This window comes from Eublepharis macularius, chromosome 7 (genome assembly GCF_028583425.1).
Source record: "Eublepharis macularius isolate TG4126 chromosome 7, MPM_Emac_v1.0, whole genome shotgun sequence".
Taxonomy (NCBI): Eukaryota; Metazoa; Chordata; class Lepidosauria; order Squamata; family Eublepharidae; genus Eublepharis; species Eublepharis macularius.
In genome coordinates, this window is record NC_072796.1 from 38,069,398 (window position 1) to 38,637,534 (window position 568,137).

General features: G+C 42.0%; 4 protein-coding genes across 6 annotated transcripts; 3 read left to right on the forward strand and 1 right to left on the reverse strand.

The window, feature by feature from the left end:
• Nucleotides 1-22,505: 22,505 nt before the first annotated feature.
• MYLIP (myosin regulatory light chain interacting protein) lies at nucleotides 22,506-35,808 on the forward strand. Its single transcript, XM_054985620.1, has 7 exons — nucleotides 22,506-22,659; nucleotides 23,620-23,810; nucleotides 30,114-30,299; nucleotides 31,440-31,637; nucleotides 32,650-32,814; nucleotides 33,352-33,772; nucleotides 34,451-35,808. The coding sequence occupies exons 1-7, from the start codon at nucleotides 22,573-22,575 to the stop codon at nucleotides 34,538-34,540; spliced, it is 1,338 nt and encodes a 445-aa protein (XP_054841595.1). The 5' UTR covers nucleotides 22,506-22,572; the 3' UTR covers nucleotides 34,541-35,808.
• Nucleotides 35,809-93,028: 57,220 nt separating this feature from the next.
• On the forward strand, nucleotides 93,029-137,191 carry GMPR (guanosine monophosphate reductase). The gene is made up of 9 exons (XM_054985014.1): nucleotides 93,029-93,505; nucleotides 96,511-96,630; nucleotides 97,549-97,632; nucleotides 102,010-102,183; nucleotides 104,708-104,789; nucleotides 107,208-107,314; nucleotides 121,411-121,453; nucleotides 134,309-134,468; nucleotides 136,441-137,191. Exons 1-9 carry the CDS (start codon nucleotides 93,419-93,421, stop codon nucleotides 136,619-136,621), a joined length of 1,038 nt encoding a protein of 345 aa, XP_054840989.1. The 5' UTR covers nucleotides 93,029-93,418; the 3' UTR covers nucleotides 136,622-137,191.
• An 8,159-nt stretch (nucleotides 137,192-145,350) lies between these two features.
• On the reverse strand, nucleotides 145,351-411,657 carry ATXN1 (ataxin 1). 3 transcript variants are annotated; one of them, XM_054985762.1, is made up of 6 exons: nucleotides 411,446-411,657; nucleotides 404,027-404,146; nucleotides 269,298-269,359; nucleotides 242,014-242,110; nucleotides 161,824-163,854; nucleotides 145,351-149,781 (listed from the first exon to the last, which is right to left on the reverse strand). In XM_054985762.1, the coding sequence occupies exons 5-6, from the start codon at nucleotides 163,696-163,698 to the stop codon at nucleotides 149,251-149,253; spliced, it is 2,406 nt and encodes an 801-aa protein (XP_054841737.1). In that variant the 5' UTR covers nucleotides 163,699-163,854; nucleotides 242,014-242,110; nucleotides 269,298-269,359; nucleotides 404,027-404,146; nucleotides 411,446-411,657; the 3' UTR covers nucleotides 145,351-149,250. The 3 variants fall into 3 exon arrangements, 2 of the variants coding, with proteins under 2 accessions (XP_054841737.1, XP_054841738.1); XM_054985763.1 differs by lacking the exons at nucleotides 404,027-404,146; nucleotides 411,446-411,657 and adding an exon at nucleotides 338,949-339,061; XR_008597463.1 differs by lacking the exons at nucleotides 145,351-149,781; nucleotides 161,824-163,854; nucleotides 242,014-242,110; nucleotides 269,298-269,359 and adding exons at nucleotides 373,914-374,095; nucleotides 374,450-374,501.
• A 119,238-nt stretch (nucleotides 411,658-530,895) lies between these two features.
• Nucleotides 530,896-539,980, forward strand: STMND1 (stathmin domain containing 1). Its single transcript, XM_054985602.1, has 5 exons — nucleotides 530,896-531,027; nucleotides 532,951-533,080; nucleotides 534,048-534,196; nucleotides 538,924-539,031; nucleotides 539,725-539,980. Exons 3-5 carry the CDS (start codon nucleotides 534,077-534,079, stop codon nucleotides 539,977-539,979), a joined length of 483 nt encoding a protein of 160 aa, XP_054841577.1. The 5' UTR covers nucleotides 530,896-531,027; nucleotides 532,951-533,080; nucleotides 534,048-534,076; the 3' UTR covers nucleotide 539,980.
• Nucleotides 539,981-568,137: the final 28,157 nt, after the last annotated feature.

Here is a 568,137-nt window from a genome sequence, read left to right on the forward strand (position 1 = left end):
ACCTGTCTTGCATCCTAGACACCCTGTTTTTAGCTGGTGAATCATTTTCTTAATGTTGTTCAAGAAACATAATGAGGAAGTAGTGCTAGTGAATTTCTGGTTCTTAAAATGGAGAACTGAAACCTGTTCCCCCAAACACATAAAGACAGTACAGTGCTCTTCATTACTGCAAATAGGCAAACTAAAGCAGACAAGTCAGCCTTCTGGAAACTAATTCTACAAAGGTGATGCTGAGCCTCAGCTACTTCTTGGCTATGGTGCAATGGAGCAGTGCGAGATCACCTGGGGAGGGGGGAGAGGAACTTTTGCAATCCCCCTCCCCCTTGCACTCTGGATGAAATTGCAAAGTTGTTCTGCCACAGCGATCTCGCACTGCTCTGTCTTTGAAAACTTTTATTTTAAGACCTGGCAGATCTCACCCAGAGGGAGTGGTGGGGGGGGGGGCTATGACTAAAGGCTAGCACCCATAAACTACACAAGAAAAATGCCTCAAACCTAATTTTTGTTGTATTTTCAACTGTCCTCTTCACAGTGTTTCCAAGCAACTATTTTAAAACTACAGTTCCCAGGAAACATTGCATCACCTGACACTTGAAGAGCACATGTAAGATGGCTGCTTTGGAGGGTTGATTCTATGGCCGTATACTCCACTGAAGTCCATTCCCTCCCCAAAATCCATCCTCCCCAGGCTCCACCCTCAAAATCTTCAGGAATTTCCCAACCCAGAGCTGGCAACACTATTCCTTCCTACCCTTGTGGTTCCTCTGAGAGTGAAAGCGGCAGTCTGCTTTTGGACTGCAGCTCCCTGAGAAAAGATCTAAACTTTGGATAATTGATCATGTTCTGTGATTCATTATTATAAATGGCTTCAGGGAGCTACTGTACATGCATATACTTCCTCTTATTTTTTAAAGACCCCATTTATTAGCTATTCACATGGTAATAATGTACGTTCTCTTTGAAAATAGTGTATCTTGTAAAAGACATGTTCAAAATCTTTTTTTAAAATTTCAAAGCACATGCAATTTTTAAAATGACTATACAAAATAATGTGTATTGTAGTAGCCTCACTAGCCATCAGAAAGGCTCTAAAAGGTAAGTCTAATAACAACTTGCATGTGTTGAGGACTTACCCAAGACAATGCTGTCCTCTGAAACAGGGTTCTAGTTCTGTGCACTTATCTACAGCCCTGCTCTGGGCTCTAGACAAAAGCAAGTCAAATCAAGGGAAAGGTAACCGCACCCATCTTGATAGTTTCAGGTGGGTAGCTGTGCTGCTCTGCAGTAGAAGAGCTAGATTCGGATCCAGTAGCACCTTAAAGACCAACTAGATTTCCAGGGTTTTGTAAGTCAAGACTCCCTTCATCAGCTACATGGAGTGGAAAAGGCTAGGAGTCTTTATAATCCAGGCAGAGGGTGGGAGGGTTATTACAAATTATTGCGTCAGGAAGCAAACTACAATACAGGTTGTAAATTACCTTGGTAGAGCAGAGGTGCAGAAAATTGGCATCTGTAGTGCAAGAAAAATCCAATTCCCAGTTCAACCCTGGGGGGAATCCATTGTTCCGAATTTGCAAATAATCTCAATTTCCTTTGAAGTTTCTCAGCTCGAGAACTGCTGCTCTTAGGTCAGCGATGGAATGTCCTGGCAGATTAAAATGTTCTCCCACTGGTTTTTGAATGTTGTGGGTTTTGATTAGAGATGGGCATGAACCGGGAAAAAACTGAACCATATGGTTTGTGGTTCGTCAAATTTCATGAACCATGAACTTTCATGAACCTGCCCCTGGTTCGCGAACCGGCTCATTTGGTTCGTGAAAATGTCACATCCAGGTCAGAAAAACATCACTTCCGGGTCAGCAGAAGGTCTGTAGGAAGTCCATCCCCTGTTGCCTAGGAAACTGATTGATTGGCACCAAGCTGTTTGCAGTCACAAACCAAAAAATGCACCAAACGAACCGGCCTAAAAGTTTGTGGCGGTTCGTCAGAAATGGGATCTGACAAACTGTGGTTTGCGAACCACAAAGTGGCTTGGTTCATGCTTAATTTTGGTTTGTATTTTGGTTCGTGCCCATCTCTAGTTTTGATATCAGATTTATGTCAGTTTATTCTTTTGTGAAGGCATTGATCTGTTTGTCCAATACAGAGAGTTGAAAGGCATTGCTGACATTTGATGGCATATATACATTGGAAGGTGGTGTTAGTACCGGTGATTGTGTTGTTGGAGTGAATATGTGGGCAGAGTTGTCATCTTGGTTTATTGCAGGCCCTGGCCCCAGAGTTCATGTCCATGTTGGGAAGTGCATTGCTGTGAGTGAGGAGTTATTTAAGGTTGGGGAGCTGTCTATGGGTAAGAAAAGATTTGCCTCCCAATGCCTATGGGAGAACAGTATCATTGTCCATTATAGGTTGCAGGTCAGACTCATGAATGATGCATTGAACTGGTTTGAGCTGGGATCTATATGTGACTACCAGTGTTCTGTTGTTGTTCCACTTGGGCTTATCTTGTAACTGGCCATCTCTTGGTATTGTAAGTGCAGAAATCTCTGTTGTAGATCATGCAGGTGAGAATCTCTGTCAAATGGATTGGAAGGGATGTAGCTGTAGCACAGAGCTTGGCTGTAGACAATGGGTTGTTTGGTATATTTGGGGTGATGACTGGATGCATGTAGATACATTTGGCAATTAGTAGGTTTTTGGTATAAGGTGGTTTTTATGTATTTGTACAGTGTTATGTATTTGTACAGTGGTGTCTAGAAAATGTGCTTCTTCTGTGGATTGATTCATGGCCAGGTTGATGGTGGGGTGGAAGATGCTGAAAGCCTGGTGATGTTTCTCCATCTTGGATCTCTATTCCAACTTCAAGCCTGCCTGTTCAAATGTGGAAGCACTTGATGGCCTTTATCGGCCTTTCCCTATGGAGTGTCTGCCTGGCATCTGACTCTGATCCTAGAATAGACATTTGATTGCTGTTGGTAGCTCCTGTTCTATTGTACGGACCTGCCAAGATTGCCTTGATCTTATTCCTTAGCTAGCTAGAGTACTATGAAGCATTCCTTGCTGAGCTTTCTTGGACAAATTGGGTCTCCTCTCTGTTCAATCAGCTCATGTGCTCTTTTACTTCTTCGTTTGTTTCCTGCCATGACTTTTTGTTAAAGTATGCTTTGCAATTCAAAATAAATTGAATCAACACAAATGAATTTTCAGCCAGCCAGGAAATGCAATGTGTCAGAAACTGTACCTTGTCTAGCTATTAAAGCATAAGTAAACAGGGTGGATTTCCCCTGGTGCATAAAATATGATAACCACTAGAGAAGGAGTTGCACAGGGAAAAAGGCCTTCTTTCCAGTGATCCACTGTCTTCCCAGAGAAGAGTTCTCTGTGAGCTATTTTTGTCCCAATATTTTTTTTCTGAAAGTAACATACACAAATGCTTCTTGACCAGGCTAATGCAATTTTCTAGACACACTCTGCAGTTTGTGAAATAAACTGGAAGCCAGCCATTCGTTCAGACTGATTGCTTATGTATTTTGATGTACAGCCTTCAGTTTGTATACATAAAATAAGGTTAAATATCCAGGGTTTTTTGGGGTGGGGGTGGTGCTTGAGCGTGAGAGCAAATCTACTTTGCTGCAATCCTCTTCAGAGGCAGGTACATCTAGCCTACCCATTTCACTGGTTTTAAGCCTGCCTAGTTCTGCTGTTAGGTTTTTTGAGGCAGGCGGTACTTCAGATATAAATAGGAGGAGAGCAGGAAAGAAATGTCTGCATAAGCCAATTCTCTGCCTTTTGCTTTCTGAGCAATATCAGTTGCCCTTTATAGGTCTACCTCTTCGCATTCCCTGTCACACCACCTGCTATTTGATTCTCAGTTTCTCTGCAGGAAACACCGTGTTCTGCCTCCTGCTCTCCCCATCCTGAATTCAACTATGCTGACACTATCATGAAATGATTCAGCAAATAATCCCACTGGGCACGCTCAGGAGAGATTTTAACACAGTATGCAGCTGTCTAGAGGTTTGGGTGGTTTTAACGCCCTTTTAAAAAAAGTTCCATTCTGTTAAGTATTTCCCAGCTAGTAATCATTAAAGCCCCAGTGAAGATGGAGAAATTGATTAAACAATGTTTTATTTTTGACCTATTGTTTGAAATAATGTTCTGTCATGTTCCAGGAGTGTGCAGGCCATTATATTTCGTGATCTTGCTGTGGCACTATTTCCTTTAACAGAACAATGCCAGGGAAATCAGATGAAATATACTTATTTTTAACCCTCTGACTATCCTGTACATAAACTTACACATATTGTATTTTGGGTTACGTTCATACCCCAAGGCCAAATTCCATCATATTGGGGTAGAAAAGTTCCCACAAAAATATTTGTGGTGGCAGAAGTTGTTTGACAGCAGTAAAACATCCAAAACTTGAAAATGAGGCAGAATGTTTCTTTTGTGTAAATTCCCCCACCCCTTTCCTTTTGCACACTGAATATCAGTATGGTTTCTTTGTGAAGCTGTCTTTAAAAAATAATTAATTAAACAACTACCAAAAATTTAGTTAGACAACGACTACATTTATATACATTTTAAAGGAAAACATCCAAATTTAATAATTTCTAATATTTTTGTATCTTAGGGTATTTTTCTACATCATAAATTTATCTCTCTGTGGTGAGATAAATATTCTCCAGGTTATCAGGAAGGCTCATCAGGTTGTACCTCTGCAGAACACTTTAAAATGCTACTCCCCAAACCAGCGTTTTCTTAATAATCATGTGGGTTATTTTACCTCAATATGTTAAATGGGCATGGGGTTAAAGACTAGTGCCTAATGGCTTTGGACCAAGGTGTATTTTAGTTTACAGAAATTTTAAGTGGTAATTAATTGGCTGCACTTAGGAGATATTGTTTGCTACTGTACAGGTGACAGTGTCCTAAGAGAACAAATCTGTACAGCCAGTTCTGTATGTATTCTGCCGACAAAAGGGCAACTGGTGTAGAAACTCACCCCGAGCTTGTATCCAGCGGATAATGCAACATAGAAGAGAAAATGGCAGACATTCATGTTCATACTCTGGTGTTTATACAAACATTTCACATCAAATAAGCCTTCTTGTTCAAGTTAAAGGTAAAGGTAGTCCCCTGTGCAAGCACCGAGTCATTACTGACCCATGGGGGTGGGGGGATGTCGCATCACGACGTTTTCTTGGCAGACTTTTTGTTACAGGGTGGTTTGCCATTGCCTTCCCCAGTCATCTACACTTTACCCCCAGGTAACTGGGTGCTCATTTTACCGACCTCGGAAGGATGGAAGTGCTGAGTCAACCTGAGCCGGCTACCTGAACCCAGCTTCTGCCAGAATCGAACTCGGGTCATGAGCAGAGCTTGGGCTGCAGTACTGTAGCTTACCACTCTGCGCCACAGGGCCCCTCTTGTTCAAGTTAATAGGTAATATTGTACATTTTTGTACCTGTAACATGTTTGTGTTTCTCACAGTTTACAGTTCTTTTTCTTCCCTTAGTAGGTGCCAGTCCCCACATGGTAGTGGGGGATCCCCTGTTCCCACCCTTCGCCCTCCACCACCATTCACCTGGCCAGTGGGGGGAAAAGGCTCAGAAACGGGCCTACCAGGTGTGCTCCTGGGATGTCACAACGACACCACTTCCTGAGAGTGACATTATTGCACCACCCCAAGAATGCTCCTGCGCTTCGTAGTGGGCCGATTTGGGCCCCAAGCGGACCAAATTGGGCCCATTTGAGACCCAAATCAGTCTGCTGAGAAGCACAACATGCTCCTGTGCCTGTGCACTGATGTTGCCCAGAAGTGACATCACAGCACATGCTTTGGACCCCATGCACACTTCATGTGCGCGTGAGGGACACAGAAAAGGTGAGTACGAGGTACCTGCCCTCCTGCTGGGAGGGTAAGGGGACCTGGCCACCCTATTCCTTATTCTGTTAGACATAGTAATGCTACAGCTCTTCATTAATAAGGTTGCCAATCCCAGGTTGGGAAATTTCTGGGGACTTGGGAATAGAGCCTGGGAGGGCAGGGCTTGGGGAGAGGAGGGACATCGATGGGGATGTGATGCCATAGAGTCCACCCTCCAAAGCAGCCATTTTCTCCAGGGGTACTACTGATCTCTCAATTCTCCGTAGTAATTCTGGGAGATCCCCAAGCCCCACATGGAGGCTGGCAACCCTAGTTAGATGACAAGGATGAATATGATTATTATGTAGAACAACTCTGTCATGGACCTTGTATTGCTGACAGCCTGCTTGCTTTCACATAGAACGAATTTGTTCGAGTCTCTTTGATCAAGCAGGCTTTACAAAAAGAATGCTGTGTTGCTCCTTGGCTGTACCTTCTGTACTTTGGCTGTCTCTTCTCTTTGTCACTCTCATGAAGCCATTGCTTCATGGCTCACCCTTTCCCAGGCAAGAAATTCCAGGGGATGCTGCTACAAAGTCCCTTTTTGGAGAAAAGAGTACTGGAGCATGCTGGAGGCATAACATGCCAATATGCCCCTTGAGCTTGGAGAACTGGAGAGAACTGGTTTAAATCCCCATTGAGCCAGAAGGAGGAATCTTTGAACTACTTGGTTCAAGAATCTCCTAAGAAGAGAGATCTTTTGTCACTTACTAGCACATTAGGTGAAGGATTTGGCTTACATAAACTTTGTGTCTTGCTAAGGAAACAGCAAGTGTATTACTGTCAAAATGGCTTTTTTGCAGGGGCAACAAAGGTTAGCCTTTGTTCAGACAACTGCTGTATTGTGATGGCGATCTGTTTACCTAACCATTGTGGTTGATTGCACTTTCATATATTGATGTCGTCCTCAGTAAAACCATGTGATCCTTCTGTGAATTATATATGACCTTTGCTTTTAAAAAAAACCTCAGTTTTTGAGATGGATCCATGCATTATGAATTGAAGAAATTCACAGAGTAGACCACTCTTTCTTCTACTGTGCACTCCCCAGAAGTTGCTTCTGAGATTTGGAGGTCCTTGTGTACTAGAGTGGGATGTAGCACAAGAGTCTGTTCCTTGAGGAGAAATGGGCAGAAATCGCCTCCTTTCCTACTGCAGAGCTCTTGCTGCATTCACGGAAGAGCTTGCAAGAGAGTGTGTGCATGCATGGAGAGGGGAGCACTTGCAAGTTTTCCTTTATTCCAGCCTACCTGTCTGCATCCCACTTTATTCCTGAGGGTCCCTGACCCCCAAAAGTAGCTTTTAGGGGTTAGATGGGTTGCTGGGAGTGATCTGTCCCACTATCTCTTTCAACTGATTGATCATTGACTCTGACTTTTCTGATTGGAATAAAAAAAGGCACCTCAACAGAATAGTCTGTGAACTTTAAATGCTGTGGTTTAAACACCTGTACGTGAACATGGCCATGGTGAGGAGAACATGCTAGAACCCAGATGTATTGAGAAACTCACCAAGTGTCAGATGCTTCACTTGCTTTCATGCTCAGTTGCTGGCCACTGCAATGATGGGTTTGTGATTTAGATGTGTCCCTACAAATTTAGACAGCTCTGCATATGATAACTGAATTTGATCCATAATATTTTAATAGATATTGGACTGTGTGGTTTCGTGTTGTACTTCACACTGGTCTTCCATTCTATCCACGGTGCCCATGAGTTTTTCATTACATAGTTGGTAGCAATGTCAACTGTACATTACTGTAAAGAGCCCATGTGATGTACTGGTTCTACGAGATGCTTGGGCTTTCCAATATCTTAAATCAATTTTGTTCTTTTATTACACCAAACCTAGATTTGCAAGCACTCCTCATCACGGCTTCACCCATGTTTGAGAAAATTCAGGAATGCTGTACAACTTTCAGTTTCAGGCAATTTTAGACAAATGGCAACTGCTGTTTTTTAAAATCGTTTTGTTCGTTGGTTGCAGCATAGAATGGATTTCTTGGAATCATTTTATCCAGATTTAATTGAGGCAACTATTACTAAACTTTGAGAATAATGTAATAGTAAAATAATATTTAATGAACCATGTAAAAACACACATGCTTGAAATACCTAATAAATCAGGGGGAATTAACACCTTTGTTGAGGAATGGAATGTCACACACACACACACACACACACACACACACACACACATGTTATTAAGGTACTGTACTGTCAGGTCTTTCTCTCCACTTCTGAGGAGGTAATGCTCTTTCTTAGTCCAACTTTGAAAAATAAAAACAGTTAATTACTTTCTGCTCATGGTGTTATTGGCCAACAATGAAGATGAACTTGTATGTTCATTCCAGCAAAGGGTTTACTGTAGTATGCATTTTAACAAAATACTCCACTTATCAGCCATGAGCACGTGTTTCATTAGTAGACAGTGGAAGATTCTCACAGCTTGTCCAGTGAGTTGTGAGTGACTGCGGTGTTGAGCAAAATAAAATACGAGTCTGGTGGCTCCTTAGAGATTAACAGAATTGATTCCAGTATAAACCTCCATGAATTAGAGCTCACTTCATCACATGTGTAAAGTGCACATCCATAAGATTGATGCATTGCTGTTCCCAACAAAAAGGAGAGGGAATGTTACAAAGATGTTAAAACAACATCCTATCAAAAGAGTAATCGGTTCACCTGGTGTGGATGAGCCCACTATCTACAGTTTGATATGCAAAGTAGGCTTAATATAGTGCAGGCTGAAATATGGTGAGTAAACAGAATGGACGTGATGTTACAGTTGCATGGCTGAACTAATTAATGTCCATAAAGGGTGGGTATGTAAGATATTGGCAACTGTAATTAGTTAAGAATCCCAGATCCTTGTTATGACCTGTGTGTGTAAATACTCTTTATTTTATTTGTTAATAATGATGAATTCCAATTCAGTAAATTCACATTGGATTCTCACTTTCAAATTCTTTTGTATGGGAACAACTGATTTCCTCCGGACAATCTTTTTTTCCCTTGCTGCAGTAAATGTAAAAGGATCAGTATTATACACACACCTTTTATGAGTATAAGAAAACTTCTGCACACTTCAAATGAATCTGTTCTATGGAAACACCTTTTTCTCTCCATGGGTCAAAGTGTTTGAATTAATTTCATACTTCTGAAGAAAAGATTTGTGACCTAGAAGGTTGTACCAGTCTGAAGAAATTGTACCAAACTAGTATAATTCAAAAATATATATGTGGTATAACCACAAATGGAATATCTCATCCAGTCAGAATGCAGGGAATGTTCATTTTGTTCACATTTCTGTGTTCACAGTTAAATTACAGGCAGTGTCTGAATTGTATGTAGCTGACATTTGAAATTGACTCAAATTACAAGGAAAAAGATTCTCTTTCTGTCAGTCATTGAAACTCACTTAAGAATCTGGAAGTCAGGTTGTATTATCTGAGGCTCAGAAATCCCTGTCACCTGTAAGTAAGTGATATATTGCATTTGGGATATATGCAGCAATCCTATTTAAATCCATGAGACAGAACAAAATCCAATTTCTCCTCCCGTAGCTGTGTTATGTCAGCAGAACTGTCACATTTTTGTCTTCCGTTTCTTCTAAGGAGCTCAGGGTGACATACATGGTTCTCCCTCCCCTCTCTTATCTTCACAACAATCCTATGAAGTAGGTTAATTTGAGAACAAATGGCCCAAAGTCATTCAGTAAGTTGCAGGTCTCCTGGATCCTAGTCCAACATTACTGTGTGATCTGATTATAGATGTTTGTGACTTTTGCTCCTCAAGGGTAGATATTTCCTATATGTACTTCCTGGGTCCGCTGACAATTTTCTAAAGCAGCTGTTAGGACCAGAATGGGTAAATCATGTCTAAATGCACAGTTATTGGCCTTCTTAAGGGAACTGAGTGGAATTCCTGGGATGCAGAAATGAGTGGAAGAATTCTTTCGGATCCACACATTACACTGCAGACACTTCTGGGCAGGGGTCATTTCATAGAAAAAGAGCTGGAGGAACTCATTAGCATAATTCATTAACATATGCCACACCCCTTGACATCACCAGAAGTGTGTCATTAGCATAACTGATTTGCATATGCCACACCCCCTGACATCACGTATCCTGGCTGTTTTGGACCCAGTCCTGGCCATTCAGGGCCGAATTTGGGCCCAAATTGGCAAAAAGGGGCTGAAAATGGCCGAAAAGGGGCCCAAAATGGTCAGGATTTGGGCTGCTGCTGAATGGGAGAGTGATCCAGCACCTGTCAGAGGCCTGATCCAGGCTGTTTCGTCCCCGATCCAGGCTGAAACGTGCCCCAAATGGCCAAGAGTCAGGTGGGTGGGGCCACCTGACATGTGACCTCTTTGAGGAACTGCCAGAACTGTGTTCCTGCACGTTCCCTCTCGAAATGAGCCCTGCTTCTGGGTAAGGAGGATGTCAACAGGATTTAGAGAATAATTTGCCCTGCTTGCGTGGTATCCAGAGTATTGGCAGCTTAGACAGAGGGCTCCAGACCAGGGAAGAAACGTTCTTCCCAAACCTCTTCCATCAGATTCAGTTTCAATCAAATGGGAAAGGCTGTCACATCCTAATCATTGGGACAGCCCATCTCTGCCCCTGACAAATTCATGGTAATGTTGATCATGGCCAAGACACACTAGATCCAAGACTGTATGCATCCAGCTATGCAGTTCCAGAGCCATTAGCTCTGTCTCTGGAACTGCATACACTGTCCCTCCCCTCTCATTTCAGTCCACTGAGCCCTACAAAATTTGACTTCCAGGGTCAATGGACCATCAGGAGCAGCATAGGCAGGAATTGGCAGCGATTGGCATTGGGAAGGAGACACTGGTAGAAGTCATTGACCCCTACTAAGAAACTTAAATAACTTTAAGTCTTTGAAATATTTGGTGGGATAGAGGCCAGTAACTGGGCCAGCATTTAAATTGTTTCTCCCTCCCTCCACCAAGAGATCCAGGTGGCTGGGCATCAAGTAAATCCAACAGAGGGAAAGGCCTGTGTGTCATGTATCAGTATCTTGTAAAATAAAGGTAGTTTTGAGGCAAGCAAAAGCTCATATTGGAGAAAAATGGGTACTACAATGATTAATGCATGTGAGTTGGGCTCAAAAATAAGAGTTCTGTTTCCTTATGGACTTGGAAACAAAGGCAGGGGTCAGATGTGTGAGTAGAGGTAGGGGTCAGATGTATGCTCAAATTGTGTCAATAGAAGTTGTCTGAGCCTGGAAGGGAGGGGAGGCCAGGGATAAATTCAGACTTTGGCTATGTGAAGTCAAAGAAATCTTTAATGATAGTAGTCAAAGTGGTATATGTGTTAAATGGCAAGGAAGGATATCCACGTCAAAATGCCCACTGTCTAATTGTCTGATCATCCTTGACTGCCATTTCTGAGTGAGGCAAAGCTTCCCAGGGGATTTCTCTTTAGCATGGTTGGATAAGGTACAGTTCCTCTTCTTCCTTTGGTCCTTGTTTGTTACCAGACCAATCTCTTACATAACCTTTGCCTGGGTTTGATATCTAAAGTGGAGGAGGCAAAAGACCGGAACCTTGTTAGCCAAAATGGAGTCAGTTACAGTGAGGCAACACAGGGGCAGATATGACTGTTCCATTGCCCCTTCTGTATCATGAAGCTGTGGCAATCAAAATATAAGCAAGATTTCTGGAGGTTTCCAGAGGGAAATCAGATTGTTCAATATCTCTTAACACCAAACTTGTGAACAGTGGCTAGGCTGTTTGACAAATTTTTTGTGTTGTTACATGGGGCCTTTTCATGTTCTTGCCCAACACATACAGGCAGTAACCACTGAGAAAAGGGAAGCTCATTTTGTTTGCATATATGTGTGTGAGGGGTGTTAATTTGAAAACAGGAATAAGAATAGGTTCTGTACATGGAGGCTATTCAGATGTGTAATGAATGAAGGTAAACTACTATTACTAATGAATGTAATTGCCCATGTCTGTCTCTAGAAATTTTAATCCCACCCTTTGAGTAACACTGCTCTCCTTCTCCATTCTACCTTCACAACAGACGTGGCCTAAGGTCACCCAATGAGCCGCTGGCAGCGTAGGAGACTAAACCCAATTATTCCCAGGGTTGCCATCTCTGGGTTGGGAAATTCCTAGAGGTTTGGCAATGAAGCTTGGGGAGGGACCTCAGTGGGGTGTAAAGCCATAATTTCTGCACTTTAAAGCAGTCATTTCCTCCAGGGGAACTGATATTTGTAGTCTGGAGATCAGTTACAATTCTGGAAGATCTCCAGACCCTAGCTGGAAGTTGGCAACCCTATCCCAGATCCTGCTCTGACTGTAGCCATTGCTGTGTTCTCCCAAAGCCACGGCAGTAGCAGGGAATAAAAGTAAGACCGTGCTAAGCGTGCAACATATCTGTGGGTTCTTTCAAAATAAATGAGCAGTTCTTATAGATCAGCTGATAATATATTGATAGGCTGCCTCCTTCTCTGAGGAAAGATTGTAAAAGTGATTATAAAAGTGATAAAGATTGCAAGGAACTTGTAAAACTAAGCAGCAAGCATTGCATCTGCAGCTAATTAAATCTCCCACATAGCCCCTCCGCAAGGGAAAAAAAACTCTGAATACACTACTTTGGAACAAGGGTCAAAGTGATCCCATATTACATCCAAAAAATGGAAACCTGATCGTTCTCTCAATCATGGCATCAGCTACTAAGAAAAAAAATCAGGCCTCAAGAATAGCTTTCTTCAGCAATGCAGGACAAAGAAGAGTAAAATTCAGAATTGGGGTAAAAATATTTTTGCACAACAATATCTATAGATATTCATTATGGAGAGAAATTGTAGCTTTTGTTCCACCTTCCTGTAAAACAGAGATAATAGGTGTCGGTCCATCTATTTATACATGTTAACAGTGCTAAAATAATTTTTCAGTATTTGTTGTAGTCACTAAACCCTTAATACTATTATAGTACTTTCTGTGTCAAGAGTGACCCTTATCCTTTTGATGAACCTCAAACTTAAAAAAGAAAGGCAGTGGGAGAGGGACTTCAGGCCACTGCAGTTCATTGGGGAGAAAGCATAACAGGAGTTTGGTTTCTGTAGACAGTTTTAAATGGGTAAACCAATTTTATCCATTACTTCTGGGATCAAAATACACCCCAATATAGTTATAAAACAGAAATCAGTATCCCATGAGTTAATTAATTCGGAAGTAGTGTTAAGCATTTGCAGTATTTTCTTGCTCTCTGTATAGAGCAAGAAAGAGAAATTGTTCCATGCAGGCATGTGAAAAGTACACACACACATTTAGGAGATGAATTTCCCACCTTTGTTACTGCCAACAACAGCCAAAGATCAATTGCATTTTCTTGCAGATTTTTAGTGTACTTTTTACACGGCTATACTCTTGCAAGAACCTCTCTTGCAATCTTAACATGTGGTTAAGTGAGAGTTCAACAACAGAACACTTTCATTGTCACGTGCATAGGAAGTATCTGTCCCCTTCTACAACCACTATGCAAATTCACACACACCCCTTTAAAAAGTATGCATTTGTGATTAATGCATGCACTGTGAAACATTGTCCACTGTTTGTGCTTGTGCTAGGGTCAGGTTTATGTATTGGCTTTTGTATTTTACTGCACTGGCATAGCCAATCTGCAAGTGTCTTAAATGACCATACCTATGCAGATCATTAAATCCAAATGTCTGCAATTTAATTGTACAGGAGATGAGATAAGGATACAGAAGTGGGGAGGACAGGGGATAGGTGGGATTGTCAGCATTAATTCGTTTCCAGTTTGTACACAGAACACCCAATAAATATGTAAACCAATGTTTAACATGATAAACTGAAAAATATATTGGATACATATTGGATGTATAAATCCTTAGAAGAAACCCAGTAATACACCAGTCTCCTCAAAAAGGTTTTGTTAGAAGTGAATGTTGAGCATAACATGGTCCAAGGGATGTTGTTATGCCCTGTACTATTCTAAAATATATGGAGTGCAACCCACAGACTGCCCCACTTTACTACAAGCTTTATTTAAATTAATGGGAATTGTATTGAATCAATATCCTGGAATATTGTAGAAATGTCTGTGGTTAATGGACATTAACCCCACAACTGTAAGACGTTATAGCAATACAAAAAGCTTGAATGTAAGGAAAAGAAGGAGCTACTGCAGTCTGTCTTTTATACTGCCATAATGCTTCTCAGCATGCTGTCAGGGGAGCTGATGTGGTGGTGGGTTGTGCCATGCCAATGTTTAGCTTCTGCCACAGCAGACCTAATTCTCCATCTGGGAGGGTTCCAGAATTATCCTATGAGCTCTGTTCCTGGATTCCTTTTAGATGGAGCCTGCACAGCTCATGATTCCATCAAGCTGAACGCAGTCACCAGCCATGGGTGGTTTGATGATGTCCCAGTTTTTTTCAGCTCTTAGCAGGCCATAAAAACAGGAGGATAGCTAAGCTTATATTAAGCCACTATATAAGGTGGGTCTGTTCCTTGGTGAATCATAAATTATTCAGCCCAGTCCTGTTCTGTGTGTATGTGCACAAGTGAGTTCTGCAACTGGCTGTTACACCATCAATGCACCCCTCTGGAAATTAACACAAATGGAAAAAAACATGTGACCTGTGAGTTGTTTAATATGTTGATGAAGTTACCTAAAGGCAAGGTACCAATATTATTCAATTCATTATTGCAACATTACAAACAATGTAACATAACAACTTCTGGAGTTTTGCCAAATGCATGCTTATTCTTGTGGTTGTAACATACGGAAGCCTCTCCAGGTTACTGTAAAAATCACTGTGATTTGGATCTAGCAATGTGTAGTGTTTAGAGTGTCAGGCTATTATCTGACAGATCCAGGTTTGAATCCCCACTCTGTTATGAAAGCTTGCTTGGTGACCTTGGACCAGTCATTTATTATCTCTCAGCCTACTTATACTACCCACATGTTGCTCTGAAGATAAAATAGCAGAGAGGAGAACAGTATTGTAAACCACTTCAGGGAGAAAAGCAGGGTATAAATATTTAAATAGGAAGAGAAGGCAGCATGGTATAGCCCAGATCTTGGAAGCTAAGCAGGGTCGATACTCAGAGCGGTACCACCAAGGAATATTCTGCAGATGAAGGCAATAACAAATCACCTCTGGTTTCCAGTTGTCTTGACATCCTTTGCTGTGGTTACCATAAGTCAGTTAAAACAGTATATACATAAATATCATAATAAGGTTAACCTTATTCTGATATTACAGCAAACCATAGTAGCAAGAGAAAAGGGGAAAATATAGTATATTTGGGGGGGGGGGTGCTATTTATTAGCTTATCAGTAAAATAATACAAATACAGAAACAAATGTGTTAGCATAATATTCATCTTAGAATACTGAAACAAATTCATTGTTCATACACTCAATAAACTTAAACTTATCCTTGTCCTACCTCTTTCTGCCCTTTCTTGTCTACTGTAAAAATGCAACATTGCTTATGCCAGTAAACTAAAAAAAATCAGAGCAGCAAGTTGTGATGACACCCTGTCTCCAGATCTAGAAACTAGGGACTTAAATTTCATACCCTACAAACTTTGTTTACACTTTTATTTTCATAAGTGAGGCTTTTGTGTCCACTTAATCTTCTAGTCTGCAATAAGGGCAATGTCCATACTTAGGGTGCCATCCAGCATTCACTTGGCCTGTTATCTGCTGGTTATAAGATTAATGTAAACAACTAAGAAACAGTTTTATTTCAGTGGTATGTGCTGCTTGGTTGTTTCTTTTCACATTTCTGTTTTAACCTGGTAGTTATCTCTTGCTGCCCTGACTTCATATAACGCAGTGTGGGTGTGGCAGTTTTGAACAGCTTTTACATCCATTTAGGAACCATCTTGAATTGCTGTGGCCATTTCAGACAGCACCACTTTTGCTAGGGCAGGAAGTGGCTCCCTTCCCCCCCGGGAACTAGGGCATTTGATTTTTTTAAAAACTGGCACAAAAATATCACTATAGGGCTGTAACAATAGGTGTAACAGGTTCTCTGAAATTCCAGCTTTCATTTTTTTTAAAGTCTCTAGCTTCTTTAGTTGCAGAGATATAAGGGGAAAGGCATATGTCTGCAACGGAACGGTTTGGAGACTAACTTTTTAAAAATTAAAGCTGGGAATTCAGGGAACCTGCTACACCTATCATTATAGAGCTACAGTACTATAACACTAATCTACATATGTTAAAAAAATGCACTGGAACTGGGCAGGAAAATAAAAAGGCAGCAGTGTCAGAAGCGCTACGGACATTTCAAATGGTACTCTGCAGCAATGGGAAGTGCATTGAAAACTTGAGAATGGAAAAAATCAGTTTTTAAAAAATGTCTTGACCTTGCATTACAAATAGGACACAAGCAGCTTTCTCTGAAAAGGTAGAACAAATCCGTTAGCAACTAGCCGCCAAACCGGTTGTGTCTGAAAAGGCACAAAAAAATCCAGTAGCAACCAGCAGCAAAAATGGCTTACAAAGGCGGTATGAAAAGGGCTTTTGTTCTCCGTTTTCCCCTGCTTTCCCAGTAGTACAGTAACAAAGTCACTGAAGAGCTGGGACCTGAGAAACCATGATGCTTGCAAAGGAGGGTTCTTGTTTGACTGATTCAGACTTCTAACATGGGACAGAAAGGCTTTTAACTTTTAACAGTGTTTGACAGGAACAGCACCTCTGGTATCTGCCCAGACTGTTTCCTGCGCTTCATGATGAGGCTGGCTCTGGATTTACAGGACACTTTGTCGTTGCTCATCTCCACAGCTGTCCATTTTTGTTGTCAAGTACACGTCTACAAATACCTGAAAAACTAAGCGTATGTGCACCACTCACATAAACCCACTACTCCCTTTGCATTCTGAGAATAAATGACTTGGACAGCAGTCCAATAACTTGGACATTATATTATTTCACTATATTTTCCATAAATTTCCTCAAAATTCCATTTGTATGACTCACCAAGTACCCGCTGTTCTGCTTTTTGGTGCTTGATGACATCCTAGCCGAAACATTTACACTCTTATAGTTCTCTATATCACAACTGTATACTGCTGCCATACCCGTGTCAGTGGCCTGTCACATTATATCGGCATAGCCAGGGCTTTTTTTCAGCAGAAACGCGGTGGAACGGAGTTCCAGAACCTCTTGAAAATGGTCACATGGCTGGTGGCCCCACCCCCTGATCTCCAGACAGAGGGGAGTTTAGATTGCCCTCTGCGCCGCCAAGCAGTGCAGAGGGCAATCTGAACTCCCCTCTGTCTGGAGATCAGGGGGCGGGGCCACAGGCCATGTGACCATTTTCTCCAAGGGCAACCCACTGAGTTCCGCCACCTCTTTTCCCAGAAAAAAAAGCCCTGGGCATAGCTCTTGGTAAACCCCATGGCACTTCTGTCTGTCTCATCTGACTGTGCCCTTCAAGGAGCTAGGGCATGGGTTCTCCCCTCTTTCACTGTGTGGAGTGAAGCCTTGGCACAGCAAGCCTTTTGGACTAGCGTATTTATGACACAAAGTAACCAGAGGCTTTTTGATTTCACACAATTTTTTCTGCCTCTGACAAAACACATTTTTTAAGACTTCTGTAACACAGGTGTTTTTTCTCTGCCAAGAGATTGTTTGGGCACCCGCAGATATGATGCGTATTAGCGCAAAGATGTAACTAGAACAATGTCAGAACAAGATACTGCAGAGCTATTTAGCTTATAAATATATGTATGACATAAACTTTGGTTACTGTTTCACACGGGCAGTGCGTCATTCTTGCTTTTATGGTTTGCTTTGCACTGTCTTCCATCCTGTGAAAGCTATTGATGTGGGACGTAACATGTTTCTGAGAGACATTCCCCCCCCTTTCTTGTGCTGATTTAACTGGCAGAATTAAGGAAGTATCTTGCAGTGAAGTGTGGTTATTAAGACAGGCTTTAGTGTGACAATATGTGTTTTTGATTAAAATATATCAGTGCAGGCATTACAGTTTCCAGATTCTTTATAAAATTACTTTCAAGGAAAGTGAAAGAGAAAGGTTTTAGCTATTAACAATAACATAAGCCAAAGTGCCAAGTTTCGCCAGACTAACAAGAGGCTATTTCTATGCAGGTTATCTGCCTGGGTTCAGTGCTGCGGGGGAAGCATATTTGTCATTTTCCTCCGCTTTTCTCCAGTCTTGCTTTGCTGTGAAGTTTTGGAAAAGATCAACCTGGGTGGCTGCTATGTGGTTGGGCTAGTTCAGATTTTCCCAAGGTTGCCATTCTACTGGTGGGAGCAAGGGATCCCTAGCAACATCATTACCCTGCCACTGCACACCTGACCAGTGAGAAGTAAACAGGGGACTCACAAGCCTGTGCATGTGCTTGCTGACAATGTAATGACATTACTGACAGGCACACTGACACCACTTCCCTTGCTCCTGGAAATGACATCAACACATCACATGTGAACCCATGGTTTGGGGGGCAAAACCACACAGTTTTGCCAAAAAAAACCACTAGAGCAGTTCTGGAAGGCTGGTAGTGTGATGATGTCACTTCCAGAAGTGATGTAATTACGTTGCTGGCAAGCATGCACAGCAGGTGGTAAATCTCCCCCTTGCCCACCTGTCAGTTTCCAGGAGGACCAGGCAACCCTAGATTTTCCCAGTTCCACCCACGCAGTAGCCATTTCTTCTGCCCCTGTTCCTACAAACCAGTTTGAGAGCCAGTTTGGTATAGTAGTTAAAAGCGTGGGACTCTAATCTGGAGAGCCGGGTTTGATTCCCCACTCCTCCACCTGAAGCCAGCTGGGAAACCTTGGGCTAGTCACAGTTCTCTGGAGCTCTCTCAGCCCCACCCACCTCACAGGGTGTTTGTTGTAGGGATAATAAAAATATACTTTGTAAACCACCCTGAATGGGCATTAAGTTGTCCTGAAGGGCGATATATAAATCGAATGTTGTTATTATTATTATTACCGCAACCATTTTCTCCTCCACCACCAGGGTTTTCTGCTCTTTTAATCAGCAACTGATGTATTTATATTTTTATTTCATTTATACTCCATCTTTCTCTTCAGTGGGGGCCCAAAGCAAAGCAGAAGATTCCTCCATCTTTTCCTCTCCTCCATTATTTACCTCCTAACAACCTGAGGTAAATTAGGCTGAGAGCATGTGACTGGCCCCAGGTCACCCAGCAAACTTGATTAATATAGTTATTTTGAAATAATGTTATTACAATCTGTGATTCAGAGGAGTTAGTCATGTTAGTCCATAGTAGCAAAATCGAAGAGTCCAGTAGCACCTTTAAGACTAACCAACTTTACTGTAGCATAAGCTTTCGAGAATCACAGTTCTCTTCGTCAGATGCGACTCTTTTCGATTACAATCTGTATATCAGGTTCTGTGAATGCTTTCATTATTTAAATTAAAAATAAAACATATCTTCACAACAAAAGGGGTTAGATACTTAGGGGACTTTTTTTTCAAATGAAAGCTAGGAATTCACAGAACCTGGTACACAGAATGATATAATTATATCCTGTTGCCAATCAGAAATAGCCTGTTGCCAATTGGAAAAATGCCCTGAAAAGTTCTGGTGGACTGGGAAGGGGGGAGTATCCACAGCTAGGCAACTGGATCAAGGAGACTAACGGGAGACCCGCTATGTGGAAGCCCCATTGCTGCTGTGCTGTACTGGCAGTTGCAGCAGGAATGAGGGTATTATATAAGCCTGTCCCTGTGTGGAAAATACCAGAATAACTAGAAAGGTGCTGATGGGGGAAGAGACCTGTATGGTGCAGAGGCATAAACAAGGTACTCGCAAAAGATTCACATTCTCTGAGTGTATCATAATTCAGTAATAGATCTCGTTTGATGTGTGACAAAAGCAGACCCTTCTGGAATGGTACTGAAGTAAGCTATCACAATCAAATTAAGTTACCTGGTTATCACCAAAATAGGGGGTAATTTATATGATTTTTTAAATTGTCTAGACTGTGAAATGTTGCAGAGTTGGTGGCTGCTTTGTTCTCGTAGTAGTCGCTTACTTTATAATGGCTGTGCAGCAACTCTATGAAACTTGGCTGGGCCTGGTTCTCTGTTGTGGTTTGTGGTGTCTGCTCAGTATTCTTTTTGAGTTAGTAAAGTGGGATTCGAGTTGTGCACCCCTACTCCAAAGGAACAGCTGCTGCTTTTCATTGAGCTGTGCTAGACCCTTTTGGGTCAACCAATTTAACCTCCTGTCAGTTGTCCAGAATATACTGTTATCATCAGTGACAAAATCAGAGATGCTCTCAGACTATTCCCACCCACCCCACTTCCATCAGCACAGAGGAGCTTGTTGGCACCAGCAAGTGTCAGTTACAAGCAAAGGAATGTTTATGTTCCATTTAAAAAATGTATAATGTAGCATTCACTTCTAGTTCCCAATTGCAATTAGCACTATATGCAGGGAGTCATGAGATTTTTGTAGGGATTCATGTAAAAAAATTTTTTACTGCTCCTTTTCACTGGAATGTTTTGAAATGATAAGCATTGTATAGAAAAATTCGTTTTTATACACTCAGAGCCTTCCCCTGGACTGACAGAAAAGTAACTCTAGGGTGTTTGTTTGTTAATATAAATGAGAAATGACTGTTCCTGTGGTTGCTATTGAGGATGGGAAGGAAAATTATTATGGAGAATTTTTTTTAAAAGCAGGCATTCAGAGTATGAGTTTAGATTGTTTTGTTTGCCTTAGTCTTGGTTTAAATGTGTCAGAGATCAAGCAGGGGGGGAGAGTCTTTACTTAGAAGAAACAGCAAAAAGGGAAGCATATATGCTTGGCCAGAATATGAAATCTTCAACAGATCAGGTGCCAATTAGGAAAAAAAGCCCCAACCCCAAACAGTGCAGTAATATTTATTAGGACGAATAAACATCCTGTCTTGTGAAGAGTTCTGTGGACACTGAAAGCTTGCTTATTGCTTTGTGAACTTTGGATTGGTATATTAGTTTTTTGATGAACAATGTATCCTGCAATCCTTGTCTGCTTTGGGAAATACCAAATATAGTTGTCCAAGAGAGGGCTTTTGCAACTAAAGGAAGATAATATTCTGTTGTCTAGCAAAAGAACTTTGCTTATGGGAGTCTAACGCCCTCTAGCCCAAGTTAAACACTATCCAATTTGTCTCCTCTTGACTCACTATGAATCTCCAGCTTTGAGACTACATTTTACTTCTGTTCTTTGCCTTGCCAAGGTCTTGTATATTCCACTTATGAAAGAGGCAAAGTGCATCAGGTTTTTATATTACTAAAAATTGAAGAAGCCACTTTTTGCTGTACTGTACGACAGCCTTTAGAGCAAACTAAAATCTCCTTTGCATCCCAGTCTGCAACATTTCCTGCACTGTGTCTTAAAACTTCTAAGAGCTGCAGACAGATAGGCTTTTGTAGCCTGCCCAGATGGAGTTGGTTATTATTTAGAGCATTTTAAAAACAGACTTTTTCCAAAATGGGATTCAGTATCGACTTGCACCTCTCCCTGATTTTTGTTATAATGTGGAACATAAAGCCTGATGCATAGTTCTGGGAGATAATAAAAAAGCATTAATTACTCTGTTGTTCTTAGATCTTCTTGGTGTGTTGGATTCCCCCAAGGTAGAACTAAAGTTGAGATTTGGTTTTATTTTTAAGGTGCAAAACTCCCCTGGATATTTATTTTATATGCTTTGGCATTACACCAACAGTGTTAAGTTTCCACTTGGGGCAATATTGGAATCTCTAACTTTCTGTTTGTCACACACCCCTTGAGAGAGACAGGTGGTGGTGGTGGAAAGTGCCCTCCAGTCACAGCTGACTTATGGGTGACCCCTGCTGAGGTTTTCAAGGCAAGAGGCTAACAGAGGTGGTTTGCCATTGCCTGCCTCTGCAACCCTGGTCTTCTTTGGAGCTCTCCCATACAATTACTAACCAAGGGCGACCCTGCTTAGATTTCGAGATTGCCTGAGATATCCCAAACAAACATTGCTTTTCTCTTTTAGGGGTAGTGGGTTTTAATTAACAGACATTAACAAAAGTACCTCAACAAACGGGCGCCTACAAGTGTTTTGCCTTTAAAAACATCTAGACGACAAGGCTTAAGAAGGAACGTTTCTTAACACGGTTAATTTTTTTCTCCGGCTAGGATGCACCCCCCCCCCCCCCAAAAAAAACCCCTTTAAAGGTAATTTGAAAACCCTGGTCTTGTTTCAGTTTGGACATCGCTCCCTATCAGTTTCCATCGATCCTTCCTGCCCCGCGCATGCAAGAAGAGTCTGCACTGGGGAACCAGAAGACTGGAGCTCCCGGCCGCTCGCCCATCTCAACGACAGCTCGCCCCCCCCCCCCGGTCCTTTCTGCTGTTCTCCTCCCCTTTCTGTTCCTTACGGCAGCGCCTCTTCTGATTGGTTTGGAAGGCTGCATGTAAACAGAGACGCGTGCGTTGATTGGTTGGATTTTACCTGTGGGCTGGGCCTACAGGCAGATGGGGGGAGCGAACGGAAGAGATATAGGCGCTGGAATTGGCATTCGCTTCAGAACAGAAAGAACCGAGCGCGGAAGGCGCGTGTGGGTCGGCAGCCAGTCGGTGTGGGTCCGCAGGACGAGGTAGCGGCCATGCTGTGCTATGTGACCAGGCCGGACGCGGTGGTGATGGAGGTGGAGGTGGAGGCCAAAGCCAACGGCGAAGACTGCCTCAACCAGGTGAAAAGCCGCTCTCTTTCTCCGGCTCTGAATGGCCGTTAAGGGGGGGGGGGGCGCGGGTGGCCGTTAACTGCCAACCGCTCTCGCGCTTTCTCCCCGCCAGCTGGAGACGCGGATCAGGACGAGTCCCGCGGCCTCCGCGCGTTCCCTCGAGGGGGCGGGAGGAGGGGAGCCGTTGCTGCTCCCCCGTGTGGAATGGACCGGGGGAGGGGGTGGGGGGGAGACTGACTGCGACGGCCTCTCTGCGGAGCCTGCAGCATCGCTGCCGCCTTGCCTGCCGGCCTGCCTCCACACGCAGTCACTGAACTGGATCGCCGCCGCCACGAAAATGTCCCCAGATCTCCGTTGGAGCAGCAGGAGCCACGTGGCAGTGGCGACGGCAGCCGAATTTGACTGCTGCTCTCCCCCCACCCCCGACTTTTTGCACCGCATGTGTGAACGCTCGTTAAAGACGAGTGCGATGATGTTTGTTGTGGCCCTTGGTGGAGTGCAGTGGACTTGCCGTCAGGGAGCCCTGAACTCATCACTCTGCTGTTCAGGTTGTATGAAGAGGTTTGGGGTTTATTGACATCTTCCCACCCCATTGATGGTCCTTCTGCGTCTGTGGCCCCAGAGTTTGTATCTTGTTGGTGTAAGAGAAATCTTGGTGTGTTGGCAGTTTGAGTGCTTGCAAGATGCTGGATGCTGTTGAGCAACTGGAATAATTCTTGCTGGTGAGCTTAGGCATGGCTTGGTACTGGCAAGATGCAGGATGCTTTTGAGCAACGAAATCAGTCTTCCTGATGGAGTGTTAGTAGGGAAAACAGCTGGTCAATTGTAACTTGTTGGCTGAGGGATAAGAAGCAAACTATCAAATGGAATATTAATGTTTCGTAGACTTGGTAGTTGAAATTGTACTGCCACACATTACTTCTTTGGTCCTGTATGCTAACTTTAGCTTACTTTGACTTTTATTTATAGGTTTGCAGACGATTGGGGATTATAGAGGTTGATTACTTTGGACTCCAGTTCACAGGCAGCAAAGGAGAGAACTTATGGTTGAATTTGAGAAATAGAATATCTCAACAGATGGATGGTCTGCCTCCTTACAGACTGAAATTGCGTGTCAAGTTCTTTGTGGAACCCCATCTTATCTTGCAAGAGCAGACAAGGTAAGGGAGAATCAACCCATGGTGAAAGCTGTTTCTAACTGCATAGCATGCAAGCTGTATAGTACAATTTTAGTTTATGGCTGTCGACAAGTTTGGAGTTGAATATTATGTTCTGGTTTTACTGTAAAGTTGGATTTATTATGCAAAATAAAAATTATCATCACTTAATGTTTAAAAAGACAGTTGAAAAAAATACTCTTAATTTATGGAAGCTTTTCCACAAGTGGAGGAACCATAAAAAAGTATTGGCTCCATTGCCCGATGGTAACCTCCTAAGAGTGTTATTGCAGGTCATTCTAAAATGTTCCTAGCAGGAAACTGTTCTTCCAGTGTTTCAACTTGCTGAACTCCTCCTTTTAAACTGCTCTCATATTACAGTAGTGATTCAAACAACTGTAGCACGCTTTCAAACCACAAAGAGAAAACAGCTGTTTTTTCATCCTTAAACATTTGCAAAAACAATCTAAAAACTTTTAGAATGCATTTGCAGAACATAAACATTTCTGTGGTGACTATTTAGTTAGTTATGATAAGTTTTTGTGCTGACTGTTAAATGTTTGAAATGTTAGTGTGGCTTGTTGTAAAGATATAGTGAGAAAATAGAAACATGCCCTTTGTAGAGAAATGCTTGTTTCCATATTGTACTAATTTGTGCCATTTTTACTCTACATTTGTCCTAAAAAGATTTAAGGTGGATACATTATACAGTTGTTGCAAAATGTGTTAAACATTTCTGATGGAAGGATATTGTGTTAGTTGTTTGGGATTTTGTTTCTAAGAATACAGTATGAGGTAGGACTTGTGTGATGTTTGTTGCTTTGAACTGCATAGCTCTTGTCCTGGAGCAGGCTGGAGGTGTTCATTTTGTGTCAGTGAATAGTTTAATTTTTTGCTCTCTTGTCTATTCTTGCACTGTGAAGATGAGGAGTCACACACTTCTGTGTGCCCATGTGTTCTTCAGCTTTCAGATTTTTAGTGTTCCCATCTCTTCCTAACCTATTTGGTGTCTTTGCTAAAGAACAGGGAGAACTTACAAAGAGTGCTCCATAATCATTATTAATCATTATTAATGGAAGAAGCAATGCCCTTTACTTGCATGTGATGATAGTTTGTATATTCATCTGCTGATTTGAAATTAAATCATTTTTAGCATTTGCAGTATCAGCAGGTGAGTCAGTTTGTTTGGCCTATATTAAGAAGACTGATATATAGGAGTTTTTAGGGGTCAAAGAGTGATTGGTATGGCAGGAGTTGCATTTTTTGTTTCAAGTATAAAGTCCAAGGTTCAAACTTACACCATATTACTCTGAGTTTATTAGTGTTTAAAAGTGTGATTGACTGCTTTGATATGTTTGAGCCCATTCTTAATACTGGGAGAGTAATGTTAAACAGCAAATTACCAATAAAACTTCATGCTTAATTGGAAAAGTGCTTGCTTTTTCAAATCTGCTTTCCACAGTGGCATATCACTGTTATTAAATATGCCTGTTCATCAGTGTTCTTCTACAGTAACAGGCAGGAAAAAATGGAAACATTGTGGCAACTGAATATGTTAAAAACACTATTTCAGAACTGTTTAAAGTTCAGATGTTTTTAAGTTCAAATACTTAAGTTTAAAAGTTAAAGTTCAAATACTTATGAAAGAGACAGACACTGGTTTTGATAAAGATGTTGATGCTGTGTCTTGCCATTTCAATCTTGATGTCACTGTATGTTTCCTATTTAAGGGGGGAGTGTACTTGACATGTGAATTTGGTCTTTCTTCCAAGAAGTTCAGCTTACATTGGGCTTCCTGTGTATTTTGGATCACATAATGTACTGACACTGCAACTTCCAAGGTCCAGAAAAGTGTTGAGATATAAAATTGGATCTCAAAGGTTTCTCTGGGTGTAGCTGACATTCTATAGCTCCAGTGAGGACTGTGTGACTGCTAGACTAGAGAAGCAACAACAGTGTAACTATAGGTCATTGACTGAAAGTAACCCTTGCTTAATAGTGCTACCAAATCAGCAACTGCTGCGCTGGAAGAAAGCAGAGTATAGTGAAATTCGATTCCTGATAGGTCTGCAGTCATTGTCTCGAGGCAGAAAGTTCTGCTTTTGTGGTTGAGGCTTTTTGTGAAACAAGTTAACAAGTCTAAAAACTTCAGTCTACTTTTCGACTACTTAACAATGCTGGCTGTTGAGTAAACAAGTTCAAACCCTTACCTTAAATGTCCTGAATGTCGTATTAAAGCTAGTTAAATTAGTTTTGCAGCTGAAATGAACTGACTTTTGTACGATTAGTTTGCAAATGAAAAGTACTATCTGGCACAATTTTTCATTAGAAACGTCTACTGAATATATTCTTTAGTATCCCTAAGTCTGAAATGATAAAATCAGAATTTTAGCCTGGCCAATGGACTATTTGAGATGTCCTTGGTTTTTCAAAGGTGTTCTCCTCCCTTTTAAAATTAAACTAGACTCAACTTTAGCATCTAAGTGCAATGGCGACCAAAGTGACTAACATATTAAAACATACATAATAAATACCATATTTTAAAACTAAACAACTCCCCTATCAACCATATCATTAAAACTACTAAAACCAGAGCTAAAATACATACAAAAATAAAAGAACAAGGAGGCCCTCTTCCAGCTTGCCATTTGCCCCATCTCGGAAGGCAAGTGCACCAATGCAGGGCTTCCAAAGATGCATGTATTGATGTTCATACAGCAGTAGGCGGTCAATCAGGTATATTGGTCCCTAACCATATATGGCTTTAAATGTCAGCACCAGCACTTGGAATTGAACCTAGAAGCAAATTGGGAGCCAGTATAGATAGGCCAAGACTGGAGTGATATGGACCTTACAACCAGTTCCAGTCAACATCCTGGCTGCAACATTCTGCACCAGTTGAAGTTTCAGAACATTTCTCAAGGTTAGTCCTATGTAGAGCTTATTTTAGTAATCTAATCTAGATGTATCCAGGCCATACACTACAATGGCCAGATATTTTCTGCCTATGAAAGGCAGCAGCTGGCTGACCAGTCAGGTCTGGTAAAAGGCACTCCTGGCCACAGCTGCCACCTTTCTATCCAGCAGTAGGCAGGAGCGGTGCCAGGGTTTCCGGCGCCCGCAGCCAGCCAGGCGCACGCGCATGCACACACCAGCCTGCATGATGATGTCATGTGTGATGTCCTCTTGGGCGTGCGCATGAGCCGGCCCAATTGCTGCGGCGGGCAGCTGGGACGGCACACGGGTGGCCTCCCACCTCTCCCGCTCGGTTGCCCTGCACCGCCCCAGGGGCCTGCCTGCGGCTGCTGTGCCCATCCAAGGGTGTGTGCTGGTGCAGCTCCATGGTGCGCTGCCCCCAGCACCTCCTGCACCCTGAGGCAACCACCTACCTGGCCTCAATGGGCGCGCCGGCCCTGGCAGTAGGCCTGGGTACAAGAGCATCCCCAGGCTACAAATTGTTCCTTCAAGGGTAGTGGAACCCCATCCAAGTGACACCTTATTGTGTCAACAGACAAGTATTGATCACATCTGACTATGAAGTGGAGTTGAAAAGCCAATACTAACCTTGCACCTAATCAGTATAGTAGAGAAGGCAGAACATCTTGCATCCTCTGCTGAAATTTTTATTTTGAAATGGGCAAGACATATACTGCAATCTTACCTGCTTGCCAGCTGCTAAATATCCTGCATTTTGAGCAATAGAGAAATTGGGATTGCTTCACATTTTTAGTGCTTTCTTATGCTCAGAAAATGTGTATGTAGTTTACTGCTACAGATACATCTTAGTTGTATCAATACCTAAACATAAGGATGGCTTTGATAGTTGAAACAGGACAGATGCTCAACTCTGAGTATTTTTCCAGTCCTGCTACTAATAGAATCTCTTGTAGCTCAAAATAATGAATATATTTTGAGGTAAATAAAAGCTTTGGTCTGTTTCAAGTTATTCTAGTATTTTGAGTTGCTGAATTGCTATGAATTGCATTATACATTCTGGAGTTCAAATACATATAAAACTGAATACATAGTTAAGTTGTGCGTTGGTGGTGTCCATTGATTCCCCATTTGTGCTGACATGTGTCACGTAGCATATTGTTCTAGAGGGTACCTGAACACACAACAGTTTTTCATGAGGTTTGGTGGGCTCCTGGGGAAAGATGGTAAAAATCACCTAATATGTAACAATGTACCCCGTGGTGCAGAGTGGTAAGCTGCAGTACTGCAGCCCAAGCTCTGCTCACAACCTGAGTTCGATTCCAGTGGAAGCCGGGTTCAGGTAGCTGGCTCAAGGTTGACTCAGCCTTCCATCCTTCTGAGGTCAGTAAAATGAGTACCCAGTTTCCTGGGGGTAAAGTGTCGATGACTGGGGAAGGCAGTGGCAAACCACCCCGTAAAAAGTCTGCCAAGAAAACGTCGTGATGCAACGTCCCCACATGGGTCAGTAATGACTTGGTGCTTGCACAGGGGACTACTTTTACCTTTACCTTTATACTCTTAAATGACTTTATATACTTCTTTGGGTTTTTTTTTCAAGAAGTTGTTGAAATATTTCACCACTTTGTCCTTGAAGCATCAGACTTGTATGAAGAGGTGCAGGTCCAAATAGCTACTCAGTCTTTTGTAAAATAATACGTATTTGAGGGTTTTTTAGTGATCAAACCAGCTCTTCCATTTTGGCTAGTTCAGCAAGTGCCTTCTAGGTATTGATCCATTACGCTTGTGCCAGTGATTTAAGCTCCAAGTACTCATGCAATGTTTTGCATGCACTCTTTGTGTGAAACATTTGCTGGAAACCTGACATGAGCATAATGACTGGCCTTTTTCATCCCAGGATACTGGTGTTATAGGCTTGATGTTTCTCTAAGGCTTTCCCCTCCTTAGGCTTACCCATCCCTAGCTGTTTTTACCAAATAGACTCCTGTAAATGTAACCTACATGTAATATTTATGATACACATACATATAAATGGGATTTTGGTATAATATGTGGGAACCCTCTTCGTCTCTTCCAGATGTTACACTTATGTTAGATTTCTTCCCACCAGTTTGTGTATGATGGGCAGTGTTGCTATGAATTACTGTGGTTCAAGTGTTTCTGGCTGTGCTCTAATGTTTTTATAGTAAAATGCATTGTTGAACTCAAGGTGCAGACTGAAGGGCGGGCAATAAAATCTTGGACTGTCTTGATTTAAATCTTCCTTTGGCTCCATACCTTTTTGAAGGCATTGGTTATGGGGAAGGAGACCTCTGTTGATTGATTGTGGAGTTGACTGAGCTTTGTTCCTTTTCATCTGTCACGACTTCAGCGCCCTACAATTATGAGTGCAGTTCGTATATGAAGGCAACAGAAGTAAAATACTTGTTCTTTAAATAAGCACTGTGGAAGTACTTCTCTCTCTCTCTCTCTCTCTCTCTCTCTCTCTCTCTCTCTCTCTCTCTCTCTCTCTCTCTCTCTCTCCATATAAACAAGCCCTGAAAAGAAAAGCATGCACTGACTTTAATCTTATTGTTGAGCTGATCATATTGTTGAGCTGGTTGAACAGAGAACTGTTATTATGAGGCAATCATCTGTAACATTTGGAGAGGGAAATGGGAGCGTTCTTCACCATTGTATTCCTTTCACTCTTGCCCCTTGCCTCCCTCTTGTTATGTCTCATTCTGTTCTCCTTTCTGCTCCATCTCTTTCACCTACCCTGCACAATTATTGCTTCCAGATCCCTCTTGCCCTCCAGCACTATAAATCTGGTCCAGAAGGCAGGAGAGAGAGTGGAAATAGTTTCATATACTGCATTCACCACCTAAGGCTGATTCAGTCTAGGAACTGGCTTTGGGGGTGGTGCAAGGGATCTGTTGCCTCCTTCCCCACTTCCAAAGCCAGTTTTCCAGCTTGTTTGTCTGTTACTCAGTCCTATGACTCTGCTAGAACGTGATAGAGGCGGAATGTCAGAGCTGAGGCACCATTAGATTACCTGGAGGAGAAACTGAAGCTGTCCTGTAATAAGATTGAGATACATTGTCATGGCTGGGCATACCCTTCCCCGCACCTTCACTTATCTTCTGTTAATTCTAAAGCTACAAAAGCCAAATATTGTTTATCTATACATACTATTTTAATACAGACCTTATCTTAACTGTTAAAAGTAAATGAATCTTACGCTTTATTTTAGATATTTTCTGTAGGTAACTTTTCATTTCTTATTAGTAGGATGGGAAAATAAGAATGATCTTATATGAAAGTAATAAGGAAAAAACAATTCCCATTATATATTTAAGACATTAAAAACTTTCCCATTTGATTTCCTTCTAGGCATATGTTTTTCTTGCATATAGAGGAGGATCTTCTGGCTGGTAATCTTCAGTGTTCTTGTGAGCATGCAATTGAACTTAGTGCACTGCTTGCCCAGTTGAAGTTTGGGGATTATAATCAAAATACTGCCAAATATCACTATGGAGAGTTCTGTACAAAGGAGCTCACTACTTCTGTTTTGGAAAGGTAAGAGGCTTGCTGCCCAGGACAAATGCATCAGAAAGGTTTGCTTAAAGATGCATCAGCGTCAGACATTGCAGTTGGAAAACAGCATTTCACATTCACAGAGTTCATATCACACATTATATGAATACAATATCTTTAATATTAAGGACTGATTATATTCAACATGCATCTTCAGTAGTACTGACTGAGGTGAGGTCTCCTTCTCCTGAAACTACTTTGATTTTTATGAATTACTGTAATACATAAAGGTTTTTTTCAAATGTTCAAAATACCATATAGCCTTTCTATATAAATGTATGCCACCCAGGCAGAGTTAAGCGTTTCTATATCCATTTTCAGTGGGATAACTTAGCACATGCTTTGCTCTTCCACTGAAATAAGTGAGACATGAAGTGCTTATTTGAGTAGGAATGTTTTCACCAGGGCTCATTTCCAGCAGTTCCCCAAAGAGGTCACGTGTCAGGTGGCCCTGCCCACCTTTCTGCTATTTTGGGCCCATTTCGGCCTGGATTGGGGTTGAAACGGCCTGGATCGAGCTTCTGACGGGTGCTGGATCACTCTCCCACTCATCAGCGGTCCGATCCTGACCATTTTGGGCCCCTTTTGCCATTTTGGGCCTAATTTCGGCCCTGAATGACCAGGATTGGGTCCAAAACAGCCAGAATAGGTGATGTCAGGGGGTGTGGCATATGCAAATCAGTTATACTAATGACACATTTCCAGCAATGGCAAGAGGCATGGCATATGCTAATAGATTATGCTAATGAGTTCCTCCAGCTCTTTTTCTACAAAATGACCCCTGGTTTTCACTATATGAATCTTGAGTGGTCACTTTGCAAGTTACATTCATAATCTGTTCTGATGTTAAAGACCAAATCAGCTTCCAAACAATTGAATATTTAATTGGTTGGGCAGCCTACATCTTATTTCTAGATCCTAAATAATGCATACAACTTTTTACATATTAAAATTAGAACAAGGAATTATTCATCTATGTACCACTTACCTTTAAAAGCTCAAATTAATAAAATATAAGCATAAAATAAGTATAAATCAACTTTTCTTCTGAACTTTTAAAAATAGAACTGCATCGTGGTTCATAAATCTGAATGACTAACCTCAATCTCTTACTATCCATAGTATTACTACAAAACATAAGGAACTTGAAGGCCTCAGCCAGGCTTCAGCAGAGTATCAAGTTTTACAGATTGTGTCTACACTGGAGACCTATGGAGTAGAGTGGCATTCTGTAAGAGACAGTGAAGGGCAAAAACTTTTTATCGGTGTTGGTCCTGAAGGAATTTCCATATGTAAAGATGACTTCATTCCTATTAACAGGTAAGGATTAGAGTCATAGAATCATAGGGTTGGAAGGGGATTCTAGGGTCATCTAGTCCAACCTCCTGCACAATGCAGGAAATTCACAACTACCCACTGCCCCAGTGACCCTCCTGCTCCATGCCCAGACTAGAGAAAAAATTCTGAAAAGCATTAATATAGAATATCATACATGTCAGAAGGTTTGTGGGGTATTCTTTGTCTAGTTCAACAATGAACCTATTGCTAAACAGTTTGCTCAGTCTTTTTATTCGAATGTGATTTTTAAAAGAAGAAAGAAAAGGAAAGACACTAAATACCTGCAGATATATGGAGCGCAGATTGTGACTTGGGAATTTCTGCCCTTCTCCCACAAAAATCACTATTTGAACTTGGATTAAGGTCTGTAATAAAAAAGTAGTGCACTGCTATCCCCCACCATACACACACAACACCTTAATTAGACCAAAATGGTTGCAGAGAACCAAATTTATTTTAGCATATTGGCTTTTTTACGGTATTGCCTAGCTTCCATAGTAGGGCCAATAGGTACAGGATACCCAGGAGTACCCAATCTTATTGGGCATTTCGGCACTTTTGGAATTTTTAGAACAGGAAAACAGACACTACCACAAAACGGGGGCTGGGGTCAGTCACAAAATGGCTGCCCTAGGAAACTGAGACTACTCAAGCCAATCATTCCCTGATGGAATTAGCTATTATTTCTGAATGGGCATTCCTTGGAGTTGTCAGACTTTAGGAAATTTTGAAGCCATGGAGAAAAACTGCTGACGGGGTGTGTGTGTTTAATTTTTGGGAAAATAGAAAGGTAAGATAGGCAGTACTTAATTCTCCTATCATACCTACATTTTTACTGATTTAACAGTATAAAATGCTTCATTTACAACTTAGTTATATAATGTTCTATTTTACATATTTATGGAATTTAAGCATATATATATTTTTATTTATTGTGAAGTATTTTCAGATGTCTGTACAGAACCTGTTCCTTAACATCTTGCTTTCCTTCTAGGATTGCATACCCAGTTGTTCAAATGGCAACACAGTCTGGAAAAAATGTGTACTTGACTGTCACAAAGGAGTCTGGCAATAGTATAGTTCACCTTTTCAAGATGATCAGCACTAGAGCAGCTAGTGGGCTGTACAGAGCAATAACTGAAACACATGCATTTTACAGGTTTGTTTTGCTAGACTTAAGTTTGTGGTTTATATGTCAGATGTTCATGCCTTTTTCATACATAAACATAGAATTCAGAAATTTGCGGTTAATCCAAGTAAGCACTATATAAATACTATTGAAGTGTTGTGAAATACAAGCTAGTTTTCTTCTTTTCAGGGACTTTTGTCATAAATTTCCACCTTATTGCCTGGGAAGTGTTTCTGTTTAGGGTGAGGAAAACGTTCAAAGCTATCTCTTGTATTAGCACAGCATGGAAAGTTAACACTACCTGAAATAGCACTAGCTTAAGTTTTTGATACAAAACTAGAATAATTTGCGGACTTGAAGAGAAACCTAAAAGCTATGAAACTAAACTTATACCAAGAATCAATTTGAAAAATTACTTTCGGAGAGAGTGTTCAAGCTAAGTGTACCATTTTGGTTTTTCAGGTGGTCTTCAAGTGTAATTGCAATTCTGAAATTTGGTGACTAAACAGAATTAACAGCATCACACTGTGTTCCATATGAACTGTTCTTGTACATTTCCTTCTATAGGTGTGACACTGTTACTAGTGCTGTCATGATGCAGTATAGTCGAGACTTAAAAGGCCACTTAGCATCCTTGTTCCTGAATGAAAACATTAATCTTGGCAAAAAATACGTGTTTGATATTAAGCGAACATCAAAGGAGGCTTATGATCATGCAAGACGAGCGCTTTACAATGCTGGCATTGTGGATCTTGTTTCAAGAAGTGACCAGAGTCCACCAAGTTCACCCCTTAAGACTTCAGAAAGTAGTATGAACTGTGACACCTGTGAAGGTCTCAGCTGCCAGCAGACAAAGGCTCTTCAAGAAAAGTTGCGGAAGCTTAAAGAATCTCTGTTGTGTATGGTGTGTTGTGAAGAAGAAATAAATTCTACTTTTTGTCCATGTGGCCACACTGTATGCTGTGAGTCATGTGCTGCACAGTTACAGGTAATTATAAAGCCACTTGTAAAAACAATGTGTTGCGTTAGTACCTTTCAAAATACTTTGCGGTTCTCCAGACTCAAATTCTCAGAAACCTCCGACAGAAACCAAGGGTGCAGAAAACAAAATTTGTGTTCCAGCAGACTGCTAGCCCTTGTTTATGCTAACACTGGCTGGATCCCACTCAGTCATAATTTGCTGGTGATAGAAATCTGAAATCACTTCAACTTTTAGTCAGATGAGATTATTTGGAGTGTTATTTGTTTTAACTACCCAGAAACACAAATTTTGAGTTTTTAAATTTATTTTATTTCCTTACGCTATTTATAGTTGGCCTTTCTCTTTGAGACTCAAGGCAGGATTACAGTGTCATGTCTACTTTTAAAAGCTCAAGTGGATACTTCTACCTACAGAGAAGTCAAGCCAACTCTGCCTTATGTTCTAGAAAATGTCAGTAGGTGCTTATGTGATCAAAAACAAAAGCATATATTTATAAAGATATTAGGGCTTATTTGTGTAATTAATATTTAAAAATTAAGCCTATTTCTGACTACTGGTACTCAAGAATAAAGTAATTATTTCCTTCAACATAAATTGTATGTTAAAATCTCTAGGACATATAAACTGTCAAGTCTATATTAGACACAATTGTTAAAACATATTCCTATTTCTCTTTTCTTTTAGTCATGCCCAGTTTGCCGATCTCGAGTAGAGCACGTCCAGCATGTCTATCTGCCTACCCATACCAGTTTGCTTAATCTGACGGTAATATGATCTTTGTGTCATCACTGGAAGATAGATACAATATAAGCTTCTAAATCATCTTACACTTCCAAAATACTGGACTATGTTCACTCCAGACACTGATGGTGAAGGAGAGCATCCACCAGCGATTGCAGTCGTGATGGCCACCGCAAAACTGGTTTTGATTGGAATGGCGGGGGAGAGAACATTCTGAGTGTTAGAAAACATGTTTAGGACATACTGTGAATGATGTGTAGCCAACCTCATGTTACCCAGATTTTTTTTTAAGGAAATGGCAATATTATTTTTTTTAAAAAAAAAACTTAAAATGACAGATGGAAAGTCAGAACGACAGATGGAAAGTCAGTAGTATCCATCAAAGGCCATTCAGCTTGTTTTATGCATTTTATAAAGATTGTTTTAAAGTTACTTCAGTTTGCATGATCACTCCATTTATCTTTCAGCAAAACTACTTTTAATAACTACATCTGCTTTATATGATTTAGGTTCTGCTATTAATATTACCGAAATAAGAAACAATTTTTATTTTCAAATTGGTGAATTAAGAACCTAAGATTGCAAAGCTTTAAGCAAATGGTTATATTTGTTTCAGCAAAAATAAAGACCAGATAACTCCCAAAATTACCATCGACTTTTGAGGTAGCTTGGCAGCCTGGTGGACATCTTTTGAGAAGCTGTTGGAAGGACATTCTGTGTACATTTGAAAAAGTAATGCATTTAATGTATGTATAGTGTTTTCATTTGCAAGAGTCCACTTAATGTTTTTTTTTTTCGTCTGCCTTGTTTTGGGAGTAACTTTAATCCTAAAACAGTATAATCTTAATAGAGTTTTCTATAATGCAGTTTGTGTTTAAATTATTCTTTCTAAAAACCGTCTTACCTTCTACCATATACCCTCCCCCTGGGCATTTTGGACTTTGGTCAACTAGTGAATACTCCAAAAACATTGACAACTAGATGACCGTATTTGGGTGCAATACTAGCTCAAATAAAGGCTAGACAAGTCACTTTACTGAGACTTTCTGAATATACTTTTCATATTGCCTTAATGTAGCAGTAATGTGTGTATGCATTTGTTTCTTTGCACAGACATTTTGTCAAAATATTAAAGCTCTACTTTTTTATGGCACATTAGCGTATAAACCTTACTTCAAGAGGTATTTATTTTTTCACTTTGTAAAAAAAAATTGTTTCCACATGAAGCAAGATCTGTCCTATATGGTAGACAACTTTTGTCTTTTTATATTCAGGTTAATAAAGGACTTTATAAATAGAAACTGGCAATATTTCTTTATTTACATGTAAATCTTAAATGAGCATACAAGTGTAGTTTCAGTTCATTGTATTAAGGCCTGATGCTAAAGTGATAAATTTAGAAAACACTGGCTCTGGAAATCAAGCTTTATTTATTCCCTGTGTTTAAAATGTGCATTTACAGCTAGTTCTAAAACTAGAGTAGGTCCACAGGACTTCTGGCTCAAGACAAAGCAGGCTTCTTCAACGATGACAAGAAAATCCCATTTTTATCAAAATGACACAAAATATTGTACACATGTTCTAGTCCATATGAAACATCTTCCATTGTTATAAAGATAAAGGAGGGAAGGTAGACTCTCATGCCAACATTAGTAATGTTGGATGCTGACAGGCACACAAACGTGTTTAATTGCTGGAGGTGTCCGATTCCAGGACGTTCTTTCAGTAAACAATGGAGGCACATCCCAGTTGAGAAAATGAAGTCCAGTTAGATCCAAATATCACTCAAAACCCCTTTTAAGCCACACAGATTTACTTGCAGGCTAAAAGTAGAAGAAAGCACGTGTTGATCTCCATTTTAACAAGGTATGCTGTATACAACTTCTTTCTTCATTGATGCCGCATAGCTCCACACTTGACACATCATGCACTATGAGCTGATTCTGTAACTAAAATCAGTGGTGAAGCCGGCACTATTCTTCATTGGAAGATATATAGAAAAAATAGAGGGGTGCTAACATTTTGTGGGAAATTAATCTGAATTTTAAAGTATATTTGTCATAGAAAAATTGGCCTCTGCTTTGACAAGTGTAAGACCCAAGTTACTTGAATAAATAAGAAACTTGGAAGTTTGGTCACCTCAGAAGTCTTGTTGAGTCTTGGATAACAAGTTTGTATTTAAATTTGCATCTCAGTTTTCTGTGCCTCAAGGCAATTGTAAAATCATCTTCCACCAACAAAGATTGAGGCACTTAAGTCCATTTTCACCTTCCTGACAGACTCTCATATCACCCTCCCATTTTCTTAGGTTACAGCTACAGGAGCTGTGTTATTGTGTGGCCTTTGTGATAGTGTTTAACCCTCTATAAAGCATATGGACTTCCTCCAAAACTGGAAGGTCTAGTACCAATTTACCGTGAAGGATCATCTTGGTTAGCTCTTCAAGCTTCCCCAATACCTGGTTTAAACATTTTCATTGGTGTATAGTTTTTGTGTGTGTGGAAAATTAACAAATTTATATAGTTTTTGCCCCATTTATCTCCTTAATAGGGACCTAATGTGGTTTACAGCATTCTGTCCTCATAATAGCTGCCCTGTGGAATAGGTTAGGTTGAGAGTGAATGGCCCAAGGTCACACAGTGAGTTTCCCTAGCAGAATTGGGATTTGAACACTGACCACTTTGCAACACTGGCTCATATAGCCCAGGTTACATCAAGGGTTTATTTGAGCATATTCTTTTGTGGATAAAGTTTTGGAAGGTTAGAAATGGTCAGGTGTCTAGAATCACACCTTTAGAGAAAATAAATTGGATGGTTTAAGAAAAGTGAGGCTCATGCCTCTAGAAGACACACATGTTAGGGTTTTCTCTATAGCTGTGATTATGGTTATTTAATCTTCTGACCATTGGCTGGAATACACGGTTTTCACCAAGACCTGGAATAAACTTCTGACCTCTTTCCATTCAGAAGACTGGTACCGGTACTGAATCGGGGAGATTTCACACTCTCTTGGGGTTTAGTGGTAGTTATATTTTAAAACAGTTCAACTTTTGGATTCCATGTGCTTGTTTAAGTAATGTCCCCTCCACAGGTGAGAGTAACTCCACAGCACCATCTTGGTTCTTTTTTCTTGGTATATGAAGTTCCAGCTAGCACTTTCACTGGAGGGGTGTTTGTTTGCAGATCAGTAGTTCCCTATTGCACATATAAGAGAATACTGTTCTCTGACCCATTATTTGGAGAATAGTCTTAACTGGGTAACTTAACTGACTTTTTTTGTTAGAAACTTTAAAATGGCCATTCTTTATGGGTGGCAGTGCAATCCAACATAAGGTAAAATTTTACCCCTGAGGACTCATGTAAGGGGGATTTAGAGTTCTGCTTTTTTGAGGGGTGGGTAGAGAAGATGGTTGGTTAGAAAGTTTGGACTGCAATTCTTATACAAGGCAGAGTGAAGGGTGCATTCAAGCAAAGCAGTGAACTGGATCTGTGCCCAATCACCAAGGTGGTTAGGATGCTTGAATATAGCCTGATGTTAAATTCAGTGCAAAATATTTTTCACCAAATAATAATTGTATTTGTCAAATGTTATAACATGGTGTGGTAGTTATTTTGATATATGCGATCTTCATAGGAACGGATAGGTTGGCAACCCATCTACATTAAGACTAATGAAATATGAAGGAATACTGACTGGTTCCATGCTATGTGGGAGGAAGAGTCAAATACGACATCCATATATACTCCACACACTCCTTTCAGCTACTGCACTGACCATCCATCTACAGATTCCAACAAAAGGGGGTGAGGGGGATAAAGATCAGTGAGTGGAAAGCACAGACCTCCATCATCAGTGTCAAATCTACTATATAGCTAACAAGTTTGTGTTGGTGTAGGAGCCATCTGTGTCCTTAGGCTGCCAACAGATTAGCTGTTTTGTTGAACCCATTTCATTTTTTCTAAATTGAATACATTTCCAACAATTCCCCTCCTTTACAATTCTGTGTTCAAGCAGAGAGAATGCAAACATGACTCATGTTTTTCTGTGCTTTCCGTGTCTTGTGCAAAATAACAATTACATTCTTCTAATGAAGAGAGGAGGTTCCTTCCAGCTCATAGTCCCCACCCCACCGTGAAGGTTTTTGTTGACTTCCTAGGAAAAGCTGATCAAAATGCATTATCTTCTCTCCCTCCTTCTGTATTTCTGAAAACAATACACACATTTTGATTCAGAGTTGCAGTTAGAACACAGCGCACTACATATAAAGTACACTGCATGTACTTTTTCTTGTTCTCTGACTGCCGCTTTGTAGCATTAAGTACAACTGCAATTATGCGGGTATGATCGCCAGGCAGACATTACCATTTCTTTTTTTCAGTGTGTTCTAAAAGTCATGTTTTCTTTTCAGCTAGTAGGCAACAGTTTGGCATCGTGAATTTTGTGGAAAGAGCCAGATGAGAACTGGTATGTTGCCAAACCTCCAGCTGAAAGTACATTAACCCACTATCACCCTTGGCACAAGCAGATTGCATTACACTGAGATAGCATTTGGGAGTGCTCGGTGTTCCGTTTTTTAAAAGAGTGAGGGGACATGTATTGCTTCTATTATAATAAATTGTCTGATATTTCATAAGGCATTTACCCAAAAGTTTAGTTTAGCTTGTTCGGCTTAACAGCTCATAGGCCATACACTATAACAAAGTTTAAGAATGAAAAATAATAGTGAAAGAAAAGGTTGCCACATCCACAATGCTGTGTTTGCAAAGGCTACTCAGTAATATTTTCCCTGGTTGTTGTGGGTTTTCCGGGCTGTATTGCCGTGGTCTTGGCATTGTTTTCCCTATTTACCCAAAAAGAGCTTGGGGTTTAGCAGAGTGCTTGATTGGGGGGGGGGGAGGGAATCTTTCCCAGAGATCTGTTTTCAGTAACTATTAGGGATGTGCGTTTCGGCATTCAGAATGCCGAAAGAATGCCGAAACAAAAGTGTTTCGGCATTCTTCAAGAATCCCGAAACGTTTCGGGGAATGCCGAAACGTTTCGGGATTGCCGAAAGAAAAACCCGAAACGTTTCGGGATTCTTTCGGCATTCTTTCGGCATTCGAGAATCGCCATTTTGATTTTGCTAGCCGTTTGCCTTAGCAAGCGGCTAGCAAAATCCTGCTGGAAGCAAAGGCTTCCTGCAGGCTCTTAGCAGAGGGGAGGGGGGGAGAAGGAGTGAATCACTCACTCCTTCTGTCACCCCCCACCCCTCTTGCAAAGGAGGATAGGGAATCCTGCTTTGCCTTGCAAATGCAAGGTGCAAGCATTGCATTGCACTTTGCATTTGCAAAGCAGCAGAGATTCCCGCCAAAACTAACAGGTAGGGGAGGGGGAGCAGGAGGAGGGTGGCTCTTGGAGTGTGGGTGGGGAAAGGCAGGGGACTGGGGACTTTAGGAGTCACCAATCCCACTGCTGCATTCTCATGCCAGCCAATAGATTTAAATCTTTGGCTGAGGCTGCAGCAGGGGATTTAAATTTGGAGCAAGACTGTCTGGAACACTTCTGTTGCTGCTGCTGCTGAGCTGTGACCGAGAGAGGAGAAGAAGAGAGACTGCACCTGGAGCCTGGAGGACATCTGCCTGGAGGATCAACTGTGCTGGACATCCTGAGAGGACACCTGGTAGGCCTTTTTAAAATTTTTGTAAATTTTTTTGATGCTGGGCAATGTGCTGCTGTGGCCTGCCTCTGCAAAAAGGTGTTGCAGTTTATTCTTGGCATGGCCTGGGGGACAGGTTGGGCAGACAATGTTTGATGGTGGGGTGGGGGTTTCAGCATTGGTTGTTGTGCTTGCCTTCTTAAAGCTTGATCCACTGTTTTAAGATTAAAACAAGAGTGTGCCAGCTTTGGGCCTACACAGGCCAGAAGCCTTTCTTCTGGCTGGCTCTCACAGTTGTGCTCCACAATCTGGAATGGTGTGGCTTGCTTTTCTGTGTCTGGTCCCCTGCTTGCAAGGATTCCCAACAGGCTCCGTCCTGATCAACTGTGCCAGCCTGTGGGCCACACACAGGTATGGCCTGGGGGACAGGTTGGGCAGACAATGTTTGATGGTGGGGGGGGGGGGTTCAGCATTGGTTGTTGTGCTTGCCTTCTTTAAGCTTGATCCACTGTTTTAAGATTAAAACAAGAGTGTGCCAGCTTTGGGCCTACACAGGCCAGAAGCCTTTCTTCTGGCTGGCTCTCACAGTTGTGCTTCACAATCTGGAATGGTGTGGCTTGCTTTTCTGTGTCTGGTCCCCTGCTTGCAAGGATTCCCAACAGGCTCCGTCCTGATCAACTGTGCCAGCCTGTGGGCCACACACAGGTATGGCCTGGGGGACAGGTTGGGCAGACAATGTTTGATGGTGGGGGGGGGGGTTCAGCATTGGTTGTTGTGCTTGCCTTCTTTAAGCTTGATCCACTGTTTTAAGATTAAAACAAGAGTGTGCCAGCTTTGGGCCTACACAGGCCAGAAGCCTTTCTTCTGGCTGGCTCTCACAGTTGTGCTTCACAATCTGGAATGGTGTGGCTTGCTTTTCTGTGTCTGGTCCCCTGCTTGCAAGGATTCCCAACAGGCTCCGTCCTGATCAACTGTGCCAGCCTGTGGGCCACACACAGGTATGGCCTGGGGGACAGGTTGGGCAGACAATGTTTGATGGTGGGGGGGGGGGGTTCAGCATTGGTTGTTGTGCTTGCCTTCTTTAAGCTTGATCCACTGTTTTAAGATTAAAACAAGAGTGTGCCAGCTTTGGGCCTACACAGGCCAGAAGCCTTTCTTCTGGCTGGCTCTCACAGTTGTGCTTCACGATCTGGAATGGTGTGGCTTGCCTTTCTGTGTCTGGTCCCCTGCTTGCAAGGATTCCCAACAGGCTCCGTCCTGATCAACTGTGCCAGCCTGTGGGCCACACACAGGTATGGCCTGGGGGACAGGTTGGGCAGACAATGTTTGATGGTGGGGGGGGGGGGGTTCAGCATTGGTTGTTGTGCTTGCCTTCTTTAAGCTTGATCCACTGTTTTAAGATTAAAACAAGAGTGTGCCAGCTTTGGGCCTACACAGGCCAGAAGCCTTTCTTCTGGCTGGCTCTCACAGTTGTGCTTCACGATCTGGAATGGTGTGGCTTGCCTTTCTGTGTCTGGTCCCCTGCTTGCAAGGATTCCCAACAGGCTCCGTCCTGATCAACTGTGCCAGCCTGTGGGCAACACACAGGTATGCTGCTTTGGCCAAGGTAACCCTTTTTGGTTGCTGGCCTGGCACTCACAGTTGTGCTCCACAATCTGGAATGGTGTGGCTTGCCTTTCTGTGTCTGGTCCCCTGCTTGCAAGGATTCCCAACAGGCTCCGTCCTGATCAACTGTGCCAGCCTGTGGGCCACACACAGGTATGGCCTGGGGGACAGGTTGGGCAGACAATGTTTGATGGTGGGGGGGGGGGTTCAGCATTGGTTGTTGTGCTTGCCGTCTTTAAGCTTGATCCACTGTTTTAAGATTAAAACCAGAGTGTGCCAGCTTTGGGCCTACACAGGCCAGAAGCCTTTCTTCTGGCTGGCTCTCACAGTTGTGCTTCACAATCTGGAATGGTGTGGCTTGCTTTTCTGTGTCTGGTCCCCTGCTTGCAAGGATTCCCAACAGGCTCCGTCCTGATCAACTGTGCCAGCCTGTGGGCCACACACAGGTATGGCCTGGGGGACAGGTTGGGCAGACAATGTTTGATGGTGGGGGGGGGGGGGGTTCAGCATTGGTTGTTGTGCTTGCCTTCTTTAAGCTTGATCCACTGTTTTAAGATTAAAACAAGAGTGTGCCAGCTTTGGGCCTACACAGGCCAGAAGCCTTTCTTCTGGCTGGCTCTCACAGTTGTGCTTCACGATCTGGAATGGTGTGGCTTGCTTTTCTGTGTCTGGTCCCCTGCTTGCAAGGATTCCCAACAGGCTCCGTCCTGATCAACTGTGCCAGCCTGTGGGCCACACACAGGTATGGCCTGGGGGACAGGTTGGGCAGACAATGTTTGATGGTGGGGGGGGGGGGGGTTCAGCATTGGTTGTTGTGCTTGCCTTCTTTAAGCTTGATCCACTGTTTTAAGATTAAAACCAGAGTGTGCCAGCTTCGGGCCTACACAGGCCAGAAGCCTTTCTTCTGGCTGGCTCTCACAGTTGTGCTTCACGATCTGGAATGGTGTGGCTTGCTTTTCTGTGTCTGGTCCCCTGCTTGCAAGGATTCCCAACAGGCTCCGTCCTGATCAACTGTGCCAGCCTGTGGGCCACACACAGGTATGCTGCTTTGGCCAAGGTAACCCTTTTTGGTTGCTGGCCTGGCACTCACAGTTGTGCTCCACAATCTGGAATGGTGTGGCTTGCCTTTCTGTGTCTGGTCCCCTGCTTGCAAGGATTCCCAACAGGCTCCGTCCTGATCAACTGTGCCAGCCTTCGGCCCACACACAGGCCTGCTGCTCCGGCTTTGGTAACCCTTCCCGTTTGCTGGCCTGGCACTCACTGTTTTGCTTCACATTCAGGTTGTTTATCGTTGGTGGACCTCTTCTGGACTGGACTGCACTTGGTGGACATCGGCCTGCAGATCTCTGCGTGGAGGATCAACATTGCTGGACATCTGCACTGGTGGACTGGTAGGGTTGTTGTTAAATTTGGTTTTTGAGCTTATGTCTGCTGCTGTGCCTACCTGCGAGCATATGCTTTGGCTCTGTCTTTATGGCTTGGGCCGGGGGGGGGGGGCATTTTCTGGTTGGGCAAGAGGATATTGTTTGGGGGTTAGGGGGGCCAGCATTGATCGCAGTGCCTGCTTTCTTTCATGTTTCATTTTTCAAGTTTGAGTGTGGGGTGGGCATGAACTGCTGTTTCACAGGACTAAAAAATGAGTGTGCCAGCTTCTGGCCTGCACAGGCCAGAAGCTCTGCTGGGTGGATGTGTTTTGTTTTGCTGCTGGTTGGCCCTAGCCTTTAAGGGGGGGGGCTGACTTGGCTTGTGCAACGGGGCCTTGAATTTTGGGGTTGCGTGTGCGGCGTGTGGTGTTGACTCTGCTAACATTTCCAATTTTCTTGACAGCATCGTGGAGGAGAGGAGGACCAGCTGCAAGACCGCCTGAACATCGCTGGACTGCAGGACTGTTGTTACTGTGAGCGAGTCCGGGTTCACATTTGGGTGGCCTTGGGGGTGGGTTCTTGCTAGCTTGGGAGGGGGGAGGCTCATCTTCAAAACACCACATCCACACCCCACACCGACATACCACAGATACATCGGTCCCGCTAAATAGTGTCTCTTAGGTAGGTAGGCCAGTTGGTAGGTGATCAGTGGATAATTGCCCTCAACATAATTATTAGGGAAACCGAGCCTAGTTTTTTTTAAAAAACTAAATAGGGACTCAGCAGGGAAAGCATTAGTGAGTGAGTGTTAGGTTTGAATTCTATATATATATATATATATATATAAAAATTTGTAATAGCTGTCAATAGGCTTCCCATTAGTGCCCCCATAACTAGGGTTCCACTGCCCATCTCTGGCACCCGTGGTGGTGCCAGGCCGGCCCGGGCATACTAGTGTGTGAGTGTTTAAGGCTTTGTCACCTGTTATTGGGGTTTAGGGCCAGCTCAATTCCAGAGGAATTCAGCTGATTGGCAGGCTCAGGTTCCCTGACATAAATAGGGTTGCTTAAAAAGGCACTTGATTGTTCATCTCCAAGTCACAGAGCCACTAGAAACACAGATTTATAGCAGGTTAGTTAGGTCTTGAAAACAAAGTTGACCTTTGTTTTCTAAATCTTTTCTGATTAGTTAGGGTTGAATTTGGGAGGGGAAAGTATGTCAGAGAGGAAAGCAGAGAGGGGCCCCGGGGGAAAGGCTAGGGAGAAATCTAGAGGGGAGGAGGGGAGGGGGAGGGGGACTGCTGCGGCAGCCCCTCCATCTGAGCGGAGGAGGCCCTCCCCTGCGCTGCTGCCGTTCACCAGCCTGGCTTCTGGTGACAGGAAGAGGGTTCGCAAGACTCTCTTTCCTGAGGCAGCTGCTGGAGGGCCACCCCCAACCCGGGTGCGTGAGGCAGGGGCTGGCACTGGGCAGGGGCCTGCTGCTGAGGCTCCTCCTCCTCCAGTGGTTGCGAGCCAGCTGCTGGAGGAGGGGCAGCATGTGGTGTCTCCTGGGATGGGCGCGGAGCACATGACTTTCCCTGCGCTCCCGCTCACCCCAGGAACCCGGAGGATGTTGGAGGAACTGCCCGTGAGACCCCCCCTGGGGCGGTCCACCCCAGTTTCCTCTGAGGCCAGCAGCAGGCCTCTCGCGGCTGTGCAGGAGGAGAGGACGCGGGAGGAAGAGGCAGAGACTGTGGTGGAAGAGCCCACATCTCTGCCCCTTCAGCCTCGTCCATCCCCACCTGCCCGGCCGAGAGTGGGACACGGTGTGTCCGGCCAGAGCACCTCACAGGAGGTGCCGCAGGGTGGTCCCGAACGCGCTTCTCCTGGGAAGCGTGGGATGCCCTTTTCCTCCGAAATCTGGAAGCACTTCCAGACAACGGAGGATCCCCGAGCAGCCCTGTGCCTGCATTGTAGGCAGCGCGTCAGCCGTGGCAAAGATGTGTGGCATCTCTCCACGTCTGGGATGAGGTACCATATGAAGAGGCACCACCAGGCGGTGCTTCTTCGGGAGGAGGGTTCGAGTGGCGCCGCACGGCCGCCAGCTAGCCAGAAGGAGGCAGGCTCCTCTGGTGCTCTCCCCCCAAGGGTACCTGCAGGAAAGGGACGCCAAGCCTCTCTCCCGGAGATGCTTGGTATGCAGGGCGCTAGTGTGCCCAGAGAGGGGATCCGGAGGGCGAGCAGGCGCATCACGCGCCACATCGTCAACATGATAGCAGTGGATGGGCAACCGTATTCCGTAGTTGAAGACTTCGGCTTCTCAGGGCTGCTCCAAGATTGCTTTCCCTGGTACGCCGTCCCTGCTCGCACGTCGTTGAGCAGATCGGTGGTGCCCTCGTTTTACAGGGCTGCCAGGGATCATGTGAAGGCACAGCTGTCCCGGGTTGCCGGGAGAACTGTGCACTTCACATCGGACATCTGGACCTGCCCAAGTGTGCAGCAAGCGTACCTCTCGCTTACTGCTCACTGGTGGGAACCCGAGTCGGTTCTGGGTGGGGGCCGGGGGGAGGTGCCTAGCACAGCTAGACAGGGAAGGATGCGAGACCGCCAGGCCGGCTACTGCAAGGCCTTGCTTCACGCCGAGGTGCTCGACGTGTCCCACACGGCGGAGAACATCGCTGCCACCTTAAGGAGACAGTTGGACGAGTGGATAGGCCAGGGACCCGCCACCGTGGGATGCATGGTGACGGACGGTGGCAAGAACATGAGGGCAGCGGCGCATCTAGTGAGCCGAGAGAGCGTCTACTGTGCCGCTCACAAGCTTCACCTAGTGGTGAGAGATGCGCTGGGGTTGGGCTCCTCGAAGGAACCCGTGGATACCCGGACCCGTGAACTCCAGTTACTTGTCCAGAAATGTCGGAGGCTCACGGGTCACTTCTCGCGCAGCGTGAAGGCCACGCACGAACTGCGCCAGACACAGGTCAGGACAGGTGTGCCAGAGCACGCTCTGATCACTGACGTCAGCACTCGCTGGAACTCCACCTGCGCCATGCTTGAGCGCTTGGTGGAGCAGCAGGCCGCACTCCACGCGTGGCTCTCCGAGCACCGCGGTGCGAGTCAGGTGGGTGAGTTCAACCGGGAGGATTGGCTCACCATCACCCAGACAGTGGAGGTCCTGAAGCCCTTCAAGGACTTCACTGTGGCGGTCTCGTCAGACACGGCGACCCTCGGTCTGGTCATTCCCCTGGTGCACACGCTCCAGAGGAATCTGGCCACCCTTGCAGACCGGGTCGCGCCCCGTGCTGACCTTGTTCCAGCGGTGCGCGCATTAGTGAGAAGGCTGCAGCAGGGCATAGCTGCCAGGCTAACTCCTCTCACTAAGGAAGAGTCATACATGTTGGCGACCATGTGTGACCCGCGCATAAAGGGCACTTTCGCCGAGCGGGACGGGAACCTCACCCAAGCCAGAGACGGGCTCTGCTCTTGGGTGAGGCGCAGGCAGGCCAAGAGGGGACGCCTGTCGACAGGGGGGACGCAAGAGGGGCCCTGCCGTGCGGGTCCCTCTGACGCCCCCTCTGCGCAGGCCCCCCCCGAGGCCACCACCAGAGTGCCGATGGAGATGGAGATGCTCCGGTGGGCCCTCGTCCCCTCTGGGGTCGTGAGGACCGTGAGAGAGGATCCGGCGGAGGCGATGGTCAGGGACTACCTCGCGGAGCCCTGCGAGTCGCTCTCCACCGATCCGCTCAGCTACTGGGCCAGGAAGGAGTCGGTCTGGCCGGACCTCTCCCTCGAGGCGCAGCGGCTGCTCTCATGCCCTCCGACGAGCGTGGAGAGCGAGCGCGTCTTTTCACATGCGGGCGACATTGTCGGCCCACATCGCACTCGCCTTCTCCCATGGAGAGTCGAGCAGTTGACCTTCCTGAAGGTCAACTCTCGCCTCTTCGATTTCTCAGGACTGGACTTCCAGAGTGACTGAGGTGAGCCCAACTTGTGGCCTGCATCCTCTATGAGTCCAATCCTTTGGAATCGCGCTCTCCCCTGTATAAAACCCTGTATATACAGTTAAAACCGGCCAGTAGAGGGAGGGTGGTTAGGAACCAGTGGCAAAGGGAAAACACCCAGCAATTTGAAAGCCCCCCCCCAGGGTATTCAAAACATCTCCCATCACTGAGACATACCCTGTGGGACCAAATTTATTATGAGAAATAATGCCCCAGAAACATGGATTGCTACTGGAGGGAGAAACAGGTTAGATAGGGATTGCTTAGGTGTTTTTATCAGATGAACTCCTTGTAAAAAAAAATTGTAGAAGAATTGTTGTACTGTTTTTTGAAAGTTGATGTTCCGTTCATGTAAAAAAAAGGAAAAAAAACCAAAAAAAAATGTTGTGATTATGTTTTTTAAAAGTTGATTGAATGTTCATGAAAAAAAAAAAACCCAAAAAAATGTTGTGATTATGTTTTTTAAAAGTTGATGTTCTGTTCATGTAAAAAAAAGGAAAAAAAACCAAAAAAAAATGTTGTGATTATGTTTTTTAAAAGTTGATTGAATGTTCATGAAAAAAAAAAAACCCAAAAAAATGTTGTGATTATGTTTTTTAAAAGTTGATGTTCTGTTCATGTAAAAAAAAGGAAAAAAAAACAAAAAAAAATGTTGTGATTATGTTTTTTAAAAGTTGATTGAATGTTCATGTTTAAAAAAAAAAAAATTTGATGTTAATGTTGGGTTTGCATGGTTGGGGGATGCGGGTAGAGTGGTGGATGGGCACCGGCCAATGATGATCTCTCACAGATGTTCCCAGGTAAATTCTGAGGCTGGTGTGGGGGTGGGGGGAGACCTCTGCAGAACTGCTCCAGAAATACCATTGTCCAGTGCCTTGGAAGTGCCCAGTTCAGCTTTGTGTGTCTGAACTGAAAGCACAGCCACAGGAAATGACATAGGTTCTGCTGGACCCTGTTGCAGTGGTTCCCCCACCCATTTAGTCATGTTATGGAGGGAGAGTTGTATTAGGCTGGTAGTTATGATCATCTTCTGTTTCCATGCCCTGTTGTGCCCGCTCACTATGTAACCTGCTGTAATGTTCAAAACTTTACTGTTTGTCCATTTCAAAAGAAAAATTGTGTTTAAGATTCTCTGATGTGTAGTTAATTGTGTTGTGTTGTGCTATGAGGGACAATAAGTGTAATATGTTGTGATTTGTTGACCACTTGTAATTTGAAAATGAGAAAATAAAGGTTTTTTAAACTTAATGATTGTGTGTCTGTGTTCCCTTCTTTGATGGGAGGTTGGTTCCCAGCATAGGGAACAATGGGGCAGGCTGGCCAGCCTGTTCCTGGGGTACTGGGTGTGGGGCAGCTGAGGGTGGTTTTGGTTCTGAGAGGGGCTGAGTGGAGGATTTGGGTCTGTGTGTGGCAGCTGGGGTGGGGGAACTGGGTTTGTGTGGGGCTGTAAGGAGTGGACTATGGGGGATGAGAGCACTGGTTGTCCCTTGTGCCCAAGTAGGCCCCTGCTACTGTCCTGGTGTGGGCTTCCATGCCTCTATCAGTTGCTGGCCCTCCTTTGCCATCTTTTTCTGAAATTTTCCTAGGGCTGCCAAACTCCTGGTTGGGCTTGAGTTCAGGTTAGAGAGAGTAGTTCCCTACAGAGAAACTGGCTGCTTCCAAGGGCAATCTCTTTAGAGGGCAAATGCGGACCATGGATTCTGGGGGAGATCCCTACTCAGATTTTCCTTTCCACAAGTCCCACCCCCAAATTGCCAGTAACTTCCAAGGCCAGAGTTTGCCACCCCAGAGAGATCCCGTTCCCACCCTCTTAGCCTTGGCATGAAAGTTGTAGCCCCCATGGAACGCTTCCAGGTTCCTGATTCCAAGCCCAATGACACCAATGTAAGACAATCCAGACCTCCATCAAAAATGGATTTTAAGTAGCAGTGGGATTGGGCTGCATTTCAGTCATTCACATATCTGGTTGTGTTCCCAAACATTTAGCTTATGTTTTTTTAAATCAGCGTATGGCACTTAAGGACACTTTTAAATGGTTCTAAAAACATTTTTTTATTATGAAGTATTTAATGTGGCATTGATCAAGGGCAGGCCTTTTGGCCAAATGAGCAGTATCAGTACAGTAAAATTTAGACAAAGCTCATAGGAGGAAAAAGCATTCACACTGTGAAGTGGGAAGAAAGTTTCAATTTACATGTACCATGGACTCCGAAAAAGACATGTAAGTGGCATCCAGACCAAATCAGGCCTGCTTTCTCCCTTGAAGATATCAATTGATGATAGTGCTTATGTCACATCATGAGAAGACAAGGTTCACTAGAAAAGACAATAATGCTAAGAAAAATTGAAGGCAGTAGGGAAAAGAAGAATACCCTAGATGTGGTAGATTGACTTCGGTTTGCAATACATGGACAAGGTTTTTGGGATACTGTGGAGCTCAATATAATTCTAAAGTACACCACAAGTGATTTGAATGCATAAAACATACAGACACATACACATAAAATGTATATACCCCCTCCCCACCAAATTAAAGGTTTATCTTATGCCCCGGTTTTCTCCCCCATGGGAACCTAGAGTGGTTTACACATTGCTGTTCTCCCTTGATTTGTTTCACCCTCATCACAACCAGGCTAACAATAGACAGCTGCTCCATGCCTCACATTGGAGTGACTCCACCGATGGCCTTCTTAGTTGTTGGAGGGGGTGGAGGGGGGGGAGGAAGGAAACAACGCACTCCTGCCCACTCTATCTGGGGCCTAGGTGACCAAATTGCTTGGCCTTGGCAAGGAGCCAGTGGTGGGGCGGCACTGGTTCTGGGGCCCCGTCCAGAACATTTGTCCAGGGCCCCAAAATCACGTAGACTGCCTCTGGAAAACACAACACAATTGTTTACTTAGGCTGAGCCAAGAACATCCATCAAGCCTACAAGGCACAGAATCAGAGTCTGCCAGATTCTAGACCAACTCTCTAGCCATTGCACTACAGTGGATATCTAAAAATTGTTCATACCCCCACCAGCAACTTGAACATTTTTCTCCAAAAGGCACAACTTGGCTGGGTCTCAAAAAGGACTATGATGCATGGGCCTGTCAATGCATACTGGTACTAAGGCTCTGGCCGGGGGGAGGGGGGCATTGTGCCAATGCCACCCTGGCTTTGGAAGGGGACAGTAAAATAGAAGAAATAATCTAGCTTCAGTGCCTCCCCCCCTTCTCTGTCTCTCTCTCTCTCTATAATGTGAGTGAAAACATTACTATACCATCACTGAAGCCTACAGGATACTTAGGGTCTGTTCACACACGCATGATCATTTAATGGCAATGCTCTGGCATGATGATGTCTGTTCTAGGAGGTGATGTGATCATCACACAAGGCTGGGGAGCACGCACAATTCACAGCAGGCAGATTTGGGCCACAAGGGATCCTGCTTTGGCCTGTAGGGCCCAAATCAGCCCACTGCAAAGCACAGGCATACTCTCAGGGCAGCCAGATGACATCAGTGACATCACGGCAGCAGCCCCTGGAGCGTACCTTGAAGGCTCATTCACTGACTTTCCCCCTTCGGGGTGATAGGTGAGAGTGGGGGATCCCCCACCAAGGGGAAACGGATCCCTAATTGTGTCTGAGGTTGTGGAAATCAAATGGGTCATTACCTCCATATTGCTTCTGTCTTTGAGGGACTTACATGCACATTATATTTAACTCCAGATTTCTTGATTGTCAAGGAATGCATGTGGTGGGGGGTGGGGGGAAGGGTGGGAGAAGGGCACCTGAGGGTGAGGGTGGCATTTGGCATGCAAAATGCCACCCCTGGCAAGACAAGCCTCTCCCAGCTGTCAGTGGTAGAGATGAGAGCAGAGCACCCACTTGGGGAGGCCATGAAATGGCCCCCCCAAGTGGGAGCAGGCTGAGCCTTGGTGGGGGGATGGGAGGAAGGGTGGGAGAAGGGCCCCAGAGGGTTGGGGGGGGGATTTTGTTGCTGTGGTTCCCCCCCATTAAGTCATGTTATGGAGGGAGAGTTGTATTAGGCTGGTAGTTATTATGATCATCTTCTGTTTCCATGCCCTGTTGTGCCCGCTCACTATGTGACCTGTTGTAATGTTCAAAACTTTACTGTTTGTCCATTTCAAAAAAAAAATTGTGTTTAAGATTCTCTGATGTGTAGTTAATTGTGTTGTGTTGTGCTATGAGGGACAATAAGTGTAATATGTTGTGATTTGTTGACCACTTGTAATTTGAAAATGAGAAAATAAAGGTTTTTTAAACTTAATGATTGTGTGTCTGTGTTCCCTTCTTTGATGGGAGGTTGGTTCCCAGCATAGGGAACAATGGGGCAGGCTGGCCAGCCTTCTCTGCGGGTGGTGGGGGGGTCAGGGGGGTGGTTGTCTGTGTGCCAGGGCAGGTGCTCTTTCCCAGGGACGATTTGGCACTGCCACCATTGTGGCACCCCTTGTCTGTGCAGAACTGCCCTGGGAAAGAGAGTTTAGGGGTTCCCAAAAGGGGAGGGCAGGCCAGCCTGTTCCTGGGGTTATGGTGGGTGTGGGGCAGGTGGGGGTGGATTTGGGTCTGTGAGGGGCTACTGGGGGGATTTGGGTCTGTGTGTGGCAGCTGGGGTGGGGGAACTGGGTTTGTGTGGGGCTGTGAGGGGTGGACTTTAGGGGCTGAGAGCACCTACTTGGGGAGGCCATGAAATGGCCCCCCCAAGTGGGAGCAGGCTGAGCCTTGGTGGGGGGTGGGAGGAGGGGTGGGAGAAGGGCCCCAGAGGGTTGGGGGGCATTTTGCATGCAAAATGCCACCCCTGGCAACACAAGCCTCCCCCAGCTGTCAGTGGTAGAGATTAGAGCACCTACTTGGGGAGGCCATGAAATGGCCCCCCCAAGTGGGAGCAGGCTGAGCCTTGGTGGGGGGTGGGAGGAGGGGTGGGAGAAGGGCCCCAGAGGGTTGGGGGGCATTTTGCATGCAAAATGCCACCCCTGGCAACACAAGCCTCCCCCAGCTGTCAGTGGTAGAGATTAGAGCACCTACTTGGGGAGGCCATGAAATGGCCCCCCCAAGTGGGAGCAGGCTGAGCCTTGGTGGGGGGTGGGAGGAGGGGTGGGAGAAGGGCCCCTGAGGGTAAGGGGGCATTTTGCATGCAAAATGCCACCCCTGGCAAAGGAAGCCTGCCTCTTCATTTTTTCCCCATAGGAAATAATGAAGAAAGATCAGCAGCAGCATGCTAACAATATGCTGCTCCTTTGCTTTCTTATGGGGAGGATGGGGGGACCTGCTTTGGGGGGCCATAACATGGCCCCCCAAAGTCCAATCTGTCTGAAACTTGGGTAGTTGTTAGAGAAGGGTTAGAAGAAGGTCCCCACCAATTTTGGGCTTATTTGGTGGGAAAATGCCTCCTCCAGGCGTCCTGAAAGACGGAGGCATTTTCCCAGCAAAAAAACCCGAAAGAATCCCGAAAGAATGCCGAAATAATGCCGAATCCCGAATCCCGAAAGAGATTCTTGTTTCGGCTTTCGGCTAATGACGGTAGAGAATCTTGTTTCGGGTAATCCCGAAACAAGAAAGCCGAAAGTTTTTTCCTTGCACACCCCTAGTAACTATATTTCTGAGCAATCCTTTAGAAAGCTTCTGTCAGTTGGAGGCTTGTCACGAATAAAAATGCATTCAGGTTCCTGGCTTTCTGTGTACTGCCGCGCAACTTTACTTGAGCCCAACAATAATATGTACCAAGAAATTATGTACACCAGACATAAGAATATTCAGCAGGCGCATTCCTGGCCTGCTACTCAAGAAACAGGAAAAGACTTTGAAACAGGATGTCTGTAAGAGCTGAGATCACTCATAGGTCCATGGAAACACTGAAAACACAGTTGCTCTAGCACTTGCGGCTGTCTGCTGCTTCGATTTTTCCAGTTCAAGGCACCAAAACAATGTAGCATGAGCATGGTAGCTGGGCACTGGTATAAAACTGAAGCATAGCCAACTAGTGATACAAACGTCCCCTTGTCTTTGCCAATTATATTGTAGTCATATGCACCGAAGTTCACATTTATACAGTAAGAACACTGTTCTTCTGTACTGAATGTCTGGACAGAAATTCCTTAGGAGGATTTATATACATTTTAGAAAGGTGAGTGCGACAGTCCTCATAGGATGGCACTACTTTATAATTCCAGTACAATTTCTGTTTGAATGCCTCCGTGTCAACAAAAAACTTACGGTTTTTGAGGAAAGTTAGCATGTTAGGCAGAAGAGGGCTAGCTTAGTGTTCTATCAGGTGCTAATTCTGTGTGTGCAGAGAGCAGTATTGTAAATACTGCCAAGGCAATTGATACGCTGTCTCAAGCACATGTTTATATTCATACTGTTTATATAGTTATGAGGTTACATATTTGTTTTTTTTACTATTACATATTGTCAAAAAATTCAAAAATAATTTTTTTAAAAAAAAACCCTGCACTTCTAGTCTGACCTTTAGACCATTTAAATAAACCCTGAGGTTTATTCTGAACACCGTCATACACCACCCTGCATTTCATATGCATATATTTGGTATGCCTGAGTTGGAAAAACACTCTGCTTATGACAGCACATCAAATATTGTTTTGATCTCCCAAGGCAAGTAACAACAGAAACATTGGCAAGGTTAGCTCTCCAAATGGCTCTCTGGAAACTCGAGGAATTGGGAGGCACTTGTGGTTAGGGGAGGGGGGTTGTTTGTTTTTGTTGTTGTTCAGAGCAATTTCTTTACCTGTCCTCTTAGGCATTTTCATTTTTTTTTTATTTTAAAATTTTGTTTTACACACACAACCCCTCCCTCCCATAAACTCGTAAAAAAGAATGAACAGAAGAACGTTTTAAAAGGAGCAGAGGAAAAGTTAAAAAGTGAGAGATGAAAGAAAAATAATATTAGCCAAAAAAAAGAGTGAGGCAAGAAACAATGAAACTTGTTCAAGTGATCACAAACAGACTACAATAAAGAAAATGTAAGCAAAGACAGGGATGTTAATCAGCATGCATTCCATAAGAGAAAGAAATATGCTTCTGCCATACACCAGTGAGTCTAATTTAAAATGCGGCTGTGAATCTTAAGTCTTCCTATAGTGTTTAAGTGTGTGTGGATGAAAGAAAGCTGTATGACCTGTCCTGGAAAAAGGAAGTTGGGAATGTTCTTCCAATTTGACAGTTTGCATCAAGATGATCAGGAAAGATGGCACAACACACGTGTCAAACATTTTTGGGGGGGGCCTCCTTTATCTTTAGGCAGCCCATGCAGCACGTAAATGAGGTCACTTAATATGGACGCTTGGTACATGTCTCTAAATCAATTGAGTGTTCTGAGTCAATTTGGGCTAAGATCAGAAGTTGGGGTGTTTCTGTATGCAGCAGGGAGTCTGATGAGCCATAAGAACTGGCTGAAGACAGTCAATACCTGAAGTTCAAGGTCTGAATCTTCCAGTTCCCAAACACCTTAGGTACTGTGGTGCAGAAAGGAGGTGATATCCTGAGCAAATTCCAAAGAGTATGATGCTTGCATCTGGATAACTTTGAAGAATAAGAAAAATTAGGGCTATCCAATATGTCTTGATACCAATCACTATCAATTGTGATCTTATCATGTTTGTGCTGGCACTTTCCCATTATCTGTTTACAAGAACTAGGGTTGTAAATGCAAATGACTCTTCCTTTCCCTTGTGACCTCAGAAGAGTTAATTACCCTTTTGTGAGGCTCTTCATTCACCAATACCCCCATTTGGCTGTCACCTAGCCAGCCAGATGTCAGAGGCAGGTGTCATCAGGAGGGTAGGGAAGGGGGTCACATCACTTTGTTCCTTCTCCTACCCTGGGAACAACAGCACACTCCGGCTGCCTCTTCCCTTGCCTTCCTCCTTAGCCCTCACAAGGCTCTTTCCCACCTTCCCCCTGGGGGGGGGGGGCGGGTTTAGGTCTTTGTGGACTTCTTTCATGTTTCAGCCACTGCACTGGCACATTTTTTCTGTTTCTACATGACATTGCCCTCTGTTTGTGCATAGACCATTAACACACAAAAATCTGCTTTATTTTAAACCTGTTTTAAAAATAGGTGTTTCCTGGACAGGACACAATCTTCAAAAGCAGTTTCTTGTGTCTGGAAATAGCCTTCAGGATTATGATGTAGTCAATTACTTTTGAATTGCCCTTTTTATTTGTTGATGAACTCAATGGCCTAGTCACTTGCAAAAATTAGTGTAACAGGAAAGAATTGCCTACCTTTTAAACATGGGGAGGGGATTCTGGAGGTGCCTCTGTAAATATGTTGAATTTTTTTAAAAAAGGTTTTTAAATGTTTTTTTTTTTTGCTATGTTCTGTTAGGCATGTTCAAGGGAGTTTTTTTTAAAAAAACAAAAAAGAATCCCCCACATCTCAGCCTGGCTTTTGGATGGGGTGGGGATGGGATCACTCCTCAAAGAACAAAAGAGATCATGTGAGAACACAGTGAGGGGGGGCTCAGTGCACATTGAATGGGAAACGGAAATCACAGCTAACAATGGAGAGAAAATGGATTACTCTCCGCTCTCTAGAATCCCCACTGCAAGTGGGATTTCATACACCATCATGAAAGCAACCTGACTGCCACGGAAAACCTCCCTGGTGAGCAAGTAGCCATGCTGATGTAAGTTGCTTTGAGTCCATGCTGAAAAATCAGCAAAGAAAAGTTATAAATAAATATCATGGGCTCAGACTTGTCACAATGGCTCCTCTTGCAGCCAAGCATGGTGTTGCTGATCTAAAAGTATGAAGTTGAGAATTGGGGGTCATGATAAAGACACTACATTTGAGTCATGGTCACAGTTCATGTTGAGAGGGCATTATATTGGGAGAAACTGTAAGAGCTGCCAACTATTACACTAAAAAGACGAAATTCTGTTGCCTGGGGGGTAGGGGGAATTGGGTATAAGAAAGAACTGCAAAATGTGTTCCTGTGTCCTCTCACTCTGGGGTGGTCCAGTCTCCATAGTTGTTGAATTAGACTATGCTGATACAAACATTTGGAGGTGAAGGCTTTAAAAATATCAACATGGCATTTATTGATAAACTGACACCAAATTTGCAGGAGGATGGATATATGAAGCATTACATACATTCATCAGATAATGCTAGCAGGAAAAGATTGTTTTTGAAACGGATCAGCTACTACTGGAAATCCATTGAGCAGTGGCATGATGCTTTGCATGTTGGCATGTTAATTCTCGAGAACTTCAAGTATTTTTGCAGTATTTATATGATTCATTAGTACACAGCATCTTGCTTTACGCTTGGGTGTTGTTTTGGTTAGCTCTCTGACCCACCCTTCCATCTACTGATATCCCACATACTGAGTCATCTCATCTGTTCTCATTGTTTTGAAACGAGTGCAGGCTGCTGTACTCTATAATTTTACAGATTATAATTTTCTCTGTGTTTTGATTTGTAACAGTGCAAAGAAATGGACACTCCAAAAGGTGTTGTCAGAATGGGAGAGGGAAACACTGCCCAGAAATGTCGATCTGCACTGGATTCAGTGTAATCTCAGTATCTTTCGTAATGCTGTGTTTTTAAATCCTGTTTGTCTTCCTTGGAAATGACAGGGCAATTTTTTCCCTCTTGGTCTCTAAAAATAGGTACATATTTTACACACCATGTTCCTTATCCCACTTGTTCTTTGTTGTAAAGGCCACATTTTCTTGTGCTCCTACTCACTATTTGGGAATTTCTGCCATGATAAAGAATTCTATGCCTTCTTGTTCAAGATTTCCTCTAAGAAAAAAAATTGCTTTCCCATATTATTTCCGAAGAACTATCAAAGCCTCTTGGAGTCATATTCATTTTCTGGAATAATAGAGAATCACAGAATTCTAAGAAATACATATAGGCTGGAATTTTCATTCTTCCTCTGGCTATTTTTTAAACCTCCCCGCCCCCCAGAATACCTGAACCCCACTGCCCAATACCACAGAACACATCGACCATCAAGACCTGCTTTTTCATACCAAAATTTGAATCTTGAGAAGGTTTGGCACAATGTTACTAGGCGCATCAATACGTGGCTTTTTCTGTAGCAGAGATCATACTATGTATTAAAAAGACAATAGGTGTGAGGCAGCCTTGGAACTACTATTGCAGTTTCTTGGAAGGAATCTTCTCTGGGCAATCTCAGAGACAACTTTAATTTATGGACCATCACAGCAGAAGGTATACAACAAAGGGATTACTTCATTTCTTCAAGGTGGGGCTTTTGACGCTAATTCTACAGCATGGATTAACAGCTGTGATTATGAATAGCGCAAAGGTTTGACATCGGATCTGAGTTTGGCAGCTGGACCCCCTTATCTGCTCAGCTGACTTTCTGAAGATCTTGAAGGACACTCACTTCATCGTTTGGGCTCATCATTACTTTGGCATTTAATATGTGTTTGAGTGTTGAAGAGGGGCAACGGTTTTACAGCCTCTCTTCTTTGTGAACTGTATTTCCTTTGTTGTGCTTGAACACAAAAGAAAAAAAGATGGCTGGAGTTCCTCCTTCTCCTTTCAGTAACTGCTCAGTGAGGGAACCAAAGTCTTTTAGAGGTATGTGAAGCAACCTGGCAGGGATTGCTATTTTAAAAAAAATCTTGCTTCAGGCTAGAATAAGTCATGAATAAGCATAATGTTAGCATGAATTCCTCCATGGGCATTGGCTAGGCTACAACAGCAGTAAAAGCTTATTTCTGAGGTGTTTCTGTGAGGGATGAGAAATGTAGTCCACTCTGATCTAGTTTTAGGTTGAAGTTCTAGTTTCTGCCAGAGGCGAACAATGCAGTCAGATAGAGGTAGTGCTACCAAGAGACCAGGTGTGGTGGCCACCACAAACAGCCAGTTTGAGGCACCATTAAGGCAATGGATTATGTGGAAACAAATGGTTTTGCATAGCTCCCATGTATTTCAGTGAGACTGTTGGGAGGAATGTGCTTCTCATTTAATGCCTCATATTAATTAAAACAGGAGTCTACTGTTACCTTAAGGATAAACAAGAATAACAAGATTTATTCCCTCCATAAGCTTCCATGAGTCAGAGAGAGCTCATTTCTTCAGATGTATAAACTGTACTTTGATGGCAGATATATTTACTCTTGGAGTTACAAGTAATGGAAAGGTGTGAATGGGTCTATGTTGCAAAGACAGGCCAGTTTATACCCATAACCAAAGAGAAATCAATCCACTTAGAGCATATGAGGACCATTTCCAGCTGTTAATAGATAGGCAGAGAAGGATACACTATCAACAGTGGGGGGTGGTGTTTGCCCACCCCGAGTGGACCAGTTTCTCTTTGGTTATTGTTATAAACTGGCCTGTCTTTGCAACATCTCCCCACTCTGCCTTTTTTAGCTTATAACTTCAAGTATAAATGTACCTGATATGGACGTACATTTCATGCCTTTGATTAAGTACGCTCAGATTCACAAAACCTTGTGCTGGAATAATTTGGTTGGACTCCTGTTTTATCCCATTGATGCACACTAACATGGCTACCCATCTGGAATTAGCATACTAATGAGAGATGGGGTAAGTGCCATTGCATTTTCTTCTTCAGGTACCAAAATGCCCTTGCATGATCCTGTAGGCCTTGAAACCACAGCTGGTCTGCAATAAAAAGAAAGGAATATTTAAAGCATTCTGGTACTAGGAGAACTTTGTGACTTGTTTAAAATTACATGACTGAGCAAAAGAACCGCTTCATCCTCTTGTGCTACTCATGAGAGAGGGTGAGGTGTTATGCCTGTCCAAAATGTCCGTAGAAAAATTCACAGCATCCCTAATCTATACCTCCCATGAAAGGCATTCTGTGGAACAGGAGGTAGAAAAGAAAGAGTGTAAAAGCTTTATTGAAACCTTAATAGAGTATTGGTCCACGATTTATGAACTATGCTTTTAGTGAGGGCTGCTCTTTTGAAGTTATTGTTTTTGGAATATAAGATTGTTTCCACACAGAGCTCTTGCTCTCCCCCAAGACTGCAGCAATGTTTTGGGTGGGAATTCTACACAACATCATGTAACTTACCTTCTGTATTTTCCCTAGCTCCACTCTGCAGTTTCCCAAACCTGCTTTTGTTACATCCAGTGCCATTTCGTCCCCAATTGCCCCCTGTATTTCCCCTTGCATCATTTTTGCCCCCTCACCATGGGTCAAACAAACATTATTATTCTTGTTTTTGTTAAATATTCTTAAAATAATGCTAAGGTATAGTGCTATAACTACTATCAATTTATAAAAATTGCACAAAGCCGACAGGAGGTATGTGTGGGGGGATGACAAGATGCCTGCCTTTGTATTTGCAATGGCACTCCCATGAGGAAGCAGCCTGAGTTTTGTTATGCTCCTGTTGCTCTGCGTGTTTTATGTAATGTGAAAAAATCCCAGTGTGATGACATTATTCTTTCCATATGCTACTGTATTCTGCATTAGAGTTCTTTGAGTTACTGAAAACAGTTTGCCGGTGAGTTTGATTCAACCAGCTTTTCTGTTGGTGAGAAAGAGAAGCCTGAAGTCCCTTTGACCACCAAAAAGGCTATGACCACCAAAAAGGGATCAGTGGACCTGCACAGACAAAAGTCATGTGGGACAGAGTGGGGAGCTGTAGTAAAAAGGGGAATTAGGTGAGATTGAGTGAAAAGCTGGTAGGATCCAAAGGAATATTTTTCAGTTGTGCCATGTCCCACTATCTCTGTGAGTGCCTGTCATGGTATTTTAGTGCTGTTTGTTAGTTCCTTGAGATTTGGGGGAAGACCCTAAGGCGGGGGGGAGCTCAACAGGGATGTGATGCCATAGAAGGTACCCACCAAAGTTTCCATTTTCTCCAGGGGAATTGATCTCTGTAGTATGGAGATCAGCCATAATTTTGGAAGAACTCCAGGCCTCACCTGGAGGTTGGCAATTGTGCCAAACAGAGGTTGCGTGTCAGAAGTAAAGAGTCCAGCAGTACCTTTAAGACTAACCAACTTTATTGTAGCATAAGCTTTCAAGAACCACAGTTCTTTTCGTCAGATGCATCTGAAGAAGAGAACTGTGGTTCTCGAAAGCTTATGCTACAATAAAGTTGGTAGTCTTAAAGGTGCTACTGGACTCTTTACTATTTTGCGACTACAGACTAACACGGCTAACTCCTCTGGATCTATGACCATGTCAGGAGTATATTTTTCACACAACGTTGGAATAAGGCATTGAAGCTGAGCGTTTTCAAGGAAACAAATCAAAGTGTTGGAAGGGGAATCCGGCCTGTTGAAGTTGTGGCTGTTGTTTTTAATTAAATTCTCTCTGACAGTTTAATTGGTGCAACCAGTCTGAGTGATTCAGTGCAGCTGAATCATCAGGGGTGATTTAGAGAACGGGCTAGGCGAGAGCTTATTTGCCTAAAACGAATAAGCACATGCTGAGAAGCCTTAGCATATTATTCAAGTTGTCTGCAACTGAAAGCATTCGAGGCCAGAGTTTTCCAGACCTGGAAGCTTAGGAGCTGATATTCAGGAGATACAAAGGAAAGTACCTGGGTTCAGTTCAAGGTGTTTAGTCACTGCAAACAAGATACCTGCATTGTTTTCTCCTGCACCACTGCCAGCCGGGGATGACCTTGGCAACAGCACAGATCCAGGAGGTGCCGTCATAAGGTTCTTGGATAGCTTGCCTGGACTCCTGGCCCTGTAACTAGTTTACTATAACTCTGAAAATATAATTTAATATGGATAACTACAAACAGGGCTATGTTCAAGGGGGGAAAGTCTGTGCCTAGAAAACTGAATTCTCCTTTGCTCATATTCTAAAGTTTGTTTTAATCTCCAAATGGTCTAGACACTTGCCTTTAAATAAGAAACTTAAGCTAAGATGATCAGGATGCTGAATTCTATAGCTTCCAAGCACTTTAACAGTATATGGCCAATAGGGTATGGTTATAGTGTGCACTTTGCTGTGAGGAATCCATTTTGGCCTGCGTTTGGCAAGCCATGGCAGCCTCTTTTGTTTCTATGTCGAGCATAAATTTTGAAAATTCATATAGGGCTCACATTCATTAGCAACTATATTCATAAGAGTCCAATAATAGAAGACACAATCTGTCAGGAGATATTTATGTAAGAGCATCTTTGAAATTAAAGATGCACCATGTTCTTGTATGACTTCTACTGATTTCAGTGAGAAAATCACAGGAAAAATTCTCAGTTGATCCTACTCTTTTTGTAGTCATTCTCAAACCAGAGCATACTGACATGATTTGACAGAGCCCATAGCATGATGCAAAGCATACATGCAATAAAAGCAAAAGACTCCTGTGAAGTTCTGGGTGTGCTTCCTTTTTGTAGGTGAATAGTCTTTAGATAAGCAACAGTAAGCCTTTTTGTAGGAGAGTAATCCGCAGAAGAAGATTAAAATGTTCCACCACTCCAAAAAATATTCCATCTTTAACAGGAGGAGTCAACTGGAAAGTGATGAATTAGCTTGCTAATGTGAGTTTTTAAATATTTGCTATAGGAGTTTAAATGCAGGTCTCAGAGGAAACAAGGAGGGGAAGGTGGGTGGGTGAGTGGAATCTGCTATGATTGGATAGGAGCTGTATTCTAGGGGGTGGAATTTATGCATTTTTAGTATGAAGGCCGAGGGAAAGTATTCGTTCTGGGAAAATTAGGCAAACTGCGTGGAGCCTGAGAGAGTCTGTGTGTTTATCAGAGGAGATTCTGGTTAAGTCAGTCTCAGCGAAAGGATTCTGTCTAAATCATGCAAATTGTGTGGAAGCCGGAGATCTAATTCTATCTTAGAGCCAAGCTACAAGTGACGCCTTACACAGGTTGGACACTTTTCAGCTTCCCTCAAATTTTGATGGGAAATGTAGGCGTCCTGGTTTTACAGCTTGGCTCTCCATTACAGCTGCAAGACCAGGATGCCTACATTTCCCATCAAAACTTGAGGGAAGCTGACAAGTGTCCAACCTGTGTAAGGCGTCACTTGTAGCTTGGCTCTAAGTCAGAAAACTGTGTGTACATCTGGGTCAGTTTGCGTATACCTAAGAGAGATATTAATCTATCTAGGTCTGGCAAGCTGTGTGGAAAGGCCTGAGTGAATCTGTTTGTGGGTGAAAATATAACAACAACAACAACATTCAATTTATATACCGCCCTTCAGGACAACTTAATGTCCACTCAGAGCAGTTTACAAAGTATGTTATTATTATCCCCACAACAAACACCCTGTGAAGTGGGTGGGGCTGAGAGAGCTCCAGAGAACTGTGACTAGCCCAAGGTCACCCAGCTGGCTTCAAGTGGAGGAGTGGGGAATCAAACCCGGCTCTCCAGATTAGAGTCCCCACTTGCACGGGGCAGGAGCAGCCCCGGGGCGCCGGCCCTGTCAGGTGCGAGTGGGACAGGGATAATCTCCCTGCATTGCTCGCACCAGGCAGAAGCCGGGCAGCGCTAGGGTGGGGCAGGAGGGGTGGGGGCTGGGGTTGTTTAAAGGGCCCTGCCGCTTGCAAGTGGCAGGACAGGGCCCTTTAAACTATCAGCTGGCAGGCAGCAGGGGGGAATCCCTCCTGCCACCTGCCAGCTGATAGTTTAAAGGGATCTTTAAAGGGCCAGGTAAGTGGATTAGAGGGGAGGGGGGCTAAGTGGGGGTGGGGTTTGGGGGTGGGGGTGGGTGGGGGCTGCAGGCCCCCAAGAACAACTAACATGTTCGTGACAGCATCATGTTCATCAATGTTTGTTGTTCAGATGTTTTTTTGTGTGTGTTCGTGTCCATGTCTACTCCTGACTGGACGCTGGACCCCCTCTGGCCTCTGCTCAGAAGGTTCAACCCATTCCCTGCCTGATTTGAAAATTTATTTCAGGTTTTGCATGCGCCTTCTTCCAGTCAGAAGGCATACTCAGTGCAGCGAGACATAAGAGACAATGACCGTGTTTGTATGCTAGTAATTCTGCCACATGGCACTACAGAATATTGCTCAGGGAGGCAAGACCAGAACATTACAGAACCTCCAGTCAATAGTTACGCTGCTTCTCTCCTGTCAGTTATAACAGTCCAGTCTTAGGAATCATTTACCAAGACAAATTGAATCATTTTTTAAATAAGAACTACAACCCTGAGAATTTTGCTGTATTAATGCAAAATGTGAAATAGCAATATTGAGCAAATGTTCTAATTTTTGTCATTGGTTATCTGTCACAGAAACAGAGGACAAGCAGCATTCCATGCACAATCTCTCTACCCTGCTCATAATGAGACACGCCCCCCACCCCCACCCCCAAGTCCTGGATGTCACAAAACCATCAGTAGCCTTATCACTGGCCACGACCACAGGAGTTCCTGCCCCAGGAAACGTCTTAGTTTTTAAAAAATAGACTAAACCAAGGAGAAAAATTATCAGGTTATCAGCATGGAAGGCAGTCAGATCTTTTAAGCATGAAGGGTTAAAAAAACCCAAGAAATTGATTATAATTTTTAAAAGGAATTTACACACAAAAGAGAAAATATTTTTAAAACAGACCAAAAAAATCCCCACCCTGAAACATATAATAATACAAGATTCTTTGGGCAAAAGTTGTCTATTACAGTTTTATCTCATTCTTCATCCGAAAAACAATGCCACATATGAGAGAGAATGGCAGGTCCTACTTTACTCACTGTATGTTTAATGGTAATTTAACCCAGGTTTCCTCAATCCAGTTTGAAAATTCTTATCACTCTACCACTCTGATTTGTTTAAAAAGTGCATTTCTATACTGCCTGGAAAAATTGGGATTCCAGAGTGCCCTCCTACACTCAGGGCTGGCGCCACCATTGAGGCGGTGAGGTGGGCGCCGCAGGGCCAGAGGCGCGTGCCACAGAGCTGGTGTAGCTGGCCCGCAGCTGCTGCAGCTGGCCAGCCCTGCACCACCACTACACGCCCCCGGCCGGGTGCAGCAGCTATGGGCCAGGCACGGCAGGTGGTCGGGGCAGCATGTGGCGCGTGGGCAGCCTCCGCACGCCGCCCCAGCCACCCGCCGGCTAATGGGCCCGGCTTTGCTGTGTGATGACATCATCACGTGGTGACATCATCATGCAGTTGGGCACGCGCGTTTCTGGCTGTGGGCACCAGAAACCCTGGTGCCGGCAGTGCCTACACTTAGATTATTCAAAGAATTCCTTTTCTCAAGCCATTTCAAGTTATTTTCATTTGGCTTTGCCAGCTCCAGGAAAAGCTTGAGCTACATATAGGAAGCTAGGTGCAATGATAGTAAAGAGATGTGATGATACACAAGTGAGAATATTGGATTAGGATCTGGGAGGTTCAAATCTCCACTCTACCATGAAGCTCACTGGGTGACTTTGGGGTATGGTTACCAACTCTGAATTGGGAGATTCCTGGAGATTTGAGGGACTCGAAGATGGGGGAGGAACCTCAGTGGGGTATAATGCCATAGAGTCCATCTTCCAAAGCAGCCATTTTCTTCAGGGTAACTGATCTCTGTTGTCTGGAGATTAATTGTAATTCCAGGAGCTCTCCAGGCCCCAGCTGCAGGTTGGCTAACCTGTTATGGGGCAACCACTCTCCTGTAGCCGAACCCACCATATAGGGTTGTTCTGAGGGTAAAAATGAGTAGGAGAGAATTATGTGCATCACTCTGAGCTCCTTGATGGAAGAGTGAGATTAAAATGTCAGATAGTTAGACAGAGGTTTACTCTTACAAGAGACTTGAGACCCATTTTCTTCCCCATAGAGAAACAGTAACTGCAAAGATGTCTGCTCCTCTGGTGATGGGGATCAAATAGTCATCTAGTCCTCAAACAGGCTGTAAAAAGAAGGCTTATGAAAAAGGCCAATCAGAAAACATGAACTGGATAACATCTACCATTAAACCTAGAAACAGGATTCATGTTTCAAATGGCAAGCGGGGATGGGGGCAGCCCAAGAAAGTAATATAGACGGAATCTGTCTTGTCTTTTTACATGAAAAGGTCTAACTCGTGCCTGACTTGCTGTAGCAAAGAGCACATATATCAGCAAAACATTTGCTGAAAACGATGGCGGTGAACTTAAGACGAGGGAGCTGGTCAGATAGCGAGGATCAGATTTTTGAAATCTATCTTCAATCGGCCATTTTCATCAGACAACCCCTACTGAGGAAAGCACGCATGTTTGGAAACAAGTCTCACCAGAATCAGAAATTAGCCTATTTTATTGTTAATTAGAACTGGTTGCATTCTTTACTTTTTTGCCCTAAATCTCCAATTAAAATTCAGAAAAACTGTACATTTCAGTGGTGAGATTGAAGGCCCCTTGAGCTGCTAGTAGCTGGGCTTTGTGCACAGTGCTTTCAACATGTTTGTTCGTTCCAAGTTTGTCTCCAAGACTCATTTCCTTTCTTTCCTTTCTCATTTTTTTTTTTTGTTGGAGCTGCCCTCCTCCGGTATGCCCAGAGAGAGTTGAAACTGTACTTTTCTTGGCTCACTGAAGGCGTTCTGTTGCTCTTGTTCTCAAGATCATTCAGACTGAGTTTCAAGAAGTTTTCTCAATGGAACACTTCAGCCTATTGTGTTGCGTATTGGACCTTGTCCATAAGCCTCATTAGCAATGGTTTATTTTCCAGCTTTGGCATGTTATGAATGGCCCCTTACCTTTCTAGCATCTGGTATCAAGTATTCTCTCTTTAGGCCACTGATACTTAAGAGTTGCATACTGAATTCAGATAAGCTCTGAATATTTTTCTCTAACTCGGTTTCAAACTTAAGCTCCTTGTGTGCATGTGTATATTGTTAAAACTACACACTCATATTGCTCATAATATATCTGCCAGCTTCTACATTTCCTGGTAAACCTCATTTTGCAGGTGAACTATCCAAGTTGGATCTTTTGAATAAAATACAGGAGCTGTTCTAAATATACTGTAGAAGGCTTCCAGGCTGGTACAAGACATTGTTAACTGCCACACAATCTGTAGCCAATTCCCCAACTCACTTACAAGGTTTACTATTTATTTATTTAGGATATTTCTATGTTGCCTCTTCAGAGTCCTGCTTGAAGTGGCTTACTATTAAAACCATGTCAGAATATTATTAATAATAGTAAAATAATAAATATTAAATTGTTAAAAACAAGTGATTGGGCAGAAACAACATTAGGAAACTGTCCATAAAACAGAAGGCTGGTAAGATGAAGAAGAAGAACATGAAGAACATGAAAAAACACCTGGCACCTAAAAGAAAGTAAAGTAGGCACCAGCTGGGCTTTAAGGGGAAGGTGCCACTACAGAAAATGCCATCGCACCAGTCACCACCTGCCTCACCTCTGAAGATGGGGGTACAGAGAGTAGGGCTGGAAGAGGCAGATTGTAACTGCTGGCCTAGATATTATGGGTGGAGACAGTCCTTCAAGTACTCTGGTCCATTTAGGGCCTTATAGGTAAGAGCCAGCACTTCAAATTGTGCCTGGAACCAGATGGGTAGCCAGTGCAGATCTTTCAGCACAGAAGTGATATGATTTCTTTAACCAACTCCTGTCAATAGCTTGGCTGCTGCATTTTGGATCAATTGAAATTTTCAGACTGTTTTCAAAGGCACATAGGGCACATTACAGTAATCAAACCTGGATGTGATCAGAGCATGGATCCCTTTAGGCAAATCATGCTTTTCGAAGAATTCTGTACACACAGTTTTGTACACTCCTTTTAAATCAGTTTAAATGTAGACATGGGGAGAAATGTAGTATTGTTTAGCTTTCAGTTGTTTATTAGTAATTTCTATTTCCTTCGGTCTAATCTTGTTTTGGATGCCACATATTTTTTTCCTAATGACTGTATGGTTTTCCTAAGTTTCAGTGGTTTTTAAACTGAGAGTTGGATTCAGCAATGTTATCCTGCAGACATTCCACTGGCTGAGAAAGGGAGGGCCATTTTTGCCAACCCCCCGTTCCACTGCAGATTCCCCCTTTGTTTCCATGCGGATCCTGATAGTCCCTTGACCGCCCCCCCCCTCACAGAATTTCTGGGAAATTCACTGGCCGGTAGCAAAACGGAGGGAGCTTCGCTCCACTGGTGATGCCCTAGATCCAACTGTGTTCTCTGTTTCATCAGAGGCTCTTAAGTGAGATTATTAATAGCGGGCAAACTTCCCTGAGAGTTTGTCCTTGCATTGCATGTTTCTGATTGCATGGTCCATTCTTGGAGCACAGCACTGAGGTCCAGTAGGCACAGCCAGTACCTAATGTGAACTAAACTTGTATCTTAGAGCAGCGGTTCTTAATCTTTCATATCTTACATCCCACCAGTCACTGTGTGAAAGAATCCAGGTCTCACCATGATAGAAACAAAAAGACAACTTTTCCCAAGCAGGACATTGACACATTCACAGGCATTCTATTATATTTATCGTGTAGGTAAGTTTTAAGGACATAAAGAAAATGGCAGTAATATTGTTGGGGGGGGGGGGAATTCACTGCTATGACTTTAATGGATAATCGGCAGGAAGTGGCACAAAGACACTTGGTGGTCAGGAGAAATGAGGGATTCTCCAAGGTTACTACTAACATGCCAAAAGGACACAGATGGAGAAGATGGCAGGTCACACTTGTAGGATTGAGGGAGAATAAATTCTTAGTAATTGTTATAAAAACTCTGTCCCACCGAGACTACTTCTGTGTCCCACTGGTGGTACACATACCACTGGCTGAGAACCACTGTTTTACCAGAATGTTCTGTATGTGTTGCAGTTCTGGAGCAGACATGCAGGAGATTCCAGTTCTGAAAAACACCAGGCTAACAAAACACTCTATACCCGACAATAGCACTGCGGAGAAGATTAGCACATCAAGCACCAATCCATATGCAAAAGAACCTCCTCAGGATACAGTGAAGCCTCTCGCCATTAGCATTCCACACCCTGGGAAACTCTTACAGGATGACTCAGCTCAACCCCACCCCTCCTGAGTAGATATAAATGACCTGCCAACATCCTTTCCACACTGTGACACTGGGAGCCTCGCTACAAGTGACATCTTCCACGCGAAGGGCACTTGATCATTTTCGCAAGTCTTTCTGGGTACTGAAGTCCCTCTCCCACACCCCTTTTCCTTCTGTTCCTTCCCGTCTCCGTTAGCACGGCTGCCTGAAGAGACGGAGAAAGCCTAGGAGAGCAGCTTTTGCAAATCATCTTGCTGGGGGGTGGGGAATGCTCTAGAGAAAGCTGACATGTGAAGTCCTCCCCTCTCTGTTAGAACTGTTAGGATCGCTGCCTTAAAAGTCAGAGAAAGCTGCAACTTTCTAAGCTTTCTCTAGAGTATTCCCCCCCTCCCCGAGCTGCCCGCTGCAACTTTGCTAATCGTCTTGCTCGGGGAGGGGGGGAAATACTCTAGAGAAAGCTTAGAAAGTTGCAGCTGCCCGCCCCCAAAGATCATTGAGAGCAGGCTTGCGACTAGAGAAACGATTTGCAAACGCAGGCTTTCTCTGACTTTTAAGGCAGCGATCCTAACAGTTCTAACAGAGAGGGGAGGACTTCACGTCAGCTTTCTCTAGAGCATTCCCCACCCCCCAGCAAGACGATTTGCAAAAGCTGCTCTCGTAGGCTTTCTCCGTCTCTTCAGGCAGCCGTGCTAACGGAGACGGGAAGGAACAGAAGGAAAAGGGGTGTGGGAGAGGGACTTCAGTACCCAGAAAGACTTGCGAAAATGATCAAGTGCCCTTCGCGTGGAAGATGTCACTTGTAGCGAGGCTCTGAGAGATCTCTGTCTTTTGGTGCTACACCTCTGAAGATGCCAGCCACAGCTGCTGGCGAAACGTCAGGAACTACAATGCCAAGACCACAGCAATACAGCCCGGAAAACCCACAACAACCATCGTTCTCCAGCCGTGAAAGCCTTCGACAATGCAGGAGATTCTTCAGTAGAAAACTCATTTGGAAAGTGTTGAAAACCAATGAGACTTATATGTACAGTTGCAGCTGTAACCAACTACCACAATTTGTTATTGCCACCTAGCTCTCAGCACCCTTTCCTGTATATAATACGATACACACAAATCTTTCAAAAACAGTTTTTTGTGACAGTTGAAAGTATACTATTCCCACTGAACTAATCATAAAAATACTGAAAAAATAAAATATACATGTATAACTTGTTATAGTGTAAGTCACTTAGTAAACCTAATAGGAGGAAAGGATTAGGCAAAGCAGTGAAAGCACGGGCACATTTTTGGAAGGTATGTCTCCTATGTGTTCCACATAATGAAGAATTACTGTAGAAATTTCTCCAGTGGTACACTTATTTGGCAATGGAAACCATTTATGTAGATTGGAAATAGGTAATCTTTGGATATATACTTACTCATGAGAACACACAAAAATACATATAATTCTTGTATGGGAAATATTCTCTATGGGTTATTAAATTATAATTTACTTTCTTAAAAGTCAGTGATCAGCTCAGTGAATTCTATAGCAAACGTAAAACTGCCCTCTGCTGGCACATCTACTGTATTCTCAATATTTTAGTTTTAAAGAATTGCCACAAATGGTTGTGGAAGATCTTGCAGAAGAATTGGTTATGTCTTATATTAATATCCTGCTTTTTCTTAAGGAAAATTAAATATTTTATATAAAACACAAGCACACAGAGACCCACGAAGCTGCCTTATAGTGAATCAGACCCTTGGTCCATCAAGGTTAGTTTTGCCTACTCGGACTGGCAGCACTGCTCCAGTGTCTCAGACAGAGGACTTCCGCATCACATTCTACCCTTTAAATGGAGATGCCAGGGACTCTTCCTGAGACAAGTATGCCAAGCAGATGCTCTTCCACTAAGCCACACCCCACCCACTCCTCTAGCATTCACTCTTCCACATAAAATAACAACCTCGCCAAGTGTAACTACACTAATTGAACATAATTTTAAAAATTATTTTCTCCAAGTTTTGAGATCAGTTTTGAGATCCATTAATATGATCTGGAAAGATTTTACGCAGTCAGTCAAAAGGTCAAGAGGGCATAAAAATTAGCAAGAACCGCCCCAAAATTCTGTGAAGGGTGTTATTACATGATGCAATCAGTCAAGAGTACATAGATGCAGAGGAGTTAGCCGTGTTAGTCTGTGGTAGCAAAATCAAAGAGTCCAGTAGCACCTTAAAGACTAACCAATTTTATTGTAGCATAAGCTTTCGAGAATCAAGTTCTCTTCGTCAGATACATGATACAGAGACTGGTCAAATACAGAAGAGGAGGGAGGAGAAGAGGAGGAGAGAGAAGAGGCAATTAGGGGGGGAGGGGGAGGGAGCAACCAAAACATTCCTTTGCTAGTATATGTAAACATCTCCTTTTGGTGTGTGGATCAGTTGGCTTCAAAGGAGTTTGCCCTGTTAGTTTGTAGCAGCCAAACAGCTAGACCATCCAATTCCAATGCAGTATGAGCCTTCGATAACCACAGCTCTCCCTGCCAGATGCATCTGACAAAGAGATCTGTGGTCCTCGAAAGCCCACGCCAGGTGCCACTGAGCTCCCCCAGACCCCACCTCTGTAAAGGAAATCTGTTACCTGTGATAATGTGATAACCATTCATAGTCCCTATTCAGTCCCAGCTTGACAGAGTCAAATTTGCATATGAATTCCAGTTCAGCAGTCTCCCGTTGGATTTTGTTTTTAAAAGGTTTCTGTTGAACTACAGCGACCTTTAAGTCTTTGATGGGATGTCCTGGTAGATTGAAGTGTTCTCCCACTGGTTTCTGGACGTTTCCATTTCTAATGTCAGATTTGTGTCCATTTATTCTTTTGCGGCTGGTTTGTCCAATGTACAGAGCAGAAGGACATTGTTGGCACATGAGGGCATATATCAGATTGGAGGATGAGCAGCTGTAAGAGCCAGAGACAGTGTAGTTGATGCCATTGGGTCCTGTAATTGTATTCCCTGGGTAGATATAGGGGCAGAGCTGGCATCTGGGTCTGTTGCAGGGCCTGGTACCTGTGCTGGTGACTCTGCCGGCCGATTCATGGTTGTGAGTGAGAAGTCATTTCAGGTTGGGGAGCTGTCTGTAGGCAAGGAAAGGTCTTCCACCCAGGGCTTCTGAGAGAGAGGCATCATTTTCCAGGATGGGCTGTAGCTCACTGATGATACGTTGGATGGGTTTGAGCTGGGAGCTATAGGTTACAACCAGTGGTGTACAGAGTACAGAACCACTCCTAGCTTGCATCCACTCCTGATAAATTAGCACAGCATGAGAAATTGTATGAATTGTATAAAACTGGGATGACTTTCTGAAGGGAAAATGGACACCTACAATGCTTGTCAAGTTCTACAGAACCAAACTGGCAATCTGGTCTGACTTAGCAGCTTCACTCTCAATCCTCCCGTGGAAATAACTTGACAGTATAATGGGGACTTTAAGGGTAGGAACAGGATGCTCTAAGATATAGAAATGCTTCTCCATAGGTTTCTGAATGTTTCCATTTTTAACAACTGATTTGCTTCTGTCTATTCTCTTGAACTGAGTCTGACTGACTTGGACTCCATAAACAGCAAAAGGCATTGTTCACAAATGATGGTACACTTCATGTTGGAGGGTACGCCAGAGAATGAGCCCTGGAGTGTGACTGATGTTATTGTTTTGTATAGCATTGTTGGAACAGAAGCTGAAACAATTGCCGCTGATGTTGGTTGTCAGGCTTTGTTTTTGTGTGTATTTAGTGTATTTTGAGAGCCAGCATGGTACAGTCACAGCTGTGGTGTTAGACTTCAATAGGGGAGCCCTCTGCCTAGAACCCGGCTCTGCCATGAAACTCACTGGATGAGCTTGGGGCAAATCTCGGTCTCTAATCTATTTCACAAGATTGTTGTAGAGATCAAACAGAAGGAATAACAATGCAATTTTTTTTAATGGTTGGAAAATATTTACAGGGAAGAAATACTGTTTGGTGGTAGAAACAGCTTATTAATGCACAAGATCTCAAGTTCAATTCCAGACAACTCCAATTAAAAATCTCAATAGCTGGGAAAGGCCTATACCTGAGACATCTGAGAATTGTTGTCAGTCAAGGCAGACAGATGAGTTCTTGCAGGATAAGGCTGCTTTTTATACTCATATGGCCCACTGTTATCAGCACAACTGTTTTAATTCAGAGGAAGGGCAACACAGGACTGTTGTGAAGGAAGTATCATTTTCAGGACACGCTAGAAACATTTGTCTGAAGCAGTAGCTTCAAACAATTGGTATGCTGTATCTTCTCTGCCAAGCTTGTCCTCTACAAGGCCGCTACTAGATACAGGTCTACTGTAGGGTGGGCCTGGTAAAAAGTGTCTCATCATTTGATTTCCATGGGACAATGCACACTGACAAAAACTTTGCATATGAATGCATCCATAAAGCAGTACTGGGTGTAGTAGACAGCATTTAAAGATGGTTGTTGTGGATTTTCCAGGCTGTATAGCCGTGGTCTTGGCATTGTAGTTCCTGACGTTTCGCCAGCAGCTGTGGCTGGCATCTCTAGAGGTGTAGCACCAAAAGACAGAGATCTCCCAGTGTCACAGTGTGGACACTGTGGAACATCAGGAACTACAATGCCAAGACCACGGCTATACAGCCCGGAAAATCCACAACAACCATTGTTCTCCGGCCGTGAAAGCCTTTGACAATATAGCATTTAAAGAGATGTGCAGTTTTAAATGGAAGAACTCAAAATATAGTATGTACACTGATGGCTTGTTTATATGGAGTCATATTCACCTTTAAAAAAAAAAGTCATTCAAATATACCAAATAGAATGTCCAGCTCCGGATTCTTGATTACCCTTCTTTTTGCTTGCTTTAAAGGTCCCCTTCCTTTCTCTGGAGATATTTTAAATACCCTATTTACATAACTCAACAGAGGATTGCCCCCTCTCACCTCAAGACCCTTATATGTCAGTGATAGGAATTTGAAAAGAAACAGGTTTTAGTAGGGCAGTCTAACATCAGAGAAAAGTATGAGTTCTTTGAGAAACGACTGCAAAAAAGAAGAAATGACACCTCTGGGTGCACACAGTTTGACGCACTGTTATAGTTCAGGAACATACTTACATAAGTTGTCCTGAAGGCCAGTATAAAAATCAAATGTTGTTGTTGTTGTTGTTGTTACTACTACTACTACTACTACCACCAGCACCACCAGGGCTTTTTTTCAGCGGGAACATGGTGGAACAGAGTTCCAGCACCTCTTGAAAATACTCGGCAATAGTGTGTGAAAATAGTATTATTTCAAAGAGTTCCATGTGTTTCTTCCTCATTTCCCTCTCGAGAGTTCCACCACTTCTTTCCCCAGGAAAAAACCCCTGACTACTACTAGTACTACTACTACTTTTCTGTGGCTCCAAGAAACACTGACAAAAGCAATAGGCCTGTGCTTGAGTTAACTTAAGCGTGAAGGAATCTTTTCCCATCTTATTTACTTCAAGTACTAAGGAGGCTGCTTGGATTTTACTTTACCAGCCCAAGAAATCCAATCTCCTTCTGTTGTTTTATCTGCATAACCCCCCTCGCACATAAACACACATACTTCCCAGAGTTGTTCGACAGTTGGTTTTTCTCTCCCAAAAACAACATACCAGGAACATTCTCAGAAACAATTTTTTTTTAAGTGAGCCACCAAGCACCAAGACCAAGTGTTAACAGGGTGCTTGCTTGAGTAACTGTTGCAGAAGGCACATTATTAAAATAGTCTAGGATGCTGTTTTCCCCCTCTGTGCGTGTGAAAAAGATATGCCAGTGTTCCTGTACATTTGGGAGCAGAAAGAGATGAGGCTGTTGCCAGACAGATTAGCAACCAAGGCTACAGACTAGGAAATGCCTAGAGTGGTGGAGAATGATGAGATTCTGATTTTAAGCCATTCTTGCCAGTCATCTCCATAGTATGAGAACAGGCACAGAGGAACAAGCCAGGATGTCCACTTTGTACATCACACAAAACCACAATTAATACTAACTGTATTTAATGAACCAACTTCAGATCCAAGTTTGTAGCACACTAACTCAGCATAATTAGAGATTTGGACTGTTCAGACTATAGTTAATTTAATGAAACCCTTTATTTAATATGACATGTGAACATTTGGTTTCATAGGACATCCAAACAGAAACTCTGTGGCCTTCTTTGATCCCTCTGGATACAATTATTTTCATATTCTTGGAGTTTAGTTGTTCAAAAAGGAGACGACAAAGATCAGTCTTTTTGTATAGGAACACCAACACATCTTCAAATTGGTTTAATCTCTTTTGGTTATTTACTTCTTGTTCTTTTTTTTGATCGATTCTAACCTGTATTTGTCAAATGTAATATAAATCCTGTTAAATGGTGTCCTCTATGAAAAACAAATTTCACAAAAGAATCAGCCAGGTCATTAACAGTACTACAGCGAGAAAGCTTCCCTAGAACCATCAGACATGGAATACCTTTAGACATCACTGAAGGAGGAAAAGAATATTGCTTTTCAAGATATCTGGATTTAAGAAGGGGCCATGGCTCAGTGGTGAAGCAATTGCTCTTCAAGTTGAAGGTCCCAGGTTCAATCCTCAGCATCTCCATTTAAGAGGGGCCGTTTCCACACGGCTTGCTTGTATGCGGCATGTCCCGGTAAATCGCGCAAAAAACGCGGAAGATTGCGTTTCCTCACACGAGATTTGCGCAATGTCACACGACGTCGCGCAAATCTCACGCAAGGAAACGCGATCTTCCGTGTTTTTTGCGCGATTTACCGGGACATGCCGCATACAGGTAAGCCGTGTGGAAACGGCCAGGGTCAGATAGTAGGTGAAGTGAATGACTTCTACCCAAGCCGCTTGAGAACTGCTGTCAGTCAACATAGACTTGAAAGACCAACAGTTCCTTTTGGTATAAGGCAGCTTCATGTATTCATGTTTCTTGATCTGAGGTTTCCATTTAGTTCAGCATTTATAAGTTTGGCAATTAGCACTGGATAAGACCCCGTTACAAAAACTTTTGACGTTTTAGCACATCTGTTAGTTTGTATGACACCTGCAGGGTCGCATTTCCTGCTAAGCTTTGACACAGCAGCTTCTGCAAATGGGTGAGAATGACAGCTGCCATGCATGTGCATTCTCTGTTGTGACCCTCACCTTGTGGAATGGCCTGCCTGAGGAGGTCAGGAAGGCTACCACACTTCTGTTATCTTGCCAACTAGTAAAAGAGAATTGATTAAGAGGATATTTTTACAAAGGGAACTGGGCTATAATGTAACAGGTCAGGAAGGTACTTTCATAAAGGGATCAGGACTGTAGTTTATGTCACTGCTTATTGTTTTAATTACCTGTTTATTATATGTAGTTTGCTGCTCTTACTGCATTGTGTTCTAATTCAGTAATTCCATTTTCTGCATTGTTCGATGTATCATGTTTGCTACTTTTTTGCATTGTTTCTAATTTTCATAATTTTAGTCCTCCTCCACTGCTTATTAGATAGCTCATACTATAATGTTCTCGCACTGTTTTATACCATGTAATCTGCCTTGAGGCTTAGTGAGAAAAACAGGCTATATATGAATGAAATCCTGTCCTCAAGTCATTGGTGACTTATGGCGCCCCCTGGTGGAGTTTTCCTGGCAAGAGACCAACAGAGGTAGTTTGCCATTGCCTAGAATATAGTCAATAAATTAAAAATGGTCATGTCTGTTAAAATATGGCATCATTCTTCTAAATAAAGATTTGAATCCCAACTCTCTAACAATAACAATATTTGATTTGTATACTGCCCTTCAGGACAACTTAATGCCTACTAAGAGCAGTTTACAAAGTGTGTTATTATCCTCACGACAATCTCCCTGTGAAGTGGGTGGGGCTGAAAGAGCTCTGAAAAGCTGTGACTGACCCAAGGTCACCCAGCTGGCTTCAAGCGGTGGCGTGGGGAATCAAACCCAGTTCTCTAGAGTCCTGCCACTCTTAACCACTACACCAAACTGGCTCTCACCAAACTAAGCTATTAGGTTTGAAGTGGTGTCCATATACTGCCACCAGAACTGAAAAACATGGGCTTGTTTGTTGTGTTGCTTTGCAGGAATGCCGACACCAGGCTGCAGAATTTAATACAGTACAGCTGTACCTCTGAAAATTCTTGCTGTAAGTAGGAATGGAAGGAGATAAATAGACTGATCCGGAGGGCAAATTATCCTTTATTTGGCATCATCTGTTTTTTTTTCCTGTTTGCAAGTTGCAGCCCTGCTTCTACATCCAGCCACAAATTCCTTCCTGTTTTTTTTTTTATTTCCACTTAACTTACTTTCCCCAAGTACCTGCAGAGAATGTCAAATTTCCAAAGAGCAGGTAATTTAAAAAAACGTCTTCCCTTCCATGCTATCATTGTTTGTGGAGAGGGTCAAGGAAGGAAAGTCCGAGTGAATCAAATTTCCTCCTGCTACTGGCTTAAGAATTAGAACTCTGTCACTTTGAATCCTGATTGAATTCAGCCATTTTAATTCAGATATTTGAGGTTTTCAGCTTGGTATACAGAATATCTGGATTAATTATAATAAAATTATGGTTAAAAAAACCGTTGACCAACTTTTCACCGGAAAATGCTTCCTATTTCATAAAACTGGAAAACTGTTCCAGAATATCTTGTCTCTTGATCTATCAGGACTAGAGATGGGCACAAACCGAAATATGAACCAAAATTCAGCACGAACCAGGCCAGTTTGTGGTTCGCGAACTGGTGGTTCATCAGAGCCCATTTCTGACGAACTGCCACGAACTGTAGGCTGGTTCGTTTGGTTCAATTTGTGATTCATCACTGCAGACAGCCTGGCGCTGATCAATCAGTTTCCTAGACAACAAGGGATGGACTTTCTGCAGACCATCTGCTGGCCCGGATGTGATGTTTTGACGAATCAAATCAACCGGTTCGCGAACCAGGGCAGGTTCATGAAAGTTCGTGGTTTGTGAAATGCGACGAACCACAAACCGCACAGTTCGGGGTTTTTTCGGTTTGTGCCCATCTCTAGTCAGGACTTCTTTGCAGGGAGATTTTATACATTAATAATTTACTCTTCAGAACTGACATCCTCCTTTCTACCTTATTGACACAGATTGCGTGAAATCTGTTCTACTTCCCCATTTCATCAGCTAGTAGTGAACCAGTTCTTCCTCCTTGCATAATAGATTCCCGAGGGAGTCTTCCCTCTTCCTGAGGGAAGAGATCTAAGAAACTGGAGAAAATAGGCAAAAAGTGACTCTGCTGGTTCCTTGTCTGTTTTAGTGCCCCGTGGCAGCTGTAATCAGTAAGCAGAAAACAAACCACAGTGAGCACTTTGCTTTAGTGATATGTACAGTCTAACAGTGCAATCCTATAGAGACTTACTCCAATCTACGCTCATTAATTCACACAAATTTAGACTGGAGTATATCTGTACAGTTTTGTACTGTTGTTCTTCTTTCCATAACCTCCTCTGAGACAAATTTCATACTCTTTAGAGTCTTAGGATCAGAACAGATGATGTTGGAAATTCCAAGAATGAGCTCCTAAGGGTTTTTTTTAAAACACATTTTAAAAAGCAGATGCACAGGTCCCTAATTTGGATTGCAACTGTATCATTTTCCTGCCACAAAACTGCCCCATGTACTTTCTGCTTGCCTCACTGTAGTAAACACAAAGATCCTGCAGGGTTGTTTTTTTTTTTTACAGTCTGGAAAATGACATGGGGAGAATGGTTAAATCTTCTGCAGTTCTGATATGAACAGGGATCTGTATATTTGCTTTTAAAAAGAAAAAAATGGAATTTCATTTACAGAACTACCAGCATCATGTCAGTTTTGACACTAAGTACGCCCGTAAAAAGAAATGAAAGGAGGTTGCAGCCTCTAGTCTCTTGGCTCAGGAAACTCCTTGATTCTACAGCAATAATGTGGTTTAGAAGGCCTGCTGCCTGTGACTCCATTCAATCAGATATGCCTCACCCATCCGCAACGTCAAAAGTTCCTTCTTTCTTACCGTTATTATCTGCTTATTCCACTATGTTTTCCTGTAAGTGGAATGGCCAAGGTTCTTTCACAGCATGACAGGCTTAGTACCCAGAGAAAATTAAACAAGGCTAATTCGATAACTGATTAGTTGCAGGCTTAGTTTGCAAGAGCCAAACAGGAGACCACATATATAGATTGGCACCCTCTGATGGGAAACACACCACAGAAACAGTGGTTTACAGTAGGCACACCACTGGATTATTCGCCCTGTATTTTGAGGTCAACTGTTTCCACCCCACACTTCCATTTGAATGATGTATTATTTAGGCAAGTGACTACGGGCTGCCATTCCAGGTGATTTTCTTCTCGCTTGCGAGGGTCTCATTTTTCCAGCAGTTGTTTCTGATTGCTTGGGCAGTAAATGCTTGCAGCAGACTTGTATTCAGTGGAACTTGTGGAGAATAATATGACGAGGGAGTTGTGTGTGAAAAAGAAATGTCTAAAAAGAGAGGCCTTCACAGAGCAGCTCTTGTGGGAGGGATAAAAAACCCTGCTCCCTGCTCTCTTCAGCAAGCAAGTTGGCAGTGCCACCTGAAGTTTTGAGCCCAGGGATAGGCACATGAACACGCATACCAAATACAGAGGTTGGAAATCCATCTAGATTATCTCCATAAACACTGTTCATGCTATTTAATATTGTATGTTTTCAGAGTTTCACAGACATTATCTTCTTGTGATGTTTACACTAGGCTTGTAATTCAGGTGAGCATCCCTGTTTAAGCAACCCGACTAGCCCAACCTCATCAGAGAAGCTAAGCAGGGTCTGCAACAGTTAATGCTTGGATGGGAGACCACTAAGGAAGAACAGGGTTGCTATCCAGAGGAAGGATATGGCAAACCACCTCTGTTCTCTCTTGCCTTGAAAACCCCCATAGTCCTGGGGTCACTATGAGTCGGTTGTGACTTGACAGCAGACAGTTATTATTATTATATTATCCCTGTTTTACAGAAGGAAGTCTGAAGCCCCCTAAGCCCTCTCACACCAGTTACCCCCTTACCTAAGCCCCATCACACCAGTTAGTTCATGCCAGAGGAAAGCTTTCAAGCAGAGACCTCCAAGACTGCAGCTAAATTTTCTTAACCATAAGCCACACTAGGTATAATCACAATAATGCAATAAATCTGTTGTCCTGTAGTTAATACTGTGAAGTTCTGTTCTAAATGGTTGTTGTGGGTTTTCCGGGCTGTATTGCCGTGGTCTTGGCATTGTAGTTCCTGACGTTTTGCCAGCAGCTGTGGCTGGCATCTTCAGAGGTGTAGCACCAAAAGACAGAGATCTCTCAGTGTCTCTCAGTGTCTGAGATCTCTCAGTGTCTCTCAGTGTCACTGAGAGATCTCTGTCTTTTGGTGCTACACCTCTGAAGATGCCAGCCACAGCTGCTGGCGAAACGTCAGGAACTACAATGCCAAGACCACGGCAATACAGCCCGGAAAACCCACAACAACCATCGTTCTCCGGCCGTGAAAGCCTTCGACAATTCTGTTCTAAATGTTGATCAATACTTAAAAAAAATCACACTGAAGTCTGTATATTGAAAATATTTTCCAAACAGTATTTGTACAGAGCATAACGTCTTTTCTTACATCTGAAAGCAGTTACTGTCACAAAACTGTAACTTTATTAGATGTGTCTTAGCAGATATCACTGCCCAACAGTTGCAAAGTAGCAAGTGACTACATGACAGAGGTGTATGCAATATACCGGACACTTCCAAAATCAACCATTAGCAAAACTCATCTTCCATTTATTTTCCAGGTATGTTCTTGCATCTGACTATAAAACACAATGAAAGAAATGCAAGGGAAATATTTGCGGAAGCCACTATGAAAACAAGGAGGCGTTTGGGTAGCACAACAGTGCTGAGAACAGCCATTTCACTTTAGAAAATTGGACTAATATAGCAACAATTATTAGCCTGCCTGGAGCAAAGGTTCATTTTATTATGGAGATTTTCTGACAATTTAATCTGGCAAACAAAAGATGAAAGCAGAGCTTATTAGTACTGTGTAAGAAAAGAATAATGGCTTTGACTGCTACTGGAGTTCTCTAAGAGCCCCAAAGCATTTTCTATATGGTTTGCAAACACTGCCTCAAACTTCACTTAAATGTGGCCATCTGTGGGGTGTGATATGGAAATGGCTTATCATTAGAATAGTACAAGAGGGACACCTCCATTTTTTCACTCTTGTTTCCCTCCTCTGTGCTGGCTTCACTTCCCCCTCCTTGCCAATCCTCCCCCCGCCCCTCCAGGCCTTTGGCTCTTCTCTCTCTTCCTCCCTCCATGCCTGCCAGAGCTGGTTCCTCTCCTCCCATTCCCTCCTGCTTCCCACGGCTCATTGGTACTCCCTCTTCACGCCCCTGCATGCTTTCCTACTCCCCCTTGTCTACCTTATTCCAGCTCTTCTCCTCCCCATTCTCCTTCTAGCTGCTGTTATCATCTCCACCAAAATGTCAGATGCCATTTTATGTTCCTATGGCAACCCAAAAATGTCACTTGAACTTTAATTTCACCCCCACAATGTTAGACACAGACATCACTCTCTTACTCTATTTTTGTGTGTTTCCAAATGAAGATTTTTACTGCAAACCTGTGGGTTCACCCTGGATTTACAGAAACCTATATCCAGCCCTTACTGGTCCCACTGTGTGAGTTTTTTTATCCACATGGGAGCCGGCTGTTGGATACTAGATATGATTGCTTAGCACAGTTGGTTCAGAATGCTACAGCTCAAGAAATGTCAGGAGATAGTCAGAGCGTGCATATTACACCCATTTTGCAATCACTCCTCTGCCAGCTCATCAGTTACCAGGTTCAATTCAAGATACTCACTATCACATATTAGCCTTTCCTGGTCTTGGACCTCACATGGACAGGACCACCTTTCTCGTGTTCCACCATGATAGCTTCGCTCATCTGAGCAGGGCCTTCTGTGGGTGCCACCCTACAAATGGGCAAGATCAACAACTGCCTATACACGCGCATTCTCTGTTGTAGCTCCCACCTTGTAGGATGGCCTGCATGAGGTCAGGATGGCTCCCTTACTTCTGTCATTCTGCAAAATATGTAAAGCAGAATTGTTTGGGGGGTGGGGGGTATTTTTATAAAGGCAATTGGGCTATATTATAACAAAATGGTTCAGAAAGGCACTTAGAGAAAAATAATGGAACTGTGAACTAAGACCATTGTATATAATCTGTTTACTCTATGCATTATCCTACTCTCACTCCCTTGTTTTTATAATTATGCAATGCCTTTACTTACTTTAATGATACTATTAAAAGCCACATGGGCTATGACAGAACAGAAGTACACTCAGTACAGGTTTGCAAAAATCTTTGCCATACAATAGGTAACTGACGTAATACCATTTTGTGCACATTTTAATGAATCATGCCTAATACAGGGTTTCAGATTGATGTACTCCTAGTCCTATTACATTGCTCAACAAATGTCTCATCCTATTGATTACACCATGTGATCCAGTACAAAAACGAAAGGCACGGAGCGGGAACAAAAGCAGCACGAAAGCAAAGGATTCCCCCAACGAATATCACAAAGCAAACGAACAATGTATCAATTTACTCCAACGAAATCAAAGAAATACGTAACTTCCAAAGGGTATAAACACTATCAGTAGTCAAACAGTCAGTCAAATATCTCAATGTGAGTAACACCCAAAACCAGAGTCAATAATGTACCAAGTAGCTCATACAGTCCATAAAGAGCAGTCTCAATGAAGAATTCCACAATGAAATACATCCTGATGAAAGTCGACCGTGTGGTCAAAGTCAGCCACGTAAAGCTCCAGGAGAAAGGAACAAGGAAGATATCCTGAGGTCAGTCAGTTGAATCCTAAAGAGTCCTGGATATTGCTGGCAAGTCGCTGTGCCCGACACACTGCTAGCACAGGAATGTTTCGCCTCATAGGCTTTCTCAGGGGCAATTATGTTTCCATTAAATGGTTATGTTGGCTTTTGGTAGGGGGCTCGTGCATACTCAGTCATCAATGGACAAACAGTTGGAAGTTACGTATTTCTTTGATTTCGTTTGAGTAAATTGACACATTGTTCTTTTGCTTTGTGATATTCATTGGGGGAATTCTTTGCTTTCGTACACCGTGTAATCCGCCTTGAGTTTCAGTAAGAAAGGGAGACTATAAATAAAGTAAATAAAATTATATACAGGCTCAAGCCTTAGGGGTCTTAAAGCAATCATTATACCTAATGTTAATGTTGAAAGCCAGTGCAAGGTAGCAGTTCAAGTACCGAGGGAAGTCCCACTCTCTCATAAAGCTCACTGGGTGGTTTGTGGAACAGTTGCTTAACTTTTAACTGATCTAACAGGCTGGCTGTTATAAGGATAAAACTGTAAATAGCTTGGAGAGAGAACAAGATATAAAAAAAAAGTAAATAAATAATAATAAACTATTTCAACATCACCTCACACGATGAGCAATCTGTCAATAAAACAGCAAGCACCTAGAATGAAAAATGAGAAAAATTAAATGATATTTTCTAGTGTTTATTACAGGCCTGTATTAACTGTGCAAAAGTGTAAAGATCTTGTAGCTGGCCATACCTCTGTAATCCATGAACTGTGCAGTTTTCATAGACTACAGCACTGGTAATCATGTTGCTAACGCAGCACCAATAACAATCAGGTACAGGATAAATCACAGTGCAGCTTTTCTTGGACCAATTAACTTTTAACAGTCTCATACGACAAGAGTCAGACAAATAAGAGCAGTGAAACTATCATAGCCTTGTTACTTGCTCCAAAAGCCCAGTAGCAAAGAGTCCAGTAGCACCTTTAAGACTAACCAACTTTATTGCAGCATAAGCTTTCGAGAACTTTCGTCAGAAGAGCGCTATGGCTCTCGAAAGCTTATGCTACAATAAGGTTGGTTAGTCTTAAAGGTGCCACTGGACTCTTTGTTATTTTGCTCCAAAAGCCCAGTGCAACTCTAGGAACACTTTTCTGGGACTAAGACCTACTGAATAGTCTTGAGTAGGACTCTGATTAGACCTGCTTCAGCTTGCTCTATAAAAGAAAATCTACCTTCATGTGGGAGATAGTCTAGTCACTTTATTTTATGACCAGGAAGACAGAAATAACAACGCTAGAGCATAACACTGGCATTTTAGTGCCATGGTCCTATAGTTTAGTGCCACCATCGTTTTACAATTTTTAGTATGGCTCAGCCTACATGGTCTGTTATACTCCAGGAAACTTGTTTCCTTCTCTCCAATCCTACCAGAGACAAAAAAAGTCATTTGGCATGAGTAGACAGAAAGTCTACTCATTCATTTTATAGCACCAAGTAAGTAAAATATTCATTGTCTCCTAGATTAGGAGAGAATTAGGCAAAAACAATGTTCCTGTACCATTACAGGTAAAGTACCCTGTTTATATCTGCATCTATCTCTAGCACATTGTAACCACAAGGTCAATTTCTTTGCATAGATATGTTGCTTACACAAAATAAATGTATGCAATTAATGAGAATGGCATTTGTAGTGATTCCTACCACTAGATGGTGCTATTGGGCACTCAGATGACTACAGTATCAGTATCACTCCGGGGCACCTGTACTCCAAGCACAGAGAGGATATATTTGGAGCTGTTTTAAAAGTACAATGAAGTGTCACATTCTTTGCCAAGTAATATGCAATGACACTAATATGCATCACAAGATCATGCTACTTCCAAAATACAGACTACAGTATTTAGCACACATTTATTTTACTCAATATATTTATTATTTATGAAGGCATTTCTATTTGGCTTTTCTCCCCAAAGCAGCTTACAGAAAAACCAAATTAAACAACATAATTTAAGACAGACAATAAACAAAACATGCATATCCTGGGCACTGACTTGGCTGGCTGTCATAGGCCACAGGCTGTGAGCCTTGGCTCTTGCCCTTCGGCTCATGCTCAATGACTGGTGCCTCTGGCAGTGCCCAGGTTTTTATACCTGCAGGCAGGAAGGAGACGGATGCACAACAATTTGTTATCCACCTTTCAAGATGCTCCCCAAAACTCATCTCCTCATCTCAAGGGGCATGTACTACTGAGTCACACTGCAGTGGTTGCTTGGACACACCTGTGAGGGGGCATTGCTTTAAACAGCCGCATGGAATTTGAATTAAAGCAGTATATTTTATTTATTTATTTTCGATTTTTATTCCGCCCTCCCTGCACAGACAGGCTCAGGCCAGATTACAACAACTGAAAACATTGATAATGAAATATATGCTTTAAGATAGTTTAAAACCAGGCAATAAAAACAGTATGATATACATATTTTAAAAATTTACAAAATGGCAGCGACCGACTAATAGGAGGCAATCAATCTGCCATTCTGAACTGTCATTTAAAAGCTAGAAAAGCAACCGGATGGTGGATACCTCTCATCGGGAGGGCTCTGATCTTCTTTAGCCACTAAATCACACTGCTGATTGGTGGCTGGATGCTCTCTTAAAATCAGTGCTTTTTTTCATAAAAAAAGAGGTTCCGGTACTCATGATGTTCACTTCCAAAAGAGGTCATTCTTCCGTCTACATTGGAAAAAACTGTCCACAGTTCAATCAAGAGAATTATTTTACTTATTTACTTGCTTCATTTATAGCCTTCCTTTCTCTCCAATGGGTACCTAAAGCAGCTTACATAGTTCTCCTCCATTTTAGGAGAATATTTAGAAACAAACTAGATATTTTTAAAAAAATTCAACAAAAGTAATTGTTTTAATAATTTTAGAAAAAAGCTTCTCAATTTTTTTTTTTGCTGTCCTTACTGTCAATTTATATGGGTTCTGCCAAAGTCGGTAGTCTTTTTTTTTTTTACTTTCTCCACTGGGTAAGCCTGGTTTTTTAAAGAAAGATAGCTTCTTTTCCTTAACCATGCTGACTATCTCATAAACCTAGTTTGTACCTTTCCTAATTTATAGACTACCCTTTATCTGAATGTTTATTTCACTGACATCCAAGTATCCTGGAGAGATTTAACCTTCTTACTGTCCCTTTTAGCTTCCTGTGATTTATTTCCTTCATTTTTGATGAACTAAAAACTAAACTAAACATGACTTTGTTGGACACTCTTGGGCAGCTTTCCATACATATGCGTTGAAGCCGATAGCAATGGGGTCATTGTTCCTGAATGGCTCAACAATAACTTATATCTGGGATCCACTTAGGACCAGGGCTTTTTTTCAGGGGGAACGCAGGGGAACGGAGTTCCGGAACCTCTTGAAAATGGTCACATGTGGTGGCCCAGTTTAGAACAGGGTAACTCTGGTTAGGATTGCACTCTGAAGACCTAAACCATTTACATCCTTGATGTAAAGTATCCCAAACCAGCTCCTGTCAGTTTTGCCTCAGAACTGCATTTAAAAGCTGTTCAGGGACTTTTCTTATGTTAAACTCTTACTGACTCATGAATTGTTTTCCTACTGAAATGATAACTATATAAAATGTGTACAAATACAGCACATAACAGCAACAACATTCGATTTATATACCACCCTTCATGGCAACTTAACACCCACTCAGAGTGGTTTACAAAATATGTCATTATCCCCACAACAACAAACACCCTGTGAGGTGGGTGGGGCTGAGAGAGCTCCTAGGAGCTGTGACTGACCCAAGGTCACCCGGCTGGCTTCAAGTGGAGGAGTGGGGAATCAAACATAGTTCTCCAGATTAGAGTCCTGCCGCTCTTAACTAGAGATGGGCACGATCAGCATTACGATCCAAAAAACCCCACGATAATGGCGATCGCGCAATCGTGACTCAGCGGATCGTGATCAGCCACGGCCAACGATCCAGCGATCGGGAGGGGGCTGGATCGGGGCTGGATCGTGCTCGGATCGGGAAGCCAGATACTCAGGTGCCAGTAATCTATTCCCAGGGCAACGGAGCCAGGGGAATGCCTGAGCTGTTTCCCCTCCTTCTGTTGCCCTGGAAACCCGAATGGAAGCCCAGCTTTCCTTGATCAGCAGGGCTTCCTTCCAACCACGGAGCAGCAAAGCAGTCACCAGTTGGGAGAAGACACCCAGGGGAGGGAGGGGGAAGGGGGTGTTCTGTAGCCATGGGCACTCCAATCTCATCCCTGCAAACCCTGATAGGCAGTTCTGACGGCAAAACACAAACACAGATGCCGCCGGCATCACCCACCGTTCGTTTCTCACCAGCGCGCTCCTTTTTGGCCTGGCGGGCGGGCACATGGGGGGTGCTGCCGGCAAGCGGCCAGACCCCCTGCCCCCTGAGGGGAGGCGGCTCATCGCCATCTCCCCGTGCCCACTGGGCCCGGTGGCCGCCGCCAACACCCACCTTCCCACATAGCTGGGAATAGCAGAGCGCCCCGCTTTGGCCTCCATGATCCACGGATCGGGAACGGGAGATGATCGGTGTGGATCGTTTAGTTGGGATCGTCACCAGCGCCGATCCACAATCAGCTGGATCAGCAATTTTTTTTGGATCGTGCCCATCTCTACTCTTAACCACTACACCAAACTAATAAGCCTATGAAAGTTCACAGCAAAAGAAATCACACTATTTAGAAATCAGTGAGTAAAAAAACTTTCAATTATTGGGACACTCTGCTTTTGACCTCAGTGTTACCATTCATTAATAAAAGAACTTCAAAGGAAAATTCCACAGCCAGATAGGATTTAATCAAAGATTTCATACTGCCTCCTCCTCTAGACAAAACCACGATTTAGAATTCTTATTTCATTCTAACTATCTTAAGAAAACCTGTAGCTCCCACCCACTGCAGGTATTAACTGGTTTAACCTACGTAGCAAATAGTCTGTGTATTTCTTCCTAATTAGTTTGGAATTTTATACAATTACATTTCTTTTTGCACTTCTTACATGTCATGCTCCCTTAACTCTTCTGATTTATTTTTATTTCAAATATCCTACATAAAAAGAATGCAAAGTGAGGAATCATTTCATAGTATCTGAAAAAGTGAGTTCTAGATCTTGGAAGCTTATACTGGAATAAAATTTTGAGAGACTCCGGTTTATTTTTGCATAAGACTCCTGTTTTTTTTTTTGCAGCAATAGATATGATTACTTATGAGAAAGTGAGCTCTTATTCTTGAAAACTCATGTTGAAATAAATGTTGTTAATCTTTAAGGCACTATGGGACTTCTGTTTAATTTTCCTGCCACAGACTAATATAGATATCCTTCTGTGATTACTGATAAAAATGATGCATTAGAATAAGCAAAATGAAGACAGCTATACATTAGATTGACATGACATATGATCTTCTCTTCCTACAACTCAGTAAAACCCACAGCTTAAATACAGCACTTAGGGCCAAGCTACAAGTGACGAATGACACTTGAATGGCAAGTGAACAGACTCACGTGTATTCCTCCCTGTTCACTTGTGTAGTGATCAAGTGGAGCACAAGCGAATAGGGAGGAATACACATGAGTCTGTTGCCTTGCTGTTCCAAGTGTCATTTGTCCCTTGTAGCTTGGCTCTCATTCTAAGTAAAGGACACCCTACTTATCAGCACAGGACATGAATCGCTTCCAAAATAGGGTGGTCTGTAAGATATTGCATGCATGTAAAATGTAGATAATAAAAAGGGTTGGGTGCGAGTACAGAAAAAATGGAATCTATTATCTGCTTCGTTTGGGCAGCAAGGAACCAGAGAGTTCTGCTTTCTATTTATGATACTTATCCTCTTCTTTTATAGTTAATGGTATCTCTCACATTGCCTTTGAAGGAGATGAAAAACATCTCAAGTGAATGTTTTGTCATCTGGCCTCATTTATCTTTTAATAAGCCTAGTTAACACAAAAAAATAAACACTGACAATGGGAGACATGCAATTATTAGGCTGTTGTCCCGTTTTCTACCTTGCATTGCTTTTTCCTATGTAACTGCCCAAATAAAACAAATCTGAAGAAATAAAGAGATTCTCCGCTAAACAGTGTAAACAAAAGCAGGGAAAGATGTTGGGTTTTGTGTGCAGTTGGTTTGACGAGGGGTGTTCACTGGGGTAGACAAGGGAAGGGGCTTAATGAAGATTCTCTCCTGAGGGATAACACCTTTCCTTGAATTCCCTTCAGCCTTTGATTTTTTATATGAAGGAGTAAATCAGAATTTCAAGCTGGATCCAAGTCAACAAAATCTACAGTCTCATCACTCCTTCATAGGATCTGAAAACAATATTTTCAATTGATATTATAATACTGAATAATAAATATAGTCTGTGGAACAAGTAGAAAATATGTCACTTCTAGATATCAGGTATCAGTATTAGGGCATAGATAGATACCATTTTTGTTTTGAAAATCAGCCAGGAGACACTCTCAGAAATGATTAGGTCAGCTGTGATGACATCATCAAAATGGCCACCACATTCCATTCTTCACCTTTAAATAGCTCATGAAAGAATTGATTATAATGTGCAAGGTCTCATTTGAAAGGTAACAGAATACTGATGGTTGTTGTGGGTTTTCTGGGCTGTATTGCCGTGGTCTTGGCCACGGCAATACAGCCCGGAAAACCCACAACAACCATCGTTCTCCGGCCGTGAAAGCCTTCGACAATACATAACAGAATACTCTTAAGAAGTATAGTATCAACGATACTGCAAATATAATACTTTTTATTTTATTTGCATGTTAACAGATTAGATGAAGTTTTTTGGTCTTCTTCTCTTACTACCTTCTCTTATTATTGTTTTCATCTCTTATTATCATACTCTGTCCTGGATTATCATTTCTATTTAGCATATACTTAAAAGGTATTAGTTTTCCATCCACGGTTCACACCATACCATGAACACTGCAGTTACTATTCTCAAAAACATTAATCCTAAACAGATGCCAATCATAACAACAGACCAGTCAGTGTATCCTATGGCTAAGCAAATTCCATGGAGATCTCCTTACATGGGGAAGACAAGTTGTTCTTCATTCTAGGCCTCCAAATAGAAGTGATTGGAACACAGAAGGTAGCTAGTGGTTGGACTACAACTAAGCTCTTCTCCTCCATTTTATCACCACAGCAACCCTATTAAGTAATGGTTGTTGGGGGTTTTCCGGGCTGTATTGCCGTGGTCTTGGCATTGTAGTTCCTGACGTTTCGCCAGCAGCTGTGGCTGGCATCTTCAGAGGTGTAGCACCAAAAGACAGAGATCTCTCAGTGTCACAGTGTGGAAAAGATGTAGGTCATTTGTATCTACTCAGGAGGGGTGGGGTTGAGCTGAGTCATTCTGTAAGAGTTTCCCAGGGTGTGGAATGCTAATGGCGGGAGGCTTCACTGTATCCTGAGGAGGTTCTTTTGCATATGGATTGGTTCTTTGACCTTTCTTCTACGCTGCAGGGACACAAGAACCATTCCATCTTTTCTCACAACTAAAAGAATCTTCAAAACCACACAGGCGAACCGCATTTATGACCATCTAGAACAGGCCCTCTTACGTGAGAGAATCCACACTACCCGCAGAGAACTTGCTGCCACAGACAAGGAGCTATTTTGCTTGCATATCAACACCAGCCATAAAATGAGAAGTCAGGATTGGGACAAGGTCGATAATCTCACCTACAGGAAGATGGAACAAGTGTTTACCAACCACACATCCAGACAGAAGCAGAAGTTTAACAAATTACAGGAAAAAAGACAGACAAGCCCAATGCTCGACAATGCACGCATTGTCATCAATCTGACAGACCGTCAACTCTCACCAGAAGAAACCTCCATCTTGGCAAAGGGAGGAAACTTTGCAGTCACCCCCACCAGAATTCCTGTGGAAGACATCATTGCAAATGTAGAAGCTGCCATCCGTCATCTACCTGAAGAGGAAGCTGAGGAAATAAGAGGAGAGACAGGCAGGATTCTACGAAAGGCAAAGCTTCCCACCAGCAATATAACACGCAAGGAGAGAAATGCCATCAACACCCTCAATGCAGATCCAGACATCATCATTCTACCAGCTGATAAAGGCAATGCTACAGTGATCATGAAAACGGAGGAATACAAAAAGAAGATTAAGGAACTCCTGGACCCCTCCACCTACAAAAAACTAAAACAAGATCCCACTTGCAAAATCACCAGGCTAACAAATGCGCTGATCAAGAATTCCTCACTACATCCCGACACGCACAGAAAACTATGCAAGACTGAAGCACAGCCACCTAGACTATATGGACTCCCCAAAATACATAAAGATTCAGTCCCACTCCGACCCATTGTGAGTGCCATTGGTTCACCGACATATGAATTAGCTAGACATCTGGCAGATCTCCTGCAGGACCACATCGGGAAAACCTCGTCTTACATCAAAGATTCAGCAGATTTCATCAACAAAATCAGTTCTCTGAAACTCAATCCACAAGACATACTTGTCAGTTTTGATGTTGTATCCCTGTTTACCAAGGTTCCAGTAAAAGACACTATTGCACTGATTAATCAGATTTTCCCAGAGGATGTAACAGCCTTATTCCATCATTGTCTGACAACCAGTTACTTCCAATGGGACAACGAATTCTATGAACAGATGGATGGGGTGGCCATGGGGAGCCCACTCAGCCCAGTTATAGCAAACTTCTACATGGAACATTTTGAAAAAACAGCTCTAGAATCAGCACCCCACAAACCCAGTGTATGGTTCCGGTTTGTGGATGATACATTCATCATTTGGAGCCATGGGGAGGAAGAATTGAGGGAGTTTTTGAATCATCTCAACAACATCCACCTGAACATACAATTCACAATGGAGAAAGAAAGTGAGGGAAAACTCTCATTCCTGGATACCTTGGTCATCCGCAAAGCAAACTTTCAGTTAGGTCACAAGGTCTACAGGAAACCAACTCACACTGATCGGTACTTACACAAAAACTCCAATCACCACCCCCGACAGAAAAGAGGCATAATGAAAACATTAGTGGATCGTGCAAGACGGATATGTGAGCCACGCTTTCTCAATGAGGAAATTAATCATCTAAACCACGCACTTCAGGCAAATGGCTACTCCAGAAATGAAATCCGAAGAGCAATCAAACCCAGGATGAATCAAACAACCAAGGAAAAACAGTCACCTACAGGAAAAGTGTTTTTGCCATATATCAAAGGAATTACTGATCAGATGGGAAAGCTTATGGAAAAGCATAACCTTCAAGCGGTATTCAGACCCACCCGAAAAATACAACAGATGCTACGATCAGCAAAAGACAGCAGAGACCCCCTCACCTCTGCAGGAGTATACCGTATACCCTGCAGCTGTGGACAAGTTTACATCGGGACCACAAAGCGTAGCATCCAGACAAGAATAAAAGAACATGAAAGACACTGCAGACTTGGACAGCCTGAAAAATCAGCAGTGGCTGAACATAGCCTAACTCAAACAGGGCACAGTATCTTATTCCGGGACACCAAAATACTGGACAACACTTCCAACTACTTTGTCAGACTGCACAGGGAAGCCATTGAAATTCACAAGCATAAGCAAAACTTCAACAGGAAAGAAGAAACCTTAAGAATGAACAGAGCATGGGCTCCAGTTCTGAAAAACACCAGGCCAACAAAACACTCCACACCCGACAATAGCCCTGCAGAGAAGATTAGCACATCAAGCACCAATCCATATGCAAAAGAACCTCCTCAGGATACAGTGAAGCCTCCCGCCATTAGCATTCCACACCCTGGGAAACTCTTACAGAATGACTCAGCTCAACCCCACCCCTCCTGAGTAGATACAAATGACCTACATCTTTTCCACACTGTGACACTGAGAGATCTCTGTCTTTTGGTGCTACACCTCTGAAGATGCCAGCCACAGCTGCTGGCGAAACGTCAGGAACTACAATGCCAAGACCACGGCAATACAGCCCGGAAAAACCCCAACAACCATTGTTCTCCGGCCGTGAAAGCCTTCGACAATACACCTATTAAGTAAGTTAGGCGGAAACTGCGTGATTTGCTGAAAGCCACTCCATAAACTTTCATGGCAGCATGGAGATTCAAATCTGGTTCTCTCAGATCCTAGTCCAGAATTCTAACCAGAATTAAACCATGTTGGCTCTCAGCACTCTTCACATTTTTGGCACTCTTCACATGAGGAGTCTACTCATGTGAGCTCTTAAGATTTGTGGAAGGAACCAGGAAAAGTAATTAAGGGACATGGAAGTTTGCTGGTTGGCATGAAACATCCAGAGGATCTTGCAGCCCAGACTTCTAGACTGCTACTCAACCAAAGTCCCTGAAGATGCAAGAATTCTGGGTACAAGACAGCTAACACAGATTACCCTCTCGGATCTCTGTAACCGTTCAACACCATCTTCTGCTGATAAATCCTGTTGTTTTTAGAATTATGTGGTCATTTTACTGTTGTTACTCACCTTGACTCCCAGTTATCTGGGAGAAAGAAGGCTTACAAAACCGATGTTACTTACTAAGCAGCACTGCCCATGGGCTGAGAGGAACTGCCCACATCCCTCCCTGAGGGGGGTGGGCTTCTTTACTGTTTCCGGAAGGGACGGCGCGGGGAGGCTTGCCAGAAGAAACTGCCAAGCAACTTGGGGTCCGGGGTCTGTGTGAGAAAAACGCAGCTTCATAATTGATTGGTGGAACAGTCAGCAACCGAGAGGCGGCCTTGTGGCGGGAGGGGGGGGCCTCTCCCGAAGAGCCAATGCGCAAAACCGACTTCCACAGAAACGGAGTGTGAAAAAAAGCGAGAAGCCGGGGTGGGGCCTGCGGGCTCTGCATTGAAGTATAAATATAGCCGGGGGTGTCACAACATGGGCGCTCGTTCTGGCCTCTCTGCCCTTGGCGCGCCCTTAAGTCTCCGCGTCCTGGGCCGGCTCCTCTGGAGTCTGGTCCCCGGCTTTTCTCCCGCCTCCCTCCGAGGCCAGTCCCCACCTCTTCCCCGGTCCCATGCTCACCCGGGCCGGCCCTAGCGCTATCCCCCGCCTCGGCGCTCTTGCTGCAGTGAGTGGCTCGCCGGGCTCGCCCGTGCTGAGCTGCAGTGCCGTAGCAGCGCGCAGGCACCCCAGAGAGACGCGCCGGCTCCCTCTTTTCCTTTTTGCAAGGCAAGGGGGGGGGGCAAAGCCGGCGGACCGACCTACCCCTGGCGGCCCCCCTGCGCTTTCCAAAAGCAGCCCCTTCCTAATAAAGCGATGGGGCTCGGGCGCGCCGGCCCGCTCCTTCTCGCCCTATAAATACGCGCCCTGCAGAGAGAGCAAGCTTTGGTGGCTCCTGCCCCGGACTGCCAACCGCCCCCAAACCCCAAAAGCGGCAGCGGCGGCGGCGGCAGGGAAGCCGGCGAAGGAGCCCCGGAGCAGCCCTCCCACCTCGCCAAACCCGGCAAGATGCCCCGAGTAGACGCAGACCTCAAGCTGGACTTTAAAGATGTCTTGCTTAGACCTAAACGAAGCAGCCTCAAAAGCAGAGCAGAGGTGGGGGCCGTTTCCAAACGAGCATGCTTTTTTCTTAACGCTTCTCATCTCGCTGCGCTGTAACCTCTTTCTCTCTTCTCACTTTCCCTCCTTAACCTCAATGTATTTTAAAAAAACCCACATCTTCCCGTTCATTAACTCCTAGGTGGGATTCTTCTTCAGCTAAAGCCGCGTTTGTGCGTTTTGCTTTTATTGCAAAAGGGGAGGGGGTGTCCCTCTTTCCAAGGAGCAGCCTTTGCATAACTCTCCGGGGTATCGCAGGGCGAAGGCGGACCGGGCTCGTTTCTTTGGGCCGAAGGGCAGCTTATTCTGCCCCGGCAGGTGCAGCTCCTGGAATGTGGCTGCAAGCAGCCCAGAAGGAATGCAGCAAGACGACCGAGAGTGAAACCGCATCGCTTAGGAGTGTTTGTAGGGGCCTTGAGAAACAAACGGCGTGACACATCGCTTTGGGGTCATGGATGGCCTGCGAAAGGGGTGTGTGTGTGGTGTGGCGTGTGTGTCGGTGGCTCAAATTGCAATCCAGGCATCCCAGGCCTGAGATTTCCTTGCGAGGGGCAGGGAGGGTAATAGGAGAGAGATGCGGTATTATGAGGACAAGGCCAGGCCAAATGTGGGTCTGCGCGCTCAAAACAGGAGGAAGAAGAAAACCAGCATTTTTTTTGTGAAATGGCATCAAGTAAGAAAATACCCTTTCTGGGTAATAGGAGCCACTTCCTTACGTTTTGTGGCTGTGAAACGTTCATGAAAGTCATTTACTTTTATGTCTGCAAGTGAAGATTTTACAAGCACACACATTACTATTAAGATCCTGCAAGTCATAAATTTGAACATCATTTGGTTGCCAGACTGTTAAGGTGCAGATTTCCCCCTTTATTCTCTTAGACAAATACCTGCAGGTTTTTTGGTGGTTGTCAAACGATTTGCACAATCATATCACGATTATTGCTCAGTGGTTATAGTTTATATGGAGACATCTAGTCCCTGATTGGCTGGCAGCCATTATTACTGTTGAATTATTGTCAGGTACTAAGCACCACAGGATTATTTTTCTGCAACTAAAAATCCTTCTAGAATGTGGGTTTACAATATCCATTACCCCAACAGGCTTGCTTTAACTTCTGATATGACTTGCCTGTCACCTTGGGAACAACATTCAGAGCATAAGGAACACTCTAGAAACATGAGAGACCTTTTCTGTTATATAAGTTGTAAGCACTAAACCATTTATGGTGAAATATTTTATTGTAAAGCTTGCTTTAGTTTAAAACTTGATCCAAAACACCTTTGCCTGGGCATAATTCGTGTAGATTTCATTAGACTGTTGTGCTCAAACATATTTTTAAAGCATATTCATAAAACATGTACACCTAAAATGCAATATTTTAAATGTATGAATTTTAATAGTACAAGCCAGGGAAACAAGTACTATCTTTAGCTCCCAGTATGATAGCAAATACTTGAATGAATGAAGAGGCAATTACATGTAAGAGAAGTACAATCCTATGCGCATGTAGTGAGAGCGTGTGGCACTGACTTAACTTTCCAGTATAGATTGTGCTGCTATGTGTATAGAGTCAGATTCCATTTTTGTTTATTGGCTATAAATCCTGTCCTTTCCTCTCTGTTATGTTTGGATCTGGAATAAAGCTTTGGGCGGCTGAGTTCTCCAGTCTGGCATGCACTACCTGTGGTTTAGTACAGTTGCTGTTTCAAGCATGATACTAGGTAATTGAGAGAAGTGTATGAATTTGACTAGAGAAAAGAGGTAAAGTAAAACAAAAAGGACGATTTTGCATAGACCAATTAAATACCTTATCTTTTTTGAGTTTCCTTCCTCTCTAAGGGGAACGATAATGCCAGCTATTGATTATTTTTATGTGTTAATTCATATAAAATTTGGCCAAGGCAAGCATTTAACCTGACCCTCAAATAATTAAAAATAATAGTTGGAAAAAAACTCTTCTGATAATTTTTCAGTTTGTTGGGGGGGGATCATATTTATAAATGAAGACCTCTATTCCCAGCAGACAATATAAATAGAATTTAATGTTTATTTAAATATAAAAGTTAACAAACCTACCTTATTTTAAGAGACACTATTTATTTTAAGAAGACGCTAATTAAATTAAAAGAGAATGATCCTTATCCCAACACATTACTACTTTTTAGAATACAACAGGAGATTTATTGTTTCCGGTGAGTAGCTTTCTATAGAATGGACGCGGGAGTGTCCTGGGGTAGCACTCAGTGGTATCTTTGTGTTTTCCTTGTAAACCATGATTTACAAACCACAGTTCGATTCTGGTTTGCTGCCATGATTTGCCAGGCAAATGAAAACTACACTTTGCTGGTTATGTTTTCCTTTGTTACTTATTCCTTAGTAGTTGGAAGGATGAACCTAGCTTGGTAGCAGTAAGAAGTCAGGTAGATACAAGAGACATTGGATGCTAGTCCTCCTTATAACAAAGAATGTTCAAATTAAGACTTCCAATTATCAGTTTTGTTCAGAAATTGTTGTTTTTCATTGCTTTCATTATTGTTTGTGTTTTCCTAGCCTTGTAGCTTAAGTCTGTATGTAGTAAGGTTTGTTTTGTTTGTTGTTGTTGTTGTTGTTTTCATAAAGTTTTTATTGGATGGGTTAACACATATTCATTATACATCTTTTCAGATATTCCCCATTATCTTAATACATGCATCCCACCCCCTCCCCCTCCCCCTTTTCTATATTGACTCCCAACAGCACTATAACCCCTTTATTTCTTATCGTTAACTCTAGATCTTGTCTGTCCCTATTATTAAAGGCAAAGTTCTTACTACATTCTTAATTCTTAATAATTATCGAGAGACCACAATTGTCCTTTTACATCCCATTTCTTTTCTAAATAATTTTTAAATTTCTCCCAGTCCATAATAAATTCCTTACTATGTTTTGTTTTTTTGTTGTTGAATAGCATATAATAATTTGGTGTGTAGAGTGCTAGTTGAAATATGCACCTTTTTTACAGGTAGATCTTATGCGTACCTTCACATTCCGTAATTCTAAGCAGACCTACACGGGAATCCCTGTTATTGTAGCAAACATGGATTCTGTGGGAACTTTTGAAATGGCACAAGTTATGACTAAGGTGAGTGTCTTTCCAATCTCTTCTGCCTGAAAATATCATCTGCAAGATTTTAAAAGGAACCAACTTACTCTGAATAGTCCAATTCTAAGACCCCCAATGCCAGTGCACTTTCAGTACTGGTCCATTCTGCAGAGGAAATTCATGACACAAGGTGCAGAGAGCATAGCAATTGCACCAGAGTCCATAGCGACCCCACTGCAAGCCAACACTCACAAATCAGAGTGATTACAGGCATTCAGTGCAAGAGTTAGGCTAGAACAAGAGAGCTGGCGATGCCGCAGCAGGGAAACACTGGTCACTGCAGCCATTGGTAGTGGTCTTGTCAGCTTGGCATATGGTTGGCGCTATCCCTCAAATGGAGTCCACCCTAGCCTTTCTTCTCTTGTTGGATGGCTGCAAAGAGTCCAAAGAGACACAAGGTTTGTGATAAGCAGTGTCCTGCTGCAACAGCCACAAGCAAGTGGGCTCTAAATGTCTGTATGTGGTGCTTTTGCAGGGCCTGTTGCTGCCCCCTTAACCTTGGGGGTTCCCACAGGGTGGGCTGTCCCTTCTGTGGGGACATAGTGATCCAGTGCTGGGGGGGCTGCACTGAAACGACATCTGTATTTTTTGCTGGGTCTGCCCCATTGAAACTCTCATCCTGCAAGAAAACTGGAATCCTTGGTGTTTGGTCAGCAGTAGCACAGATTAGAGTAGATGGCAGCCACCCTGTACTTGTGCTTCCTGTGTCCCAGTTGCCTGGGAGACACTTGACAGCAGCATGCTATTGAGCTGAGAGCCCTGTGATGTTCTGCCAGCATATCTGCCGGGCACCCTTCTGCAGTGCACACCCTTAGTGCTCACAACTATTGCGGGAGGCAGGGATATTGAGACAGTACATAGTGTGATAATAATACAGGTTTGCTTGTTTGTTTTTAGCATGCAATGTTTACTGCTATACACAAGCATTACTCTCTGGAAGAGTGGAAACTGTTTGCAAGCAATCACCCAGAATGCCTTGAGGTATATTTTCATATAGTTAATTATTAAGTGTCATTGGTCCTTTAACTATGCATTCCTTGGAATGCAGGTAAAGTGTATTGTTTCCAGCTGACATAAAATAATCGTGAGTATGGTATGTGTTACGTTAATCGCTTCTGTGAACATCTTGGGCTCAGTGAGCAGCGAAAGGCAGCTTACAAATATTTTAATAAAGTCTTTTTAAAGCACGGAAGTTTAACTGTAGCAAATGTATAAAAAGTGTGTTAATAGATGGTTGTTGTGGGTTTTCCGGGCTGTATTGCCGTGGTCTTGGCATTGTAGTTCCTGACGTTTCGCCTGACGTTTCACTGTGACACTGAGAGATCTCTGTCTTTTGGTGCTACACCTCTGAAGATGCCAGCCACAGCTGCTGGCGAAACGTCAGGAACTACAATGCCAAGACCACGGCAATACAGCCCGGAAAACCCACAACAGCCATCGTTCTCCGGCCGTGAAAGCCTTCGACAATACATGTGTTAATAGAGTTTCTACTATTAAAGTGAGTTTGAGCATCTAACGTGGAACATGTATATTTCAAAAGAGAAAAGCTGGGAGATTTTGAACAGTATGTTGCTGTTGGAATTGTTAGTGGTGGTTGCATTTCAGGAAAATGGAAGATTGGGATCAGGAAATGGTATAGAAATGTGACTGTGCTGAGTCAAACACATTTGATGCAGGATTTATCGTAAGCCCACATATCTTTGTGACAGCATAAGAAAATCTCTCTGGGACAGGCAAAAGCAAAAACACTTCTGAATGTCTGGAATAGAAAACAGAGGGTAGTATTTTAATGATTTTTTGTTTTGAGCTTTCAAAAAAAGTTCCATAGTAGAGACAGGAGTGACTCCAGGCATATCTGCTCTTCCTTGTAGCTAACCTAGATTAAAGGTTTGGTTCTTCCCTGCTCTCTTGTAGAAAGCCTCAACTTTTTTTGCACCACTAGCCTAAAGATCAGTCAGAGAACTTCATGACAGAATAGGGTCTTCTCACAAGACCTAGTCCAATATTATAAACGCTACATCACACTTCGGAATATTAGTTGACAAACTTGTCTTCAATCAAAGTCCATTTAAGTCGTGGGCCCCTTGCGGAAGCATTCTCCGCAGCACTAGACCCTCTTTCTCTTTGTCCTATCTTGGTTGTGATTTCTTTTTTCCAGTCAGCCAGAGCTTTCCACTTCACAACAAGAAAGTGCCCACAAGGAGCATGGCTGCCACGTTTCTCAGTATTTCCCCTTAGGCCGCACTGATTCCAGACATATTCCTCACACCTAATTTAGTTTAAAGGAGATCAGGGTTTCCTCATGCTCTTCTGTCTTGCAAAACAAGTACTGTTTTCCTCAGCACTCTCGCAGTGATGCTCACAGAGGGAAGAAACCCACAGTTCTTCTCAAATGGAGAGAGAAAGAAGCCTTTTCCTTCATATTCTTGATGTTATTTCACTATTGTTGTTGGAGGGAAACATAAAACTAGAACTGAAACTCTTGTCTTGTCTTGCCCAGTAGAGAAAAGTAACAGAGCAGAAGTGGCTGAACAAAGAAGACCTGCCCCTTCTTCAATCACCTAGCATACTCAATGGAGTATTGCTAGGGCCGCCAGGTCTCCTGTGGCAGCTGGCAGGAGTTTTAACTTCAGGGGGGGGGGCTTCAATATCAACATGTTGACATCGACATGCTGACATAACCAGAAGTGACATCAACATGTCATGGGGAACACTGTGGCATTTCTCAAAAACTCTATGGCCGGCATATTGGTTCGATGCCTGTCCACTAGCCCCGCCCCCCAAAACTAAGGGAATTGTCTGGAGACCTCACACTGTGACATCCTTTGGTATGGCAAGTTAAAGACTTGCTAGTCATATTATGTAACCCTCTTAAAAACAGTTCCACTAAGTCAGTGCAACATACAGCAGATTTTCATTCCCATTCATTTGCATATGATAGTGCAAAAAGACTCATATAGAAGCCTTTGATTTACATATGTATACAGCACTGATGACCAGACTTACTTTCCAGACTCTCTCACCCAGGGTCTTCTCACAGTTGGCTCCTCCCTCTTTAGTTTAATTGCCATGGTGACCAGGCCTGTTCTGCAGTCTTCCACTCAAGCTAATTTTATTTGGCCATTCCACATACCGGGTTTGCACATACGAGGACAATAGTAAAATGATGCTAGAAAATTTGAAGACAAAGGTCAGCAAAGAATACATTTTTAAGTGTTCTTCAGGCATGCATCAGCAAAGCGGAGTCCTTTGAGATCAAAAACCAATGAATGTGCACAGTTTAAATCCTAAGCTCCTATTGAATTGACTGAGGATTCAGTGTGTCCACAGGCTGGCCTTGTAGGCGCAACCAAACATTGGCCAGAAGTGATTAGTATTCCTCAGAGGGATCCAACAGGATAACCCTGTCAGAATCTTACATGTTTAATAGGGGTTTAGAGTAAGTATTCCAGATAAATATTTTTCACAGATACGAATAGCTATACTTATAACATTGTAGAAGAGACAAAATAAGCGTAACATTAAAAAGCAAAATAGGCTTCAAGAATGAACATCAGAGACCAGTGCTATGTAGACATACTGATAGTGCCGTCCCAGAAGGGTTTCTGGTGTTTGCACCTTGCCCACCAATCCGTCAGCAATTGTCGTGAGGTGGCAAACTCCTTGGCAGGCATGTCAGGAGCATGTGCACTCACAAGGAAGTGATGTCATCACGCTGGCTATGGGAGCACTCTTGCTCTTCATTTGGGGCCAATTTGGGTTTCAAACAGGCCAAATTGGCCTGCAGGGAATGTAGAAGTGCTTCCATGGCTGGAACGACAACATCAATTCTGGGAGTGATGTCATCGCACAGGCACCGGAGTAGGGATCCCAGACCCCCGGTGGCGGCGGGGGATCTCCTGCCCCCACTCCCCACACCACACCCCCACTTACCTGAGCAGCGAGGGGGAGGCACACCTTCCTTGTGCGCTCCCCCGCCGCTCAGCATGCTCCCGTGCACCACAGCTGCTGGGATCAGGCCTGTTTTGGCCCGGATCGGGGCCGCTGCGGAGCACAGGAGCGCTCCTGCACTCCACAGCGTTCAAAACGGGCCTGATCCGTGGCAAATCGGCCTGTTTTCAGCAGCTGTGGAGCGCTCCTGCGCTCTGCAGTGCCCAAAATGGGCCTGTTCTGCCACAGATCGGGCCTGTTTTGAGGCACTGCGGTGCGCAGGAATACTGTGCTCCGCAGTGCCTCAAAACCGGGCCCGATCCACGGCAGAACGTCCTGTTTCGGGTGCATTCTGCAGTGCCCAGCCAAGCAATGATGTCACCCCGAAGTGATGTTATCGTGCCTGTGAGGGTGTGCACGTGCGCATCCCCCTCTCCCAAAAGGTAAGTGCCAGGCCCCTGTCCCCCCGCCGGGAGATTGAGGGGGCCTGGCAACCCTACACTGGAGTGTATGCTCACACAAAGAGAAAAACACTGTTGACATGAGGTAAGTGCCAGGTTCTGCCCCCCCCCCCAGGTTCCACCCCCCCCCCCACTGGGAGGGGATAGGGACATGCAACCCTATGTCTTAGGCAGAGTTACTGCAGTCTAAGCCCAATGATTTCATTGGATTTGGACTGCAGTAACTCTGCATAGGATTGTACTATAAAAGTTGCATGAATTAAAAGCCTGAATTAGGCATTCCATGTTTTGTAGATTTCTTGTTTAAAGAGGATATAGAATAGCTTGAATCCAAATTTTAAAAAATAACGAAATTGCCAGTAATATCTAGGAAATTGAGCATAAAGCTTTTCTGTGGAAATAATAGACTTGACAAAAAGGGGTAGATGATAGCTTTATTCTCTACAGATAGAATACAGAAAACAGGTTGTAAACCAAACAGGAAATAATGTGCAATATCCAAAACAATGTTTTTTTAGGAAATAGAAAAAAAAACTACCATCGAAAGATTTTTGTGGGTATAATAAACCACAAAGAGTTTCTTATTTACCAGCATCATTGAGTTTTTAAAGAAATAATAATATGATAGGAACACCCTAAGTAGCAATCACTTTTGAAGAAAGTGTTAGATAAAACTGCTAGTTCTGACTGCTCCAGAGGAAATAATGATTCAGATGTTGCCTGACATAGTATAGCTGGGAATAAAATGATTTTAAGCTCACACTGCCAGAGCCCTGCCCCAAGTTTTTGCGTCACGGTTTCTCTGCCATCGTATAGTTTGGGGCGGACGGGGATGTTCTCCCTTGTGTCTTTTTTTGTCCCACAGTTTGATGTTTGTATTAAGACAGCCTGAATATTTTTCTTCTGCAAATAGAGAATACTATTGACCTCATTTATAGTAACACTACTGATCATCCTTTCTTTCCAGCATGTAGCAGTGAGTTCAGGCAGTGGAGAGTCTGACTTTGAGAAACTGACAAAGATCATAGAGGCCATTCCACTTATCAAGTACATTTGTTTGGATGTGGCCAATGGTTATTCAGAACATTTTGTGGAGTTTGTGAAATCGGTCCATACCAGATTCCCAAATCACACCATCATGGTAGGTATGATGAGGGACCGGGGAGGGTGGTGGAGGTTGCAGTTTGGTAATAGATTTGGTTGAGTCCAGCGATTGTGTTCCATTATTTCTTCATTGCTGTATTCTTTATTTATCATTACAGAAACAATCTGAGTTGCTGTCATTCCCACTTAACAGATGGGGAGCCTAGATTAGGAGGCTAGAAGGGCCATGACCCAGCAAGTTGACTCAGGGGTTGGTGATTGGGTCTTTCTTCAGCAGCCCTCTCTTATTGAATTGTAAACCTTTTTTCTTAAGCTCAAGAAAGTTTGAGAGCACTTGCAAAAATTGGCAGGGAAAATGGCATCGCAAACTCCAAAGCATGCCCAAGATCGCTCAGTGATGCCATCGTTGTGATGCCTTCTCATTTATGGCACTTCTAGCCCGCCTTTCTCCATAAAAAGGAGCCATCGTGGGTTACGATATTATTTAAAACCAAAATAAAATAAAAGAACAATTTAATTTAAATTTAAATTTATTGAATTTATAGCTTAAACAACAACTTAAACAATATCTGTAAGAAGACCCACTAGAATTCCAGTTAGATAAACAGCAGGCCTGAAAGTTTTTCAAGAATGTCCTTTGTGACAGACAGCGTCCAGCTCTGCCTCCATGCATCACAGCCAGTACTGGAATCCCAGCTGTGTATGCAGATTTCTAGCATTTCCGTCCCATGGAAGGCTGTGGATTTGTCAGAGACAGGGTCAAGCTAGGGTTCAAGTTTCCTGCAGCCACACAGCAGCTGTGGGGAATGGCTGTTAAAAAATAAAGGAGAGCCCAAAAGGGCTTCAGAATGCTTCCGTAGGGGAAGGAGGGGCTCCCCCTCCCCCCTCAAGCTATTTCCCTGTGTCACAACAACACTAGAGGAGTCCCTACTCCTTATTTTAGTGAAGGGAAAACCAGAAAATAACAGAAGAAGCCCTCAAATCCGGTCCAGACATCGCTAGAGCTAGGTGGCTAGGGCTTAAATGGTATAGAGAGGCAGGATTAGGTTAGGTGGCCTGTGATAGGTTAGGTTACCTCAAAGAACTAGCATCTTAGTGACTTGTGGGGGAATTGAGGGAAAAAATCTGAGAGACAAGCTAATACTATTTCAGTAGTGAGCCATTCAAGCAAAACATCTCTGTCCAGCAGAAAACAGCCTGTCTGTTCTGTAACCCTGAGTGTGTGATTCGGTAACCCTTCTAAAGTGGAGCTTTGGTTCTCTGTTGCTATAAATAGTTATTACCCTTTACTTGCCTACCACCTAACTACTTGTTATATGTTCTTCTAAAGAAAAGATGATTTATTCTTGTTTTGCAGTGATGCTCTGTATTCTTGGTGTGGGGGGGGGGGCAATCAGTGGGAGGGCTTCTAGTGTCCCTTCCCCACTGGCAGATCTCCTAAGGACACCTGGTTTTTGGCCACTGTGTGACACAGAGTGTTGGACTGGATGGGCCATTGGCCTGATCCAACATGACTTCTCTTACATTCTTATGCTGAAAGAAGGTGTTGGAGTGAATCATTCCAGGAAAGGGAAAGGGGGAAAGTAGAAATTACCTCAGATTACCCCCTATGTCCCATCGTAAGTGCAGCATGTTATCCAGCACGGTTTTCATATTTAGCCTGGCTGACCACTCCCAGACATGCAAAACCCCAAAGTGCTTGGTCACTGCTACTAGGAGTGATGGAAAGTGGAACATTGAGGCCACACCCTGTCATCACACCCTTCTACATAATTTGGCTTTGCAAAGCCTCCATAAGGTCAATATCATGAGGATCCTGAGGGAGACTGTTCCACCACATTGTGATCCATCATTGAAAAAGCCCTAGAATGCACAGGTGCTGTTCTGACCTGTTTGCAAGGTGACACATTCATTAAGCCTGGATTGGCTCAGTGAACATGATACAGAGGTGCCAGTATTGAATTAGAGGTCTCTCTGGTTAAACTCTAGTCTCCTCATGGACCTTCTTGTCTCACAAGCATTGTATATGACTTATCCGTTTACTTTTTTTGCTTGTAAGCATATGACAAAGAACCAGTGAGAAGATGTTCTCCACTTTTTTTTCTAGATCCAGTAAATGAAGGGGGATGGAGGGGCAGAATAAAAAGAAGAGCTAATGGACTATGGAAAGGACTTACTTTAAACACGAAATGATCATCTTCAGGGCATTGTAGGTTGACCTGTTCTGGTTTTCCAAAATGCACTTTCGATAGTCTGTGAGTTCAGGAACATGGAGCATCATCATAACTTGATCTGCAGTCTTGAGCAATTCTTGTTTTCCTGGATCAGGCCTTTGGGTTTTCACAAAGAAGTTTATGCACAGCACAGTGGCCCTGGCTGAATTCAAAGTTCTGGAGCTTAAGAACTGCATTTCAGAATGTTTCAGTAACTCAGGCTGCTACAAGAAAAAGCATAAGCATTTGGAACTTGATAGTTTAGACAAAGGTGAAGAGAAAAATCTCTGCTTATGATTTCTTTTCACATTGCTTGCAATCATTAGTGATGTTCTTGTCTGTTTTCAGGCAGGTAATGTGGTGACAGGAGAGATGGTAGAAGAACTTATTCTGTCTGGAGCAGATATTATTAAAGTGGGAATTGGACCAGGTAAGCTGATTTGGGATGCATTGTAAGGGGTTGTACTCGTGTGCTGGAGTCCCTCGCCCATGTGTTCTTGGGATGATACAGAGGCAGGACATTCATATATTACAGTTTAAAAGACTGGTAAGAGACAAACTGTAAGAGACACTGTGGTAGTTTACTGCACCCAAGGGCTGATTACAAGTCCTTGTAATGCTTAACTTAATTATTTATATTCCTACCTTTTCAGACAAATTGACTCCCACAGCAGTTTACAGATAAAATCTGTAAGAAAAGTAAAAGTTGCTTGGATGTACAATTCCACTGGGAGTTGTCCTCATACAACACATAAAGCTTTGTGGAATATTGCAGTATTTGTTGGGACTTGAGAGAACACTGAGATTGTTTGTTGGTACAGATGATGGTGCAGGTTGGTCATCCACACACCCTTACCTTTCAACTGCTGCTGGTTTCAGTAGCTGGGCCCTATGGTGTCCCTGACTAATAAGGAACAAAAGCAATCTGGGTAGCACAAAAGCTGTTCCGCAACAAGGACCCAGTAGCTCTTAAGGACTGTCAGAACTGTGTGGAGCTGGTTTGTGGGAACTTGGGAGTCTAAACAAGTAGTGGTTGTCAGCTACCAGGATTTAAGGATCTGCTGAATGACTGTGGGCAAATCACAGTTCCAGAGCCTCGTGGAGCAATCCTAAACAGAGCTGAAGTCAGTGGGCTTAAAAGGGTGTAACTGTGCTTGGGATTGCACCATCAGTGCCTTCATCTGTTAAACAGGAATAAAAACATCTTACCTTGCTGGTTTGCTGTTGTGAACAAAACAAGGATTGCCAAGTATTTTGAATATTGAAGGGATTGTATGAATAAACAGCTGACACCACCGAGAGAGCAGGCTGCCTGACGATCAAGGAGCCGAATAGCGTTTTAGTGTTGCAAAAGAAAATGCCCCTCTTTTCCAAATTAAAACATCTGAGGGCTTGCCAAGAGTAGTTCTCTCTGAACTCTGTTCACAGCTCATAAGGTGCCCAGTTCAGCCTGACCAGTTCCCCCTTACTGTTTGAAATGACAGACCCTTTTCCTGGTCTGTTATCACTTTTAGGATCAGATTGGAAGGCCTACCCAAAGCATTCCAGATCAGTCAAACACATTTGATGAGTTGATTAATAATACTATCTACCCATTTGCATGTTTATTATGATTATTAAGATGTTAACTTTTGTTTTGAGTTCAATGCTGGAGAGTTCTGTGTAGGAGGAAAAGTGGGTTATAAATGTTGTAAAATAAATCCTATTTAAACCAGAAGGCTTATGGCAAGTCATCATGACTGACATATCTTCTTCCCTGCCTGGAGAAGAATTTGGCTAATCTAACCTGACTCTAGAAACAAGCCTAAAGCCTTTGTAAGGCAGACATGCTGTGGGTCTGTGCAGGTTTAATATTCCTGCTTTTGTTAACCGTGATTAAAATATCAGGAACAGCCCTTAGGAAGGCATTTTCCAGGTGAATTCCTTTATGCCTTTAACTGCAGTTAAATGTTGTATGAGCATTAGTTTTAATTGTGTGGTTAATTTTGATCAGGTTCCCTCGTAATCAAAGCCTGGTTTCAAATTCTGATTAGGTGGGCTAACTGCAGGTAAGTATGACAGCAACACCAAAGCTAACTAGGCGAGGAGAGCGAAGAGACTCTTAAACAGCGTTAAGCGATTGACAGTGTCATCTTAAGCAAAGTGACACTAAGCTCATTGAAATTAATGGACTCCGAATGGGTCATCTCTGTTTAGGATGGCACTGTGGGAGTGTTACATTTTGCATAAAACCAGGGCTTTTTTTCTGGGAAAAGGGGTGGTGGAACTCAGTGGGTTGCCCTCAGGGAAAATGGTCACATGGCTGGTGGCCCTACCCCCTGATCTCCAGACAGAGGGGAGTTTAGATTGCCCTCCGCGCCGCTCAGCGGTGCGGAGGGCAATCTAAGCTCCCCTCTGTCTGAAGATCAGGGGGCAGGGCCACCAGCCATGTGACCATTTTTGAGAGGTTCCGGAACTTCATTCCACCACGTTCCAGCTGAAAAAAGGCCCCGCATAAAACAAATTTAAAGAAGATGCGTCACACAGAGAGGAAACTGGTACTGAATAGACTTTAAAAACAAGTGACAATGGAGAATTGAAGTGAATTTTTGTAAGGCTCATCTATTCTGTTGCTCTCCTAGACAATATTTGGGAACCTTTTATCGGGCCGAGTGCTTTTCTCATAATAGAAATCGTAGGATGATGATTGTGTGAGGGGGACCCAGTGCCATTCATGTGCAGCCTTAGCCAGGTGGGAGGAATGATTCTTGTGTGGCTGTTTATGAAGAGCCCATGATGAGACCTGTTCAATTTGCCAAACAGGGTTGCTCTAAGTTTCATCTGTCTGTCCGTTGTTTTTAATGACTAGGATCTGTGTGCACGACTCGGATTAAAACTGGTGTGGGCTATCCGCAGCTGAGTGCAGTGATAGAGTGTGCCGATTCCGCTCATGGACTGAAAGGGCATATCATTTCAGTAAGTATGGTGCTATAAAACACTCAGAGGACCTGTAACAAAAATGTCACACACACCTAAAAATGTCACACACACAAGGAAATCCTTTCTGCAATCATCTCTGACCTCTGGTGAGAGCTTTCAGAGGAATGAATCAGAATGCTGTAACTGAACTGATGAATCAGAAGTAGCCTCTTGATTATGCCTGGAGGAAAAAAAATATTGAAATAGAAATTACTGCTATATATCTCATCGCTGTTTTTGTAGCAGTTGCACCACCAAAGCCATCTGCCGAGGAAGCCCCATGTGGTGCTCATTACAGTAGTCCCGTATTTATGATACATTTAGAACAATTTGAACTTCATTTTAGCCCTCCACCCTGTCATTCCTAACACTTTAGCCTGTGGCATGTTGTTCTGCTGTTCAGCCCTCCCCCAAAATCTTACAATTTTTCCTCCCCCTCCAGCAAATTTGTACCCACTAAACAAAACTCTGTCCTCATCCTCTTTATTTCCAAAGCATCATCCCCATAATATCATAGCACTTGTGGTCAGCACTCTTAGAGATTACCCAACAGCAGCTGCCTGTTGATGTCCCAGGAGCCAAGTGCTGCTCTGCTTCAGATATTTTCCATTTGTAGGTTCAGTTGGCAGTTCCTTGCATGATACAGGCAACTCCTCCACAGATCTGTAGAGCTCTTTCAGTAAGCCAGGAATTAAAAAGGAAGGGCCAAATATTGTTTCGAAGGCCAGCTTTGTAACAGATGTTCTCCAACCTCCTGTTCTGTCCACTGCCAGCCAGCTAAATGCCTGTCTTGTTTGCTTTAACTTGCCTGATTGCAGCCTCTACCAAGCAGCCAGAGGAGAAAATCCTCTTCCCTTCCTTGTTTCACTAGGCCTTTTAAAAAGCAAGAGTGTGCATTCCAGTTCCTGAACTCCTGTGAGATTCCTTCTTTTCACAAGAGTTTGGCCACCATTTCTGATTGTTTGTTGCCAGTAAGTAATCTCATGAGAGTTCGGGAAGCACTATAGGGCACAACAACAACAACATTCCATTTATATACCGCCCTTCAGGACAACTTAATGCCCACTCAGAGCGGTTTACAAAGTAGGACATGATTATCCCCACAACAAAATACCCTATGAGGTGGGTAGGGCTGAGTGAGCTCCAGAGAGCCGTGACTAGCCCAAGGTTACCCAGCTGGCTTCAAGTGGAGGAGTGGGGAAACAAACCCGGCTCTCCAGATTAGAGTCCCACGCTTTTAACTACTATACCAAACTGGCACGTGCAGCTTGCCACACTATTTTTAAAGAGAACTGAAGCATCAAAGTGGAAAGAGGCTACCTGTGGTGGGGGTGGCAGCAGCACTGCTGCCACCTCAGGCTGTGAAACACCTTGAGCCACTATTGGCAGTTCTGCTTCAGTTGTGTTGATATTACCACTGTACCAAATAGTGAAGGGGCTGGCCACAGAAGCTGCAAAACCAGGACAAAAATGGTGATTCAGCTCAAGAAGTTCCTTAGGTATGGAGATAATAGGACTGTAAATTAACCAATTTTTTTTTTAAAAACCAGCATGATGCAGACTGAACATACTCCCAGAGGCATGGAATGTGGAGAGTGGCTGAGGGGGGATGATAAAGCCTCTCAGGTCCTTGAGAGCTTCCAGAATCCTGGAGGAAGAATTCTTACAGACTGGGTGGGGAATTCCAAATTGTTCCCTTATCCAAATACTCTCCGTCGGCCCTAGCTTGCATATAAATATTTCACTGCTGATTAGGAACAACTGCTCTTGGAGCCTTTTGAATATGTTGGCCTTAGCTCTCGGATAGGAATGATAAATTCCCAAAGGCTGGAATGTACAAGAGTATTTTGGAAGAGCTAGATGGAGCCCACTGTCTTTGGGAAAGAGAGAGTAGTTGGTCATGAACAAAGCATTGCCTATATCAGTAATTACCAGTGCTTTTTTTCTGGGGGGACGCAAGAGTACGCATGCCCCTAAACATTTTGTGAATCTAACGTGAGAAAGTAAAAATTTTAAAATGTTGGAATTCCCACTAAACCAACTCCAAACGTGTTATGGATATTTATGTGATTTGTTAAGTTTTATGTAGCGTATGTTGGCAACAAAGATGTTTAGTTATATTTAAACTTACTAGGAAGGCTGTTTGTCTTACAAAAATTGAAACATCTTTGAGCATCAAACGCGCCACCGAGATGGCTGGCATAATCGGTGACCGTTAGGGTGCAGACAAATTCAAACAAGTCTTCTCTAAGCCACTTGGAGCTCTGGTAGTTGGAATCTAGCACGGTGATTGGTCAGTCTTATTGCTACCCCTGATGGTGGCGACCAATTTGTGTATTTGTGTACGTTTTGTGCAAAGAGTTTGTCTATACCGAAACTCTTTGGCTGTGCGCACGTGTCACTATAGAGTGGCTTGGTTGGCAATACCCATAATTCTCATCACCGACAGTCTTCTGATGTCATTTCCTTTCACAGTGTTTCCTGAGTCTCAGATGGAAGCGAGTGTTTAATCTGTGAAGTAGTGTGGTGTTTTACTGATAAAAGTTTGGCCTATAACCTCATTGAGTGGCAGTATTTCAATATGAGTAGGAAAATTACTATTTTACATCATCACAGTCAGCAAAAAAGTGTAAAGTGAATGATGACTCTGTAAAAACAAAAGATGCGACAACGGTGTTGTGTGATACAGCATCTGCTGTAGACCACGTGGAGCGTGGGTACACGGCACCGTCTTCTGTTGACCACGTGAAGAGTGAGCATGTTCTTGGTAATTTTGTCCATTGACTGCATTTATTTTTTCCGATTTGAACTATAAAATGGTGATTTTCTTGAGTCAAACTAAGAGTACCCCTAAACATTTTTTTTTTAGAAAAAAAGCACTGGTGATTACAATCCAGAGACTTACTTGTAGTTGTTTCTGCCTAGGAAAGAATGAAGTAAGTGAATATTCTCCCTCGTGACAAAACCACATAAAACAAATCCTGCAGTGTTTATTCAAGCAAAGAGACTACAAGACTCAGTAGGATTACCTCAGAGCTGTATTTTGACTAGATTCAGTGCAGAATGTAGGAGGATTCCAGAAATATACCATTCAGGTATTCAATTCTCAGAGCCTTCTCTAGTAGCAGAGCAGAGAGATTGTCTAGAAAGAGTGGGCTGGATCCTGCCAGCTCCATCTCGCCCAATTCGTCTCCTTGCCTCCTTGCTACAGTTTCCATCTCTCCTGGCTTTAGTCCATGTGGATTCCATCATTGCCCACATAGCCTTGTTGGTAGTCAGAAGTGGTCCTTTCTCCCTCCTTTTGATAGTGGAAGAGCTGGTAGGATCCAGCACGGTCAATCTTTAGCTAGTCTACTTAGTTTCTAATTATACTGATACATTGCATTTAAGATGAGGCAGTTTACAGCTTAAAATAATGGTTTACAATGTAATATACAGAAGAAAAAAGAGACAGGATGGAAGTATGTAAATCCACTTAACAGAATTTCCATAATGGCCACTGAAGGGGAGACCCCTGAGGTAGTCCCAGAGAAGGAAGTGGAGGGCTTCTCTGTATTACTTGTTTTTGTATTAGTTTTTCACATATTGTTTGATATATAAGAGGTTAGCAGTAGCATTACAACATAATGTGTAAACTTGTCCTGTCAAGGCAATGTAATATTTTTGCAAACAACATCATATGGAGTAGGCCATATCCTGTGGCGGTTATTCCTGAGCTATTTCTATGGCTTTAGGCAAAGAGCATAGAGTTAATCCAGCAGTTGTATTTCTAACTTTGCTACTATGATATGATCTGGGATAGGTCATTGGCCTTGGTAGTGTGGGTTAGCACTTACAAACCAGTTTGGTATAGTGGTTAAGAGCGGCAGGACTCTAATCTGGAGAACCAGGTTTGATTCCCCACTTCTCTGCTTGAAGCCAGCTGGGTGACCTTGGGTTAGTCACAGCTTCTTAGAGTTCTCTCAGCCCCACCCACCTCACAGGGTGATTGTTGTGAAGATAATAATAAAAACACACTTTGTAAACCGCTCTGAGTGGGCGTTAAGTTGTCCTGAAGGGTGGTATATAAATCAAATATTATTATTAAACTCACCTTGTTGCTAGTGTAACATCTTATGCAGAGACGTGCTTATTTATTTATTTAGGTAATTTATTATTCTGCTTTCTTCACTGGTAGGTACCCAAAGTGATTTACAAAAGTTATCTAATATACTGATTTTGGGACCAGTCAGTACTAGAAATTATCTCATGACTGTATATGGACACTTTTGGGAAAGATACCATAATTGGATTGGAACATGGTGAAAAATGGACATTTTGAGAAGATACCATGATTGGATTGGAGCATGGTGTGTAGTTAATCTCAGAGTTTTCTGATGATTTTAAGGTTCAGTTTCTGCTTGACAACCCAGATGTGGAAATAACAAGTGCGTCAGGCCTGCTATCCACAGTAACTCCATATTGCTTTCAGATGCTTTCTCATGCTGTAGTTTTCCAGTGTTTACTGTCCACAGGTTCACAGCTGTGTTCCCAGGGAGGCAGGAAGGCCTTATCTACTAGGACTAGACATCGACCTTGGAGGAGCATCCCTCGCCTTCCCAGGCATCGACTGTAGCCGGGCAATGGGGTGGGGGGAAATAGAGGGAGGTTTTGATATATTGCTTTTTGTAACTAACACGTCATTCTCAACAAAGCTTCGCTGTCAGCCAGAAGCTTTCCTGCCTTTGGATTACTTATGGACACCTGTACTTTGAATAAAATCTTTCAATAAAAAACCTTTGAACCAAGAGACCTTGGATTTCTTGCAGCCTCGTGGGAAACAGAGCCGATACCTGCTGGCATGGGAAAGCATTGGGAGACTCGTCCCTACATTGTCAGCCAAGTTGCTAAATACCCTCTAATATTGGGGAGCCGCAGGCTTTGGGATCACAATCTGTATATTAAATGGTCAGAAGGAATGGTGGTGTTCAGCCGCAAGCAGTGCCAACACCACGAATGGCAAATGGACTGGGGCAAGGAAGCACCTTCTCCCTTAGAAGTGGCTCTCCTCACAGAGGAGGAATTGGCCGTGATCCCATCAGAATACGAAGACTTGGCTCGGGCGTTTAGCGAAGAGGGAGCTGATGGACTTCCCCCGCACCGCACCACGGACTGTGCCATAGAACTGGTGCCAGGGGAGAAGTTACCGAAGGGGAAGCTCTATGCAATGAGCCCAGCAGAACGCCAAGAGTTAAGGAAGTTCATCGACAAAAACTTGGAAAAAGGGTTTATCCGTCCTGCCAGTTCCCCGCATGCGGCTCCTGTGCTATTTGTTAAGAAGAAGGATGGGGGCCTTAGACTGTGCACTGACTTTCGTGGCATCAATGCAGTCTCGATGTCAAATGCCTATCCCATCCCGTTGATCCGAGACCTTCTCAGCGTGGTGGCACAGGGTAAGATCTTTTCAAAATTAGATCTCAAAGATGCATATTTCCATGTAAGGATAAGGGAGGGGGATGAATGGAAAACTACATTCAATACGCCCCTAGGACAATATGAATACCTAGTGATGCCTTTCGGGCTGAAAGGCACTCCATCTGTCTACATGACGGTCATAAACAAAGTTCTACATGAATATTTCTATAAAGGGGTCATTGTTTACCTGGATGATGTGTTAATTTATTCAGAAGATAAAGGAATTCCATGTAGAATTAGTCCGGAAAGTGCTAAAAGCACTAATGTGACACAAATTGCCAGTCAAAGTGTCCAAATGTGAATTCCACAAGCAGGAATTGGATTATTTAGGCTATCGTATATCTAGCCAGGGATTGAAAATGGACCCGGCTAAAATCCGAACGGTCAGTGAATGGAGGGTGCCCTCAGCCGGAAGACAGTTACAGTCCTTTTTGGGATTCACAAATTTCTATCGGCTCTTTATAGAAAACTTTGCCCAGATAGCCCTGCCCTTAACGGACTTCTTAAAAACCAAAGGGAAGGGAGACCAAGCACTGAAACTGCATGCAAAGTTAAATTGGACTTCTGAGTGTCAACAGGCTTTCGATGACTTAAAAATCAAATTCATCTCTGAGCCAGTGTTACAACACCCAGATGAAAACAAGAAGTTTATTGTGCAAGTGGACGCCAGCGATATGGCCATAGGAGGGGTGCTAATGCAACGGGGCGAGGATAAAAAGCTGCGTCCGTGTGCCTATCTGTCACGTAAATTCACTGACGCAAAAAGAAATTGGAATGTGTGGGAGAAGGAAGCGTTTGCAGTCAAGTTAGCTCTTTCCACTTGGAGACCGTGGTTGGAGGGAACGCATCACCCCTTCGAAGTTTGGACAGATCACAAAAACCTAGAAGCACTACGCACCCCCCGCCGGCTTAATGCTAAACAACTCTGGTGGGCCGAATTTTTCTCTAAGTTTAACTTCACCTTAAACTACTTGCCGGGCAAGTCCAATTTTCTAGCAGACGTGCTTTCGCGCATGCCCCAACACGAGAGCCGGAGGGAGGAGATAATAGATACCTTCTTCTCACCCACCCAGTTGGGAGGAGCAGTGACGACACGTAGCCAAACAACCAAGGCAAAAACAGAACAGCAACCTGATCCCAGTGGGTGGAGAGCAAAAGTGAAAAGCGAGGTGGAAAAAGAGGAGGAGGAAGCGCCCAAAAATGAGCTCGCAAAAACTGAGGCGGGAGAGTGGTGCAAAGGCTCCAAACTTTACATCCCCTGCAGCTTAAGAAAAGAAGTACTACAGCATTGCCACGATGCAAAACTTGTCGGCCACTTCGGCAATCTAAAAACTCTCCACTTGGTTCAAAGACAATTCTGGTGGCCAAATATGAGGCGAGATGTCTCCCAATACGTAGCCTCCTGCCCTACGTGCATAATGGCCAAAACGAGAAGGGGAAAGCTCCCGGGATTGCTACAACCATTAGAAACCCCATCCAGGCCATGGGAGGTGATTTCAATGGACTTTATAACAGATTTACCCCCATCCAAAGGGTACACGTGTTTTCTAGTTGTGGTAGACCTGTTTTCCAAACAAGCTGACTTCATACCATGTACCGCCATTCCCACAGCGAAGAAATTAGCCAGTTTGTTCATGAAAAACATCGTAAGATTTCATTCTTTTCCCACCAAGGTGATATCTGACAGGGGTGTGCAGTTCGTTGCCAACTTCTGGCGGGAGCTTTTGCAAGTAGCAGGCATCGAGCCAGGAATAGGCTCTGCCCACCATCCAGAGACTGACGGACAAACGGAACGGGTAAATCAAGTGCTGGAACAATTCCTTAGGTGTTACATTAATTACCAACAATATAATTGGACCAATTATCTTCCTTATGCCGAATATGCGTACAATAATTCGGTCCACAGCTCTACGGGGGAGTCTCCCTTTAAAGTTGTACATGGATATGAAGGACAAGCCATCCCCTTCAAAATGAACTTAGAATCTAAAAAACCTGGAGACGTGGGAGAATGGTGGACCTCCCTAACCAAACAGTGGACTGTAATACAGCAACCTTTGAATAAAGCCAGAGAGGATTTCAAAAAGTATGCTGATCGCCATCGTGTGGAGCAATGGAAATTGCAAGAAGGAGATAAAGTGTATGTTTCCACTAAACATTTCAGGAGCGAACAACCCAGCAAAAAACTGGGATTAAAATACATGGGACCTTTCCCAGTCAAACGAGTGATAAATGATGTGACTGTAGAACTGGAATTACCAAAGAATCTACGCCAAATGTACTCCACGTTCCACTTCAGTCTCCTCAAAAAGGCATCCCAACCAGATGACTGGCATCCTGAGAAAGTGGTGCCCCACCCTACCCTTATAGATGGACAAATACATTGTGAAATAGAGGAGATATTGGACTCCAAGAAGAAACATAACAAAATATTTTATCTTATCAAGTGGAAGGGTTTTGACGATAGTGGGTAGAGGCATCCTATGTAAAGGCTCCCAAGCTTTTAGCCAAATTTCACCGTAAACACCCAGAAAAGGTGGGGGCAGAAGGGTGAGGGGGGCCTTAAGGGAGGCAGAATGTCAGGCCTGCTATCCACAGTAATTCCATATTGTTTTCAGATGCTTTCTCATGCTGTAGTTTTCCAGTGTTTACTGTCCACAGGTTCACAGCTGTGTTCCCAGGGAGGCAGGAAGGCCTTATCTACTAGGACTAAACATCGACCTTGGAGGAGCATCCCTCGCCTTCCCAGGCATCGACTGTAGCCGGGCAATGGGGTGGGGGGAAATAGAGGGAGGTTTTGATATATTGCTTTTTGTAACTAACACGTCATTCTCAACAAAGCTTCGCTGTAAGCCAGAAGCTTTCCTGCCTTTGGATTACTTATGGACACCTGTACTTTGAATATAATCTTTCAATAAAAAACCTTTGAACCAAGAGACCTTGGATTTCTTGCAGCAAGGGGTGGGAGATGAAATCAGAGTAACTTGAATTCCATAAACTGACAAGTGTTTTTCTTCTCTGTTTTGAGATACAGAAATAAATGAAGGTGGCAGAGAATTAAGATAAGTAGGTTTGGAATCCTGCTTTGGAGGGTAGAAACAGACAATAGTATTTGATTGTGGACAGCACAACTAATTATGGCTGGCTGTGAAAGAAGAAATGATTAATTTCCTATCGGAATGTGTGGGAAGGAGAATACCCAGTGCTTGTTCCTATAGCAGCTAACCATGTTTTCTGTGATGTGAAGTTTGCGAAAAGATTTTGATCTGAGTTGGTGTATTTGTAGCTGGAGAAACAAGGAAGGAATTTTCTTATATCCCCTTCTGCATCATCTGTGTCAGTGTAGTACTTATAGTTACCTATAGTAATGAATGCAGATTAACCATGTTCAGAAATAGGATACAGGTTTATCCTGGTTTTATGGGGAATTAGTAACACAAGAACTATAGTCAACAGTTTTTTAGTGAATTATTTCATAATTGCTACCTAAAGAAAAACTTATAACCACCCTTAGGGTTCCAGGGCTGATCTTTGGTGGACCTCCTTAATCTAGGTTGTCAAGGTAGATATTTCTGATCTTCTTACTGTGATGTTGCGCAACTTCTTAGTGTTTGATATAATTGGAGAATGAACATTTCAGCAAGGAAAAGCAAATCTTGATTGGAAAAGCAGTAGTAGGTAACTTGTAACAATAGTAAAAATGAGGTCATGCCTGAAGGCCCTCATTTTCCAAAGAACACACATTTTTCATACATACAGGCCAAGTTTACTATTTCACATGAATAGAAATTAGCTGCTGTGTAAGCTGTTTTGAAAATAGAATGTATAAGCCATTGTAAATTGCCCAGGCTCATGATTCATAGCTGCAGTACACACTTTATGCCTCTCTCTTCCTATTCTTTCCTGGGGATGTGGTGTTGGCGTTTCGAGTGTTTCAGTTCTTTCTGAAGTTATTTACATTCCACAAAAAGTTTCAAAGTCCTGTCAATTAATTTCTTCTGAGACAAATAAGAATTTAGCAATGGTCTAGAATGCAAATGGTCTCTTCTTAATGGCTTGCCCTTTGTGAGAGACCCAGCTGCCTCATTTTCCATAATCCCTGATGGCTTTGAGAACAGAGCACAAGTCATTTACAACAAAGAGGCTGTTTTGAGCAGACAGGTTCTCCACAGGAATTCTTAGCTCTCTATTATCTTGGGCAGGGAAAGAAGGTATGATTAAACTACCAGTCAGGAAATGCAGAATGCCAGGTTGTAAGCCAAGTCATTTACACAGCTCTCAGAGTGTTCAAGATTGTCTTAATGAGGTTAGGGTAAATAATGGATACTTTGAAAACCTATTACATTCTGTAGCTTGGATCTGGTCGAATATTTCCACAAGTGGAAGGATTTCCACCTGTGGATATTCTAGCTTCCCTCCGCCCTCAAATGCCCCATGAAATAATGTTTCTGGGAGCCTGTCTGTTTTTTATGATTCTGTAATCCTTTTTGAGGCTCTGTGAGGAAGTTGTACAGTAACAGGGCAACCCTAAACACAATTTCCTGGGAGTAAGCCCCATTAAGTAGAGTTAAACAGGGTTTTTTTTCTGGGAAAAGAGGTGGTGGAACTCTCAAGAGGGAAATGAGGAAGAAACACACGGGATTCTTTGAAATAATACTATTTTCACACACTATTGCCGAGTATTTTCAAGAGCTGCTGGAACTCTGTTCCACTGCGTTCCCACTGAAAAAAAGCCCTGGACTTAAGTAGGATTCTGAGTAGGCCTTCTTAAGATTGTTCTCTGAGAGCCAAGCTAGAAGGGACGAATTAGACTTGAATGGCAAGTGAACAGACTCGCATGTATTCCTCCCTGTTCACTTGCACTCCACTTGATCACATAGAACCAGTTCAAGCATAGACACGGGATGGAGATCTATGTGATTGAGTTGAGCGCAAGTGAACAGGGAGGAATACATGTGAGTCTGTTCACTTGCCATTCAAGCGTAATTCATCACTTCTAGCTTGGCTCTGAACTTTTTTTTTTAAATGGGGTAGAGGGGTGGGATTGCAGTAGGAAGAGGAAGCAAGAAAGTCATGGTCCATAGGCATATACTATCGTTCTATATTGATTGCTTTTCTTGATGATGAATTACAGGATAGGTATATACATTGTTTTAATTGAAACTTTCACATGCCTTTTCACAAGCTTATATGAAGCAAAGACCACTTCAATAACAATGCAGAAAATCAGTAAGTTGATTATTAGTATTCTTGTAGTGATTCCTACCTATTTATGCTGGTGTTAGTCATTACTAGAGACATACGGCTATCACTGAAAGCATCATTCCAGAGATCTGGTTCCTTCACTAAATATTAGTAAGAAAAAAAATGTTCTATCACTGCATTCAAAGCTTGCGGGAGGTAGGGAATCAATGTCCCATCACATATTTTATTTTAGGAGACATTATTGGTTAGGCAGGAGACGAGAGAAGGTAAGGGCTGCTTTTTGTGGCTCCCACACATCTTTCATAACATCTAGTTCTGTCCTTTTTCTGGAAAGGGCAAAGCCAATTCCCCCACTGCTCTGAGGTGATTTTTACTGCAACACCTTTGCACAGCAAATACGTTTTAATATGCCCTCCTGTGGTGTGGTGTAGTGCTTATCATGCCAAATAGATACAGATTTTAATGGTTCAGTAGGTAGCATGAAGGCACACGAACAATATGTTCCCTGACTAGAATAAATGCTGTGAAATCACTTTAGGGTGGTTTCCTGGTACTGTTTAATTCCAGTTTGTAGGTGTGCAACAACAAATTCTGGCGTGTTGCAAACTAGGAAATCTTCCATTCTTGAACCACGTGTGAGGGGGGGTGAGGAACGTATGAGCCTGAGGATTCTGAGGTTCATTTACATGCTTTTTAATTGTGTCTCATTGTAGCCAAGGTCCCATTCACTGCTCTGTGTTAGTTGCTTAAGAAAAGATGCAGATGATTCAGAAGGTTATGGAATACTTCGGCCTGATCTGCACACAAGTGGGCCAACAGTTGTGTGTTGGATTTGCTAAGCCAGGGTGATTGTGTGTGGTTATATGCTTGTTTTAGATGGTAGCCCAGGGTTAGGTTTTGGCTGAAAAATAGACCCCAGTGACATCTGCTTACCACCCGGTGTCTACCTCTGGGGCCGCCCATCTATATCTGTTCTTTATAAGGAATTTCAGTATACTTACAGTGAGAGTTGAAGAAATGACACTTATATGAATACTTCAACACTTAAAATCAGGGATGCCATTAATTTCTCCATGAACCTGCTGGGCAAACAAGCTTACCTTGTTCAACCCAATCAGACTGTGAGCTGATCAGGGATATGTTTTGAGTTATACCAAGCAACTCAAACAGCTGTTAAACACTAAGTTTGCAGCTGCCTGTTGGTCAGATGTCAACTCACTGCTGATCCGATGATCACCTGGGAGTGGTTATTACCTATCCTGCTGCCCCAGCAAAATAGCTACACAATAAAGTTGCAAAAAGGAGCTCTTTGGTCCTCTCCAAGCTGGGGACAGAAGCACTGCTTTAGAGACCTATATTGTAAAAAGTAGAGAAAGAGCTTTCTCTTCCTTCACATCCAAGTTGGGCAGGAACAATGCTTTTAAATGTATGCATTGCAAAAGTGTTAGGGGAGATTTTTGTAATAGTAATCCGCTTCCAGTGTATAAGTCCCCTACTGCCTCTAACCCATATATATATTTCAAGACACCAAACACAGTGGTTACAGAGGAAAATGGGTTTATTGGATAAGCCCAGACACATCCTCCATTAGGGAGAGACGTGTAAAGATCAGTAGCATTGGAGGGCCTTATATACCCTTCAGTACTGATTGTTTACAGAATAATTGCTATTTACAGAATAAAAGATCAGAGGTTAGAATGAAGCTCTAACACAATAATGCATATACCTGTCAGAAATGAGCAGAATGGTGCATATTCCCAGAGAAGATGACATGACAAACTTGAGTGACAATTGAATTATACAAACAACTGAAAAACTGGAGCCATATGTTTGACATTCTCTTGGGAAAGGAATGCAACCAAGGTTAAATTTAAGAATAAAGAAAAGAACAATATGTTTATACATTGTTCAGAGTTCCATTTCATCCAGAGACAGGATCTTTACACTAGAGCAAGGCCTTTCATTACTTGTTTTCATTCTTCTGTGTGCTTTTAGCTAGAATGTATGCTCAGAATAAGATTTTATGAAATGGGGCCTAAAAATTCTCTAACAAAAAGGAACGGTAGAAAGAACTGGTTTCTCCTCCCCTTCTGGTTGGTCAGGGAGAGATGCCTGTGCTTTTTATCTCTGTACTGTTTGGGATGGAGAGAAGAGAAGGTAAGTCAGCTGGGCTTCTGATTAGTCCCCCTAAATTTGCTGCTTCTCAGCTTAGGATGGCTGCCTGAACTGTTGAACAGGAAGCAAATCAAACTGGCAGGTGGTCATGCATACCTACTATAAATATGTGGGACAGGCACCAGCATTGTGCTTCCGGCCTTCATGCATTTGCTTTTAATATTTATGTGTCACGCATATGTGAAGAAGCCTATACTTCCTGGGCAGTTTCCTTCCCTTCCAATATTTAAATGTTTTTAAATTAATTAAAATTGAATTTAACTTCTTATAAACAACGATAACATTAAAGATAAACAACAGTAACATTAAAATCAGCTGCTGCAAGGTACAATATTGACATGCCTATGTTATGTCTGTTGAGTCAATAACTCAGGTTATCTGCATGGATTCTTTCTATGTTACACGAGATTAAAAGCTTTGTTTTGTTGTTGATTGTACAGGAGGATAAGATGTGTCATGATGAACCAAACAATTGAATAAGTTGTTTACACATGTAATTTGTTGTTGGGCGAGGTCCGAATAAGGATGTATAGTCATGAGTGTTCATAGATTTGAAATCTTCATAACATCATGGTTTGGTACACTGGATTTTTGGTTGTATGTTGTTTTTGTCTACATATTCAATGAAGGGGAGTCATTTTTCTATCTTCTCTTCCAATACTGAAGGGTGAAAATCGTGCATTATCTGGTACCCTCATGCACAAGTCGAATATATGTCTGAGTTATTTGGGCATTGTGGTGAATATGGAGGGCAAGGAAACTGATCTGTTTCCCCTGCTGATTAACCCCTTTCTGGAAATAAGACTTCCTTTATCCCATAATTTACTTTGATATTGCAGGTAGGTAGCCATATTAGTCTGTTCTCGATAAGCAATGTTCGAGTACAGTAGCACCTTGAAGACTAACAAAGAGGTACAAGTTCTTGAGGATGTGTCAGGCTCTCTTTGTCAGATATTACAGAAGCCATTAGCACATCCAGACCAGTATACAGAGCTCTCTCCTCTTCCATTTTATCCTTACAACAACTCTGTAAGGTAGTTTAGGCTGAAAGAGTGATTGGCCCAAGGTTACCCAGAAGATTACATGTACAGATTAGAATCCAGTTCTCTCTAATTCCAGTGCTATACTTTAATTATTACTTTGCACTGGAAACTGCAAAGTTCTATTGATTTTAAACTGCTTTACTGCATTTCTGGATAAAGTTATTAGTTTGGACAGCCATAAGTGTGAACTTGGTTACTTCCTCTTTTCTCCTTTTCTAGGATGGAGGTTGCAGCTGTCCAGGAGATGTTGCCAAAGCTTTTGGTGAGTGCCATGAACCATCTTTCTCATTTACTATTTGTCCTTCAAATATAATTATATTTCATATATCTCAGGTTGCTGCTAATGGTGACATGGGCTAGTTTCTCATAAAAGCTTTGTTCTCCTGCCTAATAGTTAGAAATCAGAGTTGGCCTTTGGATTTTGAACTCTGAAATATGGCAGATTTTTCAAGAGTCAAAGCTCCCTTCTTCAGATAATGTATAGAAACATATAGAATCAGAAGTGAAGTGATTTCAAAGTTGGGAATGCTTTTTCTAGGGACAGCACTCCAGACCAACCCATGCACCCAAAGTGGTTGGCACTGGGATATAAGCTGCATGGAGTTATACTGTATATGCTGGGGAGAATTTGGTTACCAAAATACTGATGCTATTTAAAATACTCCCTTTCTAAGCCCTCCCCCCCCCCAATTCATTGTTCTGGCCAGAGTTCCTCTTAGCACTTTCCTAATGTTGACACTTCTCATTTTCCTAGAGCAATAGCTTAATGGATATTTTAAGCTCTCACTATATTCTAAGCAGGCAAGAGTGAGCTATGGCTACTAGGAAAAGGCATTTTTCCCAATAAGAGTCTTTCCAGGACTTAGACAAACAGGAAACTGTTTCAAAGGGTTTCACTGTTTTTCTTTCCAATGCTTTGCTTGCTTAAAGAATCCTTTTAATCCCATTTGGTCTACATGGAAAGAAAACTATATCTTCTGAAACTTGTAGAAATCCAGATGTGAGATTCTGGCCCCTGACTAGTCTAGATTTTGCCTCTGAAAAGATCTGGCAGAAAACTAAAAGAGAAAGGCCAGAGATTAAATTCTAGACAACTATTTTCCATCGCTGGAAGATATAAGATATAATTTAATAAATGTTTTATTTGTAATCTTAATATAATTTGTGTAATGGTGGTATGATGTTTCCCAAAGTTTAACAGTGCAGTCCCAAGCAGAGTTACAACTTTGTAAACCTGTTGAAGGAAATGGGTTTAAAAAGATGTGACTGTGCTTCACATGGCACTATAAGACACCTACTCACACTTGTGAGGTAGGCAACCTCAGTAATGTCTTATTTGGGGCCAAATTTATACATGCTCTTTTCCTGCTGCTATTCTGGTTGTGTATACATTCTGATACATTTCCCTCAGGCCTTATTTTTCCAGGGCCATAGTTCTCAAAAATACAAGGAAGGCCTTCCCTATGTGTCTCCTCTTACTAATATATACACTCGGCTTGCTTAATATGGCAGTCGCTTTGGATTAGTGATTCTGAGTGGACCCAAAGAAGAGGCATCTGATTTAGGGGTGTGCAATTCGGTATTCTGATTAGGTTAAAAATACCGAATCAGGGCCGTTTCGGTTTTTTTTCAGTATTACCGAAACTTTTTCTGAATACTGAAAAATTTCGGTAATACTTAAACAGAGATTGCCGAAATGATTCGGCCATTGTTTTCAATGAGAAAACCTTCTCCTGGCTTTCTGGGAGTCTGGGGGGGGGGCACATTTTCTGCCCAAATCACACCAAATAAAATAAAGTGTTTTTGACAGGAATTGTGTTTTTATGATTCTTTAATGTGAAGTGAGTTGTGATATTTTTGTGTAAGATACTGCTGGCATGCCCTTTGGTGTGCTCCCCTGCTGTTACCTAAAGCTGTTCAAGAAATAAAGTGTTTTTGACAGGAATTGTGCTTTTGTGATTCTCTGATGTTAAGTAAGTTGTGTTATTTTTCTGTGTGGGGGACTGCTGGTGTAATGTGTCACAATGCTTTGTCTACTTGTACTTTGAAAGTGAGAAAATATTTTTTAAAAAACTTTATTCAGTTGTGCAGTTGGTTCCCATCATAGGGAACAATGGGGCTGAAATAAAGAATCAATAGCGTCATATCTGGAGAAAACGAAACTTCCAGAAATCTCGGAAGCTTGGAGAAATAAATTGAACAGTGAAGTAACGGACGAGGAAATAAGTAAGGCAATACAATCTGCAAATCTAGGAAAGGCGCCAGGGCCAGATGGACTTACGGCTAAATTTTATAAGACAATGGCCAATGAACTGGCACCATTCCTAAAAGAGGTGATCAATGGAGTTTTAAGGGATCAAAGGATTCCAGACACCTGGAGTGAAGCGAACATATCATTGATCCCAAAAGAGGGCCAAGACTTGACTAATGTAAAAAATTACAGACCGATATCGCTACTTAATAATGACTATAAAATCTTTGCGAAGATACTGGCGGAGAGACTGAAGGGGTGGCTCTCGGAAATTATAGAGGAGGAACAAGCAGGTTTTTTGCCAGACAGACAAATCAGAGACAATTTAAGGACAGTGATCAATGCTATTGAATATTATGATAAGCGTTGCGACAAAGAGGTTGGTTTCTTCTTTGTTGATGCTGAAAAGGCGTTTGACAATTTAAACTGGGATTTTATGTTTGCCACTATGGAAAAGCTACAACTGGGAGAAAGATTCATCAGAGCAATTAAGGAAATTTACAGAGACCAGACTGCAGCAATTGTGGTGAATGATGAATTGACTAAGAAATTGACTATTAGTAAAGGAACAAGACAAGGTTGCCCGTTGTCTCCACTGTTGTTCATTTTAGTATTGGAGATCCTGATGATACAAATACGACAAGACGAGGAAATTCGAGGAATAAAAATTAAGGACTATTCATACAAGGTCAGAGCATTTGCGGATGATATAATGTTAATTGTAGAGGACCCACTGGAGAACATGCCAAAAGTGATTGATAAGATTAAGGAGTTTGGAGACTTGGCAGGTTTCTATATTAACAAAAAGAAATCAAAGATACTATGTAAAAACATGACTAAGCAGAAACAACAATTGTTAATGGAAATAACGGACTGTGAAGTAACAAGCAAGGTGAAATATTTGGGAATTGAACTGACTGCAAAGAACATAGACTTATTTAAAAATAATTATGAAAAACTATGGATTCAGATAGAGAGAGACTTGATTAAATGGAATAGGCTGAATCTGTCATGGTTGGGTAGGATTGCAGCAGTTAAGATGAATGTGTTACCAAGAGTAATGTTTTTGCTACAGACAATACCAATCATCAGAGACTCTAAACAATTTGAAAAATGGCAGAGGAAATTACCAGATTTTGTATGGGCAGGCAAGAAGCCTCGAGTGAAAATGAAAGTTTTACAAGATGCAAAGGAAAGAGGCGGAATGCAACTGCCCAATCTGAGACTCTATCACGATGCAATCTGCCTAGTGTGGCTGAAAGAGTGGATGACATTAAAGAACAAGAAATTATTAGCCCTAGAGGGATACAAAAAAATATTTGGATGGCACGCATACCTATGGCACGACAAAGTAAAGGTCAACTCGATGTTCCTGCATCATTTTATACGGAGAAGTCTATGTACAATCTGGAAGAAGTACAGAATTTATCTACAAGAAGGAACTCCTTTGTGGGTAGTTCCATATGAGGTGATAGACCCGAGAGCTGTTGATAATGAACAACAATGTTTAACTTATAAAGAAATAACTAGAATTGAACTATCTAAACTCAGAATAAAGACGCAAGAGGAACTATCACCTCACTACGATTGGTTCCAGTATAGACAGATCAGAGACTTATATAATTCGGACTCTGTAAAGGGAGGTATACGAATAGAGAATTTGGAACTAGAGCAGACCCTTCTTAAAGAAGATAAGAAAAGAATATCTAAGGTATACCAAGTACTGTTGAAATGGTATACTGAGGATGAGACAGTTAAAACACAAATGGTGAAATGGGCTATAAATTTTAACAAAGAAATAACAATGGAGGCATGGGAATACTTGTGGAAGACTACAATGAAGACAACGACATGTACTAGCATTAAAGAGAACATTTACAAAATGATTTATCGTTGGTACATGACACCAAAGAAGATTGCGCTAGGGAATTTGAACATGTCTAATAAATGCTGGAAATGTAGGAAGCATGAGGGCTCCCTCTATCATATGTGGTGGTCGTGTGAGGTAGCTAGGCAGTACTGGGGGGAAATAATAAGGGAAATGAGTGAAATTTTACAATTTCAAATTAATAAGAACCCAGAACTCCTGCTACTAAACTTGGGAATGGAGGGAATTCCAGCCCATCATAGGACATTGATATTTTATATGACGGCAGCGGCTAGACTTTTGTATGCGCAAAAATGGAAAGTACAAGAAGTGCCAACCACTGAAGATTGGATTTATAAATTGCTGTATATGGCTGAAATGGACAAGATGACAAGAAAACTGAGAAATCTGGACTCAGGGCAGTTTAACACAGATTGGGAGAAGCTGAAACAATATTTGGAGAAGAAATGGGAGGTGGGAGGAAAACTGTGGCAGTTTGAGAACTACTGATGTATAATAAAGTGCAGAGGAGGGTGACTTTACCGGGGGGGAGATGAGATAAAAGCGAATCTATAAGCAGTTAGATTAATAGATGGATATATATATATAGATGGATATATATATATATATAGATATATGAAGGTTAACAAATAGAACATTGATAGAAAATAATTAATTATAAGGGTTAAATATAAGGATTGAGTAACCAATAATATTTTCTTTCTTTGGTAAGATCTGTATAATGCACCAAACTGAATGTCTAAGGATAAAGATGAGTCAAATTGATTGACTATATGATGAGAGTTATATTGAATTATATTGAATTATTATAAGAAAACAGCAATATATGGAGTATAAGTTAAATTGTTTGACTTAAATGAATGTATGATTTACATGGTTTATGGTTTATAGAAATATTTGAATTATAGAAATTGGGATAAATTGTTTATCCAAGATGGAAATAAGGACTTACAGTTTGGGTATAGAATATTAAAAATAGTTAAGGATGTACTGCTTAGAATAAAGGAGAATATATATTTGTTTTAGACAGAGGAATCAAATAGAAGTAAGGGAAAAGGGACAAGGGGTTGGAAAGCTGTTGGAAGTCAATAAAAGGGGGGGAAAGGGAGGGGGTTAGAAATGAAAAACTGGGGATAATTGAATGTAATGTAAAAATAATGGATTCTAACCCAATAAAAATTTTTTCAAAAAAAAAAATAGGGAACAATGGGGCTGGCTGGCCAGCCATCTCTGTAGGTGGTGGGGGAATTTGGGGGAGGGTGTCTGTGGTTCAGGTGCTCTTTCAAAGGGACAAGCTCGCACTCAGGAGTGTGCCCACCATTGTGGCACCCCTGGGCTGTGCATAATTGCCCTGGGAAAGAGAGTTTAGAAGTTCCCATCACAGGGAACAATGGGGGACGGCTGGCCAGCCTGCTCCTGGGGTAGTGGCTGGTGTGGGAATGTCGGGGAGGGTGTCTTTGGGTCAGTGTGGGGCTGTGGGGGTGGATTTAAAAGGGGGACTGTTCTTGTGGCCATAGATGCCACATTCCGCAGGTTCCTGCTGTGGGAGATTTTCCCATAACAGGAATCAATAGAAAGTGGCTGGCCACAGGACAGGGGAGGTTAGATTTTGGGGAGGGTGTGTGTGGTATTTGGCAGTTTGGGTGCAGGTGGACTGTGGCTGTGGCCATTGGCAGCCCCAATCCCATGTGTTTCTACGGTGTGGAAGTCTTCCCCACAGTAGAAAGACAAAGTGGTGTGGCAGGAGAACCACCTTTGGGGGGCATAAAATGGCCCCCCAAAGTGGGATCAGCTTGGGCCTTGGTGGAGGGTGGGAGGACAGGTGGGAGATGGGCCCCTGAAGTTTGGGGGCATTTTGCATGCAAAATGCCACCCCTAGCCAGACGAGCCTGTCTTATTTCCCCTATAAGAAATAATGGAGAAAGGGGGGGCTAAGAGCAGCATCTTTGGGAGGCCATAAAATGGCCCCCCAAAGTGAGATCTGCTTGAGCCTTGGTGGAGGGAGGGAGGACAGGTAGGAGGAGGTCCTCTGAAGTTTGCATACAAAATGCCACCCCTAGCCAGACAAGCCTCTCTTATTTCCCCCATAGGGAATAGTGGAGTGGAGGTGGATGGGGCACCTTCTTTGGGAGGCCGTAAAATGGCCCCCCAAAGTGGAATCTGCCTGAAACTTGGTGGAGGGTGGGAGGACAGGTGGGAGCAAGTCCTCTGAAAGTTGGTTGCATTTTGCTTGCAAAATGCCACCCCAAGCCACCTACAAAGATGCCTTGTTTTTCCCCATAGAGAACCATGGAGAGTGTAGGAGGATGGGGGCACCTTATTTGGGGGGGCATAACTTGGCCCCCCAAAGTCCAATCTTTCTGAAACTTGGGGGGTAGTTAGAGGAGAGTTAGGAGAAGGTTTGGTGTGATTTGGACAGAAAATGCCCCCCCCCCAGACTCCCGGAAAGCCTGGAGAAGGTTTTCTCATTGAAAACAATGGCTGAATCAAGCCGAAATGCGAATACCGAATTGGCTTGCTGTTTCGGTATTCCCTGAATACCGAAACAGTTTCCTGATTCAGTTAAAACTGAATCAGGTTTAACGAAACAGGCAGGCCTTGCACACCCCTAATCTGATTCCCTTGTCTGTTTTCTCACTTAGATAATGTGTGCATCCAGGACAAGAGTGAGGGAAATAAGCCAGTCTGGCTCTCTTTGTGATGGTTGTGAAGGAATTGGAGGAAATATGCCTCGAAATAACACACACCCATGTTTGTAAAGGCCTAGCTACCAGTTTGGTTATCCCTGGGGATATCTCAAGGTTCAGTGGAGTGATGTGTTCTGAATTTCTGTTCTTCCTTGGTGTGTGTAGGCCTGAATGAATGGCATGCAGAGAAAAGGGGATTACATTTTCCGCTCACCACCTGAAACAGCCCAGATGGGGAGAATGCATGAAGTTCATCAGCATATGTGTGACTCCCCCAGTGGGACAAATACCCTCTCAAATTGTGGAAACAGTGTGTAGGGGAAGGTCTAAGCCCTTTTCTCAACAATCCTTATCTGCTGGGCTCCTGAATGCCTTCAAAGTGTACAACTGTAGATCAGGCCGCTCCACTGAATTAAGAGTGACAGATGAGTTGGGAATAGAATGGTCTGTGAAGCCCAGACTGCCATTTGGCCATAACTGTCCAAGAGACAAGATGGGTGGTTTCATCTCTAGCTCAACCATCATGTTATAAAAGTTCCTATCACAACTTTGGGATGATTGGTCAGTAGCAGCTTGGCAGGAGGTATGTAGTCAAGCCCAAGCCCATAAGGGTCTAATTTGGTCCACAAAGATGCTCCCAGGCTGGAAATGAAGAGTCTGGTTTTGCAGCACGTGCCAAGAGGGAGGAATTGGGTGGGAGGCAAGACTGAAGCCTGAGCCAAGGTAGGACTGCAGTCTTTTTCAAAATTTCTGCTGCCTCGTACCCTTTCCTAGGAGAGAAACGGGGAGGTAATATAGAGGTCAATATAGGATTAGTTAGTTATTGTCTTTTTAAAGTTTCTTTCTAGTAATCTACAACATCTCTCTAGCTGTGTTTTGAATAAATCTAGGATGCAAAAGTGGGGCAAAAATAGGGATTCTTGTTGATGGCAGGATATTGAAGAGAACCCTCTCCCCAAAACCTCCCGTTGGGGAGGAGAGGATTTGTTAGAATGGGTTGAGTGGGATACTTCCCCACCCAAGTCTTCTTGATTGTGCATGAGGAAGAAAGTGGGTAACTACTTGACAACAGTTTTATAGGCTTTAGAAGTTTTTTGTAAAAATTGAGGGCGAGGAGAATGTAGATAAAATCAGGACAATTTAAATCAAATTTCCCATCCATTCTCTGCATATGTTCTACTTGCTTGTTACCCTTCTGAGTGTTTTTTCACTAAAAATGGCTGCCCATCAAGGCAGTGGTAACTCCCACTTTATGGATTGGGTTCACTGAGGAGATGAGGGGGGCACTGTCCTTGGACACTTTCAGCAGACATTTTATTGTGTGGGGGATTGGGGTTCTTTATTATTTGATGTTTTTAATTATAGATTGTAAGCCACCTTGAGGCATTAGGAAAGGGAGGATATAAATGTTTTAATAAAGTTAATAAATATATTATTAAAACATCATCGCACCATTATTTCTTTCCTTTGAAATCAGGCACCCCTTCTTAAGTGATTGTGGACAAATTATTGCTCGCTCCCTACACACAATCAAGTCATGATCCTATTTTGGCAATTTAACAACAGCATGATTACATTACTCATCAAATAAACATGAATTGCTGTTTATTTTAAGGTTATTTCATTTAAATCAGTGCAATATTTGATTAAATGATTACAGACCTTTTCTTATAATTTCTGAAAAATAAAACAACTTCATGCATCTTACATCTGCAAATGTTTAAATTTTTTTAAAAAGTTTACAGCTAAATAGATTGTTTAGCGCAAAGTCCCCAACGTTTTTTAGCCTGTGGGCACTTTTGGAATTTTGACACAGGTGATATGCGCAACTACAAAATGACTGCTGCAGCAGGAGGGGCTATTTAGAAACACAAGGCGGAGCCAACCACAAAATGACAAGGAGTGAGGTCATGCATAACTAAAAGTAACTCTTCGACATTTCAGGCATGTTGTGTACTGGGCCGAGCAAGGCCTCTAAAGTAGTTACTGTATTGATTGTAATGCACTATACTGTGTTGAGCTTGAGGTTCAGTCAAGGCTCCCAAAGCCTGCATTCTCATTGGTCCATAATCCCTGCAATATCACTGGTTACTTTCTCATGACAGCAGCCAATCGGTCCTCTATAATAAAGACCAATCAGTGGCCTGTCTACTTCAAACAGTGTATATAGTTTATGCAGATGATGGTATTCTAAAATATGTATTCTCATTGGCTATCAGTTATTCTGGGGGTGGAGCTGCTGTATATATATTGAGGACTTCTGTTCAGTCAGTCAGTGTGTGTTGTGTTCCTGCTAAATAAAGAGCTATTGAATCACCTCGTGTCTGAACCCACTATTTAACACTGGCGACGAGGATGGGATCTCTGATTGGGTATGCAGCCCCAATACCAGAGCGATATCACTAACAAGGTGCTTGGGTAGGCAGCCCCAAGACCTAAGCTGAAATCTTAAGCGTGAGGAATTGTCACCTCCACCATCCGACATACGCTCGCGTCGTCCAGAAGGCAGACATGGCCGCTAAGGGCCACTTCGAACCGTTTGACTCAACAGCCGAGGACTGGGAATCCTACATTACCCGCTTCGACTTCTACCTTGAGGCGAACAAGATTGAAGACACAGATCTCGCGAGAGCAACGTTCTTCAGCGTGTGTGGGCGTTCCACGTTTGATATAGCACGGGCACTAGTGGCGCCAGCCCAGCTTCAAACTACAGCGTTCAACACAATAAAAAACAGACTCAAGGAGCACTTCTCACCACAGCCATCTGAGATAGCCTGCAGACATGCGTTCTACAGCCGAGACCAGGCGCAAGGTGAATCGATAGCGGCATTTGTCACAGCCCTCCGACAGGCAGCCAGACAATGTAACTTCCCTGACCTTGAGATGGCACTACGTGATCGCCTGGTGTGTGGCCTTCGTGATGAGAAGCTACAGCGCCGGCTTTTCACGCAGAAGAACCTCGACTTCCAAACAGCATTCAAAGAAGCACTAGCAGCTGAAGCAGCAGACCAGTCCACCCGGGAGGTGCGACGTTGGCGGAGTCCAGATCTGCCCCTGAACGAGGAGCCAGTCCACTATGGGGATTTTGACAGTGGCTCTGAGGAAGAAGACGGTGTGCACAGATTCCATGCAGTGCAAGCCCAGCACTCTGAGAGGCAGCCATACTACGGTTCCCCTTGTTCTAGTTGTGGGGGAGACCACGAAAGAAGGAAATGCCGGTTCCGGGATGCCAACTGCCGGGCATGCGGAAAGAAGGGCCACATCGCTCGGGCCTGCATAACTGTCAGGAAAGGAGGCTCTCCGCAGCAGTCTCCTCGCCTCACTCCGCGCTGCCAAAGGCCAGGAGGAAGAGAGTGCCAGCTGAATGAATGCCACACCACAACTGTCATCATGCACACACAAGCAGGCAACAAAGATAAGATCTACACCACGGTTTGTATTGAGGAACACTGTGTGTCATGGAGGTTGACTCCGGGTCAGCGCTCTCAATTGTCTCCAGGGACACCTACAACCGCCTGTGCTCCAAGGGCAAGAACCAGCCGCTCAAGCCCAGCAGTCTACGCCTGATGGATCTCCAGGGTCGTCGGGTTCCAGTGGTTGGAGCTGGCCGAGTTGTGGTCGGCTACAAGGACTTTCACGGCCTCCTTCCTCTTGTTGTGGTTAAGGGGCACTGCACGAGTTTGCTGGGACTTGATTGGTTCAAGGCGTTGGGCATCCGCGTTACCGGAGTCCAACAAGGCAGCCCATCCATAAGCAAAGCGGCACACAGCAAGTTCCCTGCCAGGCACGTTTCATCAGGGCGCCGCAAAGGGCCGCCCGTCACGCCAGCAGTGAAGACAAGCCATCGGAAGGAGCATCAGGTCCACTCTGCACTCAATTACATCAGCTTAAACTGCCTTGGCCGCTATGGGAGCAGAAACAGAACCGGGACTTTTCCCTGCAATCCACGGCCTCAAGTGGCTCGCAAACACCCACAAGAGACTGCACCTCCAGAGCAAAGCCAGCAAGGAACACGGGGCTGTCGGCCCCAAAGAACTCTGGAGCGACTGCACCGTGCAGGCTCTGGCAGGCTCACCTTTCCCCATTCCCACTCCAGGACTCTGTTGGCATCAGGTAGTTCCACACTAGGGGGGAAGGGGTGTGATGTATTGGTCTCAGGGCCTCTAATGTATTCTGGCTCATCTTCCCCAGCCTATCTGCGAACAACAGGGTATTCCAAACTAAGGGGGGAGGGGTGTTGTGTACTGGGCCGAGCAAGGCCTCTAAAGTAGTTACTGTATTGATTGTAATGCACTATACTGTGTTGAGCTTGAGGTTCAGTCAAGGCTCCCAAAGCCTGCATTCTCATTGGTCCATAATCCCTGCAATATCACTGGTTACTTTCTCATGACAGCAGCCAATCGGTCCTCTATAATAAAGACCAATCAGTGGCCTGTCTACTTCAAACAGTGTATATAGTTTATGCAGATGATGGTATTCTAAAATATGTATTCTCATTGGCTATCAGTTATTCTGGGGGTGGAGCTGCTGTATATATATTGAGGACTTCTGTTCAGTCAGTCAGTGTGTGTTGTGTTCCTGCTAAATAAAGAGCTATTGAATCACCTCGTGTCTGAACCCACTATTTAACAAGGCAGATGTCCTGTTTAACAGGATAGCTTTTCAAATGAACATCTTGTTTTAAAATATTTTCTTGCATACAGGAGTAAAGACCCTTGTGCAGTGGTGGGAGCTGCTGCCAAAGCAATGTTTTTAAAAATGTTTATTTATTTTATTTTATCGTATTTATATTCCGCCCTCCCCGCAAACAGGCTCAGGGTGGATAACAACATTAAAACATTTAAAACATTTCATATAAAACATTTAAAAGCATTGTACAAAGATATTGAAAATAGCCGCACTCTTTTCTTGATGGCGGCAATACTGTTAATTACAAAAAGTGCAACAGTGCAGTTGAACATAGCAGCAGCTTAAGAACAGTGGTGGGCAGCTCTCATAGGGAGGGGAGTAGATGTTGTATCCTCCACCCAGTGGAGGCCCAGCCTCAGCCATAAGCCTGGCAGAACAACTCTGTCTTACAGGCCCGGCGGAGAGATAGTAGATCCTGCCGGGCCCTGGTCTCAGTAGACAGAGTGTTCCACCAGGTAGGAGCTAGGACTGAGAAAGCTCTTGCTCTAGTCGAGGCCAGGCGGGCCTCCTTGGAGCCAGGGACTGATAACAATTTCTTTTCTCCTGATCGGAGGGTCCTCTGGGGAATATACAGGGAGAGATGGTCCCTCAGGTATGCTGGCCCCAGTCTGCACAGGGCCTTATAGGTCAATACCAAGACCTTGAACCTGATCCGATACTCCACTGGCAACCAATGCAGCTCGTGCAATATTGGTGTAATATGCGCCCTATTTGGTGCTTTCATAATGATGCGCGCCGCTGCATTTTGCACCAGCTGTAATCTTCGGGTCAGGCACAAGGGTAGGCCCGCATAGAGCGAGTTACAGTAATCTAAAAGTCAGATCTTCAGTGGCCAAGGAGAAGCCCTGCTGGGCAGAAGCCCCTTCCCCAGCCCTACCCACATTCTAAAAAGAATTGATGGGTGCCAGAAAAGGTGTCCGCAGGTGCCATGGTGTCCATGGGTGCCATGTTGGGGGCTCCTGCTTTAGATTACCACTTTATATAATTTCTTAAATAAGTACCAGAATTTTATAGCGTTAGAAACTAGTAAGATACCAAGCATTTATCTACTTGCAATTTTATGCTATTTGCTGGGTTTTATAAGCTGGGGCTGGAACCAGAGTGTTTTTTAATTATTTGTATTAGGCTGTTGTTTTATTGTGATTTTATTGATTATATCTTATTATATTTTATATTATATTTTTGCATTGGTTTTTAACTGTTGTAATCGTTGCGAACCACTTTGAGATCTTACTTGAAGAGAAGTGGTATAAAAATTGAATAAATGAATATTCTTATCAGCAAGATTGTATCCATGCCTACAGATTTTTAGCAACTACTTGTGCTCTTGCCAACTCTCTGGTGATTTTGATTATAAAAATGTTTAAAAAGATTTTACATGCCATATATCTGATGAAGTAAGCTCTGACTCATGAAAGGTTATGCTGGAATAACCTTGGTTAGTCTTAAAGGTGCCCCTCAGTTTCTGTTTTCCTTCGTGTTGTTACAGGAAAAGTTATTGATAGCTTTTGGATTGGCAAGAATAATTTTTACCACAATGCTCTAATGCCATTGTTCCTCTGCTGCATTCTCATTCTCTTTTTTTTTGCATGCTGATTGTAGGAGCGGGAGCTGATTTTGTGATGCTTGGAGGAATGTTTGCTGGGCATGATCAATGTGCTGGAGAGATCATAGAAAAAAATGGCAAGAAAGTGAAGCTTTTCTATGGGATGAGTTCCGACACAGCTATGAAGAAGCATGCAGGAGGCGTTGCTGAATACAGGTATAGACTCTACTCAATCTTCACCATGGACCCAATTTCACACTTCCAATCCTCTCATTTGTAAATCTGGTAGCAAAAGGCAAAGCTCTGAATGCAACCTGTTCTCCTTTTGCAGCACATCTCCCCAGTGGCAATTAGGCCACCAGAATATCCCTGCTCCATCTTATAACCAAGAGCTCTGGAAATATGAACTATGTACACAGGCTGCAGTTCAAGACCAGGATTAGGCATACTTGAGCTATTGATTTTAGTGGATTTTTGTGCCTAAGTCTGTGGGATTGTTTCTGGCTTGCTTGTTACAGCTGTTTACCTGATTTTCATGGGACTCCTTTACCACTGTACCACATGTAAAGACAGAATTAACAGTACTTTGTCAGTCTTTGAGGAAATCACAGGTGCACAGGCTCTAAAGCAGGGGCAGGCCAAGTGCAAAAAAAATGCAATGTCTACCCTTGAATATGCTGGTGTGTTGGCAGACCAAGAGGGGGGGTTGTTGTACTGGGCCAACAAAGCTTGGATCAAGTTAAATTCCAGTGGTATGGACAGTATCTCATGGATTCCTGTTGGACTCAGCTGGTGCCTGTACAGGACTGGGAGGTGATGATGGGCAAAAGCCATGCACGGTTGACCTTTCCACTGGCACCAGTAGTGCTGCCAGTGGCTCAGTTGCTTGGGCAGAGACCTTGCCCTGTGTGCCACTCAAAAGGGTCTTGGGTGCCACTGTTAGCATTAGAGATGGGCACGAACCGAAATACGAACCAAAATTCGTAATGAACCAGGCTGGTTTGTGATTTGTGAACCAGCGGTTCATCAGATCCCATTCCTGATGAACCGCCACAAACTTTAGGCTGGTTCATTTGGTTCATTTTTCAGTTCATCACTGCAGACAGCCTGGCACCGATCAATCAGTTACCTAGGCAACAGGGGATGGACATCCTGCAGACCTTCTGCTGACCTGGAAGTGACGTTCTGCTGACCCGGAAGTGACATTTTCACGAACCAAAACAAACTGGTTCGCGAACTGGGCAGGTTTGTGAAAGTTCGTGGTTAATGAAATGTGACAAACCATGAACTGCATGGCCCATCTCTAGTTAGCATACTACCAGGGGTTGCTTTCCCCTCCTCTAAAGCCTTCAGAACCATGAACCCAGTTCTGTATCTAAAATGAGAAGATACCCATTAGGAATACGCAGTGTCTTCAAAAACAATTATCTTATCACCAGGCAAATTCCTCTGGTTTCCATGAGGCAGCACAAGGAATTCAGGGCATAACAACTTACACTTGGATGTTGGATCTATCAGTCTCATCTGTAGTTTCATCAAAACATGTCTTTCAAACAGTGAATGACTTTGTCTTTCAAACAGTGAGTGGCTTTCCAAGTCGACCAGATGGCTTTTGAAACTGAAAGCATATTCCATTCGCACCCCATTTTAGTGCATAAAGTTCTTGGGGGAAAATATTTGCAAGTTCCATATTCGCCATCATGAAGGTGAACAATCTGCTTTCCTGAAACAACTCATGACAGACCATTAGTATACCCCAATCAGGTATACTAATCAGGCCGTTTGTAGCAGGTTTGAAAGCACTTTGAGAAATAATAACAAAAAATAGCTTTGAATATTAAATTTGAATGTTAAATTTGAAAAAAAAAATTAAAAATGCTTTCAAAAATCACCCCATTCTCTCCCTCCCCCCTCTCCATTTCTGGGGGTTATTTTACTGACCTAGTCTAGTACATGAGTTTCCAGTTACTAGAATGAGCAAAAAAGAACTGTATTTGCAAGGGGAGAAAGATGGTATTGTATTGAGGCCCCAATACAATTCAGTTCAAGGCAGCTGCCTCAAGAAGATTCTTGGAGATAGAGTAACAGATGAAATATAGGCATTTTTAAGCACTAGAGAAACTCTATTTTAGTTAATTAAAAAGAATATCATCTTAACAATGCAAAATAAACCCATCTTCATCTCCAGAGCTTCGGAAGGCAAAACAGTAGAAGTGCCTTACAAAGGGGACGTAGAAGACACCATCCGTGATATCCTTGGAGGGCTGCGATCTACCTGCACTTATGTGGGAGCTGCCAAACTCAAAGAGCTTAGTCGAAGGACAACATTTATTCGGGTAACTCAACAGCACAGTGAAGTCTTTTCTTAGCCACAGAAGAAAAAGTTGAAAGATTTGGGAGCTGCCAAAAAAATGCCTGCTCCTCCTTTTCCTTTAATTTGCATTGCAATACAGCTTCCTGCTGGCCTGTTCCAAGCTAGGAAAGAAAGCAGGTTGATTGCTACCAGAGTCTGTTGTAGCAGTAGGGTTAAGCCTACAGAGGGCAAGCCATAAACTGCAGCAGTGCCCGTAATTATTTTTATTTTGTTCAAGATTTAAAAAGCACTATCTTTTTATAGCCTTGTCTATTTAAAAGAGAAATCTAGTTTAATCTATTAATGATAATCTAAGGAAGTCACCTAGATTGCAGATTCATAATGTATCAGTCTTTGTTGGAATAATTCCTGTTACCAGTGTAAAAGTGAACTCAACTGAAGCTCTTATGGCCAAACAACCATTTACTGCTGCTCTTGTAACATGGTGCGGAAGAAGAACAAGAGGGCAATTTCCAGACTAAAAGATGCTTGCATGGCTGTTGCTCCAGGATGTCAGCTATGAAGCTCTAGAACTTGAAAAGCTGCTGTTTTATTTTCACTGTGACATCAAGTACTGGATTTTAAATGTGCACTCATACATAAATGTTCTTAAAATTGTTGATTAAATCGTTTTATTTTCTTTATATGCTTTGCCTGGGGGAAAATTACAACATGGAAAAATGACCACATTCTTCTTTTTCATACATTTATTTTAAAGGGGAAACACTAATGGATGCTATATTTTTAAACTTCTTTTTGATGAAGGCCAAGAACACTCCAGTTACTTCATATGGTTGAAAACCAATCAAGTAGTATCCATTTGTCAGAAGACCTTTTCAGAAACTACAGAATCCATTAAGAGAAGCCAGGGCATTTCAAGAATTGGCGGCTCCATGGTTTAGCGTGTAACTCCTCCTGTTAAAACTTTTCCCCTTATTCTCCCCACTATACACTTCACTACCCAGAGAGAACTGAAATATTCAGCTGTCAGTTGTTGGAGGGAAGAAGGGAAAGAGAACTCTGGAACTGCAGCCAGATGAATATTAAATAGTTTCATTATGGGGAACATTAAAAACAGTACTAGAATGAACACCTCTTCCAGCCTCTCTTAACTAGAAATGCTGGGGATTGAACCTGGGACCTTGTGCAGGCAAAGCAGATATTCTACCACTTCAGGTGGTTTCTAGTTTCCTGATCCATGCACATTATTGCTCTTTGGGGAGGGGGGTGTTGTTGTTTTTTGCTAAAGGAAATAGCTGTACATTCTAACTGGGGAATAGATAGGTGGAGATCCTGCTAGTTACTACCTCTTGCTGCCTTTCCTTGTATGCTAATTCCCCCAACTCACAAGGAGACCCCCCCCAATTTAGGATAACTCTGTCATGTCTCCTTTCCTGTGCCCAAAAGGCTGGGTATAAATTTGTAGCTCATGGCCTAATATTGCTAGGACTCTTCTCATTTTCATGCCGACATAGAATCTTCTCTGTGTTAATAGAAAGGCAGACTAGGGACTTGGGATCTCTTTGGTCTTGGGTGGGGCTACGCTCTCCTTGAAAAGTCTGGTTTGCAGCTTGCGAATGCTGTTTGACACAGCGATTACCTTCGAAAGTCAAGTGGCATCAGTGATTCAAAGTGCTTTTGGCTGGTGTGCCAGCTGCACCCATTCCTGGTTCAATCAGATCTCACCAGTGATCCATGCCTTAGTTACATCTCTTAACTATTGCAATGTACTCTACTTGGGGCTACCCTTGAAGAGTGTTTGGAAGCTGCAGCATCCTTCACTAGCTGTAGCTAGACAGCTAATCAGGGCCAGCTACTGAGAAGATATGACCCCGATATTACAGCAATTACATTGGTTACTGATTGCATCCGAGCCCAATTCAAGGTTTTGGTCTAGGTTTTGTATTTTAAAGCATTACATGGCTTGGGACTGGGGTATCTGAAGGACATCTCCCATACATTCCTGCATGGGAGTTAAGATCATAGAGAGAGACCCTCTTAACTGTCCCATCGACCTAAGAAGCTTGTCTGGCAGACACGAGAGAGCCTTTTTGGTGGCAGCTGCACAAGTACGAAACAATCTTCCCAAGGAGGTACACCTAGATCCCTCTTACAATCTTTAGGAGGCAGCTGAAGAGTTTTATTCAGAACCGCTTTCAATTTGTTTACTATTTATTGTTTTAGATAGTTATTTTAAATTGAGACTGAGATATATATATACATATATAAAGCTGCCTTGAACGCTTTAAAGTAGAAAGGCAGCTAACATGTTTTAAATAAAGATCTTGACTGAGATACAAATTGTAACAACTACTGTTACACATGGTTGGATCCAATTGCTTGAGTTTTCTAGTTCACTGCAAATTAAGTTATTTGTGATGGTGGTGGTGAATGCCCTCAAGGCAAAGCTGACTTATGGTGACTCTTGGAGGGATTTTCATGGCAAGAGACTAACAGAGGTGGATTGCTATTGCCTGCCTCTGCAACCCTGGTCTTTGGAGGTCTCCCATCCAATTACTAACCAAGACCAACCTTGCTTAACTTATGATATCTGAAGAGATGAGGCTCACTTGGGCTATTCAGGTCAGGGCAAGTTATTTGGGAAGATTATGAGAAGTAACGAAGACTTAATTTTAGCACACATGCATACTACTATGCATGGATAATACAGCAAGCATTCTTCCCCTCCCCCCTTTAAAGTATGCAGGTGGGAAACAACCCACAATGACATAAGTGAACAGTGATGTATGTATAAATGACTCTACAGTCTATTAAACTGAATGGCTAATATTATCAATTATAGGCAGGAATATATGTTGTGTGTGTATACACACAACGTATATTCCTGCCTATAATTTATATATATATATATATATAAATGTGGATAAAATACCTTATCCTGTAAGACCCACACAAGCCCTACTTTCATCAAAGATAAACTTCAAAGGAAAATTCATATGGATGATTTCATCTTTCACAGCAAATTGCCTCTCCTTCCACCACTTTACTTAATTCACACACAATGAAGACAATTGGATTTGCAATTGGCACTGTTATTTTATTAGTACGAGTATACTGAAACAATAAACTTGTACTGGTATACAGACAATTTCTTTAAAACAATTTTGTTCAAATTTTGAATCAAACATTGTTTTATTATAATAATGAAATAATTTCTACCTAGAAAACCTGCAAGCACCATCAAAGAAAGGGACCATAAAATTCAATAAACAGACGCGAGTGTATCCTACAAATAGACACACCACGATTAGAAAATAGAATATGAATTCTTCCATTTTTTATATTTGTTTTAAAAAAGCTAGTGCAAGTACAATATATTACACTGGAATTACAGAGAGTATGCACGCATATGGAAAAAAGTTCTCCTGTCACAATAAAAGCTCTTAACTATGTCTGTATGCACTTAAAATTTTCTCATCTTTTCTGTAAGGTGCAAAACATTATTCCCTCCTTGTTTCTCCTTTGTACTGGCCATGTCAGCCCAATATGACCTCAGCGTAAAGCTATGAGACCCCTTTTCCTACGCCAACACCAAGAAGGACATTGAATGTGTAATTTTCAACTATTTGAACTGGGAGGAAAACCCAGCATGAACCATCTATTAACTTCTTTCCTCTAGGTTGTGCTGTTATGTTTAAAATGTTGATAAAATTAGTACCAAACTGAGTGTGAGCCTCTGAAAGTTCCTCGTTTATATGTAGCCAAAAGAACAAAGCCTCGTGTGATATTATTTAAAAAAAAAAGATCACTTTGAACACTAACAGATGGACTGTCCCAAATTAAACATTTGATTTTAATAGAGCTTAAGGGCTTTACAAGGGCAACTTTCTGAAATTCAAACAGAAAACTGTCCAGCTAGGAAGATGCAGCTATTAATTGTCCAAGCAAACAATCACATTTTGAGTACTTATTTCTATAAAATATTTGTACCCTACCTTTTCCCCGGGGACTGGCCTTCAAGGTGGCTTAAGGCCTATCTTCTGGATATAAAATATTCATACACGTCACATGAATCCAAATTACATCCAGTAATCAAATTTAAAAGAATACAAGTTGAAACTATTCTGATTAACTAAAATGTGTATCTTCTACTGCCAAACACATAGTCTTTAGTGCTCAGCACAGGTGGGAATTGTGTCATTTGTCTGTGCCTGTAGATCGGCACATGTTCTGCTGCTTCTTTGGTTTTTGGTTGGTAGAGATCTATAGGCATCAATTCTGAAATACAAGTTTTTCCTCCATTACAGAGATATTAAGGAGCTGCATGTATGTACACTGGAAGGCTGAAAACTCTTGGTGGCCAGAGCTTTGGTTACTGTAAAATGTTTTACCTGTGTTAGCTCTATATTTTTAAACCAAAACAAAATTATGATCTGACTCAGTCTGGTAATCTTATCCTGTGCCAAACTTTTAGTGGCTCTGCAATTCATTCACCACTGCCCATGTCATTTGTTGGCAAACGGCACTTTTGACACTACCCCTCTATAGGTCTCTAAGCAGTGTCACTGATCACAGGTCTCAAGAGAGCTGACTTGCAGTATTCCCATCATACAGTCTTTCCAGCACCAGTGAATTGACTATTGCAAATGACACCTCCAATGGCCTCCTATCGTATGGCTGAGGAAGAGGGAACAAGAGCTTTGATAAAGCGAAAGAAAATGAACAAACAAAGAAAAACAAAAGCAATCCTGGATAAAGCCTCTGATTAATTCTCAGTGGAAGACTCGAGTCCTTTCCGGTATTGATGAGAAAAACCAAAGAGTTGTTGCAATCCCTATTGTAGAAATGCTACCCATTGTCCAAATGCTCTTCATTTTATTACATGAGAGGCCATATTTCTGCACCAGAAGGGATCACTCGAACACAGATTTATTCCCTCCATATATGATTCTTAAATGCCAGAACTTGGACTATTGTTACAGGCTACATGGGAGAAGGGGAGAAGGATTCAGACACTGGTCAGCTGCCCCTCCCTCTAGAGGCCTCCTAATTGATTTTTGGCCCCTTTCTCAGTAATATTTGTATCACCAAATTCCCTTCATTTTTGGTGTGCCGGTAATATACAGCCCCAAACTAAATGAAAAATAGCTCTGTCAGATTCTCTGGATTGCTGCCAGAGCAACTGAAATGTTTTGCGTGTGTCCATGTGTGTGTGTCCCCTGAACAGGGTGATGGAAAACTACAGGAGACAAGTTTTTTGCTACTTTTTCTTTATTGGTCACTAGGATTCCCTTGTAACAAACACTTCTTGTTCAGTATTAAATTCTTTGGGTTTTCTTTCTTTCAAAGAACAAGAAGTGCAGAAAATGTAGTTCATCATCCCTAGCAAGAGCTAAACCTAAATTAATCAGGAACAAAACAATGGTATCAATGATGAATCTTTCTCCCCTGCCCCAAATGCTATTCATGTACTACAAATACAAAAGTAAGGATTGTTGTCCGTGGAAAAACCTGTTAATTCTTTGTAGTCAAAGCCAATACAAATCAGATCATCTTGATGTGACAGTTTTTTATATACAAAAAACATGTAACTTTCACCCTTTCTCGGCTTTTGTACTTTATTTCATTTTTTTTACAAACAACACACGGTTTCAACATATCCATCTCTTTTCAAACACTAAATGAATCATTCCAACATTCATGTTTCTTTTGTGCAATTTTTTTTAAAAACATTACCTGTACTCCTCTCAATGTGAGTGCTTCAAAAAAGTTTTTTTAAGCTTCTCATCAAATTAGGTTCACATAAAAAAATATTCCCACAAGTTATAGTGCTACAAGTAAAGATCCTATCAGTAAGGTAACACATCTGAAGCGAGGTCGTCTACGTAAAACAAATTGAACTCTGGAGTAGAAGTGTGCAACTTGTTTGGAATTTCCCTATTAAGAGACAGGAAAAAAACCCCACAATACTGCTCTTGGAAACTACAAAGGAAATCAACAAGTATTCCTGTGTTCTCGAAAAGAACGGTCACAATTCAGGACACTATTCATTTCTCTTATTTTTCAGGAATCTTTAGGGTTATAAACACAAAAAAGCAAAGCATTAATCACATTCTGCTTACAGAGAACCATTTCCCTCTATTTTCACACCACCACCACAATGTCTGTCCATAGACTGGACAACATTATTCTCTATGGCGAACAGGGGAAAAGGGAATGCAGGTCACATATTGCCATTAACAGATTTAATAGAAGTTGTGATGCAAAGGGGCCTGTTTCCTTAACATAGTTAAAGCAGTCAAGAATAAAAGTTGGTTCCAAAGAACTGTGAGCAGAAGGAAAATTGTCACTGGTGTTGTTCTCAAGCACAAAGTGCTAGTAGAAGGGTTTGTGGAACACAGCCAAGTTCTACTGTTGTTCTCATGTTTCTGATTGCGCCACCCTTCCATGAACAGAAGACACCTTCCAAATGCGGAAGGGCACCTTTGGAGTCCAACCCTGCAGAACAATGAAACTAAGCTATAATCCAAATAGATTCTCTGGTTTCTTGCCCTATGAATGCTTTAACTATTCTGCTATTGTTGTAGCCTGAGTCATATTAACATTCTTTTGCTTAATAAAACAGTTGCTTTGGTTGCATTCACACAGCCAATGGAATGTCTGTGGATAAGCTCAGATACTCAGCACTTTCCTTGATGCATTCTGAAGCAAAAAAAAATCACAATGATGCTGTTCAGTGTGTTTCCTTAACGTTGAAATAGTACGCTCAAGACACCTAACACCAATGGTATATTACGTGGCAACACCTTAAATAGCAGATGTGAGAATGCACCCTAAGTGATTACAACCCCAGTGCTGCAAAAAGGAACACAGGCAAGCAGGCCTTCAATGGGCTTAATCATAAATTGAAGCATAGCTTTTGAAGGAACTAGTCAACGTAGCTCTGATTCTAAAAAGCATAACTGTTTTAAGCATAGATCCCATCATTTCAAAATAGATATTCCATGTTGTTTAAAGGGCTGGGGAGAATAATGACTACTCCCTTGAAGGATCAGACTTTGCAACACTGTGGCCTGGATGTATATGGCATCTTTGACAACAACAACAACAACAAAAATGTTTAGGAACCCATGTCTGAAAATAAGAAAAAACACCAAGACATTGTCTTAAAACAGCACTCTCATTTCCTACTCAAACAAGAATTATTGTTTGTTTCCGCTGCTTGGCAACATATCAAAGTAAAACAAGCCACTGTGCACAGAGTGAATTCACCACAATGAAAGCTACAGTCCGCACTGGATCTGCTGCTTTGTATTGCAATCTGTGCGATAAATCTGGGAAGGTCATCTGTGACCATGCAGGAAATCCAAACGTCTCTTCTGAATTGAACATCCCTACTCCAGAGCTATAAAAGTGCTCCTTCTGGTCACATCAGTGTACCACACATACGCCAGCCCCATCCCTGAGTAAGAGGTGTGAAAGGTTTCTAAATGTTCCTTGATTTAGGGAAACAAGAGTAGTGATGTCACTTCCTGATTTGAAACCCACCCACCCCCTATAAATTTAACAGTGACACCAGGCTTAAAATAGAAGCAACAGACATGCATTTTCTAGAAATGGAGAAGAGGGGAAGGGGTCTATAAGGGATTTTTTAAAAAAAGTGTAATGTAACATTGTCCAGGGAACAAGGTAAGTGACATCACACTCTGAAACCCCCTTGATGTGGCCCGGACAAACTGAAATTATGACTCAGTTAAACACTGTAAGGAACAGTCATTTTATATATAGATATATATAGATATAGATATATTTATTTAGAAATTCCTATAAAGAGGTTCTGTTTTTTTCTTCTTTGCCCTGACTAATTTTATTGGTGATTGTATGAGTTTCATCATAAACTAAACAGGTCTGGTACGATAGCAAAGGAAAAAGAAATGACTGCTGTCAGTTAATATTGCCACATGGACACTGTACAGAGGCCTTACAATGAATTTGCCTGTAATTGCTCATTAATCAATGAGAGGGACAAGGGAAAGGATTCTGTGAACCAAAGTATACACAACAGTCCCAGGAATATGAACATTTTGCTTGAAACTGGGTGCCTTTTTCAAAAGAAACAAAGGCACTTAGAAGCTCAAGGCCTAAATCATAATCCAATTGATGAGGAGGAAAAAAGGTCATCAACAGGCATCAACTCATCTTGAGTCAACGTTGGAAATGTAGGGTATAAAGCAAGTCTCAGAACTGGCCTGCAAATTGTCACATTATTACACAACCACAAAAGCACAGTTCAAGATGCTTCTGAATTGTGGAAAATCACCACAATTCACAAAGAAATGCTAAACAGGATTAAACCTTTCTAAACCCACTGACTTAAATGGATATAGAAGAGTGTATTTCTGCTTAGGACTACACTGCTAGTGATCTTTTTTTTGGCCATTGAGGGTACATTCACCTCTCTTGAAAGGAACAGTCACGGCCAGCTAAAGGATACAGTGAGTGTGTGTGTGCTGTGTTCCCTTAAAGAGAGTGGAATTTCACCTACGCTTCCAGCAAATGCTGAAGTTTAGTAACAGTTACTGAGATAAAACCAAGATGGGTAGCCATGTTAGTCTGTCTGTAGAAGTGGAAAAGAGCAAGAGTCCAGTAGTACCTATAAGACTAACAAAATTTGTGGCAGGGTATGAGCTTTCGTGAGCCACAGCTCACTTCTTCAGATACCATGAAAGAGCTCATGAAAGCTCATACCCTACTACTAATTTTGTTAGTCTTATAGGTGCTACTGGACTCTTGCTCTTTTACACTGAGATAAAACCCAATTTGATGCTTCTAATGCTGGAGAGGCCAGCCTGTACTCGTACAATAGTGCACACAACTGATTTTTAGGCTACTCATAGTCACGGAATCCCCTTCCCCCTAGACATCTGGTCCATTCTTAAAATCCTCTGAGAGAGGAACATAAATAATATTTCTTCTGCACTCTGGATTTGGTTGTTGTTGGGTACCAAAGGACCTCTATCATACCTTTGCCATGTTAGCATCCAGAGGGGTCTTTTCCCTTCCATTGACCAAGTGAGAGATACAAGGCCCTAGATGTAATGAAAAAGGTATGTGGAGGGGGGGGGGGAGCAAAAGTCTAGCTATCACCACATGGGCAACTCTAAATTGGCACATAAAATATTGCACATGCTAAAAAAAAAAAAAAGCAACAGCACAACACAAGGGAATAATGCTTGGAAAGAAGCCACGATTTCAGGATTCTAAGTCTGCAATGCAAGCAGAGAACAAATACATTCCTATTGCTCCAACCTTTATTATTATTAATATTAATTATTATTATTAACTTGTTAGTGTTAGTTTTATAGATGTGGTCAGTTTAATAATCCCTGTGTGATGCTCTCTGAGTATGCGCATGTATAGTAAGTATAGTGGTATTAATGGGAACAAAACAGGTATTTCTGTCCCATGTCTTTCTATTCCTCTTGCCATGAAAGGTTAAAATGAAAAAAGCCAAAATAAAACTCCAATAAACAATACATTGAAAGTGCCCTGAGCAGAGTTTATGGAAGATTAAGCAAGTTCTCTGAGCAGAAATGTTGAGGGGAAAACAAAACAAAACCTTACAGCACTAAATAAGCAATGTGATTGTGTGGAGGAACCTGCCCAGCTATTTGGTAATTTACTGAGAGGTTATAATAAAAATTCAAGACAGATTTCAAGCTATTTTTAAAACTTAAAAAACATTTTTGGTGCACCCCAGAAAATGGTACAAAAATGATTAGTTCTGGTGTGAGCTAAGTTCAAGTAACAAACAAAGAGACAATAAAAGGTTTAGGGGCAGGTGAGAGTTCATTTTCTTTTTCTTAAAAAATACTGTAGTTAGGCAAGTGGAGAGAAAAATCAACTTTTGGAGGAATCTGTTCGTTTAGAGTCCTATTTGGATTTTAAATTTTGCATTTCTTAATCTGAAAGGGCATCATATTTGCAGAGTCACAAAGTGACCTGCAGAAGCACATTCAGAGTCAAACTACTGATCAAGAACTATGAACTCCTGTGAAATCTCCTGGCTGAACATTGGTTGAAATGGGACTTTCTTTCACAATAGCAGCTTGTCCTTGACTCGAGAAGCAGGAGTGCGTCAACATGTCCATTCCCTGGACAAAGCCACTTTGTAGAAAGTGGCTACGCTATGGCAAGCAGAATGGTCATGGACAAGAAAGCAAGTCAGGCAGCCACTACCTACGAGGGCTATACCTCTTGCTCTCTGTCTTACTTGCCCCGCCTTTGGATCGTACTCAAGATACTGCAAAAGTGGGGGGGGGAGAGAATTTTTGCCCACCCACCCCAATAAGGGGTATCAAGCATTGCTGTTGTACATGCCTTACACCATTTTCACACGAGACACTAAAAAGCATGCCCAAGCATCTCTCAGTATTTGTACCATGTGTGAACTTTGTTAATGTGGGACAGAATACATCAACAAAGATGTTAAATTCCTGTTACACATCAATTCAAGAATGCAATTTAAGCCTCAAGTGTGAAAATGCCCATATTATTTCATCAGGAGCTCCCAATCTAAAAGTCCCAGAAATTATTGGAGTAATTTCTTTTAAGTGGGTTTTAACCAGGCTGAATATTTATTGTGAATTTTTCACAGGCTGGTATCATTAAAGCATTCGGCTATGAGTAATCTTAAGGAATTTCAAATAGCTACTCATTGGGAAAGGTTGCAAGATGGAAGCCACAGAATCAGCAGGAGTTAGGATCTCTGGATCCATTTTTAAATTTGTTTCAGATTTCTGGGAATGGAACTATATCAGCAATGCAACAATATCAAAAGCTCAACTGGGTAAATATTCTACCCATTGTCCTGTTTTGTACCAGTCTGACATATAGATTGTACTACTGATGGATAAGAAATTATTCAAAGGAACAAAGAGTAATATTCACAATAATAAAATAACAATGGATTTTTTAAAAATCCCAGAACTTGCTTCTGTGTCAAAATGTCTCTTATGGAAAACTCAGTGAATCTTGAAGAGAAATTCTCAGAATCTGTCTTGATTCAGGGTGACAGATATGGTAGAAAGAAAATTTTAAAAAAAGATTGAAAGGAAACCTAACCCTATAAAAAATGGCCTAAAGTTTAGGCAGGGTTAGTAAGAAATTGCTACATTTGTTTAAGCTTTTTCAGTCCCCTTCCCTTCCCCCAAAATTATTAGATAAAAACTGCAGGAATACCACACAAATGATAAACTCAAGATGTGCAAATTGCAAGATTCTTTAAAGTCCATCTTTTTCAAAAAACACTGGACAAATAATGAATTTTTTTCTTCTCTTTCCTTTATCCTCTCTTATTCTTTAGTTATCTGTCAGCTCGCGTATGTCTTTAACTCTTTCTCAAGCTTTAAAGTTTAAAAAGTGCCTCCTATAAAGTAGTCCTTGTGGACAATGACTGTCACATACTAGTTCATAATTCACATTCATCCCTTTGAAACCATATGAAAAACTTTCAACATCTTGCTTGTGAAAAACTCTACATAGTTTGCATGTAGTTAACAGTGTTGAAGAGATCGGTTTTCTTTTTTCTTTCCTCTCTCATCAAAGAGATTAAAGTGAGATACAGTACTTGCTGAGTGTTAGGCCAGGATGCTCGGCAACAAAAGTGTGAACAGCATTTTAAGTGCTTAAAGACATTCTATGTTCATCTTCGACATCCACTTCTTTGTGTCACACTGAAATTTGGAGGGAAAAAAAGGAAAGTGGCACTAATTGTCCAAGACCAGGAACTAAAAACAGTACTAGAGTTAAAGACAAAGATTTGCAATCTAAACGCAAACAACTTTTGTTTGCTCTCCCAAAGGGGCAGTGTGTTTCTACCTCGTGGAAGCAAATGTCACTGGCAAAACTCAGTGAATCTCTAATGTTGAATGCTAGTAAGGACGGAAAAGGTCCCCACAATCTGAAGTTACCCCTGGAGGACTATACCAACCATTTCCTACTTTAATAACATTCCCAGTGTCAACAAAGCAAGAGTCAGATGCTACACCTTTGCTACGTCACTACTCTAACAAGCTGAAAGGAAATCTCTGTGTGGCAGTCTGAGTAATAATAATAATAACAACAAAAATAGTGCATCAGTCCCCACTGTGAGGAAGGGGGTGGGGAAGTGGAATAATTTGTGGCAAATTTTGGAAAATAAAAAGGTGGTACTATTGTGCAAAGCCCCAGAGTCTTCTTGATTCACTGTTACTGTTTCTGGGTTGGACTCCCAGCAGCTTCTTGCTGAGAGAACCACCAAACCCATGCCCCCCAACCAGAATCCAACAATAGTGTATGTCTCTGCTACAGTTCACTCCTCATTGCCTAGGCGTGTCCTGCTTGATGTGCTGGAAAACTGGTGCCATGTCAACAACATTTGCTTCCACAAAGGGTGGCTTTTAAGCAGATACTGCCCCTTTTCTATAACTCTCGATAAAAATAATCACCAACAAACACTTGGGGGGGGGAGTATGCACCAATCTCCTGCATAATATTCAGCTGCAACTATAACAATAAGGTTATTAACATAAACCTAAAATAAGATGATAACATGTAAATACTGGGTTATTTTTAGCCTACAGTACAGTAATCTGGATAAAAATGACAAAGGGATAGCCTAAATTTCCATTCCCTAAACAGACTTCACTTGCCTACGTTAGATCGCCCTTCAATGCAAATCTTAACCTCCTGAGGGATAAAAGAAGGTTTGGGAAGAGTCAACGGTGGCTCCTCTTCAGACTTCTCTAGTTTCCGTGTCTCAGGGGCTGACCACCTCCTCTTCCTAGTTGCCATGGGCTTGCTGGGTTCTGTTTTGGTGATCAGAGATGCTGCAGGCAATCCTATTTTGTCTGGAAACTTCAGTTCACCATTCTCAGATGACATCTTTGCGCTTCCCTGATCAATCCCATTTTCCTGCTCTCCATACCTATGTCTACCACCAGTTAGACTATCATTCTTAGAGTGCTTCAGCAAGAGGCTAGCTGAATCCATGGGCTGGCCCTTTTTAACTGAGCCGTTCTTCAGATTCTTGAGCGTAAGTGATACGCAGACATCCCCAACTGAGAGTTTGGAACATGACAAATCAAAGAGCTGGCTTGTTCTCTCTGGGCAGCAGGATGACCAACCTTGTCCAAATACAAAAAAGGGATATTCTACCAAGACTTCAACACTGACCTGCAAGAGAAAGGAAAATGAGAGAGAGAGGGAAGACATAAATTTGAAAATGGTCGTGTTGGTCTTTAAGGCGCTAGCTGCTGGACTCAAATTTTGTTCTCGTACCTTGAATTAACTGTATGGCAGCTAATACAGACTGGCTTGGTTTAGATGTAATGTAAGTTTATTAATTGATGGGGCAATACCAACTACTATTACAACCAGGTTTTGTAACTGGTTTATTAGCCACTTAGTCTGCTAGGTAACTGCTGTAACCTACCACTGCCACACACCCAGCCAGATCATTTGCCTTTCTACTCCTTTCAGCCCACTCATTCACTTGTCTAAACCATAAAAGTCTTACTCATAATGGTATTCACCCAGGAGTAGGCCAGAGACAGGAAAATATTACAGATGCAGGTTGCTGGGAATAGTTTAATCATCAGTGAATGTGAAATGAGTGAGTATATTTTTATAAATTTAAAACAAAAACATGAAATCAATATGTTCCCTAATGGAATAAATGAAAATAGGGAGATTAATGGTATACGAATGTAGCATTTGCTCCTACTGATGCATTGTATTTAATTATGCTTTTTAAGTACTTTGGAGCAGAATACTGCCTGATTTGCTCCTGTGTTAATTCACCAGCCATCAGTGCCCAGATTCTGAAGTCAGTAGGCTCAGGGTCAGCAATTCACCAAGGACCACTTCAGTGCAGCCTCCATCCATCTCAATGGAGCTTCCATAATTGAAGTGAACTGAGGTTGCACAGCCCCAAATATGATGAAATGGAAGATTTGTATTCACTTACCGTGAAGCTTCCTTTCTCGGTGGTCCAGGAGTGGGGCAGTCCTTAGTTTTGGGATATAGCTCCTCCTCTCCGAAGGCAGGGTCAGTCAGCTGATTTTGATCCCAGAGGGGAGGGGCTTGTCCCTGGAATCACCAGCCTGTTCCCAAGTCCTGACTCCCCACCACGATACCAGAAGGGAAAATAATAACTCCCCTCAATTTTTTTTAATAGAAAGATCCCTCCCTTAAATCCACTGGGAGGAAGACTATCATCCTAATTCTTCATCCAATCCTAGAAGCCGCCCTGCAAGAAACTCGAGTGGGCAGGACTGCTCCAGTCCTGGACCACCGAGAAAGGAAGCTTCACGGTAAGTGAATACAAATCTTCCATTCTCCAGTGGTCCTAGGAGTGGGGCAGTCCTTACTTTTGGGACATACAAGAGCAGTGTACCCCAGGGCGGGTAGTCCGGCTTCCAGGCCTAGAGGGTGTGTAGTAGTACCCTCCTGCTAAAGGTTCTCTCTGGGGAATACAACCTATCTATCCTATATTTCTTGATGAGATAATATACTGATTTTCATGTGACCACGTTATTGATAGTTTCTAACGACTAAAGGATTTATAGGCTGCCCGTGTCGCTGTTTCCCTTAGTGAGTGTGCCCTGACATCTATGGGCATCTCCAGACCTCTGGCTTGACATGCCAGAATTATGTACCCTCTGCTTTACCTACTTAGCCAAGAAAAGGCATAGCCAGTTCAAACCACTTGATGCTGGAATCCTAGGTAGTCCGTCCTTATCAACGGGCAGCACAGGATTAGACGGCAGACTGGTTACCAGATCATCCACCAATGGCAGCTTGATCCTCTCAGTAACCCCTGGAACTAATGTATAAGACTTGGGGGGGAAAGGAAATAAGAGTAGTTAGTTTTGCCAAAGTTTCCTTCTTAGACTTCTAAAAGTATGAGAGACTACTGGAAGGGAATCCCTGATGAGATTATTCCTGATTCTAAGGAGGATTCTCTCCAACCCCTTAGTCCTTAAGGGAGAGGACTCTAGGATCCTCATCACCTTAGGGAGCTTTCTAGGATACGGCTCCTGAGAAAGACCTGTTAGAGAATTTTCCCTTCTTTTAACAGCTCCCCTTTCTTCTTGACTGAGGGAGAAAACTGATAGCTCAGGGTCCTCAGGTTGAAGACTTAACCGAAATATGTGCTCTTAATGGCCCTTGCCTCCTCTTTAATCTGGGGAGGGGGCACCCCTTTATCTATCTGGAGTCAGACCCCCAAACTGGAATGCCTCTTTTGCCCATCTGAGAGTCTAGCTGCTAGACTATTTATTGGTGTGCTTTCAGGACCTCTTTGAATTTCTTATTTCCATCCTGGGCCATGCCAGTTTGTTTGGTAAATAGTAACTATGGCTGCAATTATGTAAATAGGGGGCATGTAATTTCTTTCCCCTTAGTGGTGGAAAATGTCATCCAGTCATAGTTGCCTCTGCAACACTGGTCTTTTTTGGAGGTCTCCCATCCAACAGCTAACCAAGGCTAACCCTGCTGAGGTACTGAAATTTGATGAGATCTGGCTTGCCTGGACAGTGATATCACAGTCAGGGGTTGTGATAAGGTCAGAATCATCATTATTACCCCAGAACCGCTAGGTAATTGAGACTTTTACCCAAGGTCAGCCACCAAGTTCAAGTAATTATGGGACTCGAACCAGTGGGGTAATGATTCATGGCCCAGCACTTAACCACAACATTACAGCAACTCATTTCAGGCTTCCTTGCCTGGTGGATGCAAACCCCCGACCTTCTCCCTTTCACTAGTCTCTTGAGACGCCCGGGAGTAAGCCGAGACCTGGGAGCTGGGCAAATTTAAGCCACAGGCTTGCACTCTCTGAGGCCTGGAATGAGGCTAGGCCTGCTTTTGCTGACCTACCACCAGCAGAAAATTTTCCAGGCATTCTTGCCTGACGGGTCCAGGCCCTTGGGCTTTTTCTCTTTCACCGGTAGGGTTGCCACCTCCAAATTGGGAAATTGCTGGAGATCTGGGGGGTGAAACCTGGAGAAAGTGGGGTTTGTAGAGGAAAAGGACCTTGGCATGGCATAATTCCATAGAGTTCACCCCCCAAAGTAGCCATTTTCTCCAGGTGAACTGATCTCTGTGGCCTGGAGACCAGTTTTAATTCTGGGAGATCTCCAGCCACTACCTGGAGGCTGGCAACCCTATTCACTGGCCTATTGAGAGGCCTAGAAGAGGCTGAGGCCTGGGAGTTTGGAAAGTCTAGGCTGCAGGCCTGCACTTTTAGAGACCTGGGAGATGGCTAGGCCTGCCTTTCCTGACATTCTGCCATCCAGGCCCCTGGTCATTTCTCTTTCACTGGCCTGCTGAAAGGCCTAGAAGGGGCTGAGGCCTGGGAGTTTGGAAAATCTAGGCTGCAGGCTTATGCTCTTTGAGGCCTGTGAGGTGGCTAGGCCTGACTTTGCTGACATTCTGCCAACAGAAATTTTCATGCCAAAAGGAGAAATGAAAGTGAAAGCACACCTCACAAGTCTCGGCTGAAAGGAAAGAGAAACAAAGGAGGGCTCCCTTTTATTTAGGGCAAGCTGGCTCTGAGGCTTCTGCTACTCTTTTCTCCTCCCTCCTTCCTTTCGCAGCCCCCATTTCCTGCAGGATCAGTCTTACCGCAGTTTTAGTTGGGGCTGCCGGGGTTGGAGCAGGTCCTCTGCTGCTGCTGGAAGCTGCTCCTTCCAAGCCTGAGGGAGTTCCCAATAATATCGGTCTCTACAACAGGCTACTGCGGACTCGAACACTGCACCTTCTGGTCGTCTGAGGGGGGGGTCCTCCCAACCCGAAGGTGGGGAACCTCGGTGGAGTTTTGCGGTTGTGGCCGTGGAACCTAGGAGCAACCTAGGGCCGTTGGCTCTAATGCTCACCGTTGCTTCGAGCGAAATGGGGGTGGGGTAGGCGGTACAGCTTTTCCTTTCCCCTTCGTGCTCCGCACTGCCTGTGGTCTTGGCCTCCCTGAGTACTGGGATTACAGGCGTGTTCTGCCATGTCTGGCTCATCTCTAGCAGTTTCTTCTTCACCGGGATCGCTGCACATTGCAGAGCATTGCTGAAGACGTCCTGCTTAGATGGCAGGGCCAGAAAGACTGGTGATTCCAGGGACAAGCCCCTTCCCTCTGGGATCAAAATCAGCTGACTGACCCTGCCTTCGGAGAGGAGGAGCTATATCCCAAAAGGAAGGACTGCCCCACTCCTAGGACTACCGGAGAATGTTGAGTCAAGAGTTCAAGGATTAGAGCTCATCTTGTTATCAGGTAATTAGTCTATGACATGATTTCTAAACAAGACCGAGGCAGGGCCAATGGGTTGGATACCACCAATCATTTCTGCGCACGCAGTAAGGGGAAGAGGAGCTTAAGCTGATTCCCTCTTCCTGTGGCAGACCTCAAACCTCCCCCATCCCCATACTGTTCCTCAAGATCCTCTGTCACCCAGGAGTAGCATTGGAGGGGCATTTTGAGCTGCAACAGAAGGGCAGAAGTGAACAGGTCACACTCTGCTAACAAAAACCACTTTTTCAGTGGAGATTTTCAGCAGGGTCCAAGCTGTTGTTTCTAATCTGAATACTTGTAATGTTTATAGAATCAGCTCAATAATTTTAATCAAGTTTATGGTATCATCCACTGGACAACACAATTCAATATTCTTCTTTGGCCATGTGTGGAACTCCCAAACAGACAGTAGTGAGATCTCTCTTTACCTTTGTGGCAAGTAGGTGTTTTTTTTCCTACTTCCTAACTCTGGTACAGAACCAAGTCACAGGAATGAAAAGCTATACTGGGAAAAAGGACAAGATACTGGTATGCTGAGAAAAAAAAGGTTGAAAATCAGATCTGATAATACGCAGGACGGAATAATGCTGAACAGATAACCTGAAAGTGCTTTCCTATCATATTCTCCTTGTACTTTGCTGAAATCCATGGAGACAAAGCCCTGAAGTTTCCTTTTACATTATAAAGCAAATGTTCACTGCAGAACACTCATCAGTGTCCAGTTAGCATCATTGTAATAAGCACTTCCAGTTTCCTAAATTATGGCAAATCAATGGAAATCATTTATTTTCAAATTATTGTTTCTGTTTTATAAGAAAGTAACTTAAAACCAAAACACAGACTCTGCTTCCTCACAGCTTTTTTAGATTCCCTATGTAAGATTCAAACTATTTTGTATTGCTGCTTATTCAAGCTATTGTATACTGACTTGCACTTTTAGGTTTTTGCTTGAAAAACCAATATGATCTCATTAATGTACTATTTAGCAATATACAATTTTGTAAATTTAAATTTTCTGTCTACATTTCGTAATTAACATGTTTACATGTTTCATATTTAATTATATTGAGGGATAGTTTTTTTTTTAATTGTCTGATCTCAGACTTCTTGGAAGTAAGCAGCCCATATCTGGCATCTAGGGTACATGGACAGACAGACAAAGCTTCAAGGTACGGCCATGCTGTTTGAATATCTGCGAGTTGGCCGGCATGTCCAAGGAAGAATCACCATACCTTTTCTTTATGGAACCCTGACTTCTCTAGCTTTGCAAATGAAAGGCAAAGTGCCCTAGTGCAAGGTCCAAGCTAGATGAAGGGTTGGGAGCCCTCCACTTACCTGATAACTGAATAGTAAAAAAACAACTCCAGGCATAGAATTCCTCAGGGCTTTCCTGATTTGGCCCTGTGATTTACCATATTTACTGCTCAGACTACAGCTGCAGAATTACAGGGTTGGATCCTACCAGCTCTTCCAAAATGGAGGAAGGGCAGTATCACTTAATTTCTTTCCTTGCTGGAATCCTATCCCCTGGGCCTTTTTGTTTATGAAGTTCCCAGGATCCATGGGAATTAAATAGGCCACTCCTCCTCTTCGACTCATGAAAAAGCTGGTAAGATCCAACCAATAGTATTAGTTTTCATACTTTATTATTACAGAAAAACTGTTTCTCATTTAAAACATTACTTTTTGTTTCATTCAAGGATCACCATGATAGAGACTGCCCAGGGTTCAGTTGAGCTGCTGTGTATTTGCTTACTGTATTTCTAAAATTTGAATATGAAATGGGGGATTGATGGTGACAGAATATCCCCATATCAAACTAATTCTGTGATATGCAATTCATCATCTAAGAAATGACAGATTTTAATTAGCTCTTCCTTACTTCCTAATAGTATACATTAGCTTAGTGCACATGGATATTTTTATTAGGAGCCTTTGTTCTTCTTTCATTTCTATTCTCTCCTTTGTTCAGCATTTGGGTTGTAAATTCCTTAGGACAGGAATCTCTCTCACTCTATATCTTAAAAATGTCAAGCCCTCTATAAACTAGGGATTAATAGGGACACACACACACCCTTATTAGAATGTTTCAATTCCTAGGTTTGTTCTTGAAGCCAGTGGGATGGATTGGGAAAGAATCTAATAAATAAGCAAATAAATCAACCAAGATAAACTTGTTTTTACAAAGCAGAGACTGAGCACTTTCAACAAAACTCCCTTTTAAAAACCACTGTCATCTGACCCAGGGCAGAGCTGAAAGAGCATGCATCACAAGCCCCGGTACTTAGCAATGCAGATTTTGACAGGGAAACACATTTGCATTGCCCAGGAAGCCTTTTGATATTCTGTGTATGAGGGCTATTTTTAAAAATTTTCTCAAAACAAATGTTTCCTAACAATAATAATAATTCAGCATGCCTACAGCCTGGACCTGGATGGCCTAGGCTAGCCTTATCTCATCAGACCACCAAGGAAGACAAGGACTGCTACGCAGAGCCAGGCAATGGTAAACCACCAGTTTGTCTCTTGCCTCGAAAACCCTATGAGGTTGTCATAAGCCGGCTGAGATTTGACAGCACTTTATGCACACAGAGCACTCCTGAAGTGTTCGAAATGTTGGTAATCCTTACAACAGCCCTGTAAGGATGGTCAATGTTGTTATTCCTGGGAGAAGGCTAAGTCACTTGCCTAAGGCTACCTGAAGAGGAATTTGAACCAAGGACTTCCTAGCTTAACATTTGCATTCTTACCATTATGCTAAAGAAAAAATCTATTGCAAGCATACATGGTTGTGTGTGGTCTAAGTAGACAACAGATAGTGCAAACAAAAAAATAGACACCTGGACAAATGAAAACAAAAGAATTCTCAGCAGCAGAATAGTTGCTACTACAGAGGTAAAGGTAAAGAGGACCCTGGCAGATTTGGAAAAGGACCCAAGCCCTGGAATATACAGAAAACCTAAATTAAACTCATAACGCTGCGTGACTTTCTCTGAATTCTGGAAATATCTCTTGTGAGAAATGCAGCTGGTGGAGTATTTTAAGCACAATGATGTCATCTAGATTTTGATAGGCTTCTACAAAGAGTTTTCATGGAGGGTGCTATGTTCCTTTCTACCAGATGATGGTACTCTCTGCCTCTCCAAGGTGTCTGTTTTAGCTGCACTGACGGCATCTGGGAAGCCGGAGAGAACTCAGCAGACAGCTGCTTCCATTACCTTGGCTGCTGGTGCAGAGAGAACTGTGTTATGACAGTGGTGGAGCAGCAGGGGATTCTCAAAAGGGAATCGTATTGTGGAGCCTGATAAACAGGATTTCAGTTAGTAAACATTTCTGCCACTAAGAATATACTTTTTATCATATGTCCCGAATTATGAGAAACAGCAAGCAAATCCCATCTGCTTTTCGTGGTGAGAGTTTTCTTCTGGCAGGGCCTTTGTGACTAACAGCAGTATGGTCTGCAGAAGCTTCACATCTTCTTGATTGACAAGGGCCAGTTATGAAACTGTTATAAACAGAAAAAACACTTTAACCCTGACTGAGTGTCTCAGCACTGGCATGAAGGAACCGTTTGGGCTCTAGGCAGGAACCTTGCCTATTCTGCGGTCTCTTCTTTGCAACATGCACCCATTCAGGGTTTAAGACCTCTCTAGAGCCTCCCTTCCCCCTTCCCAGTTTAGCCACCCTTCTGTGACCTGCCTATATATTCTGTTATGAATACTGAAGGAATGCATCTTGTATTTCTTACTTGAAACTTCTGGATGTGCAACAGAGCACGCACTGCAACATGGGGCTTCCAGATCTTACTTCACCTTGCAGCAATTCAAACACTCTCCCTGCCAATCCTTTTACACCATCTCATACTCATTTATGCTTTTTTATTATTAACTTAATTTGCAGCTGTGCGGGGCCCCACTTGGTATACTTACTGTGGCAAGCAGGAAGGAAAGGGTTAATACTTCCCTTCTGGACTATTTTTTCAACCTCAGACGGAGTGTGAGTGTGTGTGTGTGTGTGAGAGAGAGAGGTGTGTGTGTGTGTGTGTGTGTGTGTGTGTGTGTGAGAGAGAGAGAGAGAGAGAGAGAGAGAGAGAGAGAGAGAGAGTAGATTGTGGGATGGAGGACCATGATTGGCAAGAGTTTGTGATGCAAAAGTTTACAAGATAATACAATGGCCATTCACAACAGCCCTAACAACACAGGTATGTGAAGCCATTCAGTACTTGTAGAGGCTGTAAGATGTGTAAAGCCCTCAATTAATGCAATGAAACATATTGAAAATTATTAATTCAGCCACTTCTCCTCTCATAGTCCCTCTGGTATTTCATTGTGTAAGAATGGTGACTTTTAGGACAGCTGCAAAACGTCCAGAATACTGAAATGTTCTGCCACAAAATTTTGAAAGTTGTCATTTTTATGTCTAATTGAGGTCAATGTATTTATTGGCTTACTTATTGTGTTGTCTGCCCTATGTAAAGATGTAAGTAACAGTCACCATCTTAGTAAATTGTTAGGTCTTAGAACTAGCTGATATCCTTAGCGTAAAGCTAGTAGAAAGAAGTATTTTTATGATATCTGTCTTTTGGAGTTGTTTGTTCTCTTTGAGGCTTTCCTCCCCCTCTCTCTGATATTTCTGCATACAAGTACTCTGGAGTCTTGTAATACTACAAGCTTTTTTTTAAAAAAATGAATGTCTTCTCTGTGTTTCAGCCTAAGCTCCCAACGCAGCTAGCAACAGAAGCTAAACCAGAATTGAAAACCGTTCAATTAAAACATCAGCAAACATAAAAGAAAATGATAAAATCACAAAAAACAGTTCAAACAATACCATGTGCCTGTGCATTCTGAACCGTCACTGGCCTTTAGAGGAATGGGCATGGGGGAAGGATGGAAGTTTCCCTGCCCCTAGAAGGGACTGCAACCCTCTCTACCTTGTGAAACAGAACAGTAGTAGTATTTGGAGGGCAATAGTTTAGAAAACTCTGAGGAGCAGTGTTACGACCTTTTCTTTCTCTTGGGTAGATTTGGTCTTTAAGCCTTTTATTCTTGCCCCCTCTTGGTAGATTGCTGCCACCAGGAATTAAATTCCAGAATAACTCAAATTTCTCCTTTTAGTAATGTGCCCAAAGGTCAGGCTTTTTCGTGGTACTATGTGGCCCTGAGGAAAGGAATGGGATATAGGAATGACAGATACTCTGGGATATAAAAAAACCAAAGTAAACTTTTATTTTTATAAGAAGCGTATTGGTTTCTTATTATTTTAAAAACTTGATGGTTTCAAAAGAGTAGTTCTCAATTCTTAAAGTTCCTTTACTTAAACTCAGTCACACAGATCTTCTCTCATGCTTCACACACAATTTGCCTGCTTTTGATATTAATTTCTCTCTCAATTACGACCTTTTCTCAGGCGTACACACAGTTTGCCTGCTTTTCCTGACTGAATGTTCTTTCACAAACACACAGTTCAGGTTTCCACATAGGTCATATTTCTCTCAGAAGTGCTTAAAAATTACTCAGGCTGCACACAGCTTGCCTCTCTTGCCCTGACTGAATCTTTTTTTCTCTACTCTCAGTCTAAGGGCCAAGCTACAAGTGACAAATGACACTTGAATGGCAAGTGTATTTCTCCCTGTTCACTTGCCCTCCACTCAATCCACTTGCCAGGCAAGTGTCTTTCGTCATGTGTAGCTTGGCCCTTAGACTGCATTCACTCTGCCCACACTCTCAGTCATCAACCAATCATATCACTCACTCATCCCTCTCTTTCACCCCTACTCTTCATCTGTACCACACCGAGCATTTAAAGACACATGCACACATTTACTTAAAATCATTACAAGCAGTCTAAAGAGTAACTTTTATCTAAACATGCAAAACTGTGACAAAAGCAGGTGCTCTTCGCTCCCTTGGGTGATGTTTTCTGTGACATTTTGAAAAAATGTAACTGCTTCATGTTTGCCCAGATAACTCTGGAGTTCAACAAAATCTTGTTTAAGCACATCAACAGAGTGATCTGGAACTTAATGGTAGAAATACAGAAGACACAAGCTGCCTATGTGTTTAATCATGTGAAAACTGCTGGAAGATCTCTTTCTGTGACCTTCTGAGCCAGTCTCCTAGTTGCTTAATAGGCTAAAAAGTTGCCACACAATAACTGCAGCCAACATCAGCACGACATGGCTGCTAGATCCACCATAATACCATGCATAACCAATGCATGTATTTGTAAAGCAGGGATAAAACAGGCATCTGTTGTGCTTCATTGGTGTTTACAATGGGCATATTTGACATACTACTCATGGAAAAGAACATTAGAAATAGGATCCTGTCATCATAGAAAACAGAAACTACTATAAAATTAAAAATGGGTAGAGGTTGGTTCAAACACAGGGTTAATTCTTCCTAACATTCTTTAGAATGCTTGTGCCAGCTGTGTGGTCTTTTGGGGAGGGGGATTTGAAACAAACATGATGAGCTGCAGAAATGAGTAGGAACATTTTGGGTACACTGTGGTCAGCATTTCATGTCACATTTTTATTTCTTTCCTATTTTGTCCCATGCTATTTCAAGATTTTGTTCCTTCATGTGCTTTACATATCCACAGGCTTCAGAACTGCATGACAGAGATTTTAAACTACTACTGTGAAATGGAACCCATTTACACTTTTAAGAAGTTTGATTCAATGTCCTGGCAAAAGAGTGGAAAGAGCTTTGAGAAAAGAGAACAAGGCATCCAGGAGACAAGATCATAAAGTAGACATGTTTTACCTTCTGCTGAAAGAAACTTGCAGGACAAATGATCACCAAGGCTGTGATGAATGGGCGCAATGGTACAAATTGAGTATTACAAAAAGGGGGAAGGGCTCCATATAATGGAGAAGGAAAAGGAATAATGGTTGAAAAGAGGAACTGTGTTTAAACCAATTATGGGAAAGTTAGAATCTCTTTACTAAGATTCAGAGGTTCAGGAGTGACAGACCACAGGAAGTGGTGTGGATTGTGCCCCTTGCTGCATAGCCAGCAGCTGGCTGCGCAATAACACCCAGCTAGTTTAGATGTGCCCTAAGAGTGTGAATGGGTTTATCCTACGGCTTGGCCTAAAGTGGCATGGCAGAGCAGGGAAGGGGGAAACTTTGATAAAAGGAATTATACTTCCTTCTTCCGGGAAGAACTTTCCATCAATGACTGAGATTTTTTACTCAGCCCAACCCCCTCCCCACTGCTCAGGCCCCCCAAAGGAGCTACATCCTGAATGACAAAATTTGATGTTTGTGTTACTTTATTGTGATGTTTTCTAATTAGCTGCCTTAGGCCTTTTTAGACACAAAGGACTCCAGTGGAGAAGAGAGGAAGAATGTAACATACAGAGAAGGGGGCGGGGGGAAGAGGCAAATTTACTCTGCTTTGCCTGATTTGCTTTGGGGCTTTACATAAGGTAGATTTTCACTGAACTATATTGCATTAGGAAACAGCCCTCTCACAGCTATTTTAATCACAGATATGTGAATTTATAAACCACTTTGAATTGAAGATAAATAGTTTCACTCAAACTACCATGCACTGTTATTGATATAATCGTGGTCAGACCCTTTCATCTTGTTCCACCTGCCTGTTAACAACAACAACAACATGCTTATATTCTATCCTTGGGACAGATTAGTGACACACTCAGAGCGGTGAACAAATTCAGTATTGTATTATTTTTATCCCCACAGTATGGCTTGAGAGCTGGGGCAGAGAAGAGTGGCTGACCCAAGGCCACTTGCTGAGCTTATGGCAGTAGTGGGAGTTGAACTAGCAGAGTGCTGATTCGTAGCCCAGCCACTTAACTACTATGCTACAGCAGCTCTCAGTTCTCCTTTGCTTTCTCTAAGGACTAAAACTTGCAAGCATGATTTCCCCTTCTCCTCACCTCCCCACTCTCACATTTATTACCTGTGCTCGGTGCTCTCCAACTGCAAATTGTATCATGGCAATGCCTGGATTGTGGCTGTCATCGATCCTTTCTACAGTGCTGGAATCTATTTTCAGGTCACCACTAATTTCTGCACTTTGTATAAAGTCTTCTGTTTTTAAATCTTCTACCTTCTTCAGCTCTCCATTGGCCAACTGAATAATTGACCCTTTCATGAAGTAAGGAGGCAGTGTAGGAGGGGCGGCTGCTGAAGAAGGTATGGACTGGACCAGGGGCAGGTGGATCTGAGCCTGCACCACAGCTGCCTGGTATGCTGGCTGACTTGCTAGAGGCTCAGCACTGAAATTCTCGTTTTTCGGAATGGCGGTTGTGACAAATGTATGAGGCACTGCTGCCAACTGGGGAGACGAAGTGGCTATAGCAGGCGGTACCCCTGATGAGTCGATGTCCGCATTGCCGACTGGTATTAAAAGGGGCTGGGTACCGGGGATCACCAGATGCTGTGGCAGATTTCCAGGGTAGCCAAACGCTTGCTGTTGACTGCTCAGATAGCCAATTACTGGTGGCTGAGTCCCAGTGTAGAATGCTGCAGTAGGCAAGCCGACAGGTAGCTGCTCCGAGGCGCTGTGGGTAGTCTGGATGACGGTGTGCGGGGAGAGAGTGGCAACCGCTTTCACCCCTTCATGGCCCATAGTCTGTTGTGGAGATAAAGCATAGGATCGGTGGGCTGGTTTTCCTAAATGCAAACTTCCCTTTTCGTTGAGAGCGGAAGGAGGTGTTTCTCTGTTGGTGGCCTGCTGGACCTCCATATCTGTAGTAGGGGTGCTGTTGTTGGGGATGACCATAACAGAGGACCGGACACTGGAGGAATCCCGTGCAACATAATCAGCAGGACCCGAGTGGACCACCACATGTCTGGCCTCATAATGATGAGGAGATGGTTTATTGCCTGATTTGACTAGACTCACGTCTGAGGACGGCAAGATGCCATATCGCCGGTTCTTCTCTATTTCCCCATTCAGCATTTCTTTTGCTTGCATAGCCTGCAGCCTGCTGCTTTCAGACTTCTTGGTGGACTCCCTAGTAACAAAATGGCCTCCAGAATCTGCATATTGCACCACCACCTGGGAGGAGGGACCGAGGGTGAATGTGTGAGGAATCACTGTCTGGTGGGGATGCAAATGGACTGGGATGGCTGGAGGAGAAACATTTCTGACGGCACTTTGAGGAGAGCTGGAAATGTGGACATATTGGTTTTGCTGGGCAGGTGGAGGAGATCCTGCTGTGATCAATCCAGGTGTCCTTACTAGCTGCTCAACTTTGTGCCCTTGCTGGCTCATGCTGGCCAACAAAGTGGAATAAGCCTCCAGCTGGGAACGCTGGGATGGAGTGGTTGCAACAGCACTGGCAGAGGCTGCTGCGCCAGTTGCAGAATTGGCTGTAGGGGAAATCAGTGGGGAAGGGATGAATCCGGCATATGGTCCACTGTATGGGGGCCCAACAAACTGGAAAGTGTGTTGCAAGTGTGTGTACTGCACTGGGGATACAGGCGTCCCTGCCTGTGTGAGCACAGGTGGGTACACTGTGGGAAGTGTTGTGGTGGCTGGAACAGATCTAGGAGCACTAGGTGGGGAATAATCTATTCCCGTAGACAGTGATTTGTGTAAACCTATTCCCTGCTGTGAACCAGCCTCCACAGAAATCCCTCCAGGCCTGTTCCGTCCACTCACACCGCTCTGGCTGCTGGTTGTGCTTGAGAGCCATGTTAAATTATCTGCACGGTGGTTTTCAGTGGCCAGGGCTAATGGCTTCACTTCAGAAGGCAGGCTCGTGGTGGGGATTTCTCGCTTCTTAGGCGGCAGACATTCATTGCTTCTCTCCTGGTTGGATTTCATTTTTCACTGTCCCCTGCCCTCCACTTCCGTGGCTTCACTGCCTGGCTGGTTCTGATTTCAGTCTGCTAAGCAGAAAGTCACATTTGATTTCTGAGGGGGATCCAAAAACTTCATGAGGAATCATTTCCCTGTAAGCACAATCCTCCGCAAGCTGCTCTGCAATGACAGGAAAGGGGGAGAGAAAGAAAGTGATTAAAATCAAAAGAAAAAAGGTAAGCAAGCACCGAAAGGACATTTCTTTTGTTCAATGCTCCTCCAACTACCAGATCCCTAGCTAGAGTGTAAAACCAACATGCCGTTTATTAAGCCATTATTTTAAGCAAAATTATTTTGGTCTCAATAAATACCGTAAGGTAAATATTTATACCCATCTGTCCCAGAAAGATAACCCTTGAGCTGTGACCCTATGCACATTAACTTGTGAACAACTGCACTGGATCACAGTATTACTCACATACTATATGTCAGGTTCTTTTGGAGAACACACAGCACCAATTACCTACTGCAGATTTTTATAATACGTGTACGTAGATCAGTTGTCAAATTAACTTTATATTGAGTAAAACATTATAGTAAAGATCAGAACAGTAAATAAAACAAATTAACATAAATTATAAAAGGAGTTTGTAATTTTTCTAAAGACAATGCTTATTTTGGAACATTTGAATCTGGGCATACTTCGAGTCATTACTACAAGTTTTGAGTTTTCTTTTAGTTATGCTTAAGTGTCTTTCAGTTACCAACTAATGATGCTTTCCATAGTTTCCAGATCTGAAAGTAGTTTTTAGAGTTTTAAAGTACTTTCTAGAATTACCATATAGTTTTTGTGGCATGGCACCAATGAGTTCAGCTATCTGCTGTTCTGCTGCTGAACTCTGTTCAGACCACCACGCATGTTTAAAGCTTGTTTTAGCTTTCCACGTGTGCTCTTTTTGCCCTTCTTACTGGTTATCAATGTACAGGCTACATATGTACTATTAAAATACTACATTAAAAGGACTACTGGAGCACCCGTATCTTTTGACATGACATTCAGTGCAACTCTGGGTTCCTGTGCATTCTTAACTTGTAACGAATAAAAACCTCCAACTGAAAATTATGGCAAACTACGCATGTTCCAATTCTGCAATTAATTTAAGAACTCAGGCAGCGGCAAATCCATGGGACTTTGACAAAACAGGGGGACATTAGCTAATTCCCCTCACCAGTTTCCAATCCAAATGTCATCTAGGCCAGCAACTCCAAGTTATACACGGCTGTCAGTCAGGATTTACAACAACACTCTTACAGGAGGTGATACTTCTCTTCCCCACCCCTCCTCAGCCATTTTGCCCTACCACCTTGAAGAAGTGCCCATATAGAATGTTACCTTCTGATCCTGGCAACCTACATCTGGTGCACAGGTTAAACTCTACCTGCATGGTTAAATTACAGACCGTGATAATAACCTCATATGCAGCTCTGATCGTATCATGTTCCCTTGTTCCTTAGTAACAAATGAACTGTGAGCTGCAGCTGCTGCATGATTTCTCTCTGTGAGGGAGAGACACATTTACAAATGACCGGGAGCAACTCTATAATCAGGAAACACGGCTCAACATATTTCAGGGGAGAATTTTTTTATAAGTTACAACTTCATCGGAGCTGAAGAGCAGCTGCCGATTTCAGATCAGAACGTCCACAGTTATCCTGGCACCTGCTCTTTACAGGACGGCTGTGCTTTGATACTATGGCAGATTTCAAACACAAGAGGATAGAACAAGACTGCCTGTGTGTGTTTTGGTTTGACTATTCTTTCCTGACTTGTGCAGATATAAACTGCAACACAGGGATCAGAGCTCCAGAATATGCTACAGCATCTTAAAGGCTCTTTCTTCAAATATCTACCTTGGGAATATTGTGGACAAGCACCTCTTCTTAATTTAGAAAGTTATTTCTTCGGTATATCTTTTAAAGAGCATAAGCTTCACTAATAACTTTGTTTTTTTAGTACAAATATATTCTGACAAATCATTTTCATTCCTAGCATCAGAAGAATGATTCCAAATAGAAGATACTGGAGGTGGGGGTGGAATGATGGCAAGGTGCACTGTATGAGAGCCAAGCTACAAGTGACACCTTACACAGGTTGGACACTTGTCATCTTATCTCAAGTTTTGATGGGAAATGTAGGCGTCCTGGTTTTACAGCTTGGCTCTCCATTACAGCTGCAAGACCAGGATGCCTACATTTCCCATCAAAACTTGAGGGAAGCTGACAAGTGTCCAACCTGTGTCAGGCGTCACTTGTAACTTAGCTCTGAGTGAGTCTGGAGTTTGATCTCTGCAAGTTTATTTCAAACACTGATCTAGCTATATCCCATCTTGTCAGTTAAATAAAAGTTCATCGTGGCTTAAATGAAACGACGATATAAAATCAATACAAATAAGTAAAATAAAAAACAAAAATATTTTTCAATATTTTTAAGCAAATAAATTGAACTGAAGATGGCCAATAAAATATCAAGTAACCCCAAATCACAAAGCCAAAAAAAGCAACAATTCACAGGAGGAAAAAATTCAGTGCGCTGTCAATTAATTCCCCACAGGCAAAGGCCTTGGTGGTCTCTGAAAGGAGCCTGAAAAGGGTCCTCTCACACACATGCCATGGAGAGCTACAACAGAGAAAGACATGCCTCTAAGTGCAAACCCATCTAACATCCAAAGACAGCAGGCACCCAAGAAAGGGCTTCAGAAGATGGTTTGAATCTCACTTTGCCATGGAAGCTCACACACACTCTCAGGCTAACCTAACTCACAGAGTCATAGCAAAGATAAAATGGAGGAGAGCAGAATCATTTAAGCCACTTTGGATCTGCATTAGGGAGAAAGGAAGGATATACATGAAATAAAGATATCTTGGGTCCCAGACTATTCAGGAATCTATAGGCTAAGACCAGCGCTCAGAAACAACATGGCAGTCAGTGGAATTGTTCCAATACTAGCAACTTAATTCCTGAGCTGCCCTATTCAGAATCAGTTGCAGATTCTGAATGCTTTTCATAGGCAGCCAAATATAAAGTGTCTGAAAGAGTAAACCAAGGGATTAAGCAGAGTCAGAATGGGTGGCACTCATACAAACAGGAAAATGCCCAGGAATGAAGAACAATCTTCCATAACTGTGTATTTCCCTCCTCCTTTTTCTGCTTTTCATTCTAGAACAATCCTATCTTGTGTATGTGACAGTATGAGATGTCATTTGAATTGAATTTTTTCCCTCAAAATGACAACAGCTTCTAGTCTTTTAAAGTCTGTAGAAAGAGCACAGAAGCACTGCTCACGGTGATGTGGAAGATTGAAAGTTGTGGGATGTTCCATGCAGCCTAAATAATCTGACATTCTAATGTCAACTATTGGGCGAAAACCCACACAGCTGATGGGAATAGCATTCCAGATCAGTGGACTTTGCGTCAATCTCAGAAAAAGCCTCCAAAGTGCTCATTAAGTGTTTATGTACAACACAACATAATGCTACATAGTTCTAAGTAGTCTTACAAATGGACCACCCTATCCTGTGTCCTAAATGTTTGTACAGAATATCTGCCTGCAATGCTCATATAACATCCTTGAAATACCACTCATGGAGTACAACATTGCGAGGGTTGGTCAGCCCCAACCTGAGCAGTTATTTATAAGTGCTCACAGGATTGGTCTAAGTTTGCAAAAGGCATTTTACAGCACTATCACACAAGAGCAGTATCATTCACACTATTGTATACTACTGCATGAGATGTTTATGATAATTTATCAGGAAGCAAAACAGAAGGGAAAAAACAAAGGTAAAGAAAGTAATCAAAGGTAAATAAAGTCTAACAAGAATGGAGCAGGCTAATATACTGAGTTTGAACAACTTGAACAAGAAAAATTTAAAACAATTTGTGGATTATGTATTTCTGATAGTTGCTTGTTTACTTCATCCAAGTTGATCTTCTACTCCAGAAATATTTATTGCTTTATTCATTTGCCAATTAAAATATTAAGATTCCCCCTTTTATTCATGAACTCCACAAAGATCAAAATTAGAAAGAAACCCCAAAAGAGCAAAATTACAGACAATACAATCAATACAAAATAAAGCTACTGCATTAAAAACAGAAAATGCTAATAAAACCACCAGCAGCAAAATAGCAGCGGCAGCTATCAATTAAGATACACTTAAACCTCAAAGGCTTTCTAGAAAAGGTCTGCTTTTTTCCCAGTGCCTAAATATCAGCAGGGTTGGAGGAAGGCATATTTACTGTGGGACGGAGTTCTATAACCATGGTGCCACTGATGAGAAGGCCCTGTCTTGCATTACCACTCTTTATACTCAGATGGTGGGGGCAACAGAGCGGGGATTCCCAGAAAGTTGTTAGTGTGTAGGTCAGCTTGTGCAGCAGAAAGGAGTCTGGAATGTTTTCACAGGCATGGGGAAACAATTACTATTGCATCCTCAACTGACATTCAATTTTTTTCCAGACAGCTAAGGGGGAGGCAGAAGTGCACATTTGTATTTTTGGTATCATTATGAACAAGCCTAGCCCATTCAGTTTTGGCTTGCATCTGATGTCTTGATTTTTATGTTCTGCTAAAAATAAAAACCGCTGAGTTACATCTGTGGAATCACTGTTAGTGAACTTTAGACCACTGTAAGCGTTCTATCTTTGGCATCTAACTTTGGCTCATCATGCGAGATGCATTTCTGTCTCATCTTGACACATGGATGCAACAGGATGATAAAGTTTTATGTGTTTTCTTGTACACTGGTGGTGGCACATTGACATGAGTAAGACTCAGAGAAATAATATATTTTTAAAAGATGCTCAATATTATGGGGCATTAAAAATTCAAATTGATATAGAAACAATGGCCATCCAGTGTCCGCAGCTATAACAACTGAGGTTTTTGTACTGAAGGTTCTCTTATTCCCTTATGGACCAATTCTATTTTTTGATTAGATCTGTGTGAAGACGGTATGGCCATGAATGCTCTTGAAGTGGTGTATAATTCAAATTTCTTGCACGGCAACAATTGATCAAGTCCATTACTAGAAAATGATGGTTGACAGAGGAAACAGCAGGATTTAAGACCATGGGCACCTCAGAGATCAACAAGATTTTCAGGGTATAAGTTTTCAAGCTCCCTTTTTCAGATACCTTCTTGTTGTCTCTGAAGAAAGAAGCTTTGATTCTCAAAAGCGTGCATCCTGAAAATCTTGTTGGTATCTACAGTGCCGCTGGATTCAAATCATGCTGTTCTAATGCAGACCAACACAGCTACCTAGAGGAAAGTGAGCTGAAACTCTTTTGTGGACGCTCCATTGCCAATTTGCATGCCTCTGCATTTGCTGCAGATATATTTGCTGCATTTGCTCCGTGCTGAGCGGCACGGAGGGCAATCTAAACTCCCCTCGGTCTGGAGATCAGGGGGTGGGGCCACCGGCCATGTGGCCATTTTCAAGAGGTGCCAGAACTCTGTTCCACCGCGTTCCCGCTGAAAAAAAGCCCTGGGTATTACATTTTTACTGCTTTCCTTCATATGAGTGAATAAGAGAATGTATGCTTAAAGCTGAGGATATAAAGAGAAAAAGTAAACTGAGGACTGTAGCTGGCCTTTGGTCATCAAACACACATGGACCACTGTAGAGTGCCTGGGAAGCTTAATGTCCACTGGCAATGTGCTCACTCACATACATTGTTCGAAAAGCAACAAAATGGCTCAGTCACTAGCTGAGTTTGCAAAGGTCACAAACCACGAGTGATCCACATGGAAATTTCAGAGTATTTCCCCATGTACTTCTAAAAATTTGAAGCATGAAACATTACAAGTTTTTATTGATTAACACTGACACCTTTAAAATGTCATGACTTACTCCCATGTAAGGTACACAGGACTACAACCTTAGAAGTTTGCATCTTTCTCTGCTGATGATAACCATCCTTGCAAAGCTGCAGAGAACAAGGGGCAACCAGCAGAATCCTATAATTTTAGGCGTGCCAAAGCAGACTTGCATATGAACTTGGCTATGAAAAGCTCTCTAAATGTTAATACCTGCATTCTGCATAAAACATTATTATAATGGGACCCTGGGAAATGTCTAGCGAGTTCAATATTAACATTCTCCTATGTAAGTTGTCAAGTGAAGTTCAGTTAATGAAAAGACACATTTTTGAATCAAGCCAAGCATAACTTGGTTTTGGCTTGGCATGCTAAAAAATGACAACGCTGGCTGTAATTCCCTTTAGGTAAACAAAATCCAATAATATTTAAGAATACTTTCCTAACTTGGCTAAATATTCAAGAATACTCCCCAAACTTAGTAAAAAAACTTGCCCCTCCCCCCATACTCAATAACATGTTGGCCTGTGCAGAGTCAAACTCAGACTCCAAGCATGAACCTCCCTGCAACGTTGGTTTGCATCTGCAATCGCTGACAATTGTTGATTTATGTAACAAACATTATTTATTTAATATAAACTCTACATCTTTAACCTGATTCAGAATTTACCATTTTTCCAATTCTTTTACATCTTAAATTCAGCCAGTTAAAGAATTAATCTCATAAATGCTACTGATTGCTTTAAAAAATTTTTAAATTATTATTTTTCTTTTATAGTCTGTCTTTCTCACTAGGCCAATTACAACTATAATTAAAAAAAAACTTTTCAGTCAATCAGGAAGCAGATTGCAAGATATAATCAAAACATTTGAATCTAATAACAAAGATTCCCGGTAAAACAAAATAATATACTAGCCAACATATTCCATAGATAATAGTTCTACCAAGACGTTATAGTTTTCTGAAGTATTTCCCAGGAAGGCCAACTGCAAGATTATAAGACCTATTGTTATTGTTGTTATTACTGTTATTATTAGACTAAAGACAGAGGAAAAACAAAAAAAGAGTTTCTCCAGGGGAAATACTGAATAAATGGTTGATAGGTAGGAGGAAAACCAGCTGAATGCATGAAGCTGCCTTATACTGAATCAGACTACTGATTCATCAAGGTCATTATTCAGGTCGATTCAGACTGGCAGTGGTTCTTCATAGTCTCAGGCAGAGGTCATTCACATCACCTATTACCTGATCCTGTTAACTGGAGATGCTGGGGGTTGAACTTGGGACCTTCTGCATGCCAAGCAGACGCTCTACCACTGAGCACAGCTACAGGAAGAGATGGAGAAGGAGGAAGATGATAAGTGACCAATAGAGAGAATGAAGCAGATATGAACTAGACATACTACACTGATATAGCATATGATGTGGCCCGAGAATGAGCAATCAATTTGAGGAGTGTGCTGTCAAAATTATCATGCTCTTTAAATCCTATTCAAAACACCATGCTAACTATATTCACAAGCAGTGACTTCTAGGTTTGTTTCTGGTACTTCTCTTTATGGAATGACTAGTTCCTAAGAACAATCACAGGAATAAGTCTCTTTTGCAGGACTCTGTGCTAATATTTATATATTTTTATTTACTCTATTTATACCACACTTTTCTCCATAATGGGGATCCAAATTCCAAAGTGGCTTACATCATTCTCTCCTTCTCCACTTTATTTTTACAACAACCCTGTGAGGTTGGTTAGACTGGGAGTGTGTGACTTGCCCAAGGCCACCCATCAAGCTTCTATGGAAGAATAGGGATTCAAACCTAGGTCTTCAAAACCCTACATTATGCTGGCTCATATAATGGATGTATAGGTCTTCCAGTAAAAACCAACACAGCTCTCCTACTTCTTCTAGAAGTAAATACAACTTTACGGCTTTATAATACAGAACATGAGATGGGAGGGAAGAAAAGACTGAAACAGACAACGTGGGAATATGGAACACTGTATCACTTTATATTTCACAGGAAATTAAATGTTAGTATCAAGATTACCTGTTATATGAGTCAGACTCACCCAGAAAATGCCTACTGATAAATGTGTTAACATTTAGTGAGTGGAGGTGCTATGAAACACATGACTCAAAACACTCAACCTTAGAGAGCAGTGGGGCTAGAACTGAGGTTAGTGAGTTTCCTATCTTGGGTGCAAGCTCTTCTTCAGCCCTGAAGCATACCCTCTTGGGAAAGTCTGAAAGTTTCTGCGTCTGCTATGAGCTGCAGGTTGATCCCAGATTATTACACAAAGCAGGCTCCACTACAGACTTTGACACCAGGGGCACCTCCATGCAGGTAATGGAGATAAGGACCTGCCTCTTTCAAGGAAGCTGATATAAGCACTTGCAAACATAAGAGTTTTATGCATGTGGAGAGCTCCTGTATAAGGGCACCTGCTGATCAAATTGAGAATTTTCCAGAAGCTAACGTCATAATGATACTAAATTAAACGTATTTATTGTGCAAACAAGTAATTCTAAGAAAAATGACCAAAAATCCTCCATTTATTATTTTTAAAAGATAGCAACATAGTAAGTTTTCTTTCTTGATGCTTTAGGCATTTGAGAGTTATTTCTAGACACCAGGACAAAGGACAAAGGAATGTCAATCTACTTACAGCTATTTTCAAATGAATAACAGAATAATTACTACGGCCGTCTCCTATGGCTCGTAAGAAGCACATGGATTTGCAGAGCGTTAGGCAAGTCTCATTTGTTGCCAGATCTCCTGGAGCACTTTACAGCCAAGTCATTCTTCCCACTGTTGCTTGTGCTTCATTAAGTTAATCAGGTGTTCATTCATTCATTGAAAAAGAGAGAGACTTTTTCATACTAATACTGGCTGGTAGCCAGTGAAATGCACAAGCAAGGAGTACACCAATCTAACATACCACAAATGAATGCCAAAAGATGAAACTGGACAGCATAAATTCAGAGGCCTTTTTGATATGACCAATTTGGCAAGCGGATTGATTTTGAATGTCTCGTTCTCGTCATAACCTGCTAAGGGCAATAATTCTGCTTTGGAAACAAAATGCAGAACGACAGAAGCCTCTCCTTTCACACTGAAGTAGTTACCGGAGAGAAGATCACACCACCTAACTTGCATGCTGCGGCAGGCTAGCAACTGAAGCACAGCTGTTGCATTCATATTTAGTTTTAAAGGAGGCTGTAGTGATCTGAAAGCCTTATCATCACCTTTCAACAAAGATGCAATACGCAAAAGAAAACTGAGTGGGGGAGGAGGAAGAGTTCCTAAGGCTCTGAGCAGTTTAAAAAATCTTGCCACTTTACATCTGACTGTTAGGAGTAGATAATAAAACAAAGCCATTTTTCTTAATAGTTTTCAAAGCTGTTTCCAAATCAATACAAGGATCCCTTTCTAGGGAAAATAAAGAATAAAACTTTCAACACTGCACTCCAATCCACCTCATGGAGATTTCAGTGACTCTATGGATGCACCAACAATAATACTTCTGTTTAAGCCAAACAAATAAGTGCACAGCAGAAATTAAAAAAAAAATGGCAGTGGCCCCCTATGAATTTTTTCAGGTGGGGATCACCATCCTAACTGGGGCTGGAATTAGAAACAACAGGCTTTCGAAATCTGCAATCCAATAGCATGTTGCATTTAACTTGGTGTGTCTTCTGAGTCAATATTTATTGGATGTGGCTATACGCTCAGTTTAAACTGTGGGTTCATGGCTGATTCCAGTGTTGGAGAACACTCAGCAAAATGCTTAATTCCTGTTTGTGACTCCCTGTTCTCTCATCTCCAGGCTGAGCGTCTGCACAATGAGGTGCTGCTGCTACTAGCTAGTTGACTGCACCATCACCACCACCCACCCCAATAGTCAAGACCTGTTGTCCAGGGGATGGAATTAAGACTGGCACTGTGAATCCCATTTTTTTAAAAAAAAATTGCCTATCAACAACCTGCCTAGCAGGATGTTGAACCAAATGAGTGATCAGCAAGGGATGGCTGGGAGCCTATGATGCCAACACTAATGCAGGGCAGAGGTGGGCACGAACAGGAAAAAAACCCTGAACAAGATGTTCGTTGTTCTTTCTCCATGCCCTTTGCAAACTGCGTGGGGAAACTCCTTCCCTTCAAAGTCTCCCTCCTTCCAGCTAGCTGGAGGGGGGGGGGGACTTTGTCAGGAAACCCCTGACAAGCGGCTGAGTCGGGGGTGAAGTGCCCCTCTCCCTGCTGCTGTGCAGCAGCAGGGAGAAGGGCATTTCACCCCGGCAGGCTGCACTCAGCTGCTTGACGAATGGCTGATGAACACCACGAACAGGGCTGGGAACGAACACATGTTCATCGGGAATGGGGCCTCACAAACAGCTTGCTTGCGAACAGCTGATCGGGCTGTTTGTGGCTTTTTTTTGTTCGTATTGCTGTTAGTGCCCACCTCTAATTCTGGATGGGGAGGAGATGGTGCCAGTCAGGGAAATAAGTAGGTAGGCAGGCAAAGGTAAATAGGTAAAAGTGCCAGTGCCTGATCTAGATAGGGAAGAGTGAACCACTAGGGTGAGTAAGCAAGTGAGCAGATAACAGTAGTGATCAACTCTAGTCAGGAAGCTGGAACTGTCTTTTCTTCCACTGTCTAAGAAAGGTTTTCATTCAAACAGTTTCTATCAAGTCCCTCCACCTCACCCCTTAATCCCTCTCTGTTGCCTGATTCTAGTTTGTGGACTGTTAAACATTTGGGGAACTTACAAAACTTGCTTTTAGAACATAATTTGTATGTATAATTTGGGAATATGATGTTTTCATAAAGAAGTTAGGGGACTAATTGGGAATGGACGATATAGTATTTGCTTGGCATAACATAACTCATGTAGGACACATGTGTTTCACTCATTACTCTACAACTTGAGTAGATAAAACAACTACTAAGTCTCCTATTACAGCTGATTCATTTACTGAATTGGAAAGGCCAAACAGTTCATTTGCTTGAGGATATGGATGGACTGAGACAAATATAAACCTTGATGTCTTGTCTAACTTTTGGCAGAGCGAGGAGAATCATTCGAAAATAACTTCTAGCTCTGATTAAACATCTTTGCTTCCTAACACTGTTAGATGTTGCTGCTAGGCACAATTACATCTACAGACTCTCATTTTTCTTAATGAAAAATTTGTGTTATGCCCTTGATATTCACATTAGCAGTTATATAATGAGTTACAATTATTACCTTCTTGCCAGTTAAGGTCTAGTTTAAATCCAAGCAACAGAACCGCACATAAAGAGTGTAAATAACGCCCTTTTCTTGGTCTCTGACTTATTATGGCATACACACATGTACTCTTACTTATATACATATAATGGCTAATTTCCTATGTTAATCTAGTTAGTTGTGATTTCTGATGGCTCAAATTAATTTGGCCTCCAACTAGTTTGGCTCTAAGCCAGTGGAGCAAGCCAGGTGCTACTGAAGGAAGCCAGGAAGGACTTGACCCAATTAGGTTTCCAAGAATACCAATTTTGGGAAACAAAAAGAGCCCTACCCTTCTCTTTCCTTCATAGTAACAGCTTACCCAGAAGAGCAAGATTCGAATAGCACCTTAAAGAGTCCAGCAGCACCTTAAAGACCAAAAAGAGTTTCCAGGTTATAAGCTTGTCTTGTTGGTCTGTAAGGTGCAGCTGGACTCAAATCTTGCTCTTCTACAGGAGACCAACATGGCTACCCACCTGAAAGTTTACTCAGAGTTGTTCCTTTTATGGGCTAGCGGAGGTAGGAATATATATAATTCTAAAGAAGGGTCTGATGAAATGGGGTTTGATTCACAAAAGCTTATTTAGTCTCTCTAACATGCCAGAAGGCTCTTGTTTATTTTGGCCCATGGTGCTAGAGGAGGGTTTTACGGATGCCATGGATGGCCAAACGGACAAATATGTGGGTTCTAGACCAACTCAAGCCTGAATTCTCCCGAGAAGCAAAAATGACTAAACTGAGGCTATTGCACTTTGGTCACATCATGAGAAGACAAGACTCAGTGGAAAAGACAGTAATGCTAGGAAAGATGGAAGGCAGCAGAAAAACAGGACAATCCAAAATGAGATGGCTTGACTCATTAATGGAAACCATGGCTTCCAGTTTGCCAATAATTCATAGAGTTACCATTAAGTTGGAATCAATTTAATGGCACATCACACACACACACAGGTAAGAGAAAGACGGACACAGATGGACAAGAAGAGGGCATCCATGAAATCAGTATGGTTCCTACAAGGATGTTGATGAGAAGTCTTTCCCCATGGTGGCAGACTGCTCAGCAGATATAATATTTAAAAGATTTGTATCATGTGTGCTTTCCCAAATGTTTGCAGAATCTGTCTGTTAAGTGCTACAGTCACTAGGGATACACATCACTGCAAATAGTTAGACAATGAATGCCATAAGGAGATTTTAAACATTATGCTGATCATACAGAAATGCTTTAGGGGCAGCCTCCACTTGAGGGCAGTAGTGCTTGAATTGTATGAGAGAGAGAGGAACAGAGAGAGAAAGGAAAAAATGTCCTGAGTAGCAACGCACTGGGAATTTTAAAACTGCAACGTAATCCTGAGTTTCTCCCTCCCTGTTTTTGATTTTATTGCAGACATCCCCCCCTCTGGCTATGTCAGCAGGGTAGTACAGCATATTCGTAACCCAGCCAGTAGAAAAGGATAACACACAGTCAGTTCAAAAAAAAGGAATGCCGCACAACATCAGCTTTCCTTCTTTTCCATTCTATGATACTGTCCTGGAAGGAAAGGGGGGGAATCTTTGCAGTCATGGAGAAAGAAGGTGGTCATGATGAAACTGCAATTAGCCATTCACCAGGAATAAGTAACAATTCCTTGTGGAAGTTGTGGCTTCTCCACCCATTGCCAAGAATTTCATGATCCAGATTCAGAAATATAGCAACCCCCCCCCCCCAAACTAGTATACAGTGTTCTAGAGTTGTATCTCACAGCATGCGGTAAACTCACTTGCTAAGGCCATCTGTCTATATTCAAATAATTATTTTTGTCACAACAGTTCCATCTGATATAGCAGTGGACCCATGAAGAGCCACAATAGTTCAATTGCTCCCCTCCCCCTTATCCATGTCACCAAAACTAAGACTGGGTTACCAGCTTAAGAAAATGCATAAGATTATTTAACAGTAATAGCATAGTTCCCCCCCCCCCTTTTAAACTGATAGTTTTCAATTATGTGAATACACTGAAAGCCAGTTGCCACATAACTTTTTTTCTTCCCCTGAAGAAAGTCCAAGGAGAAATGAAGGATCTGGGGGAGGTGGGGGGGAAATCTCTGAACAGTATGTATATTTTGAATTCTAACATAACCATATTTACAGAGATTTCTCCTCAGAGTGCTGACAGTTCTTCTGCCTGGCAAATCAAGGCAAGTTTCCATGACTTGTTGCCAAACGTCTACACTCACAGGCCAGGCAAAAGAAGAAGAAAAAACAGGAAGAAGCTGTTACCTGCAGATCATAGACTTACAAGGCAAGTATTATTTTTCTGTACATATACAAATTCAGAAACACAGAGGATATTATAGGCTTAAAGCTTCAGAAGTGGCATACCCACAGATCTTGCTAAAGGAGTTGTATAACATTTTTAAACCTTGTGGCCTGGTTACAGATAGTTGCCAAGGTTACAGACAGAGACTGCGGGCCAGATCTCAGTGAATTAAGTGCAGCCACGCATTTGTACAGGAATACAATAGTGTAGAGATGTGTGACCCAACACACTCCCATACACATCTGCACATTACTAATGGTAATTTTAAATGGCATGAAATTATGGAGAAGCACAGCCACATTCAAGGAAATTATTGTCAGAAAGCTGACAATCAGATGAGTTTCATCCTTTGTTAATTTTTTTCTTCTTTCTCTCTCTTTCTTCCAGCTCAAATTAGATGATATCTTTGCACACTGAAGTTCAGTGTTCATGTGAAGAAAAGGAGCTCTACATATTTTAGGGCCTTCTCTTTGGTCCTAGCAGACATTTCTAGTATTGTATTATTTGTATGTGGAGTGTGAGATGACAATGAAAATAAAATCCAGCTTCTTCTGTACATAGATGCAGAAGCAGCAAATATACAAGGGGAAGGGGAAGCATTATTATTTAGCAATAGTGTTGCTAGGTTTCCTCATGCTCTATGTCAGATGTCATGGAGATGTTTGTCAATCAAGACACTACTATTCATAGCTGCACAGTAATAAAATGCTAGTGAAATGTTTACATGTGCTTCAGGTACTGTAATATTAACCTTTAAGGTTAAATCTATGAATTGTCCCATTCATTATGTTATAAAAGAACTTAACACATATGGATGAATGACGGACCAATGCAATGGATATCAATAACAACAACACTGAATTTAGATACCACCCTTCAGAACAACTTAATGCCTACTTAGAGTGGTTTACCAAGTATGCTATCATTACAACAAATAGAACCCTCTTTTTTCCTACAAAGAGAACTTTAAAACATTCATTAACTTCAGTTTTTTAAAAAGTCAGTGTAATTAAACAGCACATATTTCAATTTCACTAGAGATCCTCTAAAAATATATGCATTACATGAAAACGGAAATGTATGCTGTAATATAGTGGTTAAGTGGTTGGGCTGCAAATGGTGGTTTGAATCCCACTACTGCCATGAGCTCAGCGGGTGGATAAGCCACTCCTTGCAGCCCCAGCTCCCCAGCTGTATTGTGGGGATAAGAATAACACTGCCTTTGTTCATCACTCTAAGCGGGGTGCTAATCTGTCTGGAAAAGTGGTATATAAGCACAGTTATTATTATTATTATAGTAAATGCAGGAATACTAAAGCTGTTACCTGGCAAGAGTTTAAGTGGGCTTGAATTTTTGCCAGCTTCTTTAAAATATCAGTTCAATGGTAAGCTACAAATTTAATTTCTGCAAATAGAGAGTGACAGTCCCTACCCTCACCCTCGCCCTGAGTGGTGGGTAACCCTAGTGCATGTACACACTACAGCTTTCAAGATGGACTGTGCATATTTTAAGGAGATCACATCATCTGCTGCCAGAGTTAATTTGATAAAAGACTCTGCTCATTCAGTGTGCCATCAGAAGATGGAAGACTGATATATTAGCAAAGAGCTAGTCCAAGCTATAATGAGTGCTTTACATTAGTATAAAAGCAAGATGATCTAACTGTTTCCTGGGAAACAGCTAAAGGCCTGCTTGATATATAGTGGTAAACCTTCTGGGAATAGAACTGCAGGTTTCTTCTAACAAACGCTACCAACATTACTTATTCAGGACCACTTTGCACAAATACCATTATTCCAGTGTGATTATATAGGTAATGAAAGGCACAGATTATTGAGTAGGCTCATGACTTCTTGACTGCTGTCAAAGAAGCACACATACTAATTGCATTCATCTTTGAGGATGCACAGCCCATGAATTCTATAAAAACCTGAACCAATGTCATTAGATAGGAACAGATTTCAAAGGTGATTAATTTAATAGATTTAAATTAGTGCCTTAAATTCCTGAGATCAATAAAAACATGAAATGTGCTGTTTGGTGTGGTTCCTGACAGTAGTAGATAGACATCCAGGTGCCTCAGCGGGATACACAACAACTCTGAGGTATTCACAGTGCCTACAGTATTGTACAGTTGCATTACACATGAATGACCTGCTTCTGCAAAAGCTTCAGACTAAGTGATGGAACATATGAGTGGTATAGAGCAATGATCCCCAACATGGCGCCTGCTGTGTTTGTTTCTGTGTTCCTCTACTACCTTACCTCTTCCACACCCCACTGCCCCTTTTCAAGTTCTCCTTTTCTCTCTGGGGTATTGTGGTGGTGGCAAATACTGTGCAGGTGGAATTGTTTTCACTAGCCAAGACCAGGGGAGTGTAAATCTCCCAGAAAGGAGAAATGGAATGAAAGATTTACAGTCCCCACCTTGGCTAGTAAAACCCGTTCCACGAAAACAGCACTGGACATACACAGAGCACATTACAAATAAAATACACAGACTTACGGGCAATATAGGGTTCAATGAAATTCCCCTATATAAAAATCTCAAAAAAGCTTTTAGATGATAACTAAGACTACCCATCGCATTATATTTCAATTGGATAAACATTAGTAAGCTCAGGCAATTGAAAGTTACTGCAAAGTTTTCTACAGAAACTGAAATCTTGCATACCAGTTGGGCGCAGCGGGTGGCTGGGGAGGTTCCACATGCCGCCCCCGACGCCTGCTGTGCCTGGCCCATGGCTGCTGCGGCCGGCCGGGGGCATGTGTTGGTGGCGGTGGTGGTGGCACGGGGCTGGCCGGCTGCAGCAGCTGTGGGCCAGGCACGCCAGCTCCGTGGCATGTGCCTCTGCCCCCAGGGCCCCCCTGGTGCCCCCTCTGGCGCCTCAGCACTTGAGGCGGGGGCCAGATGTGCCTCAATGGGTGCACCAGCCCTGCAGCTGGGGACCACTGGTTTAAAGAACTATATTTTATCAGCTGCAAACATCTATACTTCACTCCTCTTACTTAACACAGTGCATCACTATGGAACATCATTCAGAGGCCTTGTTTAATTGACTCTAACAAGTGAGCTTGCTGAGTTATAGTCCTGGGAAGGGAAAATATATGCTAGATCTCAGTAATCACATACATTTTGTCATAATCTCTCTGATGACTTAGTTTAAGACTATTCACCATAAAAGCATCCTTTGACCTGCTCAGAACAGCTTGAAATGACATTTCAATTTAATTTAAAAAGAAAAGTTATCTTTTTACCTTGCTCCCTGCTGTTTATGAAATTATGCTGCCTGGTAACTTGCTACTTTTGATAAATTATACTAGATTCAATTTGATTTTAACTGTATTCTACTCTTCAGCTTAAAGAGCAATCTATTAATCCAATGGGGAATTTTTATAAAATCTGAGAAACAGGCGTTTTGCATTGCACACACAAAGATGAAGACTTTGATTGGTGGAGCTTGAACATAAGAAAAGCCCTGCTGGATCAGACCAGTGATAGTCCAGCATTCTGTTTCATACTGCAGTCAACCAGTTACCCTGGAGCAGGAGTCCCCAATATGGTGCCTGTGGGCAGCATGGTACCCACCAACATACTTCCTCGTGCTCAGTAAGTGTTTTTAGAAAGAGGGCATGGCCAGGTGGGGCTTTTCTCCAGAAGGGCTTCTGATTGGCCACTGAAGATCTGATCTGATTAAAATGAATTGTTTGGGCAGCAGCTGCCACCACAGCACAAGAATTTTCTCTGCATGACTGAAGATCTGTTGCTTTAAATATGTGCTCCTATGTCAGCCCTAGAATTGCTTATGTTCTGTTTCAGCATTTCTTCAACTCTGTATTGGATTCTTGCGAATGTTATGTCTTTGTAAACTTGTGTTTATTTAACCTATGGCATTGTTTATGAAATTGCCCTTGATTCTGACTGTACTAATCTCACACTGTGTAATCCGCCTTGCGTTTCAGTGAGAAAGGCGGACTATAAATGACATAAATAAATTAAATAAATAAGATAAAATGTGTGTAAGCAAGAAAATATTTCAAAACAGTATGTACATTTAAAAAGGCATCCTGTTAATCGGAGCTTCTGCCTGAAAAGTTACTATTAGAGTTAGGCATAACCTCACTTCTTGACACTTTGTGGTTTATTTATTTAGTTTAATTTATTCTTCACCTTTCTCACCAATGGAGACCCAAAGCGGCTTACATCATTCTCCTCTCCTCCATTTTATCTTCACAACAACCTGGTGAGATAAGTTAGGCCAAGAATGTATGACTGCCTTAAGGTAACCCAGTCAGTTTCCTTGGCAGAGCAGGGATTCGAACCTGAATCTCCCAGATCTTAGTCCAGCACTCAAACCACTACATCATACTGTCTCTTTTTGTGGTTGGTTCCACAGGATCCAACTCAGGGACCTGAGACAACAGGGGCTCTGAGCGTCAGACCAGTAGTGATTGTATGCTAGGGGGAAAGAGAAGGAGTTCCACATCTGGCCAAGAGGCAGACTGTTTTAAGGAAGTTAAACACAGCAGGCTACGGACCTAAAAACAAAAACTAAGGAAATCATGGGTGATGGCCTGGAGATCTCCTGGTATTACAACTGATCTCCAGACTAAATAGATCTGTCCCCTGGAGAAAATGGATGCTTTGAAGGCTGTACTCTACGGCATTATAGCCTGTTGAGGTCCATCCCCCAAGCTCCACCCCCAAATCTCAAAAGTATTTCCCATCTTGAGGCTGGCAATCCTAGTGATGGGAAATGTAAGTTGAAGAAAGTAATGGCCAAGAAGAAAGTGAACTGAAGCAATTACTAGATGCTATTAGACAGAAGGAAGTGGACTGTCACTGAAGACTGGAGGACTGCAGACTGTGCCAGAGAGCCAAGGAGGTGTAGGATTGCTAAATCTAGAATGCGGACCTTAGCAAGCCTTCCTTGTTCTTTCCTTTAAAGTTGCATAGAAGACCAAGGAGAATTGATAAAAAGATATTGTGGAACTGGAATAAGTGCAGAAGAGCGCAACCAAGATGACTAAGGGGCTGGAGCACTAGAGTCTGCGGTTTTTCAGTTAGGGGCAAGGAGAAGACATAATATAGGGATATAATATAGATTTAGAAGGAGGGACATAATATAGGTTTATTAAATTATGCATGAGATAGAGAAAGCGAATACACAGAACTTTTTCTCCTTGTCTCATACTATTAGAATTCAGGATGGAGCACCTAAGGAAGTTGTTGGGGAACAGATTCAGGATGGACATTTCTTTATTCAGAGAGAAATTAAACATTGGCATTCATTGCCAGAGGACACAGTGATTGCCTAAAAGCCATTGCTTTAAGGGGGAATTAGATGGATTCATGGAGAATAGGTCCATCTATGGCTACTAGTGCTGGTGATTAAAGGGAACCTCCATATACAGAGGCAGCAAACCTCTGAATACCAGTGCCATGAAGCAGCCTCAGTGGAAGGCCTCGGCCTCTATGCTCTGTTTGCCCTCCAGGGTAACCGGTTCGCCACTGTGTGAAAGAGGATGCTGAACTAGATGGACCACTGCTCAAGCAGGTCTCCTCTTATGTTTTTAAATTGTCGTTTTGGATCTGAATGTGTCTGTAGCATTGTGAAAGCCCATAAGCAAGGTGATGGAGAGCCGTGAGGGCAGGAGTGCTGAAGATACTGACTGAAATAACTATCAAATAATTTGGTCTAGGTTTCTAGTAATAAACTGATGGCCATAAATACTATTATATGAGACAGTCTGGGGACTATACTCCAAAATACACCTTTTCATTTATAAAAGATAATTTGAACAATATTTGGGTACTGATTCAGTGTTCAAGCCCTGTTAGCAAAAAACAAAACATGACATTAATTCATTCACTGCTCTCTCAGAACTTCTATTAAAATATCATATGTGATGCTTTTTTGGGGTTTAAAAATACTGATTACAGCATGCACTGATAGGAAAGTGCAGTATCTCAATTTGAATACTGGTCTTCTGTCTGAAACATACAGCTTGAGAGAACTGAGGTCTAAATAGCAGACTAAACTTTTATTTAGTAAAATCTAAGAATGGAAATAAAAGCAAAACTTACGTTCCTCAATTCACTTTTAAATTTGTTAACTATAATTTATAAGTGGATGTGTTTTAATTAGAAAGTGTAAGAGTGATTAAGCTGTTTTTCCACTAATAAAGTTATATTCCAAACATATGAGAAATATACACAGTGGTAATTCACATATCGACAGTAAAGTATAAAGGTACCAAAAGGTGTCTAGTGTCAAGATTCTACAAAACTATCAAGGATAATCATTTCTGATAACATCAGAAGTAGTAGCTGACTTGAGTCTCGGAAAAAGCAGAGTATAAATGAAGTAAGTAAGCAAATAAATAAAGTAGATCAACCTTTCAGAACCATTACCAAGATTATCAGTTTGAACATTTCTATGATATGCCGCACTCTGTGCCAAGGGAGGTGTTTGTAACACTTTGAAGCAATCTTGTCGTTACAACATTAAAAAAACAATTCTAAACCTGCTTCAAAAATCTTCTTCAAAAACAAAAAACCAATACTATTTCTATGTTTTAATGCAACAAGCCTAAACCGGTTATCTGAGGTTAAGCAGAATAGGCACCCCAGTCCTGAGGGCTGCTGCGGCACCGAACTGATTTAATTCCAGGATACACCAGTGTCGTGGATAGTTAGCTCCCTGACCGCTTTCACCACCCCACCCCCACTACAGACTCCAGATTATGCTGTGAATTTAGGACTAACTTCAGAATGCACATGCATAGGATTCTGCTGCAAATCAAATAAACTTGGCAAAAAAGGGGGGGAACCCCCTAAATAGCTTTTGAAATTCTACAATGCTATTATATACAAGAAAATATGTTCATGAATTTTATGCAAGTCTCCAGTTTTATTATTGAAAATCAAAGCTTTTTTTAAGCAAAACAAAATCCTCAGCCTTGCTTGGTCAGGAAAATTAATGTCAAACTAACAAATGCTAAAGAATCACAAACAATTATCAGCAGTTTGCTAACCTCAAATGACCTTGACAGGTGGATTACTCTTGCGGAGAACACACTCTTCTCTTTTCTCTATTAATAAAGTGTAAGTGTGAACAGCATGTGTATGTATGTGTGAGTGAGAGAGCATTTTGTTTGCAAGGAGCATAATTTACAGAGTTACTAGCTTTGTAGCAAGCAACCATCCCTTGCAGCTATGGCAAAATGCTTTGGAAGAAAAAGGATATTTGTCGAAGGACAATAATGTCATATACAAAGGATCTGAAAACTTTGGCACAACAGGGAAGTGGTATAATAAATGTGCAACAAGGGAGGATGCTCCTAGATGTCTTGTGTTCAGTTTGGATATGGGAAATGCAAGTTCATTTTCCTGCTAAGCTTGGCCTTCGGCACAACACTATCTCCTAGGATAATTTACCTTGCAAGGTGTTTATGAGGTGAAACTGCTCTGTGTATATATAGTACTTTAGGGCTGCTTATTGAAGGAATATGGCATATAAACTTTTTAAAAAGCAGTAACTTGCTAACTGGGTTCACGCCTACAGCATTTTTCTACGGATAAAGTGATTAGATATCAAATAAAGAGTCAGAAGTGGTTTATTGTCCAGACAACAGTTGGGAAAAGGAAAAATTAATACGGACAACAATGATTTGTCTTGTGTTTCTTGAAAATGCTAGAAAAATAGCTGGTCTTGCAGTCTTAGTTTCAACCTCACATTTCTATCTATGTCTGAAGAAAAGAATCATGTCAGGGTATCTCCCAAAACAAAAAACCCTCTCTGCACAGCCAATATATATAGGCAAACTTGGCTCCATCTATTGAAACACTGTTAATGTATGCTAATAAGGCTTTAAATAGATCACAATTCTTGAATAGTTATTTAATATTCTGCTCAGATTCTAGCTTCTGTAAGCCCCAATGTTAGATTTCTAATTTCATTCTGTATTAGATTTTCTATTTTGTCTAACAACGATTGAGAATGTCTCACACTCGGAGTGAATTTAGTCATCTTTGGATTGGATTCTGTTTTGAACCAGCCACTCTTTGCACACATACACACTTTCTGTTGTATCTGATGAATTTGCACTCCTCTACATCTGATGAAGTGAGCTCTGACTCATATAAGATTATGCTCGGATCAATTCTATTAGTCTTTAACGTGTTTTTTCCCTTCACAAGGTGATTTATAAATAGCCTTACTGCAAGATCAAAGTGGAGCATGGCGTTATGAACTTGCGCTCAGCCAGAAAGCGAGATAGGAGGAGGGTGGAGAAATGAAAATTCAACCGATTCACTACTACTTTCCGACTGGACCATGATACAAAGAAACTGAAGTGTGGGCATTAGCTAGACTTTGGATAACATTAGTGGTGAAGAAAACAAAATAGTTTTGAAGGACCATATTTTGAATTTAATTATTAGGCAAAGAACCAAGGGTGCTGAGTTTTTTGGGGGGTCTCACAAGCAGCTTCTCTAAATACTACAGCTATCTCTATGTGTTTTTTTTCCCTCTTGATATCACCTCAGCCTGAGAGAGAGAAGGGAGAGGGTGGAGGCAGCTGTACCCCTTAGATATTTATGATTATTTATGTCATTTACGAGCTGTATAATATTAAGCATAAGATAATGTTTCATTATTAGATACAAAAGCACACACATTTCTGAGATTTGTTTTTTCCCTTCACAAGGAAGGGAAATTTCACATGCTAATTTCAGGAACTTTAACAAAAAGTTCTAGACATAAATAAAAACAAAAGACTAGAATGACATATAGATTTCAGAATCCAAAATGAAGCACTATGTGATCAGATATAATTCAACACAGGCCATTTTGGACATTTTGGGTCTGAGGAAGACGATAGTCAAGAGACCCTTTTTAACAGATCTGGGCCAAAATCACTGACAGAACTCTCTTTCTTCTACTCTTTAAACCTCGTAACAAAAAAAGAAATAAAGCAAAGCAAGTTGTTCCTATCCCCCACTTCAGGATACCTGAAGGAGCCAAGTGTGGCTGAGGCCTGTAAATTCTTCTGCTTCAAGGGCTCTGGATTGGCATTCCAGTAAAACTGGAGGGAGAGTGTTCATACTGAGCACTGAGAATAAAATGAGTTGAAGGAAAATTATGCCCACACAACTTTATCTATAGAATCTGTGATGAAATCTGAGACACTGAGATATGCTTGCAGTGCCTTCTTAAATATTCATTTGCTTACTGTTTTTCAAAATTGAGAACAGCACCACTCCTCTCATATTTCAAAATCACTCACCTAGCTCTCTTCTTCAGCTCATACACTTGATTAACAACACCAGTCTATAGCAAACAATTTACAATTCTCTGCAAATCCCCTGATAACGCACTTCACATCTCTTATTCACAGTTTTATAATGATAGGTTACATAAGAACTTTGATGGTGTAGAAGATGTTAAGTGCCTCTGTAACGCATAATAAAATACATATCACGGTTAACAAGCCAGCAATCTAAGGAAAGACTTGTGAAGGACAAGAAAAGGGACAGAATAAATCAGTGGAATTATTGACAAGTGTAGGGGTTTCTTAAGGATTGAGATCTAGGGATTGGTTTAGCCAACTGTCCCAGCTACCATGGTCTAATCAGATGAAGCATACTCTCAGAGCCAAGCTATGTTACATACATAAGAAAATCCCAAAGGTTCATTTCTTTTCTGAAAAAGAAGCATTAGGAAGAAGTTGCTTTCAGCAGTGGGGAAAATAACGTGTTTCACTCCTTTCCTGCCCAATCCACTTTCCCTCACCCTTGGGCTATAGAAGCAGAGCTTTTTTTCAGTGGGAACGCGGTGGAACGGAGTTCCAGAACCTCTTAAAAATGGTAACATGGCTGGTGGCCCCGCCCCCTGATCTCCAGACAGAGGGGAGTTTAGATTGCCCTCCGCGCTGCTTGGTGGTGTGGAGGGCAATCTAAACTGTCTGGAGATCAGGGGGCGGGGTCACTAGCCATGTGACTATTTTCTCTGAGAGCAACCCACTGAGTTCTACCACTTCTTTTCCCAGAAAAAAAGCCCTGTATAGAAATATGTTTCCAAATGTACACGTGTGTCTAGAACTCTGCTGAAGAGATGAGGGGGGAAAACTGGGAGGATATGAAGAAGGAAAGTGATGAAGGAGTTAAGCAAAAAACAAACAACGCCCCCCCCCCCAGTATAGTTCTTCTCTACTATTGCATATAACTTGTAATTTCTCTATCTTTTATGTTGTAAGGAGTCTGCCTCACTAGAATGTCAAATAAATCAAGTGAATCAAAGCTGTCCTCCCAAACTACAGAAACTCACAAGAGATTTCATAGAAGCCAATGAATAAATTGCAGATATTTCACCATTTCCTATGTAACCCAAATGCAAGAGATGCACTGTAGGTAACCTTAACAGTATGATGAAAGAGAACCACATTTCCTGGCCTGGGCACACCCCTGCATATACAAACATGTACACTAATGCAAGAGGCCAACTACTTCTCATTATCAGCTTCTGAAAGGAGGGGGAAAGGCCATTGTGTCACTGGAAGAGATGGGATAGTTCGTATTATCTTTAAAATTAACTCTTAAAAGAACAGTTCCACAATTTATCAATGCATGACCTTCACTTTCAAAAAGAGAGAGGAGGGAAGAACGACGTAAATCAAGAAAAGGAGCCAGGGGTGGGGAGCATATTAAAAATCAGATAATGGAACTTTACTAGAAAGACAAGTGTAAAAACACTACTAAAGTAGTAATTATATATAACATTGTAGAATTTATTTATTTATTAAAACATTTGTACCCTGCCTTTCCATATTGTTCAAGGCACCTTGTAACAGTATATTAAAAACATTTACAATTTAAACCAAAATGAAATAACAATCCCCAACATGCCCCCATCCCCAAGATGCCTGCTTTTCAAATCCTCTCAAAAGCCCTAGCAAACAGCCAGGCCTTGCAGCGCCACCCAAATATCTCCAAGGAGGGAGATATTCCACAGAGCAGGGGCCACAACGGAAAAGGCCTGAACTTGGCTTGATGCCAGATAGGCCACTCTAAGTGGTGGAACAGTCAACAAATGGATGCCTGAGAATCATAGTTTGTGACCAGGATATATGGAAAGAGATGGACCTTCAAATATGTGAGTCCCAGGTTGTGAAGGGTTTTAAGGGTCATGATGACCACCTTGAATGAAGTCAGAAAACACACTGGCAGCCAATGTAGCTATGTCAAAATGGGCAACATGTTCCCAGCAGTTAGCCCCTGACAGTAGTCAGGCTGCTACATTCTGGACCAGTTGTAGTTTCTGGTTATATTCAGGGGCAGCCGCATATAGAGTGTGTTGTAGTAATCCAGCTGTGAAGTTACAGATGCAGTGTGGCCAGACTGGGTGAGTCTAGGTAGTGAGAGAGCTGGCACACCAGATGCAGCTGACCACCATGCCAACCTGCTTTCCAAAGAGCAAGGCTAGGTCTATTAGCACTCCCAAGCTCTTAACCTGCTCTGAAAAACCACTTTCACTCCATCTAGGATGTGGATTTTAGAACATGAGCCTTCCTGACAACAATTGCTTCTGTCTTGTCTGAATTCAACTTGTTCTGCCTTAGCCACTTGACCACAGCCCTCAAAGCACCAAACCAAGACAGAGGCATCCGGAAGCTTAGATAATTAAATGCAGAGCTGGATATCAGCTGCACATTACAAGGAAAAGTGTGGATGTAAAGGCTGGGACATTTCTGGGTGAAAATGCCATGTTTTCATTGTTGTGGCACTGTAGTGTTGGCTAAACACTACATTTCATTGTAGCGTTTAGCCAACACTAAAGTGGTAACCTCAGACCCAGAGCAAGACATAATCTCGAGGCCTTCCTCATGCAACCTTCTCCCCCTGCCAATGCTGTTGGGAGATACTGTAGCTTATTTAATTACATGGAATATTTACATAATAAATGTATTGTATAGCTCATCATATAGTAGTCAATAATGAGAAATGTATTCATAACTATAAATGCCGAATCCTGTTTAACTCCATGATCCACTGCCACAAATGGTAAGGTGAGAGGTCAGACAGGCACTTTGATTGCCCACTAACCCTAGGCAATATGAACCCATACACTATCAACCCTCCTTCTTGTGTGGCCCTGGGATAGCTGCCGCTCTGCCCCCTTATGCCATAGTACATCCAAACACTAGATCATCCCAGTCCTACAAAATCATTTATGGTTATAATCTGATCAAGTTGACATAACAGATCTCATGGCTCACTAGACTAGGTCATTAAAACAAATTTGTGGCTCTCACATATGGCTCAGTTATCTAACATATTCTATCAGCTATTGAGCCACCAAACATGCTGAGAATAGCCCATATTTTAAAAGTGTGATATTCTCAGACTTCTAGAAAGCATAAATTCATAGCATTCAGTGATTCATTCTCTCCCTTTTATGAATTGATATTAATTATACTATTCACATTTTCCTCTGAATTTCTGTCAAGTGAACCCAAGAGATGGCCACCGTAAATAAGCTAGTAATATTGTGACATGCTTGTAAAGAAATAAACTTGACTAAAATGTTTCCATGTGGTCTCCAGCACAGATCTTAAATATTTTTATTTATTTACGTCATTTATAGACTGCCTTTCTCACTGAGACTCAAGGCGGATTACACAGTACGAGGTTAATACAATCAGTATCAAGTAAGTACATTTCAAGACAATACCATAAGGTAAACATATACAAGTTTAAAGACATAGCATTAGCAAGGATCCAAGACATAGTAGAAAATACTGAAGCAAAACAATCAATTCTAGGACTAACATTAGACAACATGGAGCGCTGGTTGTACATAGGAGTACATATTTAAAGCAGTAGATAATATATAAGGCAAAAATGATGATGAAGTCTATGATCCCCAACTCGTTAGTGAAGCATGTGACCCCCATCCCTACAATGCAGCCCTCCCATTTGAGTAAAAAGCCTTTTTGAATAGTTCGGTTTTGCATCGTTTACAGAAACTTCCACAGAACAACAACTAGAATCAATACAGAACCAACCCAAACATTCAGATATGCAACAGGCATCACCCACTGGAAAGGATGGTTATATTACCTTACAATGTGTTACCCCAGGATTACAGACAGAAACGTAACTCTCTGCCTGAACAAGTTTAACTCTTTACAGTGCAGGAAATACAGTGATTGCTTTCAGAAGTCTTTAAAAAATGTTAATAGCCAAAGTAGGAATTACCTGAATAGTGCTGCAAGCACTTTGTTCTATTTTACTCATTTGAACACTAGTTACACAGTTTCAGAGGAAGAGCAGTATTAGTTTGTTGCTGTAAATATAAAAAGGAGCCTAGTGGAACATTAAAGAGTAACAATATTTTATTGCAGCATAACTTTTCATGGAATAGAGTCCATTTCTTCAGATGCAATGTAGTGGGTCCTGATAATCCTAAAGGTCCAAATAGGAGTCAACACTGATCAAGAAGTTAAAGCATCCGGGCAGCAAGTAAATTCAAAGACAACTAACAGAATCACATAAATAGCTGCACATCAATAAACTAAAATAAACCTCTCCATTATTAACCAGGAGTTGAAGCTTGAAGAAATCTAGCATCTTTGGCGCAGATTAGAATATTAATTCTGTTGTGGGAGTTGCAATGCCTATGCTCTGTGCTAATCTTTATCACATCTTGGTATCTTAAAAATAAAGGGTCCCATCTTTTGGTTTTTGTAAACAAAGACCATTAAAGTATTCGTGCTCTCATCCCTAAAGAAACAATTCCTGACAGAAGTACCAAGAACCTCCAAACTGCTTGGGAAATAATGGTTGAATATCACAGTGTAATCTGTACTGTGCTACGGTTCCATCATATTACAGTAGAACCTGCAAGGATCCCTAAGTTTCTGCTCACTGCATGCCACCTGTAGAATTTACTACATGAAGAGGTTCACCCTGAGCCACAGCTTAACATCTCTCTAGAAGTAGGTGAAACAGTTTAGTTTAGTGGGTATTTGGAATAGGGTCAATTGTGATGGACTATACTGGTTTTCACTTTTAAAAAATTGGGGGTGTGATTTAGGATGGATTTTTGTGACTTATGCAGCTATATTTTTAAACTGCTATGAGTTTGGGGGAAATGCCTTAAAATAGTGTAAATGAAGACTTTCCAGTTTAAATAATAGATCTTTACTGATGAGGTTTCCAACAGCGAAGTGGGATTTCCTCACTTTCCTCATCTCACTGCAGTCCCAAATGTCCACTGCAATGCTACCCCAGGAAAAAAGAAGACCCCAGGATCAGCTTGAAGGTGGTGTTGAAGGTCTGAAGAGGGAGGGGAGAATCAGCAAAAATCACCTCCTACTATTAACAAAAAATTTCTATGGGATCTAACCCAATTAATAGAATTGGCCCATTCTGTTGCTCATGCAGTCAGCAAAATTCCCAGTATTGCCCCCATACCAAACAGGAGGTGGAGTCCTTTCCCTTCCCCTTCAGGTTTGGAGGCCCTTGGATAGTAGCCAGTCTTCTCAAGTCACCCAATCTGCACTTAATCACATGAACAAACATGAAGCTGCCTTATACTGAATCAGACCATTGGTCCTTCAAGATTAGTACTACCTACTCAGACTGACAGTGGCATTCCAGGGTCTAAGGCAGAGGTCTTTCATATCACCCACTACCTGATCCTTTTAGCTGTAGATGTCTGGGATTGAATCTGGGACTTCTGCATGCTAAGCAGATGGTCTCCCACGGAGTCACAGTCCCTCCCCGTAAGACACAGGAATAAACGTTTATGTCTATTTCCATTAAAAGTAAGAGACAAGTATAAGGTGGTGGTGGTGGTCTTATTTATTGTGAAAGATCTTGAGCAGTGCAGTTCTTGGGAAACTGAAGCAGACCCAATGTGAGAACCCTCCTTTCTTTTGTCAAAAAAACCTGGTAATAAGACTTTTTGTTGCTCCTCCTCTCCCCATACTACCTTAAATTCATAGCAAAGAACAGATGAAGCACCTGATGGAAATTACACTATTTAGAAAAACCAAATTACATTTGCATAATATACAGTTTATGTTCACATTTTGGATGCAGCGAGTTCATCCCACTCAGAAAACAGAATGACTTCCAGGGAATACAAAAAAAAAAGGGGGGGGATAAGAAACTGTGTGTGCACGCGCATGCATGATCTTGTTTCTCTCTGCATTTGTGTGTGTGTGTGTGTGGTTTGACAGCTCTCAGACCAGAGAATACAGATTATGTACATTAAGGCCATTTCTAGATCATATAACAAAATCAGCCAGTTGGCAACATTATTCCATTGAGTAGCAATGAAGCAGAAGAAAAGAACAGGGAGAAAGATAGTTCAATTAGGCTAAGATCTTTAGACAAAGGTTACTCAAATACGTCATGTGCGGAAACTATATGAGTAGCATTTCTGCACTATAATTTGTAATAACATGACACCTCGGCTTGTGCAAAGGCACTGCACTGTATACTAATAGCACCCTTATTATTAGATTTTCTGCATGGTTACATAGACCCGTAAAAAGAAAAGAAGTAAATGATTCAAGAAGATACTCTTGCAGTTTTCATGAGGTCTTTAATAATCTGAGAATTTAGAAAGATCCCTGCTGGCAAGAAAGTATCAGTTTTAATGATCCATTAAAACAGTTCTTTGGAGTATTTTAAAAGAAAATGCTGATGGGCAAATTAAGCAATTTTTAAAAACCAAAATAAGGCTTTTGTGCTAATTTCTGCTATTAGATCTTCCATGCTTATTCTATAAAAACTGTATATAACTCTTTGTCCAGTTGGCCTATTTTGCTCCCTATGGTACCAAATTGTACATGGATATAATAGTAGAAAAATTAAACAGAGATTCTATCACAGAAAAGTCTAATTCTTCATTATATTATGAACACTGGGAATTCTTACAAGGATTATTTCCCATGGACAGGTCTGCATATTTTGCAGTTATATACATATGGGTTTTCTGCATAGCAGCACGGAAGTGAAAAACCAGCTAATTAAAAGCCACTATCCTGAAATTACTCATAAGACCCAGGTGGCCTCTGTTTGTAAAGCTAAATTGGTTACATCGCTGCTCCTACTGAACTTGAAACAATGAAAACTGGAGATTCAGTTTCAAGGTAATTTGTCCCCTTCTTGTACGGGAGTAAAATACCAGAATCATGAAATGATATTTGACTTGTCGGGGACAACCCCCCTCCCACAACCTTTCCTCCACTCTGGTTGTTGCTGAGCAGTAAGGGTTAATTTCAATACATTAAAATGTTATATTTGCTCTTGATACCCATCAGCTCAGCTGCCTTTGATTCCATAAGGCATGACAGCTAATGTCAGCTTCTCCAAGGATTGCTTCACTTGTCACTCAAATAGAAAAAGCTGTGTGTATGTTTTATGCCAGTGTATGTGCTGTTTAAAACACATCTTCCTCACCTATTACATTTTTAACAGGTATGCATATAACATACAAGGTCACCTCTGTTCCGATTTTATTGTCCAAAAAATCGACAGATAACATCATACATCTTATTCCGAACGTGGCCATTGTGTGTGGATCAACAGGTCCACAAAATGAAGCTACAGAGAGATGGGGAAATTTCTCTACAAACCTGAAGAAGTCCTGAGTCTTGGGATTACCACTCCCAAATGATAGAAACATCATCTGTAGCTTTAAAGAAAAGTATAGTCTCTGAGCTCTTAGTGGATGTTTTGGAGGTTGCTAGGACATCACAAAAATATTGCCTTAATTTCTGTAAAGCAAAGCCTAATGGCTGGCACTGCACAACTGGGCCTGGCTGTAGCCACTGTACAACTTGGCCAGACTTTTCCTGGCAAGATGCCAGAGGGAGGGAAGGAGGGAAAGCTGAAGAAAGGGAGGCAGATAAAGTTTTGTTGTGTGGTGGGAAGGAGAAAAGACAGGAGGAAAAGAGAAGCTGCTATGGGGGCTGTCAGGGAAGGGAAAGCAGAAATAGTGTAGGAGGATACAGGAAGAAATGAGTTGTCCACCCACAAATCCATGCAGGTCACCTGCTTGTAAGAACATAAGAAGAGCTCTGCTGAATTACAGGAGCAGCCTATCCAGTCCAGCAATCTGTTTCACACAGCAGCCGACAAATTACAAAGGAGGACTAATAAACAGGGCCTAAAGACCCAATGCCTTCCTGTAATGTGGCCTTCTAACACTAGTATTCAGAAGTTTGCTGCCCCTGTATTTGAATTAATAGTGGCCACTGATGAATCTATCTTCCATTAATCTAATCCTATGCCCATAGCCATCACTATGTCCACTGGCAGTGAATTCCAGAGTTTAATTACTTCTTGGGTCAAGAACCATAGATGAGTAAGAAATACGAGGGGAAGCCTGCAGCTAGTGTTGCCGGCGCCAGGCTGGGAAATTCCTGGAGAGTTTGGGAGTGGAGCCTGGAAAGGGCAGGGTTTGGGGAGGGGACGGAGTTCAGCAGGGTATGATGCCCTCCAAAGCAGCCATTTTCTCCAGGGGAACTGATCTCTACGGCCTGGAAATCAGTTGCAATTCTGGGAGACCTCCAGCCAGAGGAGGAAAAATCAGTCGAGTACAGCTACACAGCTGGATTTAATAGTCACTGTACCACTCTACACATGACCCCTTAGCATACTGACTGAATGCGCAGAGTGAGAGAGGGTGTGTATGTGAATGAGCTGTCCTTGCCTTTGCCTCCGCATGATCACCAGCTCATCTCTCCATGACCTGCTATATTCGGAAAGCTGCATCCCTGGTCATTCGGACGGAACATATGCGTGGGTACTATCTATGCACGTAGGTGCCATGCTCATGAACCAGCAAGGTTATCCTGCTCCCAGCCTCCGCCTCTCACCAGGCCAGCATCACACTGGGAATGACATCATTCTCAGCACAACGTGGAACCAATGGTTCGCGCCAGAGGCCAAGTCAGTAAAAATCAGCCCCAAACACTTAATCTGAGGTTGGTCTTTACTGAATTGGCCATCTGTGCAACCCATCAAGAATGAATTCATTCCCAGCATGATGCAGGAGAGTTTTGGAGTGCCCTGCTGGCACAATCGCCACCCAAAGACCCCCCCCCATCCCTTGTTTTTAGGAGGAGGGGGGCTGGCAACCCTATGAACCCATGAACACATGGAAGCAGGAATTAAGGCCCATCATGCTTGTGCCCACTCTCCATATCCACACAGTCAGCAAATGGAGAGGTCAGGTGTAGGAATCCTCAAATTATATTCAAATTCCACCCTCACACACACACACATTCCAGGACAATCAAGCACCTTATGTCACCATTATGGTCTTACTCCTGATGAGAATCATTTACCCTCTGCAGTATCTCTTCAGTTTCTAGTAGTTGCAGGAAGCTGCTACTTGCAGGTGCTTTTACATACAGAAAAAGCCAGAAGGGCAGGAACTCGAAGGGCCAGAAGCAACTATGAGGAGTATACTTATTATATCCTTAATTTTTTATTATGCTCAGTTTCTGCACTTTATTTATTACTGAGATAAGAGTTCTTCACACACACACACACAAACAAAATTTGTGAATAAAAGGCAAAGCAAGGAGAGAAAGCATTGTTGACTGGTTCATGTAAAAACTGCTACGCCTAAGAAGCTTACTTATTTTATTTTATTTATGTCATTTATAGTCCGCCTTTCTCACTGAGACTCGAGGCGGATTACATAGTGTGAGATCAGTACAATCAGTATCAAGGACAAGGGTAGGCATTTTTATACAGTGTCAATGACATTTCCATAAACAATGTCATTGGGTAGATGAATACAAGTTTACAGAGACATAGCATTAGCAAGGATCCAATACAGAGTTGAAGGATTGCTGAAACAGAACAGAATCCATTCTAGGATTGACATTAGACAACATGAAGCACAAGCAGTATATATGAGTACATATTCAAAGCAAAAGATAATAATGTAAAGCAACATAATGGTGGAGCCCATGGTTCCCAACTCATTGGCAAAACATCCAAGACCCCCTCCCTACAATACTGCCCTCCTATTAGTGAAACATCCAATACAATGCTTTTGGTATTATATCAAGACTGATTCAATACTAAGGAAAAAAGGAACTTAGAAGGATGAGAGAAGTTCTTCCTACGACAGCTGCTTCTGTATGCAAGCAAAAAAAGTCACATCCCCCCGCAAAGAATAGTGCTTTCCAGATGCTTAACTTGAAAGATTCAAAGATATAACAGGCACCAGCTCATTTCACTCTGAATGCAATCTGATACTCAGTATAAACACAGTTAAGTCTCTTGCACACCCAGTTAATCTCCCTTGAAAGATCTCACAAAGGCAGATCTAGCTTCTTTAGTATTACCTCAAGTCTTCAGTGGTATTAATACCTCTTGTAGCTTGCCTGCTCAAGTTCTCTGGTTCCCAACAAGAATGCAGACAGACTCTTCCCTTCCACTGCTTCACACATCTCTACATGTACCAGAAGTTTTCGAATTATGGACATGTACATGTTATGATGAACACAAATCTGATCCTTTATGTGTTCATGTGGGAGAAAGATCCAGTGGAACAAATATGCATGTAACTTTGAAACTCTATGCAGGATACATACAATTAGAGTTTCTTTGGTCTCTTTAAAGCAGCTGACTGATATCAAGAAGCCCTGACCTGGATAGCCTAGGCTAGCTTGATTTCATCAGTTCTCAGAAGCTAAGCAGGATCAGCCCTCATCAGTACTTGGATGGGATACCACCAAGGGAGCCCAGGGTCCCTATGCAAAGGAGGCAATAGCAAGCCACCCTGAACGCCTCTTGCCTTGAAAACCTGTAAGTTGGCTGAGACCTGGGCACAAAAAACAAAATAAAACCTGGAATGATTCTTTGATGGAAGTATAGAAAGAGGCTGTGTAGTTACAGACACCGGGATTCCCTCCCTGATTCAGGACAGAAACTCTGAAGTAACAATCCCTGGTACCATTAATGAAATTCTGAATATGAGAAACTGGTGTTTGCTTCCACTTAACACAGAAGGAATTTCTTCCACCTGAACATAAATTAGGTATTCATACTGACATATTTTCTCATTGTTTAGGGAAAAAACACACCAAGCATCTTTTCCTTCCCTTTGCCACAACCTTGCATGGTCCCCTTTTCTGCCTCCTTTGTAGGGCCTGAGCTAATAAGTTGCTTTATGGTTTTTGGAAAAGCATGGTTTGTACTTGGCCCTTCAAACTAAGAGTGTTAACCGTGGTTTGTTCCTCATTTGCAATCCCAACTGGCAGGGCAAGTGTAAACTATAATTTGCTAATGTGGGCATTAAATCACGAGTTGCTGTAAGACAAGAAGTAATTGATCCACTCATGGCACACAAGCGGATGATCTGAACCTAAGCCTCATCCCTGCTTGTTCACAGAGTTCCAAAATACAAGCTAGCATGTTTTAAATAAGCTTCTCTCACATATTAAGTTAAACAAAAGTACCTCCGATTCCAGAGGAAGCATCATGAATGCACATTTAAATATGGTTTAATACTTTGCATGTAGATAGGTTTTTGTGTTTTACTTCTGTGTTAATGTGGGGTTTTATATATTTGTCTCTGAGGAAATGCAAGCCTCTGAGGAAAGGAGGGGGGCTGGGTCAGTGAATAGAGTCTGCTGCAATTGGACTGTAGCTGTACCCTAAGAGGTGGAGTAAGCTGCAGTTTTTAGTCAGTACTGAGAGAAAGGGTTTCAGTCAGCCTTTGAGTGTCTCAAAGAAAGGATTATGGCTAACCGAAAAAATCAGCCATAGCCAATAAACAGCTATCCAATAAGTGTTGGAAATGTAAGGAGCATGAGGGCTCCCTATTTCATATGTGGTGAACTTGCCGAAAGGCTAGAGACTTTTGGACTAAAATTTGTGTTTGATACTCCAGTATAATGCTGTTAAAATCCAGAAATGTTATTATCTTTGCATTTAGAAGATGTTAATAGAAATGATAAGACATTGTTATATTATATGATAACAGCAGCAAGAATGTTATATGCTCAATACTGGAAGAAAGAAATACCTGAAATTGAAGAATGGACAAGGAAATTGTTGTACATGGCTGAAATGGACAAGTTAACAAGAAATTTGGAAGATCAAGATCCGAAAAGTTTTTTGGCAGATTGGAAAAAACTAAAAAAATATGTGGAATGGGATGTTAAGGGACAATTATGGTCTTTTGAAGGGTTTTAAAGATATTAAGTAAGATAAGATATAGTTAAGATCCTTACCAATAACGAGACAAGAACAACTACAGTATAGAAATAATGTGATAATAATAATGGGGGGTTGGAGTGCTGTTGGAAGTCAACATGGAAAAGGTGGAGGGGAGGGGTGGGGAAATATAGCTGTGGGAAATTAAATGAATTGTACAGGCATTTTAATCTAATTGTATTGACCCATCCAATAAAAATTATTAACCAAAAAAAAAAGAAAGGATTATGGCTAAATCAAGCAATCTGTATGGAAGCCTCAGAGCTTAATTCTCTAAGTCAGGCAAATTGTGTGCATGCCTGGATCAGTTTGTGTATACCTAAGAAAGAAATTAATCTATCTAGGTGAGGCAAGCTGTGTGGAAAGGCCTGAGTGAATCTATGTCTGCGTGGCGATGGGAGTTTGTTCTGTTAGCGGGAAACAAGTCTTTGTTACTGGTTCTATGAATGTATATAACTAGGGGTGCCATTCCCCCGCCTGGAGTGGGGGATCCCCTGCTCCCACCCTTCCCTCTGCTGCATCCACTTACTTGGCCAGCGGGGGGGCACACTCCCCAGGGTGCCCCCCGGGCAGAGTGGCGTGCTCCCGAGCCCACAGCAGCCCGAATCGTGCACCACAGCACCGTGCAGCAGGCCTGTTTTGGGTCGAAACATGGCCCTCGGAGAGCACGTGGAGCATGCTTCAACCTGCGGGCCATCCTTGACCTGCATGATGATGTCACTTCCGGGAAATGATGTAATCACGCAAGCTAGGAGCATGTGCACATTGAAGAAATACTCACAGCGCGCACGAAGAAATACAGAACAAGGCAAGGGTAAGTGCCAGGCTCCCAATCTCCTGCCAGGGGAGCCAAGGGACCTGGCAACCCTATGTATAACTGTTGTTGAAACCACCAAGATTAAGGACTATTCTGAAACCAGTAAGCTTAATAAAACTCTGCAAGCATTACATTTATGTTCTTATACATAAATTCTACTTTTGGTTAAGAAAAAAAATTATCTTTTTCACCTCACAACCACCTTTATGGGCTGATCTTTCTATGAAACCACCATCTACAGTTAGCCTTCCTATGTTACCAATTAAACTGAGGAGGTCTAAGGCAAAAACATTTGGTGGCAGTGGAAAACCTTTTGAGAGAGTCAGGGAGGCAGCAATATAGAGGTCACACAAATGAGAAAAGGGAAGGTGTTCTCAAGGTATAAACCTGGGTAAAGTAAAGAACACCTGAAGCTCTGCATTAGTGGAAATAAAGAGTGTTGATTGTGACCAGAGCCCTCCTGAGGTATAAGATTAAGATAATTTAAGGAGGAGCTGGATTAAAGGTCCAAACACAAGGTTAAAACAAAAAGCACATAATTACATATGGATTCAGTAGCACCCGTTAAACAATAAAGTGTAAAATAATAGAGCAGTCAAAGCCCGATCTTGTCAGATCTCAAAAGCATGGTCAGCCTTGGTTAGTAATTGGATGGGAGACCCCCCCCCCCCCAATGAAGACCAAAGTTGCTATGCAAAGGCAGGCAATAGGAAACCACCTCTGTTAGTCTCTTACCTTGAAAACTACAGCAAAGGGCACCATAAGTCAGCTATGACTTAACAGCACTTTCCACCTCCAATATGATCGGTATCTTTCAAACCTATTTCTGTTTCCCTCTAGTACCTTCCTCCACTTTCTTACAACTCTTCAAAGAAAAGTAACTCCCCTAAAACCACTAGAACATGGATCTTTATTTACTATTTATTTATTTACAAGATTTTTACCCCACCTTTCCGCCCTCATAGTGCCACCAAGGTGGCTAACAAATTAAAACATACAAATTATAGCCTCATTTTAAAAACCATTAAAACCAGCAGACAAATACATTATTTTAAAACCATTTAAAATCAGAACTTAAAAAACAACAGTTAAGACATTGAGAAGGGAGGAGGGATAATTTAGGGAATGCCAAGTGAAACAAAAAAAGTCTTCATCTGCTGGCGGAAGATGGAAACAGAAGGGGACAGGCAAATTTCCCTGGGGAAAGAGTTCCAGACTCCCAGTGCCCCTGCTGAGAAGGCCCTCTTCTGAGTTGCCACCTGCGTAGTCTCAGAAGGCGGAGGCACTCAAAGTAGGCCCTTCAAAGATAATTGAGGTGAGTTCTTAAGGGAGTAGCTGGTCCTTAAAATATGCTGAGCCTAAAGTATATACTGCTTTAAAGATCAGCACCAGCACTTTGAACTGGGGATCACTGCGCAGGAACAAAACAACTGCTTAAACTTACTAAAGGACATGCACTTATATGCAATCTTGCCACTTTATATAATAGCAAAATCTGATCTTTCTTAAGAGCTCAAGCAGTTGTTTGCTAGAAAGCCAAAACATTCCCCTGAAGCCAGATTTAAAATTCTTGTTTTTCAGCGTAGTCTTTTACTCACTAAAGCCGAAATAGCAGATAAAGAGGCTACATTCTTGAGGCATCGCATCTGACAGTGAAGACGTGTTTCCATAAAGTTTTACCACAAAACAGAATGCTGCAACAAACACGTATACATCTCACACTTACAAGTATGTCCAGCATGATTTTCATGACTCAATCTTGGGAAAAATGTGAAGAATGCTTGGCTAGAAACATCTTCCCAGTAAAAACACAATGTGGGTTATTAATTCACAAAGCTCAGAAAAAATCATTCAAAGCACATGCATTTATTTAAAGTCAAGGTTTTTTAAAAGTATGTTTTGAAACTTTTTTTTGTTTACCTTGACTTTCAAATAAATAGACTGCATGATAGAATGGCTTCAACCCCTTATATGAATTTATTTATTTACATTAGTTATAGTACACCTTTATCACTGAGACTCAAAGCAGATTACAAAGCATAAGTCAGTATGATCCCAGGATGGGACATCCAGTAAACAGAGCAATAGGATTTGGACTATGGAAATCTAAAACCAAGCAAAAATCTGAAAAAGAGCTGAAGCAAAACAAAAGCATTAACATGACCTGCTAAACAATGCAGAAATTACATAGTAGGACTATAGTTACAGCAACAGACAGTACATTTTATACACACACTGTACAATATTTATTAGCATCCTATATAGTACCTATTCCTTTATCATCTTTCATTACATCAGACTATACTACTGAAATGCACTCTACATAGGTTTCCCCTCAAAGTCAACTCAGAGAGTCCAGTTGATGCAGAACATTGCAGCAAATTTATTATCAGGAGCTAGGTGGAACATACATATTACTCCCATTCTGTAGTCACTTCACTGGCTGCCCATCAGTTACAAGGATCAATTCAAGGTATTGGCTATCATATACAGAGCTCTTTATGGCTTTGATCTCTCATATCTTCAGGAATGCCTCTCCCCCTATGCTCCAGCACAACAGCTTCACTCATCTGAGTAGGTGCCACTCTGCAGGTGCCACTTCTGCAGGTGCCACTCTGCAAATGGGCAAAATCTACAACTTCTTGTACACATACATACTCTGTTGTGGCCTTCACCTTATGGAATGGTGGCCTGATGCAGTCAGAAAGGCTTTCCACAAACAATGGGGAAAGTGATTGAGGAGGGCTTTTTAACACAGGTAATAGGGCAGAACCTGGCTCCCTGGTTTAGCATTGGAATGGGCTACTTTAAGAGAGCTGGGAGACACCTGGAACACTGGCAGAGAATTCATGCAGAATCTGACAGATCATGCTATAGAGCCCGCTGGAAGACCCATGAAGCAGCTGTGACAGTGGCAAAGAAATGTTACTTCTCTGTTATCATTGCATCAACTAGTTCATGACCATCGCAATTTATCAAGGTAGCTCCACATCTGCTAAATTCTAAAACTGATTTATTGTCTCAGAAACAGACAATCAGTTGTAATACTTTTGCAAAGTTGTTCACAGGTAAAATATCATACAGATGCAAATCTGTATGCGAGTTGTAACATAAGAAATGCCTAACTGGTTTATTTATGGACCGTTTTTTACCCAGTTTCTGTAATGGATATTGACAAGGTCTTGGTATCTGAAAAGGCCACTACTTGTGCCTTGGATCCTTGCTCTTCTTGGCTGCTAAAACTATGTAAAGACCACATCAACGAGCCTTTTAGTGTTTATCATAAATCAATCACTAGCTCACGGCACCTTCCCTTGGCCACTCAAAGAGTTGGTTATCCATCCATTACTTAGAAAACAATCCCGACAGAAAAATAATTTGGCCAAGTTTTGCCCAGTCTCCAATCTGCCCTTCCTAGGCAAAGTAATTATGAGAGCAGTTGTGGACCAACTCCAGGTCTTTTTGGATATCTCGTCTGCTCTGCACCCTTTTCACTCTTGCTTCAGGTCAGGCTATGTCATGGAGATGTCCCTATTGGCTGTAGTTGACAAACTTCATTTCAATTTAGACAAAGGCCATGCCTTTGTTGCTCCTATTGGTTTATCTGTAGCCTCTGATACGGTGGACTTGCGAGTGATATTTGGAGGCCGAAGTAGGTATCAGGATATGTACACTGGACTGGCTCAAATCATTCCATAAGGACCAGATTAAACAGCAGTTGTTGGAGACCAGTTATCATCAATGTGGGACCTATCCTGTGGAGTTCCACAAGGTACAATCCTATTCCCCATGCTATTCAATCTCTATGTAAAAGCTCTTAGGATAAATTCTTCACAGATTTGGAGTTAGCTGTCATCAATATACTGATGATATTCAACGCTATATCTTCTCATCCAAATCTCCTGGTGATGCAGTAGAGGTCCTGAATCACCGTCCAGCTGCTGTGGTTAAATACTAAGAACAAACTAATTGAAACTACATCCTGGAGCGACAGCGGTGACGCTGGCTGGGAAGATGGAGATGTTGAAGGGCATTGTGCTCCCTACTGTTGATGAGGTTCAGCTGACTCAGTTAAGAGCCTATAGATTATGCTGGATCCAACATTACTATATTTTATTCAAACTGTCTCTATGCTACAGTTGAAGCTGGTGTTAAGACCGTCTTACTGTGGATGGAAGCTGTTAAATGAGAAAATGAAACCACAAAGCACCGTCACCTACCTTGTTAAGAATTCTGGGGTTATCACTTTGGTACGGAAACCCATTTGAGAATTCTTACATCACAAATTAACTGCGTTGGTGGCAAGGTGCAAACAACTTGGAACCAAGGGGTGCTGTTTCCATTCTATATTGGTATCTGTGTGGGTGATATGATTTTACCTGATGTCATATTCCCCAGCCTACACTTGTTTTCCTGGAAAGAAGCCCTCTGCCTTACTCTTAAGCATGCACATACGTTTTGGAAATGTAAACTTAAAATCACATTGCTATTCATGGAGTTGTGTATTTGAAAACTTGAAAGACAACATTTCTGAATTAACCAGGCATAATAAAAGGCACTTATTTCAGTCTTAAGTACCCAAGAACCCAAGGAGTAAATTTCTCTGTTTTTGGAACTGAAGAGCCACAAACCAAATTTTATGTCAGACACCATGGCCAAGAAGCCAGATAATTTCTGGCACACTGTAAATAGGTCAGAATTATGCTAATTTTTCTTTCCCACTGAACAGCAACCATGAGAAGGGTGGGATTTTTTTTGTCTTTAATATTCACATTAGCAACATTTATGTATTGAGAAAGAGATAATTAGATTTCTAAACACTTTGCAGATAAAATCTGTTGCATCTGTTTCAACTTAGACTCTATATTAGCAGGGGCAGTGTTGGATGATCCCTGGGTGCCAATTTGTGCAGTTGTGTGGGATACCTTTCAGTTTGTCCAGTCTGAAGATGTGGACAGGATTGTTGGAAGTTTGAAACCTACCAATTGCTTGTCTGATCCTTGCCCCTCCTGGCTGCTTAAATCGGGGGGGGGGGGCACGCTGGCAGACTGGGTCCAGGAGACAGTAAATGTCTCCCTGAAAGAGGGGGTGGTTATTCTTGCCTTGAAGCCCTTAACAAAACTATTCTGGACCCTGGAAATTTTGGGGGGCAATAGTAGGGATTCTTAAACGAAGCAGGCCACAGAGATGCTACCCAGACACATATACATAGCCCCCCAAGGCATTTTACACATATATGAGAGAGTGAATAAAGGTGAGCAGTCACCTCATTTCCTTCTGTGTTCAATGTAATTCTTCCCATGTAATTCTTCCCATATTCCTCCACATCCACAAGTCCCCAGGTATATATATATATTTTTAAGCAGGAAAATATCTGCAATGTCTCTCAGCCAAAATGATACGAATGTATGCTTTTAACAGGAGACAATTTCTTGGCCTGCTTGAGATAGACATGTGGATGGGGACCAAGCGAGGGATTAACACAAAAGAGGGATAGCAGTCTAGACTCAGATAACTGTGTGCAAGCATAACTTGTGAACCATTATAATGCAAATTATATGAAGCCAGGAAGATTTCCAAGTGGAAATGTATGTGCTTTAATATGGATGTGTGGTTTTCACCCTAGCCCTAAAGCCCTAAAAAAGAAAAGTAGTACTCATGATTGAAAACAAAGAAGGAATGGGGTGTTAGTTTTATCCATTAAAAATGTGATAGGAATATTGTCACTGAATTCCTATGGGAACTAAAAAATTAAGACATGTTAGCCTTCAAGGGGCAATAAGCAAGCTCATGGTACGACTGAGAAATCTGACAAAACAGTAACACAGCAGTTACACTTGGATTAAACAGCAATCATCCTTCTCAGCAAAAGCATGAGAAACTATAAATTTAAAAAATCATAAAAGTTAGTTGTTGAACATACTCACTTATAACCAGGGTTTTTTTTTCTGGGAAAAGAGGTGATGGAACTCAGTGGTGGAACTCAAGACTGCATAATGATGTCACTCTGGGTCAGCTGGAACAAAGGGGGAGTTTTTTAAAGTTTAAATTGCCCTCGGCGAAAATGGTCACATGGCTGGTGGCCCCGCCCCGATCTCCAAACAGAGGGGAGTTTAGATTGCCCTCTGCACCGCCAAGCAGCGCAGAGGGCAATCTAAACTCACTTCTGTCTGGAGATCAGGGGGCGGGGCCACTGGCCATGTGACCATTTTTAAGAGGTGCTGGAACTCCGTTCCACCGTGTTCCTGCTGAAAAAAAGCCCTGCTTGTAACACAGAACGTTGTTCTTTATCAGATTGTAATGCCCATGTAATTGTGGCACAGAAGTTGTCGTTAGAGACTAAAATAATTAAGGCTATAATCTTAACTGGCATTTAGTAGCAGATTCTACTGAAATCAATAATTGCACTTTGAAGTAAAACATAATTGAAGTGGAAGACCAGTTCTCAGCTGTAAAATAAAATGCTGTAGGCGATGGAAGAGAAAAATATAAGCATGGCCTATAATCTAAATGTAGACAGAAACAGAGCAGATGATTTCTAAAACTGTATGCATGTGTGAGAGAGGAGGGGCAGGAAGGGAGGGAGGGAGAGACCCAAAAAAGAAGTTCCTATAAGCCCACCCATCTTGACAGCTGCAAAGTGCTTTACCTGGAATCAGATAAGAAACTATTCTGGCAAATGTTCGCTGCTAGCACTGCATAGTTAATCTATAAAGAGAAGTAGGTTTAATAGTGCTGCTACTCTTGCAGTCAGGGAAGCTAATGTGGAAGTTACAAATTCCCAGAATAGCCACCTACTAGCAGGAAAAAAATGTCTAGACATCTTTAGAACTGACTCAGTGCACCTCACAAGAGTTCTCTCCCTTTCTCTACACTGTACTGACCTTCTATTCTACCATTTTGTACCAATGGCTTGTGAGGAAAACGACATCTTTAAAACTGGATTTTTGTAATCCTTTCACCTATGAGAAAAAGTAACTTTGAATTTTTATATAGAGGCGTGGGTGAAGGAAACGACTTGTCAGCATCAGTTTCTATTTGTGCTAAGTGTAAATATTGTCCAGAAGAGTGTAGAAGGAAAATGGAGCATATTTTAGAGTCAACGTAAGTTTCACATTTGCTTTGGCACTCTGATTTAAAACATAAACCCAAGTAAAGGCTTGGATCTTGAATATGACAAAGATGTTCTATTTTAAATAGACTAAAATGGAATTTCTCAGAATCTTTTATGGGTATAATGCAGCTGTCAAGCAGATGAACCTGAAGACAGAAGGTGCACAGGGCAAAAGAAGTTGGATAAATATTTCTATATATAGGCACTATATATACTTCCTGCAGTATTTTACAACACGTTTCTGATTCTGCAAGGTAAAGACTGCAGTGTCTATGCCATCAGGACACTACTTTTGCATTTGGGCCAATTTTTCAGGTAAACAATAAAGCCACATGGCAATGTGAATTAAAGGTCCTGCTGTAGCTATTTATACAAAGGTACTGATTTTACTGGTAATACGATTGTCCTATCTACCACAGAACATGCACAAAAATTTCACTCATAGGGTCCAGGAAAGAACAAATGTTATCAGAGATACCTGCTTTTCACTTCGTGATGGTAGCCGTTAACAAACTATTTGTCATGTCATCTCTTCGTCTCAGAAAAGCCACTGAAAAGCTCATGCAACAAGACTTGATTAGATGTTCCTTGAAACCTTCCCCAGAAATGAAGGATCAGAAAATAAATTTCAGACAAATCAGTAAGCACGTTAATGCAGGGACGACATGCGGAAAATGGTTTTTCATGAAACATTAATCTGTTATCATAGTACCACATACTTCCTGAGCATCAACTTTTTATGGCATTATTACGAAATGATATTACATTAATACAACATATATTAATCTGTATTTTGAATATTTCAGTGCAGCACAACCCTAAACATTTTCTCTCTGCAATATTAATCTCCAACTATAGTACTACACACATCCTGAACATTACAGTAAAGCTATTAACGACATTATTTATTATCCTAACAGTGAAATCTTAAGCAAAGTTATTCCAGTCTAAGTCTATTGATTTCAGTGTACTTCGACTGGAGTAATTCTGTTTAGGATTTCACTGTAAAGCAAGTCAAGATTTGTATGCACTCTGGCAAGCTCTTGCTGTCAGAACTGAACTGAAGTAATTATTAAGAAGTATGAAAGCAGATGTCAGAAGCTGCAAGGTGGCTTTATATTCCCTGTTGCAACACCAACAGGATAAAAAGTGATCCATAAAAGAGAACGTGGCAGGTGAATACATTTCACAAGAATAAAATTGAACCACTGCCATTTATGCTCCTTTCATTTTGGTATTTTAAAATTTCCAGATGCTAAAAGGACAAAATCCTAAAAGTGTGTAGAACCGTTTTTATAAAGACAATTTTTACTTAGTTTCATAACAAGCATATAACCATCATTTGCACATAAGTAGTACAGGCAACACAGATTAGGCCTGGCTTTTGCAATAACAAAGATGCTACATAAAACATAGTGCTTTTGGTTCTTACACAGCAGCTAGAAGGGACACTGCAGGATTTCAAAGCAGAAGGAACAGTTTTAAAACATTATCCACAGCTTATATCATCATTACAACAACCTTTTTTAAAAATATGTAAAACAACACTATGTACAACCTTTTAAAAGGCAGGCCTAAGGCCAACAACCACATATATTTTAAATGGTTTTTCATTACAGGTGGAATGAAACAGCTGTTTTTCTCCTTCTAAGTCATAGTTTTGTGGAGTCTTTTTAAACTTAATTTTACAAAATGTTTAGTAATTTAATTAATTTGGCTTTTTGAAATGGTGTTTTTCGTTTGCTTTAAGTTCTAGGAAATATGAAACCCTCAGATGCCACATTAACAGCACAGAAACAGCAGAGTATAGCAGCAGGTAATTTGGTAATTCTTTTCTGGCAAGTAAGCATCATTTTTGTTGTGATAACCTTTATGAGAAAGGCAGGTGTAAGACAGAAAATGTTCTGTATCAGGTAGAAGAACAAAATGATCGCCGCTGGATCTCTTCTCCCATCTCATCTGAGATTGTCCTCCTAAAGCATGACAGTTAGTGTAGTCTGTTGCTGAAACTACGGTAAAGTTCAAAATGAGGAATCAGCATCCAACAAAACCCCCCAGCATCAGACCTTACACATTTTAGGAAAACAGGCAAGTAAGTACCTTGAAAAAACCTGAGTACAGTCCCAAACTTGAATTTCATCATGTTATTTCAAGAAAATGTTGAAGTGCTTCAGACTTCCTGCCAGCTGTTTTCATTAGGGCAAATTTCATAATCTTACAAGTAGAATACTTCAACAATACTGCAAACGTTTCTATTCGCACTTATGCACCGCCGGCACCAGGGTTTCTGTCACCTGCAGCCACCCCCACATGCGTGCAGCCACCCCCGGACTGCGTGATGACATCACCACGTGATGACATCATCACACAGCAAAGCCGGGCCCATTGGCCAGCGGGTGGCTGGGGCGGTGCACGGAGGCTGCCTGCGATCCGCTCTAGCTGCCGGCTGTTCCTGGCCCGCGGCTGCTGCACCCAGCCAGGGGTGTGTGGTGGCGGCAGCAGTGGTGGCACAAGGCTGGCCAGCTGCAGGAGCTGCAGGCCAGCCACGCCAGCTCTGTGGCGCGCGCCTCCACCCCCAGCACCCCCTCCGGCGCTCCAGTGCTCGCGGCGCCCGTCTCACCTCCTCAATGGTGATGCCGGCCCTGCACTTATGGAAATCTTGGATATTTCTAACAGTTGCATACCTAAAGTAATTCAAGATGAAGTATACTAAGCATATTAATTTTATCCTGCCTGCACAAAAGGATCTGTCTCCACATCCCTACCCAACAGCCTTCATCCTAATAGTGGTCTTTTAAAGCACAAGTATTTGTAGCTCCATAATTTTGTGCAGGGATTCAAATACACCTACTGCGCAATTTGTATTATATGATTTGGTGTTGTGAAAGGTGCGACATTCACACAGAGGACTGATAGAAAATTCCAAAGGGAGGAGGGGAGTACACGTCTCATAAATCATTCATAACCCACTGTTACACCTTTAGCAGGCCAACAGAAAAGTTTGTGTTTCAAGGTTGTTGGGATTTCAGGGGTGGCACCATTCCGATAACTGAGGGTAGAAGTAGACGAGACAGGAGATATCCCTGACTGGAACTTCCTGTATTTCTGAAAAAAGATTATTAGCAGTCCAAAGCAGCAGCCTAAACAGCCGGTTGCTGAAGCACAGCATGTTTAACCCTTTCTTCCTCTTTCACATTTTAAATAGTCTTTATGCTTCTGTCTGTCTTTTCCTCAACGCATCAGAACTAATTGTGGATTTGGAGGGGCATTTAAATCTTAAAAGGGGCCAAGGGGGGGAAATTAATTCCATTCATCCTCCAATAACTCTTTTCAACCGGCTGTGTGCAGCAAAGCAGTGTTAAAAAAAACTTTAAAAGATGACGGTAATCAGGAGGATCACTCAAGTCTGGTCTAGTTTGACCTTGAAGAAAGAGCTTTTTCTGATGCCATCCCCAGAACACTGAAAATGATTTCTCCAAAAGATAGCCAGGAATAAAAACAGCTACATTTCCAGCATGTTTGGGTTTTTTTTTTTTTTTTGGCTTTCTGAATTTTAAAAATTTGACTGCTTTAACGAGCAATCATAACCGGGAAATGATAAGCCCTACTCTATTACTTATCCTTTGGGAGAACAATGTATCAATTTGGTTTTCATGTGACTTTTGTGGGTATGGGGTGAATGGAGCAAAAGGAGTCTGGTCAGCAGAGATTAATCTGTTTATTTTCCTTTTTGACATTCCTAAAAAGCAAACAGTAAGGAAACACAATAGCAGGAAGAAATGAAGGCAGCCACTCCTGTGAAAACATGGAATGAGCTGTTGCAACAAAGCTCCACTAGGCATTTGTTCAGTTATTACTGTTTACTACTAACACGCCAGTTATTATCTAAATCCTCTTAAAAAATCATCGTGCCTGTACTTTGCCTTTCTCTTGACCATGCTTTTCTTCCAGTGTTGTCGATATTATTCATCTGTATCTTGTCCTTCTGCCAAATTACCCAGATCAACCTTTTAGTCTCTCCATAATGCTATGAGGTAGGTGAGGCCAAAATGGTGGAATGAAAAATATTTTTAAACCTAGGAGAGGCTCCCTATTTTATGCCCTAGGGTGCACCTCAGCAAGCCCAGGACATGGTTAAAATACTGTATGTGATCCTGGTAAAGAAGTTCAACGCAATAATGAAACAAATACTCTGTGGTACCACAGACATTACAGCCCTGTGGTGCAGAGCGGTACTGCAGTGGCAGTACTGCAGCCCAAGCTCTGCTCACAACCTGAGTTCGATCCTGGCAGAAGCTGGGCTCAGGTAGCCGACTCAAGGCTGACTCAGCCTTCCATCCTTCCGTGGTCGGTAAAATGAGTACCCAGTTTCCTGGGGGTAAAGTGTCGATGACTGGAGAAGGTAATGGCAAACCTCCCTGTAAAAAAAAGTCTGTCAAGGAAACGTTGCGATGCGATGTCCCCAGTGGGTCAGTGATCACTCAGTGCTTGCACAGAGGACTACCTTTACCTTTTACCTACCACAAACATTAAATACTTTGTTTTTCACGCTAAATGTTTTAATTCAGATTGCAAATGTTTGCATGCTCATTCTCAGACTTTCTGACAGATGTCTCTGTCCAGCCTCCCACATCTGCCCATCCCATCCCTGCCCCCTCCAATTCCTTTTCTCAAGCTTGTGGGAATTTGCTTGAGGAGCAGAGGCATGTTGCACAGCTTGTCACTCTAGTATCCCAACCTTTCCCAGTTTGCTTGTCTGATTCCCTGCACCAAGTGTCTTTGTGCTAATCCAAGTGCTCTAAATTAGATCAAAATACTTTTGCTTATTCTGACGCTCCATTCAGAAACAGTAGTTCAATCCATTAAACTCTGGGCTTGGGCCAAGGAATGCTACTGAGCAATAAATGCACAGGTGCAAAAGCTACATATACATTTGTAGCTGATTTCAAATTATGCATCATTTGTCCATGATCACCCTATGGCATAGGGGTACTAATTATAAATATGCCATAAAACTGTGAGCATGTGCCACAGTGCCAATGACAGCCACCCAACTGGCCAACATGTTGAATGCTACTACCGCTCAAATGAAAACTACTCAGAATGCTACTTATTTTGAATTGTGAAAAAAACCTCCAGTGTGATCAAATGAAAGGAAACTGAGTTTTGCAAATAAGACAAGTTTAATTTGTGATCACATTTCTGATGAGGATCAATCAGCTATGGTGATCAAATCAAAATTAATTATCAATATATTTACATTAGTCTCTTGTTTTTTCAGGAGACCTCCCACCCACCTGCCATCTCTGCCTGCTGCTTCTCTGCTGGGCAGTGGGGAGAGATGCTGGAGAAAATGGGGAGGTTATAGGCATTGCACCAACATCATGATGCCATTTCTGTCGTGACTCAGAAGTGATGTCATCATGGCAGACATTGCCCTAGTGAGTTTTGGATGAATGCTAGAGTGTTGCCCCTTATGTCACTTCTGGGTTATGCCAGAAGTGATGTCATAACATCGCAGGCAGCATCAATCTGTTGCCAGTGAGGCTCCCCCAATGGTAAGTCTGCCAGTTACCAGCTTCTGGATGGCAACCTTCATTCCAAGTTTTTTTTGCTTCTGTCTCATGAAACCAGCAGGTGCCATTTTAAAGGATAATGAACCTCTCGATCTAACCACTGCTATGATGCTACTCTACCAACTACATTGTTTCTAGTAATGACTCATAAACCCCTACACAATCCTAATAGGTTTTATAAAAATAACTGTAGTTACCAAAATATACTAAGTTAAAAAAAACACCAGTTGTTACTACCAGAAAAGCTATGCAACTTCACCTTTAGAAAAAGTTTAATACTATGCCTTCGCTCAAAACCCTCTATTTCCCCCTCTCTTTTAATTTTTTTCTTGAACATCCAGTCTGAGGAAGTGTTCTGCGTAACTAGATAGCTCGTACAATGAATTGTGATTTGAGAACACTCGGTTGTAATAAAGGTGTTGTTTTATTGACCCCTTTGAACATGAAACTAATAACTACTTACTGCAAATAAAACAAAGTGAATATGTAAATACACAAAAGCATACCTTCTTTGGACAGACTTCTGAAACAAGAGTTTTGCTTTATGCCATGTTAATCTAATCAAGTTGTTACTCAAGTCTGTCTGACAGGTAACTATGTAACTGCAGTATTAATTTCAAGAATGCTGTGAATTTGTGTGTGGTTAACTGCTGTAGGAAAACAGTTCTAATATTGTACCCAGAGATCAAGTAAAATTAAGAGCATACTTTTGCCCTCAAGATAAATGCAGTGGATTTTCACTGTGGCACTTGTATATGTCTCTTATGAAACCCATAATCTAGCCAAAAGCAAAAGCATTCCACCAACACATACCAATGTTAATTAAATTTGACTCAGACATTTTAATTTTTAATTCAAGAGGATAGAGCTGATAAAAGAATAAAAAAAATACCGGCAGAAACCATTTACACAACTAGCTGCAAAACTCAATATACTGTATACTGAAAGAGGAAGGGGGAACTTTTTGGGGAAACAACTGTGTCTGAAAATATTTCTGATTTATATGACAAACTGGTGACACAGTAGTTCAGACAGTACAATCTTAACTGAACTCAGCACCTAAATCAATTTGTAAAAGTTTTCCTGAGACACCATACTAGTGTTTTTTAACCTTTAAGAGTTAGGCAAGAGGAAAAGCCAGGAAGTGGTTAACCCAATCCTATTTATTTCCATTTAGAAAACAGAAACAAACCCAGATAATATCACTTTTGAGACATATTGGCCATACTTTGTAATATTAATAATTATTCTACTTCTGTTTAAAAAACAATCTATGAAATAGGTGGGATGCAAACGAACAATGACAGATGAGATTTTATCTCTATGGACCATATTCCACGTGCAATATTAGATCTGCTATTAGTAACTTCTTTTGAGTTACTTCTTATTCTATACCATTATATCATTCCCACCAATTACAACACAGGAAATATGCCCATCACTTGTGGCATAAGATGACACAATATTATAAAGGACGACAGCCAATCCCCTGAAGCAAGAATACTCCCCCTTATCCTTCATATGTAGAAGGAACCTACAAGTGGCATAACATGACTTGTTTGTTTCATTTTAATGATCTGTAAAAGACTTTCATGTGTTAGCAAATTTGGTTCAGTGGCCCATATATGGGGATCTGTTCAAATCCTAGTTTAGCTACAAACTAATTATATCTCGGAAGCTAAGTGGGGTTGGCCCTGGTTAGTACTTGGATGGAAGATCACCAAGGAAGACTGGGGTTGCTACGCAGAGGCAGGCAATGGCAAACCACCTCTGTGTGTCTTTTGCCTTGAATACCATACAGGGTTGCTGTAAGTCAGCTGTGACTTGATGCCACCTTACAGCTGTGGCTTAAGCTTCAGGTCCCTGCCTGTAAAAACAGGAATCTACCCTTTATTACTTTATCTCCCAAAAGACAATGACTGCAAAGAACTTCCCATACTTAAAGGGGAATTTACTAAAATTACAGGATAACTGAAATTACAAGATAACTCTGCTAGCCTAATTAAATGTGTCGATGCCATTAATTATTTGAAAGAGATTTCTCCATTGTCCCAAATCCTGTTATTTAGTCTAAAATAGCAGTAAGAAGTAAAAATGGAGGTTAACTTTATTTTAGAATACCCAACAGAACCAACTAAACAAAGCTACTCAACTTACTCTAACAGCACAGAAGAGTTGTATAAAACTGGTTACTGAATGTGTTAAACTTACAAAATGGATTTTTCTCTGTTCCTATGTTATTCAGTAATTTGCAGACTCTGCATGGAAAAATCACAGTGTTACATTTGTCAAACTCACCTGTAAGAGAGAGATCAACCCAAGAAGCAATCCTGCCAAAATCGATCCTCTCTATATTACTACTAAGTCCACAAGAAAGTGCAAAGTTGGTTGTAACTATGGTTGCTAGCCTCCAGATGGTGACTGGAGATCTCCCCGAATTAACGGATCTCCAGATAATAAAGATCAATTCTCCTGGAGAAAATGTTCACTTTGGAGAGTGGACTCTATAGCATTAGATGCTGATGTGGTCCTCCCACCCTCAAGCGTCAACCCCCGAATCTCTAGGAATTTCCCAACTTGGAGCTGGCAACCCTAGTTGTAACATATCTTGCCCAATTTTCAACTGGTTTGTACGTAGATTTACACTGCTTGCACTTCTTACTTGCAGGAATTAGGGATTTACTAGTTAAACAGTGAAGACAACTTAATGAAATGCTCTCTGGAAATGGGAAAACGATGTTTCAACAGTATTTTAAGTGTGAGACCTCAAATGGTGTGAGGGAGCTAGATGTGAAGAATAAATCTTGTTTCGTAGAGTGCATCTACACACAATCACTCAGAGATTTTCTCAGTCTCCATATAATTTGAAAAAGCAGAAGTATTTGCTTGTAAAAACTGTGTGCGCTGAATCAAGTCCACGAGTACTCATTTTACACACATTGATAGCAGAGTGGACGGCTGCCAGTTTAGTGTTTTGGCTGACATTCAAATACACTGACTGCTGAGCTTTTAGCTTCTGAGTTCACTAGGAAAAACAACAACAACACATTCCTCTTAACATCTCTTCTGGGACAGGCTAGGTACCTTTTCTGAACATTCTGATTCAAGGAATAAAGATATGCATGTACATATAATATAACAAGTATGCTTCATATAAAAAATGTATAGGTTGTAGATTTGTTTCTTTACTGAAATGTAGTTTTACACGAAGAGTTAACATACAGTTACGTGTTTGCATTCCGCCCCCGCCCCCCCAGCAATGCATTTTTCCAGCTTCCACTTAACAGCAAATCAAATCAGAATTTGCTTTCAGAAAGGAGAGGTAAAGCAATTTATCTTTTTACAAACTATCTAAAACACTGTAGCGCAGAACATGATTCCACAAGTGTATAAAAAAAGAGAATACCTCTCACATAAAGCTCTTAGCATCCAGTATACAGGCTAGTGAAATATATCAAGTTTAATCCAAGCCAGAAATTCCTTAAGGTCCCACTGTCCCCAAATACTTCATCTCTGACAACGTAATTAAATGAAGTTTGACTCCCTGCATATAATTTGCCTACTTGCTGTCAGGAAAAACAGATATGGTAGATCACAGTATACGGAAAGCTAATTTGTGTTCTACTGAAATTCTGTTATAGCACAATTGTACAATGCCTTTGTACAACACTTCTTATCAGCCTCAAATACTAAATAAAACTGCCACATGTGGGCATGTATTCAGACTGCAAGTATGGTGCAGGGCTAACTGCACTATTTAAAACGATTTCCTAGATAACTAAATATTGCATAAAGAGTGAAAATGAAGGCTTAGCTTCATATCCTTTAGGGAGGACTGCATAATATTTAACCACAATGGATAAATGCACAGTTTCCCTTGAAGTGAGTTCAGTTAATTAACGCAAAATGAAATTTTACAGAACTAAATCTGGGGATGGGGGACAAGAGTACCAAACTAGGTTTTCATATTTATTTAACTTTCTGTGTTAGCATAGTCATTTTAAAAGTGTGTTATCGTTTTGCTCAGGAGATTCAGTCATGATGATTAATGTCTCAAAGCATACACCAGGTACTTCCAAATATAGTCAGCCAGCAGTAGGGAGGATTGATGTTAAACCCTGCAGCATCACCAAGAGTTCACACTACACCTAATGGCTTCTCTCCATCTCATCCCACATATGGTTTTATAACTCGCAATCAGGTGAGTGCAGAAAAAGAACAGCAGGTAAGACAACTGTGATAAAGCTTCATCACTGGACTGTTTTTCTTTTCAGCTTACAAAAGTGCTGACTCTTAAACCTTTGAGAACTCAGGTCTTAGGCCTGGTTTGCGCTGTTCAGCTCTTTTCTAGTAGAGCAAAGTTTCTCAGCTCTATGCTTGAAATGTTGCCCTTTATTAGTGTCAGGCTTGTGTACTAAAGAGCAGTATCAATACCAAAATTACGTATATGCAAGCATACCCAAACTTGCCCAGGCAATATTAGGTTGGCAGTATATTCACATATGGGGAATGTTCCTGCTAAACACTTGAAACAACTCTGATATTTGCATAAGCCCAGACCTTAACAAAAAAGCTGGCATTAGTGGCAAGGGTGTACGTGCGTGCGACTGTGTGTGTCACACTTCACAGCCAGCAGCAGGAGGGAAGAATCACAGTCTCAACAATCTTCTTTAAAATGAAATATCTGTAAAAATGTCTAGTGAAGTTACAAACAGTATTTTAGCAATCACACCTAAACTTTTTTTTTGGGGGGGGGGTATTTATGTTTAAATATCTGTGATTATTCTTTGGTCACTGTGTCACAGCAGACCATAACTTTGCAATTAGAAATAGTTTCAGGGATGGATGTTATGATTGCATTGAAGATTAGGTACAGTGCACCGAGAGCCATGGAGATCTATATTCCATGGAACTTTATTTATGCAATGCTTATATGGGACTATTACCTGCAACGGTCTAACAGACACTTTCCCAGGATCTATGTCCAAAGACAGGATAACAACTAGAAAGCTGAGCCAACTGGAACTTTGGGATAAAGTCACGTAACTTTCTGAGTACTAATATATGTATAATCACTAGCAACAAAGCTTTTCCTTCAAGCTGCATGGGGTGATGATGGTAGCAATGTCTGAATATTCCACTATGGAGGGGGAAGCTTTCCTGCAAATATAAAACATATGCGGGGGGGGGGGGGTGTTCAGACATTTTTGGAGACTATTTATTTATTTCTTTTATATCCCAACTTTCTCTCCAGTGTGGAATCAAAGAGGTTTACGTCATTCTCCTATCATTCTCCTTTCCTCTATTTTATCCCCACAACAACCCTGTGAGTTAAGACCAAGCTTCCATGGCACAGTTGGGATTTGAGCCTGGGTCTGCCAGATCCTAGTCCAACACTCCAACCACTTCACCACACTGGTCCTCATGAATGTATTGGAGGGTGGGGAGAGCAGGGTCATGGTGGCAGGTTCTGTTCCTGACCTATGCATGTTCATTTGAAAGTCTGAGGAAGTCAACAAACATGCAAGTTTACACACATAAGATTCCTTCCCTTCAACCAAGAACTATTTGGGGAGGGGGGCCTAATCACATGGAGAGATCCATATCCATATTCACCTAGACTCTCATCAATTATTTGCATTTATTTATTTACACCCTACCTTTCTCCCCAGATGGGGTTCAAAGCAGTTTAGAACGCTGTTCTCCCCTCCTGCATTGTCTCACAACCACAACCCAGTGAGGTAAGTCACAGTCAAAACACACGAGACAAAATGCCTAGATTCAACTCGTGTTCTCTTACCTAAAGGTTTGCCGGGAAGTGTAGGCATCCTTGCAGCTTACAGTTTAGCATTTACAGAGCAGCAGGGAGAAGTGCAGGTGTCCTTGCAGCTTAAAGTTTAGCATTTACAGAGCAGCAGAGAGGGATGTGCGGGGGTCCTTGCAGCTTAAAGTCTCCCGGTGCAGCCAGGCGTCGCTCTGCAGGGCCAGGCCGGGTGAGGGGAAGGGAAAATGCCGTGATGCACCTTGAGAGTGGGAGGAAAGGCGCCCCACGCCTGCACTTCCCTCCTCACTGCTCTGTAAATGCTAAACTTTAAGCTGCAAGGACGCCTGCACTGTAAATGCTAAACTTTAAGCTGCAAGGACGCCTACACTTCCCGGCAAACCTTTAGGTAAGAGAACATGAGTTGAATCTAGGTATTTTGTCTCATGTGTTTTGACTGTCAGTCTGAAAGCTTGTGATGGGTTACAGGTGACCTTCTGTCATAGAAGTGAGGAGTCAACCTGGGTCTCCTAGGATCTGAGTGCAACACTCTAGCTACTATGCCACACCTGTCTTTTTATCAATGTATGCAGGCTGGGGCAGAGGCCTGCCACTGTGATCCTCTTCTCCCTGTCCAAATGAGCATTAATTGTTGTCTGAAAAAGGCTCTTTATACCAACCGTTGCACAGAATGACTATTTTCTGTAAGGAATGGAGTAATGACAACAGATCCTTGTACACAGAAGTAAGGATTTGATCCTGAATGAATGAAATATTTGTTTCAATTTATTTAGGTGAATGAAGACTCATTGTATATCTGCATGCAATTTACATAATGCCTCTCTATTCTAATCATTATTTCTCTTTATTTCAGTACTCTGGTTATCTTGTGATCTATTTTTTTTGCAATGCTATAATGTAGTTTATTGGAATATTAATAATTTTGGACCGGATTAACAATAGTTTTGACAGGATTTAGCTTGCATTAGCCTCATTTTTCACGTTAAAATTTTTTAAATTTCTATATGATAACAGCAAATTAATTAAACTTTAAAACTAAAATCTGGTTGTTTAAAAAATTTTGTTCTCACAATTTTTGCTGGCACTTCAATGAAAATTTGGTCAAAAACTAACCTCAGACAGTCATCTCAAGAAGAACAACATTCCAGCCCCCATGCCCTCACTGCTTTAGCATGTAATAACCACAAAAGCTGCTGAAAAGTTTATAATTCCTGAATAGCTGCGAGTGAAAGTAATGACAGCTATGTATTTACTGTAATGAATTCTTAAATTGGAAACACACTTTATGTAAAATGGGAAATAAGGAAACATGCTAAAACCCCTACACAAGCCAGACTTTTAAGAAACTCTTGAAAATGGTGCTGGCCTAGAACTGACCCTGTGAGGTAGGATAGGCTTGGAATGTGTAATTGGCCCAAGGTCACCTAGCAAGCTTCCATGGCAGAATGAGGATTCCAACCTGGGTCTCACAGACCCTAGTCCAGCAATGATTAGGGAGACCTTGGGCAGGAAGCCTAATTTACCTAAATTGCTGCTAAAATGAGAGATTATATTTTTATTTATTTATTTACTATTTGCTTCATTTATACCCCACCTTTCTCTCCAACGGGGACTCAAAGCTGCTTACACTGTTCTCCTTGCCTCCATTTTATCATGAACACATTTTATTATATACACAGCACTAGGGGTTTCTGAAACCCAAAGCAAACCCAAGTCAATCCCAATTCGGGTTGATCTGTGATTTCTGAATCTGCCCCAGCAGAGCTGGCCTGATTCGGGAAACCCGAAGCAGAGCAACCCAAAGCGATTCAGGTAGCTTTGGGAAGCTCTGTGAAGCCTTTTTCCCTTGCCGTGGCAAGAGGAAAAAAGCTTCAAAGAGCTCTCTTCCCACAGCTTTCGATTGATGGGAGGGGGAGGAGGGGAGTGAGACAGGCAGGAGAGGGAGGGGGAGAGGGGGGTGATCAGGGAAGGGAGATTGGCTGAAAGAGCCAGTCGCTGCAGCAGCAAGCAGCTCTTCCCTTCCTGATTGAGGGATTCTCTGGGAGAATAGTATTTTTTAAAAAAAAAAATTGTTTCAAAGTGGGGCAGATTTGAATGTGCTATTAATGCTGTTCCCAAAAATCTAAGAAATGATTTTTTTAAAAAAAAATTGATGTGTGATTCTCTGGTGTGATGTTAGAATTTGTTTCAAGGTGGGGGACTGTATGTTGTGATTTGAATGTGCTATTCCCAGAAATCCAAGAAATGAATTTTTTTAAAAAAAATTGGCTTGTGATTCTCTGGTGTGATGTTAGAATTTGTTTCAAGGTGGGGGACTGTGTGTTGTGATTTGAATGTGCTATTAATGCTGTTCCCAGAAAATCAAGAAATGAAATTTTTAAAAATTATTTTGGAGTGTTTTTGGTTCTGTTTTTGGAGTGTTTTTGATTCTCTGGTGTGATGGTGGGGGTTGATTTAATCTAGGACTGTACATTGTGATTTAACAGTGATGTGATGTTTTTGATTTATTGCTGTTACCAAGAAATATTTTTTGTAATAGATTTGTGTGTGTGTGTGAATCTCTGTTGCGATGGTTGGCCCCATAGGGAAGCATGGAGAGTGGCTGCCCAGCCAGCTCTAGGGGTGCTGGGGAATTTGAGGAGTTTGTCTTTGGTTTTGTTGGGCTGTTGGGGGGTTTATTGAGGGGTTTCTGCCTGTGGCCATGGATGCCACATTCCATGTGTTTCTATTGTGGGAGTCCGGATTTTCCCACAATAGAAAGTGGGGTAACTGGGGTAGTGGTCTAGTCAACCTTCTTTGGGGAACCAAAGTCCAATCTCCCTGATACTTAAGTGATCTCCAGAGGGCAGGTAGGAGTAGGCCCCCTGCAAGTTTGGTGCATTTTGCTTGCAAAATGCCACTCTCAGCCTTCTAGAGCAGCCCACTAGTTTTTAACACATGGTTCAGTTTGGTTTGGGTTGAATTCAATGGATGATTCTCTGGAATGAAGTTGATCCGCTTTCATCAGTTTGGTTGCACTGAGGGAGGTTGTTCATTAGTTCACTTCTAGTTGCTCACTCACTTGCTTCATACAGTTTTGTTGTGTATTTTTAATCATTTTTTCCTTACTGTGATTCTGTGGTGTGAAGTCAGTTCTCCTCATAGGGAATAATGTGGCTGGTGGGACCTTCTTTGGGGGGCCATAACATGCCCCCCCGAAGTCCAATCTCCCTGAAACTTGCGTGGCCATGAGAGGAGAGTTGGGAGAGGGTCCCCTGCAGGTTTGGTGCATTTTGCTTGCAAAATGCTACCCCCAGCCTTGTAGGAACCTCCCATAGGAAAAAATGGAGCTGGGCGGCAGCTGGGAGGACCTTCTTTGAGGGGCCATAACATGGCCCCCCGAAGTCCAATTTCCCTTAAACCTGGATGGCCATGAAAAGAGGGTTTGGAGAGGGTCCCCTGCAAATGTGGTGTTATTAGGGTAGAAAATGCCCCCCCAGGCCCCCGGATAGCCAGGAGCAGTGTTTCCCATTGGAAACAACGGCCGAATCTTTCCTAATAATCCAGAATCGGCTTAAATACTCGAATTTTTTTCCTGCTCTGGGTAAACCAGAAGCAGGAAACCCGAATCTTTTGGGGTTGCACACCCCTACACAGCACTCTACACTTCTTAGAGGAAGGATTTTCAAAAGTTATAGCTTAAGTCATCTAGCCTTGATACTTTTCTTATCTATTGTAATTGCACAGAAACACTTTTATTGTTTTCAGAACCCATCAAGGTTGGCATCTAGCACAAAATACTACAGAAGCAATTTGCAAGGAAACTAGGGGTTAATGCAGCTGTTCCTTCGATTCCTTCTGATCTTTCAGCAGTTATATTAGGGGACAAGGTGTCTCCACAGGAAATGTGGCTATAAAAGTCTGGGAATTCTGTTGCTTAGTTTGAATGGTGATCTGTCTGGAAGCCAGTGTAAGACAAGGAAAACCCCTAGAGGAAGCAACTCTCGACTCTCTTCTGTCAAGAGAAGTTTCCAACAAACACTACATTTAAAAGGGATGTAAAAGAATAAATTAATAGGTGGGGCTTCCTTTTGGTATATGAAAAGGCACGTTTCAAAATTCTTCCAACAGATAACAGCTCAGACATCCTTCTCTAAGAACTAAAGCTTACTTTCCATGTCCTTATTTTAAAACACAGGAGAACTCTCACAGACCACTCCTATATTTTTACATGCCTTGTAAAAGTTAATGTATGTATCTAGTATGGGATAGCAGACTATTGGCTATGTAGTCATAAACCAGATTCAACCAACTTACAGTTAGCTGGGGAAAATTTATAGACACCATTTAGAATGGAGAAAGGAAGGGGCCTATGTTTCTGGCTAACTTGCTAGTTTTATACAACAGCTCAGTTCACAATGGCTTATTTTAACTATGGTTATTATGCAAAACAAGGGTTTAGTTCACAGATGACACTCACTCTTAGTTTTCCTCGACAGATGCTGATTTCATAGCGTTCCTGTTTTCTTTTTTTTAACAATACACTACTGCTATACCAGCAAGCACTGCAATGCCCCACTGAGGCAAAGCTTCACCATGGTATTCTAGTTAATAAAAAGGATATCATGGTCACACATAATAAGAAACCATAGTTAAGACTTCCTCCAGTTGATGAACTGGAACACTAAGAGGGCTCCTATGGAAACTGCAAACTAAAGCGGACCAAAAGCTTCCCGGAGTTTCCAGTGAAGGAAATAACCAAATGTATATAAAGAATCTTTATATAAAGTGCAAACAGTGCAAAAAGTGCTCAGTTACGTAACAATGAATACATGTCATAGGTAAAGACAATCAATATCACAAAGTCAATATCCAAAGAGCATTCAATATAGTTCTATCCAAGATGGTGGAAACAACATACGAAAATATAAGTACAATTCAATCAAATAGGTGCATACAGGCACTCAAAAGCAAGTCCAATATGAAGCTATGGGGTTGTAAAGTTGCTTGAAGGATGATAGAGATGCAAAGTGCCATTCCTACAGGGTTTGCCGACATATGTTATCCCATCCTGTTTTATGGTATCACTTCTTCACAGGCATATTTTTCATATTGCAAATGCACTAATCAATATCACACCACCATGTTGGTATTTCCCCATCAGTCTAGCGTTGGACTTGCTTTTGAGTGCCTGCGTGCACCTATTTGATTGAATTGTACTTATATTTTTGTATGTTGTTTCCACCATCTTGGATAGAACTGTATTGAATGCTCTTTGGATACTGACTTTGTGATATTGATTATCTTTACCTATGATATGTATTCATTGTTACGTAACTGAGCACTTTTTGCACTGTTTGCACTTTATATAAAGATTCTTTAGAAACATTTGGTTATTTCCTTCACTGGAAACTCCGGAAAGCTTTTGGTCTGCTTTCGTTTTCAGTTAATGAACCAACTACACATCCTGACTTCAGATCCTGGTTCGAGGAATCCAAACTAACCATAGTTAGTGTGGTTCCCAGCATTCACACAACCACTTAATTAGGTTTTAGAGGCATTAAAATGTTGTTTTGCATTATCTGAACTCGGCCACTTACTAAGCCCTCATGCCAAAATCAACACCAAAAAAAAATAAAAAGGCAGATAGTGGGATACATCATACTAAACTTGTCCTTACATTAACATTTTTTGGAGTCTTAGAGAGAACAATGTGGAAATATGTCATATATTAACACCATGTGTTATTGCAATTTTCTTCTATAGTATTTCATAGTGGATACTAACCTGGATGGACTCCTAGTTTGAAGCAATAAAAAAAAGTCCTATGTAAGAATGCTGACTGTTATTGTTAACTGTTATTTTAAGAGCAAATCAAACCAGGCACAGTTGGAGAATACCAAAAGTGCTATCAGAGTGCAGAGCTTACTGTACCAGAGTGGTATAAATAAACCATTACTGCTAGGTTAATCCCAGAGAATGAGAAACAGAAATGGAACCAGTTGATGCTCGTTTACTGCTACTTTGTTGTCAGTCTCCTAAAGTTGTGATGTTTGCACTGAAGGAAAACTTTACAATGCCTTTCAAAAGCATTCCTGGGAATCAGAATTAATAACTCCAACTGGAGCACGAAACAATTGATATTGTGATTTAGTGACTCACTGGAAAAATCTGTAATCTCTTCCTGATCAGAATAATTGAACTAGTAAAAATTTCTACTAGGTCACTATTAATATAAACTCTATTATTTATTAATTTATTTAAAATATGTATTTCCTATTTGTCTCCTGATTAACAGGATTCAAAGCAATTTACATCAGATCAAACACAATATTTACTAAGCCTACAGGGAATTTTTAATCTTTATCATTTTGCTAAATAAAGAATTCATCATATGCAAGAACCAACAGATGTTCATATGACAAGTCACTGTATTTTAAGGATCTGTTTTGAATAACGAATGTCCTCCCTATCTGATTACTTTTTTATCCAAGTAGTAGTATTATATTCGCCATTCAAACTTTATGTGCACCCAGTGAAGACTTTCAATCAATACATGGAGGAGGAAAATGACGATTTGTGCAGCTGCCCAGCCTTCTGCACTGATAGTACTTTATGACTTGGGCCTATGCATTGATCCTAATAGATACAGTCTGTAATGCAATCTATATACCATGGGTTAGATCCAGACTAAATTGGCAGTTTCTATTGATTTGCCCCTCATGTTATTCCTAAGGGTCCCCTTTCCCCCCAGTGCAGAATTTCATGAACATGAGTGGGAGGGGGGAGGCAAGTATTCCATTATGTCATTGGAAAATTTAGTCTGGATTCAATCCCGTATGTTTAGCGTGCGAATGTTACGATTAATAAGTGGATGTCACGTAGGCAAAGGACCAACTGCTATGATCCCAATCCTCTACTGCCATGTATTTATTGAAATACATGGGGTAGTAGTAGTACAGCAGAATCTGGGTCCAGTGACACCTTAGAGACCAACAAGATTTTCAGTGTGTAAGTTTTTGAGAGTCAAAGCTCCCCTTCTTCAAAACTTTGACCGTCAAAAACTTATCCCCTAAAAATCTTGTTGGTCTTTAAAGTGCCACTGGGTCAAATCCTGCTGTTGTACTGCAGACCAATATGGCTACCTGCCTGAAACTTTCTACATGGGGTAGTGTTGCAGGCTTTAAAATATTTTTTGTGATTCACTTGCAGTAATTTAAATTGGTCACTAGATGTCTCTGCAAAGTAGTCAGAACTTCAGAAAAGACTGCATTTGGGTTTACTTGAAGAGAAACAAACAAGGAAGTTTGGTGTCTGACTGCAGTCCTCCCTAAAGACAGCATTATCAAAATACTACTGACATCAGCTAATTATAATCAGGAAACCAGATTTTGTGACAGTGAAATACTGGACTGACTCTTCCTATGAGAACTAGAAATGTCAGATACCTTCAAACAAAACCTGGAGCAGAATTTGGTCTACAGGCTTGGCCTACATTTGGAACTATTTGCAACAAATCCTGTATTTTGCCATAAACATGTTTTGTATGGTGATATAACTATTTAGCACACCCTCCACTGCTAATCGTAAAGTATGTGTGCACTTAATACTTCTCAGCTATAGTGAGCTTTAGATCATTTTTTTCTAAAAAATGAAGACAATACAACTCCAGACATTACAACATCTGCACCCATGCAGGTAAGCAAGTATTTATTCATGCTATTTATAGTCCAGCTTTCTCACTGAGACACAAGATGGATTACACGGTGTAAATGAGCCAATGCAATCAATGGTTGAGACATTCGATAAACAACGCAATAGGGCTTGAATTGCAAAAATACTGAAAACAAGCTGAAATCTGAAACAAAGCATGACCCATTAAACGATGCAGAAATTACATAAAAAGAGCATATTTACAGCAACAGACTGTACATACTATACAGAGTAGTATAAATAAGAAGCGTAAATTTTCCTAACAGAGGAAAGCAAGCTAATGGGGCAGTAGTTGGATGGATCTATAAACAGCAGTATAGTCCACTCCACAGATCCTATCCCTTAACCAAAGCATCTTTATGAACCATAATGTTACAGTATGGCTCTGTTACCTGTGTAAAAAAAACCCTCCTGGTAATTCAGTTGTGCATAGTTTGTGGAAAGCCAAGAGAGTGGGAGCTTTCCTGACCTCCTCAGGCAGGCCATTCATTCTGTACGAGCCCAGTAACTGACGGGCAGCCAATGGAGTGACTCCATCTAGTTCCCAATAATAACTGAGCTCCGGCATTCTGCACTGACCAGAGTGTCTGAGCTTACTTGAAGGGGAAACCCATCATTCTTCTGCTGCTATTGGCATGTTTAAAGAAGAACTTGCACAGAAATTATTTGCAAGCTGGATGCGCAGCCAAAGTTTGCAGTTCTTTCCTGTACAAGTTCCCCATTTGGACATTAAAACAAACCCAAGTGGCTATACTAGTATTTATTACAGCCAAAACTATTTAACATAGGCACAAGCACAAATGAGTCCTACGGCATCTCACACTTTAACAGATTTAGGGTGGCATAAGATTTCATGAACTACAACCTATTTTATCAAATGCATGAAGTGCATCTTCAGTTGGCAATTTTACCCTTACATGGATTCAAAAGAAAAAAAAATGTAAACAACACAGTAAACTGCCATGACAAACTGTCATGTGTCTACATAAAATTCAAATGTATCCAGGAAGTAATAAATGCCTCTCTGCGGGAGAGTATAGTTCAGACCACTTTGACAGAGGTGGCAGGAAACCACTCCTGCAGAAGGCACCCCTGGACCCAAAAGACCTAAACAACTACCAGCCACTGGCTAATCCATTCTTGGGCACAGTCCTTGAGCAGGTGGTGGCTACACTGTTTCAGGTGGTCTTGGAGGAAATGGATTATGCAGACCCATTTGAACCTGCATTCCAGTCTGGCTTTGGGATACAAATGGCCTTGGTAACCTTCTAGAAAGGCTGGCTGGATTGGGAGAAGAGGACACCATGTGTTGGTGATTCTCATTCCAAAAGATGGCGCTGAGGGACTGAGCTATGGAGTACTGCAGGTTTTCATCTTATACCTCGTGCTATTTAGCATCTACATGAAACCGCTGGGATGGATCATCCAGGGATTTCAAATGAGGGACCACCAATATGCGGATAACACCCACCTCTATTTCTCCCTAATAGCTAAGCCAAGTGGGTCCATGGAAGTTCTAAATAGGTGCTGGAAGGTAATGGCAAAATGAAGGCCAACAAATGGAAACTTACTTCTGACGAGACTTCAGTGCTGCTGATTAATGGAGAAGGTGCTCAGGGGTTACAGAACCTGCCTGTACTGGAGGGGAGTTGCACCTCCCCTGAAGGAGGAGGTTCATAGCATCAGATGCTACTAGATCCTAGTTGGATGCTCAGGTTTTCTCCATGGCATATAGCAACTTTTATCTGCTCCAGGTGGTTCCTCAAAATGCATGACCTGGCCACAGTGACCCATGCTCTGATCTTATCTAAGTTAGATTACTGTAATATGGTCTATGTAAGGCTGCCTTTGAAAACAGATTGAAAACATTAATCAGTCCCAAAACCAGCAACCAGACTACTGTCAGGAGCTGGTTAAAGGGATCATATCAAGCCTGTCCTGTAAGATCTGCCCTAGTTAGCCATCTATTTCTGGGCACTCTTCAAAGTGCAGGTTCTTACTTTTAAGGTTTTAAGTGGCTTGAGGCCAGGATATCTGAAAGATTGCCTCCTCCTATACCATCCAGCCTGCCACTTAAAATGTGTCTCTCAAGCCCTGCTCTCTGTGCCCCCACCTTCAGAGGTGTGGTAGCTGGCAACAACTGACAGAGCACTTTCTGTGGTGGCACCTCATTTGTGGAATACCTTTCCTCCTGAGGCTCACCTGGCACCTACTTTACTTCCTTTGAGGTGCCAAGCTAAACCACATATTTTTACCCAGGCTTTCAATTAGGTGTTTTATCTTAACAACTTTTAAATGGTCTGCTTCTGCTTTATGGAAAGTTTTACGCTGCTTGTATCTAATAGCTTGTTTTTTAAATGGCTTTGTTTTGTTTTTGCTTTTAATTGCAAGCTGCCTCAAGCAGGAGTCTGAAGAGACAGCCCAGAAATATTCTAATAAAATAAATAAATACAGTCTCCGTAGCTTTCATAAACTAATTTAACAGCTGTAGTGGGTTAAGAAAATATTTGTCTTAAAACACAATGAATACACTCAAACTGCCTGCTAAATTACAATTCAACAATTTCACACAGAAGTCACCTTTCTGCTTGATAATGGTGAGTTTCATGTCAATAGCAGAGTGGTCCTGAGAGCTTGAAATGTTTCTGGATGGTGTACTTCTGAACATGGCCAAAAACATGCGGATTGATAAATCCACAGAACATGGCCAGTACAGAGAGATGAAGGGTTGTTTCTGCAAACTCGGTGAGACACCCAGGTTTGCAAAAAATCCCCAAACATTAAAAAAGAATTGATCGGGGGGGGGGGGGGATACAAAAAACCAAACAAGAGACAAGTACTGTCTGCTCAATCTGCCATTTGGGGGTTGTATAGCAACCCAGTAAACATTGCTAAAATGGAGAGTGATGAAGGCAGCTGCCGGTAGCAAACAAACTAGGCAAGCAGGACAGGTAAGGCAGGCCTGCCAACCGGAATATGATGATGACGATGACAATGATGATAAATAACATTTGATTTATATACCGCCCTTCAGGACTTAACACCCACTCAGAGCGGTTTACAAAGTATGCCATTATTATCCCCACAACAAAACACCCTGTGAGGTGGGTGGGGCTGAGAAAGCTCCAGAGAGCTGTGACTAGCCCAAGGTCACCCAGCTGGCTTCAAGTGGAGGAGTGTGAATGGAATCAAACCCGGCTTTCCACCTCACCAAACTGGCTCTGTTCTTAGAATAGTGCTATAAGAGAAGTCCTAAGGGTGAGACTCTTTCTATTCTTCCCTAGAGATATCTCAGTCTCTGAGGCCTGGTTACAGTTGTACAAGCCTAGTGGTGTATTATACTGTCTCCTTGCTGCCAATCTTTCAGAGCAATCATTAGGCCGCCAGTTAGTTGGCTGCAACTTTACAGACATCCTCCCTCCACTGTCTGTTGTGAAACCATTCCTCCTTATCCAAAAGACAGCAATTTCCATCAGCTTTGCTACAGCTCTGACTTGGCTGAGGTATCTGTTAAGTGATCTCTGCCAGAAGGTCCTTCTTTTGCCAATCTTTCTAAACTTTGATCCTTCTAGTCTGAATCACAGTGAGATACTAAATACTGATATAATGACTTGCAAGTTATCACAGATACTCAAGTATTTATATGCAAAGATTCTTAAAGGATTAAAGAGAAGATCCAGCAATGGATCTCAATGGTTGTTGTGGATTTTCCGGGCTGTATAACCATGGTCTTGGCTTGGCCAAGACCACGGCTATACAGCCCGGAAAATCCACAACAACCATCGTTCTCCGGCCGTGAAAGCCTTCGACAATATAATGGATCTCAATGTTTACCCCTTACTGCATGAAACGTGATACTTATCAGTAGATTCAAAACAGCAGTACTCTTTCTTTAATACAATGCACAAGACTTGATGGTGTTTTAATTCTGCTGGAAGCATATACAATTTTTCAGGCACAGGTTTTGTTAGTGATTATTGGGAGAAAATAGCACTGACAGAAAATATTGACTTTGGACAATTGTGCACCAAATAGCATCTCCAAACGCTCACTGTTACACATTGCCAAAACAGGTATGTATATACTCAATTAGGGAAGTGAGAGCATTTTGCCTTGAGTTTTGGTAAAGTAGAAGCTTGGGTATTCTCTAATGCAAAGATTTTTGAGAGATTCAGAGTTAGAGTTCGCAGCATCCTCAGGCTGAAAAACAAATGATTATTGCAGCAGCACAGATTCCAAAACAGAGAAATGTCTTGGTTCCGGATAACACTTACGTATTTGTATAAATGCTACTCAGAACCAAAGGCTAAATGTTCACATGATTAACAGACAGCGTAGCTTTAAAAACATCCTGTATGCCTAAGGGTGAGGTGCAGACGGAAAGTAAAGGCTGTGTTTTAGTAAGAATGACTGAGCTCTGAGAAACTGGAAATCCTCCAGGGACAAGATGGCTGATCATTTTATTACCAGGAAGATTAACATGTCCAGGCCAGAGATTAGAGATCATTCCCAACAAGCAATATAACTCAGGATAGAGGGCAGGGCACTATGGAACCTGACAACTGTAAGAAATGCCAAGGAAAAGTACAAGGGAATTACATCTAGAAGAAAACCAAATGCAGTACAAGGAATTCAGATGATGAGACTGTTAAAGCGCTATTTCAGTCTACGGTAGGCAAAACCCAAATACAATAAATATCAGATTATTACCTGCAGTTCATGGAGCTTCTCTGACACCTTATCAACTTCTCATTGTTTAATCAAAGGGTCAGGCTATTGTAGCTCAGATTACTGGTACTATTTAAACCAAGATATCCTATGATAGACAGAAAAGCTCTCAAATAAATAAATCTCTTTTCTAAAAGAGATCCCAAGCAATCAATCAGACCAAAAAAGACAGATCTCACAATTATTCAAGAGTCTTTGTAACTGAATCTTAGAGGGGAAGCTATGTTAGAATGCTGAAGCCAAAACAGCACATTCTTGTGGCACCTTAGAGACTAATGAATTTACAATGCTGTGAGCTTTCGTGAAACAGCCCGTATCTTCAGATGCATGAAGTGTTACATTCATTTGGCACATTCTCTCTCTCTCTCTCTCTGTCACACACAAACACAGCAGAAGGATGAGGAGTTATTACCAAGAGGGTCCAGAGGCCCAGTTTCCCAGGCCATTTGCAAGTATTCATGCTCCTTGCATACCTGACAAAATTTTTGGTTCAGTTAGAACCTAGATACCAAAGATCATGTAACTCACTCTGAACTTAGCCACATTCTGCAGATCAAAAATCCCCACAATGAAACTAGGTACAGAAAGGTGAGTTATTCTACAAACCTGGGAGAATTACAGCTTTGAAATAAATTCTCACAAGTCCAAACCCCGCCCCCAACCACTGGAGAAGGCTTTTTAGAACCCCTCCCAAAAAGAGATATGATGGGTGTGCATGCACATACATTGCAACTTTAAAACATGCCAACCAAGATCTCAGAATTCACTATACAAAGAGCGTTTTATATGAAGAAAATGAGAGTGATGGGAACAATACCACCTTGAGCCAAGGTGCATAAATAAATAAAATGGGGGAATAGAAAGCAGCAGTGGTGACAGTGATGGGAGGCTTGTGGGAGCGGGGAGAAGAAAGTACACTGAGAGTTTGGGTTGACCAAGCAAGGTGGGAGTGTGGAGACCAGCAGGGAGGGCCACATGTCACATAAAGTTGCCTTATACTGAACTAAACCATTGGGCCATCAGTCAGCATTATCTACTCTGACAGCAGCACGTCACATACCATCTTATCCTTTTAGCTGGAGATGCCCAGGATTGAACCTGAGACCTTTTGCATGCTAAGAAGATGCACCATCAGTGAACCACAGCCCCTCCCCTCTGATGGTTCCCCTCTTGTTATTTATAATTCCAAATAATTCACAAGGATTTCTTATGCAATACTTCCTATGAACCTGGAGTTTGAGCTAGAATAACTTCTCTGGCTATACTAGTACTATGGCTTGGATCCCAGAGAAGATGTCTGCAGGTGGGGGTAAGGATTTTTGCCAAGTCCTTGCTACCACTGCAGACCACTAACTCCCTCGAGCTATTCCTGGGGTTTCTTGTCCCTTAGGAGCAATATTTTGAGAGCCTTTTGGGATAGAGTGGGAGGAAAGGGGCAAAAAAAGTAGAATTTCATGGATGTAAAATCCCTTCATCTATGAAAATCCGCTGTGGGATCCAACCCTACGCTGAAACAATGTCTCAGCTCTTGGTCATTTATAATTATACTTGCCATGTTCAGCACTGGCCTTCATTGTGGTTCCCATCACCTAGCTTGGAATTCTGCTGGTATTGTGCTCCAGTTAACAATTCTAGAACTTAATAGTGACTCTTGTATACTAGCTGTGGTTTGGCATCCACCAAGCTTGTGAAAAAGAAATAAAAATATGGTTTTTGAATCTAACTACATGGTTAGTGAATCTAACTGTTGAATCTAACCACACTATTGAGTAGTGTATTCACTATGCAAACAAAAATGCATTACCTTTTGCTAACGTTTTCTTCTTAGATTGTACTTCATGTCACTTACAATGCAATCCTAAACAGTTACACTTTTCTAAACTCATTGACTTCAACAGACTTAGAACGGTGTACCTTTGCTTAGAACTGCACTGTTAGATGCCCTTTGAATGAGTGCTTTCTAATTACACATTAATCAAATCTCAGTGCTCATCACACTGCTGTCTTCCTTTTAATCAAGTTTAAGTCTTCTCACAGTACTAGTTACAGCTTTCAAGACTAATACAAGCTCCTGAAAAATCTATTACAAATCTTGAGATTACACTCTTGCCACAAATAGCATTGTTATTGTTCTGTTGTCAACTGTGTGTTGCAGCCCTAAAGAGCAGGAAAATTGTGCCAAGCCAGTTAATTCTGAACCAAAAGGCTAACGATACAATGGAGCAAGCTCACATAGTGCAGAACAATACAATACCAAAATAGAGTTGTGGGTGGTTGTTATAATTGGAATGCTTCACAATATGTGGATGTAAGGAAGAGAAAGTATGTCCATTGAAAAGCTAATTCCTGTGTGCCAGAAATGTAGGAACGCTAGAAGCGAGTAAAGGAAATAAGATATATTTATTTTTCTAATGATGCTTAAAACAAGACTAAGAATAACAAGAGAGAGAACCCATACTGGAAAATTCATGGATGGAAAGAGAGTTGAGCTTTGTGGAAAAGCCAACAGAATTAACCAGGTCTACAGACCAAGCTGAAGATGCCTCAGAAACTACCATTGGTAACACAGTATGGCAGCTCATTTATTCTGGAACTAACCACTATGTCCACATCATGCCAATACTGAAACAGCTGTACTAGCTGCAGATTGGTTTCTGACACAAGGTGCTTGGACTTACCTTTAAACACTGCATGGGACTGGGACCCACATATAAAAAGATCTATATGTGTAGCCGATGTATAGTTCAAGTCAACCCAGCAACTCCTACGGACAATTACCATTACTGCAGGTGGCTCACTTGACAAGAGCATACTGAAGAGCCAGAATGTTTCCCTGATATTGCAGAATGAGTACTAAGAGGGGGTAAAAAAGTTTCATCCCTCCCAGCCTTGTGATGGTCTTTGCATTTACAGGCTGCTTCTTTATGTTTAGTTCCTTATATAGTAGTGAATCGGTTTTATGTGTAGGATTGTTTGCTGCGCAGACTTGATTTTATTTAGTGTGGGTTTGGGGGTTTTTTTTGGTAAGCTGTTGGCAAGCTACTGGACAGGTGGTGTAGAAATGTTTAATCGAATAAATACATAAATATTTCACACATTTCTCAGATTTCATGTTATTCCGCAGCTCTGAGAGTGGAGTTCATTACAAAAAAACCTCTGCTCCCTACAACTCTGTATACAACACTGTATACAGAAATTCCCACCATCTCCTCCTTCCCTCCCAAACAATGAGTAATAAACTGGGGAGGGGAGATGACTGTCAAGCTAGTAAGAATCAAAGATCAATTTATTTTAACTTGACTGGAAGCTGACCAAGAGTGGGAGGATAGAAGAGAGGAAGTTGCAGTAGTCAACAAGATGACAAAGCTTTGAGTTGTGTTTTGGCATGTCGGAAGCCCAAGTATAACAACAAACATCATACTGACAGCAAGCAATACTTGCAGCTTCCTGGTCTTTTAACATAAAATGTACCTACGTTTTTGAAGCACGAAAAAGTCATTAATAAAACAGCCTGCAATAGCTGCTGCTGTTTTGTGAACTTTTTAGGAAGGGAAAGTCCTGTTTTAATATAAAAAGTAGAGCTGTCAACTGATTATTTTGGACATTGTTAGAATGCCCCTCATCCAAGAAGTTCAGGATGGCATGTGTGGTTTTCCCCTCTTCCATTTTACCCTTAAAACAACCTTGTAAAGAACTGAGTAATGTTGATACACCTAAAATCTAATTTGTCAGAAGTATGGTAGCTGTGTAAACTAAGCTTCATTGAAATGTAGTATTCCTCTCTCTTACCTCTTTTTTAGATTGATGAATTTCCATATTGTAAAGAGGTTCTTTTTGTTATACACTGAACATTGTTAAAAATAAAATAATTTTTTCAAAGCAACTTTGTGGGGTAGGTTAATCTGAGAAATACGGACTTGGCCCAAGGTCACTCAGCGAGCTTCATGGTTGAACAGGAATTTGAATCTGTGTCTTCCAAGTCCTGATCAGACACTATCCATTACACCATACTTGCCTGTTTGCAGAATATAATTTTATTTGACTAAAACTTGTAAAATGCAGTGGATTACAATAAACCTCACTGGCAAGAGAACGGGAGGTTGTTCTATTATTTGAAAAGTAGTCTGAAGGATTCATTCCAGATCACTGAGAAACAATGGCAACTCCTTAGGTTACTCCAGCCTGCCTCTGTGTCACAAACAGAGAAAGGAGCCAAGAGCAATCAAGGTAACTGTTTTCCCTCTCTTCCTCCTCCCTCATGACCTCTGTGCCATTAGATCCCCCTGAAACATTATCAGCACCTGTAACTCCAAGCACCATACCTGACACAACCAGAAATATAAGCCTCATTCTAAGAAATACAGATAGCATCAACACCACTAGAGTCCACGGGATCATCTAACGTCCCAGCCTGATGCATACTGCTTGCAGGTAGTTATTTTACAGGCTGGAAACAAACCTGGCATGGATGCGATCAAGCATGTTATTCTCAACAGATTAGTATTTCTATTGGCAGGACTTTGTGGCCTATGAATCTTTTTCTCTAACACATCAGTGACATTAACCTCTTTTGGACAGAAGCCCAGCAGAGGTAGCTGAGAAATGAGAGTGCTCTGCAAGTATTGCATTCTACCTTCCTGAAGACTTTGCCACTGCCATTTAAACTCCCCAAAGCTAGACCCTATATTAAGTTTCATTAGAATGATGAGATCCTCAATACAATATATGAATCAGTAGACTGCAGTCCATTTCAAATTTTACATGATAAACTAGATCTTAAAGGTGCTTCTCCAGTAGTCACACAGTAGCAGTAACCAAATGAATAGCTTCTTCCATGTTAGGTTTTAGCTATGATGATAATCTTTCCTTTAAATTTTAGGATCTAATCATAACCTTTCCTCTGGATTTTAATGGAAAAGATCCATATAGCAATCCTAAACACAGTTACTCTAGTCTAACTCCATTGACTCTGCCCAGGATTGCGCTGTACGGATACAATGCATCCTGAAAATCATACTGTGATTGTACATGCAAGCCACTGAATAATATGGAACTTACTTCCAAGTAGACCTGCTTAGGATTGTACCCAATATGACTACTATTTTAAAAGTCAATCACAGACACATGCCACAGAGACTCTGCAAATTAGTATCAGCCATATAGCAAACCATAATACTAAACTTTCAAAAACCAATCTTGCCTTAAAACAACCCATATTATTTTGAAAAGTACACAGATAACTTGCAACTCTTCTCTCTACATGGCAAATAGTAGGCAAGAAAGTGATCTAGATCTACCCCTCCCTCCATTTTTCAAATGATGGGATATCTGATCATAGGCCTCCTAATGTTATTTTTAGTTTGGCCTCCAGAAAGAGAATCAGGGGGAATGGGGGTTCTGTTTCCCCCCCACAAGGATTTTTTTTTCAAAATCATACATTTTGGGGAACAATGAAAAAATTCCTATGAAATAGTTTATCCTTGGGAATGATGAAATGCTCTTTATTAACTCAAAATGTGTAGTATAAAGATTTATATAAAACAACCGACATCATTAGATAATTCCTGGGTACACAGTCAACATACACAGTAGATTTTCAAGGATATTTCCATTGTTTAAATGTGACTAATTTTGTTCACAATTAATTTGCTACAATGTATATAATGTAAGTAGGCTAATGAAGAGTTTGTTCAATATTTTCAGTGTTATAAATCAATATAACTAATTCTCAATGTGGCTAAATCCATGGATTCTTAAATTCAGAGACTCAAGCAATGAACAGACAGGACAGATCTTTCTACAAAACCGAAAAAAGCCCCGGATTTGCAGAAAAATCTGAAATCTTAAACAAAAATATATTGGGGTTTTAAAACTGTCCTGCCAGCTTTCAGGCTTTGGTTTTTTTTGGGAAAGGGTGGCTATTTTCAGGGCTTTTTTAATACTTTGAGGGAGGACTTATCAGCAACCATTGGGCAACTTGCTACTGCATGATTTGCATGACTCATCCAGGATTGGCTGCTTGCTGCTGTTCAACAGTAGCCACCCCATGAAAGACAGTGTTCTGTAGTGGTTAGAGTTTCAGAGTAGGATCTGGGAGACTCAGGTTCAAATCCACACTCTGCCATGGAAGCTCACTGGATGACCTTGGATCAGTCAATAATAAATAATAATGACACTTGATTTATTTAACGCCCTTCAGCACAACTTAATGCCCACTCAGCTGTTTACAAAGTATGTTATTATTATCCCCACAATAATCATCCTGTAAAGTGGGTGGAGCTGAGAGAGCTCTGAGAAGCTGTGACTGACCCAAGGTCACCCAGCTGGCTTCAAGCAGAGGAGTGAGGAATAAAACCCAGTTCTCCAGATTAGAGTTCTGCCACTCTTAATTACTACACCAAACTGGTTACACATTATCAGACTAATTTACCTCACAGGGTTGTTGTGAGGACAAAAATGGAAGAGAGGAGAATAATGTAAGTTGCTTTGGGTCCCCATTGTGGAGAAAGGTGGGGTATAAGTGAAGTAAATAAATATAGCTGAAAGGGAAAGGGGGGAAAGATAGCTTAGTAGGTGGTGCAAAGGAGAGAAGAAACAAGCAAAGGTGAATGAGGAAAAGAGTATATATGGGAAAATGAAGTCCCCTGCAAGACCAGTTTTCCTGAGCAGAAGTTGCAAGGAAGGAAAAGCTAAAGATGGGAGGGACAGATAAAGGTTGGCTGCTGGATGGTAAGGAGAGAAGGAAGTAAGAAAAGAAGAGAGGCTATGGGAGCTGCCAAGAAAGGGAAGAGAAAATAGTGGGAGAGGGTTAAATGAGCTGCCCCCCCCCCAAATCCTTAGGGGTCTCCCACTTGTCTAACAATATCCAAATATACTGTTGTGTTTGTATGAAACTGGAGTTGTTCAAATAATGCAGTTATTTTTCTTTATTAAATAATACGTGTTTTCTAATTTTTCAACCTATATTTTTATTATCTCTCAGGTGGCAAAAGTAAGATACATGTAGCACAGAGTGCAGCAGTTTTCAGCTTCCCCCCCCCCCACGCCCAGTATTGGGTATATTCAAATTCGCTCATAGAAAATTTCATAAATAACTCAAGTAGCGCAATTTTATATGCTAACTTTTTCTTAAATAATGCATATTATGCTGTTAAAGAGGTAAAATAAATTTAGGTATGACAAGTAAAAATGCACTGCATACAATTTCATTTTTCCTCAAAACTTCCATTTCCCCACCCAAACAGAAAAAAACCCACTCCCCTTATTTCAGAATTTCTAAAGATTTTACAACTCTGTGACAGAATGATTTCCTGCTGTGGGGTGCGAAGTTCCTTTTCTCCTAGCTTCCCTATACATCTCGGCAAAGAAAGCAAGTACGGCTTTACCACCTCAGTCATTCCATAGATCTACACAGGGCTTTTTTTCTGGGAAAAGAGGTGGTGGAACTAAGTGGGTTTCCCTCAGATAAATAGTCACATGGCTGGTGGCCCCGCCCCCTGATCTCCAGGCAGAGGGGAGTTTAGATTGCCCTCCGCAGCGCTCAGTGGCACGGAGGGCAATCTAAACTCCCCTCTGTCTGGAGATCAGGGGGCGGGGCCACCAGCCATGTGACCATTTTCAAGAGGTTCCGGAACTCCGTTCCCCTGCGTTCCCCCTGAAAAAAAGCCCTGGATCTACATAATATGAACTGCTGCATTCTTCCTTCCCTGTTACGTTGACAGATGATACTGGAACTAATACAGCAAAGAAGGCAAGCCACTATTCCTTCCCTTTTCCTCTAATTAGATTTGCTCGCTATCAAGATAGGTGGGGGGAAACTCTGTGAGGTAAGTTATCTTCGTTGTGTGTTATAATTTAGTGAAAACAGGTAGTTTGGGGAGGGCTCACTATGACAGCAGTTTGGAATGTCCGCTCTCTACTGAACTATGGATGCATGTCAGGCAAGCCAGAAACCAGGCATTCTGAATTATTATTCATTTGGCTCTAAATACTGATGATTTTGGCAGAGATATATTAGTCTCTTGAACCCTGATGTACAGCATGCCTACAGAGCTATGCCTATTTAAAGGCAAGCAGCTGTCTGTGGCTCTTAATCAAGAATAATGCCTGGGAATAAATCACTGCCTTTTCAGAGACTGCGTTTTTCAAATAACTGCAATTCCTGCTCTTTCTGCCCCATCCCTAAAAATATGAGGTGGCACACACAAGAGAATTGCTTACAAGAACAGAGACATATGGATGTCTCTCTTTCTCAACAGCCTGCAGTTTCTCTTTTTAAAAAGATATGAAGTGAGCTGTAAACAAATGCAAACAAGTTTAAAAGCAAACTAATTCATAACTTTAAACTGTGTCAAAACTTTCCATTCATTCTGTCAGTTTGTGAAGTGCTGATAATCTCCCCAGAGACCCACAACATGCCATTCTCAAAGACCGGGACAGAAGCACTTCCAGCATGTGGAATACCTCTGTAAAATGCTAATTTACACATTCTTGTCATGACCTGCTATTGAATAAAAGATTTTGTCATACTCTTCATGGGAAATGTAACGTTGCTGTGAATTCAGCAGTAATGAAATAGTGGGTACATAAAGAAACGGGGAGATTCCTACAAAAAGGGGGGGTATGTAGACTGGTATGAACTTTCCCAGCCAATCCAAGAAGCCAGTCCAAAACACCAGTTGTACAAGCAGCTGCCCAGTGACAAAACCTGCCAAAGATTAGGTCCTCATCTTCATCATCATGGCAGATTTATTATTCCACACCATTTTAACATCATGGCTTACCCCAAAGAATTCTGGGAGTTGTAGACTGATGATGTGTGTAGATTCTGCTAAAGAACCCTAGTTCCCCATCCTCCTTCCTTCAGTTCCCTGGGAAAGGGAGCAATCGCTGTTAAACCAGTTTAAGTCTACAGTGTGGACATTTCCAACGGCGAACAGTCTATAGCTACAAGGAATCTGAGCTACTGAGAATGGGATAAGGAACAAGAAAGGAAGAGCAGACATCAGTTTTTAGTTTGAAAAGAATGGTTGGTAAAATTTAAGAATTATCCAAACCAATTCCAACTGTACCTCCTTCATTCTCAAGACACCTCTAAAAACATTAAAAATAAATTTCATATTAAGAAGCTAGAATATTTAATAACTAATCTGTCATGGAAAGGGTACTTTTACTTAAGTAAACTGCTTCTGATGGAAACAATCTCAGCATGTTTTGTTTAGTAACCTCAAAACAGCTCTAAAATTTATTTTCAAGTCCCTTAGAATAGTGTGAAATATTTTCAGTTCTGTTCAGGCATCTATTATTGCATACATGCGCATGAAGTGGATTCAGCATTCCATAGTCAAAGGAGGTTAGTGTGGTACTATGGAAAAGAGTGTTTATATTGGATGTGGGTACCTGGGTTCAAACCCCCATTCAGCTACGGGCCTCATAATTCTGGGGCGAGTCACACTCTCTTACCACACAAGGTAGACTAAGCACTACTCAAAATAAGGGAATGATACAAATACAGTGCACAAAAACAATTGCTGTTTAAACAATTCTTACAAATGAGCTAACTTCCACCAGATACCAACTGCCATTTCTTAGGCCAGAGGTAACACAAAAGCATCTTTTTCCTATTTCTTTACCATGACTTCATGGTGAAGCTCGAGGAGGATAACAATAACAGTAGTGAGGGTTAGCATTATATATCACTATTACTACTCACATTCATTATTCCTGTTGGGATCTTACAACAGCTCTGAAATGTAGACAAGATTGAAAAAGACGCTCACATATTCTACTTCTGACTTAGGCAGGTGGCAACCCGAGAGAGGGCCTTCTCAGTAGCGGCACCCAAACTCTGGAATTCTCTCCCCAAGGATGTTTGCCTGCCCCCTTCTGTCACTGTATTCTGCCAGTAGATGAAGACTTCTTTGTTTCACTTGGCATTCCCTCAGTAATACTTCCTCTTTCCTTCCAATGTTTAACTGTTGCTTTTATGTTTTGTATTTATTTAAATTATTTTAAGATGATATTTCAATTTCAATGTTTAAAATTTGTTAGCCGCCTTGGCCCTGTGAGGGCAAAATGGCGAAGTAAAAAAATTGTTAATAAACAAACAAATACTTCATATATTCATCACGTATTCCTTGAACATAGCCTGAAGCAGCTTGAATAAGGTTAATTACCACCAAGTGTCTTTAAAAGCAACACACACTGCGCTCCTAAACAGAGTTTCACCCGTCTAAGTACACTAAAGTCAATGGACATATAAGAGTATAACTTTGCTTAAGAAGGATTGCACTGTGAAACCTGATCATTTCTTTAATGTAAAAATGAGTATAACTCTTTTAAATGAAAGGACAAAGACTTCACTATAATTATCTATCCCTCTATGAAGTCTATTGTTCCTTGGTCATTTAAATATGGCTAAATCACTAAAATTAAGGCATAATATGAACAAGTATTTCAAAGTTAAGAACTTGGATGCCAAATGAACTTTAGCTCAGTGTTTCTGTTCTCCTTTTTAAGTCATTGGAGTATAAAATTTTAACAGGTTCAGTTTTTAGACAGCAATGATAAAACCTGAACCCTTTCAACTATGATACTGAAAAGAGTAAGGAAATAAGGAAATAGAATTCCATCATCGCACACTGGATCATAAGCATTATTTTAAAAACAAAACACTATATGAGCTGAGTGCAGCCCAATCTTATGCACCAAAAAGGAAGTCCCCCTTTGTGTTCACTGAATTTTAATTTCATGTCAATCTGTGTAAGTATCCACACAAGAGAAGCCCAAGAGGGCACCTTTAAAAGTGAGTAGTGTTGTAGTTCACTATAACAATTACAGTAGCTATCACTTGGTTTTACTGCAGTCTTTACCTACTTCTTAATACTGGCCTTATTGCATTGTTCACTACTGTCTTATTGCACTGTTTATATCCAGTAATCTCCCCTGAGTCTCCATTAGAAAGCCATATTATAAACAAACAAAGAAAAATTGATCCAATATACATTTACTCAAAAGAAGTCAGAATGTGGCTTATTCCCAGTAAGTGGGCCTAGGAATGCCAATGAAACCTCATGCTTTGTAAAAAAATTAGCTAGTTCTAAAGGCACAACTGGTTCTTCTTAATATTACATTCTATAAACATAGCACTTGAATAAACCTTTTGCTATATCCCTAAACTCAAACAACTGGAGGAAAATTCCACTGAATACAGCAAGACACATTCCTACACACACACACGGCTATTATTCTTTTGAGGGGGTGCTTTCCTCAAGATTTGAGAGTGAGTGCCCTCTGCTTCTGAACCAAGTTAAAGAGTTAAGTTATGCCACAAAAAGATGCACACTTTACATCAGGTTCTACATTACATATATCACATCCTGTTATTACTTTTATCCTAATGTTGACAAGTAGTCAAATATGTTAGAGTTGCCAACAATTTACTTCATAAGATTTTTTTTCCTCTGAGGAAAAACGTGCAGTACCCACTCATCAATATCACTATGTAAAATGACATCTGGACAACATCTCATCTCTGCTTCCAACTGTCAGTCCTTCAAGGAATCATGGAAACAGGTCCGATGGTTCAAAGTAATATATCCAGCTGTCCACCCTATGGTTCTTAATCATCAAAGAGTTCACCTCTGAAAACATCTGAGGCATTCAAGTGTGGGAATGGTTAGGGTTAACTCTCTATGAAAAACTGTCATGACATTAGAGAACTAAAGGGAAACAGCTTCCATATAGGAAGAGGGAACACCATAGCCGTTTATTTCAATTGGCACCATGTATTATTGGAATGCAGCATTGTACAAATTTTCAGTCTCTGCCAAGTAAACCCACCTTCCAACTCTTGTTACACAATGCCAAGAATATTGACGGAGGAATTTTTCAGTGATCATGATTTTTTTAGTTTACTCACAACATTCACTGTCTTCTGTCGGAAGTCCCAGATTATCCTTCACCTTGAAGAATTTGCGGGTGTTACTGGATTGCTCACAGACCCTCAGCGGTGCTCTCTTTTAAACAAAAGTTAAAAAAAAAGTTTTTAAAGTAGCAAGGAAGGTAGTGAGGAATATAAGTGTTAAATTTAACAATTTGACAATAAATTTATACAGCTCAACAAACCACATAGAATCATGATTGGAAATCCCGCTTCAAAAGGCGCATTGAGCCCTGCTTTTCAACTTAATCATTGGCTGCAACACAGCAGATCCTCTTTCAAAAAGCACAAATGATGAAGTGGATGCTAATTTGAAGTTTTTTAAAAGAACGTTTTACATTTTTGTGATACCACAATTAAGAAATGAGTTGCTTGGTAAAGCCATGTGCACATATGGCTCTAATACAACCCCAGGACCTAAAAGGGTGAGGCTTTATACCCACACTGAATTTGTTCTTTGTTGAGTACACAGGGGTTAAAGGTCCACCCACACATAAACTTGTGCCTGGTCAGAGCTGTTATTTGGAATACGTCACAAGTCTACATGGTACTGTACAATTTGGAGCAGTAAGTGTACTGTACAATTTTGCTAAGCTGTGAAAATTTCCTCTTGGCTATCACCCAGACCCACCCACTAAGAAAAACACTTATACACAGCATAAAGTGCAACGGCAGTTAAGAAGGATTCAATACGGTCACAAACAGCTTTTATGCCTAGTAAGGAGCATTTTTATATATGGTTTAAACCAGGCCCTTTGAGAGGTATGGGAGGTAACAACAACAACAAAGAGGTGTTGACTGGTATAAGAAAATAAAAAAGGGCCTGGTTTAAACCATATATAAACCTCAGATTATGTATCTGAGAGGTATGGGAGGTAACAACAACAAAGAGGTGTTGACTGGTATAAGAAAATAAAAGATACATAATCTGAGGTTGAGGAATGCATGTTGGTGAATGTGTAAAATCACATACTTCTAAACACAAAGTGAGAATTTTACTGTTGGGCATACCAAATTCAATTTTCCTATACAGGTGTGATTCCAACATGTATAAAAGTACAGCCTGAAAACATGTGCATTTGCTAATGATTTGGACATGGATTAATGATTTCCAAAGTAAGGATACAGCAAAAGTTGCAATTAAAATTAGACAGAATTTCTATTTTTTATATGGCCCGAGCTTTACAACTATGAAGTTATATTGAATCAGTGCTCCGGCTCTTCTAGCCATTTTATCTATGCTGACCAGCAGTGACTTTCTATAGCCTCTAGCAATGGTCTTTTCTAGTCCTCTAACTGAAAATGATTATAACTGGAAGAAATGCCCAGGACTGTACCTAGGATCATCTACATGAAAAATATAAGTATGGCCTCTTCAAAGCTACAAAAGATACTAAAACTCCTGAAGAAAACTTGAATTTCCTTTGTAAGTACATATAACGGGATCATTCAGGCTGTCTGTCAATAGTTATGTCATAAATTGTTCCTTTCGAAACTACAATCATAAGTAGAGTTACATACGTTTAAGTCTGCTGAAATCCAAAGTGGAGTAAGAAAGAAAAAAATGTACCTTTAACTGGTGTACTTCAAGTGTGCACATAGTCTGGCGAAAGTTTCCAAATCTGTAGTTAATAAGCTAGAGCTCCTAAGGGGTGAGACAAAGATCTTCCCACTCAGTACTTTCTGCCCCGCTGCACAAGCATCTGACAACAAATGAAGGATACTGGCAGTGGAGAGCAAGCTGCATGATTATATAGAGGACCATGAAAAGAACACCAGGTACAGGTCAGCAACCTGGCTATTACTTTATAGACTCCATATGATCCCACAAAGGGGTGATTAGCAAGGTAACATATCCAGAGGTGAGTGCTGAAATCTCACTGAAAGTAGAATGTCCCTTGATAATCTTGGGAACATGTTGTTTACTATCTAGTAACAAAGACTGACAGCAAACAAAAGCAAGAAAAATAAACCCTCAATAAGAGCACTTTTGCAAAGAAACATATTTGCCTTTGCCCTGAGTGTCATGGTAAAGAGGCTACTGTCTTATCATCTTGGAATGAAGGATGTCAACAGACATCCAGACTGTACAAAGAATGTTCCCGTGTCAATATCAGACTTGGGGAAAAACATAGGTAGGATTTATATTCTGGGTAACATTACAGTTGAAAAACTACGGGTTAAAAGCTGATATATCTAGGCAAAAGATCATCTTGTCTTTTTACAGCTACAGCCCTCTGAGGAAACCATTTGTGTGTAACACTTCTGTTCTAGCTTAAAGTATCTACAAGGAGACTGGGAACGATATCTATCTTTGTTTGCTAAAACACTTCCCTGTTTTCCCTGCCTTCAAACACAGTGCTGATATGAAGCTGTTGCTGGACATGCAGCCTAGTTTGTACCAAGAGTTGTTGCAGGTCTTAGTAAAAGAGCCAAGAGCTGGAAGGGGGGGGCAGCTCCCCTGACCAGGGCTTGCAGCGGATGTGTACAGCAGTCTGTGCCTCCCAGGCCCTCCACACGCCTCGCTGCAACACGGCGGCCACCATGCCCTCTCCACCCTCCTCCTCTGCACAGCCTGCAACCTGGGCCCCAAGGTGAGTCTGGGAGCCAGTGTTTTCATTTGGTCAAATGGAAGAATCGTTAGGAGGAAAAGCATGGTTGCATTCTGAGGAAAATTATAACAGCAGCAAGACTACTCAATGCAAAAAAATGGAAACAATATAATACACTACCCATTGACATCTGACTTAGAAAATGTTGACTAATTATGATTATGGATAAAACAGCTGTTTCTAAACAACTGAATGCCCTGATCTAGATTGCCAAGGCTAGCCTAAAATTGTTGGATCTAAGCTAAAAGGGTTGTCTCTGGTTAGTAATTGGATGGTAAACCTTCAAGGAAGTCCAGTGTTGCTAGCAGAGGCAAGCAATGGCAAACTATCTCTGAATAACTCTTGCACTGAAAACCCCTTGATGGGGTTGCCAAAAGTTGGCTGTGCCTTGATGGCACTTTACACACAACCAATTAAAAAGAAGGAAAACGTACCCACAGGTTCACTTTGTCCAAAGATGGTATTTATTCATAAATTACTGGAGCAGAATTAAACCAAAAGAGATTACTCAAATTGCAATTTTGAGATATATTTGAAGGTACTTAAAAATGATGCTATCCCATCTAAGAGGTGTGATACACTTAACGGCTAGGATTTAACCATTAGATTTAAAGTTGGTTCATTATTTGGTTATGCTTAGCATTGTAACATATGATTATTTATATGTTTATATGTGACTTGTATTTGTAATATTGATATTTGTAATAAAAAATAAAAATAAAAAGAGGTTTTTGCAAGTCTTCAATAGAGTAAATTATTGCATCTTTTCAAGATGGTATTGTCAGACCAAGGACCTGAACATGGTTGTGGAGAGGCACCTGGCTGCACTGGACAAATCCCCTGGGCCGGATGGGGTGCACCCAAGAGTGCTCAAAGAACTTTGTAGAGAACTTGCAGAGCCTCTGTCCATCATCTTCAAGGCCTCCTGGAAGACTGGAGATGTTCCACAAGACTGGAGAAAAGCAAATGTTATCCCAATTTTTAAGAAAGGGAAGAAGGATGACCAGAGAAACTACAGGCTGGTCAGTCTGACTTCTGTTGCTGGGAAGATATTAGAGCAGATTTTAAAGGGATCGATCTGGAAGCATCTGAAGGACCACTTAGTGATCCGGGGAAGTCAACATGGTTTTGTTCCCAATAGATCTTGTAAGACCAATCTGGTTTCCTTCTTTGATCGAGTAATATGGATCGTGGGAACTATGTCAACGTGATTTACCTGGATCTCAGTAAAGCTTTTGATAAGGTCCCCCATGACACTCTAATGGGTAAACTGGAAGACTGCGGACCGGACTATAGGACAGTTCGGTGGATAGGGAACTGGTTAGAGGACTGCACCCAAAGAGTGGTGGTCAATGGCATTTCATCAGATTGGAAGGAGGTGTCCAGTGGGGTGCTGCAGGGCTCGGTTTTAGTACTTTTCATTATTTTTATCGGTGATCTGGATGAAGGAGTAAACGGGCTACTTATTAAATTTGCTGATGATACCAAATTGGGAGGAGTTAGAGTGTAATCCAAGAAGATAGAGTTAAAATTCAACGAGACATGAATACTCTGGAGAAGTGGGTGGTTGTGAATAGGATGCAATTCAACATAGGTAAGTGCACAGTATTACATTTAGGCCACAAAAATGTGAAGCACAAATACAAAATGGGGGATACACTTCTGGGTAGTAGTGTATGCGAAAGAGATCTTGGGGTAAGAATGGACTGTAAACTAAATATAAGCAGTCAGTGTGATGCGGTGGCAAAAAAAGTCCCTCTCTATACTGCCTTGGTCAGGCTGCACCTGGAGTATTGTGTGCAGTTCTGGAGGCCTCACTTCAAAAGGATGTGGACAAAATTGAGAGGGTGCAGAAGAGAGCGATGAGAATTATCAGGGGGCTGGAGACTGAGCCCTACGAGGAAAGGCTGAGGGCCTTGGGAACGGAGAAGAGGAGATTGAGGGGGGACTTGATTGCTCTCTAAATATTTGAAAGGCTGTCATTTGGAGGTGGGCAAGGAGCTGTTCCAGTTGGCAGCAGAGGATAGAACTCGAAGCAATGGGTTTAAATTACATGCAGAAAGGTACCAGGCTAGATATTAGGAAAAACTTTTTCATGGTCAGAGTAGTTCAAAGGTGGAATCAGCTGCCTAGGGAGGTGTTGAGCTCCCCTTCAGTGGCAGTTTTCAAGAAGAGGCTAGATGAATATTTGTCAGAGATGCTTTAGGCTCATCCTGCATTGGGCAGGGGGTTGGACTAGAGGGTCTGTATGGCCCCTTCCAACTCTGTGATTCTGTGATTCTATGTTAACTATCCACAAAATTGCTGCAGGAATGGAATCTCCATATGAAAAAATAGCACGAAACAGTGTTTACCATTTGGCACTCTGGTAGAGCCAAATAAATAAAGAAATAATGAGAAGAAAGCAGTGTGAAGCAGCGTTCACATGATGGCATTTCGGCAGTACTCACAGTATAGCATACAGAAGCAATATGCCCTTCCAGAAATGATGTTGTTTGTAAAGTAATGGACACAAGAGAAACAGGACAGACAACTTCACAAACCTTCTGGAAAGACTGATGAGTAAACAAGGTACTTTTCATCAAAAGTTAAAGCAAGTGATGATATTAAAATAGGAGAAGATGAGTCACATTCTGCAATCTGGACCCAGCTATTGCAATGGTATGAAAAAGAAAGACCACAGTATTTCCCCAAATTGTTCATAGCCAAATATGCTCATTGAGATAGTAATGCTAAAGAGTTCTGGAAAGTGAATTATGCAGCTTGCTGCTGTCTTTAGTAGACTACTTGTGCAATCATTCCACATGTGGCAAAGTTTCACTGTTGGATTTCTTGGAGGATGGTGTCAACTGAAACAGACATCCCAGTAACAGTCATTTCAACACACACTCACTGATGGACAAGCGTTTGTGCAGAAAAGGAGAGTTTCAGATTGTATTACATGGGGAGACTTTGCAAATAGATTCAGCAAGCGTATGTCAGGTCACTTGAAAATGAGAGCCACTGATTAATCTATGAATCTGTCTAACACTCCTTTAAAGTAATCTAAGCTAGTAACCATCCCCACATCCCCACAGCAGAGAGTTCCACTAGTTAACAGTGCATTGTGCCAAGAAGTACTTTCTTTTGAAGGCAGGAGAAGACAACCCAGGCAGATACATAGGATGTCCCATGCACTGTAGCATAGGTTCGGTTTCAGTCAGGTCTTCAGTAATTTAACTTGAAATTTGTATGGTGCAGACTGGTGGTACAAAGATCTGAGGGATTCAGAAACAGAACTCAAGGCTGGAGCTACTGTGGGAGCTAGTGGTAGATCTCAAAGTCAACATTTGTGGCTTATTTACTGCTGCTCCATCATTCTTTTTCTTCTTTTTTGTCTGGCAGAGAAGTCAGTCTCACAGATTGGAAAGGCCTTGTTCCCAAATGCAATCTTTCGACCTTAATGGTGCTTAACAGCCAATTTGGAGGCAGATTTAGAGGTTGGGGACAAGCCATGGAAACTGCCCTGGCACAGTTACTTGGAAGGAAGTCAGAGGAAGTTAACAGCCAAGCCAATGCTTGTTCCCAAAGCAATACATGTAATCTGGATCAACAGTTCTTAGGGGCTTGCTTTGTGACTTTTCTGGCAGTGGAGACAACCACCTACACTATATTCTTCCATCAAGCAAATAAGGCAACGATTGTGTCTATCCTACATAGGAAATTTATCCCCACAGCCACTACACCTTTTAAGTAACCCACAACACTGTAGGCATATGGGCAAGAAACAGTGAGAAGGCAAGCTCCTGCAAACAAACACGATCCCATCGAGAAATAAAAGCAGTGGCCAGAGTAACTAAAATTGACAGAGAAGTCTCTAGCTGTACTGAAAAAGGAAACTGACAGGGCGCAGAGAAGATCCTCAGTGACGCCGCTTTCACAAGCAATCAGAAGAGAACTGAGTGGGAAGGGGCTTACCCTACCCAGAGAGGTATGTATATATAGAACAAGTCTCTCTCTACTGGAGGGGAGAGGCAAGAATGCCAGCTCTTGAACGAGAACGCCTCATTCTGCACAAGTGAAGAATTCAACTGCGGGACTGCAACTTAAAACAGTGGAGTAAATTATTTTCATCTGAAAACAGCCAGAACAACATGACTGTTCCACAGAGTATGACTATGACCTCCAAAGCAAATGTTTCACCTTTCATTGAGTCTCAAGTCTCAAAGGACAGAGAGAAAAAAAGGAAAACGAGTCCATAAATTCTTATCAGAAGCCAGCGATGATCTGATAGAGGTTTCAGTGGTACCCTCTCAGGACCACAATATCATGATGACCAAGTGTGCCCCATGGCCCAACTCTCTGTTTTTAAGATGCCTATTATAAACAGTGAACATTTTCTATTCTGTCACCTAATTAAAAAACAAACAAAGCATTTGTGCTAATGTCCCCAAATGTTCTTCTGCCTTATTTCAAACGTTGGGTTTCAAAACACTTGGATTATATTTTAGCACACAAGCCAAGACTTTCTGGGCCATGCATAAGTATTTACTGGAAATATATTGATTATATATTGAGGAGCCAATACAAAATAAAGCCCTATACCTTTGACTTATTAAATTCATTATGCAAAGGTATGGTGGAGTTTTTAGCATACAGGTCAGCAACTGGAGGCTCTTAGACAAAAATGGTCCCCCGCTCATTGCCTACCTAGAAGCAAATGTGTTGCACAGAAAGTGTCATACGTAGCAGCAGACACAATGTTGATGGGTCATTTTAGGGATGGAGGTTGAGTGGCTGGATCCTGCTCCCCACTCACTTCTCAAAGTGGCCCTCTTAGAAAATGTTGCTTACCAGGGGCGAGACTCAGTACTTTCCTGTATCGTAACATAATCCAACAACTACAAAAGAAATATCAATACCAATGGACTACAATTCTTTTTTTGTAAAGAAAACAGCAAGTGGAACATACCATAGTACAAGATAGATGAAGACATGAGAGAATTACAAACAAACAAAGACTGCAGTCCTTTTGCAAGCAATATACCTTACAATCAATGCTCCCTGCAATGCTCCCTCACTCTTAAGAGTGATCCGAAAGTCAAGCTGATTGTGTATAATATACTGCTCTATTGTCTTGATACTTGTAAAAGTCTTGTCTTACTGTTTTGTGAAGTGCTCTGCAAAATGCTAATAAAAATGCCAGCAATAATGTTCCCATTTCATTTTTTCACACTATTCCATCACTAATCCTTCATTCTATTTTAACAGTAGCTTATAGTCATCTCCACGACACGAACTAGTCCTGAACAGGTCCACTCATGTTTCAATGAAAAGAAACGAAGCCAGGCTTTTTCCAAGTACATGCCATTCAGTTACTGAATGTGCCTATTATGTGTCATTTCAAACAGTTTTCAACAGGTTTATAAAAGTATGGAACGGAAACAGGGAATTTACTGTCTTTTCCTTTAAGAAACAATGCTATTTTTTTAATAAAAAGACATTCATTTCTAATCAACTACACATAAACACATTTATCATGAATATCTAAATGCAATACATTTGCAGAAAAGTCTGAGAGTTCACATCCCACTGGGGTCTATAGCAAAACCACCACTGACTTTGCTGGGTTTAGGTAGTGCAGGGGCTGATTCTCTAGATAAGCAAAACAAGCAGCTGCTTTGGGCACCACAGCAACAGGGGCACCATTTTGAACAGGCAGTGATTTGTTTTAAAAACAAGAACCTTAAATTTTATACCAAAGTACTGGCCCATTCAGTTGGTCATCTATACATGCTATTAAGGCAAGTACTGCTGTTCCACCCATTTGTGAGTGGACTGCCAATGGGCAAAAATAGGGTCAGTAGTAAAACACTTGTGAACATGGAGCAATGTGCATGGGAAAATGGGAAGGAAAATGGAAAAGGCAACCCTTTGACTTGATAACAGATTTAGAGAAGGGCTGCAGCTTAACGAAGGTTCTCTTTCCCTGACTGCTCTGGTCAGCTGTTTTGCTGAGAAAACTGTTGTTATACTTTCAGAAGCCCCATGTGTGAAGCATTCCAAAACCTGAATTAAAAATAGGCCATTTGTATGTCCTCCTACTCACACTACTTAGTACCTTTTATAAATGCAGACGTTCTGCAGCGGCTAGATAATAGGAGCTGTCACTTCAGCTCCATAACGCATTCACTCCCAAGGGCGCTCCACTGTTTTAGCAATATAATTTTTAAAAGACCTCTTATTGCATAAATATGAAACAAAAATGAATTTTTAAAATGCAAATTCTACAAAAAAAGAAAAGACAAAAAACAGACTCTCCGCTTGGTAACATTGCTAGTTTGCTTTCTGGATAGCAAAAATGGCCGAATGATATAGGGTTGCCAGGTCCCCCTGTATTCCCGGCGGGAGGTAGGGGTCCTGGCTCCTACCTTCTGGGTTGCTCAGTCATGTGCGTGTGCACCTCCAGGCCTGCACAATGATGTTACTTCCAGGAAGTGGTGTCATCATGCAGGCTTTGGTTGCCCCTTGAGCGCTCCTATGCTCTACAGGGGGACCCAATTCGGTCTGAATTCAGCCCAGATTGGGCCCGAATCGTTCTGGAATGGACCACTGCTACGTGGGGGAGCACTCCCCCATGCCGCAGTGGCCTGATCGGGACTAATTCTGGCTCAATCCGGGCCGTTTCGAGCCCATGGGAGTGTGCCATGCCACCTGGGAGTGTGCTTGTGAGGCCCGTTCCTCCCCTGCTGGTCAGGTAGGCAGGGCAGGGGGTGGAGGGTGGGAGCAGGGGATTCCCCCCCCCCCCAGCGGGGGACTGGCAACCCTAAAATATCAGCAGAGAGTGATCCCAGAGTGCTCATAGAAGCTGTCAGGTTTGAAGCAGCAAAAAGAATGATGAAAAAGCAGAAAAGGAAGCCCAAAGCAGCTACTCTGCAGCTAGAAAATACTTCGACTTTCTCTTCCGCTACTCTATCATTTCCTCTTCTGTTCCAACCTGTTACTTTATACTTGTACTGGGCATGGCACTCCATCTTATCTGGATTCAACTTTAACTTGTCCATCTTCAACCAGCTGACCACAGCCTCAAGACAAAGGCCCAAAACTGAGACATCAACATCTAGAGGCTTAGTCAAAGGAATGAGCATTCGATGACACCCCATGCCAAAGCTATGAACAATCTCTCCTAAGGATCATACATAAATATTAAATAGCACAACAGCGAGGTTATTATTTAACTCTCTTTAAAAAGTAAACAGGTAAAAAAGTGGTGATAGTATTTTTGCTGCTGAATCCTAAGCATATTTATTTGGAAGCATGTCTCATTGATTTCAACAGTATGTAAAGGACAACAGTTTGCTGACCCCTCTCCTTCAGGCAGTTCCAATCCCTCAATGTGGTTTCTCTTTCCCCAAGATCTCAGAAGGAATAGGACTGGAAGACACTCTTACCCTTACTCCTCCTCCTCCTCCTCTCTCCATCTTTCCTTCTCTGGGTTCAGAAATGAGAGAGCATGAACAGCTCTCATCTGGCTTTAAATATAGCCTCATGGGCTGCACATGCTCCCTTGCAACTCCCAGTCCTGTCACAAGAGAAATAGTAACAACAACAACATTCGATTTATATACCACCCTTCAGGACAACTTAATGCCCACTCAGAGCGGTTTACAAAGTATGCCATTATTATCCCCACAACAAAACACCCTGTGAGGTGGGTGGGGCTGAGAGAGCTCCAGAGAACTGTGACTAGCCCAAGGTCACCCAGTTAACTTCAAATGGAGGAGTGGGGAATCAAACCCGGCTCTCCAGATTAGAGTCCCGTGCTCCTAACCACTACACCAAACTGGCTTTCAGTTGCCCTGTGAGAGGACAGAAGTGGCCAGTTCAAGGTTCTGTCCCAGTCTGCCCTGGCCAGCTCTTCCTCCAACCCCAGGCTGCTGACCAGGTGAAAAGCCAGAAGGGGCTCCATGCTACCAATCAAATGAGAGGTGAGCCAGGAGGCCTTAAAGGGGCCTCACCCTCAGCACCACCACCCCTTCCTTTGAGCTGCAGCTGTCAGCAACTGGACACAGCACCCCTACACCCCATCAAATAGAATCAGAAATCAATAGGGCTGATTTCAATAGCATATTAATATGTACTTTTAAAAAGTGTGGCCTCTCCATTTGAAACTAGTTAAGTTTCACAGTAGATGTGTGAGAATGAATGAGAGAGCAACAACTACAACAATTACCACAACAAAGGATATAAATCCAGAATGCAATGTTAAAACAGTGATGCTTGCAGCTTGACCAATATAAAAGAGTGGAGCAAAGTTAACGAACAGGAAGTGTTTTAGCACAGTTTTAAAGCAAACTAGAAACTATACAGTTAAAAGTCCTGTTGCTGACTTATTACATGCAAGAACAGGAGTAGAATTATGATTATTTAGTAAAGAGTAATTCTTGCTAAATACTCCACCCAAAAGTTGGTATCTCAAGTTTAAACACCAGATTCAAAGGGGGTGTGGGGAGTATTAACTGCATAGCTAGCTTCGGCACCTTATTGACTCACCCACATCAAAAGGTATTTGCTGAAGTGCTTCAGCAGGTAATCTTCTTCAGACTTATTGCCAAGTGCTCTTCCTGATTCATAATGCTTAGTGTTGAAACCACTAAAAACACCACTGAAGGCAACACGGTCACACCAATGCAGCAGACACGAGTCAATGGTACTTCTGTCTTAGAAACCAATGAGCAACAACATTTAAACATAGTGCCATTACAAATTAGTTTAGCTGAGATAATCTAGTAAAAAGAACGTGATGTGTGGACATAAAGATGATTTATGATGCAATCCTAAACAGATTTACATCCTTCAGTCAGATCCTTCAGTCCTTCAGTCAGATTTACATCCTTCAGTCAATGGAATTAGATGGCTACAGCTGTTCAAGCTTACAATGATTCACTAACATTTAGGCTTAAAACTACCTATTTCACAGGAACCCGTTAGCTTTTCACCTAGGGAGGGGGAGGGGGAAAGGACTCTTTGTAATGTGTTGCTGCAGCCTCAATATGTCATTTACTTAAATTAACTCACTGTCCCTTGAGAAATGAGCATGTGAGAAGCAGGCAAATCTTTTGAACTGATTTATTATACCAATGAGGCAATTTACAGCATGTTCACACTTGGACAGCCTAGCAAAGTCTGAATATGAATCCACTGCTCAGGCTTCTCTTCTATAAGGATTAGGGTTGCCAGCTCCAAGTTGGGAAATTCCTGGAGATCTGGGGTGTGAAACCTGGAGAAAGTGGTCTTTAGGGAGGGAAAGGACCTTGGCATGGCATAATTCCATAGAGTCCATCCCCAAAAGTAGCCATTTTCTCCAGGTGAACTGTGGCCTGGAGACCAGTTGTAATTTCAGGAGATCTCCAGCCACTACCTGGAGGCTGACAACCCTAATAAAGATTTATCCAAAAACTAAAGAGGGAAGGGCTTTAATGGGTAGGGGGGACTGGCAACCTAAGAAAATGTTGGAAATACATTTACTGTAATTTGTTTCGTGCTCCAGTAATGAAGACGATGACTCCTACATTCTTCTTCCCTTGTTCCCAGTACATGCAGATAATGCAATGATATTAAAACTCTGATTGGGAATTATGATGCCTTGAAGACTCCAACAGAATGCAATTCGACTTCATTTTTTTAAAAAAACCAGTTTTTTTACAAATCATTAAAATCTGAAATGTTAATTTTTGTATATTTTACCAGTAAAATGTTGGGAAAATGGGAGAGAGAACAGCAGAAATTCCTGTGTCCCAGCTTCTTTTTTATACCTCTCTTTCCCAGGCCCAATAACTTTTAAGTTGTGGTACTTTTTTAAAAAAAAAAGCAGCAGAAGATCTTTACTAAGCAAAGCTGCCTGCCTCAGGTCAGGGGCAAGAAGAGAAGAAGTTGCACTGTGGGAAATAAAGATACCCGTTAATTGTATAATGGACACTTCGGAGGTTAAAGGGCAGGCCTTGGCATTTGTAGGACATTAAACAATGTATTTCCTCAGGAAATAAAGCAAAAATGCAATAGTTAATGGGATAGTAGCTGCGGACCAAATTCTGTTCTTACACAACCACTTTCAGGCAAATTCAAAGAGATATCATGATCAGAGGGAAAAAAATGGCTTGTGTAGAGTTTTGGGAATGTAGGCTGTTGAGTGGATCAAAACAACTACTTAATTTGCATGCTAAGAGGAGTGTTTGTAGTTGCTTTGTTCATTGTAACTTTGGTGGGTTATCAAGCATGAGGGCTGTTTATTTTGAACTGGGAAAAAGGAAGTGGGGGAAGCCTTTTGGAAGCCCTTGTGTTTGCTCCAAGCAACTATATTGCTGGAAAGAACAGGGTCTCTTGTCAGTCTACACATCGGCAAAATCAACTGCAGCCCACACACGGGTCTTCTCTGTGGTGGCCCCTACCTTGTGGAACAGCCTGCCTGAGGAGGTCAAGAGAGCTCCCATGCTCTTGGCTTTCCGCAAACAATGCAAAACTGAATTATTCAAAAAGGCTTTTTTACTCAGATAGGAGGGCGGTATTGTAGGAAGGGGTGGGGTCTTGGATGTTTCACTAACAGGAGGGCGGTATTGTAGGAAGGGGGTCTCAGATGTTTCGCCAATGAGTTGGGAACCATGGGCTCCACCATTATGTTGCTTTACATTATTATCTTTTGCTTTGAATATGTACTCATATATACTGCTTGTGCTTCATGTTGTCTAATGTCAATCCTAGAAAGGATTATGTTCTGTTTCCGCAATCCTTCAACCCCTGTATTGGATCCTTGCTAATGCTATGTCTCTGTAAACTTGTATTCATCTACCCTATTACACTGTTTATGGAAATGTCCTTGACACTGTATGGAAATGCCTACCCTTGTCCTTGCTACTGATTGTACTGATCTCACACTATATAATCCGCCTTGAGTCTCAGCGAGAAAGGTGGACTATAAGTCAGTCAGTCAGTCGGTCAGTAAATGAAGAAGCTGCAGGCAGGTCCTAAAACAAAAGCAAGTTCTACTAAACTTTGCTGTCGGGCTCATTTTTTCTGGTGTGGGCCTTCCCTCCAGGCCTCTCTTTGCTGAACCGACTTCCTGGACAGAAGGTTGACCCCTAGACTATCTTTTTTTAATTGGAGCTGACTGCTTTTGGTGTGGGCCCTCCTAGTCTGCTGGCTGGAGTCACTGCCTGTGAAGAAATTGGCCCTGAGAACTGCTCTTCTGATTGCTGGCCTAGAACTCAGGACACTTCAGGACACTTCAGATTCTGCAAGAAGTCAGCGCTTCCAGGATAGCAGCTACAGGGCAACCATGGACATTATCTGAAACTTGCACTCTTAGGGGACTGTGAGTAAGGCCCAGTTTGATAGTCCATCGTTCATCTTGGGACTCTGTGCCTTTATGGGAAGGAGTTTCATACCCAGCATTACAAATTCTGTTATGTGTTATGATACAATTTTGCTTGTATCGAAATGTGTGAGTAGAAAGTAGGGCACTTTAAGAAAGAGACCTCATATTGTGAACTCGCTCTTGATTCCAACACCTGGGTTATGTCTGCCTAGTAGTAGAAGTACTAGAAGTTTTTAAATCTACGACTGCTGCTGGAACAACCTTTTGTCAGATCATCCAAGCAGCCCATGAAGAATAAAGGTGCTCAGTGCATCATAAAAGTTATGCATGTAAGGAGAATGGAAAATCTAAGGCTTGGATCCTGTATATTCCTTCTGCTTGTGCAGGTCTTTCCATATCGCAAAACACATTTCTTGGCACCTAGTCCTGAGAGAATTCTTCCACAATGGACAAAGAGTTGCGCAAGCAGAAGGCAAGTATAGGATCCATGATTAACTGTTGTTGATAAAAGTTTAGGATAACTGGACAACAGGAAATCACCTCACTCATAATGTTCAGGAACACAAACACATAGTTTTCGAGGAATCCTAACACAACACTGCTGTGACAGGCAGTGAAGTTTACCCACATCCAGCATTCTTCCCTCATTGGCTGACTCTCCAGTACACACGGGTGGCAAAATGATGAGGGGAAGCCACAGAATACTGCTGCCTATGGCTCTGGCTCTCATATGCAACACCCACGCAGTCTTAGCCCACTGGCGTTAACCGGTATCACATTTTCACAATAGGGCAAGCAGAGATGGTCCATTGTCATGAAGACGGCACGGAGAAGCGTTTTGCCCTAATGTGCAAATGTGCAATAAGTATCTGGGCTTCTCCGGTTAAAATCCAGTCACTACATCACACTGGTTCTTCTGGCTAATTTCCTAAGCAACTGTCAGCAAGTACATAAACTGGCAGGTTGCCATGATTCAGTTACACTCCTTTGCATTTCTTACACTCTTCCACATATTACAAATTCCTTGTAACTACCCAGCTATGCTGAACCAGATCTGAATGAGTGGATTTAAAGATAATCATATTCATTAAACAAAGAGCGATCTACGCTAGATTAGCAAGAAGTTACAAAGGGATTGTTGGTTTTAGTTCACCAGTTTAAACCACAAGGCCTAAGCTGACAGTTCAAACACAACTGCCCGCCTCTCAAGATGCCTACCTCATGAAACAGATGCGAGAGTCAATGTTTTAATGCCCCCCCATATAAAAGACTCCCCGCATATACAAACTGGCATATCTGGAACGAACTTCACCTTACCGATGTCCTTGATATGCTTAGCACTGGATATGTAAGGAGTTTTGTCTTTTACAAAAGGTCGCATTCATATACTTTGTCCCTTATCTGAAAAATGGAACAGTACAGGAATCCTAACATGTCAATGTGTCTGTTGCTAACCAGCAACAGACACGTTGACATGTCTACTAATCATATTTCTTGACTCTGTTCTGACAGGCAATGTTTAAATTGTGAATTCTTTCACAGAATGAAAATACGAACACCTCAACTTTACATATCCATAAGTTATCAAACTCAAGGTAAGTTCTGGAAATCTGGAATTCTCCCAGATTTCCAACTGAATTTCAAGCTACAAAGATCAGTTCCCATGTAGTAAATGATAGCTTCAGAGGGGTAGACTCCACGGCACCTTATCCCTGCTGAACCCCCCTCCCTTCCCCAATCTCTACCCTCTCCAGGCACTGCCCCCAAATCTCCAGGCATTTTCCAAGCCAGAGTTTGCAACCATATCCAGACTGCAGCATTTTCCTGCTTTTAATTCCCCATAGATATCATCATCTAGACTGGGAAGCGCTATGATTCCATGGAGAGAGAAAGAACACTTCATGTTTTAATAATCATAACAACAAATACGCTCAAAACCACATCCAATTTACAGGTGACTGAAAACAGCCTATTGGGAATCGTATGCAAATATAAATTCACTTCCAGCCAGGTTAAAATAGGTCCAGTGATTTCAGGCATTTTTCATTAGCCAACAATATAAGGGTTTTTGAAATGCAGAGTGCTCTTCACTTACCACTCTGCCATGACTGGCATGAGCTGCAAGCCAAGGCTTTGCAAGCAATAAACAGCATGAAGTTGTAACAATCCCAGCACAATGTGGCAATGCATGGAAAATGTCATCAACCAGGAGGCAATTAGCAGCCAGTCTGAACAGCAAAGGCAGAAGGGAGTGGTTTCCTAACAAAACAGGCCTTGTGAAAAAAAGGACTTTTTTTCTCTTGCAAAAAGGCAACATTCTGTAAACTGAAAGCTTACATTTCTTGTAGCTTTAAAGGTTCCTATGAACCTTTTCAGGATTACCTTGAAAGAGGCAGACTTGACCATATTTCCAGCAATGCCTCCCCATACAGTACTTTTCAATTATATTAAGTTCCCATGCAAATCCATTCGAAAGTTCTTTTGCATCTTTAATTGTTTCACCAGCTGGGCAAAGCTGTTCAGTAGGAAAGAGTCAAGCTGTGTTATGCTTGCCTTACTTAACAATAGGGATTCCTGTCAACTTTCTTCCCAAGATTTTACCCTTCAAAATCATTCCTTGTGAGCTGTGAATTGGTGCACTTTAAAAGCTAACTACTTCTCAAAGAGCTGTTTCAAAACTGACATTCCCAACCACATTTCAAACTTGGGGGGGGGGAGATGGAATCCAACTCTACAAAGTCTCCTTGGTTGGTACAAAAGGGCTGCCTCCCTCCCTCTCTTTTGATTACACTTGACAGACAATCTCTTGAAAATGATTTGTGCAGAAATTTAGTTCAAATTACTTTATACCCAGACAGTTATGAGAAAATGTGTTTTTCTTTGTTGTAAGCTTTTTAAAAAGTAGCCCTTTATTTTGCTTTTTGTAAAAAGAGCAAAGTACAAGCAATTTTTTTTTTAAAAAAAAGCACAAATCATATATCATTAATTGTGTGGCTTTATAAACTGGATCTCACTTATATTCCATCTGGCACTCAGAATATTTCCAAACTGTGTTGGACACTGTTATGACCTTTGTTATAGGTTTTACTGCAAGTTTCAGACATGATGATATTTCCTTCTCTCCCAGTGATTCATCTGCATTCTTGTTAACTATGCAGACTGCTGAGAAAATAGGATTGCTGTCTATTCCATGGCTTACGTTATCATGTTCTTGGTGACTTGCATTGCTTCTTGTGACAAGGCCAAAAAACTGAACGAAAAAGCTTTTCAGCTCCACTGTTTGTGGAGAAGCCATACTCCTACAGAAGTTGCCCAACTGCTACTGAGTATTTGCTGCTACTGTTTAAGTTATGCAAACTCAACTGTGTGCTAGGTGCTGTACAGAACACTGCAATGGCCCAGTCCATGCCCAGAGGCTTACAGACAAGCAAGGACAGGCAGACAGAGAAGTCAAAGGTAACAATGAAAAAAAGCAGGACTGAAAAGCAAGTTGAAAAAGCACCTCATCAAAACTTGCTTGCTAAGTCTCTGCTGGGGGTGGGGTGAGAAAGAGAGGAACGGAAGGACTACGTCTTCCTGGTTTGGGAGTTCCTAACTGCTGGCACTTCCACTGCATTGCTGAATACCATCCCACCACACCAAGAACAAGATGCACTGTGTTGAGCACTCAAGATGGCTGCCATAGCTTTGGAGAATTTGCCAGTGTGGTGCAGTGGTGACTGGTGAGAGTGTTGGATTAAGACTGGAGACCTGGGCACAAATATCCACTATGCCATGAAGCATTTATGTTGAACTGGACTCCATGAAAGAAGAGTAAGGTAACAAAATGGGGCAGACAAACAAAAAGAATAGTTTCATTAACAAGAAGAAGCAGCCATGAGACACAAGCTGTGATGTCCTAAGTCCTACTGAAGACAGTGGACAAATCACTGCTGCATAGATTTGAGACACAGAATATATGATTCTCTCTTGCCTTCTTAATTAACATAGTTTTAAAGCATTTTTTCCCAACCAACTAGATGTCAAAAGGCAAAATAATGTGTACAATTTTAAAAAATAGTCTTTCACAGTGCAATCCGAGACAGAGTTACACCAGTCTAAGCCCATTGATTTTAATGGACTTAGACTGGAGTAACTCCACATAGGATTTTAATGGACTTAGACTGGAGTAACTCCACAGTTTCTTGTTCTAAACTCAAACTACTGGTAATCTACTAATTAAAAGAAAATGACCCCTGTGATTTTTCCAACATTTCCATTACCTACTTGCATCTAACACAAGATATTCTTGGTTAGCAAACATCAAAGAGTTAAACAGGCAAGAAACCCTCTGTAACCTGGTTTTATGCAAGAGTAAAGTCAATTGGCCAGGTATCAAAATAAACACTGCTCTGGGCAGTTCATTTTCCCCACTGCTATAACAAACACAAAGATTTGTTGATATAGTAAACTCTTTATAATTTTAAATCTGGGTTTTACTTGTACTTAAAATACTTAACAGTCACAATTTTTCTACTCCTGCTCTGAAAGAAGAAAAAAAAAAAAAGCTGACCTGCAAGTGTGCCCGAGGGAGCCAGCGCTAACTGCACAGTCAGCAGACCAAAATGTTAGCAAGATTCTTAAGAAACAGAGTATATGTACTCTGTTAGTCAATTCAGTAGATGAGTAAAATGAGTCACAGCTGCACTCAGTAAACCCTTGCTGTGTTTTGGACTCTGACTCACTAAGCAGCCCGACTGTAGTAGGTCCATTGTTCTAGCTGCCTGGAAAGCAACATGCGCGCAAGGCCACACGTACACACACGCATCGTTCTGTATTGCTCTTTTCAGCTTCTTCTCACTACAAAGTGGTACTCCTAGAGCTCATTTATGCTTCTATATCTGAGAGTCACCTTTTAACAATTTCAGCAGCTCTTACAAAGCTGATGTGGTCCTGTGGCTAAGAATGCAAACAACCTCCCCGCCTCCAACGTTTAAATCTCACCTAGGGCACAAACAGAACAATCACAAACAGAATTACATCTTTTTAAATCCAGAAAAATCTTAGAAGGGTATAACTCTGTTTATGATTGCCCTTTAAAAGCACGAGGTAACCCATTATCTTGTATCTGTAACATGCAGGTAACCTTGCTGCCCTACCTTACAAGACAGTTGTAAGGTTTACTGATGTAGTTGTATGGGAACAGTAAAGAAAAATACAGCTTAAACACAGTAACAACAACATTATACATCCACATATTGACTATTCACAACATGCCACTCATTCTGTCTCCCAATTTTTAATGTACAGTGTCTATTTAATTTTGCTGCCCTACCTTACAAGACAATTGTAAGGTTTACTGAGGTAGTTGTATGGGAACAATAAAGAAAAATACAGCTTAAACACAGTAACAACAACATTATACATCCACATATTGACTATTCACAACATGCCACTCATTCTGTCTCCCAATTTTTAATGTACAGTGTCTATTTAATTTAGAGATTTGTGCAAGCCCAGTTTATACATGCAGTAAGTACTTATTTTCCAAGTTATATATTTATACAAGCTGTCATGCATACTGAAACAACACATTTTTTTCTGATATGCAGTTGAGCACATGAGCATTTACCAGTATAGATTAAAAAAAAATACGGACCTGGAAAGAAATGTGCACTCCCACACAGCCCCCCCTCCCCGCCCCCCCGGTTCAGGACTGTAACACAGAGGAAGTCTGAGCATTTGTACCTGGAGTGAAGTGACTTCTATCTTCCCAATGACTCACATGTGTGCACAAAGACCCCAAAGAAGGTGAAAAGAAAAATGGTCCCAACATTTGAATGGGTACATTTGCTCAAGCATATGACACAAAAAAAGTATAGGAACGGAAAGCCAAGTCAACAGTAGAATCCGGACCAAGCCTGGATCCAATCTAGAATAATAGTAACTGCCTATCTATGCCACTCCATGGTTTAAAATGGGAAAATTGAATCACAAAATCTGGTCAGAAGCTCTAAGACAATTTTCATAAGCATCTATAAGCGGAACTACAAGTGACAAAAGGTACAGGTTGGACACTTGTCAGCTTCCCTCAAGTTTTGATGGGAAATGTAGGCAGCTTGGCGGAATGTTGGACAAGTGACAGTTGAAAAGTCCATTGGACAGCAGTCAGAGAGCCAAACTGCAAGACTAGGATGCCTACATTTCCCATCAAAACTTGAGGGAAGCTGACAAGTGTCCAACCTGTGCCTTTTGTCACTTGTAGTTCTGCTCTATGTTAGTCTACTTAAAAGACTCATATTATCACTGAATACCCATGAAGAAGTATTATAGCAGATCCCATGTCACATGACCAAACTCTATTTACATTTCTGGGAAGTTTTAGTTCTATTTGCTCTAAATATCAGACTACAAGTTATGCTTCTCTACCCGTAACTGCTGTGTGTACAATAATCTCACAATCATTAAATATCTATTCATATTGCTCTAATACAAGAACAATTAATAGAACACATTATTTGACACACAATCTTACCATTAAGCCTTTTTAAACACACTTCCAAGACAGGAAGTGCTTATGAGTCTTCTAAATACTGATTTATCACAGCATCTCCCTCTAATTCCATCATAAGAAAAGCAGCTAAAGAAATATGTGAAGTTTGAAAGATCTGAATGCAATTCTTCATCAGCCCAGTTTAGATGCTATGTTTAGAAGAAACCAGGAAAGAAAGGAAACTGTGAGAGAGGGGTGTTCACTCCATAATCCCTAGACCCCTGCCCTCTATGAAGTCAAGGGTTTGCATGCAAGTTCCACAGTAACAGTCATCAGTCCCTTCACACAACTGTCCCCATCTATCTAACCAAAATATTTACAGCCCAACAAACAAAATTAGTTTAAAACAGTATTTTCCAACACAAATCAATAAATTTAAGGGGTAGTAAAAACAAACAAACCCACCATGAATCATAACTGTGTCCTCAACTTCTTTAGTGATTTCAATGGCAGCCGGGGGGGGGGGCAGTGACTAATACTCCTTAATGCCTTTCAGTTGACCCTTAGACCCGTTCTTCAAATTCTCCAACTTACAGTTTTACAACTAAAATTAAAAAATAAAAGACAGAGAACTAGAAATGTGAGATGCCATAACCTATTCTCTGCATTCAGGCACCATCATAATCTGAGTGGTTTGAAATAAATTTGATGCTGGGTAGTCCACCAGATTAATTTAACAACCCACAGTTTGTTCATAAACCTCAGTTAGCCTGCAACATAACCTCTTTCTTGCCTTCAAGCAGAATCCACATGTGATCCCAAGCCCCATTTTTATTGCCCAGCTGGTACCAGAGAGCTGGTGTGGTATAGAGATTACTGTCAGACTAGGATCTAGAAGACCCAACTTCAACTCACCACTCTGCCTTGGAAACTCACTGGATCAATTATTCGCTCTTTCTCTCTGCCTAGCCTGCTTCACAGGGTTAAAGTTTTGAAGATAAAATGCAGGTATAAGCTGCCCATTGGGTAGAAAAGCACAATATAGCTAACTAAATAAAAACTACATGCATAGGCATTATCAGTCAGCTGCTGATAATAGGCAAGGAAAGAGAAGGGACACCAAGAGCATGATTTCACTTCCTCTTCCTTACTCTCAGCTCCATCAGCTGCCGCAAATTCACAGCAGCAGATGGAAGTGAGTTACTTTACCATGACAACCTCTTTCCACGTTTTGTCACTATTTTGCACTAAAAATGCAAGAATCCATCTAGTTGCAAATATAAATCTGGTCAAAGTCCTCAAGATGAACACTACGCTTCTGTATCTCTAAGTATATTTGTGGACCCATGAAAAAGCCATAGAAATGGAGGTCTGGCAACAATCCTCCGCAGCATATCAGATTTAACCGAACCAACACTATTTTGTCCCAAAGTACCTCTATCACCTTGCAAGTTCCCCATATACAGTTCCACAGTCAGCTGCCATGGCCTTCCCAACATTTGTTTAAACCTGTTTTGTAAATTTAAAGATGACACTGCTTGATACATACAAATAGAAATATAACTTATTTTTCCTTAGTCACAAGCAAAAAAAGAAGGAAAGGCCTACAGATTAAACTCATTCTCATCTTTCTTACTTGATGGCACCTAACTCTATCCCATTTAGACAAAATAGTATTATATATAGCCCTGGCATTATATTTAACTAGATGACAAAGTTTATCATCTGTCAAAGATCTAAGGCTATTACATATTAGCTAAAAAGGTAAAGGTGCAAGCACTGAGTCAATACTGACCCATGGGAGGACGTCGCATCACGAAGTTTTCTTGGCTGACTTTTTACGGGGTGGTTTGCCATTGCCTTCCCCAGTCATCTACATTTTACCCCCAGGAAACTGGGTACTCATTTTACCAACCTCAGAAGGATGGAAGGCTGAGTCAACCTTGAGCCAGCTTCCTAGGTAGCTTTAAAAGATCTAAGCACCAAAAATAAACAGGGCTTGTACTTGTTCAGTGTTTCCACTAAATTTTCCATAAGGAATTACTGGGTTGCCATTTGTTAGTTCCTTTAATCTAGTCATGCCTTACCTATTTAGTCAGCAAAATCTTTCGTCTGTGGTTTTTAAAGCCATTTGAAAACTTTACTGACCTTTCAGAGTAAAAGGAAGTGAGAAGTATCACTAATGATAGGAACGTGAAAGCAAACACAAGGTATCATCAATCTGAAAATGTTCATCCAAAAGCCTCTTGTCTGCAGCCATGCTGGAAGCACTCTGATTTCCATATTAACACTGGCTAAATGCTGTTAAGGGCATAAGCCTATTGTGGCAATAGTAAGACACATATGACAGAAAACTATGGTTCAAAAGTGCAAAGCAAGGCAACGGAATGTAGGACAGCTGGGTCCCTGGGAGATAAACCAAATGCAAGCAAGAAACAGAATTGCCATCAAAGAGGCAACACCATTACTCTAACCTCCTGCACTGATATTGAACTTAAAGCTGAGTAGCAAGGTAGCCTCCACGGTTAGCAGTCAGACCCCTCCTCCTGCTAAAGGGTACTTTATAGATATGAAATTATAAACACCCTCCTTCACGTGTCAGAAGCGCAAGACACGGCCTAGCCTGAAACGAAATAAAATGGATGCCAGCCAGGTAAGAGTCTGGATGCCAGCCAGCACAGGGGCACTTTACATAGGCAAAGCAATAGACCGCCCAGGCTAGCCAAATCTCATCAGATCACTGAAGCTAAGCAGGGTCGGGTCACAGAAGCTAAGCAAAGACAGGTAATGGCAAACCACCTCTATTTGTCTCTGGCCTTCTAAATACTATGGGGTACCAACAATCAACTGTGACATGATGGTACTTTACACACATTTATAAATAAAGATAAGTTAATCTGATCCTAACCTAACTTTCAGGGTGCATTCAATTTACATATGGAAGATTCCTGCCTAAACATTCGGGGGGAAGTTTAAATCTATCATAAGTAGAATATAAAAATTTGGTCCAGTCCCAGACTACAATTTAGCTACTTTAGCCTTGTTTATTAATGTAAGAGTATTAACCAGGGTACAAAATGTATGAAACATCTGTGCATTCACATGCTCCTCTCTGGAGCATGCTTAATGTACCCTGAATGTTAAATATATAGATTTTCTTCCTGAATGTGTACTAGACATGTAATAAGTCTAGTAGAGACTTAAGTCTGGTAATAAGTTTGGTAATAAGTCTGGTAGAGAGACAGTCTGGTGTAGTGGTTGAGAATGCAGGACTCTAATCTGGAGAACCGGGTTTGATTCCCCACTCCTCCACTTGAAGCCAGCTGGGTGACCTTGGTTCAGTCCCAGCTCTCTCAAAGCTCTCTCAGCCCCACCCACCTCACAGGGTGATTGTTGTGGGGATAATAATAACACTAAACCGCTCTGAGTGGGTGTTAAGTCATCCTGAAGGGTGGTATATAAAATCAAATGTTATTATTATTAAGTGCTAAATATGAGACCTTGGGTCACCCAATTAAAATAATTAGTTGCAGGTTCAAGACAATCAAAGAGGGACACTTTTTACATGATGCATAATTAATATATGGATTTAACACCACAAAAATCTGATGATGGTTACTACCTTAGACAATTTCAAATAAGTATTCAACAGCTGCTAGCCATGACAGTTAAATGGAGCCACCTAGTTTAGAGACAATTTATCTCACAATAAGAGATATTGTGTACAAACAACAGAAAACAACCCATGAAATCTCTAATTTCACTTGCAAGCTTGGTTGCAAGTTTCCCAGAGGTAGCTGGCTGGCTGTTATTAAGAATTCTGGAGTACCTGGAGTTTTCTGAATCATGTTAATACTCCTGCGAATCTAACTCGAAAATAAAAGAAATGGGGGGGGGTAGAATAGAATAAACATTTGTTACTCTTAAAAGTTTCTAGGAGGAGCTATAAAATCGTTTTCATTTCCTTATGCTGTAAGGAAAAGGGATTTCTACCCCAAGCAATTCTCAGGTACTCTTAATTGAAATGTAGGCAAGGCATCTGTATCCTATAATTTCAATTATTTGAGTGCAATAAAAGTACTGTTAAAATAAAGTGACGTTCACTACACTTTTAGTTCAAGTCGTGTTATGTAAGCCAATTCAATTATGTCTAGGGTATGACTCACACAGTAATTTCAATCTGCCCCCCATGAATCTCCTCAAAGTACCAGATCACGTAGATGATATATACTATGTAAACCAGTACTACAGGCACACTTTGCATCAGTTTTCATTATCACAAAAACGTAATGCTACATGGGAGCAACGCTGATTCTATGACTCAATATGCACTTAGGCAGACTGTGAGAGGGAGGACATTGAGGGATGAGCCGATGCTTGGCTCTCGTGGCCCTTTCTTATATGACCAGGTTAATGCTGGTCACCACTTTGGGGTCAGGAAGGAATTTTCCTCCAGGCCAAGATTGGACAGGGATCCTGCAGGTTTTTTGCCTTCCTCTGGGCATAGAGCAAGGGTTATGGGTGGGTGTTACTGTGAATTTCCTGCATTGTGCAGGACATTGGACTAGATAACCCTTTGGGTCCCTTCCAGCTCTATGTTTTTATGTTTCTAACTTTGCATGTGCATATGCCCCACAATAACCCAATGTAAAGAAATGAGTGTCAAAAATGTTCCACTGTGGCAACATGGCAGCTTTTTCAAAATTACTATGACTATGATTAATTTTTCCCCATTTCAACTGAATGGCACTACCCATCTTGGCATAAAAGAACATGATTGCTAATGGATCACAAAGAAATAAACTGATAGGTTGTGACACATTTTTCAGATCCGCATGTCAACCTGTTCAGAACATGACATGGGGGAATGTTGTTAAAACGCTATTTTTTCCCTCTAGAAATAGCACAGAGAGAGTGAATGAGGGGGAAAAAGAACTTTTAAAAGATTCTTTGCTGGATACGAATACAAGTTTTCTGCTAGTAGCAGCAGGTTTTTTTTCAGCAGGAACGCGGTGGAACGGACTTCCGGAACCTCTTGAAAATGGTCACATGACCATTTTCTCTGAGGGCAACCCACTGAGTTCCACCACCTCTTTTCCCAGAAAAAAAGCCCTGAGTAGCAGTGTGTGTCATTCGAACTTATTGGATACATCTTTCCTTGCAAACATTCATACAAAATATCACATCCCTATACTCTCACTGATATCATTCTAAAATCATCCCAATAATTAAAAAAAAAAAAACCTTTTGAAAGCAGAGAATTTTGCTTACAACCCTTGCAATTGGTTTGTGTTATTATCTACCCTGTCCCCTCTTCAAAACATCTGATGAGCCAAAATTGGAGATAAAATTTCTGGAGCTTCCCAAGATCCACTCAATGATTTCTTCCTTATGGTCATGTGTGTGGAAGCAGCAACGTACAAACAGAAGCTCAGGCAGCAAATATAAAATGATCTTCTGTACTAAGCCAGTATCTGAGTTTAAAAGAATCAATTAAGTCAAATTTTTCAAATTTATTATTATTACAGTCATAGACCAGCATAACAAACAACAAGAGATTACACTTCTCTGACATTCAAATAAAACCTAATGCATTAAAAACTAGAATAAAATATTTACACATAGATAATTTTCAAAAGATATATGCAGTATATATGGCAAATATCTGGAACAATCATCCATATTACCAGTTGAAACCAGAAGCTGCTTGTAAAACTTTTTGGTGTTTGAATACCGTTTGGTTGCCCCTGAGGAAGCATCCGTTGCGAAACGAATGAAGCTAGCCATTAGTCGGGCGGAACTGCTGACGCTCCTTCCTGAGCTATGACGCTTTGCACATTGAATATGTATTGGACTGGAAGGGAGTGGCTGAGAATTGAGGTCTAATTTTCTCCAGGATACAGACACTATAAACTCTATTGTGGCAATTTGGCCTTATACTGACCAGTGGGATTATTTATAGTGTATATGTGTATTGTCATACATGGCTGTAATTTCTAGTTGTTCATTGTAACGAGAGTTTACTGGTATAGGATATTTTTGTATTATACATAAGCGTGGATTGATTGATATATTTATTGGATGATATTTTGTATATAAGAAATTGTATTTAGGTACATTAGCACTTTAATTGTTAAAATACATAATTAATTGAAGTAGATTGGGAGAATTCTGTGTTTTGAGATAGATATTCAGCCAGGGTAACTATATATTTCACTTGTGGAGGAGCCAGAAATGTGGGTGATCTCCCTATGTCAAGCTGCTGCTCAAAAGCCCTTTGCTTCACCTGTGCCTTTGCTTGATCAAATCCCATTTTTAAGATCGATTGGAGGGAGAAACCCAGTGCAGCCAACTTATCGTTTAAAAGAATCAGTTAAGTCAAAATAGTACTTTAATTACTAATAAGTCCCAATCCGCACATGCAGCTGCTGTGCAAGATCCCATTTTCAATAGATAACACTATTCTCACCTTTGATGGTGTCTAAAAGAGGAAAGAATGAACTACCTGAAATCATTCTCCTCAACCCAAAAGAACACTGAATTAACAGTGTCCCTGTTGATGGCATCAACCATTTGTTTAGTAGTGACCAGCCCCTGGTGATGGATCCAGGTTTTTTCCCCCTATGTGTGCTATTTTACACCCACAGGATTACATCCAAAAAGATGATCTGAGCATGGTTTGTGCTCACTAAACTAGGGAAAATATATTTAAAACTGTTCACTTGTATTTTCTTTTCCTAATTTTTATTCATCATAGCTCGAAAAAGTTGTAAAATTCTCTTGGAGGTCTGTATATTTGTAATTAAGGAAAAATTATCTATTTACTCACCATGTCAGCCTGAAATTTTCTACCTGGTTTTCAAATATATCTGCAACATCTGCTCTTCTAACCTGCAGAAGGACAACAAACCAACATTTTTCAGGGTTTTTTATAAAGGTTTCATTTTAAAAACAAGCAAACATTGTGTTGTTTCACATTTATTTACAGAATTTCATAGTCTGTATATACACAACAAAATCTGACACCTGTGATACCCCACCAGTGCTATTGACTCTTCTGCAACAGCTACTCTGTGATGCATTGGAAGAGTGTTTTCATCGCTCCAAAACAACCAATTTATTAATATCTTTCATTGGGATGCTTCAGTTCTTAAATTCTAGTTGTATCACGTGCATTATTTCATTGGTATTGCAAATACTAGGCAGGACCATATGCACGGTCAAGTAGACAACAACAAATTATAGTTATACAAAAAAGTTTGACATCACAAGCAGTGAGGTAATAGCACCTGCTATGTTACTGATCTTCATATAAAATCTTACGAAGGTCAACGTCATCAAAAAACAACATCTCAGAGCATCACCAGTGGTGTACTCTCAGTGCTAATCCCACTACAGTTCATCCGGGAGCAGTGCAATTTCCTTGATTCATTCTATCGGCTGTGTATTTGCCAAGTACAACATCCCACAACACTAGTGGCATCTAATATGAACTAGTTGACTTCTAAAACACTACTGCTATCTTGTTGCTTTCACAAAGGTTTTTTTAAAAAAGGTATGTAAGACAAAATTCTGATGAAGGTGAGCAAAGCAGCTTTCCATCACTAGGTTAGATAAGAATGGCATCTCAACCCCTAGGCAACTGATTCCCATGGAGCTTATCTTAAAAGTCAGCACAGGCCAACTAGATGAGCTGTTGATAAGATATGTTGTTTGTTAGTTATTTTTAAGAAGTCATTGGAACCCTCAATTTGAAACAATGAGTTAATGCTGAGGGGGAAATGCTTTAACACATCTCTCCCACCACCATCACCCTTTCTAACCCCCAGTGGTTGTTTTTACCTTCCAAAAAACTGCAGGGAGATCACATCCCAGAAATCTCTAGATTACCTAGTGTATCTCCCCCCACCCCCACCCCCAGAATACATGCTCTGGTTGTTGTGGGTTTTCCGGGCTGTATTGCCGTGGTCTTGGCATTGGCATTGTAGTTCCTGACATCTTTTCCACACTGTGACACTGAGAGATCTCTGACTTTTGGTGCTACACCTCTGAAGATGCCAGCCACAGCTGCTGGCGAAACGTCAGGAACTACAATGTCAAGACCACGGCAATACAGCCCGGAAAACCCACAACAACCATCGTTCTCCGGCCGTGAAAGCCTTCGACAATACAATACATGCTCTCTTTGACTCTGTGTTTATGGGAAGAATTCAAACTTGTGCTGATGATTATGAATATGAACCTAGAATTTGTAACAATTCTATATAAATAACTTCAAAAGAGTTTCATGTGGGTAGCCATGTTGGTCTGCAGTAGAACAGCAAGATTCGAGTTCAGTAGTACCTTAGACCAACAAGATTTTCAGGGTTTAAGAGTCTAAGCTCCCCTCTTCAAGGTGATACCTGTGTCATAGGATGTCAAAAATAAAAATGGAGAAATTAAAATGCCAGAAACACAAGGCAGTTCTGGAAATCTCTCTTATTCATTAGAAAACGCGATATCTTTGGAAAGACGTTCACATTGTCTCACATCAATTCTTATTTGTTATCACTTGGAGGACATTTTAGCTTTGAAAAGGAATGTTTTGTTCCTAGGCATAAGCCATGATTTTCAGTCATCTGATCTCCCTCAAGGTCAATGTCTTCAGTAACTTGATAAGGCTTACATCATTCCCCTGTATCCATCTGTAGGACAATTACATCATTGATCAATAAAAGTGGTCTGTGCTTACTATTAGCATATTCTTATTAAGAGCAGTATAAAAATCAAGATACTTAATCCACTAAAAGCAACCCATGAAGTTCACAACTGAAGGTTCACATCTATCTTTCTTTCTTTCTTTCTTTCTTTCTTCCTTCCTTCCTTTCTTTGGTAAGATTTATTTTATCACATGGTAAAATTTAAATTAGCAGCTAGGATGTTAATGTAAATGAGAGCACAATTTACTCTAAGGCCTTACTTAAACAATTCCATAGATTAGGAAAGCTGTTTATGTAGGCATATTAATATCAACACATTTACTTCAAATTTGTTCAGATGGGAGAGGAAATCCCATCACCTTGGAGCCACATCCCCTTTATCAGTGTTTTGAATTTACAAGTTTATTGTAAATTGTGATAACCTCTCATGCTACATATTTGTCCCCTATCTACCACTTATACAATCTATTTGCTGGGTTGGTATGTAAATGAGCCTTCCATGACTTTTATGAATATCCAGGGATTAGCACAGTTTATTGGTGTGATTCTTAGTAGTGCAATCCAGTGCTTGACTTGGATACTAAGGTGGTCATCTTCAAACCATTTACTAGCCACAGTTTCCAATTTGAAGTAAACAGCTTGAGAATTGCAACCTTGGGAGTTGATATCTAGTTCAAAAATGTGGATAAATATTTTAAATCTGTTTACATTAATATTCTTATTGACTATACTGATGACACAGTCAGAAAGGTGTGGTTTTGGGCTCTTTAGCATCCTATGAAAATATTAGAAAGTCTTTTTCTCTCATTTCACAATAAAGCCTGAAGCTGCTAAAGCTCAACCAAAGCTTCTTTTAAACCTACTCCCGCACAGTTGCTAATTTCTCTCTCTTGCTCTTGGCATTCCCCCTCCCCCCCCCCCCTGTATCCTCTCAGATACATCACTTGTACGCACTACAGTTTTTCCTGGCCTGTATCATCTCACATGCAGAACTGAACATGCAAACGTATGAAACTACCTATTGCTCTATCAAGATCAGAACTGTCTACTCTGGGTGGCAGTAGCTCTCCAGTGCCTCAGGTAGAGGTCTTTCGTATTACTTGCTACTTTAATCTTTTAACTGCTGGGGATTGAATCTGGGACCTTCTACCTACAAAGCAGATGTTCTGTCACTAAGACACACATCCAAAGTGCTTGTGCCAGTGATTCCCCATGTTATAAGATGTTCCTTTACATGAAAATTCTTCATATCAGAAGCAAAGTCAAGATAAAACAGTTTGTCCCAACACAATTGTTTTCCATACATACAGAGCTTTTGAATGGAAGAACATTCAAACATATGATGCTCCTCCTGCAGTATGAAGTACAAAGTACAAGGAAGAGTGTACCATGTGCTAATTCTGCACATTAAATCTATCCTTGCTAATGTCATGTCAAGTGTTCTGATGATCTACTTACTCAATCCCACCTTTTCCAAGATTGTCCTAGCCAGTCACCAATTGTAAGACAGGTTGTCTACTTTTATTAACACAAGTGAGAATTTAAAAAAAGAAAGAAAATTGAAGAAACAGAACAAATGCATTGATACAAATACCACTTTGAAAAAAACTTCACAGGAAATTCCAAAACTGCCCTTTCAATTGCCAGTGTTTTAAGAGCTAGTTGGAAGTTCTGTGGCAGATTTAAGTGTCAAGTGACCAAAAACTAAAAGATGGAAATGATGGAAAAGATGGAGAGTGAGTTTGGTGTAGTGGTTAAGAGCGCGGGACTCTAATCTGGAGAACCAGGTTTGATTCTCCACTCCTCCACTTGAAGCCAGTTGGGTGACCTTGGGCCAGAAACAGCCTCTCAGAGCTCTCTCAGCCCCACCCACCTCACAGGGTGTTTTGTTGCGGGGATAATAATGACATATTTTGTAAACCACTCTGAGTGGGCATTAAGTTGTTCTGAAGGGTGGTATATAAATCGAATGTTATCTTACTATATAATTGAGTAAGCGTGTTTCAGACAACTCACTTTATACTCTGGTGCATCACCAGAGGGCATTGCCACAGGTAACTCACCATATCGCTCCAGAAAATATGCTGTGGTGGGAAGCCCAGGCAGGGAACAGAAGCAGAGCAGGTAAATATGCCCACCCTCTGCCTTAACCCAGCTGGTATTAGGAGTGGAGCAGGTGACAATGCCCACGCCCCTTAAGCCAGCTGGTATTAGGAGGAAGCAAGTGGCAATTCCCACCACCCGCCTTAACCCAGCAGGTATTAGGAGTGGAGCAGATGGCAATGCCCATCCCCCACCTTAACACAGAGGATATTAGGCAAGACCCTCCCTGTGCCTTAACCCGGCTGGTATTAGGTGTGGAGCAGGCAGCAATGCCCACTCCTCACATTAACCCAGCTAATATTAGGAGCAGAGCAGGGGGCAATGCTCGCCTCCCACCTTCACTCAGTTGGTATAAGGAGTGAGGAAGGTGGCAATGCCCACCACCACCTTAACCCAGCTGATATTAGTACCAGAGAAGGTGGCAATGCCCACCCCCCTTCAGCCAGCTGTTATTAGGAGTGGAGCAGGTGGCAATACCCGTCCTCCCGCCTTGACCCAGCTGTTATTAGGATCAGATCAGGTAGTAATGCCCACTCTCTGCCTTAACCCAGCTGTTATTAGGAGCGAAGCAGGTGGAAATGCCAGCCCCCCACCTTAACCTACCTGATATTAAAAGTGAAGCAGGTGGCAATACCCTCCCTCCCTTCACCCAGCTGGGATCAGGAGCAGAGCAGGTAAATATGCCCACCCTCTGCCTTAACCCAGCTGGTATTAGGAGCGGAGCAGGTGGCAATGCCCACGCCCCTTAAGTCAGCTGGTATTAGGAGGGAGAAGGTGGCAATTCCCACCACCCGCCTTAACCCAGCAGGTATTAGGAGTGGAGCAGATGGCACTGCCCATCCCCCACCTTAACACAGAGGATTTTAGAATTGTAACAGGGGGCAATGCTCACCCCTGCCTTAAGCCAGCTGGTATTAGGAACAGAGGAGGTGGCAATGACCACCCCCACCTTAAATCAGGTGGTATTAGGAGCAGAGCAGGTGGCAATACCCACCCACCCCTTCAGCCAGCTAGGATCAGGAGCGGAGCAGGTGGTAATGCACGCCCCCACCTTAACCCAGCTGGTATTAGGAGCAAAGCAGGTGGCAATACCCATCCCTGCCTTCTCACAACTGGCATTAGGAGTGGAACAGGTGGCAATGCCCACTCCCCACCTTAACCTAGGTGGTATTTGGAGCAGAGCAGGTGGCAATGCCCACCCAGGGCCTTCACCTGGGTGGGATCAGACACAGAGCAGGAGGCAATTCCCTTCTTCCCTTCACCCAGTAGGGACAAGAAGTGGAGCAGGTGGCAACGCCCACCCCCTTCAACCTACTGGAATAAGGCACTGAGCAGGTGGCAATGTCCACCCCATCTTCACCCTGTCTGAATCAAGTGCCAAGCAGGCAGTAATCTCCACCCCCCTTCAACCCGCTGGAATCAGGAGCAGAGAAGATGGCAATGCCTGCACCCCCTTCACCCAGTTGGGATCAGGAGCAGAGCACGTAGCAAAGCCCACCACCCGCCTTCGCCTGTCAGGATCAGGCGAGGAGCAGGAGGTAGCGCTCGCTCCTCCCTTCACCCAGCAGGGAACAGGTGGCAATGCTCACCCCCCTTCAGCCAGCTGGAATCAGTCTTGGAGTTGGCAGCAGTGCCTGTCCCCCTTCACCCAGTCGTAATCAGGCGCAGAGCAGAAGGCAATGCCCATTTTCCCTTCACTCGGCTGGGATTGGGAGGGGAGCAAGTGGCAATGCCTGCCCCCCTTTACCCGGCCTGTATCAGACATGCAGCAGGTAGCAAAGCCCACCACCCCTTCATGTTGCTGAGATCAGGTGTGGAGCAGGTGGCAATGCCCACCCACCCCTTCTCCAGCCAGGATCAGTGACAGAGGAGGAGGGAATGCCTGCCTGCCCACTCTTCCCTTTCTAGAGCTCGTTGTATTTTTCCCCACAACAGGCTTTGTTTCTAGTTATTAAATAGTTCTCCTGAACTGGAGACCTGAAGTGGTCTCAGGATTTCAGAAATGTAGAGTAACCTCCATGGTAGAAAAATTAATGAACCAAGAATCTTTCAGAACTTTGTTTTTGCCCATTTTTTTTCCTTTTGGAACACGTCAAGGTGAAAGCAAACTCCCCACAGATTATAGAATAACATAATTTGCCCACAAATAACCTGTCTGTGCAAAAGCAACCAAAATGAATCTAAATAAGTTAAGTGCTACCTCCATTTCAAAACTATTAGCTCTTTATCACTGCCTCAGAACTCAGCAGAAGTCTGTGGAGGAGGAAACATGTCAGTGTAGCAAATTTTAACTCTGATGCAAAGTAATTTATTGTGCCTGCCTTGTAAAAGCAAATTGATATCATCCTCTAGAAGTCATGCCTTTCAAGGTTTAGTGTGGTGTTTTTCTTTTGCATTTTATGGGAAAGGACAAATGGGGGGTGGTGGTTAAAACGTGTAACAAAATCAAAGAGGAACGGCTAAAATATTTTAGATGATGTGAAAAAGGCAGTCATTTGGAAGTAAGAAAGGAATGAATTCTTTTGGCTATTCCATGCCCAAAAAAAGGCTGTTCTCGACTTTGGTAGTGGTGTTTCTGTATTTCTTTGAAAGGGGCCTTATTTCTTGGTCTTCATCCTATCTCATCATTATTCATCTATTAAAGGGTTCTCAGAGAATCACACAATTGCAAAAACAGTTGAAAAAATTCAGTTCTTGTAGTATGAAAAGTCTATCTATGTACTGCCTAAGATTATGCCAGGAATGTATGGAAATTCCTAGTGCTGTCTTTGGTCTGCAAAGACTATTTCACACTTTCAAGTCATCACTCCATACTGCAGTCAATGAGTGATGAATGTGTATGTGTAATCTCACCAAAAGGGGTAGTAAATCATGTGGGCGTGCCTGCTACCCAAATCATTTCTGTGCTAAACAAAATGGACAAAGGAAGTAGTGAGACTGCTGGAGACCAATAGGCTCAGCCAGCACACTGCATTTGTATAATAGACAACATTTGAGTTAATTTGGGCATTTTTAAACACAATTATGGTTTACCTGGAGTATACACATTAGGGTTGCTACCTGTTTATTTGTACTGAAGCACTTCAGATTATAATTATAATACCATTCTCAAAGCAATGCAGCAAATGCATATGCAGAAAACATCTGGAAGCACCTATACAAATTTCCAAAGCATTACAATACAAATACTACATATCAGTTGCTTGTTAAATCTACTTGACTTGCACACTGACTCCAGAAAATTAATAAATGGGGTTCTGAATCCTGCATCAAACATCATATTCTGCACTTTGTGGTGTTAGAACAGAATAGCAGAATATACTCACCTCTGCTCACCCCAAAGACAAGCTCTATGGCAGCAAGTTTGTGGGGAGGACGGGCTAGAAACTGAATTGAAAATCTTTTCTAATTATTTATTTTTATTTTACTTCATTTGTCCTGACTGGGGGTCCAAAGTGCCTTACATTATCCACCTTGCCTCCATTTTTTCCTCAAAACAATCCTGCAAGGCAAGTCAGGCTAAGCGTATGTGACTGGCCCAGGGTCTCCCAGCAAACTTCCATGACAGAGTGGAATTCAAACCTGATGTTTCCTAGAACCCAGTCTGTCGCTCTAGCCACAATAACCATTGGTGAATGGTAAAAAGGCAGCTTTTCCTTCCAGAGGTCTCTCATTTCACAGTGTCTTGCCCTGAACATGTATGTTATATTACCTAATAATCAATCACCTATTTGCTATCCTATATCTTCGGTGCTTTTGTTAGAATCCCAAAAAGCACAACCATACTTTTCACTAAAGGGGTTACTTTTTTAAAAGGCTTACTTAAGTATCCATTTCTGAACACAAATATTTATAGAATAATGGTTGTTGTGAGTTTTCCGGGCTGTATTGCCGTGGTCTTGGCATTGTAGTTCCTGACATTTCGCCAGCAGCTGTGGCTGGCATCTTCAGAGGTGTAGCACCAAAAGACAGAGATCTCCCAGTGTCACAGTGTGATGTTGGCAGGTAAATTGCTCCACACTCTGACATCTACACACTGTGACACTGAGAGATCTCTGTCTTTCGGTGCTACACCTCTGAAGATGCCAGCCACAGCTGCTGGCGAAACGTCAGGAACTACAATGCCAAGACCACGGCAATACAGCCCGGAAAACTCACAACAACCATCGTTCTCTGGCCGTGAAAGCCTTCGACAATACATTTATAGAATAAATGCAACATAACCACAAACTGTAGTTTGGTACTCACTATGTTTTGAGAATTTTATGAGCTTCATCAGAGATGTGCAACTGAGTACTTCCTCCCAGATCATCATATATTAATGTGTCAGCTCCCCAGGACTGAATATAATACCTAAACTCACCTGTCTCTGTCAGGGTAGGCAACCCCTGGCATGTGTGCCGACAGTGGCACACCAGACCATTTTGCTTTGCAACTAGGGACTGGCAGCACTGCTGAGGCAAGTGGTGAGGGACAAGGCAAAAGACATAGCCTATGCCAGTTATCACCTCCCAGACCTCAACAGCCATTAGCTGAGCCCAAGACAAATTCCTGAGATTCTGCTAATGCCGCTGGATCTTGGTTTGCCCCATACTTGTCCGGCTTTATCTACCCCCCTCCCTCTGCAATTTTGTCTGCTGGCACACCAACATCTTCACTGATAGATGTTGCACTTTGGTGGACACTTGGGTCAAAAGGGTTGCCTATCCTCGTCTAGGTCATTTCCACAATACTGACCATTCATTCATTCTACCTAAAACTCCTCCCAATTTTTCTAATTTGCTACCAGTTATGTAAAGAAGAATCAGAGCCAGAATATTTTCAACAGTCATGAAAAGCAAACCTATCCTCAGTTCAGTCTTGAAAAAGGAATACTTATTATGTGCTACAAAGCATGTTCAAAGTTAGTCAATGCATTTCTACGTACATGTAATTATGAGTTATTTGAAAGCACTCGTATTTGCAAGCCTTTATTCTGCTTCCTATGGCTCCAATTAATGAGAAGCAGGATTCATTCAGAAAGCATTTTATCTTAGGCGTTGAACAAAAAGGTGATTTTAACATTGCTAATGAAGCATTCAGGACAAGAATTAGCTTTTACATTTCCAAGGGCAACAAGTGTTTCAGAGACAAGCAAGATAAATTTAATATTTGTGAGTTTTGGAGGTGGTGCTGCAAAGGAAAAGGGCTTTAAAAATTAATGCAATACAGATTTCATAATTTTCTATAATTAAGTAAATCAGCAACTGATCCAGGTATTTCAATATTTGTATTGGTTGGTCAATTTGGAAAATGCTACCACTATGCATGTCAAAGACAGGGCAAAAGAGCTGTCTGACCTGTCCATTCAGGATGTCTTACTAACCAGTCTTGAACAGATTTAAGTCCCAATGATGGCTGGGAAACTTATTTACAGACTTGGGATAGCAGCCGAACAGTGTGACAGTACTAGTGTGGCCTCATTATCACAACATTCATTCTGCCAATTAGCTGCTTTGAATGGACCCTCAGTCTAAAACTAAAGTGTTTCAGCTTAAGCATTAAGCAATTCACCTCTATCAGCCCCCAAAATGTCCCCATATTCTCAGTACTGTCAAAAAAATAGCCCTGCCTTGAATGGAGCATGTACACAGCAAACACTTCCTCACAATTAACAATGAATTTTAAATTCCCTTGAGTAAAGGGTACCCTGCCTTTCTTGTCATGGCAGTGCCTTTCTATGAAGACATCCTAAGGGAATAATTTCTGAAACAATGAAAGAATTCTCTTTTCATATTCAGATTAGTGAATTCACTATTTCCTCCAACATCCTTCAGGTTTACCAATCCTGGAACGTACCTTCATCTCATACATGCACATCATGCTGTTTACCAGATTATGGTCTGGCTACAGCCAGACATGCTAATTAAAATTTAAGCAAATCCCCAAGTTTAAAGTGCCCATGTGTCATTTAACACAACTGTGGTGACATTTGGTTTATAAACACACACACACACTTAAATATTTTGGTAGACAAAGGACTTAAAAGTCAACTTTCAGAACTCCCATGCTTTTAAACCATGAACTAAAACTGGAAGATGAAAAGGAAGAGAACTGTGGCAGTTTGAGAACTACTGAAATATGACAAAATGTAGAGGGGGGTGACTTTACCGGAGGGTAGAGAGAAATGAAAATGTCTAAGCAGTTATTTTGTTAGATTGTTATATATAGAAAAATATATAGAATATGGATAGAAAATATTTAACTATAAAGACCGACTAATTAATATTGTTTCTGGTATAAACGTGTAACATGTTAAACTGAATAAGTCTACCTGAAGAAATATATGGATCAAATTGATTGATAATTTTTCACGATAGTTATATAGATGTATAATTAAAGAAAGAGGAAATTAATAATATAATGTAAGATAATTAAATATAACTAAAGTAGAATGAAGATAAGATATGTAGAAAAAGTAATATATAGAATATAAGTTAAATTGGTTGACTTATATGAATGTATGGATTATATGGCTTATATGGTATATGGCTTATAGAAGTATTTGAAACCAGAAAATTATGAAATAATGGAAAAAGGGACAAATTGTTTGTCTAATACGGAAGAAGGGACCCAAAGATAGGGTACAGAGAGTTAAAAATAGTTAAAGAATTATTGCTTAGATTAAAGGGAAAGTATAGGTTTGTTAGATAGATGAATTTAAAATGAGTAAGGGAAAAGGGACAAAGGGTTGGAAAACTGTTGGAAGTCTACAAAAAAGGGGGGAAAGGGAGGGGGTTAGAAATTGGGAAACGGGAATTGATTGTATTGTGATATCAAATGATTCTAATTCCAATAAAAACTTTATTATAAAAAAAAAAACTGGAAGATGAAAACAATTTCTCTTGAACTTAATCCTGAAATTAAAAGAAGCAAATAAAGGTTTGCAGAAATGTAGATTAACTTCCATGCTAGAAAAATTAATGTGCATAAAATCTTACAGGACTTTATTTTTATCCACAAACCACCCCCCCCCCACACACACACACACCTTTTTGGAACTCATCATTGCGAAAACCAAATTCTTCAAAGATGATAAAGTAAACAACCTGTATGTGTAAAAGCATCTAAAATGACACTAGAAAGCATTCTATGCAGAGTTACTGCAGTCCAAATCCACTCAAATCAACTGCTTAGACTGGAATAATGCTGCATAGGATTGCACTGCAAGTAACCTACATTCCATTTTATCAGCAACAAATCTGAAATATTTTCTTTTGCAAAGGAAACAGAAGTTCATCAGAGCCACTTCAAGCAGTATTTACTTCAACTGGACCCTGATTTTACAAATAGGCTTTCAGAAGAACCCAAACTGCAAATTATTAACTGAAGAAAAGTCATGCTTAGACATGGGCATGAACCGAAAAAAATAATGAACCCGCGGTTCGTGGTTTGGTACTGGTGACGAAACCAAACTAACGAACTGCGACGAGCATTTCCCACTGACGAACCTGTTCGGGGTTCGTGGTGGTCAGAATGGCCCCCGTTGGACTGAGAGCCCATATTCACAGGGAGTGTTTAACAGGCCCCAGGGCCTCGCAGCACCAGAGGGAGGGTGGGACTAGAGCCCTAGCCCACCACTAGCCCTAGAGCCCTAGCCCACCACTCCCACAGACCTGACCCAATCAGGCACTAATAATACTGTGAGCCCTCAGCCAAGGTACCCACTGAGCTTGGCCCCACTCCCACAGACCTGACCAAATCAGGCACTGATAGTAATGTGAGCCCTCGGCTGAGGTGCCCACTGAGGTTGGCCCCAGAGTCAGGCAGCAGTCCTGGAACCAGAGGAGATAGATGCCTATCCCAAAAATCCAAGATCAATTATACTCTCTCTGTCTCTCTCCCCAAAGGCTAGCAAGTAGCAAGCAACAGCTCTGTCACACTCCACTGCTCGCTGAAAGTGAAACCCAGCCTGGGAGCCCAGTGCTTTTTTATAAGCTGAGGTCCCATAGAGGAACACAAGAGGTCTGTGGTTGGCCGTAAGAGCTGCCTATCAGGGTTTGCAGGGATGAGATTGGAGTGCCCATGGCTACAGAACACCCCCTCCCCCAGGTGTCTCCTCCCAAGTTGTAACCACTTTGCAGCTCCATGGTTGGAAGGAAGACCTGCCGATCAAGGTAAGCTGGGCTTCGATTCGGGTTTCCAGGGCGACAGAAGGAGTGCAGACAGATTTCAGGCATTCCCCTGGCTCCGTCTCCAAGGGAATTGATTGATGGTGCCTGACTGTCCAGCTTCATGAACCATGGACGGACGCAACAAACCGGGCTTCTTACGAACGCTGGTTCGTTGGCCTTGGACATTCACGAACTGCCGGATCGCCACCGGATGATCAGGCGGTTCATGGGTTTTTAGTGTTCGTAATGCGGTTCATGCCCATGCCTAGTCATGCTCACAACGTATATTGATTTGTACAATGAGAAGAATTTCCCAGTCCTTAGCATTTGTAACCTTGCACTGGATTCAACCCAGAGAGGATACAAATTAATTTACACTATAATAATTCTTTATCTGAAAGAGCACTAAGAATACATTTGAGTGGAACCAAGCAGCTGACTTCTGCATCGGTGAGAAGCTAATGACATAATCTTCCGGCTAACTGTATCCTAAACTACACTAAGAAAGCCCTTTCAATGGGACTAGTGCAAATTATTTATTAACCATGAGATTTCTGTATGTAGTGATACTTCCCACCATACAACTTGAGATGTTGACAGTAGTTTCATGTATTGATTCGCTCAATTCTTCTCCCTAGTTTTAATAACAACAACAACATTCGATTTATATACTGCCCTTCAGGATGACTTAACACCCACTCAGAGCGGTTTACAAAGTATGTTATTATTATCCCCACAACAATCACCCTGTGAGGTGGGTGGGGCTGAGAGAGCTAGAAGCTGTGACTAACCCAAGGTTACCCAGCTGGCTTCAAGTAGAAGAGAGAGGAATCAAACCCAGTTCTCCAGATTACAGTTCCGCGCTCTTAACCACTACACCAAACTGGCTCTCCCCTCTTTTGAGGGGAAGGATCATACAAATCAGGTACATGTAATATTTTACGTGTGAAAAATTAAGGAATGTGTAGCCTTGATAGTGCAGCATACACATATGACTCTCCATTAAAAATGTGGATCATTTCTAAAACCAAATTAGGACCTGACTGCTCTAAATTCGCTCACCTCAAGATAAACAAATCAGGCTACGACAGACTAAGTCAGCGAGGACATCCTGTGAGGTTAAGGGAGACTGAAGAAATGCACAGACCCAGCACAAAACAGGAAAAGGACAACGGCCAAAAAAAAAGGAAACTAAAAGAGATGGAAGCTGATTTGTATGAGCTTTCAGTAATGCCAGTCCAATTCAAATAAAACAATTACAGATGTATAGTAACTGTATGCTGGCATTAATTCTAGGAGAAACAATGAAAATTTTTATCAGTTTTGGAATAAACTGAGTAAGTTATGGTGGCTAACTTAGGAAACTATTGTTCTAATTAAGGGCTAGACCACATTCATAGTTCAACTGCTAGTTCAAAGCTATTACATTTGGATAGTTTAATTAAATCACCAAGATTCAACACAAGCCTAAGTTACCAACCTTAGCCTAAGCTAAGTCTAATGTACCAATGTCAACTCTGAAGCACATCAGCTTGATTATGTGAAAGAATTAGGTGCTGAATAAGGATGGACAAGAGAGCCCACCAGCATCTGACTCAGTATATGACTACTGAGAAATTGGAAGGAAGCAACTAGAACAGCTTCTGGACAATGTTAAGATTCTCATTAAAAACCTGAGTAATAAAAACGTGCTTTAATAAATTATGTTGAGAATCCTTCGTAGGGGAAACAACAGTCAGCAGCAAGAATGGAATGAGGGTGTATATCAAATAGCCTTTTACACTAATAAAATAGTGCATTATAGATACAAGAGGAATAAACAGCATGAAATAGGATGCTTTTGGTGCTAAGAAAAACGCGTGTTTAAACAGTTCCTTCCTATAAACTGACAGGTTATATATTAGCCTTGCAAATATGTCTTTTTCCTGCTGCTCCTCTCACCCATCTGTTTGCATTTTACAAGGTATGTAGTACAGTATAATGTTCAATCACAGGAAGAAAAAAGCACAATGTTCTTTCTTCCCTTTTTGCATGTAGTGAAAAAGTATTTGGAATTACTTAGCAATTAAAACCTTAGACTTTTGAATCAGCTTAAAGTGCAATTTATTTATTTTCAATATTTATATCCCATCTGTCTGACTGATCAGAGCCATCAAGGCAGCTAATAATTAGAGCAAGCATAATAAAAATGCATCCTAAAAACAATTTAAATCAGTGCTAAAATACATTTATAAAACCCAAGATACCAAATTAAAAAATAAGGCAGGATGGCGGGTTCATTGAGGGAACACCAGACAAACCAGAAAAGTCTTTCCCTGCTGGTGGAAGGCAGAGACAGAAAGGGATAAACAAATGTCCCTAGGAAAGAAGTTCCTGAATCTTCTTGACTAAGACTTCTTTTGAATTGCCAACTGTCTAAACTCTGAAAGTGGCGGCACCTGAATCAGGGCCTCAGAAGTTGACTATAGCAGTAGACTTAGAGCAGAACTACAAGTGACAAAAGGCACAGATTGAACACTTGTCTGCTTCCCTCAAGTTTTGATGGGAAATGTAGGCATCCTAGTCTTGCAGCTTGGCTCTCTGACTGCTGTCCAATAGACTTTTCAACTGTCACTTGTCCAGCATTCCGCCAAGCTGCCTACATTTCCCATCAAAACTTGAGGGAAGCAGACAAGTGTCCAATCTGTGCCTTTTGTCACTTGTGGTTCTGCTCTTACTGTGCTATGGCACAAACAAACAAGAGACAATTGGTACAGTGGGAGAATTAATTTTTATTCACTCTGAAACCTCTACATATTTCACATATGGTTCATCACAGAGATCTGTAAAACATTTTAGTCACTTGTCAGTGTGCTATTGCACAGTGACAAGTGACTGGTATGTTTGCAGATAAGATGCAGACCTATGATTAGGAAGGTGACTTACATAAGCAGCAAGGGGCAAAGAAAACAAAATGGTTGTCACGCTCGTGGTCAACAGTGGCTCAGGGTATGTGAGAGGGCACCCATCACACAGTAGTCTCTTTTTTTTGCTTACCCTCATCATCAATTGCTGCAAATCCTTTATTTATTCCCTTTTATATACAGCCAGGGAGTACGGTCCCTTTCGTTCAAGTCCTCAGTCCCTTCCCTGTGTTTGCAGCCTATCTGTTGGCCCCATCTCACCTAGGGTGCAGCTCTGCCTGGAGCTGCTTTCTGCAGCCTGATCCTCTTCACCTCCAGTCCCAGCACATCTGTCTTCCTTGGAAGCTGGCTTTTCTCCTTCCCTGAGTAAGTGGCCTGCAGGTAAGCCTTCCCTTGGCTCACCTCCAAAGCCTCCTTTCCCTGCAGTCCTTCTCCCTCCCAGCTTGGCTTTCCTCTTTATCAGGTTCCAGCCTGGAGGAGGAGAGGCTGCCTTGACCACTGCAGCCCTGCCCAGCCCCCACCCTGGTTGTTTTTAAATTCAGCCAAGCTGACAGCAGCACAGGGGCCTCACTCAGATCTCACAGCCCTCCTCCTTCACAACTGTACACAAAAATTAACACACAAACGCAAACAGTAAAACAGAATCGCAGCAGACCTTCCCCAACAATAACTTTAACCTCCATAGTCAAAGATCCAGAGGAGTTAGCCATGTTAGTCTGTAGTAGCAAAATCAAAAAGAGTCCAGTAGCACCTTTAAGACTAACCAATTTTATTGTAGCATAAGCTTTCGAGAATCAAGTTCTCTTCGTCAGATGCATGATATTGAATTGAATTGGAATTCATATGCAAATTTGACTCTGTCAAGCTGGGACTGAATAGAGACTATGAATGGTTATCACATTATCACAGGTAACAGATTTCCTTTACAGCGGCGTGGTCTGGGGGAGCCCAGTGGCGCCTGGTGTGGGCTTTCGGGGACCACAGTTCTCTTTGTCAGATGCATCTGGCAGGGAGAGCTGTGGTTATCGAAGGCTTATACTACATAGGAATTGGATGCTTTTACTGCTGCAAACTAACACGGCAAACTGACTCCACACCAAAAGGAGATGTTTACGTTTACTAGCAAAGGAATGTTTTGGTTGCCTCCCCGCTAATTGCATCCTGTCCCCTTCTGATATATGTCCCCTTCTCTCCCCTCTCCACCCTCCTCTTCTGTATTTGACCAGTTTGTATCATGCATCTGACGAAGAGAACTTGATTCTCGAAAGCTTATGCTACAATAAAATTGGTTAGTATTAAAGGTGCTACTGGACTCTTTTTGATTTAACCTCCATAAAAAGTTATCTTGCATGCCTTCCAAAAAGCAAGAAGAGAAGGAATTCATTGCACTAAAGTGGTGGCATGTCCCATAATACTGGCCCTGCTACACAGAATGTTCTCATTCCACCCTAACAGAAGGCACTATGCAAACAGCCGAAGAAGCATGATTGAGGCATAGGAGTCTGCTAGGAGATCCAGTTCGATATGCTGATCACTGACCCTCACTGCAACAAAAGAGTCATTGGATATTGTTAGACTTCTGCCCTGCAAAATAACATACTATACTTGCATGGTAATACAGTCACATATGGAGACTGGGGTTAAGTGCATGAGCAAGAATGCTGGATTTTGCCAAACTATATGACTTAATGAGCTGTACTCTTTTAATCTAGTATCTCCACATCCCACTATACATCCCCAATTTGCTCTCCCTGATATATGTTATGCAAGGAAAAAGCTGCAGCAGAAGAAAGAAAGGTGGTAAAGTTCTGTTCCATGAGCTTCACATCACTCTTGCATGGATACAAACCGTAATGTGTTTATATCAGTTTTATCATCATGGCTTTCCCAAAAGTATCCTAGTTATGGCTTAGTATGGTGCAAAAATATCTCCATTAGAGATCCCTAGCCTGATGTTATGGAGCAAAGCCTCTGAAGTTTTGTGGAGTGAAGGAATGAGTTTTAAACTGGTTTGTCTGTAGCATTTAAGCCCTTTGAGGTATTAACCACAAGTAGCAGCCCACAAGATTGAAGTGTTCTGCACAAGTTAAAATTCAGTTGACCAAATTTAAAATTGCAATCCTTTTGTTTTATTTTAGCTATTCATTTTATGATACATATTTTTTCAGCATAAACCACAGAAAACATTTTTTGCTCCAAACTCTCTATGAAGGTAAAGGAAAATTTCAATGAAAAGCATTTTGGATTCTAAAAGTTTAAATATTAGAAGTATTCTGCTTCATATAAATGACTGATACAGGCAAAAGGAATTCCTAAACATCTTCTAACCAGCCTTGGAACATTCTCCCTGTATATTTAAAGGGATAATGCACAAAAGAAATAACCTGGAACTTGCTTACTGCAACCAAAATAATGGTTGCTGATAAATGGCGACATCCTTACCCATCAACATTAAGCAACAAAATGAAGGAAGATCAGAGTAATGACTGAACATATTAATCTCAGAGAAAAGGAAGAAAGAACTTTTTATTACCATCATAAAATTAAAATATCAATATGTGTACAAATATAAAATATAAATATGGCTATGAATTCATCTGCCATATATTTTTGCTTGTACATTTTTACATATTTGCAAAAATAATTTTTAAAAACATATCTAAAAGTACCAATATCCTTACAAAATAAAAAGGCACACAGAGACCTTCACACATACACAATAGTCACATCATGTACTCTGTTTCGAATAGTAAAACACCGTAGAAAGGAATTTTATTTTTACACTCACATGCCACCCACGCCTAATTAACATCAATCTGTCTTCTGTGAACAGTACATATTGCAAATATGCATGGCCTTGTCTACACTAGGGTATTTTGGCAAAATGTTCCACAGTGTTGCTAAAAATTGAAGCTGTTTTATCCACTGCTGAACAGACTAAATTAGAAAATGCATGAAATCGAATCCTCATTCATTTATGGCTTGGATAGGGGGGAGCAATGAGAGGGTTCTACCTTTCTGAGACTGTTTATATTTACTGACATAACTTTGTAGTAATGTTTTTTGTGCCAGCACTTCTTCGCCTTCCTGATGAGCATAGTTATCTCTCTGCCTAGTTGGCTGGCTTTGGTAGGTGTGCTAAAATTATGCTGTGGCGACTAGGCAACTGGGCCAGAGCCAAGAGGCAGCTGTTATTAGCCCTTAGAGGACACCCTACAGGGCTTTCACTGGAGAAATATACTCCAGGATGGAGGAAGGAGGCTACCAATGATTATTAGGGATGCTTGAACACCTGTTGTTTGGATGCACATCCTGTTTGCCAGCAGCAATCAGGCAGCTAATCAATAAATAGGCATTTCTGGCTGTTTGCAGTCTGTTTGCAGGAACGGGCTACTTGCATCCATCACAACCTGACTGCCAGGTGATGAGGGATCAGCTATGAATGAGCTTATCGTCTTCTGCTGGGAAAATTTTTCCATGCACCCTCACTTTCCAGCACCTCCTGGGGGGAGTGGGGAGAATTGGCAACCAACTCTCAGCTGATTGGGTTCTTCCAATCTCCCAGCATGAAAAGTCTGCAGCATCCCAACCTTGCTGAGATGCAGCAATTTGTGACAGGGAAGGAGGGAGGGGAGACAGAGGTTCAGCTCTTTTCCCTTCTCTTCTCCTAACCCCATCTGGTCAGCCTGGGCTGCAGCTTCAGCTGTAGGATTTGGATGGGAAGAAAATAAAGGTATTGTTCTCTTATCTTGAAAGTGATAGCTTATGATTTTAAATTTATTTTTTTATTTATTTATAGTCCACCTTTCTCACTGAGACTCAAGGTGGCTTGCACAGTGCGAGTCAGTGAATTCAATTTCAAACACATTTCAATAAACAACGTAATCGGGTATATAAATGCAAATTTGTAGAGATTTAAAACAAACAAGTATCCAATACTGAGTCAAAGAAATGTGATAACAGAGCACAAACAATTCTGAGACTGACATATTAAACACAGAAACTATCCAGTAGGATCATACTTATAAAAACGGACAGTACATTGTAGTAAAGTCTATAGTCCTTATCCTTTTACTTATGCAACTCTTTGAGACCACTCTCTTAAAGTACAGCCCTTCTATCTTAGTTCAAAGCCCTCTTGAATAATTCAGTTTTACACAGTTTGTGGAATGCCAGGAAAGTGGGAGCTTTCATGACCTCATTCAGGTAGGCCGTTCCATAAGGTGGGGGCCACCACAGAGAATGCTGCTGTGATGGAACATAAAGTTCATTATATGGCCCTGACGTGATTTTAACAGCCAAGAAAGGCAAGGATCCAGTGTACAAGCAGTGGCCTTCACAGATGCTAGTATCCTGTCAACATCCTTCTAGGTCAAAGTGGTCCATATGTGAAATGGCTGGTATATGAAGCATTTCTTACACCTCACCTATATTACAGGTGGCATCCAGCTCACAGCATATTTGGGCTATTTTATCAGCAAAAAACTTTGCAAAGACATCACAACTAATTTCTGTTCTTGAGATTGTTGCGGGGAGAGCGGAATAGAAATTTGAAATAAACAAACAAACAAATAAATGTTCGGATTTAGGGGTTAGAAGACATTGAGATTCCTTGGACAAATGGGATGGTACAGCCCTGGCATTGTCAACCGTTAGAATCTAGAGAGGTCAGATAACCAGCGAGCATTTTTGTTTGATATTGGCCATCTTTGATAAATCCCATTCCCATCACCATACATCCTGCACTGGGTAAAGAAAGCTCAAAAGTGCACATATCCAACAAGCTAGAGGCCACAAAGAACTCAAACAACAGCCCAGGGCTTCATTCGTGGTGTATTTAGATATGCATAGTGATGTTTCCATTCCAGCTGATCCAGCCCTTGCAATCCAAGCTGACAGCTGGGAGAAGGGAAAGAGAAACAACCCCCTTCTCCCCCACAACTGAGAATCTGCCTGGGAATAGGACCAGGTCATCCTCCTTGCAGGAGAATAGATGAAATCTGGTCCTATTCTTTGCAGCCCAAGACAACAGCTTGGAAGGGAGAGAAGCGATCACCTGCTTCCCAATCTCCTGAGCTTGAGCTGCAGACAACAAGAACAATCGGATTCTTTTTTCTACAACACAAGGTTGTTAATAGTCAGACCTGCCCTCACATTAATAAAAGGCTTAAGAATATGGCAGTATCATAAGCCCCCCTCCTCACGTGTTTTAAACACAGAAACGCTGCCTAGCAAGGCAGGAAATGGCTGCCAGCTCCCGAGTGGGAACTGGAAAATTACTGACATGCGAGTCACCAGGCAAGATTAACTTTCAGCCCAGCACCCCTGGATATGTGCAAAAATCCTAAGACAACAGGGTCTTCCAGGAGTTCCTGAATTAATCACCCCCACACACTCCCTATTTTTTTGTTATCCATTCTCCTGTTCTGGACTATTCAGGGCTCTGATAGCTGCTCTCATCCAGCCATTGCGGGTCATCAATCATCACTGATAATTTTAATTTTGCCAAGGAAAATTTAATCAAACTTTTCCAGTTTCTTTGTTTGGCCCCAGGGACAACCATTAAGTTTGTGTTTTGGGGCTGAAGATATGCAATTCTGCCCCAGGCTACATTCCACGGTATAATTGAGCTACCCTTCTACCATAATTGTGTGCATCCCTTTAGATCCGGCATCCCCCCTCGGACCCCCATCTGAGCCTCTCATTTTCCTGTCGTGAAGCACTGATTACTTAACGCTACTCTCTCATGGACACACCCTTCTCTTCTGGATTGATAACTATTACTCTCCAATTTTCCTCCCTGTTTTTCTAGCTAGCTCTGTGTGTGTGCTGTATGATTTGTGTGCAATTGTTCTTTACTATTTTATAAATAAAACTCTTTTTGATTGAACATCTGCTTGTTTATTAAAAGTGGAATAATCCCCATATATACCAGTGGAGAGCTTGCTTGTTACCCCCTCTCACTGCCTCTTCTTGTATGCTAATTCCCCAGAACTCACAAGGAGACTCCCATTTGGGTAACAAGTTGACAGTTTAGGGTGGAGGGGAAAAGCAGCCAATTGCTCCTGTTCTCCCTACCCTATGCATCTCCCTGTGTTCCAGCCTTGCTGGAACAAAGACATAATCTTGGGTGGTTGGGTGGAAAACAGACAAGAGAAGCTCAGTTGCTATTTGCTGAGAGTTGGCTTTTTATCTCCTCCTCCAAACTTATTTCTCTGCAAGGCTCAGCAAAAAGTCTGGGAGGCGGTTACTGTTCGGCCACTGCCTGAGTTGTTCATTGGGAGGTGGATACATTGAGTGATCAGTTCACCAGTGTTTGGGATGGCGGAGCACAATCATCATGAAATTTGCAGCATCTCTACTGACCATCATAGCATTTATTAACATTCCAGTGACTACAAAGCCCTGATGCATGGTGTCAGTATTGAACATGAAAGACATTAGCAAAGTCCACTTTCCACCAGAGACTTCCAAGGACTCCATCAAATGTGGCTGATTTTTTCCCCTCCTTTTCCAGACAAATTATTTACATGGGCAGGCAGAAGTTAAAAAAATAAATCAACTTTGATTTATTTTCAAGTCTACTATTATGGATATAGCTGGAACTACCGGGGAACTAAGAACTAAGGAGCCCCATGGTGCAGAGTGGTAAGCTGCAGTACTGCATCCCAAGCTCTGTTTATGACCCAAGTTCGATCCTAGCGGAAGCCGGGATCACATAGCCGGCTCAAGGTTGACTCAGCTTTCCATCTTTCCAAGGTCGGTAAGCTGAGTACACAGTTTCCTGGGGGTAAAGTGTAGATGACTGGGAAGGCAAACCACCTTGTAACAAAAGTTGGCCAAGAAAAGTCATGATGCAACGTCCCCTCATGGGTCAGTAATGACTCGGTGCTTGTACCTTTTACCTTTACCTTTTTTACAAGGGAATCTTGGATATGACTAAGAAAGTTATTCAAGATACCTTTGCACACAGAAGCAGGGCTAGCCCAGACCCGTAACTAGACAGGCCACAAATGGAGTGCCCCTTGGAGAGGGGCATAAAACAACAGAGTTACACAGTTGTATTGCCATGTGTAGATTAGACGAGCCGTCTAACTTGTATCACTATATACCATGTACCATATACCAGGTGCAGGGAGTATCTGAAAATGGCAGGAATATTTAACTTCATAGAAGCTGGCAATATTGTCCAAGGATAGTTGCATTGGTGGAGGACCAAAAGATATTCACATGTAAGAGAAACTTGTAATCACTAATTCTACATAGATTTTGTTAAGACAACAATGAAATAACTATTGTTATATGTTTTAAGAAAATGTTTCAAATATGGATAATATTGTTTGGTGAATGAAGTTATAAGATAGTAATAGATGCAGAGGAGTTAGCCGTGTTAGTCTGTGGTAGCAAAATCAAAAAGAGTCCAGTAGCACCTTTAAGACTAACCAATTTTATTGTAGCATAAGCTTTCGAGAATCAAGTTCTCTTCGTCAGATGCCTGATACAGATACTGGCCAAATACAGAAGAGCAGGAGAGAGAAGAGAGGCGGCAATTAGGGGGGGAGGGGGAGGGAGCAATCAAAACATTCCTTTGCTAGTATATGTAAACATCTCCTTTTGGTGTGTGGATCAGTTGGCTTCAAAGGAGTTTGCCCTGTTAGTTTGTAGCAGCCAAACAGCTAGACCATCCAATTCCAATGTAGTATGGGCCTTCGACAACCACAGCTCTCCCTGCCAGATGCATCTGACAAAGAGATCTGTGGTTCCCGAAAGCCCACACCAGGTGCCAAAGACCTTTAAGTCTTTGATGGAATGTCCTGGTAGATTGAAGTGTTCTCCCACTGGTTTCTGGACGTTTCCATTTCTAATGTCAGATTTGTGTCCATTTATTCTTTTGCGTAGAGGTTGGCTGGTTTGTCCAATGTACAGAGCAGAAGGACATTGTTGGCACATGAGGGCATATATCAGATTGGAGGATGATTGCTAGTATATGTAAACATCTCCTTTTGGTGATTTGGAGTCATCCTCCAATCTGATATATGCCCTCATGTGCCAACAATGTCCTTCTGCTCTGTACATTGGACAAACCAGCCAACCTCTACGCAAAAGAATAAATGGACACAAATCTGACATTAGAAATGGAAACGTCCAGAAACCAGTGGGAGAACACTTCAATCTACCAGGACATTCCATCAAAGACTTAAAGGTCACTGTAGTTCAACAGAAACCTTTCAAAAACAAAATCCAACGGGAGGCTGCTGAACTGGAATTCATATGCAAATTTGACTCTGTCAAGCTGGGACTGAATAGGGACTATGAATGGTTATCACATTACCACAGGTAACAGATTTCCTTTACAGAGGTGGGGTCTGGGGGAGCTCAGTGGCACCTGGTGTGGGCTTTCGGGAACCACACATCTCTTTGTCAGATGCATCTGGCAGGGAGAGCTGTGGTTGTCGAAGGCCCATACTACATTGGAATTGGATGGTCTAGCTGTTTGGCTGCTACAAACTAACAGGGCAAACTCCTTTGAAGCCAACTGATCCACACACCAAAAGGAGATGTTTACATATACTAGCAAAGGAATGTTTTGATTGCTCCCTCCCCCTCCCCCCCTAATTGCCGCCTCTCTTCTCTCTCCTGCTCTTCTGTATTTGGCCAGTATCTGTATCAGGCATCTGACGAAGAGAACTTGATTCTCGAAAGCTTATGCTACAATAAAATTGGTTAGTCTTAAAGGTGCTACTGGACTCTTTTTGATAAGATAGTAAGTTAACCAAGAATTTCAATAATTGAAGTGGGATAAACAGCTACTGTTAATAGAAGGTTCTGAAACCCTATAAATATGACCGGCTAAACTGATCAAGAGCTTCTTCTTAGAAGGGACTCCTCCTGTGCCTTTCATATCTTTGGGTAAAATACTTTTTTGGACTCATGTAATTGCTCTCCTTAAATGATCTATGTAGCTATTATAATGGATGGTATGATTTTCTGTTGTTTGAGTTGGTATTAAGATTACTAATTATTATGTTTTGTTAATAAAGGCTTAAAATGGAAACGGAGACTCCATAATTGTATAACTTGTGTACCAGTGGAGTACTGGATCAGATTCAAGGTTCTGGTATTGACCTATAAGGCCCTGTGCGGACTGGGTCCAGCGTATATACTGGACCATCTCTCCCCATATATTCCCCGGAGGACACTCTGATCAGGGGACAAACAGCTGTTGGTGGTCCCTGGCCCCAAGGAGGCCCACCTAGCCTTGACTAAAGCCAGGGCTTGGTGGAATGCTCTGTCTGCCGAGATCAGGGCCTGGCAGGACCTACTATCCTTCCACCGGGCCTGCAAGACAGAGTTGTTCCACCAGGCATATGGCTGGAAAAAATGGGTGTATAAAATCTTAACCCTCCCTGTGAAGGCTGTCCACCATCCTGTTTTAAATGTGTATTAATGGAAATACACTGCTGTTTTAATGATGTTTTAATGTAGATGAATTTTTATTGTATTTTAATATTTTATTATCCGCCCTGAGCCCGCCCGCGGGGAAAGTGGAATAGAAATTTGAAATAAAATAAATAAATAAAATAAAATAAATAAATAATGTCTTAGGTTCATATCCACTAATGAACCTAAGACATTATCTGTGGTATACCTCTTGCCAGGAGTTAAATGATTGAATAAAGGAAAACTAACTAGATGCTCAAGGGTTCTTATATGCATGCCTATATCTGAATCAGGCCTGATCAGAGTCATACAGAACACTACCTTACATACTTAATGAGGGGAAGGCAGATGAGATAACATACAAAGATTGTGAACTAAAGATTACTTATAAATGATAAATGAATGAATTCCACTAAAGTCAGTGGCTCTTGGTTTAAAGGAAATCTAGGAGCAAGCTATATAATTTGCCCTCCCCTGTGTGATGTATATTACTTGGCTCCATTAATTTTTTGAAAATGCAGTAATGTCACAGGAATATGTACATTTCTTGAAAATAATATCACATCTGTTTCCCCACTGTTACTGGACAAGGCACAATTTCTTGACAGTCACACGGGATTCAGCAAGTCTGCTTTGCATGCAATCACTGGTACAGTTCTTTCACATCTTTCTCTTATTTGCATCAGCCAAGAAAAAGGAAGTCTTTCCTAATGTGGCACATGTGTCAATGGCATCAGGAGATTTTGAGAGCTGCCATTCACTGTCAACTGAAACAACCTATAAACGTATAGCTGTAACAGGACACAATAAATGCTGTACATGCTGAGTCTCGTACATGGGAAATCACAACATTTATAGTTTTTTCATGGATTTAAATTTCATGGATTTTGTTTTCCCATGAATTTAGACAACTTGCAGTGAAATCCTAAGCAGAGTTACTCCAGTTTAAGCCCACTTAAATGAATTCAGCTTAGACTCATCTTAGGATTTCACTGTTGTGGTCTTAAAAGGCTATTCTACACAGATTCCAGATAAATACAAACAGGCATCCCTTTAGTTTTCATGAAGCTCTAGTGAGAATGAGAAAGAAAGACACTACAAGTAGAAATCTGAAACTGGCATTAATCTGACCAGCAAATCACACTTATTGTAAAAGAAATTCCAACACTCGCAATAGTGAATGGATGCTTTATTCTTAAATCCCATCCATTACTCATGCAATTACTAAATTTGGACTTTCCTCGGTCTTTTCCCTTGCCAAATAGTACTGTGCTCACCTTTCTGCTGAGGGCACAGAGCAGCTCTAAGATTAATGACTTGGCAGAAGTTTACAACTGGCAGCAGCTCCCTAATGCTGACTCATTCATTTATTTTCTCTCCACCTGGGCAATGCCTGCTCAGATTTACTCTTCCAGAAACTTTGTTTCAAGAAGACAATTAGGAGACTAGACCACATGTTTGAATGTGTTAGTAATGATTTGAAGAGCCCAATGTACGTATAATATTATATACTGCTTCTGGTTGCATTGTAATTTTATACAGACATATGGAAGCTCTCTTCCTTAAGATGGAAGCTTTTAATAAGTGTGTTTTAGAGCAAAATGCTTGAAGAAAGCGCAACTACACACAGAACTAAACCACTTAGTAAGCAAGAAATCATTAAACCCACCATGTCTGCACTTCCAGAAGGGCACTATGATAACAAAAACCAGAGAAAAAATATAAATAAGGGTGAGCTATTAATCAGCATCCAGGACACTGCAGATACATATTAACAACTGGAGGGGAAATGAATGTATTCACAAAGTAATGTAATTTGCATAAAACAAACATGTTACTTAAATGTCTTCCATGTTGCCATTTTCAATGGTCATCAGATTATTTAAAGATCCACTACTGAAAAATGCAAGGTGATAAGAAATATATCTTAAAACATTTTTATCCATTGAATAATATATATAAACAGAGGGCCAATACCCTGTGCACAGAGTTACCAGCCACTGTATGGGGCCTACAGGTTCCCCAGAATTATAAATGATCTCCAGAAATCCCTCCCTTCCCTACACTTTACCATCCCCAGGAACCAGCCCCAAATCTCCAGGAGCTCCCAAGCCAGAGTTGGCAACGTTACCCATGCAGCAGTTTCTGCCTCTGTAGTTCTCTCTCAGCATTCCCAGCTTCCATAAAGATATTGTGTGGAGAGGAAGGAAAGTGACTCCAGTAGGTTCTCAGTCATGAATGAACTCTTCAGAATCCTGGTATCACATTTTAAATATTACAATACCACTACATTTAGGTTTCTCAACAAGATTAGAAACTTTGTTTTAACTAGGGTACTCTGCATTCTAACAGATCTGGTATAATTTAGCATTTAACAGTATGAAGTACAAGCCACACATCCCCAAGTTTTTGTTCAGTCAAGAATTCAATCACTACATAAACCACAGTGTCAGGTTTCAGTCTCCCCCACTCCCTAGCTGCCAGCTGCACCAAGGGGATAATTACAATTTGGTATGGTATTATGGCGTTGTTTTAAAGCCAGATGAACTCATCTATGAGAAGTATATATGTGTATTATATCTAATAAGAACATCAAACTGCCACAGGGGCGCTTCTTCTGCATAGAAAAATTTAGAGAGCAAATCTTATTCCTACTACACCACCTTCCATCTGCAAGGTTTCCGTGTATACTATTTCCAGTCATTTAAAAATATCCTTTTGATGCACATAAAGAATATAGCTTGCAAACTGAAAGCAATTTTTTTTTAAAAGGAATTTGTCACTCCAATTATAAAAATGTTTCACATTTAGACATTTCTGTCTTTTCAGGATTAGTCAATACCTGTTAATTGCAGAGCTAACAACAGGAGAATTTTTTATGTGATTGTTTTTGTTTGCCGGACAGTTGCAGGTCCAGAAACTAACACCCAACAGAAGTAAAAACAATCTTTCTCTTGCAATCCACATCTCCAGGTGAGAATATTCACTGTACAAAAATAGGCAACTAAGCTGAGCTCAGGATAACTGTGACGCACTGAAAATGGAAGTATGTAGGCACTGTTTTTCATTACAAATGATATACAGCTTCTCAGTACCTCCCTATGCACCTCCCAAAATCCTACAATGTATTCCAGCATTCTAGCTTTCACTGTATTTACAATCCAGAGGAGTTAGCCATGTTAATCTGTAGTTGCAAAATAGTAAAGAGTCCAGTAGCACCTTTAAGAATAACCAGCTTATTTGTAGCATAAGCTTTCAAGAACCACAGCTCTCTTTGTCAGATGAAACATCTGATGAAGAGAGCTGTGGTTCTCGAAAGCTTATGCTACAAATAAATTGGTTAGTCTTAAAGATGCTACTGAACTTTTTACCGTATTTAAGGAGTTTTCTAGCCACACTTCTGATTTGAAATTTCTGCAGTGTCAATAAATATTTTAAATAATTTAAAACACAGTGGCAAATAAATGAAGCCTCACTTCATTATGCATTTCAAATCTCTTGTGAGTTTCTCCAATCAAGTATCATAGCTATGGTTGTTTAAAAGTTTCCCATTTGAATTTTTTAAAAACCTGAAATCTATAGTACAAATTAACAGGAGTTTTTGATGTGACATACTAACTTAGCTACAACTCTGAAATTTTACAGTATAAATACAACTTCTTTCAACTATAAGTTTGCACCTTACATTGTGATGAAAATAACATGTAAACTGTGATATTTAGTATAATGTATTTTTGTTCATTAGGTACCGTCCATGTTGTCATTAGTGTAAAATAAGCTGCCAATCCCTTCAATAAAAATAACCCATTGTTCGATTTTTAATTTTAAAAAATAAATAAACGAAATGTCATGCTGTTATATGAACTGCTATGGAGACAAAAGATCTGCAGTGTTCTGACTGACAGTGCAATCCTATGCAGTTATGCCAGTCTAAGCCCACAATGCACTGTGAGAAAATAAGGAAATAGTTGGGAAACTGCAGTGAACCAAAACTAAAAATCCTCCACCCAATTTCTCTGTAAGTAATTCAGCTTTCCCCAGGCTGGTTCCTGTTTCTATAAAATTAATATGGATCTGTCTTTACCAATGGGCGGAAAGAGGTTGTATGAGAACAATTCTTTCATACAGAAAAGAAGTGATGAAAATCAGTGATGAAAGATATCTCAGAAGCTTTACTTCCCAGACAAAAATGGATGAGTCAGAAGGAACCACGAGACAACTAATCAGCCAGACCTCCATACCATAAAGGAACTCATGAAATAATTTCTCTGGCAAACTATTCATCTGTTGAAGGCCAGATGTTAACTGGAAAACCTTTATTACAAAATTTAGAAGGATCTGAAACACTCTGGCCAAGTTCCTCAGACAAGAGAACTTTATATATGTAACAGAACAATAGGATGTAAGAACGTACACACTAAGTTTTAAAGTAATTATTGGCCAAAGCCACTTTTGTTTATTCACAGAAAATAACTATTGATCTGTGCACAACAGCAACAAAAGTTCAAATGACAAGCATATATTATTTATTTGCACTGATGCACCCAATGCAGGCATGCACAGCAGATCTGGCTAGAAGCTGCCCTATACCAAATCAGATAGAGTGAGACTTGGTCTATCAAGGTCAGATTTATCTCCTCTGACTGGCAGGATCTCTCCATGTGGAGGTCTTTCACATCACCTGTAACTTGATTATTTTAAGTGCAGAGGACTGAACGTGAGACTTCTGCAAAGTTCGTGCTCTACCACTGAGCCACAACCCTATTTCTCCTTGAAAAAGGGGAGGGGATGTTAACTAGCTGTGACAATTGAACTCTCAGAACGAGCTTTGATAAACTGTTTGATGTTTTATGCTCAAGAAGCTCTGTTTGCCCAAGCTTAATTACAAGGAGAGCTTGGCAGACAGGTGGGAGCTTTCCCATCTCTAGTTCGGGTCAGAACCTGCAAGAAGCAGTTGAATTCCACTTCCACCTAAATTACAACCAATGTTACAAATATAGGTATTTATCTCACATTGCTCACTGCAGGCCTATGGCCAAAAGCAGTAAAACGCTTTGTGGCTCTTTGGGAGGAAAACAGCGAGAGTTAATTCTGTGCAAGGTATCGTTATCCTGGCATTAACTCTACAAGAGTCAAAGCAAAACCTGTGAGTTACAAACTTTCAAATTGTCATTAAGCATGATGTTAAAAAAGATGTTATAATGTGAATTATCACATTCCAAATGTAGCATTAAGAGTAACATGTTTTGTAAAGAATGCATTTTTATCAGGGGAATGGGCAAATGGCTATTTACAACCCCGCTACAATGTTATGAGCACATTTATACATTTGAAACATTACCATCCTAAACAAAAGCTTATTCACAAAAAAATCTGTTCTCTTCTTTTATAACTAGAGAAATCTGAAGAGATGAAGTTTGGAAAGAAATGGTGGAAATTCCTTAGACAGTACATGACAAGTTTGGCTGTAAATGTGGGAAATACACATGAACTAAATCAGATTTTCTCCACTGCTTTTGGGCCTTTTGATCTAATGAAAATGTATTCTAAATCAGTGCTGAAATGTATTCAAGATGTATTTTGCCTCTTTGGTAACTACTAATCCCAATGTGATAGTTGAAGAAAAACCTTAAGAAATCACTCATGGAACTAAATGCCAATTATTGGTAGTCTATATCTGCATCAGCTAGTTTTCCTAAGAAGTTCCAGAACAGCTGGTACAGCCCATACCTTAGTGCCTAAAATTAGGGTGACCATCTCTTTCTTCCTAGACAGAAATATTCAAATATATTTCTCTGTATCGGATTTCTATTAGCTTTCCTTTCTTTTGGCTCATGTCAAGACACTGTATCGATCAATGTGAATTTTAGTCACTGATTGGATGGAGTGGATCTCACCTTCCACTGAAGATAGTTTCAGTGGGTTATCATTGTTGGTCTGCAGCAGAACAGCAAGATTTGAGTCCAGTGGCATTTTAAAGACCAACAAGATTTTCAGGATATTATACTAAAAAAACCTTGTTGGTTTTTAAGGTGCCTCTGGACTCGAATCTTGGACGTCACCTTAAATTTATACATGTGGCACGAAAACAACCCAAACAGCCTTCTGTGATAAAGTGCCATGCGTCTGCAAGTATGTCTGTCTTCCTTCTCTTGAAGCCCTTTTCTGCAATAAATATGGTACAGCCAGAAAGCTAACAGTGGTCAGTCTTTTACATGGAAGAGAGCCCCCGCCCCAAAACCCATCACTTCCCTTGGAACAGTACAGAGCAATGCTTTTCAAACTGGGCTCCAAGAATCCCTAGAAGTCCATGTGTTCTTTGCCACCATAGAGGGCAAGTTCCTGCCATGTTCATCTAACTAATGCAAAAACTGAACCCTCTAGTTTTCTAGGAATGCAGACAGAGACTCTCTTCCTCAAGGAATGGGGGCAGAATTAGTTTTCCCTTCTTTCAAATAGACCTGCTACTCACTACAGTCAACTGGATTCTGGCTCAACACCAAAAAATGTGTTGATTGGTTGCTGGGACCCAACATTTCAGCTCTAGGAACTGTAATAGGCTGTGTGGCACCAAAGAGGTACAATCCTAATGGAGTTTTCATACTTACTTATGGTATAAAAATGAACTGGCTTTCACTAATTCAAGACAGAACCTTTATTGGCATAACCGTAACAGCGAGTTTTCACTAATTTCAGTTCAGCTGTTCTCAGAATGATGTTTTAATTGAAAGTTATCTACTGAAGAGCACATAAAACTCCTCCATGGTAGTTTTAGTGATCTACGGAGGTTAGCATACAAATCATGAAAACAACCTACACAATACTTTCCATTCATCCCTACTTAAAACTTGTGTTAACTTTTACCCACATAATTGAACTAAGAATCTTGCCCATTTTCTCTCTCTTATTTTCATGACCAGTATAACCATAGTTCAACTTTTCAAGACCTACGACCCACAACCCAATGTTAACTCCCAGGGGACTGCAGCAACTCTCTGAGCTGGAAGCATGTGACATCAGAGTTGACACTAGAGAGTCACATGACAGGAGAAGCCAGAGTATCTAAACATACTTATGCTAAAAAGGAATCACCTCTACCACAAAGCGACATCACCTTGCCATCCTACTGCTCCTTTCGGCATGCATGCAAAGAAAGACAGAGGGCACATTACCCTTTCTCTCTATGCATAGGCCTTCCAAAAGCAACAAAACATAGTATCCCTATAGGGCTTGTGACTCAATAGATGAAAGCCTGCAACTCACCCGAGGTCCCATTGCAACCCATGGGTTGAAAACTAATGCATTAAGTGACTTGCTAATTGTAAAGACCACTCTAAACTCTCTCCCATACCTCAGCATTGCTATGAAACAGCAAGAGATGCATTGTGAACAGAAGAACAACTGTATGTGTAGCTAGCCCAAAGAGCAGAGAATATAAGGGTGGAGAGATGTGTCACAAAGATTTAACAACCATCACAATCAAGACTAAACTAGACTTATGTTTATGGGGAAAATATGTACTTTCAGGGGGAACAAAATATTCCTCCCACCCTCACTGCCATCTTTCTTGTATGTTAATTCCTTGATCTGCCACAACTTCAGCATTTTTTTCCTTAGGAAGCTGCCTTCGTCCTGGAAATAGTGAGACCAGCCAATTGGGGGTCATGTCGTTAATGTGATAACATCCCAATGTTATGTAGTTAATCAGTGATGCTGTCACACAGCCAAATCTGAGAGCAACTGAATCAGTCCAAGAGAAGGACAGTGCTTCCTGCATCACATTGTTCTCTTTCTTAATGGGCACTTTTCCAAAAAGGTCACACGGGATATAGAAAGCTCTTCTCAGTTGCTCAACATTTCATGAAGAACCCCCCTCCTTTCAACTCAGTGCTAACTGTAATCAGTATTAATAAGGCATATGGAAGCACAATTTCTATATAAATACACACATGTTTATTTGACGATTTCTTAAAGGACTAGACCAGTGGTCTCCAACATGGTGTCCATGGGTTCCATGGTGCCCAGCAGTGGTTTTCCTGGGGCATACTTCCTTTTACTCCAAAGCAAAAAGCCAATCCTAGCTTTCTTCCACTTCCTTCTAATAGGGGGTATTTCAAAAGAGTCCAGAACCTTTGTGTTTGCAGAGAGTACCCATTTGGAAAGGGGTGCCTCTGTAACAGGTGGATGCTAGGCATAGAACCTTCCAATATTTTGTGACTGCACCCCAGCCTTCATGGCAGTCATCCTACCCATTCTCCATGGCAGACATTTTACTGCAGAACTCACTAGTCACTACCTACTCCCAAAATTCAAAAAGTGCCCAAGGGTTCACCAAAAATGGAAACCCCTGGACTGGGCCAAAATTCATGGGTCTATTAGCCATGAGAGCGAAATGGAGACTATCTTCAGAGTCTCCATTTTGCATCATACATTTGCAATACCAGCAATACCATTTTGCATCATACATTTACAATACCAGCTGCTGGAAAAGGCAACAGTGGGAGAGGGTTATTATTTATGCTCTGTCTGCAGCTTCTGCAAAGACATCTAATAGACAGGACACTGTTGCTTTTTATATTTATTTGGACAACTCAATTTTTAGAAAAATAAAACAATTAAAGAACAGTCTTTTAATTTACATATTAATTTGACTATTACTATTTCTAGTTCTTGTTCATGTGAACAATTTCCCTCCCAGTTGTAACACTGTCTTTCCAACTCTTCTGGCTAGCTAGCCTTGTTCTCCAAGCACCTTCCCTCAACTTGCATTGCTTGACTAGTCCCTACGAACACATTTCAAATTCTTGGAAAACCTAAAGTTCGGAAGTACAGACTCTGGGAATATATACAGTTGCCATTATTCTGTCTCACCACACAATTTGGATTCTCTCTTTAAAAAACATTTCAATTTAACTTTGGGTTCAGACTATTCAGTACATCAGACCAATGACTCATACAGTCCAGTATCCTGTTTCTGGCTAGGTACCAGATCTCTTAAAAGAATTACAGGATAAGCAAGATTTGTTCCCCGATATTTTTACTTAGATTTCCAGACATGTGTCCTAGGGGCATGAGGTGATGCAACCATTTACATCAACTAAAGTAATAAATGGCAACTAGGCATACAAGTTTGCCAAATCCTTTAAGAGAGTAGTACTCAGTCCATGGCTTGAAGAGAGCCATTTTACAATTACCAACAACCAAAAGAGCCATCCCTTGTAGTTCCATCCCTGGCTTGAGCATGCACCTCGGGGAGGCTCACAGCTTACCTATGCCTCCAGTTGTGGCTATTTCCAGGTGGCAACCATCTGCCAACCCCAAGCTCCACTGGGCAGGGGCCTTGCCCACTTTCCTGAAACTAAAACAGGTGCCATATTGGGAAACAGTGCTTGGAAGAGTTACAAGTGACTCTGTCCTGAGCCACTGAGTGGGTATCACTGCTTTAAGAACTCTGGCTTAATTATCTATGTGTGTATATATTCAGTCTGTGAAATGTCACATGGCACAGAGTTCCAAAGATTAATTTTGTATGACATTCTTTATGCAGCTGTGAGAACGGTATCTGAGAAAGGACATAGACAAGGAAAGCAAACGAGAATTATATCAATTCTGTACTATTAGAAGATAAAATGAATAAACAGAATATATCTCACCAGGAAAAGAAGCAATATCATTCTCCTACTGCCCGCTCTTTGTGGTGACTGAAAGGTGATGTGGAATCTGCCAGTGTTTCTACAATCAGCAACTATAATAAGACATCAAGCTAGTTCATTTTTCTGGCTACAGCTTGACTTTGCATATGGTCAGTGTAACACAAAGTTCTTGCCAAGATAAATAAAACACAATAGCTTGAAAAGTGGCCCAATTCCTCTTTACTGTCATTAAGACCAAAGTGGATGAAGGCAACAAGAGCAAAACACGGTCACCTCAAATGGATCCAGTGATGATGATAAGGAAATTAAGAACCTTTTCACGTCTCATTTTTCTGTATTAACAAAAAGACAGTCCTATTATGCCAACAAAGCAAATAGTATTCCTTATAATACTTTTGTTTCTGCGCATTAGTTGCTCCTTCTAATTTGCACAGCCTGTTTAAATTCTATTTTTTCAAGTAGTTTTTAATGCAAACATTGAATTTTCATACTCGTTAATCTTCATTTAAGACCCCTGTTTCCATAAATCAATTTTTAGATATTAAACAAAAGGCAAAGGACTTACAATCAACCAATATATAATGCAATTAATTTGCTACCTCTGACATATGAATCAATATCAATTTAAGGAACAATTTAAGGTGACCAACATCTGAATGCAGTGTTGCACCTGAGCTAGTTCTTAAATGAGCTACAATTTATGCTGTTTTGTATATTACTTCAGGTACTTGCAGTATTACCATGTGATCTCTAAATCAGCTTCTATGCTAATAGATCCAGTCTACAAGAGCATACTATTTTTTTATGCAGATATACTCTACTGATTCCCAACATTTCAATTCTTTTGGGGTACTAGACACCCAGGGCAGCAAAAGTCTCACTGGACAACAGTCTTCCTGCATACTTAGGACAACTTAAGTCTTTTTTAAACCTCTAAGTAACTTTTAATTCAGAGCCATCCACCTGCCAGAGCTGGTGGAAACAAGTTGTTTCTGATGTCAATTGATGTTGAGGAGGCCATTGCCTTCACTGAGAACTGTACTGAGTCCAAACTAGTATCTGCTATAAATAAAGAAGTGAGGCCTGTCTTGGTTAAGCCCTTCCTTAGAGTTTATGCCTTGGTAGAACCTATGTTAGGATGTTCGTGATTCAGAATGGGCAAAAACCTCACGAGTTCACTACCTCATGTTTCTTATCTTCCCAACCTTGGGAAACAATTTCTCTTATACTATCAATCTTTCCCCATCTTTGAGGATGTCTAGTCCTGAGACTAAGGCTGCAACAACAACTTCTGCTAGGGGAATCTGAAGTGTTTATCCATCTCATCCTGTGGTAGAACACAAAATTACTTCACAAAATTTAGAACTTCATCAGTGACAGAATTGTCGTCTTTTTTTAAGTGTCAAAGTATTCCAGAATGGCAATAATGAGTCCCGGATGAAATGGCTGTCAATACTTGCAGAACTGTAACAGCTTTTCTGAGCAGAGTTAGGAAGGACTCTGTGTGGAAGAGCACCCTGGAGAAGGAATCGGTGTCGCATCCCTCTCTCTCTTCATTATCAGATTCAGGAGGCTGCTGAATGACCCAAAGAGGGACTGTAAAAAAATACTAGCAGAAGTCAATTGTAATTTCTAAGGGCTGAATACCTATCGGACAGGCTAGGGTGGCAGCTACATCCCTCTTGAGGCCTGTAGAGTTTGACTAACCTGCTGTGGAATCTCGATCTAACCCTGCTAACTGCAATAAAAGAGATGGGCTCTCCTTGCATACAAATAACTCTCCAAGTGGTCAGAACTGGAATGGAGGAGCCTTTTCTTGCACTGTGCCCCTTTTCCCCACTCAACTGCCTGATCCTCTACCAGCTCCTTCCTCAACCACTGAAGTAGGCTCCAAGGACAGCTGAGGGCTTCTGCCTCCTCCAGTCTAAATGCATCTGTATCACTCTCTCAGTCCACCCCAGATTTAGTATCTGTCTTTACTGAGGAAGTATGATTAGCTGGAGAAGTCAAGAAAGTGCCAGCCAGTTCTACAGGCATCCCAAAGCTGCAGTACAAAACACAAAGGCCCAGGGTAGCTTCTGAATATGCACTTTTCTCGGGTGATTCTGCACAAATGGTTTTCCCTGCTTCAGCTTCTATATGACCTCGATTTTTTTTTGTGTTTCCACACATGGGAAGGCAATCCTAGCAGCAGATTCGAAGTCACTGCACGTTTTGTCCGTTTTTTTTTCCATCCTGCTTTCCCCCGACTTATTTGTCCATGCGCAGCAGATTAGGGATTTTAATCATGCGGAATTCTTTATCCGATGTTCTCCCCACCCTTGCCCTTTTCTCTCGCCCTTCGAATCAACTTAATTTGATTGGCCAATCATGTTTTCTAAGCTACACCCACTACCCTTTCCCTTCCCCTCTTTTTTTTTTAAAAAAAATGTAAAAAAAAAGTTGCAACGTTTCTACACATCTATGCAGAAACATATCCTGTGTTACATGACAACAGCTGACCAATAACGGGTCCATTTTACAACATGCCAAATTTGTTACTTGTTGCTCGCTGACAGCTGACAGCTTCTGAGGTAGAGTGAAAGTGTGATGGAGGGACTTCAGCGTTCAACTAGTGGTCTAAGCATTTCATGGAGGGAGAAAGAGACCGTCCTCAACACAACACCTATCACTAAACCACACTGCTTACGAAGAAAACGGGAAAGATAGACACGGGGTCATTGGTAACAATTTTCCCTCCAAATGTCAATAGCCAATACTCTTCCACAATATCGGCGGGAAGTGCTCTGGCCTATCCAATATGTTTATTTGATGCAACGTTTATGTGTAGCAACGTTTTTGGGGGGGGGGGATTAAAAAAAATGAAGATGTGCATCATTCGACACTTCCCCCGGGAAAAGCGATGAGGAATCGATTTTTATCCTGTCAAAAATTCTGCATGATGGACTTTGAGCCGATGAAATGTGCGAAACAAAAGCCTAATGTGGAATTGGGGAGAAGTGGATTCATAGGACTCCACCGCGGCATGACTGCTCAGAAAGTCCGATCAAAATTGATCATGCGGAATCCCCCCTCATTAGCCTGTGGTTGTTGCCCTCTGAGGGAAACTGGCTGTTAGAACGGAAGCCCCTCCCCCAGAGATCGTCAGAAGTTCTGATGAGAGGTTCAGTCACCCTCTGCCCAATCAACGTTGCTTACGAACTGTCTTTGACTGCCCTGGAGAAGGTGCAGAGTAAAATGGGCAGCAAAAAAAGAAGAACACCTGATCCCTAGCCTTATGTAAAGACAATTCCAGTGGTCCACAGGTAGGCCCTGCTCTCTGGTAAAGGCAGGACCAGAAGCAGTGATTTCACCCACCCGGCCCCCATCTAAGAAGAAAGTTGGTCTTGCTTTTTTCCAGGATGTCTTCAATTGAGGAGTAACTCTGGTGACAGTCACAATAATCAAATTGCTCACACTAATTTAATGCAGCAGTTTAATGCTGGCAAGGGAAGCTCAACTAGAATATTACAGATTCTGTCTCCCATGGGTACTTGAAATAATACGTCTCAGATCGCTTCAGTTCAGGGTAACAGATTGGAATCAAATCGGTAAACTAAGCCCCAGACAAAGACAACATTCATTTGCCCTCAGAGAAATGTCAACATGAAATGTAAACAAAGCCAAGAATTCACAACAGTAACTGACAATATAATGCTTTGGGAAAGGCTGCAGGGAGAAAGAGACCAGTAGTAGGTAAAACCCAAAAATAACACTGCAGTATTCTGAGCAACCTCATCTGACGTAACTGAAGGTACCTGATACCTGCAAGATCACGTAGCATAAAAAACAGTCTGCACTGAGGTCAACTCACTAGCACTTCAGCTGTTAAAATGCCTCTTGAATTGAAACTGCAATCACTACATAGCCTTCAAATAGTATAGCCCAATGGCTCAGATTTGGAGATGCTCGTGAACGATGAAATGGTGTGTACAAGTAGTGCAGAGGCTGTCATACAGTTCAGAGAGATCTATTTTCATCTGTGACTGGACATGAACAGTCATTTGCATCTAAGTAAATACACTTTTGACATTGCATATAGATAGCTTGCCTAAGGGGTAAATAAGATGGAACATTGAGAAATATGTGAAGGGTACTCCTGAGCATTTTTTCCATTAGTGAACAGCCCAGATTCAAATTAGGGCATTTCATTACAATACAGCCCTATTACCTGTGCAAAAAAAGCCCTCTTGAACAACTCAGCTTTGCATAGTTTGCAGAAAGCTTGGAGAGCGGGAGCCCTCCTAACCTCATCAGGTAGGCGATTCCATAAGGTGGGGGACAAAGCAGACAATATGTGTGTATGGGCAGCTGCTAATTTTACCCATTTGCAAGGTGGCACCTGCAGAAGGCCCTGCTCAGATGAGCGAAACTGTCATGGCAGATCATAGGGAAAGAGGCATTAATTTGCTTCTCCAGCAACCATTCTGGATCCAGTATAACCCTTGGGCTCTTAAGTCAGCTGCACCCCACTGAAAGGGGTCCTTTGGCTCCCCAACCAGCATCATTTCCATCTAGTCTGGGTTCATTTTCAATTTGTTTGCTTCCAGCCAACTGACCACAGCTGTCCGGCAGCAACTCAGGACCTCTACAGGATCACTGTGGGATTTGGATAGATATATAGAGCTATCATCCACATATTGATGGCATCCAATCCCAAAACTATGAATGGTTTCTCCTAAAAGCTTTATCTAGAAGTTGGATAACATGAGGAATAAGACTGCGCCCACAGGACAATCATGCAGGAAGCTCACCTCTGCACACCCTTTACAGTGTTCCCCAGCCAGTGCCTAAGCACCAGCAGCCGGTTGTAAGTTATCCCACACTGAAGATAGGTGGACTCCAACAGCAACCCTTTTGAGTCTTATTCAAAAGGAACAATTTCAAACGTTCAATTAAAAACACTTGAGAAAGATCCATTCATAGATTTCTTAGTTATTTCTTCTCATTTGGCCCAAAATGTTGTGTTTGTTTCTAGCACCAGAGCTACTCTCCCAATCAGCATGGAATATATGCTGCTAGCCAGGGCTTTTTTTTCTGGGAAAAGAGGTGGTGGAACTCAGTGGGTTGCCCTTGGAGAAAATCATCACATGGCTGGTGGCCCCGCCCCCTGATCTCCAGACAGAGGGGAGTGAACCATTTTCAAGAGGTTCTGGAACTCCATTCCACCGCGTTCCCACAGAAAAAACGCCCTGCTGCTAGCAAATCAGTGGTTCTCACTTTTTGCTTATGTGAACAAACCATATGGCTCAGTTCAGATCTCACACAAAACCGTAACTTAATTAGTGTGACTGCCTGAACACAGCCCACTCCATTAACTACGGATAGTTAGGGTATGTCAAACCAAGATTTGAAACTATGGTTTGAAGAGGGTTTTAACTGTTTCAGCATGATGTATGGATGAAGACATCCTGGCTCAACCTTGGATTTCCCCCCAAAGCTGCCAACACCAATATGCAGGCCAACGGTGCATGAGACCTACATTTATTAAAACAAACCAGCATCTGAATAATCAAGTGCAAGCTATATATGGTTTCATAAACCAACTACTGTTAAAGTAAAATATGGTTTTGTATTATGTCTGATTTGACCCTATTTATTAGCTTTCAGCTTCTCTTTTCATCTGGAATTCCTAAAAATCAAAATAACATAAATCCATAGGAAATGGTTTTTAGCATATATGAAACGTTTTCTGTGTGCATCAGCCCTTTCACATGGAATAAAATGAAAGCAAATAAATTATAAACACAGTAACGACAAGTTAATCAGAAACATACTTTAACTCTAAATTCTTTCAAACACCATGTCTATGTTATGGCACAAAGTTGTATGTGCAAGTACGCTATTAAATTAGCATAACTTACAACCGGATGCTGGTGCTTAGGCACTGGCTGGGGAACACTGTAAAGGGTATGCAGAGGTGAGCTCCCTGCATGATATTTAAAAGGAGGAATGGGGGTAAGATGTATAATAGCCATCTTTGGTGCTAGCATGCTGACCACACCCCCAAGAGGCTGGCAATGGGTAGGAGTACTAGTCCTTTTTCTTTTCTTTGGTTACCTCAAACAAGCAGTAGTTGAAGGAGGGTCACTGTCAGCAGTCGCGCTACCACCTGCACCCACTGTCCCCAGCCAATGCTGTGCCAACCTGAGAAACTGGTAATCAATAAAGTTCTGCCCTAACTCTCCCTCAATCCCATGTGTCAGTGTCACCCCTCTCTCTCCCTCCTTCAGGTTATTGTCGGCTCCAGGCACAAAAGTATTTTAACTCTACATTCTTTCAAATTCTGTGTCTATTATGGCACAATGTCATTTATCAAGCTGAGACTCTGATACTCATACAGAGGCTCTGGGACACATACAGATAAACATTTTATGGTTTCATCCAGTTAGAATAACATTAGGATGGGAAAGCATACTGAATTTGGATAACATTCAATTTTTTTATAAACAAGTTTGCTTCCATGTGCATAATAAAGAAAACTGAATGTAACACTTCACGCATCTGATGGTGAGCTCTGACTCATGAAAGATGATGCCAAATAAATGTGTTAGTTTTTAAGGTGCACGTAGGCTATTATAATTTGTAGTATTTCTGGCAATATAAATAGTGAAATGAAACATTTTTTAAAAAAATTCAGGTGACTAACAAAGTCTCATTCCTCCGCTACTGGTTAACGGAAATTCAGTTTTGGCATAAATAAAATTAGCCTGCACTGTTTTATATATTTATAAGTCTCCTTCTATAAATGTCATTACTTTTTCTTTAAAGTTATGTTTTTAAGTATCCAATAAGAACATTTTGTATGCAAGTGTTCCACTTCTCTTTTCATCTGGAATGTCATCATAGGAAATGATTTTTAGCATTCTTTCCTAGGAAAACTTCAATGAACCAATACAAGGACCTATGATGAATGCCATTCAGGACATCAACTCGATTCAAACATTGTTCCAAACCACAGTTTGCATCATCACAGTTTAGAACTACAAGTCATGGTTTGAGCTTCCAATCATACAACAAACAAGCCATGGCTTAGAAGTGCTTGTCTGCTTTCATTTTCCATCTTCTCAGCTCTCAAGCTTCCTGAATTCAATCTCATCTACACAAATCAGCAATCCGTGGCTGATATGGCTGTATCCATGGTTTGTTCATTCAATTGGCACCTCAATTCAGATGTCACAGCAAAACTGTGTTTGGCTACCAGAAGCGTATTCCTTGCTCAGATGCTCCCCCTCACTCCTATTTCCTCTGTCCTGGACCATGGTAACCATAGTTTGCCATGATGTCTAAACTGGGTAGTTTGCCTCAGAAACAGAAATAATGGTTCTTGATTCTAGCTTTGAGGACAACCAAGATTAGCAATCTTGGTAAACAGCACAGAAATACAGAAGGGGATCAGAGTGCATAAGCATCAAGCACAATCCAGACAGCCAACTACGGCTGCTACACCAGAGAGAACCATAATAAAGCTCTCTTAACCATGGTTTGGCTTAATGCCTAAGCAGATACAATGTCTCTTAGGTAGGGGTTTTTTTTAACTTTTTTTTTTTTTTTTTGCAATTTAAGTACAAGACTGCCATTTCTTCCATTTGCCTATTCTGCTCTAGATCTTTATGGTGCTGTTATCAATGAAGAAAAGAGGGAGGGATATCCAGCTGCACATCGTACATAACAACAGAAGGCTGAATCTGGTTTGTTTACTGTTACTGTGAAAGCCATTTTTGCAGAAAAAGGCATCACAAAACAAAGAGTCTGACCTAAAGTAACTGTATCAGAATACTAAATGGCCTTCTATTCTACAGTCAGCCCTTCTCAGTTACCGTAATTATTCCCCAGCTTAAGTAGCACTCTGTGCAACAAAAGCATTTTTTATTAAGGGGGAACTGCCAGTTGGAATTCTAGTGAGATACTGAAACTGTGCTGGGGTGGGGAGAGCTTCAACTATGACACCTCCCCAATTACCCTTGCAGTCTTTGCGAAGTTTACATACAGCATTGCTTCTTCAAACATAATACTACTTTTTGCTTCATTGAAGCATCAAATCTGGTGAGAGCTTGCTAGTTTCATGCTTTCACACTGCTGAGAGTGCAAAAGAAAAAGAAAAAGAAAAGCCCATGTACTAAAAAGGTCTCAAGGTGTGCAGGATTCTAGAAAACGACTTTCCATCTGTTGTTTGAATGGCTAGTGATCACAGTACAATTCCACGTACCTCAAGTATCCAGCAGCACTCCCAAAACCTGATTAAAGCCACAGTGCCATTTGGAAAGCTCCTCTCAGAGCTAGTAGCCTGGCACAGATGCACACCCACAAGTACACTGACTCACTATATAAGGAGGGAGAGTAATCACAAATGCCCTGGCCCTCTCCCTGCTTTCATGGATTGCCTAATCTATAGAGTGGAACCATGCACAGAAAGTGGGCATGCACACTCTCTCCCTACGATCAGCAATATTCTGAAAGCAGCATCACTGATCACAGGGAGGGGGTGTTCACATGACCACTTCCTCCACATGGTCACACTCTGCAGATTACCAGGCAATCATATGGGGGCAGCACCAACATACTCATGTCTGCTCTCCATCCCTATTCAGTGAGGCAATATGCAGAGAAGGGGTGTCTGTACAAAGCTAGTGTGCTGCAGGGGTGCCTGTGTTTGGCTTAAAAATGGAGAAACAGCTACAAACACCACTGTATAGGTCTTGAGCTCTCCCTCTACCACAACTATTTCATAGGGTAAATATGGGAATACAATTAGGTTTCCCCATATATGCAGTTCTTTCCTTGAAGGAAGTGAAGAACAAGATTCATGAACTATAAAATAAATGACCACCCCAGAATTCACTAGACAACATAGTTATGATTGAATCTCAGTCACATCCTTTACAGGGAAGATGGAGAAAAGTGCATGCAATTATGCCATCTACAGTATTTGCGCAAATGCAAGACTAGACTGTTTTCAAGATATGCTATCCAAAAAATGGGGGGAAGTAACATACAAGTTACGGTTATATCCAATATGCTTGCATAACCATTTTAGAGGTGTTGTCTTACATTCAGGGTCATCTTCCTTTCAAGTAAATACAGTAGTTATTGAAAAGGTATTTAGAAATTGTTGGTTGTTGTGGATTTTCCTGGCTGTATAGCCGTGGTCTTGGAATTGTAGTTCCTGACGTTTCGCCAGCAGCTGTGGCTGGCATCTTCAGAGGTGTAGCACCAAAAGACAGAGATCTCTCAGTGTCACATTGTGGAAAAGGTGTTGGCAGGTCATTTGTATCTACTCAGGAGGGGTGGGGTTGAGCTGAGTCATCCTGTAAGAGTTTCCCAGGGTGTGGAATGCTAATGGCGGGAGGCTTCACTGTATCCTGAGGAGGTTCTTTTGCATATGGATTGGTATTTTGGACAACACTTCCAACTACTTTGTCAGACTGCACAGGGAAGCCATTGAAATTCACAAGCATAAGCAAAACTTCAACAGGAAAGAAGAAACCTTAAGAATGAACAGAGCATGGTTTCCAGTTCTGAAAAACACCAGGCTAACAAAACACTCTATACTCGACAATAGCCCTGCAGAGAAGATTAGCACATCAAGCACCAATCCATATGCAAAAGAACCTCCACAGGATACAGTGAAGCCTCCCGCCATTAGCGGGTCCTGGCGAAACGTCAGGAACTACAATGCCAAGACCACGGCAATACAGCCCGGAAAACCCACAACAACCATCGTTCTCCAGCCGTGAAAGCCTTCGACAATATTTAGAAATTAGTATCACATTGTCTTCAAGGTATGTACTGAAATCTCTTTAACATCCCTGGACTGGGTGCAGGGTTAGCAATACTACATTCATACAGTACAGATTAAAAAGGGCTAAGTCTGCAGCATTACTAAAAAAAATAAACACAGAATTGGCAATCAAACCAGCACACTCATCTGCCTTCTGCAAGCTCACCTAAACTATGAAAAGAGCAGGAATGTTGCTTTAAATTAAGTACATGGTATACTTAATCATATTAACTTTTCTCTACACAAAAAATATAGAATAAACCTCTATGATTAAAAAAGAGAGAGTTTGCATTCATTACTTAATGGAGAGTACTTTTATTCACTGACTACATTATCCTTTCAAGAAAATTACCATACTTGACTAAAAGTATTTAATGAGGCACTAATTAGCACTCCTGTTTTCCCCCCATTTAAAATGTCTTTGAAAAATAAGGTCAGGAACATGGAACGTACCTCTCTCAGGTTCAAGGAAAAAGGTATTCAAGCATTGTATGCATTCATCATTATTTTTGAAACTTTTTAGAAGTAACTTAAGAATAAATCTAAGGTGCCATTTCCTAGCAAAGCAAAGAGGAAGTGAACTGAACGCTGCAATTACCAACGAACTGCATATCAGCTATAGGCTTTGTTTCCCCCATCTAAACACCTTATGAAGAAGTACCTCCTTGCCTTTCACTTGCCCACAAAAAGACTACGAGCAGAACTACAAGTGACAAAAGGCACAGGTTGGACATTTGTCAGCTTCCCTCCCTCAAGTTTTGATGGGAAATGTAGGCAGCTTGGCGGAATGTTGGACAAGTGACAGTTGAAAAGTCCATTGGACAGCAGTCAGAGAGCCAAGCTGCAAGACTAGGATGCCTACATTTCCCATCAAAACTTGAGGGAAGCTGACAAGTGTCCAACCTGTGCCTTTGGTCACTTGTAGTTCTGCTCTATCTTTCCCATTTTGATAAGACTTTGTGACTTGTTGACAAGTCTGCTTTTCAGGGCACTGCTTGGAAGACTGGCTGCAATGTGTATAGCTTATTTGCAAAACAACTTATTCCCGGTCTTATTTCCATCAAATACAGTATGTCAAGGGAGGCAACACTTGACATTCTTCTCCAGCAAAGTGCCTGACGGTTCTGTGGCTTCTTGCCATCCGCTTGAGCTCTTGCTGTTCTTAGCAGAAGGTGTGGCAAGCAAATTAGAGGTTATGAACACCTCCGACAGCAGGAAAAAATTCCTTTAGAGCTAAATCACTAAAATAACTCTGCCAGGGAAAAAAAAAAGAAAGAAAAGAATGAATCGTGTAACTTCGGAAGCTGCACATATCCCCGAAGGTATCAGAAAATTTATGCAAAGTCACCCAAGTGTTTCACTGTCGAACTGGCTCTGGACAGCACATTATTGTAATTTATTTAGAAATTGCATTGACAAGGAGGTGGTTTCCTTTTCCACACTACCTCTTTTTCAAGTTCACAGGGTGCATCCAGCCTGCAGATGCCATGCAAGGAATAACTTAACATTATAAGAAGGACAAGGAGGAAACCACTGCTAGTTTTAAGCAGATATTTACTTTAAGGGAGAGACCATTTCAAGCCCACATCTCAGGCTTAGTTCTTACCATAATAGCAAACTTGAATCTGGGCCATACTACTTCAAAGTACAAGTGGAGAGGCTCACTGGGTTGAATGTTCCTTTATACACACCAGTTTTATGTACAACCCTAAGAACAACGTGTAAGAACATGAAATATATGAAATATATAGCATTCCTAATTAATTCAAAATACCTAAATTGCAACCTATTATCCATTGGTGGCTCAGGTTTAAGGTCAGCAATGAGTGGCCTCTGTGTCAAATCTAGCTCAAGGAATGTTCTGTCCCACTATGGGTTTCATTCATTTTCACACCACGCTTGCAGCTTCCAACCCTTATGCACTAGAATAAAACCTATTCAAGCAATGGGAAAGACACTCAGATATGATTAGTTAGTGCAATCCAAAGCAGGCTTACACCCTTCTCTGCCAAACTGAAGTCAATGGGCTTAGCAGGGTATAACTATCCTTAGGGCTGGAAGCCATCCAGTAATGTATAATGCCTTCAAAATATGGAAGTGATTATGGATAAATGAAAAATTGCTATTCAGTACACAAAGTGTTCTTGATCTTGCCCCCATATCCACATAGGACTCAAGGTAGCAGGAAATCACCCACAAAGACCCAAACAAAACCAGCCTAATAATTCATCAGAAACAGATCAGAGAGCCACACTGAACTGCAAAAACCTGCATGGGCGAGTTGACAAAAAACAGGGGAGCTCCCCCCCGAGGGGTGTATAAAGTTGTGATGACAATGTCTTGGGTCAATTTGGGAGCAAGCAAATGCCACATCTAAGAGTAGATTGTAAAACCAGCTTAAGTTATATTGGTATGTTGGAAGTAGGTCGGTTAAGATTCAGAAATAAGGATGTTCTTAATAAGCAGATAAAGGTCCAGTCCTCAAACTGCTCTGCTAGCACAAGCCACATTAGCATCCCCCTCTGGCTCAGTTGTGCTTATGGGACAGCTCACATCACTGAGACCTCAGAACTGGCATCCTAGTCTTAAAATATTTGGTCCCAAATATTTGCCTGCAACATGGACAGAACTTTTCAGTAATATCTGAACCTAGCAGTAGTCTTCACCGTACTGAGAGTTAATATTCCCTTCTCTTCCCCTGTCACATTTCCATTATTGGTTGTGGTGCAGAAACTGCACAAAAATCCCCTTCAATTGTGTGATAGTTTTGACAAACTTTGCTCTCTATAATGTATTTATTTGCATCACTTATATCCTGCATTTCTCCCTGCTGGGGACCCAAAGCAGCTTATATCATTCTCCTCCCCTCCATTTTATCATCACAGCAGCCCTGACATTCAGTAGCCTATAAAATGACAAATTAATTCAGATTACAAGACAGAGAATGTACAACGCACAAGGTCATTACATACCATTAGGAATGGCATAATGTCACATGTACTTTAAAAGATAACCCAGAGGACTGCATATAAATCATTTTCAGCCAACAGTCTACTGTCTTCACAGTCACAGGGCTCTCCCAGCACTAAACATTGACTCGAACTGAGGGCCAAGCTACAAGTGACGGATGACACTTGAGTGGCAAAGTGAACAGACTCACATGTATTCCTCCCTGTTCACTTGCGCTCCACTTGATCACATGTGATCAAGTGGAGGATCAAGTGGAGCACAAGTGGAGGATCAAGTGGAGCACAGGATCAAGTGGAGCACAAGTGGAGCGCAAGTGAGCAGGGAGGAATACATGTGAGTCTGTTCACTTGCCATTCAAGTGTCATGCATCACTTGTAGCTTGGCCCTGAGGCTAAAGCAGGGCTGTCATGCAAAGCAATTGGTGCTTATTGTAGTGTGAAGCATCTTCACCAACTGCTGAAAAATAGGCGGGGGGGGACATTTCAAACCTCAAACTATGCACAGTGGTAAAGGCCCTTCTTGATTGCTTGTGAGGAACATGAAGTCTAATATTTTAAAATATAAATTTCCTGAGTGGGAAGAAGGAGGGGGGAGATGAGTGTTGATTAAAGTTATTAATGGATTATGTCTAAAAATACAGAAGGGAGTAAAATAAAGACAACAGAGGCAATATGTTAGCTAATAAACAATGGGCTTATGAAACCATACATCTGACACCCACTGTTGTTGTAATTAGTACTTGTGGTCAATTGTGTTCTTGTTCATTTGCATTTTTCCATTTCTACATTGCATGACTTAACTGTTTCCCTTCCTGTCTGGTCAGAAAACTTCAGTGCATAGCCCAGAAGACAATTTATATATAGCATGTACTTTTTTATACAGGATGCATTGGTTAAAACAAACAACCTCACTTTGGCTGGCATAAATGACCTCAGTTATCACCATCACCTGTTTGACAGTTTTATCCAGAATAATCTCATCCCACGTTTTTGAACAGGACCAATATTCAGCCACCAGTATGAATGCTGCAGGCAGGCAATTCAATCTCTTTCTTGGCCTTAACAGCTACCGGTTCTTAAACTCAAAAGAGATACAAAACTTGTTCTTCCCTCTAGTTTAGAAAGCAGTAGCTGCGAGGCTAGTAGGGAGATAAATGAGCTGCAAATATAATTATAATAAAGTAAGCCCATATAATGGCAGCTGTGCATGCAGCTTTCTGCAGCAGGCGACAGGCAACTGGTCACCTGGATGTGTAACTATTACGTACCACAGGTGATGAAGTGAATAATGAAATGAATGTCAAGCTGATCTACTTCCCAGTTTTTTTCATGGCGTTTTAACCCTTCCCTTATTTGTTCAATGCATTATACACAATTGCAGTTTTGCATGTCTCCCAAGAGTTCTTTGGAAGTCATCTATAACATGGTAAGTAAACCAACATATTCCAAAGACTAGACTCAGGATTCAGACAAAATAAAATGTTCATTTGACCCAAGAATTCAGAAATATGGCACTGTAAGCAATGCAAACAAAAACAATGTATGCTGTAACAAGGTTATTAATAATAACAACATACAGGGTGTAATTATATCTTTGCTTTGTTGCGTATAAGCAATTCATTTTAAAAGTGTGTGCAGGAATACTTCCTAAACTCTTTTTCCAGAAACTGAATTTAAAAGGGTGCATGGATACAATCCAGCAGCTGAAGTTAAGGGAAGCTAAAAGTACTGTATTGCAGCGGGACTGCAATATGTGCCAACTAGGGATGTATGCTTCGGGTTCTCGATTCAGAAAAAATACCCGAATCGGACCTGATCTGTAAAGATTCAGGTTTCCAGTTTCAAAACGTCCAAATCAAAGCTTCCCGAAGCGATTCAGGTCGCTTTGGGAAGCTTCGGAGCCCTTTAAACTTCAGCTGGCCCACGGGTCAGAGGAGCCAGCTCTGCACTTCCCCACCACGCAGATGGTCACTGCGGCAGCAGAGGAGATGGCGTGGAGCCGGCTCCGTGCTTCCCCACCACCCAGCTGATCAGCCTCCCCTCTCCCTGCCTGCCAGGTAAGTGGGGTGGGGGGTTTCCCCCAGGAGGTGGAGTTTTTTTGCTCCCCCTCACTTCAGTATGCTCCGAATCTTTACGGAGCATACCGAAGTGAGCTAAATACCAGAATCCCGAAGCGGCTAATGGCATAATGTCACATGTACTTTAAAAGATAACCCAGAGGACTGCATATAAATCATTTTCAGCCAACAGTCTACTGTCTTCACAGTCACAGGGCTCTCCCAGCACTAAACATTGACTCAAACTGAGGACCAAGCTACAAGTGACGAATGACACTTGAGTGGCAAAGTGAACAGACTCACATGTATTCCTCTCTGTTCACTTGATCACATGTGATCACTTGATCACATGTGATCAAGTGGAGGATCAAGTGGAGCACAAGTGGAGGATCAAGTGGAGCACAGGATCAAGTGGAGCGCAAGTGGAGTGCAAGTGAACAGGGAGGAATACATGTGAGTCTGTTCACTTACCGTTCAAGTGTCATGCATCACTTGTAGCTTGGCCCTGAGGCTAAAGCAGGAATTCTGGTAATTCCAGATTTTTTTCCCCACTTCGGAAACCCGAAGTGGGAAACCCCAATTTTTTAGCAGTGCACACCCCTAGTGCCAACAGTTTCCTTTACCCACATGATCACATGAACATTCAATAGTACAAGGCAACAGCCAGAGAAGTTTGAGTAAACCAAGATGACATTCACTTGCCAACATGTCTGGCATGCTTCAAATAATCAATTTTCAGATAAAGCAGCTTATGCGCATTAATATTTGAGGTTTCTCATTGACAAGTCATACTCTTCTTACATTATGAACACCTTTGGTCACAGGACATTTTTAAAAACCTACTTTTTTTACCTAATTCATGGTATAACAATTGATCAAAGAACTTACAAATTAAGCTTATTTGCGGATGACATGCTGTTATATTTAGAACATCCAGATATATCTCTACAAAACTTTAATTTAGAACTAACTGAATTTAGTCAAATCTCTGGTCTCACAATTAATCAAAGCAGATCAAATTTACTGCCGATAAATACAAAAACAATAACAAAGAATCCGATTTCCCAACAACACAAATACCAATGGGTTCATTCTGAGTTACCCTATCTAGGAATATTTATTCCACGTCATCTTAATAATTTAATACAATTCAACCACCTCAAAAATAAAATAAATCAAATCTGATACCAATAAGTGGCATAAACAAAACTTATCTTGGTATGAAAGATACAACATAATACTACAAAAAATGGTGGCATTTTTTAGACTATATAGACAGGACAGAAGCAAATCCCCCAAATCATCTATACCAAAAATTTTTGGATAGTTAGTCCACAAGCAAATCTACTTCAAAAGAAACCTATATATTACTTCTAGTTGTAAAGATTGAAAACCACTGTATTTTGTTGTTGAAACTTACTTGTAAACAACTTTCTTGTTATTCTACAACATTACCCTTTACATTCACTGTTTAACATTTAATGTTTACTGTTGTTTATTATTATGTTAATGAATTTAAAAATTTTTTTAAAAAGATACAACATAATAAAGTCATTCATATCCCCCAAATTACTATTTCTATTCAGAACCATACCAGTGAATATTCCTCCAAAATTATTAAAACAACGGCAGTCCCATCTTAAACCAATTTTTATGGCAACACAAAAGACCTAAGACAGCCTTCAAAATAATTAAAATGAGAAGGCGACAGGGAGGTTTTAACTATCCCAGCATAGTTCTATATAACGCAGCACTTAGATTAACAAATACTATTTACATCTTACAAAACAAAAGCCAAACAGATTGGATTAATATCCTCTCCCCCTTACACTACCCATTGACAATACAGGACGCAATTTGGTCTAACCTAACATCTTGTCCCCCAGCACTTAAACACAATATATTTATCACAGCAATTTTCAAAACATGGGACAAATACAAAAACAAATTAATGGCCAAGATCTCTCATTTCACAACACTAACTTCACAACAAGGCACATCTACAATACACACTTCACCCATTCTTAGAAATAGAGAAAATCAAAACCCAATACATTTACTTGATATTGCTACAAAAGATGGCCTATTGGAGAAACCTAAGCTAGAATCCGCCTTGTCTTTAAATATCCCTTGGTTTCTTTATTTTCAACTTAACTACTTCTTGAAAGATCTAAAAATAAAGGATATAATGAAAGAACCTAAAACAGATTTAGAACAACTTCTTGAAGCACCTGAATTTAACTGCAAAGGTCTCATATCCAAATGTCTCATACAATATATTGACAAAGATCAAAAAACCACCAAACCTAATTCTACGGTCAAAATGGCAACAAGATTGCAAAATAACTATATCAGATGAAGATTGGAACAACAACTGGCTATCTAAATTAGTCAATTCTTCAGTCATCAACACTAGGCTCCAAACCTATAAAATTATACACTGATGGTATCTTACACCAAAAAACCCGAGCTAATATCTCATCTAACAAATTACCATTATGTTGGGGAAATTGCGATGAATTAGGCACGTTCCCTCACTGTTGGTGGAAATGCAAATTCATAATAGATTTCTGGGGGAAAGTACTATCTCAAACTACTATACTATACTATACTGTTCCATAACTTCCTTAGCTTCAGGAAAATCTCCAGGGAAAGATCTGATCCCAGCAGACCTGATAAAAACTTTTTCCAGCTGGTGGTCCCCGATACTTGCAAAATTGTTTTCCCACCTGAACAACACAGGTATTTTCCCAGCAGGATGGAAGACTAGCATAGTGGTCCCTATATACAAAAAGGGAGATAAGTCAGACCCAAACAACTACTGGCCTATTAGCCTTTTAGACACAGTCTCCAAATTATATGGTAAATACCTTCTCCAAAAATTGGAAGATTGGATAATGGACAACAACATACTACACCTCAACCAAACAGGCTTCAGAAGAGGCCACTGCACGACAGATCACTGTCAAACACTTCTCCAGCTAGCTTATGCAGGTATGAATGGCCCAACCAAAGCCTTATATGTGGCATTCGTTGATCGGCCTCAGCTCTTGATTCGATAGATAGGGGACGGCTCTGGGAGAAGCTTGCACAGACTAACATAGATAAGAGACTGCTGCTTCTTATACATGAGCTATAGTCAGATACATTCGCAAGAATCGGGATCAGTATATTGGATTCCATGACTAAGGAAATCCCAACAGAGAAGGGAGTAAAGCACGGGTGTGTCCTAGCCCCTCTACTCTTTATTTATAAATGATATTGTCATGAAACTATCCAGACTAGAATTTGTTGCGCTGACCTTAGGCCACCCGAAAGTGTCAATATTGTTGTACACTGATGATATGGTCCTAATTTCTCTAACTAGGATTGGGTTAAAGAGGCTGTTAGACCATCTGGGTGAATACTGTAAAGAGGAACAATTAACAATTAATTTCACAAAACCCAAAACAATGGTATTTAGTAAGAGACCAAAAAAGTATCATTGGCGTATACAAGAAACCCCTACTGAACAGTGTAGGACCTATAAGTACCTAGGTCTAACTTCTAGCGAGACCCTGAAATGGGATGCCCATGTAAAGCTTATTAAAGCCTCAGCGCTCAAGACAATAGGAGCAATAATGAGATGTTACTACTCTAAGGGTGGTTTCTTGATAGCACCAGCCATAAAGCTTTTTGTTTCCAAACTCATTACTCATTTACTGTATGGAATTGAGATGTGGGGATGGAAGGAACCAACACTTAGCAATTTGGAAATAATTTTAAAAAATTTCATAAGGCGTGTTCTAGCCCTACCAAAAGGGACACCAGCAGCCTTGCTGCGGGCAGAACTCGGTCTCCCTTCGATCAGAGCACATGCCCATTTAGCAACTCTCAAATTGCAGAAAAAATACCAACGAACGGACCCTGGTTCCTTCAGTAATTTGAGTAATTTGAGCTATCACCTGCTGCAAAATAAGGATAAAACCCAGTTGGCCTTCCTTAATGGCATTGCATCGCGATATACCATCCCAGATTAATTACTTCAACCTTCGGGAAGCAATGTTGACTTAAGGGAATGGGTTTACAAAGAGGATGCCCTAATTGATACATTTTTAATCAGTAAAACAAAATTTGCTCCATGGTATAAAACCATCAAAAGACCATACTCGAGAGCGTTACCTGACTGATATCACAGTCTATACGCTCAGGGTAGCATTTACATCATTACGCTTCCAGTCTAGGCCAACTGAGATGCTACTCGGGCGATTCCCAAAAAAACCCATTGATCAGCGTATACGTATCTGTGGAACCTCAATTGCAGACTTACCACACTATGTTTTAAACTGTCCTTTATACCAGTAACCAAGGGGAATATTTCTGGTGAATATTTTATCTGGTCTCCATCTTCTGTCTGACTTTGATAAACTAAATTTTATACTTTCAGACAGACCCTTTTATTTCGAATAGGATGGCACTCTACACCCTGGCCGCTAGGAAAATAAGGGCAAGTGTGGCAACTAGGAGAGTAAACACCTGATACAAATTATTGTTTTATATATGCGAAAGGGATCTTGGGGTAAGAGTGGACTGTAAACTAAATATGAGCAGTCAGTGTGATGCGGCGGCAAAAAAGGCTAATTCAATCTTGGGTTGTATCAAAGGGGCCATAGCGTCGAAATCGCAGGAGGTCATAGCCCCTCTCTATACTGCCTTGGTCAGGCCACACCTGGAGTATTGTGTGCAGTTCTGGAGGCCTCACTTCAAAAAGGATGTGGACAAAATCAAGAGAGTGCAGAGGAGAGCGACGAGGATGATCAGGGGTCTGGAGACTAAGCCCTACGATGAAAGGCTAAGGGCCTTGGGAATGTTTAGTTTGGAGAAGAGGAGGTTGAGGGGGGACATGATTGCTCTCTTTAAATATTTGAAAGGCTGTCATTTGGAGGAGGGCAAGGAGCTGTTCCAGTTGGCAGCAGCGGGTAGGACGCGAAGCAATGGGCTTAAATTACATGCACAAAGGTACCAGCTGGATATTAGGAAAAACTTTTTCACGGTCAGAGTAGTTCAAAAGTGGAATCAGCTGCCTAGGGAGGTGGTGAGCTCCCTCTCACTGGCAGTTTTCGAGAAGAGGCTGGATGAATACTTGTCAGAGATGCTTTAGGCTGATCCTGCACTGGGCAGGGGGTTGGACTAGATGGTCTGTATGGCCCCTTCCAACTCTATGATTCTATGATATGATTCTATGATAAGCTGCTAGAAACCATTTGGTTTTAATCTTGTTTATTTTTTACATTTTAGGTAAAATGCATTTGATTGTAATTTTATTTATATGCATGTAATTATATTTGTATTCGTGTATTTTTTTGTCTTTTTAATGAAAGGTTTTGGATTGTGAAGGCCTATGGCCATATACAATAAATTCTCTCTCTCTCTCTCTCTCTCTCTTTCTCTCTCTCTCATCACATCCTATACCATCCCATTAAAGCCGGCTTTAATTTTTTTAGATCTCTGGAAACACTAAAACATATCACAAATCAGACATGACTTAATCACATCCCTATTAGTAGCAGTAAAAACTGCTATAGCCTTGAGATGGAAGTCACAAAAACCACCTACCTTAGACCTCTGGTATACCAAGATTTGGAACCAGCTAACAATGGAAAAGATAACAGAAAAAGTACTAACATCATCAGACTCCTCAGGAACATCAGATTTTCTCGAAAAATATTCCCTTTATCGAAAAATATTCCCTTTCTGGAATATTTATCTAACAATGACCAAACACTAACTAAATTACCTTACCAAACAATACTCAATCTGGAATTATAAACTCAACAAGACTGTTCAATGTTTTAACATTATTTTCCTTATTGTACATAACTGAATATATTGTTTTATGTTACATTATGCATAACATCATTATGTATATTTAAATATTATTGTTTGTATGTGGTAAGTAAGAAAATAAATTAATTTTAAAAACCCTACTCTTTTGTTTAGAGAATGCTTGATAACTATTTTTGAAGAGTTTGTCAAAGAATTGCATACCATTATTCTGAAATCACCACACATTCTGTCCACTCTAAATGGCATTCAATGCTTTTGCTATGCAATTATACCATGGCATGAAAGCTTCAATTATAACTTAAAGTGGCATAATTCAGATGAGTTGTAAGAATCCCATGCAAAGCCATCATTTTGGTATAAATGTAATTTGCTGCCACTTCAGGATACTTCTTATTATACTTGGATTTGGAAATAAAGATTCCAAAGAAATACTGAGAATGTGTCTAGACACATTGTTAAATGAGGATCCAAATGGTAAGACAGTGTTGAAGTATAAAACTGCCCTATTTAATAATGGGAAATGAACTGTGGATATTGCCCCTTTGATTAATACCAGATCCTAAAGGCTTCCTGAAGAAGAGAAAGGCTCTTCTACTTGTACAAAACAGTAAATAGTCAAATTTCCAGAAATTGCCCCTTGCACAAGTAGCTCTCCCCTCCCCGGCCATGCTACAGCCTACATATTTCCACAGAGTTCCTCAGCTCTAACAGTTTTAATTTATCAACGGGAAAATGCAACAACATAGTACATGACTGGTGTACGAGTATGGAAAATAATGTAGGGCCGGTTTTGGCAAGGGACCTTGCATAAATCTCAGATTCTAGCACACCCATCTCCTTCATCTTACTGCATGAACCAAGCAGAGGATAAACTGAATAAAGGGGTGCTATATTTACTTGACAGAAGTACCTCCCTGAGCATGTATCTTATTCATTATGTAAGAAAGACCATGGTTAGGATCTCATCACTTGCCCTAGGAGATACTTCTGGACAGACATATTGCACTCAAATAGACAGCCCTAGTTTATTATTTTTCCCAGCAATGAGGGAAATGCATACAAATCCCAAGACTCCTAATGTATTAAGAATTCTCCTATGAATGTAATGCAATAAACTACATTTACAGGGTTTCTCTAAAACATATGGCTTTGGATACATTTCTTATATCAACTCAGGTAGAGTACTGCATATTCACATTAACAGAGAAGTGGTAAACCACAGGCATGCAAAGCAAGATGCAATGCCACCCAGACTTGTGCTGATTTCCTTGGCCTATCACTAGCAACACAGAAAAATCAGACTCAATTCATATTTTACAGTAATTTGATTCATGTGTGATTATAGTGTTGAAGAAATAATAACCTACTGATATCCAGACAATATGAGAATTGCTTTGCTTCGTCTCAGTATCTCTCTCTCTTGCCCTGCCCAAAATCATTAATTTCTTTATCAGACATGCATTTCTTCCTTCCAAGAAACTCAAGGACATATACCTGAATTTACCACTTTTTTATTTCACAGCATCCTTGTAAAGTAGCTCAGGTTGAAAGATAGTGATTTGCCAAGGCAACCCAGAGAACTTCTTTGCTGGGTGGAGACTTAAACTGATAGCGGATACTACTAGTTCAAGAAGGCCAATATTCTGTTCACTGGGCCTCCTATACTTCTTATGCAATGTTCATTGCATATATCCATGCAATGTGCTTACGCTATCTTTCCTAAAGCAGATATACATAAGATTTTTTCTGTTTCTTTCTGTGATGCAATATGTATTACACATTTTATCCGAATTTCCAGAAATATTCTGCATGATCATTGATGGTGTCATTTTTTTTACTGTGTATGCATCCACAGACGTTTCCAAAGACTACCCACAACATTCAATATCTCCATGTACAGCTAGAAAAATGGATACACAGAAAAACAATTGTAGACATTTCTCCTGCATTAGTACTACTATTAATTATATTATTATTATTTCTTTGTAATGATTAAATAGGAGTACAGGACATGCATGTTACAAATATTCTCAGAATTTAATTAACCCATAATGAATTCCAACAAATTACCACAAATAAATGTGATATACACTTTGAAAGAGCAGAAAAATATTTAAAATTGCTTGATCCCATGACCAATCTTTTGGTGGTAGAAGATGCCTCAAGTCACAAGCAGCTTACAGCAATTCCGTAGGTTTTTCAAGGCAAGAGACGTTCAGAGGTGGTTTGTCATTTCCTGCCTCTGAGAGTGGAAATATGCTTTGTGAATTACCTAGGGACACTCAAGTGCAGGACTTTATGTGTGGTCCTCAATTGAGGTGCAGGCTGTTCTTGTTCGGTGCATGTGCATGTCGTTTTTACGGGAGCTCCCTTTGTGTGATTGCATTGGCAAGTGAGTCTGGAGGGCAGAGCACCAATTCTGCTGTTTTCGCTGTGAGAACAACTATAGGCTCCTTTGACTTGCCAATTTGCATTTCTTTAAGGTGCGAAGAAGTGTCAAGATCTGCATTTCAATGAATGGATGTGTGACGTAGGGGGAACTGGGATAATTTTAGAAGTTGAGGATTAACTGATACCGGATGCGTGAATGTACTCACGCGGAGCAAACTGAAGTGTGACTGTGCAAGCAATTGCATGGGAAGTTGGAGGGGGGACACGTGAAATGAGGTTCACTTGAGTAACAACTCTGGACTTCCATCCAAGTACTAATCAGGGTCAACCCTGTATGGCTCCCAAGACTTGATGATATCCTTTTACACACACACAGACAGAAAAAGCCCAACTCTAAAAATAATCCAGCCTCCACAGAAAAGTGATATTCATTGCCTAGCTGTTTCTTCATTGTCTTTTCAACACCCACCACCTTCGGCAGCCTTTAGCCTTTTGTGAATCATCTTTCTACAGGCATTTTCCAAATGCATAGGAGAAAATGCTTTCCAGGTCAGAATTTACTTACATTTCCCATCTTATGCGACTGACCTAGGAAAAGCAGTTTGTTATCTCTAATCTACTCATTGTTATTTGAACTATGCTACAGCAATCTTGCTTGATCACTGAGCTGAAGAAATGCAAAAAATGTACACTCGGCGACTGAGATTAACTATAAAAAGCATGAATGTATCAAGGGAATATACCTTGATTTCTGGCAATTCAGGCTGTATTTACTGCCCTCTTGTATTCCAAAACTTGGTGGAGCAGAACTGTAGTAAATTACACTTGTTTGACTGCCTGCCAGCACAGGGAGCAAAACACAGGCAAAGAAGCTGGAAGATACAGAGCAGATACTTTAAAAAGCAGTACAGCACAAGCACGGAAGTATCTGGTCCTAAGAGATTCTAGAGTTGTTAAAGAGCACATCTCCAAGTCACCCATTTGGGAAGAGCCAAAGTCTCACATTAAACAAAAATTCTAGATAAACTTTACTGACATCACCACACAAAGATGATTTGTCACCACCACAATCGGGATTTACTTCCAGGTATCTTGTTTTATTATGAGCCCATCATCAAACTGCTGCCTTAAAGTGAAACGTGTTGTTGTTGTTTTAATTCAGAAATAAGTCATTAGCATCAATCAAAGATATCACAATGATTCAATAATTAAGGTAGATTTGAGCTTGGAAAAACATAGCAATTGCCACCTGACGTCTCTTATAACATCTACTCCCACAGCAGTGAATGCAATTAAACCAGAATAACTGAACCACACACAGTTTTGTAACCCCAAAATTTAATATAAGAGTAATAGCTAGAGTGAAGAACCAGGATTTTCTAGGAGAACCAGGTCCAAATCTCCACTTTGCCATGGAAGCTCACTGGGTGGCCTTGGGCCAGTCACACTTTCTCAGAGCCAAAACACACGAGAAGAAATACCTAGATTCAGCACGTGTTCTCTTACCTCAAGGTTTGCCGGGATCTGTAGGCGTCCTGGAAGCTTAAAGTTTAGCATTTACAGAGCAGCAGGAAGGGAAATACAGGCGCCTGTATTTCCCTTCCCCTTCCTGCTGCTCTGTAAATGCTAAACTTTAAGCTTCCAGGACGCCTACAGATCCCGACAAACCTTGAGGTAAGAGAACACGTGCTGAATCTAGGTATTTCTTATCGTGTGTTTTGGCTCTCAGCCTAACCTCCCTCACACGGTTGTTGTGAGGATAAGATAGAAGAGAGGAGAATGATGTGAGTCAATTTGGGTCACCACTGGGAAGAGAGGTAGGGTGTAAATTAAGTAAAATAAAATGTCTACTTCATGCATAACCCAGAAACCCACTCTCTCATTAGTCTTTAATTATTTAAATATCATAAATTTTGGTTTCCAGATAATTGATTCCGCACCTTTGTTTCCATGGCTTGGGATAATCACAGAATTTGGGATGATTACCAGATCTGCCATGCACCCCTTTTAATTCATACTGGTGAATACAATAATTCACCTGCTATGTGCTGCTGATCTGCCACTCCTCCTGACCATTTATGCCAGACAGAATCAGTCAGGACACATGACAGGAGAACAAACAATGTGCACACAGAATTTCTATGCAGTTCCTTACTGTGAACAGGCAGGTATTGCCTTGGCAACCACATTATTTCCTGCAATAAATATCTCCCCAGATGTTCACACCAGTGGTAAGGAGTCAGTTCTATCTCACTACAGTAGTAAGAACAATAGAACACAAACATGGAAATCAAACTTATCCACAATCTTTAATACAGATAAGAATTTCCACTTGATCCATAATCTAGAAACCCATCCACTGGAGAACGAGAGCCCGTCTGAGGCACAAAGAATGAAAATACAGCTAGGCTCTTTTATTCAATCACTCATTCTCAACGAGAATCCAGCCCCTAGCAATGTTTGTTGCAGCTGCTATTAGTAATATGCATTCTGATATTAACCAATCAAAACCTGAAACAAAACTATCCCATTCTTCACTATTATAACTAGTAACTAAGAAAGTGGAGAGTAAAATATCTGGACAGTTAAATATTTGAAAATATATGGATTCTGGTAGTTATTCTAAGAAGAGGGTTACCAATCACCAGAGTTCCATACTGATCTTGCCTCCAAAAAGGATTGCCCATATATGTCTCTGTCTTTCCAAAGTGCTGTTAACAGCAATCACATTTCTGGTTTCCTGGCTTGAGAAGGAATGTATTTATCTGATTTTACACAAGTATACTGGCTCCTATTTCTTTGCTAGTCTCCCTCAGGAGGCACATGATTATGCTGCCATTCAGGAAGGCAGCAGTGAAAAATGGAGTAGATGGGGGCTGGATATCATATAAATGTGATGGTATTACCCTGGTACAAGGTGCTGATGAAGAAGGAGCTTGTGACTAAAGATGGGCACGAAAAGGGGAAAAAAAACAAACACAATGTTCGTTGTTCATTGCCACCCACAAACAGGGACTCATGAACATTTACGAACATGCCTTGTTCATGAACATGTTCGTGGTTGGATGTTCGTGGGAGCTAGAACGGCCCCCTTGGGACTTAGAGAGCCCATATTCGCAGGGAGTGCTCAGCAGGCTCTCCTTCAGCCATCATCCAAGTTTGGTCAAGATTGCAATACGGATATTGGAGTTATACATCCCCAAAGCCGCCGTCCCCAGGAAACTCCCATTCGATACAATAGGAGCAGGCACCAGGAAAGGTACCAATAATAAATAACAGCTTGGCCCCAGAGCCTGGCAGCAGCACGGGAACCTGAGGATGGGTAGATCCCTACCAACCACTCCCAGAAAAAAATCAAGCTCCAATGCACTCTCCCTCTCTCAAATGCCAGCAACAACTCTCTGCTGAAACTGAAAGCCAAAGCTGGGAGCACAGTGCCTTTTCCAGAGGTCCCATAGAGCAATACAGGAGGTCTGTGGTTGATGGTCAGACCTGCCTAACAGGGTTTGGAGGGATGAGATTGGCTACCCCCCTTCCACCCTGCTCTTTGTTCTCATGTAAAAATATGGGAGCTCCACGCTTGGTAAATTGGGCTTAGATTGGGGTTTCCAGGACAACAGAAGGAGTTCAGACAGAGATCAGAATGTCCCTGCCTACATTGCTAAGGGAATTGATTGATGGTGCCAGACTGTCTGGCTTGACGAATGGCAGACAAACGCAACGAATGGGGCTTGGAATGAACAGATGTTCGTTTGAAACAGGGCCTCACAAACAGCTTGCTCGCATACAGCAGAATGGGCTGTTTGGTTGTTTGTGGCTTTTTTTTGTTCGTATTGCTGTTCGTGCCCATCTCTGCTTGTGACTGGCCTGTCAGTTACAGTAATTCATTCTGTTGGTAAGAGACTTCTAAGAACTCAGTCCATAGCCCAGTAATGCAATACAGTTAATCAAAATTAACTTTAGGCTATAGAACAAAAAACCAAAAGGCCTTAAAATAGTATTTGTTAATTCTAGCATGTCATGATACAGCCTAGAAGTAAACATATAAAAGTGATCCAGTGTGGCCTGGATTGAACAGTTCTAAAGTTCCTTTTCACACCTCACAAATACAGGCTACACAACCTTCAAGTGATACTAGAAGAGGCTCACCTAACAATTTTCTTGCCTTATTGGGTAAATGCAAGTTATATTTATTGATTTAGATTGTTTTTTTAAAACATTCTTTCCCTTCAGGGTTTTGTTTTTCCTCTGCCTCTGCTTATTGTGATACACACCCAAAATAGTTAAGGGATCTCAACAGATTTTTGTAGCCCTTTAGGTATTTGTGATGCTATCAATGCGAGAAAAGGCTACAGAGCACCTTGGCAGATAGCCAGCTGCGGAAATGGTTTAACAATATACTTCCAAACCTATTTGTCTGCAGGGCTCACTAATTTTTTCTGATGTAGATGGTTAGTGACTTCAGATCTTGAGCCAAAATTAAAATCAAGAAAGACTGCACTCATTTTTTAATATAACACTGTCAAAGTAAGGCAACGTTTAAGCCAAATTAAAATTATTGCTATTAATAATTTCTTCACTACTTTAAAGAGCTTATCTTCACCACAAGGCTATGTTTGCCATAGTGCAATTTTGCTCCATGCTACTTTAGTTTGTAAAGTTAGAAATAAGGTCCAAGCCAGATGAGGTGCTAGAAGACTTGTGATCAGATCCTCCAAGCCATTTTCCTGATGCAAAATGTTACAAACTCATCCCTAAAATTTGCCATTTGCCCAGGAAGAGGAGGGCACAGGTACCTATCTGGTACCCAAGCTGCACCTTGGAGGATGGCAAGAGCAAAGGATTAACTCCTCTCTCCGCCAGCGCTACTGCCCCAATCCAACTGGTCTCCTCTGCTTTACAAAGTGTCTGTTCGCCCTGAGGCTGTAATCTCACAACTCACTCCCCCCCCCACTCCCCCCCCCCAGCCTTTAATCTTTGAGGCCAAGTATAAAAAAAATTGTTGCCCCAGCCAAGGAAAATACAGCAATATGTGCCCTTCTTTTCTCCTTCAGGAAAATGTTTTTTGAGCAATGGAGGTGCAAGGAGGTCAGCCATCACAGCATAAGAAATTGTGCTTCTCCACAATAGAGTTCTGTCTACAATGGATATCCCTCTCTGGTTTTTTTTGTAAAAAAATCCGTTTTTAGCACAATGGAAGCGCAGCTATTACCCATGTCACTGTGATATCCTCCCTCCATTCTGGGTTTCAGTTCTGGGAATATCACACGTTTGCAGCACTGTATTTTGTAGCTGGGCAAATGCCGATGCCTCCTCCAGAGAGCCTATCTTCTGCTGCTCCCCCTGCCGTCCGGAATAGGGTTCTGCAGTTGTTATACTACAAGTGATGGTGACAGGCAAGACAATTTCCCCTGGATGGCTGCAACCATTTTGTGACTTAAATCAAAACATTTTCTAGTTGATCAAAACGATATTGTAAAGACAAATGGGGAGGTAGGTTCATTTTGACATCATATTGCATTTTTTAAAAAGGGCACAGCTCTTCCCACAAGATTTTCAGAGAATATCCCCCATCATTTAACTCATTGTTTGTTTTCATGTTATTTATTTTCCCAAGTTGGTATGTGTACATTTACAGCACTAGAGTATACATCAGCTCAGATCTTAACTCAAAGTGTCTCTTAAGCTGTGCAATTTACATATAGATTGGATAGCACACTACTGGTTCAACTCAGACATTCTGGAGGATCAGGAATGAGACACGGACTCACAACACACTCCCTTCTTCACACTGCCATTGCTTTGTGTGTGTGTGTGTGTGTGTGTGTGTGTGTGTGTGTGTGTGTGTGTGTGTGTGTGTGTGTGTGTGTAAACTGCTGTCAAGTCACAGCTGACTCATGGTGACCCATACGGTTTTCAAGGCAAAAGAGGTAATTTGCCATTGCCTGCCTCTTTGTAGCAACCCTGAACTTCCTTGGTGGACTCCCATCCAAGTATTAAGCAGGGCTGTCCCTGCGTAGCTTCCAAGTTCTGATGAGATCAGGGTAGCCTGGACCATTCAGGTCCATAATTTGCGATTGTACCTACTTGTGTGTGCCTTGTTAGACAGAACTGCATACCATGTTAATCATGATTTTCAAATCTGGACGAGTCCTTTCCATAGTCTGCCAGTGTAGATATAACAGCAAACTATAGTTTGCATCACAGCAAGAGAAGAGGGAGTGTACCACAACAAAAGAGGAGAAGTATGAGCCTGAGACCTGTCCAAGGCTTAACCTGCATAGTGCCAAGCCTTGACCTGGTATTGTATCTCAACCATACCTGGATCACTCTGACAGCAATGATGGATAACTATTGTGTCAGGAAGTCCTAACAATCAACAATCCTCCTACATTATTCCTCCAATAATGCAGGAGGAAGAAATCTGTTTGTCTGTGCTCATGTTCACACCATTCAAAAGTATGCACACTGTTGAATGAAATGTTTGGAAACTGCCCAGATTTTTTCTGGAGAACATTTGTCAAAACACTTCACCTTCTGCAGTTGGAGGCACAGTTGACGAATGTTACTTCAACTTCCAAGTCATCTAAAGCTTGCACTGTAGCTAAATACTAAGGGGAAATTCAGAGTTACAACAACTTATCCAATGACAGCTGAGTCCAAGAAAGGGGGAAATTTCCATGCCATCTGAGTTGAAAAAATTCCAGCGAAAGAGATGGGAGAAATACTTGCAGAGCACAATTTTCCACCTTCACAGGTAAAATGAAGCAAACTACTGCTTCAAGAGTTACACAACACCACAGCATAATAATGTTACAACAGCCATGGTAGTTTAAACTTCCTCAATAGCAGTGTGCAAATACATATGAATATACTTTCCTACATTTGTCAAAGAAAACTAGGCATACTTTAAAATTTCCCTAATTCTCACAGTAGGTCAAACATCAAGGAATAAGCTTCACAGAAGAGTACCATGCCCCATTAAAGAATGCTGAAAGCTGAAAACTTTACCATCTAGGACACTTACTTTTACTTTGAAGACATTCCTAACACCACCATGGCACAATCAAAAGAATAACTACTTTAAAAACAGCTGTAAATTCGAAGCTTATCTCACTGAAGCAACGTGTTGCAATGCTGTAATCATACTGTTTCAGCCACATACCAAATCCCTATTCCATCTTCCTACCAGCTTCCCCCCACACATACACACATACTCATTCACATAAACAAACGAATAATTTCTGTGATGTGACTGGCAGCCTGGACTTTTTCTCTCTTATTTCCAAAAAAGCACACACTTGGAAGATATGCATCCAACAAAACATAATCTAAACTAAACTCCAATACTCGCCACCCCCCCCCCAAGTTTATCAAATTCTCACATCCCTTCAACATGGTTTCACTGGGAACCAAGTTTAGCAGGAAATGTTAATTAGTTGAAAAAAATTAAAGTCCTCTAGGAGATACACTGAGTATCTTAGAAGAGACATGGGAATAGTGGAAGATAAATGTATTGTGACCACCTAAAAGAACAAGAAACCTGTAATTAAGAGCCAAAGAACTAAAATTACAGAGAGGAAACCCAAACTACGTGTTCTCCAAGGCATCCACTTATCAACAACTTTACCAATTACAAACTGAAAGTATGAGTAAGTGTGTGCATGCATATAGTTTGCATATATTAACATAATATTAATTGAGAAATGTTATCAATCATACTGTTATGTAATCTCTTGCAACGACAGGATTTTTTTCCTTTTCTCTACAGTCAACTCACACATTCCACATAATTTTTATCAGTTAGCCCAGCAAATAACAAGAACAACATTCGATTTATATACCATCCTTCAGGACAACTTAATGTCCACTCAGAGCGGTTTATGCTATAATGACCCCCACATCAAGACGCCCGGTGAGGTGGGTGGGGCTGAGAGAGCTCCAGAGAACTGTGACTAGCCCAAGGTCACCCAGCTGGCTTCAAGAGGAGGAGTGGGGAATCAAACCCGGCTCTCCAGATTAGAGTCCTGTGCTCTGGTTTTAAAAAAGAAAAGGAAGCCCTGCCTCAAGAAAACTGACAGTGCAGAGTTACATCCTACTAAGACTGATGAAGTCAATGAGTTTAGAAGGTATAATTCTGCTTAGAACTGCACTGCAAGATACCAACTTTAGTGCAATCCTAAAACGAGTTATTCCAGTCTAAGACCATTGGTTTCAATGGACTTAGATTAGCGTAACTCTGATTAGGATTGCACTGCTTATGTCAGTTATCTACAACATAATCCAGTGATAAAACTGCCCACTCGGTGAGAACAACAGCTTTTGAACAATTCGTATGAGAAACTTGTCTTGAAAATATTGCGAAGAATACTTGTTTTTATTTTTGTTTCTGGTATATATTTTTGCAGTATAAAATACGGCAATATGAATATGCAAAAATGACAGATAGGATAGGACAAGGCAGAGATTTGTACATTTCAAATCTCTGCATATTGCATTTGTATACCCTATTGCATTATTTACTGAATGTCCCTGCTGTTGACTATACTGACTGTGTAATATGCCTTGAACATTAGTGACAAAGGTGGACTATAAAAAATGTCAATAAATGAATAAAATACATTTCTGTAGACCAGCTTGAATTGACAGTGTAAGACTTTTTTAAAAAAGTAACGACCAGTTAAAAAATAAATACAGTCAACTGAATACTCAAAATGATGAGAGTCAAATATGTAAAACAGCAGAATGTTAAAACACAGGTTTATGTTAATTACAAAAAGCCAAAATCATAATCCAGTCCACACCTTTGTCCAGTAATGCACATCTGAAGCCCATATACAAACACAAGGGATTGAAGGATGGACAGATCCACAGCATGGGAATCCTATGCATGGAGTAGCATGCCCAGAGATGGGGCCAAGGGAGTGGCTATGTACTGGATCTGGTCAGTTAAATGTTATGAAACAGTGATAGGTACGCAAATATTAATGTCATGTCTATGTTACTCACAATACTAAACCATTCTTTTAGCTTTTGTTTAGGACCCCAGAGATAGCAGATATAGCAGGAGGGAGGAGGGAACCTAGGACTTACTTGTCCCGATCTCCGCATGTGTTCCTGGAGAGGCACGATGGCACCTCTTCCAGGAAGTGACAACATCTTGTTGGCAACAGGTGTGCTCCTGTGCTTTGCACAGGGCTAATTCTGGTCCTGTGAAGCACAAGGGCATGCCCGCAGCTGGTTCGATGACATCACTTCAGGAAGGAACACTGTCACGCCCTGCTGGAAGCATGCCCGAAGAGCACTTTCCTGGGTTGCCTACTGGTGACAGGCGATCTCTGGGGGAGGGGTTGTCACCTCCCACCAATCGCCAGTGATCGGTGGGCACCGGGGCAAACCCTTGGGAGATTCCCTGCCACCAGCAGGCAACTCAGAAGCCTATAATGTTTTTTAGAATGAAGTTAAACAAATTAAACATGACTATGAAATGCAACGCTTAGCCTTCAGATGCGGTTCATGTGCATGTTCCTATATGAAGAATGAGTGAAAGAGCACGTTGGTGTGTTCACCCATGTCCCTGCAACTCTAGTTAAAAACACTTAGATGCATTCATTTCTGTATCTGAAATCAATTGGTATCATGAGTTTATTAAAATGCCAGAACCCCATCTATATAAGGTAATTCATTACAAGAGGAAATATTTTAAATATAGTATTAGAGAATCTTCTTCTTTATTGGCAAACCTTACTAAAGGATGCTTTCCAATGACCTTGAAATCAGAGCAATACACATCTTGAGATTTTTAAAAAAATTTCTTCACTGTCTACACTGTCCCTACTCAGCTCCTGGAGGAGCTTATCTAAGGATTCCTGAATTGCAGAATTCCAGGAGTGCAAACTTGCCATTCTAAAATGCTTCCCCCATACTGTTCGTGATCTCCAAAGAAGCTGGAGTGACAAGAAAAAACTATCTTCCTCCCTCAGAAGAAGGGGGTGGGATATTCCTTCCTTACCCTTGAAGTTTTTTGAAATTCAGTAGAATATATTTGGAGCTAATCCACAAGAGAAGAGAGCAGTCAAATCCCAAATATGATGGAGCTGGAAGCATCCAATTATCCCTTATTTTCAAAAAGGGCAACTTTCCTCTTTAGATGCAGAAATTTTTCACAATTCAACCGCTACTTCGGAATGTCCTATAGGAAACTGATGTTTGAATTTCCCAGTAAAATGCACAAATTTTTGTTATTATGAAACAAAAAGTATTTTCCTATTCTATGGTTACTCTTTCTCCCCAAAACAAACAAATAAAAGTGTATATGCAAGCCCATACATTCATGTGCATATAATATGGGGTTTTAAATTTTATACTGGACTATAAAATACAGCTCTGATTCCTCCCAAAGTACACTGCAAGAGACCAGTTTGGTGGTCCCAAGTTTTAAATACCAAGGGGAAAAAATGATAACGGGGCTGGAAAATGAAAACCAGGGTGAAAAAAAACATAAACCCCTTCACTACAATTCATACTGAAATGTCTTTTTCGTTTTTTAATTACTAAACCAAAATAGCACAACACAGTCTGAGTCACAAAGCTGCTAATTCTGGTACTATTGAAACGTTCCAGTGTCATTCACAAGCACAATGTGGAAAGAGGACTTTATTTTGTTTTAATCATGCCACTTAAAAACCTCTCAAATGAAGAGAGCAGCATTATACCAGCCAAAATAAGAAGAGTGACAAAACAATTCAAAGTTACAGAAGTATTTTGATTTGTTTCAACAAGGTGATGAAGAATGTATAGTTTAAATCCACCCACTTTCTTTGAAACTCCGGCATTCTTTTATACCTTCACTGCCAAGTAAAGGGCTCTCTAGTCATCCTCCTCCAAAACAACTCTGCTGCCTGGTCAGCAACAAGATGAAAAGGGGCTTACCAGGAATCATATCCAATATAGCAATTCTTGCATTCTCACTGTTCTGCATACAATAAGAGACTTCTGATTACAAAGGCATCAAGTGCCTAGCTACTTACAAACACACAATGGACTATGCTTGGACATACATTACATTTTTGAGGCTTTCATCCTATCTATAAAATGCAGAAGCTGTCTTCTTTGCATAGCAGCCTGGAAGTAAAATGCAGTTTGGAAACAAAACCCTTTGAGTGCGCCTGTATAGCTGTTACCCAGTTTCTAAACTGGTACAGGGCTAAACTGAAAGTATGGGAAGAACTACCACGCTGTCTGTGCACGATCCCAGTGCTCCCACCCAGGAAGGCAGCCTGAACTTCTGCTTCTCAGTATGGTTGGGAGGACTGCAGGGAGGAGACAGACAGCCTGCAGCATCATTCTGCTGGAGAAGGAGCCATCTGCCAGGAGGCAAAATTGCATCAAAAGATGGTGCCATGCTACCCCCACCACCAAAGCAAGATTAACCCTCCTTGAGGAGCCCAATCTTTCTATTCACACTTGGGAACTGGATGGAACCCATCCAATCTTCCTGGCTGTCTGATGTGAAGTCGTAGATCACAGGACCCCACACAGGCCTCTGAAATGCAGAGAGAAAATGTAGGGGTGGCTGGCCCCGTGCAACAAGAGTGCCTCCACCCTTTCTGCTGGGGTGGAGTTTCTGATGGGCTCAGTAGAGCTGACTTTGTTTCTGCCTTTTCCTGGGCGGTGTGCTCTGGTGCCCCCACCCCATCTTCACCTGCTGCGTGGATAAGAAAGAATCATCATGACAGACTTTTTATGTTAAGCTTGCAGGGGCCTAAACAGAGACAAAGTAGACATAGCAAAAAACAAAAACTGAGAAATATAGATGCAAACATTAAGCATTTACCAATTTTGGGAGGTATTATATATATTGGCCTGGGCCTACTATTTATATTCAGATTCAACCCATACATGATGGAAGCAACCTAGATGTTCAAATTCAGATCTGTCCCATCTGATTCTAATAGCAAACCACATCTGTAAAGCAGGGGGGGTGATAAACTTCCCCTGTGTAGGGTCCCACTGTCTAGAGGCAACACTTCACTCAAGCAGTCTGGACTGTACCCTTCCAATTAAGCTCATGTATGATTTATTATTATTTATTTATTTCATTTTACCTCCCCCCACCACCTTTCTCCCTAATGGGGACCCAAAGCAGCTTACATCATTCCCCTTTCCTCCATTTTATCATTACAACAACCCTGTGGGGTCAGTCAGACTGAAAGTGTGACTGGCCCAGTACGGCCAGCTGGAGGGAGCAGACTGGAGAGAAGTAAGCTGCATACAATCTGACCATACCACTCCTTTGTGCTTTTAAAATCCGCTCAACCCTTCTTTTTTATGTGATCTGGGTTCCAACGACACATCTGCAGCTATCATGTCTGGTTTAGCCCTCAGTACTTCAGCATCGCCTTTGCAAAATGGGATCAATGCCTCTCTTGAGACAAATGTATCAAAACTGCTCCCATTACTTACTTCAAATGCTAGGAGTGTTCCCAGGTGCAACAATCAGACCTCTTCCCCCCCCCTTCTTCCACCACTTGCTGCAGCACTTTATTCTGAAGTCTGTGCATTAAAACTCCTTCATTGTGCTCCAGGATGCTACAATTAAAAACAAAACAGGAAACATTCAGAAGGGAAATGTCACTTCAAGTGGTTGGTGGGGAAATCCCTGACCCATCTGTAATACATTTCTGATAACTTAAAGCAAGCAACCTGAAAGAATAGTAATTAGGTGGTCATATTTGTACACTGTGCTTTTTGTTATCTCAGTAACCTTAAGGATTTTTTAAAAAGATGCTGCCAGTTAACTGGGCTCTTAATCATTAACTTTTTATCAACTGCTGACCGAACAGAATATGCACACATGGAGAGAAGGAGCTATTGCAGAGAAATCATTAAAATATCATTGCGAAAAGCAAGATGAGCGATGACACGGATAAGTAAATCAAATGAATTATAACATCTTCATTACCCTATATAATGAGACACATTCTCACTTTCTTCCCTGTATCAGCACCATGACCACATCAAAGACAATCAGCTTTGAATCTACCTAGACTTTACTTTTATTTAAATTACCAGCTTTTTGGTGCAAAAGAGACCTCCTCCTATAAGGACTCTTCCTGTGTAGTTAATTCAGCACTATCTAATCACCTAACTCTGGTTCTTTTGCACACTAAATAAGCAAAAAAAAAAGCCCTCACCATACACTTAAATTATTTAAACATTCCCTTTACCCCTCAGCAGAAGTGAAACTCGCTGTGCCATTTAACAGCTACCCTGGGCCTTACCTAGGTAAGCTTTGCTTTTTTTTTTTTGCTGCCTGCACAGTGGTTTCTCAGTGTGATTTAGACTTCCTCCATTAAAAGAAATATTCTTTTTGGAGAGCTCAAAATGCAAGTGCCCTGTTGCTTGGAAATGAAATTACCTTGGCAGTCTCCAGGAGATATTTCATTGCATCAGTATCACGAATTCCAAGGTGGGAACTTTGTTAGTTTGCAGTAATCAAAATGATAAAGTGGCTGTGAAACCTTGGAAGACTAATTAATGTTTTGTAGCATAAGCTTGTGCAAGCCAGAGTCCACTTTGTAAGATGCATGAAGTATATTACATTCATTTGGTAGAGATTTATACATTTAACTTTGAAATGCAATGGGGGTAAAAAAGAATTATTATAAGGACTGGACAGAAGGTCCGCAAGGTTCCCAGGACAAGATAAATAGCAATTAATTAAGCACTATTTAATCATCTTGTTGTGCTCTGTACATGAATAGCATATATCATGTTAGAGGATGTGCAAGCAAATGAGCCATTGATTGTGTGGCTAATAGTGGGTCCTATGACAGTGTCACTTGATCAGAGACAGAGACGGCACTGGAATTTGTTGCAAGGACTAGAAAACACCGTGGAAGCCCTTCGCCCCACCTGTTGCAGTCCTGATCCATTCTTGAAGTCAACACAGGAAGCACCATCTTCAGACTTAAGCGGCTTTGTTTCCCCTTAGTACTGTTATAATATAGTCAAATCTAACTGGCTATACAGTATAGTGCCATAATGACATTTACGATGTGATCCCTGATCAGCTGGGATCATTCGTGAAAAGTGAATACAGCACCAAACTGCTGCCAGTTCCTCAGCAAAAAGTAAAATCATCAGCACTCAACAGTCCTTAGTATTTTTTATTGGCTAGCTTCATTATTCAACAAAACAATGTCCTTAACCCCCTGTGCAGCAAATGTCCCAACAATTAAGTACTTTACAGTGTAATCCTAAGCAGAGTTACACAGGGTTGCCAAATACCTGAAGTAAAAAAAAAAGGACATGTCCCTTTAAAAAAGGGGAAATGTGATGTAATTTACTGCATGATGTTATTTACCTCCATGGCATGAAAACTCTCAGCTGCCCATTGAGCCATTTTTCCTCAGACCTTCTGGGAACCTTAAGTTACTGACTTCAACAGACAGAAGGGTATAACTCTTCCTAGGACTGTACTGTATGTTTTAATGCACTAAATCTACCGATCCATATAAATGACCTGCCAACATCTTTTCCACACTGTGACACTGAGAGATCTCTGTCTTTTGGTGCTACACCTCTGAAGATGCCAGCCACAGCTGCTGGCGAAACGTCAGGAACTACAATGCCAAGATCACGGCGATACAGTCCGGAAAAACCACAACAACCATCGTTCTCCGGCCGTGAAAGCCTTCGGCAATACATGATAGCTTCAGTTTTGTCATTTTAGCTCCTAGAGAGAATTCAGGCTTGATGTGATCTAGAACCCACTTATTTGTCTTTTTGGCTGTCCATGGAATCCGAAAACTCCTCAAGCACCACATTTCATATGAATCAAATTTTCTTCCTGTCAACTTTCTTCATTGTTCAACTTTTTTTTTATTGTTCAACTTTCATATCCATGCATAGTAATAGGGAATACCATAGTTTGGATTCCTACTATTGAATGTCAAAGTGGAAATGTGAGAAGATTTCAATTTTATTGGCTGCCTATATATGCCAGTAACATAACGTCAACTATTGGATTTTGTTCATCAAAATTGGGGTAGTCAGGGAAGACCACCTTTCAGATAAAGACAGAAATCAAGCTCTTTACATCATGTTGATATTTATTAGCATAAAGAAATCACGGATTCCTTTCAATGTCTGCCCAACATGGGAATGTCTGTAGCCATGCTGCACTTTTCTACCAAACGTGTCTTACATATTATTTTGCAGCAGCTTTCTTGCGCTGATTTTATTTCTGCTTTCCTTTGCTTTCTAACTTGCAGCCATTCTGTGGTGCAATGCTCATCACTACATATTGTGGGACATTCAGCTTCCTCCATTTAACAGAGCAAATGCTAAAGAGGAGACAGATGCTTTCTTCGGCAGGAAGTCCTGTCCTTTGCACTTTTCGATCTATATGTCTGCACACACAATAAATACCAAGTGACCTCATTCAGACTGAATCACGTTACTCCACGTGATCATTTACTAAATTCAAAGGAAAATGTTTAATCTAATGCTTAATAAAACTGAAACTTTTGCTGGGTCATGTCTGTATTCTCCTCAGCAGTTCTTCCAGAATCCTCATAACAAAACTACTCTGTCAGAAACTGAATGAATATTACTGCAGACACTAGATTATTTTACTGCCACAGTAGTTTATACTTTACTACCTTAAGTAGTTTAGTTAAATTAATTTGCATTCTATGAAAAAGTATATCAGCAGGAAGCTTAATTTTTTATTACTTCGTTTGGGTTCATTGCTGTTTCTTCTCTCTGCAGTTTGATGCTGGATTACTACTAAAGATGGCCACAAACCGGAAAAAAACCCGAACCATGCGGTTCAGTGCATTTCACGAACCATGAACTTTCTCGAACCTGTCTCGGTTTGCGAACCGGTTTGTTTGGTTTGTAAAAATGTCACATCCAGGTCAGCAAATTGTCACTTCCGGGCCAGCAGAAGATCTGTAGGAAGTCCATTCCCTGTCGCCTAGGAAACTGATTGATCAGCACCAGGTTGTCTGCAGTGATGAACCAAAAAAAGGAACCAAACAAACCAGCCTAAAGTTCATAGCAGTTCGTTAGAAATGGGCTCTGATGAACCGCCAGTTTGCGAATCACGAACTGGCCTGGTTCGTCACCAGGTTCGTATTTCGGTTCGTGCCCATCGCCAATTACTACATTGGCGCAGCAAATTATTCAGCCTCTCTGAATCTCCATACACCCATTATGATTAATTCCCTGATGTTTAAAGTCACATATGGTCTTAGTTCAGACATAACATAAAACCATGGTTTTAGCCTGTAAAAGCAGGATGCAATCGGTAGACAATAATTTAAATTAAATTCTCATTTGCTGCGACAAATTCTGATTCTTCACTCTTTCCCTTGCCTCTCCCCTAGAGAACCAAGCTGAAATCCCAGCCCAAATTGCTGTGAGGGTTGTACAGGGGGAGAACAGGGAAGAACAGAGAGCCAGGAGTTCTGACGTCATACAAAACCATTGATAAGACTTACTGTACTTGTTAAGAAACCAACTTAAAACCATGGTTTCAGATTCCGGTTTGACATTTTCTAATTAACCATAGTGTGTACTGTGGGCTGCACTCAGGTGATTACACTAATCATGGTTAAGTTAATGAAATGATCAATCCACTTGTATTTTGTCATAATTTAGCATTATGTCTTAGCTGAACCAAAAACTTACATATTCTAGCAAAACAGCAATAAAAATCCATTCTATCTATAACTTAACATACTTTGAATAGATTACTAGCACTATTAAATAACTTTTCAGTCAAGTATGGTCTACAGAAAGAGCAAATGAGATGATAAAACTGTGAGATCTGTTTCACTTATACCTACAGATGAAAGACTGAATAACTCAGTGTTCCCGGTTTTTTTTAAAAGCCCTTCCTGCCCCCCAAAATAGATTTATTCTGAAAGATTCCAGTACAGTCTTTCCTACATACAAAAAATAGTAATCTTTTCACACAGGGGAAATGTTTAAAAATGGCAAGTTGGCAACCATACTATCACCAGAAATTTGACACAGTATGTTTTTTGCTACTTCTTACATTGCTTGTATAGACCAGGGTTCATATTTGACCAATGAGGTGTCAAATTACATTTCAATTCAGAACCTGCCACGTTTTATATTTAATACTTCTTATTTTTCTTTATTTAACAAAATATATTCAGAAGTTCTCTAATTCATGCCATTCCTCTCTCAAGACATAAATGACAGAACTAAAACCAAGCTAGTAATCATCAGGACTTATTCGAAGTAGGATACTAGTTCTTGTTGGTAATGAAAAACCTGAAAGTGCTTATATTTTGAGATTTTCAAGACAAAGTCTTAGCAATAACAAAATACAAACACGGAAGAATAAACTTCTTCCAATTCAGTGGAAAGAGAAGAATTAGTTAAGAGTATTCATTTTTGGAAGCTGAAATTGCTTTTCTGAACAAAGAGCTATCCGGGACTCAATTTCTAAGATGTAGTGCTTGCTAATTGCAATGGCTGGCATTGTATAAATTAGCATTTTACTCTTATTCCTTTTCATATGAATTTCTACATCTGCATCATGAGGATTATCTACTGCTTGTTACTTCAGTATAATAATATTCATAGTAGTTGGCCCTGTAATGTGATGACTCAATCACTGAAACAAAGATTTATTACCTAGCAGAGTGGCTTTCACAGGCAATGTAACATTTTTAAAAATAACTGTAGTATATCAAAACTACAAAAGATAACTGCGCTGCTTCTGTAATAATGATGATTCTGTTGCAATGTACTTTCAGAGAAAGGGCATTTGACCTTTGACCTTGAGGTCTCATATTCATAGGCTCATCATAGGTTGAAGGCGACTTGAAGGCACACAACACACACACCTTTGATCTTTAGCTCCTCCCTTATTTCCCCATATTCCACCTCAACTTCTGCAGCACATTTCCCTCAGTATAACATTTTTATTAAACATGCATTTCCAAACAAATAAGCAGTTTATAGCAAAATAAGAGGAGTACGTTAAAATGTTTTAAAAGTAACCAATAAGACATAGCAAATAAACTCTATCTGGTATCAATAAAATCCCACCAAATTTCTGAATAATTTCAATTGATATCTAAAAGAAAAACAGACTAGGCACTTAACCAGTATGCCTGGGGAAGTGTGGGTGCCAACACGGAAAGGACCTGTCTGCCGCAGCAAGGCACCTCATTCCTGAGGATGACAGAATCTGAAGCAGGTCCCAGAAGACGATCTGAATGTAAGGGCAGCTTTATATGGAAGCAAATAATTCTTCAGATACCCTATGACTCAAAAGATCTAGTGCTTAAAATGTACCTTTGACATGTCCCCCCCCCCCCCGAACAGTGAGGATATTTAAATAGTTACGTATAATCAAATCTATAAGTCTTAGTCAATAGCTTGACGGCTGAATTCGGAACCAAATACTTTTCCTAAAAGCATTTTAGAAGGCATCTTCGCATATAAAACACTGCAGTATCCAAGCTTGACAACAGTAAAGCATAGCTAACATGAGATTCTGCCAGGAAATACTATTTATAAATAAAACTTAACCAAAGTTAAGCAAATATCTTTAACTCGCATTAGAAGACATTCTAGCTCAGGGAAACCATGCTGGCATAGTAAAAGCTTTGCACTGAAAAGACATTACCACCAGCTGAATCATCATGCTGGTGGAGTACTATCAGAGTAAGGGGCAAAAATCTGATGGTGCTGGAAAATGACAAGTTGGAATCCTATGCAGCCTGTGCAGGTTTCCTTTTCCTGAAACAGTATGAAATCCATATAGTGTTAGCCATTCTCAACCATTCAGTCAACAAGACTTAACAGGTACTGGCCACACCACAATTCTTTGTCTTTGATGTCATTCTAGAGGCTGTTCTACATGGACATCTCCCTCGTCAAATGGTGGTACTGACCCAAGACGCTATTGTATTTCATGAAGGGTTTTGTTTTCGTCTGCCTGACTATGAGCTAAGTTGTTGTTCCCACCCTCTGCTCTCCACCACCCCTCATCTAGCCAGCAAGGAGGAAAGGCAAGGGAACAGGATTCCAGGGTGCATCACCCCAGGAGCACTCCCATGCTTCACAAGGGCCCGGTGCAAAGCGCACACATAAAGAGAACAAAATAGGTGAGTGCCAAGTCTCCCCCACCAGGAGCGTAAGGGGACCTGGCAACCCTGTGGAGGATGTATATGTCCCAGTTTAGATGATGTCATGGAGTCACTTGGCCATAGCCATCTGCTGACTGGCATCTTCTGCGCACAGCTAATGGGAGCTTTGTCAATGCATAGTATTATGATTGGTGGGTGGCAGCAGAGTTAACAGGAACATTGTGTTGTTACACTGGCACTTGCTTCTGCTGCTGTTGACTTTCTGCTGAGCATCGTTTCATGACTATATCGCACCACGGTTAATGGCTGACTTATTGGCTACCAATGTAATATGAACAAAGGATTGTCTACCCCCCCCCTTCTAATATAAACAGGATTGAAAAGCACTTAATTCTTACTGGTTTGGAACCTCTAAGGAAATAATATTGCTAGCTGCAATAAATCCCATGCATCCACTAGGATAAAATTTATAGTTTCTCTGGTAAGTGTACACATTTCACACTACGTTAACGTAATTCTTCATTTTACTTTACTCACCACCCCAACTTATTCACTAGGAATCTGAGGGGAGGGAGGAAAAGTTAATAAAAAAATTAAAATAATCTCTTGCTATCTAAGGGTTATAACATTGTATTATACCTCTTCTTACAAACGCTCTCCATTTGTGATCACTGCTGCAACCACTGGACAATGCCATCTACCAGAAGCTGTATGAGAGAGCCAAACTGACTGACAGTTTTCCACTAAGACTCAATGTCTATATAGAGATTCTTATGTTTGCTGTGATATTGTATTGATTTGCTGTAATTGTTTTGTGCACTGCTGATTCTGTTAGCCGCTATGAGAAAGCCAACAAAAAGGCAAGCATACCAAACAAAACAAAATAAAATATAAACTATAATAGTTTTATTTATATAGTGGCCTTCTCTATTACCTGTGCTCTGGGCACTTTATAGAAGGTAATAAAGAGTTTAATAGAAATAATAACACCTAAAAATATTACAATGTGTTTTATACACAGAAAAGAAGTAGGACTAGAAAAGACACACCACTGAAAAATCAACAGCAGACAGTAGACATTTAAGAACCAACTGTATTAATATATAACAAAATTCTAATCATCTTTACAGGAGCAAGGAAGACAAAAATTGGCATATTTATTTTTCATTCATAGATTAGTCATGGTAACATTATCAGCCCTTTGTGAGGCTCCAATCATGAGAAGGAAACAGTTCTCTGACACCCTGTGTTCTAGCTCAGTGTTACTCATAGGATACAATCTCCCATGCTTTGTATCCAAACAGATTCAGAAGACCTAGACATGAATTAGTGATGCAGACTTACAGTCTCAAGAAGGATATTCTAACTTCTCCCTTTGATACTGTGGGGTGAAAGACCTGCCATTAAAACAAATACACCATTGTTTGTCTTTGATGGCTGTGTTGGTCCAAGATCCATGGCACACCATGAACCAGAGACTGAAATTCTTGGGTTTGCTGTGGGAAGCCCCCCCCTCCCCCCCCTGTTTTGAACTTCAAATTCTGAAGATGCTGAGCAGAAGTTTAATGGTGCATTAGGGTGAGACGAAGGCAGTCTGGCATGGTCCCTCTTCATAAGACAATGTTAGTGACACCTCTTATCAAGTATGGAGATGCTGCCCAACAACATTTTTCTGGCAGCTGGGTCTAGGAATGATGTCAGCCATGGCATGGCTGGTTCCAAAGTCTAATGCTGTTCCAGCTTTGTCAGCATTCTTCAAAGTGGTATTTGTAGGCTTTCCAGCATTATTAAGCATCATGCCACATTTGATGCAGCATTATGAGGCTGTTCCCCATGCCTTACTCTCTCTTTCAAACTGGACTACGGCTCCAGTGCCTGCTGCCTCATTCCTTATTGCAGGAGAGAGTGACGTTTATGAGTTCTAAATTCCCTCCAAGGCAAAGAAGCACACTCTTCCCAGTTGTTCCTGTTCCTCAACTCTTCAAGGGTCTCTCAAGAATCACTGAACTAACAAGTTTAAATGGAGGGGAACAGAAGAATGTATACAGTACTGAAAATAAACTACAACATTTTGAATTGCAGAAATACTCGTTTGGATTTTTGTTAGATCCTGAAGATCGATCTGGAAAGATTTTTGCACACAAAAAAGCAGGTACATATCATCGGTTTTGAGTTTTTTCACATTCCACCCCCACCCCGAGAAACATTCCCAAGGAAATTCAAGGAAGGAAAACCCACACTGGAACTACATTTAAATAGATGTTAACATTCCATTCCTCAGCATCAGTGTGAGCATGTCCAGGAGTAGGCCAGCATTAAAACCCGACGACACTGGCATCACCACATTACAGCACAAAGTATGATGCTGCACAAAGGACAGAGACTTGACAGACAGACTGAACCTTAGAAGAATTCAGTTTCTGAATAAATTCAGGACTCTGAGGCATTCTTAAAATGATGATGTACTACTTAAGCTGAAGTTGGTTATACAAACGTAACACATTTGAATTACTATTTGTGTTGTTTTAAGAATACTGAATATACCCAGATTATTTACACTACTACACACCCCAAATTTAAAACCCTGGCTTCTCTTCAATCTTGAACTTGATTCTGTGATCAAAGGCTAAGTCAAACACTAAAACAAGTTCAAAGCTAGAAAGCACATGACATAGACTGGAACATTCAAACAGCAGGAGAAGCAGAAAGGGGGCAAAGAGAAGAAAGACAGGGAGTGGATAATTTTCTGTTCCCTATTTCAGGTAACTATTATTCTCACTTGCCTATTTTTTGGATTACTGGCCATCCAAACAATATCACATGCAGCAGCCCAAGAAGAACTCAGTTTCTGAATAAATTCAGCAGCAGGACAAGGTTCAACACATTCTACGGGAAGGATGCAGTGATCTTAGTTGTGCCCCAGGGTGGCATTGATTTAGGATTGCCATATCATAGGAACAAAATGTTTGTCTGCAATGCCTACAGGCAACACAAATACACCCAATGGGCAGGATCCAGCCAGCTTCTAACAACGTAAGTGAAGCCTGCTGAATCAGACCGTGATCCATCTAGTTTAGCATACTGTTTCAGAAAGCAGCCAACCTAATAGACCTCCCCATTACAGCTCCTGTCCCACATGGCTTTTGTCCATTTAGGTACCAAGATCCCCAGCATAAGCTTTTTGGGTGGTTAAAGAGGACCACCTCCTCCCTTGTAAACAGTAGAAAATCTGGTTTGGATCCCACGTGCTGCCTTGTTCCATATTCATACCATAAAAACACCATCAGGGTCAAACATATGTACCTAAACCCTCCATTTCCAAATATTTAGATTGTATTTCATAGACAGCAATTAAAGTTGCTAATGTTTATATAATCTCAACAGTGTCTTTATGACTGTGGCCTAAACCGGTGGTTCTTAACCAATGGTACATACACTAGTGGTGGGATGCAGAAGTTGTCTAGGTGGGATGCAGAGTTTTCATAACAATTACTCAGAATTTGTTCTTCTCAGTCCCCATGTCCATCTGCAAGTGTGATGTGCCCTCTCCTGCTGACCCTACCTGCTATGGATTATCCATCTGTGACCTTTCGGTATGCTAGTAATAATAATGGAATACCTGTAAATATATAAATGCCTTTTTGAGGAAAAGTGGGCTTTTTGTTTCTATCATGGTGGGTACCCAGGTTCTTTGATACAGTGATTAGTGGTGTGTCAAATATGAACGGTTGAGAATCTCTGGCCTAAACAACATTATTCACAGGTGTCAGACCAATTAAGTGTTGGCCAAATATCTTTTCCTTCAAGGAAGAACCAACAAGGAAGGAACACTGGGCCCCACTCATTGGAATATATATGGAAGATATACTGGAACTGAAAATCAACACGGCTATTTAGTTATTACATAACGACTATCTCCATGTATTCTGAAAGCATTCCTGAGAAGGTAACCACTCTGTCAGAACGGGTACTGAATTCCCAAGGTTAGATTTAAGGTTCAGCAGTCACCTCTTTTAACAATGCCAGCTGTTTAAAATACATGTAACATCTTGTTCTACAAGAGTACAGTAGCTCCCAATTACTGTTAGATCTTGGTGGGAAATAGTTCACGTATATGGAAGAATATAAGCAAACAATATACATTATTCAAAGCGATATGTAAGCTCCTGCTCATTAAAGAGAAATATCAACCATCTCCATCTTCCACCCTAACACTTCACCCTTGTCTCATGGAAGTAGATTACTGTATCACCCTCTCACGCTGAGCTGTTTATGTAGTTTGAAAGCACAAATTATGCCATTAGTCATTTTTATGTGACAGTACACTGCAATTATATAACTTCTCACATTCACACAGTATACCTGAGGCAAACAGACTAGAGCCAAGCAACAAACACTACAAAAGTGAGAATATCAAAAAGTCATTATTTAAAGGCAAAAGAAAAATAAGTTGGTGTTTTATCCACTAACTTCACCTTTCATTCCTTGATAACTGGAAACTTTTTAATTGGGAGGGGGCTGGAACTTTTAAAACCTTTCCCTTCCCCAACCCAGGAATTGTACAAGACTATAAAAATAAAATAGTCTCTTTACACATGTACAGAATGCCATTGGGGGGGGGGGATCCTACGTAGATCTACTCAGAATTAAGTCCCATGTTATACAAAGGCACTTACTTTCTGGAAAGGGTCCTTAGGACTGTAACCACAGTCTCCCTGTTAACATCAACTATTTGCCACATTCCTGCAGATAGAAAGAACAGCTTCCGCGTGAGATGGCATGAGCCACGATTTCTAAGAGAAGTTTGTTTAGAAATTTTGTCAACTAGTCTTGCAGTCTGCAAGAGGGAAGGGCTGTAGCATCCCCAACCTCACACTTAGGATTTCACACCTTTTCTCAGCGTTTTTAAATAAACCAAAGAAGTTTCTAATCCCAACCACAAAGTGAGACCCAGCGCAAGCTGAAATCCCCTTCTAATGCCACTTAAATAATAAAGCCTGATGAACTGAAACATAAGAGAACTGGCAGTTAAGAAAATGATCTTACATCTGCTATCCAGTGAAGAACTGGCTGACCAGAGATGACATACAGAGTTTAAAAGTCAGTCAGGCCCAAACAAGGACGGATATGCTGTTCAAACTAAGACAGAGGAAACTTTGTGTGAGCGCACTGACAGATTTCACAGAGGTCTTAGGGAGCCTCAGGCTGTAAATGACAACGTGATGAACTCTCAGTGGGTCTGTTTTCTCTCAATCCCACAATGTAGCTTCTGGGTTTGCCTTTGCATAGAGGAAAGAGGAGGGGGAGCAGAGCTAACAAACAGGTTAGGATGCTAGCTGCAAAGTTTGGGCTTGGAGAAACTAGACCCACTATGTGGGACTTGCTTTTCTACATTCCTAAGAAAGAGTAAGCAATCATTACTAGATTATAGAGTCCTCTCCTCACTGGTCTGTTTAAGCAAAGAATTAATGTGGAGAACAAGGAAGGAGGGAAGGGAAGGGTGGCTGTATTTCTGACCACTGGTCTATCAAGATCAGTACTGACTGGTAGCACTGACAGAGATTCATCCTGGAAACCTGGGATCTTCTACGTGCAAAGCAGATGCTCTGCCACTGAGCCACAACCCCTCTACTTCAAGATACTCAAGTAAAATATTATATTAAAGTGAGATGGTATTTATGCATACATATTGTTTATATACATAACATAAAGATATTTTATGCATTTATATTTTAATATTGCTTTAACTACATTTAATGCCTATAAAACCAGCTTAAAAGTTTTTTTTTTTAAAAAAACAAGGTTGAACTGCTCCCGATACCTTTCTCCCCAGCAAACCACGTTTTCCTTCCCCAGTTACATTGGCAAAATTCTACAGATTTCTGTCATGAAGTTATGCCATTATAATCCGTAAAACCATTTTGTGAAGAATATACTTAAGACTCCTCTGTGAAAGTGACTATACTATTTCTCTACAAAAACAAAAAATATAAATACAACAGATTTCAATTTTTTTATTAGGAACAAGGATAGCAGAGATTACATTAGTCAAGTCCCACTCAAGCCCCAATTTTAAAAATGAGTTGTGTGTCAACTCAACACCTTCAACAGTATATTTTCTTTTTATTTTTAGCAGAGTTCTCTAAACTACTTTAGTCCTATTTCTCTTACTTTGAAACTACTGCAACCAACATTTTTTTCTGTATGACCACCAATACATAAATTGGAACTGAGGGACTTTCCCCGCCTCCATGAAATCCATGTGACCTAGTCCTTGTACCGAGCACAGGACTGACTGCATGACTATCAGAAACCTGTAGAGGAGGGGGAAATCCCACAACCAGCTCAGCTCCTGCAGATACAGACAGACAAAGATGTTGCAAAAACCAGTATGGTCAAGTGCCCCAAAACACAAACTCTTTTTAATTTCTGTATATACTTTGTGAATTATTTTTATTGAATGTATGTACAAAAATCTTTTAAAATATACATCTACTAGGGCAGTGAGGCCCAGAGTTTTGAAAAGCCAAACAAAGGATTATTTTTAAGGATTATACTTACTGCTCCAAGGAGCCAGAGAGGCAATCACCTTCGTTCAGATACAATAAGCTAAGAAGGGCAAGGGCTGATCATAGGCCACGCTCTCCATCGCAACTTGCCCATATTCTCAGGCTACAATAACTGAAAATCATCTAAATTATGATGAGACTGCATTCTAAGGACATCCTGGGACTGATCTGCTTTAATAACATGCCTGAGCCTGCACAGACACCGTGACAGTGAAGAAGTACACACCCTTCCCTATCCTCACTGGAAGAAAACAGTAAGTGCTGGCTGTAAAGGCCATATTCATGGCAAGACTTTCTCCATTTGCACTCTAGTCTACAAGCCATTTCATTATTCTCAGTTCTCTGATAAACCAAGGAGCAGTATGGACTCACCAGGAACGCCAGGAGTCACTCAGGGTGACCATTTCAACCACCTAAGTCATTTCCATCAAGACACGACTGTTCTATGTTTTCTTAGATTTTAACTTTTACAACAGAGAGAATTTGTGACAGCCTTGCTCCAAAACTTCTCTAAAAACTACCAACGTACTATCCTTGGACAATGTGTATAGTAGGGAGGTGGGGTGGATAAAAGAAATGAGGTCTTTCAGTATGTGCAAAATACCCTTACTTCATCTCATCTCTGACCTCTTGGGAATGGGGTAGGGAAGAAATGTATGCTAACTTTCAATCTCCTTCAATAACATCCACCAATTCACACACATAACAGCTAGTGAACGCCTAAGAACTCAAAAACAGTAATACATTTAGAACTCAAGTCCTCAAACTCAGCAAAAGTGTGGATACGCCTAAAGTACATTTTTCAGGCCCAGTGAATTAAGCAGATGTTTACTGAAGTGTTTTTTCTCACTGTAAGGATGTAACAAAAGGCATATTAATCTGAAAATTAAATTGAGTAGTTTAGCTTCAGATAGAGTATGGGAACACCAAGGGTTCCAAAATTATATCACTAGTACAACATACCCACAATTGCTACAACCACTTCCAGGAATTCTAGCAGCAGAAAGTCACTTGAGTTAAATTACCTAAATTAAAGTTGTAATTCCATCTTCAGTCTGTGATGATACCAAACACCCGGTTGAAATTTCAGACTTATTATGAACGGGGATACACTGCAGAGAGACAATAATGAACTACTAAGGTCATTGCTGAATTGTTGCATAAAATTAAAAGTTTATGCAATTTAAAAAAAATCTCACTTTTAAAGTATTTCCAAAGTAATCAGAAAAAGGACAACTGCTACATTTGGAAACACAGAAGTCATAGATTCCCATAATCAATCACAGACATTGGTTAAGGAAAATCACTCAACAAATAATCTCAGAACTGGTGAGAGACTACAGTTATACAGATAGCCAAGAAAAATCGAAGTTGAATAGTTCACAAACCAAAAAGCACTGTCTCTTTAAAAACTGAAAACACACCCACATGAACAAGCACTGGGCAGGAAACCTTGGTGTCCAAGTTATGCCCATCAGTCTTCACTTACTCATTGTTACAATCACTGGTGGAATCCAGCTACTACATTAAATACAAAGTGGCTCTAAGGTACTTCATTATGCATGAAAGATGTCTACCAGGGAATTGTAGCTCAACATTCCATGCATAAAATCAATCACAGAAATTAAGGTTGCAGTCCTAATCAAATTTGGTGGCGGAAAGTGCCATCAAGTCATACCTGCTGGGATTTTCCCCTTTGCTGGGATTTTCAAAGCAAAGAGACTAATAGTGGTGGTTTGCCATTGCCTGCCTCTGCATAGCAGGATTTAAGTCCAGTGGCACCTTGGAGACCAACAAAATTTCAGGGTGCAAGTTTTCTACAGGCAGCACTCCCTTCTTCAGACTCTCAACAGCCTGAAAATCTTGTTGGTCTCCAAGGTGCCACTAGACTCAAATCCTGCTGTTCTACTGCAGACCAACAGGGCTACCCACCTAAAACTGCCTCTGCATAGCAGCTCTGCTCTTCTTTGGAGGTTTCCCATCCAATTACTAACTAGCCAAAGCCAACTGTACTTAGTTTCCGAGATCTAACAAGAGTGAGCTTGCCAGACTATCCAGGTCAGGATCTAGCAGAACTACAGGAGCATTAATAGTTTAGGACAGAATAAACAGATAACCACATAGCAACCCGCCCCCTGAAGTTAAGAGACCAAAAGTCAAAGAAGTTGGACCTTGAGTGTTATTTTTTTGGTACAACTTAAACACATTTTCAGAAGTGTGCCACATTATTGCAATGCAAAGCTTTAGAACTGATGCAAAATATCAATATGCATACAACATTTCCACAAGTCAACATTTCTGCCATGGATACTTGTTATGCAGAGTAAGAACACTGCCTAATCCCATAATAAAAGCTAAATAAAAAATAAAGTGTAAGGATTGAAATGCATAAATTGCGTGGTAGCAAAAATACCTGGGCTACAATCCTATGTGCTCTTTCTTGGAAGTAAGCCTCACTAAGCTCAGAGCATAGAACAGTTAGAAATGTCTAGATAGAAGTGAAGGTACAAGGACCAGAAGGCTAGGTGGATTTCTGGAGAAAGTTGAAAGAGGCACACATAAGGTTTTCATTTGGAGCCAGCAGCAGCTATGCAGCAAACGCAGCAAGGAGTCTGTTCTTCAGTTACAGACAAGAGACAGAGAGGAAGAACCACTGCAAAAATATATTTTTGCACAGATGGAACACATACAGGTATGCGGAGGTAAGTAATCTTGAAACAGATACATAATCGAGAATTAACATCTTGTCACCGGTTTAGCAGCAACTTAGGTTAAAACTAATAAGATCCTAATAGCAAATTATGCACTGAGTTGTCATGCGGCAGGATGTAGCATGACTCATTTGCATTACTACTAGTGACTTTCATTGCCACAAAAGTTCATTGTTAGCCCATGCACAATGAAGAAATATGGTTAAAGGGAACATTATCGCTGCTTTTTAACTTTGTGTTTTGATGCTTAAACATCAAGCCTTATGACGTTACAGAATGAGTTCTTTTACTGCTGTGACATTCTAGGGAGTCTAATTTGCATCCTGAGTCCAGGAACAGAATTTTTTAAAAAATTAAATATGAAGACTTCACAAAAGCTTATCAGAGAAAACACCCTCAAGATGCAATTGTTTGAAAGTAAAACTTTGTGACACAGAAGATAACGATGTGAAATTTCTTGAATCAATTACAAAATAGTAGGGGAGGGGGACAGGTTACAAGAGATAAGAGATGGATGAACTGAGTAGAACCAGAACCAAGCCCCTTAGTGAAGGGTAAGGTACTGGGAATGCAGGAGGGGGGAACTTCTCCCATGTCAACGGCTCCAGGGACACCTCATTTGCTGGGCAGAAAGCCAGCCCTGAGTGCCAAGCAATATCATCTCCAGATAGAGTGCCAGTGTTCAGCACATGCACCAGAGGTTGCCTATCCCTGGCCTACAACTAATGCTGCTGCATAGATGACTAAATCCCAGCACTTCACTCTGACCAGCCATCTGTCACCATTTAACATCAGTCCCCTCTCTGGCTAGCATTTTATAGTGCTTTTCAAGTTCTTAGGGCCTTCATAAACCACTCTGTAGTGAACTAATCTAACTCTGTAATCCAACTACAGGTGTTTGCAGAACCTAAAAAATAACCTTAGAAAACATTCCTGGTTGCCAAAATGTGCCAGTGCTGCAGAAACAAGAAGCCTGGTTGTGATACAGGTTGCATTCTTGACTGTGTTCATTCTAGAGATGCCACTTAGACTGATCAATGTGGTTGTAAGAAACACAATGTTCAGCCTTAAACTGCTTCAGTGAATTAACATCTCACATGCCACATGGCTGGGACAAGCAAGCTAAGATTTCCAAATTCTCAAGAATGGTACGGAAATTAGGGAACTCTGACCTGTTATGTGAGAACCTGGCTTTCGCTTTCAAATAGTTACACACATTACGCTTTTGTTTTGGCTTGACAATTTTATGTTTACAAATGATAATGACTCAAGTTCCACACTTGCTCTTGATGGCTCCTCTATAAACAGTAACTACTCTGATTCAGAGAAAACAATGCTGCTATGCTTGAAAACTTTGCAGCACAGTCTGGAGGTAATGTCAGCCAACTCACACCGATGAGTTGCTGTGATTTGCATCTGCTAAAGGGCTTCTGGAGCAGGCCCTCTGCAAAAAAAAACAACAGGTGGTTAGCAGGCATAAAAATTAAGGGACCCATTATATTCCAAAAGATAGGGAAAGAAAAGGAAGCCCACCTCTTACACTTGCCATATACACTGCAATTCAAGGTACAAATATAAACGTAATGCAGAGAGGGGGTGTCAGATTCTACCCAAGTTGTCTCACTGGTTCTTAGGCCCTTGTAAACTAACAGGGACTCCAGCACGACATTTGCTTGCCTAATGGGGCAGCATTCTGCTTGTGCCATGTGGGAGCCCTGCAGGTCTTGCCTGCCACATGGGAAACAGGGAGGTTCCTTTTACTTACCTGCTGGCATGAAACAATGGTTTTATTTGTTGAATTTATATTCCACATTTCTGCTATACAACTCAAAGTGGCAAACATACTGTACCCAGGCACAAATCAAACCCAGACAAGCCCTCTTAGCTTTAGTGCATTTAGTGGTGGGTTGGGATGTTAAAACAGCCCTGGAGCAAGGTTAGCCCAGCAGCCCTTATGCCCCTCAGCTCAATTCCAGGGTGTGGCTAAGATGCCTACAACTGTGGCTATCATGATATGAGCCAAAACAGCGCCAAGTGGCTTCTGTGATGCTGCCAGCATTACGGGGGCTCAGAGTGATCCTAGCCCCCCAGTGGCCATCCTGGGCCATATCTGATCTTTACCCATGATGGAGAATAATAGGAGCCTGAATGTTCTTAGGAGGTAGTCATACCACAGTAGCACAACATATATATCGCATGCAGAAAGCCCCTGGTTCAGTCCCCAGTATTACCAATTAGAAAAATGTCAGGGCTGAAAAAGATGCAATGGAGATCATGGATTCAGATCAGGGTTATGTGGGAAGGGAGCCTGTATCAGTTAGGAAGGACATAGAACCTCACTATATTCAGATACTGACTTCTCCTTTTAGATGAACATGGCATCTTTTTGATACCAAACGTAAAGAGTTCTGCATGTCAAGCATCTACAGAATGGTCTGGAAACCTCCTCGAAACACTAATAATAGCCTAATAACATTTGATTTATATACTGCCCTTCAGGACAACTTAATGCCCACTCAAAGTGGTTTACAAAGTATGTGTGTGTGTCCTTACGACAATCACTCTGTGAAGTGGCTGGGGCTGAGAGAGCTCCAAGAAGCTGTGGCTGACCCAAGGCCACCCAGCTGGCTTCATGCAGAGGAGTGGAGAATCAAACCCGGTTCTTCAGATTAGAGTCCTGCCACTCTTAACCACTACATCAAACTGGTAGTGCCTAGGGAGACCTGTGGTAGGGCTTTATAGCTGTTTATAAATGTATAGCTCTTATGACTGTAAAGATAGGCTGTATGGAAAATGCTTGAAGATTCAGTGGGGGCTGAACTGAATTTCCTAGGATCAGGGACTAGACTTCACTAACCTGCATAGCTCACTGTCACTCACTGACTAGTAGAGACAGAATACATTATGAAAACTAAGGAAATATATGTACATTTTCACTGTGTGTTCATGTTACTGATTTCAGCTTTTTCCTGGAAAAGATTTTTTTAAAGTGTGCATAGCCCTGCCCAATGGACAACAGAGATGCAGCAAGACTGCTTATTTCTTTGCATTCTTTCAAGCACTGACATGTACCTCAGGGACATAAAAGAGAGTTGGATATGTATATAAATTTAACTGCGAAATTACAACTGCTGAGACTTGCATACAGAGGGATGAGGATTTACTTTTAATTAAATTCATTTGGATTTTCAACACAAGAAAAACAATCACCGTCCTCCTCTATTAATCCCATTTGAACAAGAAACATTCTTAGACATGTTCTCTTCGCAAGGCACACGTATTTTCTGCTGAAGCCCTTCTCATCTATGGCCTCTCACCCCACGGTCAAATGCTGATAGAAAAACTTGGCCTTCAAGAGAAAATCGTTACCTTGGAGGTGGCAAAAGATCTAAGGGGGAAAAAGTTAAATGGATACTCTTTCCCCTCCAACACAGCTTGGGCTCAGACATTTTCCCTGTGTGATTTTTTTAAAAAAAACTGCTCTTCCACAGCACTGAACATTTTTACAACGTTTACCCCCTGTGTTAATTCTGCTTCCTGAAGAATGCTTACATAAGACACATGACATTTAGTAAAGGAAACAGCACTGCTTTGTGAAAAATCTCTGGCAAGGACCACAAACACTGACTGCACTTACAACTCTGTCCAATTCATCCTCCTTATTTACAGGCATAAGACGACAAGGGGGAATATCTTCCCAGATAAATATGACATGTGGCACTGGTATGAAAGCTTTTTGAGGAAAGAACACAATTTGATATATAATTGTTTTAATGAAATGCTTCCTAAAGGGTGTGCCTCAACTGATTTGTGGCTGAGTTCCTAAGCTGAAAACAATCGGTGTGGGGGTAGTAAGTGGATGGAACACAGCAGGAGTACTTCTGAATCAAGGGAAGGTAACAAATTCTGTAGCAATAAATCTGGAGATTATATATGGTGCATTACTGCTTACTGGCCTGTACATACATCCTAGTTCTTGCACTGGATCTTTACCAGAGCCTCTGCTAGGCCTCTCAGCTCGATAGTCAAACTGAAACACCACACAGAGGTTAATACAGAGAAGCCTTCTTTCCTGTTTGCACATCAGATAACCATACTCTCTATACTTGATTCATCTACACAGAATATCATGTCATGCAGGGCTTTTTTTCTGGGAAAAGAGGTGGTAGAACTCAGTGGTTGCCCTCAGAGAAAACGGTCACATGGCTGGTGGCCCCGCCCTCTGACCTCCAGACAGAGGGGAGTTTAAATTGCCCTCCGCGCCATGATGCAGAGCGCAATCTAAACTCCCCTCTGTCTGGAGATCAGGGGGCAGGGCCACCAGCCATGTGACCATTTTCAAGAGGTTCCAGAACTCCGATTCCACCGCGTTCCAGCTGAAAAAAAGCCCTGATGTCATGGCTTGCAGAACTAGCCCTCTTTCAGGTTGTAAAAAAGAGAATGTATCTGCACTCTTAAAAGTGGCGACTGATCTGAACCCCACATGCTTTCAGAAGATTGTCACCCCTGCCTTTCATGACCCCCTGCCATTCAGTTTTCTGACAGTTTTCATCGAGTAGAGCTGCTTCCTCAGTTGTCCTTCCTGCCACATACTGATGCTCAACCGAAATTTAATTGCAAGTCTATTTGCCCCCGATCACAACTATGCTACCTACAGGGCTCATTTTGAGGGGGAACGCACAGGAACGCAGTTCGGGTAGTTCTGCAAAGAGGTCACATCAGGTGGCCCCGCCCACCTGACTCTCGGCCATTTTGGGCCCATTTCAGCCTGGATTGGGGTCGAAACAGCCTGGATCGGGCTTCTGACAGGTGCTGGATCACTCTCCTGCTCATTAGCAGCCCAATCCTGACCATTTTGGGCCCCTTTTCAGCCCCTTTTTACCATTTTGGGCCCAATTTCGGTCCAATGACCAGGATTGGGCCCAAAACAGCCAGAATAGGCGGTCAGGGGGTGTGGCATATGCAATTCAGTTATACTAATGGCACGCTTCCAGTGATGGCAAAAGGCATGGCATATGCTAATGAGTTATGCTAATGAGTTCCTCCAGCTCTTTCTATAAAATGACCCCTGGCTACCTACAACATCAAAATATTGTAGCCTTAACATGTGTTTTCTCTGCTGTAGTCACTAAGGCTGGAATTACTTAGATAGCTAGTCAGTGAGATAAAAAAAGATGAAGTACCAGAGACTGATTACAATCCAAGATTAACCAACCAGAGATTCTTACAGTGCAATCCTAAACAGAGTTGCATCCTTCTAAGTCAATGAGCTTAGAAGGCTGTGACTCTGCTTAGAATTGCATTGTTATTACCTAAGTTGGCATGTTCTCCTATAACAACTAAAAGCAACGTTTGCCACTCTGTTCAGCAAATGGGTAGATATATACATATGGAATTCAAAATACACATACACTATCAGTTGTCAAAGACGTACACATCAATTGATGCTGTCCCTTTTAAAATACATGGAAGTCACAATCAAGAAACAATCAATCCATATCTGAGTGGTCCATTACAGATAACATGAAACATATGGAAATGGTATTGGGGAACGGAATAGAAAATTGGTTTCTAGGGCCTGCTTGGGACCATTGCAAATAAGCAGGAAAAGGGCAGTAATAGGAATGCAAATATTACTTGAATTAGAATGGACCTTTCCAGGAGACAAATAGTATAAAGCAGACAAGATAATCCATGATCTCAAGTAAGACAAGAATAGCAGACCAAAAAAAAGCAACAGAAAGTAGCATGCAAACAGAACAGAAAATATGCTATGGAAAGATACTGTCAAAAGAATAAAAGGAAGAGTGATAAAGAGACTGAAGTTAATACAAGTAGCTTACTTGTTCATCGAGTACTCAGAGTAAGAAAATTAGGGCAAGGATATATTATGTAAGAAGGTGGAATAAATTTTCATTGCTAAACGGTGACTTTTTACTTACTTACTTACATCATTTATGGCACTTCTCTTTACTGATGGATCTCTTGAGACCACTTCAGCCATTTGACCACATTAAACCACCATCAAACAGTGACCATCTCTACTGCGTCCTGCCATGATTTGGATAGTGAGATATAGAGCTCAATGTTATCTGCATATTGATGGATCCAATTCTATAGCTGTGAATGAATTCTTCTAAAGGATTTACACAGAGGTTGAGTCTCTCCTGGTAGGAGGGAGGGGGAAGGGGGAAGGATGCCCTCACTAAAGAGTTCCTCTTTGATTGCATGATTAACAGTCAGTTCTGCAATAGTAAAACCTTGTGGGTCTCTTCCTGGCAAAAACATTTGGAAGGATAAACCACATGTACTAAGTGAAGCTAGGAGTTGAATAAAAATTGCACATTACATTAAAATATATTTTTCTCTTTCTTTTGGTTTCTTAAGATTTGGCACAATAATGTCTTTCATTTGTTTCCTCAAATGCAGGAGTTGAAAACCTACCGCCTTATATTCTGCTCTTTCAAGCTTCAAGATAGCAACCCAACTGGAAAACGAAAAAAGAAATACTGGATTCCAGCGGGGATTTTAATATCTAAAGAAACTTAATACCTGTGGTATTCAGATTTGGCAGCAAGCAAATTGAAAATCAATGTGTGCTCCAGCTGCTCCAGCTACAATGCTGTTTTCAATATCTCAGCCCAAAGCAAGTGATCAGGATTACCGTCAGTTATCACAAACTATTACTTACACTGAGAACCAAAAATTAGTAACATATGCTTTAAAAATTCCTTTAAAAGGCACTGGTAGGAGCCATCTGTTTTTCAGCACCTGAAAAAGAACCCCACCTCTCTACTTATATGTAGAACAGTAAAATTTGAGGGCTGGGAGTTGGATTGCCAGATTCTTGCTTGGAAACTGTGCCTATTTTTAATAATAGGCACAGGGATGTTGTATCTGTTGCATCCCGTTTAATGCCTCACCAAGTCCTCTAAGTCGCCCAAATCTACTACCTGCAGTGGGGCAAACCTAGTCCTACTGGCGGCAACAGGTAAGGGAAGAGGGTTAACGAGAGATACTGTGGCAAGAATCTCACTTGAAGCACAAGAATGTAAGAACCACAATGCAGGATCAGACTAAGGGCTCATCTAGTCTAGCACACCATCTCTAGCAGTGGCCAATCCAATGCCCTTGGGGAGCTCAAGTAGGGTTCCGGGCAGCCTCCAGGTGGTAGCTGGAGATATCCCGGAATTGCAACCGATCTCCAGGACACAGAGCTCAGTTCACCTGGAGAAAATGGCTGCTTTGGAGGGGGGACTCTATGGCATTATACCATGCTGAGGTCCTTTCCCTTCCCAAACCCTGCTTTCTCCATGTTTCACTCCTCAGATCTCCAGGAATTTCTCAACTTGGAGCTGGCAACCCTAAGCTCAAGAGGCCCGGCACATTTAAAGCAAGGGTGTACTAGTCAAGCAGTTAAGAGGGCCTAAAGAGATCTTGGCTGAAGCTAGGAGCCAAAGTCAAAGATATGGAGTCTCCACAGATGCTGGTGCCACTTAATTTCTGAACGTCCCTCATTTTACGAATAGCACAGGCCCCCAATCATGCTGGGCCGGTGGCATTGGAGGGAGAGATGTTCCTGTTTGGGCTCTTTTGAAGGAAACAACAACCCCTCCGATATCCCATGCCATGGCTTGAGAAGGATCAGGTCCCCGTGGAGTTTGTAAAGGGAGGGAATTCCAGCGTTAAAATTGTGGTGGCACCTCCAGGGAAGCCTGTTGGACGCAGCAGAGGGTCAGAATACTACCACTCTCTCAAGTGGGGGGCAGGGTTCTGAACTTTCCCCACACTGGGAAATTTCCAAGCCAGGTATGTGTGGGGGATGGGTTTCAGAGGCAGCATCTGAATCCCACCTCCCCGTCATGCATGAGAAAGTTCTGCTGCATCCACAGTAAGAATACAACATAATGGTTTTTTGTAGGAAGGAGACTGGATTTCAGAATACTATCTCTTAATTATTGTCTCAGCTGGGAGGACAGTCTGTCTTACCCCTGCCACTCCACAGAAAACTTCTCGCCAACTTGACCCCACTGACAGGCGGCTTGGTGCCTCTCCACAGATCCAAGTACTTTGTGTACCCCAAGACTGAGGATTCTCCAGGAAACATTAGTGGGGAGAGCATAAAATTGAGATGTTCTTCTTCCAGGACACACAATCTCAGCTCCAGCACCTTTCTCCCTGCTCTGTGAAGGCCTTTCATGCAACACAGGTGAAGCTGCTGGGCTTAATTTATATTTGAGAAGAATAGTGTATGTCTTTATTATGCTGATGATCATGATCTAGGTGAGGCTAAAAGGTTGCAGACTGGATCAGAGTGAATTGACTTAATCCACATGGCAACAGAGAGGGATCTAGCCAGGAGCACAAATGCGTTTTGGATACAAATTAACTCAGCTGAAAGAACTCTGCCACTATCTGAAGTTCATAGCTTAAGGATTTCCCTGAAACTAATGTTGCTGCTAAAACCTCAGATAGTGGCTGTGACAAGGACTGAGCATCGTTTATCAGCTCCAGCTAATTCACCAGCTACACCCACTACGGAAGCCAGTAGTTGGCTGACTTTTGCCAGGAAAGTAGATTACATGGGTATTCGAAAAGCTACATTGCCTTCCTACGTTTCCAAGCACACTTTAAGGTGCCAACATTTACTTTTAGAGCCTTGAATACTCTGAGTCGAGAATACCTCAGAGACTAACTACTCTCGTATCAGTCCTTCTCTCAGTGCTGGTTCTTTGTGTTAGTAGCTGTACCTCTTGTAAACCTGAATATGTAATAAATTTTTTATTAGAATCTCATTGTGGGTTCTAAGATTTTGATAACCTGGATTAAGATGTAGATGAGAAAAAAAATCACAGCTGCACATTTAAGTTATTTAGACCATGATCTTAAAGAAAGAGTCAAAAACAAGACTTGTTTTGGAATGTCAAGGCAAAATGCTTGCACGGGGCATCAATATAAAGATAACTGAAAGTGCTATGAGAGCGCCAGAAAGGGCAATGTGAACCCCAGCACGGCACATATCAGCACAGAAAGAGAAGGAGCTGCAACTTGTTTTCAGTACATAGCACTAAGGCCTTTTCATAGTTTTGTCCATAAACAATAGAAAGTTACTCAATTTGTCGCCAATAAATATTCATTTCCTTAGAATGGTTTTGAAAAACTAGAATTGCATTTTAAAAAGCTAGCAACATTACAAAGAACTGGTACAGTTCAAATTGGCTGTAGGAAAAGGTGACAGTAATATAAAATGTTACCCTTTTTGCAAGTTTGGGGGAGGGGGACTCCAGCCTCCCCCAAAGCAAGATAAAACACAACCCAAACTTAGGAGGGGGGAGATGACTAGCAACTGCAAGGAGAGGAGATGAAAAGGAAAATAATCACATCAGGTTCTTCCACTCCAACTGGAACGGCTTTCATATCAAAAGTGACCTTCCATTTCCTCTATTCAGACCAACTATCTTCAATAAAGGCTAAAGGGCCAGCATTTTCCCTGAAAGATCCACAAAACCTGGAAGAGAAGTCTGGGCTAGGAACTGTCAGTGCACATGGTTTTTCTCCACCTTGACTTCCAAATGCAAACACTTTTTTGTTAAGCGTCCACACAATGTTATGCAAGAATCATACTGATTCCAAGTTTTCCCCATCCTCAATACACTGTTTCTCAAATCTGCTTTACTCTGATCTTTTTGGGAAAAAATGTGGCCTGAGAGAGTAATGAATGCCATCTGGAAGAAATGGTGTACATTCTCGTAAGCTGCAAAAGTCCAACAACCCATGTCAGTGCCATTTTCCCACTTTCAGCCCTATGCAGATGCCATGCACCCAACACTTTTTTCCTCCTGTACCACTAGAGGGCTTTTTGAAAGCTTTTTTTAAGAAGTCTGCAATTGCTACAAAGCTACAACCGATCGGTCCTGTTGCAATCTTTTTTCCATTTCAAATGTTAATAGTTCTTATAGAGCCATAGAGCATGTATAAAAAACAAAAGAAGTGGGTTCGAGTCACCACGGCAGCTATGACAGCCACGCCCCCGAAGCCAATGTGGAGTCACTACAGAGTACAGATGGAAGGGGAAAGCCAAGGGAAACGATTTAAGAGCTTGCACAAAAAACTCCACATGTGGAAGTTCTGTTGTGAACACACATGCTCTGTATTCACAGTGGTAATGGAAGCAAAACAGAGAATCCCTGCAGGGTGGAAGCACCGTACCGGGCTTAAATGCAGGTTTTCTGACTCTGCAGAGTACATCTTCCCGTTAGTTTAGAAGTAATGTTTAGCTCACGAGACCTTCATTACTTTTTTCTTATTTATTTTGCTTCTACCCTACTTTGCTCCACATTTTGCTGCTGGAACAGAAATGCATCTCTTGGTAGTTTTTACACATCAGTATTGGTTGCAACACAGCTAATTTTTTGTTCTGTTCTTCTGGGAAGATAAAAATCTTATGTTAACTCTGGCTCAGGAGCTGGTGCAGACATAACATTACATTATGATTAACACTGACAAGGGAAGGGAGGGGGGAAATCACACAGGAGAGGGGAAGGGAGATGGAGCGCAAAAGTTAAGATATTGGCAGAATTCTGCCTGCATCGGGCCTCTAGCTGACAGGAAAGAAATGATTTTAAAAATAAACAGGTACATTTCATATTGCCTACGAAAGCAAGGAAGAAGGCGGCCAGATCTATATGGGCATTCAGAGCTACAGTAGACCTTTGCAAGTCACCACAGCAGCAAAAATTCAGTTTAAGGAGAATAAAATCTATTTGAATAACCTTTCTAAAATCAGGTGCACAACCAGCCTGTGAATATAAGCAAATCTACTGTATACTGCTTGTGACAACTCTTCCTGTCTGGGAGGGATCACTTATATACTTTAACTTTCCCTCCTTCCCATTTTCCTCACAATCTTTGCCAAAATAAGCTCCATGTTTCAAAATATTTCAATGGAGTTGGAAGGTGTGTCATATTTCGCTTCTCCAAACCTCGTTATTTATAGATTAAAATGCAGCAGATTTGCCCAAGAGAAGTTGCACAGGGTTTAACGCACTGTGAAAAAGCAACAGATTTGTTCTAGCAGATTTAACAGTCAGAAAAGGCTGAGAAAATAAGTTGTACTTTCCTTCCTTACATATGGTTCTTGTTTGTCAAAATGTAATTTTATGCAAATAGTTACAACAAGGGAATGCGTTCAGTAAAAGGGATTACTAGCCAAATGTATTGAAAACCACGGGGCTTGCCTTGTTAGTGATCAAACAAAAATCTATAATCAAATTTCAAAAAAGGGGTAATGTGTTCCGGTAGATATTAGGAGAGGAAGGTGCTAATATTTATGAAAACAATGAAGATATTTCTCACATTCTCCCTCTCTCTTAATCTTGACTGCAAGCAGATACTTCCTTTTTCTGCTATGGGGGGGGGACATTTCTTCTTCACAGCTAGTTTCTTCAGCAAACTTCTATTAGTTGTAAAGCCAAACATCACCCTCTCCTTCCAAGGATGCTTAAAACTGAACTGATAGCAGGCACCAATTATCGTGGAAATCTGCCTGGATGCCTCTGTAAATAACCATATGCATTACATCACCGTGTGCCTTTTTGAGAATATTACTAGTATGGGAAGAACTAAGTGTTCAGTATTTTGAGCTCCTTTCACTTGATGCTCTTCTCTTCCTTCAGCATAGTACAGTGATTAGAGTGTCAGATTAGGATCTGGGAGACCCAGGTTCAAATCCCTGTTCTGCCACGATGCTTGCTGGTTGACCTTGAGTCATCATCTCTCAGTTCCCAAACAGGGCTCTGTGAGAAGAAAATGGAGAAAGGGAGAATCATGGGCACCACTCCTTGGAGGAAGGAAAGGATTAAAACTGAAGACAATTATATTACAGATCAAGCAACGTGTGGTAGGCAAAGTCAAATCTATGATGTGTGCTAAGCTTGGTGAGCAAAATGACAGTCTGTGCAATTCAGATCTATATGAAAAGCTAGCATCAGTAAATACTCTTTTCTCAAAAAATTTAGTATATAAACACTAACAGGATAGTGTTTGGCATCTAATGATGAAGTCATAAAAATAAAAGGCACATTTTCACCAAGCCATAGCATTATTTATTCAAATTATTTATTAACGCCAATCAAGAGAGAAAAGATACTTATTCTGGAAAGATAAGAATCATTTCACCATAGCAGTTTTCAATCACCACACTGGGGAGAATAAACTCCTTTGGATTAATATTGTGGACATCAGGAAACAGCCAAACTGTATTCTCCTGTACAGCATATGGCCCTGACATGACACTAGTTTGACTGAAGGATCACTCTGAGAAAGGGGTCCTGAGGCAGTCACAGCTACCAATGTGCTAATCAGTAAGGCCCATAGCCTCAGGCACTATTACTCTACATGCCTGTATCCAGCTTGGCAACTAGGTGACTGAATGTAGCCAACAGGCCACCAGTTGTTGATGCCCAATGTATGTGAGCAGGGCTTTTTTTCTAGAAAAAGAAGTGGTGGAACTAAATAGGTTGCCCTTGGAGAAAATGGCCACATGGCTGGTGGCCCCGCCCCCTGATCTCCAGACAGAGGGGAGTTTAGATTGCCCTCCGCGCCGCTCAGACCATCTAAACTCCCCTCTGTCTGGAGATCAGGGGGCGGGGCCACCAGCCATGTGACCATTTTCAAGAGGTTCCAGAACTCCGTTCCCCCACGTTCCTGCTGAAAAAAAGCCCTGTATGTGAGTAACACACAGCAGTGCTCTTGTTAATTCATAGGTCTGTATATTATTCTGATCATGCCAGGGCATGAAACCAGAAGATGTAAAGACACAATTCGGTTCTAATCAAACTGCATTGTACTTTTACATCTGGACATCTTCCTTTGTTACACCCCTCCCATCTAATCAAGCTCCAATGTACCTTTATATCCTGATGCCCTCCCTTGTAACACCCCACCTACCCTTTGGCTGGGATATAAAGGCTCAGGGATCTCCATTCCTATTCATGTCTGAAGGAGGGAGCCCTGACTCTAGAAAACTTAGACACTGAAAATCTCATTGGTCTCTAAGGTGCTTGTCTCTGTCTGCTTCAGTGAATGTCAAGAGTGCAAATGCAGTAAAGAGAATGAAAGCCATCAGAGGCTTCTCTCAGATCTTCCAGCTTCATACGTACAAATGTCCAAATGGCTGCAATTGAACACATGCTTTAGTATTCTGAAAAACTACTTAATCTGACATGCCTAGATTTGTCTAGAAATTAGTGAATACATAACTTCAAAAAAATCAGGCAATCAGAGTTTTTTACTGAAAATTCTATTATGCCAGTAGTAGTCCTATGAACCTTTCGTGAAAAACTGTCTCCTTACTGACCTTTATCAAAATTGAACAAATGGAAGTATATCTTTACTGCATAATTCAGCAGTTTGTATTTCTATTAACACACTGAATAGATGCTAAGAGGTGCCAATATCCCTGGGATTTATTAATGTACTATGAGAATTTATTCCCATTCTGGGTATCTTATAGGTTTGCTAAGCAACTCTAGACACAATCCAACAAGAAGTATTTTAAATGATGTCTCAGAGCCAAAGTGAAGTGCTTAAGTCAACATTATCTGAGTAGTACCTTTCAACGAGAACAGGCATTACTGATAACAGCGAATATATAGAAGTAGTATTGGAGCATGAAACAGAAAATGGGTTTTGCTATCTGGTTGTTACCAAAATAGAAAGAAGGAAAACATCAAGAAAAGCTAGTAATACGAACGAAGATGTTACCAGTAGTGGAATGAAACTTACCTGGACACAATAGCATAAAGAAGTCAAGATGATTGACTGTCATTGAAAGTAGCAAAGTCACAGTCAAGTATTTAAACTCTATTTGTTTCAATGGGGCTAGGCCCTACCCACCCACATAGAGAGCTTTGTGCCATCTGTCTACCTGGGGTGCCCTGTCCTATAGCTATGATTATTTAAATAACTGCAACATATGAGTGGAATGGATCACCTAGGTCTTTCCAACTGCAGATGAATTCAAATTAGGCTTGGTTTGATTGAATTAACTTTTATGGAATTAAGAGTCCAGTTTGGTACTTGGAAATAAATCCTATCTTGATCCCTGGAGTCACAAAGTGAAGTCAGAGAGATCGCAAGCAGGTTTTGTTACAGCGCTTGGCCCCTCCTCAGAACAGTCTGCAGTGAGATCAGGAGAGCCCCATTAAACCCTCTGGAACAAGGTGCAAGTCTATCATCTTTCTGAACTTTTCTAGAATCGGTCTAGGACAGTATTAATCAGCCCGTGTGCCCCAACATATAAGTAGGTGAAGCCTGTGAAAGCGGTTCCCAGGCTTTTGTAGTGCTACTGATTTGCGAATGCACTGTTGGGTTTTTTTTAAAGCTCATCAACATGCCAAGTAAATTTGGACTTTTGGATCACCATGCCAGAAAGGTTTGAACCACTGGTCTCTCTCTCTCTCTCTCTCTCTCTCTCTCTCTCTCTCTCTCTCTCTCTCTCTCTCTCTCTCTCTCTCTCTCTCTGCATGTGTATGTACAAGATGAAAGTAGAAAGAGATAGTAAGAAGAATTATATATGCTTGTAATGAGAGCTCTTGTGCCCAGAAATTGAGTTACGGCAACAGAGTAAGAAAAGGTCTACTTTTTTTTCCAAGTCATAAGCAAAATAGATGTTTTAGATCATTTGCTCCATTTTTCATATAATAGGATTTGCTTTATTTGAGCGGCTACATTATGCTGCATAATGCATCCAAGAATTAAACAGAGGCATATTACATTTCCACAATGTAAAGTAGAAACTGCACCACCAGCAAAGGCCCAATGGGTAGGTCAGTATTTTCTACAGAGGTTATAAAAGTGAAGTTTTGCTTCCTCTCTCTTCATTATCTTCCCCTCTTCATCAGATTACTGTCCAGTTTATATAAACTTGGTCAAATAACTTTTTTCTACTCATCAGATAAAATTTAGCCTTTAAAGTATCACCTTTTCAGTACTTTCATTCTGATTCATTATTTATTTCCAACAACCATCACATGACAATGAAAGAAGAACTGCCAGCGGGCACTAAAAGTCTCAGAGATTTTGAAAGACCACAAAAGAACGAACCAGTAAGCTCTCAGCTGGCAAAGAACTGCTAATGAAATTGTGTTTCCCTGTGCACGATTCTGGGAAACAGTATAAAAGATATCCCATTTTAATAACTCTTCCAATGGCAGTGTTGGTTTTCTGCTATGACATTATGCAAGGATTACTGTAAACACACTTACAGAATTCATGGCGTGTGCAAAGTTGGCAGGGCAGGAAGAGAGCGAGTATGTAGGAAAAAGGTCTAGATTGAAAAAGTTTTGAGAAATAAAGTATCATTCCAAATTGGCTTACCTTGAAGACAAATCATTTCAACTTTATGTCCCCATTAGCATTTTAGACCACTTAAGAGCACTCAGCAAAAAAAGTGAATTGCCATTTGCACAAATCCAAATGAAAGCAGCATGGAGTGTCACCAATACTACCGCACCAACTGCACTATCACTAACATGATGTTTCATACAACAAGGGAAAAGAGACAAAAGTGACAGAAGGGCCCAGAAATAATCAACAGCTGCATTCTTCACAAGCCATGCTGTTCCACATCTCACTCCTCAATCCGCATAACTAAAATACAAAGCCTCCAAAAGGGGAAATTGTAGTTTAAGAAAACTCCTCACTTTGCATTTTCTAGATAATACAGACTGTTATTGTGCATTAGGGTCTCCACTGAATTTATCAGCTTTCTCCCATACATTATGCCTCATCAGTATTTCCATAATGGAAAAACCCCACAAGGGTACTGCATCTGTATATAGCAGAAAAGTATATAGTGATTTACACCTTCAATTTTACTGGGTCAATAAAATCTCGTACTTTTCAACCATGAGAAACATCAGTAGGCAATTCTTGTCAATAAATATGAAGCTTCTATTGATTGGTGCATTAAAATTAAATGTAAATTAATAAAATAATTCAGGGAGTTTTGGTAAGAACAGTCAAACACTTTATGTGCTCAAAAATTTGATATACAGAAGTTATATTAATTTTCACTTATAAACCATCACCATAGAAAAATGTCTGTCCTATCCATTAGCAGCATGCTGATTCTGCTGAATTCAAATATTTAACAAGATTCACCAAATTTCAGCCTCAAGGTTTTGCAATGTTTCTGGGATGGTGCAGGGTGCCCTCAAGTCATAGCTGATTTATGGCAATCCCTGCAATGTACCTACATGCAGAAAAATAAATGCACCGCATCCCTAAGGGATTCCCTAAGGGAATTCTCCTACATGGAGATTATCTCCAAGTAGAAAAGTAACATGTATTGTGGCAATCTGCAGTACAATGGTACCATTTCTCTCAAGGTACTTGTATTGTCAGAAGAGCTAATGAGTTAGTTCGTCATACAAACCATCTTTCAGAGTTCTGAAATGCTACAGATCCATCTACCATTTTTTTCTTCCCTTCTTCCACCAAGTAGCTCATGGCAGCATACACAATTCTCTCCTCTTCCATTTTATTAAGGCGTGAGTAAATTAAGGCGTGAGTGGTCCAAGGTCACCCAGTAAATTTTGTGGCTGAATGAAAATTTGAAACAGGGTTTCTCCGATGTCTAGTCTCCTACTTTAACCTCTGTGCTAGTCAGAGGTTAAAGTAGCAGACTAGGCATGGGGTAGGTCAGAGTAGATCAATTTCTTCTGTGAACAAACAGCTTACTTCCATGAAGAAGCAGTTTTTGTTTACCACAACAAAGTACCAAACTCAGCTACACAGATAAAAGAAAACATGGTCCTCATCTTTGATCTGAAGGTTATTTCCTCAATTGATTTTAGTAAGAAAGAGCCACCAAGTTGTGGTTTTACCCTATCAAACTCTCATTGTGAGGCTTCTCTGTGAAGGCACATCTATATGCTCAGACTTATATTTTAACATTTGTTGAAGTAGTTTATATCTGATTAATCCAAAACATATCTAAATTTGACCACGTAAGTGCCTTCTCAAAATGACGTGGAAAAGTAACCAGGGTGATTTATCCCCCTTTCAATTTTCCCCACAGCTCTGAAATATTAGGCCAAATGGTTAAACAACATGTAATTGGTTGCAGCCTTGTGATCAGATTGGACAGATTTCTGTGCTTGCATGAAACTGTATTAACTAGAAGTAAGCTTACCCATGTTGATTTTGAGCACAGAAGTGCACTTTTTTCTAATCTGCTCAATTTTCAGGGTCTCAAATCTTTAACACATATCTCAGATGCAGACATTTTTGCTCACTTATCAAATTCATTTAGACATTAACAGTGTACAGAACTACAAACAGAAAGAATTGAAAAGACTTACTGAATAAAAATTCTTAAGTACAAAGGCTTTTTGCTACTTTCTTGGATGTAAAAAAATCTTTAGAAAAATCTTTAGAAAAAATCTACCATATCCAACAACGGAGCTATGGTCTTCTACTAAGAAGTAACAGACATCTGAATAAAATAAGGAAGATTCAAAATTCTAAAACCGCACCATTTAAAAAGTTCAGAGAGTAGCAACTTCACTCTTCTTTCTGTTGTTCACGTTTGAACTCTGTCCCTACCATCACTACCATGAAACCCTCCTTACCTTATGGTTTTAACACAAAAAGAGGGAGAAAGGAGCCAAAGGAGACATCTGCTATTAGTAGTGTACTATGACTCCATCACCTCACCTGAAACTCAGTACTGCAGTAAAAAAATAGTAGCAACTGATTCTTGCTCCTATCCTGGAAGCACCCTGGGAAGGAGACTATCAGCGCAATCCTAACCCCCCCCAGGCTGCACCATCGCTCGTGCGCCAGTGCAAATGGAGTGGCGCTGGACGGCACCCTAATGACTTTCGCAGGACAGTCCCGCCAGCGCCCAAGCGTGGCAAGGCAAAATGCAGCGGCCCCTGGGAGGTCCCGCCCACCGTTCCCCTGACAACCCCACTCACACCAGCCAATGGGCACACCCCTCCCCTCACATCCTGGCAAGAGAACAGCAGCAGCGCAGCCAATGGGGAGGCTGCGATCGCCGCCGCCACCACCAATAAGCCCCCATCAGAGGGCAGGCATCCCTGCCAGGGAGGGGGCAGAGGTGACAGTGAGGGTCCAGATTGACACCCCCCCCCCGCCTGTCTAGCCCCCATTTCTGATGAAGGCCAGGCCAGTAGCCACACATACCTGATGAAGGACAGGTCACTGCGCCTGCACATACCCACTTTCCACTGCTACCACCGAAAGAAAAAGGTTCCCCCTCCCCCTGAAAAGTAGGGCCAGACAGTAGGGAGCTGATCTCTGTTGCCTGGAGAGCAGTTGTACTTCCAGGAGATCTCCAACTACCACCTGGAGACGGGCAACCCTAATCAGTCCCCAGGTTCCGGAGAAGCAGGTGGGGGGGGGAGGCGGGGCCGGCAATGAGTGACAGAAACGCCCATTGGGAACCATGTGGGAGGCCGGGAGGCCGTTTGAAAACTAGGGGAATGAAAAGCGCGCTCAGACTTGCTGCCGCGCAACGGGAACACATCACTGCATCTCTACAAAGCGAGAGCGGGGGCTGGGCCTTGACAGCCATGCCCCCCCAGAGTGAAATGAGAGACCCTCCCCATGCCAAGCCCATCCCTGCCTCCACAAACACAACCCCCACCCCCTGGCAGCAGCTTTCCATCTGCACCCCGTCTTCCTGGATTATCAGATGCCAGCCACTCAGCCTACCAGAGAATGAAAGTCCTCGGTGCCTCCCCCCCTCCTCACAGACATTCCTGGGCCACAGTTCAAGTCCCACCCCTCTGCCTGACGTTACATTGGGGGGTGAAGGGGGGTGGGGAGGCTGAACGGTGTCTGCTTGATGCATTTGTAGGGATGTGCGAGTGGAAATATGTGACGGGGGTGATGGGGGAGGGGCTAAGGACAAAGTCAGACACGCAAACACAGAAGTTGGTTGTTTTTCGACTTGTTTTTATTAAACTGGGAAAAACGCCATTGTTTCTAGGCTGGAAAGGGAACCAAGGCATTTCACACAGCCCTCCTTCTTGCTCCCAGGGGCAAGGTTGAGATGCGGGCTGCGGTGAGATATTGCTTCCTGGGCTGGATCCGAATGTCACTCACAGAGGATTGGGGGGGGGGCGGGGCGGGGAGCATAAGACATGCTCAGGATGTGCCTGCAAGAGAAAGACACACATGTGGGCTTTGCCTCGGTCCACGGCTGAGGCAAACCCCACACTCCAAAATCTGAGAAGATGTACATAGTAGAGAGCGGCAGCGACCAGCTGATGCCAGACCATCTGCCTTGGGATGCTTTTACCTTTAAGGGAGGAAACAAGCTGGTAGTTACAAACACCTGGTCAAGAGTAGCTTTCTGGGCAACTGCCTCTGGGGCGGGCAGGAATGGCCACCATCGCCCCCTCCCCTGCAGAGCCACATCTGAAGAGGCTACTGGTCAGGTGGGTTCAGGTGAAGGGGCAGTTAGCACTAATCAGAGGGACAGGTTCGCCGTCACCCCATCTCCTCCGTACCTGTCAGTGTTCCCTTGTTGCTTAACGAGCTGGAACTTCAGAGTCAGGACACCTGCAAGGAAACAGGAGTGGCTGCTGTTAGTTAGCCAGATATTCTGGACTTTGCCCTTCTTCCCTTCAGCGAGTGCAGTTCTCCCTCTTTTCTTGCAAAGTCCCCAAAGTGCGCCCAGTGCCTGCCACTGTGCGACCCTCTCCCCCGCCTCAAAGTGGCCACAGCACACAGCAAACGGGCAGAGATTCCTGCTATGTGCTCACTTACCTGAGGGGTGTGGGCAGCGCTGGCCAGATGTTTTATAGGGTGCCTTCGCGGGTGATTGGGTGCGGGGAGGAGGGCTCGTCCACGCCGGGCGCGCACACTGATTGGCCCCCGGGATAGTTCTCATCCTATGCTCCTTCAGGCCACGGGGGCGGGGCTGGGCGCTCGGAGAGGGGTCCGAGTTTTCGCCGTTCCATGGGCGCCTATGGGCTACGCCTTCTTCTTTCGTGGCGTAGCTATTTTGCACCGCTGTGGGTGGTCCCGCTTCTGGAAGGGCTTAGGGAGCGAACTAACTCCAGCCCCGCCCTCCTCCCCGCCCCCCCTGCACCGGGGCAGGGCTCTACGGCACTCCTCCGCCTCCACCCAGCCGCCTGTTGCTTGCGCTGGCACCAGCCCACCAGTGGTGCAGCGCCTCGTCCCACCACTGGTGGAAGGCCATTTACGCGCATGTAAGAGCCAGATCCGCCGTCGCAAGCCTTAGTTCGGTTCCTATTCACTTTCCCCGCCCATTAGGATTGCGCTGCCCAGGAACCAACTACCCATTGCCCTTGTACCCATAAGCCCAAGTAAACTGGTTGAGATACCTGCTGCTGTCATGTCAGGTTGAGTATATGGGTCCATCTGATTCATGTGCCTTAACAACTGCTTCCCCTTCAAGGCGCAAGGAAGTCAAGAATTTCAGTTACCTAGGCTAAAATGGGAGCAGAACCAGGAGGGGCACTGCTTGGTGGTTCAGCATCTGCTTTACAAACGAAGATTCCAGTATGAACTCCTGGCTTCTCCGTTAGAAGAACCAGGTAGCAGATGGTATGAAAGAGACCTTGGAGAGCTACTGCCAGACAGAGCAAGCAACAGTGACACTGACAGACCAGGGGTCTGACTCGGTATAAGGAACATTTATTAATGTGTTCATTTAGACCCAGCCGAAGAGGACCACAGTTTCAGCAGTTTCGACGTAGCATCTGAGGCCATTTGTACACTTGCTTTCCTGATTGTTTTTTCTCCATCCATATTTCCCCACATACTGTGATGATAAAAAGATGAGTGCACTAGTTGAAATGAAATTTGGTATTCTGATATATTTTTCTTTTATAATGATGCAAATGAACTGAAGAACATGACCTCTTCACTAGTTTTGTTCTTTGTTGATGGTGTCTGGGAATCAAGAGTAAAGTGGATCATAGCTTTATAGTGACTGCTTGTTAATCTTCCCTTTGCATAATGCTGGTACACTCTGGCCCAAATACCACAGATTTATTTGATGTACACACATTTTCAAAAACTAGTAAACAAGTTACGGTCTATTATGAAAGAACAGCTTTGTAGCTTTTTTCAGGCACTGTATTTATATATAGGCATTGTCATATGTCTCCATTTGCATCTCAACAAAATGTGACTGTTTTCTGTTTCACGGGGGGAGGGAGGGAATCACTCAAGTTCCTTCATTCATTTTGTCTTCATAACTCCCCCTACCAGCCTGCTAAAAATGCTTTAACTCAGTATTCCTTTTTGTACCTTTAGCTGTAATGCTAAACATTACTTAATTTTATGTATTTAGAAGTATCAAGTCCTATTAACAAGGGCAGAGAGCATCCTTATAAAACCCAAATATCACAAGTTTTTTGGAAAAATTCAAGTATTAAGCTAGACATCTTAAAATTTCAGCTGAAATTGCTCTTATTTATCCCTAGTCAATTATGCCTTTCTGAAATAAAATGAAACTGTATATGCACCTCCAGAAAGTACTCGGACTTGGGTTTTGATAAGACTTCAAAGGAAGGGAGTGACAGAGCAGGAGAGCCACCAATGAACATCTTTCCACCAATGAACATCTTTTACACTTCATTAAAGTGAGTACTATCTAAGGTTGCAGGATAAAGGGGGGGGGCTGGTCTCAGAGTACGGTTGCCAACCTCCAGGTGGTGGCTGGAAGTGTCCCGGAATTACAACTGATCTCCAGGCCATAGAGATCAGTTCCCCAGGAGAAAATGGCTGCTTTGGAGGTTGGAGTCTATAGCATTACACCATGCTGAGGTCCTTTCCCTCCTCAAACCCTGCTTTCTCTAGGCTTCACCCTCCAAATCTCCAGGAATTCCCCAACTTGGAGCTAGCAACCCTATGACAGAGGTATGTAAGAATCAAGCTGTTTAGGACTTAGGACAGATATTAAAAGTAGGTCCTTGAATAATTCCTGTGGACATTAGAAAGTCAAGGTGTAATATGTTCTCATTCTCACTAAGGCACAGACCATGTTCTGTACCACCAGAAGCATCCAAACTGTCACGAAGCCCAGCATCATGATGAGTGCATTACAACAGTTTAGTCATTATTTTGTAAAAGCATGAATGTGTGTTGAGAGCTATGTTACTTAATGATAAAGTAAGATACAGCATTCTTATTGAGCGCTAGTAAAAAAACACTTCAGGGCACTATTACAACTAGGTCTGTGCACTTCAAAATTTTCCTTTTTGTTATCACAGAAAGGGCACAAGTATCACTTTCCCAAAATATCAGAAGTATTGGAATTGTTTCCAAAATCCATTTGGGGCGAATTTTTTGGGTTCAGGAATTAGCAAATATAGCCTCCCTCCATATGTCAGGTGTACCGCCCGTTGAAAACAGTGCTGAAATAACCTGAAAAATTCCTGAAATTTTGGCAGAGACATTTCAGAAATCCTAAAATGTCAAGATAATCACAACCTGGACCTAGCAACAGACTCTGAAGCCTTCCAGGTCTAGTAGTTTGAATGAAGGCTGATTCCTATCACACCTTCACACAACATGACCTATGAAACATGATTATTTTCAATCAACACGTGCATCCAAAGCCCACCATAGAAAACAATGCAGATCCCAAATGAAATGTCGAGTGATTTGGAACGGATTGTTTTGTGTGCGGAACAAAAAATCCACCTCAAATGATTGATAAAGTGCATTATCCAACGTGTGCAGAATCAGCCATGGATGAACTTAAGGTTTCATGAGGTTACTGAAGGCACCAAAATCTCACCAACCAGACTGACACCTGTTTCAAAGTATTATTATTATATATAATGAAACTGGTCCCTGGAGCTTCTTGCATATGTGACCACTGAAGTCACTGGAGTTTACTAGTGTTTCTAGTATGTTTTATCTATCTTGTACATTGTCTATCTTGTACATTTATGTCCAGAATGCACATCTTATTCCATACGTGTTTTGAACATATGTCACAATATGACAAATTGTGATCTGGCCATATTTTGATACATTCATAAGATTTCAGCACTAAACAGTTTACATTAAAGGCTTATCTTTCAGTCCAAAGACTACTGTGAGCTTCCCATGACATGGAATGCGGACACTCAAATACTGGTAAAAATTTCCTTAAACATCACTCGGCTGTTAGCATTTTGAGCTCAACTTTTTCTCAGAACTGAAAGAACTGGTTTGCTTTTCTTCCCTTCTTTTTAAAGAAGTAGAATAGTACAAATTAACTAGAAAAAAACAGTAGGATCTGGAAAGCCAGTGGAATTTTCAATTCAGATGGGTGGTAGTTTCAGAAAAAATTAAGGGCTTAAAAATAACCAGAATAAGTATTGCTAGTACAATGTTTTGGTGACTTTACTTCATGACAAAAAAGATTGCACAATAAATACAAATTTCAGCTACTGTACAGCACTAGAAAGCTTTCAAAATTACACAGAACTGTATTATATCAGTAAAATTCTATCAGATATGTTCAATGATAAAGCACTATAATTTTACTGAAAATGTATATGCAAGGTAAAAACTAAACGTTCACTTAAACTGCATTGTGCTAAAATATATCCAAATGCTATATTTTATGGCTTACTTATTATTCAAGGAGGCAAGATACTCTGTTTTACGTTCATAGTCCACTAAAATGAATTTTTTCTGTCATGCCCTCTCTCTCTACCCAATTCTACTCCCACTACAGTTTCTGTATTAATTCAGTTCCCATTACATTCATATAGTCCTGCTAACATTTAACCACTCCTTTTTTGCACCAGTTTGCTTTCAATGCATGCTTTGTATTGAGAAAAATGATGCTACTTTGCAATTAATAAGAACAGAGTGCAAGGCATGCTATATTTATAACCACAACTCTTTAAAAATGTTTACTAGCAATAGTGAGATAATAGCTAGATCCTCTAAACTGAACTTATCCCAGGAGTGCACAATTATTTTAATGGAAAAATCTTACCATGACATTTCCAATTTTTTCCAATTTTTGTAATTCTAATTCTTCAAGTTTATAAATATAGCCATGTGTGACAGAACAGAAAAGACCTTAATTTCAATTTTGCTAAGATCAAACACGCAGAATCAAACATCTTTGCTTACATTAGTAATGCTCTGGCCACAGCAATACACTGTCTTTTTCAAATGTTCCCAATAACAAAAAATATTAGGCCCCAATTCTTTACATTAACTCAATGCATAAATCAAAAGATTTTTTTTTAAAGCAGCTTTGGCATTGCAACCTCTTAAAGAAAGAAACCAGCTGGGAAAACGAAAGCCTTCTATACAGCAACCTTGAATTACAGGTTTTAAAAATAGTTGCAGATGGAGAAAGCAAATGCTCGTAAAATACCGTGGATTTGAAAAACAGGATAAGATAATGTATCTTTGTTTATATATGCATCTCTATGTGCATGTGCATGCACACATCATTTAAGAAGAATTCACACCATTAAATGTTTACATAGAAAATTACATGATAAGTACAATTTTAAAGTTTTTGTATATTATCAATATATAAGTGGTTTGAATCCCCTAGAGTATTTCCACTGACAAAAGGATTTTTGTCAGCAGAGCACTTTCTTACCTTCCCCCTTCTGCTGCTGCCCAAGATACTCCTCCCCCACACCACAAAATGCTGTTCTCGGCAATCCACTGTTCTCCAGGAGCAGCGTTTCAGGGGGATTTTGAGCTGCAGCAGGAGGGGGGAAGTGAGAAAGTCACACACTGCTGACTGAAATCCTTGCATCAGTGGAAACATGAGATCCAAGCCAATGCGGTGGCGCACACCTGTAATTCCAGCCTGAACATGGGAGGCTGAGGCCGGAGGATCGCTTGAGCTCGGGAGTTCGGGACAGCAGCTGCGTAACGTCAGTGGACGTCTGTTGCTGTTGCTACCACATTATACTGTAGTAAAGTTTAAAACATTTGTTTGTTGCATTTCCTGGAATGATCATGTTGACAACCTGTGTCAGTAACCTACTAACTAAACAGTCGTAGAGTCATTTTCATTCATTACAGTTACCATCTGTGAATTACATAAATGTCATTGGCCCCATTCACTTTCTTAATTTAATCATCTTTTGTATAAGAAAAGCATTTTTTTTCCTGTTTCACGCACAGTACGTTGAGCAGTCCCAATGCTTCATAAACTTTTGAATGAATTTCATTCAACTATCCTTAACCACCTACGTTCCAAAATTCCTGAGACATGCCCTGCTCAATGTTTTTAACATGATGGGACACAAACCACTCTATATCAGCAGCAATTAGTCAAGTAATCTGGCTACCCTCAGAAGACCACAAATTATCCATCAACATCTTCAGATCAGGGATGGAAATGTATACTTTAACTCAGCTGGAAGGTGCAATCAAAATATTGGAATTACTAGCAAAGTTCTACATCCAGTTATGTTACAGTACTAGACTCCATAATCATAATAGTCCCTTTATTGGTTTAAAAAGTTTTGCATCTATGAATTATCCGACACAAGCTACTAGTTAACTGCCTTATGATTAAGGAGGGGTTGCTAGCATGGCAGTTCAGAATCATTGACTATTATGCAGCTGCAAAACCGCTTACTAATTAGATCTCCTCTACAGACTCAAATCTATACCCGCAATTCACAGTTATATTTCACAAAGTGTAAGACAATGATGGAGAATCAAATCCTTTCCCAAAAGAATTTTTACCATGCATTAATCAAGGACTTTTAAAGCATGGAATTAAATAGTCTCAACAGGTTAAATTCCATAAATATATTTAAAAAGTCAGTAACAGGCGGGAAGACACAATGATATTTATGTAATAATAATAAACAGGTAAAGAACCTCTTATCCTCCTACGTGGCTCTTGCATCTACAGAACAAAAAGCCATTATAGAAAGACTAACAGAACTAAAGGAAAAACTCTTATCATTAGGAACAAAACAGGAACAGCACTCCCCAACTATGAACAGCTTAACTAATGCCCACTCAAGGCTGATAATTCAAAGAAAAAAATATCTGAATCAAACTCGCTATTGAATGACACTAAACCAGCTTGTCTACTTTCCCCAAAACCATCACTCTCAGCACTAAACACTAAATTTACCCTTCAGCCAATATCAGATGATTGGCAAGCAATGTTTTTAGAACCAGATGAGCTTTGCCCTGAACAATGTATAATAACTACTGAGCCTCCAGCAGTTCCCTCCTGTCCTCAAGTTCAACTGAGTAATATCTGCGTTCTGCAAAAATGATGGGAGTGAGAAGATGAGATGGACCAATGACTTGCATGGAGAGCTAACAGTATGCTACTAAGAATTATGTCCTGGAATACAGCAGGCTGGAGTGGTAAACTGGCCAATTCAGATATAACTCAGCATTAAAGATTTTTGGTATAATTCTTCTCCAAGAAACTTGGGTTATGAACCAGTTAGAATTTCCAGGTAACACCTCTATAGCCATTTCAGGATTTAAAACAAAAATGCAGCCCTAAAGCAGAGGGAGGTCTTATTTCACAGGCACGGAATATATGAGGTACCTCTGCTCCTCCCTTTGCTATTGTTCTTTTAATTCAATCCACCAAATTGAATCTAAATTTTGGACAATAGCAGCACTTGGAACAACCATGTGCAAACTTGGAACTGTAGTTTCCAGATATACCCTTTTTTTTGGCCAGTGACTTAAATACCCAGCTTGGTTCCCCAGATGAAGCTCTGATTAATTCTAAATGGCGGCCATTAGATTTGAACACACACCCCTCGAAATGTTAGGAAGTCAATCAAGCAAAGGATGAGAATAATAAACAGGTGTTTAAAGACTAACAAGTCTTTAAGGCACCACTAAACTCTTGTTCTATTTTTGCTACAACAAATTAACACAGTTACCTCTCTGGAACCATTTATTTAATGGCAACGTTGAGTCGTATGGTTGTTGTGGGTTTTCCGGGCTGTATTGCCGTGGTCTTGGCATTGTAGTTCCTGACATTTCGCCAGCAGCTGTGGCTGGCATCTTCAGAGGTGTAGCACCAAAAGCACCTTTTGGTGCTACACCTCTGAAGATGCCAGCCACAGCTGTTGGCGAAACGTCAGGAACTACAATGCCAAGACCACGGCAATACAGCCCGGAAAACCCACAACAACCATCGTTCTCCGGCCGTGAAAGCCTTCGACAATACATCGTTGAGTTGTATGTTGAGTGGGAAAAGCCCTCACCTTTTAAATCTTCGGCTAAGTGTTACAAAGGAAGGAAGTGAAAATACACTCTTACAGGAAAGTAAAGTTTAAAAACCAGAGGTTTAATCAGACTAATTAATGCACATCATATGTCTGAATAAATCAAGTACGTTCTGTGAACACATAAACAGCAACCGCTTGTCTCAGCATGCATTACCATCCTTTGTCTTAATCATAAAAAGACTGCCAAGTTAAACATCAGAACCTCACAACCTTTTAGTGACTAGTTGGGGCAAGAGATTGGGCTGCAAATCCATGGAAAGGAAAAGAGAACTGGGAATAACCGAAAGCTGGGAATAGTACAATGAAAGAAAAACGTTGCAATTCACAACACAAGCATGAAACAAAATAATGTCCCAGCCTCTCCTAAGAGAAAACATCTCAGGTATTCTTCCCCCCAAACTGCACCAAAGGATCACAAGACAGGTTTGTTTATATTTTTTTGCTTTGTCTGTATGTACAGAAATACACACTGCACAAATGAATCAACTACACAACTGAGGAACAGTTGTGATTCAGTAAAATGTTCCTCGTAAGAGAAACAACTGCATATTGCAACATCTACTTATGTAGTCACCCTAGAAACAGAATGCTGGTTAGAAGTATATAACCTATTACTAAGTTGAATTGCATAGTAAGCAATTTTTTGCAAGGAGAAATTCTGTATTGTAAGAAACAACGTAAGCCTGAGCTAGAGCTGTCCTTGCATTCTGAAGATAAAAGTGGACATTAGTCATGCCTGGAACTGGGTTAGAGGAGAGAGGTCATGAAAGTACAAAAAATCTTTTTGGAGGTAGAATCCTTCTACTACCTACCAACTTCTTCTTCAAAACAAAACAAAAAAAGGCCTCCAGTACAAGCAAGTCCAGTTCATTACCAAGAGCAGCGCTGGATATCACAGCATTCAAATACAGCCTTGCCAAACCCTAAGGGCTCCAGCGTGGTTGTGAAATCCTACAGTGTTTGGTTGAAACAAATTCCTAATTTCCAATAAACTTTTACGAGCTCTACCAATTGGCTTTCTAGTAAGCTCCTAATTTATAGATTAAGGACATCTCTAAGTTATATTATTAGTTACCCAGAAATAAAAGTGTCAACATTTTACGCAACATTTTGTCAGGAAGAAAGCTGAGCTTGAGGGTAAGAAAGTGGATAAAGCACAAATTACAGTTGTTACAGGGATGCTACCAAAAACTGCTTCTGTATGGCAAGTACCCCTTGCTGCGGACATAATATATTTACTCCATGGATTTCTGCCACCAGCACAGCTTCCCCTATCCACACCTGCTGTTAGGGGTGCGGAATGACGGCACAGGGGGCCAACACATGATGGTAGAGACCCCTGCAATAAACAGTTCTATACTTTATGACCAGTGCTTCACTCACAAAGAAGAGGCCACTTCATGATGATTGTAAAATGTACTATCGCTAAATTATCTCACACCCACATCAGGACAATGTTTTGACAAGGAAACTGTAAGGTAGGAACAGTACTCTTGACTAACAAGAAGCGGAACATCTTCCATTTATATCCATACTGTCTCCCAGTAGCTAATGAAACTGCTGGCCTTTTTGTTCAGAGTATATAACTGCTTGTCAAAAGGAAGAATAAGATTCATAGGTGAATCTGCTATTTGTTATATATGTTATAGCCAGGGCAGGGACCTCTTTGCTAGGGCAGGAATCTTTACTGCAACATAAAATGAAATTTCAGGAGGCAGAAAGCCCTTTTGTCATAAAATGTAAGCTACATGTATGAAGATTAACAAACTGTGGCATATATACAAAGTTTTGAGAATGGCAATGTACAGACAAAAGTATCCATTTTTGCATGGCACGTTCTACTGCTTCTTACTGTATGCAAAAGATGCACTAAAACTTGTAGAGGATGCTTAAAAACTAAAAACCATGTTTTTAGCTGTGCGGAGACAAAGTTGTTGGCTGGTAAAGCTGAGGTCCTGGAGGGAACTGGGCTTCCATTTTCAGGAGTTATACAGCTTTCTCAAGAAGATTCAGTTAAGAGATTGGGAGAGCTATTGAACCAGCTTTTCAAGGAGTCACAGATAGGGGTCTGTGAATCGGGGCCAGCATGCTGGCCCTGATGCAGAAATCTCAAATCAAAGCTTTCTGAAGCATTCGGAATGCCTTGGAAAGTTTCGGGGCTTAGTTTAAAGGGTCCCGCTGCTGCTTGAAAGCAGTGGCTGGGCCCTTTAAACACCATCCAAACAACCCTTCACCCCCCCACCCCACCCCGCTTACCTTGGCCCCGCAGTCAACGGTGGTTCCGGCCCTCCCTGCTTCCTGCGAGGCTGCAGAGGGGTGGAGGAGGTGGTGCGGCAAGAGGTGGCGCAGTGGCAGAGGAGCCACCTGGCTTCAGGTCACCGCCGCCACCGAGCAATGCCGTCACCGCCATGGCCAAGCGGCACCGACAACAAAGCCGAGTGATGACACCACCACCGCAGCTGGGGTGGCCTGCCGCCGCTGAGCAACACCACCGCCGTGGCTGAATGATGCCAAAGCCGCCGTGGCCAGGGCGGCCCGCCGCCGCTCAGCAACTCTGCTGACGCCGCCGAGCAACACCGCCGCTGTGGCTGAGCGACGCTGACGCCGATGCCGCCGACAACACTGTGGCCCGCCGCCACTCAGCTGATCCCCTCCCCCTCCAGTGCAAGGTAAGTGGGTGGGGGTGGAGGGATTGCCCCGGGGGGGGGGTGGAGGAGTTGCTTCAGTATGCTCCGAATATTTACGGAGCATACTGAAGCAAGTAAAATACCATAATTCCCGATTTTTTTTCTCACTTCGGGTAAACCCAAAGCGGGAAACCCGAATCAACCTGGCCCTGCACACCCCTAATCACAGAGGAGCAGAAAACTGTTAGCTTGCATCCACTGGAGAAAGAGTCACTCCCATCACAGAAAGGTTTCTTAGCCTGCAGGAAGGCTTCACACTTGTGGTAGGATACAAGTCACTGTTTGTGAATTGTAATGCTGACTTTGTTATACGTTTTAAATTGAATTTTATTACTTTAAATTGCATGTTGTTATACACCTTGGATCCCAGATTTCTGAGAGAAAGGCAGATTTATAATTATTAAAGTGATGAAGAGGCTAAACCTGCAGTTTAAATTTTAGGGCTATGGTAGAATTTTATATTTCCCCTATTCAAAAAGTCCCCCTTTCCAAACGTAGCTCCAATATTTCTTTATGGTCAAAAAGTTTCGGTATCAGTATTAATCTTTAAATGTTAAGTATGTGAAAGCACATTTCCAGTGCTATCTAAGGTATATGAAGCAATTTTCAGCAAAGTATTAATATTGCTACTGCCTTACAATTTCGACAACCCTGACTGGGAGAAAACTGCACTTAAAACATCTATATAAAATTTTCTTTTCAGTCTCTTTTGTGTGTGCTTTTATAACAGTGCTCTTGTATTCCCTTGAAACAGTTACTCTAGTTTTCAGTTACAATACATATTTATTCTTTTTATGGAGTGCTATTCAAATCAGTGTATCAATTGAATTTATAGTGTTTAGTGTGACATTTGTTTCACACACACACTACATTTGATAGCCACATTAATGTGCTTTGAATCATCACATAAAGAAAAGTGGATCTGTTGCACTTTCTTCATTAATTTTTGTAACACACACTCATTTTAAAATTTTATTGTGCTATAATACTCACCAAGTATGACTATCCATATAGTTATTTAAATTAAGCACTCATGCGCAGTCAGAGCTGTTATTTTTATTACATGTAGGTGTCTCAGTAGTAACATGTATTTTCATTATATAGCTACGAAAACATGATTCCTCCTACAGATCACAGCAACATTTAGGCACACTTCCAATATGGTAATATATATTATGAGAGAAGGCTCAAAGAGATATAAATGAACTACGTAAATGTGTTTCCTTATATAGAAACCTCTACCTTCTCAGTTGTAATCAAAAACTAAATCTGTTCAGTTTTTCTATTACAAGATATTGGATTGGATCCCACGGATCTATTCTGCTAGTGGAGATTCTTTCTTGCAACAGAATAAGCCTTCCTTGAGGTAAGACACTTGGCCAAGGGAAGGATTCTTTAGCCAGAAGAAAGCAACTCCAAAAGATCCAACCCAACAATTTGTCGAGTGACATCAGACTAAAACATTGCAGCTGAAACTCACTTCTCACATTAATCTGTCTTTGGAAGGTAGTAAGAAGAAAGGTACAACAGAATACTGCTATTGGTGTAGAGGTATCCTTCCATTCCTACAAGCAGTATTCTAAGACTCTGTATGACACTTTAGATTCAAGTTAACAACTCATAACATGCTGTAAAATAAATGGTACTAAAGGTCAGATAGCCACAGGTAAAAAATGCACAATTGAGGCCTTCATGTCATTTGTCTCTGTGATTAGGTTAACTACATGCTTAACATACACGCCAACATCTCCATGTTGCAAAATGGTTTGCAAGACCAAATTCTTCCTGTTTTGAGTGTCCCGACAGAAAAGAGGAAGCTTAATGCATCAAACAAAATCAATAAAGACATTTTTTCTGAAATAAAACCTGAGCATTTGCAAAATACAAATACTCCTTCAAATGCAACCAAACACATGAGAGATAATTTACATCTTCTCAGACACACAAACATGCGGAACCTGCTAGGACTTCCAAGGGTGGGGTTACTTCATTTTCCCTTGTATCCTCTTCTCCACGCTATTTCTTTTTTCTCTCCTCCTAGCCCCCATATTCTCTCCCTTTTCCCTGATTCCTTCTCTCCCTTTCACTAACTAACCAATCTTTTAAAATCTGCCCCTACAGTCATCAACTTTATTATTTATTTATTTATTTATTTATTTCAAATTTGTATCCTGCCCTCCCCGCAAGCGGGCTCAGGGCAGATACCAACATATTAAAAATACAATTAAAATACTATAAAAATACATAATCATTAAAAACAACACATTTAAAACAAGATGGTGGACAGCCTTCACAGGGAGGGTTTTATACACCCCTTTTTTCCAGACCGGCAGAGGCCCAGCCTCAGCCATATGCCTGGCGGAACAACTCTGTCTTGCAGGCCCGGCGAAAAGATAGTAAGTCCTGCCTGGCCCTGATTTCAGCAGACAGAGCTTTCCACCAGGTGGGAGCCAGGACCGAAAAGGCCCTGGCTCTAGTTGAGGCTAGGTGGGCCTCCTTGGGGCCAGAGACCACCAACAGCTGTTTGTCCCCTGATCGGAGTGTCCTCTGGGGAATATATGGGGATAGACGGTCCCGTAGATACGCTGGTCCCAGTCCGCACAGGGCCTTATAGGTCAATACCAGAACCTTGAATCTGATCCGGTACTCCACTTACTCATTTATCTTTTCCCCCCAATGAGAACTTACATCATTATCCTCTCCTCACAACACTGTGTCCTTCCCCTGGTGAGGCAGATAAGTCTGAGAGAATATGACTGGCCCAAGATCACCTGGGAAGCTTCCATGGGATTTGGACTGTCTCCCCCAGATCCTATTCTGGCCTTCTAACCATTATATCACAGCTTTCCCTCCTTCCAGCCCCTTGGCATCCTCTGGCCCAGATGCAAAAGTCTTGAAGTAGCAAGTTGCTCAGGTAAGTAGAGTGGTGGAAACTGCTGGGCCTGGCTAAGAAACGCTGCTGGGCCTGGCTAAGTTCTGTAGAAGTTACCACTGAGCCAAGGTGAGTAGTGTGACATCCAATCATAGCTACCACTGCATGGGTGAACTGCACAAACTACATGGTAGCATGTCACCCAGTGGTTGCTTGCTGGGCCTGTCCCTAATGTGTCCTCCCTCCAAAGCAGGGAAGGGGGAGATGAGGGGTGGACAAGGAGGCCAAAATAGGCCATGAAAGGCCCCCACTCCTTCCTCCCTGCCTTTTACTGATAAAAACCAAGGTTTGAAGGCTAGCAATATTGTTGTGGTTGCCTAGCGACCACCACAGGGGGCAGAGGGTTTCTTAAAGGTACAGGCATTGCTTCCATTATTATGGGCACTTTTAAAAAAGTATTTATTTATTCATTCATTTAGATTTCTGATTTTTCTGCAAACCTGGGGGCTTTTCTCAGGTTTGTAGAATGATCTGTTTTGTTTGTTCATGGCTCCAAGCTCTGGACTTAAGTATCCACAGATGGGGCCACGTTGAGAATTTTAGATCGATAGATTGATAGATCAACAGACAGACAGATTGTGCTCAATGCAAAAAAAGTTTTTTAATACTCATTTAAGATGTCCTTCCTCTAAACAGGGTCTATTGCATCAGCCTGAATACCTGGTAAAATTAAGGAAGTGAGTTGAAATCATCCATACAATTTACCATACCCAGGAGCAAATAGCCATTGACCCTGGTTAATAGCATCATTTGAAGGAGTTATTAAGTTCTAAGGACACTGACTTAGAAGGATCTAACTATCCATTACATGGGTACCTGAATAAAGGAGCTCTGGTTCTCAAAAGCTTGTACCCTGAAAAAATTGTTGGTATTTAAAGTGCCACTAGACTCAAATCCACCTATTACATGCAATCATACATAAAGAAAACTAATTTATTTTTTATGAAGTAAAAAAGAAGTAACATTGCGAGGGGCAATTTGAAATGGAGGAAGGAGGGGCTAACCTTTCCTCTTCCACATCCTCTCTCAACTATTCTTCTTATTGTAGCTTTCCAGAGATATGTTTATATGGTAATCTGGAAGTTGTAAAGGAAAAACAGTGGTCAGGGAAGGGTTAAATGTTACTATGTCTCTGCAGCAAATCTGCTGTTCCTGATACTGCCACACACCAAAGAGTAGGCTGTCAAAAGCCATTTTCAAGCATTACAGTACAGGAGAAACATGAGGCCAGAGAAGATAAAAGACTACTCTTTGAAATTGCACGTTATATTGGCAAACATATACCAAACTTTTCAAAAAATAATTCTAAAAATTGGTTACTACAATGAACTTCACACAATTACTATTAATGATGTAAATTATTGCGGGGGAAGAATCGCTTCCCAGTTTATTTGCATTCCTCATTTGACAGCACTCTTTTACAGTTTCACTGATCTTCTGCATCATCTGTCTAGTCAGGGGAGCAAGGAAGAAAAGCATTTTCTTTTTCAGCCAGAAAATGCTAGTTTTCAGGAACTTGGAAACTGGTGTCATTCTGGAAAATGCTTTTATGTTTTTTAAAATGTTCAATTAGATACCGTGCTGATGGAGTCTCTTTTAAATCCAGCGTTGTATCAATCTGCAAACAAGTCCCCAGTGCTTTCTAAAATATAATGAAAACTAGAGCAAAGTATTTGAAGAAAGTTTCTGGCACAAACTTCTCTATTTACGTGTTAGAAAAGGGTTTCATGTTGATGATATGTTGTCCCAGTGAACTGCTCCTTGTTAAAAGGAATTATGACAGGACTTCTCGATAGCAGCACTATAATTACGGAATGCCTTCCTGACAGACTCATGAAAACATGAAGTTGCTTTATGTTTAAAAAATCCACTGACCTATCAAGGTCAATACTGACAACTCTGACTGTAGAGATCTTTCACACCACCATACTACCTGATTCTTGTAATTGAAGGGGCTAGGGATTACACCTGGAACTCTCTGCATGCAAAACAGATGCAGTGCTTCTATGCTCAAGTGTTATTATCTATGTGAGCAGTTAAATAAAGAGCCTTAAATGTACAGGCATTTCATGTTCCTTTGCAGATGCAGCACAGATCTGTGGCTTTGGGGGGGAAATGTTTTCTTGCTGGCACTGCAATACTTGCTTTTAATGTATTTTGAGTAGAGGCTGCTTTTTAGTTTTATGTTGGATATAGTTTTATATTGCACTATTTACTCTTCCCATTCAGGATGGAAAAGCAAGTTATGTTAATCAATGATAATGCAGGTTTCTTGGTATATATCACAGAGCTGGAAAAGATATGATGGATCATTATATTCACCTCTCTACCAGAAACTTGAATTCTACCCAAGGCTTTTTCTTTATTAAAGGGCTATGACCCCTTTAGGGATGGGCATCTTTAATACAATGCTTGGTACCACAGCTTTACTTTTCATTTCTGTTTGGTGCAAACTAGACATTTGACTATTCAAACAACAGTTTGCACTGAACAGCAAATTAAATTTAAAGCTCTGATTAGAGGGGAGAAGAAACAATGTGACTCCATAGTTCATTCATGATTCTCCAAATCATGGTTTAAAGGTTATTTAAACCAAATCAGTATTTCACATTTAACACATTCTTCTTAAGCTTGTAAATCAAAAGCATGGTTTCCAGATGCTTTTATGTTGAAAAAGCAGCTGAATGAATTTTAACTGTCCTTTGCAAAGGATAGGGTATACTGGAGGAAATAAATTTTAAAAGTGCCAAAAAAAGGGGATGGGTTGCATTTTATGCACCAGTATGTGGGAAAGGACTGCTATAGAAATACGGCAACTAGAATCCAAACGAGGCTGGCCAGGACATACAGGGTTTAAATAGGCTCAGCAAGTTTCAGAGGAATGTGTGTATATATAAAGATTTTCCCATGAGCAAGTGGGGGGAGGGCAGGTTCCTGGAATGAAAAACCACTTCACACAAATCATATGAACTGTAGAGACTTCATTTATGACTAATAAGGAAGGAAGGCGCGTTCAAAAAATGATGCATACAACTCTGCAGAAATGCTGAGAACTCTGCATATCCTTTAACAAACAACAATCCACAGGGACGAAAAAGAAGGGTGCAGTACATTAAACAAGAACGACCCTTTTAAAAAAACAGAACTCAGTCAGGATATGTAAGCAATGGCCTTCTGCAGAAGGGAAGCCAAGAAAAGGAAAGTGAATAAACTTGTTAGCACTGAGATACAAAGTGTGGAAAAGATCATGGGAGTATAACCCCCCCCCCTTTTAAACCGAGTTAAACAGAAACATTATCCATACCACTTGCAGAAAGAGAAAAAGGAAAGATGGCTGTGTGACCATGGAATATTCCTTTTTTGTCTCCTCAAGCAGAACTGCAGTTCATTTATTACTTCCTATAAAACAAGTATAAATTTTTAGCAGCCCCAGTTCTCAGAGAGACTGGCTCTAGCAGAGACTGATCATTCCAGAAAATTTGCCTCTCTTCACCAGCATTGGTCTTTTTTATAAAGCTTCACTCTAAACCTACAGCAATGAAATCAGCTTTTGACAATGCACTACTATCTCTTGAGTTGATTCTCTTAAGAAATATACAAAACACTGCCCACATTAGGAACATCAGGCTCTGCTAAGTATAACATATGCAATACTAAACATTTTGTTAGGATACTGTTGCAAAGTAAAAGCTTAAAATAAAAAAAGCACCAAGCACTTTCCAGTATGCCTGGCTGTTATAAAAGTTGGTAAAGTGTCAACTGATTTGCATTCCTTTCCCCCTAAATAACATTCCACTCAAGTGAAATCCTGACATGGGATTATACTGTCTGATTCTGTTTAATAAAAGAAAAAAGCTTTCTTCCTAAGTCTACTTCAAGTTAATATGCACTGTATTATCAGGCAAAAAACATACCAGCTAGCAATCTTAATTCACTTACGCTGCATTTTTTCTAAAACACATCAGAGATTTATAGCCCTGTCCCACAACAGAGTTGCTTGGCCTAATCTAGTTGTTCGTAGGAATTAAAGCCCAGCCATGCTGAAGGTCTGTCTAATCTATCTAATGCTGTCACCCACAGTGGTAATCAATGCCCCAAGGAATACCAGAATCAGGGCATGAAGGCCACAGCCGCCTTCTGCTGCTGCCACACCACTCCTGTAGCTAGCACTCAGTACCATGCTGCTTCTGAACACAGGAAATCCATTTAGCCATCACGACTATAAACCGAGTGGCCAACCCTCCATAAATGTGTCTAGTCTCCTTTTCTTTCCAGAGCAGACAAAGAATTCTGAGTCTCATAATTTATTTCAATATAAGGAATCATATTTTGGGCAAATCAAACAACAACAAAACATTGCTTCTAGCCATCATGCTTCAGCAAACCACTTCTGGTTAAACTTTTACATTGCCCATCTCATATCCATTATCTTTATTTCTAGCACCACAAGTATATCATTTATAAACAACCAAACAACCCAATCCCAAGCTGTTCATATACCATTACAGTGTCCAGAATCAGTGTCTCTCCTAATTTGTGTCCAGAATCAGTCTCTCCTACTGCATCTCTCCTAATTTGTTCCACTGATATTATATATTCAGCTAATGAATATCAAAATGCCACAGGAGCTGTTCCCTTACCACTACTGATGTTTGATTATGCACATCAAACCACAGCAGACATGTCTTCACCGATGCAAAAATTAAACTTAATTGTTCGGTTTCTTATTCATCCAGGTTTGTGGGCATATCATCAGTTGTTTAACAAACAGTTTATGGGGATACTGATAACTGGGTTTCAATTCACTTCACTGAAATAACTGTGCTCCTGGGTATAATATGGATTCAAAGAAAAGCAGCGGCCCCCAGACTCACCTGGGCGGTCGGTTTGCCATCCGCAGGGCGTCCGGAGGGGCAGAAGAACGCAGCAGTCGCCATGTTAGTTTTTCCAGGCTCCCAGGTTTGAATTTCCCAGCTGGCCAATTGCAGCCAGCTGGGAGGCAGTTTGGGTGGTGGTGTGGCTTAGCGTCAGACCTGGTGAGCCTCGGCTTCACTCAGGTCTGGCAGGCTACTATTTAAGCCAGGCAGCTCCACTCCCGGCTTCAGTTGCATTCCTGCAGGCAAAATCCCACCCACCACTCCCTGCATTTCGAGTCAGTGGCTGGGGGTATGTCATGTTGTTTTTTCCTTCGTCACAACTTCAGGGCAGTGTTGCATTGGGATCCAATCCCTCTGCAGGGAGATGGGGCCTGCCTGCCCTGTCTCCCCCATTTTAGGGAATTCCCATAAGGAATCTCGGGAGTGAGTCATGCGTGCAGGCCCAGCTCAGGGGGCTGCCAGGGCAGACTCACTCACTCCCAGGTGGCAGGGGGACACTCAGGGGTGTACACCCACATCGTACCCCTCAAACTGCCACTCCTGGGTCCCCCCCCCACAGCAGGGGTCTGTGGGGGCTGGAGGTCATCGGCTGGCAGGTGGGTCAGCCAATGTTGGGATCCGATCCTACGCATCGCCAATGCTCCTATTTCTGTAATCAATAAAGTTGTGGCCTTCCTTTTAACTCTACTCATGGTGTCTGTGGTTTTGTTCTGTCGCCGCAGTCTCCTCTCCTCCGTCGCCCCTCAACGCTGGACAGCAATACAATTTCAGTTTGGGTTACATGGAATGTTATAAAGCAAAAACAGAAAAGCAAGAAAAAATACTGCAGTAAGTTAATCTAGGATTCATCTTCAATTATCAATATAGCATTCTCTGAATACAAAATACTTTACAATGTTGCAAATTCCTATGAGACAATATTTTATTATTCTATTTTTTACAGGCTCAGAACTGACACCAATTTGTCAAGATCCACTAAAGTGACCTCATATACCACAGTTTCATAATAGAGGGGTCTGGAAGGAAAATTCTGTTTATGGTATCTCTGAGAGCCAGTTTGGTGTAGTGGTTAAGAGCACGGGACTCTAATCTGGAGAGCCAGGTTTGATTCCCCACTCCTCCACTTGAAGCCAGCTGGGTGACCTTGGGCTAGTCACAGTTCTCTAGAGCTCTCTCAGCCCCACCCACCTCACAGAGTGTTTTGTTGTGGGGATAATAATGACATACTTTGTAAACCGCTCTGAGTGGGCATTAAATTGTCCTGAAGGGTGGTATATAAATTGAATGTTATTATTATTATTATTATTATTGAATACCATGGACAACCCTACAGTAACACTGCTGCTGACTCCTGCAAAAATCCACACATTGACTGCACATCAGCACACAATTAACACAAACATCAAAAAACAGATTTACACTTGGCCAAATAAATCCCAAATCCATGGCCTAGCTGAGCTCCAAACCCTCCATGATCTGAACCACATATATCCTCTAATATCACATTAAATCAAGGAGCAGGACTGTACATGCCAAACATGAAAGCTGCATTAAGAATAGTAGGAAGATAAATAAAGCTTTATTACAAAAAGCACAAACAGAAAACACACTCACAATTCCCAATGTTCTTTTGTCATGAAGCAAAACAGAGATGTCAAAACAAATTAATTTCAAGTTCTGTTCCAATTAATCAAACAGCTAATTAAACAACTTGATTTTATAAAGTAATATTTAGTCCCAGTCTATCAGCTATGGTCAAACTAGATGTGGCAAGGACAGCCATGTGTACTAACTCCACCAGAGTGCCATAAAGTGGGGATGGTCTGCTTGTTTCATTAAAAGAAAGGGTACATGAGAGAAATTATAGGTTCTCTCCCCCTACCACACTGTGTTCTCTTGCTTTCAGCACCTGTCTCCCCACAATATCATAATACTTATGATTGTGGGGAGACAATATCATTGTCTGGCTAGAAAGAAAAATGTTAAAAGCAAAGAGTCCATCAAGATAAGGGGAGGAAAGGGGAGGCTGCAAGTTGCAACTCGCTAGCTCTCAACTTTTCAAGTAAAAGTAGATTCCTCCCTGACTCTCTGCTTTATATATAAATGGCACAAACACATGAATAAACACACATGGCTGTCTCCATCACTTCTTGTTTGGCCTAAATTTCTAAATTCACATTACCCAGATTTTATGTACCCCCTCCTAACAAATAAGGTAGAGCACCATGAATTAACAAAGTTGAAGCCTTCAATATCAAACCTAGCAAACGGTTCACGGGGACAGCCAAATATTGAGACAGGGAGCATGTAAACAAATGGGCATATGAATATCATCATAACAATAAAATCATAAAGCCATATAAATCACTGTAATCAATAAATCAACACCTTCATACCATCAGTAGTAAAAACAGCAGCAATGCAAGTCTACAATCCTCACAAACAGCATAAAAAACACCAAAAGCCTCTGGAATAATATGGAATTATATTTTACAGGCTCTGTTAAATACAGGTAGGGCTTCAAATCTCATGTCTGCCGTGAATTCCTAGGGGACTTTAGGCAAACCACTGTCAGCCTTCACTCCTCACCTCTCTGTGCTTTCTTTCATTTCACTTAAGTTTTACTTCATTTAATATTATCTTGAACTTCCTGCATTTCATGGTCCTTTGACTCCTGCTGTTTATGTTTTTCTTCATTATTATTTAAATGTTTTATATGGAATGTTTTAAATGTTCTTAATGCTGTTATCCGCCCTGAACCTGCTCGCGGGGAGGGCGGAATACAAATATGATAAAATAATAATTAAAAAAATACAACACAGGGATATGGATCTACCTTAGCAGAGTTGGTTTTAAGATAATATATGCAAATGGTGTATAAATGCTAAATATTCTTAAATTTGAAAACAGAACAGCAAATACACTGAAACAGCAGTAACCAACTCTTCCAGCCAAGTGAGCCAAAGGCCAGTTTGGTGTAGTGGTTAAGAGTGCAGGACTGTAATCTGGAGAACCAGTTTTGATTCTCCACTCCTCCACTTGAAGCCAGCTGGGTGACCTCGGGTCGGTCACAGCTCTCTCAGAGCTCTCTAAGCCCCATCCACCTCACAGGGAGTTTTGTTGTGGGGATAATAACAACATCCTTTGTAAACCGCTCTGAATGGGTGTTAAGTTGTCCTGAAGGGTGGTATATTAATCGAGTGGTGGTGGTGGTAGCAGTAGCAGTATTTGTTCATGACATCATCACTGCCCTTCAAGCTGTGGCGCTTACCTTCCAAGTTGAATGAGCTGACAAGAAACTTGTCTACATTTTTATTTTTGCTTTCAGACCAGATGCCAGGTAAAAAACCCAGAAGAACCAGTCTCCCGCATCCTTTCCCTACAAATCCATTTTTCTAAGCTGTACGGGTTAGGTGAACATACAAATTTTGTACTGATTTGCATTCGTATACCTAGCAAAAAGTGCCAAGCTACGGCCCTGACACAGAAGACTCGACCCGCAAACCTCCCCTAAGTTTTTTTTTTATTTCAGCAGTTGGCAAACTTAAAAGAAGAGCAACAATAGAACCCTAAACAGAGTTTAGACCTAAGTTTAAGACTGTATGCTCTGAAATAATCAGGGAACAGCACTGCCCAAGCAAACACCACCATGTAAAAACTACTTCTGGTAATTTCAGCAGCACTCCTAGAGAAAAATGGAATATGCCTCTATTGTCCCTACATTGTTCCATAGACCTGTATAATACTGTCTCATTTTGTGGTGAAAGGAGCACCTCCTAGATCAAAAGTGGAGTATTTTTGTAAGGAATGTTTTGTCTCGTCTATGGTTTTCATATACACTATTTATATATGTTCTTTTTAAATAAATAATTGCCATTTTATAAGGCATTCTTAATTTTTTATTCATTTATGTATTGCTGTGTTTTATCTTTACCAAGAAATAGTACCCTAGTATCTCTCATGTATTTTGGTTCATGTATTCTGTGATGAGGAAGTTGTGTAGATTTACTTAATTTTAATTTTTAATACGTGTCATGATCATTTAGTGGGATCTTTTCCCTCAGTTTTATTCTTTGATATAGCATGCAGGTAACAAATGTATTGGGCATACAATAGAGGCAGCATTTAAAAAATTAGGCAAAACACATCTGAGTACACACAGAAAATATGAATTATACACAGTAGGAGCTTGCTTTTGTCTGCCATCCGAACACCTATTTTTATAAGCAAACAACCAGAAAACACTGCTCAGACAGGGCAACAAACAGTGAGATTCTAAATCTCACTGAGTAAACCTGAGTAGGGTTCTAGATCAGACCACCTGTATAGGATTTCTCTCTAACTGTATCATCCTAAGCAGAGTTATACTCTTCTAAGGCCACTAAAGTCAGTGGGGTTAGAAGGGTTTGACTGTGCTTAGGAGGGTTTTGTAATGTCTTCACATCATAGCTTTGGAATAAATCAGTAACTAGGCTGAAGAAATAGCAATCGAATATAACCATGAAACAAGCACAGTCATCTCCATTATAGTGTTTCAGCACACATTTAAGAAATGTGCAAACTTCCCTACACTTTTCCCCATAGACTAGACTGGATAACTCCAAGTGGTATACATTCATAATATTTTGGAAGGGTTAAGATATTGCATTATTGTTCATCTTTTAATTTTTAAATCAAAATTATTACAATGATGGTATCTAATGATCTTTGAAATTATTTCAATAATTCTAAAACTGGAGAGCAGTGGATTTTCAATTAATATATATTTCAGTATGTCTGCCATTGTTTTCATATGGGCAAAATGTTCATTACAGTGAAATCCTAAGCAGAGTTACTCCAGTCTAAGCCCACTGAAATCAACGAGCTGCAGTAAGTCAGCATAGGAGTTCACTATTAGTATTTTCACTGTCACATGGTGAGTGTGATTAAGAATTTTATAGCACAGTATTTCATAAATATCATTTGAAGTAAATTCAATAAATGGCTCACTGATCTAACAGCATATTTTAAAAAGAACAAAACTGGAAGACTACAGGAAGCCAATAGATAAGGTTCACCGGCACAACTAAGCCTATGAGAAAACTTAGAGCACACCTACTCAGTCACATGCAATTTAATATTAATATTCCATACATTTCTAATCAAGAAAAAATACCACTAATTTATATCTCAAGACCCAGTGTGGAGTAGTAGCTAGAGTGATGGACTAGGATCTGGCAGGCCCAGGTTCAATTCCCCACTCTGCCATGGAAACACACATATTTACTCAACCTAACCTACTTCACAGGGTTGTTGTGATTGAAACAATGGAGGAGAGGAGAAAGATGTAAGTTGCTTTGGGTCCCCATTGGGGAGAAAGGCGGGATATAAATGAAGTAAAATATAATTTTAGAAATATTCAGTCTTCCTATAGAGTAGTCAGACTTGTCTAGCCCTGTAATGTACCAGCAAAGTTCCCCGTGGGGTGCAGCCCTGGATGGCCCACTGGGGGCTAGGAACAATCAGAGACCCTGTGATGCTGGCAACGCCACAGGGGACACTTGGATATGTGAAATAAAAATATTTCCCATCAGCACTCATAAAGTTTATTTTACCAAATTGCAGCAAAAATAATCAAATATCCTCCACAATAATAGTTACTTTGGATATTGTCAGAAAAATACTAAATTTATGCTCTCTAGAATGAGATACTCTGAAAACCATGACATACACTTCTCAAATGAAAAATGAACCTAGCTAACAATTACAGCAAAATAATGTGGCGGAGGATGACATAGAAGAAAATGTCAAGAACAACACAGAAAATGCTAATGGCCAAACAGAAGCAAACTTTTATAATGATATAACAAGATCATCTGTAGCCTATTGCAAAATTTTCCAGGCCCACAGTTATTCTCCAAAGGAAAAAGCATTGGAATGTGAATGCAGACTGATGGCAGAGACAAGGCTATGATACACTTTATTCAATTCATATACAATTCATATACAAACAGCATCAGAATTTTTTTTAAAAAAATTCCTATCAGCCAGGCAGTATGGTTTCTTTTTAAATCCTGTTTGGAGCTTATTTATACTTTATGCAATATATTTAAAATGCATGTTGAATAGCACTTTTTAAAAAATCCCAGTATGTTTTAAGAAAAAAAAACATTATTAATTAAAAGTTATTATTCATGGCCATCAACTGTTTGCTTGTTTCCCAATAGTTCTCTGTCGGAAAGAGTATTAAAGCCATACCACAACATCCACACAGAAGCTTCTGAAGCTCAAATTAAGTGCAGTCTTCTCAACAATTCCATCACTGTTAACTCGTCAGAAAATAAAGAGGGAATTATCAAACGGGAATTGCCAAGTAATTATTTCTCTGAAGCAGATGACATACGACAGCTACAAGGAGGGGCTCCCACTAGTCATATGTCAGAACTAGAGCTTTACACTTGATAAATAAAATACTGCATATGATTATATCTGCAACATTTTAACTACTAGTGGCATGTTGACAGTAATCCTAAAATTCAGTCTTGCTTAATACAAGGTTTCCCCCCAAATTGGGCTGGATTTCTTTCCTGTAGAAGTTTCACTCATGCATATAATACAGTAGAGAAGGCCCAGTAAAACACACAGTACTTATACACAGAGTATTCCAGGGCCCTTCTCAGCACTGAAACCATCATACCTAAATAGTAGGACACAGCAGTATGACTTGACCTCCCATTTCACACAACTAGCAACATTCCAGAATGTCAATCATACGATTAGGATCCACAAGTTGCTAGAGACATTAAGGGCCTACATAGTAGTATGAATGGACCTTGGCGATATAGGATCACAGACTAACATCACATATGGCAGGGGAAACTGGCCATGTTGCCTACAGTTGGTGCTACTGTTTCTGTTAGGGATTAAACTCTACAGAATGCAGTTATGTCAGAACAGACCTATAGTACACAGAAATAATCTATAAAACAATTAAAAACAAGGTACCTAGAATAATCAGAAACAGGGAGGAGCTCAGTATGGGGATCAGGAAGGCAGGATTAATTACAGTTAGAACTGTGAAATCACAACAGGGCCCGACACACACACACACACACCAGTGTGTGTGTGTGTGTGTGTGTGTGTGCGCGTGCGTGCGCGTGCGCGCGTGCGTGCGTGTGTGTGTGTGTGTGTGTGTGTGTGTCAATGTTTGAACAAGGAAAACTTAAATTTGCCCTATACGTACAGAATTCACTGCAAGGTAAACTAGCCTTTATCTCCAAAATAAGGACATCCACAAGAAACATGTAGAAAATTGCCACTATTTTCTCCAAAATACTTTCTGTTGGATTACCAATTGGATTACAGCTAAACACTGAAACTGTGCTACTGAGGACTGCTTATAAGAGAAGAGACAGAAGAAGCACTATTCAGTGAAGATATTTTCTAGAACCTTTTATTTTCTTCCTGGAATGAACTAAGTGTCTTTACTGTGCACAATCTAATCAAAATTAAACAATTATATCTCACTGATCAAAATGCGAATGTTTGAATCACATCCTTAGCTTTGCCACTGAAATCACTAGTACTTAGAAACAGTGTTTCCCATCCTCTGGGTCCTCCTGATCCAAACGCAGGTTGCAAAGCCTATGAAAGTGGGCCCCAGGCTTTTGCAGTTTTAATTACTTGTGCATGCTCATTTTTTTTCAAGTGGGTCCCCAGACAAAGTAAATTTGGACTTTTGGGGCATCATACCAAAAAGGTTGGGGAACGCTGCTTAAAAGCATTTTACTCTGGTAGGACTGGATCTATTACTGTGGTTTGAAACCTATGGTTCACAACAGAAACACTGCTTGCCATTATGATGTTTGCATCCAGGGCTTTTTTTCTGGGAAAAGAGGTGGTGGAACTCAGTGGGTTGCCCTAGAAGAAAATGGTCACATGGCTGGTGACCCTGCCCCCTGATCTCCAGACAGAGGGGAGTTTAGATTGCCCTCCGCGCCGCTGGTGGTGCAGAGGGCAATCTAAACTCCCCTCTGTCTGGAGATCAGGGGGCGGGGCCACAGGCCATGTGACCATTTTCAAGAGGTTCCGGAACTCCGTTCCATCGCGTTCCCACTGAAAAAAAGCCCTGTTTGTATCCATGTTCCAAAAATGTTCTGAGTTGAATCTTGGCCCCTAATTATAATACCATCTTTAATTTTTAATATAATTAGAATCCCATTTCTTATTAAATGACTTCAAAACCACCGTTTCATGTGCATGTGTACATGTATAACAGCCATTCAAGTCATTTAGTTTAGATGAAGTACAAACAGGGAAGAAAGGCCTCTGATTCTATTTTACCCAAAGAACTGAAAAGGCTGGATGTCAGTGATGTTTTAGCAACCAATTTTTGTAATAAATGAGTAAATAATCATTTCAATTAAAAATTTCAAGTGCAGATAAAAAACATGTAATTGTTTACAAATCTAAACTTTCTTTCCTATGTAGATTAACTTCACTCTCCAGAATTATGGGTGTGGGTAGAACGACACAAACCAGAGGTAGCCCTGTAGGGCGAAAACTCACAAAATAAAAAAAAATCAAAGAGAGTCCAGTAGCACCTTTAAGACTAACCAACTTTACTGTAGCATAAGCTTTCGAGAATCACAGTTCTCTTTGTCAGAAGAGAACTGTGATTCTTGAAAGCTTATGCTACAATAAAGTTGATTAGTCTTAAAAGGTGCTACTGGACTCTTTTTGATTTTGCTACTGCAGACTAACACGGCTAACTCCTCTGCATCTACAAAATAAAGATAATCCTTTAAAAAATGCTACGCTAGTTAAGCCAGTCATGATTTTCAAAAGTTCATGATTTCTTAAAATAGAGTGGTACAGTATCATTGATCTACCAGCCAGCCCTGACAGTTCTTCATTTCCAAGTAGATTAAATTTACTCTTCTACTTCAATACTAAACATACATTTAAAAAAAAAATCTAATGTGTTTTCTAATTACCATCTAACGACACAGCAGACAAACAAAAATTCATTCTCTTGGTACTTCCAGTTCAATAAAATTTCCTCAAATTTGTTTTCACACTTCTCCTTCAGGTCATTACATATGCAAAGTAAAAGATATAACAAAATATTGTTCCTAAGGAAGACAGATACTGTTCTCAAATAGACAGCAGGGGGCACTAATATCTTCCCCACAGAATCAAAAATAATAGTACCACTCAGCCATGCAGTACTTATATCAGAAAAAAAAACTACACAAAAATATTTATAAACATACACTTCAATACAAAGGTAACTACATTTTACAAGATAGCAAGTAACTGCTACAAGTGTTCTTGCACAGTCGACTAAAAGACACACTCATTAGTTTTCAAACAGCCAGTTTCAAACACTACAAACAACTATGCTACAATCTTATTGTGTCACTTCTCTCTCAGTTTCCTCTAAAGAAAAAACCCTTGTCCAGCAGTGATGGCTTTACCCAAATTGTTAAGAATATCATTTCAAAATATTTTCTTAATGTTTGCAACAATATAGTTTAAGAAATGGGAATCTGAAAGTGACATTGCAATACAACTCCAGAAATACACATAGGGGGCATCAGAATGATCTGATCTGCATTACGAAGAAGGATTTCTTCTAACAATTAGATATAAGCATTTGGGGGAGGAGGAAATATACTCATATGCAAAGACATTGCTAAGGTAAGTCTGCCACTATGTTCATCTCCAAACAGCAGAGCAACCTGTACAGCAAGGTATGCTATAAAAGCTTGCCTGGCACTGCCAGATGGTGGAGCTGACATAGGAGTGTGAGACTCCATATGAAACCTGTTCTGTACTAGTACACAAACCTGCTATCCTCTGCAGGCTGTTAGGCCATGCTTGTACTGTACAGATCAGGTTCTTAGTGTCCAATCTTAGCCACAGCATAGTGGCAGCCGCTGGTTAAGTGTTCCAAAGATCCTGCACGCACAGTTGCTGGCTCCCAATAAACATTAGTGCTATTGTAACAACTCTTACCCATTATCTATTAGTCATGATACAATTTTCCATCCAAAAACAATAATGGGTATAAATATGTATGTACAAAAGTATTTTGTCTGGCATTAATCACTGAAAGAAGAAGAATACTCTTAAGTGACATAATTCAAACATGCTTCCCCTATTCCAGCTGGTAGGGTGCACTCTAATGGGCATGTCTTCACATGTAGCCTTGTTGATGAAATTACTCTCCTTCAAATTACAACACCCAAGCTCACAGCCACAATAAAATGTCAATTATGCCCTGTGTAACTCACTGTATACATTAAAAGTTCTTCTACAGATGTTCCAATCAGATTTTCATAAACCATTATAATGTAAAACAATTTTATGGATTTTCTACATATTTTTGTAATACTTCAGCACTTTGAATTTGCCATTTAACAAACCATTAGAACATCTGAACTGCATTTACTAGGACCTCAGAGACCTATATTTGAATTCCCACTCTGCCATGGAAGCTTGCTGTGTGACCTTCACCATAACCTACCTCACAGGATTGTTGTGAGGACAAAATGGAAGAGAAGTGGGTGAGATATAAATGAAGTAAGTGAATAAATAAATAAACCGTATTAAAATAATGAAGGGTGTATTATTCATTGGATATCTTTATGCTGTCTGACTGCAGTGTTCTATAGCAAGAAAGGAGAATTATAAAAAAGTAAATAAAATATTGTTTCACCAGTTACTGATCTGATTGTATTATAAGCCTAAATATGAAAAACAGATTCTTACATGCAAAGTCATTACAAGAAGAAGGGGGGGGAATCAAGAACAGGAAGTTAGGATAGTTCTTAGCCTCGCCTACAAGTGCTATGATAGTTATACAACTATTTTTAAAAATAACCAATACAAGCACAGATAGGGTTTCTGTTATTTATGCTTCACATCTTACAGAGGTCAAATACTGCAACGCTTTTCCATTCATGCTTTAATGTACATGCCTCAGCATGTTTCAGACCTATTTCTATGGTTGCTATCACATCATAAGTTTTTTGTACCTCAGTCTTCCAGAGATCAACAAACAAGCAATTTTAAATGTGAACCATTTTTTATTAGTAAGGTTAGGAAAATTAGAAAGACCTTGTTTCCTCCTCTCAGAGAGACAACCCGACCCATAGTAAAGATCAGATACTGAAATTTGCTTGGAAAGATTCCAGAACAGAAACAAAATCTGAAATGCTGCAGTAAATATATCACTTCTTAGATTGTCTAATAAAAAGAAATTATATATTAAAACATTTTATATCTCCCGTTACATAAAATCTTACATTCTGAGGTCCAGGTTTCTGCAAGATGCACATATTCACTAAAGAGAAGAAAAGTTTCAAATTCTCACCTTATTTATGTACCGCTTTTCAAAGGTGAAGATTAAAACTGGTGGTTGCTATCTTAGAAGAATCAGGAAGAAATTCACTGCTTGGGTTACTTTTCTATGTTGCAATTGTTGATCCAAACACTGAAGAGAAACAAATGGACAAAAAACCCTCTGTTAATGTACTATATAAAGTGCTAGGAAAGACCTAGAAAATGTATTTTTGTCTCTTTTAAACAAAGCAGAATAACTTGAACTGATAGTGTGCCAGGACAGACTTCGGTTTCAAAAAGCAATCCAAAAATATTTTTTGAAAACTGTTATTCTCTCTCAGAAAAGATATTCAGCAAAACTGTATTCAGAACCAACTTCAGATAATAAATATCTACCGTTTGTAGGCTATTGCAGAAAACAGACTGGAAGTCTGACTACAGTGCAAATTTTATGATTCAAAAGGCCTGAGATAAATGAAACGATAAACAATAATCAAAGTTCTGTTTTTCATTTCCTAATATTTTGATCAATTCATTTTTTTATATGTATGACAGGCTTGTTGGTGCATATTTTGTTTCAGACTGATTTTAGTAAAGTTTCATAAAGTACACAACACACACATTCCCTAAACCAATTCAGCAAATAAGTCTTTCAGCTGTGGAACAAAGCCTGATACAGCCAAATAACTTTCTTAGTTCTGCTGGTATGACATAGTAACAGCCAATATTGCCAGATATCAAACTTGCAGACTCGTGCAAAAATAATAGGCAGACGAAGAGTGTATAATAGACGAAGAGTGTATAGAAGTAGAGGCACTTCATCTACATGGTTTCTAAAAAGCATTTTGGTTATCACAAAATTAAATATGCGGATAGCTCTTCTTGCTTGCATGGACTGACCACTTGTAACTAGATTGAAAAAGCAAAGGAACAGGCAGAGTAACAAGAAGGAACAACATACACAATGATCTTGGGATACCACTGCAGTTACGGCCCTTAGTCTAGAGGACCAAGATGGCACTCTTCTGCCATCTTGTCAACGCCCTAAGGAATACAGGGCAAGTCTCCCGATCATAGCAAAAGCCCACAATATCTCTCAGAGTAATAGTGTATTATAAACCCATCATGCTTCTAAAACTGCTGAAATTTAAAAATTCTATATCCAACCTTGTACCAACATGTCGTTTAAAAATCCAGGGATGGAACTGCTTTAATTAAAATGTAAAAAATCAAGGTAAAATTACTTTTCTTTTGTGTAGGGATGTACTATTTGTAAACCTCTTAACTAAAATATTTTTGCTTGAACAACAAAGCAGCAGTTAAATGTATGTCACAAGAGCCTAAGAAGGCAAAAGGGCTTTATCTACATTTTACCATATTATTCTTGTCATGTTACACCCAACATACACAGTATAAACTCTCAGAGAATGTAAACAAGTATGTTATATTGTTCCTTTTTTCCTCCCACACTATTTTTAGCTTCCCATAAACTGTGATCATGTTTCTTTTCATATCATAAGCTGTATACAAACTTTAAAAAGCTAAATTTTGATTTCTGGCGAAAGGATAACTTTTATTTCATCTGTCACCATTATATATTGCACCATCTCCCAATTCAAATAGCTTACACTTTGATTAATTTTAAATCCCATGCTTAAGTAAAATTAACCAAACAGGGCACAGTCTACCAAGAAATTCTCCTGAACAAAGACCCCCCACTGAAATTAAGCTTCTGAAGAAGACCTTCCATGGTGGCCCATAATTACCGGGGTTTTTAGTGGAATCAGAGAGCTTGGGGCTATCCACTGGACTGTTATTTCTTACTTCAAAAAAGTTGTATTTGTCCAACTTACATTATTTTATGCTGAGGTCAGACTGCAAGCTTTAATTAAACATAATATCCCCAGTGTCAAGAATGAACATACAGATCCAGGGGAGTTAGCCGTGTTAGTCTGTAGTAGCAAAAATTGAAAAGAGTCCAGTAGCACCTTTAAGACTAACCAACTTTACTGTAGCATAAGCTTTCGAGAATCACAGTTCTCTTCTTCAGATGCATCAGACAAAGAGAACTGTGATTCTCCAAAGCTTTTGCTACAGTAAAGTTGGTTAGTCTTAAAGGTGCTACTGGACTCTTTTCTAAGAATGAACACAGTTTGTTTACCTTGCCAACTATCCCAATGTTCCTCCCCTCCCCCTCTCCCCCATGGATCAAGCTCCAATTTGCTGTAAAAGCAGATTCCTTGACATATTTTCCTTCTCCCCACCATCCCACAACTAGGATTCTAAACCTTAATAATTATAATTAAGTGCTGTTAAGTCAAAGCCTACTTAGGGCCATCCCTCATTGGGTTTTCAAGGCAGGACATGAGCACAGCTCGTTTGTCATTGCCTTCCTCTGCACAGCAACCCTGGTTTTCTTTGGTGGTCACCTATCCAAATACTACCCACGGTTAACCCTGATTATCTTCCAAGCTCTGACAAGTTTTGGCTGATAAACATTATAAAATTTAAATCTCAGTTTAGATTGCTAGTTCATGGGGGAAACAAGACTCCGATTTGCTAAAGTGCCTGTATTCAAATGTCACCGAAAATTAAACCTTAATGAAACCAAGAAGTGTACACTAAAACACCATGTTTGAGAAATGTAATAAATAATGTTTAAGAGGCAGGAGCAGGGTAGAGGAGCAAAGGATGCGTGCAAACATCCCGTGTTCATGTCTGAGTCTGAAAACTATAGGTTTAATTTGAACTTTTTATAGTATCTGAATGTAGCCTTAGATAAGATGTTCACAGCACAAAAAATAGACCATATTTCATGAATTTCCCATTGACAATTTTATATGTAGAATTTTGCAGTTTAAAATGCAATGTTTATATGTCTTACTGTTTAACTTTTAAAAAGCACATGAATTTTAAATTTAAAAGAACATTTTATATCCCAGACACATTGATACAACATAGATTTAGTATTCTGATAAGACATTCCAACTAAAATATCTTCATAATATCCCAAAGAAATATATTCTAACATATAGGTAAAAATGGCCTCAAAACTATGTCTCCAATAACTGAAAACATCTGAAATTTCATTTGTTTCTCCCAAATTACAGCCAAATTTACTTTAACATGACAGTGTCCTTTGGAAACTTACTATACACTTTCTAATTATCATACCTTAGTGATATAGTTTGTGTACAATTTTCATGTGACATCCATTGCAATAAAAACCCCAACTAAGTCTATCAGTTAAACTGAGTGCATGAATTACACCCTAAACAGTTAATCATTCAACAGCTCATAAGGTCAGCCAAGAGCTCTCAAGAATTCTCTGAACACCTCCCTCCGAGAAACTGTCCCTTACTGAATTGTGCTTAAAATCAGTAAACATTGAAGACAGCATTCACTATTATGACAGCAAGGGCGGGGTGGGGGGGAATCAGGCGTATTCTAGCTCCCACGGACATCAATGTAAGTTAAGTATTGCCTCCAGCTGTCAGCCAACAAAGAATTGGATCATGTGTTTTACTGCACAAGGTAGCTTATTCTGCTGTAAAATACTAAAATGAAGGTCATTTGATACGTTTTTTTTTAAAGTGTGAAGCTGTTTTAGAAAGTATCCTTAAAAAAATAAAAGCACTTTTCCTAAGATTTTACATAATGAACTCCAGGGGGAAACTAACATGTAATTGGTACTTCAGACATCTCAATCACACATCTAAAGGATTCCTGAAGGCACATAAAACCTACATTATAAACAAATCAACGTACAACAATATGAGACAGTACAAGGATTCATTCTGTAATACTCATTCTATGTGGCTGTTTCACTTTCCCCTAGTGTATTCCTTATGTTCCTCTCCGCCTTATGTTTTCCGACTAGCAGCTTGGGCATATTGGCCCAAAACAGCAGTAAAAGGGAATGTGGCACAGACTGGAATGGAAACTAACTACAGAACTTCCATAGCAGTACTGCCCAATCTGGCTTCACGGCTTCAAAAAGCTGAGCCTGCTCAGTCTGAGAAACTGCTCCCAGGGCCCATCAGGAAAAAAGAAGCTCTGAGCCTTGGCAGGCAGAGAAAAACCTGCCAGTTAACATACAGTGACTGTATCTGGGACTATGAACATATTTGCAGTGCACAATCCAAAACACTAAAAAATAAAAGTGTCACATCATGCTATATACATTTCCAGCCTCAGTGCTATTAGCGGTCTGGGTTTTTTTTGCTTTTCAAGCAATCTGTTTAATAACATGGCACTCAGCTTTCTGATATAAGTATCTATTAAATATATGTTGTAAATGGCAGTGTGCAAATATTGAACTATTTGCATTATCAAAGTGCTTTTATTTTACATTAAAATGCATTAATAGTAAAAGGCCTTTGCTGGTCCCTCAATTTAACATTGTGATTAAAAATAGTGAAATCAAATAAGATATAAAACTATTCACTAATTACTGATGCATTACTGAGAATATAACTGGGTCTCATCTGCTTTGTTTTCTCTAAGCTCTTTCCAACATGACAATGAAAATATCCACAATAAAACAAAATCTCATTAACACAGTTAATATGAATTTAGCTCTAAATTTGGTATTAAATTGTGGCATAATCTTTGTATATTTGCCTGCCAAAATACCAGACTCCTTAAAGTTCGAATACTTATAATTTCACATGCAGGCTGCAAAAGAAACTTTCCTACCCAAACTATTAAGCAGTTTTTAAAAAGCAACATAAGCTTTCTGGCTCATTAATAACACACCCATGTTATCTATATGCAAATATCACTAACTAAACGAAACAGATTGGTGAGCAACTTTGTATGATTCAAGATTAACTTCGATAAAATCCCAGTTATCAGAAATCAAAGGCAAAAAGTAGAAGTTACTTACACACCTGTACACTTTTGACAAAGTTAGCAAAAATGTTAAGAACTGGCCCATATATGTCAGTCATCAAAGAACAGCATGACCAGAAGATTCCTTCCAGAAAGGAACAAGCTCATGCCTCTGCACATTTTTTTTTTTTAGAAATGGTACCCTTAATCCTGCAGTAGATGGAAGCTTTACATTTTAGACATTTGCAGTGCAAAGATATCCAACTTTTTAGGGATACATACAAACTATATTACATGAATAAAGTAAGCTTATATGGGCAACATCTGACCCACAGACACCTTTCCAACACACTTCAATGTAGTCTGAGAGATCTAGATAAAGCCCCAATAATCTCATGTTTCATAAGATTAGAGAGTCTTGAAGATAAATAAAATAACATGGAAACATAATTTATTATATTTAGAGCCATTTTATTATTTTCAAATCTCATTATTAAGGAGAGATTAGTATTTTGAGTACTCTAGTGGTTGTCGTTTTGAATCAATGGCCTCCACTGATAATTAGCAAGCAGCAACAAATGCCTTCCTGCATCCCTGAAGGTGCCATAAAATAGTAGTTCAAAGCTCAATGTGAAATGCCATAAATACATGGCAAATTTAGAGGAACTGTGGTTGGAGTTAAAGAGAAGAATCTCCTAGTTTGAAAGGCAACAGACAAAAGTACCTGCTATTTAGAAATCCTTCAACTATATATCTACCGTGCAAAAGCCATGCAAATGGCATCAACTGACTCATAAGATGACCACTGAAAAAAGAGACAGCCCCCTCTTTTTAAATGTTACAAGTGGAGAGGGAGTAAAATAAAAGCAACAAGCTGAACCTAATTTCCCTTTTTTGTGATGCATCCACTGCTAATCCAGTGTAAACAAAACACCTCAAATAATAAATAATCATACAGAAAATCTTAAGAACTCCAACTTCTAGACTCCAAGTGGAAACTGTACAATTGACATAACAGAAGTGCTTTTATGTGAAGCAGCTAAGGACTCACTCCTTCCATTTCAAATTACATGCAAATTATGTTAATCATATGCAAACAAGCTGCGGCACACAATACACAATAAACAAAGCTTAACAAGTTGCCCAGCCCTGCAGTACATGCACCATTTGAGGTATCCCAGTCACAAGAAAAACGCACCTGAATGGACGATGAATACTGTCTGTTACCATGGCAGCCTGATCTAATTACATGACTGATCAGGGCTGGAGTGAGTACACTGAAAACCTACACCCTGACATGTCTATACATGATCACACTTATACACACACACACACACAATCTCACATACACAGAGAGATGCAGAGAATCTCTCAGTTATTTTGCTTACATTACAAGTGACCAGGTTAAGCTCATACATTCCACTTAACTATGCTCAGTAAAAAAAAAAAACAATAAAAATTAGAATCTACTATTTACAAGGTTAGCTTCCAGCATCTCAAAATAGCAGTATAGCCTCTCTCCTTCAGTTATGTCTTCCTCATTCATAACCCCTATTCCTGAGAGCAACAAAACTAGGCTGTCCTCACCAGCCAGACAAACAGATTCACATTCACAGATGAAATCTGAATTTGCTGTTCACTTAAGAGGTTTCATCAGAAACTGAACCAAACTGCCTAAATGTCAAGCAAAGTAATTGGTTGTATGCAAACATATATAACTAATTATTTACTGCATGAAATATATAACAGGGATCATTAAATATTTCATCACCTGCACTGTCAAGTATTTCTTATCCATATGTACAGAGCATAAAAGAATCCACAAACTCAAGGCATACCTTCCCACAACTGTGTGTATAAACAATTATTGTAGAAAGTGATATGCGTAACTGAACAACTTGTAGGTTTCTTCCTCCTCCTAATTGTATTTCAGGGTCCATAATCATTAGGAAGAATATTATATTGGAGGAGTTGCTATTGCATACCATACCGTAAACAAAATAAAAATAGCTTGTTCCTGTTATCCACATAGTATGGCATTATATAACATGCTTCCAATTTGCTCTCTTTTCTATCACTGCTTTCTGATAATTTCTCCTGCTTTTTATTTTAATCAGGACTGTTTCCAATGCTGCCTGATATATTATGTTGTTATTATTACGGTATTTCAACAGAAGCCAACATATCTCGATTCTATCTTAATCGTCTGCAATATTCTTCGAGCTATGCAATTAACTTGCACATACAAACAGTTAAGACTTTATAAAGAATTAAATAAGGTAACTGAAATATAATTTTAAAGAATTAAATAAGGTAACTTTGAAATATAATTTTGAGCAAAACAAGAAGAAGGGCACTGGAGGTAGGGAACATACATTACAAACAGTGTCAGAATTCTTTAAAAATCGGGGGGGGGGGAATCTTATAATATGCAAAGATAAATCCATCAGTTCTTGAAAAGCAAAAGATCTTGGCAAGCCTTTGGGGAAACTGGACGCTCTCTTAAGCTTGTTTTTCTCTCTGGAGGAAAGTGAAAAAGCAGAAGCTGGTCTGACGGATGGAGTCAAGGTGAAGCGAAGGGGGGAGCGCAGGCCTCCCCCTGAAAATGGAGCCCTACCTCTTGTCCTGGTGCCCAGCGCTGGCCTTCTTCACTCACTCACTCACTGACTCACTCACTGACTCCTTGCTGAAGCGCCCGGTGGAGTCTCCAGCCGACTTGGGCCCAGAGCATAGGCGCATAGTGGAGCGGCGGCGGCGGCTGCTGCCGGGCACATCCCAGTCCCAGCGCCGCCTTCTCCTCCTCCTCCTCCTCCTCCTCGCTTCATTCACCCCTCCGGCAACCACCCAGCCCCGTACTACACAGTGCAGGGAAGACTGGCCCTCCCTACTATGAAGCCGCGCGGGAGGAGGGGAGGGGAAGGGAGGCTGGGCGCGCGCGCCGCACCGCTCGCCCACAGCAGCAGAGCCGGCCTTCAGGAGGAGCGAGAAGGACGCCGCCACAAGCCAGACAGAGCAACGGGGGGAGGGCGTTGCTTCAGGACAGGCACACACGAAATGCAAGGCCTGTGCAAACGCCACACACTCGCCCGGGGTTTAGCCGCGACGCCGCCTCCCAGCGCGCAGGCACCTAAGGTGGCCAAGCGCTAGGCAAGAAGGGGCAGCCACCGGCGCTCTCCGGACGCGGCTGAGAGGAAGGGGGAGAGCGCGCGCGGCGGATTTTTCTGGGGTGGGGGAGGGAGACTTTTTTTTTACACGCTCCGCTTCTTTTCTGAACGTTTCCTTGCTGCAGAGGGGGGCACATTTCTTGCATACGCAGGATGCAGGGAATTCCAGGCAGCGCCACCACCCCCGTGGCAACAAAATAAAATCCCTGGCCTGGTTTCCCCTTCATCCGACATCTCCGGCCTCCTCAGCATAGGATGAGCCGGGGTCAGTTAGGGGGCGAGAGAAGCATTTACTGGGTTCTAGTAAGGCAGGCACACCAGCCCTCTTGAGGTGACAGTACATGGCATTACCCTTCCCCCTCCTCCGGAGCCTTGCGTGTGTTTTTCCAGCTGGAAATTGCTGGAGGTTTTTAATCTGAACGTGGGTGAAGGGAGGGGGGGGGAGAAACGAAAGCAGAGGAGGGTGTTTTAAAAAGCCGTTTTCTGAAAAGTGGCAGGGGAGGTGGGGTGATGGGGGGGGCAGGCAGAAGGGGGAAAAAAGACTCACACACAAGGTCTTGCCAGCTGGGTCGCAAAGGCTTGGGCTTTTTTTAAAAAAAATGTTTTATTTCTCTTCCCCCTCGCAGTGACACAGGCGCTGGATGTCTCCTCACCAACTGTAGTAGAAATGATGTCTGCGGTGTAGAAGCTCGCTCCTCTCTTCTCCAGTATGTAAATGTGTAATAGAAGCCAAATATGGAGCAGTTGGCTGCCTCTGCATCAGCTCAAGGATCCTACTTCATGCGAAGGGGAGGAGGAGGAGGAGGCAACACTTTGTCAGGCGGCCAAGAGAGCCACACAGATTATTGCATACGCACAACAGAGCCTGGCCAAACCAGTCTTAACCCTTTCCAGGGTTTCTCCTCAGAAGGAATATGGATGTTTGTTTTCATCAATATACCTCTGGGACTGCGTCTTCCTTTCCTCACTGCAAGGCACTCCAAATTAAATACACGTGCACCCCAAATAAATAACTAGCCTTCCTAACATTTTCCTGCCTTGGACTCTGAATGCTCTCTGGAGGTATTAATGGGTTTTAGGAAAAGATTAAAAGGCCTTTCCAGAAGTTTAAAAAAAAAAACCTTCAAATTTTATTCTCACACAATGGTCCTCTCTGCAAGTCTCTCCAAATGCATTGGTGTTGGTTGGTCCCAAGGATGTATGTGTAAGACTGAAGGGCTAGTGTATATCCCTGTGATTCACTCGGAGAACCATCATTCTCTAAACAAGTTGGGAATTTTTTTTAACAGAAACTTTTTTAAAGCTCACAAAATAGCACAAGCACGGCAGGAATTTTGTCACATATTGGAATTGTTGAAGGTACCCATCACTCGGCTATACCACGTGCACACCACAGGCTACTTTTCACCATTTATAGGTAGACAAAACAACATTTATAGTGTCCTGAATGAATTCTTGGAAGAAAAATAATGCTTATCAAAAGTTATTCCATCAGGTGGAGCTAGGTCCCATAGCCTTGGGGTAAGCTGCTCTGAGCCCATTCAGGGGAGGCAAGTGGGATAGAAATGTCTTAATAAATAAATGCAAATCTCGGTCTGTTTTGGGAAGAACTTCATTGCAATTACAGTTACCAGTACCTTTAAGCTTCTTTCCTGGAAGCTGCACTAATGCATCCCTGGCCTCAAGTGTCCAGGTTGAATTTTCCTCTACTCTGTAACAGAGTGTACAATCTTGACGGAATGGACTGTGGCTCATTGATAGAGCAGCTGCTTTGCATGCAGAAGATCGCTGGTTCTATCCCCTGCTTCTCCAGCTAAAAGAATCAGATAGGAGGTGATATTGGAAGACCTCTACTCAGGGTCTTGGGCAGGTATTACCAGTCGGTGCAGCCAAGACTGGCCTTGGTAGTTCAGTGGTCTGAATATATGGCAGCCCAGCATACGTGTGAGTGGACCACAACATAATGTCACTTCTTTGGAAGGGACAGCATGCTTCAACAGATCATTGCATACTATTTATCTCACTCAAAATGTATAGTTATTGGACGTTTGTTGTGGGGAATCCCATCTTTCCTCAAGAAAATGTTTCTGTGGCAATAAATACCGCAATTCCCCAAGCACCTTTTTTTTTTGCTTTTACAGAATACATCAATAACAATAGTGAGTACAGACTTTCCAAACCTTGAAAATAAAACAGGAAGCTTTATTTTTTTACTTCATTTATATTCCATCTTTCTCCCCAATCAGGACTTAAAGCAGCTTACATCATTTTCCTTTCCTCCATTTTATTCTCACACCAACCCTGTTAAGTAGGTTAGACTAAGTGTGTGTGACTGGCCCAAAAATCAGCCAGCAAGTTTCCATGGCAAAGCGGGGATTTGATTCTGGTTTTCCCAGATCCTAGTATGACACTCTAACCACTGCACCACACTGGCTCTCTATGTACACCTTGAACTAATCCATAGCTATCTGAGAGTGAATTCACCCCCACCAACCCACCCCTGCTATGCATAAAGCTGAAAAATGTTGCTTGCAGAACTCAGAAGTTTTCCTATTCTCCTGAAGCAGCCAGCTGTTTGGCTGTAGGCTTGCAAGCCCGTGTTACTTCAGAAAAGCTAAGCCAATAGCAATCAAAGGCTCTGGGATAACTTTAGTCCTGCTAATACATTAGCCAGAGAAGCTGGCTTGCTTGCAGGAGAAACACAGGCTCACTGTGACAGCAGCCTGAATCAGACAATAACATCAAAACAGACAGAGGAAGCAGAAAGATTATAGAAGCCCAGAAGGGGGTCAGAGGACAGGAGAAGTAAGTGAGGCAGAGCATCAGGACAGTTCCTCCATGCTACTTGCAGCCTGTTGCTCTGATGAATATTTAGCTAGTGTGCATATTAATTTTTTGTAATTAAAAACGTTATGCTGTAGTTGTTTTCAGGACTTTATTTGCAACCCAGAGAGCAACATTTTTAAAATTATCCTGCATTTATCAGAAATCTAGCAAGTGCTCCTATAAACTTGGCTGTGAGTTTGCCATACCTGAACTTCAAATTCATGTATACTGCTCATCAGATTTCTCAGGTGTCTTCATTTTGATGAGCATCCAAGTTATGTCTATTCTCTAAATGCTGCCAGGTAACTATGAGATACATTTTGAAAAATTAAAATGTACATCAGATAAACGTATGGGGGGGAGGGGTCGGTTCATACTCCAATCTAATGGCAACGTGTCCCATCCTGAGTTGAGTAACGAGCAGCTTTGAAAAGATTGGCTAGTGCCTGGTGGAAGAAGATTATCTGGGAAAGAATGTTCTCATGAGGTTGATCAACAGCTGGTTTTTATATTTTCAGTTGGAGGCGGCCATGTTTCCATCTTGTTCTCCGAAGGCTAAAGCTGCAACTGATACAAGCTTCACCCATCACTAAAACTCTTGGGCAGATGCGGTCTCAAAATCTGAGCCTCAAACTTTATTTTTTCCCATCGCCCCTCCTTTTGTTTTTGAACATTCAGCATGATTAAGGGCTCTGGATAACTCAAAATTGTGCAGTTTTGTTATTTTAGTTCATTCCAATAAATATATTGCATGGCTTTTGTTTTTAGATCTTGCTTTGTACCAATATCAGATTTTCTTACAGCCAAGAACATTCAATTTCTAGCTTAGTTTATCTTCCAGATTTGAAAGTTTGATAATCTAGGTTTATGCCCAAATGAAGCCAATTTAACTCTCTTGTAAATTCCAGTAGTTATTTGTTGCCAGAGCTCTCAAGGAATGCTGCATTGCTTGGGGTATCCAGTGTAGCTGAGCAGATGATAAAGGCAGACAAACGGTAATATTAATGTATTCAACCCACCTATTCAAAGACCTTGGAGTTTAAAATCAGTATACTAAGTAAAGGTAAAATATAAAAGGTTTTTTAAAAAAAACCTCTGAAAACCACAAGCGTGTCCAGTACAGAGGTGTATATTGTATTTTCAGGGCAACACTGCTAAATAGTAACTGAGAAAGGAATAGTGCTCAGTTAATTTACAGTACTATCCTATGAGATTTTCTCAAGCCTAAACCTGTTGATTTCAAGTGTGGGCTTTTTGACTGCACAAATGCATTCATGCACAAAGCAGTGTAGGCCTCTGTAGTAGTACAATATTGCATAACGTGTGTGTGGGGGGGGACCTCTTTCCTCTTTGGTCCTCAAAGTCTCAGGGTCTTTCCCTCTCTTCTCGCCACCCAGTCCATTGCTTAGTAGTGGCAGCTGTGAAATGCAATTTGCATCTGGTAAGATTCTTAAAAACCAAGTTAAAAGCCTCCTAATAACATCAACATTTGATTAACTGCTGCCTTTTATATTTGCAAAGTGGTATCTGTCAATGTCCAGTGGTCTAGTATGCACCCAGCACCATCTAATCCAAGTCTATAATGCAAAGGCTGCAATCTTCAGACTTTCCACTGGTCCATGAAATAACTCCTCCATACTTAACATCCAGCCTGATGAAGAATTCTGAAGCACTCATAGGCTTGCACACTAACTTGTGATATTTTCTTTGCTACTATATTACTTTAGTTCCTGCAGTTTTTTGCAGCCTTATTTGACTATCCATTCATCTTTCCCAATAACATTATAACTGCAAGTCCTTAAAAAGCAAAGACTGTGCAAGTTTTACATGCTCAAATGGCAGAATTGCAAAGGGAGACCCTGCTTTTTATGAACTAATATATATATATATTAGGCGGGATATATACATTTGTTTATTAACAATGTAGCAAGAATTTTTATTTTGTCACTACGTGGTTTGGTGAGGTGATGTGTATTACCATTATGCATTATTCCTAGAATTCTAAATTCTCATCTTGATAGTGGTTTAGGTACTTCTTAAATATAGTTACACCCTTCTCATTGCATTGACTTTGATGGACTTAAAAGGGCATAATTCTGCATAGTAATAGTGCAAAACTGAAGGCACAGGAAGCAGTACCCATAAAAGGGACATACGAAGTTGCACTTCTTTGGGATGTGCAAAATTCCCCTCTGTAATCTGTTCCACGTGTATTAACTGCACAGTCCTCATAGATGTTATTAGAAGGATTCACAATATCCCAATAAGAATCATTAGAAGGTCTTCAGTTGCTATGCTGGAATTTATTACACCAACCCTGAAAAAATCCCTTTATGGGTCTCTGGATATTATAGCTACTGAGTTATGAGAAAACAAAATAATGGAAGCTTAAAAACTTGAACAGAATGGCTGTACCTGTGTGATACAAGATACCATGGCAAATGTTTATACCACGGAACTCATGCACATTGCTTAAAATTGGGACTTTGCCTGGCAAAGCAAAATTCATCATTTCTGGGTCTGAGGCACATGTAGGATTGCTAACTTCAGGATGAGAAATTCCTGGAGATTTGGGGCGTGGAGTTGGGGGAGGTCAGGGCTTAGCGATGGGAGAGAATTTATTGGGGTATAATGGTGTACAGACTACCCTGCAAAACATCCATTTTCTCCAAGGGAACTGTCTGGAGATCAATTGTAATCCCAGGAGATCTCCAGGCCCCACCTAGAGATTGGCACCCCAAGGCCTTGGCACACGTCTAAAATGTTCTTTAACAAAGAGCATATGAAGTCCTTGGTGTTACTATCCAGAAGGCGGTCCATTACATGAGGTGATATGTGTCATCCATTATTTGTGTACTATATCTCTATTTGTGACAAAGAAAAAAATTCTACAGCTGTTAATTTCCAATATGTTATTTTATTGCAAATGAATATTTTGCCAATTACTTTCCACAGCCTTCAGATGGCTTTCAGGTCCGTCCAAAAAACAACATTGCTGGTCTCACTACAGCCTCTAGTGGACAACAGTAATCAATTTCTCACTCTTTTTGTACTAATGGAAACTCACAGCAATTCCTCTGGAGCCCAGCCAATTATCTTTGGAACGATTCTACTTGGGACAATTCACACACCCACAACTTTATTTCACGATGTCACCCCTGAATTTTTGCTATGGCAGGCCAGTAAATTGATACTGTCACCATTTGACTTCATTTCCCCCACAATATCTATAGTTCAGTGAGGGTAAAATAATAATAATAAAAAACTTTCCTTTTCTATTTCAGCAAAAGTAGATTTTTATCCCAGGATTTTTTAAAAGTTCTTAATATAGTATCCTTAGGAGATTTCAGTTTGAGAATTAACATAGGTAAAATCAAATGTGTTTTAAATTTTCCTCCTTAAAGTAGTTTGAACTTTGTTTTACACAAAAACAATGTAGAAATTTTACATCTTTACAGGTATTAGATGAATATATATGCTTTGTTTTACCAACGTTGGATAAATGTCTTTTATTTAAATTAAGTATTTTAAGAAATGATCTTATGATAGGAAACAACAAAAAATGTAAACTAAAATAAAGTTCCAATTATTTCCCTTCATTAAATGAGTGATTGCCCCTGAAAATGCATTTTAAATATAAGTATATATTTTAAATGGTTCTGACCAGGGCTTTTTTTCAGTTGGAACGTGGTGGAACGGAGTTCCAGCACCTCTTGAAAATGGTCACATGGCTGGTGACCCTGCCCCCTGATCTCCAGACAGAGGGGAGTTTAGATTGCCCTACGCGCCGCTAAACTCCCCTCTGTCTGGAGATCAGGGGGTGGGGCCAACAGCCATGTGACCATTTTCGCTAATGGTGATTTAAACTTTAAAAAACTCCCCCCTTGTTCCAGATGACCCAAAGTGACATCATTGTGTGGTGCTGAGAACCCACTGAGTTCCACCACCTCTTTTCCCAGGAAAAAAGCCCTGGTTCTGACTCAAATATATTTTTAAACATGCATTTGCTTTGAAGGTGACCACTATTGCAAAAGAACTGGCCCCTTTCATCTGTTGCAACAGAAATGAAAAGGAGTCTTGTGGCGCCTTGCAGATTTTATTCTAACATAAGCTTCTAAGATCTATAGCCCCTTCATAGAGGTTGTCTACTTACACCTAACAAAAATTTACCTCCCCCTCCAGCTCTACAAGGGATTTAAAGAACAATTTATTAGTTTGGATAGAGAGTGGGATAGTGGTTGAACAGACGTAGAGGTGTTTTTTAAAAAAGAGCTGCATCACAGGCATGCATGCAAGAAAGAGACAAGAATATTGTACTCACACAACAGAAATAATTGACCTTAATCCACACGACATCTAAATGTATCCAATTCAGAAGTTAATACTAAAATACTAAATACTTCATCACGATATTGCCTTACATATTATCTGTTGCTTTAAATATGTACTCATGTACCACCTGTGCTCCATGTTGTCTAATGTCAGTCCATGTTTTGTTTCAGTATTTTTTCTACTCTGTATTGGATTCTTGCTAATGCTATGACTTGAGAACTTCTGTCTGTTTACCCTATGGCATTGTTTGTGGAAATGTCCTTGATATACATTGAAATGTACTTGATACTGATTGTACTAATCTCATACTGCGTAATCCGCCTTGAGTCTCAGTGAGAAAGGTGGACTATAAATGACATAAATAAAAAAACCTATAAGACTCCTAGTAAAAGGATTTCTCCAGAAGTATTATTCTTGAGGACACAAGTATGAAAAATCATTTTTGGAGGCAGCTGAGTAATACTGATTGGACAAAAGATAACGCTAGAAACAATATACTACACATATGCATATATAGCAGATATTAATATTTTGGAACAAGACAACATCCCAGCAGTCTGGACATCAACTCCCTTAAAGACTCCCTTGCAGTCAAAATGTATATAATGTAAATAAAATGTAAGTAATATAGCTCACCACAGAAATAAACAAATCATGGGACTGATGACTCACGAGCCAAACTACACAAGAGGCCAGACACATGTTCTTCACGTGTCATTTCCCACAAGGTTCCCTGGGTAGTGTAGTCTTACAAAGGACAATTGTTCAATGTGATTCTCTGCCAGGGGAAGAGCGATGGGAGGGATTCTTTCTCTCTTGCAAAAAGCCTTGGCACAGGCTTGCCTTTGGAAGCTCAGAGGCAGCGGAGGGTATATAACAGGAGGCAGGAAATTCCGGGCAGCTTTTTGCAAGAGAGAGTATATAAATCAAATGTTGTTGTTATGCATCTATTGTTTTTGTTTGCTAATATTTACATTTTTAATAATTGGAATGGTTTGACAAGTAACACTGTTAAGTCTATAAGATTTGAAACCAAATCATGATATCTTTCACAAAGTCGACTTACTGTACGTCAGCACAAATTATTGGACTTCAAACCAGACTTATCAAGTGTTCTTTGACCTATGCTGTGCTGAAGACTTCATTGAACAATTATGATTTGGGCTGCGTTTCTTTCATTTTCCAAATTTATTTTTTTTTTACAGAAAAAAACATTGTTATATCACAACAGACTCTCCCCAAATAAAATATTGGATAACCAGTTCATTGGGCAGCCTTTCAGCCATTTACAGCAAGAAGTTGCTCAACAAATTAATAAAGATTAAATGTAAAATAGCCATGACACATTTGTAATACTAGCATGGTTTGTTTAAGAAAGTCGAGAATATGCTTTCATCTTAATGGCCTAAACAGGAGAGCTTATGATGACTACCACTGACTATTATTCTTTGGAACAATATGTGTATATTCAAACATAAGAGTAATGTTTGTGCAACTCATGAAGGGCTATTATAATGTATTCAGTTAGTTCATTTATGCCTTTTCTCCTTTCTCCCCACCAGGGTGGTTTACATTGTTCATTTTATCCTTATGATGAGGTTAGGTTAGGCTGAAAGTGTGTGACTGGCCCAATGTCATCCACCCAGCAAGCTTTCATGGCAGAGTGGGAATTCTAACCTCAGTCTGACACTCCAGCCACTGTACCACACTGGCTCAGTGAATGGTAGAGGGAGGAGAAATATTAATGATAATGCTTCCTACCTTTAATATCTGATACTGGAAATTTGTGAGGCATTTGGTGTCTTCAATTTCACTTAAATGTTTGGCTGACCTTTTCATCTTAGTAAAGAGTCCAGTAGCACCTTTAAGACGAACCAACTTTACTGTAGCATAAGCTTTCGAAAACCACAGCTCTCTTCATCAGATCACTTTATCCATGCTTATGCTACAATAAAGTTGGTTAATCTTAAAGGTGCAACTGGACTCTATTATTTTGCAACAACAGACTAACATGGCCAACTCCTCTGGATCGTTTCATCTTTGAATTTGTCATTCATAGCCAACTCACAATTATAATATAATCACCTCTTCTCAACAGACATTTAGCAACTGTAGCTCTAGAATGAGAATTCAGAATTTTCGGAAGCTCTGCGATAGTACTTGCCAATATGCAGGATCAGGCCATTATACAATAGTCATTAGTGGCTGTTTTGTACCTTTGCCTACAAGCATTAATGTTTCAATAGTGTTGTGCAGTTAATATATTGATATGGGTATGGCATATCAATATATTATCAATATATTAACAATATATTAAGTATGGCAAATGGCCATACTTAAAATCTAGACACAAAACTCCAGCTATTACTGGAAGGAGACAAAATGATGAAATTAGTTTGCAGTGCTTAAGCACTACCCAGTGAATAGTGCTTAACTGAGACCTGACAGATACGGGTTCAGCTCAGTCATTCACCAGTGCGTGGCAAAGGGCAAGCCATAGTTTCCTGATTATTTAAAGGGATCTACTTTGCATGGTTTGAAAATTAAACAAGGTCAGGATCACAGTGCCCTTTGCATGTTCAAAGTGTTAAATAAATGATAACATGGAGCTGCAAATTATGTGGAAAATAGAGTAGATCCTTCCCTGTTCATTGCTAAGGAGAATATTATATACTAACTTTCTGCACTCCACTACAGCTGCAGGAATCAAGATGGATTGGGCTATAGCTCCTTTACTCTACATGTTGGTTGGTATGGATGCATGTTGGTGGAGACACCTTTATATAGTGGCTGAAGCAGCCATTGGTCTGATAAAGTGAACTGTTATGTTTCAAGAACAAAGAACATAATACTGTAGGACATCCTTTAGCCAACAAATGCCCTCTGGAGGAGACTGCCCTTCCTTAATATTTATTTTACAGCAGAGGAAAAGCTGGGTTCCAATTAAAAATACTACTAGTCTTGTTGACTTAGAAAACAGAGACCATCTGACATCTAGCAAGCAAGTTCTCTGGGTTCAAAAGGAACAAAATCTTTAACTGATTTTAAACAGAAACATTAGATTAGAGCATGGCCTTCTCTTTGAAATTTTACAAGAATGGTACGTTGCACCTCACAGATAGCTGCTTATTTATCTTTTGTGACGGAAGTAAAAGCGTATTAGGAAGGTAATTTTCTAGTGGGTACTAGATCAAATCCAGCCTGAATTCTCCCTAGACGCTAAAGCAACAAAACTGAGGCTATCGTACTTTGGTCATATCATGAGAAGACAAGAATCTCTGGAAAAGTCAATAATGCTGGGAAAAGTGGAAGGCAGTAGGAAGAGGAAGACCTAAAACGAGATGGCCTGACTCAATAAAAGAAGCCACATCCTCCAGTTGGCAGGATCTGAGCAAGTCTGTTAATGATAGGACATTTGGAGGTCTTTCATTCATAGGGTCACCATAGGTTGGAGGCAACTTGATGGCACATAAGACACACACAATTTTCCCCACAGGATGCTTGATGTCACAGGTTACAAGGGTTTTCTTTCTGAATTCTGGAAGCCCTCTTTTCTTGCTGATGGCTTTTACTGGCATAAAAAAAAGTTGGCCTTTTAGAAATTGCTTAATCCTGGTTACAAAAACATCAATTTCCATTCTATCTGACTGAGTTTGCTGGAAAGAGCAGTTAGGGAACCCTCTTAAGTGGTTAGGAAAACTCTGAGTTACTGATATCTGAGTGTGTCACATGAAGTTCTAAATTTCAGGTGCTTAAATTCTAAGGTTTAATACTGACTTTGCCCAGAATCTGATTCCTAGCACAGGATTTAGGGAAGAAAGACATCCTTATGTTGTCAATCACTATCCAATGTCCTGTAGAACATATTAAATTAATAAGTAGGTACAGTAAATAAACAAATAACATGGGATTGGTTGTGAAGCAATTCTTCATGCAATCAGCTAAACATGGTGCTGATTCTAACAATGCATCTTGTTTTTCCACTAGTGCAATGCAAAGTGCAAATGCATGCAAGTGCTGTGCAAAGTGCATGGCAGGGTATGTGTAATCCCTATAGCCCAAGGCAGTAGCAGAGAGAATCTTGTCTAATGTACCCAGATAGTCCACAATTGATAATCATTCACAGAGCTGCTGCCATGATCATAGTCGGATCCAGATTTTTCTTTCATAAATTCTGTAGTAGTGTTGATTCTGTTCAAATAATTACATAGCACACTAACTAAACTGACCATACTTCAGGGGCTTTAGGCACCAATATTGATTGTGAAATTCCACCTGTTTGTCAAGAGGCTCATCATGTAACTCATCATTTTGCACTGTTAACCCACCACCACCACCCCACCCCACACACACATCTGAAAGTCCTTTGGTTCTTTTTGCCTTTACAATCTTTACAACCTGCCATCATCTGGACATTTCACTGTTGTGCTCAGCCGAGATCTCTCCCAGATCACTAATGAAAATGCAAAACAAAGCCTTCATTGTTCTTATCTTGATGCATCTCCCTCTTCAAGGTCATGTTTCTATTTATCTTTATGCTCTCTTTAAAAAAAAAGAGCACAAAACAGTTTCAAAGGACAGCTTTCTCTTGATCTATACTTGATTACACTTGCAGTATTGCTGCAGAGATATTTGCTTTTAGCCCAAATGTCTCCGTCCGTCCGTCCGTCCGTCCGTCCTTTCTTTCTTTCTTTCTTTCTTTCTTTCTTTCTTTCTTTCTTTCTTTCTTTCTTTCTTTCTTTCTTTCTTTCTTTCTTTCTTTCTTTCTTTCTTTCTTTCTTTTCTTTTCTTTTCTTTTCTTTTCTTTTCTTTTCTTTTCTTTTCTTTCTTTCTTTCTTTTAAAACAAATATTAGCTACGAAGTTTTATGACCCCCGATTCTTGAGCCTGTTGGATTGTTGTGATTACTCTTCTGTATTTTACAGTGTTTTAACTTTGTATTTTGTATTTTATTGTTGTGAGCTGGTCTGAGCCCATTTGTGGGGAGGGCGGGGTATAAATATGATAAAATAAATAAATAAATATGTATCTGCCTTTCAACATAATATGGATACAGGAACACAAATATTCAGCCACATGGCCCATATCTTCTTCTGCCCTAAGATATACATAGGTCAAATCTGAAAGAAGTTTGCCATAGCCAGGCAACAGTGCTAGGGGTAAGCTTGGAGGGAAGAGAAAATAATTTCTCCTACTTGAGAGCCATGATTCAACATCTTATTACTCTAGATATGAGTGCAAAATCAACAAGTTTAATCCATATGTCATCAAAGTAAGTGGATATTATGCTTCTTCATAATTTCCAGTAAACTACTACTTTGCATTGTTGCAGCTTGTGAATGTCAATCTGCAAAACTCATAGCCCATGGTGACAGCTTCTCTTATTTCCCTATCAATCTCAGCTTGGCTGCAATCCAAATTCCTTCCTGGTTAAATGAAACAACTTCCTATTAATTTCACCAGGCTTTCAAAATGGGGTTGCCAACCCTTGAAAGACAAAATCTTGTCCCTGGACAGGGTAGAGCCCTGAGGCTCAGGTGGAACTGGTAGCTCAGGGAACTGTAAGAAGGGTAAAGGCAGGGAATGGAAGGTACTGGCTTTGTAAAAGAGATTTATATTTGTCTTGAATCCAGATCCCATGAGGTCAAATATAACTATTTTTTGTTAATCACAAGACATCAAAGAATACATGAAGACAAAGGTTGCTCGATGGCCATGGGCCGGACATGTTTCCTTTAAGTGGAAGCAAGACTTGGCCGTTTCTCCATTAGTTCAAGTCAAGGCTTCATACTTGGGTCACGCAAACTATTAGAACACACTGATGGGATACTGCATATATATAAAGGTAAAAGGTAAAGGTAGGTAAAGTCCCCTGTGCAAGCACTGAGTCATTACTGACCCATGGAGGGATGTCGCATCATGACGTTTTCTTGGCAGACTTTTTACGGGGTGATTTGCCATTGCCTTCCCCAGTCATCTACACTTTACATATACACACAGGGCTTTTTTTCTGGAGAAAGAGGTGGGGGAACACTCAACTGGGGCAACTCCTGGGAGGAAGTGGTGTGCCTCTCAATACATGCGTGCGTCATCACGCAGGGGTGGCTGCCCAGGGAGCACTCCTGTGCTCCATGGGGGGGGGGTCCAATTCAGCCTGGAAAGGGATGCTCCACTGCAGGACAGCACTCCCCCACTCAGCAGTGGCCGGATCTGGGACATTTCGGGCCCAAATTGGGCCAAAATGGGCCCAAAATAGCCTGGATCACCTTGGAACAGGCTGTTGCCTCATGGAACAGCACTCCCCTGCAGGGCAGCCGCCCAAACCTGGCTGTTTAGGGTTCGATCTGGGCCGTTCTGGGCCCAAACTGGGCCAAAATGGGCCATAAAAGGCCTGGATAGGCCTGGAATGGGCTGATGCCACACAGGAGAGCACTCCCCCCCCTCCGGGCAGCAGCCTGATCCTGGCCATTTTGAGCCCACTCCTGGTCATTTTGGGCTTGAATTGGGCCCAAAATGGCCAAAAGGGACCCAAAATGACCAGGATTGGGCTGTTGCCGAGTGGGGGAGTCTTCCTCGTCTGGCAGAGGTCTGTTCCTGACCGTTTCGGCCCTGATCTGGGCCATTTCAGCCCCGATTCTGGCTTGGTTTGCCAGGCCCCTTGAGTCCCCTGGCGGGGGACTGGGAACCTTGCACTCACCCTCTGCACTCCTTGTTTCCCCTCCTCGCACACGTACTGTGCACATGCACGCTCCCAGAGTACGTGATGACATCACTTCCATAATGTGAAGTCATCACACGGGTCATAGGGCAGCCCGGCATGTGCTGCTGTGCTCACCAAAAGGCTGAATTGCCCCTTCCCATGCGGACTGGATTCAGCCCAAAACAGGTGATTTCTGTGCTGTTTTGGCCAATTTGGGCATATTTAAGGCTGAAAATGGCCCAGTTCGGGGCCAAAACTGCCAGAACCCTCCCCCACCTAGTAGCGGCGTGATCCAGGCTGTTTTAGACCCGAGTTAAGTTATGTTTCATTAAAGATGGTAGCCTTGTTGTTCTTGGGGGGGTCAGAATGGCATGCTTGCACAGCCAGTTAGGGATGCCAGACCTCCGGTGGGGGTGGGGGATCCCTCGTCCCCGCTCCCCACACCCCGCCCCCACTTACCTAACCAGCAGGGGGCGCACACCTTCTATGCGCGCTTCCCCACGGCACTGTGTACTCCTGTGCACAGCATCTGCCAGGATCACATCCGTTTTGCCATGGATCAGGCCCATTTTGAGGCACTGTGGAGTGCAGGAGCGCTCCTACGCTCTGCAGTGCCTCAAAACGGGCCTGATCCACAGCAAGACGGGCCCATTTTTGGGTGCTGCAGAGTGCAGGAGCACTCCTGAGCTCCACAGCGCCTCAAAAGGGGCCCAATCCACGGCAAATCGGGCCCGTTTTTGGGCGCTGCGAAGCGCAGGAGTGCACTCTGCAGTGCCTCAGAAGGGGCCCAATCCGTGGCAAAACAGGCCCATTTTCAGGCACTGCGGAGCACAGGAGCGCTCCTGCCGCCCTCAGCGCCTCAAAAGGGGCCCGATCCGTGGCAAAACAGGCCCGTTTTCGGGCATTGTGGAGCGCAGGAGCACTCCTGTGCTCCGCAGCACCTCAAAAGGGGCCCAATCCATGGCAAAATAGGCCCATTTTCGGGCATTGTGGAGTGCAGGAGTGCTCCTGCGCTCCGTAGCACCTCAAAACGGGCCCATTTTGGCGAGGATTGGGCCCCTTTTGAGCCCCTACGGAGCCTGGGCACGCTCCCAGGGGCCGCGCGATGATGTCACTCCCGAAGTGACATCATTGCGCTTGTGGGGGTGCACACGCGCACTTTGCGTGCGCGCACACACACCCTCTCCCCCAAGGAAAGTGCCAGGCCCCTATCCCCCTCTGGGAGGTTGAGGGGGCCTGGCAACCCTACAGCCAGTCCATGGATTTCTCAGTGATAGTAGCGATATCAGGGTATATGTTGGCTGTTAGGTCTGCTAGGGTCGTCACTACTCTGCTCAGGCCTGCAGGGATGGTCACCCTTGGACTTGGGAGTTACTGGTACTTGGCCACTGCTGCTCAGTGCACTGCAGGAGTACGATGTGCATATTTCTTTGCCGCATCTATAAGTTGCTTCCTCTTTTTAGCATTGGTATATCTTGCACAACGTCTGCCAGGAGGCTTCTTGGGGGTGGTAAGAGATGATGGCTGCGAGAGGTGTGAGGTGGAGTTGGACTGAGGGAAGGGCCATATGGTGGTAGGGATGCCAGGTCCAAGTTGGGAAATTCCTGAAGATTTGGGGGGTGGAGCCTGGAGAGAGTGTGGTTTGAGGAAGGTGAAAGGCCTCAGTGGGGTATGATACCATAGAGTTCACACTTCAGAGCAGCTGTTTTCTCCAGGGGAACTGGTCCTGGTTGCCCGGAGATCAGTTGTAATTCAGGGAGATCTCAAGCTACCACCTGGAGGCTGGCAACCCTGTGTAGTGGGCCCTTTGGCTGGTTCATGTGAGAGACACATCAAAATGGCCCCTAGAAAGGTTGTGCACCATTTCCCCATGAACATTTAAAAACTCAGTTGCCATACTGATTTTTATATAAAGTCCCTATTCAGAAGTCTTGTACCGTCTTTTTAAAAATTATTGTTGTTGTTGTTAATCAATTGATCAATTAATTAATTAATAGTCCACCCTCCCCGCAAACAGGGTCAGGGCAGGTTACAACATACAGATAAAAAATACATTGATAAAACAGTAACATCGGATAATCATAAAAATCAGATTCAGCAGCATAAAAACAAGCTCTACACCAAGTTCCTAGTATCCCAGGACGGGATTCCCTTCACCCTTCCCTGCAGTCCGTATGGAGAAAAGAGGGGTGGAGACATGAGTTGCTGCACAATTAGTCACCGTTCCTACATGGGGCAGATGACCCATATTGCCCCCCACTAGTAGGAGACAGGCAAGGAGGCCAATCGGTGGATCTGAATATTGGCTTCAATCAAATCCCTGGCAGAACATCTCTGTCTTACAGGCCCACCGAAAGGACACAAGGTCTTGGCGGCCCGAGTATCCTCTGACAGAGAGTTCCACCAGGTTGGGGCCAGGACCAAAACCGCTCTGGCTCCGGTCAAGGCCAGTCGAGCCTCCCTAGGTCCAGGGACCACCAGTAGGTGTTTTCCTGCCGATCTAAGCACTCTCCGGGGTACATTCAGGGACAGGTGGTCCCTCAGGTATGCCAGTGCCAGTCCGTTTAGGGCTTTATAGGTTAAGACCAAAACCTTGAACCTGATCCGGAACTCCACGGGGAACCAGTGCAGCTGCTGCAGAACTGGAGTCACATGTGCCCGGTACAGTGTACCTGTTAGGACATGTGCAGCAGCATTCTGGACCTGCTGCAACTTCTGGGTCAGACCCAAAGGAAGCCCTGCATAGAGTGAGTTACAGTAGTCTAATCTGGAGGTGACTGTTGCATGGATCACTGTAGTTAGGTCATGGGTTGAAAGATAGGGGGCAAGTTGCCTGGCCTGCCGAAGGTGGGAAAAAGGCAGACTGGGCAATTGCCGTGACCTGGGCCTCCATTGATGAGGTCCAGCATCACAACAAGACTCCTGACCACCAGAACGGGCACAAGTGGCAACCTATCGAACGCTGGGAGCTGTACCCCCTATCCACTGCACCATGGACCAAGTACAGGACCTCCATCTTCACAGGGTTCAACTTCAGTCTGCTTTGCTGCACCCACCCAGACACGGCCTCCACTTATGGGCACTGGGGGCAGAGCCAGGCTGGCCATCCATCAACAGATACAACTGGGTGTCATCCGCATATTGGTGGCAACCCAGTCCAAAACTCTGTACCAGCTGGGCAAGCGGGCACATATAGAAAGTGAATAACAGAGAGGAGAGTATCGCCCCCTGTGGGACACCGCACACCAAAGGTTGGCATACTGATAGCCTCCCCCAAGCGCCACCCTCTGTCCCCAACCGTGGAGGAAAGAGACGAGCCACTGCAAGACAGTCCCTCAAATCCCCTCATCGGCGAGGCTGTGGGTCAACAGTTCACAGTCGACCATGTCGAATGCTGCTGAGAGATCCAACAACACCAGCAGCGCTGACCCACCCCAATCCAGCTGTCTATGGAGATCTCTGTGAGGGCGACCAGCACTGTCTCGGTCCCATGACCCAGACAGAAGCCAGATTGGAATGGGTCCAGGACCGACATGTCTTCCAGGAAGGCCTGCAGCTGCTCCACCAGCGCCCATTCAATCACCTTACCCAGAAACGGGAGGTTTGAGACTGGGAGGTAATTGTACGGATCAGTGGGGTCTAAAGCTGTTTTTTTTCAGAGGAGGCCTCACTATGGCATCCTTCAAAACCCTGGGAAAAACCTCAGAGCTCAATGATGAATTAATGATGACCTCCGATGGGGCCCTCAGCCCATCCGCACTGGCCTTAACCAGCCACAAGGGGCAGGGGTCCAAGGAACACGGAGTAGGCATTACCAGCCACAGGATCCTATCAACATCCTCCTGGGAGACCAGACTGAAGTGATCTAAGGTTGGACCCGAAGACAGCCAAGGAGTCTCCAGTTCTCTTACTGTGTCAACTGTGGCCGGAAGGTCATGGCAGGGAGACAGGATTTTATCTTCAAAAAAGCTCCCCAAAGCCTCACAGCTAATGGCTAAATTTTTAGGGCTGAACTATCTGAAACAATTTCGCCGGGTGTGAGCTAGCAGATGCTATGGAGGCGGCAAAGTAATCCTTCTTTGCCGCCTTCACAGCCACCTCATAGGCCTTCAGTTCCAGCTTCATCCTTCATAGCTCCTCTGTATACCAGGGGGCCAGTCTGGCATAGGTAAGGAGAGGGCAATGGAGGGGTGATTGCATCGATGGCTTCTGAGAGACGGCCATGCCGGTCCTCCACCAGCTCATCTAATGAACCACTAGGGGACATCAGATCCCGCAGAGCATTCTGGAAACCAATTGGATCCATTAGTCTCCATGGGCGAGCATAAATTTGCTCGCCACCTATGCCAGGGGGGCAGGGGCTGGAACTCCCAAACAAGCCTTTAGGACAAAGTGGTCTGACCATGGCACCGCAGCAACAGCATCCCAAACATCAAATCCAGTGTGTGGCCCGCTTGATGCGTAGGAGCTGAAACAAATTGGGAGAGTCCTAGTGCTGCCATGGATGACACTAGTTCCGCAGCCTGTGAGGAGGCGGCGTCATTGACATGGACATTGAAGTCACCCAAAACTAATTGCCTAGGGTGCATCAAAGCTAACCCCACCACTGCCTCCAACAGGTTTGACAGGGTAGCTGCTGGTGTGCTAGGCTGCAGTACACCATACAAATAGCCAAACTCCCCTCAGCATCCCACATCAGACCCACGCAGTCAATGCCAGCGAACTTTGGTGTGGGGAGTGGCCTGAAGGAGAAAGACTCTCAGATAAGAATAGCCACCCCTCCCCTTCGACCATCCGTCTGAGACTGATGAAGGACTGAGAACCCAGGGTGGGGGGAGTTCTTTCAGAGCGACCATTTTGCCATCCCTCACCCAAGTCTCGGTCATGCACACCAGGTCCACTGCAAAAAAGTCCTGTGATATTCTGGTCTTATTATTAATGGACCTAGTGCTGCGCAGCCGCAGTGTCGGAGGCAGGCAATTTGTCCTCCTAGCCCCACAACCAGCATTCCTCCAGATGGGATGCAGATTTGAAGGACACCAAGCCCTACCACGTCTCCATGGCCTTCCATTCCTCATCCACGTCCCAGTCTGCAGTTTCCTTGACCTGATTTTTACCTCAGAACACAGAGCTCCACAGCTGACCAATCAGAGGGGGGGGTGCAAGCAGGCAGGCCCCACAGTAGGGTTGCCAGGTCCAGGGTGGGAAATTCCTGGAGATTTTGGGGTTGGAGCCTGGATAGAGTGGGATTTGGGGAGGGGAGGGGTCTCAGAATGGTATAATACCATAGAGTCCACTCTCCAAAGCAGGCATTTTCTCCAGGGGAACTGATCTCTGTCACTTGGAGATCAGTTGCAATTCCAGGAGACCTCCAGCCACCCCCTGGAGCCTGGCAACCCTACACCACAGGGAGATTGGCAATCCTTGTGAACTCTTAGGGGAAGACTGGGAGATGCATTTTACCTTAGGACACATTCCGTGACTCCCTTAGCAACTGTTTGAATGTTGGGCTGAGCCCCAATCAGGCTGCATATGCAAATGACCTTGAAAGGCCGGCCCAATCAGGGAAGAGTGGCTGAGCTACCAGTTAGGAGTGGGGGGGGGGAGCAGGCTGCAGCCTGCCAGCCACATAAGGAAGTTGTATCCCTATGGGAAAACACATTTTATCCCCTTTTACCCCCTAGGGGGCGAATTTCTTAAAATCCCTTCTTAGTGTGCCCCTACACAACAAAAGGAACGTCCTACCCAAATTTCACGTTTCTAGGTCCAGGTGTTTGGGCTGGGTGTTGATCGGTCAGTCAGGACACTTGTCTTTATATAAAGGTAAACGTTTATGTAATTTCAAATCTGTATTATGGATTGTGCCAGAATTGTCAACTTCCAGGTGGGGGCTGGAGATTGCCAGGAATCACAACTGATCTTTGGATTGTACTGATCAGTTCCCTGGGATCAAACAGCTGCTTTGGAGGGGAGACTATGGCATCACACCTCTGCTGAGATCCCCTCCTTCTCCAGATCCCCTCCATCCCTAGATCTCCGGGAATTTCTCAACCTGGAGTTGACAATTCTAATTATAGTCATTAATAATGATGGCACAGCAAAAGTGTATTCCACTGAAATTATTGACGTATACATATTGGGGCACCCTGGCAGGCGAGAGAAGCCTAGTAACAAAAATGGAGTCCACTGAAAATGGCCTATTCATCAATGATATATAGCTGTGCTGGCACCAATGTTATTTAACTTAATTCTTCAGAAAAGCTAAGCCCATAGCAATCAAAGGCTCTGGGATAACTTTAGTCCATCTAATACATTAGCCAGAGAAGCTGGCTTGCTTGTAGGAGAAACACAGGATCACTGTGACAGCAGCCCGAATCATGCAATAACATCAAAACAGACAGAGGAGACAGAGAGATTATAGAAGCCCAGAAGGAAGTCAGAGGACAGGAGCAAGTGGGCCAGAGCAGCAGCATCAGGAAAGTTCCTCCATGCGCCTCCATGCTACTTACAGCCTGTTGCTTTGAATCCACTTGATTCTACTGGAGAGTTTTCAATCCAAATGGCTGAGGGAAGTCCATAATAAATTACACCTCCTTGAGTTTTTCCTCCCAAGCTATTTTTGCTATGAACTGGGACCAGGCCAAGTCTGTCCTGAAACAAAGGCCGTTTCCACACGGCCAGAGCCTTCGGAAGATCACACAAAACTCACGGAACAAAGCATCTTCCTAGCGCAATTTCCCAGCATGATCCCGTTTAATCGCGCAATTTCTGAAGTCATCACACCATTAAAGGGGATCGTGCCGGGCAATCGCTCTAGGAAGATGTTTTGTTTCATGAGTTTCACGCGATCTTATGGGCTCGTGTGAAAACAGCCAAAGAGTATTCAATATAGAGAGACAGGCTGATCTGGCTAGATACCTGGCCTTCGTAGTACCTGAGCAAACTAGATTTTGTCTGGCTCCTCTCACTTATTCAACTCATATTGAGGATCATAAGCTCAGGAGAGCTTTCGCACTAGCTAGGTGCTCAGCACTTCCCTTGGCTGTGCGAGAGGGTCGGTATAAGGGGATCCCATTGGCATAGAGGATGTGCCAGTGTGATGCAGGGAAAGCACATGTTTTTTAGGTGCCCCTGGTACCAGTCTGCTCATGTCAAATATATTTCTCCACTAACAAAGACATGGTCAGAATCAAACAGTATCAATTATTTGTTATCTGATGAATCTCAAGCTAATAACAAATAAGCAGTGCAACAGAGTTTGGACTGCAGAAATTTGAAAATAAGTAGAAATCTGGTACAGAGCTCAAACAATGCTGAAGCAAAACCTAAGCACATGCAGAAATTATCTAGTAGGAGCATACTTCCAGCAGCAGACAACATACAGTAGTATAGTCTACAGTCCTATCAGTTTACCAAAGTATCTTTCTGAACCATTTTCTTACAGTACAGTCCTTTTACCTGTGTAGAAAAGCCCTCCTGAATAATTTAGTTTTGCATAATTTGCAGAAAACCAGGACAGTAGGAGCCTTCCTAACTTCTTCAGCTAGGCCATCCCCTAAGGCAGGGGCCACAATACAGAATGTGCTTTTCATTTCATTTACTGGATTTATTATCCACTCTTCCCGTAAATGGGTAGCGGATTACAACATAATTAAATAAATTACAATAAAACAGCATTAAAATCATAAAATACGATAATAAATTTGGGTGGCAACCCAAATTGCTCAAACCCCAACCCAAAAGTGCTTCCAGGTCCCCTGCTGGGGGTGATGGATCTCCTGCTTCCACCCTCTGCCTCCTGCCACCACTCACCTGGCTGGTGAGGGGGAAAGGCAGGAGAACAGCCCTCCCGGGAAAGCTCCTGGTGTGGTGTCCCAACGTCACTCCAAATTAGCCTAGTGTGAAGTGCAGGAACACTCCTGGGGCCTGCATGATGACATCACTCCTGGGAGTGACATCATTGTGACATGCTGGGAGCACTCCCAGGAAGCCTGTTCTCCTGTCTCCCCCACCACCACCAGCCATGTGAGGGGGGGCCAAGGGGGGAAGAAGGGGATCTCTTGCCCCCACTGGGGGATCTGGCTACCCTATGCAGTATGTAGATGGGCAGCCATCTGAATCTTGACATGTACTGTCACGCATATAATGGGCATCCTCCTGACCCCAATATATACAGGTGCAAAATAAATTAAAATAGTTAAAATTAGACAAAAGGTGAAAGAAAAATGAATGTGCCAGTAATCCAGTTTTGATCCCCCTTCCAAAAATGTGCACGCATTCACATTCTTATACACACAGGTATGGATTCATCCAGGCCAGATATTTTCTCTTGGGCTAGCAATGCTACTTGTAATGGGAATGCAGGTAGATATTTGAATACCCTGCACACAAATACGAGTCTTCACCTGTCCATGCACAAAATAAACAGAATTTTATAATATTTTTAATTGAAAAGAGGGAGGGAATAGATTCCCCCCAAACTGGCTGGACCAGTTGCTTTCTGGTAAATTAGTAGCCATACTTGAAAGAAGCTTTTATTGTTTAGAGTTGGTACTTTGATCCAGCCAAAATCAGGCAAGGATTGGCTGCCCTGAAACCGATTTGGGGCAATGTTTATTAGCTGTGAGGGAAATATGTGATAAGGTGATCGTTAATTGGTGGGAGAATAAAGCCATACTTTTAAACTGTAGAGAAGCAGCTGAAAAGCCGTTTTTCATTTAATTTTTCTCTGTTTCTTCCCTCTAGAAAATCCTTCCTGCAGAATCCAGCAATATGCCATGAGAAGCAGAACAAAATCCCAGCGATATGCAGCCATGAACACTGACAAGTTACCTCAGAAAATAGATTCTGGCAAGAGATTCAAGACTTTCCAAAGGAAATACTTCTTTACTCAGTGAGAAAGTTGTAGAATTCACTGCAGGTGGACGTATGGATGGCTTAAAAAGGGTTAGACAGATTCATAGAGGGGAGGTCCATCAGTTGCAACTAGCCACGTTGACTAAAGGGAGCCTTCACATTCAGTGACAGCAAACCTCTGAATACTAGTGGTGGGAGATGGCAACAGAAGAAGACTTTGGCCTCTATGCCCTATTTGTTTGGCCCTCCAGGGAAACTCATTGCTGGACTGGATTGACCACTGGTCTAATGCAGCAGGGCTCTACTTACATTCTTAAAATGATGTGTTTGTTGGGACTCGTCATAGCCCATATCAGAGGTATGGATGTATGGAGCATCTTCACAAAAACGTGTAGCTGAAACTAGCATAAGAATATAAGAAGAGCCCTGCTGGATCAGACCAGTAGTCCATCTAGTTCAGCATCTTGTTTTACACAATAGCTGACCAGTTGCCCTGAAGGACCAACAAACAGGGCCTTCCTCCAATGCTGCCTCCCAGCACTGTTATTTGGAAGTTTGCTGATTCGTAATGTGGAGGTCCCCTGTAGTCACCATGGCTACTAGCCATCGAGGGTCCTTTCCACCATGAATTTAATTCCCTTTTAAAGCCATCTGTGCTTCGGTCCATCATGATGTCCAGCAGCAGTGAATTCCACAATTTAATTAATTGTTGAGTAAAGAAGTACTTTCAGCAAGCTGTATTTGCCACATAGTTAGCAAATGCTCGAAAGCAGCTTCACCAGCCCCATGTTAGTCCCTTCTAGTGCCTTTCTAGAACCTTATTTCAGAAATGTATTGTATTTAGAGCTGGAGCCTCTTTAAGTATGTATCTTTAGTTGGATCGACATACACAGATGTTTAAAACCCACTCCTCCACGTACATCTCTTGACTGGGATCCAGAACATTTTCATCTTCACTGATCCCCAACATATTTTCCTTCTTTGCTTTCCAGTTCTGTTATCCTTGCAGGAAGAATTTCACCTTTGCCAGTTTCCATTGTCAAAGTGCTGGTGTGAGAAATAACTTTTGATACATAAACCTCTCTTCTCCAGCTTCTTTTGTACATCTCCTGGCTATTGATTAATGATCACATATACCAATATTCCTGTTACAAGAAACAGTTCGTCCTCTTTCAGTAATACAGCTGGATAAATTACAGCTTCTCTCCTTCAGTAACACTATTTCTGGTCTATTTCTCATCTTACATCTGTGTGTAGACATATAAAGCACTTTTCTTATTCTTCCACTCTTTGTTTCAGGGGGAAAAAATGACTCTCCTTTGCCTGAGTTGCTGGAAGCACATGCCATTAATACTAATTAATTTTATTTATTGTGCATTGGTAAAAGAGTTTGCGCCTAGGCTGAGCATAGGGAGTGCCAGATTTCCTGCCTGCAATTTGTTACAGCTCAATAGCATGTCCCTGAAAAAAGGAATTTCAAATGGAAACACTGTCAGCCATGCTATAATGAGAGGGCTTTTTCTTCTTCTACATACTCTATGTTGTTACGCAACACCAGCACACCAGAATGTGTGTGGGAAACAAATGGCAATTCCTTTTCTAAAACAGGACAGATGAAAAATGGAGTGCAAAGCAGAAAATAGGCCAAGATCAACACTGCAAACGAAGATAGTATGGTTAAATATTTAGTCATGGAGCTTAGAAAACATGCCCTTGAAGTACTGTTAAGATTAGACCTCCCCTCCTCAAAAAAAGAACTACAGAAAGTTTACAATTTGAATAGTGGAGAATATAAGAATTTGTAGGGTTTGCATGCAAGATCCTACCCACAGAATTCCATTCCACTGTTGAAATGCACAAGTACTATTAGCAACTTTTGGGACCATATAAGTGATTAGTTATCAATTAGTGCTACCTCCAAAGCAGGGGTTCTTAAACTTTTTTGTACCTTGGACCCCTTTGGCAGTCTGGTGAAGCCTATGGATGCCTTCTCATAATAATGTTTTTAAATGCTTAAAATAAAATACATAACTTCAGTTAGATTAGTGAAAATAAAGATGTAGTTTTTTCCCCATCCAAGTTCACGGACCCCCTGAAATCTATCCATGGTCTCCCAAGGGTTAAAAGCCCCTGCTCTGAGGTATCATACTGGGTGCATACTGTCTAGACTGGTTCAAATTAACCAGAGGGTATTTCCTGGGTGGGTACAAGCTGTAGTAAAACACCTCCTGAGGGAGCGGTCAAGTAGCCCTTCCTAGATGCAAATTATTTGAAAAATTATTGCCACCGCAGCAAATATCCTCCTTGTGGCAGATGCTCAAGCACATGGCCACCATGGAATCCCAGGACTTCTTAAAAGATGGATTATCTGGACCAGTTTATATCCAGCCTCTGGCCTCGTTTTACAGCAGGAACTATCTGATTGCCTTTGATGGGAGAGACAGGGGGAGTGCAAACTTTTTTATTCTCCTAGATTTCTTGGTGTTTTTCAGTATCCTCAGTCATCAATCTTCCAGGACGGATTTGCATCATGGGCACTGGGGATATTGCCCTTTAGGGATGCTGTTTCTATCTTGGTGGTGCTGGGAGACAACTGTGTGGTTCTGTGGCACTCCTGGTATGATGTCCCACAAGCTATCATCTTGCTGGTACCCACAAGACTCTCCCCACATAGGGACCTCCATAGCTCCATAGCCCCTAAAAGTCTTTTGCTCGATGGTCAGAGGCCTGGATAAAATATCCAGCTTGGTATTAAATTGGGAGCCCCTGAAACTGGCAGAAATTTCCCTGGACATTTTAAAAAGGGAGAAGATTGGAATGGTCTATGCTGCACACTAATAAAAGACCTTTTGTCTCAAATCTCTAGAAATCTCTTATACCCTGGCTGTGAAAAATTGACTCAAGACTGCTGGAAAATAACTAAGGCTTCTGATGTCAATTAAACCTCTCTCCTTCCCAGCCAGATCCAATCAAACTCTTAGGCAGAACTTCCATCATGCCCCAGCCCTTGAAATTCCAACTTCTTTTTAAATCTCACTTACTAATCTCATCACCCAAGCTTTTCTCATTGGACAACTCCAACAGTTCTTTTCAATCTCTCCAATAGATTTTAAGTTTCAACCCTGAATTTAATCCCATCCCACCAAAGCCACCGCCTCCCTGTTGATGTAAGTAAAGGTATATAAAAATCACCCTCCAGACTTTCTACCTTTGTAGCTGGTTTCTGGATCCTACCAATTACTAGGGGTGTGCATAACAGAAGAGCCACAAATAGACACAGAAATTGCTGGTTCGGCTTGTTGAAGCAGCTTCTGAAACGGTAGTACAAATTCGGAAAACGGAGCTGTAACAACTCCCCTCCACTGAAAAGTTTGTGTGTTTTGTTTTCAATGGCATAGCGGCCATGCAGGCAGGCCAGGCAGTGGCGGGTCATCTGGCAGCATTGTGTTTTCCTTAATGGCAAGTCTGCCTGCACTCATCATGCAACCAGTGGGCTCCAAAGAGGAGAGTCAGAGTCAGCGTTAACTCAGTTGGTGGCGGGGGGATGCGCACAGCATGCATGAGTGCATTTTTCCTTCAGCACTTCTTGGGCAGTGGCATTGGCATTCAGTGGCTTGTAGGGATCAAATTGCAAAAGGTTTGCTTTGCGCCAGGGAGGGGAGCAGCAGACAACATGGTGCCTTCAGCTCCAGAGTTGCCATTGCCATCCATTTCTGTGCTTTTTTATGTACAATACAAGGAAAGGCCGACAACATCCACGTGGGCTTGCACATGTGGGTTTAAGGAGGGAAGGGTCTCCTTCAGCCTCCAAGTCCTTGGATGCCTCAAAGACTCATGTTATGCAGATGAGGGTGATAATTGAAAAGAAAAACAATTATTAAAGGACAGCCGCACTGAGGAGGTCCCAGGCATGTGGAGTTGGTTCGTGCCCATTCAGTGGCCTTCTGCTGCTGCTGTCCTTTGCTTAGGTGCCATGGCACCAGGGTTACCACTGTTACTAAATAAGTCTTCCAAAAATAGCAGGTCAAGGAACACCAGGAGGAATTTCATCTTACCTTGCATACTTGCACACACATGCATGCACACCCAAGTCTTTCCAGTCCAGGGCTGTTTCCACACAGCTTACCTCTGCCCATAACGACCCGGTAGATCGCGCAAAAAATGCAGAAGATCGCGTTTTCTCGCGCGAGATTTGCACAAAGTCATGTGATGTCGTGCAAATCTCGCACGAGAAAACGCAATCTTCCATGTTTTTTGTGCGATCTACCGGGTCGTTACGGGCAGAGGTAAGCCATGTGGAAACGGCCCAGTATTCCATATGGAAGGACCGATCTGGTCAGATTTTTTTTATTTTTGAGCATACCAACAAGACTCTCTGGTTCAGTTCTGCCCACAGTTGTTTCTTCCTTTTCATTAGATTTTGGGCTAATGATTTCAGTCAGAAAGGGAGACTGGCAGCCAGCAACCTGTCCAGTCTCTCTTTTACTAGTAAAAAAAATAGAAAAAAAGAGGGCCATCCTCTCTCTACTTCCCTTCCCATGAAGGAAAACAAACATCCTTTTCTAGCCATCCTTTTCTGTGAGTTTTTTACACACAATGCAAGGACAGGCTGGAGGCCCACAGTATCTTTGTGGGTTTAAATAGGGAGTCCTGGGGAGCTGCAAAGCTATTGGCTTTGTTACTAAAGCAGAGATTGTTGTTGTTTTTGACAATCTCCTGCTTGCACGCCATGCCAGTGCCACTTTGCCAGTAACTTTCCTGCCATTGTATGTGCCCACCAACACGTCTTCTTTGGGGTCCATTGTTGTGTGTGTTGTGTGTGCTTGAGGAGGAACTTATTGGATCAATGGGTTTTTGGACAATGTGGTTTTTCATTCAACATGAATACAGCTTCACTTCCCACTCCCACCTTGAAAAGAACAGTGTATGTGTGCATGCACAATCACTAAAACTTGCCTTCCCCAAGTATTCTTTGGAGTCCATAAACATGGAACCCTGTTGTTGTGTTCTCTCACACTTGGCGGGTTGGTGGTTTAGAGGAAGGACCATGCAATCCTGGTGCTGTTGCATGCAAAAACAGCCTCATTTCACCACCACCCCTGGAAAAGAACAGTGTGCGTCTGCGCATGTGTGGCCAACTGCTCGCCTTGCACATGTACAATGGGCTGAAACTCATGAAAATGAAAAAACAAATAGATAAGTCCTGAGCTGGCACTAGCCCACCCAGAACAAACTAGTAATGGAATGGAAGTATTCTGGAACTCCTGGAACCAAAACTGAAATGGAAATTTTCTTTGGGCACACCCCTACCTATTACCCCACCCTCAAGACTGGTCTACTTCCTTATTCCTGCTGAAATCACTAAAACTCCCCACTTTGGATCTCGCACGTCACACCTCAGAGCTGGTTTTCTGGTTCCAAGTCTGCTTTTCCAATCTATGGCTTGTTTACTTTCTGGACTCTTACTCTGTGGCTGATATCACGGAGCTTCCCCTCCTTTGAACACTGGAACGTCATCCCGAAATCTGCTTTTCATCACCTGCTACTGGACTAAACTCTTGCTCATCTTTTCTCTTCTAAATCAGACTCATATATTTCCTTTCTCTCCATTATTTCAGCAAACCACTGCTGGCTTGCCTGTTAGCCAGTTCCCTTTCCCAGACAAGGTTGCCAGCCTCTAGGTAGTGGCTAGAGATCTCCTGGAATTACAACTGATCTCCAGATGTCAGAGGTACGTTCCCTTGGAGAAAACGGATGCTTTGGAGGGTGTACTCCGTGGCATTATACCCTACTAAGGCCCGTTTTCTCCGCAAACCATACCCTCTCTGGGCTCCATCCCCCAAATCTCCAGGAGTATCACAACCTGGACCTAACAATCCTATTCCCAGGTTTTCCTCTAATAAACCAAAGCTCATAGGTAAAGGTTTTGCATTTGTTTAGTGTACTGTCTTTTGCAGCTGTTTGCCTGCTGCTGCTTAGGTTTGAGTACTAGGCAAAAAAACGGTTTATTCCCTCTCAGGCTTTGGTAGATTCTCCTTATTGTAGATTGAGATTAACAGCTCTTTATTAGGATAAACATCTTTATTGAAAACTGGAAGCAGACATACTGAAGCCTCAGGTGCAACAGTAACCAATTTATACTTGTAGAAACCACACCCACTTGTACAACAACCAATACAACGTAAGCAGCTAGAATCCTTCATTTGCATGAACTATATAAAAGTATCTATTTTTCAGCACAGCAACTGGCTACAAGGCAACAGTTCTGACTGGCCGTGCCAGCACCCAAACAGCAATAGCTTTGTAGGCCTCAGGAGCTTTCGTTCTACTCAAGCAATACATAACACTTCCCCCCATAATTTTTCTCCCTAACATTAACAACAACATTTGATTTATATACCGCCCTCAAGATGACTTCTCCCACTCAGAACTGTTTATAAAGTATGTTGTTATTATCCCCACAACAACAAGCACCCTGTGAGGTGGGTGGGGCTGAGAAAGTTCCAGAGAGCTGTGACTGACCCAAGGTCACCCAGCTGGCTTCAAGTGGAAGAGTGGGGAATCAAACCCGGTTCTCTAGATTAGAGTCTCACGCTCTTAACCACTACACCATCGATTTCAGTGAGTTCGTACTAAATGCTACATCTGTTTTTAATGCATTGTTTTATTTAGGCTGCTTGATTATTTTATTGATTTTATGCCTTCTCCTTGATAGTTGTAACGAGCACTGTTTATTTTATGTTATTACTATTTTATTAATACTGTTCTTTTTTTAAAAAATGGACGCTGCTTCAGAAACTGTGGGGCCAGTCACATGATACATACCTATTTGAAATAAATCTTCCAAAGAACGCAGGGAAATGTAGTTTTGTGAGACTACTGGGAAATAGTTGTTGAAGAATCCGAGACCCATCAAAAAATTAAAATTGCCATGGCTCTGTGACTAACAGTCTTAGCAGTTAAACTGAAACTGATTTAAATGTATAATGCAGACTTGCCTTTAGGTTGAGTTCTTTTCTTTGGAATTCAGAAGAATCATCTCAGTGCAGCCTGACAATTTAGACTTCTCCAGAGAAATTTGGGGGCTTGGAGGAAACAATTCTCATGGGCCTCACTTTGACCCAGAAACCCCCTGTCTCCTCCCTCATCCCTAGAGCTGACAACCACCAGGTGTGGCCTGGAGATCTCCTGGAATTACAACTGATCTTTAGATGACAGATACCAGTTCCCTTGGAGAAATATATTTCAACAGGTGATTACGAGCAGTTTAGTATGAACAAATGTTGTACTCTACTCCTTTTGATGTTCCCTCCATTTTCTTTCCCTTTTCATCCTCATTGGTTAAAACAGAAACTGGGAGAGAAAGGCTGAGCTATTAGATGAAACCAGGCCCATTCTCTTAGACTCACCTAACTTCCCTCTTCCAGGCTTTATGGTGCCTTGGACTGGCACCCATACTTTAGATACATCCTATGTTTAGAAGAATGATTTCATACAGTCCTTGTGGGGTGCCATTTAGGATCAGGGATTTGCAGCAAATGTGTTCAACAGTTGAACACATTTGACGGGGGGGGGGGGGCGCGCAATCAGATGTGAACCAATCCACATTTGTTCAGTTTGTCACTGCATGACTCAAATACCTGCTGAACAGGTTTGCATTGCATTTTTGCAAAACCGTGCATGCGTGAAAATGCTCCCAATCCAAACAAATCAGCAGCCTTTAATATCACTGAAGACTACTTAGAAGAAAACTGAATGGTAGGGCTTTCTTTTTTAAAACGCAGTGTTTATTTGTAAGAAATTTATATTTATTTATTTTATTTATTTATTTTATCGTATTTATATTCCGCCCTCCCCGCAAGCAGGCTCAGGGATATATGATTTGTGGTAGTTTTTAAAAACAATTGTCTGCCAAGCAGAGAAGCAGCACACAAGGATAGACAGAAAGTAGAATGCGCACGTCTGTTTCATTGTACTGTTCTGTTAGATATATGGAAGCAACCTGCTGAACACCTGTGTTTGGGTCAATGAACAGTTGAACAATCCATTAAAATTTGGCTATCTAATCACAACTGGTGTCTAGAGTATGTGTCAAATCAGTGGGTTTTCAAGTACTCATACACAGGTTGGAAATGCATAATTGACTGTTCTCTGGTTCAAAAACAAAACCTCTCTCCAGGCACATAGAAAGCTAAAAATCAAAGTTCTTTTCCCTGATACACTTCTGTTCAGAAGCAGGGATTCTTTTTTTTTACATTCCATTCCCACCTACATTCTGAATTAATATAGTCCCAGCAGAGCTATACCATTATTGTGTCTATGTAGATCATCCAGTCCTTCTTTTCACATATGTGCTTAGTGACACAACTTAAGCCAGATTTAAGTTCAAAACAAATTGGTAACACTGGTTGTGATGTGAATTGAAGATTAAATTCATAACTTTAAGAAAGCTAGTGCCATGTTTGCTACTGGGCAGATTGGTCATTAAGATCACTGGGAAAGTCCCAGTGGGCCAATGGCTTGGGTGGCTACCCTCCACTGGAACCAGCCCACCCGCCTCCAAGTGAGAGGCAGCTAGGGTTGCCTGGTCTTCTTACCCTCCAGGTGGGAGGGGGTAACTGGCACTTATCTTTAATGTCTTGGAAGAGCTACCAGGGCCTATGTGATGATGTCACTTCTGGAAGTGACATTGTTGCACGGCCCCAGAAGGTGCACCCCGAGAGACTCGTTCCCCATCTTTTCCCCTGCCGTCCAGGTGAGCAGTGCCAGAGGGAGGAGCCTGGGAGCGGAGGATCCCCCATCCCTACTAGAGGAACGGCAAGCCTTTCGTCCCATTTGAGGCACTCAGCAGCCATGATCTAGCAAACCTGGCTGGCTGGCTCATTCTCCTTCCCTTCCTCTTTTGGAGAGCAGGGCATGGAGAAGGAGGGTTCACAGCAATGTTGCACACTGCATATGGAGGAGGGACCCAGTTTGGCCAAGCTGTACAGGGAAGAGAGTGCCTGGCCCAGCCAAGCTGCATGTTGCCCAGGAGGGAAGATACCTAGCCTGGCCAAGCCATGCAGGAAGGGCACTTGGCCAAGCCTGGCTGGCTCTTTCTCCTTCCCTCCCTCTCTTCCTCCTTTGGGGAGTGGGGCGCTTAGCAAGGCCCTTTTCCCACTCCAGTCTGCCTGTTTGCAATATCATGCAAATCCCTTAACACTCCTTTTACTGTGGATATTATATGTCTGCAACTTAGCATAATGTTGCAGAAAGCAGCAATAATTGATCAGCAGCTTGCAACTGGTCAGTGCAATGCTGAGAAGGGAATGCTGGGCAATGTCTTAGAAGCACAGATGTCATTTTTCCAAATCTTCTATTGATTCTGGGTTGGATTTCTAACTGGTTGTCAACCTGCAATCATCAAAGGCCAGATTTGGCCCATAGGCTTCCAGTTGCTGATCCCAGCTTACATCTGGTCTACACAAGGGTTTTTTAAAAATTATGTGCCAGTATCAGTTGCATGTGTAACATTCATCTTATGCACGTTGTCTTTTAAAAGATGTATTATCTGTATTGCATTTGTAATAGGGCTTACTTGTTATGTCTTCTGCAATGCTGTAACATCTGGCATTTCCAGACAACTGACTGGATCTGACCTGGGCCGATTCCAGACGACTAACCTTAAGTCGCCTCATGCCGCCCTCTTCCGGATCGCGACGGGGAAAATGCGAAATATCGCGTTTCCTCGCGCGAGTTTTGCGCGTCGTCGCGCAAAACTCGCGCGAGGAAACGCGATATTTCGCATTTTCCCCGTCGCGATCCGGAAGAGGGCGGCATGAGGCGACTTAAGGTTAGTCGTCTGGAATCGGCCCTGTATTGCTTACAATGAAAAGAATTAAGAGACTGTGTAGGTGTGGTGTCATCGTACTGAAAATTACACTGATCTGAAAGGAACAAACTGAAACATTTTGTAAAACAAGTGTCAAGAAAACCACACAAATCAGACCACAACAGTTAGCCATGGAAGAGAGCTGGGTTAACTGTCTTGTATAACTCCGTCCACCCCCATCTTCTCTACATGTCCACACCCTAGTTCAAAAGGCAAGTGGTGTGTGGTTTTAAAGGGCTTTGTTCTGTTTCTGCTTTGCACAACTATGCAACACCACACATTTGCTTAATTAAAAGCAGGCAGTATCACCATGCCTGAATGTGTAATTCTCATGGAAAATTTAAGAATAAAAAAATGACGTGATCTAGAAGGCTTGCAGAAGCCAGACAACGCCCACACCTATTTAAGGCACTCTCACAGCAGCCTCGGGACAATGTAGTGTGGGACATGTTACTTTTGAATGTTCACACTAGGCTGGAAGATACGTTTAAAATTGAATGTACATGCTAGTAAGTGCAGTTTTTGAATTAACTTTACAGATTTAAGAAATGCAAACCCCCCCAGAACTCCTCAAGAAAACCCTTATTAAAATAAATAACAAAGGTGAAGATGGCACGCTAGAATTACCAATGCACTTGGATATGAGATGACCTCTGATAGGGAAAGATTGCAAAGAACGAATGTAATGTTTTGCCATGTGAATGTTTTTGTGTGTTTTATTTCAGACAGTTAATATGAGGTTTTGAAAGTATGTTTACTCTGGTTTAAAATGCAGGCCTCTAAGAGAAGAAAGGGGAGGGCGCGTCTTGGATGAATGAGTGTTATGATTGGATGGTAGCTGTACCCTAGGGGGTAGAGTGAACTGCAGTTTAGTCAGAGATGATCTGAGGGAAAGAGTACAGTGTGTTGTTGAAGTGTTGTGGGATGATGTTCTGGGGAAAGAGGGAGAAGGAGTGAAGAACTGTTATCTGAGGGAAGTCTGTGTGTTCTTTTCTTTGTAGATATTATCAGCCAAACAGTACAATCCTAAATAGAGTTACTCCAGTCTAAGCCCATTGATTTCTGCTTAGGATTGCTCTGAAAGTGGCAACTGGGGAAAAAATAATCTTTGTGACTGAATCTGTTTGAAGATCTGTACCTATCTTGAAACCATTATGCTTATGAATTAATTTGAAACCAATATGTTTATGAATTACTCTGAAATCATGACATATATGTACTTTAAAAAAACTCTATTTCTGTTTAAGTAAAATGTCTGTTTTATCTAGAATAAAGGATCCCCATTTAGCTCACAGCCACCCACACATTGACAGTACCAAAGCTTTCTACACTGCAAGTCAAAATGAGAGAGAACTAACATGAAAACCTTTGGTGCCAGCAAAAATTTGGTGCCACCAAAGAAGGCAGGGAGGCAGTAAATTACAAGTCACAAAGGGGGAGCAAAAGACACAGGAAATAACTGCGAATTCTTGACCAAGCAGTACAAACCAACATCACACCTAACTGCAGTGAAGTTAATGACATCTCTCTGTGATCAAAATCTGCCAATAAAACAACAGCTAATTTATTGTCAAAGGGAACTTGATTCTCAAAAGCATATACCCCGGAAATCTTGTTGGTCTTTAAGGTGTTCCTGGATTCAAATCTTCCTGTTCTACTGAACACCAACATCCACCTGAAGCTAATTTACTTGAAGATTTAATTGCTCTCTACAATACCAATTAAGTATTGTACAGTAATTGGACCCAAAATTATTTCAGAATGGTGTTAACAGGGGATGTATACCGGAATAACTGATCATTCTTTTCATTAAAAGAAAAAAAATATGGTTCCAGGATCATTGGTAGCTCCCAAATGACAAAAATGTATTGTAATTAATGAAATAAACATGCCAGCACCCCATGCACTACTGCATTACGAGCCTTTTGCTAATTGTGTTTGGGCTCCCTACCAGAAACTCAAGATGTTACATGAACATGACTCTAAAGCTAACTGATTATAGGGCAATAGTTTTTGTACACAGAACACTAGTAAGTTAGGTCACATTCCAGCTCAGCCTCCCAAAGACAAGTTAAGCAAACTCTTGAGCAGACTTCAGTGTGAACATTGGCTGCTGAAATGTTGCAACATTAGCCGGATTGATTTATTTTAGGTCTGCATATACAAAAAGAGACAGCTATTGTAACAGATGCTTTTTGACAGCATAAAATAACAGCATGCCAACTTAAACTGTAAATTACCAACAATCCTTCCTTAAGTAGAAAATGAATGCACAGAACGGAGAGCTTCATCAGCCAGCAATGTTTGTAAATCAAACAGAGGGAAACAAATGACTGCCCGGGCAGAAGAATAGATGGTGGTTGTAGAATCGGGTCTGGTCGAGTGGGCTGGCAAGGAGAGGGCTGGCACAGATCATCTGTCATCAGACTGAGGAACAAGCCAAGTGCAGAACAACAGCAGGGGCCAGGGAGTCCACCGGCAGGAGCTCAAGTTGATATAGAGCACAGTGACAGCAAGTCAGAGCACCAGACACAGTGCAGTTTCAGGCCAAAGCACAGGAATAAGGAACCAGTCTAAGGGGAGAGAGCAGGAGGGTTATGCACAGAGGGACACTATAAAAGCACACTTCAGGGCAATTTTCATTTGATTTGTGCATATAAGTGGACACGCACATATACAGTTGAGAAAAAAATACACATGTGCCAATAGTCTCACAGCTTTTGGAAGGCAAGAACACCTACATTATTCTATTTAAAAAGGATGGGGGGAAATTGACAAGTAGTACTCAAGTACCCATTCTAGAAGACCAAAAGAGCCAGTTTGGTGTAGTGGTTAAGAGCGGTGGGACTCTAATCTGGAGAACTGGGTTTGATTCCCCACTCCTCCACTTGAAGCCAGCTGGGTGACCTTGGGTCAGTCACAGCTTCTTGGAGCTCTCTCAGCCCCACCCATCTTACAGGGTGATTGTTGTGGGGATCATAATAACATACTTTGTAAACCATTCTGAGTGGATGTTAAGTTGTCCTGAAAGGCTATATATAAATCAAATGTTATTATTATAAAATACACAAAGAGATCTCAATTATGAAGGATGCTTACTTGTATAATTTTGCCATTTTCTCTTTAAAACAGTCTGCATAGTGCCTGCAAGTATTTTAAAGGGAAAGGCAGCAACAAACCAAACTAACACCACCTATACAGTCTTGATGCTTGGTGGTATGAATATATGGGATTGGATCTTGCAAAAGTGGCCCCCTGAGCAGAGGCATTTTCCTCTGCTGTAAGGAGACTTCCCATGACTCTAGAGCAGCAGGGGAAGGGAAAGATTCAGAATGCCTAAGAATAGCCTCCTCTTCATTTAGTTATCCATGTTACCCTTTCAAAATTTAGAGACATGAACGTACACAAAGTACACAAAACTAGCACCAGAATAATGTGATAGCTGAGGCTTAGTGCTAAAGCAAATGGAAATATTTTATTCATTATTTTCAAAACACGTTCCCTTCAGACTTACAAGAAGAAGTCAAACCACATCATTTCTCCAAAGTTTCCCATAGTTATCGCAAAGAAGAGTGTGAGATTTTATAAAATGTACTTCTTACTGCAACTGCATTGTATGTCAAAAGTCAAGAAGTTTCAAAGCTGAAGGTAAGAGAATTTAAAGCACTGAGCTCTGTCCTGAGCAGTCACCAATAATGGAGAGCAGTCAGTGTGCAAGCCTATTCTGGTACATTAAATGATTTTTTTTTTCTTCTTTGTCTCCTACCAGAAATCCTTCAGTTGCTTTCTAATTCAGTAAAGGTTTTATAGGGGAGGGAAGGCAGCATGATATAGCCCAAATTTATCCAAAGGATTGTAAGGGCTTCGGCGATACTCATTCAAGAGTCTTTCTCTTTCAGGCCACTCCCTGCACCAAAGAATACTGGCATTGATTGTGTTGGGATATGTGGGATACTGAGGAGAGTTTGGCTATCTGTCTGGTGTACCAACTACTTAGCACACAAGTAGCTACCCTGCCAAGCCTGTTGGAGGTGGTGGCAGGCTGGGCCTTGGAGCACTCCTGGTTATTGGTTCTGGGTGACTTCAACGTCAACGTCAATGATGCCACCTCTGTACAGGCTTTGGACCTTGTGTCATCCATGGCAGCACTGGGACTCTCCCAAGTTGTTTCAGTTCCCACACATCAAGCAGGCCACATGCTAGATTTGATCTTTGGGATGGGGATACAGGTGGACCTTGATGCCATTGAAGCGGTGCCATGGTTGGACCACTTTGTCCTGAAAGCTCGTTTGGGAGCACCAGCCCCTTGCATAGGCAGTGAGCTAACGGATCCAATTGGTTTCCAGGATGCTCTGTGGGACCCGATGCCCCCTGGAGGTTCATTGGAGGAGCTGGTGGGGGACTGATATGGCTGTCTCTCTGAAGCCATCGACAAAATTACTCTCTGTTGCTGTACTAAACTGGCCCCCGGTATACGGAGGAGCTACGTCAGATGAAGCAGGAACTGAGATGGCTTGAGTGAGTGTGGCAGCAGAATTAGGGCGAAGAGACAAGATCATCTTATAGAGTGTTTATGAAAGCCTATGAGGTGACTGTGAAGGTGGCAAAGAAGGATTTCTATGCTGCCTCCATAGCATTTGCAAGCTCACGCCCAGCAAAATTGTTTCAAGTGGTTCAATCCTTGGTCTCCCTCTTTCAGGGAGATTGCCAAATTAAAAATTCGGCTATTAGATGCGAGGCTTTTGGGAGCTTATTTGCAGATAAAATTTTGTCTCTCCGCCGTGATTTGCCAGCTGCAGTTGAGACAGTAAGGTAACTGGAGGCCCCTTGGCTGTCTTCCAGCCCTTATTTAGATAACTTCAGTCTAGTCTCCCAAGAGGAAGTTGACAGGATCCTGCAGCGGATGAGGCCCACCACGTGCTCTCTAGACCCTGGCCCTTCAGGGCTGGTGAAAGCCAGTACGGATAGGTTGGGATCCCAACTGGAGGTTATTATTAATCGATCATTGAGCTCTGGGGTTTTCCCTGGAGTGTTGAAACAAGCTGTAGTGAGGCCTCTCCTGAAAAAAACATCTTTGGACCCCATCAATCCATCCAATTACCAACCAGTCTCGAACCACCCATTTCTGGGGAAGGTGATTGAGCGGGCAGTGGTGGAACAGCTGCAGATTTCCTGAAGGATTCTTCCATCTTGGACCCATTCCAGTCCAGCTTCCACCCAGGACACAGAACGGAGACGGTAACAGTCGCCCTCAGGAACGAGCTTCATAGACATCTGGATCAAGGTGGGTCCGCGCTGTGATTTTGTTGGATCTTTCAGCAGCGTTTGACATGGTCAGCTATGAACTGTTGACCCTCTGCTTCGCTGATATAGGGATTCAAGGGACTGCCTTGTAGTGGCTCGTCTCCTTTACAGTCAGGGACAGAGGGTGGCACTTGGGGAAAGCTTATTTGCACGCCAGCCATTGGTGTGCTGCGTCCCACAAGAGGCGATACTCTCATCCTTTGTTATTCAACCTGTATATGCGCCCCTTTGCCTCGTTGGTGTGAAGTTTCAGACTGGGCTGTCACCAATATGCGGATGACACCCGGTTGTATCTGTTGATACAACAGATACAACCGGGGGTTGCCAGATTTGGGAATCTGACTCCCAACCTTTGATGGGGTGCCATTAGCACCTGTCTCATTGGTCTGGAGTCTCAGACTGATACTGGATTCCTCCCTATCGATGGAGGGCCAGGTTATGGCAGTTGCCCATTCTGCGTTCTTCCATCTTCGACAGGCCAGACAGCTTGCACCCTGTCTATTGCCCCATGACCTAACTACAATGATCCATGCAATGGTCACCTCCAGAATAGACTAATGTAACCCTCTCTACACAGGGCTTCTCTTGGGCTTGACCCAGAAATTACAGCGGGTCCAGAACACTGCTGCACGTGTCCAGACAGGTATCCCATACCTGTGACTCCAATTCTGCAGCAGCTGCACTGCCTCCCCATGGAGTTCCAGATCAAGTTCAAAGTTTTAGTTTTAACCTTTAAAGCCCTAAATGGACTGGGACCAGCATATCTGTGGGACCACCTCTCCCTGTATGTACCCCAGAGAGCACTAAGATGAGCAAATAAGAACCTACTGGTGGTCCCTGGCCCCAGGGAGGCCGGTCTGACCTCAACCAGGGCCAGGGCTTTTTCAGTCCTGGCCCCAACCTGGTGGAACTCTCCGTTGGAGGACACCCAGACTCGCCAAGACCTCATATTTTTTTGGCGGGCCTGTAAGACAAAGATTTTCCACCAGGCATATGGTTGAAGCCAGTCTTTGATTGTTTTAGGAGCCTCCCTGCCCGTGTCCCACCTGGGGGGAGGGGGAGATGAAATCATCTGCCCCCCTACAAGTGCAGTCACTGGAGTATTATTAACCGTGGCCCCACCCCCCTCTTTTGTTTACATTATGACTCGGGAAATTGGAGGGGGCTGCCATCTAAGATGTTGTTCCATATGTATTTTGTGTTTGGATTTTAAATGTATTTATATGGTTTAATGTGTACTGAGCATTTCATTGTACCCCACCCTGAGCCCGTTTACCAGGAAGGTAGGCTAAAAATCAAATCAATCATCCAATATGTTGGAAGTTAAGCAGGATTAGTACTTGGACGGGCAACCACTAGGGAAGACTCTGCAGAGGAAGGCACTGAGAAACCAGAGTTGCTTTATTATGCTGTGCACTCTTTGTCTGCATTGTGAGATTATTCGAATCCTGATGCAAGGCTTACTGAAAAGTAGACACAAAAATTAATCAGCTGGATGGGTAGAATGATTTCTCATGAAAGAGAGTGTCTTTTCTGGAATGTGAACCATGCTCTGGTGAGAAGACTATGGGTTGCTTCGCTTCCCTGATTCACATTTTGTTAGCCATCGGATGTCACCAGGGAGATGTGAAGTCTTTATAATTACAGCTCAAGGCAGAGAGAGAGAGAGAGAGAGAGAGAGAGAGAGAGAGAGAGAGAGAGAGAGAGAGAGAGAGAGAGAAATTAGGTTTCATGCATTAATTCAGAGCTACCTGAGATGGCTTTATGGCTTGTTAGTTTTCCCTCATTGGAACACTGAATGAATTCTGTACCAAATCTGGTTTTACGAGTGACATCTTAATTAATTTTCCACAGGTTCTGTTTTTTTAAATGGATAATAACAAAATGCCCTTTGTTACCAACAATTGCTTTTTGCAGTCCTGCCGAGTAAGATGTAAAGAAAAGAATGAGTCTTGGATACAGCACCCAATGTCCTACTAAGCAGAGAAGCTTGTTTCTTTCATCTTCTCTTGGAGAAAGAATTCAGGTTACGCTCTGCACAAAATTAAAGTGTTCTGTTCAGTAATGTACACGAACAGCTTTGTAACTGTTCCTTGCTTCTAGGTCAAGGGCTCTCCCTATGGCGCAATGCCAGCTTTATCCTTGGGCTCTCATAATCCCCTGAAATAAATCAACTTTCCATTGAAATCCTCTGCAGTTCCACTTCAAACTGCTGCCTCTAGCATGATGCTCTTTTATACTTTTGTGGAATTAAAAATAACCACAGGGAGGCAAAAAGGGAAGGAGGAAACAATACAATAATTGTAGGCTGGGTACAGAGTTCCAAATATAATCCAAATGGTGTGTATTAAAAAGGGTATCTTTGTCTGGTACTTTAGTTCCAAATTCCATTGTTTATTATTAGAGCTGAGGAGAATGCCTCAGATTAAAGATATGATCTGGTTGGCTAAAAGAGTTAATAGTCAAAAAGTATCTATCATTACTGTTGCTAGCCTTCCCCCCATTTTTACTTGCATACCCCACCCGCCTTGCCTGAATGTATGTACTCTGTGCAGAACTCTGTGAGCAGACTTCAGTCTTTGAGAAGCAGGCACAGAATATGGGGACCAATTGCTATATTTTGTGTTTCAAGATGGATATTGCAGGATTGATACTGCTAGCAATAGCAAAAATCTTGCAGCTGTGACAACTTTTGAAGAAAAAGCCTGTTTGCAGGAGCAACTGAGAATGGCACAGTGCAAAGCAGGACTAATGAAAACAAGCCCCACCATGTCAGAAGGCGGTGACCTTTTACACACAGGCTAGCTGCCTCCCATTTGGCCCTATAACTGTCATATGTTTTTCCAATTTATCACCACCTTCAGTGGTGATCCTGATAGTATCCTGGAGTTTGCCAAAGTTTAGTGGATGCAGGTTTCCTGCAACCTTTTCCTCAGTGTAAGAACATGTCGAGTCTGACTCCCATACAGATGTTTACATTTGCCTTTCCCCTGCTCTGTGCGATGATTAGGTTTGGCTCCTCTCCTCCCCTTCCTCCTCCTCTTTCTCTTCTTTCAGCTTTCAGGGTATTTTTTTAAATGACTCTGGCTACCTGGGGGTGCTCAGTCCACCCACTGCACATCGCAGTCCTCTCACCTTGTTTTGGTCATCCCGAGGAGCATTTTTCCAATCAGCGCCTACATTCTATCCACACACATGTAATATAAAGGTTTCTGGATGACTTGAAGCCCAAGTCATTTCTGACAGTGTAATTATAGATCTCTCTGCTTACAATCACTCAGAGCGAAAAATCGTAAAATGGATTATCAAGGCTCAGCACCTCTGCTGTGAGATGTCACAAGATTTCATAACAGATTCTAGTTTTAGTGGCCAGGAAGATACTGCCTTACTCTCTCAGAACAAGATGGTTTTAGCCAGAACAGCTGTGGGAGGAGAGAGGAGGAGAGATTCTCAGGCAGGATGCTGGTGATGGGTTGCTTTAGTGGTTTAACAATTATGCAAAAGAAATGACATGTGCAATGAGGTAAGCATTTTCAGAGGATCTTTCTTCCGGTCAGAACTCTTTTTCCAATGGTGGGGGGACTGTGTGGACAATTAACGTTGGAGAGAATTCCAACACCAAGGCAGAGGTGCATAATGCACCAAACAAAAATAAGACAAATAAATGAGCTTTCATTTCTGAAAAGATCAGGAGCAAGGCGAAAATGTGAGGGCCAAAGACTCCTCTCCTTGTATTATCTTGTACATGGTATGCAATCACTGACCGTTTATGTTATCTGAACTTTCAGAGCTCTCTGACAGCTGAGGATCCTGAACTCAGATCTTCCCACTGTTCCCAAATAATGCAACCACAGGTATGACTCAGTGTTATATCTTCAGTTTTGTAATGCTCTCTCTTCACCGACTCCTTGTGTTCTGAAATGACTCCCCATTCTGAACTCTGGCTAGATTTACTTGGTTCCTCCACCAGACCTCTTCTTAAAGCTTTTCTCTCTCTGTGTGATTTTCTATAGTGTGTGTTTTTAATCAGAATTACTTGTACATTTATGATGGGTCATGCAGGCACACCTGATGATTCTTTGATAACTTTAAAAACAGTTTAATAGAAAGTCTGATAGTTTTAGTAGTAAATATGTTTTAGGAGTGCAAATGTTTCCAGTGGAGGCCTAAACAGCTTCGTTGAGAAACCCCCTGCTGATACCCCTCCCTGTATCTCTCTCTCTTCTGTCTCTCTGTGTGCTGTCTTTAACAAGAGTTAAGGCCACCGCTCCCTCACTCTAGTAAGCACTTCATCCCTCTGATTATTTCTCTGCAAACCAGATTGTCCCAAATTGTACTTAGAAATTAGCCATTTTGGCTAACTATGACTCTAGTGGTTAGGGAACTAAGTGATCCTGCTTAGCCTGAATGCAATAGTTTCCAACCTCAACAAGCGTATGGGTCCTCAGTTGTGATCCTGAAAGCAACCTTGAAGCAGGAGCTGTGTTTTCTGGTCACCTCCAGAAGTTTTCCATACTTTCCTCATATGTTTAAATTATGCCCTTACTTGAAGTTCTCTCTACCATCCACTCTCTTAACATTCATGTCTTCCAATCAGATTCAGAGTTTCTAGCCTGGACCCAATCCCATCGCAGAAGAGACACTTCCTCCCGTCAATACACTAAAGGTGCATAAAAACCACCCTTTAGCCCCCAAACTTTGGTATCAGTTTTCTGGGTCATACCTGCTGCTCAAACCTACAGTACTACCAAAAAAGGGGGGCCAGCCATGGTATAGGGGTCTGAAAAAAATGAGGGGGGGTTGAAAAACCCACCACAAGCTCTATGATAAATATACAGGTATAAAAACCTAATCAATCAATACAGGATGAAACCTTTTTCCAAAAGCAATGGTCTTCAATTATTCAATCATACAATGTTGCATACAGACAATAATTCATGAAACACTGTTCTATACATTATAAACTTTGCAGAGTGTAATGACGAGTTCCCCAATGGGGACCGGGAGGGCTGAGTCCAGATGAGAGCGTCCTTAACAAACATTCAAATGAGGACAATGCCTAAAGGTATTTCATTGGACAGTCTCTCACACGTTGTAAGCGAGCTTCCCAAGCGTGCCCGAAGGGACGACGTTGGCCAGATGTTCAAATCGCCTTTTCGTCTTCCACTTCCTCGGGGCAAGTGCCGCACACGTAAGCACAGGGCTTCTCAACCCACCTCCGAGAATGATGCCAGCAATTCCTGGCGGCGTACCTACAGTACGTCTACCCTTGCTGAAATCACTTAACGTCCTCTGGACTTCCCACAGACTGCATCAGGCTCCCAAAGTACTGGAACTCTCCTTCTTCCTCCTGATTTCCCTGCAGAATAGGAAAGGTATATCTCTTTTCCCCATCTTTATCTCCCCTTATTTTCCAATTCACCCTGTGCCCCACGGAGAGCTGGCATTCTGCTTCTCTCCACAGCTGGAAAGAATAGACGCTCACTTCTTTTCTATCCTGTTCCCCATTTCCCCATATTTTTACCTTAAGTTTAGAGAATAGCTCTGCTTGATGTTTTCTCGGTGTTGTTAGGAATGTGCTATTGGCTTGTGCTTTGTTTTAATATCTGCTATTATTTAGTCAGAATAAGCTCTCTCCTCTTAATATTGCACTCAATCCCTCAATAAACTCCATATTTCTCTTTAAACTTTTGAATCTGTATCTGTTGTCCTTTTCCTACTGAATCGTGCTCCTCACAGTTACTCACAGCCACCTTATTAGGTAAAGATCCCTGTTCCAAGTCCTTGAACAAACAAGCAAGCTAATTCTCAGTCTGAACATATATGTTCTCATGTGTACAGGGAGGTAGTAATATTACCATTAGAGGAGGGCATGGACTGAGAAAAAACCATGGCCCATCGGTCCATGGTCTGTCACATTTCATGGACCACAAACCACGAACTTTTCACAGACCCGCCCCTTTTCACAGACTGGTTCATCGGTCCATGGACCATCACTTCTGGGGGCCCTAGGACCACCCCCTTCACACTCAGAGAAGCCAAACTCGCAGCAAGTCTTCAGCAGTCTCTTCTCCAGCCACCGTCCAAGTTTGGCCAAGATTGCATTTCAGAGTTCTGACTTACAGAACCCCAAAGCGGATGCCCCCAGGAAATTTCCAGTAGATAGAATAGGAGCCGCAAATGCCAATTGACTTGCATTGGTGGTTGTTGTGGGTTTTCCGGGCTGTATTGCCGTGGTCTTGGCATTGTAGTTCCGGACGTTTCGCCAGCAGCTGTGGCTGGCATCTTCAGAGGTGTAGCACCAAAAGACAGAGATCTGTCAGTGTCACTTGCATTGGCTTGCAGTACCAGAAAGTTGCAATAAAAACATTGGATTGAGTTGGAGAATCTTCCTCTGAGAACAGAATGACAGAAGAGTGAGCCATCAGGGAGCCCAATAAGCTTGCACCCAGAGCCTGACTGCAGCTCTGACACTGGGTTGGGTCAGTGTCAGCCCCACAAGCAAATAAGAATTGAAATTAAAAAAATATTAAACAGAAGAGTGAGCCCTCAGCCGAGGAAACCCAATAAGCTTGCTCCCAGAGCCTTGCTGCAGCACAAGCTCCAAGCCTCCCTCTTGTGCAATCCAAAAAAACTCCTGCAACAAGCAGTTCCTCCCTTGGTAACCAGCTGGAAAGTGAAACTGCAGCTCAGCGCTGGGTGTTATATATACTGCTTGCTCTCATAGAGAATAATGGGAGCTCTCTGGTTGGCAGCCAAAGCGGCCTATCAAGGTTTTCAGGGCTAAGATCGGTATGTTCCAAAGACAGCAGAAGGTCTGTAGGCAACTCCCCTACGTTGCCTAGGGAACTGATTGCTCAGCACCGGGATGTCTGGTTGCACAGACCAATGGACTGCCCCAAAAGTCATTGTGTCCGTGAAAAACGCACATCCCACAACCCGCTTATTCGCGAACACCAAACCGGGTTGGTCCATGTCACATTTTGGCCTGTTTTTCGGTCCCTGCCCACCTCTAATTATCATTCAACGTTGGCACTCGTAGGCTGAAAACATTTTGTCCTACTTCCCTCTAAAATTAAGCTCCATCCCAGACATTAGGTGGATGCTCTACTCATTTATTCTGTTCATTGGTAAATGCGTGCATTCTGTATCTATATAGTCTTTGAGGAATACAAAGATCAGAATTGATTTCAGAGAACTGGAACTTTCCAGTAAAATGATGTTTTGTTGATATATGAAATTCTAATTTCCTGAACTGCATGGTTGGATTCATGCCACTGCTTTGAAGTGGTTCAAACCTTTTTTGGGGGAGGGAGGAATCTACAGGTACGCTTCAAAGGTTAAAATAAATAGGAGTCATATGGTAGCATAGACTAACACATTTTTATTCGAGCATTTTGTTAACCAGAGCCCACTTTGGCAGGTGAGTTCTACTTTTGGGCTCCTGCCACAGCTTTTTTAAGGTTAAAAATGCATAATATTTTTGTATTATAAGCCCCTTTGCATCCTCATGGGGAGAAAAGATTCACATTCTTAAATAAATAATTGGGAGAGTTAATTGTGGATATCCTGTCCATGATTATATCTGTGGCCTAGGTGACTAGATCTTGCAATCTAACTCTTTTGGAGACATTGCTCAGCAGCTAAAGCAACAGCACTGGAATTAACAGTTTGCAGACAGTAAGATAGTTAAGGTGAAAACTTATGCTAGAATAAAAACTTTTTTGTTTTAAAGGTACCACAAGACTCCTGTTAATTTTGCCGATTTAGACCGACATGGCTACTCCTCTAGAATTACTTTAGAAATATGCTTCAAACATCCCATCTTGGGAGTGTGTCACATGATGTTCCGGAGACAGGAAATTCTTCACAGTAGTTTTTAAAAAAAATTCTCAGTTTGTATACTTTGCTTTTCTTTCCCATTGGACACTGCAGGCGGTTATCAATCTCACCCAAGAGCAAACTGGACAGCCTTTCAATTGGGTGCAACTGATATTTCAAGGTTTTCTCCCACCACCCAAGAAAATTGGTTTTGGCTTATTTCAGGATTGTCAGAGGGAGTAGTTTGTACCACTCCCTCCCCAAGATTACAAAACAGGGCTCAAATGGAGCCATACATTTCAGCTGATCTTTGCACTTTACGGTGATTAAAAAAGGAACAATTTTTTTTAAAAAAACCCCTACCCTATTACAAATTTTACAGCAGTACAGGTAATGACTAATATTAAAAAGAATTGTGCCACAGATATGTTTTAGGGTAAATTTAGTCCACAAAGTTGTGTATAACTTAAGGCTTTCAAACTAATCAAGTTTCTGTAGCCTCCTAAAGAATTTGTTGGTAAGGCAAAATTAACTATTGTTAAAAAGATTGTGTTAACATTATGTTCCTGGCTTTAAAGTCCAGATAACATACTGTCCATGAAAGCCTCTGATAGTTAAAGCTTTGTCACATCAAACCCAGAAGCAGAATTCAGGGTATTTTTTTTAAATGCACAAAACACATCTTGGCTTGCTGCCACCTAGAGACCAAAATAAGTAATGCGGTTGATTTGTGTTGGAGACGCATTTCTTACTCTTTGGTGTTTAAGTGGCCACAAAACTGTGCTAATGGCTTCTAGATGCTTTTATGAATAACTGATGGGCTTTTAATATTGGCGATTAAGGCAGAAGTGGCTGGTTATTGGAAGATGAGTACCAGAGTGTGGGTCAACTGTGTTTCTGCATCCAAGAGCTAAGATGACTTTCAGTGATTAAATGATTGTACTTGCACAATAAATGATCTCACACCATAAAGTAACAAAAAATGTAGTTTGCAATGATGTATTTGGCATGCATCTTTTGTATCACCTGACGTTTTGAGTCAATTTGCAGTTGAAAGTACATGTTTTCTGATTGTGTTCAATTTCACCTAATGTTCTTCCCTGCAATTTATCCTGATTTAATTAGTATATTTGGGGCGGTTTCTCTAGCGTTGATTGAGGTTTGGCTGATCTGGTACAGGGATGCTTGAACATCTGCTGGTTCAGTTCACATACTGTTCACCAGCTGTGAACAGGGACCCAATTTTTCATTGATCATTAAACTGTTCATCACCAGTTCAATCTTGTTTGTCGGGTTCCTTGTCACATAACTCGGATGTTATTATGCAATCTGCATGTGTTCCATTCATGCATTTTCTCACATATTCCAATGAGCATTCTAATTCTCAGAGTCTGTTCTCAGATTTCTGGTTGGCTCCAAATTTCTACTATGCAAATACTACTGCAATGTTTATTGGATGTTACAATCCTGTAGACTGTATTAACTTACACTGTGTAAACCACCTTGAGTCCTAGTAAGAAAGGCAGACTATAAATCAACTTTAAAAAAAAAGATAAATAAGTGTGTACGCTTAGGCTGGAACACAAAGAGTGGTGGCTCTGCCCAAGCATTTCCCTCATCCAACTGCAGATCCTCGTGTTATACTACAGGCCACTACAGAGGGATGTGAAAGTATGTAACGAAAAGGAGAGAACTCAGAAGTTTCACCTACACATTTAGGATCCCTCTGTTATTTTTTTACCCCATATCAGTTGCTACAACTGCAAGATAAGTATGGTGTCAGAACTAGAGGTGGGCACGAAATGGGAAAAATCTGAACTGGGTGATTTGTGGTTTGTCACATTTCACAAACCGTGAACCACAAACTTTCATGAACTTGCCAAACTTGCAGGGAGTCTTCAGCAGGCTCTCCTCCAGCCACCCTCCAAGTTTGGCGAAGATTGCATTTTGGATCTCTGAGTTATAGACCTCCAAAGCGGGTGCCCCCAGGAAAGTCCTATTAGATATAATGGGAGCCACGAATGCCAATTGACTTATATGGGCTCCATTGGATTATATTGCAGGCAGCACCCAAAAGTTATGGGATGGAGTTAGAGATTCCTCTGAGAATGCAATGATGGCCCCCAGACATGGGTTATGATGGTGGCCACCCCCTTCTTGCAGGCCCGGAAGGCAGTCAATGGACCAGACTGCCTCCCTGGGGACAGAGACAATCTATGAGAGGAGGTTAATTTTGGGGGGAAGGAGATGTTCTTTGGGGAAACAGGATATTTTTGGACTGGAAAGGACAGAGGCGATCCATGAGGGGAGGTTAATCCTGGGGGAAAGGAGACGTTGGGGGAACAGCATTGCATTCCATAGTGAGGCAGTGGCTTAGAGACTGGGGTGGGGTCAGAGCTATGATACCCTCAGACAGCTGTTGGTGGGGAGGCCAAGGTTCACTTCAAGTCTGAGGGAACCTGGATCTTCAATCCCCAAGTTCTGGTGAGGGGTAGCCCAGCAGGGGGAGGTTGACCTTTATGAAGGCCAATTGATCTACCAGGGCCAGGGCCAGGGCCAGGGCCATGCATAAGTGGCGTGCACAGAGCAGGTCTTCCAGGTGGGAGAATACCCACTCACTCTGGAAACAGGTAGGGGGGCAGGAGAGGAAGTTCATGGTTGGCCAGATGGCAGCTTTGTGTGCCCAGTACTCCAGAGGATTGGAGTTGGGGGGCTGGGGGGGGCTCAGCAGGGTACTCTCACACCATCATCTCCACTGAGTCCTCCACAAAGGCACGTGTGGCATCCCCAATGCCACCAACCTCCCAGCTCACCACTGAGGACAAGTGGGGGGGGGCTTGTTGGGTGGGCTCACACAGCCCGGGGCGCTGGCCTGAACTGCCTCCTCTATTGCTGCTGCCACCAACAAGCCAGTTTGGCTCAAACTCATTTGTATTTTTTCATTATCATGAGTTTCACATCCATTCTTTGCAATGAGATCTTTGAAGCTCTTTGGGGCAGCTGTTTTTGCAGTTAATGGCACAAATGTAGCACAGAATACAGTCCTCCCTATAAACCATTGACCCACTGAGTTTAAGCACACACAACAACAGATTCAGTGTTTACGCACCCAAAAGAATGCTTGGGAAAGACATCAAGGCGAATGTTAGCTGTGCATGCGCACACTGTTCTTTTCAAGGGGAGTTGAGGCTCTGGACAGCTGTTTTCACACTTCACCAAAAGCTGCACCAACTATTAGTCCCCCTCCCTCTAAACCATCAATCCAAGTTTTTCCTCAAGAACACTATACTCACACATACAAATAAACTATGGACTCGGAAGAAGGCAAGTGTTGGCAGGCACACCCTATGACAGAAAACTGGCTGGTGGAGTTGCAGTGGGGTGGAGGTGGCAGGGGGGCACCCAAGCAGAAGATCACTCTAACCAGCATAGTGCAGTGACATAAAAAAATTCTGCTTTTGTTCACTTTTTTCTAAGTAATGATAGCACCAATAAATTATTACCTTTGTGTCCTGTTATTGCCCGTTGGTGCCATGCTTCCTTGTGTTTTGCAGTTTCGTTCCCATGATGAGGCAAATTACAGAAGGCAGCAGAATCAGTGCACTGGGATCTGACTCAGCTCACACCTGATCTTTGCACCCCGGAACCAAAACAAACTCTGTCCTCTAAAACTATGCTTCCCAGCTAACATTGTTTCTCCTGGCACTTGATGAACACATGCCCAGGCCTCTTGTGTAGAGAGACTCCCTTTCTCCCCCTTTTCTGACTAAAACCATTATCCCAGAGTCGAATGATAAGGAGAAGTTGAATTAAACTCAAGCCAAAGCTGCAGTTTGAATAAAGAAAATAAATCTAAATAGATCAGTTATCCATGTGGAATATTGATCTGAAAGACTTGGGTGTACACATGCAATTGTGCACAGTCCTGCTATCTCCTGTTTAACACGGTTTTAACAGTTTTAATCAGAAAAGCCCAGAAAAGACAGAAGTCTTTCTAGGCAGAATAAAGTTCCTCCTGGTGCTCCTTGACCCACTATCTTAGGAGGACTTCTTTATTTGCAGTTGGCTGGCAGTGGCACCTAAGCGAAGGACAGCAGCAGGCCACTGAATGGGCAATCTGGTCCTGACATGCCTAAGTCTTCCTCAGTGTGGCTCTCCTTTAATAATTATTATTTCCAGTTTCCACACTAATCTGCATAACATGAACCTTCGAAGCAACCTGGGACTCACAGCCCCCTCCTTCTGCAAGCCCGCGTGATGAACACCAGCATAAACATTGGTGGCTGATCTTTCGCTGCATTATGCATAAAAGCACACAGAAAGGGATGGTGGTTGATGACACCAAGTCTGCTGTTTTCCTTCCCCAGCGCAAAGCAAAGCTTCCGTGGTCTGACTATGTTCCTCTTAGGGTGGGAGGCTGCAGCTGGGCACTGAGGGCTTCAACTACAGTTAGTTCTGCAACAGCCAGAGATGAAAAAAAATCCTTCTCTCCTTCTCTGGAATGTTAAGAAGAACTGACCAGTGATTCCATTTCCCCCTTTTTTCTATCATTGCATTGATAGGTGGGGAAAAGGTATGGCTGTGCACCTTCTTCCTTTGGAGAGATGAAGTTAACCCATTATCAAACGGGATACGCCAGATTTGCTCTCCTGACATGGAGCTGGTCGGGAAGAGATCTGGATTGTGAATACACCTGCCACCTCAAACCACCGATCCCCTCAAAAGAATACAGAATGAAATCAGTCCTTTACACTTTGTATACAAGTTCCACTCAGAACTAGCCATTAACAGCATACATTGGGCAATCTCAGAGCCCTGCTCAGCTACCCAATCCCCCGTTCTAGGCTTCCTGGTTGCCAAGAGCGGTTACTCAACTCCCTGCACTTGACCAAGTTTCTCATTCTCTCTTCTCTTATACATTCACCAGCTCCCTTACCCAATTTCATTCAATACGTCTCTCTTCCAATCAGCCCCCCAACAAAATGTTGATAGGCATGTTCACCTGAGTTAATTCTCGTGGCTCTTTGTTTTCACTGAAGCCAAATTTCTGCTGCATTGAACTTCCACAATTCTCTGTTTGTCTACCATTAGCTCCAATATGAAAAGAATGCCTCTGGCTCCCTTTGAAGAGTACAGTGATTACAAAGCTCTTTTACTTAGGGCCACGTTCAATTTTTAAAAATTCTCATCCAGCTTCTTCAGCACAGGGGAATGCTTCAGGAGCTGTAAAATATTAGCTTTTTGAAGCTTATGTGAACTTCTAGGACTTAGAAACTGAGCAATGTTTTCACGGAGGCTAAGCTTAATATAGCTGTTGATAGTCTTGTTCCTTATGGACTACTTCTTTCCTTATAGTAAACAAGAAAGACCAGAAAATCTATTTCATATCTCCAGCTATGAGTTAAGTTCCCTTTCCTGCAGCGTCCATCTCTTTTTGCAACAGGTAACAGAATTCTTTTAAACAAAATACCGAAGCATTTTTTCATTAAGAGGCTCTGGCTGCATGGGTTGAGAACATCCATCCAAACAGACACAAATGGCTACCTGGGTGCTTTACTGATCCAGAGGAGTGAGCCGTGTTAGTCAGCAGTAGCAAAATAGCGAAGAGCCCAACTTAACCAACTTCATTGTAGCAGAAGCTTTTGAGAGCCACAGCTCTCTTCATCAGATGCTGGGTGCTTTACTGTGACTTTCTTTGATGTTGTCAGAGAATGAGAATCCCCATTAAAAAATAATGTTGAGAACTTTTGATTGTCAAAATCCAGTATGGAACGGGTTGGATAATCAGCAAGAGCACCAGATAGCATTCAGCATGGATCAGTGTGGGTGTGGGGAGGGGTCGAATCCAGTCTGCTGCCCCTCCTGCCCCAAACAGCTAGTGAGTATTATCCTCCATTATTGCACTACAGTGACACACACCTCTCCCTCACTGTTGGATTGGGGCATGAACGGGATTGTTTTGTGCAGAAAGTTTTTCGTCCACCTCAAGATGTTTGTATGGAATCCAGCTCCCATGTGCAAGAGCCTTAAAAAATGGATTGGGCACCCACATGTGAATTCCAGGTGTGTTTGTTACATGGCTGCCTCATAAAGGCTTCAAAGATAAAGCATCACTGCATATCAGTGACTTCAGCAGTTTGGGGGGCTCCCCCCAGTTGATATGTTCTTGCTGTCAGAGGTCACAAGCTTCTTTATCTTGGAAGTCTTCAGGCATTGTGTGATTAGAGCCTTACATTCCAGTGAGGAAACAAGAGGGGGGTGGGGAATCAACTGCACACATATTTGGAAAGCTACTCAGGGTGATAGGATGAGAGCCCTAACAGGTGTGAGTCATCCCTGTGGGTATAAGGGGTTGTCAGTTGGGTCACTGGATCATGACGTGCTGTCTCTCTCCTCCAACACAATGTACTTCTTGCCTGTGGCCCCAATTATAGACAGACGGCTTTTCCTTCGTCTGATGCAAAGATGTAGCCATAGACCATCCTTCTCCCTTCTGTATTTCAGGTGTCCTTTTAAATGGTCATGCTCTCTCACTAATATTTATAGCAAAACCATCAACCACACTGATGTTCCTGTGGCATATTGGTGGTGGTGGAGTGTGGCATCAAATCATAGCTGATTTATGGCAACCTCTGGTGGGGTTTTCATAGCAAGAGACTAACACAGGTGGTTTGACATTGCCTGACTCTGCAACCCTGGTCTCTGTTGGAGGTCTCCCATCCAGTTATTAACCAACACTGACCCTGCTTAGCTTCCAAGATCTGATGAGATCAGGCTTGCCTAGGCCTTGTGGTACATTGAAAGAGCCTTATTTTTATTTCTCCCTTTTTCCTCCAACCATTGCAAGCAAACCTTGGTAGCAGCATAATCACCAGAATAGGAATGACACTAAATCAGCTTGAATGCTTGAAATCCCTTCCCCCTGACACCAAAAAAACACACTCAAAGAAGTTAACCAATGGAGAGTATCCCTTATTTACTGGGCCTCTGTCTCCCTGGGAAAAGCAAGCAGTAACTGCCAATGGTTTTCATTAAAACGCATGCTGCCATCTGAGAGGTACGAATGATCCTGCCAGACCAAGCTGTCAACAGGGTGACAATTTATATTATTACATCTGTTCAGTCTAGAAGACTTCACAGCAGAGCGTCTCTGCAAGTTGTCTCAAAGCCTGGTCATTCAGTGACATGAAAGTCTTCTCTTGATCCCGGGCCAGTTACTTAACAAGCAAGACTGACAACCATCAGGAGCACAGCTCTCCTGTTTCATATTCATGCCTCCCTCCTCCTGCAGTGACCTCCAAGAGGCTTTTAGCTGTTTAGCAACTGGCAAAGTCTCTGTCCCTGACACGGTTGTGTCAATACAGTCTGAAAAAGATAACCCTCCAATTGTAGAATTATTAAAGGTCTTGTGACTTGGCTCCTGCTATTTTTAAACCATCACACTCTGGCTGCAGTATGTATGTAAGCAACTTTTACATGTTACGGTGTACACAGGTTGGGTCTGGGGTCCCATGCTGTGTTCTGTGTCTCTTTTCCTAACCTGAAATGATTGAAGGGAACACTATCTGTCCTCAAGTGTACACGTGGTTTTCCCTAATATGTCAAATACTGTTCAGTTTCTTCAGATTAGGAAAATAATGTGTAGGGAAGAGTGAAGCCCCTTCTCTGTGTGTGTCACATTTGTAACCAGGCACTGTGCATGTGGAAACTGGGAAGAAGAAACTGGGAGGCCCGCCTAGCGTCGACCAGAGCTAGGGCTTTTTCGGTCCTGGCTCCAACCTGGTGGAACGCTCTGTCCAATGAGACTAGGGCCCGGTGGGATTCGTTATCATTCCACCGGGCCTGTAAGACAGAGCTGTTCCGCCAGGCGTTTGGTTGATGCTGGGTAGGGCCCCTGCCAGCCGAAATAGGGTAGAACGGGGTCCCCCTATTAGAACATCCACCTCCAAAAAAGAAGTCTCCTTCTTCTTTAATCATTTTTCAGTGACAGTTGGAAATGGATGAATGAACTGTTTGTGCTGCTTGTGTTTGTTTTTAAATATTTATATTGTATTTATGTTTTTAATTGTGCTTGTAATTTTAATGTCTATAAATGTGATCCGCCCTGAGCCTGCTGGTGTGGGGAGGGCAGAATACAAAATTTAAACAAATTAAAAAACTAATGTTTGACTGGGACCCTGGACCCAACCTGTGTACTTCATAATGAACACAACATGAAGCTGCCTTAGACGGAATCAGACCATCAGTCCATCAAGGTCAGTATTCATTACTCAGACTGGCAGCTGATATCAGGGTTTCAGGTTGAAGTTCTTCTACCTGATCCGTTTTAAACAGAAATGCTGTTTAAATGCTGTTTCACTTGCCATTCAAGTGTCATTCATCACTTGTAGCTTGGCCCTCAGTTACACCTGTTTAGTGTTATTTTGGCACTATGGGATTGTGCCAAAGAATTCTCCCCTCCTCCAAGTGATAATGAATATTTGGGATTTGGTAGCATAGTGTAGTAGCTCAAGCACCAGACCATGATCAGGGAAACCCATGTACAAATCTCCACTCCGCCATGGAAGTGTGAGTTTGGTCCTCTCTCAGCGCAACTCACTTCAGTAGGTTGTTGTGAGGATAAAATGGAGGAGGGGGAAATAATATTCTAAGCTGCTTTGGCTCCTCATGGGAGAAAAAAGTGGGATATAAATATCTGAATATATATCCTCCCTTTCTCTCCATTCAAGGGGGCTCAAAGAAGCTTGCAAAATCAGCACATATCAAAGTAAGCAAAGCACAAGACAATTAAAACCAGAACAATAATATCACAACAAATAATCTACAATTGCCTTCTCAGAAAAAAACAACCTTGGAAAACAAAGATTAGCATAGTTCATAAACCCCAAGACATAATTCAGTTCTCTCCCTCATTACATGGAAACAGTTCCTTTAAAGAAACCATCCCTGGAACTTCCCACCACTTGGGTAAGTGGAGTTAGCTGCTTCTTTCTCTTCATAATAGCATTATCAGGATCAGCAGCAGTATGCAAAATATCTGTACTCCAAGATCACACAAAGGGATCAATTCAGAAGAAGATGCTACTTGGACTCACAATAGAATTCACAGCAGTCAGTGAAAAAAGAGTAGAAATCAAGTAAAAAGGTCACATGCTACAGAAGATGAATACAAGGAAACGCCCAGAACACATACTTCCTAGAATAACACAATGCACTGCAGTTCAGGATGACACTGTTGTTCTGGTGTAGCACAATAAGAACACAACATAGATTAAGATGATATTGTGCTCAGGGCCAACTTGCTGGGTGAATTTTAGAAAGAAAGTTAAGCAAGTTTTCAGGTGTCAGAGAAAATACTCTGGCTGGAACAAGATCTCACCCCACCAATTTTTCTACCAAATAATAGGCATTTTGAATGAATATTTAGAAAAATCTATGGGAAACCAGGTAATTATGTTGTGATGAAACACCATCAGATTCAAAGCCATCACTTTCAAACAGCCTTTTTCTCCAAGAACTCTTCTTAATTATTGCATGATAGGAAAAAACTCATATAAATAACACTACCTATCTTAATGATTTTTAAAAGAATTTCTACCATTTAACCTGCATAGAGCTATCTCATAGGTATAGAACCTAATTTTCATTATTTTTACAAGTTGCTGATATGAACTAGGTATGCAGAGTTGGAAAATTACTTATTAAGATCCAACAAAACTTGTTGATTAAAATTTCAAATGATTTAAATTCATATAGATTTATTTCTGATATTAGAGATTGTCCACATACCTTCCATCTGACAGTTATCCTAACATCTCATAAAGTGGCTTCATTTTCCTGGGAGTAGGACATAGGAGTGACAAACTGACCCAGGACATATGCACCTGATAGGAACATCATCCAACCAGAAGTTAGCCCATCTTCCCATCAAATAGGATGATCCTAACTTTGCTTGAGCTTTCTACTTTCTGTCTATAATGAAACCATCTCATTCATTTGGGATTATATTTTTTTATAAGCATTGATCTTTTCTGCTTGAGTGCTTTCATTCTGTGTGGCTGCTGCTGCTAGGCTGAACAAGGGCTTTACTTACACATGATTGGAGGGGATAGAGACTATTACCTCCCTGGATGACAGTAGATCCACCTGCATTAGCAGGAAGAGGCAAGGGATTTGATTACACATGTTGGCAGGCAAGCAAAACTGCACAGAGGGTTTGGGAATAGAGGCCGAAGTCCCCACCAGCACCACCAGACATCGCAGGGTCTCTGGGACAATCTGTTTCATACTGGGAGACAGAGCTGATTTTAGGGACAAGCTAGGTAAGCTACAGTTTAGGGCCTCACAATATCACAATATCTCTCACAAAAGAGAGCTGCTGCCAGCATAGTTGTTATGTGGATGGTCTGCGAATCAGCACTCTGCTGGTTCAATTCCCACTACTGCCATGAGCTCTGCAGGTGGCCTTGGGTAAACCACTCCTCTCAGCACCAACTTCCCAGCTGTATAGTGAGGATAATGATATCACTGACTTTGTTTACCGCTTTAAGTGGGCACTAAACTGTCCAGAATGGTGGCATGTAGGCACACTGTTGTTGTTGTTGTTGTTGTTGTTGTTGTTACATGAGGGACCGCTAAACATGAAAATAGGCGAATCTACCTCCTTATTAAGCCCACCCAGACTCAAACCAAAAGAGTGGCTTTTAAAGCTCTGTATGTATGTGTGTGTGTAAGAGAGAGAACACACAAAATGTAATTTAAATAAACAAAGTCAGACAACAAAAAACACACAGCCACATTCTGACACGATTCTGAATCTTGTGAGCAGATAATGCAATGGCTATAAGATGGAAGCCCCTGCCCTTCAGCTTGCCCCAAAAGACTCACACCTCTGGCTGTGCCCAGCCTTTACCTGCGGATGAGGAGGAGACAGAAACTCAGCTAAATGTTATGCAGCTGGCAAGCTCTTTCCCCAAACTCTCTCCCCCTGGCAGAGGCACCAGAAAGAGCAAGGGAGCCACTCTTCTACTCTCCTACCTTCAGCTTTAGTCGGGCCCCACCAATGGGACTCAATGGCATGTGAGAGTCATGCTCCTCTCCAGCACATTGGAGGAGCATATGTAGTAGACAGCCACGAGGGAGGGGTTCCTTGTCCTGGAGGATCTTCCAAAGCCAGTCCGGCCCTCTCTCTCAACCTGTTTACAATACAGAATAATCCATTCCAGTGAGGGTTGTTGTAAGGATGTGGAGTGTTTTGAACACTCAAAAACACTATCTAAATGCTATTGTTATATTGGGGCAGGCCATTAAAAAAACCCCTCTCTTATAAAATTGGTTGAAAAGCATAAAATGCCATGAAACAGTTTAATATTGTATGAAGATGAATATATTTGCATTTCTAATTTATTAGCGCTTTCTCTTTTTTTAATGTAATGAGGGGAGAGGCAGAACCCTTCAAGCGTTCTATGCAAAGCAGCCTGATAAGCAAGCTCTTTCATTCTGTTGCTGTACAGTCACTCTGCCCTTTACAATACAACCACTTTACCTTGTTACTGATGCTAATTATCTGATCAGATGGCAAACACAACCGTTGCACTGTTCTGTAAGAAATATGTTTGCCTCAATGGGGGAAAAAGGAGGGGGAATGTCTTCATTAAAGCCGATTCACAACTCTAAGCAAAGCTCCTGAATTCACTGCAAACCAGGGCTTTTTTCCAGCCAGAACACGGTGGAACAGAGTTCTGGCACCTCTTGAAAATGGTCACATGGCTGGTGGCCCCACTCCCTGATTTCTAGACAGAGGGGAGTTTAGATTGCCCTCCACGCCTGGCAACTCCCTTCTGTCTGGAGATCAGGGAGCGGGGCCACCGGCCATGTGACCATTTTTGCCAAGGGCGATTTAAACTTTAAAAAACTCCCCCCTTGTTCCAGCTGACCCAAAGTGACATCATTGTGCAGTCCTGAGTTCCACCACCTCTTTCCCCAGACCACAAGCCCTGGTGCAAACTATCTGTAGAAAGAAAGAAAGAAAGAAAGAAAGAAAGAAAGAAAGAAAGAAAGAAAGAAAGAAAGAAAGAAAGAAAGAAAGAAAGAAAGAAAGAAAGAAAGAAAGAAAGAAAGAAAGAAAGAAAGAAAGAAAGAAAGAAAGTGCAGTCTTAACAAGGAACATTCTTAAGCCACTACTTCAAATTTTTCACTGCAGTTGGTAGTTTGGAGTTGCTGCAATATCCAAATGTTCTTTTCTGGTAGAGCAATGCCTCTGCAACATGGAACGCAGCACATTTAGCAATCAGCTTATCTATTTATCTAAAACAATATTGATTTTAGCAAAGACAGCTCAGATCCCTGGTACACTACAACTCTTGTCATGAACAGATAGCTCAGCTTTTGCTTCTGATCATACTTTGGCTTTCCTGTGAGCAGAAAGCAGGCAGAATTTGTCCTTTGCTTGGCAAAAGGCTGCCTAACTGTGTAAGCCTGCAAAGCAAATCAATGTGCTACCCTTACAGAGAGCACAAACATAAATTGACATGCAAAGGCTCAGGCGGGGTGGGTGAGGGAGATGCATACTTTGTATCTGGAAAAACACCGAGAAAGGGTATATAGGGATGTGGTGTCTGTGCATTTACTGGTTTCTGCCAAAAATCTCCTGGAGGTTTTCTCTTTGCACAACCAGCTCCATGGCCCCCTTCCAAGGTAATTTGTGAACCTTAGTTCACACCATTTTCAAAGTAGGTCATATGCAGTAATCTCAGCTGAGGAGAGATACCCTGTCAGCAGCAGGCACCAGAGGATGCAGAGAGGACGGCACTCTCAGCCAATCGGAGAGCTGGTATAAATAAATAGCATAACGGCATACGCTCCGAGGCCAGCAGCATCAAGGTGCCTGCCTTGTTCAAACAGCTGACAGACAGGCTTTAAGAGACCCAGGCTACCTTGCAGCCATTTATAGCCGTACAAGGACCAACTGTTCTCCCGAACGCACTCCAGCAGCAGGGCTTAAACATTAACCTTAATGAAAATACAGAATAAAAAGAAATCTAACCTTTACTCAGAGCCAGAATCACAGCTAATGCTGACATCAGATTTCCCAGAAAAGAATTTACTATAGATTGCCTTTTCTGCATAAGCCTCACTCAAGTGTTCCTGCGCTGAATGTGAATATTTGTTACACATCATGTTTTCCAATCAGAGAGGCAGAATTAGAATCAGGAAGCATTCTTTCAGAATGTCATGCTTGCTGTAAAAATAAATTTGATTTAGCCTTTGTGGGTCAAGGTAAAGTGAAATACATTTCAACAGCAGTGATAAACAGACAGGTCCCTGTATTTTGAGTAAGAAACAAGCCTGCCCTGCTTTGAGTTTGCAGTAAAGCACAGAGCTCCATTACGTGTAGACAGAAACAAAACGTCAGCACTGCAGACTGGCTGGAGAGAAAGAGAGAATCAGTGTAAAGATACCTCACAGTTATCTGTCAATCTAGTGGAGGATTGATGGAGACTTTCCCCAGTCTAACATCCCAGACTTCTTTGTACTCCACATAGGGTTGCCAGACTCCAGGCAGTGGCTGGAGATCTCTCGGAATTACAACTGGTCTCCAGGCCACAGAGATCAGTTCACCTGGAGAAAATGGCTACTTTGGGGGGTGGACTCTATGGAATTATGCCATGCCAAGATCCTTTCCCTCCGCAAACCCCACTTTCTCCAGGTTTCACCTCCCAGATCTCCAGGAATTTCCCAACTTGGAGTTGGCAAACCTAACTCCACACTATGTATTGCAGGCCACGCCGTTTTGGTGTACAGCTATACTACATGTGTAGCCCACTCAGTAGGGTAAATAGCACCCTCCAGGGCTGTTTCAGGTTAGGGAAAAAAGCATGGGGGGGATACTGAAGGCCTGTCCTGATCCAAATTTGTGCCCTGCCCACTTGAGAAATGGGTGATGTGTAGCGAATGGTCTGAACATTACATCAAGAAGCCCAGACTCAACCTGATCAGTTCCTGGTTCTGTGAAATTCCGTTCCTTACCTGCTACTATTTTAGCCACGCTACTTTCCTACTGTGTCTATTTAATCACACGTTGCCAAGCATCTTCAGAAAATTGTGAAGTTCACCAACACTGTATATCTGCAGTAATGAGGATAGCCTTTTTTAGAACAGCCCTGCACAGCAAAATAGAAAACACACAGCACTTCTTCCATGGTATGTAGTAGGGTATTGTAAATGACTGTGCTAGAAGAGACAGTGATGGGGGCTAATTGTATGCCCAGAGTAACGGGGAAGGGAAGAGATAGGAAAGGCTGTTGTTAATCTGCTGCTTTCTAACATAGATCTTGCCAATCAAAAGCCTGCACAAACAAGCAAGGACATGGGAAAGCACGTTCCACTCTTATCTACTTAGATATGGAGTCGTAATTATTTTTTTGTGTATGAAGATATAAAAACCCTGTAATGGAAAGCTACATAGCTTGCTACACAGTTGAGGCTGGAATTTATAGCCTGACAGAAAATATGATACTTGTATGCTGATAGGTAATCACAAAATGATGAATGCATGAATGACTGCTGCCGTACCAAGTTGTAAGCAAACCTAATCTGCCCCTTAAAATATGGAGACCTGGATACGGTTATAAAAATGCTTGTAATTGCATACTGTTGCCTTTTGAGAGGAAATGATGTTCCATTAGCCAGAAACTGATAATACTGAACAGTGATTCGGTGCCAGGCTGTACAAGTGCAGGCTAGGAACATCTGAAACATGCCCCTTTTATTGTTATTTTTAGCTCTTTCTGCTTTACTGCGCGCTCGAATCACGTGTTCAGGATGCTTATCTACAAAGGAGGAGGTGGATACGTGATTTTTTACAGAGCCGATCAGAATAATGGTTGCACATCGCATGCATAATATTATCCACAACTGCTCATTTTGTCCCTTATTCAAGAGTAGAGGCAGCAGTACAGTTATGAATCAATTGTGAAATTGGATTAATTGCTCATCATGATCCCCATTTGAAATATACTACAGGCAGATAAAACCGATGCAGATCTGAATAATGGTTGTGCCTTGCATGCACATTTATTTATTTACTTAGAACATTTCTATGCCACCTTTCCACCCAATTCAGGGAGCCCCAGGAGATGGGTTTAAGGGTGCCAATATCTGCAACGACACAAAGGCATTTACCCTATCCATCTCTTAATGCAGGCCATTCAGCATAGTTGGTGGGTTGCCTCGCTCCCACCGACTAACCATCACAAGAACAAAGACACAGATGAAACTGGCATTGTATCACTATCACTGGTGGACAGCAAAACACAATAATAGTGTCACTTATGCAACTTCTTTGGTCTTGCAGGGCACTTGCGCATAACACAGAGAAGGTTAAAAGGTGCCACTTTCTCCAGCGTTGCACCTCCATGCTGCCTAAAACAGCACCTGTTACATTTCTATGTGTATCTATCCTTCTGGAAAGAAATGAGAAGAAAAGATGGTTAAAGCACAGAGGAAGAGCTGCCCTCACATTGGTTGTTGCTGGCATCAGCCTGGGATCTGCTCAGCACGAGACAGCAGTCGGGATGGCATCCGGACTCTGGTCAATGGCAGGTGGATACCTGGTTACGTGTGGAAATAAGAGCAGCATAGTTTGTCAGAGGTCTTCAACCTTTTCAGACCTGGGATCCACATTTAACCCTAGGAGGCAGTGGGGACCCCACTGAGATACAAGCACATGACATCAGAGGCGACAGAAGAGGCACATGACAAGGGGAGGAGGAGCCAGAATCTCTGAAGCCCTCTGTTCTAAAAAGGAATTCTTTCCACCACTGAATGACCTCACCTGCTATCCTGGCTGCCCTTTTCAGCATGTGTACAAGGACAATCAAGTGGGAAAAGAAGAGTGGCCGCCTGATCTGTTGTTGATTCATTCTTCAGATAGTCTGTAAATATTCCAAATAAGGGTACGCACCTGGACTGGGTTCTGTGACTACCCACTCAAAGGCAACAGAGTCAGTTTTCAAAAAAGTGCCTTGGTTACTAACAGTTTCTTATCCAAGATAGTATAACTGCAGTTGGCAGGTCAGTTTTGGTGAATAACAGGCACAAGAGTCGAGCCTTGTTGGAGCAGAACCAGCCCTATGGCAACATTAGATGCTCCTTGACTTGTTCACATGCCTTCTCCGTCTCAGAGATCCATTGACCTGGTACTTGGGTCCTCAGAAGCCAGGTGAATGGGGCTGAAATTGTCGTGCTGTGATTAGAAATAAACTCTCTATCATAATTAATTCCAGAAATCAATGGATGTCCTTCTGATTGTAAGGGGCCTGCCATTGTAAGGGGCCATGCCCATTTCTCTGTGGTCTGTTTTGACATTGGGAATGATGATATATCCTCAAATGTCTCCCAAGTGACCAGGCCAAAGACATACTTAGCAAGTTTGGTAAATAATTTGTGGTCATTTTAGTACATGCCAGACGTGTTATAGGCTGCTGGGGGCCTTTGGAGTAGATCGAGATGTCACAAAGCTATGAGATCACAAAACTGGTCAAGGAAGTACCAAAAAACCTCATTCATGAAGTGTGGGAACACAACACAAGCCAAGCACATAACTGTATATTTAAAATGGCCCCACCTTGCTTAAAAGATGGTCTTCCATTCATCCTCCTTCTAAATTGAGACATTCCCAAATACTACTGTATAGCATCCTCAGACAGACAGCAGTAAAACAGGCAAAGCTTTTATTCAACAATGGTAGTAGTGAAGCGAGTTCTGAAAGGAATAATAAGGAATGAAGTTGCTATTATTTTGTTCTGTTGGGGCTCCTGTGCTTTTGGAAGCTGAATGGTGGACAACAAAGTCCCAGTGCTACCGTAGCCCCCTTCCAGAAATGACTGCACACATTCCATAACAGTTCAGCAGGTTTTAAAGGCACAGGCACTTTGATAGGATGAGAGTTGCGATGCTCACTGATCATTGCCGCTGGCCTGGCAGGAGGGGTCCACTTGTTTGTTGATGATGCCAAACTATTTAACAGGGTGAAAATCCAAAGCAGGCTGTGACCATCTCCCATAAAGATCTCTCCAGACTGGAAGGAAAGAAAATGGCAGTGTAAGGAAGGGTAAAGAACTGCACATTTGAAAGAAAGAGAATGAAAATAAAATGTTCAGAATAGGAGTGCCTTTATATAAACATATGGTGCAACCACATTTGGAATCCTATGTTCATTTTTGGTCATCCAATCTCAAAAAGGGTATTGTAGAGCTGGACAAAGGGCTGAAAAAGGCAATCCGTACATTGAGCGCTTTCCTACAAGAAACGGATAGGGCTTTCGTCAGTAGATATCAACCATGATAGCCAAATGAAGCTTCCAGTTTCAGAGACAGTGTACCTGTGCATGCCTACCTGTGCATGCCAGTTGTTGGGGTGCAAACAGCAGGGGAAGACTGTAGCCTTCATGGCATACTTGCAGGATTCCCAGAAATGTTCTTTTTCTGGCCACTGCTGGAAACAGGATTTCGGACTAGGTAGACCTTCAATTAGATCAAGTATGGCTCACAAACTTAAAATGACTATGGTAACCGCTGTACCACACTGGCTCTCAAGTTGCTTTTCTGCATTTCATACACTCCTGCTGATCAGCAAGTCAATTACCAGTTTGGTGTAGTAGTGGTTAAGAGTGGCAGGACTCGAATCTGGAGAACTAGGTTTGATTCTCTACTTCTCCACTTGAAGCCAGCTGGGTGACCTTGGGTCAGTCACTGCTCTCTCAGAGCTCTCTTAGCCTCACTCACCTCACAGGGCGATTGTCGTGAGGATAATAATAACACACTCTGTAAACTGCTCTGAGTGTGGCATTAAGTTGTCTTGAAGAGCGGTATATAAATAGAATGTTATTGTTGTTGTTATTGTTATTATTACCTGTGTCAGACCTGCATAGATTCCTGTCCTCACCAGAACCACTTCCCCTCCTGATCCTACTCCACTGGTGTTACTGAAGAATGAATCCTGCCCTTGGCTTATGGCTGTGTTCATTGAGTCTTATCTAAACGTGCCTATTATTAAACAAACTGGGGAGTTCTGAAGCTCTTGAGGAAACGTCTCTCCCCACAATTTGCATTTTCTTCTTTAAAATATGTACTTTTTATGGACAGAAAAAGGGTTTGGAATGTTCACCATATTTGCATGTTCAGTTTTAACTGAGTCAGCAGATAACTCCTTTAAAAATTGCATAAATATCTATTAAAACCTACTAGAATTAAAGGTGTTGTAGATGCCTAGATGCCTCTTTTTTTAAAAAAAAAGACATTCTCAATAACTGTAATTATAGCTTGAGAAAGCTTTTAAAACAGATTTTCAATAACCTACAATACAGTTTTGAAAATTCCTGTGAGAGGAAAAAATGGATTTTGCCTGCAAATACAACTATAGAAATAGATTACATCGAAAGAGACAGATGTACTTTTTAAAAGAAGTATACAATAATGAGACAATGAGACTGATCCAACGAAGAGGCTATGGAAGTCAATTGCCAATGCTGGTCTTTCCCACCTTTCCCTAACAACCTCCGAGGTATCTGAAAAGCTGATGCTGGAGGCTGGGAGATCCATTTATACAAAAAGCCGTGCAGTCTGAAATGTTTCACTGAAGAAGGGGAAATGGGCCATAATTTTCCGACGGTGTCTGTTTCAACAAAGGAAGAATTGATGGTGGAAGAAGAAGATGGGTGTGATTTCACCAAGCACCCCCCTCTCTTTGCATCATACTACCTCTCCCACCAGGCTCTATGGCTTTTGTCAACATGGAAATCCAAAATGCTAAAGAGCACCAAACTGTATACACTGTTATACAAAACTACATGCTATTTTTCTTCATGTGGGATGCAACATCCAGAATATGGCTGCCAACTCCTGCTTGGGAATTTCCTGGCGATTTGGGGATTGGTACCTGAGGAGGGAGCTCAGAGGGGAGACTCCATTTCCCCAAGGAGAACTTACCTCTGTAGTCTGGAGATCAGTTTCAATTCCAGAAGAACTCCAGGCCCAATAACCCTACTTCGACATCACTTTTCCAGAGAAAAACATGGGCCATAGTCCATGACAGATGACCTTTAATGAGGGAACAACCAGAAGGAGGCAAGCTGAGGACTGTAGCTGGTTCCACTGAAACTGCTACATCATCTTCTGTTTTGTGTTTCCTCTGGAATCACTCATAGAGGGCCAGGCTTATTATTTTGGTTCAAGAAAACAATCTGCTATCAGCCCCATCCTTATATTTCATGGAGGTAGCTTGCACAGATTTTCTTTATAAATTCTCATTGTGACAAAACAGCTGAAAGGCAGAAACCGCATATTCACTGAACTCAATGAAAGTATCTGGAGCCACTGGTTTACAGAGAACATGCTTCTTTAAGGCTGCAAAACGCTGAGGACTTTGTTTCTCATAAACACTTTGCCCATAAACACCAGGAACCAGGGAATGTTGCCACAGACTCTTCATGAAACACATTAACTGGCTTTTTAAAACGCAGCTGGTTTGTTCATTAGAAAACTAAATATAGTTCTGCTGCTGGCAAACTAGTTTCCCTTTAAAATTTCTGTCACATTCATTTGTTTATTCCATTCAAATTTTTGGCATGTTTATTCTTTTACTAGAGTCATTCCCATTTGTTTCAAATAGTTAACCAAAGTTGAGAAGGGAAGTTGTGAGTTTTCCAAAAAGTTGCTAGACCAGCTCCATGCAGTGGTCTCATATTACTCATTTATGCCCATGTTATACAAACTAGCTGTTTCTTCCTCCTCCCCATCCAGTTACATGGTCCATTCAAGTATCAGAAACTTATATTTAGAGTGAACATGGTACTGCCAGAATGTTTTAGCATGTGTGAGTACAACTTTCTGGAAGGCACTCTACAGTTCACAAATTCCTTCAATTACCATAGGCCTATAAAACATAACATCCACTGGACTACAGAGCGTGTTTGCCAGGAAGTTTTGCAACCTCAGGTGAGTAGCAAAAAAGAGAGAGAGATTTTCTCAAGCACTTGGCAGCTACAGTACATGGCCAGAGTTCTGTATATAGCCTGGGAACCATGAGTGAACATACTAAACTACAGTGTCATAATGGTAGCAAGAAAGAGAATTTGCTGGTTATCATTATAAACATCCATCTAACCAGGGCCATGCCAGGGTTTCTGGAGCCTGAGGCAAGATACCTACTTGCCCCCCTTGCTCTGTGTGCATGTGCAAAGCGCGCATGCACTCCGGCCCTGCACGATGACGTCACTTGTGATGTCATCGTGCAGGAGTGTCCCCCTCACCTGAGGTGGGCGGCAGCGGTGAAGGGGCAGGGAAGCGACCCGCTTCCCCGCTCACTGTCGCACCGCCTGGCTGCCTGGCTCGCTGGGAGCTGAGCCGAGGCAGGCAGCAGCAGCGAAGGGGCAGAGAGGCGAGCGGGGACACGGCCCTCTTCTGGGTTGGGGGGGTCATCGGGGGCCAGCAAGTCACCTCCTTCAGAATTCAGCACTCGAGGTGGCTGCCAGCACCACCTCCATGGATGCGCCAGGCCTGCATCTAACAAGTCAACAAGATGCCCCCAAAAGCCTGAAGACAATTCCTCTCTCCCTCTGCTGCCTCATACCAATTAATATTCTGAGATATTCCCTACCACTTTGGTGCCAGTTTGGTGTAGTGGTTAAGAACACTGGAACTCTAATCTGGAGAACGAGGTTTGATTCCCCACTCTTCCACTTGAAGCCAGCTGGGTGACCTTGGGTCAGTCACAGCACTTCCAGAGCTCTCTCAGCCGTACCTACCTCACAGGGTGATTGTTGTTGTGGAGATAATAACATACTTTGTAAACCGCTCTGAGTGGGTGTTAAGTTGTCCTGGAGGGTGGTATATAAATTGAATGTTGTTATTATTAATAATATTATTATCTCTGAACACGTACATCACTTCCATTTAGCCATAACTGCTAATAGCTATTGATGGAGTTCTCTTCCATGAATCTGATTAGCCCCCTTTGAAATTTATATAAATTAAAGGCCACCCCATCTCATAACAGTGAATTTCATAAATTACGTTTTAACTACATACATTTAAGTATTATCAGCATATCGCCAGCATCATCTTAATTTTTACAGTAAGTATCTTTGTTAATTAGATCCATACATTATCACATAGTAAAAGCTTGTTTATCCTGACCTCACTTTAAATCCCTTTCTGTTATTACCGCTGCTTCATCTACTCAAAAGGAGCTAATCTACGGCTGCAACAGCCCAGGAAAAAATGAGCAAGGAAGGAGGAAATCCCATCAGTTTTCTGAGACCTAATATAGACCCCTAATTTGTGGAAAAAACATTTAGAAGTTCTATGAAATATTTTCTCTAATGACAAATCAAAATGTGTAAATGGCTTTATGGGTTCTTCATTTTCTAAGCTTTTTCTCTAGATGTATGAGTTTATTGCATTTGTGGTAACACTGAGGCACACCTGCACTTTCTGAGACAAATAATATAACCTTCCTTTTTGATTACCACAATGTTGATGGCTTTCATTTTCAATTTGGGGCGGGGAGGGGTTGTATTCGTCAACGGGCAAAGAAAGATGCTAAAGGTACAACAGCTTGCTGCTCTATTTTTAACACTGGGGGTGCTACAACTATTGTTTTGAGTAAAAACAAAAAGATATATACTTTTTAGTTCATAAATATACCAAATGAATGTGCTGCCGCTTATGCTATGTGTTCTACAAATATATTTTTGTGGACAGGTTCTGTGATACCCAACATGTGAAGTTCTACTTTATTCCCATTGGCATTGATTTGTTTGTTTTAGGTCATGCTGTATCTCTTCATTCCCAGGCTCTGGCATAAAGCAGAAGAGTAAATATGAAAATGCTGAGAAAAGCCATAGAAAATTTCTAACCCAGTTTAAGCCAGGAAATACTAGAATCCCCACCGGGAGCCTGGTATGTCTGCAATGTCCACACCAAAGGCAACTGGATTAACATTATAGCTGACATAAACTACTGAACTTTTAATGGCATATATGACAACCACTAGTTTTCATTTTTACCAATACAGGGTGAAAAAGAAACATACACCAGATTAATTGCGATTTTCTAATACTGATGACAGTAATTAAAGAGGGAACCAATTATTCTAAGGATACAAACACATTTATTGGAAGTAATCCTAATGACATTACTGGAGTTTAGTTCCAAGGAATGGCTTTCAGATCAGAATATCAGGTAGAAAACTTTTTAAAATTTTCAGTACTATTCACTGGGAATATTCAAGGTAACATAGGACTCAAAGATCCAGCTTGCCATATACTAGTAGTACAATCTCTGATACTAATCCCAGAAGAAAAACATGGCCATCCAATGCCCATCTTGGCCTTCCTTTTTATTTTCACTAGAGCTACTGACCAACAGGTGGAAACATTACCTTCCCCTCTTGAGATAAAGGCAGTACTTTAACTAGTCTATTCTTAAACCCAGTGCACTGAGCTGATGCAATCTAAACTCCCCTCTGTCTAGAGAGCAGGGGGTGGGGCCACCAGCCATGTGACCATTTTCACTGAGGGCGATTTAAACTTTAAAAAACTTCCCCCTTGTTCCAGCTGACCCAAAGTGACGTCATTGTGCGGTCCTGGGAGCATGCGTGCACTTTGTGCACATGCATGTGGTACCAGGGGTACTACCTCACGCCAAGAGTTGCCCGCTGTGCCGGCAACCCACTGAGTTCCACCACCTCTTTTCCCAGAAAAAAAGCCCTGACTATATATACACACATCTCACCCTCTTCCAGTGAATCAGAGCAGCATTTAACCATGCATAATTTTGGAGGTAACTTGCATTGCAATGTTGCAATTATGCAGACTTATTCCAGTGTAAACCCATTGAAATTAATGGTCTTAGATTGAAGTAATTCTGCATAGGATTGCACTTTCATCCTTGAAACTGACACACACACACACACACACACACACACCACGCATATTTTGGTCTCTAGTGGTCCAAAGAACTTAAATAAACGTATGTTACTGCTTGCTTACACCTACTATATGAGACTAAGCATGGAAGATTTATTTAGTTTAAGCCTATGTGGTGTAAACTTACATACATTTATATAGTGCTAATTTATGGAATGCAGTACAGAAGGCTGAGACTGAGTTGCTTTGCATTTCTTCCCACGTTTCTGCAGAATATTCATCTCTGTGTTTTTCCCCACCCCCTTATCCCCACTTTTTCTTTAGCATTGCCACAGATGTTCGGGCAGCTTGTGCTGCTAGAAGAGGCTCTGCCTTACTAGAACTACATTTATGGAATACAGATGATCAGCATGCCAACTCGAGTGAGTGGTGCTGCACCATGACACAATTTATGATCCTCATGGGTTACCTTGTGCATATTGATGAACATGCATGCATTATGTATTTGCACCTTTGGTGCAGCTGTTTAGTAGAAAGATAGAGGTCTTCTGCCTCAAAGATGCCCAATCTCATCACATCACAACAAATACTAGTCATAGTAAGTGATGGATGCAAGCAAGCTGCTGTGCTTCAGCTGTGGAAGCATATTTCTCAAAGAACATTCACCTGGATAGCAAAAAAACATAATGGGCAGGATCTATACAATTCTTCTTATCTGTATTAGCATTCTAACTGAGTCACCAATGTTTGAGAGGCTGCATCTACACTATGTTGGATATTGCATTACAGTAGAGGTCCCTACCCAGTGTGGTGCCCACCAACACTGTTCCTGGTGCTTGCCAGGAACTTTTAGAAAGTTGGTGGGGCCAGATGGGTCCAAAGTTCAAAGATGCTCACAGATACAAAAACGCTGAGGACCCTGCCACACAACCTGGGATAGTAGAGTATTCAAAGGCAGCAGCCAGGCTTAGGTAAAGCCAGCAAGGTTTGTTAGAGACTGGACAGATAGCTGGTGCTAGAAACCTTCTCATGGCCAGCAGAGATGAGGCAGTGGTCTCAGGTGGCAGACTGGGGGAGGAGGATGCAGCAACCTTTGCCTTACTTCACCATTATCATAGTGGCTGTGCGGCTGACCACACCCCGCCTGGAGCGGGAGCAGCTCATTCTCTTTCCTCTCTGGTTCCCCAAACACCTTTGAGGACAGTGCAACGAAATGCCCATGCAAGAGTTTGGGAAGCCCCACAGTGGAATGCACGGCTTGCTATGCTGTCTTCAAAAAGCCTGGAGAACCAGTGGCTGGGTGGGGGTGTTGAAAGGAAGGTGTGCCTGTGTGGCAGGTGTGGCTAGAGGTGTCAAAGGCAAGGGAGGATGGCCAGGCGCAGTATCCTCTATTAAGCTGCCACGGAATCTGCTAAACTTTCACTCTCATGGGGCAGGCTAGAGGCTGTACTGTGACAGAACCATGATGCCACCCCTTGTTCATATAATAACCTACCTAGATTTTTGCCTTCTTACAGCACCAATTGTATTTGCTTTAGGAGAATCTGCAATGCTTCTGTGTCCTCCATACCTATGGTGAACTCTGTATACATTGTGCAGGATAATTAATCTTCTTGTACTGATTTCCTTTAACAGGCTTTTGGGAGCTGAAGATGGCACCATTGATTAAATTAAGATTTGATGGATTTAGCCTGCACATATTGCCTTGCTAGTCTTAACAACACCCAGTTGAAGGAATCCCAAATTTCAAACCCCTTTCTGGTAGTAAATGATGAGGAAGACCTCTACCCGAGACTCTGTTAAGCTGATGCTAGTCAAAGCAGACAATACTGACCTTGACAGATCAATGTTCTGGCTCGGTCTAAGGCACCTTCATGTCTTTATTGTGTCTGGTTCCTGGCTCTGACCCAGCAGTTAAGACCCAGCTGTGATGCAGTTAGAAATCAGCAGGATACTTTTAGACCAGTGAGACACAGCAGAAGGCTAACTTGATTGGCACACGGAGGCAGATGCAACTAGACAGATATGGATGCTCTAGCTTCATCCTTCAGCGGCAAGAAATTCACATCACCAAGTGATCTTTCTTCAGGAGATGCTCACAGGATCCATTCATGGTCAAAGGCCTTCCTTAGGCAATATGAGACAGGAACAGTTAGGATAACCCAGAATGGGCAGCCCCATAGAGGCAGCACCAAATAACCTTGGGGACAGGCAGGGCTAACTCTTATCAGCAGCACAGAGGAGGCCAGATGTGGTCCAGGACAGGGGAACTGGCCATGCTGAGGCTGCAGCTTCAGGCACTGGGAGGTTCTGCTGCAGGAGCACTGGGGAGCCTTAACAATTCATGAGAAAGCAGCCTGAGAAGAACAAGGCTGGAGCACCAGAGTCTCTCTAGACAAGACATCATACATGGGGATGCTCAAGTAACTTATTTTCAGTCTGGTCATGTACTCAAGTGTATTTGGTCTCCATAGCAGTGCATGCGTATCTACAATGGGAGAAGATCTTCCACTTGAGCATCTCCGTGTAAGGTGTCTTGTGTAGACAGACTCTATAAAGGCCAAGTTGAAGGAGATGACTAGGGGATTGAGAAGTAGAAAATGAGGAAAGGGGCCAGAACAAAGAGGAAACGGGAAGAGGTGTGCGTGAAAGTGGAAGCAGTGGAGAAAGGAGGCAGGAGCGCAGCACTGAATAAGGGAATGTAGAAGAGCTGGGTAGAGCCTGAGAGAAGGAAACTACAGGTAGTTGTACGAGGTGTATACCAAATAAATGTGTACGTATGGACTTCTCTGTCTAGCAGTGAATTTGTGACACTGTGGAAGGTGCCTTCAATATACCCCTTCCTCCAGGTGGGGCCACATCCATAGAAAGAAAGTTGTATTTGCCTTGCTCATTTTAGTTCAGAATTAGCAAAGACTTCCCTGGGATTCAAGGATCTGTTGCTGGTTAAATTGAGACTGATTAAGGGAGGCTGACAAAAGAAATCAGCAGGAAGAGACAGATCTTGAAGCCATATAAAGCTTTTGTCTCCCCCCCCCCTCATGATGTATGTGACAAGAAGTAGCAACCAAAACAAAACAAGATGTTAGTTTTAAAAGATAAGATGAAATGTACTTTCTCGTTAACTTATTCAGAACGCAATGTGTGAAACCACACACACAACAGAATGGAAATTAAAATTTATAAAAAAGAAATGTGAGATGAAGCTACAGCATTTCGAGACATGTGGCATGCCTCTCAGCAAAGTTAGTCATGTCGCACATTTGTTTCCCTTACTGAGCCATGTCGTAACCTAGAGAAGACGTTACAACCCAAACCTGAGCTTCCACTGTATCTTTTGCTAAATCAACGCATGGTTGCAAATGTCAAAAATCAAAACTTTCATCCATGTACTATTAAGATTATTCTAGACTATTTTGACCATGTATCTTTGTAACCAAGGGATTCTAGAATTTTGTGAATGCGGCAATATGTCACAAGATATTAACTGGCAGCTGGAATCCCTAATTAACAGCTTGGATCCAAGAGCTCAAATGGCAAGAGTCCTCTGATAAAACAGCAAGAAGCAGCACCCTTCTTTTTAAAATAGGATGCATCTTCGGGTTCATGCATTTATATTAATAGAACGCCATCTGCGTGGGATGACTCTGCTTGCATTTCACCCTTCCCAGCATCATCACCAGATGGGGTTTGGGTCAGTTTTGGGAAGCTGCATTTTGCTCAGATTAGAGAGTATTTAAAAGAAGATTATTTACTGGCAAAAACTGGAGATCAAACTTATTTAGCCTAGGAATGACAGTTTGCCCTGAATCAAGCCTACGGTCTTCATGCCAAGGCCTGGCGTACGGGTGCTGGTGGACCAGCAGAGTTTGCTGTTGCTATCCCTCCTCCATGAATTAGAGAAGACCCTCCTCTCCTTGATGAGGTGATGGTGAAGGAAGTATGCCAGACTTAGGAATGCCTGGGCTGAAATTCGTGAACTGTGATTTTTGCCTGTGGCCAGAGACTTTTGTGCCTTTGTTACTTCCTTATCCTCTCCCCTCACATTCAAAGACTGACCTTGGCTTCTTCATTTAAAATTTGTATAGTTTCATAATTCATCAAAATGCTTTAGGTTAGCTTTGTCAGAAAAACAAGACTCGAGAATGCAAAAACGTGATCATTACATACCAGGTTTTCCGCATCTCTTATCATGAAGAGTATATGAATCTGAGATCTGTCTAGATAAGAAAGATCTCTTCTAGGGAAGGACGTATGCAAGGTTTCACACGTTAAGCTGCTGAGCTATCAACAGAGTGTGTGAACAGAGTCATTATTTATCACTGAATGAGTCATCATTACTATTTATCATAATTATGAAGAAAGCAGACTTCCAGCTTTGTCTCTTATCCCCACTACAGTATCACAAACAATTATTTTAAAAGTTACTTACATTCACCCTCTGAAACAATTTATGCCCGAATGGTCCCCCTGGATTACCCTTACTCTAAAGGCACTGATTAAAAATATCGTTGCTAAATGTGAACAAAAATGTTCAGAATAAGTCTTTAGAAATCATACAAAGAGAAAGATGGGTTCAAATTAGCACTTGCTTTATGTTTTTCCCCCCAAGCCGCAGTGGCTTTTTCAGTCAAATCATGCTGAATTTGCATACAGTGATAGAATACGTTTGTGTAATCCAGAACACAGTGACGTCTTCTGAATGTAAAGTGACTTTAAATGCAGACCAGCCTGCAATCTGGGTGAACAATGAAGCATGCACACAACATGTACAGATACAGTCAGAGGTAGTCAGAAAAGTGAATGTTTTAAAAACACAGCTTTGTTCTTCTTTTGGCCTAGTTTTACACGCTTAACAAGTAGCTGCTAGCAGTTAGCAATGGTTCTCCCACATACAGGGTATTACTGAAGAAGGTAATTAATACTGTAAGTACTGAAAGGCTATAGTATCCACAGCATTTCTATAATGAAGAAAATGCCGAATTATAACAGTGTGTGCAGGATACAAGAAGCAGCATCTGAAATCTAACGTAAATTTAGTCACTGCTACACTGTAGTCCACTATTTAGGTTCTCCTTTGAGCTGTTCATGAAGTCAGATACTGAGATTTTTATAGCATGTTTACTCAATAACACAATAAAATCAGAATTGTAGAAAGTCAAGCTATTGCAGGCATTTTGGGCATCATAAGCCCATGCTTAATGCACAGCTCATGAATGCTTAGCCTTAATTGTTTTCTGTGTGTCTTCAAGCAGGTTAGGACCACAAGAATGGACAATACCATTAAGTGCTTTTCCCAAAGGCCAAATGGCAGAACTTGGAAAACACATGAAGTTGCCCTGGACTGAATCCAACCCCTCTTGTATCAAAGTCAGAATTGTCTACTCTGGCTGGCTGTGGTTTTTCAGAGAATCACATACTATCTGATTCTCTTAACTGGAGATATTGGGAATTGAACCCGAAATCTTCTGCATGTAAGGCAGATGCTCTACCACTGCACCACAGCCCCTTCTTAAGAACTTTTTTGACTGTCTTGTCACATGGAAAAAGCATTGCTCTGAGCATATGTACAGTGCAGTTCCTATTAAGCAACCTCCTCTCATGATACCTACCAGAGTTCCAGTAGCCTGGAAGGGAGGGGCTGTGGCTTAATGGTAGAGCATCCGTCTGGCATGCAGAAGGTCCCAGATTCAATCCCCAGCATTTCCACTTAAAAGGATCCAGCAGAATATATGAAAGACCGTCATGTACAATTTTATAGAGCTGCTGCCACTCTGAGCAGACAGTATGGAGTGCTAACCTAGATGGACCCATGGTCTGATTCAGTATAAGGCAGCTCCCTGTATTCTGGTAGCAGAGTATTCTGGAGAGCCAGTTTGGTGTAGTGGTTAAGAGCAGCAGGACTCTAATCTGGAGAACCGGGTTTGATTCCCCACTCCTCCGCTTGAAGCCAGCTGGGTGACCTTGGGTCAGTCACAGCTTCTAGGCGCTCTCTCAGCCCCACCCACCTCACAGGGTGATTGTTGTGGTGGGGATAATAATGACATAATTTGTAAACCGCTCGGAGTGGGTGTTAAGTCATCCTGAAGGGCGGTGTATAAATTGAAAGTTGTTGTTGTTGTTGTTATGGTATAAGCATGTAAGCTGTCGCCTGGCTCTCCTGAGTCTCCATTGATTTAGCACAATCATTCCTCACAATCTGGGATTACTGGCGGGAAAGCCTCCCAAATCAAGCAGTCATCAACCCTAGACACGCCTAATTGCTGATTTTACCCTAATGTTTCTTTCTAAATGAGCAAACATGACGACATTGGAAAGAGGGCGTGGGTTTTTTTTAAAAAGAGTCCAGAAGTCAGTTTCTCTGACCTCTTTCCTGAGGTCACCAGAGAGCCGCTGCTGCAATCAGAGTTGATGAAAGACGTGTGTAAATTTACCTAGCACCTTTCTTGCTCAATGATCCTGATGTTAAATATTTGATTTTCTTCTACATACAATAATATCCTGTTCAGTTTTTAAGTTGTTAATTTAAACACCCATTATTAGAAAATTGAAGTCTTTCCTTTTAACTATATTTGTATGTCAAGGCTTTTCATAAACGACTGTTACTCAGAACGAGACAACTACAGGGCTGTTGCTCCCACTCAGGGACAAAAGACAAGGAAAAATCCTACGGGACTTAAGTCAAAATTCTGCACGTACAAAAAGGTGTTCTGCACATGTGCAAATGGTTTTAACCATGCAACTGGCCTTTAATTGTGCACAGAGTGTAAGAATACACATAAAGTGAACAGAGCTCTTCTTTCCCACTCAACTGTGACATGCTGATGGCTGCCTTAGTGCAGGTTGTGAAGGCAACCTTTTCCTTCACCATGTGCTGGATCCAAAAGTTCTGTTCCAGTAATGGTGAACCTCCACTGGCTGCAAGGAGCCTTACTTCGGTGCAAGGAGCCCTGCTTTGGTGGAAAAACACAGCCCACTCTTTGCCCTAATGGAAGGTTCCACAGTCAGCAGAAGACACCATAAAAACATGACAGCTGGTTTCATGCAGCCAAAAGTTTATTCATCAAAGATGGGAGAAGGATATTAGGGGAACCGTGCAGAGGTAGCCTAGTAATCCTATGAACAGCCTTTATTATTTCTGTGTATTTCACAACTGGAAGCAATAGAGGAACATGTGACCAAGTGCTTAGTAATCAGCCATGTGATTCCTTCCAGTTTCTCACTTCCATGAGTATGTCACAGACCAGCATCAAAGTAGCTGATACACCAGCAAGTCAGTCACAGGCATGTGAGATCCTTTCCTTTGAGTTTGAAATGTTCAAGCCCTGTATCTACACCTCAATTACCTCGATCAAGGTCTTGCTAGTACTGTAACCCACTGGAATATGGTTTTTGATATGCAATTTCTCTATTAAATTTTGGCCTCCACTCATGTAAAACCTAAAATAGTAAATGCTCTACTATCATGTCTGTCCTCGAGAAAGGCTGACAGCTCCTGACTTTTATTACCAGTATGATTGACATCCTTCATATAGACAGCAGTTCATGTAACTTTGAAATATTATATTATCTACATGAATAATATCAAAAGATCCAACTTTTTGTTCCTCTCTAATGGCATATTTTTCTCTTGTACTAGTGACAGCTATAAAACTTCAATAGTTTCTAAAAAGCTACGTTTGCCAACTCTGCAGACTCTAAAGGGATAAATGAAGAAAGGCACAAATGTGTTATTCTTCAAGACTTGGCCTTTTTTTTTTTGGATAGTTTTCCAGCAGGGTGTCTGAAGCTGTCTAAAGTATAAATAACACATATTTCTGTTTAATGTTCTAAAACATTCTACAATGTACAGGTGTTCTCATACCTTTAAATCCTCAGATACATGACTCCTTCTGGCACTAGTCAGCGTTTCACCACAGACAATAATTCTTGTCAAGTTTTCACATGACCATTTCAGTAACTATTAGTTGTAAAAGGTAACTGCTGTGGGTTATAGTAGAGTTTCTCTTAAGTAAAAGCAACCACATACCACTGGCTAATGGATGATTGATAATATCTGTTTAAACGGCTAATCCAATTACTGGGCTTACAATCAAATTACATTACATGGCCACAGGGAAGTAATAATAATCCAAGGTAGTGTTACCCAAATAGGGGTCTCCTTGCGAGTTGGGGGAATTAACGTGCAAGGAGAGGCAGCGAGAGGGGGTAACTGCGAGATCTCCACCTGTGTATATGGGGATTGTTCCTCTAGAGAAGTCTTTTAATAAACAAGTGGATGTTCAATCAAAAAGAGTTTTTATTTAAAAAATAACAAAGACCTATTGCACACAAATCACACAACACCTACACAGAGCTAACTAGAAAAACGGAGGAAAATTGGAGAGAGTTGTAGGGTTGGGTGATAGTTACCAATCCAGAAGAGAAGGGGGCCTCTATGAGAGAACAGTCTTGAGCAACCGGCGCTTCATGGCAGAAGCCATGAATGAGAGGCTCAGACAGGATTCTGAGGGTGGATACTGGATCTGAAGGTATGCACACAATTATGGCGGATGGGTAGCCCAATTATACTGTGGAATGTACCCTGGGGCAGAATTACATCTTCTGCTCCAAAACGATAGATTAATGGCTGTCTCTGGGGCGAGAGAAAGAAACTGGAAAGATATGATTAAACCTTCCTGGGCAAAACTAAAGTTATCAGTGATGACTGATGATCCGTGATGGCTAGATGGGAGCAGCTATCAGACCCCTGAATATCTCAGAATGGGAGAATGGATAAGAAGATCAGCAGGGTGTGGGGATTATTAATTCATGAACTCCTGGAAGGCCCTATTGTCTTACGATCTTTGCACATCTCCGGGGACATGGGGCTGAAAGTTAGTCTCACCTGGTGACTCATGTCAGTAATTTTCCAGCTCCCAGCCAGGAGCTGGCAGCTATTTCCTGCCTTGCTAGGCAGCATTTCTGTGTTTAAAACACATGAGGAGAGGGGCAAATGATATTGTCATATTCGACTAATGTGAGGGCAGGTTTGACTACTAACTATAGGTCTTCCTTGCCCCTCCACTTCACAAAACCTCTCCAAAAATTATCCCGTTTTTTTTACAAATTCAGCAATTAGAGCCACTGGAGCACTTCTATGGACTGAAGATTTTCTGCCCATGGAGTACAGTTTTCTTGCTTGCACCCTTTCACTGTAGCCAACCCCCACCCCCTACTTTTTCCTGGGCCCTGTCTCCCAGGAGTAACGTTTAGAACAGCATTTTGGCTACTACCAGGAAGTGAGAAAAACATGGTCTGTAGGTAAGAATCCTTCCACTTTGTGTACAAGCTCCAATGAAGCCAAGCCCAGGTAAGCATACTTTCCTTCTACCCCCAGCCCTGAATCAGCCCTCATCCTATCTCCCCGCCACCATGGCTGTTTTCATTGGTGAAAATGGTGCATGAGAGAGGCAAGAAGCCCCTTCTCCCCCCTCACAGCACTCCAGAGGTGAACAGAGCAACAGATAGCCTTATAGCCTGCCTGCTAATGGTGGGTATTTCTTAGCAATTCCTGCCTCTACCTGCTGATTGCCAGCTGATTGGCAGGAAAGGCAAGCCCAGGAAATGGGTCCACATGAGAGGAGGCAAGCCCAGGAAATGGGCTCCCACGTACCACATCCCCAGTTGTTGATGTAACTTCTGCCACAACCCAACAGCGATGGCATTGCACCAGGGCCGATTCTTTAACTATCAGCCTAAAATTGTTAAAGAATTGGCCCTGAATAGGCCACTGTCACTTCTGGGTTGTGCTAGAAGTGACATCGTTGGCTGGGGAAGCATGTGTGCACCAGGAAGAGAGAGGAGGACCCATTGCCCCTCCCACCGGTTGCTGGGGTCACCTGGCAACCCTAGAAACAGAACGTTTTCAAGATAAATTACCCAGTTCTTGCATAAGACAGCAAGATTTTGACCCAGCTTGTGTCACACGTAACACCTAGTTTGGCTCTCAGAGCCACTTTTAGAGGGATGTATGACCTTGCAATCACCCTTTTGTTTCATTCTAGCTCCTTCTTACATACATTAATTGTTACTAAAGGGAAATTAACTGTAGCATCAAAGAAATATTAGCCACATTGGAAAGAACAAAATAACCTGGGGACTATTTCAACGACTACCATGAAAAATGTACCACTGCTGCCATTCCTTTTCAAATGCTGGCATTTTTGACAGTATACATTGGCCCTGAAAGTTTATATTTCCATTGAGATGCCAAGCCTATTTGTTTAGGCAAAACTCCTATCATCTATCAGTCTATATCTATATATTCCACTTCTGCCCTGAACCCAACAATCATTCCACAATTCAGTCAACTTGCCTGCATTAAGTAATACTAAGAACATGTTCTTAATTATGGAAGATCGATTGAGACAGCAAAACTGGAAACATTGGCCCAGATTAATCTGTACTAACATGTGACCTTGAGTATAGCTTGGCTATGCTTCACAAAAGTAGTGGCAACTGCTGAAGACAAAATGGGTGTTGTTGACAGGAATCTTTTCTTGCTTGGCAAGAATTGCTGATCAACTCTGAATGGGCCTTAATTAACCAAAAAACACAAGTTTGAATTAAACCCGATGGATCTTGCCCTGGAGACCCATCTCATTCACAATTTTAATCTGTTCTGTCATGCCCAATATGACTTTGCTTGATCTGCCATACCGTTTCATTGACCTGGCTTCTCTGTAGACACAGAATTCAAATGGATCGTTTATCCACAACTTCCACATTTGAGAAAGCTATGACACTTTTATTACTTTCTACACCCACACTGCAGACAGATAGTTATGAGAAAAATTTTAATCCATTCAATATGCTGGAAATGTGTGTACAAAATACGGTTCTCAGCTTACAAATGCTATCTATAAAGGAAATTCCTTGAAAGAGCCGGACGTTCTGAGTGAACTTCTTGTGGTAGGTGAGGCCTCCAGCAGCCCCACGGGAGATCATGGAAAATTCTACCATGTGGTGATGGCTTCACGTGGCAGCTATAACTTTTAAAAACAAATGACCAAAAAGATTGTTCTGATTGTAGAGAAAGAGTCTATATCCCAGTTGCAGCATTTGGCAGGAATAAAGAGTCCTGGTATAGGCTGAGACTGCCCATGTTATTGTGGATTACTGAGCAGTAAGTAGCTCTTAGTCTTAAACATACAGCAGACAACTTTCAAATATTGCAGCTGCTGTTGGGAATTGTGCCATACTGTTTTCACAACATCCCACATGGCCCATAACATTTAAATTGGGCCTCAAAATCATTACAGAAGGTTTTGATGGATTCTTCTTTTATCTAAAAATATTTTTATCTATGCTGTGACTCACATTAGTGTTATGCATACAGAATTTGCCATCAAATTCTCATGGTATCTGGGCTGTGCGCAGGAGCAGCCAAAGGGGTTACTAGCAACACCAGAGGTAACCTGGACCAAGCACTTACTATGTTGTATCCCAGCTTGTGTCAGTTGTTTCTACTTCTGTGCTTAATTAGGGCCTATTTGCTTACAAGAAATTTTCTGTAAGATCTATTCTAGAGCAACATATGCATATTACTGTCAAGTCGCAGCTGACTTATGGTGACCCCCCCATAGGGTTTTCAAGGCAAGAGACATTCAGAAGTAGTTTGCCATTGCCCGCCTCTGTGTAGCAACCCTGGACTTCCTTCATGAACTAGTTCCTTCAAGAACTAACCAGGACTGACCCTGCTAGCATGCGCTATCCAGATCAGGGCAAAATATAAACTAGTATTTACATAACAAATAATGACTTACTTATAACTTTCCTAACACTTTTTGCCATATCTTTGTATCCCACACAGGATGCCCAGGGTAGTGTCCAACTGGAAGTAAAACAATGCTGAACAACAAAAACATTAGCCACAAATAAAACTATAAAGCCAGCAGCGCACAATTAAAACAGCAGCAGCCTAGAATCAACATAAAGTCAGATGCAATAAAATCAGCAGCCAAATACAAAACCATATGACAGTTTTTAAATTTTAAAAAAAAGCATTCATAAATAGCACCATCTTCAGCTGCCAGTGGAATGCTTTTACAGAGGGGCTCATGTAGACATCCCTTGTCAGAGAGTACCAGAATCTTATTCCAGCTTCTGTTTCAGACCTAGCTCCTCCTGCCTCCTCCAAATGAAAAAGAGCACTGGCTACTTCTGTGTATATTGTAATGAACTCGCAGTGCTGCAAAACTGCTAGAGTTTAATATATTTACCATTCTGTGGTAAAGTACTGCTGAGGCTGGGTCATTCGGCTGGATGAATGTGCGGTGAGTGAGATCCAGACCAAAAAATACGTCACTGGTTTTAAAAGAGCTTAATCTCCTACCTATATGCTTCCATGCACAATTCAAAACACTGGTTATCACTTTAATCTCTATAGTCTGAAACCAGGATACATAAAGGATTCCTTCCTCCCATACAGGGCTGGTGCCAGAGTGCAGGAGGCGGTGGCAGCACGGAGCAACTGAGCGGGAGGGCTGGGAGACTGCCCGCTCAGACTGCCCTGTGCTGCTGCTGCCAGCACGCACTCCTACCAGTGTTGCCACTGCCCGCTCCACGGTGCACGCCCCCGCCCGTGGCGCCCCCTCTGGCACCTCAGCGCTCGAGGCAGCTGCCGGACCCGCTTCCATGGATGCGTCAGCCGTGCTCCCATATGAACTTAGCAGACAATTCAGATGTTGGTGGGGGCCCTCATGAGCATGCCCACTATCCTTAGATGTGAGGTGGGTAGCCGTAAGAGACAAGGACTTCTCTTTGGTGGCCACCTCCTTCCAATCAAACGCCCTCCCCACGGAAATCCACCTTGGGCTTAGTTTAGTATAGTTTTAGGTACCAGGTGAAAACTTTTTAATTTTCTTGGACATTTGGTTAATTTATGAGTCAGTTTTCATTGCTTCTCCTCTCTGCACTCTCCCCCACACTTAACTGATCTGGGTTATTTTAACTATGGTACAAGTTTAATCTTTTTATCATCAGCATTTCTGCTGCATTTGGTGGGTTTTCTTTTGTTATACTTAACGGTATTTTTGATGGATGTTACAGAAGGTGGCAAGCCTCCTCCTCTTCCTCCTAAAGAGAAGGCAGGTATGTTTTCTACAAACAATCAATCAGTGTTACCTTACTCAAGATGCAGGCACTCGGAAATGAATTAACACTATGGTTCCCCACCACTCACAAGTACAGAGTGTTAAACTGGTGTCCTTCTAGGCAGCTAGTTACGACAGCAGATTCAATGTGGCCCTGTCCATATGGGACTTCAGCAGCAGCACTGGGAGCAGGCACTAAGTCTGTTTATGCTTATCAAAGCCCAGAATTCACCAAAGATGTATTACTTGCTGGGGGTCTAGGGAAAGTGATGCCCTATAGTTGAGGAATGAGTCTTCTGGTCCTCATATGTTCAAAAAATCTAACCCTCATGTCTGTGATAGAAGCACAAGGAAAAGCAAAAAAAAAAAAAAGTTATAATGGAATCTTATCTGGAGCTCTGCAGCCCATGAGATTAAAAAAGAGCGAACAAGCCTCATTCCAATATCATGCCGAGTATCATCCAAGACATTCAGTGCCATCCTAAGCAGAATAGTAAAGAGTCCAGTAGCACCTTTAAGACTAACCAACTTTATTGTAGCATAAGTTTTCAAGAGCCACAGCTCTCTTCATCAGATGCATGGCGACCTCCATGCATCTGACAAAGAGAGCTGTGGCTCTCGAAAGCTTATGCTACAATAAAGTTGGTTAGTCTTAAAGGTGCTACTGGACTCTTTACTGTTTTGCTACTACAGACTAACATGGCTAACACCTCTGGATCTATGATCTTAAGCAGAGTTACTCCAGTCTAAGCCCACCAATTTCAATGAGCTTTTACTGGAACCTTGGTAAATAGGGATACAACATCAAAACTGACGAGCATGTCCTGTGGATTGAGTTTCAGAGAACTGATTTTGTTGATGAAATGTTCTGAATCTTTGATGTAAGACATGGTTTTTAGGGAGTGAATGTAAGATGTAAGATGTAAGACGTTAATTTTAGGGAGTCCACAAAAGGAAGATTAAGGAACTCCTGGACCCTTCCACCTACAAAAAACTAAAACGAGATCCAACCTGCAAAATCACCAGGCTAACTAATGCGCTGATCAAGAATTCCTCACTTCATCCCGACACGCACAGAAAACTATGCAAGACAGAAGCACAGCCACCACGACTATATGGACTCCCTAAAATTCATAAGGATTCAGTCCCACTCCGACCCATCGTGAGTGCCATTGGTTCACCAACATATGAACTAGCTAAACATCTGGCCAATCTTCTACAGGACCACATCGGAAAAACCACGTCTTACATCAAAGATTCAGAACATTTCATCAACAAAATCAGTTCTTTGAAACTCAATCCACAGGACATACTCGTCAGTTTGGATGTTGTATCCCTATTTACCAAGGTTCCAGTAAAAGACACAATCGCACTTATTAATCAGATTTTTCCAGAGGATGTAACAGCCTTATTCCACCGTTGTCTGACAACCAGTTACTTCCAATGGGATAACGAATTCTATGAACAGATGGATGGGGTGGCCATGGGAAGCCCTCTCAGCCCAGTTATAGCAAACTTCTACATGGAACGTTTTGAAAAAACAGCTCTAGAATCAGCACCCCACAAACCTACAGTCTGGTTCCGGTTCGTGGATGATACCTTTATCATTTGGAGCCATGGTGAGGAAGAATTGATGGAGTTTTTAAACCACCTCAACAATATCCACCTGAACATACAATTCACCATGGAGAAAGAAACCGAGGGTAAACTTCCATTTCTAGATACCTTGGTCATCCGCAAAGCAAACTTTCAGTTAGGTCACAAGGTCTACAGGAAACCAACTCACACGGATCGGTACTTACACAAAAACCACCCTCGACAGAAAAGAGGCATAATAAAAACATTAGTAGACTGTGCAAGACGGATATGTGAACCGCACTTTCTCAACGAGGAAATTAATCATCTAAACCACGCACTTCAAGCAAATGGCTACTCCAGAAATGAAATCAGAAGAGCGAGTAAACCAAGGATAAATCAAGCAACTAAGGAAAAACAGTCTCCCACAGGAAAAGTGTTTTTGCCATGTATCAAAGGAATCACTGATCAGATGGGAAAACTTATGAAAAAGTACAGCTTACAAACAGTATTCAGACCCATCAGAAAAATACAACAGATGCTACGTTCAGCAAAAGACAGTAGAGACCCCCTCACCTCTGCAGGAGTGTACCGTATACCCTGCAGCTGTGGACAAGTTTACATCGGGACCACAAAGGGTAGCATCCAGACAAGAATAAAAGAACATGAAAGACACTGCAGACTTGGACAACCTGAAAAATCAGCAGTGGCTGAACATAGCCTAACTCAAACAGGGCACAGTATCTTATTCCAGGACACCAAAATACTGGACAACACTTCCAACTACCTTGTCAGACTGCACAGGGAAGCCATTGAAATTCACAAGCATAAGCAAAACTTCAACAGGAAAGAAGAAACCTTAAGAATGAACAGAGCATGGTTTCCAGTTCTGAAAAACACCAGGCTAACAAAACACTCTACACCCGACAATAGCCCTGCAGAGAAGATTAGCACATCAAGCACCAATCCATATGCAAAAGAACCTCCTCAGGATACAGTGAAGCCTCCCTCCATTAGCATTCCACACCCTGGGAAACTCTTACAGGATGACTCAGCTCAACCCCACCCCTCCTGAGTAGATATAAATGCCCTGCCAACATCTTTTCCACACTGTAACACTGAGAGATCTCTGTCTTTTGGTGCTACACCTCTGAAGATGCCAGCCACAGCTGCTGGCGAAACGTCAGGAACTACAATGCCAAGACCACGGCTATACAGCCAGGAAAATCCACAACAACCAGAGATAGCAAAGTTTTTCAAAATTCAGAGTTGCTTTGCTGGGGGTATTTGTTTGCAGTCAATATCTGATTTTAGATTATGTTACTGCCGTAATAAAAACTGGCCTTGAATACCTGGACATCAGCATCACATTCTTAGGAGCCTGGCTGAACAGAAAGTTTGTTTCCAGCCCTATCTATATACCTATTTTTAAACACACCGTTGGAGCAGGTGGAATGAACGAGGAGGAGAATTCAATGGCTCTGTCCTAGTTTCAGGCACAGGATTTATATAAAAGGTAGCTGCAGCTTCAGAATTTCCACAGCACAGCCATAATGAGGGCTTGTGGATAGTTTATGATTTTTCACACTTACTTTCCTTCATAGTTACCATCAGTGTCCATATAATGATAAAGGTTGTTGTTACTCTGACATATGTTCATTTATCACTAGCGAATTACTTCTAGCATACAACTAGAAACCAAGGGGCATCATCTAATTTGTACTGAAGCCAAGGACCAAACACTACAAACAGGAAAGCCAAGATCAGAAAAATGGGGTATTTAAGTATGATCAAACATTATAGTCCCTTTGTACTTGTATAATTTTGTACACATAACAGGTGTGCCCACCATATGGTGTGTATGCTACAAGGCATTTTTTTCCTGGCCAACAAAACCATGATGGAAGAATTTCGTTTCTAGCAAAGTCAATCTCTAGCTGTCATGGCTCTGAAGGAAGTCATGAAAACATGACCACAGAATGTATGCTAAACTCTCTGAAATTGGACAGCAAGGAAACCTATACTGAAACGTACTTCACAACATGTACCATGCCCATAAAGTTGTTTAGCCAAGCCTCTAACAGGCTAGCCTGCACAACTTGGGATCAAATGTAGCTAGCTAATTTGGGCAGCCCACCCATGGCTCAACCAGCAATAAAATAAAAGGACATTCACACAATCCAGGCTTGTGCACAGCTACAACTGCTGTTTAGCAGCTTTGCTTCCATAAGTAAGGCAAAGTTAAGAAACTAAGCATGTTGGGCAAGCAGGGGTCCAGAGCCTAACAAATACTGGGCCAAAACACTGAGAACTTTTCTATACGGTGACTGGAGAAAAAAACGTAATTTTGTGAAGGAAAAAAAACGTAGGCATGTGGACACACCCTAAATTTACAGATCCGTGTAGAACTAGTGTTGCTTTTTAGATGTTCTTTCAGCACAAAGCCCAATTATAGGAGTTCCCTCCTATGAAATCCGCATCCTCTCCCCCTTTCCTTGGAGAACCAAAGTGAACCTCCGCACTGGATGAATATATTTAGGATGGATTCAAGGATGGCTCCTTGAAATATTTAAACTTTTCTCCCCACCCTGGCAAGGTTCTCTGGAACTGGCACAAAATTTTTCTCAATAATAAAATCACCAGATAATTAACAGCAGCAAGTATACCCCCCTTTCACAGAGTTTGAACAGTTGTTACACTCTGACTTGATCTCAAGAATGCGTAACTTGTCTTCTGGAGATACTGATGGTTTGGAGGATTGCCTGGGAAAATAATCTGGGATTATCCTTTCCCAAAGATAAAGAGTATGCAGCCTGGAACCAAGTGCTGCTCCGCAACATCTCCGCAAGCAACAAAGTTAACGGTACTTTGTGCCTCTGGAGAATGGGTGGTATCTAAAGCAGTACTGCCAATCCTTGTTGGAGAGTCTGTGATAATTTGGGTGCATGACCTGACCCCCACATCCAAGACTAAAATGCTTTCTGACAATAAATTAACATTTTACCAACGTTTACCAACACTTTTAACACTGCTCCAGACTAGTGTTGCTAAATATCTTCGTAACCGATATCATCATGACATCATTAATCTGGAAATTCTTTTTTTAATTCAAACAGAATGGTGCCAGATCTCTACTGGAAAAGAGACTGGTTCTCCCTCAGTATATAAATGGTACTTAAAGATATGGAAAGAAGCTACAATTGAAAAGCTTGTCACATACAGTGACTCTGACTGGGAACAGACATTTCAAATGTATCTGGCTAAGGGCAGGGTAACCCTATCGCTTTTTAAAAATAAATGACTATTACTCATAATGCTGTAGGGGAAGAGGATACAGACCTAAAGGCACTTTATGAAGGTACTATATTTATCTACTTTCTTCATTTGTAGCCCACCTTTCTTGCTGAGACTTGAGATCCTATAATAGGACTAGGACTAGGATTACAGAATTAGAAAACAATGCAAACAAAAAAAATGTCTAAGGCACGACATAGCATAAGCAGAAGTGGACTCCAAAGGCGGAAGACAGGATTGTTACCGAAAGAAATCTCCTTGTAAATTGGAGGAATTGGCAACAAAGAGAAGCACTGAGGGGAGAGATAATGTAAAGATCTTTTATGCTTATGTATATGGGGATTATTCCTCTAGAGAATTCTTTCAATAAAGAAGCAGGTGTTCAGTTAAAAAGGAGTTTTTATTTGAAATAATGAAGATCACTTGCACACAAAACACCCAGCACACAATCAGAGCTAACTAGAAAAACAGGTGGAGAGAGCTGCAGGGTTGGGTTATAATTACCAGAAGATAGAGGGCATCCGAAGAAGAGCAACTTCAGTGACCAGCACTTCGTGGCAAGAAGAGGGACGTGCAGTTCGAGGGTGCATGGGTGGGTCCAAAGCACACACACTGAACCATGGTGAAAGGTAATCTAATTTTGCTTTGTAATGTACCCTGGGGTAGTATTGCATCTTCTGCCCCAAAATATTGGCATAATGGCTGTCTCCAGGGGTGAGACAAAAAATTGGGAAACTGTCTCCATCTGGGAGCTGATATTTATTACCTGCCTAGCCAGGCAGCCTGTCTGTGTTTTAAACACATGAGGAGAGAGGCTCATGATATTTCACAATCATAAGTTGCCCTATTATTGTGAGAGTGGGTTGGACCACTAACATGATTGTCAGTACCCATGCCCCACAATATTGGCAATGGGCCCGAGGTTCCAACATTCAAATTAATAATCGGATGTAGAACACTCAAAGAGGATTTGTCATTTGCAAAACCAGGCCAGAAACATCAATGGTTAACCTGAAATTGCCTACTTATTGTTAATTAGTTTTTGCTGTTTCCAAGAATTTATTTATATACTTATATCTCACTTTTATTCCCAAATGAGGACCAAAAGCAGCTTACAAAAGTGTTCGCTTCTCCTTCCAACCACAAACTTGTGAGGTAGGTTAGGCTGAGAGTGTATGTCTGGCCCAAGATCACCCAGCAGGCCTCTTTGTCAGTATGGGGATGCAAAGCTGGGTCAACCAGAGCCTAGTCATACACTCTAACCACTATAGCAGGCTGGGTCCCCATTAGGAAGAACTGGAGGTCTTTTTAAAAACTTTTCTTCTCAAATATTTGCTTTTAAATTCTATGCTTGCAAACACTGCTCAAATTATGTGACATCAGGCTATGGCTTCATAATTTCATTTATTTATTTACATTATTTATAGTCTACCTTTATTACTGAGAGTCAAGGCGGATTCCACAGTGTAAATCAATACAATCAACTGTGCAATAGGCTTTGGATTGCAGGAATATGAAACAATCAGCAATCTGATACATAAGCATAAGCAATTAAACATGTAAAATGATGCAGAAATTTCCTAGTAGGACTATACTTACATAAACAGACAGTACACAGAAGTATAGTCAACAGTCCCTATCCCTTTACCAAGCATCTTTCAGACCCAATTCCTTTCAGTACAGCCCTCCTACCTGTGTAAAAAAGCCCCCCTGAATAATTCATTTTTGCATAACTTTCATAAAGCCAGGAGAGTGAGACATATCCTCACCTCATCAGCTAGGCCAATCCATACGGTGGGGACAACAACAGAGAATGTGCATGTACAAGCATGAGAATGTGCATTTTACTCATTTATAGGGTGGTACCTGCAGAAGGCCCTGTTCAGATGAGTGAAGCTGCTGAGGTGGAGCATAGGGAGAAAGAGAGTCCTGCAGATATGAGAGACCAAGGCCTGTATTCCATGATTTACCATCTTGAATGGTGTGACTAGGAGTGAGGCTAGACAGATGGCAAGTTGAGGAAGGGCCTTCTCAGTCATAGCACCAAAATTACAGTATTCCCTCCTCAAGGAGATTTGACTGCCCCCTTCAATAATTGTCTTCTGCCAGAGGGTGAAGACTTTTGTTTGGTATTCCCTCACTGATTCTCATTGACCTTTTCTCCTGATCATGTGTTATTGGCTTTGTGGCAATTGGTTTTAAATGCTCTTTATATATTTATATATGTTTTTAATTTTTAAAAAAGCTTTTATTGTTCACTGCCTTGTAGATACTAAGTTGGGTAGAAAGGCAGCTTTAAAGTATTTTAACTAAATGAACTATGTTGTGCATAAGGTTGCCAGGTTCCCTTACCCTCACGGTGGAAGGAGGGGGGAGACCTGGCTCTTACCTTTTTCTTCCCCTGTTATTGGCTGTTTTTACACGTCTTAACCATTGTACAAAATCATGCAAAACTCACGGAACGACGGTGTCTTCATGGCGCGATTTCCCATCATGATTCCATTTTGTGGCGTGATTTCTGATGTCATCGTGCCATGAAACAGAGTCATGACAGGAAACCACGCCATGAAGATGCCGTTGTTCCGTGAGTTTTGCATGATTTTGTACAATGGTTAAGACATGTGAAAATGGCCATTGTTGTACTCGCACGTGTGCACAGTACACATGGCCCTACAGCAGCACAATGACATCATTTCCAGTGATGTCACCGCACAGCCACAGGAGTGCTCCTGTGCTTCACAGCAGGCCAATTTGGGCCTTAAATGAACCCTCAAATGGACCCAATTCAGCCAGTTTGGGGCCCAAATCAGCCTGCGGTGAAGCACAGGAGTGCTCTTGGGGTGGGGTGATGATGTCAGTGACATCGTCACACCACCCCAGGAGGCCCATTCCTGTGCCTTCCTCCTCCGTCAGCCAGGTAAGTGGAGGCAGGGAGTGGAAGGTGAAAGCAAGGGATCCCCCACCCCCACCGGGGAATGAGATCCCTAGTTGGGCCTCAGCTCCTCATGTTATTTTCAAGATGGCACCTTACTAGGTACGTCATGTGGTATTATTGACAAAAGTGATTCCCAGCTATGGACAGCCAAACAGAAGAAATGGCTCCCAGAGAAGCTATAGCTGCCACAGCAGCTCTTGCTGCAACTCACATTATATGAAATGCTGATCAAAAAGATAAACTTGATTTGTTTAAATTAAACATTTTTTAAAAAAAAGAAACACAGTTATTCAATGAAAGTTCTATTTTGTCAAAGGTGCCCAATCCCAAATTTGAACTTCACAACATTTGTCTAAATGCTGTTATAAGCCAAGTAATAAATCCAAATTTTCAGCAGCAAATTCAAGAGTAGCATAATTTTTTTAAGCATTGGAATGCTCTCAGAGCAAAACTGTGCCATTTTTAGCATGAAGAAACGGAATCCAGTTCCACAAAAAAGTGTGTGTGTGTGTCTTATGTATAAATTATTCCTATCAGCGCTTGTTAGCAAAATCAAGCACAACCACCATTCTGTGATGATTGCTGCTAGAATACAAATGTTGGAAAGCATGCTAGCATGATGGACTCGTTCTAAATTTATTGAAGCTCTGGAAAAAAACCAAATATATATGTCTGAGATTCTTTAAAAAATGAAAATCTGAGCTTCTGAAAGATGTGGGAAGTTACAACACTGTGTTAGTTGAAGCAAACTTAAAGGAAACTCTAGAGAGTTTTATTCAACAGTATGAGCTTACTAATGAAACAGTCATTTTTGGCTAGGTCTTCAGCACTAACAACAGCTGTGTATTCAGCTGATAAACAGTTTTGTTTTCTGCTTGTCAGTGAGCTGCTAGAACAGATGCAAAACTCATAAAAATAGGTCACAAAAACATGAAAGGGAATGCACTAAGCTGAAAAATATAATGTTGCAACATTGCTGCAGCACTTGTTGCTTGCAGTTGCACTGCACATCAGACCGTCTTCATAGGATACGATTTCCTAGACACTCTTAAGTATTCTTGAAGTCAGGCAGCTATATTAAGAGCAAAGAAGTGGCTGCAGTTCACCTCCTATGTTTTGGAAGTAGTGTGGCTGCCACCCCTCCAAGGATCAATTACTCATTGCTTCAGTAGAAGACAGGTTAGATCATGGCTGGTTGAGGGTCTGTGGCTCAGTGGAACAGCCTCTGCTTTGCATGCAGAAGGTCCCAGTTTCAATACCCAGCATCTCCAGCTAAAAGAATTAGATAGGAGGTAATATAAAAATCCTCTTTCTGAGACCTTGGAGAGCTGCTGTCAGTCCGAGCAGACAATATTGCCTTTGAAGACATCCAAAAAGGTGAGTGCTGGGTCCCTCCCTCCTGCTGGGAGGGTAAGGGGACCTGGCAACCCTACACATGTCACATATAAAAAGATTTACATGAGATCGTTTTCCAAAGATATTCTTCAGTAAAGAGACCTGCATCATGACTAGAGATGGGCACGAACCGAAATACGAACCAAAATTAAGCACAAACCGGGCTGTTTTGTGGTTCGCAAACTGTGGTTCGTCAGATCCCATTTCTGACAAACCGCCATGAACTTTTAGGCTCGTTCATTTGGTTCATTTTTTGGTTTGTGACTGCAGACAGCCTGGTGCCAATCAATCAGTTTCCTAGGCAACAGGGGATGGACTTCCTGCAGACCTTCTGCTGGCCCAGAAGTGACCTTCTGCTGGCCCAGAAGTGATGATTTTCTGACCCAGATGTGATGTTTTCACGAACCAAATGAACCGGTTCGCGAACCAGGGGCAGGTTCGTGAAAGTTCGCGGTTCGTGAAATTTGACGAACCATGAACTGCATGGTTCAGTTTTTTTTCTGGTTCGTGCCCATCTCTAATCATGACTCATATGTCTTTTAAAAAAAAATTTAACCTGGAAAATATAAGTTCAAGACTGTCAATGAAAAAAAATTGAGGGAAAGAAATTAAAAATTGTTTAGCCAGTTAAAATTGCACACAAAGGCAAAGGAAAAGCTGTGCTGGCCCTGTCCAATAGGTGCATATGACACTAGGGCAACCATCATTCCCGAGAGGAAAGATACTATCATTATACTTTCTAGAGCAGTAATAATTTTCCCAGGGAATGCAATTAGAAATCTAAATTCTAGGAGAGAGTGATCTTCCAAGTAGTAGGAGTGCTTCCTGGAGTAACACCCTCTGTGTGAATTTAGTGATGCTGGCACTATCTGCTCACAAAAAGGGCAGTTTCTGGAAGTATAGTTGCCTGTTCTGCTTACAATACTTCATGTATGGTAAAAGAAAGGCATTTTATTTTGTTATGGTATTTTGTTGTTGTTTTTCTTGCACCTTTTCCCTAAAGCCTTCAGCTTTACTGCTGAAGCCCAACTGGAACAAGCCAAAGTTATATATAAAACCATTTGCTCACAGTCATCAGTTCTTATTTTTCATTATCTATTACTTATTGCTTGTCTTCCTTACCCTCTTTCACACTGTGAAATCTTCCCAACTGTGGAAATTTTTGGTTAATGTTACTCCACAAGGTGCTACTGGAATCGAACCTTGCACTTAGGGTTGCCAGGTCCATGTTGGGAAATTCCTGGAGATTTGGGGGGGTGGAGCCTGGTGAGGGTGGGGCTTGTGGAAGGGAGGGGCCTCAGAATGGTATAATGCCATAGAGTCCACCTTTCAAAGCAGCCATTTTCTCCAGGGAACTGATCTCTGTCACCTGGAGATCAGCTGTAATTCTGAGAGATCTCCAGCCATCACCTGGAAGCTGGCAACCCTACTTGTACTCCATAAATAGTAAACCTCTCCAGGCCTGGGATCCACAGAGCCTGGGTTCCACTGAGGTGCAAGAACATGAGAGGAAGTCACATGACATCAAGCAATAGGAAAAGGGATAGGAGTCAAGCAATAGGAAAAGGGAAAGGCAGAATTATGCCCTCTTAAGTATTAAGGCCAGGGCTGTGGACAGCAGGTGAAGACAGCCAGAGGAAAGAGGAGACAAATGGGGAACAAGCCACGAGTAAGAGCCATGGCGGATTCCTCTCAGCCACTGGACGACCTCATCTTACTGTCCTTTCCAGAATACATGCAAAGAGGGGCACAAGGAATGGTACCATAGCAGGTTCTTTCAAAAAGGCAGGCCTCTAAATGACAGCCCTATAGCAGGAGGATTGCCATGACACACCTCTGGGTGTCAACCCATGGATTGAAGATCACTCTCATAAAGCATCACATACCTGGACAATGGTGTAAATAATCACCATTCACCATCACCATCACCTACTTGCTTTTTTCCACATTTACTTTAAAACCTTTTATTTTTAAAGGAAATAAAATGATCTAAGGACAACGACTAACACCCCCTTCAAGAAAAAAGGAGGGAACAGGAGAAAATGCTAAAACATAAGAGACAGCTCAGGAGAATGCTAGCATATATTCAAGGACTAAACATAAATAATTATAAGAACATCCAGGCACGGTCTATTTGCTATTAAACTGTCTGAGAGAACCTATGACAGGGCAGGATGTGCAGATACCTTGCTTCAGGTTCACAAGAAGTACTTATTTTCAGGACTTTTTTTCTGGGAAAAGAGGTGGTGGAACTCAGTGGTGGAACTCAGGACCGCACAACGACATCACTTTGGGTCAACTGGAACAAGGGAGGAGTTTTTAAGTTTAAATTGCCCTTATTGAAAATGGTCACATGGCCGGTGGCCCCGCCCCCTGATCTCCAGACAGAGGGGAGTTTAGATTGCCCTCTGCGCCACAGGCGTGGAGGGCAATCTAAACTCCCCTCTGTCTGGAGATCAGGGGACAGGGGCACCGGCCCTGTGACCATTTTCAAGAGGTGCCAGATCTCCATTCTACCACGTTCCAGCTGAAAAAAAGCCCTGCTTATTTTATTTATTACTGGCCACAACATTACTGTTCTTCAAAACTACACCCTAACCCAACCTCCACCTACCCATACATTCTGTTACACAATCATTAGTGTTCTTAATGAAAGAATGGAGGTCGTTGACTTCTGCTTCCACAGGACGTCAGCAGGTTTCTTTTGTGAAACCTTTAGACACTTGATGTCTCCCACATTCTCTGGTTACTTAACCTTCCTTCACATCTTCTAAAAATGAAGCAGGAGCCAGCATTTTAGAAAACATACATTTACTTTTTCAAATCCAGATTTTATATCACACTCCTAGCCCTGTTATGTTGCTACCAATACTCTTGTTGAATACAAGACCGGATGACTTAACAACATGAGCTTCTGTCCCTTGAAGGAGAACACAGAAAAAGAAATTGTACCTGCCTTACTTGGGAGGGAAGAATCTAGGGTTCTAATAGTTAAGAGACAAACGCGCTTACAGAACATTACATAATTCAGAGAAATTCAAAATGGGCAGCGTAACCAAAAATATTGCGCACTAGATATAGTAAAGGAGATGGATCTCATGGTTTGGTTTTCTGCTTGTGTGAGACTGCTGCTGATTTCTCTTCCCGCTGCAGATTCCCTAAGGCCCCTCTCCCATGTGGCTTTAAGAGTGATTCCATCAACCCCCAGGACCGGAACCTCACAGAGCACTGCAAGCTACAGTAGCTGTAGTAGGACTTCCATTTCATTATCCTACACCCTGCCTGCCACAACCTTGATGGTCGGATTCTAAAGCACCAGTTCTAGTCCAGAAGAAAAGAGGATTTATGGATGAAAGCCCATTCACAGCCAATTTATGTTCCAGTCATTCAGGTTTCATTCAACATGAATTCGTTCTAGCTTTCTCTTGCACTCCAAAGCTGAAAGACCACCAATGGATTACATACCCTCTGTGAAATACAAAGCAAAATACACTCATGAAGCTTCCGTAAGAAACCTGGGCCGAATCTACGTTGGGATGCAAAAGCAAACAGGTGGAATAGAAATGGCATTCAGACATGCCTGTTCTCTCACCACTTGCTGATGCAACCACCCCCATTATGCCCGAGCAAAAGTGCAGGAATAGCAGCAACTATGCTAGCCCCCCTCCCCAGCTCTTAAACTCCCCCTTTCCCCTCATCTATCCTACTGACCCATGCTGTAACTCTATGGTACATCTCAACAGGGAAAGGGGGGGAAGCCTTTTAAAAGGCTGGAGGTGGGGGGGATTGGCATGCTGCACCAAGCTCGCCGTGCCTGGAGTTTAGCTCCACCCCCACAATGGTGACGCAGGGAGTGTCCACCTGCCATTTCGCAGATCCACTCCCCACAAGCCAAATTAAAACATGTTTAAAGGGGAAAAGCTGGGAATGCCACAATTTGTGCTTGGAATGCCAAAGTTTCCCTTCCACATAGCGGGTTCCTTCCTGCCTTCCACACAGGGAAGTATTCCTGTGTGAAAGCAGTCTCAGTTGCCTTTTTCCTTCGTGATCTGCAAAAGCTCACCCTACCCAATATCCTTTTTTCTAATGTCTTGGTCACATTGCCATATACTTGCATGTAATTGTATGCACAGGTATACAGCTGTACAAAAAAAAAAAAGAATAAACTCTGCTATGCAGGCAAAGGTCAGCAGCCAACTCTCTGAATGCAGCTGCTCAGAACAATGCAGTTACAATCACAGAGATTGCTATCAGCTTCTTGCTTGTACAAAATTTGCTGTATCTCCATGAACAGCATTATTCCAGATTTTTCTGGAAGAACTTGATTTGGAGAGAGTCTCTGTTGTCCTCATCAAACCCATAAACACAGGTAGGAGATGCATCATAGAGCCCTTAATTGTCTGAGTTTAAAAATGCAGTACAGTAATAAAGTGTTATTAAGCTACATTAAAAAGAAGGTTGTCAAATGAAACTGCTCACTTAAACTATTGGCAAACCAATCTACACAAGAAATTGGCCTAGGAACATTAACCCTCTAAAGGGGGAAAATATTGTACTCAATCCTCCAGTTTGCCACTTTCAGTCCTCTCTATAGTGAAGGAGCGCCATCTGCTGGCAACGGGGTAAAGAACACCTTTCACCAGTCTCTCCTCTTTCCCTTTTAAAAATATGTTTAAATGTGTGTGGTTTTATATGATGTAAGCACTGCTTACCTGAAACAGACAGAAGGGGCACAATGCAAAGTTGCTGTTGTTGTACAGATTCAATAGCTCGCAGTATTTTCTTCGCAGTGATGATGGTGCAGTGCCATGGAAACAGCCCTGTTCAAAGGGCCTGTGTTTACCTACTGGAATTGCTACCCTTTCCTACAAAAAACCTTGATTCAACTGCCAAAATTATTTGCTATTTGGCAGTTTTTTGCCCTTGAAAGCTAGCAAATATCAGTTAAAATCTAAGGACAGTTCATTTGCATCAGGGCACAATGAACAGCAAACTCAATGTGTTAAAATTTGACCAGCAAAATTAAGCTGAGCCATTCAGCACAGAGACCAGAGCTGTACTTCAGGAGAAAAAAGACTGAACTTCAAACACATTGTAATTGGCTGCAACTATCCAGGAAAAAGATCTTAGGGGACATAATGGGTAGTTCAGTATAAACATCAATTCAGCATGCTGAGGCATTATATAAAAATATAAAAGGCAAATTAATTCAGTGGTATGAATGATTAGAAAAAGGACAGAGGCATGGAGAATATAATAATTAAGCTGTAGTGATTTATCTTGAGCCCTGATACAATTTTAATGTAACTTTTAGGGTCCCCCCCCCATTATTAGCAATCTGGCTGCATTCATTCAGGGCTCCCAACAGGGAATTAAAATGTCCCTTGTTTCCAGTGGCTTTTAAATAATCTTGTCTTTTGCCTTGTCCATCCTTAAGCTGCTGTTCTGATTAGATTATTCTGCTTGTAATGTGATTATTTAATTATTTTTTTAAAATGAGGTTTTTGTTTTATTGTTCTTTATCATGCTGCATGATACTTTGGAAAAACATAAAGCATAAAGTCTGTAAATAAATCTAGATGCTGCGTCAGATACCAGACATCAGCACGGCGTTGTGGCTTGAGAGTGTCTGGGAGACCCAGATTTGACTCTCATGCTGCTGGCTGGCTTTGGGCCCGTCAATATCAGCCTAACCTACCCCACAGAACTGGTCTGGTGAGGACAAGCTGGAGGAGCGGAGAATGATGTTGTAAGGCGCGTTGGGTCCTTGCTGAGCAGAAAAGTGGAGTATAAGCAAATGAATAAAAGTTGCAGACCCATGCAATGCTTCATCCCAGCCCAGACAAATCTAGAGAGACTGCAGGAGAAAGCATGGGATAGCCTGAGTATTGCTTTTTCTCTCTCGCTGGGCAGGGCAGCCAAAGCCATTGCTGTTGGTAAAGGTTCTTGGACATGTGGAGAATTCAGGAGTTGGTAGGTAGGAGCACCCTTCCCCTCAGTTCCCCTCAGTTCCCGGTAGCCTTTGTGTTGACTATGGGGATGCTTCCCTTTGGGCAAGACAATTCCCTGGGCTAAGGGCAAGTGGGAATCCTGCACAACTTGAACCAAGTACTGTGCTCATCTGTCAGATGGTGGTAGCCCGGGGTGAGGAGAAAAATTGTTATCTTTCTGCCTAGATGCCTCTACTCTCCCTTAGCTGCCCACCCAACATGACTCATCTCCTTGAGCATTTGCAAACAAGTGCCTGGACTGACAGTTTTCAAGTTGTTCACAATATTCATATGCGACTGTCATCACTCACACGAGATGTTCCCGGTATTTTGGACATGCACTGTAACATCTAGATACTGCACTGGCTACCCAAAATCCTGAAAGAGATGTATAGGACCCAACTAAAATAGAACTAACACATGAAACCTTTCATGATTAACTTAAGAGCTTGTCTTCACTTCTTGTCCTACATGCAATTAAGGAAGGCATGGTTGCCATTCATAGCATTTGAATCACAGGAAATCAAAGAGTCTGTCTATTTATCCTAAACCCTAAGCTCTAGCTTACCTTTTCCACAGGCAAATCAGAGGAGTAAAATGTGCTCGCTGTCAGATGGGACATGCATACTCCATTTGAAGGGCAGCATTCCGTGTCAGTGTCAAGCAATTGGTCTATGAAGGTTAGAAAGGACGCAAATAAACAAAGAGAATATTTTCATTGTATTAAACTTCTCCCACATGCCTATTTTCAGCCCTGATTGTAATAGAAGACCCTTCCAAAGAAGGCATTTTGAACATTTTTTGTGTAGAATAGAGACGAAAACTTTGCTTGCCGTTTTTTAAAAAAAATGGTACATCTGTTCGGATGAGTATTTACTCCTCACACAACAGCTTACAAAATCCCAGCAGATATAGCTGTGTCCAAACAGCATGTTTTAAAATTGTTATTGGCACAAAACCATGTCATCTGAAGTGCTAACACAGATAAACCACATTCATTGGCAGCTGCTCGAAAGAACCAGAATGAATGTATGTCACCAATGGAACACGGAGTACGTAGAAGGCAAGGCCCCCAGCACATCTTTTGTCAAAACAGAGTGACTAAAGGAGGAAAGCCAGCTGGAGAGGCAAAAAAACAAACCAGTGGGATATATAGATTATGGTGTGCCACTTAGACTGAGGAGATCCAGGTACAAACCCCTGCTCAGCCATGAAACGCACCAGCTGAAATTGGGCCTGTAGCTCTCGGCCAAATTTACCTCATAATAGTTGTTGAGAAGACAAAATAAGAGGTGCAGAAGACCAGATCCAACCTTACTGGAGGAAAGTCAGGGAAAAATTGTTAAAGAATTGGGAAGAATAGCAGATGTACACACTTAACTGAAAATAAATTAACAGGCAGACATTGGTCATGGTTAGTTCCAGGCATCCAGGTACTCTGGATAGCAGATTCCAAGATATCCAGTCCATTGATGAGAGGAGACTCTGGTTAACTCTCTTCTGGATCAAGCCAGGTCTAGACCAACCTTGTTAGTAACTAATATCTCATCTTCTCCATTTTATCCAAGAAGAAATAGGTAAGAGAAAACATGGTGGCCTTTTCTCCTGCTGTATCAGGAGACTTAAAGCAACATGTCTGGATTCTGAGTTGTGAGACGGCAACCCTACCCAACTCTGGCCAGATGTCACTAATGACTACCTGGACATTTACTGAACAGTTGTACTGGTGGCATAGATATCTGATCTGGTTCTCTAGGTTAGGGAAGCTCAGGCTTTAAGAAGACTCAGGACTAGAGAGCTTTGTTTGGACTTGAACTGACAACTAGTTAAGAGCAACATGATTTTGCTAGAGCTCTCTCACGGCATAAGTAGCCATAAAATTATGTGGTCAATGTCACCTGGAATCTGTAAGTTGATTAACCCTGTTTACCAGTACCACTGAAGCACTTTAGAACTTCAGAGGCTAATGCCCAATAAAGATTTTGCTTTCTTGCTAGTACTTTGGGGAGTTGCAACATAGTCCATCCCTTGGACGCCACTCTAAAAACAACAACTAAACATTCAGATAGGCAGTTTGGGTTGCTGATGGCAACCATGCTGCTATGGTAACATCTGAAGTAGGTCTTATAAGTTTTTCAGGAGGTGACAGCAACCTTGCCATGTGTCTGTGACATGTCAGTTCATTTAACCATGCCAAAAAGCATCTTATTCCTCAAAGCATCTAATTGCTGGTGGTTTCACTATGTCATCTCTTGAAATAATATTTAGAACACAAGGGGGAGAGCTGGAATTAAGTATTGTGGAAACGATGAACCATTTTAGGATTAATAAACTCTATCTCGGTAGGATGGGCATTGTTAGAAACAAGTAAGGAAGAACCAGTTTGATATCATTCCTAGTTCACCAAAAACAAAGGTCTAAAAAGAGGTTCTTTGATGAAGCATTATCGCAAGTCCATAGTTAACTGAAATAGCTCATGCCATACCAGTTGTACATTCCCTCAGAACTATCTTAGTAGTTCTTGATTTCCTCTTCTATTATTGTGCTCAACAGAGACTTCAGTTTTCTGATTGTTTCTGCCCTAGGGAGGAGAAACAGGGTTTCTTTTTTATCTATCAATTTGGCTTTTTGATTATCCACTGGCACTCTGCCTTATTGGCTTGCAATTCTGTTTCTCGTTATGCTCATTTAATGATTTCCCAAGGGGCTTTCAGAAATGAGCTACAAATTACCGTTTACTATCAGCAACAGCATCATGCAAAACCAACAAGAGAAATTTGCTGTGCTGCAAAAAAAAAAGGAGGGAAAAGTGAATGAGAACAAAGGTGTGCTTGACCACAAATGAGGACAAATGGCTAGAATATACACCCTAGACACAGATCAATAGTTTCAGTTGCCAGCCATTCAAAAATGTCATGCTTGTTCATGATATTTAATGAGTTTGGATCAATGCTTTAGAAAGCACATGCTTTCTAAATTTTATTTCCAGTGTTGCAGTCTCTGCCTTTCAAGACTTCTGTGAAACCCCACAGCTGCTGGAGAAATAAGGTACACTCTTGTTATTGCGTTGAATGGTTCCCACGCACCCACCCCTATGCTTCATCCTTGGGGATCAGTGCAACCTGAACTACCCAGAGCAGGAACAGTATCTGCAGGGCTTTTTTTCAGAGGGAACACGGTAGAACGGAGTTCCGGAACCTCTTGAAAATGGACACATGGCTGGTGGCCCCGCCCCCTGATCTCCAGACAGAGGGGAGTTCAGATTGCCCTCCACGCCACTGAGCAGCACGGAGGGCAATCTAAACTCCCCCTCTGTCTGGAGATCAGGGGGCGGGGCCACCAGCCATGTGACCATTTTCTCTGAGGGCAACCCACTGAGTTCCACCACCTCTTTTCCCAGAAAAAAGGCCCTGAGTATCTGTCATCTTATCAATATACGCCTCTGCCAGAGCATCAGGCATATCCAGGTTTCAAGCAGCCCCAGGATATAAGATGCTTTAGCTTTTGTTTTGTTTTGAACACCCCTGATGAAGAATGTCTCACTTGAAAACTGCCTTTCATTTTAAAGACTAGTTTTTTTTCAATAAATAAATCATCTCAATCAATTTTTTTCTCATTCAGTGGGATCGATGCAGCTACTAATACTTTGATTTCATAATGTCGTATGAAACCCTTTCTTTTAAGAGGAAATCCTTATTTTAGAGGACTGGCACATATTTCAAAATATCACAGCAGAGAAGAACAAAAAATATACTAATTACTTGAGACACTACAGCCCTTCAGGATTCTTATATTTTTAAATTACTAGCATCTTTAACATCTCCAAAAGTATTTCAGAATTACCATCTGGTCTGTCCTTTTGATCCTAAAGTGACCAAAAAGCTGGTTACGAACAAGAGTTTCAATGGAATACAATAGTATGGGAAACCCAGGGAAGAGGAAAGGTTTTTATTAACCTCCTCCTCACCTTGCACCGAAACGGTCATTGCTTGCCACTATCTCAGATGCCCTCCAGTCTCTAGTTACATAAAACTGCACACTATGAACAATAAGTAGTACCAACGGAGTGGTTTGCAGAGGAAGTGTCAGAAGGTTTGAAGCACAATTATACAGTAAAATAGAAAAAAATAGGAAATTCTTGTATCCTGGAGAAATCAGGACCATGTGACATTCAAACATAGAGGGAAAGATGGCATTTTAAAATATGATTGAGAAACAACTTCTCTCTATTCCAGGTTTGTTTCACCTCTGTCAAGACAGACTCATAAAGCTGGGATCCCAGGATCCAAGAAAACTTGTAGTATGCCCTACCGCATACACATATGATTTGATTCCAAGTATAAACCTCCAAAGATCCTATTTTATTTTATTTCTGAAATGACATAACTAGGTGTGTACACTAAAAAAAAAAGTTTCAGTATTACATTTGGCACCAACTGGAACTTTGAGACATTCTTAAACTGCAAATCTACATAGAGCACATTACACTATCCTAAATCTAAAGGTTACTCATGACAGCAACCTGAACAGTCTAGTTTAGCCTGAGCTCATCTAAGTTTGGAAGCTAAATAGGGTCAGCCAAGGCTCATACTTGAATGGGAGACCATCAAGGAAGATTGGGGAGCTGCTACACAGAGGAAGGCCCTGGCAACCCACCTCTGCTTGAAAATGCCATGGTCCTGGGGCCACCATGAGTTGGTTGCATATTGACAGCATCTTCTTCTTCTTCAGAGACAGTCATAGTTGATGAACCATCAAAAAGTGATGGATGTAGAAACACTGCCAAGCCTTATTCTTCATGAAGAATGCAGTTTCCTTGCAGTTAAACAGCATGGGAGACAAGATGGAACCTTGTGGCTCCCCATGAACCAATGGCCAAAGGGTGGAGCAGTGCTCTTTTAGCAACACATTCTGAGCCCCCGCTACCAGAAAGAAGCAGAACCATTGCAAAACTATGTCTTCCAACTTTGCCCTAGTCAAGTGGCACAAAGGACATGGTATTAAAAGCTCCAGAGCGGTATAGAAGATCTAACAGGGGTGCACAATCTGGACAGCTGACAATATTAGACTATGAATGGATGCAACTTCCTAACCCATCTGTAATAACTGCATTTAGTTTAGTCCTTATCCCTTATTGATTGAACTACTGGAAAAGCATAGAAGAATTATTCTCCCTGGCTCTGCCTGCTTTCTCCCTCCCATAGAACATGCCAATAACAAGAATAGCATCTAGCTTCTGCAGTACTCTAGTAGTTTTTACCTCAAATTTTCATGATGCCCAGACATTTTAGGAGGTAATGTAGTGATGTACTTGACAAATTGGGCTCTAGCTGGTGAAATTTTATGCTACTAGAAATCTGTTAGTATTTAAAGTGCCTTTTCATTTTAATATCTGGCTGCACTTATAGTCCTGTATCTGTGTTATATTAATTCACAGAGATCAACATAATGCAAGGAGGAGCAGATGCAGGATTATAAAGCAGCTGAGTCAGTGTAATACTGACTCCATTGCAAGGACAGAGAAAGTAAATGTTAATACCTGAGAAATAAGGCATATAATGCCTACCCAACTGGGCACACTGACAATGCCAGAGGTTTCTGGTAGGGTTGAACTTAGCCATTATTTTTAGTATTCAGGTTTGGGTCTCCTTGATTTCAAAGGCAGACACTTCCAAATAAGTACGCTTTGGATCACAGACGTCATTTATGAACACATAAGCAAACACAATTTGTAGTTTTATCACTTTTGTTGGTTGGGAAATGAGTTCTGAAGTCCTTCACTGCACACAAAGCTCTGCTTAGACTACTCTTATTTTATCTAGACTTTCATCTAAATACAATTTTTATTTATTTGTTTGTTTATAAGCATGGGAGACTCTGTCAGCCATATCCTATGCCTCTTTGATCAACTACTCTCTTCCTTTAGGCCTGCATTCGTACTCAGAAGTACTAAGACCCATATACAGAGAATGATGGCTAGACACTCTCTGTCATCCCACAAATATTATAGCTGAGAAAACATGGATATTTGTCATTTAGAGTGCCATCCTAAGCAGGTCTACTCTAAATCCTACTCCGGTGGATTTTTTTTTCATGGAGCTCACTCCCAGAAAAGTGTTCTAAGAATTACATTGTTACTGATTGCATCTTCATAAATGTGAAAGGGTCATCAGAGATCAAATACTACAGACTGGAAACATACCCTATGTGCCTAATGTCTTTCTTTTTATTTTTAACTAAGGAGTTCAATCTTTTTAAGCTATTCTTTTATGGTTATGAGTCCAACCACACCTTCTGAAGTGTTTTCCTGTGCAGACAGGATTGTGTTCTGTCTTTTCTGGATCCACATGAAGAGAGAACAAAAGATAAACATTTGAGAATCTTATACTTAAGACAGTAGTCCTTGACCTGTCTTTTACTTACCTGTGAGAGTAATACATACCTTCTCTGGAGCACCTTGAATCCACGCACCTATAAGAAAACAGAAAACACTTCAGAAGGTGTGGTTGGACTCATTTACATGAACTTTCTTGCTGTTGCCCATATTTGAGTTGATTTATACAGAGAGATATATCATTAAATTGGGATATTGCTTATATTCATTTTATAGAAAATATGTATTGTTATTACAATAGTATATTTATTAAGCACTTGTTCACTTTATATTTTATTTAAATATAAACAAGTTTTGTATCATTTTGTATAATATTATTCATTTTTCCTAATTGTGGGTTCCCACTTTTGTTTACTACCTCTCCTGATCCCGGCTGGGGGGCGGGAGGTATTTCCACCTGCTCCGCGCCTGATCCCAGCTGGGGGAAGGTGAGGACGGGTATTATCACCTGCTCCACTCCTGCTCCCAGTTGGCTGAAGGCGGGGGGCAGGCATTGCTGCCTGCTCTGCACCTGATTCCAGCTTGGGCTTCCTGCCATGGTGCACTCTCTGGAGTTCTGGCTGCCTCATCTGGACTTCCCTCCACAGCAGCGCTCTCTGGAGGCACACCAGGGTAGGAAGTGAGTTGTCTGGAACATGCTTAGCCTTTTATATAGTAGATGCTCTGTTATGCTGTTAAAGCCAGCCTGGAGATATTAGAGCCATATTAACACAGTGAAGAAATCCTTTCAATCTCGTAGGATAAAGTTGAAGGAATTGGTCTTAGTGTAAGCAGTCAGCCTGGCCTTCGCCAGTTGTACAAGCCTCTGGAGTTTGTATAGCCACCAGAGAGCCTCTGCCATTGCTACATCCCGCCCGGGGGAACCAGGCATGCAAGGAATGCTGCCCTGGAATGTGGAGTGATTGCAGCTTGATTGGATTTACTACCATCCCAGCCCCGCCAGTGCCCAGCGTAACAAAGGCCTCGCAGAACCACTTAACATATTCCTTTCCCCCCTTCCGTGAAGAGATCTCCTGTCCATGACTGAGGAGCTAATCAAATGGCGCTCATAAGTATGTACAGTTGTTCCTGGCACAATGCATCCCCTCCCTAAAAACACTTAACCTAGCTCTGGTGTACTTTGTCCGGGGTCTGAGGCACAGCCCCCGGCCTCAACAAGAGGAAGCAGGGGGAGGCAGCCAGGAGACAGCAGTCCTGCCACCTCAGCCTGCAGCCAGGGCCAGAACCTGCCTACACCAAAGGGAGAGGGCAGAGGCAGGAAGAATTGGGACCCAGCAGCAGCCCAAGCAGGGCCCTTACCTGCAAAGGGGGAGAAGCAGCCACAGCAACTCAGAGCCACGCCCCAGCATCCACCCCAGCTTGAAGATGGCAACCTGACTCAGGAGGTGCTCAGAAGCCAGCCCCTCCGGGTAGAGCTGCTGAGGGCACTCGGTGGGAAGAGCTGGGCAGCCAGCCAAGGGGCCGCAGCTGGGCCCACCTTCCCTAATCAGCTCAGCCAGAGAAGCCCAGTAGCCAGCCAACATGGTGCAGCTGTGGCTGATCCCGGCAGCCCAGCCAGCTACCCCTGCTGCAGCAGCTTGAGACAGCCCATGGCCACGCCAGGGCTAGAAGACAGCAGCCTGGCTCAGGAGTTGCTAGAAGCCAAGCCTCTACAGGGGGGGCTGCCACAGGCATTCTGCGGGAGGAGATGGGTAGCCCCGCCCAGCATTGCCAAGCAGGCAGCACGGAAGCTGGCTAAGGCAGCTCCTCGTGAGCAAGGCCAGGCAAGCTCAGTAGCTCAGAGGCTGGCTGGGGCAGCCCCTCGTGAGCAAGGCCAAGGAGCCCTCAGCTGGGGATGGCTCACACTCAACCCCACCCTGCCAGCTAGGCAAAGGAGCCCAGAAGGGATTAGTGGTTGGAGGTAAACACCTGGGGGAACGCACAGCTGGGCCCGGTCAGGAGAGGGAACAAGCCTGGAAGGAGGGTGGGGTGGAGATAGGAAGCCCTATAAAGGGTGGCTGGGAAGAGCTCTGAGGTGGTGGGTGTGAGCGAGGAGTGATGATGTGGAATGAGAGCAGTAGGATGCAAGGGTGGAGGCTTGGAGGAGAGTTCTGGAAGGAGGAGATGGAGGACACAGAGGGTAAGCAGGCCAGGTTGAGCAGGCCAGCAAGTGGACTGAGAGGGAGTCTGGGTGAGGTATACCGCCCCTCCTTCCACAGAGCAGGGTCCTGCAGAGTCCCTGGCCCCCCTGTGACGTCAGGAGCAGACTGCCCAGTGCCACGCCCAGCGGCAGCCGTGGCAAGCCCTGACATACTTCATCAGAAAACTGTCCTTCTTGTGCAGCGCTAGAACTAGTTTTGCATCTGCATGTACACACCCCGGCAGCTATCAATCAAAGTACTCAAGCCTTTTGTCTAACCCAGGAACTGACCATTGGAGTCTTTGTCTTAACTGCCAGGAGGACTCTCCTCCACCTCAGGGCACCTTTTATCTATAAAGGTAGAGCTCTGGCCCCATTCAAATAAAACACATTTCCGGATCCACAAGCGCTGTTCCCTTGAGGTTTGTTCTAAGCCTCTTGCTCTCTTGGCCAAGGACGCTGGACGTTTGAAGCTCCTCTCTCTCTCTCCTCACCGCAGACTGGACCCCTTCTCCAGAATAGGTAGCTATATTTACTCCCTCTCTATATTCCCAATTTTGGGCTACATTTCCTAGGACTCTGTGTGTGTGTAATCATTTTCTCCAGTAATTGGTGTGTATGTGCATGAAGTTGTTGTGTTCAATAAAAAGTTATTGTTTGATATTAAGCACCAGACTCGTTTGTTCTATTGTCAGAAGAGACCTGGTATACAAAGGTGACAGATCCCAGTTACCGCCTCTCATATAGCCATCTTCCTTGCTAGCTAATTCCCCCATAAATCATATTTATTGCAAGGAGACCAATTCCGGTAACATTAGAGGGTATGAGCTGTTTAAAAACTCACCCCAAACCCAGTCCCCCCTCACCAATTTGAAAAGAGGAGGCATTGTGAAGACGGTGGTTTTTTTAAAACATAAAATGAAACTTAGCACATGCCAATGCAAAAACAAGATAGAAAGTAAGTGAACTGGTACAGGAATAATCATCCTACAAGTGACTAGTCTAGAGTTTAGTATTGTCTGTCTTCCTGGGTGTCTTCCTCAAATCCCATGCTTTCAGTACCATTCATATATTGATGACACCCAGATTTACTTCTTTAGAACTGAATTTTCTCCTTCTATCAAATCCCACCACTTCAGTTGCTTAGCTGCCTTGTCACTATCTGAAACTAGGTCCAAGACTGAACTTCTAATCTTTTCTCCCAAGCCTTCCAATCCCCATATGCTCTGTAGGGACACAATTATATTGCTTTTATTAAAGAAGGGCATTTCTATTCACTCTTCAACACAGTAAAAATGAACCTTGAATTAAAGCATTCTTTTAAAATGCTATTCAGATGCTTGAGTCGGACATGGGTATATGATGTATCAAACTTATATAAAAAGACTGCAGCGGTGTCAGAGAAGTCAATTATTCATATTTACAGGAGCTAGCCATGAATATTTATGAACACATGTCTAATATGAATTACAGCCAGATCAATACTATACAGCATACAGGTTTTCTACATGTGTGTAGGATTTTGTTTTTTTAACACAGTGAAACAAGTTTAGTAATTTACTCATGGCTGCTATTTTTATTTATAAATATATCCAGATCCACTATTAGAATACACATCCTTCAATAGAGCCGTTTTAAGTTTCTGCACCTCTAAACTTTGTACCTGCAGATCCTGTATGGTAAGTTCGATTTACAGAAACAGGGCCTGATAAACAGGTTTTGTCTGTATAACATGCTTGTCACTGATTCCCTTTTTCATGCTTCTGAATTAATATGTGGACATGGGTTCAATAAGGTACACTAGTGAACAAGGATCAGCTGAATATAACCCACTGAGACCCCTGGACAACTCAACTGGGACAGAAGACGTAGGCCGAGCAAGTGCAGGGCAGTCAGCTACATTCAATGCCAGGAATAGCCAGCAGGATTGGTACCCAATGTGTTCTGGAGAGGAGAAATAGATTTATCCAGCTAAAGCTAAATCGTCCATACTTTCACACCTAGTAGTAAAAGCTTCACAGTAATGGAGCATCTTGGCACAGCACTACATAGAAAATGAAAGGTAGATTAAATATTAAGGTATAGCATCTCTGTCATATACAGTTTTAGGTGGGTAGATGTGTTGGTGTGCAGTAGAACAACAGGATTTGAGTCTATTGGCACCTTACAGACCAACAAAATTTTCAGGGTATGAGCTTTCGAGAGCCAGAGCATTCTTCTTCAGATACAAAGAGGACTAGAATTCCTTGAGTCTTTATATCCCAACCAAAAGGTGGATGGGGTGTTCTAATGAAGGCCATCAGGATACAAAGGAACAATGCATCATGATTAGGTGGGAGGGGTATAGCAAGAATGTCAGAATGTAAAGGTACAATGGCACAATGCAGTTTGATTGAAGCAGAAATTAGCATCTGTAGTGAGATAAGAATTCCATTTCTCTCTTCATCCCAGGGTGGGGTAAGGCATTATTCTGTCATATACATACACTCTTTTTATAAGCAGTTTAATTTAGAGAGAGAAAACCATGGGCCAAATTTTAACATTTTGATTAGAAATTGGTAGGTCTGCAAATTGCTTTTTGTGCCAGTTTGACATCATAGACCACGCTGCCTATTCCTAGTACTGATTCCATAGTCCTGATTCAGTCCTGATACATTTTCCCCAGAGACTTACAGATGTAAGCAGAGTGGGTTTTTTAATGTAGTCTTTGAGGTGACAGATAAATTTTACATCTTCAAAGATCTAGCCTTCGAGGCACTCTAAATAATCATAACCATGGAATCCTACTAACCTGGTATTCCAAAGGCTTCTTGCTGTTAAACATTCTTCTCCCGTTCATTCACTTCTGGCAGTGGACCTTTATCAGTCTCAGAAGGCAATTTATTGGCAACAAGCGGGATCAGCCTTCCATACACAGCACACTCTGAAACAGAAGTTATTCCTCGTTGAAATGATAAGCTTTCAAACCGACACACTGACTCCTGAAAGAAAGGGGGTGGGTGAGAGAGAGAAAAGAATGCTGCCAGCTATTTCAACTAGAAAATAGAGGTTGTGACACAGGTTTTTCAGAACCATTGGTTTCCTGAAAGAAACTGTAAATCTTCATACAGATTTATTGCTGTGGTCTACCAAAATTCCTTTTCTAATGGATAATCATATTAAAATGAAACATTAACTCGGGTACAATATAATTTCTGAATGAAAATGCCTCAGTTCAAATTGACATTAACAATATTAGCTCAAAGTTCTCATAAGTGATACCATTTTTTAATTAGTTTTACTTTCATTTTAACAAGGGATGCCCTTTTTCCTTTGCATCAAGGCCATTGATTTCTCAGGACATACGGCCTGGAATCAAATTTGTTCCAAGCTGAAATGCCCACTAAGTTAGGAAACAGCAAGAGCCTAGTAGCACCTATAAGACTAAACAAATTGTAGTAGGGTATGAGCTTTTGTGAGTCACAGCTCACCTTCAGATACCACTAGCTCAGGGTTTTCCACTCTTCCTGGAGGGAAGCTCTGTGACTTTTACAGCCACATGATAGGCTATAGTTCATTGGCTGCAGCTTTCCACATGAGGGCACTGCAGGGTTGGAAGCCACTTGTTGAATTTCTCATTGTAACATAGTTGATAAAGGCATAAAGCCCCTGTCAGAAGAAAGATGGAAACTTTATGACTTATAAAAGACAGAGGATCTATACCACTGTTCCATCTGCACTCAAGACAAATGTGACATTAGGATCTAAACTGCCTGTTTGCCTTCCACTGATTTTCATTTGCAACAATAAAAGGGTGTTCTGTCTCATCATTACCAATAAGTTCACTTGCAAAATGCAAAATCTATATGCAAAAATACACATAGTTTTTCACAAGCACAGAATTCAGAAGCCTAAAGAGCATTTCACATCCTCCATCCTTTTTATAATTCTAAAAAAATTACAAAATTTCAAAGGAACTCTGCTAAAAATAATACACATTATTGTCCTAAGACTTGTTGAATATAATTGAGATTCTGTAGTGCCAGATATTCCAGCTGTAAATATTTGGAACTATACAAATATGTAACAGAGACGCATGAACCAAACTTTATTGATATATAGATAGATAGATATGGATATTACAGGCAGGCAGGCAGGCAGACAGACAGACAGAGTTTAAGCTAGCATTTTGACAGTAATTCTGTCCTAAGCATTTATTTGATGACAGAACATTTCATGATAAGGTGAATGATACTACTAGGAAATAATCCTCTTTCTGGGAAGGACTGTGACAGGAGGTAGCTAGAACATAACATATATTGAGGGCAGCAGACAATGGCTAGGAAATTGGATAAAGGGACACGTTTCAGAGTTATTGGCACTCAGAAGTTAATAAGGCTCATTCTGATGGAAACTTGCGAAGATGGTGCTGTAACTAACAACTGGGAGAGCAGCAAAAGTCCCAAAAAATAAGTGCCTCTCCCTCAGGACACCCTGCATATACCTACAGAAACTAGTCATATGGGTTGAATAGCCCGCACTGGTCTCTATTAGACATGTTTATCCCAAGGGCACCAATTGGCCTGCAGCAGGGCTTTTTTGCAGCCAGAACATGGTGGAACGGAGTTCCGGAACCTCTTGAAAATGGTCACATGGCTGGTGGCTCCGCCCCCTGATCTCCAGACAGAGGGGAGTTTAGATTGCCCTCCGCACCTGAGCGCAGAGGGCAATCTAAACTCCCCTCTGTCTAGAGATCAGGGGGCGGGGCCACCAGCCATGTGACCATTTTCTCCGAGGGCAACCCACTGAGTTCCACCACCTCTTTTTCCAGAAAAAAAACCTGGCCTGCAGCAACCTGCCCACGGGATCTTGCAGAGATCAAATATGTTAGAATAGCTCATGTGATCTCCCAAAGCAGAATCATCTGGAGGTTTCCGAGCGCTCTTTTTTTAAAGAGATGTTTATAATGTTAAGGTTCTGTTGCATCTCATCTCTTATGACCATTACTCAGCAAAGTTTCACATTTCAAGATGACTCAGATCCCTGTTACAATTTCTTTTTAAAAAAAATCTAGTCCCCAGCTTCTCTGACCAATTCAATTCGAAAGTTTCAGAGGCAATTGCAGCAGGGGTTTAAAAATAGCTGCCACCTTCCACTGTAGAGGCAGGTTCTTTTCAGAATAAAGCAGAGAGTGATTTCTCTTCTCTCTATGTATAGAACAGCCCCGTACAATGGTGCCTGCCCACTCATGCTGGTTGAAACTCATATCTGTGCAGAAGAGAGCTCTCTCACTTTGTTCTTTCGTACTATTTTTTCTTTGGTGTTTCCATGGTGCCGTCCTAGTTTTTTCTCCATAAAAATTCCCACATCCCTCTTATTTAGAAAATATATAATTTACGGAAACTTGGGACAGATTCTGAGCTAAGTAGTTTATTATTATTCTTCAGGGCATACCCAAAGAACTCAGGGTGGCATTAATGGAATTTTCCCCTTTTATCCGTACAACCACCCTGTAAAGTAGGCTGCGGTAAAAGATAAGGATTTGACCATGGACTCCAAGTGAGCGAAGGCTTCAAAGACAAGAGTACTAACCTGGATCAACCCTCCTGAGCATCCAAGATTTAACAAGATCAGGCTAGCCTGGGTCATCTAAGAAAGAGCTATTTCTGTGTAGCCTGGGTCGAATCCACATTCACCCATTACCCGCATGTTTATCGGATATCTTCCGTTTGCCTCCAATCCGTGATTTTTTTCTCTTCGTTCACATCCCTGCTTCCAATTCGCCTTTCTCGCGCGTCCCTCCGGTCACACGGCCGCTCGAAAACTGCTTTTTTGGGCGGGACCTTTTTTCCCCGCCCATTTTTTAAAAATTTTTTTGAGCTCACTTTTCCGTTATTTCGATCTTGTGTTATAAAGAAACATCATTGAAGATAATGATGCCTCTCTTTCCCCCACTGACAGCACTGATGGCTCTTCCGTTTCTTTTTTGGACATTTTGAAGCAAGCGGGAAGCTTTCGTGGGCATTTCCTATGCAGGACAGTTCAGTGCTCGAATTTTACTGAAGTTTCACAAAGCCAAGCTTTGGGCGGGTTCAGGCCGGTCAGTCACTTTGGATGAAGAGGCTGGTTTGAAAGGTGGTTTGAAAGGTGCAGTTTGAAAGGCTGGTTTGAAAGGTGCGGGTTGCATGTCTGTGTGAGTGGAGCGTGCCGAGACGCCACCCAGCCGTCCGCTCCCCCTTCCCCCCTCTCCAAGACTGGAGCGGCAGCGCCTGCGGGGTCAAGCCGGCTTGGTGGCCAGAGGGCCGTTTACCCCAAGGGGGGAAGGCTGCGCCCCCTCCCCTCCCGCGGACCGCCGCGCTGATGGGCGACCTCGCAGGGGCAGGCGCCCCACGAGCTGGGCCTCTGCGTGGCGAGCGCCTGAGCCGGAGTGCCCACAGTGGAGAGGGCGCCTCGCAGCGCAGTGCATCCTTGCTCCCCGGCAGCGCAGCACTGGCTCACTGCAGAGAGAGGCTTGGAGGGACGCGGCTGTCTCCTCGGCCGGCATCCCCGGCCCGCCGCTGCCACTTCTCTCGGCAGCAGTTCTTCAGCCCCCCTCCGCGGATGTGCCAGCCCACGGGCCAAGCCACCTTTGCTGTCCCGGCAGCCCCCGCAAGCCCCGCCGTTCGGCTCAGCCGGGGATGCCTCGGCCAGTCCCTTCTCCGCTCTGAGCTGGGAGCCTCCAGCTGCGCCCGGGCTTCGACTCGGTCTGCCGGGCACCTTCTTGACCCCGGCGGGAGAGGAGGCGAGCGATGAGCCCGCCGGCTTCCCAGCGCCTCCAGCCCCGCCGCTGGGGCGGCCCTCGGCAGCAACTGTTTTCTTTATTTTGAATGATTGATTCACTGTAATTTCGATATTACAGTAATATAAAATAAAAAAATAAAAAACAGTTAAAAAGGAAGTTTTGCGAGTCCGTTCTGATGATGGATTCACCCCAAAATGATTTTTCAAACTACCAGATTTGATTCAGAAACAGCATAATCAATAAATCCAATGCTATGAAGTCAAAAACAGTCTTTTGCAGACTACGGAGCACTTGCAAGTTGAATCAGCCAATAGGAACTCTCGGAACGGCCGGAGAGACAGGAAGGGGGGGTGGTTTTTAAAAAAACCGCGTAAATTGCGCATTGGACTGTTCACGGCCACCGTGAAACTCCCGTTGAAAAACTGTGACCACATATTCGGGAGAAATGCGAATGAAATGCATCTGTTTAATGAGGTAATGTGACCGGCACTCAAGATTGCGGGGAGAATGCGGGGAAAACGCGGAAAAAAAGAAGTAATGTGGATTTGGCCCTGGCTGAAATCTCTGTTCTAATTCACAAGTCTGCAAGGTTTTCTCACCAACTTTTCTAAATGGTGCAGGAAGAAAGATACGGGAGACCACCAGTGGGTCACTTAACATAGACAAGAGCGATATGTTGCCTTGCCCAACAGAACCCCTCCTCCAAATTCCATAATCCCCAGATGGTTCCTCCTGCTTAAAAAATGTGAAAATAACAGGAAAGGAAATGGTGGCAGTGATGGGATGGTGGTGGTGGTGGTGGTCAGCAGTGCAATCCCAAAGCATGGGAAGCTTGGAATCTCCTCTGCCTGTCTAATCTGTACAACTGGCCCATCCTAGAGACCAGCAACAAATTTGCACTGGCGCTCCATAAAATGTCCCGAATTTGTTCATCAGTTACTCCAAAAACATGAACTGGCAAAACAAGGTAGGGGAATTCTTGGGACTATCTCTGCCATGTGCACATGATCTGAACCGAACTTCCACTTCCCGTCCTGATGCAGTTATTAAATCCTGGGCATGGTCAGACACACAAGACAAAGGACAAGATTGAGAATTGAGAGATTGGTCCTTGGTGCTTAGTCCTTGACTCACAGCCTGTGACCTTAAGTGATCCAGTCCAGAACGTATTTTTTGTATCTTTTGTTTTTTCTGTTTGTTTAAATTGCATTTTTGTAAGCTGCTTTTGGGCCCCCACTGGGAAGAAAAACAAGGTAAAAGGATACCTAAAGAAACAAAACATGTGTCTGTATTTTATAGATCCAGAGGAGTTAGACATGTTAGTCTGTAGTCACAAAATAATAAAAAGTCCAGTAGCATCTTTAAGACTAACCAACTTTATGTAGCATAAGCTTTCAAGAACCATAGTTCTCTTCGTCAGATGTATTTTATAGCAACAGGTTTTGAAAGGTGCTCAAATCAGATGTTTGGCAAGCAAAATCTTTTGTTAAGTCTTGTATTCTTTGAAAATATACATTTATTTTAAAGTAAAGATGTAGTGAAATATGTTTTCAAGCATCCAGCAGAGTCAATTGTTGCAAATATTTAAAACCGAGAATGTTACTTGACATTAAACATTATCTTTATCCTAATACTAGAGTAGAAAATATGATGTGATGAGCAACATAACTATGCAATTATAACTAATGTTAGCTCACTGCAACAACATTCTGCTTGTTAATTTTGTTCCCCTGATATATTGTTGCCCTCTGCTGGCATTTACTATGTAGGCACATGTTAAACAAATATGGAAAGGACTGTTATCTAGTAGAACCATTTAAACTGCTAGACAGTTGGATGGACAGAAATGGGAATGGAGCAGTAGTGAGAGTGCTGGACTGGGATCTGGGAAGCTCAGGTCTGAGCTCTCACCAAACCCAGCACATTCCTAAGAGTGGCAGTTCTCCTACGAAGAAGCTTCCAAGGGAGATTACAATCTAAGACTGCTGAACTAGAACTCATTAGGAAGTACAGGACAATGGACACACAGATGAAAAGCAATATAGGATTCTTATCTCATTACAGATGCTAATTTTCTGCACTTCCCACCTCTATGCTCTAATAAAGCTGATTGTATTTTGCATTGTACCTCTGCATCCTGACTCCCTCTGGCCCTTCTTTGTAACCCTCCCACCTTCTGGCCCAGTTATAAGGGCTGATGGATCTTCATTCCAATTTGTATCTGATTAAGTGAGCATTGACTCATGAAAGCTTATACCATGGAAAATTTGGGCATTCTTTAAGGTGTTACTGGACTCAAATTTTGTTCTGCTACTACAGACTAACATGAATTCCCATTTAAAAGTCTCTTCAAAGGAATGGGGCATGTCTCTTTATTTCATTCTTGTCCATTTTGCCAGGCTGGCTTGGTGTTTTTATGGGAACACCTGGGACCGACTGCAAATACTTTTCATATGCATGTTACAGCACTGCCTTCCATACAGCTGTGCCCTCCACTCCCTATCTGTCCATTGTACCTGACAGGAAAAAATACTAACTTCCAAAAGAAGCGGTTCCTTTGGTAGTCTTAGTCCAGGTAGGATGTGGATTTGGTGTTCCAGCCTTGCCTTGCCCAGAGCTGAGAACGTTCCATTGTATTAATAGTTATGCTTTCTCAAACTACTACCTGGAAACCATGGTTGGATCCACTAAGTTCGGAGCATGCACCAGATGAGGACTGCTATCCATTGAATGCCACCAGTTGTGCAAGCTCAAAGGTGGCATATACACTTCAATATAGCTGATTTTAAATGATGCATGGCCAACATACTCCAAACAAGCCAGTATACTGTGAGCACATGTCTGTAGGGACTACTTGACCAGCTGGTATACTGAAGGCCTCCACAGCACAGACACCAGAGTACTCCAAATGCTGCTAGTTTTGAATTTTAAATAAATTGCTGAGGCAACCATATGGAGGCACATGACAACAATTGGGCACTGCAAAACAGGGTTTAGTTTTTTAACGCAACTTGCAAACGTTGAATTATTGTGGAAGAAAACAGGCTTGCTGCAGTCAATCAAGGTAGGCTGTTGGAAACTGAGCCCCTCACCGCCACGTTAAGGATACAGAGAAACATTCAGCTTCATATAAATCGTTTCATTAAAATGGCTTGACTGACTTTCTTTAATGATTTAGAACCACAGTCCAAAATGGCTGACAATTCAACTGAAATAATTATTTTATTATCCCATCAACAGTTTTCTTGCAGGAACCTAAATCAGGCCTCAGCAATGCCAAAGCAAAAGGAATCATCTCTGTGATATTTTCACGAACCAAACAAACCGGTTCGTGAACCAGGGCAGGTTCGTGACAGTTTGTGGTTCGTGGTTTGTGAAATGCGACGAACCATGAACCACACAGTTTGTCTTTTTCTGGTTTGTGCCCATCTCTAATCCTAACTACTGCCAGAGGAAGGAACATGGAAGTGATCTTTTGCACATTCCCATCCTTCTAGTGGTTCCTTCCAGATACTGAAAACTAGAGCACCTTGAGGCTGCCTGCAGGATCTCTGTCCTTCTGAAGTGAGAGAACAGGTCTGCTACCCTGTAAGAGTGTCCCAGGCCTCAAGCTGTGATCTACTTTTATATAAACAAAGCAAATACCACTAGACGTCCCTGGTGCTCTCTCTCTGAAAAAGGACCAGTCCAAATAAGCAGAATCCCTGGAACTTCTTGCCACTCTTAGAAGTGAGGAGAGGATGAGAGTTGATTGATTTGCTGCAAGAAGGAACAATGACTCTGGAGGGTAGATAATATCTCCTACAGGGTAGGTGTTAGGCCTATTTATCAACACTGAAGTCGTAGCAAGAATTACATCTATCTCTAGAGCGCTCTCTCCTTCTTGGCCAGTCAGTGAAGCAGGCTTCTACATTTCATTCTATCTTCGGAAATTACCTTTATGTATTAGCTTCATTAGTCTTATTAGTAGGTAATCTGTGTTAATGTGGGTTAATTATCACCTTCTTTCACCCAACCTCATTTTTACCAGTCTTTTAGCTGTGAGAATGAATTTCTGCAGTCTTACCACATAGTCCTACGTCTTTTATATTCCTAGAAAAATTTCACATATTTCTATTCATTTGGGGAGCCATTTATGAAAATAGTCCCCATAATAGGAAATATTACAACAGAGAAACTAACAGAAAAAGAAACATGATTTGGGCCTAGTTTAACAACAAACAAGGAAAACGGGGGCATATTTTATGATGCTGCAACAGTGTCTTTCACCACTCGCCTACTATGCTGTTTGTGGATCAGGAACTTTAGAATGTAAGGGACATCACACCTCAGGAATCAACAAAAAAGCTCTTGACTGTGGGGAGTGGCCCACAAATGCAGGCCTTTGGGGTACAAAAAAGAGTTTCCATGACAACTCAGCCAAACAGGTTCAATCTAAGCTTTAAAGGATTCAGAAGCGAAGGGACACAGAGGGAGAAGGAACTGCAGGGGACACTTTGAAGTCTGTATTCTGTCTTTTGGCAGGGCTTTCTGAAGAACTGAGAAAGGGCAGAACAGAAACTGTTGATAACATAAAAGAAATTAAATGGTTGTTCAGGCTGCTGTAAAGGGATTAGAGTATAAAGGATAAATCAGAGGGGTGGAAGTGTAAGGTTTTCTTTATGTAGAACCTCATTCCATTCTGTAGAGTGATTTCAGAATCTATTATAAAACTAAGGCATGGTTCTAGAGATTTTTGCTGAACACAAGTGTTGCTCAAATATGATTGAATGATACCCATCAAGTCTGTTAAAAGAAAAAAACAAAGTTCTGTCCATTCCCCATGTCTCTCAGGCAGGAGGTCCTCTTGTCTCTCCCTGCTACTTGTGTGCATCAGGAAGAGAGAAATTATGTTCACAGACGGAATGGAACACACTAGGTGAGAGGAAAAAATTCAGCCCAATGCATCCTTGCGGATTGTATGACCCCCTTATGCCTTGCAGTGTCCTACTCAAGGAGCACTGTTTATTCACACCATGGTTGCCAAGATGTAACTCAGAAAGGCATAACTACCATCTATTTTACAGCTCAACAAGATAAGAGTACAGTCACAGTTTCTCCCACCCCACACTATCAAACCCACAATCATTCAATATCTTTTCTTCTCTGCTGAGGGCCCTATGAGTCCTGTAGACTCCAGCAGGCGAGAGGTGGATCACTAGAAGAAAAAGACTGAGGAAAAACATGGCAGTATCCAGGGCTTTTTTCTGGGAAAAGAGGTGGTGGAACTCAGTGAGTTGCCCTTGGAGAAAATGGTCACATGGCTGGTGGCCCCACCTCCTGATCTCCAGACAGAGGGAAGTTTAGATTGCCCTCCGCTGTGCAGCAATCTAAATTCCCCTCTGTCTGGAGATCAGGGGGCGGGGCCACCAGCCATGTGACCATTTTCAAGAGGTTCCAGAACTCCATTCCACCATGTTCCAGCTGAAAAAAAGCAGTATCAAACTCTGCTGGTGCAGGCCAGTTAAAAGAGGCAGAAAGGTTGCCCAGGTTGCCACTTGGCAGCCTACCTTAATACCGTGTTCCATCAAGGACAGGAGAAGGATGCCAAACTATAGCCTGTATAAGATTGTCAATAAAAGAGTAGTAACAGTGCCTTAAAGCTTAAGCTGCCATCACACACTAGTCTACATATCCTACAAATTCAAAATACAGATGGTGAGTTTTCTGACGCCAACAAAAAACGAATTAATTGATCACACTTGGGAACAGCTGCTGGCCTGATACAGTCTTTTTTTTTTTTTAAGGCTAAAGTTATCTAAACCTTGCACAGCCAAAGCACGAATGCCTTTAGTGCCTCTTTTTTTTTAAATTAAAATTTATTGTACAACATGGTGTCAACATTGATAATCGCTCAATACAGAAAGACTAACAATAACAGAAAAAGCTACGTGTACAACCTACTAAAACCATACAAAATCTCAGCATTATTGGACAGATTTAGAGTTCCCAGATGTAAAAAAAAAATCAGCTCTCAAAAATATGGATTTACTGGAACCAGTTCTGTTTCTTTTATTTGTTTCCATATTTATTGTGTGTTTTCATGTTTCACATGACAAAAACTTTGAAGCAAGGGCCAAGCTTTCTTTTATTTCTGGAGACCAATTAGCAAGCTGCCCGTGCTGCCTGAAACCCAGAAAAACAACTTATTTATACAGTACATGTTAAGAGGTTTTCCTAACCTTGGCATTCTCTAATTCCCTTTTTATCAGGGTTCACAACTTTAATATTTTATACTAATATAAACCCAAGCAACCATTTTACCTGCAACTTCCTTTTATGCTCAAAATTATACTTTTTCAGAAAATGCAAAGTATCTGGATATAAATGGCAAAAGAGAAAAAAAACCAGCATAAAAACGTAGCTTTTCTTAATTGGGCTAGGTAGGATTCTTGCATAGTCCAAGACTATATTCTGCTGTAACCCTGATGACCAAATCAACCCCAAGATAATCATGTTCTTCTTTCCATGCTCAGGGAGGGCCATTTGGACAAAGATGCTGTGCACTACGGTGTGTTAGACAGTAAACAAAGGCTCTTTTCTGGGTGTGATTTATTGTAGCAACAGGCCCTGGAAACGGCTTGAGTCCATAGTGATGGTGCAATGCCCACATAGTTTCTAAGAAAGCGTGAGGCAGAGGTGGCTACGCTGTTGACAAAGAGGGTCACTATCACACCATGGGATGTAGCCCATCCAGCAGGGGAACTGGGGAGCAACCCCACCATCCCAGAATTTGCAGCAAAGCACAGAAGCCAACAGGCAGGTAATTTTTTGTTTATTCTCTTAATTTCTTCAAGTGATGAAGATGTTCATGCTACAGGATTTTAGTTTCCTAGGATTAAAGAGCCTAGGAGAGTTAAGGTATATATACAACACCTATTTTATTTACAAATATGCAAACAGGATAGTGGAAGCAAATCAAATCCTGCAGCAAGCAACAAAACTACCATTCCTGTATCAGTTTTTCCAGAATTTTCCTCACAGCCTCCCTCCCCCGCACCCCAGCTACTTCCTGCAGCTAAAAGCTCTCCACTTTACACTTTACCTGCCTCTATGTTCCAGGCCAAGTAAGAACTACTTCTAGCTTCTCTTCCTTCCTTCAACAACTCTGAAGGGTGTCATACTTCCAAGGCTTGAGAGAAACAATTTAAGAATAACTTTGCTACATCCCTGCTCAATGATCAAGTTTGTCAGGCAAAACTATATTGAGACAGCCTAAATCATATTGGTATGGTGGTGTCAGAGTGTCAGACTAGGATCTGTGTGACTCAGGTTCAAATCCCCGTTCTGCCATGGGCAAGTTACTCAGCCTAACCTACCTCACAAGATTGTTATAAGAAAAAAATGGATGATAAGAAGAGCATTGTAAGGTGATTTGGAGAAAGGCAGGATAGAAACGAAGTAAGTAAATAAATAAATAATATTTTCCCAAAACAGAGGTAGAATGTATTGACTAAGTACATAGCAGTAGCCATAACTCAATACAGATCTAACTATGAAAGAAATTTTGTTTTTCTTTAAAGCAAATATTGTTAAAGCCTAGAATGAAGATCCTTAGTCACCTTTCAAAGAACTCTAGAGTCTTTTAACAATTTATGATTATCCTAATTTAATGCTATACATGCTGGAAGACATACTAAATTCTCTTGGATATATTCCAGTAGGTTGTGTGAGTGAGAGAGAGAATACAAACACATCTGTGTGCAGGAATATGTGCATAAGTACAAATACACCGAGTAGACTATGTTTATATATACAAATCTTGAATACCCTTATTCATGACATGTTTTTCTGATATAGTTTGGTATAGCCTCATTAAAAAGTGTAGAGAAAGAGTTACAGAATGTATTGCCTCCAACTGCTATATAAATCCTAGGTGAAACGGTGTTATTAGCAACCTGCTAATAACTTCCTTCTCTTCTTGTTCCCTTTCCTGACATTAATGTCAATAACTTCTGCAGAATCCCTGCTGTGAATGCATTTAATAACTACTTATATTACTTAATACTTCTGTAGCACTGGCAGATCATAAGAGTAACATCATCCCTGCTGAAGATTTTATAATTTATAAGACACAATTAATAGCCACCAAAGAAAACTTTATTTGCATTCATCCAAGAAAGTTGTATTAATAATGTACAGATCTTTGATTATGGATCTTACAGATTACATTGTTCCTTCCCATACCAGCTGCTGATACTGGTACGGGATAGACCAACATGATCTACACAATTCCACATGATCGTATGGGCACAGAATCAGTTTGGAACTAAATCTAGAAACCAGGGAAGCAGGTTTTTAGTAGATGTTGCATCAGTAATATAAGAAGGGGGCTTCAGTGAGATTGGAAAGGAAATGGAAAAGGAGAACTATATGATAGAACATAATAGATTAGAGCAACAGATTACCTTCCAGGGAAAAAAAACTTGCAGAATAAACATACCACAAGGTGTTCAGATACACAGATATGCTTGCTGCAATAATACTCTGTTTCTCTCTCTCTGTTGCTTTGATAATAGTTGCCAATATTTATTGGAAGGTGTAGTCTATCTGGTGGTGCCTTCATTCACATTTTTCTTGTTGCTAGATCCAAATTAATAATTTTCTTGTTTTCCCCTTATTTTTCCTACCACATAGGGAACTGAATCCAATGCATAAATGCTGTTTTGTTTAATTTTTTAGGCTAAAAAGAATGCATCTTTTACCTCGCAAAGTACGTCAGTGGTTGAAGACAGTTCTTATGAAGGAAGGTTCCCAGATGGTACAGAAACGCTGCCATTACGAAAAAAAGTAAACAGTGAAAAAAATACAGGTGTGGATTATTAAAGTCTTGCATTCAAAGGTAGCATTTTATATTTGATACCTTTTGTAAAAGCCATTATTTTATAGAAGCAACTGAAGGTTCAATGCTTTAAAAAAGGAGTGGTGCCATTGGGTGCCATAGTGGCTATTGGCACCTTTCCTGACACTTACCAAGAGTTTAGAACATGATGAGGGCTTTTACCCAGCACGGCCTCTAACTGGCTGTGCAGATTTTAAAAATACTACTTTTGCAGCAGCTGTAACCACAGCACAGGGATCATCATTGTGTAACTAAAACTAAGCTGTGAGTAAGCAAGAAAATACTTGTAAACAATGTGTTCCTTTTAGAAGGTATTCTGTTAAGCAGAGCTTCTGCCTGAAATGTTAAAGAGTTATTATTAGAGTTATGCATAGCCTCACTCCCTGATGTTTTGTGGTTGGCCCCACCTTCTGCAGCAGCCATTTTGTTGTTATGCCAACCACCCCGTGTGAGAATTCCGAAAGTGGCTGCAGCCTGAAAAAGGTTGGGGACCCCTGCTATCGACTCTGCCTATAGCATAGAGAAAATATGACTAAGCAGGGATATGATGGAGGTTTAAAAGTTTAGGTATGGATCAGAGAGAGTGGACAGAGAAAAAAAATTTCTCCATCTCCCAAAATATTACAACTCGGGGGACATCTAATGAACTTGATGAGTAATAGATTCGGGGCAGACAAAATGAAATACTTCTTTAACTGGCAAGTGAGTAAAATGTGGAATTTGCTGCCAGAGGATGTAGGCATATGTGGCTTTAAAGGGGGATTAGAAAAATTCAGGGAGCATAGGTCTATCAGTGGCTACTACCTGGTGACTCTGGGAGTTAATCCGTGTACCAGAACAATGGAAGATTTGGGGGGAAGCCTAGCAAATTTGCAGAAAATGACAAGGACATCACACTAATAAGAAGATATGATAATTTTAAATACTCTCTGTCAAGTCATCAGCAGTGGACTTGCCACGAAACCAATGGGCTTCACAGAAAGAGAAAGACAGACCTCAGAAGACATCTTGGAGGAACTTAGGACACAAGGAATAATCAAGACGGCAAGTGGAACATCTCAGACCAGACAAAGAGAGGATACTTTGGCAAGTAACATATAAAACTAATTCTGCATATACCTCTAACTTTCAACTTACAGCAGGGTTGTTGTTTTTTTAATGCACACCAAACATGTAGTTCCCAGAACAGGGAACTAATCTGTTTTATCTACATTCCTCCTTTTCTCCAAGAAGTTCAGCACACACACCCCTTTCACAACAACTCTGTGAAAGAATTTAGACTGAGAGAAGTTGACTGGCCCAAGTCCACCCAGTAAGTTTCATAGCCAAGCTAAGAAAAAGAGAAATGGGCTGGTCCAAAGTCACCAGCAAGCTTCATGGCAGAGTGAGGCTGAACCTGGTTCTTTCCAGGCATAGACCACATTAATTCCCATACTCCTTTTTTAACATCTGCATTTAGTTAGATCCCATTTTAAGCATATGTTGAAAGCAAAATGTTTCAGAACTTTCATTGTTTCATTTTTTAAGACTAATAACTAGAGATGGGCACGGTCCGCATAACGGACCTAATTTCGTCACGAACTTACCCAGTTCGTCCTTCGTGAACACATGGGCTGTGGGTGCGTGTTTTTCTCACGAAACCGCCGAACATTGGGGCTTTCTGTCCGTGTGTCCATTGGCCCGTCATGTCAGGATTCCCACTCAAACAATTTCCTTGGCAGCGGTGTGGAGCCACCTTCCCCTTTTGGAACACACCAATCTTAGCCCAGAAAACCTTGATTGGCAGCTCTGTCAGCCAAACAGAGATCACCAGCCTTTCTGCATAAAAGACAAAGCGCGCGAAGCTCCGCTCCATTTTGCTGACGCGGGGACGCAAGTTAGCTTAGCAACTGCTTGCTGTGGGGAAGGGGTTTTTTTTGTGAGAGTGCGGCTTGTGCCTTGGGGCTTTGGGGCTTCAGTTGCAAGAGAGCTTACTCTTTTCTCCATTCCTGTTTAATTTTTTTCTCCTCCTTTCTATTCTAGTTTTCTTGAGAGCACTTTTTAAAAAATCCTTTTACCGCACTATCGGGTTACTCTGTTTTCTTTCTGCATTTTTCGAGTCCTTGGGTTCTTCTCGGGCTTAATCCCCCCTCCCCCCCAAAATCTCTTTCTTTTTTCTGGGTTGCCGGTGAGTTCTATTGTGCTCTGACGCCACCCACTCACAGACCCACAGTGGGTGCAAGGCAGCTTTGGGCGTTGTCTGCCTGAGTTCTTGCCTTCTTTCCCCCACGTTCTTTCTTGGCTGCTGATGAGATGCAAGCGGAGGGAGAGTGCTATTAGGCTCTGTGAAACACCCACTCTCTGATGACCAGCAGCAGGTTTTGGGGGGCTCTGTCTGCTTCACTTCTTTCTAAGCCTTTTTCACTCCCTAAATAGTGGGTGACTTGGGGGGATATTTCCAGCCTGGCTTTTGAGGTGCAGGGGGAAGACTGCTACTGGCCTCTGTGAAACACCCACCCTAGAACCACTGGCAGCAGGTTTGGGGGGGGCTCTGTCTGCTTCACTTCTTTCTAAGCCTTTTTCACTCCCTAAATAGTGGGTGACTTGGGGGGATATTTCCAGCCTGGCTTTTGAGGTGCAGGGGGAGGACTGCTACTGGTCTCTGTGAAACACCACCCTAGAATCACTGGCAGCACGTTTTGGGGGGCTCTGTCTGCTTCACTTCTTTCTAAGCCTTTTTCACTCCCTAAATAGTGGGTGACTTGGGGGGATATTTCCAGCCTGGCTTTTGAGGTGCAGGGGGAAGACTGCTACTGGCCTCTGTGAAACACCCACCCTAGGACCACTGGCAGCAGGTTTTGGGGGGCTCTGTCTGCTTCACTTCTTTCTAAGCCTTTTTCACTCCCTAAATAGTGGCTGACTTGGGGGGGCATTTCCAGCCTGGCTTTTGAGGTGCAGAGGGAAGACTGCTACTGGCCTCTGTGAAACACCCACCCTAGAACCACTGGCAGCAGGTTTGGGGGGGCTCTGTCTGCTTCACTTCTTTCTAAGCCTTTTTCACTCCCTAAATAGTGGATTTGTATTTGTATATTGACGAAACAGTGTAAGGCACATGATGACTGAGCTTTACAAACATATATTATCCTCCTCCCGACGACAAGCCCTGTCCCTGGCAGCTTCTAAGTACCTCCTCTTTTTCTTGATATGATTTGTATGCTGACAAAACAGTCTAAGGCACATGATGAGCTTCCTTGATGGACTGCATCACGTTCGGTGAAGTGGGTTTCGTCGGCGACCGTCCTGCTCTTGCGAGCGCAAGGGCCCCTCTGAGGGTCAATCCCCAAAGTCCAGTGAGAAGCAGGACAGTGGCCCAGGTCACCTTGCTTGATAGCAAGCAAGCTGACACACCACGTCACTAAGGTGGGACTCTTTGTCCACTGCCCAAAGAGGCTCCTTCTGAACAGGGTATCATAAGTTTCCTTCCCTCAAGGTGTGGAAGACATCCTTTCCATCCCTCCCGTGCCTTCCATTCCAGCAAGGGGCCTTTGAATTGCTACATGATCCTGTTGCGGAGTTGGCTTTCACTCAAGTACATCCATTTATTTCCCATCATGGAGAGTTGGTCTCCCCGCCCCCAGGGAGGGCATCTCTTGTTGATGCAGCCCCATGTAGGTGGGTTTTGTGGGCAGCCACCTCTCCTGGACAGGAGCACAAGTCTCTCTCCTTCCCCCAAGGGTGGGTAAGGGTCAGGCAGAATAGGGGAGGGGAAGTTGTTGTTTGTCGCTTTGGAAAAGTGATAATCGAGGAGCGTTACATGAGAACCTTTGGTGGGGAAAGTCGACTGAAGTGAAAATCTGTGGGAAAACCAAGGCCTTTTCTGACTCGAACCGGTTCTCGAACCGGTTCTCAAACCGGGCCTGGTCCATTAAAAGTTTGTGGACCGTGGTCCATGGAAGCCCACGAACCCCAAACCGGCGGTCCGTAGGCAAATGCCGGTCCGTGCCCATCTCTACTAATAACTCAATTTTTCTCCCCCTGCTCCCCACTTGACACTTTAATCATAATTGCCCTATAGCCATGAGCAAAATTGATCTTAATTGCCAACAACATTGTTCAGGAAATCACAGTCTATTTTTTATAAAGCTGACAAGGACAAAAACAAAATAAGATGTGAATTATAAGATTCAAAAGTAGCAAAATATTTTTTAAAAGAAAAAGATGAGTCCTAGCAGCAGTCAGAAGTAAAACTAATTATAGGTCTGAAAGAAGTATACACTGATTTCAGCTCTGCTTATGAAAACTCAACAAAGGGCTTTTCTGAACACTCATGATTATCTTGGTAGTTGATCTGTAAGCACTGGAATTGGTTTGGGCACAGTTCTTCTGCACGTCTGCCCTCCCTCTGCATTTTCCAGTTGTGGAGCTGGTTTATTATTTTCTTCCACACGTGCCTTAAATAATCAGGATTTTCAAGGGAGGGTACTATTGTCATTGGTGGTGTCACCACCCTCCCTTTTAATTTTTTGCACCTACTTATATCAATATATTGATCTAATGGTTGAATTTTTTAAAAGATCGAAAATGAACACACACTTAGTGGCAAAGAGAAAGAGGGCAACTCCACTGACATATGCAAGGCTGCCGGGGGAGGGATAGAACAATAGCATTCCCAGGCAGGGGGGCTACAACTGTCTATGGGGGAGGATTGAAGCAACTCCTCCCCCGCATGCCTGCCTGTCTTACATGGCGAAGTCTAAAAGAGGTGCAGCTCCACCATTCACCTATATACAAACTGTATGTGAAGTGTTATGTCCCTTTTAAACCATGCAACTTTTTCTGGTACCAGAAGTGGCTACCTCTCAACCCATCCCCTGGGCCACCAGAGCTTTTGCAATCTTATTTAAAACCAGCACTTTAATATTGCTATGTCACCATACCATTGCAATGATAGGTTTAACAGGTTCTCTGAATTACCTGGTTTCATTTTTAAAAGTAAGTCTCTAGCCTTTCCCTCATGGAGATAAATTGGAAAAGGCATATTTTTACTGCCCCTTAAAAAAAAAAAGCTAGGAAATTACAGAACCTGCTAAACCTATCATTGCAATCGTATGTTGATATAGCAATAAAAGAATTTAATTTTTTTTAAAAGATCAAAAATAAAACCAGGAGGGACTGGGCAGGGTGTGTGTGTGGAGACAGTAGGGGGTGGAGTGGTTCCACAAAGACAAACTTCCAGTCATTGAAAAATGGGTGGGAGTTGTTGGGACAAAGAAAACTGAAAGAAGCATTAAGCATGAGGGGAAAAGGCAACTCAAAATGGGCTTTCATAAAAAAGATCAGGGTAAAAATGGTCTCAAAAAAGGTGGAGAAAAAGTCTGTGGAAATTAGGGGTTAAACCAACGCAGCTTGGTCCAACTAACCCAACCCCCAAAAAATCCAAAGTAAAAACTGTTCTACATTTGTGCTTCCCTTCTGTGTACCAGGTTGTTCTTCTCAACTTTATTACGAAGCATACAAGTTAAATTCTTCATATAAATGTTCAAAATCAAACATGCTAATACATAGGCTAGCCAGCCTCCAGGTGGCAGCTGGAGATCTCCTGGAATTGCAACTGATCTCCAGGCCACAGAGATCAGTTCTTCTGGTGAAAATGGCTGCTTTGGAGGGTGGACTCTATGGCATTATACCCTGCTGAGGTCCCTCCCCTCCCCAAAGCCTCCCGCTCCAGGCTCCACCCACAATATCTCCAGGTTCCATCCTGGAGCTGGAACCCTACATACTGACCGTTCTTTACGTAAAGAGAGACAAACATTTTATATACTTTTTTCATGCAGTTGACACCTACAGGAAGACCACCACAGAAGCCACCAGCCAAACTGGAAAAGCTTGAAATCAAAAGAAAGAAAGAGAACAATTTAACAGTAGAGGACATTGAAAGCAAGGTGAATTTTCTTGAAAAGAGAAGAAATCCAGTTATCTGACTCATATTGCTATAGTATTAAAATACCTAATAACCAAAACTGTACGTATGCTCACAACATTATCTTCTAAATCAGGTATTTATTTATTTATTTTTTAAAAATTGAACTTGGCTCTCACTGCTGTGTGGAAGATATTTTTAAACAAGTGAACTGGCCGGAATGAAAGCAACTTTGCAAACATCCCATAGCAAAATATACCAAGAACTGATTATAAATAAACTCACTAAATTTTACAGAAGTTGCACTCGCAGATTGATTGCATTCCAATAGGAAGTCTATACCAGGGCTGAATCCACACGTACCCACATAGCGCTAAACTGTCGGAATGCCAGCATCTTCCTGGCGCAATTTCTGATGTCATCGCGCCACGAGAGCGGCATTGTGATGTGATGACATCAGAAATCGTGCTAGGAAGATGCTGGCATTCCAACAGTTTAGCGCTATGTCAGTACGTGTGGATTCAGCCCAGGTGTTTAAAACATGTTCTTATTGTGGTTAAAGTTAAGGGCTACTGCCATGATCCCTATCCCACCCCCACCCCCCATGCATAGACTGGAACCACATTAACATGTGAACAGGAATGTTATATAAGTTTGCCTGCCTCAAAAGACATTTTATGTGGCCTACTCCATCTAAAGAGCTGTCTCTTTTCAGACAAGAGAAGAGAAACTGAAACAAGAATTACTAACTGACATACCTTCACTGATAATTGAACATGAAAGCAGAACTACAAGGAGTGAGATAGACAGTGCAACTTCTGGAGTTTCAAGTAGTTTTCAATTATCATCTTTAAATTTGGACCCAAGAAGTTTGATGCAGGAAGAAGAAGTGGATGAATGCTATAGCTTTAAAGACTTCGATGTGGTGGAATCTGATTTAACCTATAACACAATAAATGAAACATTCTGACTAGGGTTGTTAAGAGAAATTCTCTTTAATTCCTCTTTACCCAGTTTCTCCCTGACATCCAACTATGCTTTTCTTTTCCTCTTTTTAGGATTTTGGAGACAGTTTCTAATAAATTCCTTTTTGATCAAAGAAAATCTGAAGAGAGGAGGAGCAGGAAGGGAGGTCCTGCAAAATTTCAGAATTTCACTCTGTAGATGCTCAGAGGCAGGTAGAATCTTTCCAAGCCATCCTATATTCCTGCTTGAACACCATGGGGTGTAAAACATAAAATAACTGCAGGGGGTGAAGTTACAAAACGGCAAATTGATTTATCTTTGAAGAGAAATGAAAGAGAATTACTGCTCTTAAAAGAGAAACAAAAAGAATAATGGGAATCAATGGTTCTATCTAAAAAAGTAAATTTCAGAAAAAGAACTCCCAGCCCATAACAACCCTAATTCTGCCTATAAATATATATCTGTCAAATATAAGTTTTCATCAAAATTAACATAATTTAGAAATCAAAATAAAATGCACGACTCTATTTTTAAAAACCAAACGGGCAGTGCAATCCTAACCCTATTTTCTGCAGAGGCCGCTAGCTGCCCACGAACCTTCAGCGGCACTCATTCTCTCCCCAAGGACTTTTGTGAGTGAGCCATATTGGCAGGCAAGGCAAAGCATGACGAGGCCCAGCCAGGAGAGCACGTTTCCTAGTTCCCTTGGCAATCCTGGTAGCAGCCACCAATTGCCAGGCCGCTGCTGTTGACAGCCCCAGGAGTGGCAGGGAAAGTAGCAGCCAATCCACAAGCCATGATCGCCCCCTCCACCTGTCAATGCCACTCTGCTCCCCTCTGGAGAGCGGGTGGCTTGGGATACAAAAACCCCTTGAGTGTGGCGCCCCAACAGAGGCACCCAGCTGGAGAGGAGCTCTGCCCTGTTTGGGAGGGTGTACCCCCCAGATGCAGTCAGGGTGGCTGCCCGTGCCCCCATTTCTTTCTAGTAGCTGAAGCACCCCACTGGCAAATGGCCTCTCCCGCTGCCGCCACCCTGAGACACCTGCACCCTTCTCCTGGAAAGTACATTCAGAAAAGCAGCAGGACTGAGAACTTGGCCAGGGTCCAACCGTCAGCCCCTCACACTCAGGACCTCCCCCCAGTCCACCAAGTCTTGGAGCCTGGTGAGGTGGCTTCCTAGAGAAAAGCCAGGAAGGAATCAAGAGTCCTTCACAGATCTGACAGCACCTGCTGCAACTTGGGGCCATACAGAGAATATCTCACTTATCAGCATGGATCATCATGGCTCAGTATGGGATACCATGCCTGGTGCTTGTGGGATGAACCCCCAATAGAGCAGAGAAGGGGAGGCAGGCTAAAGCTCCAGCTCTGACTCCTCCCCACTGCAAACAGCATAAGGGAGAGTGGGCTGGTTTTGCCAACAAGGCACCTCTGAGATCCATTGGTTTGGCTGGTACATTGCTCCACAATCTCCCTCCACCACATCCTCATGTCTTTGCATCAACCTCCCCCCTCCATGCACTATCCATCTGCTGCGCTTATCAGACACCAGCAGTGCTGTGGCAGAGTGTGAGACCTCTGTGAAGCACCCCCCCCCCCGGGCAGACACAGATGGACAGCACTGCAAGTCCCACCCAGCTCACAGCAGTGTGTCTGAGTGGGAAGAGCCGGGGGTGTGTGAGAGATGCTTGGCTGCTGCTATTATTTGGAGCAGAACAACTTCAGGGCCACTCCATCCTTACCAGCCTGGAGCCAGAGACAATCCTATGATATGTGTGAAAGGGAAGCCCAACGGGAAAGTGAGAGATAGGGAGGAGGGACTGGGCCAGGAGGGGCATGGAGCCACTGTCATCTGCAGGCAAGCAGACAGACGGGAAAAGAGTCATTGCACGACACAGACTTTACTGAGCTGCTGTAAGTGAGGAGGATGACTCGTCTGAGGAGGCAACTGTTCCTGGGTGCTGGGAGAGCCATTCCTCATGCTGCTTTCATGGGAGCAAGCTTGAATCACAGGCTGACTGGGGACCCACTCCTTGAACTGGGCTGGAAAGGCAGTCATGGAGGATGATTGGGGGCAGAAACAGCCATGCTCCCAGGCCTCCCTGACAAATTGCAGCCTGCCTGAAAGGGAAACAGAAACATGTGTGGCTAGGAACACAGCCTCACACAAGCCACAGCCAGGTCTGCTGTGCCTCAGGGGAGTGTCCATGGCCCAGAGAGGGAATGCAGCCCCTCCATCTCAGGTGCTGCCAGCAACCAGATAACAAATGGTCCCCTGGCAGGAGAGTGCTCTTTGAATGCACCAGACTGTTGGCTGCTGCCGCTGCTGCCATGGCTGCATGGGGCTCTGATCCTGTGAGGTAAACAGTTTGAGGGTTACATAGCTGCAAACACAGGGGAGTTATGAGTACCAGCACCTTGTCACCTCGGCCCACAGCTGTGCTCTCTCCTCTGCCCAAGGTGGGGATTACGGATGAGAGAGTCTGCTCGCAGCCCTGGCATGGGCTGCGAGCACCACCACCACTACCCTGTCTGAGGCAGCTCTCTCGATTGCCTCTTTGGCAGGCATGGACCGTGGTGTCATGAGGGCAGGGAGGGACAGCCCCCCCCCCAACACCAGACTCAACCACAGAAGCCAGCATTTGTGGGGAGGCATTGGCTCATGTGTGAGGGGAGTGGGGAGGCAGGTGTGAATGAGCAAGCCAAGGCAGCTGGCTCCTTACCTGGGCACAGCCGTGCTCGGGAGTGGAACCATTGTAACTAGGGGTTACGATGGCATAAGAGTGAGATACGTCATCGTACCTCCTAGTTGGCTTCCTGAGCACTTTTGACACACGCACTGATAATGTATGAATTCTTTAAAAAAACCAAAATATTCATCCAATTGATTTCCTGCTGTCTTTCTGTATATACTGTGCTCAAGATCGATCACAAAAACCTCCATAAAAACTAACATTTAACAAACAAGTAAACAAATAAAACAAAACATCAAGAACCAGCACAGAACAGCTTCAATCCATGGATAAAATTCATCGTTACTCAAAAAGTTGTCTTTTTGGAAAGCCTACAGTGAATAATTGAATAACACCTGATGCCAAAAGACATCAAAATGACAAACTACCTGCAGCATAAAGTTTCCCCATACATATCCAAATGCCTGAAAAAGAATGTCTATATCCTTCCTTTGCTCTTTCTCCAAGACAGAAGAAACCATCAAATCTCTTCTGGACAGCTTCTATACTCTAGGAGATGACCATGGAAACAGCATAAGTCCTTGCTGCTGAGGCACATGCCTGGCCAAACAGCACCAATACAAGGGCTTGCTGTCCAGACTTAATTGGCATGTGGGCTTTTAGAGGAGGACGCTTCAGATATTTGGGTGCCAGCCAAGCAGGGCTTAAAAGTTAAAACCAGCCCTGTGTCTTGGCAGCAAGAACTGGTTTCCATAGTCACTTCTTATAGTCTAGAATATTCTTCTGGCAGCAAGAACGCATGATGTAGCTGCCCTTCTGCATTAACTGCTTTAACTGCTTGAAAAAGTTTTTTTTCAAGGGCAAACCCCCGTACAGCATATTACAGTAGTGAGGCCTGGAAACATTGGTCAAGAGAACAAGTTCAGAGAAGTCTAGGATGAAGAAGAACTTCTACAGTAGATAAAAACAAAAAAGCAGCTCCTACCTGTTTAAAACCACAAAAAACCCCAAAAGCTACTCCAGATAACAGAAAGACAGATCATTCACCCACAATATTCTTCAGACAACTCACAGGATTCTGCTCCCTTATGTCTCTGTCAGAATCTAAACTGCTGCTTTTTCATGCCTTAAAGATTTACTTAGGTAGGTAGGTAGATAAATTTATTGTATATGGCCATTGGCCTTTACAAAACAAAATAAATATATAAATTACGAACATAAAAATACCAGACAACATTAAAATGATTCAAAACACAAGCAAGACCTGGATTTACTGTTCACACTAATGAGATGCTGTCTTAGAAACCGCACTTGCTCTTATTTTTCTAGCGGCCAAGGCAAAAAGAGCCACTTTATAGGATATGGAGGCATCTACGTCAGATAACATATAAACTAATTTGTTGGAGTCAGAGAGGGCGTGTGTGTTATTTAGGGTCTTGGACAGGAATTTCTTTCTGGTTTCCATATACAAGGGACAAGCCAGAACATAGTGAAGAAGGTCCTCTACCGATCTACTGCATAAAATTAAGGATTTACTTGTACACTTGATGTTTAAAGAAGAGCCAAGTAGGTCCATTTTACCGACAGGACACTTTCCCTGTGGCCACTGTTGGGCTTGTATATATTCTATGTCAGGCAATTCAATAAATTTAGGAGAGTCTTTGTTTACATTAGATTACAGTGGTTTCCACATGTCATACTGCTAATGTTGTCTATTTGGTAGTCTGCAGCTACAATAAAAAATATGTAGGTAACACAATCCAACCTATTTGGGTCCAAATCTTGGAGCACTTATCACAAATTAGAAATAAAGTAATGGATGCTCCACTCATGGACCACTTTATAAAAAATCATGATGATGCATCTGACTTGAAATTGACTGTATTATATGTGGCCAAGGGTGGTTCCCCGCCAGGGATACAGTGGGTACTACTGCAAAAGGAGTCGTATTGGATTTATAAACTTGACACCATGATACCGAAGGGATTGAATATGGATCTGAATCTATCATGTTTCCTTTAAATCTTTTGTAGACATTTTTCATGTATGAGATTATTATGTGTACAATAAGTGTTGTTCCTTTAAGACTAGCGTTTCATGCTGTTGTTAGAGATCTATATATAGACTGGTTAATTGGGGTGTAACTCATGACTGTTCAGCTGGTTGACTCTCCAGCTTTGGAACAGGCAGTAGCAGTATGACTTGCAGGGTAAAATGCAGAAGGAGTTTGAATTTAATAATCGGAGAACACAATATATTAGAATAAAATCATTTATTTATTATTTTCAGACACCAATAACCATGGAACCTTTATGTTTATGCCCTTGAGAAAGTTTATGTATGAAATGCATGGTATCAATAACCAGTCCACCGTTGGGCTAGTGTCTGGGATTCTATGGTCACACCTCCCAAGTAAGAGGTCCTACTCAAGAAGGAAGCCTTTGAGCTGTTTCAAGTTTTCTGTTGTGTCAACCCAAGATATTAATATTTACTCACCTGTGGGACTTGTGTGGGTCTGGAAGGACCAGCACCTGAAAAAGAAAGAAAAAAAGAATAAAAATAACATTGAATGGGTGAATGGACACTATATGGTTCTTATGAATGGTCATGATATTTTTATATATTTGTGATATCTAAAATATTTATGGAATGATCAATTTATTGTATGAATTTTACTGTCACTTCATTGTGGATAAACTATTTAATGTTTGTAACCAAAACATGCACTATGGCACATTATAATTATTGTTTACATATATGCAACTACGTTTAGACTTGTCAGTTAACTCTGCATCGTTGTTGCTAGTAAGCCCTAGTTGTGGTTTATCCACTCTGTTGCTCGTTTTTGGCCTTTGGGCTGCCTCTTTTGTTTGCTTCGCTTTTTCATGCCCAGCTGCCTTTCCCAAACCCTGATCAATGCATAGGTCCAAGAGAAGATAATAATAATATTTAATTTATATACTGCCCCTTCAGGACAACTTAATGCCCACTCAGAGTGGTTTACGAAGTGTGTTATTATTATCCCCACAACAATCACCCTGTGAGGTGGGTGGGGCTGAGAGAGCTCTGAGAGGCTGTGTCTGGCCCAAGGTCACCCAGCTGGCTTCAAGTGGAGGAGTGGGGAATCAAACCCAGTTCTCCAGATTAGAGTCCTGCCACTCTTAACCATTACACCAAACTGGCTCTACAGCTGCTAAAATGGATTATAATTCCTTTTGTCATGATGAGCTCTCCCAGGCATACCGCTTCAGGTTAGGCCAAGAGGATAGACAGAATCCTACCTCACAACAAGCTGTATGGTTCAGTCCATTACTGTGCAGTAGCCGTACCGTACGGGATCAAATGCTAGCCTGCTTCCATCCATGTAAACAGACACTAGACTTGGATCCAGAGATCCAAGCAGAAACATAAACATCCTTAGTGCATTCCACTTACTCAAGTTCTCATGCAACACCTAGTGCTTTCCTTCTTATATATTATAGTGTCCAGAAATTGACTGCACAAGATCTTATACAAACAGAAATGCAAGCAGGGATACAATACATCTGGCTTAAGTTTAAGTAGCCACTGTGGTTTTTCCTATATTTCTGCTTGCACAAGAGCACTAGAACAAGTGGAAATTTTATGTTGGAACCAACCTCTTATCTCCTTATTTTGTCCGAGTGCTTCTCTGAGGCAGCAACAGCCATCATAATTATTATCAACTATGAGGGAAAGCCCTGTTATCATGTTGTGGGAACAGCATAACCATTCGATATGCTTCAGTGTTTAAATAGGATCTATTTGGAAGATCCAGGAAAACAACAACAAAACCAACAAAAAAACACAGACGGGTACAATCTGAAACATCTACTTAGCTTATCTTTCAATTTAACTAATTCCTAATGATGATGATGACAGAAAGCCAGTTACTGCCTGAATGTAGCTTGTATGCTACTGAATCAGAATGCTGCAAAATTGCTGTAAAAGCTACCTGATCTCCAGCGTGACGGTATCAAGCATTCTGCCATAAAGTACTATGGCTTCTAAAAATTGCAGAAAGACACACCACCTTCCACAGTAAAAAAGCACAGGACCAGGGGCTTTCGGGGGACAGAGAGAGCAGGGCCGTAACTGATTCTCTATACTGCTATTTGAAGGGTTTTCAAAAGGGAGCCTTCCGGGGCAACCTTACTGACCAAAAAAAAAAGGCCTTGAGCTGACCTTAGATAAGCCACTCCTCTCAGCCTCGTCTCTCCAGCTGTATTGAGGGGATAATAATAACACTGACTTTGTTCACCACTTTGAGTAGGGCACTAATCTGGTTTAGAAGAGAAGTATATAAGCACAATTATTATTGTTGCTGTTAGTTAAGAAAGTGAGAGTTAGCAAGTGGGGCATGGTCATCAGAGGAGCAAGTACTGCTTTGCCTACTGCTTGCATTGCAGCTGATAGGTTAGTTGATACAACTGGCTGGCCTACATTTCTTTCTTTGCTAATTTAGTCTGGAACCACACGATCCTTGCCTAGCCTCATGATAATATCCTCCTTGTTCCAATCTGAGTGCATGTTCTGTCAAAGCAAGCACATATCAAAACCTTAATTAAATGCTATTTTAGATCAGAAAAATTCTGACTTATTTCACTAAATATGTTTATGTTTTTAAAAGACAAGCATTGGAAGAATCTTGTCTTTCTCATTTTAATGTAGTACTTAGATTTCTCATTACCCACATCACCACCTTTTAATTTTGTCCATTGGTACATTTATCAGGTAGCGGGTTCCCAACAGTTCACAGTTGATCAATTGTTCATGCATGTGATGGAAGTCAACACGAAAGCGGATGAGAAAGCAGTGTTAACTCAGCAAGTCTTTTTTTGTGCAAGAAAGTTCCTGGCTTGTGCATGCAGTACTCCTGTAAGCACTGCTATTCAGATGGATAGTTCTGTCTGCGATGTCAGCACCAATGTGGTGAGCTGGGAGACTGGTTCTAGCATCCCCTTTGCCCGCCAACAGATGCACAGCATTGTTAAAAACTGACAGCACTGACCACCTGCTAACTAGGAGATGTGCATTTGCCTCTGTGGAATTTATGAAAGCATGTTACATAGTTGAATGCTTGTGTTTTCTGAAGAATAATCTGGAGACTGTAGATGTATTGTCATGTACAAGATCCCATGCAATTTTATTTCATAACCTTTGTTTTAAAAAATTCAGATTTAAAAATAAAATAATAGATATTAAATATTGACTAATCATTAGTTTAAAACGGTTGCAACTAACCATGCTCCTTTGAGGGCAGAGCTGGTTTAAAAAATCTGAACAAATAAATTGCTGGCCACCTACAGATATGCAGCAAGTCCTTACATCAATTCTACAAGTATAACTGAGCCTAACAGTTTATGGCTTACTTGGAAAGTATAACCATGGTCCCTCTCAGGGCTTTTTTTCTGAGAAAAGAGGTGTGGAACTCAGTGGCGGAACTCAGGACCGCACAATGACATCACTTTGGGTCAGCTGGAACAAGGGGGGATTTTTTAAAAGTTTAAATTGTCCTCGGCGAAAATGGTCACATGGCCTGTGGCCCCGCCCCCGGATCTCCAGACAGAGGGGAGTTTAGATTGCCCTCTGTGCCGCTCGGCATGGAGGGCAATCTAAACTCCCCTCTGTCTGGAGATCCGGGGGCAGAGCCACAGGCCATGTGACCATTTTCAAGAGGTGCCGGAACTCCGTTCTACCGCGTTCCAGCTGAAAAAAAGCCCTGGTCCCTCTCATCTTGTGTATGTCCTGTGCCTGGTTGGCTGGACTTCTCAGGAGTCAGTCACTTGGCTGGCCTCTGAGGGGCTGGGGCACAGGGCTTGCACTGAGTGGACATGATCCAGCAATGCAGCTCTTGCAAGCCTCAGCCTAAATAGGCCAAGGAGTGATCTGGCTCAGCTGCACCTGCAGGCAGGTTTGAGAGCTCAGGAGACTATATTGTGCTCTGGCCAGGATCCTGCGAGGAAGTATCAGTGCTCCATTCTGTGTCTGCAGGGAAGTGGTCTGCTGCCAGCCTCACACTTTACCTCCTTTGTGCCACCTCTGCCTGGGCCCTCGCTGCCACTGTTCCTGCAGTGTGGTGGGGGGGCAGTCTTGAGAGGATATGGGCATGGGCTTGTGTCCTGCCTGGTAGGGGTCCAGTGGTGATCTCTGAGACAAGCAGCAAGGACTTTCTTGCAGGCTCTGGCAGGGTGGCCTTTGGTGCTGCTGGGGCATGGTCAGCCAGTGCCTCTGCAGCATCAGGCCCTTCCTGATCCTGCTGGGCCTCAGACTCTTCCTCTGAGCCCCCCAGATCTGAGTCACTGGCCTGGTCAGAGGGGGTCATGGCAGTGCCTTTGGCACAGTGGGGGACATTATAAAGGAGAGGGAAGTCTGTATGCAGGAGCAAAATCATCATGTAGTTGATTTATATGAACAGTAGATGGAGCATTAATGATCATCACCACCACTGAAAAACTTGACAACTGAAATTGGCTCACTGAAGAGATCAGGAATTTGGGGCAGCATATCGCTCAGTACCGTATTTCCACTCCCATGTTATGCTCTATAGAACATCCACATTTTCAGAGGCTCAGCTTCAAGTTCTTGTGAGAGTTGGAAAAAAGCAAGAGATGAATGGTCTCTGGAAGGTGCTTGAACTGCAAGTCTGATATCCATGGTCACAGACTTAATCATTCTGCCTTCTTATCTGAACAATGAACATGTAAAATGATATTCCCAGAAAGTGCCATGTATTTCAAGCTCTTGCCTGAACACAATTTCACAAAACAATTCCAAGAACTTATAGGATCTAAAGGTCTTGACAGGTACTGCAGAGCTCAAAGTTCAGGCACTGGCTCACTCTCTACATCATTACAGCTACTGATCAGAGGCAGTCACTACAGGGAGTTCAAGTCAAGACACTATCATCACAGCCCAAAATTCTTCTTGCCCCGCCAACCCACCTTTGGACCCAAGTGCAAACCAACATGGCCGGCCCAGTTGTAAGATTCTTGTTTTCTACATAACCCCACCCTGTCCCATCCTTCTCAGAATCTCTCTACACCTCGGGGCGTGTTCGTTAAGTGTAGGGAGAGGCAATGTTAGCTGCGAATGTAGTTTAAAAAGACAGATCCAGTGGAGATTGCTCCTCAGGGGGTTTGTTAATTTCATCTCCACTACCTGAAAGGCTCGGTCAATTTCACCTCTGCAGTCTAAACTGTGGGATCAAAGGAAGGAAGGAAGATGGGCTGGAGATGCCTTCCACAGCAGGGCTTGGACCTGGAGAGGTTATTATAATGGGCTGAAGTTTCCCTTCTGGCATTTCACAGCCCCTTCACACAGCTCCACTGTACAGCAAAGCTTTTGCCCTGCTGCTGGCTCTGTCTTTTTAAACTACTCTTCCCGGCTAACATTGCATCTCCTGAAATATATTCTTCATGTGTCAGATGTCTTGTGTGGAGAGAGACTGTGTGTTTCTAAAACTTTGACAGATGCAGCCCGAATTGTGCTGGTTGCTAGATTATAACCCAAATCAAAATGTGCAGCAAAGGTGGAATGGCAGGAGACCAGTTCCTAAATCCCATCTCTCCTACCATTAGAATTATGAAGAATGGACCGAAAGGCCAGGGCTCAGTATAGCAACTCTCGCATGGGATGCAGATGAGTCTAAGGAGTCCTGCAAAAAATAGTATCCATGGTAAAATGTCTTCTGCGCACAGGTACTTGGTGGTCAGAACATCCATTTATATCATTTTTTCTAGGACTAGATTAAACAGAAGATATTGCAGTAGTATTGGGAATAGGACTAGACAGTATTGGAATCAGGACTAAGAATTCTTCTACTTGTGTGTACAGAAAATGCAAGTAGAGAAAAATAAATGCTATTTATTTACCTCAGGGGGACCCCAAAGCACTTTATACCATTCTCCTCTCCTCCATTTTATCCTACCCTGTGAGGTAGATTAGGCTGAGTGTTTCTAGTTCAAGTTTTATTGTAACGTTTTTATTGAATGTAATCCACCCTGAGTCTGCCTGTGCGGGGAGGGCAGAATAAAAATCTAAATAAATAAAATAAAAGGTGACTCAGCTTTCATATCAGAGTGGAGATTTAAATCTGAGTCTCCCTGATGCTAAACAGGGCCGGCTCCAGCACTGCTGGCACCTGAGGCAGCTTAAGGGCTGCTGCTGCGTGCAAGCATGCACGCGCACTGGATTGCATGATGACATCACTGCGTGGGACGTCATCACACAGGGCTGGGTGCATGCACGGGGAGGCCTTCCAGCCCTCCTGTTCAGTTGCTCTGCAGGCCAGGCGCAGCCGGCCACCCTGGCCGCCGGCTGTGCCTGGCCCGCAGAGCAACTGAATGGGAGGCTGCCCGCTCAGCTGCCCCACGCTGCCGTTGCCAGCACGCACTCCTGGCCGGGCGCAGCAGCTGTGGGCCAGCTGTGGCAGGCGGCCGGGGCAGTGCACGGCGGCATGCATCCTCCTAGCCCTCCAGCTCAGATGCTCTGCGCACCGTCCTGACTGCCTGCCGCACCTGGCCCACAGCTGTGTGCTGGTGGTGGTGGCGGCAGCAGCACAGAGCAACTGGGCAGGAGGGCTGGAAGGGTGCCCGCTCAGTGGCCCCGCACTGCCGCTGCTAGCACACGCTCCTGGCCAGGCGCAGCAGCACAGGGCAATTGAGTTCCGTGGCGTGCGCCGGCGCCCCCTCCGGCACCTTAGTGCCCGAGGCGGCTGCTGGGCCAGCCTCAATGGGCGGGCCGGCCCTGATGCTAATCCACCTCTCTAACTATCAACCACACATATATTCACTGCTTTTCAGATTACAGCGAACATTGCAGCAAGTTGACTTCAATGGATTTAGAAGGGTATAATTCAGCATAGGACAGCACTATATGTGCCAAGGTTGCTTTCCAGTAAGCATAGTAAATATTTTCCAGGCAGACATCCCCAGTGAAGAGATGCTTCAAAGAATTAATCATAATATGGGTCTGGCAGTAGCTTTTTGGCTGTGTATACACAGATAACATGACACAATTTGAAGAGCTGTTTGCTTCCTTCAGAACTATTGTTTATGTCTGTATGCTTTAGCAGCTCAGCTAAAGTGAATTTCTTATTTTCTTAAACATCACAGGGGCACAGCATTTTTTAATATGCAGTTTAGCTGTTATTCTTGCTAGACACACCACAAAATATGTTTTATCATCTACATAGTACATCTAAATTATAAACTTACAATACAGAAATCACTGGAATGATAAAAATAGGAAAATACTTTATCATGACACTACATTAGCTTCAAGAAATAATTTTCTATTGGTTTAAATTATTAGAATATCTGCATCTTCAGGCTACAGGGTTCTGCTTGTATGTGTTGTTTGTGTTTTTAGAGCACTGGCTCAACTAGTGCCTATGAGTACCTATGAGTGAAAGTAATGAAGACATATTTTGCATATTGCACATTTCATTTGCCAGACAAGACATAGCTTCTGCAATCCAAGCATTACTATTCTCCATTAATTCCAAAATATGACTCCAAGCATGTCTTAAAATAGACATGAGAAGAATGTTTGAAATGACCTGCATTCCTGTCAACAAGTGATAATCAAATAACCTTGTAGAGTTAAGGCTCAGCCAGAAGACTGGTCTAGAAAGAAAGACACCAGATTACTATGTCAGTGACTGACATGGGCCAAGCTACAAGTGACGCCTTACACAGGTTGGACACTTGTCAGTTTAACTCAAGTTTTGATGGGAAATGTAGGCGTCCTGGTTTTACAGCTTGGCTCTCCATCACAGCTGCAAGACCAGGATGCCTACATTTCCCATCAAAACTTGAGGGAAGCTGACAAGTGTACAACCTGTGTCAGGCGTCACTTGTAGCTTGGCTCTGAGGATGCTCCCACATCTGTGTTAAAAGTTGTCTCAAACCACACCTATGTCCCAAATTGATGTAGGAGCAGTGCCCAATAAACTATATTATAGCAGTTATCTGTTCTACACAAACCCATGAGCATCGCACAATTGCCAGCACAAAGTGGCTGTTACAATTTACAGGAATTAAAAGAAAAATCCTAGATATTTCTGAACCTAAGAGGATGTTTTCCTTATGCTAATGATTAGAAAAGAAGCAAGCCATAAATTCTACTTATTTTGCATAACAAGCAGAAGCTTCCACATACTTCATCTAATTGGATAAATGAACACATTTTGTATCCTTCTTACGTACAACCATTAAGAAGTCTGCCAAATGTACACTTCTTTTTGCATGTACCAAAAAGAAATGCAACATTAGCCGGTTTGGGTTGTTATGCTTTACCAAACATATAGTGAGAACTTGACATATGGAATCCTCTTAAAATGCACATTTGCCATTTTGTCTAAAAGGGGCAACAAACATATATTTCACCTTCCAAATCATGTATATCAGAACCCTGATTTTCCAGGGTTCTGATATGTGTGTACTGAGACTGAAAATACAAGCATCGTCCCTTTCATACAGAATGGTGGTCAGGAGGAAGATTATGTGTAGCACATTCTCCCTGTAAGTGTGGTTAAATGTAATTCCTGAAAAGGGTTTTAGGTTATGCAGGTTAGTAGTAAGGAACAAAATGATCTAGAAAAGTCACATTTACCCCATCTAAAAGCTTTTTGGGACAGGAATTCAAACTAGGATGTGATTAGGATGAAAGAAAAATGAAAGCTAGGGAATGGTAGTGAGAGAGGGTAGCATTTCATCCTATGTGAAATACATCTGACTAGGATCTGATATCTCTGTGAATCACATAGTTACTTTTAACTTCTTGTGATGCAGGTCAAGCTCATATTAGCTGTTCGGAGTACATTTAAAAAAAAAACCCACAATATCTAATCCAGAAGAGAGGGAAAGGGGGCACTCTGACATAACATTTTCCAACAGCTGTCATAACAACATGCCCACTGTCAGACAACTGCAGAATGCTGGAGGCAGGACTGTGCGGTTCCAACTCCAGGTCTAGCTAGCTACTGTGTATGAAATACCAAAGCATGTAAACCTTCACTGACTCTGTCTCTCTCCATCATCACATCGGCTCACTCTATAAGATGCCCTTTTCTGGCTCTGTTAAAACAGAAGAACACTCCAAAACATCATTAAGATCACTCTGCTGGCTCAAAGGGCGCTCCTATGCTTTCAAGGGGAAAGGGACAGCAAGTATAGCCTCTTCCATGACTCTAGCACAAGGGCAGAAGAAACTGCCTGTGGTGGACCTCTCACCATGTAGCTATTAAAGGAATCAGAATGCATACAAAATTAGTAGTCAGAATCACAATTCTCACTTGTCTAATTTATTTCTCATAATAAAACTTGCTAATTATATAGCACTTTTCCTGACATTATCCCAGGTCGGTATTATTTATAATCCCCATATGGAGGTCTGAAAGTGAAGGCAAAAGATCTCAATTCCCAGCTGAGATTTGAACTAGGCACTTTATGGCATGTTCAAATTACAATACCAACTGAAGCAAGAACCACTTGAATATACATGTGTCCAAACACCCTTAGTTTTATGGCTGGTCTTTTCCTGTGTCCAGTAAGTTGTTGGGACAGGGGCCGTTTTCACATGGCCAGGCGCCCAGAAGATCGCACAAAACTCACACCATAAAAGCGTCTTCCTAGTGCAATTTCTCAGCACGATCTCATTTAATGGCCTCTTTTCTGATGTCATCGGGCCATTAAAGGGGATCATGCCGGGAGATCGTGCTAGGAAGACGCCTCATGCTGTGAGTTTGTGCGAACTCCAGGGCGTGTGTGAAAACGGCCAGGATAAAATTATTTTATCTGTATGTCATAGTTTCTTAAGCAGTTAACTCCTGATTTATAATAAACAAACCTATAGCTTTTGTGCAAGTAAAACATATGTAAATATAAATATAAAAACAAATCTATAACTTTTGCTTAAATAAAATATCAAAATACAGTGTGTTTAAAAGTTTATTTTTAAAAGGAATAATAAAACTATGTAACTGAAATAAAAACTCAGCCTCAAGCAGAGATATTGTTGGTTAATTTGTACCTATTGGGGATGAAGGAGCCAATTTCTTCTAGATGGGGTTGAACACCCCTTGAAAGAACAGGTTCACAGTTTGGAGGTGCTATTAAATCCATTTTAACAATTAGGGGCACCAATTTTCTCTGGGGCCCACTGCACATCTGGCCAGCTTCTGCCAATTTGCCAGCTGTGACCTTTCCTTTCAAAAAAGGTGATTCATCCGCATTAATCCATGCTCCATCACATCAAACTTAGACTACAGCTATGCTTTCTATGTGAGGCTATATTTGAGAACAAATTAGACGCTTCACCTAACCCAAAATGCAGCGGTGAGACCGCTATCTGTATAAATGACAGAACACATACTTCACTTGTGCTAAAAGGTTTAGCTTGGTTACAACTCACTTCTCCAAGCTCCGTTCAAAATGCTGGTTATTATAACCAATAAAGCTGACATAGTCTGGGATGAGAATATTTGAAGCAGTTCCCCTTATGAAATTTCCCAATTACTGTAGCTCTACTCCAGGTGCCACCGTTATCTGAAATAAAGTGGGTTGCCAATGTGAAACAGGACTTTCTATAGTGACCCCATAATTGGCAGTGTCCTCCCCAGAGATATTTGGCAGGCAAGCTAATGTCCTTCTTGTTTATCCAGGCTTCTTATTGTTTTAACATATTTTTATATATAAAGTCTATTTTAGTAAGTGATTATTGTTTATATATTTTTAATCAGCTGAAATGCCTCAAGCACCTTTGCAAGACATAGCACAAAATAAATTACCTATGTAAATAATTATATAAGCAAGCATGTTGTCATAAAATCCTAATTGCACACTTGAGAACTAAGCAAGGTTCCAGCTTATTCATAAAACCTAGTATCCACAAAGATGCCATCAATAAGTAAACACCACCTAGTATTTAGTTTCCATTGTTCAGTTTATTCCTGTTGATTTATTCATGCTTGTATCTTATTTCCCTATTCAGTTTCACAAGTGAAACTGTAGACTAAAAGAATATAAGAGCAAGAAAAGAGTTCCAAGTGGCAATCCTATGCACAGTTATCTATGAGCAAGCACCACTGAACAGAGCAGAACTTACTTCCATATAAATATGCCCAGTGTCAAGATGAACATTTTTAAAAATACATAATTCTGTTCAAAGATTTACCATGCTACTCATTGTACCAGAATAAAACAGCCATTAAGGATCCCATGTATATCGAGCTCTAAACAGTTTTCAAACCAAATTTGATTTCATTCATCATGGCTGAACTTGTCCAATTACAACCAGGTGCACATGATCTGTGGTTCTTGTTTGCTACCTTGAAAGTGTATCCTCTAGGGTGACTTGTAAGTCGCCATAGTGGGCACTGTTTTTATTTTTGTCATGTAAAATGCCAAGCAGAACATCTGTGCATTATCATGTTACACTTAGGGTATCTCAATCTTGGGCTGTGTCAGACTGAGAGGATCTGTTTTCCTTGGGCCTGGAGGAATCTGTCTCAGAAAAAAACAGCTTTGGTGATACTATAGTCTACTCATCATGAATCATGCTACTTCTTATCTGAAGTACTTCACCATTAGCATACTCAAGGCTCAAAAAAAGTCACCCCAAAAGGGAGACAAAAACAAGAATGAAAAGCTATGCAGTAAGCAGCGTGTTTAAATTGTAACGACTACACACTGGTGGAAAATGTTGTAAGAGAGTACCAAGACCTCGCTACAGCTTCAATAGTTCATGTCTCCAAATGCCTGGCCAAACACCGCTCCAATTGCCTTCTATGGGCAGCACCTAGCAAACACTGGTAATAATTTTGCATAAATGAATGCAGCTACTGATGTCTTTTATAATGAATAAACAATGTTGCACTATCATGTTTTATAGAAAGAACAAATTGCACTGTGTAGATAAGTGGTTAGTGTACTCAGTGCGCTCCCACCAGGTGCAATGGTGTCATTTCCAGAAGTGATATTATTATGCCTGGAGGCAGGCATGCTCCCAGACTTCACATTGGTCCTTGTGAAGCTCAGGAACACGCCTGGGAACACGCCTGCTGCCAGGAGCAATGACATCAATGACATTCTGGAAGTGACATCATTGCACCTGCTGGGAACATGTGCATGCTTTGCACACGCACAAGAACATCACCCCAGGTAAGAGTCAGGTCCGCCCCCCACCACCGGGATGGCAAGGGGACATGGCAACCCTACTGGAAACCTTAACTATTTTTCCAAAATGATAGGGTCAGGCCTATTTGTGTGACAAAAAGCCAAGCTCTACGTTACACAGAAATAGGTGTACCATGTATTAAAATTAAAAGCATTTTCTGAACAGGGATTAGCTGTGTACCCCTCCTTCTGTCCACTATTTCTATACTTCAAATATTTCCCTATGGATTTTTCTCATAGAGTTCCAAAACATGCTTGCTTATGTAAATATCGTATTAGAAGACCCTAATGGGGAAAAGTTGCTTGGGGTGGTGATTAGCAGGAGACAAATAGTAAGCATGAACAGGGCTAACTAAGTACTCTTACTTACCCCACCTGTTCTCACTTAAACAATCCTTTCCAATAGTTGCTTTTTATATTTTAAAGAACAGCATAGTGTGTCAATGATAAACATTTGTGTATAACATGTAGTTCAGCCCCATGACTGTACCACTAATGTGGTATATGCACATTCGTAAATGAAGGAGATATGCATATTGATTCATTTTCAGTCCCTTTGTTTAGTTATTTTTTAACTCAAAATCCTCAAGCAGAAAATACTCCTTTCCTGATGGGGTTGAAGATCTGTATTGCCCTTGTAAATACACTTCTGCGACTCCACAGGAAGAAATGTGGAAGATGAACAAACACACACAAAACAAAACCTATAAGAAGAGACACAGTTAAGCAGCCACCATCCCTTTCACATTAAAAAAAAATAAGTCTCCTCTCGCTTTTGTATTAAACTGTTGGTGGATCTTTACATGTACTTGCATTTAACTTTGCAGATTCTCGTTATGTCTTTTGTGTTAATATGAACCTGGATTGTAACACCACAATAAAAAATCGCAGTCACATGTCTAGTCACTTTTGTGAACAAAAACATGGGAAGCAGATTGACTTGTATATTCTTATTAACGTCGTAACAGATGCACCACAAAAGCAATGGATGGCATGGTTCTTTTGTTAACAGTTCATGTGGCCATCTGCAATGTCAACAATGCAGGTTTAATTATTTGTGTTGTTTGTGAACGTTACCATTTTACAACTTCCTTTTTATCAGACCTTCCGCAGCTAAATGAACACATGAAGCTGCCTTAGACCTCTAGTCTATCAAGGTCAATATTACCTTCTCTAACTAGCAGTGGTTCTCCAGAATCCCAGGCAGGGGTCTTTCACACCACATACAACCTGATCCCTTTTAAATGAAGATACCGGGGACTGAACCTGGAACCTTTTGCCAGCTAAGCAGCTGCTCTTCCACTGAACCAAAGCCTCTCCCCTTCTCAAATGAGACTGAGAGTATGTGACTCGCCCAGAGTCACCCAGGAAGCTTCCACGGCAGTGTGGGAATTCAAACCTGGGTCTACCTAGTCCAACACTCTGGCCACAATATAGGGTTGCTAACCTCCAGGTAGTGGCTGGAGATCTCCCAGAATCACAACTGATCTCCTGGAGAAAATGGCTGCTTTGGAGGGTGAATTCTATGGCATTATACCCTGCTGAGGTCCCTCCCCTCTCTAAACTGCACCTTCTCCAGACTCCACCCCCCAAATCTCCAAGAATTTCTCAACCTGCAGCTGTCAACCCTACCACAATACTACCCTGGCTCTCCAGTGGTAATACTACCTGGAACTACTTTTCAAATAGCATTTGGCAGTGAATTATTAATTTGAATGTCATATCCTATGAATCACCTTTAAAATGATTATGAGAATAACTAGATTAGAAAATAATTCAGGCCAAGAACAATACCGAGTCTTGTTCACTTGGGCTCCATTAAAATACTTATGGGGGTATAAAATTGTTAACGTACTTATACAACAGAGAGAAAACTCTTAGCCCATCTTCTAGTTAGTTATTTTTATGACCTTGCTCTGCATTCTACTTGTTTTATGAGCATTATGCGTTCCTGTTAATGCTGTTTTATGGTACTGAAGTTTAGGATGGCTTTACAGCTTGTGAAGTTTCTGGGTTAAGTTACACAGATAACTTGATTTATCTTACATTGTTAGCCACTTCAAGCAGTACTCTGAAGAGGAAGCATATAAGTATTCTAAATATATAATACAACTAAAATCTGGTATAACCAGAGTCTAACTGTGCAATCCTAAGGGAAGGTGTGGAAAGTGCACAGGGAAAGAACTAAGGCTTGTATGGGCATAAATGGCACTTACGTGGGCGTAACCCCCCCCCTTTGCCGGCGGCTGCCCAAGTTGCACTACTGCAGATAGGTCTCAGCTGACAGCCACACTTGGTGGCCGGGTAGAGGCATAAGTGCAGAGCAACGTCCCGTGCCAGAGGTAGAGGGGGCAGGGTGGGGGGCAGGCCACAAGCTAGTTGACTTCCAAAGCTGCTCCAAGCCTGGGAACACCCCCTGCAGTGGTGGAAAGTTAAGCCATGAAAAAAGGAGGCGTAGCCCATAGGCGCCCATTGAACGGGAAAACTCAGGCCATAGTCCTGGTGCCCAGTCCCGTCCATGTGGCCCAAATGGGGCATAGGATGGCAACTACCACAGGGAAAAATCCACGTGCGCTTCTGGGGTGGGTGAGCCCCTCTCCTTGCGCACAATCAGCTGCCCACACACCGTACATAACCTCCAGCTGCGCCGCTCATGAACTCAGGTAAGCGGGCAGTGCTCTGCCCGGCAGCCTCATGCCACAGGGACTTCGTGAGCAAGGCAGGAGAATAGTACATATGGTGGTGGGTCACAAGTGCACTGGGAGTGGAAAATTGGGAGCACTTTGCACTCGCTTAAAGGAAGAAGAGCAAAGTCCAGAATGTCTGACTAACAACAACTACCCAAGTCCCTTTGCAGGTTATCTGACTCTGAAGTTCCAGTTCCGGAAGAGCGAGGGAACACTGACAAATAAGGAGGTGGGGCAGCGGCTACCCTGGCTTGCTGATTTGTGCCAGCTGCCCTTCTCACCTGAACCCTCCCAAACGCCATCCTCTGCAGGTGAGGCTCGCCAGTGGGGGGCTCGGTGGTGGCGGCTGCCTGCCATGGAGACAGTTGCCCAGAAAACTGCTCTTGACGCAGCCATTGGGGGGGGTGCCATGTGGGGGCTCTATTCAGACTCCCTCAGCCAAGGCCTCTCCCGGCACAGGAGGAAATGCGGCCACAGATCAGGTTGACAGGGTGTTCGTAACTCCCTGTTGATGGAGGGTGCTCAGCCCCTTAACTTTTCCCCTCACAGGATAAGATGATTCTGATGCACAGAGCTTTCTTACCAGAGGGTCATGCACCATCTGGTTGTGGGCTGGACCTGTGATACTGGAGCTGCCGCAGCCGCTCTCACCCATGGACACCCTCCCAGAATGTGGCAGACTGGGCTGGGGCTTGGACAGGGCTGGGCCTCTTGCCACACATCTCTTTCCTTGTGTCCAAGGGTCAGCAGTCCCTTCCCCCTGGACTTACCCGGGTGGCTGCAGCAGGACGGGGCTCCCGGCCTGCCCAGGAGCCTGGCAGTGGCAGGAGAGGCAGAGGCGGAGAGGACTGTGAATCCATGGCAAGACGAGACTCCCAGTCTGCCCAGGAACCAAGCAGCGGCAGGCACGGCGGGCTAAGCTCCCAGTTGCAGAGAGTGGCTGGAGGCTGCTGGAGCAAGGGCGATGCCGGCCGCACCATGAGTGCCCAAAGCGGAGCTGGCATCGACAAGGGAGGCTGTTGGCAGAGGAGAAGGAAGTGCTGGCCAGAGGGAAACCCCACGGACCGCAATCACAGCCCACCAAGGCACCGCTCGAAGGCGGCACCTGGAAAGCAGAGCCAGCCCCGGGGCATGAGGGGCTAACGGAAGGTTTAGGATCCTGGAGGCAGGGCCCACTCAGTGTCCGCCACATCCTGGCCAGTCCCACCCTGCAGAGCTCGCCCCATTGGGCAAAGGGAAGGGGGTTGGCTAGCACAAGCTCCCCCACCAGCAGCCCCATTGGGCTTGGGAGCTGTCACAACAGGGCAGGGAGAGAACATGGGTTGGAGCCTGGGGGAGGGGTGGACTTTTGCCCAGGTGAGCCCTATAAAGGGGAACCCAGCAGGCAGGTCGGGGAGGAAGTTGGTGGAGGTGAGCAGCCGGGGAGAGAGAAACCCAGAGAGAGAGAGCTCCAGAGCAAGCTGCCACCCTGCTGAGGCGAAAGAGGGAACAAGGGTGATCTAAACCCCCCTCCTCCTCTAGTCTGAGACCTGCCGTCAGCGTGACCAGCCTTCGCGGCCATCCAGGAGGTAGAAGCCCCCCCAGGCTCCGACACCCCTGGCCCGGAGCCTGACACCTTGCAGGCAGATCGAAATTCATCCAGCAGACCAAGGAGCATGGCTGTTCCAACCCCCAGTGATCCTCCTTGAGTGACATTCAGGTCCAGCCCAGGGAGCAGTTTCCCACGGCAACCCACATCTCACCCTTGCCCCTGCGAGGGCAGGGTGAGGGATGGATTTTGCAGCTCTGACTGCTGCGCAAACTGCCTTTGCTCCCTTTCCAGCCGAGGAACATTGGCAGGAAACACATCCAGAGAACCTCTTCACCTTTTCTGGTTTAATAAAATATGTGTTGAAAAACAACCAACTGCCTGTTGGTTTCCTTGCTTCTTGACAATGACAGTGCTCCCCCCAACTCCCTGTCGGGATGTCTTTTCATGCATCCCTGCAAATGTTTCCTAGCGTAGGGCTGGGATGGATGGGGTGGGCTCTGCTGCCAGAAGGAGCAGGTGTCAAGTGGTGCCTTGGAGCCCCATCCAGCTTCCCTGCCCCCTTTCCCCCTTTTCAATGTAACTTCAGGCCATGGGGTGGGAATTGAAGTGTGGCCCATGAATGTCTGGCAGGGGGGGCACCACGGAGGACTTTCATTCTCAGACAGCCAAAGCTGCTGGCATCTGATAAGTGTCAGTCCCTGGCAGTTAGGTCCCTCAAGGCCTTTAAGTTTTGCTTTCATCATCATCATCATCATCATCCATCATCATCATCATCAACTTTATTGCAACAGCTCACAGACTTAGCATTTGACATCAACAACATGATTATAATACAACTATCACAGTAACAGTAAAATAACAGTAATAATAACACTTTGTAAACCGCTCTGAGTGGGCATTAAGTTGTCCTGAAGGGCGGTATATAAATCGAATGTTAATGTTATTAAAAACTCTAATATACCTTACAATTTTATAATAATCATTAAAATCACAACAAGTTTAAACTAAAACCAGCATCAATTTGAGCAATTCAGGCAGATAGTTGGTTTATCGATCAGCCACACAGCAGTAGATGATTTTAATAAGGCCTTTATCACCCTTGCAACGAACACTGCCATTTGCATCGCTATCCATTTACTTTTGCCAGCAAGCAGTATAATTAATCTATCATTATCCGCTCCCTCGGGATATTGTAATAAAATATCCCCAAGATATATTTCATGTACCAATGCAAATCTTAGCCAACAGAAGACTACATGGCCTAAGTTTTTATCATCATGCTTCCTCTTTGTGATGTCTAACTATGCTCTCATTCTCTTTGTTTTCTGCTGTTTTTTATGTTCATTCTATCCAGTACAGAAGCTAAACCTATCTCTGACACACCCATTTTTAAATTACCTATTTCCAAAAGTTATACCCTATCTTGCTGCCCCTATCAGGGCCACCAAGGCTACTAACAGTTTAAAAATATATACAATTGAAACTTATCTTTAAACCATTTGAACCAAGCAAAAACGTATCTTTCAAAACCAAGTTAAAACGCACATATAGTAAAATAAACATACATGCGAAAAAACAACAATTAAAAATAGGGCAGGAAGGAGGGAATGCCAAGTGAAACGAACAAGTCTTCACCTGCTGGGACAAGATGGCAACAGAAGGGACAAGTGCATCTGTCCAGGGACAGCGTTTCAGAGCTGCAATCAAGAAGGCCCTCTCTGGAGTCACCACACGCCTAATCTCAGAAGGCAAGGTCACCTGAAGCAGGCCCTCATATAATGACAATGGTAGGGTAGGTTCATAAAACAGTAGGCAGTCCTTCAGGTATGCTGGTCCCAAGCCAAGCAGGGCTTTAAAGGTCAACACTGGCATCTTGAATTGTGCCCAGAAACAGACTGGGAGCCAATGTAGATGGATCAAGACTGCAGAGATATGGTTCCTACAACCTGCTCCAGTCAACATCATGGCCACAGCATTCTGCACCAATTAAAGTTTCCAAACACTTGTCAAGGGCAGCCCCCTGTAGAGTGTGTTGCAGTAATCTAATCTAGATGTAACCAGGGCATGCACCACAGGGCATGCACCTTTGCTGCCCAGAAAAGGCCACAGCTGGCTAACCAGCGGGGGATGCCCCACCCCCATGGGCAGAACAGCAACTCTAATTGATGGGCACGCCAACCATATCAACAGGAATATCCCCATGGGCCACCAGAAAACCATTTGGATCCATTTGGCTGCAGGTGTGGATCAATTTAATAGATCTCCCATCCCTGCAGAGTTTTGGCATCCCTGTTAAGTCTAAACCCATGCAAACAGTGATCTGTCTGTGTCAAAAGAACTGACATCAATTCTACCATCCTCAGTTCACATACATCCTACTCAGAAAAAAATATCAGATTAAAAGTGTAACCTACACAGTTTGTAGGACCAGTTAGTATCTGAGACAGGTCCATGGTTGTCAGGGAGGCCTTGAAATCCTGAGCCTCAACAAGGCAGCCTCAGCATGAATGCTGAAATCTCCCAGGACAACCAGCCTGGAGCTCTTCAACCTCTGTCAGCTCAGGCAGGGAAACTGTTAGGCAGTGTGGTGGGTAGTACATTTCCATTTATATGGGGATGGTGGGGAGGAGTAAAGAAGTTATCCTATGGACTTCCACTATGGGCTTGGCAGAAGAAAGGCCTATGACAAAAGAATGCTGACGCTCCTTAATGACTGTGGATGACTCTTCAATGGGCACTAGTTGTTAGAAATGGGTTTGTTCAAGTACCCATCAGAGTGTGATAGCAGTAACCCCTTCAAGCAGAAGAGAAGGGGCAGGTGTATGTTTGTGTGTGCATAGGGAAAGAACAATCTGAGTTTGGCACGGACACCAAGAGAGAAGCAGACAGACAGCTGAGAGTTGGATGTGAATACAGGATCTCTGTCTCTCTGGAGATTTGATGTGGGCGAGCATTAGTTACCCTGTACAAATTTTTCTCTGTCCCCAGTGTCCTCTGCTTATATATCTGTAAATTTAATTTAATTTATTATATTTATATTCCTCCCTCCCTGCTTTCGCAGGCTCAGGGCGGATAACAAAATACAAATATCACATACCATTAAAAACATTTAAAAGCACTATGTCATATCATATATGATATCATCTATTGACATATAAATAATTAAAAAGCAGCACATAACATAAATGTGGTGTTCTGCACAGCGGTTCTACCAGAGCAAATACATGCAGTAGTAATGAGTGTGGCAACAGCATCTGTGTTCACATAGGGGCGATGGTTTAACCTCCCCTCCACGGGGGGGGGGGGGGCACCGCCCGGCGTCAGCCATATGCCTGGCGGAATAGCTCTGTCTTACAGGCCCGGCGAAATAAAGGATATACTATAAAAATGCCACCCATCTCCAGTGTTCACTTGCTCTCTTTCAAAGGAAGCCAAACCAGGTAAATGCTGCTTTGTACGATATGAGGAACACAGAATATTATTGTGCCCATTTGATTGAAGATTTATACACACTTAATAATGCTGCCATTTTATTTTTTGCTATGCTTGTGGTACGCCTTTTTCCATCTAAAATAAAGATTACTTGACTGAGCTACTATATTTAATATTTGACAGCTGATCAAATTCAAGATGCTTCAGTCCACAGGCCTAATCACAACATAAATTAATTAAAAATACAATTAGGACACATATCTTCCCAAACATACCACACATTTTTCGATAGCCTGCTTACCCTCCTATATTATTAAGGACTTTCTAGCAGAAAATCATACTAGGTAGAACTCATTACTATGAAAATACTCAAAATTTTGTTATTTCATTAATGCAATGTTGTGGTTCAGAATGCAATTACCAAACAATAAAACACTGTCTAATATTACTGGCTCACAACTTCAAACTGTTATGAAGTGGCATCTGAAATTCAGACCCCATGAGCCATAATTGTGCTTAACTTAACACAATCCATTTAATTTGTTTGTTCTTAATCCTATATGATAAATAGTTCAGAGCACCTTCACCTCAGTTTCACTAATCAAAAAGAAACCCCAACTAGTTAAGGTCATAATGCTTTGTTCCAAATGTCCTTGCAAGCCATTATCATACGCTGAAATAAACCATTGGTGGGAATAAATAGAGTGGAATATAATCAGAGGGCCTTTGTTGTTTTCAGCAGCCTCCTGAATTACTACATGACATCCATTGCTCTCTGACATGACAGGCATCTGGTGCGCATTAATAAATTAAAAAGCCTGACAATACAGTTAATGTGGATACCGCTGAATTCTGTAGCAATTGGCAAGCTGTCTGCACACAACTACCCCGACAGGAAGACAATAATAAAATGTATTGGTTAAAACTATTAATTGAAAGCAATAGCCTTTGGGTCTGCTTCAGTGAATCCACACTGCTGTATTTCCAAAAGTCTCTCTTAATTTATAAACTGGATGTAGGCTGACAATTTGTTTACATGGCAGCAGGTAATCCTTTTACTTTAATCCTAATACCTTTATCTTTGTATGAAACCTCTTATTGTGACATCAGAATCTAAAAGGGTTACTCAGAAGAAGTTACCTAGGAATTGTAAGGAAACTTGTGAAGTAATCCTGTGCAGAATTACTCTGGTCTAAGCCAGTTGATGTTGGTGGGTTTAGAATGGAGTGATTCTGCATGGCTGGGAGGGGGGGTCGAAGAGTGGGCACTTGCCCCTTTTCCTGGCAGAGAGATGTATTGATCTTCATCAGTTGAACGACAGTATCTAGAAACTACCCACACACACACACACACACACCTGCACTTATTTCTGTAGATAGCCTTGCAGATTAGGTCTCAACCATTCAGAATTACAGCTTTGTTTTTACTTATGACTCTTTAATAAACAAAGTATAGATAGGGCAAAACACTGAATGGTGGGAATTCCTCCATCATGCACATAAAGTTGAGATAGGAGAGAGAGAAGAGGATAGATTTGCAATAGCAATCAGGAATGTAAATCTGAAAGTGGGACAAGTACACTTATTTGTAGCTTCCTCCTTTAAAACTTTTAAAAGCCACCTGACAACAAAAATGGGAGATTCAACAAGTAGCAGCCAAGAATATACGTATGTTTTCAGAATTGAGGCTATGATTACTAATGTAATGTATTTGACAACATATGCCTCTAAATCAAGGATGGCCAACTCAGTCTGTGAGTCAGATGCAATCCCCGGACCAATTTTACCTAACTCTTGGAAACAGTTTAATCAAATCATCGTAAAAGGTTTGCTCATAATTTCTTTTAAGAAACAGAAAACAAAACCTTTTCTCATCATAAAAATGATAAAACTATACTTATGTTACATCAGTCTTGAAATTGTGTCCCAAGTATCCTGCCTATATTTCATAAACGCTAAATAATGCTGACTTATTATAGAGACCAGCCATTCACAAGCAGGTCTCCTTACAGGAAAACTATATTTCTAGCCTTTGAACCACTATCTGAAGAATGGACTGGTCTCCATGACTATAGAATTTGGCCATCCTTTCTCCAGATATTTGGAAAGTACAGCAGAGAAGGTGGCAACGCCACCCCGACCTTAACCCAGCTGGTATTAGGAGCGGAGCACTTGGCAATGCCCACCCCCCTTCACCCAGCTGGAATCAGAAGCAGAGCAGATGGCTTTGCCCACCCACTGCCTTAACCCAGCAGGAATTAGAGGTGGAGTAGGTGGCAATGCCCACCACCCCACCATAAGCCAGTTGGTATTAGGAGCAGATCAGGTGGCAATGCCCTCTCCCCGCCTTAATCCAGTGGGTATTAGGAGCAGAGCAGGTGGCAATGCCTAACCCCTGCCTTAACCCAGCTGGTATCAGCAGTGGAGCAGGTAGCAATGCCTGCACCCCCCCTTTGAACCAGTTGGGATCAGGAGCAGAGCAGGTGGCAGTGCCCACCTCCCGCCTTAACCCAGCTGGTATTAGGAGTGGAGCAGGTGGCAATGCCCACCCCCTCGCCTTAACCCAGCTGGTATTAGGAGCGGAGCAGGTGGCAATGCCCAGCCCCTGCCTTAACACAGCTGGTATTAGGGGTGGAGCAGATGGCAATGCCCACCCCCACCTTAACCCACCTGGTATTAGGAGTAGAGCAGGTGGCAATGCCCTCCCTTGCCTTAACCCAGCTGTTATTAGGAGCAGAGGAGGTGGCAATGCCCACCCCGACCTTAACCCAGCTGGTATTAGGAGCGGAGCACTTGGCAATGCCCACCCCCCTTCACCCAGCTGGGATCAGGCTTGGAGAAGGCAGCAATGCCTGCCCCCCTTCACCCTGCCGTAGACAGGCACAGAACAGAAGGCAATGCCTCCCCCCTTTATCTGGCATGTATCAGGCATGGAGCAGGTAGCAAAGCCCACCACCCCTTCACATGGCTGAGATCAGGCAGATCAGGCGTGGAGCAGATGACAATGCCCACCCCGCTCCTTCACTAGCTGGAATCAGTGACAGAGGAGGAGTGAATGCCTGCCCTCCTGCCCTCCCCTTTCTAGAGCCCGTTGTATTTCCCCCCCGCAAAGGGCTTTGTTGCTAGTGTTGTATAAGAGAAAGGTGGTGCAATAGAGTCACAACCGACTTATGGTAACCGAATTCTCAGGACATTCCCGGCAAAAGACAAATAGTTATTTGCCATTGCCTTTCTCTGTATAGCAACCCCATTCTTCCTTGGTAGTCCCCCATTCAAGTGCCAACCCTGCATAGTTTCCAAGTTCTGATAAGCTCAGGCTAAACTGGACTATTCCAGCTGCTTTGTATAAAATTTGATTTGCATAATGATGTTTAATTTAACTTATGCTATGTTGTTTTAATCTTGTATTTTTATTGTTGTGAGCGCCCAGAGCCCATTTGCAGGGAGGGCAGGGCATAAATATAATATAATAAAAATAAATAGATGAGCTGGATAGGGAAAGATTGATTATACTGTACCCTTTGCTAGCTATCAGAGGTTGTAGGAATCAAGTACAACTGTACCAAAGCAATCAACCATTTATATTTGGAAACGTTCATCTAAAAGTGGCTTCACTCTCTTC

Excerpts from the sequence above, each read along its gene's own strand:
- MYLIP (XM_054985620.1), top strand. The coding sequence starts at position 22,573 with ATGCTGTGCTATGTGACCAGGCCGGACGCGGTGGTGATGGAGGTGGAG. Across the intron at positions 23,811-30,113 it reads ATCTTGCAAGAGCAGACAAG|GCATATGTTTTTCTTGCATA; the intron begins GTAAGGGAGAAT and ends ATTTCCTTCTAG. Across the intron at positions 32,815-33,351 it reads GAAACACATGCATTTTACAG|GTGTGACACTGTTACTAGTG; the intron begins GTTTGTTTTGCT and ends TTCCTTCTATAG.
- GMPR (XM_054985014.1), top strand. The coding sequence starts at position 93,419 with ATGCCCCGAGTAGACGCAGACCTCAAGCTGGACTTTAAAGATGTCTTG. Across the intron at positions 93,506-96,510 it reads GCCTCAAAAGCAGAGCAGAG|GTAGATCTTATGCGTACCTT; the intron begins GTGGGGGCCGTT and ends CCTTTTTTACAG. Across the intron at positions 121,454-134,308 it reads AGATGTTGCCAAAGCTTTTG|GAGCGGGAGCTGATTTTGTG; the intron begins GTGAGTGCCATG and ends TGCTGATTGTAG.
- ATXN1 (XM_054985762.1), bottom strand. The coding sequence starts at position 163,698 with ATGAAATCCAACCAGGAGAGAAGCAATGAATGTCTGCCGCCTAAGAAG. Across the intron at positions 149,782-161,823 it reads TTGGAGAGCACCGAGCACAG|GTCAGTGTTGAAGTCTTGGT; the intron begins GTAATAAATGTG and ends TTTCTCTTGCAG.
- STMND1 (XM_054985602.1), top strand. The coding sequence starts at position 534,077 with ATGGGCTTCACAGAAAGAGAAAGACAGACCTCAGAAGACATCTTGGAG. Across the intron at positions 534,197-538,923 it reads GACAAAGAGAGGATACTTTG|TTGACACCTACAGGAAGACC; the intron begins GCAAGTAACATA and ends TTTTTCATGCAG. Across the intron at positions 539,032-539,724 it reads TAGAGGACATTGAAAGCAAG|ACAAGAGAAGAGAAACTGAA; the intron begins GTGAATTTTCTT and ends GTCTCTTTTCAG.